General features: G+C 43.1%; 10 protein-coding genes across 20 annotated transcripts; 6 read left to right on the forward strand and 4 right to left on the reverse strand.

The window, feature by feature from the left end:
• The first annotated feature begins 63,638 nt into the window (after positions 1-63,638).
• Positions 63,639-299,523, forward strand: LOC119650581. 8 transcript variants are annotated; one of them, XM_038053408.1, is made up of 7 exons: positions 63,643-63,709; positions 180,054-180,087; positions 251,651-251,702; positions 268,303-268,526; positions 268,764-268,990; positions 269,078-269,390; positions 295,520-299,523. In XM_038053408.1, the coding sequence occupies exons 4-7, from the start codon at positions 268,328-268,330 to the stop codon at positions 297,511-297,513; spliced, it is 2,733 nt and encodes a 910-aa protein (XP_037909336.1). In that variant the 5' UTR covers positions 63,643-63,709; positions 180,054-180,087; positions 251,651-251,702; positions 268,303-268,327; the 3' UTR covers positions 297,514-299,523. The 8 variants fall into 8 exon arrangements, with proteins under 8 accessions (XP_037909334.1, XP_037909338.1, XP_037909339.1 ...); XM_038053412.1 differs by having other exon boundaries at positions 63,644-63,709; positions 268,303-268,415; XM_038053406.1 differs by lacking the exon at positions 251,651-251,702 and having other exon boundaries at positions 63,639-63,709.
• Positions 299,524-308,564: 9,041 nt separating this feature from the next.
• Positions 308,565-324,157, reverse strand: LOC119653136. The gene is made up of 4 exons (XM_038057667.1): positions 323,960-324,157; positions 323,625-323,807; positions 314,340-315,560; positions 308,565-309,497 (listed from the first exon to the last, which is right to left on the reverse strand). The coding sequence occupies exons 1-4, from the start codon at positions 323,994-323,996 to the stop codon at positions 309,376-309,378; spliced, it is 1,563 nt and encodes a 520-aa protein (XP_037913595.1). The 5' UTR covers positions 323,997-324,157; the 3' UTR covers positions 308,565-309,375.
• Positions 324,158-324,243: 86 nt separating this feature from the next.
• On the reverse strand, positions 324,244-333,474 carry LOC119651580 (bifunctional peptidase and (3S)-lysyl hydroxylase Jmjd7). Its single transcript, XM_038055219.1, has 6 exons — positions 333,315-333,474; positions 333,044-333,197; positions 325,236-325,388; positions 325,007-325,170; positions 324,764-324,928; positions 324,244-324,710 (listed from the first exon to the last, which is right to left on the reverse strand). Exons 1-6 carry the CDS (start codon positions 333,376-333,378, stop codon positions 324,454-324,456), a joined length of 957 nt encoding a protein of 318 aa, XP_037911147.1. The 5' UTR covers positions 333,379-333,474; the 3' UTR covers positions 324,244-324,453.
• Positions 333,475-352,380: 18,906 nt separating this feature from the next.
• Positions 352,381-399,725, reverse strand: LOC119653227 (serine-rich adhesin for platelets). Of its 4 annotated transcripts, none has more exons than XM_038057813.1 (7): positions 398,436-399,705; positions 396,728-396,901; positions 367,510-367,668; positions 367,256-367,439; positions 361,476-367,193; positions 360,869-361,417; positions 352,381-353,593 (listed from the first exon to the last, which is right to left on the reverse strand). In XM_038057813.1, the coding sequence occupies exons 3-7, from the start codon at positions 367,663-367,665 to the stop codon at positions 353,538-353,540; spliced, it is 6,663 nt and encodes a 2,220-aa protein (XP_037913741.1). In that variant the 5' UTR covers positions 367,666-367,668; positions 396,728-396,901; positions 398,436-399,705; the 3' UTR covers positions 352,381-353,537. The 4 variants fall into 4 exon arrangements, with proteins under 4 accessions (XP_037913741.1, XP_037913740.1, XP_037913739.1 ...); XM_038057812.1 differs by having other exon boundaries at positions 396,728-396,905; XM_038057811.1 differs by lacking the exon at positions 396,728-396,901 and having other exon boundaries at positions 398,436-399,707.
• A 10,614-nt stretch (positions 399,726-410,339) lies between these two features.
• On the reverse strand, positions 410,340-411,110 carry LOC119651381 (cytochrome c oxidase subunit 6C). Its single transcript, XM_038054954.1, has 3 exons — positions 410,970-411,110; positions 410,561-410,764; positions 410,340-410,499 (listed from the first exon to the last, which is right to left on the reverse strand). The coding sequence occupies exons 2-3, from the start codon at positions 410,734-410,736 to the stop codon at positions 410,430-410,432; spliced, it is 246 nt and encodes an 81-aa protein (XP_037910882.1). The 5' UTR covers positions 410,737-410,764; positions 410,970-411,110; the 3' UTR covers positions 410,340-410,429.
• A 67-nt stretch (positions 411,111-411,177) lies between these two features.
• Positions 411,178-419,376, forward strand: LOC119651380 (UV radiation resistance-associated gene protein). The gene is made up of 5 exons (XM_038054953.1): positions 411,178-411,368; positions 411,533-413,196; positions 413,259-413,333; positions 413,404-413,730; positions 418,765-419,376. The coding sequence occupies exons 2-5, from the start codon at positions 411,536-411,538 to the stop codon at positions 418,904-418,906; spliced, it is 2,205 nt and encodes a 734-aa protein (XP_037910881.1). The 5' UTR covers positions 411,178-411,368; positions 411,533-411,535; the 3' UTR covers positions 418,907-419,376.
• A 19,676-nt stretch (positions 419,377-439,052) lies between these two features.
• Positions 439,053-523,335, forward strand: LOC119651510 (MTOR-associated protein MEAK7). Its single transcript, XM_038055135.1, has 8 exons — positions 439,053-439,697; positions 491,012-491,163; positions 507,723-507,947; positions 514,118-514,460; positions 514,528-514,782; positions 514,852-514,970; positions 521,395-521,577; positions 521,636-523,335. The coding sequence occupies exons 2-8, from the start codon at positions 491,035-491,037 to the stop codon at positions 521,744-521,746; spliced, it is 1,365 nt and encodes a 454-aa protein (XP_037911063.1). The 5' UTR covers positions 439,053-439,697; positions 491,012-491,034; the 3' UTR covers positions 521,747-523,335.
• A 6,754-nt stretch (positions 523,336-530,089) lies between these two features.
• LOC119652894 (zinc finger protein OZF-like) lies at positions 530,090-535,380 on the forward strand. Its single transcript, XM_038057266.1, has 5 exons — positions 530,090-530,253; positions 530,385-530,532; positions 530,908-531,209; positions 534,834-535,155; positions 535,224-535,380. Exons 1-5 carry the CDS (start codon positions 530,187-530,189, stop codon positions 535,372-535,374), a joined length of 990 nt encoding a protein of 329 aa, XP_037913194.1. The 5' UTR covers positions 530,090-530,186; the 3' UTR covers positions 535,375-535,380.
• Positions 535,381-541,042: 5,662 nt separating this feature from the next.
• LOC119651435 (PI-stichotoxin-She2a-like) lies at positions 541,043-541,733 on the forward strand. Its single transcript, XM_038055035.1, has 2 exons — positions 541,043-541,389; positions 541,455-541,733. The coding sequence occupies exons 1-2, from the start codon at positions 541,317-541,319 to the stop codon at positions 541,622-541,624; spliced, it is 243 nt and encodes an 80-aa protein (XP_037910963.1). The 5' UTR covers positions 541,043-541,316; the 3' UTR covers positions 541,625-541,733.
• A 3,936-nt stretch (positions 541,734-545,669) lies between these two features.
• LOC119652432 (kappaPI-actitoxin-Avd3c-like) lies at positions 545,670-546,150 on the forward strand. Its single transcript, XM_038056561.1, has 2 exons — positions 545,670-545,830; positions 545,895-546,150. Exons 1-2 carry the CDS (start codon positions 545,755-545,757, stop codon positions 546,062-546,064), a joined length of 246 nt encoding a protein of 81 aa, XP_037912489.1. The 5' UTR covers positions 545,670-545,754; the 3' UTR covers positions 546,065-546,150.
• Positions 546,151-552,085: the final 5,935 nt, after the last annotated feature.

Raw genomic sequence — 552,085 nt, forward strand, 5'->3', positions numbered from 1 at the left:
CACTAGTCCATTATTGCTACTGATGCAATTGCTCAAGTCAATTAGATGCTTGTCGATAAACGTTTGGATTCGATATTGAAAGGTAAATGACTTGAGCACGTTACAACAACTGCACCCAGTTATCCAGTCAGGCAGTCTTCACTCTCTCTTCAATCCAAGTAGGTTTAAGATACGTTAAAGAGGTCACAAGACGTTTTAGATGTTTTTATGGTGACTGTTTTAGTACGAGTGATGTACTCATGTTTCTATTCCATTGCAATGTCAGCCACTGTGAAATTACGGAGACGTGGATACTCCAAAGGTGGTTATACCAAAGTCATTTGCTTCCGTTGGGGTAATTAATAGGATGGAAGACTCAGTGGATGTACTTGAGTTGAATGGGTTTGATCGAATTATAAATTGGAGACGATTTTGTGGTAATGAGTTGTTTAAGGTTCGAGAAAAATAGTAGAAAGTTATCTTTTATATATGAATATGAAAGCAAATATGTATCTCTAAGCGGAAGGTCAATGTCCTGTTTAGAATTTTCAAATGAATGTCAAAATATCAAATCAATCATTCAAACTACTGCACCAACAAATTCAAAAAAGTGACTGACGGTTCATCCATGACAGAAACAACTTATCAGACGCTGCCTCACCTCTGTCTCTGGAGCAGCGTGTCCGAAAGTGTTTACAGGTGATAGCCGCTCCTTTATGTCAAACACGGCTTGAGTGCGAATTATATCCAAGTGAAATCCGCCTTATAAATTCAGTTGTTGTCGGTCACTTGTTTGAATTTTTGAGTATTTAGCTAAAAAGAGGGGTTCGTAGTCCACAAATATGGAAGAAAGTTTCGTCCCAATTGGTATGGTCCTCAGTCCTCAAACAAAAATATTGTACCAAGCTTATAAATTTTAGTCTACTAAGCTTATGGATTTGGTCGACCTCTTCCCTGTTGGATCATTTTTCAACGTAAGAGTACACTCAAACCCACATGGCTTTTGCCTTCTCAATGCAATGCAATGCAATCATTAACGAAGATTCAGGATTCTACTTATGTTTATAGATAATGGAAATGCTTCGTTTGGTTTCATCAATATATCAAGAGCTTACGTATTACTTTCATTCCTGAAACTATAAATGAATAGTACTGTTCTACCACATCTTAGTATTTTTGACTTCTTAGCGAATCCATGAGCAATGAATGATAATGAAATCTGGTACTAGCACTTGCTCCCATACCAGCTGTTATCCATCCTTTATGTCATCAGAATGAACAAATAAGGTTCAACTTAGTTATACGGTCCAAAATTATGATTGCCATTACCTTACCAAATGGGGCAACCTGGCGTTTCATCCTGGGCCTAGAAGCTTCCTGCGAAACTGCTCATATCGATGTGACCGCTGCTAATACGAATATATTCAATTACTCTCTCTCTCTCTTCTCCTGAAAATGTATTTTACCTTTTTCTGTACATATGTTACCTAGTTGGTGAAGATTTTGAAGTGACCGAAGAACTGTGTTTTTGACCATTATCTTTTGTGAAATTTCGGGATGGATCCCCCTCGTTAAGAGCAATTTAAATTTTTTTTTTTTCAAAACGAAAGAAAATTCTCAATTCAACTGGGAGAACTTTGCGATTTCGTCCTTCAGAATAGGCTTAACAGTAGATATTGGCTTTAGTCTGGCTTTTTTTGGAGATATACAGCATTACCTGACGTTTACCTAAAGACTTTCTAATGGATAAATGGTTGTATGATTGGTAACCTTTCCCAGCCCCAACGGTGCCAAACCTGCATGCCGGATTCTACGGTAGTTTTTCGCTTGTTTTTTCTGAATAACCTGGTTTCCAACAAAAGGGACCCGGCTTACTACCTGTCTCATTACTGACCGATTGCTGACCGGATCTGCTACTATATTCCGCACGCTATGAATGCTACAGATATATTAAATGACAGCATACAATACAGTAGAATTTTCATTTATTTGAGTAGTGACTATTGTCTATTCCTACACAATTTGCTACCACTATCTATGTTTGACATCTCGGCCCTGGCTGGACTACAACGAATTTTGCTTCCCAAATTTTCCACTTCTCAGTCTTTCTTCAATCCTTTTAGGTTTTTCGGCATATATTTTATAAATTACTCTTTGCGCTTTTGCATGAATTTATTTTGCTTTTTATGGGTTCTGCGTATTTTTTACGATAAAAGCTTAGAGGTTTTCATTAGATTTCCAGCTTTTTTCGCAATCTTTCGCAATTTTCCATGACTTTTTCGCCCCTCAAATACCATCCATCTTATCAATTATTGTTGTTCTGCGTCACTTCGGTCTCACAAACTCCTAAAACTGTGGTTGTTGTGGGAAGCAGAACCTAGCCGGCTCCGATCTTTAGAGCCAATCCATAGCATTCAAGAGGGGTAGTGAGTAGTTCCTCCAACCTGAGGTTCAAAAACAATTGCTTAATTTTTCGTTTCCTTAGGAATTGGGGTAGTCCTAAATCCGCCACCCACTTGATGACGGACCGGACAAATTGGAAAGCAACTTACTTCCACAGTTGTGGTCCACGAACACCTTAGTCTAGAGCAAACAGTCGAAATGCAAAAATTAGAGTTGCGGTTTCGTCCAAGTCAAAGACAACTCATCACCGGCTGTCTCACTCTGCCCTGGGAACAGCGGGGTCAAAGTGGCTACATGGTAATATTTGCTCCCTTATATAAATTCAAAAAGACGATATGTATCTGTATTATATTCAGGACAAAACTACCGAATAAAAATTCAGGCCTAAACCCGGCCCAAGCCAAACTAAATTTTGTTTAGGAATTGAGTCCTAAGTCCGCCACTCACTTGAATTACCTACTTAGGGCCCACAGGCTGGTCTTAACTAGAACTGCGCAATTGCAAAAGAAGTGCCTAAGTTTCTATTCCCCGTCTCTGCAACTTCGACCGATTTATCGAGCCAGAAGACATAGTCAAACCGCCATAATGCTACACGCGTTTGCACACGTTTGACCCAAAAGCTGTGGTGATTTGAATTTTGTCGAAGGAGGGCCAGGTCTTCATTGACTTAGTGCAGCTGGTGAGCCTTTGCGAAGTAGTACGAATAGGTTCCTCCTTTCGTATTCGTCAGCAGGGCAAAGGCTGCTCTCTTTGAGGGGGCGTCAAAATGGAGTCCCGCATGGTCTGTCAGTAGGCCTGTTATAAAGGATAATTTATGTTCCTATGACCGGGATGACAAAGAAGGGTGACTTGAAGTGTGTCACCTCGATTGTTTAGCGCGCCTTTCGCTGCTCCCCCAACCTGAATGATATCGACATTTAGTACAAGACCTTATGGTTGTCCATCAGAATGATTATCTTACGGTTGACTTTTGGATCATGCCCTAGCCATGGCGGCGCGAGGACCGATATCATTGAGGTGTCAGTTTTACGCTCTCGACGTTGTGCCGCGGATGTTTGTGATAGTCTAACAGAGTGAATACAATGGACCTACCAAAGGTCTGGCTGCTGGAACTACAGTTCCCCCTTTTTTTGAAAAAAAAACTTCGAGTATCGCCAGCATCTTCGCTCGGAATTCAGAGGCTACGGTAAAGAATACAGTCGGTAAGTCTTATGAACTCACAACATATCGTCAGTCTGCCACGCTCCCCTGTTTGGAAAATTCACAGGAAGATTCCTCTTTGAGCCTGGCTTGCGCATAGTATAATCCATTGGGATCCCCCAAATTTCCGGTGGTATTTCATCTATTTTTTGCTTTCAGCATCCAGGCTCACGAAGTTTGGAGCACAGCACCTTATGGCATATTTAATATGAAAATTCAGGAAGAGGAGGTGTACGAGGATGGTGAATCATGCCTGTCTGCATCCAAAAAACTACCCTTAGCTGAGAACCCAAGGTCTTCCTGGAAAGGTAGAGAACTGAAAGGCTTTTTTAATCCTCAGTTATACGTTTATTTAACTTAAAATCCAGGATCATACTCATATTTTACTTTGGAGAAAACTGGCAATCTTTCCCAATTTACTGGTTGGAAATCGGATAAAGTTTTCTAAGTGGTAAATAATATTGGTTTCATTTTGGTTATATTTATGCCGGATCCACTTCTTGGTGCTAACAGACGCTAGTTTCGTTTGAGATTTGAAAAAGGACGACCAGCTCATGATCGACCTTAATTCAAATGAGGAGCCGAGAATCTTTCACTCATGGTCACGTCTGTCCACCTTCAATATTAAACCACGCGCTTGCCTCTCTAGGAACGCGATACATATTTGAATGCTAAACCTGTACAAGCCGTGGTTCTACCCCTTTTTGCTGTTTCAGAAGCGTAACTGGTATAATAGAGTCTGAGTATGGAGATTTATTTGTGGAAAAGCTTTTTACAGGCCAGCTGATTTTATCCTCCGTGATCGCGGATCTTATCTTCTTAGACGACCTCCAAACGGGATTCTTACTCCCAGTGGTTGGACCAGAGGATTCTGTGCAGAGGCCCTTCGATTTTTCAAAAAGGGATTAGCTCCTATGTTCCTCCTTCCCATGATGGCAATGTTTTTTTATTATATTTTGTCGGGTATGAGACTCTAAAAACGATTTCGAATGCCTGCTTCAGAACCCCAACCTTGAACTCTAACTGGCCCGTCGTGCACAACACCGAAAAATTTGGTTTCAACAACCTGATCGAAAGTCCTCCAGTCGATTTTCTTGGGGTCGCTTGAAGGATAGAAGGCCTTTACACCGAAATTCAGGTAAAAAAAAAGTCGAGCTGGGATCTGAGAAGGATCCCTGATCATTCACTCTGCAGTTTTCTACCCCAGTTATTAGAGTCATATAAGCCAGTTCCCCGAATTGGGGAAGTGGAATGTTAGTGTATTGCCTCCGTTGTATGCCGATAGGCTTGTGTTAATAATAAAGTCAGGGGAAGCTCACCTTTTTCATTGATTTCTGCTCTGACCCTAAGTGTATCCCTCCCATTGGTACAAAAAGGCATTCAAACTCTTCCCGATCAGCATGCATGTTCCAGGCCCCTCTAATAGGGTTTCCATTGTTGTGGAATAAATTGCAATATTTGCTTGGAGATCAACTTAGTCCAAGTCGTCGTCCGGTTTGGAGTAGTTTGGACTTGCGTTCCTGAGTCTTAATTACGCCCTATATTCCGAAAGGCTTGCAGTTCTTTTGCGGTACTTCTCTCTTGATTACCACATATTCGTCTACATGAATCCTGGGGTTTAGAACATGCAGGGATAGAGCGCGCTTCTCCTTATTCATGTGGATCCTCGGCAACCAGGTTGAAGCAACAGGCCTCCTGGGAATCTCGGCGCATGGGATAGTGTTAGTTCTTCTCAGGCGTTACTGATCTTCCCGGCGCGTGAATTGTCCGTCCGCGCGTGGGTATATGTGCTTCTATTTCTCTTGCCGTCCAGGAAAGGCTCGTTCCAACAGCTTGGTTTGAACGCTGATTCACACCTCTGGTACTCGTTTGCCACAACATCGTTGCACATTCCGTCAGCCGGCTTCGCTGTCTGCAGAGGTTGCTTGGCCTCCGAGGCATTGCGAATTCCTGAGATCGGTCGATTTGGGAGGCGCTGGAACGTCTGTTTCGTATCCTTATCTCTAATTAAAACGTAGTTGTACTCAAAAAAGGACGAACTGTATTAATCAAGGAATGTTAAATTCGCTAAATACGATTTTTGCCAGCTTTCGAGATTGAATGCAGAAAATATCCTCAAACTCAAAAATTTGCACCGGAGTTGATTTTTGTCAACCCCAAAGGAGGAGTGTGAACTAAAGTGAACTCAAAAATTGACGAATTTTGACCGATCAGCTGTCGGTGGCTCCAGCGATCCGTTCATCGATACACCCTTAGTTGCCTCTGTCCAGTATGGGAAGATGCGTTATGCCTCTGCACCTCCTTCCTTTACCCATCATTAATACCTTTCACGGGTCTTAACCCCAGAACATTTGAATGTACATAGGAATGACCATGAAATCCTAAACAGTAACCGAAAGCAAGTCGAGAAACCGGAAGCTGGACACTTCAGGTATGGAAAGGTTTTGTTTGCTTCTTCTGTGAGTATATTTGAGTGTAGAATTATCCCATTTGTACGTAGCCCGTTAAGAATATGCATTTAGCATGTCAAATTTAGTACTACGGGTAGTAAATTTGCACGGTAAAGACAACTTTGAGCTCCTGTAACTTTCTTATAATACCAACTTTTATAACTCTGAGATAAGCTTGAGGGGGGTTTTACTCAATTTTTCCAAAAATATGGTAACATACTATTATTAACTTAATTTGAACAGATATCGATATGGAGAGTATTTTGAGGCCTGGGCACCATATAGAAGCAGCTTCATGATTTTTTTCAGATTTTTCGGTTGGGTAGCTTGTGAGAATGGGTCCGTTAAAGAAATCATCACTTTCCACCCCTCCCACTCCCCGCCTTTTTAACAAATCTCAAAACTAAGACCGGTTTCGAAAAGTACTAATTAAGACTTTTCATTTGATACCCGACATTACTGTATTTGGTGAAAAAAATGTTTACACCCCCCTTTTACATGTATGGGCACCCACCCTAAATCTCAACGTAGGATGATATCACTCACCGCATATCTGGGGGTGCACAGTTCCGACCTTCTCACCAAATTTCGCAACAATCGGTATAGCCGTTTCTGAGAAAAGTGCCTGCGGCAGACAGACCGACAGATAGACAGACAGACAGATATTGAACCGATTTTAATAAGGTTTTGTTTTGCAAACAAAACCTTAAAAAGGAAAAAGAAAAGACTTGTCCATACACGTAGAAACAAATAACTAATTAACCAGCACGCCGCGATCGAAGGAGGCAAATTTAATTTCGAATTCTTTTCTTGCCTGATACTTCTTTCTGCCTTGGCTTTCACGTAGGCACAGCCTATAGGATTCCTTATATTGCATTGACATCTTTTCGCCTACCTATTTGGAGACACCCCTCATCAGAGTAGGAGTCTTACTGGGAGGTTATGAGGAGAAAAGAATCCTAAGCCTAAAAACTAAAAGTTGGTTCAAAAATCAAAAGGGGATGTAGACGGCTTACGGTTTCGTACCAGGGCAGAGGCAACTCATCAGACGCTGCCTCACCTCTGCCCTAGGAGCAGAGTGATCGAAGCTGTTCGCAAGACTATCACCTGCGAACCGCTTCGATCACGCTGCTACACACAACTCCCAAGGCAGAATTGTTCTCCATTTGGTCCGATCCGACATCAAGTGGATGCCGAACTTAGGACTCCTCAATCCCTAAACAAAAATTTAAAAGTTTGTGAATATTCATTATACTCAAAAGAATATTACTAAATCTGCATGTAGTAAAATAAAAAAAGTAGCTAACAGTTTCGCCCAGTGCGGAGGCCACTCATCAGATTCTGTTTCACCTCTGCCCTGGGAGCTACGTGACCGAAAGTGGGAGCAGATGGAAATCGCTCATTTTTATGTAATCGCAAACACGATAAGGATGCGAATTATATCCAACCTAAAACTGCCAGTACTTGAAGCCTAGGTCAGGCTAAGGCAAAATTTTTTGTTATGGATATGGGGGACGCTAATAATGGTGGGCCGGACCAGGTGGACAGCAACTTACTCTCACTTTTTTTATCCACGGACCCCCCGTTTTGGGCATAACACCCAAGTATTCATAAATTAAAAAAAGTGGCTATCGGTTTCGTCCAGGGCAGAAGTGCTGCCTCATTTCTGCTCTGGATAAAAAAATTGAGAGGAAGTTGCTTTGCAACCAGTCCGGTCCAGTCCAGTCCATCTACGCGACAGAAAAAAATCACTTACAATGTCAGAAACCCTACATCCAGCTGATTAGAATAACACAATAGCACACAGCTGTGTCTATAAATCATTCGTGCAATTGAATAGTTAGCAAGTGGTGAAGTGGAGAGTTTTAGGGCTGTTCACTTGAAAAAACTCCATAATACTTTTTTTATTAAAGCAGATGACATTCCAAACATTTAGAGGTTTATGTTGCCTTCAGTATTCTTCGTACAACGGTGAGTACGGTGATAGGTTTGGAATATGCATACCCAGCCACCCATTGAAGGCACTTAGGTCCGAGTCTAGAACAGACTTATCTGCGATAGTTTAGACTACAACGCATTTTCGACGGTAGGTTTCCACCATAAGACCCCTAGATGTTTCTTGGGAGATCTACTTGCATTGCTGTTTTTAGGGTAGTTTCTCCTGTAGGAAATTCATGAATGATGGACAACTATACTTCTGATCAAAACTCTTTCTGAATTCATTTCATAGGTTTCACTTTTCAGCTTCGATACAGCAAATTTTTATTAAGCCAGACGATGTTCAGTAGCTTTTTCTGAACCTATACTCAAAATAGACGATAACCATTCGATCTTTCTCTCCGGTATTGTGATTATCATTGCAAAATCTTTCCGTTTTCGAAGTGGACCGTGAAATTATGCCTACAAAACATGGATTCAGATAAATCCTTAGACCTTCTGTGGTCTCAACAACAGAAGATGAGGTACTATGTAACATTTGCATGCTTTTCTGAAGTTGCCGCATCAAAAGCACTCTGACCGTGTTAGATATATTTTGCATGTTCAGTTTTAACGAAGTGGATTAGTTTTATTATAACTTTTGCTAGAAAACAATGAGTACAACATTGTTGCATTCTGCTTCGTGCCGCTCGAATTATTTCGCAATTTAAAAAATATTTCCATAGCGTACACAGTTGATGTTCTCAAAACTGTGTCACTGCTAGATCGTTTCCAGCGAAACAAATTACCTAAAGCAGCCACATATAACCCCCAAGCAAATACTCCGTCACTATGATCATGTCTACACTAAAAGTGTCACTTTATCTTCTATAAATGGCAATATTATTTACGCTTATATCTAAAACTTGTAATCTAACAGCCTAAACCGAACGGCATTTGAAAAAGATTTGAAAATTAATACTAGTTTTTTACAGAAACCCTGGAAAACGTGATAACCTTCTAACCTCAATGTAGTGTTGATGGCGATGATGAGACCTCGTACAAGCGAAAATATTAGATCGTAAAATTTATTATATGCATATACCCTTTGGAGGAAAATCGTCAATCCACGGCGAGATATCTCTAACTATCCATTTCGTTTAAGTACGCCTTCAGTACGGAAGAGTGCACAGTTTCAGATGTGGCTATGTGGAATAATAATGCCTTAGAGATCATGCCCGCTTAATAAAAAATAACGATTACGATCATTATTTCACGCCCGGGCTAGAGTGAAAGTGAAATTTATGGTTAGAAGTTACTGTGAGCAATGCGCATTAAATCTGAGCTTCCATAGATGCTGGCATTGTGGATTCAGTTAATTGCTCACGCATTTTTGGAGATGAATAGGGGCTACCTTTTAGATATCTGTAGGAAACAAAGAGATTGATATTGGAAAACTTGGGCCAGCCTTCCGGACTTTCCATCCACTAATAGTCAAATAAAATTGGTCATTGTATTATAGTTTCCTATAATATCGTCATTTGATTAAAAAGATTCAAAAGGGTCTGCAAATCAGCGAAAAGCTACGGCGTACATGTGACACATCAACCTAAGGTCCTCTGATTTCCAAAAACGAGTTGAATGCCGGAAAATCTGCTTCAACGTCAGAAAATCCAGCCAGATTCACAGAAACCTATCAGAATAAGATCTAGGGCAACTACAACTTGCACGATAACCAAAAGGGAGGGTGGTCTCTATGAAAATCACTTCTGTTCCAGAATTGACTTTCGTTCCGGGATTCAGCTGAAGGACCAAGGTAGGTAGGTAGGTATCAGTAGCCGCTCCGAGGAGCCCAATTAGCGCTTTGGTGTGCCGTTTTGATGCCACAAACTCCTAAGACCGTGACTGTTGTTATAGGATCTTCAGAGCCAGCCCGTAGCATTCACGAAGGAAAGCAGCTCTCCCATCCTGCAGCTAGAAATCTCTCTGAGGTCCTCAAAGAATGGTTTACCCAGTGTCCGCAGCCTGATCCTAGCCAGAGCTGGGTAATCGCAGAGAAAAGCCCTTCCTTCTCCGCAGCTTCGGCAATGCGAGTTGTAGGTATGCCAAGCCTGGCGGCATGGTCCCCTATGGGCCAGTGCCCCGTGCAGATCGCCGTAATCTTGAATGCATTTGCACCCGTCTGACACAGGAGCTCTCGTGATCGGGCTATGTTATAAGCGGGCCAAATTCTCCTTGACATGGCACAGCTTGTAAGCCTTCGCCATCTCAGGCCCGCGGGTGTTAGGTAGTGCGAGTAGACTCGGTCGCCGACAGCCGTCAGCGGAACACCGACTGTATTGGCCGAGGGACTGTCAAGAGCAGAGCCTTGCCTGGCCAATCCGTCAACCCGCTCATTTTCCTCTGTGTTCCTATGCCCGGGAACCCAGAGGAGAGTGACCTTGAGCGTGCCGCCCAGATGGTTGAGCGCGTCTCTGCACTGCCCCACCAGCCGGGAAGATGTCGTCGTTGAGTACAAGGGCTTGATGGCCGCTTGGCTGTCGGTCAGAATGGCTATGTTACACTTGGGGCTCGAATCACGCTCCAACCATCGACAGACTTCCAATATCGCCAGTACTCCCTCCTGGAATACACTGGCGAAACCTGCGAGACCATACGACTTGGATACACCGTGTGTAAGGTGTGAAGGACCAAAACCATATTGAACAGCATGTGGTGTCCCACACGGGTCTGGCTTATGCTCACTCTTAAAGAATTATGCACATCGGAGTACCCCAGTTATTAACTAGCGTGGGCACCGTTGGACAGATAATTATTATCTAGTGGTTATCAAAAAGCGGAAAAAATGGTCATCTATAAGGATTAACTTGGTTAATTTAAACAAGAGATTGCTTAAAGCCTAGCCGTCGCTCCCTATCTCAAGGCTGGCTAGCTGGACCCTACAACATGCCATCCCCATGTGGCCGAATATCCTAGAAAAAAAAACAAAATAAAAATGTGAGCTGCATACCGCCTAAGCGCACTCCAATGGAATACATGATAGCAGGGATCATTTTTCAGCGAAAGCAGGCGAACGTCTTAATGATTGAGTATAGCGTCAAAGAATCTTCTGTCTACCGGGGGCAGTTCGCACGAAGCGCGGCTATCGCTGAGTCGCAGGAAGAGGTGGTGTGAGTTCGAAAAGGGCCCCTGAACGTCCAGGGCGGATAGGGCCTATTCCGAGACAGAATAGGCAACGTCACGGCCAAATAGGTTTCTATTGAACAAGTTTCGGGGAAGTCTCTATCAATTGGATATATTTCATTCGGATTTACAGTTGAGGCAGAACAAATTTTATTTTGTATTTATATAGTCAATCTCACCCTGTTCCCAATTCAGCCACGCAACTAAGTTGCCAATGAACCGCACAGTCCATCTATTTCTTGTCTGATTTTGCCAAAAGAGAAAGCCACTCATCTAATGAATAACGGCAACATTCACCAGCAACCACGTGATTTACCTCTTCTCCCTTGCGCTATTACTTTACAACCCTTAGCAAGAAGGGAACGGAACTTACTCCCAGCATCAACTATGGATCTCTCTGCATTAAAGCCAAACTGCGATGGGGCTACCCGGCAGTGTCAAGCATACAAAGTGGTCGGTTTTGAGACGGCAGCATAGGGTCGCCTTTCCTTTTGCTGATCAGCGCAAGCCTCGCCATTTTCCATTGAGAAGGGAAACATATTTTCAGAGAGGACTAACTTTTTCCAGCTCTTTCATACAGACCAGTGCGTGCTACTGCCCTTCTGTACCGGATGCGCATGGAGTAGTGCCCGGACAATGCAGGTTTTCGCAAAGCCCCGATTTTTCGGGTTACCAGTTTGTAACCGATTCCCCACGGGTCCCCGCCGCCCAAAGCCTGTGGTGTGTGCAACGCTCTTTTCAGCGCAGACACGCCTCAATCTCTGCATAGAAAGCAATTCTCTTTTTCGTTGCAGGTATTGGCCTTAGTGTCCGGATAGCTGAGTGGTTAGAGCAGAAGGCTATCGTACGAAAGGCCGCGGTTCAAATGTCATTAGTGGCAGTGGGATTTGTATCGTGATTTGACGTCGAATACCAGTCGACTCAGATGTGAATGAGTACCTGAGTCAAATCAGGGTAATAATCTCGGGCGAGCGTAATGCTGACCACATTGCCTCCTACAGTGTACTACTGTAGCGTAGCGGTACGGTCTTGAATGAAGTGCTCTAACACACTTCAAGGCCCTGATCCTATTAGATTGCGCCAACGATTATTATTATTCCCTTTATGGCCTACCTGGCCACCCGGGATGTAGCCCTCTTGTCAGGTCCCGATAAGGTTGTAGACGTGTGTTCATCACATCTGTAACATTTGGTGGGGGCGCCCGGATTCGTGTCCCACATACAATCCAAATAATTCTGAGTTTGCCGCTCTTAAGAAGCTTTCTCGCATATTCCTCGGCAACTTCCACCACAGCGAGTTCTTGGCCTCGGAAGTAGGCAGAGGTCGTTGGTATCGGTTGTCTTCGTTAGCCTTTTCAACTTCGATCTTTTCTGTGAGGCAGTCAGTATTTCCGGAGAACACGTGGGTTCTAGGCTAGAAACCAAAGCTTCCTCTCCCAGTAACTCCTTGACTGCTTCACAGAATTTGCCTTTACTATTCGCGTATCTTTTGTTGCGCTCCATGCCCGCATGTAGTGCCAAATTTGATCCACTAACTCCTCCAGCTCCATCAACCCGTCTCTCACGCCTTTGCTGATGTTTTTCTGGAGGATAGTCGCAGGTTGTTCACTTCTTGATAAGCCTTGCCTTTTTGATTCTCGCAAGAACACTCGATTGCGCTCCTACTCGGCTTATATTCGAAGTTATTTGGTCAGCTTGAGCTTAGTGCCTATTTTTATAACAACGTAGTTCCCGGGTGCCGCATCACGTCTTATTTAGTTGCGCCTCCCGATTTCTCGTCGGGTATTTAAGCCCTCCTACGCCCTTGCTGTGCACTGCGGTGAGTAATGCATTTTCGTGCTGCGTACACAGTGGTGATCAAAGGACAGTATAGGTCCCAGGGCGAAACGTGCATTGGTACCCACGATGGAGCATAAAACCTGGGAAACGTCTGCTGAACCAATACCAATAGCTCTACTACCAAACCCTATCTACACCTACACGCGGTGATCGCTGGGGGCTCTTTCTGAAAAGAAAGTTGCAGACGGAGAAGGATGAAGGCGAGTCTCCCACACCTAAAGACGGGAAAAATTGTACCAATTGGTCTTCCAGGTTGGGGGTTGTTTAGGGCTGTCCCCCCTACACGGCAAACAACTTGTCATGAAGCCACAAAAGGAGCCTCGAACTGGACTGAAAACACAACAATGAACTCAGCAACGAAAACGGAGTAACGGATTTTCTCATGGAACTTGCGCCCCCCGTGCAGAAAAAGAAACTGTCCAGCAGTTAGCCGATACCTTGTCCCAATATAAGGCTGATGTAACAGCAGGATGCAGGAGTTGCGTTGGACAGGGACCGGTTCCCTGGAGAAGAGTCGCTAGACCATATATTATAGTAGCCATCCAGTAAACCATGTATATGGAGTAGGTTTCTTAGTCAGCCAAAAAATGAAATCTGTTGTTAATGGCTTTGAAAACATAAGCGAACGGCTACGCACTCTGCGCTTCCGAGGCAAATTTAGAAATATAAGCCTGATTAACGCTGACGCGACCACTTTCAACCAAACACAAACTACACCACCTAGAATTCCCTCTGAAAATCAGTTGAGAGTTAACACTGAAGCCATCCACAGCGCGGCCTTCCGTAACACTTATAACGGAGAAATAGATACCCCAATAACCGCAGTCAACAGAGATCCTGGAGATTAAGCATCAACAAATGATCTTCACCATCATCTGAAGAACGTTATTATTGATACGACCACAAATATACTTGGCGACAGCCGCAAAAAAATCGGAACGGCTGGTTCGACGGCGAATGTAAACTAGCAACGGAACGAAAGAATGCTGCATACCAAGGAATGTGGAGACTTAACGCGAACTCCGTCGAGCGGAAAAGCGACTTGACAGGCGGAAAAAGAAACCTGGGAGAACCAAAAGGTCTGTGAACTCGAAAAGTACAGGGAGCAACCGCACGAGGCGCGGAAGTTTTACCAACAAGTCAACAGGATGAAGCCTTATACATCTCGATGTTCATCCTACCGAGGCAAAGAGGGAAATCTGATTTCCGATAGAAGGAGCATATGATGTACAAACGCCATGCCATTTTTATTCTCCATTATAGTTTTTACCAGCGCAATGTGTGCAAGAGAGCGGGCCGGAATAGTAAGGAACGTTTGTACCCTTGTAGACACAGCCCCTATTCTACTTCGCTTGGTCGTAACGTACGCTTAACTGTTCCTGGAATTTATGGACGGATCAGCGCTCGCTCGGGCACAATGCGTTCTACCAATACCAGTTCAATGTACACTACCCGACAAGGATCCTGAAGGGGCTGGCTCCTGATACACGCTACAATTACCACCTTGGAAGAGCTAGGCTCACATCAGCCTATCGACGTTAGGGACCCTCAATGTGCCCATGGTCGATCATTAGCAATTCGATGTTCACCGAGAAACTCTCTCGAAGCTTCACCTAGGATGCAAATATAATGCCAACTTAGAAAAAAGAACTACTTGCTCGGGGACCTCGGCGACGCTACTCCCCGTATCGTGAACGACCCGTTAAGGATCGCTAACGACCTCTGAGGAGAAGCAGTGAGCACCCTAAAAAATTATCAGGTGTGGTTTCAAGTTGAAGGCGATATAGACTGAAGACGACGATAGCCATCTCTTAGGGAGAAGAGATCAGGTGGCGGAGACGAATTAGTGGGCAGGGACGAGGACCTGACCACGAATGCCAGTTAAATTCTGTTCCTTCTTTGCAATGTAATACTCCGCGGGGAGAGTAGAAAGGGAGGCAGGAGAGTTTACATGTAGTTGGTGAAAATCCACTATAACCGTCTGGCAGGGGCCAACAATAGCTATTGCAGCTTCTTATACGTTGTCATTATAAAGAGAAATCCTAATTTATCATGTTCTTCGAGACCCAGGTAAACCAACTTCTGGCTCCCAGTTTTCTGTAATTCCAGTGACTGTTCAAGACTTCTAAAATCACGTACGTGGTATGGATCAGCTAGAATTTACTTAGTCTAAGCCCAAATTATTATCAAATTGATACATTGACTTTCGACAGTCAATGCTATACAAGTGATATGCCTCCAACAGCAGGACGAGCACAAAGACAACACAAACATCCATAAGCCAGCCTAGATTTGAAATGGGTTCGAAGTTGATGACAATCTTGCTGTCATTCCGTCAGCTCAATAATCAGCTTGGATGTTATTATTTGGAGGGCATCCATGACTCTGTGCCTTAATTTCGCCTAATTTGTCAAGGTTGGATGGGGCTAGGATGACTGCTGATTCTTAAATTATATTTCCACAAAATCTTTATCCTTATTCCTGCTTCAATCCTTCCTCCTATGCTTAAGGATCAGGAAAAAAGTATTCTGGCATAGAATCAATTTTGCCATAAAAGGAAGCTGGCATTCAAATTTCCAGCACTCCGTACATCAGGCGCTTGGTTCAGAGTTGAAACCAACCAAGGACTCATATTTCATTCGCCAAAACTCCCAGACTCGTTAGCATACATGCAGCTTTCCTAGACTGTGAATATACGAATACCTTCCCTTAGCTCAAGGACAAAATAAACGTCCAGATAATCGTCTTCTTTGATGTCTACCCAACATTAAAATTCTTTCTTGCATAAATCGGAAATCATCCGTGAAATATTTTACGAAGAAACGAACACTGTCAGCGAAATTTCCGCTTTACCGCTTTCACTTGCCGATCAAATCGAAAAAAAAGGAGTGGAAACTTCAAGAGTTGTTCAAAACAAAAACGGAAATCCCGTTCACGAATCATCCACAATAAATTCAATAGTAGAGAGTTCATGCTAGCAAAGGGAAACTTTTGCACGAACCCTGTAGGAAGGGTGTTTTGCGGGAAACGAATGTAAGCGAAGTTAATATATTGCCTGTCTTCCAAGGCCATAAGTAACTGAAAAATCAGGCCGGGACCCAGCGGGAAACTTGAGAAGCTTTCCAATATTTATTGGCATCGTTACGTCTAGCTTCCTATAGTGTTTCCATGACGAAAGAAACGGTGGAGATTATTCAATGGCGTTTATTGCCCTTTATCGAAAAAGACGAAGCAAACGTAATGTCCATAGGCAAAGTGACGGGAGGCAGTCCCACCGGCTTCCAAAATGCCTTCAATAATATCCTTTTTGCTCCATGTCCAATGCTACACATAACCTCCCTTAGCTCGGAAGAGAATTGGGGTAGCCTGCTAATCATGTTCGGGTGTCACGTTTTCGGTTGACGTGACCGGCTTCATTGTTGTGTGCACACATAACATGAAGGACATGGACAACAGATAGCATATATGCACGTTCCACAGAGAACATTTTAACCACCGACCAACATCCATCCATCCACCTGCACCCAGTCCCCACGAATAGACTATCTCGCCCTCAAATGGCTCCCTCAATTTCACTATCTATTCATAGCGCATTGTGCAGATACGGCAGGCCAGACCACCCGCTGCCTAGTAAAACCTGAGACAGCGTGACGGCACCGACCACAAATCCCTGAAAATCAATTTTTACTGAAATTGGCAGAAAGTGGGTAGATCACAAGCTGAGACATAGAATGAATGCGGGGGTAGAATGCAGCCGAGCCTGGGGTTGATGACATCCGAAACCCCAGATGAAGAATGCTACGTGTAAAGGAGGACAGTGATACCACCAGCCTGCAAGTACAGAGCTGAAATGTGAAGTAATTGTGCCATGAAGATCGTAAATATGGTACAGGAGAGATGGGCTCTGTCGGGGATGAAATTTTCGTCCCTCTGTACCATTTGATTGTACTCTAATTGAGGCCTAATTCTGGCCCAGAAAAAGAACGGGAAGACAACGTTTGCTCGTTAGCATATTTCATTTACTATGAAAACAGCTAAAAGGCACATTCCTGTAGCCAACACCGCAGGGGCGCTCGTGGAAATAAAGTGGCCTTTCGCCATCATGAATGAAAATTCAACTTCGCTCCAGCATTCTAATTTGACCCACCCCCTCTCTACTGTACAATTCCGTGTCTAAGTTATATTTCGAGCATGTTACGTCTATCGATGGCTTTCGGCATATACGGGCACAAAGAGAATACAAGAAAGGATACGTCCTTCATCCTTTGTTAAAGGACAACTTCAATATGTATCGACATGGAAGCAGAGAAGCAGCAACGACAAGGAGCTAAGCTTGATTGGGAAGTTTTCATTGTAACGCCTCCAGGCAATAACTTTCCTTTTTACTGTTATTTTTCAGAAAGAAAGGAAATTTCCAAAGTATGAGAGATGTTCGTCGAACAGAGAACGGTCCAGAAATTTCCCAGAACTCGACACCTTTAATGGGCCCCGGATCAGGACGATCATTGTAAGTAACATAGCTAGATGGTGGCGATGAATAGATGGATGGATATATGAATGGGCAAAAAGATAGATCCACTGTTTGCCAGTGTTAGCCGAAACATACCGTACACACACACTCTGCCAACTGAATTTCGAGTTGATTAGAGCCCCGAAACGAAATGAAAGGAGCCGAAATGAATGGATAGAGTGCGGTTGGATTGGCGGAACTACATGCCTGACTGACCTGATATACTTCGATAGACGTCCTTCCGTCCGGGTTCTTTGTAACACCTCCTCGACCACCGCAATTGCTGCGTAACTTTACAGCTGAAGTGGCATGACTATGTGCTGACAGTTTATAGCTTTTCTTCAGTTAATGTCACTTGTTTGTACTTTGTAGGGGTCTTTGACTTGGCATTTTCCAGAAAGAAAATTTAATTAGTTTGTCCCGTGACAATCAAAGAGCGCAAGTTCAGGAATTTGGTATTGTAGTGAATTGGAACATTAAGGGGAAGATATCGAGTGTATTAGACGAGGGAAAGTGAAGTTAGAAAGTTGCTAATTAGGATAATTTCAGGGGATGACTTGAGCTTGTAGTTTTCGTTTAATTGAACAGTTGAGAAGACAATAATGCTTTGAATTAGGGGATGTTTTCGTTGTTTATGTACTTGGGTAATTTCTGCACAACTTGATAATATGGTAAAAATTTGTGGAACATTGAATGAGTGTTTCAGGGTAGAACTGTCAGACGGAGTGTCACGGACTGGCAAAATATGCCAAACAGGGTTGAATGTGTAGATTGACCATCTTGACATATGAGCAAACTGCGTGGACAAAAAACACATGTGAAAGTTGCTTGAGTGAAAAATACATAAAATTGCTTGTCTCCCGTAAAATAGAACTTGTTGGCCTACAAAAGAGTCCCTGAAAACAAACTGAATCGCACCAAAATTCTCACATTTGGTTTGCTGTCCAAGCTTTTTCCTTTGCCAAAGAACTAGATTTCCAGGTCGAATTCGACAGAACAGATATTCAACTATCGAGACAATTTTTAAGTTTATACAAATGCTCTGCTCTTCTAATATTCTATTCTTCCAATTTGTTTTCTGAATATGGCGTCACCTCCAATTTACGACATTCGATGCACGCAGTGTAGCGAACCTGAATCGGCGTGCTCCAAGTTTCTCGATTGCGACCGTTACTGCGGGAAATCTTACCACATCAAATGCCTAGATATTCCTGCAGTATTTTTGGAGATTCTAGCAAAATTTGCTAACAACATATCCTGTCGCTGCAACACCTGCCAGCTACCTAATAAACAGTCTACAACCTTGGCAGCCATTTAGCGCACCGTCGAAGATTCTACTTTGGTACCCCAGTCGAATGGAGTCCCCCCTCTACCGGCGGTATCTACTATTTCTTTAGCTGCTTCTACTTCTCTTTCTGCCAACGATGACTAAACCAAGCCCAGCGATTTATCACAATCACTGAATACTCTTGAAAATATGAATCGAGACACTGGTGCAGTGCGAAAAACGCCACGATCTACTAAATTGTCACTATCTGCGTGTTCGCGGCGGCTTAGGAACTCGTTCGACGGAACTTTGGCTTCTGAAAATGCTTCCTATTGTGCTTAAAAGTGTGGCCTCAACATCTTCTCAAGAGTCTGTGCACCAGACCTCTCAATCTGAGTTGATTTCATCCGCAATATCTTCCTACATCAGGATTGCTTCGACTGGCTCCGCATTCCTGATTCAGCGGTTCCAATGCGACAAGTTACGATTCACGCAGCCTCCGACCCTGTTTCGCTCCATCGCGCCTTCAGCGTGACAATATCCGCACCCTCCTCAGCAGGTCACGAATCGGAACACAGCCGCTCCACTTTTCGATATCATTCCCGACGTCAACGAAGCTCCACTTCCCGCCGCTGCTATATACCCTGGCACTTCATCGGCCCCGGGCTAAAGGTGGCATCCTCACCTAAACAGCTGTTTATCTCCAGGCTAGCGTTCGCAACTTGTACAGACTTTGTACTGGAGTGCATAAAGAGCAAAGTTGGTTTACTTGCTCCTCTGTCCTGTGTCAAACTGACAAAAGACAACAACATCGACCGAGTGATTGCGTCTTTCAAGGTCACTTATTCTCTCGAATTTGGCGTCCTCGGCAACCCTTATTTCTGGGGTGTAAACGTATTCATAAAGCCATACAAGCGCACCAATTCGCGGGTAAATTTCAGGACAATGTAACTGAATCCGTGTTTACTGTCCGTCTGTTTTATCAGAATGTTAGGGGTTTAAGAACCAGACTAGGGACCTTCAATTTAACCGTGCTGGCTCAGAAATACCATGCTATCTGTATCTCCCAAAGCTGGCTGGACGACGCTATATTAAGCTCCGAGCTCCTCGAAGGGTACTCCACTTTCCGTTGTGACCAACCGGCGGTGGAGTCCGAATTGCAATAAAAGATACACTCCCCGCGAAACTCGTCTTCTCTCTCTTTTTCTGGCTTTCCTTTTGATTGTGTTGCTCTTCTTGTCTCCCCGCCCAACACCCTCGCGTTCATTGTATGTTGCATATACGTCCCCTGTGATTGCCCTTCTCACCTGCACGAAGAATCGTTTGACAGTTTGTCTGAACTCCTTGCTGTCAGACTCCATCCCCCCCCCCCTTTTCCTTTTGCGGAGATTTCAACCTCCCCATGCTTCACTGGCCTAATCATCCTAGCCTTCCAATTCCTTCCAACAATCTCTCCCATTCTTCCCTTCTACTTTCTTCTTTTATGAACACTTTCTCTGCCCTGAATTTCAATACCACCAAAAACTCCTTGGGGCGCACTCTCGATCTCTTCCTTTCCAACGTCCCCGAGCGTCACTCTGTTTATTTCATATCCCCGTATGTCAAAACTGGCGCTCACCATCCCGCACTTTGAAGCGAAGCTCCCTCGTGCGAACTTCAAAACTGCACATAAATTTACTAAGTTCAACTTCCGCAGCGCCAACTTTAACGTTCTCAACTCAGCTTTAACGTCCATCAATTGGGTTCACATATTGAACAACTCAACATGTGATCAAGCTCTTAGCACCTTTTATTATACAATATCCTGTCGGATCTCCTCTCCTGTTATGTCCCTTTTTCCCCTGCTTGCCTGCGTTCGTACCTAATTTGTTTCACAAAGGAGATCCTTAATAACATTCGCCTGAAACATGCACTGCGGAAGTAGTTTCGGGTCTCTAAGAATTACGCCGACCTTGCTCACTTTAAGGCTATGCCCTCCACTATGAAGTGGATGATTAAACGAGCGTATAAAAGGTACTTGTTGAGCGTCGACGCCCCCTTGTCCGCGGTAACTTGAAACGCTTTTGGTCCCACACTCGCTATTTTCGTAATCCCACCCAATCTCTCCCTTCTTCTATCAGTTTCGCTGACTCCACTGCCAACTGACCACAACAATCCTGCGACCTTCTTTGTGCCTACTTCTCTTCCGTGTTTTCTACATCGACCGCTCCATTCTCTACGCCTCTTCTAACTCCAAGTTGTTTCGAATCACTGGTCATTCCTCTCCTTATGCTTTCCTTGGTTGAATTCCTCATGACCCCAATGTCGGGTCTGGCCCCGGCAGGCTTCCTAATCTCTTCCTTCTTAATTGCAGAAAAGACATTAGAAGAAATCTCTCCGAAAAGTAACTCCCGATTATTCGAGCTAAGTAACTAGGGACACCTAGTTTAGCCAGGGTTCCCTTAATCCAACCCTAATTGGCCGAGTTAAAGGCATTCTTAACATCCAGCGTCACCATCGCACAACACTTATCTGCGGCCGATGCCTCCCGGGCCAGGTTTACGACTGTTGCAATGGCGTGGACTTTGGACCGCGTTTTGCGGTACCCGTACTGATACTTCGATAAACCACCCGCTAGCTCAACGAACGAAAGCAGCCTGTTGTATATCGCCCTCTCCAAATCTTCCCCATAATATCTAAAAGACAAATAGGACGATATGAAGAATGTGGTTTTTGGGGCTTCGGTAGCAGAACCAACCTCTGTGCGATTTCCTGGTTCCACTAGTGTTTGGTTCCCTACTGTGGTGAAACTTCCACCGCGGCATTGTAGAGTCGCAAGTCACAATTATCCATTGACATATCTGGCTCACTTTTTCTAGCGCCGTTCCCTTCCGTTCGTAACTTCCTTCTAAAGCCGCCATGTCTCTTCCTGGAAACTTCCAATAAACCACCCGACTATCCTCGTTTTTCCGCTTCTGTTGCAGGCTCGTCTGTCGCCTCCTCTACTCCTGGTGTGGAGAAAGATGGCCTGGTGGTCACTGTGGATCTAGTGTACACTCACCCGCCAGACCATCCCTCTCGCCAACGAGATACTGAGGTAGGTTAGATCGACGCCTAGCCTAGCCCTCTGTCTCGGAAGGTTGGCACGCATCCGAAATTGGCTAGTATGATGTCCAGCTCCGCGAAGGTTTCAAGCAAGATTTGGATCATGGTTTTGTTACTCCAATTCCCCAGTCTAAGGCCCACGCGCCGGCAATGAGTTTGGAGCTGTGATCCCTAGCGTCCAACACAAAGCTGTCTAACATCTCCTCATATTGCGCTAATGTTGCACTAGGACGAGCATAACAACTGTAGATATGGACGCCGTTGATTTTTGTCCTTACAAAGCCAACTCCTGGGGATGCCATTGTATCTTGGATGATTTGTCCACATGCCCATATCGCACCGTTTCCCGATGAATCTTTCACCCACGTAGCAACAAAGTAATTTCGGTACGATTTGCTTATTACCGCCACGTCTACATTCGACTCTCGAATAGTTTGCATGGTTTGCAAGTCTTAAACTGCCTCGTAATGGTTGAGGTTGATTTTTATTAACCTCATTTGACCGATTCAGCTCCCTCCTACATGCCGGGCACCTGCGGCGACCTGCTTCGTGCCGGTCGTCCACTCCCTTTTTCCCTTTGCACAACATGCATCGTGGATCTCCCGTCAAAGACTGCACGGGCCCTCTTTTCCACACTTCCTGCGACTTTTCGACCTATCATGCTCACTAGTACATGCTGCTGAAAAGTGATCGAAATCCAGGCATCTGAAGCATCTCTTTAGAGATACTTGCTTCCTAAATCGGCACACGACCCAACTTATTCTTACCTTACCCGCAGTAATCAGGGATTAACCCTGATTCCACTGGCAAGCTAATAATAGCGGTCTGTGTACCTCCATATGCCTTTTTCATCGTCTTGATGGCACTGTCTTCTAGGTCGCTAAGGTGGAATTGTTCCCCTGGCGCAGCACATTTATCCTCTAGTGATGTGACCCCGTCTAGGTCTTTGCACTAGAATACTATCTGTTGCTTTCGAGTTTTCACGTCTGCTTGCTCGCCTAGCACCTTCTCCACTTGGCCGCGAAAACTATCCACTGTCTTCTCGCCAGATTTTTTTAGCTCCAGTATCAAATCCCCCTTTTACGTACGCCTGATACGTCTCACACTGCCTCCCAAGTCTGTCAATTCCAGATCAGCTTTGAATTTCCCAAGGATATCGGCGAAGGACGTATCTCCTTTCTTGGAAATAATGGTTATTTTCGGACGAATCTTCTTTTTATCCTTTCGCCGCTTTTCGCCCCTAACCTTTCTTCGGGTTTAAGGGCTGGACGCTGTTCCGCTTTTTTCAAAGTTGGGGCCGTAATCGAAGAACCACCCGAAACTTTCTCCGGCGCAGCTTTTTTCGGCGAAAAGGCCTTTTTCTTCTTGGCCGCTTGTTGGACACCAAGGGATTCACTATACTCCATTTGCCCGCATTCTCAACTACCTTATGTTGAGAAGGCGTCACCTGCGACTCCCGCGTGACTTTGCCACATGATGCTTGGGCATTTTTCTCCTCCACCGCCCTAATATAGGACAACTTAATGCCGCGTATCAGAGCCCTGATGTTTCGATGGATATTCCACCTCTCCTTAATGAACTCACAGAGTTCATTGTTACTTTCTCCGAATGAAATGACCGCCGCTCCCTTCCAGGATTGTCTTTTACAGCATCGGTAATTATGTCAGTCCGGGGACTTTCCAAATTCCATTCCGAGTTCCGCGACGATTCTCGAAAACCTAGGGGTAATGTTGCCCTCAGTGGTGACCTCCCAAGTTTTGAGCTTTTCCGAAAAGGATCCGATGTAGATCTCGAGCCAGCCAAAATAACGATGTCTTCTTTTTAAAAGTTCTCACCTTCACTTCGATTTGGACCCAAGTGCTCCAGAAGAAGGTGTAACAATTCGTAGGATATGGCGTGATACCGAAAAGTTTGGTGCAAATCAAACTCTTCTTAACAGAATTACAGTAGGCCAAGCCAGTATTTTTATTGCAAATTTACCCCTATCCTAAGGAATCGTAGAATTTTTTTGGTTTATATGCAAACCGTAGGATACCAACTTTGATAACAGCCATAACTTTGCCTCTTATCGAAGGTGAACAATTTTGGTGAATTCTGCTTTATTCCATTATGATACCAAGCAGTTAATTCACCCGATTGGGAACAGGTACGAATACTACCTACCGCGACATCATACCTTCTTTCCTTAGTCATCGTTCTACAGTGGTTTATGGTTCTACAGGTCTTTCTCATGACTCCCATGACGCCAAGCAGAGTCATGTTTTTTTGGGAAAGCTTGCAGTTCGAATTATTACACGAAGACATACCCTTCTATCTCCAATCTTTTTATAAATTACATATCCATCCTATCCACACTTATTTCTTTAATGAACAGTTAAAAATCACACTAAGCTACCTATGACGTTCAGTCTAACCCAAATTGTCTGAACCCTAACGCTTTTCAATCCCAGACAAGAATCAACTTATATCTCCCAAACTCGACAAGTATGAGTTGTGGGTGTCTTTCTTTTAATCCCATCGAAGAAAAAACAATCTTTTTTCTTTCCTACTCTCCTCCTATCAAATGCATTCCAATCTTTGACGTTCTAGCAATTCAGTGTGACAAACAAATCCAAACCCAATAGTAATAATCCTGATATCATGCAAAAACAATCTTTATGAATATTTTATCACGCTTGTGTGTATCTTAAGATTGAAACAGTCACTACTCAGTCATGCTATCGAATATCTGCTTATAATAATAACAAATAATGTATGCAGATGATATGAAAAGAGACTTATTGGACGCCTACACATCTCCAGGCATTAATCCAATCTTTACGGCCCAAGATAGTATCTATTGCTATTGAAAATAAAACAAAATCTCAAATAATATATGCGGTGACCATGGTGTAATATAATTTAACACGCATGGTATACGCTTGGAGTCTCTGGACACAATTGAACCCAAATACATTGGGTGAAGTATATAAGAACCACATAGTGTAAAAGTGGATCAATCTTAAATATACCCTCATATTACATATCCAAAAATTGCTCTCAAATTTTATTATATTTAATACGCTTTACTTCAAAGTTTGGATACGACGGAGATGGATATATAATTAAGATACTACTTCAAGATCTTTTATATTTCTTTCGAATCATTTCGATAAAATATGCTAAATTGCATATGATATCCAATTTTAGAAGTGACTTTTTTGTCTGAAAAAAGATTCAAAAATCTCGAAAGTTATTTGTTAGAAGTCATTGACATTGGTTGGCGGTGGTCGATAATGGTTTATTTCGATAGTTTAGACTGAGTCTAGTTTTTATTTTCACCTTTTTGAGATTCCTGATAGATATTGATGTATCTATAAAAAATTGTAAAGTTTATGCATAGTTTATCGATTTTGGCGCATCATTTTGCCCATTGATCCGTAATAAATTACTATTGACGTGATGATCGATAGTCTAAAAGTAAAAATTAATCAAGGTGTCATCTGTATCGCTTTCACGTAACGATTTCAATGTATCCAAAGTAAGGTTTCTAGAAAAGTACAATTTGCAAAGACGTTAAATTTGATATCAAGACCGTATACCCCTCGTATAATTTAATACAATTTAAAGTATCTCGATCAACGACCCGGAAACATCTGAGAATATCGAACGGAAAGTAAATTCTCACAATTCTCCAACCTTCTATTCTTAACATTGATCGCATGGCGTCATTTGACGACAAAACAGTTGATACCTCTTTAATCTTTAATCTTTTTCACAAAAAAGTATCTTTAAATAAAATTAGATGAAATTTAATCTAACAATACTATGGGAGGTCATATAAAATTGATACAAATTTCCTAATTCTTACTGCGTTTCTATTCAAATCAAACCATAAAACTAATTTGATCTTTTCCTATAATAAAATAATAAAAGTTGCTCGCCTATTAGATGAATTTATCTTACCAACGCATCGCTAACGTGAATTTCGAATTAGCATCTAATCCAAGAAGGCTACACACCCCACAAACTGAATTATTATAATTAATGCATTCAATTGATCGTGACCATTACACCTTTCGTACAAATTAGCATAAGATATTTTAAGATGATTTTTTTCTTTTTTGATAATGAAAATTATTTATTTTTACTTTTATTTTTTCTCGCAGGAAAATTGATTTTGACAACAAAATTTGGAAATTTGTGGTAGCGCCACTTCGGAATGTAAGTACAATAGTAAAACCTGTTTGTATTATTTTGGTTTAGATCTATTTTATGGTATTTCCACTTCAGGTGAAATTAACAATTTTCGCAATCAAATTAACTGCTTTCCACGTCAAATTAACGTCTTTTCAAGTTAAATTCACGATTTTCCAAATGGAATAAAAGTTTTTCCAAATCAAATTAACGATTTTTCAAATAAAACTAAGATTTTTCCAAAGTAAATTTGAACGTTCAAATTTTTGATAATCTAAAAAAACTATATATGAAAGGGGACTATATTCCCACTTTCCGCACTTAGTTTTTCTTTTACTTTAAAAATCTTTAATTTGACTTAAATAAGTGTTAATTTCATTTGGAAAACCATGAATTTGATTTGCAAAGACGTAAATTTGATGTGAAAAGCTGATAATTTGATTTGTAAAATTGTTAATTTCATTTAGAATATCATTATTTTGAAGTGGAAAATGTTATATATGGCAATCATTCATATATACATATGTATGTCATTATTGATGACTTCTGACCCTATCCTTCAACTGCTCTCAAGACTTCCCCATAAAGCTTCAAGCTCTTCTACATATCTGCACTATCTGACACTAAAGTGATCTATTCTTGATCATCAGAGCAAACAACGAGGGAAGAACTACATATACCGAAAACTTAAAAACGGAGATAGGACAGGCACTCTTTGAGTCGTTCTTCATAATGACCCAAACCTTGCAGGAAAATTAAGTTGAGGATACAATCCGCTATGGATTCCCTCCTTCAATCGTGTCCTCACATTGCGATTTATTAGTTCCACGTGGGCATTCGAGTGTACTTACTTTTGTAGCGTCGATTTGCCGATTTGTTTCTGCACATGTATTAAGGCACGTGAGTTTTGTAACCAACGTGAAAGAGGTTGAAATGCCCAAACGATTATATCCATGTTCTTCAAACTAACTATTGCAGAGCAAGCAAGCGCAGTTGAATATTTACGAGTAGATGCTAAAGGACCTGCACATCTGCTTTCCGGGATTATTTTAGTTATCCCTAGCCTATTTCATATGATCTGACAGTATGAATAATCTAGATGATCCTACAATTCATCATCATCATCAGCGGCGCAACAAGCGGTATCCAGTCTAGGCCTGCCTTAGTCCAGATACCCCGGTTTTGCGCCGAGGTCCACCAATTCAATATCCTTAAAAACTGTGTGTCGTCCTGACCATCGCTCCATTTCAGACAGGGTCTGCCTCGTCTTTTTTTTCTACCATAGATATCGCCCTTGTAGGGACTCCGGGTTGTATCATCTTCATTTGCCTGAAGCGTCTTAAGTATGGACCAATTTGGCTATCCGACCTAGCAAGATAGCGGAGAATATCTTATAGATGGTACTCAGCAACGTGATACCTCTATAATTGCTATACTGTGTTTCTTCTATACTTGGTGGTGGCAGGATTTGTCCGTCGTTTTGAGTTGGCGGAATCTTCAACTCGCGGATGTTCTAGTTGTTGAGCACTTCATCAAAATACTCAACCTATCACTAAAATACGCGGTTGCTCCCTGTACTTTTCAAGTTTACACACCTGTTGGTTCTCCCAGGCTTCATTTTTCCGTCTGTGACGACGGAGTTCGTGATAAGTCTCTGCCCGTGCCCGCGTCATTCGAGAATGCAACATAACTCGGTGTGCGGCATTCTTCTGTTCCGTTACTAGCTTACATTCATCGTCAAACCTGCCGTTCCGACTGTTTTTGCGGCTGGGGACAAGCATGTTCGTGGCCGTATCTATGATAACGTTCTTCAGGTGATTCTGAAGATCATTTGTTGATGCTTCATCTCTTTGATCTCTGTTGACTGCGGTTATTGCGGCATCCATTTCCCCCTTATTGGTGTTGCGAAGGGCTGTGCTGACCTGATTATCAGAGGGGATTCTAGGTGGTGGTGTTATTCGAGCCCAAAGCACCATGCCAACGAGATAGAGATACGAGTCTATATTGGCCCTCCGCTACATTCTGACATTTATCAAGGCTGGGAAGTGGCGGCGTTCGATCAACCCGTGGTCAATTTGGTTGAAAGTGGACCCGTCTGGAGAGGCACTTTCCGCGCAAACCAGGTACCTCCAACAACCATTTCGTGGGGCACTGCTAATTGAATCATCTGCAGTCCGTTATCATCTGTATTTTGATGTAAGCTATGGGAGCCAACGAATCGCCTGAATACGGGCTTCGCTCCTACTTGACTGTTAAAATTCTCTAGTACGACTTTGATATCATACCTGGGACAGGCTTTGAGGGCTCGTTCTACTGCTTCGTAGAAGGAATCCTGCGACTCTGTAGTCTCCTCTATAGGGGCGTGAACGTGAATGAGGCTTATATTTCTAAATTCGCCTCGCAAGCACAGAGTGCATAGCCTTTCGCTTATGTGTTCAAAATCGATAACAACAGGTCTCTTTATTTGGCTGACTAAGAAACTTACCCCGAACACATGATTTACTAGATGGCCACTATAATATTTGGTGTGGTGGCTCTTCTCCTGTAAACCAGTCCCTGTCCAACGCATCTTCTGGAATGCTGTTACATCAGCCCTACATTGGTACGGGTATCGGCTAGCTGCATGGCAGCTCCATCTCTGTAGAGGGAGCGCCTGTTCGATGCGAAAATGCGGAAATCGTTACTCCGTTTACGTTTACGTTATCACCCTTGCTCAACTCTCAACCTGGAGGGCCACTTGGTACGCGGGGGACTCACCTTCAGCCTTCTCCGTCTGCAGCTTTTCGTTAAGAAAGAGCTCTCAGCGGTTACACGTGGAGGTGGAGATAGGGTTTGGTAGCAGAGCTGTTGGTGTTAGTTGAGAAGGTTTCCCAGGTTTTATGCTCCATCGTGAAATTCCCATTGTGATTTTTGGTTTATTAAATTCCTACTTCTATGGGACGCTTTCGTATGGGTATAGTTTCCTTCTGTCGTTCATTTCCCTCAATATCTCGGCGTTACTCAGTGGCAAATTATGTCCTCGTTCTATTATATCTTTGGCAACCCTTGGCCTTATGTGTAGGTTGCCGTTCTTTATGGTAGAATTGGCCCTTTTATGTGTTCCATTACCCGAATATGGACAAGCCATTCCGCCTGTCCTATATAGATCATGCCGCAGTCTGGCCGGGAAGTCCCGTATATGCCATTTTTTTCTATACACTCTTTCTTGTCCTTAATTGACTGTACACGAGTCCTTAGCAAGTAGGGCCAGTAAGGTTGAGGTAACCTGGAATCCACGTTTATGTAGCTTGCCTTCGATATAAGACTGATGTCCAAATAGATTAATATTAGCCATTGCCTTCGTTCTGTATTTGGTCGAAAGCTTGACGAAGATTCTTTTAAATCCTGATGATGTTCCTGTTGAATCCCTTTCTCCTTTTCATCTCCTGTTTTTCTTCTCTCCTCGTTGAGCGGCGTTGTGACCATCCTGTAGATCATAAAATTATATGTCGCGATTCTGTAGTGAAAATCGTGGTTTGAGGTTTATGTGATGGTTCGTTGTCTTTGGACCGATTTTCTATAAATGTCAAATTCAAAGTGCCCTCATTCCCGGATCCTTCTTCGGTCTGCATGGTAAATTTGATGTTTCTATGCGCCCGGTTGAACTTATCGAGGATCGTTCGAATTCCTTCCTTTTTGATGACTGCTAGTACACCACACACACTTCTGATCCAAAATCTTGGGAGTGCGCCTTCCTTCTCAAGGTTCTTTTAAATATCTCACATAGCAGCGGAGAGAGGGGTTCCCCATTGCTCGCCATTGAAGTTAGGTGTTTGAGGCTCTTCGCTTCTGAAATTTGATCGTGCATTCATTCAGTGGGATTTTCCCAGTATTTTTGTCACTGGGTCCTGCTTTTCAACAGAATAGTCTCTTTCTTTTTACCTAAAATTATAACAAAAAGTTTATTTCAACTGGATAAAGGGTATTTAGGGACACGATGAAGAAACTGTGGCAACGTTCGTGCACGAAGGTTGTGAAGCGGACAGCATGCCGTTAAGAGCTCACACCACTTGACTTCAAACCGCCTAAAGGGGTTTCGAAAATAGTCACAAAGTGGTAGAGGTACAATTTGTGGAAAGGGGCACCTTTTGAGAGAGGTACGCATAGCAATCCGTCCTGATATTTTTAAAAAAAAAAAAAAAATATGCGATCATCTCTATGGAGTCTCTGCTTTGGTAAGGGGTAGAGAAAGCTTTTGGAAGAAATTAGAAGTATTTGCTCCAGAAATATAGCATAAAAAATGAAGAAATTCATCAAGGGTGAAGGTTCCTTTTAGACAAGAAAAACGAAAACGCAAAAAGAAAGAGTACGATTAGGGTGAACTTTCGATACATGCAAGTCTGCCCAGATATATATGTAATAATCCCTGGATACGGCACTGCTTGCCAAACACACCTGTGTGTTTTTGAAGGTTTGCCGAAAGTATTTCAGCTCCCTGCTGGAGTTTCTGAGAAGCTTGCTTTCCTCCTCTGCTGTTCCGTGCCACGTTTTTCTTGGTCGAATCACACGCCAGTCATCTTTTAATTATCGGTTCCCTTGCATGATATGCCCAGCAATGTAATTGCTGCTCTTTCTTAAAATGTGACCTATCCACTGATAGGTTTACCTTTTGATCAACACATCTCCAATTTTTCGGCCTTTAAGTTGGCCGAATGTTTCGTCGGAAATTATATTGAGTCAGAATATGCCGATGAGATAGCCCAGACAAGTTTAGACGAGGGCTTCGAACTTCCGAGTGATAGTAGAGGCCACATTGTATATGCTACTCCCATTCCGCTGCATGGAACATTCTTGACTTGCTCGAGATAATTGCAGTTCCAAATTTTAAGCAAAGCAGCGAAAGCGGATATAGCGTTAATGCGTTGAAAAATACGCTATTAGCAAAAATATAACTTATATATATAAACTGATCAACGCCTTTAATGCTCTGCTCGCTAACACAAATAAGAAGAGTGTGACGATCAATCAGGCCTTGGTTTGGTTGGCGTTTATTTTCAACCCGATCCTGCCCATTTCCTTCTCCAAATTCAAAACGATTTGACCAAGGTCCATGACTCGGTGAATGAGCTAGCAGCTGTTATCACCATAGCCGAAGGTGCCGTGATGGCAGGCAGAAATAATATCGGTGACAAGATGCAACCTTTGTCGACTCCACTTTGAATCTCAAACTCCTCAGAAATTTTAACCTCAATGTAACACATAATATTTTAGGTCATCTGAATCGCCTGTATGCCTAGGGCAGATATACTCCCTGTTGACGCTATCGAAGAATTTTTCCAAATTGGTGGAGAGCAGGTGAAGCGTAGATATAAACTCCGCACAATGTTCGAAAATAATACGCAGAGTGTAGTTGTGGTCAGCGCAGGACGATCTAGAGCGGAAAAAGGACGACTACCTGTTTCGTCCTGCGCAGAGGCAAATCATCAGGCGTTGTCTCACCCCTGCCTTGGGAACCGCGTGACCGAAAACGGCTACAGGTGGTAATTGCTCTTTTATGTATAACATAATATGAGTGGGAATTATATCCAAGTAAAAGTCACCTTTTTTAGACCCAAACTTGGTCGAAGTGAAATTATTTTTTTTCGAAGATTGAAGGAATTCTAAGTCCGGATTCAGTTGATGACGGATCGGACCAATTGGAACGAACATTTTTTCCGCTTTTGTGATCTGTGGACCCCTCTTTTTGGGCTAAATATTCGAATTTCAAAACGGACGACTGACGGTTTCGTTCAGAGCAGAGGTAATTTATCAGGTGCTACAGCGTAACCGAAAGTCGCCATAGGTGTCAATCACTACTTTTATATATAATCACAAATACGACACTTACTTTGGATATTGTTTGAATTCTGAATACAGTAATCGAGAAATACACGCTTCGTTCATGGACGATAATAAAAGGTGGTTGCCAAGAAGTTCGTCCGTCGTCTCGTGCGTTATCTCAGTAGGGCGCATTGAATTAACGGTGACTGAGTAATATATTGCCCAATTAGTCCCTTCCAGTTATTGTTTGGTTAGTTTCCGGTGAATTTGAGGAAAATCTGTGTTTTGTCCATCAGGGTTCTATAAGGTGTGCCAAAACTGACGTCCCTTCTACAGATTTAGACTTATTCCCTGGCTTGTTTTGTCGATAAAATATTGCAGTTAATTTTCTTCTCATGTGTATTTGATGAGTATCCTCCTGTAGCTGTAATGAACATGGAGTTGGTAAGGTTCACTATACTCTTATAAGTTAAATCCTGAGCTTGAGCCTTATCTTATTACAAACTGGCGAAAATAACGAATATTGCCCGCAACAAAAGAGATTACATACTCAAAAAAGCAATTGACAGTTTCACCCAGGTCAGACCAACTTGTAGCCGCTATCTCATTCCGTTTTGAGAGCAGTGTGACCGAGAGTGGTTAGCAGGTGGTGTTTGCTCTCTTATCTATATTCCCCAACACTTAATGGCTATTGTCAATAAAGGTGAAAAATCGCCTAGTTTAGTCCTAATATGAAGTGCAACGCAATTATTCCTCAATTGATCCGGTCCATCATCAAGTCCGAACTCAGAAATCCCTTCAACCGTTAAAACTAAATATTGACCGGACGCCATAGGGCATATAGAACACAACTATTTATCAACCCCAGAATGTGGATCGGGAAACTGTAGTAGCAAAATATCACATTCACAGACCATGCCTTTGTTGAAGTATTCGATCATTGTATTGAATTGGTAGTTGGTCCACGGTTTTAATGATACCTACCTCGAAGTTTGGAGTAAATTGGATGAACGAATGTTTAGATAATTTTGTCCATTTGGCATTGCTTACCTATCCGAATGTTGCTTGGTGTCAATTCTTTTTTGGAGTATGGAGACACAAATCCTCGAAGGAAGCTACTGCCGTAAATGGAAGCATCAATTTAAAACCCCGCACTTCGACCAAGAAGTACTACAGTATGACGAGGACTTTAATTTAGAGAATCATGTTAATTATCCGCTTTGTTTCAATGAAATCTATCTCCGTGCGAACATCGTAAAGTAAAAGGCATGCAGCTGTAGAACAGCACATTGACGATCGTAAACATCCATGACAAAAGAAGATTCGAGCCCGAACAATAAGATGAAAGAGCTGGCACTCAAGGAATTCGACTATTCCGCCATCTCACCATCCTTGTATGCTTATTCTCATGTCTCTTAGAAAATTTGAAGACATCCGGTCGATGGTTATGCTTCATTTTTCGCATAATGGTGGTTGTTAATTCCTCCTAAAGTTATTTTCTGCTATTTTATCCTCCGAAGTTGTGTCGCGGTTACTAGATTTTTTCTGTACTTTTCGTAGAAGGATCTAAGTCTTTGCTTATGGCAGTATAAACTAGTGCCGCTGTGCTAGTCATGGCCGAGCTCTGATTGTGGTCTCCAAATGAGTCCGTATCCGAAGAGGACCGTGGGATTGTGCCTACACGGCAGGTACTCACGTTAAACCCCTGGACCTTCATGTCTCTGCATTGATTTGTTAGAAATTTGGTGCATAAATGGAACAATTATACACTCTGTATGTCCCATGAGTTGAAGGGGAGGGGCTAGCCTTGGGTAGATCAAGCAAAGATCTCGATAAGAGTTTATAGAAGCGAGTCCTATTTTTGACATCGTTGTGGAATTGTGGGCTTACAAGGCAAAATAAAGTTCATTCTCAACTGAAAAATTAGGAAAAAATAATAGTTATAATTATAACCATGGTATGGTACTATATATTAAAATTTCACTAGAAATCTTCCTTATCTCCAACCAAGGACGACAAAATCTTAACAATAAAAGGCATAATATAGGACACAATACTAGAAAGTTTGGTGTAAATCAAAGTATTATTAGCAGTGTTATTGTATATCAACTTTACAGTATCCGTGTAAATTTACCACTCCTTGAGGCAAACTAGGATATTAACATCACATTTAACTAAACCGTTTGACCTACCAAGGACCCATACATACTACAAAGCACTTTTGCTAGTTGTGAATATCAAATATTTCAGAAACACGTCCGACCTAACGGATCAGATGAATTTTGCCGAAGAAACTAGTATCCGTCTCGAAAGTTTTTTATGTAAAGAGCCACAAAACTATGAGAGGTTTTGTGGTTCTTCTTCCTAAACCGCTAAGCTTTCGGTTTCCCAGTTGCCTAAATATTCTCTTAGAATAACTGCTAAATTTTTCATTTATATTTAGTTCTTTTGTTAATCTTCAACAATATAGCCTTTTTATGAAAGTCCATTAGTCGTGGGATATGTCAATAAAGTCCTGAAATTGTTCGGCCATTCTGTCTGCTGGAAATAACGACAACTCCTCCTTAATGAATCCTTAATAATATCTTTCGTCCTGTCAATATTATTCGCTCATTTCCTTGACATAATACCTCCGAAATCCCGATCCTCATTACCGACTTCGTGGCTTCTTGTCTTTCTTGCTTTATTTTAGACAAAGACTTTATTTTAGTAAGAATAAGATTTTTCTCAAGACATTATTCCTGGAATTTTATTTTATTCAATTCCATCTATTAATATTTAACGGTTTTTCGTCCTAATTCGATGCAGAAAGGCATTTCCTTGGAATTGTCCAATTCGAAGATATGTTTCCTTTGTTCCTCTAATTTCAGAATTTCTTTTTTTTCTTGCAATTAAAATGGAAGATGATGATGATGCCAATTAGGTCAGACATAAAATTCGTGCGATTATAGCATTTTATTAATTCATTGTGCGAAGTGAAATGGAAAGGAAGCATTTCGGACGTTAATGGTTGTCATAAACTTGTGAACGTGTATTTCGCCTTCTGGGTTTATGTGAAAAAAAATGGAAACGTCGGGAGATACTAAATTTCATAAGATCAATGTAGGAGAAGGGGAACTACATTATTAAGTTTAGAGGCTCGGGATCACTTAGCATATCTGATCCTACATCAGCAATAGAAAAATATTAAATACGAAATTGAAAATACTTTCCATGATTGCTATTGCGGCATACAACCATGAAACCAACTAGGCTTTGTGAAAGTTCCAGGATAACCACCGAAGTCTAAGCAGATATTATGTTCCTCTAAACTTTCAGTCACTTCTAAAATCGATTCCTATAAAAGCAACTTATTTTGAGATATTTTTGGTTCCTTTTATTCATTATTGACAGCACGAAAGGAGGATCCAGTTATCGTAAATCCAAAACGTGGAAACGCATTACAATTAGAGTTTTATTTTTAGCGAATATTCTGAGCTATCCAATCCTCCCCCTTTAATAGTCTAATCGAATACGTAACAGGTTCACCATAAAATATTAACATCATTGGATGAAGTTAGGTGAATCCAACTAGGACTACTTTCTGCTTTATATGACGTTTGGCACGGAATGGCGTCCTCTTGGTCTCCTTTAATTTCCGCAGTATAAATTGAATAAATCCGATAATTGAGCATTTTTTACATCAGATTTTCTGACACTAGCGCTTCACTTTGAGTTTATTTTAGGTTTTTTCTCTCATCTACGAATCTTAGGTAGTGGAAAATATGTGCTTTGAATGTTTCAGGACTCCATCACAGTTGGAACAATCAGATGAAATGTCAAATTTAAATCTGTAGAAATACAGGCGATTTCTTTCCTGCTGAGAGTGAGAACTGTTCGTCATCTCATCTGTCAAGATATCAATCGGTATTGTCATGAGATCCTATCGCATATTTGAGATCGGCGTGAAGTAGAGTAGATCCTCATCTTCTATAAATCATATTGGGACTGCATAGAGGAATATAAACAACCTACAATACCGCGACCCTCCTACGTTCGGCATCATCATTGCTATATTGACCTATACTGTCCTTGAATCCCTTATCCTAAGCATTACTGCACGTTCTGCTTTACGCTGAGCCTCGTTTCTATAACTCGCAAGTATCTGATGGCCGACTTGCAGCTTCTGTAATTTTCTACCGCAACCATTGATCCAGAGCTCTCTAATCAAGCCCTAGAAGCATTGGTTGCTTCGCATGAGCCGAAATTAGCATCTTTGTGCTCCCTACTACCAATACAACGACTGCTATTTAGTCGGTGTAACCCACCACTGTGGCTTCGTCCGAAATTTGGATATTGAGTACATTTTCAAACATGATGTTCCCAGCAGTGATCTCAGTAAAGAATCTTCTTAGACAACCGCGGAAGCAACGTTCTCTTTTGATTTATCATTGGTGCCATACTAGAGCCTTCATTCTTGCAAGTAGCTATCGACAATAGCAGCACCCATTGTGTCCAGGGATTTCCGTATAAGGCTCCAATTGGTCGAATTGAACCTCAGCGCCAGCTTAAGGTCCCTGTTCAGTATGTGGTCCAGGCTGCCGTGAGATCCAGAGGTTTCCGGGGTCGTCAATGATCCTCCCTTTCTGTGAAAATAATCCCTGGATTCTTTTCCTTGTATGGGAGCGTCGAATGCTTTGGCGATGCATTGCGTGGTGGCGCTTGCTGCTATCCATCCCTCCAAGAATGTTTATCCGAAGTCTTTGGAAACCAACGTGATGTCTTTTTCGTCTCTTTGGACATAAGGGCTTCTAGTCCAGTAAATCTCTTGATAGTTTCTTTGTCGTTGGTGGAGTTATGTGGCAACATGTTAAGGTTCGCCTTTTCAATAGGCGTTTATACCAGTTTAGTTGGTCACTAATATCTATATCTGGGTGTACTAAAGCTTCCAATAAATTGTGTCTCTCTCCGTTCAATTCTTTACTGCAGCACGGGACGATCAGGAGGAAGGTTCACTAGCATGTCTTCACATTCACACAATGCTAGACTGCTGGAAGGTCCACCCGCTGTACAATATATACGACATTACTTATTATCGGCCCTACTTCGCTAACTGACACATAGTATGCATTGAATACTTTACGCTCACTCCATATTGACGATCCTCCAGTCGACATGACCCATACATCATCGTCAAAGTTTCTGTAGGGTTCCCTTATGATGGCAGTTTCCATATAGGATTCGTAAGTACTCGTGTAAACAAGTGCTGAGTGAGCCTGCAAAAATTCACGCCTCTCTATATTTTGTGTTTTTACCATTTTCGGCAATACGCTGGTTATCTATCCAACGTTTACTTCCTCCTGGAAAAATATGCATGCATGGTGCATGTCTCCTTAGACAATATGCGAATCTCATGTTTTTGGGTTCGCACTGTGACATTCATGGAATCACCTTTCTGAACTTAAGTCACCTTCAATCTTTCTTAGTACCTCCGCGTACGCCAGATTGTTTTGCTGGAGATAAAAATTGCATTTGGATGAGTACGCAACTTTGCTTTGTTCTTCGCTACTTTTGTTTAGATCCTATATCTACCCAGCGTTTTCATCCCGCTTGGGTTTCGCTCCACTTGCCAATAGTCACACTTGGGACCTTTTTCCTCCTTCCAAATTTTTAGTTCTGTTTAGAAGTGCCAGAATGCCGGTTTTCCTTTTAGGCATTGATCCTGTTCATTTTGTCATGTCTATTTCTTGGGTCGACGGCGGCTATGACACTATTGGGGAAGCAAGTAACGGCTTCTCTTTGGAATCTCTTTCTTCCTTTCCAGCAAGAACTTACCAAGATCTGTTCTGAATCGAAAGTGTAGTAATCGTGTAATTGGTTAATCCTTTGCTGACGTTTTTCGCTTGTCCATACTAATCGGAATTTAGGTTTTTCGTTGTGGTGGAAAGGAAAAATATTCTGGATTACCTAAATGTTCCTTTAACCCTTCAACGCGCAAGTGTTCTTACAGCTCAGTGTATCATGTATACCCGGGGGCCCGGAGTTCGATTCTCGCTGGCTCCGACTTTTCTTCTTTTCTCGCTTTGTGAAAACTTTTGATTCTGCAAGCGTATTATAATATTACAGTCTATTTCGCGGAGTGGTTTTACAATACAAATTACAAGGCTACCTGGCTTATTTCTACACTTTTTTACCTTTACGTTGCATCATTAGTACTATGGCGTCGTCTTCGCCAATGTACTACATTCGCTGCGGTATTTGGAATGAGCTTGAATCAACTCGCTTAAAATTCGTTGACTGACATCTTTAAAAGTGGCGTATCCACATGACTTCGATGTCGTCGCCCGACCCTCCTTTTGGCCGCAAAGTGAATACTCCTTGCCTTACCAGCGGAATAAATTACGAACAAATTTCCGTGTCGGCCGCCTGCCTCGCCGACCAGCATAAACAACTTGTCATTTAGCTTAAGTCTCTATTATCAAAAAGTGGGAGACCTACGTAATAAGCTGTCGCATTCCAATCTTTCTACTCTGGCTTTCCAACATCATCTCATCTGTATCGCTGAAACTTAGTTGGATGATAGGATTTTAAGCTCTGAGCTCCTCGAGGGGTTCTCTGTCTTTTGCTGCGGCAGAGATGGCGTAGCTTCAGGTAAGTCAGCTGGTGAGTGTGCCTTGATCGCGGTTATGTACCCCCTACCAGCCGAATCCATCTTTTCTTCATTTTTTTCCCCCTATGATTGTATCACCTTATGTGTTTTCCTTCCCAATGCCGGTCCTTTCATTATATGTTGTATATACTTCACTTGCCTCAGTCGCTCCTGTCTGTACGATGAATTCTGCGACAGTCTTTCAGAAGTCCTTACTGTAACTTTCCCCTCTCTTCCCCTCATTGTCTGTGGTGACATTAGCCTCCCTTTACTCTCCTCACCTAACATTTCAGACCGGCTACGACTTCCAATCTGGTCCTCTCATCCGTCTCTCCCTCTATTCACTTTCATGAGTACCTGAGCTGCTCTTCAGTTCAACCGCCCCACAAATCATCTAAATCGCACTCTCGATCTAGTCCTCTCCAACATGCCAGAACGGCTCCTTTCTCAATCTTCTCTTCCTCTTCCCTATGTTGCTCCTGATGCCCATCATCCTGCTCTTGAGTTTGAGGTACAACTGGCATACCTCAACTCCTATACTGTGCTTCCTCCGAACCTCCTGCCATTTCCCTCCTTATTCCCTCTTTGGTCAAGTATTTCATTGACAACCTTGGTGCCAATGTCAAACCCGTCCGCGATGGCCTTCCCAACCTTTTTCTAATTAAAACCTCTAGGTTAATTTCGCTCCCTCTCTGCATTATTTTCAATGAGAGCCTCAAAGAGTGTCATTTTCCTAGCCTGTGGAAAGAAGCCCTTATTTTTTCCATACGCAAAAGCGGTGACCATACTCTTGCTGAGAATTACCGCCCTATTTTGCTCCTCTGATCCTGCTCCAACATCTTCAAGAGGTACGTCAATGACTGGTTGATCATCCACTTCGGCCACCTTATAGCTAAGGAGCACGGCCTCATAAAACGTCGATCCACTGCTACCCATCTTCTGGACTTCACGAAATTTGTAACCAAATGCCCCAACTCTCGGGAGGAAATCCACGTCATCTACACGGACTTTTCTAAGACCTTCGATTCCGTTTACCACGAGATACTACTGTCCAAACTCGCCTCTCTCAACATTCCTCCATCACTTATTGCATCGTTTGCCTCCTACCCCTTCTTCCAATCCTGTAGCGTTTCCTTTAATGGTGGCAGTTCTAGTCCTTTTTCCCTTTCCTCTGGTGTGCCACAAGGATCCATTCTAGAATCTCTTGTATTTTCATTCTTTATAACGACCATTCTAGGACTGCTTTTATTTTCCTCGCTTGCCCCTGCTTGTTATATGCCGACGACCTGGAGCTTCCTTGAGGGTCCATTGGGGCACAGTTAATAAGTTGGCTCTTAACGTCAGCAAATGCCACTCGATGTGTTACTCGCTTACAACATCTTCCACCCCTTTCTCCTACTCTCTTGGTGGTTGCCTTCTCTCCTCTCTATCCTCGATTTGGCCGTAACCTTCCACGATAAACTCCGTTTTGACAGCCATTACCTCTTAGGTAACGAACGGTGCTTCCAAAATGTCAGGTTTCATACTGCGTTCCTGTACTGATTTCACCTCGGCCCAACCCTCCATAATGCTTTTTAACTATCTCGTGAGAAATATCCTTGAGTATTGTTCCGTGATTTGGACCCACTTCCGTAATTGTAATTGCCTTGCCTTGGAAAAAATATAGCGCAAATTCACCCGCTTGCTCTTCTTCAAAATGAACCTCCCCCATGTTTGCTATCTGGTCCGTCTCCGTACTTTCCGTCTCTCTTATCCTCAGTAACGTAGAATTTTCCTCGATTTTCGCACCTTCTTCAAACTCTCTAGTGGCCTAATTGACGGCTCCGCCTCTGCTGATATCGTCCTTCGTAACGCGCTTTACAACACGCGTAATACTTACATTTTCGTGTGCCCTTCGCAGAGCACGAAGTCTATTTCCATTCCTCAATCCCGAGACTATGTCGGAGTTATAATGCACCACAGCTTGGTCCCGTGGACTCCTTTTCACATATTAGTTTTAAGTGTAAACTACGATCTTTCCCTTTTCCTCCTTCTGAGGGCAATATGTAATTAGAATTTTTTTCTGTTTATTGTCCGTTTAATAAATAAATAAATGTCATCCTTTTGTTGGCTTAGTGCACGTTGATAAACTCGGGAAACTGAACTATTTTTGCGCCGGATTAGTGCTCTATTCTCTACCAGTCTTGGCCGGATTTTATTTTTAGGCATTCCTTCGTCCTTTAAAGTATTCATTGTGCTTTGTCTTTTGCCACCTGTGGCAATATTTATTCTAAGACGAGCTTCTTCTGAATGTGTCCAATTCCTCTTACCTCCTGTGGTCGCCCTATTTGAACTAGCACAGTGGTTGTCATAAACGCCCTCCTTAACTGGCGATCTCGTTTCGGCTCATTCTTCTTTGCTCTTGTTACTAGTTGTCTTGGTAGTGTCGTGCTTCGTTTGGACATCCCTCTCCCCAAACTTGGCCATGTCAAGGCCACCGCAGAGATACTGTGGTCGAGACATGTTGATAGCCTCTGGTACCGGAGTGAACCCTTGCACCGTAAGTTTTTTCTTCTCTCGTCTTCCATTTTGGTTTTGTGTTTTGGGTAGCGATGACAGAATACGTCTTTACCACAGACTGAACAGAAAGTACACGAACAATAGGATGCGCCTGATGGGAGATCTGACAACTTTTCATAGGGTCTGTCTGTCTGTCTGTCTGACACAGACATTTTGCCCGGAAATTGTTACACTTATTGGCACAAAATTTGGTGGAAATGCCTAGTCCTGGCACAAAATTTGGTGGAAAGGCCTAGTCCTGAAAGTGCACTCACTTGATGACGGACCGCACCTGCCCTGCCCTAAACGAAACCGTCAGTCAACTTTTCGAAAAACTTGGGTGTTTGACCCAAAAAAGAGGAGTCCGTGGACTACAAGAGAGTAAGTAAGTGGCTTTTCAAGTGGTCCGCACTCAAGACTCCCAGGATTCTCAACAAAAATTCACTTCGACTTGGTTTGGGTCTGAACTTACGACAGATTTCACTTCAATATATTTCGCATTCATGTTGTGTTTGAAATTATATATAAATGGAGCGATTACCACCTGTCGCTACTTTCACACTACGCCCAGGGCAGAGGTGAGACAGCATCTGATGAGTTTAAAGTATTCTTTGAGGTGAGAGGTGAGGCAGCATCTGATGAGTTGCCTCTGCCCTCGACGAAACCGTCAGTCCACTTTTTGAAAATGGGGGGGGGGGGGGGGGGTTGTCAAATTAAAAGTCTCGAGTGGTATTCTACGAGCCAAGTCAAACTTTTGGAATTAGCTGTAAGAGGAGGAGAGTGAGGAATGCAGTAATGGAATACAGTAACTCTCAGAAGCTACCCAAACAAAAATTTACAGCTTCGGGTTTTCAACTTCTTGCTCATAACCTAAATGAAACTTCAACTCATAATCATTTGCGCAGACCGCGGACCACTGCATAATTCCTCATCTCTAATGCAATTTTTCTCAAAAAAAAAACCTTTCTTCTGTGCACCTTTTGAAGGCCTATAAGCCAAAACGGCCTCCTACGTTTTCACGAGCGTAAAGTGCCAAGTATTGCTGATATGTCCACCTCTGCCTTTGACAATTTTTTGCCAATTATATTTACATAACATCCATCTTGAATACTTTTTAATTTGGCTTTAATCATTTTCAAAGAAAAGCCGTCAACAGTTGAGAAATTTGTCATCCTTGATCCTTCTACAAATTGTGATGCTTTACAATTTCAGCACCGGTCCGGAGCTGACTTTTGTTCATCAAACTCGTTGGTTTTGACCGAGTTACAAATTTCCAAGAAAAGATATTTCATTTCGGTCGATTGACCGCGGGTAATTAAGATTTCGATTTGTTAGTATGAAATTACGAACATTATGGGACGTGGTACCTTCGTACACATATTTATGGCGGTAGTTAATGGATAATGGAGTACTGAGCAAGAAATCCCACTGCTAACTGGCACACCCATTCCATAAAAGCAAGTTTGGGTTAATTCACTTGACCATGACCCTTTTGATGAAAGAGCCTCGTCTAAGTGGCTTGTTTCAATGGGTCTGGGGCTCTTTAAATCCACATCGAGCCCATAATTGTGAAATTTAAATTGCTTGAAAACTCTCGAGTTAAATTTAAAGCATCATACGGTCCACGGTAATGTAGATTAGCGGATTAACTCAATTGTTAAGCTGGAGATTTTATTGCCGGACTACCATATCAGTTTGTGGAATGATGGGTACAGATTTTCAACTTCAAATGGTTGCGTTAAAGATTGTTTTCACTTTTCACGTCCAACTGGAAATTTATGTAAATATGCTACCTCCAGCATCACACCGGAAAATCGCTGGGTTCATCCAAAACTACAACGCCAAGGTCCGACTTTTCCTGACCTCTTCAATGTAAATCACATAAATCTTCAAAGATAATGTCAAAATCACGGCAATTTCAACAAAGACGTTGACCTTAATGTTTGGACGAGAGCAATGAGCTTTCTATTTAATATTCTTGAAAATTCCCGAGAAAAAGGAAGCAGAAATCCCCGGGGATTATTGACTATTGGATACTGAACCTTTTCATGTCCCTTTTACATACAAGCACTAGAGGAGACACATTGCCTTCATTGTACCCTCGAAAATTTTCCTAATTTTTTCGTTATGATTTTCATCTCTCGAGCACCCAAAAAAAAGTTTATCCCTAAACGATAAAAATTCTTTATTGATTCCCACTTCTTCCGTTTTTGAAGGCGAAAGGAAAAATGACGGCCCAACATTCTCCCCCCTCCCCTCCCCTCCCCCCAGCCAATTTCCCTTGCTTTTTGGGGTGTGTGGGAAATTGAGTTCCTTGATATCCGCCTTTCATTTGCCTTTTATTGCCGCAAAATGGAATTTTTCGTGAAGAAGACTTATTGGGCGAGAGGAAGATTTTGTGTACTTAAGAAGGGCATTTAATAGATTCTAGGCCTATTTATTCGTTTTTAAGATTCAAATTTCGTTTTTATAATCGCTTAATCAGAATTCAAATGGAACTGGATTGAATAAAGCTATTCAGTTATCAAGGAAATTATGAAATTTTTGATAATTTCGATGTTGAGTTGTCGTGGGATTTTTTTCTTTTCTTGGATAATAATTACAATTATGCAAATGACGGGGGCTGCTAACAATAACTCTAGAGCCTCGAAAAAATCAGTAATGAACTTATATTTTCTTCTAGAATCGACGATATTTAATATAAATCGAAAGATATTTATGGAAGCCCTCCCCCTCCAGTCTTGAATACTAGGATTCCAGACCGCGAGAAATTTGAATTTCCGAAAATTAGCTTCGAAGCAAAAGCCCAACAGCGTTATGGTACCTGAGAGACCTACTGGAATACGCGATAGTGCAAATGACTCGCTTGACTGCAGACCGTGATTGTTGGGCCGCAGGTAAACTTGAAAAACAATCATACCGAGTTTTACCCCTTCCACGAAAGAATTGGTGGTATCACCTTGAAATCAGTAACTTCCAACTCAAATCCTTTCCTGCTATCGTAAGAAGGTTTTTAAGCCCCTTGGCCTTCAATATATAATGGATATGGACGATAGATGTTCAGAGCTTTTCAAGTGGTCCTGAAATCGCCTCTAGCCAATAAATTTTAAAGGAGACTTATTGAAGCGAATGAGTTTTCTTGAGACCAGTAGCTTTTCTATTTGTTGCTACATTCTCGGTCTTGGTGACCATCAATTACATACAACACAGGAAACACGCCAACATTCCTAACTAGCACTAGATTAAAGGCCTTAGATATACTTCTTTGAAATACTCTTAATCAATAAACTAGGCAGGAACTGGATCTAGACCTTAGGCGAGCCAGTCTGTCAGCCTCTTCATTACCAGCGATGTCAAAGTGCCCTGGGACCCACATCAGGAATGTTTCGTTCAGTCGGCCAAGTTTCAGCACCACCTGATGACAACTCCACACCAACTGGCTTGATATGTCGTTGCTGTTTAGTGCTGATAATGCCGCCTGTCGGAAAACCATGATAAGCGACATTCTTTCCATTGTTTTCAAGGACGTTGCCGACCATCGCATTCGCACACTCCTCCGAAAATAACGCAACGTCACTACTGAACGTAGTTTCTCTCAGGCGGTCAAGCACGATGTACAGCACCACAGCAACACTACCGGGGGCATTTGTAGATCCTCCAATAGCTGTTGGTCATCTCCACTTCGTTTGGTTCTTAAAAACGGCAACTGGAGGTCATGCGGAGATTACAGGCGTCTGAGTGCTTAGACAATTCCCGACTGGCAGCCCATTCAACTCATCGATGATTTCGCGCATTCACTTACAAACTGCAGTTTTTTCACGACCTTGGATCTGGCCAAGACGTACCATCAAATCAATGTTGCTCCCGAAGACATGCCGGAAACGGCTATTTGCACACCTTTCGGATTTTTCGAGTGCACCAGGATGATTTTTGGCTTGTGCAACGTTGCGCAGACATTTCAGAGTTTCGTTTACACGGATGATGTTTTGGTCGCCTCTTCTTCCGAATCTGAGCATTCAGACATCTCGAGTGCATTTTTCAATGTCTCCTTGAGACCGTGCTCATTCTAAACGTTGAAAAATGCAAATTCCTACCGAAGAAGGTGAAACTTTTCGCCCATATAATTACCCCTGACGGAATTCAGCTAGACCGAGACAAGTTTGGAGCGATGAACAATTTTCCTGCTTCAGTGAAGGGTCTTGGGCATGTTAAACTTCTATTGTCGTTTCTTGCTCAGGGCCGTCATCATCAAACGATCCTTAACGCTTACTTGCCTGAGCCCAAAACCAAAAACTCCCGCGAGGTTGTACATCGTTACGATACATCGTTAGCTGTGTTCGTCGACGCAGTCGGGGTGAATCAAGCCTGACAACCGTTGAGCTTTTTTTCGAAACAACTCAACCCAGCTCAGCATAACTACAGTGCCAAAGATCGTGAGCTACTCACCGCGTACCTCTCCATTAAATTCTTCCTCTTCTCCTTTAAGGGCAAGGGATGTCACCGCTCCCGAGATGCGAAAAGACGTTGAAAGCTTCTGAGGACAAACTCCAAATTCAATTTGAAGGAGTTTCCGAGCCGGTTAGTCACCGCAAAATACTTCGCATTTCCGCAATCTGGGCCGCCTCCCCTTTCGATCAAGGTATCACCCAGGGAATCTGTCAACTTTGCATTTTTGGCCAATTTGTCGACCCGGGGGTCATGGAAATTTTCACTTTTCGTAGATTCCAAGTAGCTTCCATGACGGATTTTGTGCGTGGTCTTTGAATCCGCGCTAGCTGCTTCCTGCTGTTAGCAAAGTTCAGTCTCGGCCACCAGACGGTGCATGCTTACACCAAAATGGGTTTTATTATGGATGTATACATCCAGTGAATCCCTTTGGTGAAAGTCCCCAGGTCTTACCTATCGCATTCCTACAACATCAGAATAATCTGCAGGATTTCTGATATTGTTCCTGGATGTGGTGCTTCCACGTTAACTTGGGGTCGAAATGTACTCCTAAATACTTGACTGTTTGTGCCAGCTGGATTTCCGCCCCTGCTAAGGTGGGTGAAGTTCCTAGTGACCGTAACTAGTCCAGTCTTTGGTAGCCTTGGCTGCAAATGAAGGTCTAGCCGTTGCCGGCCGAGCCCTCTTTGCTGCATTTTGTGTCGAAGAGTTGGAATCGTCCGAGGGCCGCTGCCGCTTCGGTTTTCCCTTAACCGCAGGGTCCCGAACGATCCTTCCCCCTCAACTTTAACACAGCCCGTGGGTTTTAATTTGCCCGGAGGCTATTTGCTGTCCGTGGACAGGCGCTTACCCATGCACGAGACTTTAGCCCCAACAGGTGGCGCCGATTGGAGCCTGGGGTCAATAGTGCTGACAGAAGCGGGGTTCTGCTATCAGAAGCGTTTTGCTTCTGCTCGTCCGGCTCCGGGTCCCAATTAGATTGGTTCCCATCTGAGTAAGTGGAGAATCTGAAAGGTTTTTGTTTTTTTTTCTCTTAATTGGCTGCCATGGCCTCAGTTTTTTCGGGCATAGCAGGTCGTTCTCGGCAGAGCCCCTTTTTGACGAGACAAGGCTAGTTGAAACTGGGGGTCGTCTTGTACCCAGAGTTCACCGTTTACGGCCACATCTTAACCCCTGTAACTATTCAGCCCTAGGCACGGTAGGACCCCCAATTGGCTTGCGGCTCAGGTGTCACCTCCCGTTTCTTGGAGGATCTTCCTTACTGAGTTCAACTACCACGACAAGGTAGGTAGTCGTCGAGGGAGTGCTCCAAACTAACGTACGCTTCTGTTGTGTGACTGGTGCTACGCTAGAAATATAATAGGATTAAGCTTAGTAGAATCCAAAGAAGCGTTTGCTTTTGGGGTTCTGCAGCCTTTCCCGGCGAACGCACTTAATATATGTCTGGACTTAATTTCGCTGGATCCTGTAGGGCCATTAGGGTTGGTAAGTTTGGATGCTGGGCAGTGAAGCCGAGCTTAAAAAGAAATTTTATTGTAGACTTACCAACCACGATAGAACGGAAGATCAGTGATGTGTTGCGGGGATACGGCGAGGTATTATTTAACGACGAATCAAAGATAATCTGTGGAGTCGGAACAGTCTCACGATCTTCTGGATATGCTGCCGATACTGGAGGCTTACCGACGCATGATTTACCCCACTGGTGGTTACTTTTAAGTGATTTTGACAGTGCTTTCAGATGGTTTTAAAAAATACTACAACTGCAGAACTTTGTGCTGATAACTGCCTTCCTTTCAGGAAAGTCAGTAGTTGTATTTGTTACAGGTACTAATTTCTTTGTCAATAGCAATTTTGTCATTTCCAGAGGGAATAGAGAAGTCCAGTGATACTACTTCTTAGACATTTATTGATTCCCAAATAACAAGGCACTTGCAGTTTGGAACGAGGGCACATTTTTTTGAAAATTTCTGCTACCATTAACCTAGAAATTAGTTTGGGTCCGCAGGAGAGTCTATTGGTACATATTTATATACTGCTATGCTAGCTAGATTAGAATGTTGGACGTTGATTTGGCGCTTTTGCGGATACACATTTAAGTGTTGGGAAGCCACTTATCGAATGAGAGTTTGTATTTTATGATAATCATTAGCGCAACAATCCAATTGGATCAAGGCCTTGAAGTGTGTAGAGCACTTCATTCAAGACCGTAACTATACATTACAGCATTACAGTACCTTGTAGGGCAATGTGGTCAGTATTGCGCTCGCCCAAGTTTATTACCCTGATTTGATTCAGGTACACATTCACAGTTGAGTCGACTGGTATCCGACATCAGATCACGATACAAATTCCACTGCCACCATTGAGATTTGAACCGCGACCATTCGTACGACAGCCTTGTGCTCTAATCATTCAGCTATCCGGACATATCTTTTATTGCTTTTCGTTAATAATCCGCTACAACAGTCCACACAACAATGTAGCGATATGGAGTCATCCCTCTTGCTATGCTGATTATTGCTCCAACCCTCTCGCTATTGTCGATAGGATAAGGATCATCATCGATCAAGATACCTGACTGTGGCCAATCCACAGACGCTGACCAATGTGGTGAGTATGTTGCCAGGATTTAGTTTTTAACGAAAACCACTTGGAAGGAATCACTTGTGATCCTGTTGGTAAAAATGTCAATATCAAAGCATAATTTTCTCTCTTTTTATATGGCTCTCTTCCAACCAACGCAGCCATTATATATTCTGCGAATCTCGATAGTTTCTTCACATTAATGTGATTCCATAACTTGTATTCAATTTCCCCTTTTTTCTTTTCAATGTTTCGGGAGTTCTTCTTTTACTTCCGAGTCCTTATAATAATAATAATCTTTGAGGGAAAAATTCAATTGAATCAGAGCCTTGAAGTATTCTAGAGCACTTCATTCAAAACCGGAGTCCTTAACAGATCCACACTCCTTATCATCTACATTACCATCTTCATGATGTAGTTTCCTCTTCTTTTGTTTTAATCTGGAATACACCTAACTACTAAATTCTTTTACAGTTTGTCCCACTAAAAGCTCATATGGGTCTACTAATTGTATCAATGTTTTACCGTTTTTAACTCCTGCTCCTACAGTTGAGTATCAAAGTTGCATCCTTTGTGCTTCTGTAGGTTGGACGCTTGGATTAGGTGAACTATTCAGAATTACTATGCCTATACCTCGTTATATGGTTGTCGACTCACTGATCTGTACCCAAAGCTGTCACTGCTGGGCCGTTCTTTTGCACCTTGGAATAGCGCTTTCGTTGTCAGCCTCTCTGCAATCCTGACTTGGCACCCGCGGAATTGTCTTTTATTTCTTCACCAGAAGCGGGGAATCGAGATATAATTGAAAAATTTCCACCTCATATTAGATCGGCTCTAACCGGTATTCTAAATTCAACCTGCTAGAAGTGTGTCTATTCAGAAGGGTATTACTTCGAATAATTCTACAAAAATAATTAATAAATGATTTGCTTATGAATTTGTGAAATACACACAGTATGAACACCCCTTCCCAAAGTGAGCTTTCTTCTATTACAACGCAGGTTATACGTTCGAGAATAATAACTTCTGAAATTGTTCGTCTCAGAAACATCTACAGTTTAGACAACTCATGCTTGTACCGGATGCGCTATCTATCCCAATCGCAAACTGGTCCGAAAATTCGCCGAAGGACTTCCCTTTCAAATGTGTTCAGCAAATTTTCGGAGGCTTGGGTTAGGGTCCTGATTTCACACATCACCGCATGTCAGTCTCATTGGCGTCTTTTGACAGACTGCTACCCAGTTATATAAAACTGTCTGCGAATTCAATGTTGAGGTCCCCTACTTAATGCTCGAATAAGCTGGCGTCCTACTTCCTGATTGCATCATTATCTTCGTTTTGTCCTCATTGATGCGTAGTCCAACTTCTTTCGTAGCAGTATCAAGAGTATGCAGAAGTTCCTCTGTGTCGGTCAGTTTTTGAGACATGAAGTTAATTTCATCTGCGTACGCTAACAATTGTGTCGACTTAATGAGTAGCGTCCCGCTGGTGTTAGTATCCATTGCTCGGCTAGCGTATTCGAGTGCTGGGTTGAGGAGTGTCGGCACTAGTTCGTCGCACTGTGTTAAACCAGTACGTATTTTGAAAAGGATCAGTCAACCTGTTCTGGATCCTGACCTTTGAGATGGAGTTGGTCATAGTCATCTTCGTGAGTCGTACTAATTTAGCTGGTATACCAAATTTCAGCGTACAGTATTCCACAATCTATACTGTGGTATGCCTACTTAAACTTGACAAAGAATTGTTATACGTCAAAGTTATATTCGCAGCCGGTTGTAGAGCTACCCGGCGTTGATATTCGCCAATGAGTCGCTCGGCGTATGGTCTTATTTTATTTTTTTTATTTTCTAAGATGACCAGACTAGTGAAATGCCTCTATAGTTTTCACAACGCAATCTATCTCGCTTTTTGTTGGCGGGACAGATGATACTCCTGCGCCAGTCGTCTGGAGCCATCTCGTCATCCCAGGTTCGTAGCAGTGGATTTTAACCGCCCGGTTGGAATCTCGTCCACGCCCGGTGCTTTGTTTGATTTCAGTGACTGCGTGGCAAAATTAACTTTTTCTGCTGTCAGAGGATGTCTAGTGGGGGGTACTTGTATGGGGGCGCCAGGTGTCGGATTCAGAACCTCTTCAAAATAGGCGCCCAGCGTTTGTTGATGCTGCCGATTTCTTACGTCTAAAGAATGACGAAAAAGCTGACTGACGGTTTCGTCCAGGGCAGAGGCAACTCATCAGACGCTGCCTCACCTCTGTTAAAGCAGTTAAAATAAAATTCGTTGGGGGGATGGGGAATTTGTATCCCACAACCTTCTCTACGACTTCCTTGATGGTGCCTTTAAATTCTCCCCAGAATCTGTGTACATGTGTGTTGCTGTTGTCGTGTAGCATATTTGACAGTTTTTTTCTCCAGGGCGGCTCTATATGCCAGTACCGTAGCATCACTTATTTTTTGGTATTTGATAGACCTGAATCCCGAATGGTGCATTGTGGAGATTCTGCACTGATATGTTGCCTTCACCAAGTGATGGTCTGAATCCCAGTTTGCTCCTCGATAGAATCGTACATCCAATACACTGGACGCCCATCTTTTATCAATGGGCGATGTGGCCAATTTGGTTGACGTTATATGTTATTTGGTGATTTTCAGGTCTGTTTGTGAATGCCCTGGTGCGGGAAGCATGTGGAGTTAACGAATTTCTGACGAAGTCAATTATGGTATAGTCAGTTATGGTTGCATCCCTCATGGAGGTTGTGTCCTCTAGTGGTTCCCCGATGCCACCTTTCGTTTCCCATTTCCGCATTAAAATCCACCAACAGTATTTTGACAGCGTTTTTACGAGTGAGTCAAACAGTGTCTTCCAACGTGCATAAAACTCGTCTTTCACTGCATCTTCCTTGACTTCAGTCGAGGCGGCGGCTTTTCCGCGATATCTCGCGTTCCCGACATCGTACCGTGAAAATTCTTACATTTCTGTAATCTGGGCCGCCTCCCCTTTCGATCGCCCGTGGAAATCCGGCGAATTTGCATTTTTGCCCATTTTGTCGACCCGGGGGTCATGGAAATTTTCAGTTTTCTTGGTTTTCGGCCTCTCCGTCGCGGTCCTTCCACGATATCTTGTCAAGGTATCGCCCGCGGAGACCTGTAGATTCTGAATTTTTGGCCATTTTGTCGATCCGGGGGTCGTGGAAATTTCCGATTTTTTCTTGATTTTTAGCCACCCTCTTTAGTGGCGGAATTTCCTCCATATCTCGACTTCCCGGCATCGTAGCGTGAAAATTCTTGAATTTCTACAATCTAGGCCGCCATCAAGCTATCGCCCGTGGAAAACCAATGAATTTGTATTTTTGATCGTTTTGTCGGCCGGTCGTGGAAATTTCTTGGATTTCGGCCAGCTTCTTCGCCGGCGATACTTCGGCTCGATTTCCGGCTTCATAGCCTGAAAATTCTTGCTTTCTGCAATTTGAGCCGCCTCAATTTTCGATCAAGGTATCGGTCGTGGAAATTCGCCGATTCTGCATTTTTGGCCATTTTATCGACCAGGAGTCTTGGAAATTTTAAATTTTCTTGGACTCTGGCAAGGCCTTCCAGCGGTCAAGGTATCGCCCACAGAAATCCGACGATTTTGCATTTTCGACCATTTTGTCGATCCGAAAACTTATTCTCCTACGTTTGAGACCAATGCTCACATTCTTTTCATCAAGAATACGGTCCTGCTCAGATGGGTGTGCACGAAGGTAAACTTGAGCCTATTGCCAGAACTTGCAGTTCTGGCTCTGCCTGGTGTAGTCGCTTCATCGTATTTTCATTAGAGCACTCTAAAAGCAGGAATCCATTGGGTTAGTTGAGTTTCCCAATAATAATCAGGGGAATTTGCATTTATCATCATCAACGGCGCAACAACCGGTATCCGGTCTTGGCCTGCCTTAATAAGGAACTCCAGACATCTCGGTTTTGCGTCGAGGTATACCAATTCGATATCCCTAAAAAATCCTGGCCTACGCCATCCCTCCATCTTAGACAGGGTTTGCCTCATTTTCTTTTTCTACCATAGATATTGCCCTTATAGACTTTCCGGGCTGGATCATCCTCACCCATACAGATTAAGTGACCCCCCCCACCGAAATCTATTGAGCCGGATTTTATCCACAACCTGACGGTCATGGTTTCGCTCATAGATTTCGTCGTCATATGGGCTACGGAATCGTCCATCCTCATGTAGGGGGCCAAAAATTCTTCGGAGGATTCTCCTCTCGAACGCGGCCAAGTGTTCGCAGTTCTTCTTGCTAAGAACCAAAGTCTCCGAGGAATACATGAGGACTGGCAAGATCATAGTCTTGTACAGTAAGAGCTTTGACCCTATGGTGAGACGTTTCGAACGGAACAGTTTTTGTAAGGTGAAATAGGCTCTGTTGACTGATAACAACCGTACGTTTCAGGTGGTTCTTTCCATGATGCCGATATCATCAGCATAGGCCAGTAGTTGGGTGAACTTAAACAGGATCAGCATCACGGATGACTTCCTCGAGGGCCAGGTTAAAGAGGACGCATGATAGGGCATCCCCTTGTCGTAGACCGTTGTTGATATCAAATGGCCTTGAGAGTGATCCTGCTGCTTTTATCTCCCAACAGTATTTTGACAGTGTTTGTTGGGAGTGAGTCAAACAGTGTCTCCAAGCGTGCATAAAATTCAAAATTCGTCCTTTACTGCATCTTCCTTGACTTCAATCGAGGCGTGCACGTTGATGAGGCAGAGGTTAAAAAAAAGTGCTGATGGGATTCGCACACAACCTTTCGTTGATAGGTTTGAAGTCGATTACGTGCAACTTGAGCTGTTTGCTCAATTTGTAAACCTTGAACTGTTCAAGGAGGGGCTTGACGGCCCTTGATTTGTTGAGAGAGCATACATTCCAGAATCCGAGATCCTATACGAGACAAATGTTCCAGGTTTCTTGTTACGGAGTGGTTTTTACAAGGATGGGTTGTCGGGCAATCTCAGAACCCTAACCATGAATGGCCTCGGTGATAGCTGCTTCAGGTGGTTTGAAAAGTGCCAGAGTTCACACAACTATGTTGCAGATCTGACTACGTAATTTATGGCATCCTACTCACCTGAGCTATCCCTCCCTCCTCTTTTCTCAACCATTGCTGCGGCCAGGCTACGGCGGAGTATTAACTTGACCTGACTTAAAATGTTCATGGATTCCAGACCCATCCGAATAAAGTCCTTTGCTAACATCAGGCATTCACTACTAATATTAGATTTGACGGTCCATGTTTTTCAATACCCATCATGTTTTACGATGAAGCTGAAAGTCCTCATCATTGAACACTGATATACGATCAGGATTCTAGGAGGCCATTTCTCAAACCAACGCCTCCCTATACCTCGCTGGTTTTCGCACGTGGTGGCCCTTTTGTATATCCCATTGTAGGCTTGGACACACTTCGGCCGTCCAGTCTCTTATGCTCATCCTTCTGGTAGGGTTCCCGGTATTACAGGGATTGTGTTGGATAAAGGGGAAATCAAGTGTTAGGAAGATCAGCTGAGTGTTAAGCGGGGTCACTTCATTGAGAAGAACAGAGTCGGAAATTTAAAGAAGATCATGGAGGGAGGGAATCATTGGGAGCTACCACCAGCATGAGGACTTTATTACACAACAGAGCTTTTCCTATTGTAACCAGGTTGCTATCGGTAACTTCATAAATGACCGGTCTGAAAATTTTAACGAGCGGGGTCGTAAAAATTACCACTGAAGGGATATACTACGTTGATTGATGTTCACTGCTCTGAAGCTATAATTTCTGTTTTCATGCTTTCTCAACCCCGACGAAAATGAAATTTACAGCATTTTCCTCGTGCGTATGCTCATAGATCTATCCTCATCTGAAATCCACATATCTGTCTGGACATTAATATCTGTCATGCTCATAAAAATGTTTTGCACACTTTCCAAAATTGTGTAAATAACGATACAGTAATAAATAATTGGACTTCAAACATGCTATCCGTACGTCCAAATACGAACATACAAAGGTCCTAGAATTGTGCATGGTGCGATATTTGCCCGGGCAGTCAGGGTCGTAAATCTTCAGGAAAATTATTTAAACAATAATGTGCGGTGTTGGGGCTTTTGGCAATGACGCCAATAATTCAAAAATAACGAATGGTTCCAAGGATTTCATCGTCCATTTTCGATTCGATTTCGATGTTTCGAGAGATGGTGGTGGAAAAAAGGCAGGATTAGGACGACTGCGGAAAGTGAAGTGAGAGCAAGAGATAGTATAGGCTCTCTCCTCTGGTTGCAATTTCGGGCTCTTCCGCCAGACTCTATATATCGTTGTCGCATCATCTCAAAAAGAAAATTTAATAGCCAAAATGATAAATATCCGACACTTGAAATTGAATTTACGACTAGGATTTTGCACTTAATTAGTCCATTTCGAATAGTATTGGGATCTTTCCTTGCGCTAGTCGTTCGTGGACGTAGTGAAAGATTCTTGGAACGAGCTACGAGTTTACTTCTTCATGACTTGTAAGACAATTTATTAGCTTTACAGCTTTCGCAAGAATATTTCTAAAATAGATTTTCTGAGTACATAGCGCTTTGTTTGACGTGAAATTGAGATTTATCGTCGAAAAGGACATGACGCTTTCCAGGAGATGGTTGCCGAGTTTATCGATGCCAGAAAATTATCGTTTCCTGAATGCACGTTGTGAATTTTAGTGGCCAAGTCGGTTCGTCTACTTGAACTAGGTGTAGACGAAAAGATGCAGGAAGCACTAAAAAATTAATTGGCGACTGCAATGCTTTATGTGCATCTGTCGAGGGCAAAAAGAGAATGGCACTCAGGTGGGTGTAGTGCGCCTATCCATAGGAACCCTTCACGCGTTTGAAAAGTCTCTTTTGAATTAGTTTCTTCCACCCACGTACTACATTTTAGTGATAGTATCTCATGAACTTGAGCAATGTGCAAGTATCAAAAGATTGTTCACATCACCCTTGCGAGGGAAGTTGCGATTGCTGAAGTCGCAAATGGAACAGAGGTTGAGGATATCATTTCCAGATAGGTACGGAGAGGACATAAATGAAAGTAAACTTCATGAAGTTAAGTAAAGAAATGCTTTGAATGGGAACGTGAACCATAAAACACTTATCTGATGCTTGCCTAGTGCAAAGTATGTGGGAAATCCATGACATGATATCATGGAAATAATTTAAAACTGCCACTGTGTACCCTGAACTCCGAAACAACGCACCACTTCAACCTTTCAGATATGACGATGATTTTTATCCATCATCTGAAGCCCACATATGGAAATGGCCTTAAAAGCATCCCAGAGCGCTCGAAAATGTCCGGGGTGGGGAGAGTTTAACGACTTCTTCAGAAAAGTCAGAGAAAAAGAGCCTAAAAAGGCGTTGAAAAAAATATGAAAACGGCACACAGAAAATATAGAGTGGCTACTTTCAGAGTGAGATATTTCCCGGAATACTACCATACACGCCCGCATATGCATATTATCAACCTCTCCATATTCGCGTTCACGTTTCCTATTATACCGTTCACTCCTGGTGCCATCATCACTCTGAGCTCCTCCTTTTTTAATTAGGATACGAGCTACTTGAAAAAATGTCTGCAGCACGAGATGCACAAAGGTGCTTCTTTTCTAGATTTTTGTGTTTTTTTTTTACAGGCATCCTCCCATGTACATGTTCTTTTGTGCGAAAAAAAAAATGGAAATTGGGATTTCAGAGATTTTAATGGTGCGTGCTGAGAGCAAAATAATCCTCTGTTTGGATGACTTTAGGGAATAAGATGAAACGTCATGTGCTGTTTGCAATAACCTTCCACTGCTGCAGGTCCTTCTTAATTCCTCCAAATGAGCTGTAAGGCTCTCTTGACATAAAAAGGGCTGAAATCCAGGAGAGCATATTAAACCGATTCACGAAGAATTAGTACATTAACCTTCCAGGAAAAGTCCAATTAGTATTTGAATACTGCGAGATAAGCTGAAATAATTAGATCTCCAAAGTCCACTAGTCAACATCACTCGAAGGACGAACAACAGTCCCTTCCTCGGCTTTCAGCATCATAATCTCAAGTCCTACATTATTAATCCATCATTTTCAAAGCAATTTGTTATCAACAAACTGTACCCATACGCTCAAAACATTTTTCATTTCCCATCTCCCGGAGTGTGTACCCCCTTAAACCCGAGTCCACTGTCATACCACCAACCAACCAGTTCAACTCTGATGTAAGCGAGCACATATATAAATACATTTTGCATATTTATTTGTCCAGCTTTTACTCTAAAGTCTAAAGATTAAATGTTATTTGACGTGACTACCCTCGTCAGATGGCAAATAAACTGACAGACGACGGGTTGAATGAGTACAGGATTCCTGTTGGGATTTCAATTCCCGGCTTCCATCAACGAAAACAACCAACGCGCAAAACTTAAATCAAAACAATAAAAAAAAAAAACCTGAAAACTGAAGTTAAAAATGAAAATGGAAATGCATAGTAAATGTTCGGTTTACAAGATACGTAGCTGTGAATGCTTGCATAAATGGAGATAGTCGGACCATAACTGCTCATATATTGTATCGCCTATAAAGTGAGGAGTAAATTTGCGGATTCTGCTTATATAAAATTTACAACATCCTGCAGGGAGTAAAATGTTATACAGAGTCAGGTCCATGTGGGATTTATTCCTGCATTGGAAATGTTTTTTGGAATTTAACGATTTCCGAGGTTTAATTTAAAGTATCTGAGTAAGTACAGGAAGTTGAGCAGTTCAAGTCCGGGCTTTAATTAAATGTAACCATGAGAATGCATTTCATTCCTTGGTTATCTCTAGGTACCCTAGCAGTACTCAAATTTAGCGCAAGTAAAATAACTCAGAGTTAGAATGGACTAATATTCTCTATCCCATGAAACCTTTGTGGTGGTCCCTTTTGAAGTAGTCGCGGCCCTTCCCATTTTAGAAACGATGCAATCTACAAATACCTAGGACTATTGCCCTAGTACGTTTGGCCCAATCAAAAACGATGAAAGGACTAATTACCATCTCCATGTACGAGAGAATCCAAAATGAAATTCCGATCCAGAGTCGTCTATTTTGGTAAACCCTACCTTCGTCCTCCATTTTCATTCATTTAACACATAAAATTAGTTTCGATGAATAACGAGCAAGAAAATATGTCCTTGCAACTACCAGAAGCCATACACAATAAAAACTCCTCACAATGCAGTCCTCCTACCAGGTTTTCCTCACACTTTACCACCAAAGACCCGTGTACCTTACGTTCCTTATCTCTGAGTGTTCCAAGACTTGGTGTTCCAGCGTAAAAACTCTTGCATTTCCAGAATCCGGACCATCTCGCCTTTCAATCGAGGTTCGCCCGCGGAAATCCGACGGTTTGGCATTTTTGGTAATTTTGTTGACCCGGGAGTCGTAGAAATTTTCTTGGATTTTGCCAATCCTTCCAACTGACGATTTTCAGTAGTATATTGCTATAGCGTTAAAATTCTAGCACATCCATAATCTGAGCCGCCTCCTCTTTCGTTCAAGGTACCGCCGCTGAAGTCCGCCGATTTTGCATTTTCTGATCATTTTGTCGGGGGTCGTAAAAATTTTCAATTTTCGTGCATGTCAACCAGCCTCCACAATGGCGGATTTTTCGCGATATCTCGCGTCCTCGGGATTGTAGCGTACAAATTACACAATCTGGGCCGCCTCCTCTTTCGATCAAAGTATCGCCAGAGGAAATCTGACGATGTTTGGTCACCTCCTGGAAATTTTTAATTTCCTTAGACTCCGGCAACCCTTTGCAACGGCGGATTTTCCGTGGTATCGCTCGTTGTCGGCATCGTAGCGTGAAAATTCTTGCATTTCCGCAATTTGAACCGCCTCCCTTTTCGATAAAATCATCCCCCGCGAAATTCCGCGGATTTTGTATTTTTGGTCATTTTGTCGATCCGGGGGTTGTGGAAATTTTCAGTTTTCTTGGATTTTGGCCAGCCAATCCTGCGGCGGATTTACCTCGATATCTCCCGGTCCCGGCATTGTAGCTTGAAAATTCTTGGTTTTCCGCCTCCCCTTTCAATCAAGGTATCACACGAAGAATTCCGCGATTTTGCATTTTTGGTCATTTTGTCGACCCCCGGGGGTCGTGGAAATTTTCAATATTCTTAAATTTCTGCCAGCCTTTCCGGCGGCGGATTTTCCGCGATATCTGGAAATTCTTGCATTTCCGCAACCTGCACCCCCTTCCCTTTCGCTCAAAGTATCGCCCGCGGGTATCCGACCATCTTGCATTTATGGCCATTTGGCCAACCTTTTCAACGGCAGATTTTAGGTGATAACTCACGTTCCCGGCATTGTAACCTGAAAATCCCTGAATTTCCGCAATCGGGGCCGGCTGCCCTTTTCGATCAAGGTATCGCCCGCTGAAATCCACCGATTTTGTATTTTTGGTCATTTTGTACTTTTGGTATATTTGTTGACCGCGGGTCGTGGAAACTTTCAATTTTCTTGAATTTCGACCAGCCTCTCCGGCGGCGAATTTTCCCCGGAATCTCGCGTTCCCTGCATCGTAGCGTGAAAATTCTTGCATTTTCGCAATCTGGGCCGCCTCCTCTTTCGTTCAAGGTATCGTCCGCCGATTTTACGTCGTGAAAATTTTCAATTTTAGTGGATGTCAGCCAGCCGCCACGGCAGCGAATTTTGCGCGATATCTCGCGTTTCCGACGGTTCTAGCTTAAAAACTCTTGGATTTCCGCAATCTGCGTCGTCTCCCCTCTTTCGATCAAGGTATCTCCCGCGAAAATCGGCCGATTTGTAAATTTTGGTAATTTTGTAGTCTCAGGAGTCCCAGAAATTTTCAATTTACTTGGATTTTGGCAACCCGTCCGACTGATGATTTTCAGTAGTTGCTGCCTCCTCTTTCAATCAAGGTATCGCTCGCCGAAAATTCGACAATTTTGCATTTTTGGTCGTTTGGTCTACCCTGGCTCGAGGAAATTGCCAATTTTCTAGGGTTTCGGCCATCATCTCCCGCAGCGAATTTTTCTTGATATCTCGCCTTCCCGGCATCGAACCGTAAAAATTCCTGCATTTCCGCAATCTGCGCCGCCTTCCCTTTCAATCAAGGTTTCCCCGCGGAGATCTACTGATTTTGCATTATTGGCCACTTTGTTGGCCTGGGGGTTGCGGAAATTTTCAATTTTCTTGGCCACCTTCTCTGCCGGCGAATTTTCCGTGACATCTTGCGTTCCCGGCACTGCATAGTCAAAATTCTTGAATTCCCGCAACCTGGGCCAGCTCCCCTTCGATCAAGGTATCGCCCCTGGAAATTCGCCGAATTTGCATTTTCTGGGTCGTGGAAATTTTGAATTTCCTTGGATTTCGGCAACCCTTTCCAACGGCGGATTTTCCGTGGTATCTCCCGTTGTCGACATCGTAGCGTGAAAATTCTTGTATTTCCACATTCTGGGCAGCCTCCCATTTCAATCAAGGTATCCTCCGCGGAAATCCACCGATTTTGCATTTTTGGTCATTTTGTCGACCAGGAGCTCGTGGAAATTCTGAATTTTCTTGCATTTTGACCACCCTCTGCGACGGCGGATTTTCCTCGATATATTGCGTTCCCGGCATCTTAGCGTGAAAATTCTTGCATTTACGCAATCTAGACCGCCTTCCCCGTCGATCAAGCTATCGCCCACGGAATTCCGCCGAGTCTCCATTTTTGCCCATTTTGTCGCAGCCTCTCTGGCGACGGATTTTTCTCGATATCTCGCATTGCCGACGTCTTAGCGTGATGATTCTTGCATTTCTGCAATCTGGGCCCCCTCCCATTTCGGTCAAGATATCCCCCGAGGGAATTCACCGATTTTGCATTTTTGGCCACTTTGTCGTGAAAATTTTCAGTTTCCCAGCCTCTTCGGCGGGGGATTTTCTTGGACATTTTGCATTTCCGCAATTTGACCCGCGGAAATATGCCAATTTTGCATTTTTTACCTTTTTGTCGAGGCTTGGGTCGGTCCTGCGAATATCCGACGAATTTGCATTTTTGGTCATTTTGTCGGCCCGGGGGTCGTGGAAATTTTTAATTTTCTTAGATTTCGGCCAGCTTTTCTGGCGGCGGATTTTCCTCGATTCCCGGGGTTCCCAGAATCGTTGCGGAAAATTCTTATATTTCCGCAGTCTGGACCGCCTTTGGCTATCTCGGCTACATCCCTTTTCGGTCGAGGTATTGCCCGCGAAAATTCGCCGGTTTTGCATTTTTGGCGATTTTGTCGACGCCGGAGTCGTGGAAATTTTCGATTTTCGTGGCCTCCATTTCAGCGGATTTTATGCGACGTCTCGCTCTCGCGACATCGTAGCTTGTAAATTTTGCCGACCAAAGTATTGCCCGCGGATATCCGACGATTTTGCATTTTTAGCCATTCTGTCGACCCGGGGGTCATGGAAGTTTTGAATTTTCTTGGATTTCGGCAACCCTTTCCGTAGGCAGATTTTCCTTGCTATCTCCCGTTGCTGGAATCGTAGCGTGAAAATTCTTGCATTTCCACAGTCTGGGCCAGACACGTTTTTTGGACCCACGAGAAATTCCAGACAACCGTTGTCCACTTTGCACTTTTGCAAGTTATTTTTGGTTGCATTCCGAAGGACTATTGCATTTTTGACTAGGCCGGAACTAAGGCTTCCAAGATGCCTCCAAATTGGTTACTGGCTTGAACAAGGATGCAATTCATTGAAGGGTAGCACCAGTAAATATTTCGTAGACGTGAGAAATGTATTCAATCTGGCCCATTGGAGCTTTATATGGAAGAAGGCTCTGTAATAACACCAATGATGGGTACAAAGAGCACGTTGTCTACGCAGATGTACTCAGGGATCCGTATTGGGCTCACTGCTATTTAACATTACCCACCATGACATACTTAATCTACATAAGAGCAGCCGTAAGGGTGTGTTTTGCCTTCAGGACTGTCTCAGATTGATTCAAAAGCATGGTGAGATTAATTATAATCTCAACTACTTTCTCACTGCCCATAGTGGATACCGTCTGTACGTGTGCAGGATTCTCTACAAAACCGTATTATCACGTAGGCCGTTGTTTATATTTCTCTTGCCTCACAATCTCAAAATCAAATACTCGTCAAAGTATATGCAGCATCTGATAACCATTGACTTCAACAAACTTGCAAGGAAGAGGGAGAAATCTCAGGCAGTTTCCTTGCGATTGCCCAGCTCTAACTAGGATCAGGATATGAATAGGTGAATAAGTGTTTGGGGACTTCGAAGAAATCTCTCGTTGCAGGATGGCGGAACTCTTATCCTTTGTAAACGCGGCTGGCTTTCGCTTCCTTTGTGTTTCCCACAGCAGCCATAGTCATGTGAGCTGGTAGCATTAAAACGACGCACGCAGAGGAAAGATTAGGAATTTGGGAAGAAAAAATCCCCACATTAGCTTGCCGACTTCACCCATTTTTCAAAAGTGCAACTCAATCAAATTGGGTATGTATTTCTAAAGCTAATACTGATCTTGTTCTTATATGGCTCTATAGTCCGCTGTTGATTCTTGGCATCCCGAAGACCTCGCCATGACTGTTCTCGACTGAACGAGCGTCTCGTGCAAAGATCCGAGCGGTTATAACACAATAGGGGAAGTAATACCTTTAAAAAGGGATGACGTGCAGTACGCGTTGTCAGTTGAGTCCTCCCATCGGTTTCAGGACTCTTCGGGCGTTTTTATGCATCTTCCCTTTGAGTGGGCGTTTGGAAATTTGTCCGGTCCTCATTCGCTATATATGGACTGCCACTCCAGCTTGCAAATTTTTATGTGGGTTGAGTCCCCCGGTTTGAGCTTTTAGTAACACTGTAGGTGTCCCATCCACATCGGGTCTTTTGTTATTTAGCAATTTTCTTTGCGGCATCCTTGACTTCTTCTCGAGTGGATGGCGGAACAGGTGCCCCTATGATTTCTGCTGTTTCAATCTGGGTAGCTTTTAGTTAAACGGCTAGTAGCCCCTGTCAGCCTAAAATTTTTTAATTTGGTCCATGTCTCCCATCAACTCCTCTGTTGCGTCTTTATATAGCTTGTTATTTCAGGCCAGCAAGTTTATCCTCTTATAGTGACGAAAATAGTACTCCTCGGAAAAGATTTTTGGAACTATGTTGTCAAAATTACATACCAAATAACGATGGAAAATGAAATCTCTCAGGAATTTGAAGTCCAAAGTCGAAATTTTTCCTGTATTTTTTCTTGTGCTCGATAATGTGTTTTTCATCTGAAGTGATTCTTACCAGGCAGCTTCCCCAGAGATTATCTGGTACCTTGGGAACCAGGGGCATTCTTGGGGGTGTGCTCTCGAGCCGTTTATTTGCGGTTGACTCCGAGTGGGAGTTTCATCGTGGTTGTGAATTTTCAATCATTTAAAGATTCATGAATTTGAGCCTCCAAGTCATGATTGATCTTTGAGAGTAAACTCTAAGTAAGCCCGCAATGGCGTCAATGAATTGTGATTTTCTCCGGTATTAACTACACCGTTCTTTTTTATTGGTTCTGAATTAATTCTTCCTGTACTGTAATCCCCTTTTCTATTCTATTCCCCGAAGGGAGACTGGGACACCAATGTCCGTTTTTACCTAACTATTAGAGATCAATTTTCGACGTTATATATGACGGAGATACATATGACAATCAACTAACGCAAACAAAAAGACAACCAAACTTAAGTCGTGTTCTCAGCATCCATAGCACATACATATCACAAGCTCCTGGACAATCGGAGGTTATCACCAGAACATAAACATTGATAAATATTTTTAAATATTGAAAGAAAGAAATTCAGCAACTACTAGATTGTAACCAGGCAAGCGTCGAACACTTTATGAGCTTAAAGATTATCAACAGAATGTACAATAAAGATGGTGAAACATCACCTCATGAGGTAACGTGATATCACATCACCTTATATATCACAGCATCGAATATTAACACTCAGTGGCCAATATTATCAAGTATTTATCACTAGAGTGATATTTCCCTCGTATTTATTATAGTCATAGCATAAAATTTACGGCAAGGCCAAGTAGGCATCACGAAAAAGAAGAAAACAAGCAAAAAATTCGATATACTGTAGTAAGATATTTTCATATGAAAACAACAAGGAATCGAACGAGCATTTCTTCATTTAGAAGTATTTATATGGATTTTCTATTGTTGTTTTGTAATGTGATATCACATCAGCGCTAATATTACAAAACATTACTTACCACCAGAGTAATATCATCATCACTTTGGTGATGCACTGAGGTTAAATAATGTTGTAATGCTTGGTTATGCTTGTATCGCGTTCAGTGATGGTAGTGTGATATTACACTTTAGTGTGATATCACTTTGGATCTTATCAAAATTTAATTTCGGGATGGAGCATATTAGCTGTATTTAGGGTTTGTTTTCGATCCTTTTGTACAATTGATATCTAAAACTCTTCTCTATATCTATATATGGTTAATACGATTCTGCACAATCTTCTAAAAAAAAGGTTGCGAATTGACACTACTGTATCTAAACTATTACATCCTAAAATAATATTTCTTTTCTATTACTTTCCAGGCACTGGTTTTCAACACTATCTAATCTTACCAATAACAAAAACACATCAAATCATCAAAACATCTTAAAAGGTATGTAAACAAGCTACCATACACCAAATTTAAAGTAATCATTACCAACCAATTAATTTTACCTGATTAGCTCAAACACTTCTCGCTGTCAACTTGAACCATAATTACCATGACAAATGTCCAAAAATCACTGAAAAATGAATTCTGAACAAGTTCTTTGTTTAAATTCCACGTACAGGTTTGAGTATCACCTCAATTTTCATCTTATTTGGAAGATATGTACATAAGTAGATACGTCGAGTTTTTTGTGCATGTTTGGATTCACTTGACTGACCTTCACCACATATCATAGTAGAGTGGATATGAAAGATAAATCAGAAGATTCAGGAATGTAGTTGGCTTTGGAATAAGAAGTCATTTATGTATGTATGTATAATTGAGGGAATTTTGGCGCAGTTTTGTGAGAAAGCTTTTTGGAAAATTCTATAGGTTCAAATGGAAGCAATTTCCAGTCATTTCTGGATGGCATGACTACGCTGCTTTGGATGCTGTGGCGAAATCTCCATGAAAACATCTACTTTTAAGTAAAGAATCTTTAACAACTGGATCGAACTGTGTTAAATATAGAGTTCTGGATTCCAATTTACCCCAGTGAGGTTGCATTCTAAACTCATCTCGGGTTGCATAACATATCCATATCATCAAGTAAAATATCATCTCAAACCCCGAAAAACTCAGCATACTCTCGAATCAATTAACACTTTAAATCGACATTTTACATAAGCGTAAATTTCCCGTGCAAATAATTGTAAAAGCCGTTTTATTATCATCATCAAGATGATCTGCAAAACATGGTTTTTTTGGCGGTGCTCAAACCTCGACTTTTATGCTTTTCACTGAAGAAGACTCGCAGACGCAAAGCTGGCAAAATTAGTTTGCTGCCACGACTAACAGAAGATCCAAGATACTCTCTACAAGAAAAAGATGTTTAAGGTCAATGCCGTTTTATATGTACTCCCGAAAAGTATCTTTTATTTTTTTCCGTGTAATTTTGTTATATCTTTCTTTCTTATTGTCGAGGGTGATGAGCAATTTCTCGCATGTTCTGAGGGTTTTTTTTGTGAGTAACTAAAGGCCGCCAACTATCTAGATAGTCTTAGTTGAAACAAAAACTATAGGACAGCTGGTTGGTATCGGTTATGACTAGACTCTTGATTCAAAGATTTTTGACAGTCTAATAAGTACCTTAGTGAAACTCAGAATTGTTGGATTCTTACATTGTAAGAATATCTAGACAATGACGTAATTTTACTGACAAATGTCTGTGTTGTGAATCTGGAATCTGTGTAATTATGGTGATGATGTTGATGCTGACTTTGGGAAAGACAGATGAGCAAAGCTGGAAATAGGTTGTTCATCATCACACATCAGACAGGTCTCTCTATATGTGCCCTTACGACCCCTCAGGGAAAATATTATTGTCTACATTTTATTTTTGAAGTTAGTAAATTGGCTAAGTTTGCTATGTCCGAGGAGAAAGGTGAGAGCCAAATCGCAATCGTTAATAAATTCCTACTGGAGGTCATAGAACACTTGCAATCTTCACAACTCGAATGTTACATTGAGAGATGAGGGCGGGAAAACGCCTATGAGTCTTTTACTTATAAGAATACCCTGGAACGTTTGCTCAAAGAGAAGTAACCTGCAACAACCCAGCACTTTCCTTCCTTGTGGTGTAGAGATTTGCGCTATTTCTCCCCTTCCTCTGGTGTTCCCTAAAGTTCTATACTTGGCCCCCTACTCTTCCTGTTTGTTATCAATGACCTCGCCTCCACCCTCACCTGCCCGTGTTTTGCTTTACTCAGACGACCTTAAATTATTTGCCTTTGTTTCGTCTCCGCTGGAGTGTGCTCTCTTCCAGTCCAATTTTTATACTCCGGTCCGTTGGTTCTCGGTTAACAAACTGACACTGAATGTCAGCAAGTACGACTGGATGTGCTATTCGCTTAAACACTCTCCAACTTTCCAACATACTTTTCTACCCTCTTAGTAGGCAATCCCTTTCATTACTGACCTCATTCCAAGATCTGGGTGTAATATTCGATGGCAAGCTTCGTTTCAATTCTGACTACGTTGTCAACATCAATCGAGCGCCCGAAAAGTCTGATTTTATCCTGTGTTCCTCCTTCGACTTTACCTAAATTCAGCCCTCCTTAACACTCTTCAGCTCCTTTGTCAGAAACATTCTTAGATATTGCTGTGTAGCCTGCTCTCCCTTCCGTATCCATGAATGTCACGCTCTTAAAGTTATACACCGTAAGTTCAGCCGGCATCGGTTTTCAGATGATGTTCGCCGAGCTTTTAACACTGAGTACAGATGAGACACGGTCTGACGAGTTGCATATGCCCCGGGATAGAACTGTCAGTCGTTCTACTTTTGAAAATTTGAATGTGCAATCTAAAACGAGTGTTCAGAAAACCAAAATAGGTAAAAGAAAGTTCTTTTCAACTGATCTGGTCCGTCATCAAGTAGATGTGGGCTCGACTGAAAAATAGTTTCTACAGCTTATCAGCAACTGCAGAAAAGTTTTTCCAATTTAAATCCTGGCCATGAATCATTTAATTCATCCTGCGATAGGTTTCGAATATCATCAAGTCATCCCTGCGGAAATCGGTGCCTAGGCTAATTAGAACCCTATGCCAAAATAACGTGAAAGGCGGTGAATACATCATTCTTGACAGCCTTTAGTTGTCTGAGTCGGCCTTAGTTGTGGACGTATCCCGAAATAGGTCGGCACTTCACGCACGTCACGCTTTTAAATGAGAAATTGACACACCGCTCTGATTAAGATGAATAGATTCCTGATCACTTCAAGAGCCCGAGTAGATACCACTTACGATAACGCTATTTCCAGGGTAGAATTGAAGCGGCGACTTATGGGTTACCTTTGGAAAACTGGAGCATTTTATCCAAAAAGAAGGATTCATGCACTAAAAACAGTGACGAGACTTTCTTCTTCACTGGTCTTCCTTCTTCCTCTCGTGATTACCACAGCCTTACATTCATATAAATGAATGCAAAGTCTGTCCGATATCTCTGCCGCAAATAAGGAGTTCAGATCACGAATTGTAATGCGAAACTGCATACCGAAAGGAAGCGCGCCATAAAGGAGTATAACCACAATCCCGACTATGCCCCTGTTAGAAGGTCAACTGCAAATAACCAGGTTTTAAGCATAGGGTAGGTAGGTAGGTATCAGTAGCCGCTCCGAGGAGCCCAATTAGCGCTTTGGTGCGCCGTTTTGATGCCACAAACTCCTAAGACCGTGACTGTTGTTATAGGAACAGGGAAGCGGAGTCCAGCTGGCTCGGATCTTCAGAGCCAGCCCGTAGCATTCACGAAAGAAAGCAGCTCTCCGACCCTGTAACTAGAAATCTCACTGAGGTCCCCAAAGAATGGTTTACCCAGTGTCCGCAGCCTGACTCGAGCCAGAGCCGGGCAATCGCAGAGAAAGTGCATGAGGGTTTCCCTTCCTTCTCCGCAGCTTCGGCAATGCGAGTTGTAGGGTAAGCCGAGCCTAGCGGCATGGTCCCCTATGGGCCAGTGCCCCGTGCAGACCGCCGTAATCTTGAATGCATTTGCACGCGTCTGGCACAGGAGCTCTCGTGATCGGGCTATGTTATAAGGGGGCCAAATTCTCCTTGATTTAGCACAGCTTGTAAGCCTTCGCCATCTCAGGCCCGCGGCTGCTAGGTAGTGCGAGTAGACTCGACCCCCGACAGCCGCCAGCGGAACACCGACTGTGTTCTCCGAGGGACTGCCAAGAGCAGAGCCTTGCCTGGCCAATCCGTCAGCCCGCTCATTCCCTTTTATGTTCCTATGCCCGGGAACCCAGAGGAGAGTTATCTTGAGCGTGCCGCCCAGATGGTTGAGCGTGTCTCTGCACTGCACCACCAACCGAGAAGATGTCGTCGTTGAGTACAAGGCCTTGATGGCCGCTTGGCTGTCGGTCAGAATGGCTATGTTACGCTTGGGGCTCGAATCACGCTCCAGCCATCGACAGACTTCCAATATCGCCAGTACTTCCGCCTGGAATACACTGGTGAAACCTGGGAGACCATACGACTTGGACACACCGTGTGTATTCGAGAAAACCCCCGCGCCGACTCCATAGGCCATCTTTGATCCGTCCGTAAACAATACCGTGTCATAGTCTTGCAACACGCCGCCGGTCTTCCACTTTGCCCTGGTTGGAAGGTCCACAGCAAAGTTTCTCGTGAAGTTCAGCTTGCGTGTGACATAGTCCGTGGGGGATGCCCAGATTTCTCGACGCACTACAGCGGTGTACACCCAGAGAACCATCCTCGGCCGGAGACCCCATTTCTTGGCAAAGGTTCTCTTACAGGCATAGAAGGCTATACAGGCCTTCTTAACCCTCAGTTCTATGTTCAACCTCCAATTTAGCTTAGGATCCAGGATTACACCCAGATACTTCACATTAGAGGAAAGAACCAATCTTTGTTCATTCAGCCGTGGTAGATGGAATTCAGGTATCCTTGTCTTGGTGGTGAATAGCATCAGTTGCGTTTTGGTTGGGTTTATGCTGAGTCCGCATCTTGCGGCCCATAGGCACACCTTTCGCAACGCTCCTTTCATGATGTCGCTCATAATGGACGGAAGCATCCCAGATACTAGTATCACCAAGTCGTCGGCATATGCCACCACCTTCACCCCGCTGCTGTCTAAAGTACGTAAAATTTTGTCCATTACTATTAACCAGAACACCGGTGAGATAGCACCACCCTGGGGCGTGCCTCTGTTCACAGCTCTGGTCAAGTGGTTGCCTCCCAGATCGGATTGGATTATCCTGGTACTCAGCATGGATATAATCCAATGCGTGAGATACCCCTCCAATCCAACACCGGTCAAGGCTTCCTTGATGGCGTTGGTAGTGACGTTGTTGAAGGCTCCTTCTATATCCAAGAAGGCAGCAAGGGTATACTGCTTGTACTGCAGCGACCGCTCAACCGTGCCAATTACCTCGTGGAGGGCGGTTTCTGTGGATTTTCCTTTGAGGTAGGCATGCTGGGACTTAGAGAAAGGCGTTTTCTCCATAATCGTCCTTAAGTGAATGTCCAGGATGCGTTCTAGGGTCTTCAGCACGAAAGAGGTCAGGCTGATTGGCCGAAAGTCCTTCGCGGACTCATGACCGCGCCTGCCCGCTTTCGGTATGAAAACCACCCGTGCGCGCCTCCAGGACTGCGGTGCGTATCCTAAAGTGATGCAGCTCCGGTAAATCTCAACAAGCCACGGCACAACCCTTTCCTGCTGCTTCTGTAGCATGACTGGCATTATGCCATCTGGGCCTGGAGATTTGTATGCGGAGCAGCTGTTTATAGCCCAGCCGATCCTATCCCCGGTAATTACCGATTTGATAGTCTCGCACAGCTGGGGTTGTCGCAAACCTTCCAAGCGAGGTTCTGACTCACAGTCCTCTTCGCTGGAGGGAAAGTGCGTTTGCACCAGCAACTCCAAGGTTTCACTAGAAGATTCCGTCCAGGAGCCTTCCGACTTTTTAAGGAAGGATGGACTCTTATGTTCCTTGGACAGAATCTTATTGAGCCTCGCGGATTCACTAGTGCTTTCAATGTTCTGACAATAGTCTAGCCAAGACCGCCTCTTGGCGGTCCTGATGGCCGACTTGTACTTCTTTAGACAGTCCTTGTATGGCTGCCATTATTTTTGCCTGTAGCAGATGTTGAAGATTTCTCTGGTCAACTTCCTGAGACTAGAGAGATCTTCGTTCCACCACGGTGGCAGGGTCTTTTTGCTGTACTTAGCAGGGCACGAGACTTTGAAGGCGGTATCAAAAGCCTTCTCCAGAGCCCCGACCTTTGACTCCAGTTCGTCTGTCGTGCCAATCCTACCAATTTGCGCACCGGAGAGTTTGTTCTTAATTACCTGACCAAACTTTCTCCAGTCGATCCTCCTGGGGTCTCTAAAGGGCTTGGAGACCTCTGCGGCGAGATCTAGACTGAAGAGTATCCAACTGTGGTCAGAGAAGGATCTCTGGTCAGACACTCTCCAGTCCTCCACCCTAAGAATCCCGTTGTCGGTTATTAGGGTGATATCAAGGACCTCCTCCCAACCGTCGCAGTTTTTAAGCGTACTCTCGGGATTCCTTTTTGAGCATAGTTGCCGTTCCGGGGACTACCAGTTAACCTCTGGAATTAATGCAAAAGTAGCTAAACCGATAGATTCTTGCCGAATTCGAGTGAAAGGAGAGAACTTCCAGAATGTGTACAATGCGGGGTTGAAAATTAAATTGACTCTTTAATCTTTCTCTTGAAAATCTTGAAATATGAGGAAATGTCAGTCCTAGCGGACCTAAGAGTGACCAAAATTAACCAAGATCCGAGAAAAACAACGTAATATCGTTGTGAATACCTCGAATTTGTGTAAAAACATGGTTGGTGCCTGATACTACAAAGCATCGACAACTTGTACGACCCACCTGTCATTCAACAGTGAAAAAGCTATCTTGCTGATCGAGCGGCAGATCTACTGAGTAACGTGCCTGGAAACATGGATGAGCATTGCTTCCATCAAAATTGCTCTTTTCTCGGGCTCTGCACAAGTCATCGGCCACATCCGGAAGGGGCGTCGTAAAATCATGGAAGTCGTGAAAGCGGATCAATGAACGCAAAGGGTTGAAGGCTCTATTGACCGTTGCGAGTGATGGCGGGCGTTACGCGCTACAACTCCGATATCGAGCGAAATCAAGAGAAGTTCCACATAGTGTACGTCGTGACAAGAAAGAATTCGCTACTGCGCAGGCAACCCCATTAGTGTTCTCCAAATGGAGGAACCCACCATGAAAAACGTGATTGTGAAATCTTGGTTCTTTGAATTGGGGTTTTAGAATATACTCGAAGCCTTCCCCACTTGTCGTAGAGGCGACTAAAAGGGATAAAAATTTGTGGGCTAGCAACCTACAAATTTTTAAACTTTATTGCTACCGAAATGTCAACAACACCTCGGATAGGGACTGACTCACGGTAACGACTTTTCATCATCATCATCAACGGCGCAATAACCGGTATCCGGTCTAGGCCTGCCTTAATAAGGAACTCCAGACATCCCGGTATTACGCCGAGGTCCACCAATTCGATATCCCTAAAAGCTGTCTGGCGCCCTGACCTACGCCACCGCTCCATCTTAGGCGGGGTCTGCCTCGTCTTCTTTTTCTACCATAGATATTGCCCTTATAGACTTTCCGGGTGGGATCATCCTCATCCATACGGATGAAGTGACCCGCCCACCGTAACCTATTGAGCTGGATTTTATCCACAATCGAACGGTCAAGGTATCGCTCATAGATTTCGTCATAATGTAGGCTACGGAATCGTCCATCCTTATGTAGGGGACAATTTTTCGTGCTAAGAACACAAGTCTACGAGGAATACATGAGGACTGGCAAGATCATTGTCTTGTACAGTAAGAGCTTTGACCCTATGGTGAGACGTTTCGACCGGAACAGTTTTTGTAAGCTGAAATAGGCGGCTTTTAGTTATCAAAAATGGTCCTCAGAATATTCACTTTTTCCAACTTGTGCGGGAGTTTCAGTAATATAAACTGGATACGCTGCGCCTATGCGGAGCAACATGGTGGGACTCTGAAAATACTCCTGTCCCTCTTGCATCAATGTACTCTGTAAAGCCAGGTGCCAGTGGACACGAATCCGGTGTCGCGTCGCTTCTGACGGCTACCGCAAGGCGCGCTCTTTTGACCTAGAAGTCGGTTCCTGGCAGACTTCTAACTGGAAGATTTCGGTCCAGGTTAAGGAACATCACAATTGTACAATGTTACGCACCAACAGAGACTGCCGATGTAATGTAAAAGGATGTTTTCTACGAGCATCTAAACGTGGTTCAGGGGAAGCTGCCTAAAGGTTACATTGTGATCATGATAGTTAATCTGATTGCCAAGTTAGGATCCGATAACTTCTTGTGATGGGAAACACGGTCTATAACGGTTATGCTGGGAGGTTCATAGATTTCTGGAACTTCCATCATCTCATCGTTGGTGGCAAATTATTGTGACCGACTCTGTACCAGCAATCAGATCGACCACTTCACCATCAGCAGTAAACTCCAGAGTTGTCTTCTGCATGTGCGTAACGAGAGAGGCGCTGACCTCGGTCGCGAAGGGGATCAGCATCGGGTGGTCGCTTACGTTTTCTTGCGTGTTGCGTCTGGCAGTTCTGGGGGGCTGCGACCCCGCAAGTTCAACATCGACCGCTTGTTCGACCCATAACGGGAGCTATCTTGCTGATCGATGAGCAGATCTATGAGGGATGGTGGGTGTGGCGCGCTCGAACTCCGATACCGGGCGGAAAGATGCTGCAAATTCCAATGATTTCAAAACTGTATACTTCATCACAGAAGAGTTTGCATGTGGTCACAAATCTTTTGATGGTTCTCTGAGGGACGTCCATGTTCCACTTCTCATTCACGATGATGAACAACAGAATAGGTGGAAAGAACACTTCACCACGGTTCTTAACAGTATAACATCCGATGAGGTTCCTCCTCTTGTGGATGAAACGGTTGGTCACCATAACATGCGGATACGGACTGTTCCTTCAAGCAGAAGGGAAATCGTTTCCGCCATCAGTGCACTCAAAAGTCTGGGCTTGACGATCTCCCGATAGATTTATTTATCGCTGCATCTATAGCTACTACTGATCTGCTGCTTCCACTCGTACGGAAATCTTGGGAATCCGAAATATTTCCCAGAGAGTGGGGGCAGGAGATGATCGTTAAGATTCCAGAAAAGGACACCCGTTTTGAGTGTAACAATTGAAGGGGTGTTTGCGTGCTCCCTGCTGTCGCAAAGATAATAGCTAAAATAATACCGGAATACATCAAAGAACATCTCGAAATCTTCATCGATATAGAGCAGACTTGTTTCTGCTCCGGATCCTTCTTCATTGACCACATCAACATCATAAAAATCGTTTTGGAACAGTGCGTGGAATTTAGATCTTCGCTGCACTTGCTCTTCAGCGATTTCGAGAGAGCTTTTGATAGCGTGAACAGGGAGTGTATCTGGAGTTTTTACGTAGGAGGGTCATTCGCGAGAAATTGATAGCCATTATCAGAGCGACATAGGATAGCGCCAAATGTCACGTGCTGCAGATAAAATCTCGGAGCATTTCGGGGTCCAGAATTGCATCCTGCCATCGATATCATTTTTTCTTCTTATCGGTGACATTGTTCATACCGCCTTATCCGGACGACGAGGAGGAATTCAATGGTCGATGACATCTTTCCTCAAACACATCTTTCCTCGACAGCACTGATGACATCTGCTTGCTCTCTCACCGGGTCATGGACCTTGACCAAGTACTGAAGATATGCGCGAACAAAGCCAAGGTTCTCGGTCTGACGGGTCCTCGCACTCTCCCTGTCTGTATTAAAGAGCAGAGGATTCAAAACGTTGATCAATTTCTTTATCTGAAAGCGTTGTTTCTGCGGACAGGGGAGTAGCACATGGAAAGTGAATTCCACTGTTGTGTGTGTGTGTGTGTGTGTGTGTGTGTGTGTATGGTGGGGAAGAAGCTACAGCTTCTAAGCACTAAGGCCGTGTTGGCCCATTGTACTCGCCTCCCCCGTCTAACGGAATATTCCGGATTCGTTAACGTATCGCAGGATTTCCGTTAGTGGATGTGATGCTACCCGTCGCAATTGGAGGACATCGGCACCAAAGATCTAATGCCTGATGCGCCCATAGGCGGGGCATTCACATAGGAAATGCTCCGTGGATTCCGCTTCTTCATTACAGGAGGCACACCTATCACCTTCGGTAATTCCTATTCTGAACATATGCCCAGCTGGTGAATTATGGCCTGTCAGAATGCCCACAATACACCTGCAAGTCCTCCTGCTTTTCGACAGGATAAACTTTGCGGTACGTATGTTGGGTTCTGGCAGGAAAAGTTTGGTGTGTCGAGCAGCATTTAAGCTCTGCCACCTGTCGTTATGGGAAACTTGTTCCCAGTTTTTGAAAACAGATTTAGCCAATGCTACTGATACCCCAATTGCTGGCTCCGGTCCCGGCATAGGGGAGATTGACCCCTCTTTCGCTAAAGCGTCCGAGATTTCATTTCCCTCTATGCCACAGTGACCAGGTACCCAGAGTAGTTTCACCGTATTGAATCTAGACATAGAGTTCAAACGGTTTCTGCATTCCTGAACGATTTTCGAGGTGATCAAAGGACTGCTCAATGCCCTCAGTGCAGCTTGACTGTCACTGCAGATTGCGATGCGCCTGCCCTTCAACCGCTCGTCAATCACCCAGTTTGCCACCCTTAGGATCGCATAAACTTCAACTTGAAAAATCGTTGCATATTGTCCCAAAGGAAAAGCCCACTTCTCGTTTTTATTCGAGAGGTAGACTCCGGCTCCAGAACCCTCTTCTGTTTTTGAGCCATCGGTGTAGAAGACTTCCATATATCCCACCACGCATTCCTCTGGGTCTTCCCAGTCCTCTCTACGCTTCAGGGTAACTACATATTTTCTACCAAACAGATGTATGGGGACACGAGAATCGGAAGGCATTGTAAGAACTGGATTTAGTCCTCCCAGTAACTCTTCCAATGCTCTGTGCCCCCCACATCCGTTGTTTTCTCATAGATCTAACCGAATTAGCCTATGAGCTGCTCTCATTGCAGTGTTTTGAATAAATATATCCAGGGGCTGCAAATTGAGTAGTGCATTCAGAGCTGCGTCGGATGTCGTGCTCATGGCACCAGTGATACCCAGACAAACAGTTCTTTGCAGTGCGTCTAGTTTACGGTGAAAACCTTTTTGTCTCACCTTAACCCACCAAACTACAGATGCATATACGAACATCGGCCTAATGATAGCAATGTATATCCACATTACCACATGAGGCCTGAGTCCACATGTCGAAGCAAAGGTCCGTCTGCACAGCCCATAAGCTGTGAGAGCTCGTTTCATCTTTACCTCTACAAGTTTGTTCCAAAGAAGTTTTTTATCTAGAGTGACCCCCAGATATTTCACTTCTTCGGAGAGTTGTAGGGTAGTACCCCTCATCTCAGGGAGACAAAGTCCATCCAGTTTTCTCCTTTTTGTGAATAAAACCATTGTGGTTTTATTTGGATTAACTGACAAACCATGTCTAAGGCACCAGCTGTCTATCAAATCAACGGCACGCTGTATATTTCTACACACCGTTCCAAGATCCCGATCAACAGCAAGTACAGCCACGTCATCAGCATAAGCTTGAGCGTGTATTGGCAAATTTTGCAGCTCGCATAGTAGTGAGTCGATCAGCATACTCCACAGAAGCGGCGAAAGCACACCTCCTTGGGGGCAGCCCTTCGTCGCTTCGGTAGTCAGGTAGCGATCGACCCCTACCTCAGCGCACAACAATCTTTGCGTTAGCATAGTATGGATCCACTTAATTAAAGCATCATCAACACCATGCGCTCTGGCGGCATCACAAAGTTTTTGAAAAGGCGCACAGTCAAAAGCCCCTTCAATGTCCGCGAACACCCCCATCGCGTGCTCACCATTCAAAGTTGCATCCTCTATCTTTGTGACCAAAGAATGAAGAGCAGACTCACAGGACTTTCCACGTTGGTAAGCATGTTGGTTTTCACTAAGTGGGTGTGACCTAAGTGCGTTTCCACGAATGTGACGCTCTACCAGTCTCTCCAAACCTTTCAGCAAGAATGAAGTCAAGCTGATCTGTCTGAAGTTCTTTGGATTAGAATAGTCATCTTTCCCAGGTTTCGGTATGGAAACAACCTTAACCTGTTGCCAAGAAGAAGGCACGTAGCCCAGAGCAAGACATCCTCGAAAAATATTTCTTAGAGATCGCTCTAAATGCTCCATACCCTCCTTTAACATTGCCGGATAGATGCCATCCATGCCAGGTGCTTTGAAATGTTCAAAGGACAGTATGGCAGCTCTCACCTTTTCATGGGTAACAACCGTTTTCGCAGTGTTTCAGTTCCCCTTGCAACACTTGCGTGTTGAAGGGGTTGCAAGAACCGTCAACTCTCCCCCTACCACTTCTCTCACCCGTTCTGCCGGGTGGTGTACTTCCAGGAGGGTCTGTACTGAATCCAGTCTGGAGCTCGTGAAAGTACCGTCGGGTTTTCTAAGAGAATCCAACTTGGCCGACTCATCCCTTTTGAGGACTCTGCACAGCCTTGAAGTCTCCCTTTCGCCTTCCAGTGCCTCACAGTACGCTCTAAATGAGGTTCGTTTCGAGCACCTCACGAGCCTCTTATATTCACGTTGTGAGTTCCTGAAATTTAACCAGTCTTCGTTCTTGTTAATTTTGCAAGCACGATTTAGAAGTCGCCTGGTTGATTTCCTGAGTTTTTGCAGTTCTCGGTTCCACCAAGGAACCGTTTTACCGCTTTGGACTCGGGAAATAGGACAAGCCTCCTCATAGCACTCTAAAAGTGTGCCGTTCAGAGTTTTCAATTCATCTTCCAGCACCAAAGAAGTCCTTAGTCGCCTAGGGAACTGTACTTTATTGCCAAGAAGTTCATTGAACTTTGCCCAATCCGTTTTCCTAGGGTTCCGTCTTTGTACTGCAAACTGTTCGCCCGCAATAGTCAGATTGAATTCTAGATATCGGTGATCTGACAGTGAGACTTCGTCTAGCACTCGCCAGTGTGTAATCAACTCTAACAATTTTGAGGTACAGATTGTTAGGTCAATTACTTCGCTTCTTCTCGGTCCCACGAACGTAGGGGCGCACCCTACGTTTGCAGTCATAAGACCAGCTGAAGTGATGAAATCAAATAGCTTCTCTCCTCTTGGATTGCATTTGCTACTGCCCCAACAAATATGTTGAGCATTCGCATCGCAACCTATTAAGAGTTCGAGACCACTTGATTCTGCATACGCCACCAGATCCCTAAGTTCTTGCGTCGGTGGAGGATACAAAGAATCATAGGGTAAACAAGCGGAGGCAACTATGATGTTTTTCCTCTCGTCATTTATTTGGTATTGTATGATGACCATAGCTAAGTCCTGGGAACAATATTGTCTCAGCATAGTTGCCTCTAACCGTCTTGACATCAGGACGCAAGCTCTCGGTCTTATGGATCTTTCGTCGTAGAAGATCCTAGCTCCCTTTACTGATCCAATGCCACAGATTCTGTTAAATCAAACCCACGGTTCTTGCACCAGAAAGATATAGGGGAAATCCTGCAGCTTTGTCATTCTCGCTGCCAGCAGGTAGGAGGGAGCTTTGGCATGCTGCAGGTTGATTTGACCAATCTTTATATTTTTCGACATAAACTTAGTCTATTGTCGCTGACAGAAGAGTCTGGTGCGTCCAGTGTGGATCTTACCGGGGTTTCCAGTTTATCCCCACCTTCCGCCGGAGATTCCGCTACCTTGTGTCCGATTTCTCTGGGCGTTACCGCGCCTAGTGGTACAGCCACGTCCATGTCCTCATTCCCAAGGTGCTTCATCTTCCTTCGCAGTGCTCTCTTCTGCCGTCGGCTTCGGGCCTTTCCAGGTTCACGGTGTCCGGACCGCTTGGATCCATTTCCACACACCGGCGTTAAACCAGTAGCGTCCACGTCACCAGCTTCCCGTTCTTCCGCTCTTCCTGGTAAGGATGAAGGAGAAGGTTCTGACAGGCAGAATTCAGCCGTAGTCGGATTTCCAGTTTCTCCCAATTTGAAAGTTTCCGTACTTTCCTTTCTGGCTAACTTCGCCGTAGGCACCAAGTGCAAACTTTCCACTGAGTCGGAAAGCATGCCTTCTACAGATTGATCTGTAGGCGAGTATGAATGTGGTGAGGCCTCCAAAATCCGCGCCTCGGCCGCGACATGATTGCTCATGGTCGCGGGTGGATTCGAAGTCTGTGACTTCTTACCACTTGGAGAGTTTAAATCCATCGTTTCCATATTCATATTTTTGGACACCCTTAGTGTAGTAGTAAACTACTACAGGCTCCCCCACCACGACAAGGTGGTGTCCGAGGGGGAGATTCCACTGTTACTCCATGTTTTCGTCAATACCTGTTTGCGTCGTGTCATCAGAGTGCACTGGCCTGACACTATCTCAAACGAAGAACTTGGTCGACGAACAGGCTTGGCACTCGTATGCCATGTGATTGGAAGACGGAAGAGGCAGACCTTGCGAGCTAAGTCATGAAATGGAATTCACTCTGCCAAGATGGCCGACGAACAGTAGAGAACGAGTGTGAGCGTCTCGGGAAATCGTGGGGGAACTGAAGGGCATTTCAGGTAACCGCAAGCGATGGGTTTCTTCAACGAAGAATCTGCGCGTTCTACTTTTGGGAGACGCCGTGAGATTCGCAAAAGCTTGCGTGCGTCGTTGTCTTGTGTGTGCTTTTAACTGTGGTTCCCCCAATTTCCTAATATAACTTAACTTTGTTGTGACTTTGGTCTGATCTCCGCTTAGTTAAAAAGATCAAGGCGACCTCCTTTCTAGCCATTGTTGATCCATGCAGGGTCTCCCTAGCTCTATATTGCATGAGAGGTAACAGCAGTTTTCTACTCTTCAGGATGCTTGTTTGGAATAAAGAAAGCCCAAGAAACTGGAAAGCGATGACACCCCGTTAATAGGTCTTCTGAAACCGGAGTATGGACACTTTGGACCTGTGCAGCGCGGGAGCGAAATATTGAAGTTATAGGGAGGGGGGGATTGGGGATCTTCTAGTTACTGGTGGTGGAAGCGAAAGAAAAAGGAAGGGGATGTCGCTTACCCTGAAACTGCAATTGGAAGACTACTTCGAAATGAAATGTTGGCCTAAATCTCCACTCGAAAAGTGCGAGTCCCAAATGAGAGTGGGACTGTCAATACTTGGCGCAACATTTGGATTTCTAAAAGCGAGAATTGGTCTGCATCACAGCAAACGGTTCCAATCCCTTAAATCATACAACGATTATATCTCCAAGCGAACCAGGAAGAGCTTCTCCACTTTCGATTAAAAATTACCGACATATTTTAGCTGCAATAGCTAGATGTGAACTCTTGGGAACCATTTTAGCTTCGTATTGGAGGCTACGCTTATAAATTCCGCTCTAAGTGGATGCAATATATAATTGGCCATCGGCTTAAGGAAGTTGAACATGAATTTCCTTTTTATAGTCGATGTTTCCAGAACGCCACTTGGTGCGCTTTTTTATGAGCGAGAGCGAGAATTTACTTAACATATAATAATCCACGAGCGCAAGGTCTACGTCCTCTAATAGTTACCATCATAAATTTTATTATTGTTTAATTTCTTGAATGCCATAAATATATTTATTATTCTGCACTGGTTGATGCGAATATGATATTTCCAGACACGTCTGCCGTATTGCGCCTCATATTGGCTTAGTTCAGCTATCACGTGCTTAATCTCGGGCCCCGTTGTATGTCTTTCTCTGCATCACAGATACTCGTATCCGGGTATATTAATAAAGATATTTTGTTGGCTCATGAAACAGTCTGCATTACTAACGAAAAACCTTTCTTACCAGCTTAATCCAGCCATCATTTTCCAGACCATGATCACTGATCATACGAGCATGATTCTGCACACACGCATCCATCTAAGTGTTTAAATTGTTCTAAAGATATTTAAGTATCGTGATTTCCTGTGTACCGTTTGCTTTGCAAAATTATTTCATCTTGTCTATTATTGCCGGTTGATTGCTACCGTGATCAATCTCGAAAACTAAATGATCTTCATATGCCATTGTGTTTCCGAAAAGACGATCAATCTTTTCTGGGAAGCTCGCAATTCCACATGTTCAAGGCTCCCTTTTACAAACGCTTATCGCTGTATCTTTTGCCAGTAACGCTGGTAGGCGCTCGTATTCTGAGATATTTTGTTAATTTTTGGGTATTTTCTAGTGATCATGTTCGTGATCTCATCAAGATCGCCTGATTTTCGCCATTATTTAACTCCACCGCCACATGGAAAATCCATGGTTCAAAAGAAACAATTTAGGAGCTGCTAAATCGTTTTTCGAAAAGGTGCAATAAATAATTTCTAATAGACCGCAAGCCGAAAGTGTTTTCTTCTAGATACAAAAAAAAACTAAATTTCATTAAACGATCTCCCCAGAGATTTCATTGAATCTATTTCTCTGGATTCATCGAACCTGACTCAACTAAAGCTTTGGATTTATCTCTACCCCCAAGCATACTTGCTTTCATTTTTCGAGAAGATACTTCCAAACAGAAGATTCAGATATTTAAGTTCCTCTTTTTGTTTTCCTATGGAAGCGATACCGATGTTGATTATGATGGGGTTTTAACGCAGTAATTGGTAGTACTCACGTACCACTTTACCGTTACATCATGATCAGATTTGCGGCTTTATGACAGATAATTAACGTAGAGAATTGATTATTCCAGTTGATTGGTATTGACCCGGCACCAAAAAATCCGTAGACCAAAAGACGTTATTGGAGAACGTCTAATGATTCTTGTGTTTTTTTTTTTTAATATAGGTTTCTGTGTTTTAGATTGGATGAGGTTTATAGATACGTAGACCAAGTAAATAAGATGTTTCATTTTATTGTTTATAAGCGCGTTGATATATAATTTTCTAAAGCGTTTTGATTTATCCAATTTTAAAAGGTCAAGAGACTCTTTAAACGAAAATTTTCCAAGAATCTTTTTAGGTTCAGTGAATGGATTTAAGGTGAGCGAAGTTGAACCCACAACTTAGTCTTTGCGCAGTAATTTATCTGTTTAGAAATTTTTGTTGAAGCGAATAATTTCTAAACAGGTTATCGGCACCCAGAGCTGTCCCCTTGTCCAATTTTCTGTTGGTAATATCAAGATGAATGTAAATAGATTATTAAATTTGGCTACTGGTCTGCAGGAAATAGTAAAGATACCATTGCTTGAAAGGGTTGCATTTACCATCAGATTTCATAAGAGAAAGGTGTCACAAGTGTTCACAGGTGTTCCTTCTATTGCGGTGATAGTTACCACTAACCTTGACCAGTCTTGGACGGCCCTACGGCGGAGACAATACAGCTCTTAGGTCCAGCATCAGTGCCAAAGCAAAATAACTATAAGTATCAGTCATCGCTAGGGTCCTGCCGGTTTAGTTCTGGGTAGCCTAAACTCACAGCGATACATTTTTAGTCAAGGCGGTGACCAATTTTATGGTATCAATAATCAGATACATTTATTGCCTCCCAGGCCATCAACTACTTCTAGCAGTTACTACCCGCTGGCTGGCAGAGCCACTTCAGATGAGTCCTTTGCAGACTCGGATCTGATCGCCGTCCTCGAGTACGTGGGAGCGGAAATATAGGGAGGCCCCACATTCCGTTCCCACGTACTCGAGGACGGCGATCAAATCCGAGTCTGCAAGGGACTCATCTGAAGTGGTTCTGCCACGAAGCCTCACCGGAGGTTATCTGGTACCATAGGAACCGGGATGGCCCTCTGAGAGCATATGCCCCAGGAGAATTCCTGGAGGATGTGTTCTCGGCCCGGTTATTTGCGGTTGGGAGTTTCATGATGGTTGTGGTTATGCCTACATCGCGGGCAGAGCTCATCGGAGCTAAAGCGTGGAGTTGCGCTGTACAACTAGGGTGCCGTACACCTTAGTTGCGGCAGAGGTGTTAGATAGGCCTCGCATCCACTGGTATGAATGCTGATCCTGCACTCAATATAAACCAGTACCGCTGTGCTACTCATGACGGGGCTCTGATTGTAGTCCCAAAATCAATCCGTGTCTGAAGAGGACCGTGGGATTATGTCTATACGGTAGGAACTCACGTTAAACCCCCAGGACTTTCAGTACCTCCCCGACAATACTTAAAAGGTGAATGGCACAATAAGCGGACGGTGCGTCTGAAGGTTTATCAGCTTTAGGTACCAAAACAATCTATTCTATTATTCCTATAATGCTCGAAAGCTCTCCCCGGCAATGTATATTCCGATATTATGCATTTTGTCGACCCGGGGGTCGTGGAAATTTTCAATATTCGGCGAGTCCAGGCAGCCTCCATGGCGGCAAATTTTCTGCGATATCACGCGCTCTCGGCATCGTAGCGTGGAAATTTTTGCGTTTCCGCAATTTGGGCCACCTCCCCTTTCGATCAAGGAAATCTGAAGATTTTGGATTTTTGGCTATTTTGTCGACCCGGGGGTCGCGGAAATTTTCAATTTTCGTGGATTCCAGGCAGCCTCCGTGGCCCCAGATTTTCTGCGACATCTCGCGCTCTCAGCATCGTAACGTGGAAATTTTTGCATTTCCGCAATCTGGGCCGCCTCCTTTTTCGATTAAGGCATCGCCCGACGAAATCAGAAGATTTTGCATATTTGGCCATTTTGTCGACCTTGGGGTCATGGCAATTTTCAATTTTCGTAAATTCCAGGCTGCTTCCATGGCGGCGGATATTCTGCGATCTCGGCATCGCAATCTGGGCCGCCTCCCCTTTCGATCAAGGTATCGCCCGACGACATCTGAAGATTTTGCCTTTTTGTCCATTTTGTCGACCCGGGGGTCGTGGAAACTTTCAATTTTCGTGGATTCCAGGCTGCCTCCATGGCGGCGGAGTTTCTGCGATATCTCGCGCTCCCGGCATCCTAGCTTGAAGCCTACCCTTTGGATCAAGGTATCGCCCGACGAAATCCGAAGATTTTGAATTTTTGGCCATTTTGTCGACTCGGGGGTCGTGGAAATTTTCAATTTTCGTAAATTCCAAGCAGCTTCCATGGCGGCGGATATTCTGCGATATCTCGCATTCCAGGCATCGTAGCTTGAAAATTTTTGCATTTTCACAATCTGGGCCGTCTTCCCTTTCGATTAAGATGTCGCCCGAGGAAATATTTTGCATTTTGGCCATTTTGTCGACCCGGGGGTCATGGAAATTGACCTTACCTTTCAGCAAGTTTAAAGGCTTCCCGGGCCCGAAGTTTTTTCCCATTTTAGCAAATGCGAATTTGCAAAGCTTTAGCAAATTGTCATCAGCTCGCTTCCGGATTACTGTGGTTACTGCTATTATTTCCTGTCATGTATGACAATCTTTGTATCTCTTTTAAGGAAATCGGTCATAACCGTCTAGACACTTACTCGCTTCACAACTAACATTTCGTTTCTTTATGGGCTTATTCTTGCCGTTTTAATCAGTTTTCCTGGCCGCTTTTTTGGACAATTGTTCGGTTTGACGACGATCCGAACTAGGGTTAAGTGGTTCAATCACTCACAGCTGAGTCGACTGGTATCCAACGTCAAATCACGATACAAATTCCACTGCCACCAGTGAGATTTGAATCGCGACCTTTCGTACGGCAGCCTTGTGCCCTAAACAATCAGCTATCCGAACACTGTGTTACCAAACATAGCCCACTTTAAATGCCGTTTGGAACTATGTTGGTTTGCATATCTTTGTAACCGAAGTTTAAGGTTTTGCCAGGCATTATCATTCTTCCAGTCCTCCAGTGGAATCGACTTTATACTTTCCGAATAATGCAAACAAGGGCATCGTCAGATAACTGTAGGTGAATAATTGATTTCGCCAATTTGTAGGAAGTCCCAGAAAGGATTAAGCCAGGTAACTGCATGCTAGAAATCTACTTGTGAAGTTTGGAACAGCTGACGTTTGGAATGACTTAACCTAAACTGGCTTAAAAAATGGAGTGGATATTTATGAGGGAGCCCTGAGGCAGCAACTGGGGAAGAACTATTCCTCAGTTATACAAAATACCCAAAAGGGATTTGCCTGTCAAACAAAAAAACAAAACCCTTTTAAAATCGGTTTACTGTCTGTGTGTCTGTCTGTATGTCTGCCCGTCTGTTTGTCAGCTGCGCTTTCTCACAAATGGTTACTCCTGTTGATACAAAATTTGGTGGGAAGTTTCGTACTCGAATGGAAAGTGTGGAGACTTGAAAGCGATCTAGAGTCGAGTATCCTGCCCTTTTCCTTGTTAGAATACCTCAAGAGCTAGTCGTTTGTTGTGTTGTCCGGGAGACTTAACGTCTCGTAGGTGATTGTCTTCCAGAAGTCTCTGGTAATACGGGACTTTGCGGCTATATTCTGAAAGGTTTGCGGTCCGAGCCTCTGGGAAGTGCCTTTCCATACCTTTTTGGTTAAACGGTTATCTTTTCTTATCTTATCTACGTGCGAAACAGCGTTGGACTTCGGCCACCCTTGAAGATTCCGCCTATCCGCTAACTCTCATCGAGGGGATTTTCAGTCGTTTCTCTAAGGCTTGATACATTACGAGTCTAGATCTGAAATGTGCGTCCTGACAAATTCCTCTGGATGAAGCGATTCAAAGACCCATCCTCAGAATTTCCGAAACCAAAAATTTGGAAAAAAATCATACGGTGCCTAGGCCTCAAAACATTCTTCATACCAACATCTGTCCAAATATTAATAATAGATGCTACTGTATTTTTTAGAAATTAATAAGAACGAATGGTCTTATTATCGTCATTCCTGTCTTCTGCAATAGTTGGCCATGTTTGGTAGCATTTTGCTTAATCTCATCTGAAAGTTTTAGTAATAAGTCAGTGAAAGATTGCCTTACGGCTCTTATGAGTAAATTCTACAAGATCATCGTCAAGGCACTTGGCATATATACGTCAGTTTTACAAAAGATTCCCAATTTCGATTAACTGCACAGAAGCCGTGCATCGTAGGCCAAAGGTTTGAAAATCACCCCATTATCAATGGTTTTAATAGTCATTTCCGATTTAAATGTCAGCATTGGTTTGGATTTCCAACAGTGCTATTGGCTGCTAAAACGCAATGGATGTCAGTTTCCATAGAGTCAAACAACACCTGGGTGAGCGAGATTGAGCCACCGTTTTTGATAGCAGTGCCTTAGTAATATGGGGTGTAAGAATCACCCGTTTGGACACACTCTGCGACACTCCCTTTTGTGTCAGCCCCTAGTTGACTTACTTTTGTTATTTCGCAGTTTCTGTTCTGGCATTCCTATCTCCACATGCACGCCGCGGTAGTGTGCAATCAACCAGTTCTGGGTAATGAGGTCGAACTTCTGGCACTCCATTCGAACCTCGCACTGAAAACCTCATCGAGCTCCTAAGTACAAATTCAGTAATTAAATCCAATTTTAATTATCAATGTTCCCCGGTGCTGAGGGTCTGTCTCTATGTGGAAGCTTCAATAGTGAGCTCCATGGAATTGCTGTGGGCTTGTAGAAACGCTGAAGGGGGAGACTTCGATATGATCGTATTTTTTAATGCCGTTTTAAGGCTGTTCCCCTTCAGGATTCTCAGATTGTACCCAATGATCTTTCTACTTGATGGTTTGGTGGACAAGCTGGTTTACTTTTTGAGATGTACATGCAGAGTGGAGGAGAGACTGAGTTTCTGAGCACTCAGATCTTTCCTTATTCACCTTCTTTCAAAATATAATTTATGTCGGTTAATTTCGAAAGTCAAAATCTCAAAATCATCAAATCTCGATCAAAATTTACGAGATTAGAAACCTTGAGGGGCTGAGAAAATGTTGACTATTCGCGGTAAAAAAATTGAAGATATTGGTGAAGCTCAAATATCCGAGAAGTGTGAGAATTAGCATCGTCAAGGTCGTCCTCATGACTTGTTAGCCTGCCCTAAGTGACAAACATTTCGATAATGCACCAAACATCAGCAAAGATTGACGGTCAATATAGCGTTGCATGCACTATGCAAATGATAATTCGATGAGACCAATCAAACATCCAGGTTCATCGCTCAAAGATCGGCCTCAATAGAAATGAATTGATAGTGATTTGAAAACCTGGTTCTACCTGGACCAAGCTTATGAGTGAGAGAAGTACACAGAAAAGTTCGTCCAGACAAACCTGTACTGGCACCAAACGGAACAAGTCTAAAGAAGTCTCTAATCAACCAAATTTTATGCCGCCCTTTTGGAAAATGGTCGTTGACCTTTATAGCACCCGAAAAATGATCGCGGCCTAATGCTGATCAATACTCTCGGGCGGGTTACTCAGTATATCTGCCATCCGATCAGCAAGAGGGCTCTATCACTGGCGATCGACTGCTGGATCATATAACCGGTCGATAGTGAACTTAAGAGATCGCAGCTCTATCAGATGGGGATCCTCTTCGAGGCCGATGTCAGCGTCTCTCTTGTTACGCACATCCAGGAGGCAATTTTTAAATTTACTACTACCGCTATGGTCACCAAGACCGTGTTTCCCCCTTGCATGACCGAAAAAAGTGTTGTCATAGCCCGGGCAATCAGACCACTCATCACGATCACAATGTCACCTTAGGAAGTCTCCCCTGGACTGCGTGTAACTGCCCGTACAAAGGATTCCTCTCACCTCTCCGTTGGTGCATAGCACTGTACAATTGTAATGTTTTTTGACATGTACTGGGATTTTGCAGTTAAAAACCTGTCAAAAACTAGCTCCCACGTCAAGAGAGCGCGTCTTACGGTAGTCGTCAGAAGCAACCAGACGGCAGATTCACATATGTTACCATTTGGCTTTCCAGAATACACATTACTATTAGTGAGGCAAGGGGGAGAGGAGTACTCCCCAGAGTCCCACCATCTTACTTCGCTTAGGCCCAGAATGTCCAGTTTATATCTTGGAATTTCGGCTTAAGTTGGAGAAAGCGAGCATTCTGAGGACCCTCGTTACTGTTGTCGAGGAGCGTGGGTACATTCCAGAAACCAGTCATAGTCTGTTTTTGATAGCCAATGATCGTAGCCGTGAGGTGAGTCCGTATCCGATGTGTTGCTGCCGTTTCAGTAGCAATCAAGTTTAAAAAAAAAACGCACAAACGGGGAAGATTTTGAGTGTATTTTTAAGCCCCAATCAACAAGGCTCAATCATTAATAAAATTTTTAGAAACGCTGATCCCGATGGTGAAAGAACTGGACTTTTCACAAGAACTGGAGTTAATACTTTTTGGTGAGACCAGGTGGCCTATTTTTCGATTGTTTCTAGCAAAACCCATGATATTCAATGACCACTTACGACGATAAAGAAGACGTAGCACCCTTTTCACCAAGGGCAACTGCATTGACATTAACTGTTGAAGTCAGCAAATACAATCTCTGTCCCATCTGTATACTCCATGCATATGGTAACAGAAATGCGGTCCAATTTAAGATTGAACATAAGGAAGCACATACCTGCGCCTTTGAGTGACACATTGACGAATCAATGATAAATCAAACATTTCAAGTGGATAAATTAATCTTTTTCTCATGGCTGATGACTTCCTCATGTGTTTGCTCTTAGCTTCCTATGAATCCACGGTTCCAAGCTGTCACACCATAATGGCATATCCAATAGATGTCTACACATAAAACATTAGCAAACTCAGCTCACCTTGACTCGATCCCTCCTTTACTCTGGTGATCATTATTCTCTATTGTCACTACTATGATGACAATGATTGACTCTAAAAACTTTTCATGTTTTTCTTCGTTTACGATCTACTAATATCTTAGACTTGGCCAAAAGTATCTTAGATGTTTGTATGTCGCCCACACACGGTCTGCTAATATTCTACTGAGCAAACATGCACCCGTTGTGGCGGAATTGGTCGGTGTATTTGGTGCTTATGCGAGTATCTAAGGAAGGAGATTACTCTGAAAGATACTACCTTCTGGGTGTTTGGTTTACAAATTCAATAAATAGAAATAATAGTGATAGGAAATTGGAATTGAGATGGTTATATTAAGGCCAGTGATGACAGGAAACTAATTTTCCGTCTGAAATATTTTCTTTTCAAATTTCAGCTTTTGGAGATTAGATTCCTACGCTTTAGATATATCCTGTCCATTCAATTGTATTTGTGTGAATGTATTTTTAATGTATCTTTAATTTCGAGTGCCATATTAATGAAATCAATAAAAAAACATCCACTCATTTTGTGGTTACAACTATTGGCAAAAATCCAAATAATTTCAATAATAGATACACAATGTCGCTGTATCTATCATCAAAAATATTATATAAATGACGCTATTTTTGTATGACTTTTTCAAACCAGATATTGTTCTTTGTTCAGTAAGTAGCACAGTGATATCCTGGATCGCATTTCAATGGATCAGTGAACACCAGCTCCCAATGATACCCATGAAATGGCTCCAACTAACCCCATCAAGTCATCACGGAATTCGTCCCACCAAATTGTGAATCTTCGAAGGTGTGGAACGCATCTATTTTCGCACTTCTCTGTCCTAACTGTTTATTGTTTTACTGACTATCTAGATTTGACATAGGGAAAGATACTTTGTCTACTTTTTTCCAGTCATTGTTCTCATAATGGCGGGACTACATAATGGTAATATCTGTCCAATAATTCATATCAGACCGCGATCATTACGATCTAAACTATTAACGATCGATTGATTTCCCAACAATTGAATGATGATCATTAACAATACCGTCCCTAGTCTATTGTACTATAGAAACTCTCCATTTATGCCGGGGGAACACCTACATTTTTTCGTCTCATTCGACTTCCAATCTGCACATTTTTTGGGGATCTACACAACAAACACTTCAGAATTTCTTCAGTTCTTTTATCTTTTTTTTTATTTTATGTTTTCATCTGACTGTCATGGTTGAAATATTTAAAATTGTTGTACGCATCATCATCCCACGATGATTGAGCGATGACCGGATTATTGTCGATCATAATGGCGATGATGAAGATGATGATGGCGATTATGATTATTACAAAAACGGTGATCAGACGTGATTGTTCTGTGACAATTGATCGACACATTTAGGTTATTTATATGGAACGCGCAGCCTAGCCATTTAACACATTTTCGAAATATGAATAGAATAATAGTTGAAGATATTTATTCTGAATTTTCGCCAGATTAGAATTAGCAGAGATGCTAGGTTCTGCAGCGGTTGTCTATTTATACGGGAATATGATTGACAGAGCCACTTAAAATTCCAGGCATATTTGATCTGGTGTTTATGATTGTTGGATGGAAAGTTATTTCAGAAACCTGACTGATGGCGCAAATGTTTGTGGTACCACTGATTTTGCTTAAATAACTTAGTAAATTGCATCATCAAAAGTCCCAAGAAAAGATCCTTTCTAGAAAGAAAATTTGGCTTGGATTCAATAGCATAGCACGCAATGCAGTTATCGCTTTTTCTTGTAGTATGACCTATCCACTGCCAATTCCGCCCTTCTAATCAACACCCACTACCTGACATTTCTTGAGATTTTCGACAGGAAGTACTTCAACAACTCGGCGGAGACAGATGTTAACGAAGACTAGAAACTTCAAAGTAACAGTTTCGTCACCTTTCAAGTGCTTCTCTCATATAGGACCACAGGGAGAACATGGGGGCGGAACCGCCTCAACTCGATGTTGATGATGAGGTATTGGCATTGCCCAACTTTAGATAGAGCAACAGAGATCATTGTTCTCCATTACAGGCTTGGGTATCCGAGGGTATCTTTCCTGCATCGTGGAAGCGGCAGAAGCTGGTGCCGCTGCCTAAGGCTGGCAAACCGCCAGGGTAACCGTCCTCCTATAGACCCATATGTCTTCTAGAGACTACGGGGAAAATGTTGGAACGGGTTATTTATAATACACTACTCCCAGTCGTCGAGAACTAAGGGGGCCTTTCAGATAGGCAGTATGGTTTCCATCCATCAAAATGGTTACTGGCTTGGCCGAAAATGCAATTCACGGAAGGGGTTGTACCAGCAAATGGCAATTACAACCTTATACGAAAGTCTGGCGACGATTGGTGTTCCCACCTACCTCGCCACTATTATCGACAGCTACTTACATGAGCGAACACTCTGGTATAATACCGATGATGAACCCAAGAAGTAGGTTGTCTCCGCGGGTGTCCCACAGGGCTCTGTACTGGGCCCACTACTGTGGAATATCATGTTTAATGATGTTCTTAACCTTCCGGTTCCGGAGGAGGTCACGGTGGTGAGTTACGCCGATGATATAGCACTGGTTGTGGTCGCAAAGCATCTTGAGGATGCTGAGTTGTACTCAAGCGAAGCAATCACCCTGATTGACTAATGTTAAGGCTTGGTTAGAGAATGCTGGACTGGCATTCGCGGAGGAAAAGACGGAAGCGGTCCTCATCATTAAGCGCCGCAAAAGAAATTACGCCTGCATTAGAATCGGGAATCGTATCTTCACTTCCAAGCCGGCCATCAAATACTTCGGGGTGATGATAGACGGAAAACTCAATTTTAAGCAGCACATAGAGCATACTTGCAAAACAGCATCCACCACGAGTATGGCTCTCGCAAGGATGATGCCGAACGTAGGAGGACCGCGGCATACTTGCAGGCTGCTCATAGCCAAGGTGGTGAGCTCTATCATGCTGTATGCAGTCCCAGTTTGGAGAAACGCGCTGCAGGTTTTAGGCAAGGCATATAAACTGAGTACGGTTTACAGAAGAATAGCTTTAAGGGTGAGTTCTGCCTTCAGGACCGCCTCAGACGATGCAGTGTTCGTCATCTCGGGAATGATGCCGATTGACATCCTGACAACCGAAATGATGAACATTTATAATACCAGGTCCATCTCTCCCTTATCGCAGGTGAAAAAAGCCGAAAGGGAGAGATCCATAAGCAGATGGCAGCAGCAATGGGACCAGTCAGAAAAAGGTCGTCGGACTTACAGGTTGATCCCTTCCATCGGGGAGTGGCTGGATGAGAAAGCATGGGGAGATCAATTATAATCTCAGTCAGTTTTGTTTCCCTCACTTTCTTTCGTCCTCTGTGGCGTTTTTAATCTTCCTATGCTCTCCTGGCCTTCCCTCCCTCCCTAATAACTTGACCCAGCCTTCCCTTTCTCTATCCATTTTCATGTACACCTGTGGCGCCCGCCAGTTTCTAAAAAAGACTTAGATCGCACTCTTGACCTTGTCCACTCTAACCTTTCTATGCGTTGTCTTTCCCAATCCCTTCATGCTCCGTCTTTTTTGCCCCTGCCTCTCATCATCCTGCTCTCGAGCTCGATGTTCAGATATCGCTCGTCGCCTACCAAGTTCAACTTTCGTAAGGCGAACTTCGAAGGTCTGAACTTAGCCCTGGCGTTAATCAACTGGTTCCCTCTCTTCTCTCCACTTACGTGTGACCAAGCACTCAACACTTTCTATATCATTTTATCTGATCTTCTTCCTTGTTACGTTCCCTCCTATCCTAAATACTTACGATCTTACCTCGTCTGGTTCACCACTGAAGTTCACAAAAAACTACGTCAAAAAAGGCTGCGAAGAAGAAGTTCCTGTCTTCTAGGAACGATGAGGACTTAGTTTTTTTCAAATCTGTACGTACATCGGTCAAATCCTTAATACGTAAGTCCTGAAACGAATATTTGACCTTTCTCGTCTCACATTCGCAACTCCAGCTGCCCTGTCCAGTTATCCCCTCCGTCCGTTAAATTCTCTGGCTTCTCAGCTAACTCCCCCCAACTAGTGATTTACTCTGCCGCTACTTTTCGTCAGTCTATGTTCCCCCTCCTTCCTCCGAGTCCCTCCCGATAGTGGATGTAGTCTGGCCCGCATCGGCTACCATTCCACTTCTTACCCCTATCCTTGTCGAGTATCTCATTGGCAAACTTGTGATGCCGTCGGACCTGGCTACGATGGTCTTCCAAACCTCTTTTTGCTCAAAACTGGTAAGTCCATCTACTCTCCCCTATCTCTTATTTTCAACAAAAGCCTTGAAGAGAATTATTTTCCTGCCTTGTGGAAAGTGGCGATCGTACGCTTGCCGAGAATTACCGTCCCATTTCCCTCCTCTCCTCTGGTTTCAACACCCTGGAAAGATATGTCAACGACTGGTTGTCCATGGCTTCGTTAAACGTAGGTCCACTACCTCCAACCTGCTTGAGTTTACCAACTTAGTCGTCAAATGTCTAAATTCACGGCAAAAAGTGCATACCATTTACACTGACTTCACTAAAGCCTTCGACACTGTAAATCACAAGATACTTCTATCCAAACTCTCGTCTCTAAACGTTCCCATACCACTTGTTTTATGGCTTGCCTCTTACCTTTCCAACCGATCCTGCCGCGTCTCTTTTGACGGCTGTACTTCCCGCTCCTTCTCCCCCTCCCCTGGCGGGGATCTATTCTGGGTCGCTTGTTATTTTTATTTTTTATTAACGACCTTCCTCTCCTCCTTACTTGTCCCTGTTTGCTCTACGCAGACAACCTTAAGTTGTTTTCCGCTATATCGTCACCTATTGACTGTGTTCCTCTTCAATGTCGATTAATGGTTTAGCGCTAAACGTCAGAAAGTGTCACTCTATTTGCTACTCCCTAAAATCCTCACCCGCTTCTTTCTAATATTCTCTTAACGGGCATTCCTCATCCTGCTTAAATTCCACTCAAGACCTCGGAGTCACTATCGACAATAAGCTCCGCTTTGACACCCATTGCCTCGATGTCATCAATCGAGCTGCAAAATTGTCAGACTTTATACTTCGCTCCTACTCTGATTTTTTCTCCATCCAACCCTCCTTAGCTCTCTTCAATTCCCTCTTGAAGAATACCCTCGAGTATTGCTCCGTGATCTGGTCACCCTCCCGTAACTGTGATTGTCCTGCCCTTGAAAATGTGCAACGTAAATTCACTCGTTCCCTCCTCTTTAAGAAAAGCTTCCCTAGTGTGGACTACTCCTCTCGCCTCCTCTTTCTGAACCTTTCCTTCCTACAACAGCGTAGATCCCATCTGAATCTATGCACATTTTTTAAACTTTCCTCGGGTCTGATGGACTGCTCCGCCGCTGACGACATCACCTGCCGTCCTGCGTCTTATAACACACGTAGCGCAGACATTTTCAACGTGCCCTTAGCAGAGCTCGAAGTCTACTTTCATTCCCCCATTCCTAGGTTTTGCCGAAATTACAACGCAGAACAACTTGGTCCTTTGAATTTCTCTACTTTAAGTAGGATAAGGATAAGTTTTTGCTTTCTCCTCCTCCTGACGACAATAATTAATTGGAATTTTATCTGTTTGTTGTCCGTTAAATTAAATAAATAAATAAATACCGTCAATACCTGTACAGGTTTAAATTGAACACCTCACCTAATTTTCCAAACTACGACGGGGTCCCAGAAGACCCAGCGCATGTATTCTTCCAATATCCTAGGTTCGTGGAGGAAAGGAGGAAACTCTAGTTGAAGGGTCATCATGGGAAAATTTTCTCCGGAGAATGGTAGCTTGCCAGGAAGACTGAGATGCGATCAATTCCATAATCGCAGTAATCCAGGATAAACGAAAAGCAGAAGAAGTGAAGAAGGCGCGGTTATGCGGTTACCCCGCGGGAAGACGGAAGGGGACCTAGATACAGTAAGCTAACTCCGCCCCGTGGGGTAATACCTAAAGGTGCTTCCACGGGGTAGGGATTGGGGGGGTGGAGTTGGGGGTTGTTTTAGTGGGTAAAAATTCCACACTCTGGTGTGCCCAGGCCAGAGTCTTTTGAAGATTTCCACCTCCTTAAAAAGAAAGAAAAGGCTTGGCCTGGGTGAAGTCCAGACTCTCTCAAATCACCATCTAGCATATTAAGCCAAAATTATTTTGGTCGGCCCTTTGGTCATTTCCCATTGACTTTAAAGTCGAGGTCAATTTTAGCCAGTGAGTTCTCGTTAGCGCGAATTACGTGACCATCGAATACAATTCCCAAGGAGTGTGGTGAAACTTATTTCAGTTCCATGCCTTATTTTCATCGATGAATTCTATTAATAGTTCTCTCTAATTATGGAGAAGGGTTGAACCTTAGCAAACCGGGTTGAGCCCGCTGTTTACCTTCTTTATGAAATAGAATCGTTAACCAGCATCGAAATCTAATCCAAATGTATGTAAATATAGTCCAACAATACTTGATACAAGAGATTTGTCTTCCGGCGCATTGCTTGAATTTGTATGGTAGAAGAAAAGCAGTGCGAATGTTCCACGTTCTTCGGTCGTGAAAAATCACTTGTGAATAATTCCGAGCAAGTTAGTGCAGTACTGGGTACTTTTAAGCTGTACCATCTGAGATGTCTAACTCAAATTAGTATCTAAGTTAATCTGATGCAATTTGTTTTTAAAGGCCTATTGTATCTGTATCTTTATATAGAAAGATATATCTCCCATTACATGAAACTGACAACCTTTCATATTCCTCGTTAATAATAAAAGTCCTACTAAGACTTCATTTCGTTTTTTTTTCTTATAAATCTTTCATGAAATCATGTAAATACTTCCATCTTTTAGCGAATTACATATTTATCTGTTTATCATACATAAAGGCTTTCTTTGTAATTTAGCCCATAACGAGCTTTTTAGCATAAAAACCATAGAATTAAAATTGAAATTAGATGACAAGCGACCACAGTTATGAGAGCGTAAACATCACATAAAAAATTATGTATTATGTGAGCCATGATGTTGCGGTAATAAAGATAAATAGTAAACATTTAATCACATTATCGTTTACGACATACAACGCCAACATATCAACACATTCTAATTAAAAATTATGCGTTTCTGAGTAATGATTTCGTGGCTAGAATTAAGTAATTTTTGACGATTGACGTTTCACTCTTTACTGGTGACAATTGGGGTAGTCCTTTAGCCATTGCTCCAAGCTTGAATATGAAAAAAAAGGGAAATAAGAAATGAATGAATTATTTGGACAACATTGCATCTAATATTACAAGTAATCTGAATGAGTGCATTACTCCAGAGAGCATCCGTTGAAATGGGATAGAAAGATCCCTCACATTCTGGACATTCGTCATGTGATGCTCGACGCATTTAGGAGAAGATCCACGATCCTCAGTGTCAGGGACGACAAAAATTTCACCAAGCAAACAACTTCAATCAGTGACGCTTTCTCAAAATTCAAAGAGTGTTGAACTCAAAAAGAAGAATAGAGCGTGAGCGACTGATTTTTTTGAACACTCGCAGGACGCTAAAATGCAAAAAAGCCTTTCACTGGAAAAGAAAAAATCGATGAAAATAGCCAAAATCGGGAAAATAGCAACGTTAGCTTGAATGAAAACAGGTGAGGCAAAGTTTCAAAAAGGAACCCCCAAAATATATACCAAGGTTGATACAAGGAGAAAAGCGATACACATACATACGAAAAATATTAAAAATAATGAATTGAATACAAAACCCTAACAAAGTGATGTAACATATGCCGATAGTCTCAGAAAAGTCAAACCCAATCCAGGGTAAAGGAAAACGTTAGAACCAAACGTTTTAAAAAAAGGAGTCCCATGGTGGGCGCATCAAATGTGCTAACCGCATCGGATTCGCGAACCGCACATTGGCACTGAACCGAAGCCAAGACATCTAGCTGCCGGAATGGAATTTCTACCGCTTTTTAATTGACACCGAAGCAAAGGTACCCATTCTCTCCGCAACTCGCTAAAATAAATTGATCCCTCCCAACATGCTGCAGCGAATTCTTCCCCGTTTCACTTTTTGCCACTAGGAGCTGCTGGTGGACTTGAAGAACCAGTCCTTGATAGACTCCGGAACCATTTTGAGGTCGTCTGGAAAGATTTCAACCTGGTCCAATGACACTTTTTCGAAGAAGTGTCTGATCCACGTATTTGGGCTTGCTGTTACTAACAAAGAGTTTTCTGAGGTCATGAAATAAGGTATTTACCGACCTTCTAACAGCTGTTGGTCGTGTCCACTCCATATGCTCCCTAAGTCAAACAGGGAATGTAGGCTTTGCGGAGATTAAAGGCGTGTCTAAATGGCCAGACAGTTTCTGATCTTCTGAACTTCTATCTTCGTTTCTTACCCAGAGCCGTTCACCATTAAGCGATCCTGAGCCTAAAACAAAAGACTCTCACTTGATTGGGTGGTCTGCAGAGATTTTCCAGACATTTGAGACTGAAATGATAGCTCATTGAAGCTGCACTTGTGGCGTTTCCTCAATTAGAAGCATCCCTAGCCTGATACAGTGATAGGCGCAGCCGTTGGGCCTCTTCTCCAAACAATTGAACCTAGCTCAACGGAACTACAACGCCAACGGTCGGGAGTTACTGGCCTGGTATCTCGCCATGAAATACTTCCATTTCTCCCACGATGGCAGACCGTTCACAGTGTTCACGGACCGTAAGCCCTTCACGTTCGCTCTTAAATAGAAGCCCGTCAAAGCGGTCCCTCGCCAACCTTGGCAACTGAGCTTCATGAGCCAGTTCACTTCTGATATTCAACACGCGTCTGCCGAGGACAACGTCGGTGCAGATGCTTGGTCACGTGTCTCCGAGGTCACAGTCCCCTCCACAATTGATTTTACGGCAACCGCCGAGGCATAGAAATAATACGCATCGCTTCAGAGCCTAAAAATAGATTCCAAGTATGGATTCAAAGAGTTTCCTATCTACGGCTCAAACCCTTACATATTCTATGAGACCTCGGAAAAGCGATCGAGGTCATTCATTCCGGCCGCTTTTCGCAAGGAAGTATCTCACGCTGTCCACGATCTCAAGCACCCAGGCATCCGGACAACGAACTGATTAGTAACAGGAAAGTACTTCTGGCTGTCCATGAACAAGGACATCAGTTCTTAGGCCAGAAAGTTTATCGCGTGTTAGAAGTGAAAAGTCACCAAGCATGTAATGAAAGAAGTAGTATTCTCTCGGTTGACCAAACGCTTTCACTCCATTTATCTCGACATTGTTGACCCTTTGTGATAATCGCACGAATTCAAGTATTGCCTCATAATCATCGACAGGTTTACGCGTTGGCCTGAAGTAGTACCTCTGATTGACTCTGATAGCTTCGAATGCTATCTCCAATAATGCATTTAAGCTCGCTGTTAAGACCGAACTCAACTGGTGGAAGAAGTTTCTGCTCTCGGTGAATGATCAAAAACTTGTTTTTCTACCGAAGCTCAATAAGCAAGCGGGAGACGTCATCATACAGTCCAATTTGCCTGGTAGACCCGGTGGAAGAGAAGCTAGAAAGAGTTATTTATAATAGATTTCTCTCTGTCATCGAATATGGAGATGGCTTATCTGAACAACAGTTTGGTCTTCGTCAAGCTAGATTTGAAGCTGATTTGGCGACGTCATACTCTCTAAAAAATGCTGTGTCGTGATGATGATAAACGTCAAAAATGCGTAGACGTCAACTGAAAATGAATAAAAAGCTTATTGGCTGAAACGGGTGTCACAAGTTACTTGACTAAGCTACTCGAAAATTACCTTTCGAAAAGGATACATTAGTACAATGCGGATGAGAGATCTAATCAGGAATATCACAGGGTTCAGTGTTGGATACTTTGCTGTAGGCCGTGATATACAAGAGGCCCTTATTATGGAGATGTTCAGCGGGCTTAGGTCAGCAAAGCAAAAGGCAAAGACAGTCTTGATTACCAATAGTGGCCACATTATCACTTTAAAATCGGTTAAGTCCCTGGAGGTGGTGGTTGACGCGAAAATCAATTTCAATGGCACTTCGGCGATTCCTAGCGTCACCACGGATGATGGCTAACACTGAAATCATGACATACATCCGCAGATTACTTCTGGCCGAAGTGGTTCGTTCCTCATTATTATACAGAGCAACAGTCTAGAAGGAAGCACTAGCGTGTAAAAGAAATCGAGGGAGGCTAAACATGACGTATCGCTTAGTGTACGACACCTTCAAGACAATCTCAGGTGAGGCAGCGTGTATTATTGCGGACCCGCTCTGGGCGATGTTCTATTGTTAATGATTCTGCTACGGAAAGAGGAGCTTGGAAAACTTTCTGAAAATTAACCTTAGCCCGTAAGAAATTGTCGGGAAATAGTGAAGTCAGGGGAAATCTGGGAAGTAATTCTTTGCGGGGTTCCGCGAGGGAAAGTGGAAGGAGAAAATTAAGCTTCTTTGGGAAGTCTTACGGTAAGCCAAGGCACATTGCTGTACACCGATCATGATGACGCCCAGAAGCATTTCATCCTCCACGTGGTACTTAGGAATGGCACTAAATAAGAGTAAGCTGCTATTTCGGCACCAAAAGGATTGGAGAAGGATTTTATTGAAGGCCAAGGATTTAAGCAAGCAAGCGAACGGTTAATGAAGATGATAGTGATATTTTCTGGAACGGGACGGAATATTGATGTATTTTTGAGATGCGGGAGAGGCAAATCCTTCGAGCACTCAGATCTTAGTGGTCCATTGTACTCGATTTTCTCATCTAACGGAATATCCCGGATTCGTTTATCTATCGCAGGATTTCCATTAGTGGATGTGATGCTACCCGCTGCAGTTGTAGCATATCAACACCATATATCTGATGTCTGACGTTTTCATAGGCGGGATACCCACATAGAAAATGTCCCGCGGATTCCGCTTCCTCATTACAGGATGAACACGTATCATCTTGGATAATTCCTATTCTGAACATATGCCCAGCCTGTGAATTGTGGTCATTCAGAATGCCCACAATACTTCTGCAAGTTTTCCTGCTTTTCGACGGGATAAACTTTCCAATATGTTTGGTTAGTTCTGACAGGAAAAGTTTGGTGTGTCTAACAGGCATTAAGGTTTCGCCACCTGTCATTATGGGAAGCTTGTTGTCAGTTGCAGCATCAGCTAATGCTACTAACACCCCAATTGGTGGTTCCGGTCCAGGCATGGAATGAGTTGAAGCCTCTTTTGCTAAGGCATCCGAGATTTGATTTTCCTCTACACCACAATGACCAGATACCCAGAGTAATTCCACCGTATTTAATCTAGAAACAGAGTTCAATCGGCTTCTATATTCCTGAACGATTTTTGAAATGATCAAAGTTCTACTCAACGGCCTCAATGCAGCTTGACTATCGCTAAAGGTTGCGATACGTCTGCCCTTCAACTGCTCGTCAATCATCCAGGTTGTCGCTCTTAAAATCGCATACACTTCAGCCTGAAAGACCGTTGTGTATTGTCCCAAGGGAAAGGCCCACATCTCGTTTTTATTCGTTTTTCCTGCTCCAGAACCATTTTCTGTTTTTGAGCCATCGCTATAGAAGACGTCACTATATCCTGATAGACGGTCTTCTGGTTCGTCCCAGTTTTCTCTTCGTTTCAAGATAACGTCATATCTTCTATCGAACAGATGTATGGGAAAATCCGAAAATTGGAGGGCAGTGCGAAAATTAGATTCAGTTTTCCCGATAACTCTTCCAATGCTTTGTGCCCCCCACGTCCATTGCTTTCTCAAAGATCTAATCGAATTAGTCTATGAGCTGCTCTCATTGCAGTGCTCTGAATAAACAAATCCAAGGACTGTACATTGAGTAATGCATTCCGAGCTGCGCCGGATGGTGCTTATGGCCCCGGTGATACCCAAACACACAGTTCTTTGCAGTGTGGCTAGTTCACAGCGAAGAACCTTTTGTTTCACCTTAACCCACTACACTACGGATGCATAAGCGAACATCGGCCTAATGATAGCAACATATATCCGCATTACTATCTGAGGCCTAAGTCCCCATGTCGAGACAAAGGACCGCCTACGCAGCCCATAAGCTGTGGGAGCTCGTTTCTTCTTTATCTCTACATACGTGTTCCAAAGAAGCCTCTTGTCTAGAATAGCTCACAGATATTTTACTTCTGCGGAGAGTTGAAGGGTTGTACTCCTTATCTCTGGAAGGCAAAAACCATTCAGTTTCCTCCTTTTTGTAAATAATACCATTGCGGTTTTATTTGGATTCACTAAGACACAAACTGCCAATTAAATCAACGGCGCGTTGTGTATTTCTACACGCAATTCCGAGATCTCGACCAATAGCCAGCACAGCCAGGTCATCCGCTAATTTTGAACGTGCATTGGTGGATTTTGCAGTTCGCGTAGTAGTGAGTTGATCAACCTATTCCACAGAAGTCGCGACAGCGCACCTCTTTGAGTCCAGCCTTTCGTCGTTTCCGCTGTTAAGTAGCGATCAGCACCCACTTCAGCACACAGCAATCTCTGCGTTAGCATAGCGTGAATCCACTTTATTGGAGTTTCGTCAACACCATGCTCTCTCTGGCGGAATTACAGAGTTTTTGGAGGGGCGCACAGTCGAAAGTCCCCTAAATGTCCACAAACACCCCATCGTGTATTCGCCTTCTAGATTTGCGTCTCTATCTTTGAAACAGAAGAATGAAGTGGAGACTCACAGGACTTTCCACGTTGGTAAGCATGTTAGTTTTCATTTAGTAGGTGCGACTTTAGGGCCTTCTCGCGAATGTGACGCTCAACCAATCTCTCCAGACATTTCAGCGAGAATGATGTTAAGTTAATTTGCCTGAAGTTCTTTGGGTTTGAATAGTCATCTTTCCCAGGCTTTGGTATGAAAAAAACCTTCAGTTTCTGCCAAGAGGAAGGCACATAGCCCAGAGCAAGACATCCTCGAAAAATATTTTTTAGAAGTTGCTTTAAATGCTCTATACCCTCCTTTAGCATCGCTGGGTAGATGCCATCCATGCCAGGTGCTTTGAGTCCAAATGATAGTATAGCAGCTCTCACCTTTTCATTGGTAACAACCGCCCTCGCAGTGTGCCAATTCTCCTTGGAACACCTTCGTGTTGAATGGTTCGCAGAAACCGCCAATTCACTTTTTCCCACTTCTGAGACCTGTTCTCCCGGGTAGTGTACTTCCAAGAGAGTATTTAGATTCAATTCAGGAGGTCGTGAAAGTATCATCCGGTTTTCTAAGAGAGTTCAACTTGGCCCACCCATCCTTATTAAGGATTCTGCACAGTCTGGAAGTCTCCCTTTCATTTGCCAATTCCTCACAGTATGCTCTAAAGGAGTCTCGTTTCGAACGTTTTACGAGCCTCTTATATTCACACTGGGAGTTCCGGAAATTTAGCCAGTCCTCATCTTTATTGCTTTTGCAAGCACGATTTAGAAGTCGTCCGGTTCATTTCCTGATTTTCTGCAGTTCTTGGTTCCACCATGGAATCGTTTTACCACGTTGGCCTCGGGAAATAGGACAATCACTTCAAAGCACTCTAAAAGTGTGTGATTCCGAGCTTTCAATGAATCTTCTATCGCCAAAGGAGTCCTTAGTCGCCTATGGAGCTCAACTTTATTGCCAAGAAGTTCATTGAAATTTGTCCAATACGTTTTCCCAGGATTCCGCCTTTGTCCCTAGTCGCCTTTGTCGGACTAAATTTTAAGTGAAGGTGAAGAGTGAGACTTCATCTAGCACTCGCCGAGCTCTAATCAAATCTAATAACTTTGAAATGCAGATTGTTAGGTCAATTACTTCACTTCTTCTTGGCCCCAAAAATGTAGGGGCGTAGCCTACGTTCGCAGTCATCAGACCAGCTGAAGTGATAAAATCAAACAGTTTCTCTCCTCTAGGATCGCATTTGCTACTGCCCCAACAAATATGCTGAGTGTTCGCATTACAACCTATTAAAAGTTCAACGCCACTTGATCCTGCATACACTACCAGATCCCTTAGTTCTTGCGTCGGCGGAGGGTACAAAGAAGCATTAGGTAAGTAAGTACGCAGAAGCAACTATGACGTTTCCCCTCTTACCATTAACCTGGTATTGTAAGTTGACCGCAACAAGGTCCTGGGAATAGAATTCTCTCAGCATGGTTGCCTCTAGCAAATCAGAACCCAGGGCTTCAGTCTCGAGGATCTTTCATAGAAGAAGATCCTAATCCCCGTGACTGATCCAATACTACAGATTCTGTTAAAACGAACCCATGACTCGTGAACCAGAAATATATAAGAACAGTCTTGCAACGTCCATGTCCTCATTCCCACGAAACTTCGTCAGTGCCTTCCGTTGTTGTCGACTAGGAGCCCTTCCAGGTTCACGGTGTCCGGGCAGCATGGATCTGTTTTCACATACCGGCGTTAGACCAGTTGCGTCCACCTTATCAGCTTCCCTTTCTTCCATTTTTCCGGGTACAGGTGGAGTTGAAGGTTCTGACAGGCAAGCCTGTAGTCCCTTCCCCTCTGTGGCTAAAGTTTCCTGTTGTTCGTATTTTAGAAGAGTTAGGCAACAGTGTCACCGACAGGCCGGTTATAGTCAGGTTTCCAGTTCCTCTCCTTAAGAGAGTTGTTGTACTATCCTTTCTACCTGACCCCGCCGTAGACAACGGGTGTAGGTTTTCCACTGAAGTGGAGAACCTGTTGTCCACAGATTTCTCCGTGGAGGAACATGAATTTGGTGAGGCCTCAAAAATCGGTGCCTCGGCCCCGACCTGATTTCTCAGAGATTCGAAGCCTGCGACTACCACTAGGAGAGCTACAATCCTTTCATCCACCTGCGTTTTTGGACAACCTTAGTGTAGCAGTAAACAACCACCAGCTTCCCCAATACGACAAGGTGGTGTCCGAGGAGGAGAGGGACGGACTAAATAAATTTAACATTCGATACTTTGTCTCTATCCAAGTATGTATATCCGTAAGTAACGCAGCCCTGTAACTACTAATTGCAAACCTTGCACAAACTATCTCAATTAGTTCAACATTCTTCTGTTAATAATTTATGCCTTTCAAAAGGTGAATAACTACAGAATGAACCATAAAAGTCAAGTGGAGAAAAATGTCTGCCTTCTGGCGACATATCGCACATGTTTTCCTGAATGAATTATACGATTCAACCGAGTGAATAATGGTTTGGCTATTTCTCCGACAATTCGACTAATTTTTAACAATCATAAAATTTTCACTCAACATTTGCAGTCTTTTGTCATCATTCAAAAATACGTTCAGCAACTTTCGAAGCATTTTGAGATACTCCATGAAGAGCTACCGCCTCCAGGCAACGCATTCCATAGAGAATTGATGACATTCTGGGTTAGAGTCGGAAAGTTCAAATTGCGGAGAGCAAGTGAAATGACCCCATTTCCAAGGGCTCGTCAGTGTTAGATGTTCTCAAAGGGATTATATAATTCTGAAAAAGAATTTTGTTTTCTGCTATTGAATTTATGTCTGAATGGTTCACAGTTTTTTCCAAGGCTCGTTAACGAGAACTATCTTTCCTGGGTGATTCCGTCCTAAATATTGACGATTTCTCATCTGCGATCCTTTCCATTAAGCGTCAATAAAAATCAATTGCTATCTGTGCAAATTGCAAGTGGAAATTGTGTAAAATGATCAAAGCGAACCCTTCACATGATGGAGACCAAAATGGAAATTGTTGCAAAATGCGAATGCTCAACTGCACAACCCTCGTTTCTTGAACCAGAAAGAAACTATAAATATGCTAAATACCAAACTCGTTTTCCGGCTTTCAAACGGGAAGCGGATGCATTTAAGGTGAATGATTTTCATTTCCGCTAGCATATTTTCCAGCCCCGTCCACCCTCATTCGTCCTTTGCATTTCTTCTCGTGTTCAGCCGTCCTTCCGGTAGCTACATGGTCTTTTTATTCCGTACAAATTCCCTTCGAGATTCCACTCCACTTTCCGTTCAATTGAATAGCATAGCAAACATTCAATAAAATGTTTGTGTGAAAATTGCAACATTTCGAAAACTCTTCGTTGCCTACGAGTCAGATACCGGGGCCAGCAGTCAAGGCAAGGCAAGAGGGCGCAATCCGTTGCACCAGGAGACGGAAAATCTACCACCTCCAATCCACTCCGTAACGGTCATTTGGTACAATAAGAAGGAAATGAAATGGAGAAAGTATCTATATCTGTATATTACCAGAGATACGTGTGTATGATGGGTTGTATTCGTCCTGGATTATGTACGAATCTGTATCTGTATCTGTGCTATACTCGTAATTGTTTCAATATTGCCAGATCGCTACGTCTGAATGTTTGTTATTCAGAAATTCGTAAGAAAGCAAGCCAAGATACAATAGGATTGTGAAGAAAAATAAACGAGATTCAAGTGAAAATTGGATTTTTTTGTTTATTTTTCGCACTTGAATCGTTGATGGAAATTAGAGTGTTGCAAGTTCGCCTGCTAGATGAAGTTTGGTGTAACGAAACCCGATGGGGATTGAATTGCACATAAAGTAAACAATTAGTAAAGTGACTTACAGTTTGTTAGGAAAAGGATATTGGTATCGAAATTGCAGTTTTGACTTTGCACACGAAGGTCCTTGCGAGAAAGGAGGGACAGAACTTGGTAGCTTAATCAGATAAACACTGGGGTAGCGATGTTGGTATTGGAAGGATTGTTTCAATCGGCCTTAGATCCTGCTGAGTTAAGGTCTGAATTTGCGTATGAACTGCATCCAGGCGGACATTATATTGGGTGGCTGAAATAGTCCTTAATAGTCCGGTCTGGCATCAAATGAATGCAGACTTAGGACTACTCAATCCCCAAGCAAAAAATGTTCTGATGTATTTTCCTGACAAGCTTATTATTACAGAAACCTGGTAATTCTGTCGGTGGAATGCTGTTATTATCAAGAAGATTTGGACTACTACACTCTGCCTACCGCAACAGCAGTATGTTGCAGCATCGCTCACGGAGCTAATCTCACCGGTATCCTTTCCTGCTAGACATTGCCCCTGGGTGCATGCAGAAGTTCCTCTACCCTCTTCACAGATTCTACAGATAATGTCTTCAGATGCCCTCCGTTTCACTGGGTGGAAGTTTAGCCTTCGGCGACCTGTGTATATACCACTATAATCCAAAGGTCCTCCTCGGCCTGCCAAAGTTACGATGGCAACCCCACGAAAGCTTCAGTTCAAATGTTCCTAGAAATGTCCTAGACTATTTCGTTTCTGGTAAGCTTGTCTTCCTTCCATTGATATTTATCTTCTTTAAGTTTCATGATTGGGAAATCCCGTCCTAATCGCTTCAAGATGCTCGTTTCCTAGAATGGATTGCTTTCAGCCCCAAACATTCCTATCTCACGGGTGGTGTTACTGCTCCTTTAGCTAGCTTTTCTGCTATTTCATTGTCTTCTATTTTAATGTAGACTAGAATCCACAGAATGTAAACTTGGTTGCAGAGGATCAAGCCACTCCCATGTCAGTCTGTAGTTCACTCGGCTATTTTTGAGTATCTTGAAGATCATCTGGTTGTCGATTAGAACTGGAATGTTCTATTTTTTCCTTCCTTTCCTTTTGAGGTGAGTCAGTACACCTATCTATTTGGGCCTGAAATATGCTAATGTCCTTCCATAGGCCGGTAGAGATAAAACTCAGGCCCTGGGTGAAAATTATGCGAAGAAACTTGACCGGTTGAAAATTCTATTTCTTTCATTTAAATTCCTATTCCGGGCTCTCAGAAAATCCTGAAACCAGAAAAAAACTGAGGAATCCCCCCCCTCACTTCACACCTGTGCTTGCCCACTCACTGAATGTGTTTGTTTCTTGATCTTAAATTAATGACACATATTCCATCCGCCGTGAAGATCCGTGTGCGTACCAGAAGTCTCTAGCTCTTGAGCGCGTCGTAATCTCATTATTTCGTCAAAGAATTGGCTTATCTTTAGTGCCAGACAAAAGAAAGATAATTCCAGTAGGAGCTTCGGAATTAAATGTTACTTGCAGAAAGTATAAAACCAGCGTAATCGGAAATTCGTATTTAAAAGAAATCTGAGGGCTAAGAAGGCCTGTTTAACTTTCTACGCCTGGGAGAGGACCTTTTTAAGGAAATGAGGCCTTCGACCGAGGATAATTCGCCCCATCCCACATTTAACTGGATTCAAAGAACTACATGTGGACGTACTACTGGGACTCTGCAGTCCTGCAGATGGCATCAATGTGCTCCAGAATATCTACATTAAATACGGTGTAGCGTGCAGTGCTGTCAGACTACATGAGCCCGCATACCACAGTAATATCCTAGAGGAAGTACCTCTGGAACTCTGGGCATTCCTAAAGGACTACCCCGCACCCGTACAGAATTAGGACTCAATATTCTTCACCGACGAATCAAAGATGGTCCGTGGAGTCTGTGCGTAATCGAGTCGTACGGTCTCCTAGGACTCGATAGTAGATTGCAAGCGGAAGTACTAATGATATGGGAAGCCTGTCGATGGCGTTGACATGATCCTAGCCCCTAGCGCAACAAAGTCGTTTATACTGATGGGCGACAACCTCCCCGGGGGGGCAGTGAAAAAGTGCGCTGAACAGTCTGGGCGGTTGACTTAAAGTTATCTTGCTTTTAGAAGAGCAAAGAAGGGAATGACGGACTGGCTAGACGGTGCTCTGATCTTGATAGCCCCTCGATGAGCGTGGTTTGTGTCCCGCTGGTGAACGTCAGAAGTGGAATCTACTCATACTACTTAGCAGCCGCTGTCAAGGAGAGTTTAACCCGCCTATAAGAAGACCAGATTTTCTGCAACTGCCGTATAAAAATACGGCACTCGGTACCAGGCACTGATCTGTAGGGGATCACGCCGCCAGATTCAACGTGCCCTACAATCCGCATTGCCTAAGCTAAAAAGAGATTTCTACTTACGGGGTGGGACAGCTGCTATCCTTCACGCATGATAAGGACTCGCTCTGAAGATTTCCTTGCTCTTACGACAGTAGTCATGGTCTTAGGAATTTGTGGCATTAAAACCGCGCAGCTCATCGCTACCTAAGGAATCTTTCGTCTATAGGTACTGCAGACCATGTCGGGTAGGGAAAGATACAATCAACCTTTTGGCAAATGAACTTTTATAAAAAATTGTATTTTTACTCAGAATCATGTAAGAACTGAATGGTATGTCCGTGGTCTTGGACGAAAAACAGTAGTTGTAATAATTCTTACTCAACTGTGACCCAAAAATACCATAAGAGCTCTTTTTACTCTGGTTCCCATGCTATCAAATTCAATGGCTGCTTAGATACCAGTTGAATCTCATATCACTCACTCTTGTCAATTATCTGTCGGGTATATGATGTATTCCTATTATCAAATGCAAAACCAAAAAGGAGACTAGACCTAGGGTTCCCAGTCAGAAGGATCTAATCCAGTAAATTCGTCAGAGCCATTTGGTCCTAAATTCGTATTCCTAAGAGCAATATTCTGTTGTATGTCAGGCGATGTAGGATGGAAAACCTACATATATTAAAATTGAGCCACCTCTGCAAATTGGATCTTGATTGGAAAAATGCCGTGTTCAGTAAGAGCAAAACTGTGGTGTAAATTTTTGTTTTTGATCTAGGCACCATTTGATTTAACCATTGATAACTAGAAACTTTAGTGCAAATCCTCTCATTATTAACAAAAGTTTAATAAACAAAACTTTGGTTTTACCTTCCAATGAATTTACCTGCACTGTGTGATCATAGAATATTGGTATGGTCTTAAATTGAAGGGCTGACGCAGTGAAGGTCCAGATATGGCATGTGTTTAGAAAAAAAAACCTTCATTTTTTAACACTTCTTAAACGTTATAGCTTGTGAGGACTAATTCTGCAGAGACTTTCTCGGTTCGTGCATCGTTAAGATTAGCAACGCCTGGGAGGGTGTAAAGCTCAAAGTCATCCACTACGACGAGATTCCCTGGTTGCCGAAGATCCGCATAGATAAAGACAAGCTCGTTCAATCCCTGCACCTTCAAAACCCCAGAATTCCCATGGATGTCTGGATAGTTATCAAAGAGCAGAAGCAGGAGCAATAGCAAGGTAGACCATGAGTCAGAGCCATCCTTGGATGGTTTGCAGCCACCCCAGCCATGCGAGACTATCAAATCCGTAATTACCGGGGATAAGATCGGCTGGGCTTTAAACAGCTTTTCCGAAAATAAATCTTCGGGTCCAGATGGCATGATGCCAGTCATGCTACAGAAGCAGCAGGAAGTGTTGTGCCGTCGCTTGTTAAGATTTACCGGAAATGTATCTCTTTAGGGTACATACCTCAGTCTTGGAGACGAGTACGAGTGGTTTTCATTCCGAAAGGATGCAGACGCGACCATGAGCCTGCGAAAGAGTTTCAACCAATCAGCCTCATCTGTTTCGTGTTGAAGACCCTTGAACGCGTCCTAGACACCCACTTAAGGGCAATTATAGAATGCCTTTCTCTAAGTCCCAGTATGCCAGGCAAATCCATAGAAATCCGCACCATTGAGTGGTCACTGCAGTGCAAGCGGTATACCCTAACTACCTTCTTGGATATAGAGAGAGTGTTCAACAGTCTTAGTACCAACGCGCTGAAGGAAGCCTAGCGGTATGAAATTGGAAGGATATATTATGCATTGGATTATATACATGCTAAGTACCAGGATAACCCAATCGGGTCTAGGAGGCAATCACTTGACCAGAGCTGTGAACGGAGGCACGCCTTAGGGTGGTGCCATCTCTTCCGTACTCTGGTTAATAGTGGTAGACGAAATTTGGCAAATATTGGACAGCAGCGGTGACGTATGCCGACGACTTGGTATTATTAGGGTCAGGGATATTTCCGTCCATTAGGAGCGACATTATGGAAGAAGCGTTGCGCAAGACGCGGACTCAGCATAAACCCAACCAAAACAGAACTGATGCTATTCACCACCAAGACAAGGGTACCTGGATTCCACCTACCGCGGCTGAATGAACAAAGAGTCGTTCTTTTCTCCATTGTAAAGTATCTAAGATGTAATCCTGGATCCTTAGCTTAATTAGAGATTGAATATAGAACCAAGGGTTTGGAAGTCCTGCATAGACTTCTATGCCTGCAAGTGAACCTTTGCAAAGAAATGGTTTCTCTGGTCGAGGATGGTTCTCTGGATGTACACAGACGTGTTGCGTCCAATCCTAACGAACGGCTTTATTGTATGGTGGCAGGCTTTGAGCAGTACAATAGAACGAAGCCTAATAGAATTCAAAGAATCGCGTACGCAGGTGTAACCTGAGCTCTGCAATCTTGCGCGGCAGATGATCTCAATTTACTACTGCATCTCCTCCTCCTAGACTTCTTTATTCAATACGTTGTAACGTGCAGTGCCGTCAGACTACGTGAGTCCAGATGATGAACAGCGAAGCCCTATGGCCATTGTAACATCCTCCTTTTCTCGAGTACACACAATGTAACCGAGTCGTATAGTCTCCCAGCTTTCGCCAGTGTATTCCAAGTACTGGCGATACTGGCTGGACATGATCCGAGCCCTAAGCGTAACATAGGAATTTTGACCGACTGCCAAGCGGCAATTAAAACCTTGTACTCAGCGTAATATCCTCCAGGCTGGTAGCGCAGTGCCAAAATGTACTGATCAGTCTGGATGGTACGTTCAAGGCCAGCCTTCTCTGGGTTCCCGGTTATAGGAACATAGAGGAAAATGAGCGGTCTGACGGATTGGCAGGAGGGCTCTACTCTTGACAGTCCTTCGGCGGGTACAATCGGTGTCTCGCTATCAAGCACGGAATCTACTGGCACTACTCAGCAGTCGCAGACCTCAGATGGCGAACGCTCATCACCTGTGCAACAAAATCCGATCACGAGAGCTCCTGTCCCAGAGGCATGCAAATATATATAAGATTATGGCGGTCTGCACGGGCCACTGGCCCAGAGAGATCATGCCGCCAGGCTCGACATACTCTACAATTCGCAGAAGCTGCGGAGAAAAGGGGGAAACACTCAGGCACTTACTTTGCCATTGCCCGGCTTCAGCTAGAGTCAGGCTACAGACACTGGGTAAACCATTCTTTCGGGACCTCAGGGAGATTTCAAGTTGCAGAGTGAGAGAGCTGCTTTCCTTCGTGAATGTTACAATCTAGCTCTTGAAGATCTCAATCGGCTGGATTCTGCCTCCCTGCTCTCATAACAGCATTCACGGTTTCAGGAGCTTATGGCTTGAAAATGGCACACGACAGCACTAATTGGGCTCCTCGGAGCGGCTACTAAACCTATCTACCTACCTACCCTGTCAAGAGGAGAGGATGGCATGGATGTGTAGAAACAGAAGAAAGCTCCTTCTTTCTAATTCCGCTAGATTATTCTAATGACATAACGTGATTGGCCGATGGTCATAGGCTATGCTGAATGGCCGGAGAAAGCCAAGAAGGGTGAGCTATCCCAAAACCTATAGCCTTATAATTTTAAGGCCAGGATGGTCTATGACAATCGACCAACCGCGTTAAGGAATTACATTATTGTTATGGTCACCCCCTTGAAAAGCCATGGCACCTGAAAGTGCGGCGGTTTTCATGTGTAGACGGTAAGGTTTAATTTTTAACGCCAATTCCACGGAGGTATGAGGAGAAAAGCTGGATGTCCTGCTTTTCGTAACTTGTTGGAAAATCTTGACACAGACCATCCTTTCAAAAGTTATGGTGCTTCATCATGGTGTAAAATTGAGTTTGCCAACTTCATCCCTGGAGCGAAAGATGGTAAAGAAGGTATATGGATGGAAGAATGCCCATAACGGTCACTACTTCTAAAAAAATTGCAGCTCCTTGAAGAGGGGTTATTTTCGTACTGGTGCTCATTCGCATGGGATAGGGGGCGTCCCCCTATGTAACCGCCCTTGCCGCGACCATGGTTTCTTTAACAATCACTATATCGATGATACGAAAATAACTCCCTTTCGGGGCGCCATAATCGGATTAGAAAGGATGTTCTTACTTTTTCTTGTACATGGCCTGCCAATCTCCCTCTCCTCATGGGATGGATAGTGTTGAAAATTCAAACTTCACCATGATGATCTACAACAGATCAAAAGAACTTTTTAAGGGGTGCGGGGAGTTTAAAGAGGAGGGACCTTCCTCTCACCCCTTCATAAACTCCCCACCTCCTCAAGGGATAGGGTTAAAAATGCATCCTTTACCCTTCAGTCTCCCACTCGTTTATTCCTAAATCCTTATGACCCTATATCAAAACTCCAAGTCTTCAAACTTTTACGCTAACCTAATTTCTTCGGCGATCTTTCAGATGCTCCATTATTTACAGATTTCTAATTTCCAATCAAATATCTTGGAAGATACTTTATTTGATTTCAAAATATCCAGCAGAAAAAATAACTCCCTCGTTCCCAAAGACATAAATCCACAATAAATGCAAACACTTGTCCACATCTGTGCGTGCATACTCAGTTGTTTATTTACCCCAACGGCACGAGCTGTTATTGGGAAATCGACTTGAGGAAAGTTGGATGATTTTTATGTTGCCTTAGGTTAGTTTAGAAATGCGATAATAGTGCACGAGTGTGACGTCAATGGTTCTTGGAAAAATAAACATAGTAAAAGATTATGTTGATGTTTTATGGTAGATGGGGTGGAGTTGTTTCGTGCTTCCGTGTGATGTAGGCAGCTTATTTTCCCTATTATAATGTCCCGATGGAGACGGTCATCGCTCGTATACAGCTCCTTGCTTAATTACTGAAACTTCCTTTGTTTCCTGAACGACCCAGAGCTGAAAGGCTTTCTATACATTAGTGATGCCAATGGACATAACTTTCCTATTTCACGGAGGACTGCTCATCACACGTTACCACAACAATAATGGGAACATCGTAAATCTTTCGTCCTTCTGTTCGACGTAGTTTAGTCGTAAAATCCGAACTAACATTAAAATTTCCCTGGGCCGCCTTATGATTAGTCTGTCTTAAAATATGCTAGGCCGCCACTATACAAACCATGCCGTGCCCGGACCACTAAAGCTGAAATAAATGCCACTCCAGAAAATATGTCTCTCCAGGCCAGCCCATAGGCCGTTTTCATTACTTGCACTCGAAGACAGACAACATGTTGGCAAGCGAAGGACACAGGAGGCAGACAAACAAATGGACGAATTCGACTCAGTCCGTTCATTTTGAATTTTGAATACGCCGAATGGGTAGTAAACTATTTGGCTGGCGGCCTTCTAGCATCTCAACGGACTCGACAGAATTCGATTGTGACGGAGTGATTTTTACGAGCCCCGTTCAAGTCGTAAACGGACGAACACGCAGCCAAAAGTGGCTTCAACCAGTCAGCCCAGGCCACGATGGGACCGGCTATTCTGGTATTTGCCATTTTTACGATCGAAACTTCCTTGACGTTTTCGAAAAACTGCCAATTTACGAGCGTTCATTCGTTTTGTGGATCACTCAAATTAAAATGCGTCCTGTACAATAATACAACAATACGAGTACTACCCCCCAAAATACTACTAACTGACGGACCAACGGACGCTCCTGATTCGGTGCCAGCCTGAAGTAACTCAGGCTGGTTCCTCAGCAAGTGCTGTGTATTTTTTGTAATGGCATTTCGCTCTCTTAGCGCTGTAATATATTGCGAATATTTATCGCACTGTTAAAATGAAAATGAACCCAATAAATTTGATTTTTATAATCATGGACGGATTTTAAAATGAATATGCTCTTTGCTCCGTTAAAATGGAGGCTATTCTTGAATGCAGTGGATGTAAAAGTTATTGGTTTAAAATTGCAAGAGAAATCAAAGGAAATATGAAATTGTTATGTATTTTCTGGGATTTCGGAAAGGCATTACTGAATTACAAATAAATTTTCTTGATTGGTGGGAGGCCGACAACTGAAAATCCCGAAATAGACTAGTTTCTAGGAGAAATTAATATACAAAGGCCTTCGTAATTGAAAGTTCTTGGCAAGTTTATTGGGGTGGAGGGTATTTCAAAGCCTAGTCACCATATAGTGCCAGCCTCTTGATTTTTTTCAGATTTTTTGATTGGGTAGTTTCTGAGAATGGATCCGTCAAAGAAATCACCATTTTCGACCCCCACACTCTCTACCTTTCCAAAAACTAAGACCGACTTCGGAAAGTACTAACGGAGACCTTTCATTTGATACTCCACATGGTTATATTCGGTAAAAAGAATTTACACCCCCTTTTGCAGATATGAGAACGTAGAATGATGTAGCTCACGGGCGTTCACAATTCCCACCTTTGCACCAAATTTGATGTAAATCGCCGTTTTACGTCGTTTTCGAGAAAAATGCATGTGATAGACAGACAGGCAGTAAACAGTGTGAGGTGTTGCCAGATCTCTTTTCAGGCGCATGGATAAAAATGGCTACAGGAAGGTCACCCAGAAAAATAAACCAATATGGGCGAAGAGAAGGTATATAAAATTACGGTGCAGGAGCTCAGAAAACCAGTACTGGCGACTTTTGGGAATGGATAACAGGCTTCCAGTCGTCGATATCCCTCGACTGCAGTGCCTTAGTGCTGGACAGCTTGGCCACCGTGGCATCTGATGCTACAAGCAGCTTAGTCAAGGAAGTGTTTAAACCGAGGACATCGCTCCCTAGAACACTCAAAAAACGCGCAGAAGAAAGCCCCGATTATACCAACCGCATTCGAGCGCAAAGGGTTAGGGGAGGCTCTTCAGTATCGAGAGCCGAATCCGTTTATTATTATTATTCCGTTAAGGGAAAGTCGCACCGCATCCTTGAAGAACTATTGTGCCCCTTTTACTGGTTATAGTGTACCTGTTGATCATAGTATCTCAAGCAGGCCAGTAACCGTTAGGAACTTTAGTATGTTCCCCACTTCCAGAAGTTTCAGCTTTGCATCTAGTATTAAGTGTTCTCCCAGATGTATCGACCTACTTTGCACAAGTGCTGGACACTGTCCCAGGACGTGCATAGAGGTTTCGTCCTCCTCCTCACAGAACCTGCAGGCAGTGTCCGTAGATATCCCTAGCTTCCCTAGGTGGTAGTTCAGCCGACAATGACCAGTGAGAATTCCCACTATGATTCGGAGGTTCTTTTTGGTGAGGTTTAAGCAATCCCAATAAGCACCCTGAACTGCTCCATCCCTGGTAGGCCCGCCCAATATAGTTCCCTCAACCGTTCCTCTTCATTCCTTAGAGTCATAGCCATGAGACCGTTTCCGATTCCACAGAAGGGTTCTGACCCGTGTAAAGGCATCCCTGCTCCCTTCTTGGCTAGTTCGTCCGCTGCTTCGTTGCCTTCCAACCCAGTATGACCTGGAGCCCAAAGTATCCAGACCTTGTTGGACGAGCCGAGTGTATTCAGTCTCTCAAGGCATTCCCATACCAGTTTAGAGTTCACATGGTTGGACCTAAGTGCCTTGATCGCTGCTTGGCTATCGGTGAGAATAGGTATGTTCTGCCCCCTGTAGTTCCTTTGGAGATTAAAGGAGGCACATTTGTCTATGGCGTAAATTTCCGCCTGGAATATGCTAGTGTACCTGCCCATTGGCTCAAAGTACATTTTCCTTGGACCAATGACACCGGCACCCGCTCCCTCTGCTGTGAGGGATCCGTCAGTGTACCAAGTAATCAGTTGCTGGTTTAAGCCGTATGTCGCAGCCACGCTCTCCCAGTTTGCCTTGTTACTCCAACGTGTTTCAAACTTCTTATCGAAGTGAAACCTCGTTGTCATGTTGTCCCTCGGTATCAGTAATTCGGGATACCGCCTAGAAAGGATATCAATCTTCCTTCGATTTAGGCAGCTCCCCGCCTCACTCATGCTACCGGCCATCCTGAATATTGATCTCCTTGCCTGCATCTGTATGTGCAGATGGAGAGGGGTTAATCCCAGAAGGACCTCCAGGGATGCCGTTGGGCATGTCCTCATTGCCCCACTGATACACACGCAAGCCAGCCTTTGGAGCTTATGTAATTCCCTGGCTTGTGTGCTTAGTTGGGTTCTTTCTGCCCAGATTACCGCTCCATAGGTAATCATTGGTCTTACTATTGCAGTATATATCCAAAGTAGTATCTTCGGGCTACAACCCCATTTTTTTCTTGCTATGGATCTGCAAGTCATCAGAGCCCTCGAGGCTTTCCGACAAGTGTTTCCGACATGTGTCTTCCAGAGTAATTTTTGGTCTAGCGTGATTCCCAAGTATTTGACCTCTGTTTCTCGTTTCACCTCCATATCATGTAATGTTATGGCTTTCAGGTGATCCAGCTTACGCCTCCTAGTGAATGGTACTATGGTGGTTTTGGTTGGGTTGATCCGCAGTCCCACCTTCCTGCACCAGGCACTAGTAACCCTTAATCCAGTTTGGATTCTATCACATAAGGTATCTTCATATTTGCCCCTACAGATTAGAACAATGTCGTCCGCGTAGCCCTGGACTTGTATTCCAGTATTAGTTAACACGTCCAGGAGTTCCTCCACTACCATACTCCACATCAGCGGCGATAGTACTCCGCCCTGTGGACAGCCTTGAGTGGTGCCGAATCCGTTTAGGAGAAGCTCAACGATTATGAGATCTGCTCCAATATCCAAGACGGAAAAAGACCTGGGCCTCAGGGACCCGGTTAATGCCAGGAAATGTGCAGAAAGAAGTATGGAGGCCTTGGAACAGAAGTCCGTCCTGGAAGAGTCATCCTTTATTTTGCTCGGAGCGAAAAGTATTGAGTTCTCGGAATTCAACCGTTGCATTAAGGTTAAACCATTGAAGCCAAAAAATTGAAGGGGAGAATGGGAGTCCATCGCGAGGCGATCATCATTTCAAGCGCGGATAGTATGTCCTATGCAGACATTCTAAGAAGAGTGAAAGTTGACCCTGATCTCAAAAAGGGTGGGAGGGGGGGAATCTCATGCTAGAATTGAAAAGGCCCGAACAAAGCAAAGCCGAAGGCCTCTGCAGTCACGTCAAAAATTTACTTGGGGAAAGTGCAGCCGTGCGTGTTCAAATGCATGATATCGCTTACAGTGCAAGGACCTAGATGAGGTCACTTCTAAGGTGGAAATTTGCAGGAGGCGTCGATTGTAAGCCTTAGAAATATGTATGGAGGTACACAAACGGCGACCATCCCACTACCAGCAGAAGCAGCGCGCAAGCTGCTGGATGTCGGAAAGGTCCGTATTGGATGGGTAGTTTGTCGCCTTAGAGAACAGATCTCATTGAAGAGATGCTTGAAGTGTATCTTGTACGAACATCTAGCGATGTGTACACAGAAGAGATGCTTGAAGTGTATCTTGTACGAACATCTAGCGAGAGTGTACACAAGTGAAGTTGATCGATCTGACCAATGCACACGCCGTGGTGAAACAGGTTACATTGCTCCGGATTGTTACAAGAACCCCAAATGCATATTGTGTGATCAAAAAGAGGGCCTGGAAATCGGCCATATTGTCAGAAGCGGCGAGTGTCCCGAGTTCAAAAAGGCGCTAAATGCAGTGAAAAAATGAGGTTGATTCAAATCAGGCGGAAAGGTTAGGAGGTGGTTTTTGTGGCTAAAGTCCTCCCAACAGGCTGGAACATGTGTACCAGTGTCTTTGGAGGATTTTAACCTCCGGAAAAAAACAAAAAGAGGCAGTAAATCGATTTTAATAAGGTTTTGTTTTACACAGAACCTAAGGGCTTCTATAGGGCTTTGTTTCACACAAAACCTTAGAAACCTTCCAGGATCTCTGAGAGCTTTGTTTCACACAAAACCTTAGAAACCTTCCAGGATCTCTGAGTTGATTATATTTCAAGTATTTCGACCATCTAAGGTACAGAACTGTGGGAATTGATTAGTGAATTTGACCAATATGAGCAAATTGGTATTGACCTTGTATAAGGAGACGCCAAGGAGAAACAAAAGATTCTGTCGAGAAACAGAAACTTTACTGAACAAATGGCAAAAAATTTGTTTGCGCCAAGAAAGGAGCTTTTCCAGCCAGAAAAAAGGAAAAGGTTGTTGAGGAGAATTTAACATGTCGAGTGGCATTTACTGACAGCTCTTCTTCTTCTTCAATGATGCGACAGACCAAACCGGCCAGGATAAACTCCCCCCCCCGTTGGAAAATTTCAGCAGCTTCTTACTAGCCTCGTCCACTAAGTCCTGCCACCGTTTGCATGGCTTTCCACCGGGCAGCGCATTTCGGGTGTGCCTTTGAATACCTTGTTAGGTATTCGCTTGTCGTCCGTTCGTTCGACGTAAACGACCAATGCTGCTGGGTCGTCATAGAGCTGGTCAGGTCCATCTTTTACCGGTCGAAGAATTTGGCGTAGAACTTTACGATCGAATATGTCGATGGACTTTTCTAGTGCCTGCGCTAGAGTACACGCTTCACAGCTGTAAAGTAACGGAGGTTGTATTATGAGTCTTGAACGGTCACTATAGTAAAGCAGTATGTTTTAGTTGCCTTTCTGGATATAAAGGGACTTAACAATGTTATCATCTACGCCATCAAGGAAGCCTTGACAAGTAGGAAAATCCAGTCTGATCTGGGAGATAGTCACTTATCCAGAGTTGTAAGTAGAGGGTAGCGCCGTCGTTCCGGTGCTCTGATTGATATTGATGGACAAAATTTTACGCATATTGGACAGGAGCGGAATGAAGGTGCTGCGACAAGTTGGTGATATTGATGCTGATGACATGGTGACATTTGTGTCAGCTCCCTCTATTTTAAGTGACATCATAGAAGAAGTGTTGGGAAAGGTGTGCCTGTGGACGGCAAGATGTAAACTCGGCAATAATCCAATCCAAACGGAACTGATGCTATTCACCACCAAAGCACGAGTCACCCTTCCGCAGCTGAATGAACAAAGCTAGGTTCTTTTACCCAAAGTAACTTATCTGTGGGTTATTTTGGATTTGAAGCTAAATTGGAGATTGGTACATCTTCGCTGTGTTTGTCCTCGCACTTGTATGAAAAACTTTTTGACAGTTTGTCTAAACTTTTTATTATCAGAAAATTTCCGAAAAGCCATCTTCGTCGTTTTTAACTTCCATAACTTAGCATCAACTGGTATCATACATTAGCTAACTAGACGTGCAAATGAGCTGTCAGTACCTATTAAAACATATTTTCTAATCTCTTCTCTAGTTATGTCTCTTCTTCTCCCATGTGTCTGCGTTTTTACTGAAGTTGGTTCACTAAAAATATTTGCTGGAATCATGCGCTGCAAAAGAAATTTCTGTCTTCCAGAAATGTCACTGATCTTATTCATCTCAGGGCTATGATCCGCGAAATTATTCCAGCACGCCTGGATTCCTAGTCGGACCTCAATAAATATAAATTTTGTCAAGAAGAGGCCAAATTTTGAGGACGTTGACTTAGGATCTTGCATGTCCTAAACAACTACTCAGCTTTAGTCTAGCTTAGACTAAAACAACTGGTGGTTTAGTTCAATATAATTCGCAACCTTGTCGTGTTTTTGCTATGATATAAAGGAGCGTTTTCCCACCTGTTGCCACTTTCGGTCACGCTGCTCCCAGGGCAGAGGTGAGGCAGCGTCTGAAGAGTTGCCTCTGCCCTGGACGAAACCGCTAGACATTCTTGATTTTTTGATTTTTCTACAAAAGAGAGTTGCTCGTAATTTCAAACTCTGCTATATGCGTTTAACCAAAAGAGAGAAAAAGATTATTAAGACAACTAAAATGTCTGGATTTCATCTCATGCATCACCATCAGCATTGTACACTTCACGAGCTACGAAGATAGCATCAAACGCATTTGAAATGACCAAATTGATATTGCGAGAGTCAAAGACCATCCTGACTGGCCAGAGGTGACCAAAAGGGGAGAGCTAACACAAAAACTTAAAAATTTGGCGAAATCGACAGTGGAGGTCCACCTGCAAATATTAAAATTTCATCGAAGCGCTCTGCCGACACGTGCTTGCTCGTCTTTGTGGCAGTCAGCTCGAGAGTGTGGGGAGTCCTTCAAGCGTTTCGATCCCTCGCGTGTCTGTTTCACAAAAATTCACGTGTCCTTCGCCGCGGATCACATCCTCGACCGATGTTTCCCCTGCCTCAATGTTTTGTCAGGCGCGGCCTCTGAGGTTCTCGCTCTTCCTTGACATCCTCAGGCCATTTTTCTTCTACATGAGTTTCATGGGACTAGAGGAGGAGTAGGGAAAAAAGAAGGTCCTCAAATTTAAGAAAAAAAAACTTAACTAGATAATTGTTCTTCTTTTTGAAGTGGTGCTTCCGATTTCTCCATTAGCTTCTCGCACTCCACTCTTTTGCAATCGAACACATTTCCGGACTAATAATTTTCGTGATTTACCTTACGCCTAAGAAATTTTTACGCGCGTTATTCACGAGACGTAATCCTCCATAAGTCTGCTTTTCCTTCCTTAATTTTCCAATCGCCTGAAATTAAATACAGCATTCGACCTCGACAATTCCTGATTTCGAAGCTGCCAAAAAGGCTCACTCCCTACAAGACACTAGAGCAGAATTTCTTGCGACCAATCTCCTCCTCCAGCAAAAACGATCTTCTATCCCATCCCCCGCTCATCAGTTGTCTATCCAATCACCCGGGATCGGTACCACTCGTCCTGATTCCGCTAAATAGGGCCTTGAATGAATGTGCATTATCACATTATTCACTTGCACTATTTGGAAAATTAAAATAAAATTTGGAATTGTGCAAATATAAATGAATTCTTGAGGTTAGGGAAAAGGGACCAGTAGTTAGTTTTTTTTATAAAATAAATAAAATTACTCAATTTAAAAGGGAGTGTCTGATGAGATCGTCTTTGCCCTGAGATCGAAATCGATCAGCCACACATTTTTATCACAGAACAACTTCCCAGAGTATTGAAAATACCGATTCCGGGTTAAACAACTTCCCAAATTTGGCAGTCACCGCCACATCCTTGCACATATCAACTGATTCTCCGCAGGAGGGAATCCTGTCAAAAACTATAGCTGCTGAAATAGTGGCAACAACCCTATTTGAAAATTGAAATACAAGCTTTTACATTCCCGCGACATTAACAACGGAGCTGGGCACACAATTCAAAGCCGAACTACGCCAGGCTTAGTCCAGTTTTGCCGGGACCAACAAAATTCAGATATTTCCATATTATCCCATCTCAAACTGCATAGTGGAAAGATGGTACATGCTCCTGAAAGCGTTGCTGAAATGCAAAATCGGCGCTCTCTGGTCGCTCAGTCTAGGTCAGGTCTCCAGTGGTATTGTCCTCCTGATGATTCTACAATGTCTTGAAAGGAACAAATGATAGCATGTTCAACCTACAAGGGGGAGGGGTTGCCAAAATCATCAGTATAAAGTGAATCAAACCATCCCATTTCATCCCGAAAGGTTATGTAAAAACCCCAATCCTAGAAATCCTGGCAACGAAGGTGTTGGAAATCATGTAGATGTCGCATCACTTAAAGTGGCAGACCCGATCGGTGGCGTCACTTGACGAGTCCCTTTCGAGGAAAACAGGCACACACTTCTCAGTACATTTCACTTTCACTTAAATAGCAAATGGGGAGTGTCCCTTATTTTCTTTTCCCTAGGCTCATTTGAAACACGATATAACTTTCCATTGTAGATACTTTCTCTTAGCACCTCAAAGAAGAGAGAGAGAGTGTTTTTTCCGTGCTTCTTCCCTTGGAGCGCTGTATTTAGGTTGTCTCTTCTTCAGTTGGCCACGAATGGAAATAATCCTTTGGTATAGGCAATTTCTTGTCAGATTTCGCTAGCTTTGATGAGATTGAACTGCCTCCAAGCCTCGAAGACGTCAAGTCTCCTAAACTCCCAATCTCTGTTTCTGACTTGTCCCCTGACTTCCAAAGTAATGTTCAATTTTTTTTTTAATTCCATAAGCACATAAAAACCATAAAGTCCTTTATTTAAATAATTAATTTTCCCCAAAAATGAACTGCTAACAACTTCGCCAAATCCCTCCTGTAATAAAAGCAAAGTTGGTGCAACTTTTTAATAAACATATGTAAATATGTACATGGCACCCATGTGAGCACATATGAATCTTAAATATGTTCCTGAAACATAACCGGGAGAAAGTTGATTATAAAATGACCGTCATTAATTATATCCGCTACCGTTTTAAAAACGACGAATGATGATGAGCCTGCCAACGACGCTATTAAAGTTGGTTGGGAAATCTCTTTACATTCCACCGACAGCCGACGCATGGGAAAATCACATTTACGATATGGAGTCTCCTACCGCACTCAGGGACAGGGAGGCTAAATTCCGAAGCAACCAGGAGCATATAGAAGGAAGTGTATGCGTAGATACTATAGATAGATACTCTGTCCTGAGCTTCTTCTGTCTCTAATATTTAATCAATATTTTCCCATCCTGCCATTGGAAATTAAAAACAAATAATGCTAAAAGGGATTGGACATTACGGCAGATGGAAACTTTGTTTTCTGCAGATTATCGTTTGATATTATCATAAAAGTTGTTTATCGATTGTACTAATGGTTCGCTTTTTTTGACTATAAGGAATGATAATTTGTCGATTACTTTATCTAGCAGCTTAGCTAGATCGGCTATAACATTAAGTGTTATCTAGCGATAATTTCTACGATAATGGTTTTGATGCCTATTTTTGGATAAATAAGTCGCTTTTAATTTTAGATTTTATATAGGCGGATATGATTCAAAGACATTATTGATGGCAACTGAAAGATATCAGTGTTAATCCGATTATCTCCAATTATTCTTTATCAAATTATTTTTCAGTTCCAATATAATGATTATTCAGTTCTCAAGTGCTCAAAAAAAGGCAAATTATCAAAATTCAAAATCTATTTATATACGATTGCCAATTCTCCAACCATCGATGGCGTCCCTTAAGAGAGTTTCCATGGACCAGTACTCTACTTTCATGACACAGCTTTTATGTATTTATCTTATTCTGTTCTTACACATGGACACATCTTAGAAAGATATAGTCGTTCCAGTTCAGCCACACGAGCCTTGAAATTAGAGTGGTCCTGTGTGGGATTTGCGCTCAGTAAAAATCAGTCCTTATTTCGTGAAATGGTTTCTGCCCCTGGCTCGTTCCGCTAATCTTCAATTCTCAAACAGTGAAAAATCACAGATTCTGAATATTTTTATAACCTACCACGTCCAGGTCAATACGAGAAATCAATCAATCCAGAACCGTGAAGGTATTGGATGTAGCAACTACTTTGTCGTGCGAGAGCTGCGTAGTACTGCATGGTAGTTTGTCTCCCTGAGCGTCCACTCAAACCATGCCCTGATGTTAGGAGTAGCCACATCCATGCGCTGTCATCAATCATATGACTCCGCAGACATCTTGACTGGGATTCAGGGCATTTTCTATTGTTCGTAATCAAGCCCCTTCTAACCTGAATTCCACCTGTCTCACTCCTCCCTTTGTGGAATACCTTCACTTTTCTGGCCGCTCCGCTAAAACAAGCCCGGTCAGGCTAACCGCAAAAAAGGTCCAATACTAATCCTCAATATGACGGCGCGTCCTTTCTGGGTATTAATTTTTGCCTAAGCTCGACAAGTATCCTGAAACACCTATTTCCGCGAACCTGCCTTCAATTTTACTGTCAGAGTTGAATGCGTCTTTATCATCCTCCAGGTGACATGTTGGGTCTCCAGATGACATATTGGGTCTTGAGTCCAAGGTTATTTCTTTTTCGATATATATAGAATCCTCCTCTTCACAGGCACGCCTCGAAAAATTTGCTGAAAAGTCGCGTTTGGTCTTCACTGCCAACTTTAAAGGTGGGATCTTTTCGCTGCAAAACCTCCGCATACTTTCCAAAATTCCTTCCTGGTATCTGGACATATTGCTACTGCTCATGGGGTTGCATCTACGTTTGCTTTTCGCTAATTTTATTATGAAAATACAGAGTGGTCGATTATCTACGGTCGTTTTTCGACCTCTGCGGCCTTGTTATTACGACCCTGTAAATCCCAATCAGACGATTTACATTGATATCCTCGCATAGTTGTTTCTTTTGCTTCTACAGATATCCTCTTTTAGGTTGTCTTTAAACTGCCTTTATGCTTCTTCTCGTTCGCTGCCCCGTTAGTTCTCTGGTAAAGTCTTCGTGAACCTCTAGCAAAGTCTTCTTCATTGCTAGGTTGCCTACTAGGGGGCTATCAAGCCCTATATATGCATTGTGGTATCGTAGGTAGCCGTGACCCATCCATCACCCCAACGGTTCATTGCATTCACTGGTAGTCTGACGATGGTGGTCTGCGTTCCACCGCTAGAATTTCATAGCGCTTTTGATATTATAATAATCGTTGGTGCAACAGTCAGGTCCTTGAGGTGTGCTAGAGCACTTGATTAAAGACCGTAACGGTACACTACAGTAAACTGTAGGAGGCAATGTGGTCAGCATTCAGCTTACCCGAGATTATTACCCTAACGTTACGCTACGACAGCCCAATGCTCTAACCACTTGAGCCATATTAATTACTAAAATCCGCTAGCGTCGAAGTCTTCCTCTGAAGTATCATGTACCTCTTATTCCATAGTAATCTCGAATATCTATATATTTACACTGTCGTACCTATTAGCCCCTATGTCCACTCCTGCCCCACGTTATCCGTAACAACTTTGGGTTTCTGGGGCTCCAATATGAGATCTCTTTTTGGGGATGGTCTAATGCGGCTAACATTTTCCACCTAATTCGCGAGTTTTTGATCTACCTCAACCCTTTTGTGATTATCAATTCTTCACTTCATTTGTTCATACCTTCTTTCTGTCTCTTTTTTTAGGTGCTACCTTTCTCCATATCTCACCTCTGGGGTCCACTATTATGCTATGTTAGTAGTTACCAGTTAACGCAGTTTCTATGTGGTCACTGTAGGTATCGCAAATATCTACACATGTTTGGCCATAATGACTCGCCAGCATGTCTAACATTCCCAGACAGGAAAGCAGACGCAAAGCATGCAATATTCGCCGTTTCGCGGCGTGGAAGACCAACATTCCGAGCGTACATCTTCTGGTGGGTCGCATGGTTCAGGCGGAAGACAAATGGCAGAAGTAGTGTCTTCTTCTTCTTCAGCCTTTGTCCCGTTCACAAGCGGGGTCGGCTCGTCGTAATCGGCTTCGCCATTTGGCTCTATCGAATGCCTGATCTGGGTGCAATCTCGTGGCTTTCAAATCCCCATCCAGCGTATCAAGCCACCGTTGCTTAGGTCTGCCTTTTGGTAGTTTACCATCGACTTCGATGTTCAGACCAATCTTTGCAAGTGAATTCTCGTTTGCACGAATTGCGTGACCATACCATCGAAGACGCCTCTCTCGCAACTTTTCCACGATCGGTGCAACCCCATAACGATCGCGGATATCCTCATTTCGGATGTGATCTAAACGTGTGACGCCACTAGTCCAACGTAGCATCTTCGTCTCCATTACCGCGAGACGTCGTTCATTGTCTTTTATGGTCGGCCAACACTCAGAACCATAGAGAGCGACTGGACGGACGACATTGCGGTAAATTTTAGATTTGAGACGTTCGTTGATACGTCGATCACAAAGGACAACAGTTGTGGAACGCCACTTCATCCAGGTTGCGTTAATGCGCGCGTTTCATAACGCAGTTCTCCATTGGCTAATAGCGTTGACCCGAGATATTTAAATCGCTCAGATCTGGCTCAGAAGTAGTGTCATTCGTAACTAATGGACAAAAAGAGCTCCGTATAGCCGAAAGGAAAAGGTGAGCGAACAGCCATACAGGAATGCCCCCGTGAAGTAATATCTAACGACAGTTCCGCGGGGCGAGCTGTTGAAGGACGTACGAGTGTGGTTTAGTGCGTAGGCGCGAATTTACGCCGACGAATCGTGCACATCAGCGGTTTTTGTTGAAGTCTTTGGAAAATTTCACATCATGACTTGGCCGAAAAAAAAACAAAAAAAATAACTGCTTGTAGAAATTCCCTTACTACTCTTGCCCTGCTACTTGCTGCCTTCTTTGGTTTACTTTGGAGATTTCGGTATTCTGCCTCCAGCTCTCAGCTTCCGGCTAGAGACGATGATCACAACAACGAAATTCCCAGGTTGCATCAGTATTTCGGTGTTCTTTGGTGGTGCATACGACAGCGAAGCATTGTAACGTCACCAGCTTCCACTATACGCTGACACAGTTCACCCATCATTTCCATCGTTATTTTCTTGGGGGCGTCCTCTCCTTCGAAACCGCCAAGAATATCCCTTCCTAGAAAGTCGTGGAAGAGTAGTCAACCATCCTAGCTTTTTGCTTCCACTGTAACTTTCACTCTTCGATCAGATTATCTCTCTTACCCACGAGGTACTCAAGTATCTCAAATCGATAATCGAACCTAACCCTCTACCACGGAATGTTGTCGTACATCCAACGTTGGCTAGTGAAATGCCCAGGTCCGCAAAGATTTGGATGAGGATTTAGCATCTTTGCATTTGTCACTCCGCTTACCCACTACGAGGTCCACACATTAAAATCGGCGACAATTATTTAAGAGCTATGATCCCTAATGTCCAACAGTCAATTGTCTAATGTCTCCTCATATTGTGCTACCTCTGTGGGGATTAATAGCTGTATATATGGACGAAGCTGATGTTTGCTTCCACAAAACCGGCTTCCTCGAATTCCATTGTTTGTTACATGGCTTGTCTTCCAGATGCCCACATCGCAACGTTACCATGCCTATCCTTCACCTAAGTTGCGTTACCGTAATTTCAATATGGTTCACAAATTACCGTCATGTCTACATCTGACTCTCAAATGGCTTGTCAAAGCGGATTTTTCAGTGATCTTTCAGTGGTTGAGAGCAAATTGCATCAACCTCTTCTACCAGGGCAGGTCAGTTCCCTTTTAAGTGCCGGACATCTGCGTCCATTTTTCTCCCTGCGCATAATGCATCGTAGTAGGTCTCCAGTGCAATCCTTGATGAGGTGACTTTCTTCTCTGCACTTTCTGCGTTTTTTGACCTACGATATTGGTTGGTGTATGCTTTTGCAAAGTGGTAATATCTGGAGGAGGATTTCCTTAGAGATATCTGCTCCTTGGGTCTGTACATGATCCACCGTATCCTACTGCTTTGCCCGCGGTAATCGATTTATTCCTGGCTAATAATAACATCTGTGCACTGCCGTATACCTTGTTGATCCTTTTCATAACAGTCTTTGCTATATCGCTAGAATTGTGTTGCTTGTTCAATGGAGGTTTTTGAATTTGGTTGTCATCACGTGCTTTCTGTCTTCAATCATAGCTTGCTCTCCCAAAGCCTTCACTTGCCTGCAAAAGCTGTCCACAGATTTTTCACTGCGTCTGTTTAATTCCGGCATCAGATCCCTTTCTGTGTTCGCCTGCTTCACACTATCATCGAAGTCTATAAGTTTGAGATTTGCCTATTCTCTTCGGTGGAGGGCCCTTTGTATTTTTCGCTGTTTGTTTTGTTCACAGACACCGTCCTTATTTCCTTTGCCCTGTTTGTAATCTCGTTGATCGTGAGGAGGTGTCACCTGCATTGCCCGCGTGGCATTGGCACTTAATGCATGCTTGTTTTTCTCCAACATTACTACAAGTTGATAACTTAAGACAATCTAATGACCTACATCAGAACTAGGACGTTTTGGTGGATATCCCGCGTCCTCTTAGAAGGCACATACAGTTTACTTATCCGTCCTCAAGTCCTCCTGTGCTTTGTGCCAAAAAACGATTGTTTCAACATGGGGGCTACCAGTATTCCTTTTCTCATCCACGGCAAATCTCGACTACCCAAGGCCATCGTTTTCCCCGGCAGTGAGCTCCTAAACTTGAAGCTCTTCCTAAAAGAATGCGTCCCTCTTAAAGTGAGTTTATACTCCCAAGGCGAAGGTGAGACAGCACCTGATGAGTCGTCTCTGCCCTGAACCGTCAGTCGTCATTTATGAAAAATTGAGCTGGCCTAAATAAGGCTCTGTGGACCAAAATATACGAAATGGTATCTCCGCAATTGATTCGGTCGGAAAGCAAGAATTTCTGGGCGTTCTTTTGAAAAACACCTTAGGGTTTGATAGAGCACTAAACTACGTACTGTCAATCAACCAGGAAATTATGCGTATGCTTGAAGGTTATTCACCTTTCTTATCGATCTCTGGGCTTTCATACAAAACCTATAAATTGTGACTCAGGGATTTTCAATAGACCTCGGTGGGACACCACACGCTCCAAACCATTTTTTTCTCTATTGTGTCAATTTTTCTATCCAAAAATTATTTATCCAACATGCCTGCATGAATCAACATCGGTGATATATTCAGCATAAAATTCCTCTCATTAGCCAGTCGAAGGCCAGACTATTTCTCCTATTCAACTGTTACGTTTTATCTTTGAATTATGATGAAGTCCATAAATTTATGGTTGTAATAAATTCTCTAGGCGTACAGAACGGCCCATAGTACTCCAATGTGGACGGATTCCAATATCTTTCCGCCACCCTTACATCTCCGGCTGCTCTGCTGCCTCTCACACATTAGCCTATTATTTTATTGATTGAATGATATGACACTTGGATTAAAATTACGACAATTTGCTCACGAGACCTATGGCCGAGCCAGAGCAATCAACCAAGGTGGATATTTATGGTCCCGCTCCCGAAACGGGAAGAGAAGTGAAGAAAGTGGTCCGACTTCTGAGCAATATGAATTCATACATTGTAGGGATTAACTTGAACTGATTCCGCTGCTGAGGAGAAAATAAATTATAGAAATTTCATATAAATATCTGTATCCAAGCTTTATATCTTATTTTTGGCGAGGAGTCAAAATCATGGTGGGTATGTCATTTCCGGCTGTTTGTAGCTCCACTAACTTTTCACAATTTGTGGTATTAACTGTGACTTAAGGACGTTGTTGTGGGCATAATTTATTTGATGTTTTCTCTTTTGAGAAAGGTGATCCGCAAATAGGTCTGTGTTTATACAATATTTCACCAAGTGGAATTGTGTTACAATAATAGAGTTCTGGATGTGATTACGAAGTGATCACTTTGAAGTCATCCTCCTTTAAATGGAAGGGTACCAAATTTTGTAAAGACACATGCCTGTGTGTGTATATGTGTAGGGTGGGGGAGAAGCTACAGCTTCTGAGCCGTATTGGCCCATTGTACTCGCCGCCCCCGTCTAATGGAATATTCCGGATTCGTTAACGTGCTACCCGTCACAATTGGAAAACATCGGCACCAAAGATCTGATGCCTGATATGTCCTTAGGCGGGGCATTCACACAAGAAATGCTCCGCGGATTCTGCTTCCTGACTACAGGAGGGACACGTATCATCTTGTGTAATTCCTATTCTGAACATATGCCCAGCTAGTGAATTATGGCCTGTCAGAATGCCCACAATATACCTGCAAGTCTTCGGTTCTGGCAGGAAAAATTTGGTGTGTCGAGCAGCATTTAGGCTCTGCCACCTGTCATTATGGGAAGCTTGTTCCCAGTTTTTGAAAACAGACTTAGCCAATGCTATTGATACTCCAATTGCTGGCTCCGGTCCCGGCATAGGAGAGATTGACCCCTCTTTCGCTAAAGCATCCGAGATTTTATTTCCCTCTACCCCACAGTGACCAGGTACCCAGAGTAGTTCCACCGCATTGAATCTAAAGATGAGAGTTCAAACGGTTTCTGCATTCCTGACCGATTTTCGAGGTGATCAAAGGACTACTCAATGCCCTCAATGCAGCTTGGCTGTCACTGCAGATTGCGATGCGCCTGCCCTTCAATTGCTCGTCAATCACCCAGTTTGCCGCCCTTCTGATCACATAAACTTCGGCTTGAAAGACCGTTGCATATTGTCCCAAAGGAAAAGCTCACTTCTCGTTTTTATTCGAGAGGTAGACTCCGGCTCCAGAACCCTCTTTGGTGTAGAAGACTTCCCTATATCCCACCATCCTCTCTACACTTCAGGGTAACTTCATATCTTCTACCAAATAGATGTATCCGGACAGTAGAATCGGAAGGCATTGTAAGAACTAGATTCAGTCCTCCCAGTAGCTCTTCCAATGCTCTGTGTCCCCCACATCCGTTGTTTCCCCATAGATCTAATCGAATTAGTCTATGAGCTGCTCTCATAAATATATCCAGGGGCTGCAAGTTGAGTAGTGCATTCAGAGCTGCGCCGGATGTCGTGCTCATGGCACCAGTGATACCCAGACACACAGTTCTTTGCAGTGCGGCTAGTTTACGGTGAAAACATTTTTGTCTCACCTTAACCCACCACACTACGGATGCATACACGAATATCGACCTAATGATGGCAACGTATATCCCACATTACCACATGAGGCCTGAGTCCCCATGTCGAGGCAAAGGTCCGTCTGAACAGCCCATAAGTTGTCAGAGCTCGTTTTATCTTTACATGTTTGTTCCAAAGATTTTTTTTTAGTTAAAGTGACTCCCAGATATTTCGTTTCTTCGGAGAATTGGAGGGTAGGACTCCTCATCTCAGGGAGGCAAAGTCCATCCCGTTTTCTCCTTTTTGTGAATAAAACCATTGTGGTACTATTTGGATCAACTGACAGACCACACACACACACCGTTCCAAGATCCCGATCAACAGCAAGCACAGCCACGTCATCAGCATAAGCTTGAGCGTGTATTAGCTAATTTTGTTCAGTTCAGTTCGCATACTAGTGAGTCGATCAGCATACTCCACAGAAGTGGCGAAAGCACATCTCCTTGGGGGCAGCCCTTCGTTGCTTCTGCAGTCAGATAGCGATCGACACCCACCTCAGCGCACAGCAATTTCTGCGTTAGCATAGCATAGATCCACTTAATTAAAGCATCATCAATACCATGCTCTCTCGCGGCATCACAAAGCTTTTGAAAAGGCGGACAGTCAAAAGCCTCTTCAATGTCCACGAACACCCCCATCGCGTACTCATGATTCAAAGTTGCATCCTCTATCTTTGTGACCAAAGAATGAAGAGCAGACTCACAGGACTTTCCACGTAGGTAAGCATGTTGGTTTTCACTAAGTGGATGTCACCTAAGTGCATTTCCATGAATGGGACGCTCCACCAGTCTCTCCAAACCTTTCAGCAAGAATGAAGTCACGCTGATCTGTCTGAAGTTCTTTGGCTTAGAATAGTCATCTTTCACTGGTTTCGGTACGAAGACTACCTTAACATGTTGCCAAGAGGTAGGCACGTCTTAGAGGTCACTCTAAATGCTTCATACCCTCCTTTAGCATTGCCGGATAGATGCCATCCATGCCAGGTGCTTTCAAATGTTCAAAGGACAGTATGGCAGCTCTCAGCTTTTCATGGGTAACAGCCACTTTCGCCGTGTTCCAGTTCCCTTTGCAGCACTTGCGTATTGAAGGGGTTGCAAGAACCATCAACTCTCTCCCTGCCACTCTCCCATTCTTCCGGGTGGTGTACTTCCAGAAGGGTCTGTACTGAATCCAGTCTGGAGCTCGTGAAAGTACCGTCGGGTTTTCTAAGACCATCCAACTTGGGCGACTCATCCCTTTTGAGGACTCAAGGCTGTGCAAGCCTTGAAGTCTCTCTTTCGCCTTCAAGTTCCTCACAGTACGCTCTAAAGGAGTCTCGTTTCGAACACCAAACGAACTTCTTATATTCACGCTGTGAGTTCCTGAAATTTAACCAGTCTTCGTTCTTGTTACTTTTGCAAGCACGGTTTAGAAGGTTGCTTCCTGAGTTTTTGCGGTTCTCGGTTTCACCAAAGAACCGTTTTGCCGCTTTGGCCTCGGGAAATAGGACAAGCCTCTTCATAGCACTCTAAAAGTGTGCACTTCAGAGTTTTCAATTCATCTTCCAGCGCCAAAGGAGTCCTTAGCCGCCTCTAGAACTATACTTTATTGCCAAGAAGTTCATTGAACTTTGTCCAGTCCGTTTTCTTAGGGTTCCATCTTTGTACTGCAGACTGTTCGCCCGCAATAGTCAGATTGAATTCTAGATGATCTGACAGTGAGACCTCGTCTAGCACTCGCCAGTGTGTAATCAAGTCTAACAATTTTGAGGTACAGATTATTAAGTCAATTACTTCGCTTTTCTCAGTCCCACGAACGTAGGGCCGCACCCTGCGTTTGCAGATGGAAGTGATGAAATCAAATAGCTACTCCCCTCTTGGATTGCATTTGCTGCTGCCTCAACAAATATGTTGAGCATTCGCATCGCAACCTATTAAGAGCTCGAGACCACTTGATTCTGCATGCGCCACCAGCACTTGCGTCGGTGGAGGATATAAAGAATCATAGGGTAAATAAGCGAAGGCAACTATGATGTTTTTTCTCTCGCCATTTATCTGGTATTGTATGATGACCGTAGTAGCTGAGTCCTGGGAACAGTACTGCCTCAGCATGGTTGCCTCTAACCGTCTTGGCATCAGGACGCAAGCTTTCGGTCTTATGGATCTTTCGTCGTAGAAGATCCTAGCCCCTTTACTGATCCAATGTCACAGATTCTGTTAAATCGAACCTACGGCTCTTGCACCAGAAAAATGTAGGGGAAATCCTGTAGCTTTGTCATTCTCGCTGCCAATAGGTAGGAGGAAGCTTTGGCATGCTGCAGGTTGATTTGACCAATCTTTATTTTTTTCGACATGAGCTTAGACTATTGTGTTATGGAAAACAGTTAGATGCGTATGTGGCAGTCTGCGTGTGACGGGGTTTCCCCCACACTGTACCCCCAGAGACTCAATCGAGACTCGTGTTTGATTTGTCTGAGAAAAGTCGGACTTGGAGGTACCGCAGTTCCCTTGTTCTCATCCATGAAAGATCTCATCTCATCCTGCAGAGCATTCGTCCGTTTTCCACTTAACACCTTAATTGGTTTGCGGTGTCCGGACTGCATAGATTCGATCACTCGAACTGCCATCAAGTCAGTTCCGTTCACGTCTCTGGCTTCCCTTCCTTCCGCCTGTTCCTTGGAAGGTGTAGGAGAATTTACTAGCAGGCAGGATTCACTCTGTAGTTCCTTCACCAGTGCGAGCCCCCATATGGGGATTCCGCCCCTGTATGCACCATCCTCCGCGGGCAACTCCACTCTGAGAGAGCGCACCGAAGATACTGCGATTTGCTCTATATTGTGTGAGTCGAAGACCATCATTGTTCTTCACTCTCAAAATGGAGATGATGCCCTACAGTTTCCTGATATGACTGAATTTCAGTCTGTCTAAGAAAAAGTGGAGCACCATATGGTAACTTCCCCTGAGCGCATTCAGAGTCTTTTGATCCAGTTCGAATACCAAGCTGAAACCCTCCACGTTTACAGATTTGTCCTTCCTAGCATTCATGAACTTTACCCTGCAGTGTCCAAAGTCCATGCCCGGGTTCTGTTCACACAGCATGTCCTCTGCCTTCCTTTGAGAGCCTGGTAACCAACATCCGACATGTTCTGTCCTGCGTAGCTCAGTGCTTACAAAAGTGAACTTGGGCCGACCGCCGGAACTCAAAGTTGGGACGACCTGCTGGAGCCACTTTAAGGCAGCCTCGTCAGTGCACTCCAAATGGAGAAGCCCATCACGAAAACCTTGATTGTTAAATCGTGGCTTCGTTCTAGGCTCCAGCATTTTTTTTCCACAGGCTTTCCCGGAGGATGGTAAATTGTCCCTCTGACATTTTGCCATCCTTGGAGGAAACTCCCACGGCAGCAGTCAGAACAGAGGCTGCAACTTGCGCATACGTCCTCTTCTTTCCCGCCTTCGTATTCGTATTCCTATGGGAGGGACCAGCTTCATTGAGATCTCGCTGATTTCATCACCTCCCGGCACACCGGTCCTGATCCCCGCGAGACGCGTGGATGTAAGCCCAGGTGCGGGGCACAATAAAGAATTGGCCACAGGAGAGGTGTAAGTCTTACGCTTCTTGCGCGCATTACCGCTGACAGAAGAGCCTGGTGCGTCCACTGTGGATCTTACTGGGGTCTCCAGTTTATCCCCACCTTCTGCCGGAGATGCCACTTCCATGCGTCCGATTTCTGTGGACGTTACCGCGCCTAGTGGTACAGCCACGTCCATGTTCTCATTCCCAAGATGCTTCATCTTCGTTCGCAGTGCTCTCGTCTGCCGCCGGCTTGGGGCCTTTCTAGGTTCACGGTGCCCGGACCGCTTGGATCCATTTCCACATACTGGCGTTAAACCAGTAGCGTCCACGTCACCAGCTTTCCGTTCTTCCGTTCTTCCCGGTAAGGATGAAGGAGAAGGTTCTGACAGGCAGGATTCAGCCTGTAGTCCCCCCTCCTTCGTGGCCGAAGTTCCCTTCTGCCGAGCCTTCCTCTTCCGTTTGCGGGTAGATTTGGGCTGTAGTATCGCGGACGAGTTTCCGTACTTTCCTTTCTGGCTAACTTCGCCGTAGGCACTAAATGCAACCTTTCCACTGAGTCAGAAACCATGCCTTCTACAAATTTATCTATAGGCGAGTATGAATGTGGTGAGGCCTCCAAAATCCGCGCCTCGACCGCGACATGATTGCTTATGGTCGCGGGTGGATTCGAGTCTGTGACTTCTTACCACTTGGAAAGGGTCATATTTTGGACACCCTTAGTGTAGTACTACTACTACAGGCTCCCCCACTACGACAAGGTGGTGTCCAAGGGGGACATATGCTTTGTGTTCAATGGAACTAGACATCACATCCAAATGCCTACTCTTCCTCGCGATAACAAGATTAGATAAAAAAGGCAACTAATGTTTTGAGCCAATAAAAATAAAAATGAAGATTTACAAGAAAAAAATAGGTTAATATGTATCTCATGCCAGCAATGTTCATTTCCTGAATTGATTTATGAAACAATTTACTCCACATAGACCGCAAAGTACTCATAAAACTTAAGTTATTACTTGAGCAAAATAATCTTTTTGTATAGACATACATATGGTACATGCATATATATATATACATTACTCATCTCGTATCTAAATATACAGTGTCGTGCCTCATTCCACGCCTTCTTTCCATCCTTTCACTTCTGATAACAACAAATAGATACTACTTTTTACTATGTGCGGAATTCATACACATTCTTCATTGTGCACAGATAGATGACGTTGGTATCTTTATGAGAAAGTCATAAAATAGATATTTTTTTTTTATTTCTTTTCGTTTATACGGGATGGCTATGATGAGACGACGAGTACTCGTACAAAACTTTTTATTACACCCCAACAAATAAAGGCATCAAATCTTAAAAAAAAATCGCCATAGATTTATATTTTTTTTCATTTGCTGTAAATAAGATCCTGACAGGGTTGGAAAGTATCTTATCTAGCTTGCCTTTCTCCATATTGTCTATGTTGTCTACGCACTCGTTACTTAGTCACAATTGCACTTTTCATTGAAATCCATGTACTACATAACCCTCTTCGGCTGGTACTCGTATTCTTTTAATTTATCTGATTTCATTTTTCCCGTTTTATGACTATGTGTAATTTATGATGTTCCTGTCTTTTCGAATCCAAGTTTATTCAGTTTTTTTCTTTGCTTAAAATGTAACCAACATTAAACGAAAATATCAATACAAAGTGTGCGTTGTGATGCGGATCTTTGTCATTAAGTTGAAAGGTTTGTTGTCTTTTGACAAAAATTTTTATTGGGATTTTATGAGATACTGGCCGTATCTTTAAATTCAACAAAATTCTTGTCTGAACTGTAACAGTAATTTCGTTGAACATTTAACTGAACATTTACGAAAAGGTCATAGGTTTCTTGGAAATTGGAGCGGGAATACGTCGTAAAATGAGTTGATAAGACAGAGTCATGAAATGACAGAGGTATTATCAGGTGGAATTTATCTGATCCCGATCCCGGCCTAAGTATTTTATTGCCTTACACATTTTGCACACATCTGATTCCAGACCGAATTATCTTAAAGAATGCACATCTACCTTTTGTTCTATAGCACTGCATTCCAATGCCGGTCCACATCTCGGTCGACAGATTACATCCTCCATATTTCAGAAAACGGACAATGTGTAACCTGCGTTGTCTATGAGTCCTAGTTCTCTGAGCTGACGGTGAGGAAGACGAAGCAGCAAGCCTGTTTGCCAAACTAAAACTAAGTGGTCGAGGAAAAGCTCCATGTGGTGGCACCGGGAAACGCCGTATTCACTATGGTTTGCTGGCCCTGACGCAGTAGCCGAATGCTCCGAAGGACTAATTAGGAGATCAGACTTGAGTCTGCACGCGGATTCATCTGAAGTGGCAATAGGTCATGAAACCTTACCAGGGGTATACTGGTACTGCGGCGGTACATCGGAAGTACCAACCCTGAACTTCAGGGCCACCGCTTTAGACGCCCGTGGAATCAACTGACGGCCATCCGGTCCGGTCGTTTACCTTCTACCTTACCTTCGAATAGACGCTTGAGAATTATTCTGTCGTCCTTACGCTCGCCATCGCCTGCCCCCTCGAACTTCCAAATCTTAATATGGATACCGATCTCTGGTTCATCGTAGATTAGGTACAACTCACTGTTGTATCTCATTCACCATTCGCCGTCCACCCTCATTGGGTTTAAGATTCTCCCGATGGTTCGACCTTCGAAATCTTTGATTTTTGTTCTCGAGTCTCTCTCGGGATTGTACCTAAAGGAAATGTGTCAATGTGTCACGTTACTAATCCAATGCAACATCTTTGTCTCCATAACCGCCAGACGCCGTTCATTGTCTTTTATAGTCGGTCAACACTCAGAACTGTAGAGGACGATTGGGGGACGATATTGCGGTAAATTTTAGACTTACGATGTTCGTTGATACGTCGATCACATAGAATACCAGATGTGGAACGCCACTTCATTCAGGCGGCAGTATTGCGTGAAACAATTTCATAACCCAGTTCTCCATTGGTTGATAGGACTGATCCGAGATATTTAAATTGTTCAGTTCTGGGGAGGTCACTGCCATTGACATAATGGTACCTATTTCACGGGGATTTTTCGACAAAAATTTATTTTTTTTTGTGTTGCATGAGGCGAATAAGCCGTGAACATTTCGAAGAATTTCATTGGATAGATTTTGGGCTATGGTGGCAGCCGATTTTCAACATGCAGTTTCAGGAAAAACGCATTTAAAAACTAGAATGTGATTTTTAGCTATAAAACCTTAACTGGTCATTAATCTGCTATACCTAGTCCAACTTCCATGTGGTGGCACGGGGAAACGCCAGATTCACTATGCTCCAAAGGCCTAATTAGGGTGATCAGATTCGGATCTGCATGGGGACTTATCCTTTTTTGTTTTTCTTTATTGGTGGAGGTGAAAATCTTAAAAAGACGCTGCTGCGCCAGGTTACAGCAGCGTGTGTGATTCTCACCCACTAAAACCACCCTTTTTTTTCCGCCCATATCCTCGCGGGAACACGGTGAAGTATTACTTCGTAAGGAGCGCTCTGGTTTACACCAGCACAACCAAGTCACGCGTGTGTCGCGCTTTCCAAGTTCGTTCCAGTTCTTTCAGCTTCTTGCATATCGTTGTTATTGTTCCGCTTATCGCACTCCAGTTTGCTGCGGACCTCAGCATCTCCTTTATGAAATTAAGGGGTCAGATAACTGCATAATTTAATCGTTTAATCTCCTTCTTTCATTCGCAAATCTCGGACAGTGGGACAAATACTCCGGGTCCTCCTTCTTCGATAGAAATAGTGTGCCTCATTCGCTAGGTGATTCAAGGGAATCATTGCCGCGATGACACACACTGCCTCACCTGATACTGTTGTATATGCACTGCACTCCCTCAATGCGTTTGGTCGGAATGCCGAACTAAAACTTTTCTGGTTCGCTGTATTATCCAGTGCGCACGCCCATGCAGGAGCCACGTATAGCAGGATGGATTTCACCACCCTTGCGATAAACAGCCGGCGACTGGATTTTGGCCCTCCAATATTTCGCATCATCTTTGCCAGAGATGAACTAGTCTTTGCTGACTTTTCGCGAGCATAGTCTAGGTGCCCCTTCAAGCTCAACTTGACATTGATCATTATCCCCAGGTATCTAACGATCCATTTTGAAACGACCTTGTGATTACCAACGCGGATTTTGACAGTGGTAATAATTTTCCTGCGATTGGTAATAAGGACCGCCTCCGTATTATCTTCCGCTAGGTCCAACTTCACCATTTGGAGCCATGCTTTGATGGTATGAATGGTTTCACTTGCATACAGTTCCACGTCCTGATGGTCTTTCGCAACTACTACCACTGCCAGGTCGTCTGCAAAACCATTCAATGTTGCCTAATTGGCACGCGAAGGTAAACCACTCCAATTATCCAAGCTAAGTAATCTGAGACACCCAGTTTAGCCAGAGTGCCCTTAATCCAACCTCAGTTGGCTGAGTTAAAGGCATTCCTGACATCCAACGTTACCACTGCGCAGCACTTACAACCGCCCGATGCTTCCCGTTGCAATGGCATCAATCGTGAATCGCGCTTTGCGAAACCCATACTGCCACTCCGATAGACCACCAGCTAGCTCAACGAACGGAAGCAACCTGTTTTATATCACCCTCTCCAACATCTTCCCCATAGTGCCTAACATACAGATAGGGCGATACGAAAAGGATGCCCCAGGTGGTTTTTGGGGCTTCGGTAGCAGAACCAACCTCTCTTTTCCACTGAGCGGGAAACACTCCTTAAACCATGCATGATTCAAGTGTACTTATCAACCATGCGGGCCTGATTTTAGCAGCCAACTTCAAGGCTTTGTTCGGAATCCCGTCCAATCCCGGAGTCTTACTGTCTCCAATTTTTCTACAGATCTCCCGTAGTTCCTCCTCAGTCACCCCGGCGATTGGGAAGACGTCCTGTTGAACCATTGAATAAGGTCCCCTTTCTTCTTGTTGTGGAAAAACGATTGCGATTATTTTCAACAAAGGTCGTGGGCACGTAACTTTGGGTGATTTTTGTCCACGAATCTTGTTCATTACAACCTTGTAAGCAGCGCCCCAGGGGTACGTAAGGCACAACTGCTTGTAGCAATTCCTCTTGCTTTCCCCTATAGCCTTCTTAAGGCTACTTCGAAGATCATTTTATTCTTTCTCCACCTGCTGATGTTCTGGCTTTCCTCTGGTCCTTTGGCAAAGTCTCCTTGCTCGCAGACACGAATCTTTCAACAGCGCGATTTGTTGGTTCCACCAGAAGTTTGTTTTACTACCGTGATGAAACTTGCGTCGCGGCATTGTAGAGTCGCAGGACTCAGTTATCCGTTGACGCAACTGGCTCACTTTTTCCAACCCCATTCCCTTCGGGTCGTAACTTCCTTCTAAAGCGCAAGGAATGTCTCTTCTTCGAAAGGCCCAGTGGACCACCCAGCTATCCTGGTTTTTCCGCTTTTGATGTTCAATCGACTGTTGCCTCCCCTATTCCTGATGTCGAGAAAGATGGCCTGATGGTCACTGTGAGTATAGTGCTCACTCACCCGCCAGACCATTCCCGTCGCCAATAAGGTACTGCGGTAGGTTAGATCGCCGATTGAGCCCAGTCCTCTGTCTCGGAAAGTGGGGACGCATCCAACGTTGGCGAGTACGATGTTCAGCTCCGCGAAGGTTTCAAGCAAGATTTGGCCCGTGGTCTTCGTCACTCGACTTTCCCAGTCTAAACCCCATGCGTTGAAATCGCCGGCAAGGACTTTGGGGCGCAATGCTGACCACATTGCTTCTTACAGGATAGTGTAATCTTGTAGTGTACCGTTACGGTCTTCAATTAAGTGCTCTAACACATTTGAAGGCCTAGATCCAATACGGATTGTTGCGCCAACGATTATATTATCCAAAATACATCGCGCAAACCTAGCAAAAGATCAACACCTGAGCTAAAGTTGGAAATAAAACAAAAGATAAATAACGTCTCCGGTTTCTAATGCATCGACCGAGAGAGAAGATCCACGATAGATCGCATCCTCAATCGATGTTTTTCCTTTCTTAGATATACCATGAGGGCGTCTTTGCAGGTGCCCTCCCTGAGTTGACATCCTTACCCTGATTTATTGAAGAATTCCGCCTTATTATTGTGAGTTTTGCCGGGCTAGAGAGGAGAAAGGACAAAGAAAGTCCTTAAATTAAGAGAAATTTTGTTGAAATGAATTTCAATATAAAGCGGAGTTTCATGTTATTTGAAAGAAATAATAAAAATAAAAGGATCAAATAAAGTTCGCTGATTTTGTCGATCTGCGTTTGCTTAACAGATGGCTATGAGCCGAGGACCTCTTTCCTTAGACGGAGGAATTTATGTGTACAAAAGGCTCATTATGAAAGAGCAGGTGGACAACGACCAGTGCAGAATGTGTGGTTGGGCGTTAGAGACGTAGAACCATCTCAGTTCTGATTGCATGGTTATGGCACCTGTGTAGCACACGAGCAGGCATAATGATGAATGGGAGGTGACCAATCAAAACCTTGCATATAAGCGTTGGCCAATCACGTGAGCATGTTCGGTTTATCGATATGAGCCGCAAACAGTACTCAGTAGCTCTGCTTGCAGCATGTTATTGGTACCGGCATTAATTATAATTATTATTAAAAAGTTTGGTAGAACCCCCAATACTTTTAATAAAGCTTTTGATAAATCGTGGTCGAATAAAATTTCTTACAGCAGGAGATCACATCACCTACTTCAGACAGAAATGTTTTGTTTTAAAAGACTGAACTAGTGTTTTTGCCTAAAAAGGTAGATTTTGCGAATTTTCTAAAAACAACTCATACAGTGAGTTACGTCGAATTTAAGGTGGATTCGCTATACATGCGAAAAGGGGGTGTCAATTTTTTTCTCCAAATATAGTCATGTGGGGTATCAAATGAAAGGTCTGGGTTAGTACTTTCCGAAGTCGGTCTTAGTTTTGACATTTGTTCAGGATGGGGGTGGGGATGGTTCGAAAGTGATCATTTCTGTCACGGACCCATTCTAAGAAACTAAACAACTGAAAAATCTGAAAAACATTAAGAGGCTGTCACTATATAGTAACTAAGCTCCGAAATACCCTCCATACTGATATCTGTGCGAAAACTAAGCAAGGGAAGGGATACTAAACCGAAGGTATTTCAAGTAAGGATTCTAAAGGATTGTTTTAAAGTATTCGTAACTGGCAAAAACATTACACACTTAGGAGGGCCGCCGATATGACTCTCAAAATATGAAATAAGAGAAACAGTCAACCCGGATATTATCCCTGAAAGCAACACTCATAGGAAGCAAGCAATGTTTACTTTGAGGATTGATTTTCTGCAGATCCTTCCCAATAAACGTAACAGATATATTCAATATATTGTGTGAAAATTCGAAGATATTACACTTGCTCAAATGTATCTAAACTTGTGAATATGAAAAAAAATAACATCCAAAACTCTATCAAATCCAATCCGAGATAAATCTTTCTCTTGCAAGGAAAAAGCTTATAAATATAAATTGAAATATTTCAGGGAAAAAGCACTAAATTTCATAGACATAAAAAATTTTTTTAAAAAAAGATTTCAAATATGTATTTCTTGTATTTGCACGGAAATAGTCACTATGTTCACTTCGATATTGGATATATGATAAATGTGCATTAGATACTGAAATCGACTCGAATATAACAAACAATAAATCCAGAGTTTATTTTACTCATGCGATTTCTCATGTGGAATTCGGTGTGAAATGGGTTTTTCCTGAATTTGAATTTTTTAGGTGCAGGTTTTTTTCTATGGAAAACAGTTGCGTGTATCCTTTCTGTGATCCATATCAATTTCATTGAATATTTACCCAGTAGATCATGTGGAATTATGAGTCTGATGTGGTGGCTGAAGTTGTCTTTTAGGATAATAGCGTACTTAGGTAGGCTTTTTAGGAATCAGAATAAATGAATTCATATTCGATACCTGGGAAGAGATATATGTCATAATGTGAATAAAAAATTTAAGCTTGGATTTTCCGCACCGAAAAGTTTATAGATACCACTCAACTCTGAGGATCATAAGCAACATTACTCCGAGTATTTATTCCCAAGACAGTTTGGTTTTAGAGAAATGAATGCCGTCATGGAGGTTGCCAATGCGATTCTTCGATTTAAACCCATCGATTTCGACGGATAATGCTCCTCGTAACATTAGATGTTAGTCACACCTTCAATTCCATAAGATGAGCAGCTATGCCAGACCCTCTCTCATTGGCCAAGATACCTTTTGTAAAAATTAGGGGACTATGCTCTGTGAGACGTTGAAGGAGGAAGTATTACCAAGTCGGGTATAGCACACAAATCCAGGAAGAGGTGTATTGTTAACGCCTAGCTTAAGATTAAGACGGAGAACTCTGCGGATGTCGCCTATCTACCGTATTGTCTCATTGCAGGCTGTGATTGTGAAGGGATTCTTTGCTGAGAAATGTTAGACGATCCGCAAGAGCAAGGGGGAAGACTCAAAATAGATGGAGAATGGCAACATATGCAGAGTGAATGGCAACTCCCTGAGGTAAATGAGCCACGAGGCAAATAAACTGAACGATTTATCTGAAGATTAGGTCCTATAATATCTCAAGCAAGCCTATCACCGTTAGGAACTTTAATATATTCCCTACTTCCAAATCCTTCAACTATGAATCTGGTATTAAGTTTTCACCCAGGGGGAAAAATGCCGTACACTTGACCATTTCGTCCGCTGTCTCATTGCCTTCCAACCCAACATGGCCTGGAACCCAGGGCATCCAGATCTTATTGAGCGAGCCGAGCGTATTCAGTCTATCAAGCCATTCTCATACCAGTTTAGAGTTCACCTGGTTGGACCTAAATGGTCGTCGGTTGGTTGTTAGTCAGGATAGCAATGTTCTGCCCCCCGTAATTCCTTTGGAGACACATCTGTCTATCGCGTATATTTCCGCCTAAAATATGCTAGTGTGTTTACCCATTGGTCCCAAGTACATATTCCTTGGACCAATGATCCCCGCCCGCTCCTTCTGCTGTGAGGGATCCGTCAGTGTACCAAGTAATCAGTTGCTGGTTTAAAACGTATGTCACAGCCACGTTCTTCCAGTTTGCCTTGTTATTCCAAAGTGTATCAAACTTCTTGTCGAAGTCAAACCTCGTTGTCATATTATCCCTTGGTATCAATAATTCATGGCACCGCCTAAAAAGAAAATCAATCTTCCTTAAATTTTGGCAGCTCCCCGCGTCAATGATACTTCCGGTCATCCTGAATAGTGTCCTTCTTGCTGGCATTTGTATGTGCAAATGGAGAGGATTTGGTTCCAGAAGGACCCTCGGGGATGCCACTGGGCATGCTTTCATTGCCCCATTGATACACACGCAAGACAGCCTTTGGAGTTTGAGTAATTCCCTAGTTTGTGTGCTGAGTTCAGTTTCTTCAGCCAGTGTATATCCAAAGCAGTAACTTCGGGGTGCAACCCCCCATAGACCTGAAAGTCACCAAAGCCCTTGTAACTTTCGTAATTCCCTAATATTTGACCTCTGTTTCTCGTTTCACCTCCATGTCATGTAACCTTGTGGTTCTCAGGTGATCAAGCTTACGTTTCCTAGTCGATGGTACCATTGGTTCGATTGGAACGCAACCCCGCCTCCCTACACTGGTAAACCTTAATCCAGTTTGGATTCTATCACATTGGCTATCCTCATATTTTCCCCTTCAGATTAAAACGATGTCGTCCGCGTAACCCGCCCTGCGTAACTTGTACCTATTGGTACTTCTATTGGTACTTCTATTTGCCTACCCTCTACCACTTTGTCCATCCAGAAAGCCAGGATATTTCCCACTGCCTTGCGAATTAGGTTATCTTCTATCTCTGTATGCAATGTGTTGTCGGATGCTCCTTCGATGCCCAAAAACGCAGACAGTGCTATTTCTTTCATTTCTATGGCATCCCGTAATACATCCGTCAGCTGATACAGAGCAGTTTCGGTTGAGGTCCTACCTGGTAAGCGGGTTGACACTAATGTAGGGGTTTTTGTCCATCCAGAAAGCGAGGATGTTTCCCACTCCCTTGCGAACTAGGGCATCTTCTATCCCGAGTACAGATGATGTTAATCAAATTGGTCTGAAAAATTTAGAGTGAAAAGGATCCCTTTTATCTGCTTTCGGAATTAAGAAGACTTTCACCCGCCTTCATGCCCTTGGTATATATATATCCCAGGACTATGCTGCCCTTTACCACGTTCAGCAGAGACTCTAAAATGGTTTATAGGCTTCTCTGGATTAGTGCTGGGAAGATGCCATCTACTCCGAGTGATTTTATTGGTTTAGAAGTTATCACTGCCCACCTTACCCTAGCTTCCGAATATCTCCTCTGCTAGTTTCCAGTTCTCCTTTCTACCCCTTTTATTCGTTGTTGGAGTGTCAGGCAGGTGGTAGGAGCCCGGGAAATGAGTTCTGAGAAGTGGTGTACTCTGTTCCCCCCATTATCATTAAATGTTCCATCCTCATTCTTCAAACAGACGGAAGATGTTACCTCGTCTTTGACTACAGCTTTCTACTTTCACTAGATTGGTAAAGAGCAATCCCCTGACTGCATGTTCTACAATAATAGGATTGACAACGTCGAGCACAACTTTTTTTTTATGGCGACAGAATGGGATTTATTAGGAACTCTATGCAGACACAATGGAGCTCTCTCTGAACCAGATAGTCAAAAAGATGATTTGAGGTCTCGCTATGTTGTGAGAGCAGGAGGGCTACCCGGAAGTCCGATGGAAGTATAAATGTCTTTATATGAAATAATGCTGCCTCTTTTACCTTGGTGGAATGTTATCGAAATTGTTCTTATCGATATCGATATTTCGGGAGCCAGTTGAAGAGTAATGATAGAGCATTGCCAAAATTCGTGTTCATCCTATTTTCCTTCGATAGTCCGGAGATTTCTAAACTTTTTAGGATATCCAAAAACTGTGTTGCTCTATGTGTAGCATCTCGTAGTTATCTATGGTGATGTTATGACTGCTGCTTACCATGTTCATGGTTACTTTACTGTTTGTTCACTGCAACCGTACTTTCCCTATATGTTCTCTGAGGCTGATAGTTGCCAGTCTTTTAGTTCGTCCAAAGTAGATCTGGTCGCATTCCGGACAATTGATTTTGTAGATCCCACTCCTCTCATTATTCTGCAGACAGTCTTTTGGGGAAGCCAGTTTTTGTCTTAGCTGTTGTTTCATGCCTGTAGCTATTGGCACCGAGTTTGTTTTCTCCATTATTTTTTTTATGTTACGCGTTGTCCTTGAAGAGATACTCGGGAATCTGCTCCTGTTCTCTGAGTTTTCATGTTGCTGTACCCTTAGGTGCGTTAGTTTGCTCTCTCTGTTGCCTCTCCTGTTGGCCACGCAAGGACATCATCCACATACCTTACCCAAAAATAAGGGGCTATTTCCTCTTTTTCCATCCTCTCTCTAATTTTTTTCATGACGATTTCGCTGAGTAGTAGTGAGATGGGTTTACCCGTTTCAACTCCTGAGGTTGTCTTGTAGAATCTATCCCCAAAGGTAAAATAGGTTGCGCTCATACATTGGTAGGCCAGTTTTATGTATTGGCAAACCTCTTTTGTCCACTCAGGCGAACCTTCTCTCGTCAAATGGTTTTCCTCCAGGTAGCAGAGCGCCTCCTTTACAGGGATGCTAGGAGACAGACCTTTCACAGCAATTCGTCGTTAGCGATTTCCTTCAGGTTTTCTCCTGTTCTTATGTAACGCATCATAGCTGATGATGATGAGTTGCCCCTGCCGTACCCGAGTTAAAATTCTTAAATAAATTATGTATTTTGCCTGCAATGAGGGTTCTGCACATGAAGAAACTGGGAAATACTTTCTCCCAAATTAGGGCTTTGCACCAACACGCAGAATTCCCTTATCCTAAACAAAATCAATTTATTTCCGAAAATTTGAAATTCAACCGCTTGTTCTAATTATACCTAGAAAAGTCTTATTTTCTTTTAATAAAACAATCAACATTTAACCTTTTCCTTTTCTCATTTCAGGTTAGTGTAATGAACCAAAAGAAACTGTAAGTAGATTTCGAACTGGCAGTATTTAGTAAGTAGTTAGAAATATCTCTAGCTTGAATTAAAGACTCTGCATCGACAGCGAAAACTAAACTCTACTTATGTTCTCGTCATATTTAAGCAATCTTAAGAACAACGACCTCAAAACTAAAAACACATGTTTCTTGTGACAGCTTCTTCAGCCACGTGACGACAAGAAGCAGGTATAGCAGGAGGAAATCCATGCAATCGGACCCGATGCTTTCCCTTTCTCCGTCACATAGTACTTTTCATCCTTCCCACCATTTTCTTTTTGAATTCCTCCATCCCGTCTGGACTCAACAGTAATAGAAATTAACCAATTTTAAATTATTCATTCTAGTTGACCATTTCGTTTTTTTCTTTAAAACTTCTACATAAAACTCAGCAACCTTCAAATCTGCAGAAAATCTAGATTCTATTTAATGAAATAAATCCAATTAATATATATAACATATTTTACACCAGAAGTAATCACTAACTAATCTCTTTTAATAATCGCAATGCTATGTGTTTGCTCATGCCGAGGTCAGTTAGATGCATTTTGGCAAGCATGCTTATATATTGAGGTGAGACTGCGAATGTACACCAATTCTTGCGTATCGGCTCGTTGGATTTCCAATGTTCTTTGTTTTGGAGCTAATTGATGACTTTATATATGCAGTTGCTGAGATGCGAAACAAGGGATTAGCGGGTTTTGCTCTACCTCCTGTGTTGTCGGAAACTTAAGTTGCAACAGTTGTTTTTTGTAATCTGGCGAGGTGGCCTAAGCTGGAAACAGGTTGTGGTTGTAATTCTTGGGCATCTTAAATGAGAGAAAGTGAATTGGATCGTTGTAGTAATTAGCAGAAAAATGACAGGATACGTTTTGACGATAGGTAAAAGAAGAATGTATCTGCTGATCATATCTGCTTTTGTCAATCATAAATTGGTTCTTTTAAACGTTAATTTCTAGTGCCCTCAATGCGTCTGGTAAAATTTGGCGACTTCAATCAACTTGTCCTTAAGCTTTGCTAGATATTAACTTTGCTGAACCTTAAAAACATCAGTATGTCCGCGGTTATTGTTAAAGTGAACACTTTGCTTTCCATCTCAAAACTGTTAAATGGTGGAAATCAGCCCTTTCGGTTAAAGATCGTTACCATTTTCTGCCTTAAATTATATTAAAGGTTTGCCAGAAGCAATGAGTACCGCTGGTACGATAATGAGTTATAATGTTAGTGTGGCGAGCGAAATTAATTTCTTAGACGATCGCAACGTGGCCCACATATACAGATTTCTGGATGCCCTCAACTTTTGCCAAGCAAAGCAAAAGGAGGGAGAGTATGATAACCAGTCAGACAGAGAATCTGTTTGCCTTCTTTCCCAAATCCGAAACAATTTAGCCGAGGTCCACTCAAATCGCGTAGTCATGGTATTTGAGGAAACATGCAGTCCATTGGATCCCTTCACATCCTCCAGCGAAAGCAGTATAAAAACTTTACAACTAAACAAAATGATATCGGCACAGAACGTAACCCTGGTGGGCTCTGCTTTGGATATCAAATTCCTCTAAAATTTTACCTCGATGCGGCAAGTGCGTGGCATGTCGCTCTGATGACAGTTATTGGTTTCTGCGGGATGCTCCTTTTGCCTACAGTTCTTCAGAGACATTTCCTTGTAGGGCTATTAAAAGGCCACTCGAAATCGATGAAGACCAGGTGAAGCAAAAGCCTAAATTCGACACCCTATTCCACAGTGATCCGTAAGATATTATGATGGTCTATGTAGAGCAGAAACCAATCTGCTGTCTATCGATCAAGCTTTAGAGTTGTTCCTTGACGCGTTCAAGGAGATAAGTGACTATGAGTTGTGGTCCTTTTCGAAACAGATTTTAACGCCATTCAAATTATATTGTTGTTGTTATTTGCTTTTGTTTGCCCATTGGAACCTGGCGGGCTGACAGTCCAAACAGGATCTGATACTATCCGCGAAGTACACCAACAGGATTGATGGCAGGCACTTAGCCTATGTTGCCAGAAACACACTATCATTTATGACCAGAAAAAGGCCAAACATTAATTTATTAAGTTAGATTCCTTTTTGATTAGTCGATACACTTGCAAACACATACACAAAGCCTGTCCGAACAGACTGGACACGTGTTGCAATCGTTAAGTTGATAATATTGATTTAATCGATACTGCATGTGAGCAGAAGCTCCAAGTATACGAGTATCCTCCGGTTTAATTATAGGTAAAAGTCGGATGAACGTTGCCGAAAAAATTTCCTTTCACCCGCGACGTTGCCAAAAATTTCTCCTCTCATTCCTTGTATGAGTTTTCCTCACCAGCCTTCAGGGCATCAGCAGGGAAGATCTCGACCAATCTCATGGGATACGAACCCAGAGACTTAGGAGCCTCTACATGGGCAAGTTCATTCATCATTCAGAGAATTTTCAGTGATTTGATACCAGGGTAAGACGCCAGGGCATGTATTTGGCTCACTAGGTTGTACGATAGCAGAGTTCGATTGAGTAATTTACAAGACTCGATAGAGTCTGTAATGATGGCAACCTTCTCTTCGCCCATTCCTCTCCTCAACCATCGTGATGGTCTAAAGGACAGTGAGGCCTAGTGGGTTTTACGTGAGTACCTGTCTTGTGGACTTAATCCCACGGTTTTCTTAAAACACGGATTGATTTTGTGACCACAATCACAGCCCCGCTGTGACAAGCAACAACGGCACCAGTCTATACCGAGTTCATGGCTCAGCATTCATACTGGTTGATGCAAGACCTACCAAAATCTCTACCGAACTAAGGAGTACGTCACCCGTGTTGAAACGCCACCCGAAGGTCTCTGTTCGCTTGAACGCAACCACAACCCCCATGAAGCTCCCACTAGGGGGCCAACCGCAAACAACCGAGCTGTACTCACATACAACGGGAGTTCACCCGAAGTATGAAAGTCCAGGGGCTATCCAATTCGTGACCAATTGCCACTTCAGATGAGCCCCGGGCAAACTCGGGTCTGATCGCCCTGATTAGGCCTTTGGAGCATTCGCCTACTGCATCACGAGTGGCAAGCCAAAGTGAATACAGCGTCTGCCGGTGCTACCACTATGGAGGTTCTCTGAGCACCGGCCTAAAGGACAGTAAAAAGTTCAGCCGCCAAAACCGAACTGACATTCAAGGAAAAGCGTGAGATCTTGGCTTTGTCCGGACCAATAATCGGACAGGCCAAACCATCGCCCCTGAAGGTAGCATCCAACACCAGGACTAAAAAACCTCTATATTTAAGGCCATCGGCCACCCTACCACAAGAATCTGCCACGTGGGCCCTGCCACAGCTTCCTCCCAAATCATAAGACAAGATGACCTGAATCTTATTTGAAATCATGGGAACTTCGTTGGGAACTATAGTGTCAAACAGGCTCTGGACAGACTATAGATCGAGGACAGACCATTGTCAGCTTCGGGGTTTGGTACCACCAAATCCAAATCAAGAGAAACCAGTTGCAAAACTAGCCAGCCTGCCGCCCGTTAAGGTTTTTGGGATAATAGAGTTTAAATTATCTCTGACCGGACAAGTCCTCGTCATCTCCTTCCCTGAAGGCGATGGACTTGACATGAACAATCGTGTGATTATTCACTTTAATCGGCAGGGGTGTGACCCTGCTTCACTTAAAGAATATAGATTGAGATTTGCTTGTGTTGATTGGTAGGCCCAATCTGCGGGATTCATCAACAAAGAGAGAGACCTGTCTTTGCAGACATTTGGAGGTCGAGCTCCAATTGTCACCGGTTGCAAAAATAAGGAAATAGTCTCCATATTGGAAAATTTCTATATTATCAGAACATTTATTATGCAGGGATGCTGTATAGAGGTTGAACAACATCGGACTTAAAACGCATCCTTGGCGCTGTCCAGCTCTAGGCGAAGGTTATACCAAGAAGACAAGAATATTTGCCCATTACATATCCGAGCAAGGTTCTGGCAGAGCCCGTCTTGTCATTCAGATCACCCATTGCGCCAGCAATGTCATCTTTAGGAATATTCTCTTGGGCCACATCATTTGCCTTTAGGAAGCCTCCTTTGTTGTGTGGCAATGTGCTATTGAATTTGGTTAATGTCGGTTATATTCATCTGTTTTTGTAAGTTAGTTCCGTGGAAGATGAGTTGGAATATCTAATGATAGCATTTCAGTCTTATAGTTTGATATCATAATGTAGAAAACAGTTGTGCTGAGAATTTTTGATTGAAAATTTTCTTAAATACGAAAAACCGCGAATATGTTGCAGCCAACTTTATATTTTTTATTCGCCACGTACTATTGTATGGTTTCGACTGCATGGTTACGACCTGTGGTTATTTATAACAAGTCTCCTCCCGAATTAATGATCATAAGAAACCTCAGTAGCGATTTCCATCTTATTGATGAGCACTCAGGAATGCTATTCTCTGGTACGGGAAGTTCTTTTTAATTTTTTCTCCTCAGTCCCAAGCCACAATTCTTGGATTTCAATTGAATTATTTCTGTAACAAAATACAATACATTCTGATGATCATTAATTTAAATTTCATTTTTTTTAGATTCTTTTCAATGCTCTTCCACGGTGTACTTTTCCACCTGCTCTTCCCTTAATACGCAAAGCACTGTGAAATGAAGACATACGTGAATTTACATTGAGATACGAACACCATATATCAGAAAGATATAAGATATAATCCACGTACTATGTAGTATGAATTACTGTATTACACTCTGAGCAAACACGTAAATAAAGAGCATGATGTAATTTTCTTAAGCTGCGACACTGCCTCCAGTTCACCTGAACACAGCAACTTTATAATGCACAGTAACAACCATTTATATTGCTCTTTATCCAGTAAGTCATCTCATCTGCTCCGCCGTCCTGCGAGTATCTTTAGATCTTGACACGATGGCATCTAATATTTCTTATGTGTATGCATTATATATTAAAGCACAATGAGGTAAGAAGAGCGACAGCAGAACAAGCCCAGCGTACCCGGGGTTTAACGTCTGAAACAGACTCTGCATATTAATGGCAGTAGGTAATATAAAAGCTAATCCGTTCTATTGTCTCATTCCTCCAGCTGCAATTATTCATTTGCAAATTAATGACTATTGTTATAACGGCCCTCCGACACTGTATGGATGCATTTGAGCCGTGCCATCTTCTGTGTGCCGTAAAAGCTTAAGCCAAACAGCTAAGCTGTGTCGTTTGCTGATAATCACAAAGTACCGAGTATCTTTGTTTCGGTATCTGTTTGCTGAGTATTTGTCGGAAGCAAGTAAAATAAGTCAGCCGTTTGTACAAGATATGGCTGCAGTAGCAGCTGATGCTACACTTGGGAAATGTTTCGGGTTGTGAGGATTGTGATGCGCCCTAATTTAAAAGAATAGTTCACAGTTTTCAGTTGCATGAATCCATTCCTCTCTGTTGGGAATTCATGGGATTATGTCTAGTAAAAGGGCCCTTGCTGGTACAGGGTTTACCTTTTTGATAAAATGAACACGATTATTTCGAACTGTTGCATTACTTTGATCTTATAAGTGTGCAAGTTTCATGACGATCTCTTTAATCTGTTGGACCTTCCTGCTAGGAAAGGAGCCTCTTTTCCTTCATTAGTTGCAATACGTAGGTCCTTGGAAAGTTGTACATAAAATTCAACTATTTTTCCCTTTTGAAGAGGGTCTAATGTCAGAGGGGAGTGTGTTCTTTTTCTTCAGCCTTTGTCCCGTTCACAAGGTTTCGCCATTTGGCTCTATCGAATGCCCATCCCATCCAGCGTATCAAGCCACCGTTGTTTAGGCCTGCCTTTCGGTCATTTACCGTCGACTTCGATGTTCACACCAATCTTGCAAGAAAATTCTCGTTAGCACGGATTCCGTGACCATACCGTCGAAGACGCCTCTCTCGCAACTTTTCCACGATCGGTGCAACCCCATAACGATCGCGGATATCCTCATTTCGAGTGTGATCAAAACGTGTCAAGCCACTAGTCCAACGTAACATTTTCGTCTCCATTACCGCAAGACGTCGTTCATTGTCTTTTCTAGTCGGCCAACACTCAGAACTATAGAGAATGACAGGACGGACAACATTGCGGTAAATTTTAGATTTGAGACGTTCGTTGATACGTCGATCACAAAGAACACCAGTTGTGGAACGCCACTTCATCCAGATTGCGTTAATGCATGAAACAATTTCATAACCCAGTTCTCCATTGGCTGATAGCGTTGACCTGAAGTATTTAAATCGCTCAGTTCTTCAGTGGTTCTGCCACTGACAGTGATTGTGCCTGTTTCATGGGGATCGGTCTTCAAAAATCCATTTTTGTTTAGATTCAAGCTGAGACCGTGTTGCATGAAGCGGTCATTCCATTTTTGGACAAGTTGCTCAAGATCATTTTTGCTATCAGATGCTAGGAAAACATCATCTGCATAAAGCAGTGTGTAGGGCGCTGGACGTTGAATATCCCGCCATACTTCGAACTTTATTTTTTGGATCGTGGTAGAGCAAATGAACACAGCGCACGAGTTCCTCCGGCACTAAGTGTTGTCGTAGAGCATACCAGATGAGTTCGTGTGGCACATGGTCAAAGGCTTTCTCTAGATCCAGAAATGCAATGTAAAGGGGCGTCGCTTCTCACGGTGTTTCTCCATGAGTAACCGCGCAGCGTGTATTGCGTCAGTAGTTCCGCAGTTTTTGACAAATCCGGCATGACTCACGGTTATTTCAACGATTTCGCGAATACGGTTGTCAAGAATGCGTTCAAAAATCTTCATGGTATGGGGAAGTAATCGGATTGGGCGGTAATTTGAACATTCTGCTGGACTACCTTTCCTTATCCATATTGGAACAGTGGTACTTTCTTGCCAATCAGATGGTGTTCTTCCTTCCTGAGCTCAAATGCAATGTCGTCAGGTCCTGTGACTTGATTTGCGCTGACAGGTGGAACTGTTCCAAATGTCGGCAATGATGGTGGAAATGGAGGATGAGCAAATTATTCAGTTGAAATCTGCAAAATATCAAATAAAATCAATGTCAAGGCCAGTAGTTTTGCCAATGAATAAAGGATTGTTATACGCACAGTCCACTGGGGAGGGAAAGCAGGAAATTTCGAACTAAAGCCTATCTCGATCTTGCGTCACAGCACTGTGTTCTGAGACATCCTCTTCAATTGAAAATTCGAAATTCCTTTGCATCCAACGAAAAAAGGGTTTCGAGGATATAGTAAGTTTCAACACTTGCAGTATGTACATCGCCTCAACTTTACTGACCAGACCCTGTGACCCAGAGGAGACACTAAATCCCAGGCAAAAGAATGCTTTATGTGAGGAAAGGAGATCCTTCGTGGATTAGGACATGGGTACTGTTGCACCATTAAATGTGGCAACTCCTAGAGAAACCGATTGGGAGAGAACCCAGTTTTTGGGGGTAGAGTGTAAGGGAAAGCTGGTGAAACATTGATCGTGATATACAAAGGTTTTCATGCCAAAACTTTTTTTCGTGCTACTGACAGGAAGGCTGACAAAGTTACAAGACTGCCCTTTTATATATGGGTCAGATGAGGGGGGATTTTCTAAGAAGAAAGGTCCAAAAGACTGAAAGCCTGTGTCTTGATGTCAACGTTGTTAGAAGGTTACACTATACATATTTGTGTTGTTACAAATGCAATCCTAGATGAGAGAAGCTATTTGACTTCTTCAGCTGGTCTGACTTCAAACATGGAGTATGCCCCTACGTTTATCGGACCTAGAAGAAATGAAGTGATTGACCTAAAAATCTGTGCGTCAAAGAGGTTACGGTAGGCAGTTATGGACCACTTACAGGAGGAGCTAAGCTATTGCCACTTCTGTGGAGAATGTTGATTAATCTACTACATTGTGAGCTACAAAATCTGTCAATATAAGCCCAAACTTTCGCAGATGACCCAGCTATGCTAAGCGTAGAGGGAGACCTCAGAAAGGTATCTATAAATATACCGTTGAATTGATTGAAAGCTCGGGTTGTCCTTTCCATAATATCAATATCGTCAGCATAGGCCAGTAGTTGGGTGGACTTGAAGAGGATGGTGCCTCTCGAATTTATGTCTACATCGCGAATAACTTTCTCCAGGGCCAGGTTGAATAGACGCATGATAGGGCATCCACTTGTCTTAGATCATTGTTGATGTTGAATGGTCTCTTATCTGGCCTCACACTTTCATCAGGGTCAGCCTAGTCAGTCTTATTAATTTCATTAGGATACCGAATTTCTCTCATGACCCTGTAAAGTTTTACCCTGACTACGCTGTCATAAGCGGCTCTGAAGTCGATGAAAACATGGAGCAACTGATGACCATATTCCAACAGTTTTTTCATCGCTTACCGCGGAGAAAAAAATCAGACATCAGGGGATCATAATACAGGACATTCGCAAACGGAGAAACAGAGCAAAAGGCTAAGAGCTGGAAGCGGGATTCTTGGACCGGAAAGCTGCTCCGCAAAATTAGGTTGATTATTCCCGGGTACTAACCTATCGAACAGAGGATCAGGACAAAATTTGTGGCATTAAATCGATTAAGAGCCTTAAGATCTACGAAGAAAGATCCACAAGAAAAGAAGCAATCCAGTACTGCGAGTGCCATGGGGTTACCAGTGAAAAACTAAGAGCTGCTATATCATCTTTTGTATGATGACACAATATTCTCCACCAAGGAATCAAAGATGGTCCGCAGAATTGGTGCAAGGGATTTCTCGAATATCCATAGTGTAATCGAATCATAAGGTCCCCCGATCTCGAGAGTTTTTGGGCCAGATGCGTGCAAACACGTACAGGTTTAGGGCGGGTTACACGGGACGCTGACCTATAGAAGATCATGCCACCAAACTCAGCATACCCTAAAATTCGTATTGCCGAAACTGCAGAGAAGAGAGAGAAATCGTCAGCCACTTCCTTGGCTCTAACTAGAGCCAAGCTGCGGACACTAATTAAAAAATTCTTTGGGGACTTATGGAGATCTCTAGCTGCAGGATGCCAAGCTGTTATCCTTCGTGAATGCTTTGGGCTGGGTGTGGGGGTATGGTCTCCCTTGCTGTTCCTACAGCTGTCGTGAGCTTAGGAGGTTGTATCACCAAAACGACGTATTGGTATCCACTTTTTCCGTTTTTCAGCACTTTAAACCAGTTTGCATGGATCATATCTACCCAATGACACAAAAGAAAGCTACCTACTCGTAAAGCGATTTGTAGAAAATGTTTTCCCAATATACGTGCAGCTCTTGTATATATATATTCAGAGCTGTACGAGCAGATATAAAATTAAATTAAAATCTTATACATATAAAATTAGCCTGAAGCACAAAGGAAATTGGGGCAGACCAAAAACCCAGAAATCATGATGAAATATAATGAGACCTTCTACCCCGATAACAGATGAACACGGAATAATGCTTTGGGGTAGGGGCGTACCCCTCTTCTAATAGTGAAAATTTGGATGATTGATGGGAAATTGAAGGATCGCGATCTGGAGCAATAGTCAAGCAACCGTTGAGCATTTGCTCGATCATATAATAAATCGTTCAGGACTGTAGAAGTCACAGGAATATGGCACTTTCTTCGCCTTAAGAGTGCCTCGTTTCTAACGTGCCACTCTGTTCTCCATGTCCCCGCTCTGTAGAATGACCTCAATTACGATATCTAGAGACACTTGATACTTTTTCATCAAAAGATGATAGCGATGGTGCCCGCTCTTTCTGCAGAAGAAAAAGGTGTGCCAGGAATCATCCATCACATTTTTACAATAAAGATAGTGAGGCAATTGTTACTTTTTGATCATATGGAGGTAAAACTGAAAACATCCGCTGAGATCCTGGGTTTCATCTCCTTACTGAAGGAATTAGCTCCACTTCCTCAATCGCACCAATTGTGAATCCCTCCGCCCCAAAACCATATTGCGTCGGTGAGTTCTCTCTCGCAGCACATATTGCATCAGTCAGTCTTGGCTTGATTAGCTTTTCAAGCAGCTTCCTCGTTGTGTCCAACATATCGAGATACGCTGATGGCGTCTCGGGGTTCCCTTTGTCCTTACTTATCAGTACAAGTTTCGCAGAGAGAGAGAAAAACACCTGCTGTCAAACTTGCATTGAACATCTTGAGTAGCAAGTCCTGCGTATACCTGCAAACAAATTTCAGACCTTCCCTGGAATACCACCACTGGCTTGATTAGCTTTTCAAGGAGCTTCGGGGTTCCCTTTGTACTTGCTTATCATGTACAAGTTTCGCAATTTTCCAGCGGGTCAGAAAAACGCCTGCTGTCAAACCTGCATTAAACGTGTTGAGTAGCAAGTCCTGCGTATACTTGCATAAAAATTTCAGACCTTCCCTGGAATACCACCCGGTCTTGACACTTCTTTCTCTTTCATGGACAGAATCATCTCCTTTAGTTCCTTTATGCGAAAAGTGAGCATTTCTCAGTACTTATCCTATCATCGATAGCGTCATCTCAGAAGGGGTGACAGGGAAAAGGGCATGCACGATTTTCTCCATACCCTTACCCCTATGGAACAAATTGACCGATGGGCACCGAGGAGTTTTTTGGTAACTAGCTTATACCCGAGGTCCAATGACTCCCTGGTCACGTCGCTGATTAGCTCTTGCCAGCAGCGTGCTTTCTGTTTGTTGATTTCGCGGAGGAACTCCTTTTTGCTCTCCTATGTTCTAAAGGTTACCTTATCTTGGCCTCTTGCACGCTGAGTAATCCACCGAAGTTTGTGGCATTTCCTTCGTGGACTTGCAATAGTGCATAGATGACGGAGTATCCTTGGTCAAGAATATAGTATCTCACACAAGTAGGTTGATTATGCAGTGTGGGTGGGGGGAGGTGTTGGATATTAAGATATTGATTTTACCAAGCTCTTTGGAGAGAGAACAAAGAGGAGGATATTTCGGTTGAACTAGAACTTAAGTGCTGGGTAAACCTAAACAGTCAAAACTTCTCACTTTTCTGGTAGTTCAGCCCTCATGGCCAACGGTCAACCGATATGTTCATTTTGAATCACACCACAACTTCAGGGTCATTACATATTTCTCCATTGTTACTGTCCAGAGAAATAGAATTTATGATGTCCTCAACTAAGATCCTGCTTGTCCAATCCCTCCCGATACTAACATTAAAATTCCCATAGCTTCCTGATACCCATATCAATAGTCCTTGCTCCATTGGGTACTGCACTCAATTAGGGATAAGTAATTCCCCCAAAACAATAATTTTTATGCTTTGCACCATTTCTAGAAAATAGCAACCCCAAATGAACTCGGAGGCAACAATAGTCGTAAAAGTGACAAAATGCTATTCATTTCTCCTCTGCATTCACCACTGGCATTACGTTCACGTCTACTGCAAAATTCCATTGTAAAAATGCAGAAACAGGACCAGGTTTCGAGACAGCACCATTGCACATATATTTCACCGTCAGGGAACCGTAGTGCCTTGCATTTAGCCATTGTTGCCACTGGTACTTCCCTCTCCCAAGATGCAGAAGAGCATAATCATGAAATTAATTACGCAATGTTGCGTCTCGGGATAGTTGACGGTGAAAGAAAGAAACTCAGCATCGTTGGTGTTGTTTTATTTGTCTTATTGTTTGTTCTTTAATTAATCAAAATATGATATGAACGTGACTGAGTACAGTAGTTTTGCAAACATTCGATTGTTACAGATAAGTAACGGTGGTGGTTGTTATTTACGTGAATAGTTTGCACATGCAATTCATGTAGTCATGGAATGTTTAGCTGGAATGGCGGAATTTTTCTGCATTAAAATTGTGTGCAAAGGAGTAATTAATTAAATGTTGTGTAACACTAATTTTTGAAATGTATTCCAGTTTGGTTGTTTGTTGTGTTGAAATCAGGAAAGTGGTTCACTTATTGGTGTCTCTGAAAACTGGATAGTGTATGATCCCTCATCAGGAGTACTCTAACAGGAAATGATCGCTCTTACGTTGAACCATCTATAATCATCGACTTGAAAAAGATTTCTCCCAGCAGCTCGATTCCCGTTGCTTACACCAACTACCGTGTTACTACCAAAACTACCCGTCAACCAAGAGACAATTCCATGTGACTAGGGCATAACCAATGTCGATCAGTGATCAGAAACCTCGAAAATACTTTCTAGTTATAAAAAAATAACAGATAAGATCAAAATACGGAAGCGTTGCCAATAACCACAGAAAATACGTTGCTAATCTTTTCTTATAATTTCTCTGAGAAAGACTGGCTGTTTGCAGTCAGCAATATATGGTTTCCCAATCACCCCTTGTGGAGTACAGCGCGTCAACCACACTTACATGCCATTGTTCGCGGTTACCTTAAATGCGCTTCAACTCCCCCACAATTTTCTGAGAAGATCAGGGCACCTCTTCTATATGTTCTGCATCAAGTGCCCTTGGAGCGGTCCATACGTCAACCATCTTGAGAGAGTGCATTCCACTGCATGGCGTAGCTAGCAATGCAATTGTCGCCCCTCCTTAATGTATGACCTATCCACTGCCATTTTCGCCTTCCAATCACAGTTTACAGGCAACCATGGAATACCAAAAATTTTAGATGTAGTCGGGGCGATAGGTCGTTTCGAAAGTCCTGTAGTTTTTATAAAAATACATCCGATAATCAGGCGAGATCGATATTCAGAAATAAGAGAATTTATAGGAAGAAAAAAAAATACATTTGGGAAAGATAGAAATGCATCCACTTGATGATGGACCGGACCACTTGGGAAGCGACTTACTTCCTCTCTTGTGGCCCACGGACACATCTTTTTCGAGTTAAACACCCAAGTTTATCAAAAAAGTTGACTGACGGCTTCGTGCAGGGCAGAGAATGTTTTTGTACAGCTTGAAATGGTCTTGAACGGATTACCAAAGCAGATTTGCCAAGCCCTTAAAAGCAGATAATGTTTATACTCCATGTTTTGAGCGCCAGGGAAGCTCATCTCGTAGGCATCATTCCTGCTTACTGACCATTTCTACCGCAGTTTAGTGTTTGTCTTTCTCGCACATCGAACAAGCTCCAAACAACAAACTTGGGATACATAATTGAGCCTGTAAGTTACCTATATAATCAATCGACTATCCATCCATCATACCTGTCCGTTAATTCAATTCTGTGAACAGACGCAACTCAAAATATCTTGTCTCAACTGTGGTTGCTCTTAATGGATATTCGATGGGAATCAAATGTTTTTCCAACTGTGTCAGCTTTTTTATTATCCATTTTCGCCCTGTGAGTTGGGGCTTAAGAATACACACAAAGTCTTCCCTGCTTGTCGTAAGAGGCGAATAAAAGGGGTAGAAATTAGTGGGCAAGCAACCTGCAAATGTTGAAACTTTATTGCCAGCGAAACGTCAAGAGTGCCTCGGATACGGACTGACCTCTGACTGACTATTATTTTTGGCCATCGAAAACGGACTATGATTGGATTCTGGAATGTGGAACGAATACTTCCGATATAGTGGAGAATTTTACGAGTAATTATACATAGTTCGAGGGAGGCCTCCTATAGGTGCCATTGTGATAGCAGATCTGACAACACCTTGCTCGGACATGTAATGGGGGAACAGAGTCTTGGCGAGCGTAACGATAATGGTGTCAGATCTGTGGATTTCCGAAACTTCTACCCCCTCGTCATTGGTGGCACACTGTTCAACCACAGAGCCTATCATAAGATCAGTAGGGTTTCGAACGACCAACTCCGTACAAGCGATCAAATCGACCACTTCGCGAGCAGTGGTAGATTTAAGAGTTACCTCTTGGATGTGCGTAACCAGAGGACGCTGGCCTCGACAAAAATCACCATCTGGTGATCGCTTACGTTCACTTGCGTGTTGTGTCCATCTCTTTTCGCAGAGTTAGAGTGCTGCGACTCCCCAAGTTCATCATCAACCACTTTATTTATACAGCTGTCCCTCGACAGTGGGTGGACTGTCTTGCTGATCGAACGGGAATTACATTAAGTAATCCTCCTTCGAATATCGCTGGGTATTGGGCCACTGCCCAAAATACTCTTTTCTCGGATGCTATGCAGATGGTAGCCCACTACACTACTCTCTATTTCCTTGCTCACTCCCTTATGTCAAAATTGACGCTCACCACCCCCCGACTTGAATTTATTCCGTTCCATTCCTATTCAAACTACAAAACTGCTCGTAAATCTGTTAAGTTCAACTTCCGCAAAACCAGCTTTGATAGTTTCAGTTCAGCCTAAACTTCTAGCAGCTGGGATAACATATTATCTAGCTCAACTTGTGATCAAGCGCTTCGCATCTTTTATAATATTCTGTTTGATTTTCTTTTCTGTTATGTCCCTCTTTCTCCTACTTGTCTTCGTTCTTACCCAACTTGGTTCATAATAGATATCCTTAATAACATGCATTGCGAAAAAACTTTCGGACTTCTGAGAATGACGCCGGCATTGTTCAGTTCAAGACTATAGGCCCCACTGTTAAATCGTTGATTAATCAGCGCATAAAAGATATTTGTTGAGCGTTGGTAATTTGAGGCCGTTTTAGTCCTAAACTTGCTATACCCGTATCAATTTCGCTGACTCCACTGCTACCTTGGCACAACAACTCTGCTACCTTTTCTCTTTTTACTTCATTTCCGTGTTTACTTCCTCAATCACTGCGGCCTCTACGCTTCTTCCAGTTGCAGACTGCTTTGAATCTCTGGCCATTCTTCTCCTCACGCTTCAGTTATTTGTGTTTCTCATTGCAAATTTTGTTGGAATTGGGTTGGATGGGCTTCCTAAATCTCTTCCTGTAAACAAAACATTTCCCTCTCTCTGTCTCTCTGTGGATTATCTTCAACAGGAGTTTCGAAGAATGCTTCATCTTTAGAAAGAGGCCCTGATCATCCCTAGCCTGAAGAGTGGAAATCCTTCCTTAGGTATGAATTACCGTTCCATTTCTCATCTCCCGTCTTACGTCAAAATCCTCAAGAGAAACGTCTACGACTGGCTGACTACACTTGGAAGACTTTATTGTCAAAGAACAGCATGCTTTTGTGAAATATCGTTCTACTCCTTGCAACCTTTTGATTTTTACCATCTTCGTTGCTAAATGCTTTAATTCACGACAGGAAGTACGCGTTATTTATACCGGTTTCGCCAAAGCCTTTGATACTGTTGACCACAATATTCTCCTTTCTAAACTCTCTCTACTCAGGTTCTCCCCCTCAATCATCTCTTGGTTATTATTATTATTCTGTTAAGGGAAAGTCGCACCGCGTCCTTGAAGAACTATTGTGCCCCTTTTACTGGTTATAGTGTACCTATTGATCATAGTATCTCAAGCAAGCCTATAACCGTCAGGAACTTTAGTATGTTCCCTACTTCCAGATCTTTCAGCTTTGCATCTGGTATTAAGTGTTCTCCCAGATGTCTCGACCTACTTCGCACAAGTGCCGGACACTGTCCCAGGACGTGTATAGAGGTCTCGTCCACCTCCTCACAAAACCTGCAGGCAGTGTCCGTAGATATCCCTAACTTCCCTAGGTGATAGTTCAGCAGACAGTGACCAGTGAGAATTCCCACTATGATTCGGAGGTTCTTTTTGGTGAGGTTTAAGCACTCGTTCGTATCCCCCAATAAGCACCCTGGACTGCTCCATCCCTGGTAGGCCCGCCCAGTATAGTTCCCTCAACCGTTCCTCTTCATTCCTTAGAGTCATAGCCATGAGACCATTTCCGATTCCACAGAAGGGTTCTGACCCGTGTAAAGGCATCCCTGCTCCCTTCTTGGCTAGTTCGTCCGCTGCTTGGTTGCCTCCCAACCCAGTATGGCCTGGAGCCCAAAGTATCCAGACCTTGTTGGACGAGCCTAGTGTATTCCGTCTCTCAAGGCATTCCCATACCAGTTTAGAGTTCACATGGTTGGACCTTGGCTATCGGTGAGAATAGCTATGTTCTGCACCCTGTAGTTCCTTTGGAGATTAAAGGAGGAACATTTGTCTATGAGGTATATTTCCGCCTGGAATATGCTAGTGTACCTGCACATTGGCTTGAAGTACATTTTCCTTGGACCAATGACACCGGCACCCCTCCCTCTGCTGTGAGGGATCCGTGAGTGTACCAAGTAATCAGTTGCTGGTTTAAGCCGTATGTCACAGCCAGGCTCTCCCAGTTTGCCTTGGTACTCCAACGTGTTTCAAACTTTTTATCGAAGTGAAACCTCGTTGTCATGTTGGTATCAGTAATTCGGGATACCGCCTAGAAAGAATATCAATCTTCCTTCGGTTTAGGCAGTTTCCCTCCTCACTAATATTTCCGGCCATCTTGAATATTGCCCTCTTTGCATGCATCTGTATGTGCAGATGGAGAGGGGTTAATCCCAGAAGGACCTCCACGGATGCCGTTGAGCATGTCCTCATTGCCCCACTGATACGCAAGCCAGTCTTTGGAGCTTGTGGCTGAGTTGGGTTCTTTCTGCCCAGATTACCGCCCCATAGGTAATCATTGGCCTTACTATTGTAGATCCAAAATAGTATCTTCGGGCTGCAACCTCATTTTTTTCCTACTATGGACCTACAAGTCATCAGAGCCCTCGTGGCTTTCTGACAAGTGTTTCCGACGTGCGTCTTCCAGAGTAATTTTTGGTCTAGCATAATTCCCAAATATTTGACCTCTGTTTCTCGTTTCACCTCCATATCATGGGTGCCCTTCATTTTACTTTGTTCTATTAAGTGGGAGCTGACAAATGAGGAGTTCAGTACATACTGTTTCAATGGTGGTTCCATTCCACCGACACTTAATCCATGTTGCGAAAACATGTATGGCTGAAGTTTTCAATATATTAGACCAAAGTGGCTGATTTGTTCGCTGATTGTCTTTTGTATGACTGCACAATTTTCACATCTTTGCCATTGGATGCCTTCTAAGGAAATTATTTAGTCCTGCTGGTATCGTTCTTATATCCAGTGAACAGGCCTTTTTCCAGTGGGTATAGTTATCTTTCAGCAGATATTATTCTGCTGGCATCATTTATCCTAAGGACCAATATTGCAAAGGGTCGCAAAGATTGGTGCAACAAATTTTATCGTAAGCGCTCACACTCGTCGTGCCAATCGTGGAGAGCAGAAACGTTTTTCAATTCAAGCAGTCTTCAAGGAGATTTCTCATATTGAAATGGTGGTCCTATTTTATACAATATCTTTCTTTGTTTGGGTTGCATAGAATAGTGATCGGTTCCTAGCGAGTAGCAGTTAATAAAGTGCCACATTTTCTTGATACGGGTTTATTACTAAAATTATTTTATATCTCATCCTTTTCTTAATAGCTTGCATTTTTGCCCGCGTGAGTTCTCTGTAAAGTCCGTGCCAAGAGCGGTATCTAATGAAATGATGCAAGGAGAACATTGTTGAAAAATCTCCTTATTTATCAGCTTCGCCAACGAGGACTTTGCCTCATTGCTGTCGCGTACAGCCATAATCTTCTGTCATCCGTGAACCCAGTATTCAGTAACATGATAGTAATTGCTAGTCCCTATTGTTCTTGGAAATTTATTGATCTGTTGAGATGTGAGATTACACTTATTCATCTCATCATCGTGGCACTAGAGCCCGACCTCGCGTCGGGCTCTGGTCGCCTGGAACGTTGTCCACCAATTATTTCGGTCATGTGACTACGTCTTCCAATCTTGGAAGCCCAGCAGTTGCTCCCCCACCATACTCTGGGTCTTCCTCGTAGTCTGGTTCCGCCGACACGTCGTCCGTTCATAACCTTTTTGGACATACCCTGCCCACTGAAGGCGTTTTAGTTTAATTTGGAGCTTCTAGCTCATCGTACAGTTCATACAACTCCTGGTTGTACCGGATGCGCCACCCACCACCGTCGCGAACTGCTCCAAAAATTCGCTGAAGAACTTTCCTTTCGGATGTGTTTAGCAAATTTTCGGAGGTTTCGGCTAGGGTTCAGGTTTTGCACCCATAGCATAACACTGGTAGAATGAGCTTCTTGATTGCGTCATTATTTTCATTTTGTCCTTATTGATGCGTAGTCAAGAGTATGCAGAATTTCCTCTGCGTCGGTCAGTTTTCAAGACATAATGTCGATGTCATCTGTGTCGACTTAATGAATAGCGTTCCGCTAGAAGAGCGTCGGCGCCATTCCGTCACCCTACTTCAAACCAGTACGTGCTTCAAAAGGATCAGTCAATCCCGACCTGTGAGATGGAGTTAGTCACAGTCATCTTCATCAGTCGTATTAGTTTAGCTAGTATACCAAATTTCGGCATTATGTTGAACAGTACTCCACGATCTTTACTGTCGTATGTCTGCTTGAAGTCGAGAAGAATTTGGTACACGTCAATCTTATATTCTCAGCACTTTTGCTGGATTAGTTTAACGGTAAAAAAGCTGGTCGGTTTTGGAGTGACCCGGCCTGAAACCGCCTTGGTACTCACCAATGTATCTTTCGGCATTTGGTCTTATTCTATTCTCCAGAATTTTCGTGAGTATTTTTAAGGACGAACAGACTAGTGAAATGCCTCTGTAGTTTTCACAACGCAATCAACTTCTTCTGTTGTCGGGACTGTGTAGTGGGGCCAGGATCACCAATACCCTTAACGATTTGGGCTACTTGGGGGGGTGTTACATTCGAAAACTATTCAAAATAGGACTCCCAGGGTTTGTTGATGCTGTCGGTATCGCTGATTATGTTTCCATTGCTTTCCTTGCAGAGGTTAGTCCTGGTTTTCATTAATGTTCAGCATGTGTTCGTCAAAATATTTCTGTTCCTTACTTCTAATTATTCAGTTCAAAATTCGCCGTAGCTGGTCATACTTTTCTTTCTTAGTTCTGGTTGAACATTGGATATATTGTCTGTATTCTTCGTTCTTTGCGTCGAGTGATATTCATCGTGAAACCAGTCAATTCGCGACCTTCTCTCCGACTTCCTTGATATTGCCTTTAAGCTCTCCCCCGAATTCATGTGCATCTATATTATTGATGTCGGTTAGCATAAGTGGTAGTTTTTCCTCCAGAGCGGTTGTATACACCTGCCCCGTAAAATCGCTCAGATTTTGGTAGGGCTGATTCCCGATTGGTGTACTGAGGAGATTCTGCACCGATCCGAACCGCAATTTGCTCTTCGATAGGATACATCCAATACACTGGAGGCCTATCTTTTACCAATGAGGACGTGGTCAATTTGGTTGACCTTAAGTGGTTCCTCGATGCCAGCTTTCGGTTTCGATTTTCCCCGAAACAGTATTTTGACATCATTTGTTGAGAGTGAGTCAAACAGTGTCTCCAGGCCTGCATAAAACTGTCTCTAACTGCATCGTCCTTAACTTCAGTCGAGGTCGAGCACGTAGATGAACCAGAGGTTGGAAAAAGGAGTCCTGATGGGAATCGCATACAACCTTTCATTGATAGGTTTGAAGTCGATGACGTGCGGCTTGCGCTGTTTGCTCACTATAAATGCGACTTCAAACTCCTTGTGACCCGATGGTTTGCCACTTTTGAAAATTGTGTGCAAATTCATATCGCTTATTTCGCAACCAATCTAATTTGTTTCCTAGACTGCAATCATGCTCAATTTGTAAATCACGACCTGTTGAAGGAGTAGTTAACGCCCCCTTACCCTAGGGTGGCCTCGGCGATACCTGCTTCACTTGATTCGAAACGTGTGACTGTTCACACAACTATATTGTAGGTTTGTCTACGCAATTCGTGACACCCTACTCACCTGAGACGCTTAGCTGTAACTCAGCCATTCAGGCTATAGCTATCCCTCTCTGCTCTTCTTTTGGGACAGAATAAGGTGGAGTTGAGATCACACTTACTGGCTCCCATATATTGGTAATGTAATCTTCTGAAAGAAGTCTAAATACGAAGTCCTTGGCTTCATGGGTCGTTAGGTTTTTATTGGGCCTTTTTTCGAAGGTATCTACTGTAAAATGTCCCATCGGGAGGTTTGAAAGATAAGAAAATTTCGTTAGGTTCCACAACAAATTCACGAGTTACGAGGAAAGTCTGTAAGTCGCTGATCAAGTCCTTTGCGTACATTCAGAAACTATGTGGCTGTGATTATGATAAAATAGACAGCGCTTGCTAATGCATCATCTAAGAGAACTGGCGGGCAACTTCGGATCTGACAGCAATATGTGTGGTCTACTTTTTCCATGAACTAGTATCACACCATTGATCCTTGGGGATGCTTGTTTTATGGACTATTAAAGCTTCCATTCCAAATGCTGTCAATATACTATGGCTAAAGACAGTTGTACCAGGCATTAGTGCAGGGTTTCCTCCTTGACAGAATCGGAACCGATAATTGGAGAAGCTTCTGTTCAACCCCAGAGAAATCGTGTATAGATGATATGGGGCCAGAACTGAAAAAGTGCATACACGTTTTCCTCGCTTGCCTAAGAGTCTATGTATCATATTTCATTGAGCCGATGAAAATCGATGATACACATACATGCATGACAAAAGCAACGTCTGGCTCAGTTTTAAATTACAGACATAACTTTTCATTGATTTCCCAAAAATTTCCATTAACGATTTGAAAGTAAGAGTATTATTCCAGACAATTTCCTGCAAATCATCACTATTTCGCTCCAATCAAATAATGGAAAATGATTTCTCTAAAAAAATCCAAAAAAAAAAATGTTCCGTGTCTTTTCATATATCAATATGCAATCAAGGTTCATTGGAAATTCAATTATTTTGATAGCAAATTTTCGCGGTATTGATTACACTCAGCAAATGCCGTCCGTTTAGCACATTAGCTAAGCCAGTTAAGCAGCGGGTTAATTGCCATTTGAAAGTTGAATCTTTTTTTTTCCGTAATTTATCTTTTTTCCCAACGTACATTTCTGCATCTGAAATGACCCTTTCTGGTATTACGCTATCGCAGCACTTTCAATGGCCATTTGGAATTATCGTTTATTTTCTCATAATCATTTCAGTTGGAGGCGCCTTTCAACACCTTTCCAAGGCGGCGTAAGTTATGTGTACCAACATTTGTTTGTTTGTGGCCGTTTGGTGTTGTAATTGAGAGTGCATAGTGAAAATAGCATTACTTGTAAAATGCATTAATGGCCGGAAGGTGTTTGAGTTGTATCGATGTGAGACAAGGTGTTAAAAGCACCGCTTGACCTGCGGGCCTTATCATGTAACTTTATGAAAGGTGGGTCTTTGTTTGTCGTAGATTTAGATGTATTCCATATGAAACTGGTCCTTCATGGGCTGAGATATTCTGCTTTTCATTGAACCAGACTGAATTTTATCTAAGATGCACTTGCATCGCTAACAAAACTCTTCAAATAACACAATCTATCAAGGTATGGAGATACTAATAAATAGCACTCCAAGCAGGTCTCTCAGAAGCCAACAGACTTTGAAAACATACTCCCCGGAAGCTACCTAGCATTAAATTTCTTGAAACCGATGAGTGCACAAATTAGTGAAAAATTAGAAGATTAATAACAATTTTGTATCTTCTTTGGAATTCGCTTCCGCGGTTGAATCGCTACCCTAGCAAGCCATCACTATTGATTATCACATTTTCAAGGATAAGCTTAGCAAAATCTCTTCACTCCACCGGGAAAAGTTCAGCTATCAATCTTTTTTCTTTTCCCAAGATTACTCTTTTAGTACTGTCAGGACTGCAATACTTCTTCTTCTTCTTCTGTGGTCCTTCAATCTAAAGTTCGCGCTTGTGTGGTGGCATAGCGGAGATACGGACCACTAACTGCATCGCGGGTAGTGTGAACGGCAATTACAGCTTTTTTCTCGAAATTGCAGGGAACCCAGGGATTTAGTAGAGGAAATTAGCGAAAATCTTTCACTGCTCTTACATAAATAAATTTTCGAAATCAACTTCCAAATATTTCATTGACATAACAAAGTCTTTGTGTTGCCATCTAGAAAATTCTGTAAAGGTTTATCGAATTCCAGCCGGTATGAGCACCACTAAGTTCTTTTCTCAGGTAGCTATCTAGATTGATCTCCAAATAGGAATCGGGCACTGTAACTAACTAACTCGTTCTGTGGTTGCAGGAGCAGTTGACGATATATTCGGTCAAGGTCTACATATCTAACCTTTTCTCGACCAGGGACAACGCCTACTCAACTGAAGACCACAGCCCTCTTTCTCAACCAGCGGCCGGACCTCGTCCAAGAACAGCCATTACTTTAGCTCAGTATCGGGTCCGGAATTCTACAGTCGGTAAGTGAGAAGAAGGAGCAGGGACCCAGAGGGGGCCGAAAGGTGCGGCAACGGCTGGAGATCTTGCTATTCCGGGAGAATACGGTGAGCCCGAAAATCAGACAGCGGATCGGATGGGAAATTCGAGAACTGAATCGGAGACAGGAATTAGAAAAAGCGTAACGAGCTGATTGAGCAACCAATCTGATGGGTCATCAGAAACCAACTGATGCCGAAGGTGCAGAGGAGCCCTACGTGACAACTCTAGATCCCGAGACCTTAGATTGATCTAGACATCAGAGCCCTGCTGAAATAAAAAACAAGTCGGGAAACCGGAAGCTGGGCGCTTCAGGTACGAAAGGTTTTGTGTATTTCTTAGTACGTAGCACGTAATAAATGCATATATTATGTGAGAATATTCACTTTCGGATGATATTGACATTCATAGTCTTGAATTTGCAAGGAAGCGACAACTTTGACGTATTATAACTTTGTTAGTAATAGTGCTATTTCGACCAAACTTGGTGAGATCATGCTCTATGTTATACCCTATATTATTGCGAAATTTCATGGTGCTAACATGAACTTAAGGGGGGTTTTGCAGCCAATTACTAAAAATTATGGTAATTTACTATTATTAACTTTGTTTGTACAGATATCAGTATGGAAGGTATTTCGGAGCCCAGGCACCACATAGTGGCATCCTCCTGATTTTTTTCAGATTTTTCTGTTTAGTAGTTTCTGAGAATGGCCCTCTTAAAGGAATGGTCACTTTCAACCCCCCGCACTCCCCACCTTTCCAACAAATGTCAAAACTAAGACCGGCTTCGAAAAGTACTAATTGCGACCTTTAATTTGATACCCCACATGAGTATATTTGATGCAAAAAAAATTTACACCCCCCTTTTCCATGTATGGGGACCCCCCCCTTAAATTCGACGTAAAAGGATGTAACTCACTGTATGCGTGAGCGTTCACAGTTCCCATCTTTCTACCAAATTTGGTGTCAATCGCTATAACCGTTTCCGAGAAAAATGCGTGTGACGGACAGACAGACAGACAGACAGACAGACAGACAGACGGTAAACCGATTTTAATAAGGTTTTGTGTTTACACAAAACCTTAAAAAGAAAGAAAGAAAAAAGAATATAAGAACTACTCTTCTGGGAGTAGTATAAAACACAGATAAAACTGAGGGCTACTCGTACAAGTATATAAGCTAAAGAAGGTAGCGAAATCCTAAATGTACTGCTGTACTTTAGGAAAGAGGTCTATACAATCATGGCCGAGGCCCCCACCAGAATGGATCCCACGCTTTGGTGTACCAGCCGTAATCATCATGGACCAAGGAATGAAATCTCGGAGTTAGGCAAGTTCCTGGGTTTCAATAACAACAGGATCACGGCATACCATCCGCAGTCCAATGAAATGGTGAAACGCTGGCACCGCTAAAGGCTGCCTTAATGGCTCGCGGCGATACGTCTTGGCCGTAGTCCTTGCCTTCGATGATGTATATGGTGTAGATGGTGTACGAGGGAGTCTGCCGCTCCCCGTGGACCCTGTGCTGGATATCAGAGCAGGTTTAAGCATGCTGCCTTTGCTTAGAGACGCAGGTGCGAGACTGCGGCCGATTCTAACTTCCCAACATACGATGTCGGAGGTCGACCCCCCAGGCTCCTCGAGACTGCTCGCAGGCTCTCATCAGTGGGGACGCTTGTCGGACGCCGCTATTACTTACCATATAAATGCCCCTTTGAAGTCCTGGAGCGACGGGAGCATTCTTTCAAGCTTGACGTTCAGGGAGGTTCAAATAGATCTACTTGTCGAGACTGAAAACCGTCATCCAACCAAGGGACGCTACGTAAAGCGTCAGGTTCGCCTCGTAACACCATTGGCGGGAACACGTCCCGGGTTCCTCTGCTGAATCTGTGCGGTTTAACCTGAGAGCGGAGTGTTGTGGCGACACAGCAGAGATGCGAACCACCCACCGCATCACTGGTAATGTGAATGCTTTCCCCGACATATTGAACCGCCGCCCACACATCTGACGGGCTGGCACGAGGCAGGCGTGTTACGCTACCTTTTCCTTCTTGCCTGAACCGCCGCACAGCGTAACTGTGTTTAAGGTTTTGTGTGAAACAAAACCTTATTAGAATCGAGTCGGTGTCTGTCTGTCTGCCACACCCGATTTATTTGGAAACGGCTAGATCGATCGTCATGAAAATTGGTGAGAGTATGTAATCTGGTTCCCTTTACATGCAGTAAGTCGCGCCATTTTGTGTTTTAATTTTAAGTTTAAGGGAGCTGCTGACTTCGGTCTCACGTTCGCTTGCATGTTAAGACCGCCAAATTCAACATCGACCGTTTGCATAACCCAGCTGGTCGACAGTGTGAGTAACTCGCCTAATGGGCATTGGGTCGCCATGAAAAGTGCCCTTTTCTCGGGCGTTATACAGATCCCGGCAACGACTGAAAAGGCGTGATAAGATCTAACGAACGATGAACGGAAGTGGTTGAAGGCATAAGTTCAGCGTAATGCGTGAGAAAACAGAATTTACTTTTACGTTGGCCAGCGAAGCAGAAGATGCCGCAGATCGCAATGATTTCAAAACTATACCGCATCACGAAAGAGCTTGCAAAACTTTGGAACGGTCCTGTGAAGGACCATAATGATGAACAACTGTCTGCGTGCTCCCTGTCGTTGCAAAGATAATAGCTAAAATAATTCTGGAACATTTTGGAAAAGTGTGCAAAGTTTAAATCTCCATTGCACCTGCTCTTCATCGATTTCCAAAAAGCTTTCGATAGCCTGAACAGGTAGCGTATCTGGAGTGCTCTATGCAGGAGCGACGTTCCAGAGAAACTAATAGTTATTTTCAGAGCGACATAAAATGACTCAAAATGTTACGGACTGCGCTGAGGCAAAATCTCGAAGGTTTTTGATGCCCAAAGCGGAGTCCCCCAGGGTTGCATACTGTCACCGATATTATTTCTTCTTGTTATCGGTGTTATCGTTCTTCATGCTGCTTTGTCTGGAGGACGTGGAAGGATTCAATGAACGATGACTTCTTAAACATCTTTTCTTAAACATTTCGACTACGTTGATGGCATCTGCTTGTTCTCCCATCGGGTCATGGACCCCGGCCCAATAACTCTGGATTTGAAAAGAAATTCAATTAGAGTTGGACCGAAGATAAACACCAATAAAATCAAGGTTTTCAATCTGACGGGTCATCGCACTCTCCCTATTTGCATTAATGGACAAAGCATCGAAAGTGTCAATCAATTTGTGAATTTAAGAAGCGTGGCTTCCCTTGTCTTCCCTTCCCTTGCCTTGTCCAAAAACCTGGAAAGTTATCTCAACACCAAGCCTGTTCTATATTAGCGTGTGTTGCTATATGGGAGTAGCACATGGAAAGTGAACTCCACTGTTGCCTAAAATCTCCAAGCCTTTGTCAACACCTGTGTGCGCCGTGTCATCGGAGTACGCTCGCCTGACACAATCTCAAAGGAAGAACTTGGTCGGTGTACTGGTCTGTCACTTCTACGCACTGTGATCGGGAGACGGAAGTGGCAGTGGATAGGTCAAACTTTAAGGAAGGGCGGCAACTGCTTTACAGGCTTCGCCATGGATTGGAGTGTACTCTCCTAAGATGGCCGACGACTATATCGCCTCAAGGGCACTTGATGTCGAAGAGTAGTGTCAGCATCTCGGGAAGGCGTAGGTCTGGTTGACGCGTTATACCCCACCAAGTGGTGATTGGTATAGGTTTGTATTATTAAAATTTTTGCTAATAATGAATCGCTTTTGTGAACAGCTACTTCTCAATTAAAACCGCATTCCTTTCTCTAATTTAGACCGTCTCTATTCAAGTGTTTCTACGAGCACAATAACCACCCATGAAGAAAATAAGTCCCATAAAACTCCCTTCATCAAAAGTGTCGTCAGTGGCAAAACAGAAATATATTTCATCGTGATTGTATTCAGGTATCATCATGAATATTAATAGGTTATTATGCCTCAGCATTCTCCTGGTATTACCGAAATGGTGTAGGACGCTGCATACTTAACATATGAACACCTCCCTCTAGACTCACACCTTGCATCACTGACACCCCATTCTCAACGTGAATAATCCGAAAGCCGATCCATTCCTACTTCTGAATTATTATTGCTTCCACCTATTTTATATTGTATTAAAGGTTTTAATACATTCCATGACCATATCTCGCCATACTTCGTCTCACGTTACAGGTAAATATGCATATGCGAATCGGTGCCATTGCATATGTGCGAGGGCATAATTCGCAATGATTTACATTTCAGATGTAATTAATTTTCACCACCTCCGAGTTACTGTTACCCGAATTAACACCGCATGTGCTGAAGCGGCAAAATCGAGAGGAATGGAACGCGAGGGGTGTACCAGGGCTCCCCGGCCACATAGTACAGCTTCGGCAACGTTCCTCAAGCGATTTGAGCCCCCTGCTCGGAGGTATGCATATAAGGTCTAGTGGTGTATTAAAAAGTAAACTCATTTTGTTCGCATCGGATTTTCTGAATTACTACGAGCGTGGCTGTGGATGTGGAATGAGGAGCGGAATGTGGTGATAGGTCTTCCCTCCTAAGTATGTTGGTATAATGAAGTGCACGCGTATGCACATACATTCCAGCAGAATCCACAGCAAAGCTTGGGAGCTGACGAGTGCTGCTGACTATCATCTTTTTCTCCTACAGACTATGAACACCAGAAGCATTCTAGACCGATAAGCACGGAGAACTTGGTTCAAGGATTCATTAGCGGAAGAACTGACCTTTGGGATTTCTATCAGACAAGTCGCCATGTCAGGATTTTTTCATGTACAGTCGGAGATAACAAGAACTCCAGCTTTCAGTTCTAAATTAACTTCATTCCATCATGTTGGGAGTAAGGTCGGTCTGCTCCTTCCCGGTTACCTCAGAGTCTTCAAATGCAACGCACTATGCTGGAAGATTATTCAACACTAAATGATTTCAAACCACTGACCCAGAGGATCTATAGTTCGTGCTACGATGAGCTGCGGTGAACAGTGGAATCGTCCCTCTGAGCTCCCTGTCCCGACTCTGTGCGGTTTAACTGATTTTAACAAGTTATTTGGTTATGCAGAAATTATGCATGCATCGGCATCCAGGTGAGTCCGTTGCCATTCACATTTTTCCGTATATATTCAATGCAGTATGCAACGCATCTACCCATGTTACTCGTATCTAACCGCAAGCATCCATGCATCCACTGCATTACGAGTTTTGCATATGAAGAGCACTCTAAACGCCACGGATAGGTGAATTCTTGCGAAAGGGAAACCTCCACTGGATACTATTGAAAGTATTCTTCTGATGTGATTATGAGGAAGTTATCTCCGTGCGGGAGATGATTATTATTTGCAGCAACGACGGAGGGAGGGGAGAGATAAATGGGAAAATTGACGAATTAGCGGGAATTTCCAAACAATTTTCAACTAGATTTGCGTTTTTCGTTTGCATGACTCTGTTTCGGCTAATTCGGTACGTGGTCTGGTTGTATCTTTTTTGCCTAATTAGAACTAAAGAGCGTGTCCGGCAGCTACTGACCGAATGGGAGCCTTCGCTCATTGCAATGCGACTACCGTGACTCAAAGGCAAGTTGCTGGAAGCAGTCGATTTCCAGGAACCCAGAAACCACATCAATATTAAAGCCACCGATTTGCAATTTAATATCTAGTAAAACTGTTTGGTATCTAATGAAAGAGAAACTACTTTGGAACGAACAATGCATGAGCTCCGAATGTGAATGGCATGCAGTCCGTTTCTCGTCGAGATGGTTACATATTATTATTGCGCACGCGAATGCTCCTTTTTCCATGGTTGTTTTGCAGATTCGTTTCTTTTGTACAATGGCTGTGGTCCGTAGACACATGTGTATCTACTTTCATGCAAACTATCTAAACCATAAGGTTTCTGCTCCGATAGCATCATTTTATATGTACCTTGAATCGCTTTGTTTTGTTGGTTTTCTTGCCGCAAAGAGAGTTGCTATCGAGCTTGCCCAGTCTATGGTTACTACGATACACAATGGCGAAAAAGAGCCCCGGCAAAGTCACTAGTCTAGTGGTTTTAAAAGCGGTATGGCAGGAAATGTTACCAGGTAACCAGTTCATGAGATATATTAAGTTTCAACCTTGGTATTGATTGAAAAATTTTACTTCAAGTTTTCAACCATGTAATGTGGCTTGGACTCTAATAGGTAAATGAATATGTAGGCATAAGGCATCTATTAGAGACGTCAAGATCGATACAAGTTGCACTAGGGGTAATTGGGATAGTCACATGGTTCTCTGAAGGGTATTGTTCGGTGTTTGATTTGTTTGAATTCTGATCGCAAAAGGCGCATTAAAGGTTTTATTTGTTAATATTTTTTATGAGCTGAAAAGCAAGGGAAGGACCGATTAGTCTTTAGCGTTTATGAATATAGATCCTCTGTACCCCCATCCATTCTACGGGAGTATCGGTCGGTTCTACTCGAACTCAGTTCATTTTGCATCAGACAAACAAACTTCAGGGGCCCTAACAGTATACTTACAAAACGTGCGCATACCATTTTCATGTGAAACTCATTGGTACCTATTCCTTAGGTGCTGCCTTTATCCGACTTCTGCCACCTTAACTGGGTTAGATTATCTTAAGTTGAAAGACTGGGCGTGTCACAGATTCCAAGCACTCACAATTCTTTAGTAGGCTCAGTGGACTATCCCCTAAAATCGCCTCCTGCGACGTTCGCACGCTTTTACGAATCTAAAAATGTCCTTCAGAGGCAGAGAATGTGCTGACTTTCTGTCAGAGAAAACCTTTTCGAAGTCTCTTCATCGGTCTGCTGAAACCGAGCAGTCGCATATAAAATGCAGAGCCATTTATTCCTCTTCCTCACAGAAAATAGACCAGGCGACAACTCACTTTTTTTTCATGTAGTTATCCAAGGAACAGCATTCCGCTAAAAGCCTTGTTCTTTCACTAAGGTTTTCACCTGCCGTCATCAATTCCGATTCCTCCATTCTGCTCCGTGAACTCTTGGAGCGTCTACCTTGAGAGTACGTAAGGATGCCAGTAAATAATGCCAAATATTGGCTCTGGTCCCATGCTTGTGAGGATGAATTTTTAGCTAGTCAATTTGCCAATCCCCTTACTGTCAGCGATGTTCGGGTATTATTATTCTGTTAAGGGAAAGTCCCACCGTATCCTTAAAGAACTATTGTGCCCCGTTTGCTGGTTATAGTGTACCTATTAGCCATAGTATCTCAAACAAGCCTTTAACCGTTAGGAAGTTTAGTATATTCCCTAATTCCAGATGTTTCAGCTTTGCATCTGGTATTAAGTGTTCTCCCAGATGCCGACAATAAGCACCGTGGACTACTCTATTCGTGGTAGGCTCGCCCAGTATAGTTCTTTCAGCGGTTCCTCTTCAGTTTTTAATGTCATAGTCATGAAACCGTATCCGATTCCACAGAAGGCCCTCGCCTGGTCAACCAGTTTGTGTGCGGTACAGGGTCCCGCTTTATTGGCTGAAGTTTTTTTTATTTTATTATGGGTGCTAATTTAATTCCCACAAGTAAATGGTTAGAAGATCCACGGTGCCAGAACCCCCAGTAGCACGGCAAGAACTCACTTACTCAGTAAGGCGACCCGGTATCAGTTAGGCTCCTTTCGAATACAGTCAGTTACCTCCGACTGCAAACTATCTAATGGATACGGTTCGCATGACCAAGTCATTTGATCTTTGAGCTTCCTACTGCTTAGTTATTATAGTTAGTTAGTTTAGTTAACTGGGGGGAGCCGCAGCCCCGAGCACTCAGGCCATTATTAGGCTATCCCCGTAGTTGCCTATTCAATGGCTTCCCGCCTACGGTGTTCGCAGGCTTTAGCGAATCTGAGAACATTCTCCAGAGGCAGAGAGTGTGCAGATTCTTCATTGAAGAAAACCTTGCCAAGGTGTCTTCGTCTGAGATCTGAGAATGCCGGGCAGCTGCATAAAAAGTGCAGGGCCGTCTCCGCCTCCTCCTCACATTGGCTGCACACAGCCGAAACTACTACCCCAATCTTTTCCATATGGTAGTTTAAGGGGCAGTGTCCCGTCAAAAGTCCTACTAGGGTTTTCATGTCCGATTTCTTAAGAGATAACAAAAATGCCGCTCTAGTGGCTCTAGGTTCCTTCACAAGGATTTTCGCTTGCCGGCAAGAGTCTAAATTTTTCCACTCGGTTGCGTGAATCCTTGCAATTTCACTCTTCAGAGTAGACTTGACTGTAGATGGTCGGATTCCAAGAGCTGGTTCTGGCCCCACCATTGTGGATCCAGACCCTCGGCGAGCTAGCCTGTCAGCCTCCTCATTGCCGGCGATGTTAGAGTGCCCCGGCACCCACATCAGGAATGTTTCGTTCAGTCGGCCAAATTTCAGCAGCACCTGATGACAACTCCACACCAACTTGCTTGATATTTTATTGCCATTTAGCGCTGATAATGCCGCCCGACTGTCGGAACAGATTCGAATGGTGCGACCCCTCCATTTCTGTCGCAGACATTCTTCTGCTGCCAATGAAATGGCATATATCTTCGCCTGGAATATGGTCGTCATTGTTCCGAGAGGTCGGGCCAGTTCTATAATCGGATTCTCCGAGAACACCCCTGCACCTGATCCATCCTCCATGACTGACCCGTCGGTGAAGATTATTAGGTCTGTAATCTGAACGGACTCATGGCCACTTGTCGACCATTCTTCTCTTTCGGTGATTACGACAGTATATGTCTTTTCAAAGACGAATCTGGAAACCATATGATCGGTCGGCATCAGGGCTACTGGATGTTTTTCAAGGAATTTCCAGATAGACGCATGCCCGTTGGATTGGCCGCCTTTCCACGCGCCAATGGTATCGAACCTATATGCGTCGTTGGCCGCTTTCCGTTTCACCTCCAAGTGAATTGGGGGTAAATTTAGGATAGCTTCAAGTGCCGCAGTCGGCGTAGTACTCATTGCTCCAGTAATACTTAGGCAACCAAGTCTCTGAATCTGCGTTAGCAGCTTCCTGCTGTTAGCAAAGTTCAGTCTTGGCCACCAGACGATGCATGCATACATCAAAATGGGTTTTATTATGGATGTATACATCCAGTGTATCCGTTTAGGTGATCCCAGGTCCCCAGGTCTTACCTATCGCATTCCTACAGCACCAGGGCAATCTGCAGGATTTCTGATATTGTTCCTGGATATGATGCTTCCACGTTAATTTGGAGTCGAAATGTACTCCTAAGTACTTGACTGTTTGTGCCAGCTGGATTTCCGCCCCTGCTAAGGTGGGTAGCGTATAGCTACCCCACCTGACGTTCCTAGTGAACATAACTAGTCCAGTCTTCCTAGCGTTCACCGTGAGTCCATTGCGGAGGCACCAGCTGTGGATTACATGCAGAGTTGCATTCAAGCGGTCACATACTGTGTCCGCAAACTTGCCGGTAATTATTACGGCTAGGTCGTCCGCAAATGCTTGCGCGAAGACTTTTTTGTCCTCCAGGAGCCACAGCAGGGTATCCATTACCAAGAGCCATAACAGTGGAGAGAGAACCCCTCCCTGTGGGCAGCCCCTGAGACATCCTGCTTCAATAGACTTCTGGCCGACCGATATGTGGATTTTTCTTCACTCTAGCATGTGAAGAATCCAACTGATTAGCAGCGGTTCGATTCCATGCTGTCTTGCCGCATCACAAATTGCCGCGAATGAGGCATAATTGAAGGCACCTTCGATGTCCATGAATGCGCATAAGGCGTATTCTTTTTCGGACATCGCCTTTTCAATTTTTGCCGTAAGTTCATGGAGAGCTGTCTCCGTGGATTTGCCTTTCTGGTAGGCGTGTTGCCTATGGTGAAGTGGCCACTTAGGAATGTGTGTGTCCCTTATGAACCGATCTACTAGTCTTTCTAGTCCTTTTAGCAGAAAGGACGTTAGGCTGATCGGTCGAAAGATTTTTGCGTCTGTGTAGGTAGGTTTTCCTGGTTTGGGAATGAACAACACCTTCACATCCCGCCATTTAATTGGAATATAAGCGTGTGCTAGGCATGCGCGATATATATTCCGAATATGTAGACCCATGGCATCCATTCCTTCTATTACTAGCACAGGGATGATGCCATCCGGACCTGCAGACTTGTATCTATGGAACGAGTTAAATGCCCATTTCACTCGCTCCAGTGATACTACTTTGCATGCCAGATTCCAGTCTCTCGGTTGAGGGCTGTATATACTACTGCTAATAAAGTTCACTTAACATTACTAGTGAACATAACTAGTCAAGTCTTTCTAGCGTTCACCGTGAGTCTATTACGGAGATACTAAATTTGGATGGATTATGTGAAAAGTTGCATTCAAGCAATCACATACTGTATCCGCAAACATGATAGTAATTATCACGGCTAGTAATACCTTCGCAAAGACCATTGTGTCCTCAAGAAGCCATAGCAAGGAAGAGAGGATTTCTATCTCAGGGCAGCCTCTAAGACATCTTACCTAAATAGACATGCATCCACCAATACCATACGAAGACTCCAACTGACCAATGGTGGATCGATTCCATGCTGCCTTACCGCATCACAAATTGCAGCGAACTAGGAATAGTTGAAAGTACCTACGATGTTCATGGCTGCACCCAAGGCGTATTCCTTTTCGGATATGGTCGTGGATCTTGTTGAGCAACGTAATATTTTGATGCGGTTCGTCGTCTTCCACGTCCCGACAGTGGTTCACATCTTGATCGTTGTCGATGTTATCTACTCCTGGGATATCAAGGGGGACGATAACCGGCTTGACCTCACCTTCCGGAGCTTGGAGGAGGTGAAAATGTCAATAAGCTCGGCTTCTCTTCACGTGGGATGTTCTGTTATATGATTTTGACGTTAACTTGTCGTTTGTACCAGTTGAATTTTCGCTGCAAAGTGAGCATCATGTAGCTGGTCCAGCTAAAGTTCCTGATGGACGTAACTACAAAGCTGAATTCAAACAGTGACATATTATCCTAAAATATGCTTATAATTATTATTGCTAAAAATCATCCACAAATACTTGCCCAGAGACCTTTATGTTCTCCAGGAAATGGGAGAGGGAATCGACCAATATATGGGCCTCACCCCCAGCATGCGAAGAATCTAAGTAATTCACACCGAATCAATTTCATGCTGGATTGTCGCGTCATAAATTATCACAAATGAAGTACAGTTGAAACCCCTTTCGATGTCTACGAATGCCACCATGGGGTATTTCTTTTTGGTAAGCATGCTGCTTGTGTTATCGTGATCTATTGTGATCTACTAGGAATGTATGTCTTCTTCAACTTTTATCTCGTTCGGAAGCGGGATCGGCTCCTCTTAATCGCTGGCCCCATTTTGTTCGGTCAAACGCCTGATCTCAGACTCTTGAATCGCGATCCAGAGTATCAAACCATCTTTGTTTCGACCACCCTTTTGGTCGTTTCCCATCAACTTCTATATCCCAAACCATCGAAGGCATGTAACTGGAGGAACTATTGGACCGCATCTCCTTCTATAGGCGAGCGTGGAGAGCAGCGGACATTTAGAGAGCAGAAACAACCGCACTCCCTGCTGAGAACGCTGCTTGTGTCAAACGGACCGCAGATAGCCCACTGCAAAGCGAACTGGGGAAAAAGCGGAAAGAGGATGGGGTGTGAAATGTCGGGAAGTTCGTCAAAGCTTTTGGAGCAGGTAGAGCCGCGCTGCAGGGCGCTCCGAGAGGTGGTAATGTCACACCTGACATCGTCATAAATTCAATGGTGAATCTGATAATGACGGCGTGTGAGGCTTCCATGCCCCGGAGGGGCCCCAGGTGCGACAAGCCTTCAATGTATTGGTGGACGGCAAAAAATGCCGACCTACGGAGGGAGTGTCATAAGCTTTGTCGTTTGGCACAACGTTTGCACGCTAACGAGGAAGCATGTGCAATAAAAGCACAGTATAGATTATCAAAACGGAGACTCCGCAGCGCTATAAATAAAAGCAAAGCTCGCGGCTGATAGAACCTTGTCAACGAGGTGAATGAAGACTCGTGGGGACTTGGCTATAAGCTTATCACCCGGAAAATCGGGGCTCTGCGGAGGCCCTGCATACTAAGTACCGAGCAGATGGACCGCATTGTGCGGGCATTGTTCTCCAGACATCCTGTGTGGGTTTATGTCAATAGCGTGGAAAGCGTCGAGGATTGCCCCGTTTTCACAATGAGAGAGATCGATGAAGCGGTTCTCACTTTGAAAAACTAGAAGGCGCCAGGTTCTGATCGCATCCCGGGGAAAGTTTACAAACTGGTGTTCCCCCAACGGCCAGAATTGCTACTTTATGCGTTCAACGCTTGCTTGAAGGAGGGCATTTTTCCTTGTCGCTGGAAAGTGGCCAGACTCGCACTGATCAACAAGGGTAAAGGAGACTCCCAGCTCCCGTCTACATACCGACCGCTGTGTATGCTTGACACAGCCGGGAAAGTGCTCGAGAAGCTCATCAGGAGTAGACTCGCTGTAGCGATCCGCGTTGCCGGGGACTTATCCCCAAGGTAGTTCGGGAGGTCGTAGATGCGGTTCATCGTGCCAAGGCACACAGCCGCCGATCTCGATGGATAACGCTTGATGTCAGAAATGTCTTCAATTCCGTAAGATGGCGGATGGATGACTCCTCACGGTTTCAGCCTTGTGTTGGGAAAAACCGAAGTAGTCACCTTGACCAGAAGAAAAATCCCGACCCTGCGTCCCATATCGATCGGAATTCCCTGACTTGAAAGCTCCCAAAGCCGGGAGAACGGGAGGGCTTGCCCGAACTAATGTGTCAAATGGTTCCCGGCTAGTTCTCTGATGACAGGGAGGTGTTTAGTTGGTAGTCCGGCATCGTACTGTTGCGGGAGTCCAACACTCTGTGCATAAATGCATTCACCTACCCTACTCCCAAAAAAAAAGAAAAAAAAGAATACAATTTGCATTGACGCTCCAAGAACAAACTAAAGTTTCTCAATAAAGTTACATAAAAAAAATCAAGAAGTTACAAACTGGGAAAATTATGGCCATTTTTTTAGCAATCAAAATCTAGAAAAATCTAAATTTCGAATCACTTTGCCTTTTGTCGATCCACCAAAGCTTTTTATTGGTAGCAAGCTTGAGGTGATACCAGATTTACATGATTTCCGAGGATCCTTATATGGACTTCAGTATGTCAACCACAGTCACACGCTGCAGCTCCCCACAAAACTTCGCATTCCTCTGTGCCAGGTAATTCTAAGACAACCCGACCATCCCAGGATGGACATGCAATGCGTGTTTCTTAAATGTGGAACCTATTCACTGCCACTTGTGTCAATCAACTTGTTCACGCCGTTGTACCGACTAAATGACCCGCAAATCGACTTAGCCCTTCGTTGGACGATATCTTAGGCCGGAGTGCTCCAATAAACACGAATTCAATTGGTGCCTTCGAATGACAGGACCCCTTTTCGATGACACAATGAAGACATGTCGGAGTCTGCTGTCATGTTCATGCACATTTTCCTAGTAAATCTAGATTCCATTAAGGTGAGGTAATCCTTGTGATGAATTTTGTATTAATCTTAAAACCAAATATCGTGAATCCCAACCATTTACGTTTATTTAAATTGGAGTCATCCAATTCTTGGAAACACTACAACAGCAAAAGTACATTTCTTTCAATTTTGCATTCAAATTTTATCTTTAAGGCAAAGCTCCTATTAATTAAATCTTATCTCTCATTTTTCAGATTGATTGCTACCTGAATACAATCCCAACAAATGGTGAGTACTACAGATTCACTACGAACCAACTTAGTCAACTCTTCGTCAAGTTCCATCCTATCGCCATCAAGTTAATGCTTTCCAAAAATATGCTAAAATTCTGAAAATAAAATGAACCAAGCAATGAAAATAGATTGAAGTAGCGAAAAAGAATTACATCTCAAAGTTTGCCAACTCGTCCAGCATATTGTCACTTGCCCGCTCTCGCGATTTCCTCCCAACCAACCCCCACCCCATTTCATTCATTTCTGCTTGTTGTATTCATTGTGGAGCTGAAGGGGCCCGGCTAGCTGTGTGGCACTTGTTGTTATCGACTGAACTTATTATTCCTAAGTATCATCTCGTAAAGGATCTTGACAGTGACGGTGGCGGAATCAAGTGTATTGTATGCCGTACTGTTGCTTTTCTTATGACCTTCAAGAAATTCCTGAGTTTTTCATTGCCCTTTTCGTTCGGCACTGGCACCGGCACCGGCACCGAGTAAAAACGTAGCCTTTCAAGTAAGTTGTATAGTTTCAATATCTTTACATTTCCATCTTCGATTTCTTGACGACGGTAGAGAAAATATGCACAGCATTTATGACAGACATCTTTTCTCTTGGCATTTCCAAGACATCCATTTCAAGATACAAAAGAATATATTTCACCAATAGTGAGCTGTAGATAATATAGCTCCAGTGGAATGCTCGTATTTGAATAAGGGAAGTGGGCGTACTTGTTTGATACACATCGAAAGAAGCAATCGCAGTCTAGTAAGTCCTTTTGTTTAGAAGTGCGATCAGATTTTACAGTACATCTGCCGGGGATTGGCATCGTTATCTTTTGTTATAGCTACGCTTGAGTAAGTCGGAAAATAAAACTGGAAAGGAATGTCATGGCTAAGGGATGTTTATCGCATTCGTTTATCCCGGGAAACAGCATAGATATTTTCGATATCAAAGATATATAAAATCCGATATCTATTGTAACGATTTTATCTTAAGAAAGCTGGAAAAATAAGATGAGTTCCATTTGTATCTTTGCACAACTACAGGTGAATCACCCTCTTTAACTACCCAACCATTTCACTTGCCTATTCATTTACTCATTTAAGTCAATCATGATTCCACTACAAAGTTCAATCTTCAATCTCCAAGGTGAGGGTAATCAACCTTAAATTTTTTTCTTATAATTGCAATTCGAATCCAATAATCACAAAACTATCCACCGAAGCTAGAGTCTGCCCATGGCATCTGTCCGGCAAACCTGAAGAGTCAAACTCATTTGAACTTTGTGGACGGGGCCGATGATCTTACAAGTCCTAAAGATACTTTGATGAGGGCAATTTTCATTTCATCCTGATTGACAACAATAACTTAATAGCGAAATTATTAATGTTTAAGAGAATTTTAATCGAGAAAGGAATTCTATTGAACATTTTGTTTATGAGGTTCTTCGGGCCCTGATGAATAAGTTAAGAATCTACTGAAATTCTGGTGAATTGTCAGAGATTTCGATGAAGGGAAATGAATTGAAAATTCTGCGGTGATTGGGGTTTTAGGGGCCTTTTTACACTTTCTGAGATTTCTATATTTCTTTCTTGGTACTTGAGAAATTTTTGAACTTTTCTATAAATCTTTCAGAGCAGATAAGTAAATTTTTCGCACGTGTCGCGAACTGAGAATATAAATGGATAAAATAGTATCTTTGATGCTTATAAGACATATACGAGTATCTTTAAAACCATTGACTGTTCCTCTCCAACGACCATTCCTAAGGCAAAAATGCTGAAAGGATCACCTCGAAATTGTGTATTTTAATTCATATTTAATCAACTTCTAAACTAAAATTTATTCTGTTAGTAACTACAACACTCTGAAATCAACGGATAATTTTGCGAAATTAATTATTTTATTTCATACAAAACTCTCTCTCTGCCGCCTCATTTTGAAAACGTAGTCACCCAATTGTTCGGTAGTTTGATACCGTTCAAAATTCAATTTATATTCCTCACGTTTTTTCGAAGGATACTGGCAAGGGCAGGCTTCAAAGCATCAGAACTCAAGCAAAGCTTGCACCAGGTTCAATTCCTGTGCCCATTATGAGAACGGAGAGATCCCCGGGCCCCGTGTTCTCTCAAAAATAGACGAAATTACTTCTAGGAGACCCCTATTATTTCCACGTTGGGTTTTGATTTTCTCTGAATAACCTTGTCCGTGGCACATAAGTGCTTGGCGAAATAGCTGGGGTTGGGGTGGGCCTTGGGTTCCGGAAGATTAAGTTTGAAGTATCCAGGTATAACCCTGAATAACCCCGAATTGGTTGCGATTTGGATGCAGTTGCAAAATCCAGGGTATCAAGCCACCATTGTTTCGTCCGGCCTTTTGGTCGCTTACCATCGACTTAAACGTTCAGATCAGTCTTGGCAGATGAATTCTCGCTAGCACGAATTACGTGACCATACCATCGAAGACGCATCTCTCCCAATTTTTCCTCGATCGGTGTGACACGGTATCAATAGCGGATTTTGATTTTTGATGCCATCAAGGCGTGTTACGCCACTAGTTCAACGCAACATCTTCGTCTCCGTTACCACGAGACACCGTTCTTTGTATTTTATAGTCGGCCGACACTCATGAGGCGATGATTCAATTTTTGGACAACTGGAGGACTAAAAAGTTGTACAAAATCATCACCATCAACGGAGCAACAATCGGTATCCGGTCTAGGCCTGCCTTAATGAGGAACTCCAGAAATCTCGGTTTTGCGCCGAAGTCTTTGGAAAATCCATCCATAAGGAAGCATGCCGTGTTAGGGTTCGTAATTTGCTATGATCAGGGCTTAGTTTGCCATGATGAACTGTTTCATTAGTTACCAATTACATTCGTAAGATTTTCGACGAAGAACCTGAAATTAGAAAAATCAATATGTTACGGAACATTTTACCAAAATACTTAGAGTTCAGTCTTGAAATCATTAGGATTACTTTTTGACATTGTCTCCTTCTTTCTTCTCCCTTCCTAAAACTTCAAATGGTAGTAGGTGGTCTCATGTTCATATTAGCGGATAATCAACATTAGCGTTTCACTGAAATTAAAAAATCCTTACGAACTTGGTGATCAAATAGGCAAGCTCACTCGACGTTCGGGAGAAAAAAATGCTTCTGACCTTCAAAAAACCAGGCCAATCCCCGCAAATCGGTTCGATAGAATACATCTCGCAGACCAAGATTAAATTTGTAATTTTGAAGAAGATACTTTGCGTGGCTAGCATTGGATGTAAAAGGGGATGTTGCTTCCTCTTTCTCTTAAGAAACCAGCGTAGAATGAGGAATTTGTATGACTTCTTCCTATTCTGTTTCATCCTTAGATGCAGTCTCCACAGTAAATTGCTGCACCAGGCCCTCGCTCTTATCCCACCATTGTAGAATCTGACACCTGGTGTGCCAATCTGTCAATCGCCTTATTACCGGCGATACTCGAGTGTCCTATTTCCCGGACCAGGAACCTTTCGTTTTTTTGTACGCCTTTAAACAGAAACTAGTAGCAACCCCACATGAATTGGATTCACATACAGTGTTATTATTTATTGCTGGTAATGCCAAATGGGAAGCAACCTCTTTTACCAGAAAAATGAAATATAGTCGTTACTCTCATTTTTTCTGAAAACAAAGCTGATGTTGGCCCAGGATTTCCTCATAGTCATACGATTGGTTGCTTTTCCGGATAGTACTAAGCCTTTGGCTCGTTTGTGGCTTCCCTTTTCATTTCCAAATCGATGAGAGTTATATTTAGTATTTAACCATACCAAAGACAGATTGCCCTATTTTTTTGAGGCGCATGTAGCTTATGATGTTTTTGGTATTGTATGATCGTACATAAATTAGCCCCAATATCCTTACCTACTCCATGTACCCGATACGTTGTAAGCGACAACGAATCTTCTTTTCATCGACTTTGTTATTCAGATCAACCCTAGCAAGTGAGCTCTTATCAGCACAACTTACATCACTATACTATCGAAGACACCACTATCTCAATTTTTGCATGATAGATGCAACCCCGTATCGTTCCAGAGGTCCTAATTCAAGACCAAAGCCTTCATCACTGTGCGTAGTATCCACTTTTGACAACGTTTTACCGACGAAGAACTCATGATAGAAGCGTTTATTTTTAGGGACCTTTATTTGGAAATCCCCATTTGCACGTTTCTACAATGCTGTTACTAGTCGGCAGTCACCTAGTTGAAATCATTTTTTTTTTATGCTTGGGCAATCGTCACCATTTAATTCGATGGGAGGGGAATGGAGTCTGCGCCTTGTTTCAACCAGGGTTTGATTCGCAAGATGCCATTCTACAGTCGATGTTGAGATGCGATGGTCTCATAGGGCACAAATTTTCTTTCAGTGAGGATGACAAAATGGCAGCAACTTACGAGGATAAATTTTCTCCGAGGTAGGATAGTTGGTGCATTTTGTTGAGAATAGTTTTCTGGAAAGGATGGGTCATTTAAGGTCGGGTAATGCCAGTACACCTTATAACGATGATATGAGCGGTACTACGACCGCCTGGTTATGGATAAAATCCAGTTCAACAGGGTGCGGTGGGCGAATCCATACGAGTGAGGATGATCCAACCCGAAAAGTCTATAAGGACAATTTGATATCCTAGAAAAAGAAGATCTGGCACACCCTGCCTGAGGTGGAGCGATGGCGTAGTCGATAATGCTTGCACAAGAAGGCTGTTGTAACCAGATACGTGCGAGCTTTGATTCTTTTTAGGGGCGTCGAAGATGGATCTGCGGATGAAGTTGATTGATGAATTTCCATTGACTTTACCCTGAAGAATCTCGGTATATGATGCCTATACTCCTGCTGTTCTGTGTATAAACCTCTTTTAAAAATTTTATGTTTGTACTTCTGAGCTATTTGGATTGGTTGCGAGTATGATTGGATCGCTTTGACTTCGGCTGACAAGTGGCATGCCTCTTCCTTTAGAGCAGGTATTCTAAGACCCCTGCATTAAAGGGATTCGCATTCACTCGTATTCATCATCATCTCGCATTGCTTCAAACTTTGGAATATCGTTACCGTGCTCGCTCTTCAATAAACAATGAAGCACCTAGTATGTCATTAAAGTTGGCATAGCAGAAGTTCAAACCTCTTAGAGTTTCCTGAATTATTCCCTGGAATGTCCACACTGCATTCCGTAGGCTGAATTTTATAAACGAAAACTCTTAAGAGACGCATCATTTCTGGTTTGTCTTCTTCAAAAAATTTAATAAGTGATTCGTGGGTGAAGATTATTCTGATCCTAATTTAAATCCGTGGCTATCTGAAGATCTTCTCAAAAATAAATCCTTCACAAAGGCGCCTGATGTTTGCCAAATAGACACATGGCTATACGATTGATTACCTTCATCGCGCCAATGTTATCCAGCCCACTTGAATAATTTCGTTTTCACTTCAAGGTGAATGGGAAGCAGATTTAGGATATCGTCGAGTGTGGGGGGAGCCTTAGTTCTCGTGGCTCCAGTAATATCTAGGTACCCATGGCTTTGGATTGATGCCCTTAATTTCCTATTGTTCAAAATTCAGCCTCAATTACCAGATAATGTGGGCACAGATCAAAAGAGGCTTTATTATAGATGTATGGACCCAATCAAGCTGTTATGGTAAAAACCCTTAGACAATCTGCACCTGCGAGATCCTCCCTGGATATGGTGTTTTTACATTAATTTTAAATAGTGGTGTATTTGTAAATGTTTGGCTGATAAATTAAATTGAATTCCGCTCCCAATAAAGTGCGTAGCATGTAGCTATTCTACTTTAGATTCTTGACATCCTAGCATTAATTATGAGTCCACTTTGGTGTGTCTAATTTATGCGGCTTCATACTTAAACGTGCCGTAAGTTTCTACGGCTAGATCGCTAGATTTTCTCCCCCACGTATTAACAGAAGCTGGAGGAAGGGGAAACCTCTTTCTGCAGACAGCCTTCAAGACTGTTCTCGTCGGTTGACCTTTTGACTGCGATGTGGGTCTTTCTCTACCCTAGCTTCTTCTTTAGCATTTGTCTTACTGAGTAGCGACTCGTCTGTATCGGGTTCGCTACTATTCTCGGTCAGACTTAGTGGAGTTTGGAGGCTCTTTCAGCTGGTCTTTTTGTCATGTTCCACAGCTTCGTCAAGAAGGAGAATGAAGTTCTTTCAGGTGGAATTATCAGTTATGAAAAATTTGATGCTGATCTTCTTGATGAATATTCAGTCCTTCGTTGCCATCGAAGTAGCGTCCAGTCGGGCTAGTCAAGAAGTTTTCCTTGTTGCTATGAAGCATCGTATACCTGCTATTCCCAGAACATTCGTTAGCATCTATCCCTAAGACTCTCTTGGTATACTTATTGTCTCCTTCTCCTGCTTCATTTGACATTTATTACCTTTTTATTTTTGTGCAGACTGTTAGCTTCATCGAGGCATTTTCGGATATTCTATTCATGAAATTTATTCGTTTCTTTTTCCATTCTTTATAATGATTTAAATGTTCCTATCAACAAATGGCCAACATATTCCTGGTCTACCCATTCACCATAAACAAGTATTGATGCAAACCTCATTTGCGATATCAAAGCACTTCCAAGTCGTTTTCGAAAGAAATCTGGGCAATCTATTTATTGCCATTTCACTTTTTTCAGCAAATGATAAGTTCAACGAACAAAATATTTTCTATGCCTAAACTGAGTAAGTGGCGTTAGGAAAACAGGTTAAATCCAGCTCAGCTGTGACAACGTTTGGTCCTCGTACTTTCAGCTCTTTCAATTTTTCTCCCTGCCTTCAAGGGCTCATTCTGAACCTTTATAAGGTCCAGGTAGGCAACTCCATGTCCGTTCTCCTGAGACTTGAGCACGTTTCTAATTGTACTTTCTGGCTCATGTTCGTCTTCAGTGGCTCGTTCAAATTTCATGTTTTACCCACGATTCTCGGACAGGACATATCATATCTTGGATCGTCTGGTATGCTACTACATCAAAGATATCGTGGTGGTGCGACTCCCTTTTTGGAACATACTGTAGGTTTCCGCTAAAAAATGTAACGTAGGACTTGTATGGCAGCTGCAACTGTGAATTCCCTTCTGCTTCATCCTTATAAATACCACCTCTGGCTGCTCTGTTATCTCCTTCCGTTTGGTCTCTGGCCCAAACTCCATCATCATAATTCCAATCTGGTACATTACTTATGGCGGCATTTATGTCTTTTTCGCGAATGGGCTGCGAGAGTAAGTCTTATGCCATCTTTCGGTGGTCGAGGTTTTATTTGTATCAGTATGCAATGAGGGTTGGGTCCGAAATCCCTACTGTTATGGGCTTTCACTTCAGTATTACTTCCAAGCTGCATTGCTTCAGCTTACCAATTATTCCGGTACAGAAGATTTGTATCATTTGGTTTATAAACCGACACATAACCCAACCAATATTTCCTCTCCCTGCTGCCGATACTTTGAGTAGTACCTCTACTAGAAATCTTATGATTTCATTGCTGCTTTCTGAATTCCAATTAGGTCAATTTCATTTCCCAAGACCTCGCAAACCTCCCCATTCGCAGTATTATCACCTACATTGCTGCATTCTATAGAAATTTCTTGCCTGCAACCCTTTATGTCCGTCTCCTGGCTCACCTTTTGGCTAGGTGCTTTTCGTCCTAAATTTTTGTTGTATCTCTTTTATCATGGCCTCTATATAACTGAAAATTTTCATTTGTTCTTTATCAAACTCTCAGAGCTCCACACTCTCACTATCTAATGCAATAAAAGTCGCTTCCCTTGGTCGCTACGTTTTAGATCACCCAGTTTATTAGGCGCCAGAATGGTCTCTTTTCGGTCGGATCCTATTACACTCTCTCCAATCACGGGGCTCCTGCTTAAATGAGAACCGAAGAATCGAACTTATGGATGTAACGATGGAAGCAGTTGTACTTAACCTCACCCGCTTATAATCGTTGATGCCACAGCAGCCAAGTTCCCCGCTAATAAGGCACTATGGTCATTGTATATCAGCGGCTGACAGCTCTCGTCCCCAGTGCTAAAAACTGCGGAGAATCATGTTACTGGGCCTAGTTTAACGTCAGTTAACTTCTCTCCTTCTCCTGTCGATGGTTCCGGACTTGTTACATCATTTCAACACAAAAAGTTCAGAATAGGCTACCACCCTTATTCCAATCGACATCTTTGAACTCTTATAAGGAACTTAATTTTGAAGGAGCCTAATTTTTCTTTCGGGATTTCTTATAATCACTTATCGCACTTCGTATCTTTTTCGAAGTACTTGTTATTGAAATAGGATATGAGTTCACCCTTCACTATTTAGGGTCTCATTTCAAAGGTGCAGTTTAGAAAAACCAAATATCCTGGATTACATTTTCAAATTTGGCAGGGAATGCGTACCTTACCTCATCATAGTCTTTTGAAAAACTAACACATAAACCTGGCGCGCTGAAATTTAGGACCAGAGAAACTCAATCTTAGGTTTTGGAGTCATCCAGTACAGAACTCAAACTTGGTGCGATGGTTCCACTGTATTATTTGGTATAGATCAACAGTGAGTCGGGAGAAAGGAGAAAGGTAACATTGCGAAGATGGCACTTTACTTCTAGATAGCACATGTGTGTACCTAGAACTACACTTCAGATGTCTGGAACCACCAGTTTAAATTGAGTTTTTCTTTCTCAGAAATCATGAGCCTCGCGGGCGAGGTCACTTGCTTTCTTTCATTCATAATCTCTACTGAAAGTTTTTTTTGGCAAATTTTACTCACAACCTGTCTAATGAAGTAATCCGTCAACTGGCCCAGAGACAGCTTTGATTAATTTTCGAAAAACACATCATCCAACACATGCTGCTCACACATCTCGATCCTTAGTGCATCTTACATCTAGTGCGCACATATGTACGTAATATTTACAATATGCGGTTGATTTAGATATCGGATATGTATAGATAGATACATCTATCTACTCCCATCTATGCACAGTGTCTAATGAAACTTTCCAGTTCATGCACATGGCAATCATAAAGCTAATTAGAAAGTTAAATTGACTTGAGCATTTGCTGGCTGGAGTACATCTGAAAAGACCTCAAACGGAGGATAAGTAGGCTCTTTTTCCATATAACTATTAGATATTAGATATTATTGCCAGTTGTGTTATGACGATTACCATTATTTGTGATAGTGTGGCTTTACTCTCGCCCGATTAATGCAGCTGCACTCAATGGTCGCATTATCCATTTTGAGGTTTTATGGCGGCAGTGTAAGTTGCCAGAGACATATCTGATGCGAATCGTGATGCATTCAAGATAAAGCTTAGAGATTAAGTGCGGCATTATTTTCGGATTGTGTGTGGTGTGGCGTAATCGTAGTCACCTTATTACAATTGGGTCACGATTTTATTGATCGATTCGCATTAGTGGCATTTATTGAAAAATGAAATCGTTATTGAATCATAAGCTTCTCTTGGAGACATGTTTTCATCTGCAGGAAAGTGCTTAGATACATTACCTTTGGATTAGGGCTAATATGCACTTTATTTTTCAACGAATTGATGTTGGCGGTTGCAGACTTGTGGAGCTAGTACGTATATTTAGATTGTTCGCCACAATAGATCTAATCAAGGGATGGATATTAATAATAACGCAATTTTTGATACACACACCTTGCCTCCGTCTTTATCTAGAGCGATAGGCCTAGGAGTAGTGCGTAGCCAGCTCAATTTGTTTCAAATAGGGACTCACGTGGTAAACCGCATATAGTTTTACTGGTAAAGTCAGGAATTTCGAAAGTCTCTTTACTTTCCTAGCTAATGTACACGTATGTTGGCAATGTCACCTGTCACCAATCTGTATTTTCATCCTTACTTCGGCGATGAAGTTTGCGGTCTGACGACCCTAAACACAGGCTTTCAGCGGTGCTGGTAATAAGAGAGTTTAGGTTTTAGGTTTCTTTTTTCTCATAGTGACTTACATCCGGACTTTTGGTCTTCTAATTGGGAGACAGTCAGGGTAGTGTCTTAAAATCCGACATTCGAAGGGCATACAATTTGCCATGGCTTCCGATGAGCATGTGATCCACGTTGGGGCTCCGTAACATATGATTGGCCGTGTCAGCATTTAAAATAGAGTCAATTTCGTGTTGGTGCTTAGATGTGCCTTCTTACGAAGGAGAACTCACTCAAAGCACGGCTTGCCTTACTGAATTCGGTAAGGCCATCTCAAGGTCGGTTTATTTCAGTAGGGTTTGGGAGTTAGGGCCGTCCTATGCCGACGACTATTCTTCACCAACTACCCGGTCCAGCGGACCACAAGTCCACCTTCATCAGTCGGAACAGGGCCCGCTAATTTTGGCATGACTTCCCTCGAGATTAGACTTCAATGTCACTGGAACCATTGCAAAACTGTTTCGAATTTTTCCCAGTTTTTATGCTCTGAAAAAGCAACACTTGCTTGCATCTTGCTCTGTCCAGTAACAAACGCTTAGATTGCACCAAAGGTTATGCACCATAAGCAAACCTATTTGTAAGCAAAAGGTCAAAGAATGCAATATTAGGAAATTGCCATGGTAAAGTATAGAAACATTTAAATGAAAAAAGAATTTAAAATTTGTTTGGGAAACGGGATTCCCAGTTTTCCGGAGAAATCTCGATATGCCCATTAATTTCGGTGAATCCGGACAAAACAAACCGAGGTTGAGAAATATAGAAAGACCCCAGAAACATAAAATTTTTTGACTTTCGGGAATTAGGTCAAAGTGTGATAGCTTAACAGGTTGCCCAGTTCAAAGTTCGAAATATTCCCTGAAAAGGAAACCCAAACACCAATTTCTCCATATGTTTGATAAGAAAGAATTGGGGGAAGAGAAATCTAATCCGCCATTGCTTCCGTTTGCTTAGCAGTCGCCTGGAACCCATCCATATCCACCTCTTCACCTCACTTCAATTTGTAGAATTCCGACTTCATTAAGCAACGGTTAACTATAGGCGACAGCGTTCATTATAGTCCAGCTTCAATTTCTGTTGGTCCCTCTATCGTGGACGTAGGCAACCCATCACACTCTGCCTCACCACTACTATAGACACAGCATGGCCGAAGTGGTTCCCAGATATGAGATTTAGATGTGATTGAGCATTATCTTAAACAAGAGGAGTCTTTTTTGCGGAAGATCTTTTTATTTCAAATGTGGAGAAACCTCAGATACAAACACTACTACACTAAACATTGTTTAAATAGTGCAGGATTTTTCCAGCCCGCTAGTGAGCTGGAACGGGCCATAGGTGTTTCAAGGCCCTTAGTTGCAGTGATTTATCTGTCACAAATAGGGGAGTGCTCAGAGGTGGCGGTGAGGAAGCCGGGGCGGCACCCCGTCGGCTGAACCAAAACCAAGTGGCCGAGGAGAACGTCCATAGTGGTGGCACCGGAGGAAGCTGAATCGCATTGACTTGCCGGCCGCGATGCAGTAGGCGAATGCTCCAAAGGCCTAATTAGGGCGATCAGGCCCGAGTCTGCACGGGGACTCATCTGAAATAGCATTTGGTCACGAAACTTTACCAGGGATATACTGGTACCACGGCAACCGGGGTAGCCCATGGATTCACATACTTCAGGAGAATTCTTATTGCATGTGCATTTAGCTTGGTTGTTTGCGGTTGGCCCCCTAGTGGGAGCTTCATGGGGGTTGTGGTTGCAATTGCGCAATTTACACTAGCAATTGAGTATTTATGAGGTTGTTCTACTAGCACTACCGTTGTTGGTAAGGAAGTAGAAATTTTTGTTCACACCGCACTTTTCACAGTTTCATTTTTAAAATATTTCATTATGCTCTTCAAAGGTCCTATGGGGGCAGGGCTTTGGTCGATTAATCCCTTCCGTAAATTCGGTGATCGAAACTCCTCCATTTTTTCCTGTCATCCAGGAAGGTCGTAAATGTTGTCCCAATAAAGCCTACTCATGCCGGGTCATGCCGTCGAAAGATGGTTTTCCAAGTAGCGTTACAAATTGAAAAAGTAGGAGTAGTTTTTTTTTTGGGGGGGGGGGGGATCATATGTATTTCAAGTACTCAGGATCTTAATAGGACAGTAAAACAATCCTGGCGTCACTGGACAATCACAAAAAGCCACGTCTGTTTCTATCGTGAACGCGGAGCACTTGTCCGAGATGGCCAAACTAGTGCTCCAGCCACATCGGCCATTACAATGTTGGGCGAGACAATTGAGTGAAAAGAACGATAAATTGAAAATAGGAAACAATATACGAAGCATTTTGTTTGTTTGTTCGAGTGGTTTAACACAAATTTCGCCCTAACCTCACGTCGATTGATTTTGTGACCACAATCCGAGACCCACTGTGACAAGCAACAATGGTAGCAGTCGATACTGAGTGCATGGCTCAGCATTCATACTGAAGAGATACCTAAACCTCTAGCGAACTAAGGTAAGGCTTCGTGGCCGAAGCCAATTGAGACAAGTCCTCGTGCACACCCAACTTGGCAGCCTTTCTGTTTTTCGGACAGGATGTTGTTGGTCTCGAAATGCGCTTGTAAAAGGTTGGCAAGCAAAAAATCGGTCTTGTGTCCGCGGGGTCCTGAATCGTGTCCTCCTTAGGGATAAAGTAAATAATCCCCAGGAAGGGTGGCCGACTCATGATCTGATATATGCTGTATGCCAGTCAACCAAGTATACTGGTGAACTTTTAGTACCACAAGTTCTGCATCTGATCCAGACCTAGGCTCCTCTAGTTGTTCGAGCTGTCTGTGGCTCGTCAAACCTCCTCTTCCGCACAGTGGCATGGCGGGTGCCTTCGGCGGTAATCCAGCATGCTGGCATTGTCAGAGCTGATTTGATTTAGCCTAGCAATATCCTGCCTTAGTTAGTGACGCCGATGTTCCAGATCAGTTTTCCATGGTGCAGCATGCATGCAACAGTGATATATCATCACACAGCCGAGATGCAATTTCATCATTAATTTGAAATAGAATTCTCGAAGTTGCTGGAGATCCATGGAACCTGGGAATTCCTGGTCTATGCAAAGGATCCATTTCCAAGAATTCTATACACACTCTTTGGAATTCGTCCCGAACCTCAACAAAAACTTCAGCTAGTCGGTGAAGAAGAGTGCTTCGGGGAGCACTGAAAATTCTGCTTGCAGTGCGTCGTGGTGTTGTTGTTGTCGCCGCTTTTGTCCCTATCGAATCTTGGTCACCAGTTTCGACGATGAGTGCGAGTAATAATGCGGAACTGGTCAGTGACTCGCTTCACAGTCACGTGCGCGAATTGCGGGAAACGTTCAACGAATCTGTGGTACAACAAGGTGCGGTGTTATACCTGCCTTCGCTATTATTTCGTAGTAGGAGCGAATGATAAAGAGGTTCAGTTCCTCAGTCCACTTCATCTGCTGCCTATGCAAAGCTGCTGAAATAGTCGCGACAAATTGTGGCAGGCGGAGAAATGCTTCTGGTCATCATGGCGCTTAGACGTCGAATCGCCTCACAATTGACGGTTTCGACGTCGTGCTGTCCATTACGAGAGCCTGATCCAGTCGCCAAGTCAAACGACTTCAGCTGGTTATTCGTACCGGACCTCAAGTTTCTCCTTATTCTGATTGGAAGGATTTGTATTTTCTACCTAACTGCCAGGTGTGGTGCTAGCTTCCTCAGTAGGTAATTCGCAAGATTGCAAAGTTCCTGCACTTTCTTCACCTACTTCGTTTACTCGCTCACTATGGATACTCATATCCTCGCGAGCATTCGTTCTACGTTGAGTTTAAGGGTGGTCCATATACATGCAAAGGGAAGATCTAATATTTTTTCACCGAATGTAGACCTTTAAGGTATCAAGTTAAAGATCTCGATTAGTACTTTCTAAAGCTGGCATCAGTTCTGAAATTTGATGGAAAAACGGAGAGTGCGGAAGCGGGAAACTGATCGTTTTATCACGGGCAAATTCTAAAAACCTTTTCAGGTGAAAAATTTGAAAAAAATCATGAAGTTTCTACCATACGATGTCTAGGCCCCGAAATACTGTGATTGCACCCATTTTGCTCTGATAATATAGACGTCGAAGATGAGGCATCCTCTCGTAAACCAATTGCATAAGGCTTGGCTTAAAAGGAAGCTCGATCTATGGGTTCATCCACCCAGAAAAGCATCTTCAATATATACATATATAAAACAATAGCCGAAGAACATGGTGTCTAATTACGGTGAGCTAGCCCAAACGGCGAGGTTGCAAGGAATTATCCACTATAAGGTACTACCATATTGCCAATCACTCAAATTTGAGCTCTACTGACAACAGCTGACCAGTTTGAATTAGATGATCGACCAAATGTAGCCCAAAATCAGCCAATCAGAAGGGTGCCGTATTTTTTGCTTCAGAAACTTAGGAGGCATTGGTGGAAGGGTCTATCGCATCCACCATATAGTCCAGAACTTGTACCAAATGATCATATTCCTTTCAAGTATTGCCAAATTTTCCTGATGAGAAGCTTATTCAAATCATTAGCATTAAGGACTTCTTCAACCGCAGAATTGTGTTGCCTTTAATATGGGAAGCGGCCATCGAACAAAACTACCCATGTTTGATCCAAGTTGGATAATTCTAACTATGTTAACTTCATCGTCGAAATAATACAACGCCAGTACCTTCGTAAGCACATAAAATTGAGCGAACAGCATCTATGATCACTCAGGATTGCCAAAAATGGGCAGACCTACAGAAAAGGCGATGCATTGGCCAATGCTAGGAATTTGCTAAGTTTTTCGAATGAAAATTTTAAATACCGATATCGCTATAAATTGGGGAAATTCAGACAGAATGAATTCAATGCGTGGTCACTCCTGAGTGTCCTAGATACATCAAACTTTGAACGATAAAAAGGTTTTCATTCGGTATCCCCGGAGTAGTCCTGTGATCACAATCAATCAAAAGTCGTGACTGGGATCATCAACTTGTCCGAAATTGGAAATAATCTGAGTTTTCCGAGTAAAAATGTTAAATGCCGACTTCTCTGTAAATACGCGAAATTCAGATAAAAAGAACTAAAATCGTGGTCATTCCTGAGGACCCAAATGGGGCTCAAAATCTCAAAACAGTGCCAGGAGAGTTGACACAATGCTTGAAACTCGAAAAAAAACCTCCCTCGCGTTTTATCTAAACAATACAATTTTAATGAGTAGACAACCTTCATATTCAACTTCAATCTACAGATGATAAGGAATATTAAAAAATACCACAAATTGGTAGATAATTAGATCGATTAACGTCAATTCTTCGAAATATTCCAATGAAAATAGTCCAATTATGTAAATTACGTTAATTTTCTTGACATTGTGCAATTACACTCGAAGCTATGACTATAGACCTCCCTCCTATTCTAGAGAAGTATATTTATCGTAAAAATTGCATCTGAGAACGACAGATGTCCTTCTCTTAATTATTTTATATTCTGCTTGTTAAAATTAATGCAATTCCATCAGAAGTTATAAATGAACCTTCTCATTATTGAAAATTGTAATCAGATCTCAAATATTCTGTCATTCAATAGCAAATTGACATGTTTATCTATCTTGAAACTCTTGAAGATCCGACTCACCCTCGAATGCAAGTCGTCGTGACAATTATCTCCAACATTTTATAATAATTATTTCGTAACTAAAGCCAGTGACTCCCAATGAGTATTTAATTAAAATTCATATTTCAAGTGCAAAACTTGATTGCAGGTATTTCGGTCGGACGCGGCGTAACATCCAAAGCCGAAGCATCTGGCATTCTAGATGTATCTATAATTTAACTGCTTGTTTGCATCTATCATTACTTTCAAAATCCAAGTGAAACGGGTGGGTTCCTGTAACTGATTTGCAATCCATAGAGCAAAACTACCCAATTTACGTACAACATTATTGCCGGTCACCTACAAGAGTCAAGTCAAACTGGTGGAGGCACTTAGTTACGTGCGAAATGCTTTTTTATCCTCATAGTACGGAAAGGTGTACAAAGTATTACAGGTAATTGATCATAAAGCGCGCCAGGTGCATTAATATGATGTATCATAGAATTGCGCAAAATTTTCACTGTTGTATGGTTTTCACGCGCCTACAGTAAAAGTAGTTATACAGGCTACGGTGTCAAGTAGGAAACACAAAATATTACAATTATCGGAGTAGCTCATCTGATCTCGGGAAATGAAAGGAGCGGTTCCGAGCAGAAAGGTTAGATGGAGATGAATATTTGTTGCAAATATGACGAAGAGAAAGATAAGATAAAATATGAAATGAAATAACATTGCCTTGGGGATAGAGACTAGGTAGTTTGTTACGTCTTCCTCATCAACCGGAATTTGATGTAGTCAACCTCCCCCATTGCTGTTAGGAAAGCATCAAAAGCCCTTGAAATTTGCTTATGCCAAGCATCCTGGTGTCGGCTGAATATTGCACCCAATATTTTCCCCGATTATTTACATCGTGGTTAAGTCATCTGTCTTGAAAAGGTGTAAGTTGCACTATCTAAGGGAAATTGGGGACATATCGATCAGGAAGTCATCGCCATGCCTGTAAAACATGAACGTTTCCTCGTTATTGGTGCTTTTTTTAACATGCGTAATTCTGTTCTCCTGATTCCGGTTTTATAGTCAGACACATCTGTGGTCGCTCGGCATCGAAACGAAGCAGCCTTGTAGCCTATGTTGTAAATGAGTTTGTTCCCGTTGGTATTAGTCTTGCAATTCTGACAACTAGGGCTCCAAACCCTTTAAGGATGCTGTTCAACATGTTTTCAGTAGTTCAGTAGTTCTAGCTTGGGAGTTTGGCTAATTCATTAAATCATTGGATACTCAATTTCAGTCTTTATCGACTGTCATAATTTGACACTTCAGCATCTGCTCCTTGAAATTAGTCTTATATATATATATTGAAAACGTCGTCCAAACTCCTCCCCTCTGATAAATTTGCTTGGTTATACCGGCTAATTCAGAACAATCGCGATGCAACCCGAAGTGCTGCTAGTATTTCCTTGAGCCACCGTTTTTCTCGCTGCACCCATTTGGAAGCACACGGGATGATCCAGAGGACCTTTTCGAGATGCTCTCCCATTACTGACATCTATTGTGTAATTCCTCCATAGTGGACAATACTATCAATATTTGGTTCCTTTTCGTATGTGTAGCAATAACGATCGGTTGCATTTTTGTACCTAAGTTCTAAGTCGATACTTGAAACCTCTTCACACACTATTCGCCAGAAGAGGAATCAGGCAACAGAATTGAACAACCATCTCCTGCTCCACACTTATCCCCGTCGGTTGAATTTATACCAGGCGTACGGAGATACGAATGCAGGAGTAATTGCATACGGGTTTCGTGAAGCTTAGCTTTTCCAATTGGTGGCTATCTCAAGCAAAGAAGTGAACCCAAACAGTATATCTTAGCTTTTCCATCGGTATCCCTTCCCAAACTATCAGATAATTCTAGAAGTACACTATATGCAGAACCATTCGGGAAGCGTAGAGGGTTTGCCGGTCAACAAGACGCTATTCTCAAAAAGGGATTCCTCTTCTTGATGGAGCAGCACATAATCATGAAGCTTTAAACCGTTACTGGAGGTACTACTGGTTTGTGGAAAGTTTAACCTGAAGAGATTTGCAGAGGATTCTGTTAGTAACAACTCTACAAACTACATATCCTCTACTTCACTGCGTCGACTACTAACACAACAAGCTAGTTCTCAGCCTGACTGTCAGTACCTTCACAAATTCTATTAGAGTATTCTTGCTTATGGTTCTAAGTGTTGGCCGACTATAAAAGACAATGAACGGCGTCTTGCAGTAATGGAGACGAAGATGTTACGTTGGACTAGTGGCGTCACACGTTTTGATCATATCCGAAATGAGAATATCCGCGATCATTGTGGGGTTGCACCGATCGTGGAAAAATGCGAGAGAGACGTCTTCGATGGTATAGTCGTGCAATTCGTGCTTGCTAAGATTGGTCTGAACATCGAAGTCGATGGTAAACGACCAAAAGCAGGCCGAAACAACGGTGGCTCGGTGACCTCGAGATTGCACCCAGATCAGGCATTCGATACAGCCAAATGGCGAAACCGATCACGACAAGCCGACCCCTCTTGTGAACGGAACAAAGACTGAAGAAAAAGAAGATTCTTGCTAATGTAACCTGGACTACTTTCAGAGCTCTCCTAGAAACATTCTTAGCGTAAGGTTGGTGGTAATATATAAATATATCTATGAAAATTAATATCAGAACAATATGAAAGAGTCTTTTTCCTACTATCCAGCAGGACCACAAATAGACGACCTCACATTTTACGATTTTTAATGTTAAGTGGAAAACTTTTTTCTGTGTGTCTTTAGGTTTATAGAGGTGATAAGCATCGAAAGCTACAATGCGGGACATTAACCTGCCTAAAACCAACCCTCTACCTCTCAGTGCCCAACAAAACCGTCAAGAGATGACCAGCCTTTCGTTTTTGTTGAGAATTCTTATGAAATCGAACATTCTTCTACTTCGATTTTAAGGGTTTCCTTCCTCTGTTAATAAGCGCTGTCTGTGTCTTTTGGTTCACTAGTTTCAAGCTCCTTGTCTCCAACCATTCCCAACTAATGGCACAACACCAGCTAGCAATGCTTCTCTCTTGTAATATTCGATGATTTTTTGATGATGTCCATTGACCCTTTTAGTTGCGTCGATTGTTAGACAGTGCCTAAAAGGTCACCTTTAATTTCCACTTTATTATAAATAACCCGGTCTGGTAATTTACCCACTGTGATCAGGAAACATATTGTCCTATATCATGATGATTCTCTTGGGGATAAGCACAAGTAGCTGACTGTTCTACTGCTTTGGAGATACTCGCTTCTAAGCCATGCGATGAGGTGCTTTTTTCGATCCCAGCATTGGCTACTTTATTAGATATTCCATCTAATCCGGGCGGTTTATTATTTCAAATTTATCTGTATGCCCAGAAAAGTTCTTCTGCAATTACCGGGGAAACTACCTCTACTAAGGATGTATCCTGTCTGAGAGCAACACGGATACCGGGTGTTGTGCCGTTTATGATGATGATCATGATTCCATTCAGGGGAATTCCCGATAATAGTGAGATCCACTTCTAAGTTCACTCTTCTTTCGGGAAGGATAGTAGAGTATCTGCTCATCTGTCTTCCTATTCGTTATGGCTGCTTTAGTCGGGAACGGTTACATCTATAGGCCAATTTGATGAAACTTTGAAACTATGGAGCTCATGCGGTGAATGACATCGTTCTCAGACAAGTTGGAGGGCGAGTTTCCATACGGGATGTGAAATTTTCTCGCCCAATATAGTCGTATGAAGTGTCAAACGAAAAGTCTCGGTTATTATTTTTCAACGCACTTGGTTGAGAAAGAGAAGGTCAGAGGATTAAAGAATACGCACGCATCTCAGGGACTCATTATCAGAAACTCGCTAACGTAGGTCCAAAAATAGCCCTAATTCGGATATTAAACTTTATAAATTTTCAAGAAAATCCCCTTGGATTCATTCTAGGAGTGAATGCATTTTTGTATTAGCATAGGGCACACTACTGAAAGTTTGGTGGAAACTCTGTTATTATTAACGAGGCTTTAGTAGGTCTATGTTGCCTCTTTTACGTATATTTACTGCACGGAAAGTCAGCATAGAATATCAGGATCCCAAAATTGCAAAAAAATGCATAAAAATCTACAAAACATTTTATACTTAAAACGTCGAACTTGCGGCTTTTAACTTGTTTCTCCTGTTTGGCCCACCTAGATTCTCACGTTCAGACTTCTTAACTTCCGTCTGGAATGCTATTTCCAAATCGTGTCTGGGAAAATATCGATAAAGCTTTGAATATCTTTTGCAATATTAGAAATATGCTCTACAACAAGAACTTTTCTGCTTTTATTACTAGGATAAAGCACTTGCTCTCCCAATGGTTCCATGTCAAGCCAGCATACTTCACATGGAAAGCCACTTCGCTCGGGAGCAGCAGTTGTTAATCAAAGATCTCTGTGAAGAGCAAAAAGTCATCCAAGAGCACAAATATTTGATAGCGCAATTGAGCAGGGATGGCTTGCACTACCAGCAGCTGCATGGCGTGTGCTGTATTGCAGAGCCCAATCATGAATACGCACTGATAGAGCAGTCGCCCTTGAACAACCAGGACGATCTTATCCTTGGGCGTCTCAACTAGTGGAATTTGGCAAAATGCATCCTTCAGATTAAGAATGATTAATCCAACTTCCGGGAGAAGACTGAAAATCGCCTCAATGAGATACATGTTAGATCCCCACGCTTAGATGATGCGATTGCCAAGCCGGTTGGGGTGTCAGTTTCAGTATCTCGACATCGGGCCTGGGTTAAAATCGCGCTATAGTCATGGACGTTTGTGATTGTCTAAATGGGACTATACTAAAAATGACTGATTGCTGGAACTAGAGTCTCTTCTCCTTTTCCAAAAGAAACGCACATCAAGACAAAGATGCACTTTATTAGGTTTCATCACAAAGGTGATCGGTGAACACTAGGCACTTTGCGTCGCCGATGACTTCTGTCCTGTCCTAAACTGTCCATCCCGAATAGCGGAAAACTGCCAATAACAGCGTAGAGCTAATATTGCTTTGCGTTCTCGACATTTTCAATTGAAAGTATTTAAAGTGCCAATGTATGCGAGTTCAAAATTGCGTACAAAACCAGCACTAAGGCACGAATTTTATGTTAACGACAATATAAGGAGAAATGACATCGATGCCGTTCGATTACGAAGCTTACGGACTTCTGTCTCAGACAGACTACCGGTACAAGGGCTCCCTGTTGCGTCTAGGGCACCAACCCGAAACCAGGAGGTCAGGTCTGTTTAGTGTAGGAACTTCATTTATGGTGTCCGGAAACACTTGACACTTTTCCGTCAACAGGCGATGTCGATGGTGTCCAGACCTTCTGCAAAAGAACAACGTATGGCAGAGATCATACATCATACCCTGAAATAAATGCAGTTGACTGACCGTACTTTCCTGATTGTGTCCAGGTATGACTGCAAATACCCGTGTTCATTGAGCAGCTGGGTTAAGTAATAGCCAAATTCATCATGCTTTCGATTGAACAGGGCCGCACGTCTTTGATGAGATGCGTGGCTAACCTAGTCCTCGATTGCTGCCATGAGCTGCGAGTATAGGCTTTCTTATCACAAGCGAAGACTCCCTTAATTTCCTCACCATTTCTGAGGTATATAGACCTTCGCTCAATACCAGAAGCGCGTTCGGAACAGCTCCTGCTATCGCTGCTACCACTAGCTCGCAGATGGTACCATAGACGGACGCCCAATACAAAGCCAGCTTCTCGCCATTGTACTTCAACAAGGTGCTTATAGTACATCTCTTTACTGAGGGCGTCAGCCCATACTCCGGAATGGTGGGGAAGGGCTGAGTGAACTGCATTCATTAGCAAACGATGCCTACGGCTAATCAGGATGTATAGATATTTCAACGAAGTTTGAAAACCCTTCCCCAGGCTAGAACGACCGCTCCGGTTTTCTCCAGAACTACCAGAACTAAGGAAAATAAATGCTTAGTCATTCATTTGCTGACTGAAACCATTGCCGCAATATCATCCGCGTATTTGACCAGATGCGATTTATCAGGCATCTGAAGTCGCAGTAGACTAACTAGGTGTTCCAAAGGACGTCCCGAAGTCACTTCCGATATGACCTTCATTCGCACGCTATCTTTCCCGGGTCTTGTTGATTAGGGCATCGTCTTTTAAATAGTTCCTAAATATTCGTAGTAAGTAACTTGAAATATGGTACCACCTCACAGAATAGAAAGTGTTTCTTATATCTCACGTCGCTAAAAGCATTTCTCTCAGGACAATAGCAAGTATATGCCTCCCCAACTGCATAAATTGTAGATCGCCCTGATGAGTAGTCTCCCACGTATTGCATCGGTCAGTCTTGCTTCGATGAGTTTCAAAGTCAGTTTTCCCGCTGTACCCATCATACTTAGAGGAAGGTACACTAATGCTGCCTCAGGATCATCTTTGCGCTTGTTCATCACCGCAATCCTTGCAACTTTCCAGTGTGAGGGAAAAACACCTGCTGCCAAACATGCGTTGAATACACTGATTAGTAAGTCCGCTTTATACTTGAATTCAAGTTTCAGCACTTCGTTGAGAATACCATCCAATCCTAGATCTTTTTTGCCCTTCATGAACAAGATCGTCTCTTTCAGTTTCTTTATAATGAATACTCCTCCTTTCAGCGACAGCGTCATCTCGGATGGGGTGGACAGGATAAAGCACCTGCATGATTTCGTCCATTTTCACAGCTTCCAGTGATGATTTTTTTATTAGCTCCTGTCAACAGGGCCCTTTTTGCCTGTTGATTTCATGGCGGAGTTCATTTTTTATTCTTCTATATTCGGCGAATCTGTGAGTTACCCCATATTGTCCTCTTGCACGCTGAGCAATATGTCAAAGCCTTCGTAGTTCGTAATTTTACTTTTCGTGACGGAGTCTCCTTTTTGGTATAGATGTATCATAGGCTGCGGTGATAAGGCTCATTCTTTAATTTACTGACGATGTAGTCGCAGTTCTTCCGTTCGCATTGGGGTCTTCTGGCTCATCTATCCCTTTTGAGAGCTGAGGCAATTTTGTCAATGTAGATTGTCCCTATATTATGCCTGGTAGACATTTACCGAACGTCAGAATATTTAGAGGAGCCGTTTGTTACTTCGAAAGGAATGTAAAATCTTCCAGTACTTTCCATCGTTGCACCACTGACACGAAGTACTCCCTAGCAAAGATTTCTTCAGCGGTAGCGCCTCCGCAACTTCGAAGTGTTACCGATATTCAGGGCAATAAGTCCTATTATGGCGGCAATCTCCAAAAATGTCTTTGCTGGTTGGACCACCCTCGATGTAGAATGCTTAGGTTTTCGCGTTTGTCACTTCTTCCCTGGTTGCTCGGTATTGTTGCAGTATCGAAAGTAGCAGTTTCCTTAAAAATATTCTTAGTAAAGTCACATCAGTGTTAATTAAAGTCAAAGGGTCGGACCGTTTCAAGACGGTAACTTTTGGTGTTATCTCAGGAGATGCTCCCATAATATCAAAGTAGTCAAGTGCGTTCTATACACAATCATTGGTGACTGGGTTTGGGTTCTCGAGCGTGGCGTCTTTGACATAGAGACCTGGATCAACAACCAAAGCGGAGGATTCGAGATTCCTCCCTTCCTGCTCCTACCTAAAAACTTATTTTTCCGGCTGAAAGGTGCCCCTAATCTGAAAATTTAACAGAGAAATCTTACCATTATTCAGAATGCTTACTTCAGAGACGCTTCTCTAAGTATTTGCACTGCTGTAATACCTTTTGCAACTCACAAACCGTACTGGCTGGAAAGTAGAGAAAATACCTTGTTATGTCGTGACGGAGACACTTTGGAGCAACTTTACCAAACTGTCTTGCTTTAAGCAATTTTCTAGCCGAACGGATAACAAACGCTATGGTAGCTGCCAAAATTCTGGACCTAGGTTACAGCCACGCATCAATTCAAGGATGTTCCAATCATCCAATGAGTCCTTAAATTACTGGCGAAGAGTCTTACAAAAATAGATCCACTTGATTCGTCTGACAGATTGGTAGTAGTCCCAATCTTGTATTCTAGGTCTGGAAGAGGTGTGTGCATGATACTTCAGGAAGGTGAACAGCTTCGAGCTGATATTTCCCAAGACGAACGAATAAGTTGATGATAATGAAATCTAATGAATGTCTGGCCTTACGTCGGGCGCCATTTGGGAAGACCAAATATGGTAGATTTGGCCGGCTGTCAAAAGATGAGTGGTGGCCGCTCAATTAATTCGGCTAGACACGGCATCCTATACAGAAATGCATTCAGTGTCCTTCGATGTTAATAGACGTTTTCAGATATTTTTTTTGCAGTTTGGGTGTTGTATTTTTGGCTTTCTCATTTGAAACTTTTGACGCCAACATATGTAAGTTCGCAAATATTTCAGTAAAAACTTTCCAAAACAATTTCTGCTGTAAACATCCTTCCAGGCGAGTGGAGAGCTAAAATATGGATAACATTTCTTATAATAACCGCCTCCTCGAAATGGAATCTTTTTTTAAAAGGTCAACTCATACTTCTAAAGCCATCCGCGATGGAAAAATATGTGAGCTGCAAAATACCGGAAACGAGTAACAATAAATCATTGTAACTCGTTAAAAATCACTTAAAACGCCATTATCATAAATTATTAAACGCCTGACGGTAAGAAAGTGACTAAGGAAACAAGGATAACGCTGAGAAATAGTTGAAGGGACTTAGGAGCAAAAATACGTAAAACTTTCCGAAAATTTACCATACATAAGTCTACGCTCCCCAATCCAAGGGATGATAGTGTTATTTGTTTTTCATCAGGGAGAAGGGAGGAGACACTCCCAGTGCATGACTGATTGTGTAGAGGCAGCGGAATGATGTAGTACGAGCGAAAAATGTGTTTAACGAAAATGCTTCGACATAATATTATCGTTGCATTCTACTCGTATAATACTAACACATAAATCCAGACGCGTTTAGTTTCGCTTCAGTGGAATCAGTTTGAAATAAGGCCGAGTGCCAAGAAACTAATGTGACGACAACGACGACATCCCAAAACAAGGACCACCGACTACGAAAACATTTTCACAGGCCAAAAACCATATTTTTCTGAAAAAGAAAACAATATAGGAAATATTCTGGTATAGATACATATACTTGTCCGATATAGATTTTAGCTAAAAAGGAAGATATGAGAGTTGCCAGCTAGATATTTTTGCCAACAGAAGGGAACAAGTCTGATCTTTTTCCAAGTATCCAAGGTCAAATGAGTCTAGGCAAAACATCTTTTTCTAATAATCCCTAATTTATCTTATTTTTTCTGGGGAGTAGAAAGGTGAAATGCATGCATACTCCTGGCTCAGACAGACTACCGGCTAACACACCCCCCTGGAGCGTCTAGGACTCTAATCCCGAACCATTTGGCACATTACCTGATGCCAGCCCTATTCAGTATAGGAGCAAAACCGCGTGGATTCAGAAGCCTCAGCTACCTTGGCATGTCTCCTATCCATCTCCCTCTTTTTGGCATTAAGAATGCCTTAAGTGTAACGTGCCACTTGGTCCCAGTATCCTCGTTCTGCATCATGGCCTCAATTATGGGATCCGGGGACGGAAGGCATCCTTCCAACGAAAGGTGATGGCGATGGCACTCCCGCCTTGTGCGAAAAAAAGGGTGGCAGGCATCATCTACCTCGTCTTTGCAATAAATGTAATCGGGTGACCGTGATTTTCCGATTGTGTGCAAGTAAGATTGAAAATACCCATGTCTCTTGAGCAGCTGGGTCTCGTAACAGTCAATCGCACCGTGCTCTTGATTGAACCATAGCCGCACGTCCTTTGTGAGGTGCGCAGCCCATCTACGCCTCGATTCCCTTTCCCAAGATTGCTGCCATGCGCAGAGACTGCGAGCTCCCTCTTCACAAGCGACAGTTTATTTTCGCCGCGCCTTTTCTAAGGTATATAAGCCTCCGCCCGGTAGCATGAGGAGCGATCTGAATATCTCCCGCGATTATCATTACAGCTGGCTCCGAGACGATATGTTAGGCGGTCACAACGCGCAGAGCCTCCGTCTTTGTACTTGCGCTAGGCTACTGAAGGTGTCGGACTATACTTCCGAACTGGAAAGAAGGATGTCCAGAACCGCACTCATCATTGTAGCATTGGTCGTCAGTGGGCAAATCGCAAACATTCTAGTCGCAGCCATATCTGCGGTGTTGCGAACCTGCTCATCTTCCTGTCTATCATGATGCCGAGGTATTTCTCAGCCGGCTTCGACAAGATCGAGACTTCATCCACCTGAATAGGGAGAACTATGGGAACCCTCTCCAGAGTTAGGGAGAATCCATTCTCAGCCATCCATCTTCTTATTCGCCGCATCACCATCCCCAGTGTGCACTGAGCTTGCTCAACCATGCGTTCGGTAACTAGTACTGCAACATCATCTGTGAACCCGACCAGATGCGATTCATCAGGCATCTCGAGTCGAAGAAGGCTCTCATATAAGGCGTTCCAAAGCTCCGGACCAATGATAGATCCCTAAACCGTTCTCGATGCCACCTTCATTCGAGCTATCCTCTCCGGGTCTCGTAGAGCAGGAAACGATCCGGTCCTTGGGGGACTATCCCCAACATCCTCAATAGGTAGCCTGGAGTATGGAAATAATTTTCCAGTGGCTCAAGCATGTTGCACCACCTCGCAGAATTGAAGGCGTTTCTGCTCTAAAACCATATTGTATTGGTGAGTAGTCTCTCGCAGCACGTATTGCATCAGTGAGTCGTGGCTTGATGAGCTTCTTAAGCGGCGTCTTGTGGTTGCCTTGCCCTTGCTTATCAGCACAAGTTTCATAACCTTCCAGCGGGGGGGTAAAAACACCCGCTGTCAGACACAGCGTTGAATGTGTCGAGCAGTAAGTTGGCCTTGTATTTACATAGGAGCTTCAGTACTTCGCTGGGAATACCATCTGGTCCTGGTGGTTTTTTCTCCCTCATGGACAGGATCGCCTCCTCTAGTTCCTTTCCAGTGAAGAGTGGGCATTCCTCAGTCCTCACTTCTTCAGTTCGGATAGAGTGAACAGGAAAAGGTGACTGTATGATTTTTTTCATCGTCGCTGCTTCCATAGAACAGGGCCATCGATGGTCACCAGCTTATCCCGAGGCCCCATGACTCTCTATTTACGTCGTTGATTAGCTCCTGCCAGCAGTGTGTCTTCTGACTGTTGATTTCATGACGAAGTTCCTTTTTCCTACGCTTATACTCTGCATAACTAAGCGTCACCTGGTCTTGGCCTCTTGTGCGCTGAGCAATTCATCGAAGTCAGAGCAGTTCCTTCCACCCGGTAGGTGTCTGCCGGATGGTAAAACATTGGAAAGAGCTGTTTGTCAAGTCGAAGGAAATGCACTGATGATCACTGCCTGTGAAGTCTACCAGTTCCTTCTATCGTTGGACCACTGACACTAAAGACTCCGTAGCAAAAGTTAGGTCAGGGATGATGCCCTCGTAACCACCGCGTCGGAATGTCAAAGTGGGTACCGAAATTTAAGACAATAAGTCCTGTCCTGCAGCCATCTCCAGAATCTGTGTGCCTCGACAATCTGGTTAAGGCATGCCCCATTCGAGGGCTCTGGCCTCCTCCGACTAGAATTCTCCCTTCTGTGTTTCAAATCTCCTCCTCCAGCCGCGAACTTATTCCGAAAAGTTTGCATAGATTCGTTCGGTGTGAGGCAAACGTTGAAAAACATCACACTTCTGCACAATGAACTCAAACGAAGTCATCTCCTCGGCCATGGGGCCGTACTCACAAGTTAATGGTATCTCTCATCCAAATGGCAGCAGTGCCTGATATATCGGCATATTACGATGTGAGCTCCTATCTTGATACCGTTTGCTGAGAAGCAACAAGTCGACTCTTCTTTCTTCACCATTTGCGCATTCAGGTCGTGGGCAACTGCACTCTTATTAATGTTTGCTTACAGGATGTGGATCGTCGTGCTTGACTTTTCACTTTCTGTAGCTCTTCGTTGAGGACCTAGCAATGCCCAGAACTGGGAACGTGAACCACATCTTTTTTCTGCAAACCGCCGTCCTTGCAAAGGACACAACACTTGGCCGATTCACAAGTCTTTACTTTGTGTCTGGGTTGGCCAGATTTGTAAGACAATGTGCTTCTGTCCTGCTCGTGCAAGCCCCTGCTATATATTCGCATGCCCAGCATTTAACACAGCGGGTTGGAACCGCCCTTTTCCTTATTCTACAAATAATTCATCCAATCTTTATTTTCCCGCAATGGAGAAGCTGGCTCGCTGTCTTCTCAGGGATACTGGCAGTGGCCAATTTTTGTCCTCTGGAGTTGACAAGGGTCACTCCCGCCTTAGGGTTATTCACATCTGCGTAATCCCTTTTTATTGCCTCCTCCACCTCTTCCGTATTAGTGGGACAATCCAGATCCCTTATTTCGTGGGTGCACATGGGCTCTAGGCTGGAAATCACTGCTTTCGTGCATTCAATGTTCCGGATTGTCTCGCAAAATTTAATCTTTTTATCGGTCTTCAACCCAAACTCACAGTTTGGCTCCGCCTGATAGATAGAGCTCAATTTGTGATGACTTGTATAGAAGAGAATTAGAACTTGGACTAGACAATTGGTATATAGGTTGGAGGTCTAGGAGAGGGGAAAATGGCCGGAAAGGTAAACTTAACTTTGAACGTTAATATTGAGAATTTCGAGAAAAGGGTCCTAATACGTGGTCACTGGTATAGAGGGGAATTAGACTATTAAATTGTTATATATATTGGGGGATTAGGAGCTGGGGAAATGGCCGGAAAATGGGGCAATCTTTTGACAAACTTTAAACGTTCGTATCTCTGTTAATACCCCAGCATCTTCTGGTTTGGAGTTCTTGCAGACTCTCGTAGAACTTGCGCGAGAGATCTCCCTTCATTCCGCTTGATGAGAATGATCTCTGACTGTGGTTTGCCCCTTCTCTTTTTCTTTGGCACTGATGTTGCCGTCGTAGTAGACTTCGACTTTGCTACAGTGAAGCAACTGCTCACCCTATTCAACTTAAGTTGTTGTTGTTGAGTTTTTGTCCTTTTTTCGGCTGCTTGGTCCGCTTGGTTAGCACCCCGTGGAATTCTTCTTGTGGCGTCCTCGTCGGCAGATCCAAGATGCTTTCTCCGCGCCTCCTTTTGTCGATTATTCGTTCCCCCTTTGGCGGGCTGAGGACACTGTATTTTGTGCAATTAGGGGCATGTGCTTTTTCCTCAGCTCCTCTTTAGTTGTCTTCCAGGAGTTTCGCTGGCATACAATAAGGCCCAGCAGTTCTTCCATCTCCAAGAGGTTAGATTTTTGTCTGCTATCTGTAGTCTCGCCTAAAATCGATAGACAAGGGGTAGCTTCCTCCAAACTACTCCAAAGCTTTGTACTGATGAAGGGGGTGAGTTGCTCCCGAAATATATATTTACATTGAAAACTTTAAATTGTAGTTTGGAGGAAGCTACCCCTTGTCTATCAATTCTTCCATCTCCATGATGCCATTTTTGACATCCACGGACGTGTTTGACTGGACGATGATAGTAACCTTCATCTTCCGTAGAACCACCCCGCACTTCTTGAGCAGCCTCTCTTCCTCTACCTTGTCTATCAGATGAGATCCATCCTTTCCTAAGAAAAGACTTGCATTTGCGCCTGATTGGGGAGTTTCTGATTCTTTTTGTCCGCACAAAAAGTGTCACGCAGCTCGGAGTTTGCCATCTTTTCTCGTGGCCCCTTTCTCGAACTCGAATTCGATGGCATCCCTCCTTTTTTGGCCGAAAAAACTCTTAGCCTCTACGGTGTCACCCCCTTTTTCATTTGCAGTGGTCTTCACCCATGAGGCAGTGGGCCTTTCTACTTTTCCAGTAGGTGCGCGTCATAACGTGGCGCTTCTTGCAAGGGATTTATAGTGGAATCTCCCATTTTAGCTACCAGAAGCGGTGAGCGTGGTGTATTGTTACTTCTTCTGAAAATATCGGCTATAGCTGGTTGTGTTATCATGTGTGTTGTTGCCTTTGTTGTTGTTGGTGTTGTTGTCATTTTAATTTGGGTCCCAACTCCAAGCTGCTTTTTCCTTCAGAAAGTGCAGTCACCTTAAATGATCCCCGTGATTGTCTATGCGGGCAAGGAAATCACACGTGGGTTGACACAAATCCTTATGGGAGTTTGTGTTCAAACTCGGGATCAGGCGCTAATACCAACTGAACCTGTACTGCCAAATGAATGGTGTCACAGGTTTGAACGTACTTGCAGTCCTCCCTAGGTTATTAACGGAACGGAAGCAGCTATAACATTAACCTGAAAGCTCATGTGCAACCTATTCCGAATCGGTCGCCAAATCAATGTCATACTAGCTTGTCGTCGTTATCGCCCCTCACGTTAGTTCACCACTAGGTTCACTGTATAGTGGTTATCACGGGCTACCAACTAGGAGATGTGAGTCGACTTGGTTCGGAATTAAGAAGGATCATTGCCATCCAGCAACTTTGCCCAGTCTTTCCGAATCCGTTTCGCCCCAATTTATCTTACTTCAAGGTGTCTAAAATTAAAATAAAAGCATTTATACTTTTCTGGAATCCCTTGAAGTCCTTTGCTCTTGTTATTGTTGAATTCAACCCTTTGCCTCGTTTTGTATCTCCAGTAAAAGGTTTTCTCTCAACTCTGGTTGAGAGTGTTGATTTGACGTGTCTCATTGACTCTATTGTTTCTTCTACAGTTGACCTCTTCTTCTTCTTTAGCCTTTTTCCCATTTGGTAGTGGAGGAAAGCGGTCTGAATGGAATTCATCACTTTTTTCGGTCATAGGATTGGTCTGGATGAAGTCAAGATGTCCTTTATCACCATCTCCATAACAAGTCAATTTTCAAAGGTTGAGTATGAATAGAGGAAGATGTTTCCTTTGATACTGAAGAACAACTGGTTCCCGAAGTACTTGGGAACTAAAAAACCTTATGTCGAAAAAAAAAGTCTCATAAACGAGGGAACCTTGGGTCCAGATCCGTTTTATAACTATCGACAGACTTTTTAATCTTAACTTCCTTCATTCAAAGGACGAAATATTGAATAAATTCAAATCATACCATGGCAACTCAGCATACGAGTACCCTTTTGTCCAAATATAGTCATCACATGGTAGTTAAATGACTCGATAAAAGTATAATAGGACATTTGCAAGGCTAATTCCAAATGATTCTTTAGTTTATTTCATTTCCTTCCCTCCCCAGAAAATTGCTCCCACTCATCCTTTTTTGTTGTTGTTGTTTATTTTTCTATTTCTTTGAATCTGCCATGTTGACTCTGTTGGGAGAGACAAAATCCATATCATCGTCATGACGCGAACAACGATAGAGTTTCAAGATGGTAGGAAGCAAGCTGACGATAGTAGTGGCGGTTCCCATAATCAATTATAGCGATGAGAATCAGACCACTGAATTCGCAATGTCTTAACCACAAAACAGATAAAATCATGATGGCATCATTTACAAGATATATAGTCCTTGCTAAAGATGACGTTTTTGTTGTCCGGAAGGAGGATAAGGACTTATACTTCTTCCCTTTCAGTACAAACATTTGGAGTCAGACTGTTCCTGGTTTTAAGGAAATCATTCGTAATATGAAGATGATGTTACTCCATGGGTAATGGTGGGGGTTGATTTCGGCTCCAGAGAGGGGGACGATTATCAATTGGTTTTAAGGTCGGTGGTGGAATCGTAACACACGGAACCAGATTAGTGAATTGAATTTTGGAATGCTCGCATTGGGGGAGGGGACATAAACATGTACAGCACAAACAGGTCGGTTGGGAGTCATGTTAGGTTGATTACTCTCGCTCGAATAAACATACACCAGATATCAATTTAATGATGAAATCTATTCCTATCATTTTGAGATCAAAATAGAATTTGTGTGGGTTACAAACATTCTGCTAAGTCATGTCGATTGGAAACTACCACAATTGAGATAGATGGGAATGTATAGTTTTCGGATTATTTAATTTCAAGTTTATTATCATAAGTGGATGATTGGTCACTTTTAATGCTTTATTTATTCAATGAATTTTTCTCAATGACAGTCCAAATGTTATTTATTGGGTAATTAATCATGGAAATGGAGAAAAAAAAGCTATTTTAGGAATAAATTTCAGTTATTTTCTTTGTGTCATTCGGAAGAGTGGTATATTAAAAATAAGACATATTTTTAGCAAATGGAGTAATAAATTATCTTAACTACTAATTCGTAGTAGGACCTCTATATTTCAAAAATACTAAACAGGATATGTAATGCGCTAGAAGCTAAATTTATAAATTGTTTGTCCTTGGACCGGCTTTTAATTTCATCTTTTCTATTATATATCAAATATTGGAAGTCATGTCAAAAATGGCGTTTTGGATATCGAAGAACTTCTGGACCTTATTATACATCAACAAAACTCTTGGAAGACAACCGGGGCTGAGAAAAAAACAAATCGCTAGCGCAGCCCCTAGTTGCACAAGACACGATACCATCAGCCTACCAAAGGTGGTAACCAAACAAACCAAGCAGCATCGAAAAAAGGACAAAAATTCAGCAGGGATAAACCACGATCAGAGGCCATTCTCATCAAGCCGAACGAAGGGAGATCTTTCGTGGAAGTTATTCGCAACAATTCCAAACCAGAACACGTTAGGGTAGACTTTAAATCTATCCGCTGAACCTCAACTAGCGATATACTTGTCAAGCTTGGATGGGAGGTTGACAAACAGGGCATATTCTGCGAGATAGTCCAGAGCATTATTCTAGGCACGAAATCAGTGACTTCAATCCTAGGATCCATGAGTATCCTGTAAATAAGGGATCTGGATTGTCTTACTAACTAACAGACGCGAGCAACCTCAAGATGACAGTTACATCTGTCAACTCCAGAGGCCAAAAGTCGGTCATTATCACTGTACCTGAGGAGACAGCGAGCCAACTTCTTCATTACGACAAAATAAAGAGTAGGTGCATCAGTTGCACTTGCTATGTTAAGTGCTACGCCTTCGGATATAGCAGGCGGTTGCAAAGAGCGGGATTCAATTCTGGCGAACCCGGACACAAGACTTGCGAGTCGGGCCCGTGGTAGAAGAGATAGCTTCGTTTACCTCACACCGATCGAATTTATGTCCGCTTTTCGGGATAGGCTTACCACCTTGAGAGACGACGTCAGAAACACGGAAAGGAAAGTTCTCTTCGGAGGAGACTTTAACGCCAGAGCCTTCAGATGGGACATACCTCAACAAGATTCTCGTGGCACACAGATTTTGGAGGTAGGCGCCAGGACAAAATTTATAGATATCGGTATCATTCCGACGCCCGCTCACCCCATTCCATAGAAACGGTGAGGACCGAAAATGAAGAATGGTCGGACAAGCTGCTTATAACAAGACGGATTTATTTTTTGCGAGTAGGAATATTGTATTTCAATAAGATACGAGGATCTGAAGGCGCTGGTTGCATGCGTTAGTAGCTCCGTTATCTGAGGGACGTGGGAGAGACGAGAATTCATTTTCACTCCGAGGTATGTGACTTCTTTCACAGTTGGAAGAGGATCGTTCTGGATTTTGAATGACGAAGTTGTGATCTCCACATTTTCGGCGTCTTTCCCATGTTTCCACTGGGTGAAATATCGGTAAAGCTCATCTAAATAAGAATTCAGACGAGCTTCACAACGGGAAATACCTTTGGTTGAAGTGTAAAGGATGAGGTCATCCGCGTATTGGAAGATTCCGATAGGACACGGGTGTGAAGTTGGTTTGGGGATGGCAGCGGTGAACAGGGAAACTAGGGTTACAGAAAAGACGGAACCCTGAGGAATACCGACGAAGTAAGTATAGGAAGAGGAAAGATGCTGTTGAATATTGACTATGGATTTCCGCCCATCTAGCTTACAGAGGTGCAGATGCAAATTGCGGGCCTCAGAAAACTTAAAAGCGAGTCTATATTACTATACGGAGTCGAAGCTAGTCTAGGAGATAGGCAATGGTGGATGTCCTCCGATTGATACCGAGAAGGATATCAGTCTTAAGGACAAGAAGTGCGTCCTCAACCGAGTGTTTAGTTGGCGAATTGGGACTCAGGAAGAGATTTATTGAAATCACAGCGCTCGTCGATGAGGGATTTAAAGGTCAGCTCGAAAATGTTGGCGGAAGATATAGGATTGAGGAGGGCATGTAGCTATCACGATTAACAGGGTTAACGTTCTTTTTTGGGATAGGAGTATTGCGAGCACTCTTTCAATCGGTGGGGAAGTGGGTGTTGAGGAGGTAATGGCTAATGATTGAGGAAAATGTGGTGGAAATGTTGAGCGCCCATTTTTAAGGTTTTGTGTAAAACAAAACTCAATTTAATGTCCGTCTGTCTGTGACATGGATTTTGCTCGGACACAGTTATAGCGATTGAAACTAGAGGAAAGAAACTGTTCAGGCCCTTTTTCTTTCCTCCCCATCCAAGCTGAATCTGTCTGTCTGTCGAGATATTCCTCAGTATTCCTCACTGTAAAGGAACTATAGAGGGCGGTCTTCTCCACCGCAAAAAAGCACCAGGACTGGATAGCATTCCCAGCGAAGTGGTGAAGCTCAGCTACTCAGCGCATTCAACATATGTTTGATAGCGTATGTTGTTCCCTCACGCGGGAAAGGTGTAAATCTTGTGCTCACTAGCAAGGACAAAGGCGGCCTCAACGCGCCGTCCTGGTTGAGAAGTGCATCCTGACGGACTGAGGTAATACGTACTGCGAAGGACTACGGACCAACAAAATATGGTTTTAAAACGGGGCATCTACAATTGAAGAAGTGGTTCAAGCGGTAAAACTAGTCGAGGCACAGGGTCGCCACTGTCGACGAGTCGTGCTCCTTGTGATCCTAGACGTAAGAAAAACCTTCAATTCTGCAAGATGTTTCCACATGCTTGAAGCGCTGGAAGCTCGTTTCCACGCTCCAAGCTGCTTATTGCGGATATTGAGAGATTATTTAATGAACCATGCCTTATTACGGGGCCCGTGAAGGACTGCATAAAACGAAGTCACATCGGAGGTGGCGCAGTGTTCTATCCTTGGTTCGGACCTTTGGAACGCTTTATATCTTCTACGACTCGAGATGCCTGATCCCATCTGGTCTGATACACGGATGATCTTACGGCATTGATTTCCGCATGCAAGGAAAGAGTTCCCATAGTTCTCCCTATTCAGGTGGGTGAAACCATAGTCTTATTGAAGCGATAACTCGGCATCATGATAGATACGAAGATTCACAACACCTCAGACATGGTTCCGAAGTATGGTCCGACTCCGTCAGTAAGAAAAAGCGCTTAACGCAAGTGGAACGGCGAGAGGATTTGCGAGTAATGTCCGCCTATCATACCGCCTCGGAACCAGCGACATTGGTAATAGCGAGAGTTATTCCGATCGCTCTCCATGCTGTTGAGTGAAATTTTATATTCCTCAGAATAGGCAAGTAAAATATGAAAGCATTGCGCCTAGCAGCAATCTTGGGGAAGAGAATCGAGGGATAGATGAAGCTATGTCATCTGTGATTCAATCAAAAGCATGCTGAGATTAACTATTACCAAACCCAGCTGCTTAGCGGACGTTGATATTTTCGGGTTTACCTGAACACAATGGGTCAATCACGGTCGCCCGGCTATATTTATTGCAAGGATGTGGTTCTTTAAAAGATAGAAGCGCCATCACTATCTCCTTTCGCTGAAAAGGTGTCTATTGGCTCTAGACGCCATAATTGATGCCACCCTGCAGAGCGAGCACACGTAAAAAAAAATCACAGGCTACACTCAATCATTTTTCTCTGGTTCATTTTCGGAGACAATCAGTTAGCGAGTTTTAAATTTGCTGTGGAGGACAATGAACATATTAAGGGATCATTTTGGGCTTCAAGCTGGGGAGCAGAGAACAGATCTATCTGGCTACGAGGAGAATCACCCGAAAAACCTTGAATAGTGGTAGTCGGTTTGAAAAATTGTATACAATAGTGAGTTAAGAAGCTCGAGTCCTTATTATGGACTCTCGTGAATTATTACTAAGCGGAAAATCTTGGAGGAGAGGGGAGTTTTCCCTGGCAACGGATAGTAGTTTCTGGTTTTACGAGTTTTGCTTTTGAATCCAAAGATATTATGACTCATGACAGGTGCTCATTTCGGTAAACGCTCGTCGGAGGCCTCTGCAATCACCATACGAGGGCCCCTTTGGAGTTCTAGAGCGGGGTGAGCACTCCTTCAAGCTCGACGTTCGAGATAGGCCCAAGTGGGTCTCCTTGTCGAGATTGAAACTGTTCTATGAGCCGGCGGACGCTTCAAAATAAAGTTTTAACTTTATTGACAGATACCAGGATGGGGTATTTTGATGGCTTCTGAGAATCAACCCTTGATGGGGGGGAAGCGTATGGATTTCTCAACTCTCCAATCCCCTTCCTTTACAAACAAGATCAAAATCCAGACTTCCTTTATACGTAGGTAGTCTGAAAAGTTTCCGATCTAACAATGATACAAAACATTTTTCTTTAAATTTATCTTTCTACATAGTCCCCTTGTTTTTTCAGTAATTTCTGCCTTTAGCTTGTCGAGTAATGATACCTATTATGCTCCTGTAATGGTTTTTCCTGTTTAAAGATAATCGATTAAGATATCTCCAAGACTAAGCAGGAAAAGAGTCGCCATCACTTCCCCAGTCAAACTGTTTTTGCTTTTTTTTGAACTGATTCCCTCTTTGCATTCCACTGTTTTGGCTGTACTTTTCTTTCGGGTGAATAATGGTGTACCAAAGTTTCATCTACAGTAATTAATCCTCGCAAAAACTTTGATTTATTGCGTCTAAACTTCGCCAACAGAGCATTGGGAATGTTCATTCGAACACGTGTTTGATCTAACATAGGCAAACGCGGCACGCAACGCGCGAACAGCTTTCTTATGCCTAAATTTTCATTCAATATGTGACAAACACGTTCTTTTGACATATTCATAGATTCTGCCATCCCTCCTACTTTAATTGGACGGTCGTTTAGCACCATTTGGTGAACTTTAGCGATGTTATCGTTAGGGGCTGCAATTTTTAGACATCCCAAACGTTCATCGTCTGCCAAGCTTGTACCGCCACGTTTGAATTCAGCTGCCGATAATTTCACAGTGGGAAATTATGATGCAGAGTCCCCGTACACAGCATCCAACTCATCGTTGATTTGCGTAGGTGTATTGCGTTTCAAAAACAAATATTTAATGACAGCTCGATACTCGATTTTTTTCCATTTTCACAAAAAGACTCTCATCGACTCAGTCGAACAATTGCCAAACAACACCTGCGCATCCAAAATGGCTGAAATTTTGGTGAGCATCTGTCAAAAGATGCGCAACCATATTCCTTAGCTTTTATTGACGAGTGCTGCCGTCTTTACGTTGAGGTTGGAAATTTTTCAGATCACCCTCGTAAAGTAGGAGTTCTAGATCCTCTTTGGGCGAACAATAAAGGTTTATTCTTTATGGAAAACTTGCACTGGAAAGGTCGCTTTGCACCTATCAATCGCTTCTGAATCAACAAAATTACGCTCCGTTTGGGTCATACCTTGCCTTTCGATTATGAAGCTACCAAGTCCCTTCAACAATTTCAGTTTTACTGAGCTTAAGCTTCGCAAGGTATCAAAAAATGAATGAAGTGAACAAAAAATCAGACAGGATTGCCTCAAAATTAAAGATTCGAGAAACAAAAATCGAGGGACGAAGAGGAAGGTAAGTTTACATCAGGGAGTTTACTATAAAAAACATTTTCCCAACTATGTTGAGTGAGATTCAAGCCAACTTCTAGAATGCTTGTAGTAGCATAAGATAGCTTTTGACAGGCCTTGTAAACTAGAGAAGTCCTAAATGTGAGGTTTATCCTAATACGCTTTTGAATTGAGCCCGTTTTACTAAAAACTAAAATAAGGTCACTTTCTAAAGATCGTTTTACGTTTTGTACGAAATTTGCCTTGAATATCTAAGAAGCTACAAACTAAAGATATTAGGTGAGTCCACTGAAGTTATATTTTTAGACTTGAATCAACGTTCCATGCTCTACATACTTGCACATCTGCGCAACATTGTAAGCGGGAACATGCCTTTGATTTCATGCAATTTGTCTTCAGTGCAACATTCAAATCTCTTCGCCATGCCTCAAAGAAGCCAGAGAAAGAGGAAAATTAAAACGTGGCAATGTAAAAACAGGAAAAAAATATAAAAAGATACTCCTATCTCGATTACCGGGTGGCCTTGTCAACGGTCACTGATTTTTCCCCAACAGATGCATTTGTTCGTGTGCTACGCCTTTTTGCTTGCAATAAGTCAACCAACGGACAAGGAAAATGAAATAATTAAATTGTTTGTAGGTGCAATTTGTAATATGAATTGTAAGTTAACACATTGTTGCGTCGTGCTCGCTAGTCTGGAAAAGATATTTAGATGAAAGATAGCTGCAGCTGGCTAGACAAATTGCATTGCGATACACTCCAGACATGTTACTCGTACCCTTTCATTGACATCAGATATTCGATTGTACTCGTACAATTTGGATGCGTAAATTCATATTTCTTGCGTCATGTCAATATTTTCTTATCAGTGTTTAAAGAAAAAAACGTAAGATTGAAGGTTGCAAGTATTCAGAGGTGTGTCGGATTGTTTTGTAGGTGGAAAGTGATAAATTCATAGTCTCTGCGACATGTAGGATTGAAGTATTTTTCACTCGAAGCTGAGATTGTTACTATGTACAAGTGATAGTGAGGTCAATTTGAATAGCCGCGTGTCACCAGTACTTAAAGTGAGTAGACAGCACAAGAATTTCCTGGAGTATCTTGCTATCAAAGTCATCAATAAGTCTCTCAAGGTGATTGACCATATTCAAACCAATGAACTGCATAACTCCTACGAAGGTCTGAAGCACAAATAAGACCACAAAACGAATTAGATTGGACGTTGACCAGTGAGCAACCAGCTATCAACCTGGTGACTTCCAGCACATACGCCTACGTTGCATGTGAAACCAATATTGCATGTTGATCCATTCTGCCCTGGATCATTCGTTTTTAAGGTTTTGTGTAAAAAAAAAAACCTTATTAAAATCGGTTTACTGTCCGTCTGTCCTTTTTTTTAAGGAAGTGGAAATCTCCAAAAGACTCTGGCCTGGGCACGACAGAGTGTGGGATTTTTATCCACTAAAACCACCCCCAACTCCCCCCCTACTCCGTGGAACCATCTTTGGGTATTCCATTACGGGGCGGAGTTAGCTTGCTTGAGCTAGGTCCTTTTCCGTCTACCCGCGGGGTTCGTAACTGCGCCTTTCTCACTTCTTCCGCTTTTCGCAGTTTATCCTGGATTACTGGAATTGATCGCATCTCGGTCTTCCTGACAAGCTACCATTCTCCGAACAAAATTTTCCGGCGATAGCATTTCACCTAGAGTTTCCTCTAGATTCCTCCTTTCTTCCACGAACCTAGTTTGGACAATTAGGTGAGGTGTCCAATTTAAACTTCTGCAGATATTGACGATATCCTCCATGGTCGTAATTGATAACCCCATGCTTTTTCTCCAGCCACTCCCCGATGGAAGGGATCAACCTGTAATTCCAACGACCCTTTTCTGACTGGTCCCGTCGCTATTGCCATCTGCTTATGGACCTCTTTCGGCATTTTTCACCTGTAATAAGGGAGAGGTGGGCCTGGTGTTGCTTTTTCGCAAGTATGCTCTATGTGCTGCTTAAGATTGAGTTTTCCGTCTATCATCACCCCCAAGTATTTGATGACCGGCTTGGAAGTGATGATACGATTCCCGATTCTAATGCAGGCGTAATTTATTTTGCGGCGCTTAGTGATGAGGATCGCTTCCGTCTTTTCCTCCCCGAGTGTCAGTCCAACAACAACACTGGTTGCTTCGCTTGGGTACAACTCAGCATCCTCGAGATGCTTTGCGACCACAACCAGTGCTATATCATCGGTGTAACCCACCACCGTGGCCTCCTCCGGAACCGGAAGGTTAAGTACATCATTATACATGATTTTCGATAGTAGTGGACCAAGTACAGAGCCCTGTGGGACACCCGCGGAGACAATGTACTCCTTGGGTCCATCATCGGTGTTATACCAGAGTGGTCGCTCATGCAAGTAGCTATCGATAATAGCGGCGAGGTGGGTGGGAACGCCAATCGTCAGAGACTTTCGTATAAGGTTCCAATTGGCCGAATTGAATGCATTCCTCACATCCAGAGTCACTACCACAGAATATTTGCTGGTACAACCTCTTCCGTGAATTGCATTTGCGGCCAAGCCAGTAACCATTAGCTTTACGGAACCCATACTACCTATCTGAAAGGCCCCTTTTCTCTCGACGACTGGGAGTAATCTATTATAAATAATCCGCTCCAACATTTTCCCTAGTGTCTAGAAGACATATGAGTCTATAGAAGGACGATTCCCCTGGCGGTTTGCCAGCCTTAGGCAACAGCACCAGCTTCTGCCGCTTCCATGTTGCAGGAAAGATACCCTCGGACATGCACGTTTCGAACATATCCGGTCTACATTTGACGGCAAGCTTGAGGGCCTTACTCGGTATGCCGTCCAGACCCGGGGTTTTGTTGTCACCTATTCGACTGCAAATCTCCAGCAGCTCGACCCTGGTGGCTGGTGAAATCGGCGCTACATTCAGAGGACGCTGGAAGGTATCAGTACCCTCTCTTGTTGGGGAAATAACTCCTGAATTATTTTCAAGAAGATCATAGAGCAGATGATCTGCGGAAATGATCGGCTTCTGAATTGTCCTGTCATGATTTTATAGGCGCTACCCTACTGATTTATGTCCGCTTCCAAACAGAGCTCCTTAAAACATTCCCTCTTAGTACGCTGGATGGCGAGCTCCAGGTTCTTGCGGGCTTCCGTAATTCAAAGGTGATTGCCTGGTGGTCGCTGTACGTAAAGACCTCGCTAACTTGCCAGGACATGTCACGTGCTAGCGCAGGGCTAACAAAAGCCAGATCTACAATTGAACCAGTTCCCCTTTTCCGATAAGTGTTTAAATCGCCTTCATTGGCCAGAAATACATCTAACTGGTCAAATACTTCTAATAAGTACCGCCCCCTTGCGTTAGTCTCTTTGTTGCCCCACTCGATAGCTCACGCATAAAAGTCACCGGCTATCACCTTTGGACCTCGTCTACTTGCGTCGTGAACAAGATCGTCTAACAGGTCTTCAAACTCAGGCAGTGTGAGGCTCGGCGGGGCGTAGCAGTCGTATATGAAAACATTGTTTATTTTTGCCCACACAAAGCGTCTAGCCGCCTGACGCATGCTATCCCCTGTCCCATATATGCAAAAGAGGGGTATCAAATTAGGTCTCGATTAATACTTTTCGAAACCGGTCTTTGACATTTGTTGGAAAGGTGGGGAGTGCGGGGGGTTGAAAATGATCATTTCTTTAAGGGATACATTCTCAGAAACTACCCAACCGAAAAATCTGAAATAAATCGGGAGGCTGCCTTTGTATGGTGCCTGGGCTTCGAAATATTTTCCAAACCGATATTTGTTCAAATAAAGTCGATAATAGTATATTACCATAATTTTCAATAATTGGCTGCAGAACCCCCTTAAGTTTATCCTAGCACCATGAAATTTTGCAGGCTATAATATAGAGCTTGATCCTACCAAGTTTGGTGAAAATCGCGCTGTTACTAACAAAGTTATAATACGTCAAAGTTTTTGCTTCTTTGCAAATTCAAGATTATGATTGTCAATATCACCCGAAAGTGGATACTCTCACATAATATACGCATATATTACACGCTACGTACTAAGAAACACACAAAACCTCTCGTACCTAAAGCATCCAGCCTCCGGTTTCCCGACTTGTTTAATAATTCTAAGTACTTTAGTCTTGTGTCTGGTACTGAGTCTGTATTCTCTCAGGTACATTAACTTACTTTGCACAGACGTTGTACATCGTCCCAGAATGTGTATGGAGATTACATTCAGAATTTATAGGCAGTGCCGGTAAATATCCTCAGCTTCCACAGGTATTAATTTAGCTCGCAGCCACCCATGAGTACTCCCACTATTTTCTTAAGGTTCTTCTTTGTTAAGTTGAAACTGCGAGCGCTTTGGTTCATTTTTCGATATGAGCACCCTGGACTCTTTCATTTCTGGTAAGTTCCCCCAATATACTTTCCTCAGCCAGGCTTTTTTTATCGTTACGTACACCCTGGTCCATTTGATGGCGTCTTTGCTCCTTCCCTGGCCAGCTAATCTGCTACCTCATTGCCTCCGAACCCAATATACTCTGGTACCCAGAGTATTCAGTATTTAATATATCAAAATGTTCCCATACCAATTTAGAGTTCACCTGATTGGAGCTGAAAACCTCGGTAACCGCTTGACTTCGGTTAGATCGCAACATTCTGCCATTATAGTTCTTTTAGAACTGAAATAGAGAGCACCTAGTTCGAAGTACGTTTTCATTGGACCAATTGTGCTTGAAAGCACTCTCCCTGGTGTAAGAGTCCTGTCCAGGTACTAGGTAATTAGTTGCTGTTTAGTTGCTCCCCCATTCCACCCTGTTGCTCATGAAATGAAAAATTCTTGTAATGCTATCTCTCGATATTAATAGTTCGAGATATTACTGTCAATCTTCTCTTGAATTGGACAGCTCTCCGCCTCACTGATACCTTGCACATTCCTAAGAGTGTTCTCCTTGAGGAGTCAATTCTACCCTTCCGCTTCAGGAATGTCATTTTGCCTGTCTACATTGTGTCAGTGATATATTAAGCAGCCGAGGTTTGAAGTTTATTCCGTGACTGTTGTACCGAGTTTGGCTTGCCCACGCAGATTGGCTCTCATATGTAACCATTAAAGTTCTTTCAGTGCATCCTCGAGAGCTGCTTTGGGTCCCAAATATTTGACATCTATTCTCTGTTTAACCTCTATGTTATGCAAGCTAATGGCAGTTAAGCTTGCGTTTTCTAGTGAATGGTATGTACCATGACGGTGTTGACTGGCCCAATCGAAGTTGGATTCTATTGCATAGGTATTCCGCATATCGCAGCAAAGCTCGTTTCATCTTTGCCTCTAGGGCTTTGTTCCAAAGAAGGTTTTTATCTAGGATGACTCCCAGGTATATCACTTCTTCGGAGAGTTGAAGGGTTGTACCCCTCATCTTCGGGAGACAAAAATCATCCAGTTTTCTGCGTTTTGCAAGTAATATTATTGTGGTTTTATTCGGATTTATTGAAAGTCCATGCCTGAGACACCCACTATGAATCAAATCAACGGCACATTGTATGATATATTTCTAACCATCGTCACTTCATCAGCATAAGTTTGAGCGTGTATTGACGAATTTTGTAGTTCGCGTAGGAATGAGTCGACCAACGTGAAGTGTCGATAGCACACCTCTTTGGGTCTTTCGTTGCTGATGCTGTTAGGTAGTGATGAACCGCCACTTTAGCACACAACAATTTACAACATACTCCCTTCGAGCACAATGGACAACTAGGATCCGAGTATTCGGAGGATTTGCCTCTTCCCTACCTCATGCCTCTGACGGCAAGACAAAGTTTTTAGAATGGCATATATATGAAAACCTCTTCAATATTTACGAACACTCCCTTCGTGTACTCACCTTTCAGAGTTGCATCCTGTACTTTTGAAAACAAAGAATGAAAAGCGAACTTTCCACGTTAGTAAGCATCTTGATTTCATTTAGTGCGACCTACGACCTTCCCATGAAAACGACACTCAATCAGTCTGTCTAAACCTTTCAGCAAAAATGATGTCTAGCGACCTGTGTGAAGTTCTTTGGGTTTCCCAGGATTCGATATGAAGACAACCTTAACCTTTTGCTAAGAGGTAGGCACGTAGCCCAAAGCAGGATATGTCAGAATAAAATTTCTTAGGAGTTACTCTAAGTGCTCTATACCCTCGCTTAGCGTCGCTGGAATATGCCATCCATGCTATGTGCTTTGATGTGTTCAAAGGACACTTTTTCATTAGCAGTACAATCGCAATCGCTCTCACAGTATTCCAGTTCCCCTTGCAACATTTTCTTATTGAAGAATTTACAGGAATCACCATCCAATTCTCTCACCAGTTCTCCCAGATGGTGTACTTCCAAGACGTTCTCTACTGATTCCAGTCTGTAGTTCGTGAAAGTACCATTCGCTTTTCTCAGACAGTTCAACTTGGCCGACTCATCCCTTTTAAGGACTCTAATACCCTTGAAGTCCCAGTGTCGCCTTCCAGTTCCTCATAGTATGCCCTAAAGGAGTCTCATACTTAATGAGTTTCTTATATTCACGCTGTGAGTTCCGGAAGTTTAACTAGTTTTCATTCTTATTATCTTTACATGGGCGATGGTTATCCGGTTGATTTCCTGAGTGCTTACAGTTGTTTTTCGACATGAGTTTAGTCTAACATGTAATGGAGAAATCGTATGCTAGGGTTGGGGTGTAACTGAGTTTGGCTAACACCGTAATGAGGGTACGGTGTCGACCACTTCATGTGCGATTTTTTTGGGAACTGCCATATTCGGAGGTGCAGCAATGCCAAAGTCCTTATCCATAAAGCTTCTCATCTCTTCTGTTTTTCACTCTCAACATCTTTTCTCTCCTTAATCACACAACCTGGCATCAAACCAATTCCGCTCACGTCTCTAACTTCTCTTTCATCCGCTTGTTTCGTGAAAGGTGTAGCGGAAATTACTAACATGCAAGATTTACTTTGTAGTTCATTTGCCAATGCGAGCCCCCATATGGCAGTTCCACAACTGTATGCATTATCCTCCATCGTAAGAAAGCACACCGAAGATACTACAGTTTGATCTATTTTGTATGAGTCGATAATGCTCTACAGCTTCTTGGTATAATTAAATTTCAGTCTATCCATGAAACCTTCAAACTCTTTTGATCCACTTCAAAAACCAAGCTGAAATCCTCCACATTTGTAGATTTGTCCCTCCTGATATTAATAAACTTTACCTTCCAGTACCCGCAGTCAATGTCCCGGTTCTGTTCACTCAGAATATTGCTGATATAACGTGCCTTCCTTCGAGAGCCTGGTATCCAACATTCGAGATGGGATGTCCTGCCCTGCTCGGTATTCACAATAATGAACTTAGATCGGCCGCCAGAACTTAAAGCTGGGATTACTTGCTAGAACAACTTTAAGGCATCCCCATTAGTACTCTCTAAATGGAGGGGTCCAGCATGAAAAACTTAATTGTTAAATCTTGGTTCCGTGAGTTGGGGCTTTAGATTTTGGTCGAGGGTAAGGAGTATCACAATTGTACAATGCTACGCACCAACGAAGATTTCTGATGTAGTGGAAGGATGGTTTCTACACGCAATTAAATGCGGTTCAGGGGAAGCTTCCTTGAAGTGACATTGTGATCGTGATAGATGATCTGAATGCCAAGATAAATTCTGGCAACATCTTGTTCCGGCTTGTGATGGGGAGGCACGGTCTTGGCGAACGTAACGATAATGGTGGATGAAATGGCCAGTCACCGTAACATGCGGATACGGGCTGTTCCTCCAAACAGAAAAGAAATCATTTCGATCATCAAGGCGCACTTAAACGGAGTAAAGCCGCTGCACCTGCAGTTAATGCAGATCTGCTGCTTCCATTCACACGCAAAACTTGGAAATCCGAGACCTTTCCCAGAGAGTGACAATTGGAAGGGTATCTGAGTGCTCCCTGCTGACGCAGAGATAATAGCTAAAGTAATCCTGGAATGCATTAAAAAACATCTGGAAAGTTTAATCAACAGAGAACAGGCTGATTTCTGCTTCGGATCCTCCTGCATTGACCTCATCAACATCATACGGGTCATTTTGGAACAGCGCGCTGAGTTTAGATCTTCGTATCTAAAGTGCTCTACGCAGGAGGGGCATTCCGGAGAAACTAATAGCTATTATCAGACCGACATATGGTCACGCAAAATGCATCCAGTCACCGATTGTTGTTATCGGTGACGCTCTGCATGCAGCCTTATCCAGAGGATGTGGAGGAATTCTCTGGACGATGACATCTTTCCTCAAATACCGCAACAAGGCTGATGACACCTGTTTGCTCTCCCACCAGATTATGGACGACGCATTAACAGCGCTAGATCTGCTTTCGCTGCCCGGAGTACGCACGCCTGACACTATCTCAAACGAAGAACTTAGTCGATGCAAAGGCCCAGCACTCGTACGCACTGTGATCGGACGGCGGAGGTGGCAGTGAATAGGTCACACATAAGGAGAAGCGACAATTGCATTGCGGGCTACGCCATTCAGGGGAAACCACTCTTCCAAGATGGCCAACAAGTAGGTCGCCCCAATGGAACTTGGCACAAAATAGTAGAGCAATGCAATGCGAGCATCTCAGGAAGTCGTGTGGAGAGCTAAAGAGAATTTCAGATAACAGTCAGCGATGACGCGCTATACCCCATCAAAGGCTGAATGGCAACCATATTTTCATATCGAGATGAAAATAACCTCCATATCTGTACCCTTTTCTTGACAATTTTCTCCCAATTTCCTTCCAAAGATAGTCATCAAATCCATTCTCTTACGCAACTCAACATACAAAGCATTGAATTACTTGGGTCCTAAGTTAGCATTTGTTGATTTTTGTTGTGATCATATCCCCTACACTATCAGCTCCTGACCCTCTATTTCTTTTTCTTCGAATATTATCAATCTAGCAACGCATTAGATACCATTAAGGAAATTCGATGAGATTTTAAAAATCTAACACTTATTTGATAATTTTAATTGTTTATCCACAAAAGTAAATCAAGATTTTGGAACAATCAGCAAAAGGTTTAATTTTTCATAAAACTATCTTTATTATTATAATTACAACGCAAAACAATACCATTTCAATGTAAGGCAGCATCTGCGGATAGTTTCAAACGTGAATATATGGAGAAAAAACTAAATAATCTGTTAGTATCTCAATGAAAAAAAAAATCCAATCAAATTATTTTAAATAGAAACTATTGATAACCACAATATCAATCAGACGCTCGTAAATAGATACTTAAGTCTCAGTTCAAAACAACTTCCACCATTTAAAGCTTTTCCGCATATTTCCATGTTATCTCATTAAAATGACAATGCCCAAGTTAATAGTATTATAATACCCAAGAAAGAACCCGTCTCAAATCTGACAGCACTAATAGCAACTATCTGTTCTGTACAACGAGCAAACTACTATAGATACACACTCGGGATTTTATATAACGAATGATTTATCACTCGAGATCTGAAACCTTGACCTTGGCTTGCATCTATTACATTAATTACATATTGTATCCAAGATAGCTGCAAATTACTTTAAAGATATTTAACAACGGTTCGTCGTCATCAGCGAGAACTGAGTGCGTTAAATTGGTGTCGATTAGAGGGTGTATGATGATTCATGGGGAGGTGCAGCCAATTCTAGCGTAGTACCCAGGCATAGAGTCATACTAATGGAGACTATGGCGGTAATTTCATCTCGTAGTATTAAAGTGCTTTGTGTAAATTGGAAGCAATATCTGTTAGATAATCAATTCGCAAATGGAAGTTAAATATGAATGACGCCTTCTATTGTGCGAGTAATTTGAATGCCGCGATGTATTTATGAAATTCAGCGTTCTGTTGCAATTGCTGTAGGTTTCAGTTGTTACGTAAATTCAGAGAACTATGCGGCTCTGGCCTCTATTTCAGATAGAAAAAAATTTTGTGCAAATCATGCTATTATCATATCTGCTGATGCTGTAGTAAAAAAGATACAGATTCTGGGTAATGTTCCAGAAAGCTCTTATTTGATCGAAGGGTGATATATTACACCTCGGAAGTAGGCTGTGTAAAGTATATATTGTGTGCGAAATTAACCTTTGTATTTCATCCCTTAGATAATGGATACAATATGTAAACCATGGATGCTAGATGAACGCGAGGGCAGACAAGTTTCACATTTCATTTCTAGGCTCCGTTGGCTCTAAAAGATATTATCCAATTCAAATTCAGTCGAAGCGAAAATACGATTAGAGTTTCATTTATTCATAAAATTAAGATTGTTTTCCTTTGACAAGAAAGGTAAGATTAACTACTATGTAATGGAGGTTATACTTGATTCGTACCAATTCTGATTTGAGAAATTTAAAGGCTCCTTTAGCACCAAGTCAAGAGTTCTGTTTTCTCGTGTCGTCTCTCATCTAAGGCCTTAAAAGGCTAACAGAGTGGTTACAAACCAAATAAAGTAGACCTGAATTTCACCTCTTCTTCTTAATCCCTTAGAAGAAATCGAAAAAGATATTTAAAGATTAAAGGTATCCAGCATCATAATAATTTCCCTTTAAACCACGGTTTAACGACGGTCTTCGGTTCGATGGTGCAGTTGATTAAAGATCAACCTCTCGATCCCATTATCGCGATCTCGAATCCAAGTTGGTCATGGATGTTTGTAGTTGCCTATGTGCTGTCCCGCTACTGTTGGCTTATCATCTGCATAGAATTTAAAAACTGAAGCGTAGCATCTTTAAAAGTCAAATAAGAAAGCAACAATATGACCAGAGAGAAAGCCCTTACTTGCTATATGCACTCGTTGCTAGATTTCATCAACTGCGGAACCGTTTTTTGGTAGTTGCCCGTTGAGGTAGGCGAATTTATCCACGCATTCATTCATACACTTTGATTAGGTAAGATGTCAGCATGTTTGGTCAGTTCTGGATCGTCCGGCTTTAAATCTTTCTTGGTATTCACCAATAAGTTTCTCCGCATGCAGCTTCAACTTTCTTTCGATAACTTTTGTCCGGATTTTGGTAGGTCTTTCAAGTCCTTCTCAATTGTCTAGTAATGCGGTACTTCGGTATTTCGCCCTTATCAGATAATGGTCTGAATCGTAGTTCAGTAAGCGCTGAGGTGGTCTGTATTGCGATGTGAAAAGCATGTTGAATTGACAATCATGTTAATAGCAGCTGGGAAGTTAACCACTGTCGCTGTAAGTTTCATGGAGCCTGCATTTCCTTGCAGTTATTCTATGAACTTCCATCTTCGGTATTCAAGCTCCCTTAATTTCATTTGAGGTCAAGCTAAGATTCCCTTATTTCTTTTGTAATGTATCATAAAATATCCGACAAAGCAAAGATTACCAGCGTTGGGAGCTCCGGCGGCGGCTACCCAGTACGCAGCTCCACGCCGCTTAACAATATATGATCACTTGAGCAACACCATTACCTAGTCAATACTCCAATCCTTTGGGCAATTGCAAATTTAAAATTCCGTCATATATTATTATCCACAGGAGACTGATCCTTGTGGAACCCCGCAGGTTGTTCTATACGTCTTAGGTCCATCGCTCAAATCGTAACACAATGTCCTCTCCCGGGAAAATTCCGTGACTATGTTCACCAGGTATTTAGGAGCACCCAATTTGGTTAAAGCCGAAATTATTTTCCTCCATTTTGCCATGTTGAAGGCATTCTTCACGTCAAGAGTAACTACCGTGCAATATTTACTGGCCTCCGTTGCTTTTTCCCCAATTTCCGTCCGTAGATCCTCCCTTTCGGAGTCCGAACTGTCTGTTTGAGAAATCACCCTCCTTTTCTGCAATTGGTACAAGCCTATTGAAGATGTTCCGCTCGAAAAATTTGCTGATGTCGTTTAGCAGGCATATACGCCTATAAGACGAGGGATCATCCAAAGGTTTATTTGGCTTCGGGATTAGCAGAAGCTTCTGTTTTCTCGACTTTTTCGGGAAAATTCCATCTTTGAGGCACATGGTAAATGTTTCAGCAAACCACCTTGGAACTGTTTCGACGGCCACTGTCAGTGCTTTATTCGGAATGCCGACGCTTCCAGGACTTCTTCAGTGGTTACCTTGGGAATTTCATGGGGACCTATCTGGACAGTGGGTAAGTTCGATTCACTTGAAACTTGTGGGAAGAGTGTACTAATGATATCCCGCAGTAAATCAGGGTTGGGGATTGGTGGTGAGCGTTTTCCTTTGATTGACGCCATAATTCCGCACGACCTCTTAAAGTGTTCAATTTTACTTCTAAAGATGGCTGCTTGCAGTTTTTTCCTCCTCATCGTATATTGGTTGCGCAACTCTTTAGACTCAGACCGGTTTCTGCTACGTTGGTTGTGTCTCCTGGCTTTGAGGTAAACTTTCCGAAGTCGCGACACCTGAAGTTGGGCATGCGTTTCTTGAGTACAGTGCGAAGGGGCATTGAAGCGCCACACGTTTTTTGTATCTTTTCAAGAACTTACGTCACCTTTTCTTCTGCATTCCCCACTTGCATCGCTTCCTGCAGAAGTATTTCCTCGAACATTTGCTTGTCAAGTTTTTTGGATGTTCAACCTGCTACTGTAGTTTTCTTCATTTATTTTGCTCTTGTCCTACCCTCCATCTGGAAGATGATAGCCTGATGGTCACTGTGCGTATTTTCCCCGCTCACCTGCCATAAGCTACCTTTATCAATACTGGCGATAAAGAGATCAGCAATGGAAGTTTTGCAGCAACAAAACAAATAGGATGCTTGGCTGATGTACTTGATCCTTAGAGTAGGGTCGATTTCTATTTATAAAAAAAAACAGAGCAGACACCCTGTTAAGACTCGGCTATGGCTAAGCGGTTTTCCCCTGCTTTAAAGCCAACTACTGGCGAAGCTAAAAACCTAAAACGCTGGCACCTGCAAATACTTCGTGAAAACCCAAAATGCAGTTTTTCAGTTGAGATGTTAAAATTAGAAAGTACGACCGTCCTAGTTCAGTGAATCCCTTCGACCCAGTCTCTGTGTGATGGTCCTAGTACGATTAGATCACGACAAACCCCTATTTTCAAAGGAATTCCTCAGATACACTATGAAAAGTTTCTACCAGCTGTGCGAATATCCCCATGATCATCGCACTTATGTTGAATATCCACTGCAAATTCTCAACCGAATCGAAGGATGTGTTCGCATATTTCCAAAAGGCCATACCAATGGTGACAAGAATTGGCTCTCGCTGCCTATTTGCCGCAAACCTCAAGACAACGTCGAAATTTACGCAATGCTGGAAATTAATATTGTAACGTTGAAAGGAGTTTGCCAAGTGGCCTCGCTAACGAAGAAGAACAGTCTGATGTTTTCTTCCAATTCAATGTGGAATACTATACTACTCGTCCGCACCAAGAATGTATTGAATCCCTGGAATGACTCCCTTTTGCCAGATGGAGGACTCAAAATTGTTTCTATGCTTCGCTTCCACTTGAGTGAAAGGATTGACCGACGAGTTGGCTTTTGAGCTTTTTACGTCCTAATTCAGAGTAACAAATAAGCCAGATGGTGCGCGACGTCAACTGTTTCTCTCAACAGGTAATCTGCATAATAATCGTGGCATTCCCGCTCCGTTCAACGAGCTGTCGTTGCTTTGGCAATTCTATTCCGAGACGAGCCTCTGTTTCTAATCGGACTTCCATTTTCGAATTCGCTGCCAACCAACTCAGTAAGGCCCGTCTCACATCTATACCTATATTCGGTTCGGGAGGGCCCAAAAGTACTTATCTTGCATTGAAAGTTGCTCACATAAGATGAACGCAAAAAGAACCTTAATACCTCAAGCATCCAGCCTTCGGTGTTCCTATTTGTTTATTTTTGGGATAACTCTACCCTCTTGCTCGACTGCCCCTAATTAAAACGATCCTTTTGACCATGATATGAAAAGAGGAAACCCTGAACTCAAGACTTATGTAACCCGTCATCATCATCATCATCAACGGCGCTACAACCGGTATCCGGTCTAGGCCTGCTTTAATAAGGAACACCAGACATCCTTGTTTTGCGCCGAGGTCCACCAATTCGATATCCCTAAAAGCTGTCTGGCGTCCTGACCTTCGCCATCCCTCCATCTGCCTCGTCTTTTTTTTCTACCATAGATATTGCCCTTATAGACTTTCCAGGCTGGATCATCCACATCCATACGGATTAAGTGACCCGCCCACCGTAACCTATTGAGCCGGTGTTTCAAACAAAACAAATAAAATCGGTTTACTGTCTGTCTGTCTATTTGTCTGTCTCACCCGATTTTAAAATTTGGTGATAACTTATGGTCTCTATGTCCCTTTACATGCAGGGAGTAGTGCCTTTTTGTATTAAATTTTAAAGGGAGCTACCCATACATGCGAAAGGAAGGTGTAATTTTTTTTTTCACAGAACATGGTCATGTGCGGGAATGGAAAGGCTCAAGTAATACTTTTCAAAACTGATCTTATTTCTGATATTGGGCCAAACTTAGGGGAGACAACGCACAGAATGTCTGCCCCAAAAAGTGAACAGGTTTTGTTCTCAGAAGCTACTCAACCGGAAGATCTGAAAAAAATCACAGTGATGCAACTATATGGAATCTAGACCTCAAAAAACATCCCACTCCGATATCTGCACAAATGAATTTAATAATAGTATATTATCATGTTTTATAAATTTACCAGAAAGCCCCTCTTAAGCTCATCCTAGGAGAGACGCCAGCATAGACGATACTATAGGACACAATTCTGGAAAGTTTGAAGGCAATCCGACTATTATTAACAAAGTTATAGTAGGTCAAAGTTTCGCATCATACAATGTGAACTTATAAGAACAGCGGGCTCGTCGGAACTTTAGTTTTCCTTCTTGTACCGAATCGAAATTTCAGCATCCCTTGTTATTTTTAATTTTAAAATGATAGGCTGTCTGTTTTTCAAAAAATTATAGCTCCTATTTCCTCAAAAAGTGGTGGAAAATATATTGGATTGGGGAAAAAGAAATGTTGTATTTTGTCAATAGATGGTGACACTTAAACATATCTTGTGTTGCATTTATCGCATCGGGTCATTCTACACGGCGATTTGAACACAAGAATCTGTGCTACAAATGTCTTTTTGACAGTGTTGTGATCGTACTTTTCAGTCTCAAGTTATAGCGCGTCAAAAATGGAGTCCACCAAGGAAGAAATTCGTGATATTTTACATTTTTACTACCTGAGAGATAAAAATGCAACGAAGGCGGCCAAAAAAATTTGTGAAGTTTATAGGTCCGATACTGTAACGATTCGCACAGAACAGCGTTGGTTCCATCGATTTCATTCTGGTGTAGTGCATGTCGAAGATACAGCCCGTACTGCTAGGCCAATCGTCGTAGAAACCGGTAAAATCGTCGAAATCATCTAAGTAGACCGGCATATGAGCATTTGCTCGATTGGCGAGGAACAGGGTAAGGACCATAAAACCGTTTGGAACCATTTGCAGAAGGTTGGATTCCAAAAAAAGCTGGACGTTTGGAAGCCATACGAGTTGACGCAAAAAAATCTCTTGGACCGAATCAACGCCTGCGATGCACTGCTGAAATGGAACGAATTCGAGCCATTTTTGAAGCGAATGGTGACTGGTGATGAAAAGTGGATCATGTACGAAAATCTGAAACGAAAAAGATCGTGGTCGAAGCGCGGCGAGCCGACCCAAACCATCGTCAAGCCCGGATTGACGGCCAGGAAGGTTTTGCTGTGTGTTTGGTGGGATTGGAAGGGAGTCATCCACTATGAGCTGCTCAACTGTGGCCAGACCCTCAATTCGGTCCTCTACTGTGAGCAACTCGACCGTTTGAAGCAGGCGATTGACCAGAAGCGGCCAGGATTGTTCAATAGGAATGGTATTGTGTTCCACCAGGACAACGCTCGGCCTCACACATCTTTGATGACCTGCCAGAATCTACGGGAGCTCGGGTGGGATGTCCTATCGCACCCACCGTATAGTCAGGACCTAGCACCAAGTGGTTACCATCTCTTCCGGTTCATGCAAAACGCTCTTGGTGCTACTAAGTTCGCCTCAAAAGAGACTTCCGAAAACTGCCTGAGTTTTTTGCAAATAAGGAGGGGGGGGAGGGGAGGACTGGGTTTATAAGAAGGGGATAGTGGAGTTGCCTTCTAAATGGCAACAAGTTTGCGAACAAAACGGCGCATATTTAACTTAAATCGGATAATTCTAAGTATGTTAAATAAAGGGTCAAAATTCGATCACAAATACGACATTACTTTTTCCCCAACCTAATATTTCAAAATTTTATATCTGACGATGACCTCTTGGTTTCATAATTCAGCCACCACAGTACTATCTAAAAGTATCTGATTCTAATAAGAAACGAAAGTTTCTTTTTAGCGGGACCAGCATATTATAAATATTAACCAATAACATTGATACTATCCAACATGCATTTCCCGAAGGCACCATCCACCACAAAAATTTTCTTAAAAAACGCTCCCAGTCAGACAAAAAAAAACTCATAAATTGTCGTTGTCTCGTCTTCAAACAACACGATTCCAATGAAGTGCATAGTCTCCAGGCAATTTGTTTTTACACTATGAAAACACCCCATCACCCAATGATGAAATATAATAGAATCTGATGGTGAATTGCAATCAATCAAAATGATTTACTATTTAACATGTGAACGCGTACACATGCCATTTATCGTTTTTAGAACGACAGACATAGAACACCCCAGACACACTTGCTCTTACGGGCTCGTGCGCAAGTTGTACCACACCAACAGCAACGAAAAAGATAGAAGGAAACCTGAAACATTATTCCTGCATCCAACAATCCAACAAATAATATACAACCTGCAACCATCCAATTGGCATGTCATGCATTTCCATAGATCCAATATATCACATGAAAAAGTTCAACTATAATTCTGAACCTGCAGCCAGCCTGCATGCACGGAGCCAAGTGTCCATACTAACACTGACCAGTGCTCGGGAAAATTCTAAATTTCATTGAGGGTGGGCGTATGGAAATTTGCATTTTAATTAAAATTTCCAGCCTAACCGTTCAATCAACTCTAAACTGACCAAACCAATTCCGGACATAAAGAATTCCCTACCCAGGCGCAGTTAGTCCGAAGTTGAGTTCAGCCAGACCTAGACCTAGAAGCCAGCTATCTGAAGATACGGAAGACAGGGTGGTGGTGGCATGCATGTATCTATAGCCAGCGCTTGATAATAAATATGGTTACTTATTTTCATATGGTGCACAGATCAGAGTAGTTAGGGACAGATCTATCCGCATCTGCCCGTCCACTAGGGGCTAAAAGATACTTAGTCAGCCAGTTGAGAGCAACAGATTGCCAATTAAGTTTTATTTTGTTTTTATGGAGTGTGATTTAAAAATCTATTATAATTCATTCCGCTTATTGATTTTATTGAATTTTTTTGGCAAAATGCCCTGCAAATAGTGTCCATTATCTGCGCCATGCATACACGCTCTACTTTCAGGACAATATTACAATGCAGTCCATCGATAGTCGTCCATAGATTAAAATGTAATCCAGACACTCTCCAAGTTTACATAACTCCAAATAGCCAAATTCTTTCCGAAATAACCAAAATTCCTGGGACTTCTCAGGGTAGCATTCGTATCTTGATTGAGTATCTGATGTCTTCCCTTGAATTCAATCTAAAATTTTTCTCTGCATTCGAAATGGATCCCACCTGTTCATGCAATTCGGCAACTTTAAAGAATTTTTCCACCGACAATTCCATTTATTTTATTACCTGCAAGTCACTTGTTTCTAGCGGAAGGTGTGCACTTTTGTTCCCTTCTTCCCATGCTACTATGCCAGCTCCCTCATTGCCCCACCACTCCCTTCACCTGCAGTAGCTTTCATCAATAATTGAATAAATACTTTCGCGCTTTGGTCTCCTACAGTAGTGGATGCATAGAATCAAGCGACATTGTTACCTCCCTCCCTACCTCCCATTTGCACAGGAAGTTGTACCAAACATGCAGAATTGCATGCCATTTGAACAGTAATGGCCAGTAGCCAACATGAATAATAATGTTTCGGAGCTGGCTTCTGAACCGCGTTCTGGACGACTAGCCTGGCAGGCAGACGGGCTTTTGTATAAGGGAAACATGCAACCTAACATTCAGCTGAATGCACCATACATGAATGTACCACCCACAACGATGCATTACTCTCTTATGCCCGGATAGATAAAAGACCACTCATCCGTGCATATGGAACAAATTCACCCAATTTTCGCATAATTAGATTGAATGGAGTTGTGTTATGTTGTGTTGTTGTCTTAGAGTGGATGCTGTTGTGAAAATGGGTGTGGATTTAAGGTGGGTTACTCTACGGAAATTAGGAAATTGAAGGATATGGGCAAAAAGAAAGAACTGACCCCTCTACCTCTCCGAAAATACCCTTACACTCCAATAGGTGATTCCAGCTCCGGCATGTCATGGCTAAGGCATCTAAAATTTCATTACCCTCTACCACACAATAGCCAGATATCCAGAGTAGTTCCACCCTATTGAATCTTTTACAGTTCTAGATTCAACCGGCTTCTGTAATCCTGTACATCTTTGAGGTGATCACAAGACTGTTCAGCACCCTCAAGGCTGCTTGGCTATTGCTGCAGATCGCGATGCCCCTGTCTTCAATTGGCAATCACCCAAGTTTCCACTCTTATGATCACATATGCTTCTGCCTGGAAAACCGTCCTATATTATCCAAAATAAAGGCACATCTTTAGTTCTTATCTTAGAGGTAGACCACTGTTGCAGAATCCTTCTTTTTTGAGCCGTCAGTGTGGAAGATCTCAACATATCCCGTCAAGCATTCCTCTAGTTCGTCCCAGTTTTCTTTGCGGTCAGGTATTCTTCTAATATGCCCTAATTTTCTCTGCGTTTGAGGTTACCTTTATATCTTCGGTTTCCTCTTTACCCCTAGATGAAATGGTGATAGCATTTAGTCACGTCTCAGGTGAATTACTGTTTCGTGTGCGTTCGGTTGTTGCGGTTGGTCTCCTAGTGGGAGGGTTGTGGTTACGTTCAAGCGAACAGAGACCTTCGGACCTCAAACCGGGTGTCGCTTTTCAACGCTGGTTCGGTAGAGATTTAGGTAAGTCTTGCCTCCACCAGAATGAATGCTGGGCTATGCTTGTCTCAGCGGAGTCCTGATTGTGGTCATAAAATTAATCTGTGTTTTAGAAAGGCGCGGGATTAAATCCACGAGACGAGGGGGGGAGGGGGATGGGGAAGCCGCAGCTCCGAGCATTCTGGCCTTTGTTAGGTCCATAGTACTATCCTCGGAAATCATCTATTCAATGGCTTCCCGCCTATGGCGTTCACAATCTTTAGCGGATCTGAGAACATTCTCCAGAGGCGGAGAGTATGTAGCTTCTTCATTGAAGAAAACATCACCAAGGTATCTTCGTCTGAGATCTGAGGAGGCCGGGCAGTTGCTTAGGAAGTGCCGGGCCGCCTTTTCCTTCTCCTCACATTGGTTGCATATACCCCAAAACCACCACCCCGATGTTTTCCATAGTTTAAGGAGCAGTGTCCCCCCTACTAAGGTTTTCATGTGCCACTTCTTAAGGACAACAAAAATACCGCCGGCGAGAGTTCAATTTTCTCCACTCGGTTGCGTGAATCCTTGCAATTTCATCCTTAATAGTAGAGTTGACAATGGATGGTCGGATGCCAAAAGCTGGTTCTGGCCCCATCATAGTAGATCCAGACCCTTCTCAAACCAATCTATCAGCCTCCTCATTACCAGCCATGTTTGAGTGCAGTGGCTTGCACATCAGGAATGTTTCGTTCAGTCGACCAAGTTTCAGCAGCACCTGATGACAACTCCATATGAACTGGTTTGATATGTTGTTGCTGTTTAGTGCTGATAATGCTGCCCAACTGTCGAAACAGATTAGAATTGTGCGACCCCTCGATTTTTGTCATACCCATTCTTCTGCTACCAATGAAATGGCACACATCTCCTGAAACATAGTCGTCATCTTCCCGAGGGGTCGAGCTAATTCTATAATCAGATTACCCGAGAACACCACTGCCCCAGATCCGTCTTCCGTGACTGACCCATCGGTGAAAATTATTAAGTCTATAGTCTGAAACTGGCTCATGGCCATTTATCGACCATTTTTCTCTTTTGGTGACTACGAAAGTTTATGTCTTTTCAAAGACAAACGTGGAAATCATATGACCGACCTTTCCGAGCTCCAATGGTATCAAGTCTATATGCGTCGTTGGCTGCTTTCCATTTCACCTCCAAATGAATGAGGAGTAGATTTTGAATAACTTGAGTGCCACAGTCGGCGTAGTTCTCATTGCTCTAGTAATACTTAGGCAACTGAGTCTCTGAACAGCTAGCAACTTCCTACTGTTAATAAAGTTCAGTTTCGGCTAACAGACGATGCATACATCAAAATGGGGTTTATTATGGATTTATCACCTGTTGTGATGAAAATCCAAAGGTCTTACCTACCGCAATCCTACAGAACCAGAGCAATCTGCAGGATTTCTAATATTATTTCTGGATGTGGTGCTTCCATGCTTACTTGGAGTCGAAATGTACTCCTAAATATAATATTTGATTGTTTGTATCAGCTGGATTTCTGCCTCTACTAAAGTGGGTAGCATATAGCTACTCCACCTGACTTTCCTAATGGGTATAACTAGTGCAATCTTCCTAGCGTTCACCGTGAGTCCATTGTGGCTGCACCAACTGTGGATTTCATGCAGAGTTGCATTTAGGCGGTCACATACTGTGTCCGCAAACTTGCCAGTAATTATTACGGCCAAGTCGTCGAAGACTTTTTTGTCTTTCAGGATCCATAACAAGGTATCCATTACCAGAAGCCATAACAGAGAGGAGAGACCCCTCCCTGTGGGCAACGTCTAAGATTTCACTAGACACTGGCCAACCAATATGTGGATTTTTGCATGTGAAGGATCCAATTGATAAACAGCGGTTCGGTTCCATGTTGTCTTCTGCGTCACAAATTGCCACGAATGAGCCACAATTGGAGCAGCGCGACCGAAGCGCAGAACATGACATGCCTAGGAATTATATTGAGCGTGAATTCGCCCATACTTTGGGCCGAAGCTTGGCCAGAGCTGAACATTTTTTTTAAGATCACTTGATGACAAAATGGGGAGCAACTTCCTCCTTCTTTTTTGGTCCACGGACCCCTCGTTTAGGACTTACCACTCAAACTTAAAAAATATTAGACGAAGACGGCCCAGGGCAGAGGGTGAGACAGCATTTGACGATTTGCTTCTGCCCTGGTAAGAAATCGTAAACTCGTGTTCGCCTAATATTTTTGAAGTTTAAGCCCTAAACGAGGGGTCCCTGGACCAAAAAAAAGGGAATAAATTTCCCCCCATTTAGTTCGGTCTTGTATATCTATAATGCCACATCTGCCTACCTTAGGGAAATAAAGACATTTCTGACATTACGCGGTACGACAATCACTCATCTCGTTGAAATCGGCAATTATACCCCTGAGCTGCCACGTCCTCTATGATAGCATTCACCGTTGCTCTAAAACCCAACAGCCTTGGGGAGCCCCCAACACTACGTATCGTTTTAAAGAGTCTACTCTTGTTGAGCTTTTCGCGCACTTTGCCTTTGATGATCAGCTTGAGCCAGTCTACCTTCCAGCGAACAAGGAAAAATGCCGATTTTCAGGCAAACGTTGAATACGCCGAACATTAAGTTCAATGGTTGAACATCAGTTTTGGTCCGTCTGCTAGGATGCCGTCGGTTCCTGGCACTTTTTCCAGTAGAAAATTTTCGTCACTTTTCACGCTGTTGACTTGAACGGTACAATACGGTTCATCTGCTCGATATTAAAAAGAGCTTCTACAGTGCCAGGATGACCCACATATAACCAAGTCCACATAGATCACCTCCACCTCGTCGACGAGTTCTCTCCTGCAGTGAGCGTTGCTTTTATGCATGGCATTACGGGGTCTCCTTTCAGCTGATCTGTAGTTTGTCATTCTTTTATGTGCTTCCTCCGGGTCAGTTGAAAGTTGTACTAAACGGCAGAATTTATGACTCTCTTTTCGCATCTCGACATAAAAGACATAAAAGGCTTCTTACGGCTGGGCGCCCTCCAAAGCATGGAAGCTTTGCAGGCTATCATTATCAGGTTTGTAATTGAATTTACGACGCGTCACCTCTACAACCTCTTTACCCTACGAAATGTCCTCCAGTAAAACTCTGCTATTCCAAGAACTTCGACAAATCTCCTAAAGTTCACCTTCATGACATTTCACACATTAGGCGAGGGCACCGAAAAATAGTCTCAACCACTTCCAGGGGAATGTATCAATGATTGGTTGCTGAAAAGTCTTGCAGAAATCGCCACCCTCCAACCGGCGGGAATGCTTTCTTTGCAATCTGGGCACCGAAACCATGGTCTAGATCCGGCGTTAAAATTCCAAGTTTCATTCTTTCCACCATTTCGAGAATCCGATTCCATTTAGGGTGTGGATAAGGCATGTCCCATTCGGGTGCCACACTGAACTATTCGCCCCTCCATGACCAAAAGAACGTCCTCCAGAACATCAAGTTTGAGTTGGAAGTCCGGCATCATCCCATTGACTGAAAAATGTTATCCATACACACTGAATCCAGGCAAAGCCTTACCCTCATCTTTGGGTCCCAATCTCAAGTCTTGAAAACCGAATACCATCTCAATCCTACAGTATGTGCAACACTTGCCTCAAATGCGTTCTCTGCTATTCTTCTTTTCATTGTAAGTCTTCACTTTGTTACCTACCTGCTTGCTTCTATTGCATTTTGCTCTCCTGAGAGAGTCCTAGCAGGTTGTAGACGTGTCCATAGTTTTAACAGCTCTAACACTTGGTCCTAGTTTTCGCGCTACTAAGAATTTCACTGGGTTCATCACAGTGAGCTTTTAACTTCGAAAATTCCTAGAGGTTATGCTTATGCAAACATTGGCTAACTTTGGGCTTGGTGGCCTCTTCAATTTCAGTCTTTTCTATAGGAGAGTGAAAACCTCCAAATTCCAAAAAGCAGCAGGCACTAGGCTAAATTCCAGAACCTCATCTCTCAGTAACCCCTTGACTGTTTCACAGAACGTATCCTTTTCGATTGCCCACGAACCTTGTTCAACTCATGGTTTTCCGTTGCGGGACACTTCTGCTTCACTATCTTCCGGCCCGATCTTATTGAGGATCTCGCTAAAGACTACCTTAAAGGTCTTGCCTTCCGCTTGTTTATTGAGCAGAGCTAACAGTCTTGTCCTCCTTCGTTTGTTCTTCCATCAATGGTATCCGTCTTATTTATCAGGCAGACCGTTTTTTTATCGCCGCGACGGGCTACCTCTTCTTGCACACTTTCGCCTCGTTTTGGACCCTGGAAACTACTATCTGTTCTTCTGTTTTTTCGCCAGTTCGCTCTGCAACGGAATATCTTTGCAAACTGTGGCTGCTTTTGTTTTTCTCGCTTCTTCTGTTATTGTCCATATCCGCCTGCAGAAGCAAATGTCATCCAGAAGTTCTCTCAGCCATATATATCAGCCTGCTTTTTAGGCTTTTGTTAAAGTTTTCTTTGGAAATGTTGCAGACCACATTCACTTCACAATTGCCGCACAATTCGTGATAAGGTTTTGGTCTTCAAATTTGACAGGGGCGGTGGACTAATTTACCGCTCAGCCTATGTCCAGTTTGAACGACTTCTGCTGGGCTTTTTTTCGGAAAAGACGAACTGCAGACTACTGGAATTGTTGTCCCAGCACTCCCAATCGCATCACTTTGCGAGACATACTCTGTATATGGCCGTGGGTACCCCAGAACCTTGTTAGCCTTTCAGCCATTGATACCTCGTTCACTGGACTCTGCGGCGAATGACCAAGCTATCGCACTGCATCCAACCTCAGCCAACTATTCCTCCTTCCTTATCATCTCCTCGCTTTTGGTATTTTTGTTCTCCGTGGAATTTGTATTAGTCCATCGTGTGCAAGGAGGTACCCGCAGTATCCAGGAGCGAGTGTACCCTCGTGCACAAAACCCCTACTCCAGGTCCTTGGACCTTGCCTATGCTTAGTCTATCCCGAAGGTCATGGACGAACTAACGCTTGCTCGAGGCGACACTGTCTGGTAATAATAATAATTCAGTGCAAACTACCTGCCCAGGATCCCGGAGAGGCTGGTTCCTCGTACACGCCATAACTACCACATTGGCAGAGGCAGGCTCACATCATCCCTTCGACGTTGACAGAAAGCTGTCTTCAGCTCTGGAGATTCATAGGGTACCCCAACGTCAATCGCGGTTTGAACTTCATCGAGAAACTTTCTGAAGGTTACGAAATATGGTACAGGTCGAGGGTTGGAACTACTTGCTCAGCCACCTCGAGGACGACACTTCTCGTATCTCGAGCGACCATCAGAAAGGATGAGATTTTGGTATACTGCAGGATGATATTCGTTGACTAATTCTAATATTGATTTCGTCGAACTGCCTACACGGTTGAAGTAAGATTCAAAAGGAATTCGCAAGGAGCCTTGCAAAGAAAAAATGATATTTTTTTGTAGATTTTGTGGGATTCTGTTGCTGAAAATGGGCTAAATATGCTTATTATAATGATCCTTGCATTTATTTACTTTTATGGGGGAAGAACAAAAAGCGATTCGACCGATAGTGTCTACCGACCAGAGGGAAAACTTCCAGTAGGAACGTTCTCATGCAAAATTCACAGCTTTGCAAAATGTTCCCTTCTAACCGCAAAATCATATTCAATTATATTCACATCAGGCTTCAAAACTTTCACTTCACAACATATTGCCCAGAAGCATGCAGTTTCCAACAACTCGCTAGCATAATCCCCCTTAAAAACATAATGAAAATCGAACTAACCTACTCCCACTACCCCAAAACTCAAAGATTTCCGGTTAAACAGTCATCAAAATCCAACTTTGCTACTATCCCATCCAGACACGGATGGACCTAACAGAAACTCATAGAACAGCAGGATATTATGGTGGTACCATGCAAATGATGGTCCCTCGAAACAAGGATAAAAGTCTGGCCTGTGGCAATCGAGGCCGTACTACCATCAACCACTATAACCGCTACCACCATCGTCACCACTTCTATCGCCACTGTTACATCATAGTCACGTAGCCTTCCTGCAAACGGAAATTAAAGTTCAAAATTTCAAAGTAATTCCATTAGGTGTAATGAGTCGATTAAATTTTCAGTGTGTCTAGGCCATGACTACATGATGCGAACCGGGGCGAGGGGGTGAGATTCACTGGTGTGCCTAGCATCAGGACGCCGGCATGAAGACGATGGCAAAATAGTAGCAAAAAGATAGATTGCGATGATAATGCAATTTTAATGCCAGACAAACTTTGAATCCCAAGAGTTTGACCTTTACTGCTTGCACACACCAGTTCACGCCCAATCCGCCACACCACCAACGCTATCGTCGAACATTTCCCTGGAAACCTGTTCGGAACTTTTGCATCTCGCTTCATCATTTCATTCGGCATTTTCACCAAATCTCTCACCATTCTTGTCACCATCTCATCCAACTGTTTGATGACTAGCAAGTCAACTAAAATAATTTCCTGGCGACGTTCCGTTGGCAACACAACTCGGAACTAAAGCACATGCAGGTACACCTGAGAGAGATCTTAATTTCGATAACTATTCTGGAGCTGACATTGTCAGGGCTGAAATTGAAACGCATGACAGGAGATATCCATTATTCAACAGAATCATTACTTTGAGAGTATATGCAAACATACCTCACATCCTGCTTCATACCATGTGTGGATATGTAGCGGAGGCTATCGTCTAGCATTGGGAGATACTCGCATGATTACGTCCTGACTGAATCTAAATGTTTTGCTGTAGCCAGGACAGGCCATTTGACTATGATGACTGGGCTCAACTAGCAGAGTGTCCTTTTATTAAGGCCGGAGAGTTTCAATTTTCTTCTGAATGATAGTATGACTGAGAGTAATACCAAAGTCCTTATCCAATGAATTGAATGTAAATTTGGGAGGTCCTGTGCTTACCGGTTGCATACGAGTGTGGAAGTACAGTTGACTGCAGAAGGAGTAAATATGCATTTCCTACACGGCTTGATTTGTCCTGGCCCAGCAGTTGGGCTCACTTGGAAACTTCTTATCTGAATGCAACACCAAAAGCTCATCTATCTGTGGTAAACTCATCGAACCATAATGTCTGGCGCATAAACCAAGGTACCTTACCCTGTCTGTCGACATCGCAATCATCATCATTACTAGCCCCGCAGAGTCTAATAGGTGAAAGAACTTCCAAGGGAGTCACCATCAAACTCGTAATTTTCCGAATTGAGATTTAACGAGACGTAAAACTTGTTTACCCAATGCCAATTTTTGTGCACACTAATATTAAGATCCATATTTGAATCCATATGTGTGTATCGTTTAGAAATTTGATTAGAGTTCAGGAATAAGATCGTTGGCTAGTTTATGCAGCCAAGTAAATCAGATACGTATGCAAGGAACATGGCAAAAAGATCATGAACCTGAGAGTGACCAAGCAATTTCGTATTAAATTCACTTACTATGAAATTACCTGTCGATGCTCAATAATGACACCTAGATGATATCATCATCTGAATGGAATGAATGCCATTGAAATTTAGAGGTTTTGGCAAAAAGAAATTGAGTTGATCCGGGTTTTGTGAGGAAATATTGCATTGGGTTTGAAATCTTAGCTTGGGATCTCCACAGATGTGTGGACGAATTTTACAATCTTAAATACATCATGGAAGGTTTTTTTAAATAGGAACTTGATATCTGGCTTTAAGAAGAAGAAAGGGGTCAACTTCTGCTAGCTTAACAGGACATTGAAACATTGAAACATTGAAAAGCTTTAAAGATAATGCATTTACAGTCAACGTAAAACACATAAGAGAGGAAAAGCCACTTCTCAGAATTGGGGGGGGGGGGGGGGGGAGGGGGCATATTTCTAGGACATTTGTAGTTCCGCCTCGAACCAGAAAGCATTGAACCTCAGGAGAACAACAAAATTCTCATCGAATTCACCAGGGATAACTATTAAAGATCTCATACCATGAGAGCACTTAAAAAGCGGAAAACCATTCTACGGCAACTTAAGGAACCTACTGATCCAGGTCACGTAAAAGAAAATTCAATCAAACCAAAGCTCGAAACCAGCATTCCAGTTCGATGTCCATACTTAGCACCCTGAAGTCGCTGCCCTCCCCCTTTTCCTATTTCAAAAACCGAACAACGTGTAACTTCCTACTTCAATCTAATCTTTCTACTTTTTTCGAAGCTTTCCGAGCGAACGTCCTTGAGTAGATATCTATGACCAACCTACACCGTCGGTTTTTGATCACTTTGGTGAGGTATAGCGTTTCAACCACATCTATGCGCCACCATTTGGGGCTACCTGAAATGCACTCCTCCTCTACTGTTCTGTCCCAAGTGCCCTGGGTGTGGCGACCCTCCCGTCGGCCATCTTGGAAAAGTGGATTCCATCGCATGGCATAGCCCGCAATGCAATTTTTGCCCCTCCTTAATGTGTGATGTATCCACTATCAGTTCCGTCTTCCTATCCCAGTGCGTATCAGCACCAGTCCTGTGAGTTGACCAAGTTCTTCGTTTTACACAGTGTCAGCCCGGCGTACTACAATGGTTCGACGCAGGCAGGTGTTAATGAAGGCTTCGAGTTTTTGAGTAAGAGGGGGATGACTTTCTATGTTTTTCTCTGTTCACTAGTAGCGAGCAATCTCAACTTGATCCTAGTGTTGAGACAACAACATTTCCAAATTTTAGACAGGGCAACGAAAGTCGATCTAGCGCTATTAACGCGTCGGGCAACATTTAGTTTGGCACCCCCGTCGGCAGAAACCACGCTTCCTAGATATACAAATTGATCGACGCTTTCGATGCTCTGCACACTAATGCAGATATGGAGAGTACGATGACCCGTCAGTCCAATAACAAGGTGCAACCCCAGCGAACTCCGCTGTCGACCTTAAACTCCTCTGAAATTTTACATCGATGACACCACATAATATTTTGCGCCGTCATGTGTCGCTCCAATAATAATTATTAATTTCTTCGAAATGTCCCTCCTACGTAAAACACGCCAGATACACTCTCTCTTGACGCTATCGAAAGGTTTCACGAAATCGATGAAGAGCTGGTACAACGAAGATCTATATTCCGCGCACTATTCCAAAATAATCCGTACGGTGTTGATATGGTCAATGCAGCAGGATCCGGAACGGCCAGCTGGCTCTCTGTCAATCAAGCTTTCGAGATGTTCCAGGATTATTTTAGCTATTATCTTTGCGACGACAGGGACCACGCAGATATCCCTCCAATAGTCACAATCGAAGCGTGTGCCCTTTCTTAGAATTGTAACGATCATTCCTTTCTTCCTCTCTCTGGGGAAGGTCTCTGATTCTCAAGATTTCCGTATTAGTGGAAGCAGCAGATCTGGAATAACTTCCTCTTCTGCTTGGAGGAAGAATCCGTATCCACATGTTACGGTGACTAGCCATTTCATTCACAAGAGAAGGAACCTCACCGGATGTAATACGATTAAGAACCATGGTGAAGTTTTTTTTTCCACCTCCTCAGTAGTTCATCATCGTGGATGAGACGGCCACCGGTAAAATGTCCTTCACATCGAAATATTTGCGACTATATGCAAATTGTTTCGTGATACGATATGCTCTTCTAAAATCATTGCGTTCTGCGACATCCTTGACTACCCAATAGGAAATTCTCGTTTGCCACGGTGCACACTACGCTAAACTTTTCGGGATTTCGCTTGGTATCGGAGTTCAAAACGTGTCACGTTTGCTATCACTCACGTTGGTCAATAGAGCCTTCAATCTTTTTCATTCATCGATCCCGTTCCACGATTCCGCAGCCAGTTCTTATAACGCCCCTTCGAGACGTGGTCGTCGACCTACATAGCACCTGAAAAAAGAAACGTCATTCATGGCGGCTCAATACTCATCGATATTCTCAGGCGGGTTACTCAGGATATCTGCCGCTCGCTCAGCAAGATAGCTCTCCCACTGACGAGCGACAGATCATGCAAGTGGCCGTTGTTGAGGTTGAGGGGTCCCAGATCTCCAACCCTGCGAGAAGTGTCAGACCTAACACGCAGGCGAAGGTAAGCGACCATCAAATTGTGATCTCTTTCGAGGTGATGTCAGCGCTTTTCTTGTTACGTATATCCTGTGCTAGCTGCAAAGTGGTTAATCTGATTGCCCGTCGGTGTCGGTCAGCTATAACCTCTGTACTGGAACAATATGCCATCATCGACGAGGCGGTGGGAGTTGCAGAAATCTATAAGCCTTCCACCATTATTGTTACGGTCCGAAAAATTGCTGTCAGGCCCACTTTGGCTTTCAGATCACTTATCACGATGACAATGTCATTCCGTTGTAGAAAGCATCCTTCTCTACTATATCGTTTCCGTTTATGCATAGCACTGTACAATTGTGAAGTTCCTTAGCTTAGATCGGGATCTTACAGTCAGAAGTCTTTCAGGAACCGGCTCCCAGGTCAAGAGACCGCATCTTGCAGTATCCGATACTGAACTCGCGTCAGTTACCACTCGGCTCTCTAGTGTACAAAAGCGCATTGCCGGAGGAAAAAGAGAAGTACTCTCCAGAGTCCCATCTACCCCCGACCTACTTCGCTTAGGTCCAGAATGTCGAGTTTATGTCCTTGAAATTTCTAGTTGAGTTGAAGAAAGTGAGTATTCTGAGAACCCTCGCTACCGTCGCATAGTGGATCGATTGACCAATCTAGGTGGAAATAATTTGGTATTGGTGAGTTATTATGGACTATGAAAGCAGTGATTCTTTTAATTCGGTTCCACGCTACCTAGCTTCCTTAAATGTTTTTCCAAAATTGAATATAAGTGTATATTTAAAGATCTTAGTGTTTTAAATGTGAAATTAATTTGGATACAGGGTCGAGATTGAGGTTTTATAAGAACCTGATTTTTTACTATTTGTTTTACTGTATATGTAATTACTAAAAACTAGCGCAGACTACCGCAGCAATTTTTATATTAAAACTATAACATAATATGCGGATTCCCATATTAAAAGGGAACCTCTAATATTCACTAATACAAATGAACGATTCACTTCAGCAACTGAGGTCGGCATATTCCGTAAATAATTTTTGAAACTATGGTACACATGTAAAGACATTGGTTCAATTCTGTTGCATTTATTCAAATTATCATCATCATCAACGGCGCAACAACCGGTATCCGGTCTAGGTCGCAATTTTTCTTGCTAAGAACCCAAGTTTCCGAGGAATACATGAGGACTGGCAAGATCATTGTCTTGTACAGTAAGAGCTTTGACCCTATGGTGAGACGTTTCGAGGAGGAACAGTTTTTGTAAGCTGAAATAGGCTCTGTTGGCTGCCAACAACCGTGTCCGGATTTCATCATCGTAGCTTTTATCGGTTGTAATTTTCGACCCTAGATAGGAGAAATTATCAACAATGCAATTGTCGCCCCTCCTTAAGGTATGACCTACCCACTGCCAGTTCCGTCTTCCTATTACACCGCATTTGACAGCCAAGCCTGTGTGTCGATCAAGTTGTTCGTTTGAAACAGTTCAAGTCAACATACTCCGATGATACCACGCAGAAAGGTATTGACCTAAGCTTGGACCTTTTGAGTAACAGTTGAGTTTACTTTTCATGAGCTACTTCCATGTAGCAACAGGGAAAAGCACTAGCACAAAACAGTGCTAGCTTGATCTTGGTGAGATAACTGCATTTTCTGATTCAGATTAGGAAAGGCAGTGAAAGCCCTGTTAATACGTCGGGCAATACCCAGTTCAGTGCCACCGTAAATAGGAATCACGTTTCCTAAATATATAAACTGATCAACGCAAGGGAGAGTACAATAACCCGTCAGATTGAGGACCTTGGTTTTGCTGGTGTTCATCTTCCATCCTCCATTGAACTCCTCCATGTCCTCCGGGCGAGGCAGCATTACAAACGTCACTGATAGCAAGAAGGAATCATATCGGCGTCACGATGCAACCCTGGCTAACTCCGCTCTCGACTCTAAATTCTTCTGAAATTTTATGTCGATGGTAGCTTGTGACATTTTGACCGTTATATGTCGCTCTGATTGCCTGCCTTCATCTAGATCGAGCAGGCGGCGCGAGATCTTGGGCGGCACATCACTGAAGGCAAGATAAAGTATATAGTGGCAACGTCAGCACCAAAAATCAATCAACCAACAACATCAAACCGCACTGCTCAAATGGGAAGAATAAAAACAGGAGACTACAACTTTGAGACCGTTAATAATTTCTCCTATTTAGGATCAAAAATCACAACCAATAACAGCTACGTCGACGAAATCCGCGCACGGTTGTTGGCAGCCAACAGAGCCTATTTCAGCTTACAAAATCTGTTTCGCCCGAGATAAGACAATGATCTTGCCAGTCCTCATGTATTCCTCGGAGACTTGGGTTCTTAGCAAGAAAAATTGCGAACTCTTGGCCGCGTTCAAGAGAAGAATCCTCCGAAGAATTTTCGGCCCCCTACATGAGGATGGACGATTCCGTAGCCTACATAACGACGAAATCTATGAGCGATACCATGACCGTCGAGTTGTGAATAAAATCCGGCTCAGGTTACAGTGGGCGGGTCACTTAATCCGTATGAATAAGGAACAACGCAATGGGTGTTGATGTGGTTAATGCAGAAAGATCCGAAGCCGTTCAAGCTTTCGACATGTTCTTTGAAGCGTTCCACAGTTTATTGAGCTACTATCTTTGCGACGGCAGGAGGCACGCAGATACCCCCCCCTAAATTGTCACACTTAATACGGGTTCCCTTCTTTGGAATCTTAACAATCATCCCCTTCTTCCACCCCCTGGGAACGGTCTTCCATTGGAGTGGAATGAGAAGATCTGCAAGTGCAGCGATAAATAACTCTGCGAGGAAATGGTCAGTCTCAGCGGCTTTACTCCATTTGAGCGCATTGATGACCCAGACGTTTTCTCTTCTACTTGAATGAACAATCCTTATCTAAATGCTACGGTGACTAGCCATTTCATCCACAAGAGGAGGACCTTTAACGGATGTGATGTACGGTTAAAAACAATTATGAAGTGTTCTTTCCACCTTTCTCGTTGCTCGTCTTCGTGGTTGAGGAGTCCACCGATAAAATCCTTCACAAAGAAAAATTTACAACCACATGCAAATTGTTTCATGATACGATATATACTTCTGAAATCATTGCCTTCTGCGGCATCTTCCCTTCCCTGATCGGCACAATAGCAAATTCTCCCTTATCTCGGCGTAAACTACGCTAAACTTCTCTGGATTTCGCTCCTTATCGGAGTTCAAGCGCGTCACGTCCGCCATTAAACGCAACAGTCTGTAAAACCTTTAACTCCTTCCGCTCATCGATCCGCTTCTACGGCTCCGCAACCAGCCAGATCTTATGGCGACCCTTCTTGACGTGGCCGACGACCTGTGCAACACCCGAGAGAATTTTTTATGGTTATGGTTAGGCGCTTTACTCAGTAGATCTGCCGCTCGATCAGCAAGATGGCTTTCCCACTGTCGAACGATAGTTGAGTCGGTGTTGAACATAGGGGGTTTGCTTGGCCTTGCGGGAAGTAGCGCGCGCAACAAGTAAGCGAACGTAACCGACCAGCAGACCTAATGGTGATCCTTTTCGAGGTCAATGCCAGCGCTTTTTTTGTTACGCACATCCAGAAGATAACTTCTGAACCTATTGCCGATCGCGAAGTGGTTGATCGGATTGCTCGTAAGGCGTCGGTTAGTTGAAACCGTCCTTGCTCGTAGCAAGCATCCTTCTTAACTCCATCGGTGGTCCGTTGGTGCGTAGAATTGTACAATTTTGATGCTCCTTAACATGCACGAACATCTTGCAGCTAGAAGTCCATCAGAAAGCAACTCCCAGGCCAAGTGAGCGCGATAGCCCCCAGAAGCAGCGTCTGGTACCACTTGGGTTTCCAGAATACAAAAGCACATTGCCGCAAGAGAGAGAAGAATACTCTCCAAGGTTCCACCATGTTACTTCACTTAAGCCCAGAATATCCAGTTTATATCGCTTGAATTCCCGCTTGCGTTGGAAGGCTTCATCGCTGTAATGCGGACTTTTCGGACCTTTGGATGTTGCCATCAGCGCATCCTTATGTTGGTCGCCGATCGGTCAGTTTGGGCGGAAAGAGGGTTCGTGGGATTTTTATATAATAATCATAGTATAAATTACATGTCGATTTTTCGAAAATCTAATAACTATGGTGCTTATCGCGCCTTAATTTTCGGAAGTGTAGACTGCAGGTTATTTTTTTTTTACATTTTTCTAAACGTTTTCGACCACGGTGTGCGGTTTACCTTCAACACACATTTGGTCGTGAGCAAAGCACTGATGCCAGTGCCTCACTGTACAATTAGTGGTGGTGTCCTTAATGATAAAGCATGATCGCCAGACTGCGAATTTTGTAATAGGATAGTTTAAGACTCCGATCACACACAATGCTGAAAAGCATTGACAAATGAAGCCATGTTGCGCATTACCTTCAATTCCTTCTTCGCACGAAAATGATTGACCGCAAACCGACATTGTAAAGGGTTATGTGAACTTTCTTCTCTTTTCTTCCATTGGTGAAGCGGATTCCCTGACTTCAAGGCTCCCTAAGGTGGGGATGTAAGACATCTAGCCCAAAATAATATGTCGAGCGGTTCCAGGGTAGTTCTCTGAGGACGGAGTCTTAAGCTTGCAGGAGTCCAACTCTTGGTGCGTAGATGCACTACGCAGTTATTCGGCCACATTAGGAGAGTAAAATAGCGTGGTTGACATGGATATTTCACACACATGTCTATCACAATGGAAACTTCTTGACATTCTGATGGTTTTTTAAATTCACAAACAAGCTATTTAAAACAAATTAGAACCTACACTTCTAATAACCATAATCCGACATCTTTTTCATAAACTTTCATTTAATTTTTCTATAGATTCAAAATTTTTCTTATAATATTTTTTTTTATTTTATTTTCAGGTAAGCAGATATTCGCAATTTTCAACAATAGATATTTCAGAACTTTGCAATAGTAAGTAAAAGAATGCATTTCTAGACCGTAGCGATACATACCCTGATTTCACTCTGTTATTCACTCACAGCTGAGTCGCCTCGTATTCGACATCCAGACCAAAAGTCTCTATCGCCAATGAGATTTGAACCGTGACCTTTTATTGCAGTAGCCTAGGGTTCTAATCGCGAAGTTTCCTAATTAGTCTAAAGTGGTTTATGGGCCCTCAATCTATACCTCAAAATTGACTGCCTAGTGTGGATTCTGAAGGTTGACATCACCGGTTCGGTTTTTAAAGGGGCAGAAAGATGGTCCGCTGTGGGCGCTTTGGTCGCTTCGACGATACCTTATTTGGATCCTTATAATACGCACCTTCCTACAAGATAATAATTATTCAAAAGCTGAACTAAATTTTGAAAATTAAACTGACTGGTAATTTGACGCGAAAAAGGTAAATTTGACCTACTATAACTTTGTTTATAATGGTAAGATTTCCACCAAACTTTCCAGTAAGTTGCTTCATATTAAGAGCTATATGCTATACTATATTTTACGACCCTAGGATGAATCTAAGAGATGTTCGCAATAATTTTTTTAAATATTATAATATACCGTTATCATTTGAGCAAGTATCGGAACAGAGAGTATTTCGGAGCCTTGATACCAAATACAAACTCCCACACTCCTCCCCTTTGGAACCAATATAAAAACTAATACCTGCTTCGGAAAATACTAATCGAAACTTTTCATTTGATTACCCTCATGACTATATTCGGTGAAAAAGAATTGTCACCTCCTTTTAGATATTGTATGGAGACCCTTCTCCATTAAGTTCAACGTGCAGTAATGTGATTCACCGCAAACTTGGGAGTTCACAATTCCCACCTTTCTATTATATTTCATGGCAATTGGTGTAGGTTTGTTCCCAACAAAATCTTGAACGAATTTTAAGCGACTTATATTGTACAGATTTTATCATCTTAATTTTTGTATCTTGACTACTTTCATATCCACATCATATCCACAGGAGGCGATATGGTACTCAATTTGCAATCATACGGCAATGTCATCTGGTAAAGTCGCAGTTAGATATACATACATAAAGTATTTAATGCTGATGTCGCAAAAACATCAATCATCACTTGCAATGCACTCCTGAGAATGCAAATAATAACAGTTTCGCAACCACTCAGTCATGTACGAGTAGATACGTCCTACATCTACATGAGGTGTCTTGCGACGAGCATATAGTAAATATCTATCTAAAATATATATTTCCACTGCTCCTCCGATCTCCTGAGCAAAATAACTAATTTGCTTGCTTACCCAAACCCACCCCTTCCCCTCATTTGTCTTACTCACTCAGTTGCAAAAGTTCCAACTCAGATACTATGTACTTAGCTTAAAGTTTTCGATAAATATTTAACTTCGATATTTGATTATGTCAGTAACTTGCGGTATCATTTAAGTGGTTTTTGTCGGTCCTGATAAAATGATAACGTTCTATTTTATTTGAAGTGCATTTGGTCAGCTGACTAAAGTGATGCACATCTGCAAGAAATATGTGTCGTTTTTTTTATGGATCGCAAATATTGACTTTTGAACTGCTGCATTTACTGACATTTGGAAGTACTATTCCGACAATAAGTGATGTTTCTTGTAAATATTTAGAACGGAACCTCAATAAATTGATACCGAAGTAAACAAATTTTTATTCTGGAAATAGGTTGCGTGACACCTTGGAAATCCACAGAATAAAATGATTTTGTAGTACAATTTTTGCTTGGTAATCTCATCAATATTATTTTAATTATTTAATTATTATTTTAAATTATTCTGGAAAAACATGATCTATCCGTGAAACACATTTGGGAAAGATTTCTTTTCTCTCCAGGTGAAATTCGTCACGATTTATTTCTATACTATACACTCCATACTAGACTCGGCGATTCTACCCAGACATCTGTCCTCAGAAATAGGTTGACCCCAACTGACCACACAATCCTCCAGCATCTCCCCAATGTTCGTCAACTATGGTTTCAAATATTTCAAAAATTACTCAAGGTCTTTCATACCTTGCCATCTTTTCCGCAGCATATCGGTCACATCGTAGCACTCGCATGATCTGGAATATTTTTGCATAGTTATCGTTGGTTCCTTCTTTCAATCTTTGTCAACATTTTAGCTCTAGCTGTTATCGTCAATTTCTTGCCTCGTTAAGCCATGCTACTCACTTCTGGTTCATCAACTCAGTCTCGATTCCACTCCGAATAATAATCGGAGTATTGCACACAACAATACCATCCTCCTGGCTTCGGTACTGCTGGCTATCTAACTCTTCCATTTGTTTTGAAACTGGTTGGTAAACTGACCTATTCTTTTAACTTTGGACAGTAGAACTTCCCTCGTTTTTTTCACAGCAATGGTGCTCGAAAGCGATAGAAATCAACATGCTGACTTCATTGAAGATGATTCCCCTTAGATTCCTGAATGCCACAGATTGCTTCTCCAATTGGTCCACAATGTCGACAGCGTCAATTGACCTCACAGGATATATCATAGCATGGAGAACCTGGTGAAGGTATCTACAACAGCTAAAATATGTTGGTATAGTTTCTTAGGTCCAACATCCTAGATATCCATTGGATGGTCTCCTCTTTGGGGGGGATTTAGAAGTACCTGCTACTTCCTATGCTTTTTCTCAGTCATGATACAAGTGATGAATTACGCCCTGTGTGTCCAGGTTCCACAATTGTAGTACCTGTGACTGCAAATTCACCTCCTGAATTCTTTGCTCCTAAATCACTCTGGTAATATCGACAAAGTAAGCTCGACCCAATACTCAGTCCTATATGTTGAGTTGTCAGTTCCAAACTCTATTGTACGAAATGAGCAACAGTTTTTCGTCCTCCATTCTTTCACAGCTTTCGTATATGGGTATGTGTTGGCTCTCCTCGAGATAAAACTGTTAGAATACCGCTTTTCGTGGGCAACTTCCCTTTCCTCGCGTTACTATATCTTCAAAAAAAGAAATGAGGGAACCCGGAATAGATTGCCCAGCTTATCACTAAACTATCGTACCAATCTTTAAAATAGTGCAACTAACTTCATCGCTAGCAACGGAGTTCAATTGTGCCTTAATTCCTCCGTATATCTCTTTGGAATATGTATATAGCAACGCGTATATCTACGATATTTTCACTTTCGCAGTCTCTAGATTTTCTAAGATGGTGAACCCATAGTCCCTATGACCTTTATGCCTCCTCTCGCCAGCATAGAAGCCAGACATGTTTCGGGAAGTTATTAACGAAATTAAAAAGTAGCAACAGCCTACACTTGCTTCAGCATCCTAGGCTAAATACTAAAAGATAAGTCCTTGTGTCTTATATAGGTTTAGCTTTAAAATGTAGTCTTTAACTAACGAATTTACTGTATCTATGGAATTCTCCAGATCCTAGATTAACATGAATGCAAATACTGAAGAGAAGAACTGAGGTTCCTGTTATTTAGTTGTGCCAATAGTTCATTCAGAATACCAAGGTAATTATCTACCCTTCAAATCCTGGAATACTCTGGTAACATAGATTCTATCTATCATATTTAGTTCACGACTAAGGCGCGCTCTCTTGACCTGATAGCCGGTTTCGGTCGAGGATAATGCTACGCACCAGGGGAGAATCCCGACATAGCAGAGAAGCATGCTTTGTACGAGCAATTACAGGCAGTTCAGGGGAGGTTTCCTAAAGGTGACATTGTCATCGTGATGGGTGATTTGAATGCCAAAGTGATTGGGAAACACGGTGTTGGTGATCGTAACGTTAATTGTGCGAGGTTCGTAGATTTCTACAACTTCCACTGGCTCGTCATTGGTAGCAAATTTTTCAAGCACAGAGCCTGCCATAAGGTCAGGTAGGTTTCAACCCATCGACACCGTAGGAGCAATCAGATTGATAACTTTGCGATCAGCAGTAGATAGCTGGCATCGGGCTCGAAAGGGATCACCATCTGATGGTCGCTTACGTTCGCTTATGCTTTGCATCCACCACTTCTCGCAGGTTTGTGGAGCTGTAGATACTAAAAAATCAGCAATAGTTGGTATTAGTAGAGGCAGAGCAGGTGGTTGAAAAAATGCCGGGATGGGTATTTTATCAAGTTGCTTTTAGAAAGCAACCTACCAGTAAGAGTCTGGCGATTCAATGATATTTGGTCAGAGTGGGGTGTTAATGTCTCCCCGTACACGCCATACCCAGATGTTTGAAGACGATGTGTTTGTTTTTTCGTGTTGCCAGAGAGGATTTGTTTGTATGTAGTCGTTTCCTTGATCATATTCTCTTACTCCTGCTGTTGATACAAAGAGTTGTATATTTTCGTCCATCCAAAAAACACTGCTAGTAACGTCCCTGCCCAGCTGTCGTTCATGTGACAATTAATTGAGCTACCGGTGAATCCTTTCTAGCATGACGTTGAATGTAGACTAATATGTCGTTATGTCTTTGTAAGTGGTAATCTTAGAAAGACACTGCCGCACTAGGCTGCAGTAGTGGGTGGGATTCTCACTCACTAAAATCATCCCCGCTTTCTCCTTTTTCCTTCTCCGCGGAACCACCGCAAAGCATTACTTCGCGGGAAAGACTACGCTTTAAGCGACCAAGCCATCCGTTCTTCGGCCCTTCCTTCGGCGTTTCTATTTTCTAAGTTTCGCCTGAATTGTTTTGATTGCGAAATTTCCCACCAACTTCAGTATTTCCCAGACGATACTCTATGGGTCTATGCTTATTTTCTGAGAGTCTTCCAGGTTCCTCCTTTCTGAGCAGAATTGTGGACAGTAGATCATGACGCAACCACGTTCAGGGCAAAAGGGGGAATCATCCAAACTGAATTGGTGCAAATACCCCCTGTAATCACCACGCTCTGACAGGAATTGTATCAGGTGGTAGTTAATCTCACCGTGTCGTCACTGAATCCACTCTTCAATACGGAGAATCAAAGTGTGGGTCCTGTGACCCTTCTACCAGTCTTGCCGCCTTAAGATATTCTATATCCTTTTCAAGTGAATTCATTCCCCTTTTCTCGTACAGGCAGCGTGTCTCACTTGCCAGAATGTCTATCGGGATCATTCCCGCAATAGCACACGCTGCCTCGGCTGATATTGTTATGAAGGCGCTGCATACTCTTAGCGCCACTAAGTCGTAAGTCATATTTCCCCTCCTCCGATTACTCTCACACGCTAGTGCATCCTCCCAAATTGGTGCCGCGTATAATAGCGTGGAGCGAACCACTTCGGCCACAAGTAATCTGCGACTGTATCTTGGGCCTCCAATATTAGGCATCATCCGCGCTAATGATCGTTGGTATTTGCCGCTTTCCCACAGGCATACTCCAGGTGTCCCTTGAAATTGATTTTAGCATCAATCGTCACCCCTAGGTATTTGATAACCGGTTTCGAAGTGATGATGTCACCATCAATACAAATATTAACCGTATTCCTCTTCCCACGGTTGGTAATCAAGACCGCCTCCATCTTTTGTTCCGCAAGGTCAAGCTGAACCATCTCCAGCCACGCTTTTATGGCGCTAATGGTTTCGTTAGCGTACGTTTCAACGTTCTTGGGTTGTTTCGTGACGACAACCACAGCTAGATCACCTGCAAAACCGATTATCGTGGCCTCCTTTGGCACGGAAAGGACAAGAGCCCCATTTTACATCACGTTCCACAGGAGAGGAACCAACACTGAGCCCTGTGGTACTCCTGCGTGACGGTGCACTGCTTGGATCCCTCATCCATGTTCTACCAAAGTGTCCTCTCCGGAGGGTAAATGTCGAGAAGGTTAGTCAAACAACTAGAGACACCCGTTTTAGCCAGTGAGCTTTTTATCCACTCCCAGCTAGCGGAAATGAACGCATTTTTTATGTCCAACGTGACCACGGCACAGCATTTTTTAGACGGAATCGCGTCTCGAGCTAGCTTCAAAACAACGTCTACGGCGTCGATAGTTGCGTGGGCTTGTCGAAATCCAAATTGTCGTTCCAAAATGTGGACATCCTTATATTCAATGATAAAGAGCAGTCTATTGTAGATGACCTTTTCGAGCATCTTTCCTGCCGTGCTGATGAGGCAAATCGGTCGGTATAATGATGGGTGTCCTGGGTGCTTATTCCATCGGTCAGGGAAACTCCTTCTACCATGCATGTATCAAAAACACTGATAAACCAGTCGGGTCTGGTCTTAACAGTGAGTTTAAAAGCTCTATTGGGAACTGCAGGTCCGGTCCAGCATTAAGTTGATGCGGACTTAGGACCCCATCATTCTCAAAACGAATATTGCAGGGAGCTTTATTATCCCCCATTCTCCGTCAAATCTCTACAAGTTCCTCCTCAGTTCCCGCAGATATGGTGTCTGTTGTCTGCTTGTTTATAGATTTGCCGCTCCCCTTTATCCGGGAATGAGAGAGCTTCATTACAATATATAGAAGCAGAAAATACGGGTAAGTCAGTTGTGGTGTTTGGCGTCTCATTTTCTTTATAACCACCCTGTACGCTGTTCCCCAAGGGTTTTCGGTCTGCTTCCGTGCAAAGTTCCTGGAAGCGATTGCTGGTCTGAATAGTCTGCTTAAGCCTACCTTGAAGGTTCGCATATACTTGCCGTTTAACGTTGAGGTCTGGTCTTCCTCTAGATCGTTGGCGGATCCTTCTTGCTCGAAAGCATACAGTACACAACTTTGCAATCTCGGTGTGACAGCATCGCATGCTACCACTATGCTCCTCAACATTTGTGCTACATTTCCTGAAGCCGCACCGCCGGGATTGTAGTCTCCCAACAGCAACTCTATGAATGCATTCTTTTTTCATAGACCAGCCATGATTTTCGACTCCGCGAGAACGCATATCGCCGCATGACCTATATTTTCCTGGTGTTCGCTAGGGGTATAATGTTCATTGACAAGCCAGACAATTCTCCTCGCGAATGTTGTAGCCACATACGTCAGATCGACGCTTGAGTTCGACCCTATCTTACGAAAAGTGGATACATTTCCGGTATTTGCGACCACCAAGGCTAGTTCCGCGAATGTCTGCAGTAGGATACGATCCTTAGTGTTCGTAGTTCTACTGCCCCATTTGACAACCCACCCGTTGAAATCACTCGCTCTAATTTTGGGGTTTTGACTTGTTATATCAAAAACCAGCATACCTAGTATTTCCTTGAATTCTGCTATTTTCATTCTTGGTGCACCATAGCAGCTGCACATATAGATGCCTGCTATTTTTGTCCTGGCGATTCCAACTTCTGTAAACTCCATTACTTCTTGGATGACTCAATTTCCACACGCCCATATTGACGCCTTGTCTGTAGCCTAGGTACCACTCGGTATTATTGTTACGATATCACTCGCTGATGATGACAGCTTCAATTTTCTTCGCATATATGGTCTGTGAAAGTAGGCCTTGCACTGCCTCGGAATGATTGGGGTTGATTTGTATCAACCTCGTTTCTTCACCATCCAAGGCTCTTCTAAACACTGGACATCTGCTGCTGTCTGCGATGTGCCTAGAGTCGACGCCCTTTTTCCCATTAACCTTCTCCCTCACATTCTCTGCACCTTTTTGACAAGTAGCCTAAGTGCTTGGGTAGGTGAGATTAGCCGGAAAATCCAGTCAGTATCCAAAGCATGGAATTCTTGTTTTCCAAACGGACTAACCTCTGTCCAAAGAGTGAATCAAATGCAAATGTCCAATATCTGAAAATTTAAGAGGACGACACTTTTAAATTTTTTGTGAGGATTTTAAACATATTGAGTCAGGGATGCATTAAGGAAAGGATATTCTATTCTATTCACAGTTAGCATGGGGAAGAAGGTAGCAAAAACCCTGCCTTTTTCGTCTGGAGGTCCCTTGTTACTTTAACTGCCAATCCTCGTTGATCCTGTTTTGAACGTGCAATATTATATTATTCTCAGCAAACGTGGTTGTTAGATAGGACCCACTATAGATGGCCCCTTTAGCCACATAGTGCGCCATTCTATTTAAATGGATTCCACCTTTGCTAGAACCCATATGACTTCTATCTCTTGGATGCTTGAACGCTCAATTTTGCTGATGACCTCTCATATGATTGGATGCTTGGACTTTTGGTTTTTGAGCACTGAGTAGGCTTTTTGAGAGTCCGTTATAATGACTACTTTCTCCTGAGGTCTATCTTTGGCCAGTACTGTAGCCTGCTTAATACCCATGAGCTCCGCAAAGAGGACTCTCATTCTATAGCCTACCTTTATACAGGGAGATGCTGAGGCCACAGCAGAACTCGTAGTATCTTTTGTTATTGCTGCATCGGTGGCATAAACCGCGAAACCATATCTTCCAGACCACTTTAGTTTGTTTTGGACTTTTTCCATCCATTCTTGTTTGGTTTCCCAGCTGTCCTGTTCGGCCGATTTCATCTTTTGAGCTGGGTGGCAACTACAGAATCTACTTTATTGTCTAGATATTTGGATGACCCAACAGTAGAAGTGGCAGCGTAATCAAAAATCGGTTTAACTACTGGTTGAAACAGTTTGACACCTTTTTGGGGTTTGAGGCCCCAGGGGAATCTCGTGGGGGACCGGACTATTCTTGCCGCTCTTATTGCTTTTCCGATCATATTGGTAGTGTGATTTGACAGAGAATTCTATCCAGAAAGGACATTACCTTATTTTGTCTAAGCAGGGTTCGTTTGACCAAAATGTGACATGGTGCGATTCTACTTTTTTTTGAAAATGATAACACTGAACTTGTCAAGATTACCCGGTAAGCTAAGCGCACCACAGGACCAAGTCTTTAATGAAGAAAGATTGTGACTTGGTCCTATAGAAGTTTGTCAACACGCTGGTCATCTTTATCTGTTGTTACCAACAGAAAGTCATCAGCATATTGGTAGATCTGTACTGATTCATGTGTTTTCTTATGGAGGATCGTCGTGTATAAATTAAAGGGTATTGGGCTCAGAACGCTCCGTTAGGGTAGACCATTTCTAATTGTTTCAGACCGTTCATCCAGCATCAGGTGCTAACTTCAAGAATCCTCAACACCCCCGAATTGATGTTAGCTAGGATTTTATTCGGCCTCATAATATTGGCCAAAGTTCTGAGGTCAACTCTTTCATAGGCCTTGTTGATGTCCAATGTAACAACCTTCACTATTTTTCCTTGACTCTTAGCAATGGACACGTGAAACAGAAACTCATTTATGAACAATGGCATAGCAGTGTTCCGAGGCACAAACCTGTTAGCGGTTTGGATATCGGATATCGGATATCGGGTTGAAATGAGTGGAAAATATTTCTTGGAGTATTTTTTGAGAATTGTGGGATCCTAGGTCCGCATCAACTTGATGGCGGACCGGACCAAATGGAGAACAACTTACTCCCTCTTTTTTTTATCCACGGACCCCTCGTTTAGGGCTTAGCACCCAAACTTTAAAAAATAGGTCAGGCGATGACGGCTTTACGGTCACTTACCAGGACAGAGGCAAATCGCCAGACGGTGCCTCACCTCTGCCCTTGGAATGCTTTTTCCCTTGTATTGTAAAAGAGAGTAGCATCATCATAGACCAAAGAACGTGAGACACAGTTTCTCTACAATCGGCCGCGGCTCAACGTCAAGTGTAAGCGAACTCAGGACTACCTCAATTCGAAAACAAACTATATTTTTTCTTAGTTATGAAAATCATAATTCAGGGTACGTTCTGTAATCTAAACGCTCAAGTCGTGCTGCCCCTAGTAGCAAATAAAAGCTTCTTTTCCCTACGAATATTATTCATGCATGTCCTGGAAAGATTATTGTTCTGGGAATATGGTACCCCTAAGTGTAATAGAACACTACGACCCCTGCCCCCTCTTCTTTGCTTTCCTAACAAACGTCAAAGCTGAACCACCTACCCAACTCTGTAGAACGAAAGCACCTTACGGCTCATATCCTTGAAATCTCTATGCTTTTCAACATCTAGATATAGATACCAAGGCATAGCAGGGATGACTGTACTGAGTACACCTGTCAGAAGACCAAGGGTGACAATCTCCGAAAACTGGAAGCTTAAATGGGAGAACTAACTAGGCTTACCTAAGATCGCAGTACTCAATACTGAAACTGCTAAGAAGTATGAGTAACTAAGCCTACGCTTCAATTTAGGACAAATCTGACATATCCTTATGCAGCCTTTTTTTCTATTTTCTGACTGTTCACTGTTCGATGTCTGTCGGCTTGCTTATTATAAAAAGCATATCAAATGGTCGTAAACTCCAACGTCCTCCAGTCGACTTTCAACACACTAATTTTTGTTATTTTGAACCCTTGCCAGGAATTCATTTGCTACGAATGACCACATCGCATTCATTGCACATCTAAAAGCCCAACCCATTAATACGTATACGAGTATTACCTTAAACCCAAAATGAACATCAAAGTAATCCGCATCACCTCTGAACTTGCTAAAAAATAGATGACATGCACAAGCCACAAAAAGCACTTAACACCCATTTTTGTTTATGGCATTTAGTAGCAGTTCGCCTATAAAGTTGACTGCAAAACATACAAACATTTGCTTCTGGAATTACTCACATCTCGCAATATGTTTTGGAATTCCGAATTTCAAATTCCGCTCCCTCCCCTTCCTTGCGCTCCAGATAGGATCAAGCGAAAGGTCGATGGCTTAGGCCCTAATTCTTCGGCAACTTATAAGACTCTTAATACTTCATAACAAACAACTTTGGGTGGCCACCGCGTTTAAGCTACGTATATTATTCCATACCGAATTGTTACTACGCGATCAAGATACGGATACAATGTTTACTGTAATTTTTCAACGTACACACCCAACACAGCAACATTAGCACGAGTATTGCTGGAGAAAGTTTTCTAGGGGGCCCACCGAAATGCATTCTAACGAGCAGCCTAGGTGATAGTTAAGATACTTCTAGTGTTCCCGCTAGATACTATATCTATGGACGTACTTACGTCTATTCAGATACTCATGTACATATGTTATGATTGAACAGACAAGACTTGAATTTTTTATGATTGACGAACGGACGGACAGGCTCTTAAAGTCAACCGTTCAACTGTTAATTCCCCAGTGAATGATTGATTGTATCGAAATTAGTAGTTTTTATTAGTTGATATTACGTTATGATAGTGGACGATCTTATCTAGAAAACAAGCAAAAGATAGATTGAAAACATGTAAATGAGGATTAAATTGGATCTAGAAAAAAATGTGTCCATCGATTAAGAATCCGTTAAATTCCATACAGAAGTGATCAGCATGACAAGTGTTTGAAAAGTTCATATTCCTGAGTATTTTAGATGGATTCGATTTTAGATTTTTTTTTTTTTTTTTAATACTGTCCGCGGAGGTTTACAACAATTTCGAGTAATTTAGAAATTAAAAACAGTCTGTTTAGGATGAGATTGATTTTGAATTAGTTCTGGGTATCATTTGGATAGGACCTCCCTCCCTAACCCTACCATCCAAAGCCACTTCCTATTTACATCGAAAAGTGCTATAGTAAACATGAAAAGATTTTTATGGTCTCCTTAAAACCCAACAAGCAAAGACGTTTCTAGAAAGGGGTGAAAGACATCAAACTAAAATCGGAGGACCTCTTAGTGAATCTCACGTATGCACTATTTCCACAAGTATCTTGAAAATAAAAGCTGTGCGGAGACTGCAGAGATGCTCAATTCCTTTTAAAGAAGCTAAGGAAAGTGAACTGAGTGTACTAGTGTATGCCATCTATTCTCCATTGATGGGCCTTTTAGAACAGGCAGATGACAAGAAGCTTCAACAAAATATCCTCATTTAAATTAATAAAAACCCAAAGAACCCAGAGAAAAAGGACATCCTCAACAGGACACTTAACACAATTCTCTTGGTAAGTAGGTAATTTTCAACTAGAAGCCTTGCGCTATCGTCTATTAACTGCGTCGTCCATTTATTGCAAATCCATACCCCTAACACTTGCTTGCTTTTGGTTCCCACTGACTCGTCATCATTATTATCGCTAGGACGAAACAGGTATTCGGGGTGAGCTAATCGTAATCGAAAGTTCAAAACGTTCTGTTTTCCTGCCAAAGTCACTAAGTTCGTTTCTCCAAACAACTTCATGGAGTCCCGACATATGTCATCTCTCCACCGAAGGCAAAGTCTACCTCGTCGTAGATATATTGCCCGTAAAGAGTTTCAGACCATAGACCGTTTATATTACGCAGACATAATACGAAAGGTGAAAGCTAATCTCGGCCTAAAAAAACCTTTGGAAAAACGCTGGTCCTTAGGAACCAAAAACCTGTAAGATCCTTAGGAACCAAGTTCAAGCACCCAGGTTCAATAAAGACTCCTGCAGCCGAATAAAAAAAATTCTTGATAGCAATGCTGTGGTGCACGCTCTTCATTCGAAGCCAGAACTACACATTGGCAGCCATTGGCAATCTGAACGTCAAAATTCGCCTGTGAAGAAAGCAGCCTGTTCAAAAAGTTCTCCCTCAACCCCCATTTGCTACCTCGGTGGTCAGACATCCCGGTTTTGCGCCGAGGTCCACCAATTCGATATCCCTAAAAGCTGTCGACCTACGCCATCGCTCCAACTGGGTCTGCCTCGTCTTCTTTTTCTATCATAGATATTGCCTCATACACTTTCCGGGCTGGATAATGCTCATCCATACGGATTGAGTGACCCGTCCACCGTAACCTATTGAGCCGGATTTCATCCACAACCTGACCGTCATGGTATCGCTAGGCTACGGAATCGTCCATCCTCATGTAGGGGGCCAACAATTCTTCCGAGGATTCTTCTCTCGAACGCGGCAAAGAGTTCGCAATTTTTCTTGCTAACAACCTAAGTCTCCGGGGAATACATAAGGACTGGCAAGATCATTGTCTTGTACAGTAAGAGCTTTGACCCTATGGTGAGACGTTTAGAGCGGAACAGTTTTTGTAAACTGAAATAGGCTCTGTTGGCTAACAACAACCGTGCGCGGATTTCACCGTCGGAGGTGTTATCGGGCGTGATTTTTGACCCAAGATAGGGGAAATTATTAACGGTCTCAAAGTTTACAAAGTAACCTTTGTCGTGAAACCGGGCTCAGTCTCTTCAAGGTGTCGAAGCGAAAGAATGTCAGTTGTTGTAAACCTCTGCGCGCCGACCGTGTCACGAAACGACCAAACGAGCGGAAATTTAAAATAGACTTTTACAACATATTGAAATTGAACTTAGTTTTTTAGATAACGTCATCACTAGTGCAGAAACCTGGGCCTTTCAATGCGACCTAGAAACAAAGCCCAGAAAAGCTCTGAGCGGCACACCGATCAGTCCCCCAAGCCGAAAAAGGGTAAAATTAGCACATCAAAACTGAAAGTCATGCTCATTGTCTTTTTCGACAGCACAAGAGTGCTCCATACGAAGTTTGTTCCTCAAGGACAAACAGTTGACGTGGATGTGCTGGAGAGACTCCAAAAAGGGTCACCAGGACTAGAAAAGACATTTCCGCTACCTGGCTTTGCCACAACGCACTACTAGTCCGCGAGTTTCTTGCTAAACACCAGGTGCCAACGCTGCCCCATACCCTGGTCGTTCCGACGTCGCTCCAGCAGACTTCCTTTTGCTCCCTCGGATTAAGGCAGCTCTGTAAGGACCACAGAACATAGAAGAGATCCAATCAGCCGTGATAAAGTCTGGAATAATGCGTATGATCTTGTACATGTTGATGGCCCTAAACTTTTAGCACAGTAAAAATTTTGTTTAGGAATGAGTTGTCCTGAGTCCACCATCCACTTAATGAAGGACCGCACATGCCCAAGAAAATAGTAGTCCGTTCACTTGACAGAAGTAACTCCTCCAACAAGTGCGGTAGATGGTGAGCACAGGACAACTCATTCCCAAACAAAATTTTTATTTGCGTTACGTTTACGGGGCTGAAACCAGTCTAGGTGCAAACCAGGCGGTTTCGATCGATTCGTACTCTTGTCGGGTTTTAAATTTAATAAAAAAGAGCTAAATGCCACCTGCAGCCGTTTTCGGTCACGCTGCTCCGTGCCAGGGTGAGGCAGCGTCTGATGAGATCGCCTCTGTCCTGTGATCGAAACCGACCAAGCCAAATACATAACCTTCCAAGACAGTTTGGCGCTGAACCCACAGATGTGAAGCACAAAGGGGAAAACCTTAGAGAAAACACTAAGTGAAAACGTGTCACCAAAGAATACATTAAAAAAATGTTTGCGTTTCGGAGCAATTACATCTATAAAACCTGGAGAAAAGAGAGAAAGTACAGTTAATACGATACAAAAGAATTGGGTACATAGTTCTGGTGACATTTGTGGGTAGAAATGTCCACCCAAAAAAATCTCCGCGTTATTGCTACTAATAAAGTTGATACCAGGGCACAAACCTTGTGGACCTTTTAACTTTAAAAATCCTACACCCTTTACCGTTCCAATACCGCATATTTTCATAAACCGAACCCATGACATACAGGCGCTCCTGCAAATTTGCCGGCCAGGTTACCAGTAGAAAAGGAAAGGCTTTGGTATCTCCACGGTAATTTAACTAATCTTCGTGTTGTTAGACATAAGTGTAATCTTATATGCGATAAATCGAACATTCTGCTGCGTCCAGTGCGAGTCTCATCGGGGTTATCAGCTTAGCTCTTTATATCGCCATACCTGGAGGTACAGCAATGTCCATACCCTCATTTCCAAGGAGCTTCAGCTTTTTACAGTGTTTTTGTCTTTCCCCGATTAGGAGCTTTAAGTTCACTGTGTCCGATCCGCATGTTTTTACATACCGGCAGGGCAGATTTAGTCTGTAATCTCCTATTCTTTTTTGCAGAAGATTTAGGCATTATTGCCATAGACGAACTGGCCTTAGTTGGGTTTGCAGTTTTTTCCCATTATAGGAATTGCTACAGGAAGCTGACAGGGAAATTTCAACATCTGCCACAGGCATAAATATTGGCAACCATACACAGGCTGCCTGAAGGTACAAGTTAGCCGTCAAGACCCACGGCCTACGCCAACAGGCGGTCTTGGTTGGACTATTGTCAGAACATCGAAAGCACCAGTGAATCCGCGAGCCTTAGTAAGATTCTGTCCAAGGAATATAAGAGCCCATCTTTTATTAAAAAGTCGGAAGGCTTCTGAACGGAATCTTCTAGTGAAACCTTGGGGCTGCTGGTTCAAACGCACTTTCCCGCCAGCGAGGAGGACTGTGAATCAGAACTTTGCCTGAACGGTTTGCGGCAGCCCCAGCTGCCCGAAACTATCAAATCGGTAATTACCGAGGATAAGAGCCAAGGGGCCATCAAGGCCTTGTACTCAGCGACGACATCTTCCAGGCTGGTGGGGCAGTGCAGAGACGCGGTGAACCGTCTGGGCGGCACGCTCAAGGTTACCCTTCTCTGGGTTCCCGGGCATAGGAACATAGATGGGAATGAGCGGGCTGACGGATTGGCCAGGCGAGGCTCTGCTCTTGGCAGCCCTTCAGTAAATACAGTCGGTGTTTCGTTGGCAGCTGTCAGGGGCCGAGTCTACTCGCACTACCTAGCTGCCGTGGGCCTTAGATGGCGAAGGCTTACGGGCTGTTCCAAGTCAAAGAGAATTTGACGCGCTTATAAAATATCCCGATCACGAGAGTTCCTGTGCCAGACGCGTGCAAATACATTGAAGATTACGGCGATCTGCACGGGGCACTAGCCCATAAGGGATCATGCTGCCAGGCTCAGCATACCCTACTATTCGCATTGCCGAAACTGCGGAGAAGGAAGGGAAACCCTCATGCACTTTCTCTGCAATTGCCCAGCTCTAGCTAGAGTCAGGCAACGGCTACTGAGTAAACCAATCTTTGAGGGCCTCAGAGAGATTTGTAGCTGCAGGGTGGGAGAGCTGCTTTCCTTCGTGAATGCTACAGGCTGACTCTGAAGATCCGAGCCGGCTAGACTCTGCCTCCCTGCTCTCATAACAGCAGTCACGGTCTTAGGAATTTGTGGCATCAAAAGGGCGTACCACAGCGCTAAGGGGACTCCTCGGGGCCACTGATACCTACCTACCGACAAGAAAGCACAAATGCTTAGTGAAGTAATGAGCTAGTTCTGACTGCCTCATCAGGACAAGATGATATCCAAGGGAACATATGCCTAATATATAATCCTAATTATTATCTTCAGTAAAATACACTGTTAAAAAAAAAAAACTTGAATAAAATTCACGTGTATAGAGCAAAAGTGGCTGATTTTATGATGGGGGGCCTTCCATGACGGACATCGGGGTCATAAATACAATTGCTTTTTATTCGGGCGATAAGATGAGCAGATATTTTCAAAGATTATAATTGAGGAAACAATGAAGTACTTTGATCACAAAGCGATAACCGTCAGTCGTCATTTAGTCCATTCAGTAATCTGTTTAAAATATTGCGTGGCGTGCCATTCAGAATTATCATATATAGACCAGACTAGGGTCGTTATTTTTAGTATAGTCTCCTCGAACGATTGGTGATTATTATTGGCGATATTGCTTGATCCATCCATTTTTTCAAATATAAATTAGCTCGCTATATTGCTGACCTATAGTACTAATTTTCGCCCTTTCATTTCGTTACAGCATAAATGATAAGACCAGTAAAAAGATGACCGATTCATTGAAACTTGCTGAAATGCAACGCACAAATATTGAATTTGAACGACAACGTCACTTGGCCAATTGGTTTATAAAAAGTAGTCCACATATGCCAACACCATCATTAGATCCCAATGGTGGTGGGGGTGGTGGAATCTGTGGCGGTATGAGTGGCAGTGTAGCAGGAGTAGGAGGAGGAGGAGGTGGAGGTGGTATCAGTATTAGAAATTCAACAAATTTAATTGGTTGTAGTAATAGTAAATCACAATCAAAATCGGGTACAAAAAATGGGACAATCACAACAACAAATCCATTATTTTATATTGTTTCCGGCCAGAAACCACCACCCCCACCACCACAATTAGCTGCTACTGCCATTGGTGGTAGTATTGCACTGCCTAGATCACAAATATTCACATCACAAACTAACCTGCCACTCCAAATAGTGACCACATCGGCACAGGAAGGACACAAACCCAAACTGAGACGTTTCAATTCCCACGATACAAGTGCAAATATGTTTTCCGTGGCGGATTTTGAAAATGCCCGTCTCGTACGACGCAATGAGATTGAAATGAAGCAACGTCAACAGCAACGGCTCAAAATGAATTCACTGAGTTCTGGAGGGGATTGTTCGACGGGCGATAGTAAAGGATCTAAATATAGTAATGATGTAAGTATAGAATGAGTTTGTAATGAATTTGGTCCTCCTACCCTAAATTTAATAATTGTTACCACCCCTTTTGGATTCATTCTGTAGTCCCAACCGGAACCTTTACCAGCTGAAACATTTCTTGAACGGTATCCACCACCACGAGTTGTATTTGTTTCATACAAACCGAAATTCAGTCATGAAACGCTACAATCATCATCATCAAATGGGTCATCATCAACAAACTCCTTGACATCAACAACCAATAAAAATCCAACTGGAGGTACCAATAAGTTAGGCTCTGGTGATCTATATCTGATATATCGATATATAAGCGAACGGAAAATCTATCATGGATACAACTCCAAATCGGGTGCTAATAGTAGAAAGAAGGGCGTGATGTTACCACAAGAATTTCCAGGTGAGTTGATTTTGATTGTATTCTCATTTTATCACATTTGGAAAACACAATTTTCCTATTTGCAAAAGTAATTTTAACCCATACTACCACTGAGATACTCGCTCTCTATGGTTCTGAGTGTTGGCCAACTATAAAAGACAATGAACGACGTCTTGCGATAATGGAGACGAAGATGTTGGGTTGGACTAGTGGCGTGACGCGTTTTGATCACATCCGAAAAGAGGATATCCCCGATCATTATCGGGTTGCACCGATCGTGGAAAAATTGCGAGAAAGGCGTCTTCGATGATATTGTCACGGAATTCGTGCTAACGAGAATTCACTTGCTAAGATTGGTCTCAACATCGAAGTAGTTGGTGGCTTGATACGCTGGATGGGGATTTTAAAGCCTCGAGATTGCACCCAGATCAGGCATTCGATAGAGCCAAATCGCGAAACCAATCACAACGAGCCGACCCCGCTTGTGAACAAGACAAAGAATGAAGAAAAAGAAGACTACCACTGAGACTTGGTTTTATATAAAAGACAATAGATAACTTTTACTTTTAATGTATTCCGCCCGTCAATTCTCTGAAAGCTTAACGAACTCTCTTTAACGTTTCTCAAGCAGGTTAATTCCTCCCCTAGACTTTGAGAGCACTAGCGCACCTCAAAAAAGCAATGGATAAACTCATCTCAGAGTCGATACTAGGAAAGGATTGTAATGCAATGCGCTATAATGGACAACTAACCATATCCTTATGTCAGAACAATGCCAACATTCCATATTGCAACAACAGGGAAATAGGCAATTCGTCCACAAATCCTATACTCTACAGTGTCGTTTGATCAAAACGCATGATTATCATTGGTAGGTAGGTGTAAGCGATCGCCACGGAGAGCCCAATTAGCGCTGTGATGAGTGATTGTGACGGAAAACTCCTTACCTACTGTTCGACACCTGGCTCTAGCCAGAACTGAACAATGACGAAGGTAGTTTCTGAGGGCCTCTAAAAGTTCCAGTCGATTTGGAGCTCTCACTTTGCGGACACCACAATGAGAAGCAGGATTGATATTGGATTTAAATAAGCATATCACATATATAAACACGGCTTCTGCTATCAACCTCGCCTGGTAATCCCCAAAGCGGTGACCCCGAGTTCAAAAGGAGGGAAGCGGAAGCAGTGACAACCAGAATGCCGAGAGCACTCAACATGTCTGCAGACACGAGTACGACCAGCCAGGATGAGAAAATAAGGCAACTCACGCCGCAGTCAGCAATGCCTCGACGCTACCAAAGTAGGGGATAAAAGGACCCTTCACGACCCCTGTCTATTTCCAACCGAAATATAAATACGCGGTCGCCTATAGGCACCATATGATGGGAGACGTTCCAAGCCAGCCAGGCGAGGCCAGCAGAATCAACTCTGCAACGATCACGTGACCAAGATGTGCCGTCAATATCGCAGCAACTGATTCAACACAGCACGTCGCAAAACGAATCCACAAACCGTGCTACTGTCTTGAGTTTGCTAGATAGTGCTTCTGGCAATGATTCTATTAATAACATCGATCGACACGAATCTTCTCACGTAATGGCCAACGACCTCGAACCACCACCAGGAAACTATCGTGACAATACACGGTCCCTAGAGAGACATCTCGAAATCCGGCCAAACTCCCGTTCAACAACCTGCAGCGGCAAACGCAACGAAATCTAACAGACGAGTTAGATTTACTGGTTGTTACCAGGCAAGACTTTAATAATTTCATACACCGCCAGCAGTTCAATAATAAGAACACCACAAACCCTCAGCTGACGTTACGGCACGGCCCGCCGAATTATCCTAATTTCCTTGCACTCAACCACTGGCACCTCAGGCACTCTCTTCTAACGAAGTAATCTACTCCCTAAAAGTTAGCTAATTGCTACAGAGTTAAGTAGAGTAGTCACTCCGTAGAAGATACAGTCCATTCACAGCTCTCCCTTTGTGGATAGCACAATGAGAAGCAGGATCGATATTGGATTTAAATCAACGTATCGCATATGTACGAGTATATAAACCCAGATTTCTTTCAACTTCTGCTGTCAACCTCACCTAGTAATCCCGAAAGTACAACCCGAGAGGCATTCAGTACCAGAGCTCCGCTTGGCCAGTTTGTTAGCGTGTTCATTCCCCTCGTTTAGAATAACCTGGCGTATCCTGGAACACCGCACAACTCGCCCACACCGTGGATATCTGAGAACGCTCCTCTTCCTTGGTAATGAATTTCGTATCCTAATCCTGTATGATATGGCCAATCTTCCACTCTATCCTGGTACAGCGGTATGATATGAAAGATTTTATGTACAGAGCACGTCAAGAAAGTAGATGTACTCAATTTGTAGAGGCTTCAGAAAAACAACATTTTAAGGGAGACATAGTTACATTTGTAAATATATGGTCGTTATCCCTTTTCATTGCCGCCTCCTTCTCTTCACGCTCCTTTATTTCTCTACCAATCCCTCACTTCTTCGTTCGCTAGAAACTTTTTTCATTCAATGTCTACCTTTAGGGATATGGACGGATAGTAATCTGAAGGCGCCAAGTCAGGAGAATGTAAGACGATGGTCCAAAACATTCTATCCAAATGAGGTGTAGGTCTGGCCTTTTGTCACCACGCCCTTGCTTTTACTCTAAATCGCCCTCTTTTTTTGCAGTATCCATCAGTTTCAACATGCGAATAATCAAAGAATTATTTTAGTATTTTCCTTTTCCAACTATATAGCATTTTTTATCATTTCCGACTTCTGTAACCCTTTCCCACCGTACAATATTGAAAATTAATATTTGTTTTAAATGATAATGTTAATTTCTTCTACCACAAAAATCTTTACCTCAACCCCATTAAACCTTAAAATATCTTGTAACTCTAATTCTTATTCAATAATTACAAAATTGTGTACGTTGAAAGCAGAATGTCCATTGATATTTTCCATATATTTTAGCATTGCAATGCTATGTATATTTCCATTCTAGCGCACAATTAAATGCATTTTACGGAAAAAGATCAGCACAGACAATATAAAAATGTGCACTCGTAATGACATACGTAGCTTTATGAAATTGTCGACCGACGGATAATTAGAGAAAGAAACGTTGATACTTTATTTTCGGGTAATCGTTCCATTTCCAGGAATTTAGTTTTTGAGGAGTCATGTTGGAAAATGCAGTCAGTTTAGACGAGTTATTTTAAAAGGTAAGAGCCATACTGGACCGTGAAATAAAAAAGGTATAATGTTTATTTGCTGAACTGGCTCTCAGAAATGTGCCGGGTTTCTTGATCCTAGTGGAATTTCACCAGTTTTTGGAAGGAAATCATCTCAACCTAAGAAAAAGAGAGCGTTACCGACCAGAAACCAAAACCATTATAAACTTTCTTCGTACGAAATTCTGTAATTTTCCCTCAAGTAGTCTCGCATTAGTATCTGCCTCGCAGGTGAAGGAAAGGTGTCAACTTCGTCGGTTTTTGAACAAGAAGCCGCTTAGACTTATCATGGAGTCATTTTTGTCAGTAGATTAGGTGAAGAGAATTTTTTTTTTGTTTTTGAAGACATGAATTTAAAAAAAGGGATAAATCGCAAAGTTCAAAGTTTACGCTTCAAGTTTTTGATTTTGTTTGATAAATAATCAATTTATTGAGCTGGCCAATACATTTCTTTCTGAACAAAAAACAGTGATTATAACTAAAAATTAATTAATAATATATTTGAGTCACTGCTTAAGACCAGCTCCCATCTTTCAACCAACTTGTTGATCCTGTTCAGCTAAAAATTGTCCAGCCTATTGTCGAAGAAATTGTTGAAATTTTTGAAGTCTTCTTGCTTGCCAAAGATAACGTCCCCCATTTGGGTTGACAGAAAGTAGATAAAATGGACATCCGTTGGCTCAAAATCTGGTCCTTCCTTTCGAGCTCTTGGGGTGTGTCTTTGACAATTTGTGCAAAAAGGGGTAGTGCGTTATGGTTTCGCTTTGTTGGTCGGGTATTTTCAGTTGAATTGCTTCATTGTTGCGGTGCACCTGGTCATTACAGACCTTTTTGTTGACTGTACTGTTTATTTCAATCATCTTCCAGTTGCACCAAAGGCAAAACATAGTCTTCTTTGGCTAATGATCTTACTTGACTCTCAACTTCAGCGTTTATTCTGGAACCTTCGCTTGATATCCATACATATTGTATATGCACAATTTCTCACCGCCCGTGATTATTCGGTACAAAAAGGTGTCATTCCTTGTTCCCTTTGTTCATCTCAGTGTGGCACCTATGTTTCCTATTTTTCAGCAAATCCTATCGAATGAAGATAAAAGAGTACTGTTTCATGAGCACAACTCATTTTTCCAACCAATTCCCGGCTTGTTTGGGGACCTTCTTCCATCAAAAATGATTTTAGACGACCTTCATCCAATTCTGAAAATCGTCCGACACGAAGCATGTCGTCATATTTTTTTTTGTACGTTGTGAACTATTCCGTGTTATGGATTCGCTTCTGAGTCCTCGCAGTAATGATCTCAACTCCCCCAGGTAGCTATGGCAGCAGATGTCATGACTGTTGAATTGTTTTCATTTCATTTCTGAAAGGTGGTATTAGCAAATATTGCACAATGATAACCCTTCATCTACAGCGTCCAATAGAAAGAAGGGTTTTGTTGAGACACAGACGCAGGTCCCATTATCTCCGCGAATATGTTAGGACCATTATTATGGAACATTATATATAACAATATTGTCAACGTTCCAGTTACCATCGAGACTATGATAGTGAGTCATGTCGAAGATATGCCGGTGATTGTAGCTCCAAAATATCTTGAAATTGTTAAGTTGCATCAATCCTGGAGGACAAACAAAGGCGGTGCTTTCCTGAAGGGTCGTAAAGAAACCATCGCTCCCATCATCAATCCCACTATCGAGCCAACAATCAATTGCCTTGAAGCGATAATATATGTTAGCCTGAACTTCAATTAACACTCCTACATTAAGCCGGCCAATGTCAACATGGTCCTGCCAAGAATGATACCAAATATCGATGCACCCGTAGGCTGCTAAAAGCAAGTATGACGAGTTCAAAACTGCTCTACCCAGCACATCACATGCAGTGCCCAAAAGATGAATACAGTTTACAGGACCCTTAATAGTGTGTTATCAATTCAGAACCGTCTCTGACGATGCAACATAAGAAATAGCTAGAGATTAGCCGACCCCGCTTGTGAACGGGACAAAGGCTGAAGAAAAAGAACAAGATGTCGATCGAGATTTGGCACCTAAAAAGCACAGGGAAGAAGGAACCATGGCAACGATGATGAGGAAAAAGTTCGATGAACCTACAACTTGATTGATGCCAGTATCAAAGTATGGACGCAGGAAAGACACGGAGAATAAACTACAATCTCACGGTGTTTCTCACGCTGGATACCAGAGATCTGTGGTGTAGATTTAAACTGAATAGCTCATCTAACTGTCCCAATTGCGACGATATTCCGGAGGACCCAGATCATGTCTTCTTTCATTGTCCTAGATATGGATAGTCTGGAGAAAACGTTAGGAACCGTACCGAACCGAACCGAACCGTACGAACCAAGAAAACAGGGATGCAAATAATCATATAGTGGGACGAAGGTAGGTAAGGGAGGTGAAAAAACGCCGTTGTGAATCCAGTTAATGGCTAAAGGAAGAGGTAATTCTAAGACTACTCCGCGACGTAATATTTTGCAGTAGCTCCGTGGAAAAGAAGACAGGAGCTACAGGATCATTTTGGTGGTTGAGAATACCACATGGTAAGATATGTGCCAATCGTCTTTCGAGAACTCCATCTCCGGTAAAAGACAGAGATTAAGTACCTTAAGTGAGTAGACTTTAATAAAGTTCTACTTTTACATAAAACCTTAAAAAAATAGTAGGGAAACTCGATTATTTATGGACGACCAAACAATGCTTCCATTGCCTAACGCAGAGCAAGGGATTTGAAAATTCGGTCAATAATCAGTGCTCCAAGGTTGAGAGAGAATAGAGAAATAATTTCCTTTTTGGCTAAAACACTTTTTAATGTTAGATATAACATATTACAGAAACTAAGAACCTATCCCCTTCTTCAGTGCCTCTTCTTCAGAAGAAAATCGAGGCCTTTGGCCAGAAGAAGATACATCGAGAAGGGGAAAAGTTGGTTCCCGAAATACGGTATTATGTAAATGGTTATCAAAGGTTACGGGCGCAGACCCGAAATCCAAAAATTCCTGGTTTCGCGCCGAAAACACACAGTTCGATATCGGTTGAAACTACCTGACGTCCTGGCCTCCGGCATCGCTACATGTCAGGCAGGGTTCACCCAGAAGGGTATCCGGTTCGGAGTCAAGGCAACATCAAATGTAGAAGCAAGCCAGGAGAAGACTATCCGGGAAACAAGAAATCCTGCCAATTCTGCTTGTGATGTAGAGTTCCGCCCACCGCTGCCTATTGAGACAGATTTTTTTGGACCCGAACCATTACATTTGTATTTTTTGCCATTCTGTCAACCGGGGGTCTTGGAATTTTTAAATTTTCTTAGATTTCGGCGAGCCTTTCCCGTGGCGGATTTTCAGCGCCATCGTAACGTGGAAATTCTTGCATTTCCATAATCTGGGCTGCCTCTCCTTTCGATCAAGCCATCACCGATGACAATTTGGCGGTTTTGTATTTTTGGTCACTTTGTCCATCCGGGCTCGTGAAATTTTTCAGTTTTCTTGGATTTCGGCGAGCCTCTCCGGCGCCGGGTTTTCAGCGATACATTGACTTTCCCGCGTCTTAGCGCGGAAATTCTTGCATTTCCGTTATCTGGGCTGCCTCCCCTTTCGTCCAGTTAACCTGTTTGAGAGTGCCGTCCCCACGTACTTGAGGAGGGCGGTCAGACCTGCAAGCGACTCATCTGAAGTGGCTCTTGCCACGAAGCCTGACCGGAGGTTATTTGGTACCATGGGAACCCGGATGGCCCTCTGAGAAAATATGTTCCAGGAGAATTTCTGCAGAATGTGTTCTCGGCTTGGTTATTTACGGTTGGCCCCCTTGTGGGAGTTTCATGGTGGTTGTGGTTATGCCTACATGACAGGTACCCATGTTAAACCCCCAGGACTTTCATGCCTCCCCTTTCGATCAAGCCAACGCTCACGACGGTCCGACGACTTTGCATTTTTGGTCATTTTATCGGCGGGGGTCGTGAAGTTTTTCAATTTTCTTGGATTTTGACGAGCCTCTTCCGCGCCGGATTTTCAGCGGTATCTCCACTTCCCGCCATCGTAGCGTGAAAGTTCTTGCATTTAATGGTCAGGATTTATTCAGTAGTATAGGTTGTATTCCATATTTTCTCCAAATACGAAAATACTTCTTCGTTTTCTCATCTTCTGAAGGACCAATTTCTGCAAGTTTTTCTTTTTACATTTTCAAACAATCTTCATTTCCAAAAGGCCTGATATCACTCCTGCTGCATGCAGCAAATGTCATTTGCAGTTTCCGTTGTTGGTTAAGCTCCTGTCAGCTGCTGATAAGTAATCATTAATCATGAATTCATTAAAGATACTATCATTAAAGTCCAAGAATTCAATCCAAAATAATTATCATAATTTCATACTAACTAACTTCACCGTAATTAATCCTTCGCTAAAACTTTCATCCCCAAACGGATCTCCTTGATTACCTCTGAGCATTAGTAACCGATTCAAGAGCATTGAACTCCTAATCGTATCTGAAAACGCTCTCCCAAGAGAAAATCCCTTTCCGTAAATCTGCACCTAAATTCCTAGAGAATATTCTTGAATTGTTTATAAATCGACCCAGAAGGCGAAAAGAATTCCTCGTTATTATTGCGGAATAATAAACGCTGTTAAATCACGAAATGTATTCGCATTTACCGCGAAAAGGAAGAGCCTTGTCATAAAGGTATTTGCAAATGCCCGTTTCCTTATTCCCCTTAATTGTAGGCTTCTTCCACACTTGAAAACAAATAATTTCAAGTTCGTGCCTCGACGCCATTCTGAAGAGATTCATAATTGAGTGAACGTAGATTATCGTTTTCGCTCTTATTTTTATTTCGTGCTCGTCTTGGTATGTTCCCTAATGGAACTGAATAAATCATTTATGAAGTTAATTGCTTCCCTAAACGTAATATTTATTAGATATTATTAGTGTCAATAGTCGTAGAGCTCCAGGACGTGCGGAATGCTTTGAATGGTATTCTCTGGGCGATATTTTGGGATTCGGCATGTCCCATTCAATTCGGACGATCTCATTAACTTTCTTTTTATTGTAATTTAATTCAAAGGAAATGTTACAGAATCTTTAGAATGGAGTATCTAATTCTCTCATGGGAGTTGCGTTACTTCAAGCTTAAATTTAGACTAAAAAGCAGATTTTAGGTGAAAAATGGGAAACATGGTGTCGTTAGTGTGAGGCAACCAAGCATATTTTCCAAACATTTATTCCTTACGCTCACTGTGATGTATAAAAGATATAATAGACGAGTCAAAAGAGAGAAAGTTCATGGAATAGATACATGGTTGAGAAAGCCTTGCTACAGAGAATATTCCTCATTAAATGTTCGTTTTCTTTACACTTCCTTTAAGGTGCTAAACCATCCAAGAGCAAGGAAGTACAACCATATGTTTAGATTTTATTAAAAAGGGATCAAGAATTCTTAAAAGGTGAAGAAAGTAAAATGTAAGTAAAGTAGAAAGTGGAAAGGTTCAAAACCTATCGATAGTTCCTACTACAAACTTATGTGAGACGATCATTCACTAAAATCACCTCCTTCTCCATCCACTCTCTCCACAGGATAGCTCTAAAGTATTGTGCAACTGGACTGGATCAAACTTTAATTGCAATTCATCCTGGTTCTCTCTCTCTTTCTTTTTTGTTATCAACTGGATTCTTCCCTACCTCAGCTGTTCATGAGTAGTTCACGACACCTTTTTGACTTGACTCAACGCCTCCGTTCACAGGTGTTAAGCGCCTTTCCGCGATAGCCTCTAATCTTGCTTGGATCTCCGTAAACCTGGTAGATATACGCATGCACGATAGCCTCCATTTCCACCGAAGAATTGTATCCCTTCATCCATTCCATTTTCGAATGTCCAGAATAATGTGGTATGTCCAACGACCAATTTGTCACTCATCCCATCTCTAGATTCCACCGCTCCAGCTGCTGTCGAAATGCACTAGACTCTCAGTACTGCATATATTTGTATCGTAGAGACGCCGACCTGCGTTATCGAAGATTTCTATGAGGAGCATCCCTACTAATTTAAGGGTTGGTTGTTCGCTGACTTTGATTTTCATTTTCCTTTCTTCCTTTCCGTTCTTCTGATAAGAACTACCCGCACATACTTCTGTTTTATATTCATCAAGTGGTAGCTCCGAATTTTTCAACCAGGGATTGTACTCCCATATTACCTCGGTTGTGTTCAATCTCGTCTAGGCAATTATTTTTATCTTGATATGATCCCAATTGTTGCCAATGGTTGCCGCGCTGTTAGGAAGGCCTGGCGTCCACATTTCATTATGCGTAACTAACGACAGTAAAAGGCCTAGAACAGAACCCTGTGGCAACCCGCAAGTTGTCGGGGATCTTCTTCTCAGGAGAAATTCGACGTCAGTATTTCGGGGCCTGACTAGTGTCTCGATGATTTTCTCCCCTTTTGCAGTGTTGAATTCATTTTTTGCATCTAGCACTATCACTTCGCAGCATTTGTCTTGTTGTATTGCAGTCTGAGCCACACCTCACCTTTCATCAACAGTTGAACTCGCCTTACGAAATCCGAATCGCTTCTCAGAAAGCCTTCCTTCGTTTTCCGCAATAGCGAGCAGTCTATTGTATGCTACTCGTTCAAATAGTTTGTCAGTTCTATTGACCAGATATATCAATCTGTATGAAGAGGGGTAACCCAATGGTTTATCTGACTTTGGAATGAGTATCAGCTTTTGTAGCTTCCACTGCGCGGGGAACTCCCTTCTCTAAGTTATGCGGTAAAAACGCCGGCAATCATACCTGGTACTGTCCTACCTGCCACTTTCACGGCGACATTCGGAATTTCATTTTTTTTTTATTTTCAACGAATTTCTTTGCTGCATTGAGAACTTCCTCATCTATCACTAGAGGAGTACTGCTGGAAGACTCCTACAGTTCACAATATTCTGCAACAACTTAGGACAAATAATTTGAGCGTTTGCGTTTAGTAATGACATCACCAACCTTTATGTGTCACTACATGGATCAGAATCAACTTCACTAAACATCTCCAATCTTGGCACGTATGAATCTGTTCTCTGGATATTATATCGCCGCCTTACTGTTTTGACTGCTATCCATGCTCCGCTATACAGATTTTCCTATTGTAAGGACACGATAGCTACATCGATATTGTTTTCGAACTCGCTCCTGGAAAGTAGTCTTGGTCTGGTCGACAGTAATACCGATTTAATTGAATAACCTTCATTTGAACTTATTCCTGTTCGCCTTTCTGAACACTGGGCATTTACTGCTTCCTGCAATGTGGATTTTGTCACTATTTTTCGTTTCCACGCAGCGCAGAAATTTGTGCTTTCCCTTGCAGTTCTTTGCAAAGTGGCCTTGTTCTCACCATTTACGACTTTTTCACTGCACCCATAGAAAGACTTATCGGCGCTATCTGTGTGTCACCGTATGCCTTTCTAAGTCCTAGCTCATTAGCCTTACTCACAAGTTGTAACCTTAATTGGGACTTCAAGGCTTCACAAATCTCGGACTTAGTGTTGACTGCATCCAGGTCCTTGGGCTCGATCCCTGCTTCAGCGTCACGTAATGACATTTCGATTCTCTTTCGTAGGTCTTCACTCCCATCTTCACACTCAATTTACTCTAAAACGGCTGCAACCAATTGTCACGAAATTTAGTGTATGTGCTCCATGAGACCCTTTGCATGCAATAAGTGGCTCGATTTTGGGTTGAATTTGACGGGGGAGCACCCCAAACATTCCAAATAGGGATGGAGGTAGGTGTTCTGCATTCACGAAGAAGCCGAGTCGCAATGGTAAATAAGGTTGAGACAAATCGACCTAAACCATTACGAGACAGGCCAAGACCTATATTCACAACCCATTCAAATGTCGAATGTAGACGTGGTGGTAGTTTGTGAATTATGTAGAAATTACGGCATTGGGAAAAATGAGGGATACGTTTGATAACACCTCGATATAATCCTCCGGAAGGCAAACCATACAACCATAATGGCATTCCCGGGAGCGAGTTTTGTTAGCTAAAAGTTCAACGGCGTCCACATTTGCAGCTGCCAAACGTCTCTTAATGCCGCAATATAAGAAATTGTTAAATACTTTGGTGTTAGATGCTATAAATATTCTGTTTTTCCTTTTTTTTCAATGAGGCAGTATGCGCAACTTGCTCAGCAGGTCACAAATCGCAGCACAGCGCCTTGACCTTTCACATCGCACCCGTCACCGACGAAACTCCACTTTCCGCTCCACTCCAAATGAAGGAACTTCATCTACTCGTGCCAGTAGCAGCTGATTAAAGGACCCCTCCCCACCAAAAACAGTTGTTTATCTCCAAGCTACGGCTAACAACATCTACGGACAAAATATTGGAGTACATCAAGAGGAAAATTGACTCACTTTCACCACTATTTCGTTTTAAACTCACAAAAGACAGGGAGTTTCTTTCAAAATCACTTATCTCCACGAATTTCTCTCAATCGGTAATCCTTCGTTCTGGCCTGAAAGCGTACTAATTTGCGAGCAAATTTTAGGAAACCTCGACTGCCTCGCCAATCAATGTAATGGACACCATGTTCGCTATTCGGCTGCTTTACCAAAATGCGAGGGATTTACCAACCACGCTGGGGGCTTTATTTCTGAAACCTGGCTTGACAATAAAATATTAAACTCTCAGCTCCCTGAGGGTCCATTTTTCGCTGTGACAAGGACCGGGCTGCCTCACATAAGTCCACGGACGGGGGCGTCTAGATTGCAATTAAACATCCACTCCGCTCCGTCTCGCTGAAGCGCATTTCAAGTAGAAGGTTGACGTGCTACACCCCATCAAACGGTAAATGGCAACCGTATTTATATAAACCAGTCAATAGTCTAATGTAGACGTGGCAAGAACTTGATAATCATACCGCAACTCGGGATACGTTTGGTAACGCCCCGATAGGGAAGGCAAACCATTCAAGAATGACATACCCGGAAACCAATTTTGTTAGGATAGAAATCAACCTCATTCATACCTACAGCTGCCACATTTCCCCTAATGCCACGATAGCATCCTATGACATAATGTTAGACAGTTTGTTGTTGGACACTAGAGAACATAGCCCTAAAATAATACCTCCACGGCCATATGGAGAAGAAAGTGGGAATGTTACAGGCAGCTGCTAATACGAACTCGTAGGGCCTTGTCTGCCAATCGCTGGAGCAGCTGAGGAGGAACTTTAGGGATCTGCGGATCTATTGGAGATAAGGAAGCTGCCGGATTGAACAGAATTACGACTCTCAAGTTGATTGCTACGCTCAGGTCCAAGTGGTTCACAAGCATATGTATATCCTGGTAGCATTGCTCCAACTAATAGGAGCACCGAATTAATTGTCCTGAGATACATACATAGAGACTAGTGGAAAATATTCTACTACAGTCTTCTATCGGTGTGTAATAGGGACGGTACACCAACGATCTATTTGACCTGAAGAGAACTGTGGCTTTTGGGAGGAGCGTCTGACCATAAATTCTTCTCAGATCGCAGTAGGATCCGTTCCAATCCAGATTTCACTGTAGAGGTCTACAAACCTATCAAAGACCCCAGGAGGATCAACTGAAGGAAATTTGGTCAAGTTATTAAAAACAAACTCTTCGGACGCAAATTTGTAATATTGACAGAATAAACGAACTGGAGTCAAGGGTCGGGGCACTAGAAAAGACATCCGAAACCGCCTTCAAAGTCTTGTGTTGTGCTAACTACATTAGGAAGAAACATTGCCACCGTGGTGAAATGAAGATCCGTCCAGCCTCAAGAAGCTGACCAATATCTTCTACAAACATAAATATTGTCAGCAATGAAAGGACTGCCTGAAAAACTACAGAAGTGCCAAGACGCCGCCTCGATTGTCAAAATTGTCAGAACAATGAAATCATCAGTAAATCTGCAAGGCTCAGTAAGATTCTGTCCAAAGAACATAAGAGCGGGACGGAATTTTCTGATGAAGCTGCTGGTTCAGACTCAGACAGTTATCCGCCAGCAATAATAATAATAATCGTTGGCGCAACAATCCAATTGGATCAGGGCCTTGAAGTGTGTTACAACACTTCATTGAAGACCGTAACGTTACACTACAGGATAATAGTACCCTATAGGAGGCAAGTTGTGGACTTAAATCTTACCGAAATGGAGCGGATGTTATTGACCACCAAACCAAGCGTACCCAAATTCTACCTCCCATGATTACATGAATAAAGATTGGTTCTTTCCTCTAATGTAAAGTATCTAGGTGTAATCCCCGATCCCAAGTTAAATTGATTAATTCTCTGGATGTACGTAGACTTGGTACATCTCATCCTGACATATATTACGGTTCTAGGTGTCGTGGCAGGCGCTGACGGATTCCTAATCCTAGTTCCACCTGGGTTATGCAGTCCTGCCTTACCACCATATTAAATACACTCTGACGTGCAGTGCTGTCAAACTATGCCTGTCCCGATGTTGGACAGCAAAGCTCTGAACAGTCTAGGCGGCACGACGCTCAAAATCGTCCTCCTTTAGGTTGCCAGTCATAGGAGCATGGAGAGGAATGAGCGATCTGATGGACTGACTACGCGAGGTTCTGGTCTTAATAGCCCCTCGGAGGTTAACGACCGTTAAAGGTTAAATCTACCCGCCCTACTTAGTAGCCGCGGACCTCAGATGGCGAAGGCTCACCAGCGCCAAGGCAAGCAGAATTTGGCCCTCATATAACAAGATCCGATCACAAGAGTGATTGGCCCATAGGGGACAATTCCGCATTACACGGTATACCTTAATATTCATATTGCCGTCAAACACTTCCTTTGCGATTGCTCTCTAACTTAAGCCAGGCTACAGACGCTAGGTAAATCATTCTTTGAGAACCTCAAAGAGATCTCTTACCACAGCAGTCATTATATTATATACCGCTGAACTTTGCTCACCATGTGTAACAAAGAGGTAAGTTGGTCAATGTACCGATCATGGGAACATTCCACTTATTTACCATAGGCACTGGATAGCGGTCCTTAATTTTAAGGTGCCGAACGATGCTGAAGGGTGGCTCGATAAATTATCCTTGAAACTTCTTCAAGCATTTTGGTGCTACTTCGCACGATTCTATAATGACCCTGCTATCATCGGAGTCCTAGAATAGCATAGGAGGAAAAAGGATTCTGAGGTAGTTTCTGAGTTCATCTAATCTATCTCTTCACTCCTGAATTTTTCTCACTTGAAGGGTGGCGATTGTAGTAAGTTTCGTGATCCCTCTGTTTTATGCCTTTTGCCGTTTTGGGGTCGGATTGACATGTCCTACTGTTGGGAGATGATACTCTTTTGATACAAAAAGAGTTTTTTTGACAAACCCTTACAGAATATTAAGAAATTTAAATTAAAGGAAAACGGAAATACCAAATCCAGAAGATTTAAATTGTGTATTTTCCTGTAAATATATTTACCGATTTCAAGTCATTCTTACACTAATACCATCTGTGGAAATCTAGTCATCATCAGATATGACTTGATTTTGTCAGCACTTACCGCAATAAGCCAATTTCATGCAATTGATATGTAAATCATCTGATAACGGAGCTTACCTCCATATAAGAAACACAGATACTATTCAAAAAGACCCGGCAACTGAGCTCTCCCTTTCATTAATCTATTGTCAAAGAACGTTGCAAAATAAGTACAGATTACATAACAATGTAATAGCCCACACCTGAATTCCTGACATTAATGCATTGAAAAAATTACACACTTTTTGCAACGAAACAATCTGGGAAAAAGAGTAAAAGTTCCATCGACCATGAACAGATTCCATAATACTCTCGCGGTGTAGATGTTAGACATAATAAGGCACTATTTTCAAATTATTATTCAATTCAGTGATTGTTTTATGGCTGCACTTAATTTTCTCAGAGAGATATTTTTTCCCAGCGAATAGAAATTGTTTTATATTGTTTTCAGCCGACATAGATACGGGCTAGATATGGGTTCCATTCGCATGGCGAACGCGTTCAGTGAATCTGAAATGGGATGCACATATGTACATTAGGTTGATTTCAATAATATTTAAAACAATAAGCTGCCTTATCAGACCGGTTACCAAGTAGATATTATAGGGGACAGTATGCATGGTTGAGTACGCAGATTATAAATGAACTTTTTATTCGATTTGTATCAACTCATTGCTCAATGAATATTCAGGTTTCATTGCTTTGCATGTGCCGGATCAGCAGCAGCTAGAAATCATTTTTATTTAGATTCATATTCGTGAGTACATGCTACCAAAGCAGAGGACTTGATGAATTTTACATCTACTTTTTCAACGAGAGGAAAATTCTCTTCGTCATAGGCCATAAGGTAAGGAGAACATACACCATTTTCTTTCGGAAGAATCTCGCTAACTACAAATTCGCTGCTCAAAAGATTGTTACCTTCCGAGATACCCACTATGATCTGCATATACATATTATGTAGGGTGTTAAGGGATCCTCCAATAAGGGCCAAAAGGGTTGAAATCGACTATGCTGACACTTGTGTGTCATTCAGCTTTTTATTCTAAAAGTGTATAGAACGCTATTGGTACAGAAATAAGAGTCAATACATTTTTCTCGGTATCGTGGTTTTGCTAATTGGATCGCTGAATAGGGAGCTGGTTTTTCTAAAAAAATCATCATCTGAACATCTAAAGAAACCAAGTTGATGCAAAAGTCCACCAAGCTCCTACTTGTCACGGTCACCAACAGTATTGAACATTGAACATGTTCAAAGAAGGTGTTCTCAGAGGACCCTTTAGGAAGTCTCCTTCTAACTGTATATAGTAATGCCTCTTAACTAAACTCAAAATTCAAAATCTTGTCTGATATCATTTCCTAAATCAGCCTTACGATAGATGGCAGCATCAATCTCACATCGCATTGGCCTCTACTGTCACTTAGTTTACCAGATTACAAAAGCACAATACCGTATGAAGGTGAGGGATGCTCTCCAGGGTCCCACCATCTTTCTTACTCCATTTAAACCTAAAATGTCCGTCCAGCCGTCCACACCAAGCTGAAACAAGTCGTGAAACCGGAAGCTTGACGCTTCAGGTATAAAAGGTTTTGTGTTTCCCCATGTGAATCGCTCAGTTCTAGCCAGGTTACTGCCATTGTCAGAAATATCTGGAGGGGCAGGTTACTGCGTTTGCCAAAACTCAGCGATTTAAATATCTCGAGTCAATGCTATTAGCCAATGGAGAACTGCGTAATGAAATTGCTTCACACATTAACGCAACCTGGATAAAGTGGCATTTCACAACTGGTGTTCTCTGTGATCGACACATCAGCGCACGTCGCAAATCTAAAATTGACTGTAATGTCGTCCGTCTGCCGCTCTCTATAGTTCTGAGTCTTGGCTGACTATAAAAGATAATGAACGGCGTCTTGCGGTAATGGGGATGAAGATGTTGCACTGCACTGGTGGCGTGACACGTTTTGATCACGTCTGAAATGAGAATATCCGCGATCGATATGAGTTTGCACAGATCGTGGAAAGACTTTCGATGGTGTGGTCACGTAATTCACGCTAACGAGAATTCAATAACCAGTATTGATCAAAACATCGAAGTCAATGGTAAGCAACCAAAAAGCCGGCCAAAACAATGGTGGCCTGATACACTGGATGGGGATTTAAAGGCCTGTTTTAAGTGCTAAATTTAAACTGCCATAACTTCAGCGTTAATGGCCTAATTTCCATGAAAGTTAGCACGTATATAGGAAATATTGTCCTCTATGCTCGTGCAATTCGGAAGTCCTAGGATGAATTTAGGGGGGTTTTACAGTAAATTTCTAAAAGCTTATAATATACTGTTAGTAGGTTTATTTGAGCAGATATCGGAATGGGACATATTTTGAGGCCTAGATTTCATCTAAGCGCACCACCCTAGATTTTTAGGTTGGTTAGTTTCCGAAAATGAGTCCTGTCTCACTTTAAGTGGGTACATTTTGACTCCTTACTCACGCACTTTGCAATTAACGCCAAAACTATTATCAGTTTCGGAAAGTACAAGTTTCATTTGATACCCTACACGACTATATCCGGTGAAAACATTTTTTTGAATCCCCCCTTTGGATGTATGGGGAGCCCTCCTTTAAACTCCACCTCAATTTATGCCACTCGCTATATGCGTGGGATTTCATAGTTCCTATATGTCCACCAAATTTCGTTCGGATCGGTTTAGCCAGAGAAAAGTGCGTGTGACAGACAGACAGGCAGATAGACAGACAGACATTGAATCGATTTTAATAAGGTTTTGTTTTACACAAAACCTTAAAAAGCAAACAGTCTTTATCCTTAAACGATAGGCAAAGTTCGTTGCCAGGGAGCGGTTCTGTAAAAGTCTTAGAAAGATGAACCCATTCCAGAATAAATGTCGGCGTTAGAACTCTAAGAACAAGCGAAGGCAATCGCGAACCATTTCTTCTTCGACCTCAGCATATCTGCAACTATACTCTCCAGCCTCCTTCTCACAGCCTGCTTCAGGTTTCGTATTTCGATCGTCAATTTCGGACAATAAAACACCGCATCCAAGGAAACTAGTTAATATGGTAGTTGATAAAGTGTCTCTACTCAAACCATTCTGCAATGTTAAAAGTCGGGAAACCGGAAGCTGGACGCTTCAGGTACGAAAGGTTTTGTGTATTTCCTAGTACGTAGCACGTAATATATCCATATATTATGTGAGAGTATCCACTTTCGGGTGATATTGACATTCATAGTCTTCAATTTTCAAAGAAGCAACAAATTTAAGGTATTATAACTTTGTTAGTAATAGTGCGATTTCCACCAAACTTGGTAAGATCATGCTCTATATTATAGTCTATGTCGCTGCAAAATTTCATGGTACTAGGATGAACTTAAGGGGGGTTTCTAACCAATTACAAAAAATTGTAGTAATATACTATTATTAACTTTATTTAAACAGATATCGGCATGGAAGGTATTTCGGAGCCTAGGCACCATATAGTGGCAGCCTCCTGATTTTTTTCAGATTTTTCGGTTTGACAGTTTCTGAGAATGGCCCCCTTAAAGAAGTGATCACTTTCAACCCCCCGCGCTCTCCACCCTTCCAACGAATGTCAAAACTAAGACCGGCTTTGAAAAGCACTAATCGAGACCTTTAATTTGATACCCCACATGACTATATTTGATGAAAAAAAAATTTACACCCCCCTTTTGCATGTATGGGGACCCCCCCTTAAATTCGACGTAAAAGGATGTAATTCACTGTATGCGTGAGCGTTCACAGTTGCCACCTTTCTACCAAATTTGGTGTCAATCACTATAACCCTCTCCGAGAAAAATGCGTGTGACGGACAGACAGACAGACAGACAGACAGACAGACAGACAGACAGACGGACAGACAGACAGACAGACAGACAGACAGACAGTAAACCGATTTTAATAAGGTTTTGTGTTTACACAAAACCTTAAAAATGAATTTATATAAAAAAAGTCCGAGAACTTTTTCATCAGTCCATTCATCATATAAATATATCTTTAAGTACATATAGGATAATTACTCCACATTATATAATTATTTCATATCGAAAGGATCTACAAGGATCCCATTGACTCTGCGGCCTCCATATGCCATGCCTTCAACTTTACCGCATTACGGTCACATACGTAATTGTCAATTACAATAGTACACATTCCGGCAATTGTTAAAATTGGAAGTGAAACACACGAAATAGAATAGAACAATAGAGTTCTTTGGATAAATTATCTTTCATTCTCTAGATACGTTGCGGACAAACTTTACGTTAGTAATGGGAAGGTTAATTTGTGCGCGGCACAAGTATAGATAAAATATTGTTTGCCAAGTTCCCTAGGAACATTTAAGGCTAGAATAATTATCTTTCATGCGTTTATTCTGTTTCCATGTACAAATGGTAATTGCAAACGGTTTCATACGGAATTATACGTAGATACTTGAACCATTATTTATGATACTTGCGGTATACGAGTATGTCTATGCGTATGTACTGCCTAAGTTTGAAGTGGGTCAGAGACTACGGATAAGGCTAGTGGGTATCATATCCGCAGTTATAACAATGAACTTTCAGTAAGTAATTTAGGAATTGTATCTCCTGAAAGTAATTTAAAAAGAATAGTCTTCAATAGAGAGAACAATAACAATGCAGACTACAACATTTTGAGTGTTCTCCATATGAGAGCAAAAAGGCTCACTGCGAATTCTTAGCCACAAATTTGGCTTTATAAGAGCTAAGCATACTCAAATCAACCACAACAAGGAATTCTCCCGGGAAAGTTGATTGGCCAACTCGATGTTACTCGATCAATCATCTGTCGCAAGGCGGAATGGACGCGTTGTCCGCATCTTTTCCGAGGCTGCATTCTTCCAGGATGAAAGGCTTCAGTCGGGCTACGGAGATCCTCTCCATCGTGTCTTCTACATTGAACCTAAAATCGTGTGGACTTCGCTCGACCACTTCAAAAGCGTTCTCGTAAGGTGGTTGCAGCAGCCTCCGGGGAGCATCTTCCCTTATTAGTACATGGGGACAGGAGTCGAGATCTCTGGGTACGTCGCGTCGGCATGGGTGACGGGTGGTGGCGGTTTAAAATTTCGTACTGCATCCTTGAGAAGGCGCAACCAATCGGTGGTGGTGAGTCCCTACCGCTGGAGAGTATCCGGTTCTCCCCGTTTACAAGCTCCACTTGAGTTGAACCAAATGTTTCGCGACAAAGAATTATTTTGAACCATTATAGCGCCCCTCAGCGTCCAGAGTCACCTTTCAAGCATCTCATTGAATGGTAGGTAATACGGGGTTGCCCGGTGGCATTTGAAGCCGAGAAGTTTGTCCAACTCCGAGGAAAGGGACACCCTAGCACAAGATTGCGCAGAAATGTCTTTCAAAGGCCTCAAATCACCGCGTGAACCTTTCGAAGAAAAGAGCCAATTAAATCGAAACGGATTATGAGGAAACGCTTGATAGACCGAGGAAACACGCCTACCTCCTTCCTCACGCTTCTAACATACAATGCCCTGTCTGGCCCAAGAATTAATGCCCTTTTTCATGGACGGCCAGAAATACTTTGCGGTAACTAACCGATTCGTTGCTCAGATGGCTGAGCCCGCTAGAACGGTGTGGAATGCTTCCTTATAGAAATCAGCCAGACTATATGGCCTTAGTCCTTTCTCTAAGGTCTCGCAGTATGTGCTGGACGTTGAACCGAAGATAGGAAACTCTCTAAATGTGTATTTGGAGTTGGTCAAAAGAACTGCGTCGTCCTTCTGCGCCTCCACGATTGCTAGAAAAATGACGATGGCGGCTTGACCTTTACAGCATATGGCAAAGCGTCAGCATTGTCTTTTCCAGGCACCTGTTGAATGTCCGAAGTGTATTAGCCGATCAAACTTATGTACCGAAGTTGGCAAGGGGACTGACTTCTCTTTCAAAGCGAAGGTGAACGGCTTATGGTTCGTGAACATTGTGTACTGCCTGCTCTCAAGAGAATACCGGAAGTATTTAATTGCAAAGTACCCGGCTAATAACGCACGATCTTAAGTGCTGCAGTTGCGATGAGCAGGATTCAGCTGCCTCAAAAAGAAGCTCAGTGGCTACCAAATTTGGTTCACGTTTTGGTGAAGGGCAATACCTCTGGCGATGGCTGAGGCATTGACGAATACGGCGGGGGGTGCAGCTTGATGAGGGAATGCCAGTAATGAAGCTTGGTGCTCTCAATCGCCTGGACAGCCTCTGAGGACCACGCAAACCAACGGAAGGATCGGCTGATAGTGGGCGGTCATAGGCAAAAAACTACGGTAGAAATTTAACATGCCCAACAACTTCTCAGATCCTTAATTGTTTGCGGAAGCAGGAAGCTCGAAATCACGTGTGCTTTGACTGGGTCCGATTGTGTGCTTTCAAAGGTAATCAGATGGTCGAGGAATCTCATCTGCGATTGAAAGAATTTGCATATTTTAACGTTGAGAACTAGGTCGGCCTCAAGAAGGCGGTAAAAAATGCACCCGAGGTTCTCTAAATTCTCGGACTCAAAGGACGATGTTACCAGAATATCATCCAAATGTACGAAATAGAAGTAGAGGTTTCGCAGCACAGAGTGAAGGAATCGCCGCATACCACAGTCAAAAAGTCATCCTAGTGAACTCGTAAAGCTCGAAAGGTGAGCGTTTTCGAAATGTCTTCGAGAGCTCCAGGGATTTGATAGTATGCCTTGACTAAATTCAAGGTCGAGAAATTTCTCGCAGTTTGCGATAGAGTGCGCAAAATCGTGGAATGGGGTATTTGGAATCGTCTCGTCATTTAGACGTCTGTAATCGCCACAAGGTCGCCATTGGATTTAGGAGCCATATGAAGTGGGGAAGACCTACAGTTGTCGGAAGGTCTGCAAACATTCCACTCAAGAAGTTTTTTGAACTCTTTCCGTGCAACTACGAACTTCTGCGGTAATTTTGAAAGCACCTTAAAATAGGTGACCCTGTAATGTTGATGCGGTGCTACATATCATGCTTAACTGGCTCAGAGAGAGTAAGCTCGGTATTGATTTTGTTGTATGTTTCAAAAAGTGCGCCATTACGTCGGCGGCAACGTTTTGAAAAGCGATAGAAAGATTGCTGGGCATGCAGGATAAGATTCTTCCTGTTGATCGACAGGAAGTTGTGGAGTCAATAAAGGAGCTGTTGTGTAGATATACTAGTAATCTACAGTGGCACAAAAAGTCTGGACATAAGATGGGAGTGTTGATATCCGCTATAATTAAGCGCTAAGAGAACGCTTGATAAAGTTTTAGGCTGATGTCTACCTGCCTTGGAACACTAGACGGGAAGTGCCAAATTCACACTGCCACCAGTGAGATTTGAACCACGACCTTTCGTACGACAGCCTTGTGTTCTAACCACTCAATCATCCGGACACTAAGGATGTGTCGAGCATTACACAAAAGAGACAACTCCATTTCTTGTTGTGTCATACTGTACCCTCCGCCATCTCAAAATAAGCGACGAGTGGGTCCACTTGGAAACAGATGACACAGAGAGAAGGAAGAGGGCATGCAGGCTTCTTAGGAAATCCTAGCGAGAGATGAATCACATTTGTAGAAACCCTTTTTCTTATGCTATTCATCATGAAATGCTCTCATATATTTGATCAAATGATACTCTTCCTTTTCAGTGGAATTCTAGCCATAATCGAGCCTTAACCTCCTGAATATATTACCTCCATCACCCTCGAACCAATATTCGCGTCCCTTGATTGAAGAATCTTAAGGGGGATTTACCGCCTTTTTTTGAACTATGGGGAAAGCCATAGGCTAGGAAATTAGGAAACCAGCATGCCCGAGACCACGATAGACGTCATGCTGGTCTGCAAAACCTTTAGATGAACAAACCTTCATAGGGGTGTGGCTAAACCAATCTACTAAGAGATGCGCCTTCACGGAAATAGCATGCGGTGCATCCACGTCTAAGAGATGCACATTCTCTAGCAGAAAACCCCACTGGTGGAATAGTGAACTAGCCAGCCTTTAGTCGACTTTCCATCGAACCACTGAATGGCTCAGATGACGTAAGTAGGATCGATTATTCCTCCAGCAAAAGAGAAATCTTAATGGCATCCAGCGACCTATAAATGTAACGGCAGCTCCACCAGTTACCAAAGATGAACACCAAAGCCCCGGGTGTTGATGGCATACATAATAAGGCCCTCAAGCTTACCAAATGCTTGCCATGTTCGCTAAATTGTTCGCAGCGTGCATGTCCGACAGGATAATTAATATCAAGATAAACTTATGCACTAAAAAATCCTTTTGGTTTTTTAATTTCGCAACTTTGGAGGGTCTCACGAGGCATGGAGGATATCTCTAGTCCCAGAGGACGTATTGTTCCACTAACGTAGAAGAAAATCTATGAGAGGTGCTGGTACTGAAAAATTGGTACGGAGAATGGTAGTAAAGGTAGCGATCAGCTCCACGATGGGATCTATCCAAAGCAAATTTCGAAAGGTAGAGGAGACCAAAAACGCACGGTTACGAGCGCCGAGCATAGAAGTAAGAAGACTAAGCTAGAGTGAGCTGACTTCGTCCCGTGATGTATGATATTATTATCTTGTGGTCGAGAGTGGTTTTAGTTGGTAAAAATCTCACACGCTGGTGTGTCAAGACCAGTGTTTTGTGAAAATTCCCACCTCATAAAAAAGGCCACGCTTATACAAAATACGTTCCTCCCTTACAACAAAACCGCTGAATAACTAAGCCAGAAAATAACTTTATTAGAAGTCCAGTTTCACAGGCTTATCTGGGCTTTTGTATCGTCAGCTCAAATTTGCGACCCAGGTACCCAAAACACTTCATAATCACAATGTCACCTTTAGAAAATCTCCCGTGGATTGCGTGTAATTGCTGGTAGAAAGCATCCTTCTCCACTATATTGGTAGTCTTCGTTGGTGCATAGCACTGTACAATTGGGATGCTCCTTAACCTGGACTGGAATTTTGCAGTCTGTCAGAAATCGACACCTAGATCAAGGAAGCGCGCTTTTTGATAGGCGTCAGAAACAATCGAAAGGGATCACCATCTGATGGTCGTTTACGTTCGCTTGCGTTTTGCGTCCGCCATCTCTTGCAAGGTTTGGAAGCTGCGACCCCCAATTTCAACATCGACCGCTTATATGATTCAACTGTCGGTCGACAGTAGGAGAGCTACCTTGCTAATCGCACAGCAGGTATGCTGAGTAACCTGCCTGACAATCTCGATGAGCATTAGGCTGCCATCAAAAATGCTCTTTTCTTGGGGGTTTCTGAGGTTATCGGCCACGCCCCGAAGAAGCGTTTTAAGATACTGTTGACTGCGGAATCGTGGAAGCCGATTGATGAGCGGAAAGCGTTGAAGGCTCTATTGGCCACTGCGACCGGTGGCGGTCGTGTCGCGCTCGAACTCCGATACGGTGCCAACTCCCGAGAAGTTCAGCGAAGTATATGTCGTGACAACAGAGAATTTGCTATTGCGCTGGTCAAGGAACCGGAAGATGCCACAGAACGCAGTGTATACCGCATTATGAAAGAACTTGCAAATGGTCACAAATCTTTCGCTGGTCCTGTAAAGGACGCCAACGGTGGACTTCTCATCCAAGATGACGAGTAACTGAAAAGGCGGTGAGAACACTTCAACACGGTTCTTAATCATATCACATCCGTTGAAGTTCCTTCTCTGGCGGATGACTGTTCCTCCAAGCAGAAGAGAAATTATTTCGGCCATCGATGCACTCAAACGGTGTAAAGTCACTGGGCTTGACAGTCTCCCCACAGAGTTATTATTTATCGCTGTACCTGCAGTTACCGCAGATCTGCTGCTCCCACTCGTTTCGAGTAGAAGAAGGGGAAGAGCGCTAAGATTCCAAAGAAGGTCACCCGTTTTGAATGTGACAATCGGAAGGGAATCTGTGTGCTCACCGCTCTCGCAAAAATAATAGCTACAATAATCCTGGAACACATCAAAGAACATCTCGAAAATTGATCGACAAAGAGCAGACTAGTTTCCGCTTGGGATCCTCTTGCTTTCAACACATCAACACCAACCTACAGATTATTTTGAAACAGTGCGCGAACTTTAGATCTTCATTGCGCCTGCTTTTCATCAAAAAAGCTTTCGCTAGCGCGAATGAGGAATGCATCTGGCGTGCTCTACCCAGAAGGCGCATTTCGGACATATCAGAGCGACATATGACAATTTCACGTGCTGCACTAAGATAAAATCTCAGAGGATTTTGAGACTCAAAGCCGAGTCTGGCAGGGTTGCATTTTGTCACCAATATTATTTCTTCTCATTATCGGTGATGTTCTTCATGCCGCCTTCTCCAGAGGGCGTGGAAGAGTTCAATGGACGTTGACATCTTTCCGCAAACATTTCAACTACGCGGATGACATCTGTTTGCTCTGTCATCACTGTGATCGGGTCCTTGGCCAAATGGTTCTGGATTTGGAAAGAGAGGCAAGTAGAGTTGCACTGAAGATAAACATCAACGAAACCAAGGTTCTCAGTCTGACGGGTCATCGCACTCTCTATATCTGCATTAATGGGCAGAGCATCGAAGGCCTCAAACAATTAGTATATTTAGGAAGCGACGAGTTAGAAGGACTTGATCCGCTTTCATTGCTTTGTCTAAAATCTGGAAATGCAGTTATCTCAACACCAAGATTAAGTTGAGATTGTTCTGTATTGGTGTTCTTTTTGCATTGCTACATGGGAGTAGCACACAAAATGTGAATCTCATTGTTACTCAAGGGTTCCAAACTTTTGTGGACACCTGTTTATGCCATATCATCAGAGTATACTGGCCTGATTCTATCACAAACAAAAAACTTAGTCGGCTCACAAGCCTGGCACTTGTACGCACTGTGATCTGAAGGCGGAAGTGGCAGTAGATAGGTCATACAATAAGGAAGGACAGTGCTGGCTACGCCATCCAGTAGAATCAACTCTCCCAAGATGGCCGACGGATGGTTCGTCCCAAGGGCACTTGGCGCAGAACAGTAGAGAAGGAGTGCTGGCGTCTCGGAAAATCATGGAGGGAGCTGAAACAAATTTCAGGCAATTGCAAACGATGGCGCGTAGGTGTTGGTGACACGTTATACTCCACAAAGGGGCAATTGGCGACCGTATACCCATACGAGTTGAGACTGGCAACTAGCTATTAGTTGACCTTCTTAAGAAAATACGCCTAATAATATTCGAAGTAAGGTCCATGCCACATATGCTTTCTTCAATAAGGGCCTAGAAGCCAACTTAGAATAAGAACATTTTACACCCAAAAGTTACTAAATGAGCTAATTTCCAATTTTTTCTCTTCCTTTCAGGCTTCTTCTCACTAGTGAACGACAAAGGATCACCCACAGCCACTCTCTATACAACATTTGTTCAACTTGTACGTGAACGTGTTTTTAAATTTATCTCAGTTGACAATCTACCCGCCTTCACTGAATCCCGAACGAACGACACTTTCCCACCAAGATCTCATTATGTTAAAAGTACGGCCCGTGGCGGTCAAGTTTTTCGGCTATTGGCCGTTTTCGAAGATGGAAAACAGGACAGTAGTAGCTCATCGAATAAGAACTCTAGTGGTCGGGAAAAGGAGAAAGGACGCTATGCTCAGTTACTTAATGAGAATCGACAAATTTTGTATGTTTCCTTGACAACAAAAGGAAAATTCTACGAAATCGAACCGGGCATACCGCAAATATTGCAAAAAACGGGAATGGTAAAGGAAACAGAGAGGAAGCTGAATCCAGACTGTGTCCATCGGATAAGTGATTTGTTGAAGAATGAGAGGGAGTATCCTGTGAACATTCGGTATATAGCTGGGCCAACGAATGTTACAAACAAAATTCCAGAGCATTTGACCATCACTAATGTTTCGACCGAGAATGTCTTGATAGCTTGTCCAATAGAAGATGTTGAAGCTAGGTCAGAACTTCATTTGAAAAAGTTACCTGTCACCTCTGATATGACACTTATGAAATGCTTCCTTGGCTTCGAGAATGAACAGAGAATGTTTAGTAATCAGAATATTCAGAATATTTTGAAATTTTGTCAGTTCGATTTCGATTCGTTCACAAAACAAATCGAATCAGAGACCCTTGTGCGACCAGAGAGAACGTCCAGTAAAAGCAGAGTGGAAGGGTTGAAAATTCTGAAACCTTTGAAACTGTTGAGGCGGGAAAAGACATCAATTGCTCATGAAAAGGAGGATTCCATTATATTTTTGAGTAAGAACGATCTGGCCAATCTCGAGGCAAGAGAGGAGAGTAAGGAGGGTCAGTCTCGTATAACAGAGAAAATGAAGGTGTTTCAACCCACGAAGAAGAAGTGGTTCAAGAAGAATGAAAAGCATACTTCATTGAATAGTTTGGATCTAGACGAGCAAGCTAAGAGGATGAGCATGGAGAGATATAATGATATGTCGAAACTTTTGCAGGAACGGTTTGGAGATACACTGGATGAAGCGTCTCACGAAAGACCAACTTCTGATCTTGGACGTCCTGACAAACCTCGAACACAAATCCAGAAGAGTCTGAGTTTGCAAGAGGTCGACTTTGTAGAGAAGCCCGACCTCGTGCCAGAAAATTACTCAGAACGAAATGGGGCCGATAGCCAGTTGGAACTGAATGATGATCGTGACACAATCGACACGGACTTGACTCAATCGCATACACATCAGCAGCAATCTTTCATCAGCGAGAAAATGTACTCGGAATTCCATGTGAAAACAAGACAGTACAGCAAATCATCGTCTAGTCTACATCAGTTGCTCCATTTCGCCGTTCCAAGTCGCATGAATATTGTCGAGACCAAGAAACATCAACTCCTCGCAAAATCCGGAAGCAGCAAGGATCCATTCAAGGACAGAGCCGAGTCAAACAATAAAAAGCTCGACTTTATACTGAATGAAAAGGTGGACGATGCCAATCTACGGTCATCAACTACCATCATTGATGATCTTCCGTACAGCAGTGTCCGGGATTCCTTGCTCCCGGATGATAGTACCCTCGATTTAGAGGACGATGGAGACTTTGCAGCCAGCAATGGCGATCTACAAATTGGGTCCAAGCGTCAATCATTAATCGGAAGCGATATCGATGCTAAGGAGAATATTTATGCAGAGATTTGCAATGATGGCGGAGCTGTAAGTCGCATTCAAATCACATGCTGTTATGTATCTCCACAACAATCCTCTGATTTGTCCACAACACTTTCATCATTGGCCAGTGGAGGGGGTTATGCTGAATTACAAACGCAAACACAAAGTGATGACGGTGCTAGCACGCAGAATATCTATAATACGATTAAGTGAAAAATGGATAAGATTTTGTATTATTTGAAGATTAAGTTAAGAATGAAGATCTGGTTGAGTTTGTATCTGTGAGATTTTTAAGGAGGTTCTAAAGATGTTAGGAAACATTTGAAATGTCTGGCAGTTTTGATTTGGCAATAGAAACATTTTATGAGAGTACGAGCAATACAATATATTGGCGTAAGATTTATATACATATGCATGGATACACGTACTTTGCAGTAGAGATGATGTTTTTCAATTGAATTAGAGGTCATTGTGCTTGGAAGGGTGTCTTTTCAGTGAGGATTACAAAGTCCTGCTTCTTCCAGCTAATGACCTCTGATGCGGTTGATGAAGGAGCATCCAATATATCAACTTAGGTAACCTACAAACACAGCATATTATTTCTCCGTACTAACTTACTCAAAAATATCAATAAATAGCTCACATTCATCATTCAGCAAATAGAAATTTCCTTTAGGCAATGGTTCTCGTAGCTATCAGAAAACATTAAACATAATCAATCATAACATACAATATGACCGAACGAACGAATATTCAATTAGCAAAAATGGATTTTTAAAAATATAATTACAATAACCGAAATAGCAACCACAGAATAAATAAAAAAGATAAATACATACTGGAAACTCAAAATAAGCTGATGCAGTTCTGACTTACAAATTCAAATAGCATTCAAAAATGTGGAAATTAATCAAACAAATATAAATTATCAATAAAATTAGACAATTTCAGTGTTTCTCTCAACCAAAGTATTAATACAAACAAAAAACAAAAAAATGTGATAGTGGAATTATTATTTACATTAATCCTTTTAGTTTTTTGTCGCTTTTTATAATCGAAACCAGGAAGCAAAATACAAATTCTAGAATTTTATCGTAGAACAATCATTATATCTAAAAAACCTACACGAAATTCCAAATTATTCATTTGTGTATAATGCAATTTGAAAAGGAAAACTAAATAAATGAATTAATGAATTTAAAGGGAAACTATTGTGCTTTTAACTTATCGTAGTAGTGATGGTGTTCTTTTATTGTAATACTTCCTTTACAATCAGCTACCGTAGAACAACCCTTCCCGTTAACAGCCTACGACAAACAGCTAATAGCCAGTAGATTAGTTCAAAGTTTCCCTACAAACTCCATAAATAGAAGTCCAGACTTTACTTTCTCAATTGAATTCAAGTTACATTACCAGAAACTAGAAAAAAAGTAGATTTGCAATAGCAATAAAAGTTATTTGAACAAAACACAAAGTAAATGAGTTGAAGGAACTCTCACTTGATTACATACTTCCTTGGCATAGTATGACTCTCATCAGTGGAACACAAAACAAGCGAATACTTAAAATGATTTGAAAGTACACTAGATTGTATTATTTTCTCGTAAATATCTTTTAGTTTGTATCCAAATATCTTATTTTTACTATTTTCTTAAAATAACACTATTTTATTATCTCTATTATTACAACAAAAACAAAAAGTTTATACCCTTTCTCGACTCTCTTGTATATTTGCTAATTTTATCAATTACTTTTCTAATAAATTTCTACTTTTTACATTTATATTACATCTGTATATACGAAAAGGTTTATATAATTATCATTGAAATTAATCTAAATTAATAATTTTCAAATAAAATACAATTTAAATTAACCATAATCTAAAAATCTGTGAACATAGGAAACCAGTAATTTGTTGAAAAGAAAAAACGATAGAACCAGAATATTCTGAATAAATATTAGAAATACATTGAACTCCTCCCACGAATAGAATTTCTGTTAAAAACAAAAAGAAAGTCGAATATATACTTCCTGTTTTCATATCTGCAATACAATAACACACACATACCCATTTAAAGAAAAACATAAACAGCAACAGAACATGTTGAATATATTACATATGTCTACAAGTATATATACACAACTAACTGAAAGAAATGGAATTATTATAATGACACAACAAACAATAAAAAGAAATATATTTGTTACTCATTAAAGTAAAAATTGTGTTTCTATTTGTGGTTATTACGCTCTTCTCCCTGCAGCCATATGCACACTTACCCTTGGATCTTGATTAATTTCGCAAATTCAGATGAATAACTACGACTCCTCACTTAAAATCCCAGCAACCCTTAAATCCTATTGGGCAATTGTACTTCTTCTTTTTCTTCAGCCTTTTTCCCATTCACAAGCGGGGTCGGTTCGTCGTGATCGGTTTCACCATTTGGCTCTATCGAATGCCTAATCTGGGTGCAATCTCGAGGCTTTTAAATCCCCATCCAGCGTATCAAACAATCGACTTCGATGTTCAGACCAATAATGGCAAGTGAATTTTCGTTAGCACGAATTGTGTGACCATACCATCGAATATGTCTCTCTCACAACTTTTCCACGATCGGTGCAACCCCATAAGGCCGCGGATGTGGTCAAACCGTGTCACGCCACTAGTCCAACGTAACATTTTCGTCTCTGCCGTTCATTGCCTTTTATAGTTGGCCAACACTCAGAACCATAGAGAGCGACAGGACGGACGACATTGCGGTAAATTTTAGATTTGAGACGTTCGTTGATACGTCGATCACAAAGAACACCAATCGTGGAACGCTACTTCATCCAGGTTGCGTTAATTTGTGAAGCAATTTCATAACGCAGTTCTCCATGGCTGATAGCGTTGACCCGAGGTATTTAAATCGCTGAGTTCTGGGCAGATCACTGCCGCTGACAGTGATTGTGAATGTTTCATGGGGGTCGGTCGTCAAAAATTCAGTTTTGTTTAGGTTCAATCTGAAACTGTGTTGCATGAGACGATCATTCCATTTTTGGGCAAGTTGCTCGAGATCATTTTCGCTATTAGATGCTAGGAAAACATCATCTGCATAGTGCAGTGTGTAGGGCGCTGGACGTTGGATATCCCGTGTGACGATGTCCATAACAAGAACAAAGAGGAGTGGTGAGAGGGCGCTTCCTTGATGAACACCAACAGAGATACGAAACGGTTTTGATACACCCGTCATACTTCGAACTTTACTTTTCGGATCTTGGTAGAGCAATTGAACCCAGCGCACGAGTTCTTCTGGTACTAAGTATTGTCGTAGATATACCAGATGAGTTCGTGTGGCGCACGGTCAAACGCTTTCTCTAGATCCAGAAATGCAATGTAAAGAGGGCGATGCTTCTCACGGTGTTTCTTGATGAGTAACCGCGGAGCGTGTATTGCGTCAGTACTTCCACAATTCTGGACAAACCCTTTTGATTCACGGTTATTTCAACGATTTTGGGAATATGGTTGTCAAACAGCATTCAAAGATCTTCGTAGCATGGGACAGCAATCGGATCGGACGGTAATTTAAACATTCTGATGGACTACCTTTCTTTTTCCATATTGGAATTGTGGTTTTTTCTTGCAAGTCAGATGGTATTCTACTTCCTCAATAAGCCGATTGAAGAATTCACTAAGCTACAGTATTGGAATCCAGCTCTTCGCTTTCCAGAGCTCAGATTCGATGTCGTCAGGTCTGCTCGAAATATTCTTGCCATTTATCAATACCGTGCTTATCATTAACGCAACAGAAGTGTTCGATATCCTGTGTGCGTTCGTGTCGACTTTTGACAAATCAGCGATCGCTTTCTTTGCTTCCCGGTTGGCATTCTTATAAATTTGCCAATTGGTTAGCATTATCGTTGAGAAACTTATGGTACTGGCGTTTCTTTTCACGGACCTTTATTTCAACATCGTCATTCCGAAGCCAATTATCTCGGTTGATGAACACTTACCTGGCTTGGTGACCCCGGGGATTGCCTAGTCCGCTATGTGCTTCATGTCTTTAACTAGTTTCCACGATTCTTCCACATACGTAATGGTTGGTAATCGGATGAGATCATTTCTTCTTTCTTCTCACGAAATCCCAGTGCATTCCTCATGCTGTTTTATCGGTGGTTTGATCCGCAAGACGGCAATCAACGGCCGATGACGAGGTGCGATGATCTCATAGGATGGTCGTCGGCATCTTATGAGAATATGGTGGATTTGCGTTTTACTGTTCCCACTATAAAATGTAGGAAGATGAGACAATCGTTTGATGAACCATGTATTCATAATTATAAGGTCATGGCTGTCCGCAAAATCGTTTATACGCTCGCCACTCTTATTGCACGCTCCAAACCCCCTCCATGCGTCAAGAACCCTTGCTCATTCCTCGACTGGACCGGAGCTTGTTCTTAGCGCGTCGACTGCCCCAGCCATTGCCCCATGTAAGCCTTTTGCACAAGCCTAGCCAAAAAGTTCTCGCGATCGTGCTTTGCTTCAGGAAGGTCTGATCACCCTTGAGTTACAGTAGTCTATTGTCAGCGACTGTCAAGTAGTAGCAGTATATTCCTCCCTTCACAGTCTCCACCCGACTGCGCCTACTGAGGATTGTCAAAACAAAGCCCCTCCAGGCAAACCCATCGGCCCGTCGACCCGTTCACTTTTGTGACTTACTCAAAGTAAGGTGAGTTTGAGGTTACTACCCAGCCTGTTCAGGACTACCCCACCAGCCTGGAGGATGTCACCATTGAGTACCGTAAAAAGGCTTAATGGCCGCCTGACTGTTGATTACAATGACTATGTTGCGCTTTGGGCTCCGATCATGTCTCAGCCATCGATAGACTTTCAGTATCACGAGTACCTCCGCTTGCAATAAATTGGAGAATCCTGTTAGACGACACGATCCGGCTACAATGTACGATTCCGAAAAAAACCCAGCTCGGACTCCGCATCGGCGAAGAATACTGTGTCATAACCTTGCAACATATCGCCGGTCTTCCACTCTGCCCTCATGTGAAAACACGCAGTAAAATTCCTCTTGAAACTCAGCTCGCGACTGGCGTAGTCGCAAGGGAGTGCCCAAAGTTCCTGAAGCACTTCGTATTAGTATAGCCATAGGAGTACGATGTCCAACATGCAAACTAATATAGTCTGGCAGCACTGCGTGATATAGCGTTTCATTACAAGAGCCCAGATGGAAAAGGTGTGGAAGCACACTCAGGGCATCCGCCGTTTAGGACTGCCCCTTTACTGATTATAATATACCCATAAGTTATAGTATGTCATTTTAGCGCTGTTTCCTACTTCTAGGACTGACATTTCAGGCTGACATCTAGTCTTAAGTATTCTCTCAGGTGCCACAATCTTCTTTGCACCAGTGCCGGAGGCTATCTAAGAATATATGTAGAGGTTTCATCACTTTCTTCGCAAAATTTAGTGTTTTTAGTGTCCGTAGATTTCCCCAGCTTCTCCAGATAATAGTTCAGCCTGCTGTGATCAGTGTGTATTCCCACTTTGATCCGGAGGCTCTTCTTGGTGAGGTTTAAACAACCTCTCGGGCGTTTGGGTTCGTATCCCCCATGAGCGCCCTGTACTGTTCCCTTTCTGGTAAGTTCGCTCAGCACAGTTCCTTCAGCCGCTCTTCTTAATTTTTCCCTGACATGAACCCATTTCCGGATCCACTGAATGGCTCAAGCCCGTATAGCGGCATCACTACTCCTTTTCAGGATAACTATTCTCAGCCGGAGATTCCATTTCCTAACAAAGGTCTTTTTTTTGGCATAGAAACTCAACTTCAGTCTCCAATAGAACTCACTAGCTATGATTAGCTTGAACATTGGTACACGGGAACAACCAAAAGGATATGTTAGGCCGTGATCATTGACTACACCCAGATCAACGCTATGACCGAGAAAAATGGGGCAATTAATTGAGATATACACACTCCGCTACTAAACGAGACAAAGGCTAAGGAAGAAGGAAAAGGAGAATAAATTCAATTACACAAGGTAAACTTCACCTTTAAGTCAACAAAGGAATAAAATCGTCTCCATCTCTTAATAATAGTCCTGGATAACTACTAGCCAACCCTTGAGTAGTGTACAACCGTGAGAGTCGTCCCAGTGGACATTCTAATATAAATTCCCGCCCGTATACAAAGGAATGAAAGCCAAGTTGCCTGATCAGTTATACTAGAAAATCCATGGTTTTGGGGGTGACCTTTTATTACATTTGATCGACCCTTTTAGTAGAAGATCGAAGGTTACAAAGTCACCACTACCGATCAAAACCATAATCAAATGAACAGGAAACCGCTAAGTAACAGCAAAGAAAGGAATGCCTAAAGCTGTATTACCAACTGGCAATATTAACGAAGTCGCCTCAAACAAGAAAAATAATGAACTTCGAAAAAAGCGAAATGTTACAACTTGGCTCCCAAATTAGACTTTAATAGAAAAACTAAATCCAATGTGGGAGGCCAGATAATAAAATAGAGCAGCCCAGGGTGCTTTTGAGGAGATACCCAAGCGTACAAGATTATAATGGGAATTCTCACTGGTCATCCGCCAACAAAATCTTACTAAGTTCCCTGATGCTTTCAATGTTCTGACAATAGTCTAGTGTGGACTGCTTTCTGACAGTCTTGAGGCAATATTTGTGCCTGAATTAGATGCTGAAGAGCCCCTTCGTCAGCTTCCTAAGATTGGACAGATTTGCATTCCACCACGGTAGTGTTTTTGAGGCGTTTCAGAGGACACGAGATTTCGAAGGCGAGTTCTAATGCCTTTTCTAAAGTCCCGACCTTTAATTCTAGTTCGCCTGTCATGCCAATGTTACCATTGGAAGCACCGGAAAGTTTTTCCTCAATAACTTGACCGAACCTCTTCCAGTCGATCGTTTTGGGGTCTCTGAAAGAGTGGAAGATCTTTACAAGATTTAGATTTAGATTTAGGTCAGATCAAATTCTTCAAGTTCAAGTTCTTCATCCTAGAAATCTCATTATCGGGTAATAGGGTGATATTAAGAACCTTATCCCAACCCCTGCCCCTGGTACACACCTATAAGTTTTTGTTAATAATAAGCTCGAAGAGAGACTTGTTGATCGCCGAGCTACCCCAAAGGGAGACCTTCTCATTGACCTCACAACCCATCAACAGTCTTCTTTGCTGCAAAGATAGACGTCAGATAGTCCATTTTTTTAGTGGAGCTGATCAATCATGAGTCATATAAGCCGAGGTCTGCCCCGATCAGTTTCCCTTGAGCTCTGGAATAAATTATAATAATTACTTACATACGTCTTTATGCTAGCCAGGCTCGGTCATATGGAAAAGCCCAATGGGCATTTCAGTCCCTAGTTCACAGGCCAAGAATTTTCACGCTGTGACTTCGAAAACGTGAGATATTGAGGAAAATCGGGCGTCCATCCGGCCTCAAGAAAATCCAAGAAAATTGAAAATTTCCACCACCCCCGGGTCGTAAAAATGACGAAAAATGCAAAGTCGTCGGGTTTGCACAGGCGATGCCTCATTTGAAAGGGGAGACGGCCCAAATTCAGAAAATCCAAGAATTTTCACGCTGTGACGCCGAAAACGCGAGATATCGAGGAAAATCGGGCGCCCATTCGACCTCAAGAAAATCTGAGAAAATTGACAATTTCCACGACCCCGGGTCATAAAACTGACGAGAAATGCAAAGTCGTCGGATTTTCGCGGGCGATGCCTCATTTGAAAGGGGAGACGGGCCAGATTCAGAAAATCCAAGAATTTTCACGCTGCGACGCCGAAAACGCGAGATATCGTGGAAAATCGGTCGCAAATGCGGACTGAAGAAAATTTAAAGTCGATGAAAAGATGGTGCAACTGGTGGCCATGTTCCATAAATTTTTCCATCCGGTACCACAAGGTGAAAATCTGATCTGTTGCTGATTTGCCTGAGGTGAAGCTTCTTTGGTATGTGCCAATGATGATCTGGGCGCGTGAGGCTATCCCGCCTAGCAAGGTAGCGGAGAATATCTTATTAATGGTACTCAGCAACGTGATACCTCTATAATTGCTGCCCTGTGTGATATCTCCCTTTTTATGTATTAGACAGATAATGCCTCTTTGCCAGTCGTCAGGCGTTGATTCGCTCTCCCACACTTTGAACATCAGTTGATGAACCACTTGCTGTAGTTGGTCGCCTCGATATTTAACCATTTCCAACCAATATTAAGAGACCTAAACCACCTAGGAGGCTGTTGGTAACCAGAGTCTATGGATCTTTTTTACTGTACGCTGCACCAGTTTCGACAAAGGCCCTTAATGTCCATGTGTATAGGAGCGTTAAGAGTCGCCAGCGCATGGTGTCCTTTGATATTTTGGCTGAAGAGATGCGAGGACTATACAACTAGAAAGCCCGCAGTGATCATAATGAGAAAGATCGACGACGAAACGAGATAGAGAGAGCGCACAATCAGGGTGTGGCAGATACGTTGGAATAATTCTCATAAGGGAAAATGGAAGCACCGAGTGATTCCAAATATCCAGCTTTTTATTATGCGCATCCATGGAGATGTCCACTATCACTTGACCTAATTCTAGGTATTTACATCGTTTTGAACATGACGTCCGAGATTTACAAATGAGAGGGAACAGCTTCAACTTTTCTTGACGAGACCCTTACAAGTGGAGACGATCGTTTTGCAAAGCATAAATTGTATTCAGGAGGAGCTTCGAAGGTTAGATCTCTTACGAAAAAGCGGCAGAGAGAGAACAATTCCCACCGTAGAGGTAAGCCGGTAGGGCTTTAAGGGGGTCATCCCGTGTTTCGGGTTGGAGAAATCGATTTTTTTTGCATGAATTGTATCTATATATAGTGGAGAATATGTGGGCAAAGGGATTTTCTGATATTCCGAGTCGTTCAGAAATTACAGTGTTAAACAGGTAAGGAGTTTGCAGCCGCGGTTAGAGTACTTGATGAGAAGGAGCATCCAATCTTTTTTTACCTGTTAGTTTTTTAATAATAATAATCGTTGGCACAACAATCCATATTGGATCAGGGCCTTGAAGTGTGTTAGAGCACTTCATTCAAGACCGTAACGGAACACTAGGAGGCAATGTGGTCAGCATTGCGCTCGCCCGAGATTGTTACCCTGATTTGACTCAGGTACTCATTCACAGCTGAGTCGACTGGTATCCGACGTCAAATCACGATGCAAATTCCACTGCCACCAGTGAGATTTGAACCGCGACCTTCCGTATGACAGCCTAGTGCTCTAACCACTGAGCTATCCGGACACAGTTAGTTTTTTACCTGATCCTTATAAATTCGAACACAGGTATAAATATAAAAGGATGAAAAACCAATCAATTGTCTAAACTTATTTGCTTTTTGGAATAAAAAGGATAATCTAGTCTAGAGTGAGCACTGAAAGGCATTCAAGCTATACTCGGTGATATTTTGTTGTAAGTATTGTGCTGTTTGTGTGTTCAGTGATTTTTTTAAATGGATCGTACGAAGGGAGATCGCTTTAACGTTCAACGTCATGCCCGCACTAGAAAACGAGTACTTCATGGGAATCGATACTTATCAGGGAAGAAAAAGGACTTCGCATCAACATCAGCAAAGAAACTTTCAGCAAACATGAACATGGATGTTCCAATTGCGACAAGTTTTGTATATTGTATATTAGATTTTGCTGGAGTTTTCTCCGGTATTTCTGCAAATTTCTGCAAATAATAAAATGTGCGTGTTAGTAAAAAAGGAATGCGTAGGACATGTCGAGAAAAGAATGGGAATGCGGCTTAGAAATGCAAAGAAGAATCACAAAGGCATTGGTGGAAAAGGGGCTGGAAAACTTACTGATAAGGTTATTAACGACCTAACTACATTTTTTGGGCTAGTTATTCGTCGACACGCAAATTCGATAGAAGGAATGAAGCAAGAAATTTGGGCAACTTTCTTCCATAAATGATCTACAGACGAAAATCCTCAGCATCAAAATTGTCCAGCAGGCGAGGACAGTTGGTGCAAATGGCGCAAAGCGGAAGCTAAAGGAGAACTGGATAGTTTCCACCACGATAAGGCACATTTGACTGAGGAAGTTCAAACAGTCATCAAACCAATCGACGAGTTGATCTCTTGAATAGATGTTTAAGAGCAGAGACCCAGAATAACAATGAGTCGTTAAATGCATTGATCTGGACTTTCGCTCCTAAACACCTTCATTCTGAGGCCAAGGTCGTAGAAATAGCCACTTTTCTGGCTGTAATTATTTTCATTGAAGGATTCAATGGCATTCTCAAAATCCTAGTGACAATGGGATGTCAAGTTGGTCACATATGTCAGGTTTATGCCGACCGCCGTAATGAAGCGCGAATTTGGCGATCCGAGAGCAACAATGGGCCTTACAAGACTTTTTTGAAGAAACGGAAGGTGCTCTCTATGGACCAGGTATAGCAGATTAATGGTGAGTAAAAATGTTACTGTTGATAATCACATTTAAATTTTCAAATGCGTTTTTCTCGAAACTACATCTTGAAAATCGGCTGCCACCATAGCTCAAAATCTATCCAACCAAATTTTTTGAAATTTCCACGACTTCTTTAATACATATTTCTACGGTCCGCAAACTAGGATAATTAAAATCGGACGGGTCGTTTTTTTTTATTCATAAGAAAAGCCGTAAAAAAAACACCAAAATCCAAAAAATTAAGTTTAAAAGCTCACCAAAAATTTACCTTTTAATATTTTCTAATTATCCTAGTTTGCGGACCGTGGAATATTGTTCACACTCAAATGCCGTTTAGTTTTTTTTCCTCAGATGAACACAGTGCCCTCCAGCGTGGCAGCAGAAAAACACCTTTTTTTGGAGATGGGTGCATAAATTGACACGTATTCTGAAAACTAGCCACGATATCAAGCTGAAAAATCATATCACATATACTAGAGATATCAATAAACATATGGTGAAAAAATCACGTTTCTACCTTTATCCAGTCCTCCAAAATAATTTTTCAAAAAAAGCCAAAAAAAACCGCCTTCACACGGAATGACCCCCTTAACCCGCCCCACGATGTAATGTGTTTCGATAGTTCGGTAGGACATAGCGGGTGAGTGAGAGGTGATTTTAGTGGGTTACACTCCTACACTGTGGCTTTCAATGCTTTCCACCTCCTTAAAAAAACAGAGAATCAGACAGTAAATCGATTTTAATAAGGTTTTGTTTTACACAAAACCTTAAAAACCTCGTAAAGAAACCCATAGACATTTTTCATTTTAATAGGCCTCTATTTAAAACATTATTCGAACTAACAATTCTATGTTGCTATGTATTTTCTACATAGACTGCGACATGTATATGAAAAACTACATATTTATTATTACATGACATTAATATTGCTTTTTAGAACTATTACACAAAATTAGTCGAAATATAATAAAATCTGCTAAAAAATACACAATAATATTTACATTTATCTAATATTTACAAGTATATGTATATCACAGAAATGTATCTACAAACTATTGTTAATTATGAGGCCTATTAGTTGTTTATAGAATCTTTACCAAATGCTAACACAAATTGTATAAAAAAAAAGATGATTAGATGAAAACTATAATAACAAAACATACTTTCTTCTTTTTCTCTTTTTCTTTTCACAGAAATTACATATACCAACCACAGATATCACATCTAATCATCTTTTTGACGAACTCTATTAACTTTATAACGACTCTAATTTTTTTGGAGTTTTTTAAATGGATTTATTCTACAATATTCCAGGTCCCATTTTAAGTGAATTTTGAATCGTTGAGAGATATTTTATATAATAATATTATAATATATTATAATAAATTGAAAAAAAAAGAAACCGAATAGGCTTTTATCAGTAAAGCCAATTCTCAAAATTTAGCTATTGGAGCTAAAATCTTTTCGACACATTTCAGTCAAGAACCCCCTCTTCTTTCCTTGAATTCATTCAATTACTGAAATGTGTCAGCTTCTCAATCAATTCGATTCCACTTAAAATAGGATGATTATACCATACGCATTTTACTATATTATTTTATTATTCTGTGGTTGTTTTCAGTGCCTCAAGCTTTTTAACACATTCAGCGATTAAGGAGCCAACTTTTGGATTCCATTCGTGAGTGGTTTCATCGCTGTTGGTTTCGGTTCTTGGTGAATCAGCTAGAAAAGGATTAGATATTATGGGTTAACTTACCAGATTTGAACTTGGCTACTAAGAACATTAAATGGTTCCTTTCTATAAGGAAAATTGTCATTTTTCATTCAGGCATATATTGTCACATTCCGAGTCTATTTTTTGTGCCTTTAATGCTTGAAATAATGTAACTTATTGGATATACTAGCTAAGTTTGCTTTAATATAAATTTAAACAGAATCGGAGGTCTGCATGAATTGGATACTTCATCATTCAGAGATCCCACCGAAGATATCAATCGCAGATGAAAGAAAAGAAAATCGCAATCATCTAAACGACTGAGGACAGAGGGGAGAGAAAATCCAAGGTGGGGTGGAAATTATGCGGAAAACAAGACCCAGGAGAAGTTTATATAAGTCTGGGGTGAAAATCTCCCTCACCTAAAAAAAACGGGACAAAATGTACCAACTGGTCCTTCAGGTTGGGAGTTCGATAGGGCTGACAACCCTACACGCAAAACCGACATTACGAAGCCACGAAAGGACAGGATGGATTTTACAACGACGAACCCGGCAACAACAACGGCTGAATGATTTGTGCATTTTCTCAAGGAACGTGTGCTCCCTGTACAGACCGAATGCTGCTGAGGAGCTAGCGGATACCCTGTCCCAATATAAGGCTGATGTAACAGCGTTGCAAGAGATGCTATGGACAGGGACCGGTTTCCTGGAGAAGAGTCGCTACACCATATATAAGGTCGGGGAAAAGGAATTTCGTATTTTGTCAATAGATGAATAGATGGCGACACTTAAACATATCTTGTGATGTACTTATCGCATTGGGTCATACTATACGGCAATTTGAAGACGACAATCTGGGCTACGTGTGTCTCTTTGACAGTTTTATGATCGTACGTTTCACTCTCAAGTTATAGCGCGTCAAAAATGGAGTCCACCAAGGAAGAAATTCGTCATATTTAACATTTTTACTACCTGAGAGGTAAAAAAGCAACGAAGGCGGCCAAAAAAAAGTTTATGGGTCCAATACTGTAACGATTCGCCTAGCACAGCGTTGGTTCGATCGATTTCGTTCTGGTGTAGTGGATGTCGAAGATACACCCCGTACTGGTAGGCCAATCGTCGTATAAACCGATAAAATCGTCGAAATCATCCAAGTAGAACCGAGTAAGGACCATAAAACCGTTTAGAACCATTTGCAGAAGATTGGATTCCAAAAAAGCTGGATGTTTGGGTGCCAGCCTGCAATGCACTGCTGAAGCGGAACGAATTCGACCCATTTTTGAAGCGGATGGTGACTGGTGATGAAAAGTAGTCCACGTACGAAAATCTCAAGCGAAAAAGATCGTGGTCGAAGCGCGGCGAGTCGACCCAAACCATCGCAAAGCCCAGATTGACAGCCAGGAAGGTTTTGCTGTGTGTTTGTTGGATTGGAAGGGAGCCATCCACTATAAGCTGCTCAACTATAGCCAGACCCTCAATTCGGTCCTCTACTGTGGGCAACTCGACCGTTTGAAGCAGGCGATTGACCAGAAGCGGCCAGAATTGGTCAATAGGAATGGTGTTGTGTTCCACCAGGACAACGCTCGGCCTCACACATCGTTGATCACCCGCCAGAAGCTACAGGAACTCGGGTGGGATGTCCTATCGCACCCACCGTATAGTCCGGACCTGGCAACAAGTGACTACCATCTCGCCAGGTTCATGCAAAACGCTCTTGGTGCTACTAAGTTCGCCTCAAAAGAGGCTTCCGAAAACTGGCTGCCTGAGTTTTTTGCAAATAAGGAGGGGGAGGGGGGGCTGGGTTTATAAGAGGGGGATAATGGAGTTGCCTTCTAAATGGCAACAAGTTTGCGAACAAAACGGCGCATACTTTACTTAAATCGAATAATTCTAAGTATGTTAGATAAAGCGTTAAAATTCGATCACAAATACGACATTACTTTTTCCCTAACCCAATATTATAGCGGCCATCCAGTAAACCATGTGCTACTCCAAGTTTCTTAGTCAGCCAAAAAATGAAACCTGCTGTTATCGGCTTTGAAAATATAAGCGAGAGGCTATGCAGTCTGCGTTTGCGAGTGCAGTTTAGAAATATAAGCCTCATAAACGTTCACGCCCCTACAGAGTCGGAAAAGGATGTCTTCTACGAGGCAGTTGAGTGGACCCTCGAAGCCTGTCCCAAGTTTCATATTAAAATCATACTTGGAGATTTCAAAAGTCAAGTAGGGACGGAGTCAGTATTCAGGCGATACGTCGGCTCCCACAGCTTACATAGGGATGCCAATAATAACGGACTGCGGATTATTCAGTTAGGAGTATCGCACAAAATAGTTGTTAGAAGTACCTGATTTGCGCGGAAAGCGGTCCACAAACATACGTGGGCCTCTCCAGACGGGACCACTTTCAACCAAATTGACCACATGATGATTGAACGTGGCCACCTCTCAGCCTTGATGAATGTCAGAAGATCTAGGGAGGACAATATAGACTTGGACCACTATCCCGTTATGATGGTGCTCCGAGCTTGAATTACGACACCACCTACAATCCCCTCTGACAATCAGGTGAGAGCGAATACTGAAGTCATTCACAACACAGCCCTCCGCGACACCTATAAGAGGGAAATAGATGCCGCAATAACCGCAGTCAACAGAGGTCCTGGAGATGAAGTATCAACAAATGATCTTCACAACCACCTGAAGAACGTTATCATTGATACGACCATAAAGGTACTTGGCTCCAGCCGCAAAAAAGTCAAAAAAAGTTGGAACGGCTGGTTTGACAATGAATGTAAGCTAACTACGGAACGGAAGAATGCTGCATACCGAGTAATGTTGCATTCTCAAAGAACGGGGGCACGCGCAGAGACTTATCACGTACTCCGTCGAACAGAGAAGCGACTTCAGAGACGGAAAAAGGAAGCCTGGGAGAACCAACAAGTCTGTGAACTCGAACAGTACAAGGAGCAACCGCACCAGGTGCACAAGTTTTACCAACAAGCAGCAGCAGCAGCAGGATGAAGCCTTATACACCACGATGCTCATCCTGCGAGACAAAGAGGGAAATCTGATTTCCGACAGAGTGGGCATATTGGAGCGGGTCATTTAATCCGTATGGATGAGAATGATCCAGCCCGGAAAGTCTATAAGGGCAATATCTATGGTAGAAAAAGAAAACGAGGCAGACCCTGCCTGAGATGGACCGATGGCGTAGATCAGGACGCCAGACAGCTTTTAGGGATATCGAATTGGTGGACCTCCGCGAAAAACCGAGATGTCTGGAGTTCCTTACTAAGGTGGACCTAGAGGGGATACCGGTTGTTACGCCGTTGATGATGATGATGATGATTTTCCATATACTTAGAAACTAGCTAAAATCGATTGAAATAATAAAAACTTGTTGTTTCTTTTTCGTTGGTGTGGGTATTTATTCTTGCAAATACCGATATTTCGGGAACCACTTGTTCCCTTCATCAGTGCAAACAAGTTTTTATTATTTCAATTAATTAATCGTTGGAAACACCGCATAATTTCACTCTGAATAGCTAAAATCATTACGATCTAAAAGAAAGGCATCTCCTCCGCATGGGTGAACGGACTCATCACAAACTAATCGAAAACAACTTCCCAATTCCAATCATCAGAATTGTCATCAGTTTCTTGGAAGACAGGCGATTCTATGTCAACTTGGAAAACGAATTTTCCGATCTCTTGCGAATAACACCAACCCAAGGATCAATTTCAGGACCTATCTTACATAACGTTTTCACCTATCTTACATAACGTTTTCACTTCTAAGACCGAGATGATATCTCCGCTTCAAACCGCCGCGCCCAACAAAACCGCCAAGGCAATAGGGACATCCTTGATACTTCTCTTCAAATCCTTCCGCTATAGGGACATTAACATAGATGAGGCGAAAATCTGTACTTTTAGGAGACAATCTAGATAGGCTCTAGAAGTATCCATAAGAATGGCTAAAAGCTTGAAAATTAAAATCAAACCACAACAGTGAGTAGTTCACAAACGACTGAATACCTGGGACTTAAGTTTCACGAACTCCTCAAGGTTAATCCGCACCTGAAGCCCGCAGTCAGTAAAGCAAGCCGCACAGTTTTTAAGATCTTCCAATTTTTTTTGCAAGAAAATCAGTCTTCGTGACAAAGCCAAACAGATTCTCTACAAGACCCTCATAGGACCCATCATCGGTTACGGAGTATCTACGTGGATCATCTGCTCCACCGCGGTCTCAATAACCATGAAATCTTTGAGCAATACCATGACTCGGTATCCGAATGGTTGGGGATAAAATGCGGCTCAACAAGTTGCGGTGGGCGGGTCTCCTAATCCGCATAGGTGAAGATGATCCAGCCCTGAAGAAGACGTGAAAGACCCTGCCTCAGATGGACCGATGACGTTGGTCAGGACGCCAGACAGCTTTAGGGATATCAAATTGGTGGACCTCGGTGAAAAATCGAGATGTCTGGAGTTCCTTACTAAGGTGTTCCTAGACGGAATACTGGTTGTTGCGCCGTTGATGATGATGATTTGAACGCCAAAGATATTGCACCGACCTCTCTGGAAGACTAGACAGCTCCAAAAAAAATGCCGAAGTATTATATATCCGCGAAGAAAGTGAAACCAGAGACAACAGAAGACCACCCAAATCAACTAATTCGGCAACTCTACCAACACAGTGGCTCATCCCCCATATATTTATCTTACGTCCTGCTAAACTGTAACCCCTACAAAGCTATGTAGCTTATAAACCTAATAAGTTAGATTACTTCAAGCATAGAATAAATAAGGGACATAATTAAATAAAAGATATTCAATATTTAGTACAAACCTGAAGGAGACTGTGATGTAGAGTCCTCCTCCTTTTGAGTCAACTCAAACCAAATAGCATTTTCAGTACATATTTGATTCCAGGTTTCCCAGATATAAGCTGATAACGCTTCACAGGGAATTACATCATTGCGGGACTGATCCTCTTCCTTCTGATGAGGTGATGAAGTGATGACAGCATCCAAATCCAAGATTAAAGATTTAGGCGATGGTAACGGAGTCGACGTTGAAAGTTGCAATGGTGAACGCACATATGAACTCGGAGATGCAAGTGCGGTATCACTTGACGGTGTGCAGTCATGATTATCAGTTGATGTGTCTTCTTTCTGATCCAATGGATCTTCGCACTGGTTTGAAGAGGTCGAATCTGGAACCACATCTACAGAGGGGGTTGAATTTGCAACCTTACGACTCACAAATGGGGAAGCATTTGGATTTAGATTGGATGTCAGTTCATTGGTTAAAACCTCCATATTAGCGACGCTAGGCATAAATTGAAGCCAGTGTAAAACATATTGTGGTGTTTGCAGCGTTGGAATTAAAGGCGTGTAAGGGTGCAGAAAATCGACTGGAAGGCAATAAGGTCGCACTACATTATATGGATAATGATGTTGACCAAAACATTCGAATAATGGATCAACTGGAATCAGAGGTACGTGCGGAACACCATCCGGTTGAGTAGCCGGAGGACATTCTTGTTTTGATGGTACTTTGGCGTAGTTACTGCTCCGCTCAGCTCCAACTACTAACCTTTTATCAATAACATCGCCTTTTTTGGTCTTTTCCTGGTTATTTGTTCCATCCATATCAACCTCAATTCCATCATCTAGGTCAACATCTCCCATTGCTTCAGATTGGGTATCCGACATCTCCTCCTGCACCACACCTTCATTATGATAATCATTTCCATATTCCCCTTTGTCATCGCTTTCAAACGAAACACCATCCAACGCTGGGAGGTCATCATCTTCTTCCTGTGAATGGGAATCAGCATCATCTGATTCGGGGAATTCATCCAGCATGGCTTTCAAGTTAGTTTTTAGAGATGACACTATCGAATCTTCTTCAGCAGGAGACTGAAGATATTTAGCTACTCGTTTGTCATAAGAAAGCGATGAAAAAATAACTGGTGAATTGGTAAACCATCGAACCAAATTATCGAATTTCTCCGAATAGGCCACCTCCAGGAAGCGTTCATTTACTCGATAATCTACTTTACTTGCTTTAAGAAAATTCAAAATAAATAAAAGTTATTAAGGGAAAAAATAAAAGTATTGGGGTCACAAATGAGTAACGACCCTTATGTATGAAAAAATGTTTTTGTGAGTTTTTTATGCAATGTATTTTCTGGGGTTTCCAGCGATCCTGACCAATAAATATAATTTATTTATTATTACTAACTCCAGGCCCCCTTTGCAACCAATGTAAAAACTAATAGCTGCTTCCAAAAGTACTAATCGAGACCTTTCATTTGATACCCTACATGACTATATTCGGGGAAAACATGTTGCACCACTCTTGTAGGTGCTGGAGACCCCCCTGCCTAAGTTAAACATGCAGCGATGTCCTTCACCGTTCATAGTTCCCAACCTTCCACCAAATTTTATATCAATCGGGGCACTCGTTTCTGAGAAAAGTCCAAGTGACAGACAGACTGACAGATAGAGAGACACCCCCTTGCCGCGGTGTCTGTGAGGAGTGGCCAGATCTCCCATCAGGCGCGACCCCAACTGGCGGATTGGGGCATACCTATTGATGTGTAAATATGTGTTCATGCACTTTTCTTTTCTGACTACATGGGCTAGTGTTTGTACATCTCTGGTGCGTGGACCAAAATGGCTATGGAAAGGATACCCAGAACATAAAACCACTATGGAAAACGAGAAAAGGAGTAAACTTACGGTGCAAGGGCTCGGAATGAGCAAGCGGGCTCCCGGTCGTCGATATCCCTCGACCGCAGTGCCTCGTTGGTGGACAACTTGGCCTTCATGGCATATAATGTTACAAGTGATTTGGATCTGGAGAAGGAAGTGTTCAAGCGAAGTACGACCTTACCGAGAACACCAGTGGCAAGAACAACCAAGGATGAATTGAAGACGGATCGTTGGGCGACAAAAACTGTAACACCCACCGCATATGTTCAAGATGCGCGGCAGCAAGAGGTGCTCCAGGAACAAGAAAAGGATCCATTCAAAAGAAGCTCATCAACTTTGAGGTCTCCACCAACGCTAAAGACGATGAAAGATAAAGCACAGGCAAGATTAATAACTGCCAAAAGTGGAACAGCGTATAAAAGGAGTAACCCTGTCGGGGCTTATAGGGAGCGGAGTCCCGATCCGGAGGAATTACCCTTTATCCAGCTTGGGGCAAAAATAGGTGAGCTGTCCGAGTTCATCAAGAACAAGCACAACGTGCACCAAACCATAAAGAATATGGTGAGGGCTATTAGAGTCCACTATAATAGATCGCAGATGGAGGAAAAGGATACCCCGAACCCCGCTGCACCAACAGTGTCGCAAGCGACTCAAGTGACACCTAACCGTACTACCATCGAAACATGGCGAAATAAACGAGTACGGGAAAAAGAGGGGGATCCTTTAAATAATCAGCAGGCGCCTAAGAGAAAAAAAGGCGGACGGGAAACTCTGAAAACCAGCACTAATAGCTCTGAAGGAAGAAAGCGTACAGGGAATGTAGCAGAGTCGACCAGCGTTGCGAAGCCCAAGACGAACGGAAACGATGGATGGACTAAGGTTACGAGCAAAAAAGCGAAAGAAAAAGCAAAAGTGCGAACCCGTCCAGTAAGGGCAATCTGTCCTACGCGGGGATACTCAGAAAGGTCAAAGCAGATCCCGACCTAAAAGATCTGAGCAGAAATGTGAATCGAATCCGAAGAACCCAGAAAGGGGATCTCATGTTCGAGCTGAAAAGATCTAGCGTGGGCAAGGCTGATGACTTTTGCACTCGAGTGAAGGACTCACTTGGGGAGAACGCCGCAGGGCGTGCCAAAAAACATGAGATCTACATATAATGTAAGGATCTCGATGAAATAACATCGAAAGCAGAAATTTGTACTGCTCTGAAGGTGCAATTCAAGTTGGAAGAACTTGCCGAGGAGTCTGTTGTGAGTTTACGAAAAGCCTATGGCGGTACTCAAACGGCCACAATACGAGTACCAGCGGAGACAGCGCAGAAGTTGTTGGCGACCGGAAAAGTTCGGATTGGATGGGTTGTCTGCCGTTTAAGAGAACAGACTTGACTAAAGAGGTACTTTAAATGCCTCATATTTGGGCACTTCGCCAAGGTATGCACCAGCAGCATTGATCGATCCGATCGATGCAGAAGGTGTGGGGAGAAGGGCCATATTGCCAGGGAGTGCAATAGGGACCCCAAATGCCTATTGTGCGAGGTGAAAGAGGGACAAGATAACCGGCATATTGCCGGAAGTAGTAAATATCCCGAATTTAGGAAGGCGCTCACTGCAATAAGAAAATGAGGTTTATTCAAATAAACCTCAATCATTGCAGGATCGCTCAGGATTTACTTGTGCAGACCACGTTCGAATCTGAGATGAAAATCGCCATCATAAGTGGGCCATACAGAAACCGTCACGGTGGCGTATGAGTCACAGATTCGACTGATGGAGCGGCGATATGGGTTTGTAGTCAACAGGCCATACAATGTACTGCAAGTCAGGCAGCCAGTGGCTTTGTGTGGGCGAAAATAAGTGGTCTGTATGTATACAGCTGGTACGCCCCACCAAGTTTGACACTGTCTGAATTCGAGCAAATGTTTGATAATCTTGTTCTCGACGCAAGGGGACGAAGTCCAAAGGTGATTGCTGGTGATTTCAATGCTTGGGCCCTAGAGTGGGGTAGCAGAGAATCAAATGCTAGGGGGCGCAATTTAAAAGAAGCTTTCGTGCAGATGGACATGGTTTTGGCTAACGAAGGTGCTGTAAACATCTTCCAGAAAGGGGGGTCAGGCTCAGTTGTGGACCTGACCTTTGTCAGCCCTTCGCTGGCGCATGGTATGTCCTGGTGCGTCAGCGAGCGCTACACCCACAGCGATCACCAGCTAATCTTCTTTGAGACATGCGTCGAGCTTCAGGGCAAAGAGCTATCATGCCCGAGACCGAAAAAGATGGATGAGCAGTCCTTCATAGAGGTGTGGTTAGCCGTCCATCTGGCTCAATACATCGCCAAAACATGTAACGCGTTCATGACTAGGAAGTGCTCATTCCCCCGTAGAAGACCGAAATACTGGTGGAATGATGAACTGACCGGTCTTCGATCAGCCTGCCACCGAGCCAGAAGAGCGGCTCAGAGGGCGGTAGGTAGAGTCGACCAAGGGCAGAAAGTGTGCACCTACAATGCAGCCCGCAAAACCCTCAAGCACGCCATCCAGCGAAGCAGGAGGAAATGCTTTAGGGAGCTCTGCTCAGAAGCGGACGTAAACCCGTGGGGGAGAGCTTATGGAATCGTGATGGGACGATTCAGAGGCCGTCAATTTCCGTAGATCACGTATCCCACTCTCTTGCTGAAAATCTTCCAGGGGTTATTCCCTCAGCAAGAGGAGAGCACCGGCAGATTCCATCCACCTCTGAATGTGACGGCAATCCCGCCAGTCACCAGAGACGAGCTGATGGAGATCTGCGATAGAATAACTGATGGGTTGTTCATAAAAAATAAAAATAATAAAGGGCCCAGAATAGATCCCTGTGGAACGCCAGAGGAGGGGAAAAAGGAACGGAAAGTGCAGCGTCAAAAGAGACGCGGCAGGATCGGTTGGAAAGGTGAGAGGCAAGCTATAAAGCAAGTGGTATGGAAACGCTTAGAGACGAGAGTTTGGATAGAAGTATCTTGTGATTTACAGTGTCGAAGACTTTAGCGAAATCAGTGTAAATGGCATGTACTTCTTGCCATGAATTTAGACATTTGACGACAAAGTTGGTGAAGTCAAGCAAGTTGGAGGCAGTGGACCTACGCTTAACAAAGCCGTGTTTGCTCTTTCACTATGTGGTGGGCAAAGTGGGCGGACAACCAGGTGCTGACATATCTCTCCAGCATTTTGGAGCAGGAGGAGAGGAGGTCAAATATTCGTTTCTGGACTTACTTATTAAGGATTTGACCGAAGAATGTAGGGATTTGAAAACAAATAAGTCAGCATAGGTTCTAGAAGGCAGGAATTTCTTCCTCGCAGTCTGTTTTTGACGTAGTTTTTCAGTGGTAAACCAGACGAGGTAAGAGCGTAAGCACTTAGGAGAGGAGGGGACGTAACAACGAAGAAGATCAGATAAAATGGTATAGAAAGCGTCCAGTGCTTTGTCACACGAAAATCGAGAGGGGAGGGGGACTCAGTTGATTGCCGCCAAGGCTGAGTTCAGACGTTCGATGTTCGCCTTACGAAAGTTGAACTTGGTAGGCTTGCGGGCGACAGGAGAGTGCAGTCGGGTGAGCATCGACTTCGAGAGCAGGATGATAGGCGCCAAGGGTAACGTAAGACAGGGCATGAAGGGATTGGAAAAGGCAACGCACAGGAAGGTTAGAGAGGACAAGGTCAAGAGTGCGATCTAAGTGGTGTCTGGAAAGTTAAACTGAAGGGCACCACAGGTGTGCATGAAAGTGGATAGAGGAAAGGAAGGGTGGGTGGAGTTATTATAGAGTGAGGGAAGGCCAGGAGAGCATGTTAAGATTAAAGTCGCCACAGAGGATGAAAGGAAGTGAGAGAAACAAAAAGATTAGGACCTCTGATAATCTGTCGAAGAAATTCTCGTACATAGAAGGTGGGCTGAGGCAGGGAAAATATACACACGATATGATAAAAGGGCAGAACTTTGGCGGAATGGCTCGTATGGTAACAGAACTGTAGGTGGAGGAGGAGGAGGAGGAAAAGATGAATTCGCCACGCTTTTTGGGCACCTCCGTCAGTCGTTTTGCCAAGCGCAGCGCAGTCTCTGTCACAACGAAAGACAGAGTAACCTTCGAGGAGCTCGGAATCTAAAATCCTGTCATCCAGCCAGGTTTCAGTAATGCAGATGACATGATGTTGGAATGCTAAGGCAGACTGTTTAAAATCCGACAGCTTGGCCCTTAGAGCGCCTTCATTTTGATAAAAGAATGTATAGCTACCGCAATCATTTAAGTTCGGCGAGGCAGGCGAGCGAGTCGGAAATTTTGACGAAGCTTAGTCCTCTGATAACGTTTGATGAAGACCCCCTGTGTCCAAAAGGAAGATTGTACGATAGCATCGAAGTCGTCGGAATATGTCACTTTGAAGGAAGCTATCACTCGGTCAGGAGAGCCATCCCAACCATAACAACCTCCTTACCAAGCAGCATTTGGCAGTACATTACCAAAATGACCTCTGTAACGGACACTTAATGGACAAAACACCCACTCCTGGTAACAACCGAGGAAGCATGAGTAATCTCATGAAAGATGTCCAAAAGTTTAGGAAAAAACCTCTTGAGGATGAAGCCTACAATCGATTCCGGAACGTAAACCTATTTGATACTGATGGAACAGCCACCCGTCATATTACCAAATGCTACTTTTTTCTAACTTTTTCAAGTTGGGGATCTGGCTGCAATTCGTACCTGTTCCGAATCGGCCACAATATCAAAAGTGCCTACCGTTGAGCATATTTTAAATTACTCGGCAGCTCGTAAGTTACATACTAACGAGATATTTGGAGCAACCCTATCGAGCGCCCCTCTTTCCTATGTTGAGAGATTATTAGACAACCACGACTAGTCTGGAATACACAAGAATTGTAAAAATAGCAAGTTTTGTGATTACCTACGATAATAAAGATTTCAAATTCACTCGGGTGGTCACGAATAACAAACTTACTTTTGTATTTCTCTGTTTAATATAATTGAAATTGAGCCCATCCATCGCACTTTCCCTCCAGCGAGGAGGACGGTGAGTCAGAACCTTGCTTGGAGGGTTTGCGGCAACCCCAGCTGTGCAAGACTATCAAATCGGTAATTACCGAGGATAGGAACGCCTGGGCTATAAACAGCTTCTCCGCATACAAGTCTCCAGGCCCAGATGGCATAATGCCAGTCATGCTACAGAAGCAGCAGGAAAGGCTTGTTGAGATTTACCCGATCCGCATCTCTTTAGGATACGTGCCGCAGTCCTGGAGGCGCGCACGAGTGGCTTTCATACCGAAAGCGGGCATGCGCGGTCATGAGTCCGCGAAGGACTTTCGACCAATCAGCCTGACCTCTTTCGTGCTGAAGACCCTAGAACGCGTCCTGGACATTCACTTAAGGACGATTATGGAGAGAACGCCTTTCTCTAAGTCCCCGCCCTCCACGAGGTAATTGGCAAGGTTGAGCGGTCGCTGCAGTACAAGCAGTATACCCTTGCTGCCTTCTTGGATATAGAGAGAACTTTTAACAACGTCAGTACCAATGCCATCAAGGAAGCCTTGACTGGTATTGGATTGGAGGGGTATCTCACGCATTGGATTATATCCATGCTGAGTACCAGGATAATCCAGTCGGATCTGGGAGGCAACCACTTGACCAGAGCTGTGAACAGAGGCACGCCCCAGGGTGGCGCTATCTCACCGGTGCTCTGGTTAATAGTAATGGACAAAATATTACGTACATTGGACAGCAGCGGAGTGAAGGTGGTGGCGTATGCCGACGACTTGGTGATACTAGTATCAGGGATGTTTCTGTCCATTATGAGCGGCATCATGGAAGGAGCGTTGCGAAAGGTGTGCCTGTGGGCCGCAAGATGCAGACTCAGCATAAACCCAACCAAAACGCAACTGATGCTATTCGCCACCAAGACAAGGATACCTGAATTCCATCTACCACGGTTGAATGTACAAAGATTGGTTCTTTCCTTTAATGTAAAGTATCTGGGTGTAATCCTGGATCCTAAGCTAAATTGGAGGTTGAACATAGAACTGAGGGTTAAGAAGGCCGGTATAGCCTTCTATGCCTGTAAGAGAACCTTTGCAAAGAAATGGGGTCTCCGGCCGAGGATGGTTCTCTGGATGTACACCGCTGTAGTGCGTCCGATTCTAACGTACGCCTCTATTGTATGGTGGCAGGCTTTGAAGAAAAAATACAGTAGAACGAAGCTTAATAGGATCCAAAGAACCGCGTGTACGGCTGGTACTGGGGCTCTGCAGTCCTGCCCGACAGATGCTCTCAATGTACTCCCGCATCTCCACCCCCCAGACTCCACATTAAATTTGTTGCAACGTGCAGTGCCGTCAAAATACGGAGTCCGGATGCTAGGCAGCGAAGTCCTACGGCGACAGCAACTTCCTAGATGAAATACCTCGGGAAATCTGGGCATCCACCAAGGATTATGTCACACACAAGCTGAACTTCACGAGAAACTTTGCTGTGGACCTTCCAACCAGGGCAAAGTGGAAGACCGACGGCGTGTTGCAAGACTATGACACAGTATTCTTTACGGATGGATCAAAAATGGAGTTGGCGCGGGGGTTTTCTCGAATACACACGGTGTATCCAAGTCGTATGGTTTCCCAGGTTTCGCCAGTGTATTCCAGGCGGAAGTACTGGCGATATTGGAATCCTGTCGATGACTGGAGCGTGATTCGAGCCCCAAGCATAACATAGCCATTCTGACCGACAGCCAAGCGGCCATCAAGGCCTTGTACTCGACGACGACATCTTCCCGGCTGGTGGAGCAGTGCAGAGACGCGCTTAACCGTCTGGGCGGCACGCACTCTCCTCTGGGTTCCCGGGCATAGGAACATAGAGGGGAATGAGCGGGCTGACGGATTGGCCAGACAAGGCTCTGCTCTTGGCAGTCCCTTGGCGAATACAGTCGGTGTTCCGCTCGCGGCTGTCGGGGGCCGAGTCTACTCGCACTACCTAGCTGCCGCGGGCTTGAGATGGCGAAAGCTTACAAGCTGTGCCAAGTCAAGGAAAATTTGGTCCGCTTATAACATAGCCCGATCACGAGAGCTCCTGTGTCAGACGCGTGCAAGTGCATCAAGATTACGGCGGTCTGCACGGGGCGCTGGCCCATAGGGGACCATGCCGCTAGGCTCGGCATATCCTACAACTCGCATTGCCGAAGCTGCGGAGAAGGAAGGGAAACCCTCATGGACTTTCTCTGCGATTGCCCAGCTCTGGCTAGAATCAGGCTGCGGACACTGGGTAAACCATTCTTTGGGGACCTTAGAGAGATTTCCAGCTGCAGGGTTGGAGAGCTGCTCTCCTTCGTGAATGCTACGGGCTGGCTCTAAAGAATTAACATAGCGACCATAACTTTTACATACTAACCGTTTTCCTTTGATGGTCCTTCCACAACATTTGGGACCTTAGAAGTACCACTCGTACTTTCATCACTATCAATTATCTTAGATAATTCTTCCTCTTTTCTTTTGGACGCCTCTTTCAACTTTTTATTTTGTGCGGACCACTCCAGAAATCTTCGAAGTCCATCCTTTAAAACAGGTGGATCAGCTAATAATGAAAAAAAAATGAAAAATTAGTTCAACAAAAATGCAAGGTTCTTGTAGAAGTATTCGTACAGGCCGGAAAGCATATTTTTCTGCAGTTAAGAAAAGGGATTTTACTGCAAAATTTTCCGTAAGATAGGAGAACACATTACTCACCCGCTTCTATGCCCGGGGAAATCACTGGCACACGCATCGCTGAAAAATTACTCCAAGCTTTATTTCGAATATAAAATTTAACGAATGGAATCACGAATCAAAACTTTAATTAATTTTCTTTATATTATTTCAGAGCCGGGCTATTCACTGTTTCATGTACTGCAACAAACAAATTTTTCGCCGTTATAACCCTATCACTAAAAGAAGTGGTGCCAGCTAGAAAATACAGCTGATAGTTGATAGCCTGTCCTAAATTTAGAACAATTATTAAATGAAATTTTCGATTTCCATTTTAAGTAACAGTTTATTTCATAAATTATAATTGTAGACATGATAAGCATTGGGACTGAACACATTTAATAACTTCTTCCTTGAAGGCACTTTCTGATTCGACAGAAAATATTTATATTTTATTTACAAAAATTGCCATAATATTTACAATCTAATGGGCGGGATCATGTCTGCATCTGAACGCTGCCCCTTACCTATTCTAATTATTGAAACTTGCACAGTTTTTCCATCATGCGGTAGTAGCAGTAACGAGCATCGTATTCCATGTCATACCAGAAATTCACGGCAATACATTTATGGCTTTGCCGAACATGATGATACCAAAGGCTTGGCAAATATAATATGTCCCCCGAGTTCACGCGAATTTCAAAAACATTAGCTTTTTCATAGTTGGGAAATTTTTCAATCTCTGGATTAAGAGGATCTATGCTAACCCATTCAGTTTCAAGAGCTGCATCGTCTGTAAATGATAAAAGAATATTATTTCGGTTCAGAATATCAAAGTAAAGTTACCTTCAATTACTGGCTCGATATACATTTCGCCGTTAGAAGATGTCTTATAAATCCCTGTCGGATATTTTTTGCGTGGAACGAAGCACATGTCTACCGGTGGAATCAAAATAAAGTCCTTGTATCCAGATATGACGCAATATATATTTTCATATGGGTCTTTGTGCACTAGAATTGTTCAAACTATTAAAATAAATCAATCCCCCTCAGCCAGAAGGCATTCTTATCTCTCTCAAGAACACATACTTGATGATACAGCGCGCTGATCACCCATCCAAAAATTCACTGCATCAGGATTCTTATTGAAAGCCTCACGCGCAAAAATCAACGTATCGCCGTCAATATCATTAAATAGCTCCATAAAGTCTTCAGTAAGATTGGAGTTTTGTTTTTGAATGTAATGAACAGGCCTAAGTGATATACGAATAACAGATTACAAACTTTTAACAGAATTGAAAAATGAAAAAGGACTAACCCTTCGACATCTAAAGTGTCCAAAAATTCAGTCATCAGCATCTGTTTCTCTTCAGGAAGTACAAAATAATCTTCACCATCCTTTGATGCTATCCCATCAGCATACCCATTCGGTGTTACGGCCACTGTCACCTCCTTGTCCGAAAATAGAGATCTGCGGTACTAACCACTATAAATCTTTGTCAATTTATTTAAAATGAGATTTTAAAGGAGGGATATTTTTACTAAATTTTCGACAATATAAATAATTCTTATAAGCAATTCATCGTCTCCATCAAAAGAAAACATTTTCAGCGATTGACTTCAAATTTCCATACTACCAAATACCAGTCACTCCTGAAAGTATCGCGAAAGCGGCTGTAACGACGCCGTTCGGCTTTTACGTTCGGCTTTTACGAATACCTCGGCATGCCGCCTGGACTACGTAGCACTACAACAACATTCCAAAGATTTATGGACATTTTTCGACGTCTCCCGTATGTTTGCTGCTATCACGATGATGTTCTCATTGCGTCCAAAAGTTATCACCTTCAGCATCTCAAGACAGTCCTTCAAATTCTCAGAGATCACAAACTGTATATCAATTGCCGAAATCGCAGCTTGCTCAAGATGAAATAACTTACTTAGGTTACCACATCAATCAACATGACTGCAAACCAGCCGATCATCTCATTAAGACCATTGTTTTTTTCCCAAGCCTACAACAGTTGAACAGCTGAGACGTTTTCTCGATCTTATTAATTATTACAGACCGTGCCTTTCAAATGCGCCAGCCGTTCAAGCGCCGATCAACGAGTTGTTAAAAGGCTCAAAAAAAGAAGAAGGACAAAGCAACAATTACATGGACTCCACAGGCAGAGCAAGCTTTTCAAGCAGTGAAGCCACCATCATCTCAGCTTCGCAAGCAACCTTGTCACCGAAAGAACCTCTTTCACTTGTCACTGACGCCTCTGATTCGACCGTAGGATCAGTATTGGAGCAATTAGAGGACATCGTTTGGAAATCAGTAACGTTTTTCTCAAAAAGGTTGGCACCATCAAAAAAATACTATTCCATTTACGATCAAGAGCTCCTCGCAGTTTATAGTGTTATCAAATTCTTCGCGCATCTTCTGGAAGCACGAGAAATCTCAGTAAAAACGGATCATCGTCCGCCTACTTTCGCTTTTGCCCAGCGACTTGACAAAGCATCACCACTTGTCGACAAGTGTCGACAGCTTAACTATTGGGCGCAGTTCAATCTTCGGTTCACACATATCCAAGCTCAAGAAAATTCTGAGGCAGACGCGGTCTCTCGCATCTCAGCAATCACAATGGCAACCATCTTAAATGCTACGACCATCCAGGAGGCGCAATCCACCTCCAACACCACTCTTCAGCCCGGGACTACACTTAAGCTACAGCCACTGGTCATCGATGGATGCAATTTTGGACCGGGCACATCTACCCCTTCCTGCCAGAAGCTCTGAGGAAGCAAGCCTTCGATGTCGTACATGGCCGTTCGCATCCTAGTGGCAGGACCACTTCGCGCGCGCTACGCGAAAAATTTGTCTAACCCAGCATACGCAAGGATGCCTTGCAATGAACCCGCGAATGCATCGATTGCCAACGAACGAAGATTGCCAGACGCACGCAATACGGCACAAACAGCCGCATGGAATGGACTCACCTGCTCTTTGCTATAAACATAAGCGCGTGGCGAGTCGACTTGGCAGTGAATTGGTGCCGCCAATTCCAATATGACGAGGCAGGTTCATGCGCTCCACGGCAAAGTTTGGATGATCCATTCGGAATTTCGACATAGTAGACGCTGCTGGACGTTTTCTAGATCTGTTTTCGTCTACGGCAATATTCCGAACGCATAAGCCAGTTAAGGAATAGCGAATACATTGAGCGTGCTTACTTTATTCTTCCCCGAGAGAGTCGATTTCAGCACCAGCTCCACACCTCAAAGGAATTCGGACAGCAGACCATCCTTTAAATCACCAACTTGAGCATGGGTTCCTTGCAGAATTCCTAAGGATCTGTAGAAGCCTGTCTCGGTCAAAGCTTCGCTGTGGAGGTCACCAATGCAATGTCCGGCATGCGTCTCGTGATGACCTTTGCAGACAGCTTGGATTCGACATTTATCTAATCCAAATTCTATCCGAATATTACGACTGAACACTTCTACTATTCGCAACAGGCTCCTAAGGTGGCTGCCAGTACCAGCATACAGCTTGATGTCCTCTAAGTATATCGAGTGTTTCAGCTCGCACTTAGCACGTAGGCCATATTTGATTGCAAAGCCATACCCTCTAGCAGCATTCAGTGCCATACAAAGCCAGGGAAGACTCAACGCCGCTCCGTATATGGATAAGCTCCCTCAGATGAACGCACTGACATTGTCGCCAAAAACTTTATTAGTTTTGGGATCAATGCGTCACAGACGTAGTACATCGATTAGCCAGGAATGCGGAACGCTATCGAAAGTCTTGGCACAGTCAATATAGCAACTAAAGAAGTTTTTTTGGCCTCTAGTTGCTTGTCATACACTACCGAGTCGATAATAAATTGCTTTTTGCAAACCCTTGACCCAACTCGGCTGCCTCGGAGAGAATGTTATTGATCTCGAGGTGCGCATTGACCCTTTCACTAATAATGGACATTATGAATTTGTAGAGAGTTTCTAAGCAAGTAGCCAGTCTTTAACCCGCGGGGTCCTGAACCGTGTCCTTTTTAGGAGCAAGGGAGGTAATTTCCGCAGTGAGGAAGGTTAGAAATTTCTCCTGATTTATGCTGTGTGCCAACAGACTGTGTATACTGGTAAATTTTTTATACCAGAAATTTTGCACCCAATCCAGACCAGGGCATTTCAAGTTCTTCGAGTTCTTTATAGCTCGTCGAACTTCTTCTTCGATAACATCCGCAAAATTCGTGCCAAGTGTAGTGGAATGGCGGGTGCCTTCGGCGGTGATCCACTCCGCCTGTTCAGCATGCTAGGCGTGTAACCCCTAAAGTCCACCCCAATATTCTCTCGCTGCCGTCACCGAAAACTGTACTGTCTGGCCGCTCTGTTGGGATTCGTTGAGTGACCTGACCTGACCTGACTTCACCGGTTCCTCGCGTAAGTTGCATTCTGAACACGTCTGGAGTGACTTTCGCCATACCATCGCAACCAGCTGCACACCACAGAAAGTTTTTGCTTTAGTGTATCCAAAATTGCAACTGCAGGTGTCTCACTGGGGATGGCATAATTTCAGTAAACCCTCTGCACTTTATTTATCACCCGTCTGCTGGCATTTCTACAGCTCAATCTAGCGTCCTGCCCTAGTGAGCCCCACCGACATTCCAGACGAATTTTCCATGGTGGACCTCTTCGGTCACTCAACCAATAACGCGAAAGTGAATCTTCTGATCGTGCAATCTGACAGCCGTAACTGCACCACAATATCCATCCATCCAATCTAGAATTCTCGGAGTTTGTGGAAATGCATAGAGCCTGGGAATACCTGGTCTATGCAAAAAATCCATTTCCGAGAATTCTATATACGGTCTTTGGAATTCGTCCCGAATCTCAGCAGAGACTTGAGCTGGACAGTGGAGAAGAGTGCTTCGGCGAGTACTGAAACTGTTGCCTGTTGATGTCGCCGCCTCTACCCCCGTTGACTCTTGGTCATCAGTTTCCGCGATGACCTCAAGTCGAACACGACCCCTGATGATGGCCGGGATTGTGTCGCGGCGAGTAAAAAAACGGTACTGTTCTGCAACTCGCTGCACAGTCACGTGCACGAATTGCGGGAAACCCCCAACGAATCCTTGGGGAAACAAGGGGTGGTAAGATGTTGTACCTGCCGCCGTTATTTGGTAGTAGGAGCGGATGATGAAGAGGTTCACTTGGACTGAGGATCCGCTGCTTACCTGGAGCAATGTTCCTGGTCGTCGTGGCGCCTAGACGTCGAACCGCCCCACAAGTAGCGGTTTTGACGCTGTACTGTCCATTACGGGAGCCTGACCCAGTCACTAAGTCAGACGACTCCCGCAAGGGATAACCTTACTTCAAGTTTCTCTTTCTTTCTTTATCCCTAACTGCCAGGTGTGATGATAGCTTCCTCATTGAGTAATCTCCAAGACTGAAAAATTTTTGCACTTTCCTCACCTACCCTCTGAGACGCTGGAGTGGCGTACAGCCATTCAGACTGAAGCTATCAATCCCTCCTCCTGGCATAACCCTCAGTAAGTTATAGTTATTAAACCCCCTAACACAATTCCCATGGGAGCCACGGCTTGGGACCGGCAACGGCGGAGTTTTTCTCGTTATAATTTGTTAACAATTGCAAAGGCGTCGTCTACTTATCATACATGTCTGTTCGCTTTTCCATATGTCCATAAAATCCGCGGAAATAAAGAGAAAGCGGAAGTGTTTTTAAAAAAATCCCATGAACGTCGAAAAATTGTCATTCATTTAAACCTTTGTTATTCATCATCATCAACGGCGCAACAACTGGTATCCGGTCTAGGTCTGCCTTAATAAACAACTCCAGACATCCCGGTTTTGCGCCGAGATCCACCAATTCGATATCCCTAAGAGCTATCTGGCGTCCTGACCTATACATCGCTCCATCTCAGGCAGGGTCTGCCTCGTCTTCTTTTTCTACCATAGACATTGCCCTTATAGACTTTCCGGGCTGGGTCATCCTCATCCATATGGATTAAGTGACCCGCCCACCATAACCTATTGAGCCGGATTTTATCCACAACCTGTCGGTCATGATATCGCTCATAGATTTCCTCGTTATGTAGGATACAGAATCGTCAATCCTCATGTAGGGGGCCATAAATTCTTCAGAGGATTCTTCTCTCGAAGAGTTAGCAATTCTTCTTGCTAAGAACCCAAGTATGGGATGGTGACGTCGGCGCGGAGAGCGTAGAGGACTGTCCACTTTTCTCTATAAAAGAGTTGGAACATGCAGTCCTCTCTATGAAAAATAAGAAGGCGCCAGGACCCGATGGTATTCCAGCAGAGGTATCCAAACTGGTATTCCAACACGGTCCAAACCTACTACTCGGCGCATTCAACGCTTGCCTGAAAGAGGGCATTTTCCCTGCTCGTTGGAAGGTTGCGAGGCTTGCGCTGATCCATAAAGGGAAAGGCGCCCCCGCCCCACTGTGTATGCTTGACACTGCTGGGAAAGTGCACGAAGAGCTCATCAGAAGTAGACTCGCTGAAGCGATACGCGCTGCCGCAGATTTATCTCCCCGGCAGTTTGGTTTTAGAGCAGGGAAATCGACAATTGATGCTATCATGCAAGTCGTGGACCCCGTTCGACGAGCAAAAGCACATAGCCGCCGAACTTGACGGGTGTGCTCCTCGTAACACTTGACGTCAGAAACGCCTTTAATTCCGTAAGATGGAAAGACATTCGAGGCACACTAGACAATACTTTCAACGTGCCTAACTATCTCTTACGGATTTTAAGGGACTATCTGAGGAACCGCTCCCTGCTCTATGAAACACTAGAGGGTCAAAGGTGGATGGAGGTCACGTCGGGAGTAGCACAGGGATCAATCCTAGGACCGGACCTCTGGAACGCTACTATGACAGTCTGCTTAAACTCGACATGCTAGAAGAGTCGCGCCTGGTCGGCTATGCAGATGATGTCGCAGCGCTTGTTGCTGGACGCACTGTCGAACAGGCGCAAAGCAGACTCGGCATATTGATGCGACGGGTAAGCGGATGGATGACTACTCCTGGTTTCAACCTTGCACTGGAAAAAACCGAAGTAGTCATCCTGACTAAAAAGAGAATTCCGACCCTGCGTCCCATATCGTTCGGCGAGTCGATAATCGAGTCAAAATCAGCGGTAAAGTACCTCGGGTTGACTCTTGATTCAAAGATGATGAGCTTTTCTGAGCAAATCAAAGCAGCAGCGAACAAGGCTGTGGCTGGAATTTCGGCGTTAAGTAGGCTAATGGCAAACATTGGGGGTCCTACGTCTAATAGGCGACGTCTCCTGATGAGTTCAACGCAGCCTGTCCTGTTCTACGGCGCAGAGGTATGGGCTGGCGCTCTTAACAAGGAGGTATATCGTAAACGCCTCGCGCAAGTACAGAGACGGGGAGCTTTACGGGTGGCGTCTGCGTACCGCACTGTCTCTGAACCGGCCGTGATGGTGATCGCTGGAGTGATCCCAGTTGCCCTTCTTGCTAAGGAGCGTCAGGCCATATACAAGCGCAAGGGAGATGAGCCAAGGGGGGTGGTTGCTCGCGAAGAACGGCAACACACTCTAGACGAGTGGCAGCTCTCTTGGCAAAATGAAACTAGAGGCAGATGGTCTGCGCGGCTCATCGCCAACTTAGGTGCGTGGCTGAATCGGAAGCATGGTGAGACTGACTATTTCCTTACCCAATTTTTAAGTGGGCATGGAAGTTTTCAGTCTTACCTGCACAAGATTGGAAAGGCGCGTTCTCCGGATTGTGTGTTTTGCAATGGAGTTGTGGACGACGCCCACCACACTTTTTTTCTTGTGGAAGGTGGGATGGGGTTCGTCAGCAGCTTAATTTAAACACAAGGGATCTCTCTCCAGACAACATTGTTGAGGAGATGCTGAGGACTGCTGACAGGTGGAACCGTGTTGCCCATTACGTTCGGGCCCTTCTCATTGCTAAGAAGATAGAACTCGACCGGTGGAGGAGCCGGGTGGCAGGGGGTTCCTTGAACTGACAGTTCCCTTCCTCCTCTCCCCTCCCGTTGGTGAAAGGAATTCCCTGATTTGAAGGCTCCCCAAGGCGGGAGAGTTCGGGGATTAGCCCGAAGTAATGTGACAAATGGTTCCAGGCTAGCTCTCTGACGATGGGGAGGTGTTTAGTTGGTAGTCCGACGACGTACCGAATCGGGAGTCCAACACTGTGTGCGTAAATGCATTCACCTACCCTACCCCAGAAAAAAAAAGAACCCAAGTCTCCGAGGAATACATAAGGACTGACAAGATCATAATCTTGTATAGTAAGAGCTTTGACCCTATGGTGAGTCGTTTCGAGCGAAACCGTTTTTGTAAGTTGAAATAGGCTCTGTTGGCAGTCATCGTCGACCCTAGGCAGGAGAAATTTTTAACCATCTCAAAGTTGTAGTCTCTTCATTGTTTTCGTTTGACCAGTGGAATTCGATTTTCTCGTTCTTTGGTTTTTGGGGCTGACGTTGCCACCATGTACTTCGTCTTGCCTTCATTAATGTGCAGCCGATTTCCGCCTGCTCAATCCGGATGAAGGCAAACTGTATATCTCGGGTTGTTCTTACCATGATGTCAATATCGTCAGCGCAGGCCAGTAGTTGGATGGACTTGAAGAGGATGGTGCCTCTCGCATTTACGTCTGCATCGGAAATCACTTTCTTTAGTGCCAGGTTAAATAGGACGCATGATAGGCCATCCCCTTGTCTTGAGAATGATCCTGCTGCTTTTACCTGGTACCACACATTGGTCAGGTTCAGCCTAGTCAGACTTATTAATATCATCGCTGATTTGCCTGGAGTGAAGACTCTTTGGTATGGGCCAATGATGTTCTGGGCGCATGGGGCTATCCAGCCTAGCAAGATAGCGGAGAAAATCTTATAGATGGCACTTAGTTATTGTATTGCAGAAATATCTTTCGCAGATTAGGGCTACCACTGCACTCTACACGCTATAAAAGATACCTTAGAATCGCTCTCTCCATATTCACATGTTATCATGGTACCATTTATGCTCCAAATTTCATATTTCAACATCCGGATATTTCCGACGAAGTCTAGTTCTACTAAAAAAAATTCCATCTACACCACTTTCCTCCTTACCTAAAATACTTCGAATTCCACTTAAGAACGGCTGGCCAATGTAGGGTGCAACCCCGGATGACCACTGGCATATTCTTCCCAACATAGTCACGTGCGAAATCCAACGCAGACGGTACTTCCAACAATTCAGGAATTCGGCTTCCCAAGTACAACTCTAAAAATAAAAATAATAAATAATACCTTGTACTTTCGAATGCTTTTTGGTTCCAAGCTATAAATAGAATATCTTCTGCAGAAAATTGTTTACTTCGAATTTAACTTGAGTTTTTACCTCTCGCTTCCGTTGATAATGTATCAAAAGCTTCCTCCAAATCAATTTTTGTTACTTCACTCATAATTTCGTTATTACACTCCAGAAACAGGAAATCCTTAGAAGATGCAATGCTCCCGGAAAAGATACAGCAGCAGCAGCAACAGATACAGAACGTTGACAGACGGACGGCACGTTTGGCTACATACACTGTAAAATCAATTCACATTAGGGGTGAGCAAAATACAGAATTACCGTCCAAGATTTACATGCTATATCGGAATCTAGTACTTCCCTTGATGTGCAACATCTGACTTGAGACTTCAAATGCAGGATGTAAACATTTTTCGGCAAATAAAGTTGTTTGGGTGCAACAATGAGTAGAGTCAACATGTTATTAACGGAAATTGCTCTGAGTTTGTTGGGGAATACGTTTTATAACATAGACGGGAAGCCGGTTAACGATCTCGCGAGCCTCTATAAGCTTGACGAAAATGAACAGAACGTGGATCCCAACAAGAAGGACTTAAGGGAAGTGCTTGGCATCTACAGCCATGAAAAACCGACCAAATCCACGCAACAGAAGATAAGCGAAAGTGACGATGATGTGATCCCGGTAGAGACTCCACCGAATATCATAATTCTTGACGACGATGAAGACGAAGACGACTACGACACTGGAAGTAGCGAATTTGCCTCAAGTCAAAAAGATGAGAAAGGAACTCCAAATCATCCACCTGCCTTGCTTAAGCTTGAAATATCCACTGTCTCCGCCGATCAAACTGTAACCATCGACTCTGATGAGGAAATGGAAGAATCCACAACAAGTCCCCAGTATTTATCGGAAGATCTCATCGAGCGACTTAATTACTTCGACAACGAAGTTAAGCTGGAATACGAGAAAATACTGAAAAACTCAGAACAACAGAAGACTGACTACTTGGCCACCAATCGCCACCTCCTGACCATCCTAAAACTTACGGAGCAGGACTTGTTGGAAAGATTTCACATGCACCAGCACCAACAATTGTACAATGAAATGAATACTTTGATGCAGTTTATTCGCATTGTGAAAAGTAATGATCCTAAAAATCATGAAGTCATTCTTAACGTTGGAAAAGATATTCTCGTTGCAAAGAAACGGATGTTGTAAGTAACTTTGTGGATAGAGTTTAGTTCAATAAATAGAATTACGGATTTGGTTAAGAGTTTATATGGAGTTTGATTTTAAATTTATTTAGCAGAAATGTCTTTTTCCTAAGTTCTTCTAAAGCATCACCAATAGAAGTCACCATCATCAGCGGCGCAACAACCGGTATCAGGTCTAGGCCTGCCTTAATAAGGAACTCCAGGCATCCCGGATGTCGATATCGTTAGCATAGGCCAGTAGTCGGGTAGACTTAAAGAGGATCGTACCCCTCGCATTTACTTCAGAATCACGGATTACTTTCTCCAAGGCTAGGTTAAAGAGGACGCATGATAGCGCATCCCCTTGTCGTAGACCGTTGTTGATGTCGAATGGTCTCGAGAGTGATCCTGCTGCTTTGCACATGTCAGGGTCAGCCTGGTCAACCTTATCAATTTCATCGGGATACCGAATTTTCTCATGGCCGTGTACAGTTTTACCCTGGCTATGCTGTCATAGGCGGCCTTAAAGTCGATGAAAAGATTGTGCAACTGATATTCATATTCCATCGGTTTTTCTATCGCTTGCCGTAGACAGAAAATCTGATCTGTTACTGAATTGCGTGGAGTGAAGCTTCTTTGGTTGTTCTGGGTGGATGGGGTTATCTGACCTAGCGAGATAGCAGATAATATCTTATAGATGGTACACAGCAACGTCTTCTACTTTTTCTTCAGTCTTTGTCCCGTTCACAAGCGGGGTCGACTCGTCGTGATCGGCTTCGCCATTTGGCTCTATCGAATGCCTGATCTGGGTGCAATCTCGAGACTTTCAAATCCCCATCCAGCGTATCAAGCCACCGTTGCTTAGGTCTGCCTTTTGGTCGTTTACCATCGACTTCGATGTTCAGACCAATCTTGGCAAGTGAATTCTCGTTTGCACGAATTGCGTGACCATACCATCGAAGACGCCTCTCTCGCAACTTTTTCACGATCGGTGCAACCCCATAACGATCGCGGATATTCTCATTTCGGATGTGATCTAAACGTGTGACGTCACTAGTCCAACGTAGCATCTTTGTCTCCATTACCGCAAGACGCCGTTCATTGTCTTTTATGGTTGGCCAACACTCGGAACCATAGAGAGCGACTGGACGGACGACATTGCGGTAAATTTTAGATTTGAGACGTTCGTTGATATGTCGATCACAAAGAACACCAGTTGTGGAATGCCAATTCATCCAGGTTGCTTTGATGCGTGAAGCAATTTCATAACGCAGTTCTCCATTGGCTGATAGCGTTGACCCGAGGCATTTAAATCACTCAGTTCTGGGCAGATCACTGCCGCTGACAGTGATTGTGCCTGTTTCATGGGAATCGGTCGTCAAAAATTCAGTTTTGTTTAAATTCAATCTGAGACCGTGTTGCATGAGGCGATCATTCTATTTTTGAATAAGTTGCTCGAGATCATTTTTGCTATCAGATGCTAGAAAAACATCATCTGCATAAAGCAGTGTGTAGGGCGCTGGACGTTGGATATCCCGTGTGACGGTGTCCATAACAAGAACAAAGAGGAGTGGTGAGAGGGCGCTTCCTTGATGAACACCAACAGAGACACGAAGCGGTTTTGATACACCCGCCATACTTCGAACTTTACTTTTCGGATCATGGTAGAGCAATTGAACCCAGCGCACGAGTTCTTCTGGCACGAAGTGTTGTCGTAAAGCATACCAGATGAGTTCGTGTGGTACACGGTCAAACGCTTTCTCTAGATCCAGAAAGGCAATGTAAAGAGGGCGATGCTTCTCACGGTGTTTCTCCATGAGTAACCACGCAGCGTGTATTGCGTCAGTAGTTCCGCAGTTCTTGACAAATCCGGCTTGATTCACGGTTATTTCAACGATTTCGCGAATACAGTTGTCAAGAATGCGTTCAAAAATCTTCATGGTATGGGAAAGTAACCGGATCCGACGGTAATTTGAACATTCTGCTGGGCTATCTTTCTTTTTCCATATTGGAACAGTGGTACTTTCTTGCCAGTCAGATGGTGTTCTTATAATAATAATAATCGTTGGCGCAACAATCCATGTTGGATCAGGGCCTTGAAGTGTGTTAGAGCACTTCATTCAAGACCGTAACGGTACACTAGGAGGCAATGTGGTCAGCATTGCGCTCGCCCGAGATTATTACCCTGATTTAACTCAGGTCCTCATTCACAGCTGAGTCGACTGGTATCCGACGTCAAATCACGATACAAATTCCACTGCTACCAGTGAGATTTGAACCTCGACTTTCCGTACGACAGCCTTGTGCTCTAACCACTCAGCTATCCGGATGGTGTTCTTCCTTCCTGAATAACCCGGTTAAAGAATTCACTGAGCCACAGTGTTGGGTCCCAGCTCTTCGCTTTCCACAGCTCAGATGCGATGTCGTCAGGTCCTGTTGCTTTCCTCGATTTCATTTGTTTTATTGCCTCCTCGACTTCAGTTGCGCTGACTGGTGGAACTGCTCCAAATGTCGGCAATGATTGTGGAAGTGGAGGATGAGCAAATTCTTCAGTTGAAATCTGCTCGAAGTATTCTCGCCATCTATCCGTTGCGGCTCGACGGTTAGTAAGCAAAGTACCGTTCTTGTCATTAACGCAACAGAAGTGTTCGATATCCTGTGTGCGTTCATCACGGCTTTTAGCAAGTCGATACAGATCTCTCTCGCCATCCCGAGTGTCCAGTTTGTTGTAAAGATTTTTGAAATGGTTCGCTTGGGTCACAGCGACCGCTTTCTTTGCTTCCCGGTTGGCATTTTTATAAATTTGCCAATTAGCAGGTGTTTTATCGTCGAGAAATTTGTGGTGGAGGCGTTTCTTTTCACGGACCTTCATTTCAACATCAACATTCCAAAGCCAAGTATCTCGGTTGATGTACCGCTTACCCGGCTTGGTGACCCCGAGGATTGCAGAGGCCGCTTTGTGGATCGTGTCTTTCATTTGCTTCCATGATTCTTCCACATTCGTAATGGTTGGCAATCGTATGAGTGAGACCGTTTCTTCTTTCTTCTCACCAAATCGCCACCATTTAATGCGCGGCGGGCCAGTGCGTTCCTCACGCTGTTTTATCGGTGGCTTAATTCGCAGGACGGCAATCAACGGCCGATGTTGAGGTGCGATGGTCTCATAGGGAACGACTTTGCAATCAGTGACAGTGGTAAAATGTTGGCGTCTTATGAGAATATAGTCGACTTGCGTTTTATTGTTCCCACTATAAAATGTGGGAAGATGAGACAATCGTTTGATGAACCATGTATTCATAAGTACAAGGTCATGGGTGTCCGCAAAATCGATTATACGCTCGCCACCTTCATTGCGCGCTCCGAACCCTTTTCCCCCATGGCACCTGTTACCGTCTGCCTTTTCACCCACATGACCATTAAGGTCGCCGGCAATGATTATGTAATCGTCAGCAGGCACGTAACAAGTCTTTTCATCGAGAAGTTGCCAGAAGGCATCTTTCTCGGCATCAGGTCGACCTGTCTGTGGTGCATACGCGGTGAAGAAGTGAATAGTGCGATCAGCAGCTATAATGGTGAGCTTCATCAGCCGATCATCAAATCGTTCGACTTCTTTAATGGCATCACGGAAACCCTCTGAGATGGCAATGCCAACACCATATTGAGTGTGTGGGTTACCAAAATAGAGAAGTTTGTAGCCCTTGTTACCGTGTTCGCGTTCAATGTCGCAGCTTTTGGCACCAGACCATCGGGTTTCTTGCAGAGCACAGATATCAATGCGCCTTTTCCGAAGGGCTCTTGCGAGTTCCTCCGTCTTTCCAGTTAGGGTACCAACATTTAGCGTGCAGACACGTATTTGTTTTGTTCGTTGTGTGCGGACTAACTTGCTTACGTCCTGACGCCGTCCATGCGTCAAGAACCCTTGCCCATTTCTTGACAGGACCGGGGCCCGTACTGCCGCGTCGACTGAGGTGGACGCCCTAGCATTTCTCCGAGGCTTGTGACTTAATCCGATCATCATGTTTGTAACGACATTCTATGCATTTTCTTGATCGACCTGTCGCGGGGCCTGTCACCAAGAGAGATCAGGTAGGATTTAGCATAATAGAATAACTCCAACTATACTCTATTTATCTCTTTCCCTGATCTCAGCATTTTATTTTTGTTTTACTGAGGATAGTACAGAGTACGTTGCCTCAAACCCTCCTCCTTTACCTGGGTTTGGGACCAGCATACTATGTTAATAGCATGGCGGAGTTCTAGGGTACACAGCAACGTGATATCTCTATAATTGCTGAACTGCGTGATATCCGTCGTTGCCAGTCATCAGGCATTGCTTCGCTGCCCCACACCTTGAGCATAAGTTAATGAACCGCTTGATGTAATTGGTCACCTCCATATTTAACCAATTCGACCGTAATTCCATCGGCTCCTGACGTCTTATGATTTTTAAGCCGATAAATTGCACGAACTGTTTCTTCTATACTTGGCTCTGGCAGTATTTGTCCGTCGTCTTCAGTTGGCGGGACTTCCAATTCGCCGATGTTCTGGTTGTTCAGCTGCTCATCAAAGTACTCAGCCCATCGCTCAAATATGCCCATTCTGTCGATGAGCATCGATGTGTGGAAGGCTTCATCCTGCTGACTTGCTGGTAAAACTTGCCCACCTGGTGCTGTTGCTCCCTGTACTTTATGAGTTCACAGACCTGTGTTACATTCATCGCCGAACCAGCCGAATGAGGTTTATATTTCTAAATTTGGCTCACAAGCGCAAAGTGCATAGCAGTTCGCTTATATTTTCACAGCAGGTTTCATGTTTTGGCTGACTGGGAAACCTACTCTGAGTGCATGGTTTACTGGATAGCGACTATAATATATGGTGTAGCCACTCTTCTCCATGAAACCGGTCCCTATTCAACGCATCTTTTGCAGCGCAGTTACATAATCCCTATATTTGGACAGGGTAACGACTAGCTGCTTGGCAGCTCCATCTTTATACAGGAAGCGCATGTTCCATGAGAAAAAGCGCAAACGATTACTCCGGTTGTCCCGTTTTTATGCGCTGGAGACTCGCCTTCATCCTTCTCCGTCTGCAGCTTTTCGTTAGGAAAGAGCTCCCAGCTGTCACCACGTGATGGTGGAGATAGGGTTTGGTAATAGAGCTGTTGGTGTTGGCTCAGCAGCCCCAGAGTTGAAAAAACTCATTACACACAGAAAATTTTATAGACGTGATAGGCAAATGACAATCAAATATGGCTGTTACCTAACTGTTTGGAAGTTCGCAAAAATTATCCCGATTTTGAAGTCACAAAAACCTGCTCATGTGACTGGCAGTTATAGACCTGTAAATCTTTTGAGCAATCTTGCAAAAGTGTATGAGAAAATCATCAAACACTATGTGGAATGTCAAAAAATGATACCAAACGAATGCGAAAATGCGTGTAAAAAAAGCAGTTGAATTAACTTCCAGTGCAAAACAATCTATGTCCTTAGTGTCCCTGGATATATAAAGAGTTTTTGATAGATTTTGTCACAATGGTTTCCTCTACAAGCTCATAAAGGCGAACTTTCCGACTTACCTTATTAACCTAGTTTCTTTTGTGGCAGATAATTCGCGGTACACATTAAAAATAACTTTTCGGCTACCCAGAATATTAAGGCAAGACTACCACAAAGCTCAGTTATGACCCCACTGCCAAAACAAGCCAAATATACAAATTTTTGAAAGTATTGGGCACATGCCCAAGAAAAGACTAGTTCTTGCACTTAATAGAAGAAGCAAGTTACTTCTCGAAGCAGTGTGGCCCACCGTTGAGTGGATGGCGGGCTCAGGACAACTCATTCCCAAACAAAATTTTATTTCATTAGCTGAAACCAGTCTATGTGCAAACCAAGCGATTTCGATCGATATAATTCATACAATTGTCGGGTTTTGAATTTAATAAAAAAAAGAGCTAAATGCCACCTGTATCCGCTTTTGATTACGGATAGAGGTAGAGGTGTTGTGGCAGCGTCTGATGAGATCGCTTCTGCCCTGCGGTCGAAACCGACCCAGGCAAATAAACAAATTTTTGAAATTCTTTAATGTAAGCAATTAATTTAATTTAAATAAGTGAAGTTAGGATAAGTTTTAGTTTTATTCAAAGTTCAAGAGGTTTTTAATTGCCATTTTCCCCTAAATTATGCATAGATACATAAAGATATAAATTACAAATCGCGAACCTACAACACTTGTAATCGCAAGATGTAAAATTAGCTTAAAACAAATTCAGAATCCAGATATTTCAGCTTTGTTAAAAACATTATAACACATTATTGGCAATAAATTATATATCTGTCTATCTATACATAAAAATTCAGCTATTGATGTAATCAGTTCGACAGACGGAGTTATCATTATAGCCTCGCCAAAAACGGGCCCCGGCATTGCTTGAAAATTAGGGGAGGTAATTCCCTACGGCTAAGAGGCAGGGGGTTATTGAAGTTACTCTGCTCACAGTAAACTAAACAAGGTCCTAAAACTCATCACAAGTGGGGATGAACATGAATTGTGACAGTTTTACTTCCATGAAAACCCCGGAAAGTTTTTCCGTATTTACCGGCGGAAACATGAGGCGACGTGGTGCTGCACTTCGGGTAACAGTCGCCAGAAATCTCGGCAAGTTTGATTTGTTTGGTGAGAAAAAAATAAAATTACCAAAATTACCATTTCGAATGTGGAAGAATTCTGGAAGCAAGTTAAAAACACAATCCACTAACTGGTCTATGCAACCCTAAGGATCACCAAGCCAAATAAGCAGTTCATCAACCGTGGCTTTAGAATGTCGATGTTCAAATGAAGGTCCGTGAAACGCCTCTACCACAAGTTTCTCGATGATAAAACGCTGACCATTTGGCAAATTTACAAGAATACTAATCAGGAAGCAAAGAAAGCAATCGCTCTTTACGAGATCTTAATGATAAACTAAGACATTCGGCACGCGAGATAGATCTGTATCGACTTGTCAAAAGTCCACAATATATTGAACACTTCTGCAGCATCGAACGCTTCTGTTGTGTTAATGACAAGAACGGTACTTTACTTCTCGATCGAGGAGCCGCGACGGATAGATGACGGAAATATTTCGAAGAGGTTTCAATGGAGTAGCTCCACCTATCAACGCCACTGAAATGAAGGAAGCGATCAAACGTATGAAACCGAGGAAAGCAACAGGACCTGACGATATCGCACTTGAGTTCTGTAAAGAGCTCAAACCCAACACTGTGACTCAGTGAATTTTTCAATTAGGTTCTTGAGAAGGGTATAATACTATCTGACTGACAAGAAAGCAACACCATTCCAATACGGAAGAAGGAAAGGTAGTCCAGCAGAACGTCCAAATTAATTTCGATCCGGTTGCTGCCCCACACCATAAAGATATTTGAACACATTCTTGACAACCGTATTCGTGACATCGTTCAAATAGTCATGAATCAAACATAGTTTGACAAGAAATGTGGAACTATTGACGGAATACCCGCAGCGCGGTTACCCATGAAGAACACAGTGAGCCTTCTTCTCATTTCATTCATTTCTGGATCTGGGCGTTTGAATGTGCCTCACAAATTCATTTGGTATAATCTATAGCAACACCTAGTGAGAGAAGAACTGGTGCGCTGGGTTACTCTCCCGCGATTCCAAATGAAATAGTTTGAAGTCAATATGAAATCTAGTAGGGATCACTGTTTGAGAGGATTCTGAAAAAACTAATAACTACGATTATTGATTAAAAGTATTTGTGCCTAAGGAACTTATCACACATTCAGTGCACCCAACAAGAAACTAATAAAGACTAATGGAGGAGGAGTTGGCGGACTTTGAAGGCACAGATTTGAGCTTGTCACTATCAACCATTGGTATCCCAATGTTTCATAATTCATTTAAAAGTCAGATTTAGCTTCTTCAAATAATCTATCTAAAATACCTACCAAAGATATACCAATCGAGTGATATTCAAATTTCATCTAGGGCGGGTGGAAAATCACAAATAACAAAACCTTCCATGAAGCTGTCGAAATTATAGTTGAATAAGAATGATTTTAATATAAAAGGTAAAGCCCCAATTTCTACAAAGGATATGAAAATGAAAACCAAAGGATTCAATTTGCATTGTGTATTTTCATTCATTCGTTATTGTAAAATAAAACAATTTCTATTTCATACCATACTAATATTAAATTATTCTCTTGTTTACTTACTTATATATTATATATTTATATACTATATTTATATTTTGTAATATCATGCCCCATCATTATTTTCATATATATTTTACCCATACGCATATTATTTATCATTCTCAGACGAATTATATCAACATTATCAGCATTTTTATTTATTTGTTCACTTATGATCTCATTTTATAAGTCTCATACAACTTCAAACTATTGTTTCGTCACTATTATACTTTATTCTGTAGATTCGAATGAGATGCAAATGCAACCATCTTAGAATGTTAAAATCTAGATTGCGTTACTATTCAACGCCAATTGTAGTTTTGTTTTCGTTTATTTTTTTTTATATAACAAATTAGATGTGATGATCAAATCTTACAGAATCTAATAACAGTTGAATTTTTATGTTATTTTCACTCTTTTTAGTGTCGAGTCTTTTGTATTTTAAATTATTTTGAATCTACAAAGCATGATGGAGAGTAAATGGAATATATGTTTTGAAAGAAAAAAAATAACATCTATAAATATAAGTTTTATTAGAACTTGCGAATAAATAATTAATTCGATTTATTAGATTAGAAATATTTTTCTGAAAATGCAGCACGAAGGGTTGGATTCTTTAGAAATTTTATATTATTTCGGTAAACGCGAAAGAAAATTTAGAATTAAGAGTTAAGATGCAATCTAAATTTTGCATGCGAATTAAAATCGTGCAGACATAATAATGAAAAAAATTTTTGTTATTTAAAGTATTTGAGTTTTATCGCCGAAATTCATCTTTCCTTACCCAATCGCTTTTCTCAGATAGTTCAGCACTCTCCAATTTGAGTATTATGGGAACAGTTTCAAAAATAGTAAAGTGTATTAAGAGAAGCGGGGAAAAGCAGGTAAAGGATTTCCAGGTGGCAAAAAGCTTTTTTCAGGCAGGCCTTGTTACGTAACAAAGTAATCGGCGGTATATATTATGGGAAGTCGAATTCTTCTTACCGCTCGGCAAATCGCGGCTAAGGTTGGCACGCAGGACGTGTGGGCACATCTGAAACGATAAAACGGAAAACTGAAAAAGAAATCAGCGCTTATAACCGCCCATAAATTGGAGCCTTTCGCGGTTGAAAAAAAGCACGTTCACTGGAAGAAGAGGCAAAAAGTTCTTTGCACTGACAAAAATAAGTTTGATTTAGACGGATCTGATGATTATGGTATTTATTTCCATGATCTGCGGAAGAATGAAAGGAGTTCAAGTCGCTGTCAGATGGATAGACGCCCTATAATGATAATAACAGAGTAATACACTTGCAAAGATTGGTCTGAACATCGAAGTCGATGGTAAATGACCAAAAGGCAGACCTAAGCAACGGTGGCTTGATACGCTGGATGGGGATTTGAAAGCCTCGAGATTGCACCCAGATCAGGCATTCGATAGAGCCAAATGGCGAAGCCGATCACGACGAGCCGACCCCGCTTGTGAACGGGACAAAGGCTGAAGAAAAAGAAGAATACAAATAAAGTTTATTTTTGGTTAAAGGAATAGTCAGGCGTATATTGAGATGACAAAGGTCCATTCAACGATCAGGGAATGCTTACCCATGATCTTTCAATAGGATAATTTTTTAATGGTAAAAACAGTTCTTAGAGTGGCCAACAAGCCATGCCCTGTTTTTCCGGTGGCAAGTAATATGAAAGCGTCCTGGAGGAGCAACTTCAGCGCAAAGGGGCACGGAATCTCATTGTGCGCCTTTCGGGTAGAGACGAAATAGCTAAGTGGTATTGATTAGTCGATGTTGCCTAAATAGTTTTCTTCATCTTATCTTAGCAGAAAATGAAAGCATCCGAAAAACTAATCTTGGATGCATCTACTTATTTCTTCCTCACTTCTTAGGAAAGCAAACATGGATTGTGCGTGTTTGCTTCCACCAAACTTTCCATGGAGGCATTTTAAAGCATCATTCGCTTAGTGATTCCATTAAGATCCATTACCATTAATCCAAAATGAAGCTCTGCCATTGACTCCCGCTGGGATGTGGGAAGCCATAAACAGCTGTGCAATATTTATTATTATGGCAAATACTGCCGTATGTTCGCAGTCATGTGCTCGAAACCACACCAATGCACTACATCATATACACAGCACTAATAGCAACCTCTGCGCTCGGAATTCGCCTCACGCAACTCCCAGCCCAGCCGAACGAGTGGAAGACATTTTCCATTTTAATAAAATTTCTAAGAATGTGCTGGGAATTGAATCTCCTGTGTATAGTCTCCATGCGCTCAGGACTTCAAAGACCGGACAGTTCGGTACAGGTGCAGGAAACGAAACAGTCTGGTGAGTTACCTCCGCCCTGAACGAAACGACAAGTCGTCTATTTTTTTAATTGAACAGAGGGATCCGTAGATCAGAAAACGTGAAAGAAAGTTTCTTTCCAAATAGTCTGGTCTGCCGTTAAGTGGTTGGCGACTCAGGATTCCTTCCTATCTTACAAAAATTAGATCAACCTCGGCCAACTTAAGCTTCAAGTTATAGGCGATTTTTAACAGGAATATAATTCGTAACCATGGTGTGTTATGAATCATATATCAGGGGCAAATAACACCCAGTAACCACTTAAGTCACGGTGCTCCCCAGGTAGAGGCAGCATCTGATGAGTTACCTCTGCCCAGGATGAAATCGCAAGTTGTATATTTTTTTGGATTTTTTGTTTCTAGCCCAAAACAGAGGGTTTCGTGGACCAGAAAACGCGAAAGTTTCTTTCCATATGGTCCCCTCCGTCATCAAGTGGACGGCGAAAAAAATAGCCTAAAAGAGTGCTAGAGATGTTTAAATTAAAAGCGCTGTTCCCAAGTATACCGATGAAGCTCTACACTTGTTCGAGGAATGGATCACGACACACGAAAACTCATCCAAATAGAGGAAGAAAGCAGAATTGTATAAGAAAATGGGCTTTACGTGCATGAGTGAATACCTATTTCACATTCAGGAATAAATTTTATAAAACAACCACGGGGACAGAAATGGGCCACCCCTCTCACCGCTGCTATGCGAGGTATTTATGGAGAACCTGAAGGATGAAATCGAGGAAGCTAGGATACTCCCGAGATTCTAGATCAGATACGTGGATGATGTGTTAGCAATTATCAACGGGGAAGAAACAGGAACAATCCTCGAGAAACTCAACCGGGCACACAGGAACATCTATTTCACCATGGTGGTTGAAAAGGAAGGGGAGATACCTTTCCTAGACTTCAAAATAATCCGGGAAAGAATTCGATATCTACAGGAAACCGACCCAGATACAACGAACCATAACATACACCTCAAACTACGATTTTCACCATAAGATGGCGACATACAACTTCATAATTCACAGGATGGTCACAACAGGAGAAGAGAAGCAATAAAGAAAAGAATTACATCCTGGAAACAGCCAAGAAAAACGGATACAGCAGTAACCTTATCGAAAATCGGATCAAAAAGAAACTACGCCAGGCCTCAAGACAAAAGCTTTCAACACTCTTCCAGGAGGTGAACACAGAACCTAGTCAATGGATAACCTTAACCTACTTGGGTCGGACGCAGAACATCAAAAGGCGACTACATAAACGTGGATTCCAGGTCAACTCGACCAGCAGACGATACTTACTTAGGACCCGGTTACAATCAGTCAAGGGCAAAAAAGAGTGTACCAAATAAAGCGACATTTATAAGGTCTCCTGCCCAGACTGCGACATGATTTACGTAGGGCAAACAAAAAGACTAGTCCACACCAGGGTGCTAGAACACTTAAAGGAGGTCGCATTCGCTAAAAATAAGAATAACTCACACATAAGGTCCGCGGTTGCCAGACACATAATAGAGTAGGGACACCACATGTCATTGGACAACGCCAATATCTTGAAGGAGGTTAACGACGTTAGGAGACTAAATTCCTACGAGAGTCTCCACATTTTGAAAATTCCCCCGGAAAAAATCCAAATCCAAACATTGGCAATAATTTTTCCACCTTGGTGGAATTTGTAGAAGAAGAAGGGAAACCTAATTGGGATATTATAATCACAAGAAAACGTATAAGAAACCCAAATGGGGGAAATTTTTTTCACAAGACAAAAACACTGAAGAAGAGAACAGTTAGTTTCCGAAATACGTAACTGTTTAAATTAGACACTTTTAGCCAACAAAATGGAAAAATATCTTGCAATGCAATTTTTCATTGTAAGTACATAGTTTTAAAACGTTTATTGTGAGCGGAAATGCACCAGAAAAACCCGCGGCACATAATAAAATACGAACTTATTTTAGCAGACCCTTCGGAGAAAATCAAGCAACGGTCAACCGAAGAAGTTCGTCACATTTTGCGTCCTCGGGAGAAAGTATATTATTTCGGTGTCGAGGGCAGTGAAAACCAAATTGATGCTGTAGAGAAGATGACAACTGCAGTTCCGAAGCAAGTGTGTCCGCTATAGAATCTGAAGAAGTGGATGATGACGAAACGGCGGAAGACGTAAACGAGCAACAAAATGCTCCAACAAGAAAACGGAAATACACTTATGACAGAGACAAACATTACTGGTGTCTCCAGGCTCCGGAAGTAAAACCTGAAAACCCTTACGTTATCGCTTATCAAACCGGATCTGGAAAGACACGCGACACAGCCTGGAGTTCATAAATTGCTATTACAGAATATCCACGAAGTGCTTGATGCCAATGATGCAAATTGGCCTGATAATTTTTTCAATAATCTTTATCACACATGAGAGCTGACTTTTCATTAATAACAGATATATATTTTTTTGCATCATCAACGGCGCAACAGCCGGTATCCGGTCTAGGCCTGCCTTAATGAGGAACTCCTGATATCCCGGTTTTGCGCCGAGGTCCACCAATTCGATATCCCTAAAAGCTGTCTGGCATCCTGACCTACGCCATCGCTCCATTTTAGGCGGGGTCTGCATCGTCTCCCTTTTCTACCATAGATATTACCCTTATAGACTTTCCGGGCTGGAACATCCTCATCCATACGGATTAAGTGACCCACCTACTGCAACCAATCATTTTATCCACAACCTCCCGGTCATGGTATCGCTCATAGATTTCGTCGTTATGTATGCTACAGAATCGTCCATCCTCATGTAGGGGGCCAAAAATTCTTCGGAGGATTCTTCTCTCCAACGCGGTCAAGAGTTTGCAATTTTTCTTGCTAAGAACCCAAGTCTCCGAGGAATACATGAGGACTGGCAAGATCATTGTCTTGTACAGTAAGAGCTTTGACTTTATGGTGAGACGTTTCGAGCGGAACAGTCTTTGTAAGCTGAAATAGGCTTGTTGGCTGCCAACAACCGCACGCGGATTACATCATCGTAGCTCTTATCGGTCGTGATTTTCAACACTAAATAGGAGAAATTACCAACGGTTTCAAAGTTGTATTCTTCCCGTTTGACCAGTACGGTTTGATCTTGTTGGTTGGTTGGTTTTTGGTGCTGACGTTGCCATCATATACTTTGTCTTGTCTTCATGGATGTGCGGCCCAAGATCTCGCGCCGCCTGCTCAATCTGGATGAAGGCAGTTTGTACGTCTCGGCTGGATCTTCCCATGATGTCAATATCGTCAGCATAGGCCAGTAGTTGGGTGGATTTAAAGAGGATCGTACCTCTTGCATTTACCTCAGCATCACGGATCACTTTCTAGAGGGCAAAGTTAGAGAGGACGCATGATAGGGCATCCCCTTGTCGTAGACCGTTGTAGATGTCGAATGGTCTTGAGAGTGATCCTGCTGCTTTTATCTGGCCTCGCACATTATTCAGGAAGGTCGCGGATCAATTCTCCCTGGTGGCAGTGGAATTTGTATCGCGATTTAACGTCGGATACCAGTCAGTTGCGAATGAGTAACGAGTCAAATCAGGGTAATAATCTCGGGCGAGCGCAATGCTGACCACATTGCCTCCTGCAGTGTATCGTTATGGCCTAGAATGAAGTGCTCTAACACACTTCAAGGCCCTGATCCAATATGAACTGTTGCGCCAACGATTGTTATTATTATTAAAAAAAACGTTTACGGGCTAAGGGTAGACATAGAAGGAATAGAAGTCCAGTGCGTCCAGTACGAAGGAAATCGAGTGTAACTAACCATCCTTTTAAATTTCCACAAGTTACTTCTCGACTCAATGGGATGTTTGTTTAGGTTCAGTTGTATGTAAAAATGCATTAAATACGAGCAGTCGCTCACTATCATAGCGCAAAAGAAGCTTCGGATGATTGTGAAGTGTAAAAAAACTATAAGGTCTACAAATAAGTTCTGTCGGTTTTCACAATAGATGGCGTAGCTTGTTTTTTATTCCATTGATCCACATTTCCAAACATTCATCGGAAAGCTACTGTCAATAGACACAAACGTCAGTATAAATTATTTAATTGAAGTGTAAACAACAATACTTTTTTCATCACCGAAAATGGCCAATTTTGTATCAAATAATGTGTTTTTGCGGGGAATTCTACTTCATTATTTCAATATGAAGAAAAAAGCAACCGAAAGTCATCGCATTTTGGTGGAAGTTTATGGTGACCATGCTCTATCTGAATGAACGTGTCAGAGGTGGTTTGGACGGTTTAAAAGTGGCAATTTTGACTTGGAAGACGAAGAGCGCGCCGGACGGCCAACAATTTTTGAAGATGAAGAATTAGAGGCATTGCTCGACCAAGATCCATCGCAAACGGAAGAAGAACTTGGAAAAACACTTGGAGTCACTCAGCAAGCCATTTTCAACCGGGAATGATCCGAAAGGTCGGAAATTGGGTTCCGTATGAACTGAAGTCAAGAGACGTCGAACGCCGTTTTTTCACGTGCGAACATCTGCTCCAACGACAAGAAAGTAAGGGTTTTCTGCATCGAATAGTTACTCTCGATGAAAAGTGGATCCATTACGATAATCCCAAGCGTCAGGCAACGTCGGGATACCCCGGCCATGCCTCATCATCGACGGCCAAAGCGAATATTCATGGTGAGAAGATCATGCTGTGTATATGGTGGGACCAGCTGGGTGTGGTATACTATGAGCTGCTAAAACCGAACGAAACGGTCACAGGCAAACTCTACCGACGTCAAATGATGCGTTTGAGCGGCGAACTCAAGAAAAAACGGCCGCAATACCAGCAAAGGCATGATAAAGTTATTTTGCAACATGACAATGCTCGTCCACATGCTGCACAGCCCGTTAAAACATATCTAGAAACGTTGAAATGGGAAATCCTACCCCACCCGCTGTACTCTCCAGACATTGCTCCTTCTGATTACCATTTGTTCCGGTCGATGCAGCATGGCTTGGCTGACCAGCACTTCTCCAATTACGACGAACTCAAAAAATGGCTCGATGAGTGGATAGCGGCCAAGCAGGCCAATTTTTGGCGCGATGGTATCTATGAATTGTCTGAAAGATGGAAGAAAGTTGTGGCTAGCGATGGGCAATACTTTGAACAATGAATGTATAACCAATTTTTCACAATAAAGCTTCAAATTTAAAGAAAAAACCGACAGAACTTAAGATTTACAGTCGTTACAAATTTTAGTACCAAATCGGCCATTTCATGTGCAACAACCTAATAAATTGCCACACATTAGTTCTCGACTCAAGGGAATGTTTGTTCAGTTTCAGTTGTATGTAAAAATGCATTAAACAAGAGCAGTCGCAAAAGAAGTTTCGGATGATTGTGAAGTGTAAGAAACTAATAAACAAAAAATAAATAAATACTCAGATGTTTTTCAACTAAAAATTGATATTTTTTTTTGATTTTAATTATTCGTCATCATCAATCTATATATATAGAATTAACTAATTTATATCAATTATATTTATATAAACTAATTAATAGATTTGTGTGTTTTTAGATGGTGCAGTTTTTTGTTTTTCCTATCGACAACCGAAAAAGCATTTAAATATATATATTTATAGATGTTTATTTATATTTCCTTTGCAATATTTATTTATTTATATATATATATATATATGTTGTTTTCCATTTTCTTTTCTCATTTTTTATGCTTTTTCAATAATAATATTTAATTAAGAATAATAATTACAATACATATTTTTAAAATATTCCGTATATTTACTATAGCATAAAAAAAAACAATGATAAAAAAAAAATGAAAGAAAAGAAAAAAATAATGAAAGTAAATCAATGGATAAGACTTCTCAGTTGTTGGACAAAAGGGAACAGATAAAAGAACATGTACAGTTGTGTGATCAAAAGGGAACAAATAAAAACAAGAAATCTTTTATTATTTTGTTCTTTCTTAATACATAATAAATAATAGTCATCATTACCATATTATATAAGTAATTTATATAATTTTCATTTATGCAAATTTCTATTTACTTTCATTCTTTTCGGGTATCCTAAGCTTCATGTATACATTATATAAATCTATATATCTTTCCTTCATTTATTTTTCATATACTTCTCTCTCTCTTTTTCTTGTTTATATTTTTTACTAACATGATTCTTTTATTTTTCTTTAAACAATAATTTTTTAAATATTTTGTGTTTTTTTTTGAATTTTTTCCTTTAGTTTTATGTTTCCTATTTTTACTTTCCTCTAATGTGTATGTGTAATGCTTAAGTGCTAGTTTAAAAAATATATATTTATTTATATGAATGAAATATCTGTTTTTTTTTATTAATTTTGCACGACTTTTTTATTACTCTATTTCTCCTAATGATAAACATATACAAAAAGTGAATGAAATACAAATTATTCCAGAGAGGGAATTAAAATAATTTTAATAAGTTTGCTTAAGAGAAATTACATAGAGATGAAATATTTACCAATATATGTGAGAAGAACCTAATATTCCGGAGAACTAACTTTTAGAATTACGAGACGTTCTTACTTTTATACATAATATAGTACAAAACGCGATTATGAAATAATGAAAATCGCTGCCAAACCATGTTGGCAACAGATAACAAAAACTGATTTTCGTCAGAAAGGAATTCAGAATAAAATACATTAAAATCACTTAAACAATTACCACTTGCAACTTTACGGGCTCTTCAAATCCTTTTTACACAATTAAACCTTATTTTACATGTATTCAAAAAAAACCTATTATTAATATTGACGTAAAATTAAATTGTTTGCCACTAACCAACGCGATATCAATTGGGTATAACGAAAATTACCTTGCGTACGGCATTTAATATTTTTTTATTCTTTTATATATCCAGTACTAAATGAGAAAGTAATTTGATTTTGTTGCGTATATACATGTTGGGACTTCTACTTGAAGCTGTAGGAAATGTCGATAACGACCTTGTTTATCATCCGGGACTATTTACAAAATCATAATGTCATTGAAATAAATTTGAGGTTGGTCTCATTTCATGGAGGTGGAACATAATCTTAAGGACGAATAATAAAGACATCTGAATCGAAACGAATTAAGACAGAAATCAAACGACAAATTGTAGAACAAATAAGTAACGGGCAAAAGGATCAACTTAAAATGCATTGTTTCATACCAGCGCGCCCATATTGTTAATAAAATCTGAAATATCTATTTCGATACAACATTTCAGCTGGAAAAAAAAAATAATTATAATTCAAAGTGCTGAAAATGTTCTATGAGAAGCAGGACTAAAGCGAAAAGGATTTCATAAAGCAACAATTCGAATATTTAATAATGATAGCAAACCGATTGTTATTTCTCTTTCACAATAACAATCTTCTCTCGTTTCTTGCACATTTATTCATTGGTTTTTTGGTTTCTACAAATATAAAAAAAATATTCTCTTTGAAACATCATATTACTCATGATCACCAATTATTGTTTTATTTAAATATTTTATTATATTATTTCACTATTATTCACTTTTTATTCAACGAAGCCTTATCTCAAATATCTGTGTTTGCTATTGATTTCTTAATCAGTTTACTAATTATGGTTTTTTTCGCTTTAAGACACTTTTCACCTAAAATGTATATTTCTAATTTATTTTATTTACCCTTTTCTCTGAATCTGAATATGAAGGTTTAGTTTTGTTTTCTCATTAATTGAGAATTATTACTTTTATAAGAAAGAGAAAATAAGTACAGTGAGAACATTTCAAAACGTATTCTGTATTACCTGTGCCTACACACTGCAATATCCTAACCGTCAGTTAAAAATGAAATTCTCGCTGATCGACAATATCGACTGGCATTACTTACTTATCTTGAGTACTACAATTGTTGTCTTATTTGCTTTACAATTTTCAATTCATCGTTTCATTACAATCGGAATAGCTACGATTGGGACTGAATACTTTCCACGTTCGGAACTCGTGTTATTACCATCATGATCTCTGTCATTACCGCTGAAATCACCTGGAGGATTCCTGACCTGCATATCTCGAACATCCACTTCGCCATTAGCAACAGCATCATTGGAATCGTCCTCGTCAGTTGAAGTCATAACCGGCGATGGTTCATCGTCGGATACATCATAATCACTAATCGAGTTCGGTTCCAATTCATCATCGCCATCAACCTCACTATTCATGTCCGGCATTTTACTCACTTTTGATGTACAACCAACATAGCTTACATGATGACGCATACCATAGCGATCTCCGGGCTCATAGAAAGTATGTGAGTAGTGCGAGTTATCAGGATAATTCTCCTCCATTATTTCATCTGATTTTATCTCTATTTCATGTGGATCGAATTGGTGGATTGGTGATTGAAAGAGATCATCGATATCGATTTCAGTTGTTTGGCTTCCTATGTCCTCGTCATCAGCGCAATCCTCCGTTTTACTCTGAATCTCGTCTTCATCATCGTCCTCTTCATTGCTAGACACTGTGAGTGTATGCGTCCCGGCCAAAAACGGACTAGATATTGCACGAACCGTATCAGCTGAGACGCAAGCGATTGGTCACTTACTGTCGCGAGACCCGCGTCTTCGCCGTCCTTCAGTTGCTTCACCACCAGCTGGAAAAGTTGGAACAGAATACATAAGTGCTGGACATACATTATTATGACAAAGTAGAATCTATACATGAACTTCTTCAAAACAATCAAACCACAATCCATAAAATCTAGAAAATTCTACACTAAACCCATTGAACATCTTGAAACTTCTGGCTGAATATTTAGCATACAAATTATCGATCGAAAATTACCATCGAAAAGTAACCTGATGAACTCCTAAGTGGCCACTTCACCATAGGCAACACGCCTACCAAAAAGGCAAATCCACAGAGACAGCACTCCAAGAACTTACAACAAAAATTAAAAAGGCTATGTTCGAAAAAGAATACGCCTTAGGCGCATTCATGGACATCGAAGGTCCCTTCAATATTGCTTCATTCGCGGCAAGACAGTATGGAATCGAACCGCTGCTAATCAGTTGGATCCTTCACATGCTAGAGTGGAGAAAATTCCACATATCGGTCGGCCAGAAGTCTATTGAAGCAGGATGTCTCAGAAGCTGCCCACAGGGAGGGGTTCTCTCTCCACTGTCATGGCTCTTGGTAATGGATACCGTGCTGTGGCTCCTGGAGGACAAAAAACGTCTCCGTGCAAGCATTTGCGGATGACTTAGCTGTAATAATTACCGGCAAGTTTACGAACACAGTATGTGACCGCTTGAATGCAACTCTGCATGAAATCCACAGTTGGTGCCTCCGCAATGGACTTACGGTGAACGCTAAGAAGACTGGACTAGTTATGTTCACTAGGAACATCAGGTGAGGCAGCTATACGCTACCCACCTTAGCAAGGGCGGAAATCCAGCTGGCACAAACAGTCAAGCACTTAGGAGTACATTTCGACTCCAAGTTAACGTGAAAGCACCATATCCAGGAACAATATCAGAAATCCTGCAGATTGCTCTGGTGCTGTAGGAATGCGCTAGATAAGACCTGGGGACTTTCACCAAAACGGATATACATCCATAATAAAACCCATTTTGATGTATGCATGCATCGCCTGGTGGCCAAGACTGAACTTTGCTAACAGCAGGAAGCTGCTAACGCAGATTCAGAGACTTGGTTTCCTAAGTATTGCTGGAGCAATGAGTACTACGCCGAGTGCGGCACTTGAAGCTATCCTAAATTTACCCCACATTCACTTGGAGGTGAAATGGAAAGCAGCCAATGTCTCCATATAGGCTCGATACCATTGAGGCGTGGAAAAGCGGTCCATCACACGGTCATACATCTATCTAGAAAATCCTTGACAAACATCCCGTAGCCCTAATGCTGACCGATCATATGATTTCCAGTCTCGTCTTTGACAAGACATATAATGTCATAATCACCGAAAGAGAAGAATGATCGACAAATCACCATGAGTCTTTTCAGATTACAGACTTAATAATCTTCACCGACGGGTCAGTCATGGCGATTGGATCGGGCACAGGGGTATTCTCGGAGAACCCGATTATAGAACTGGCCTGACCCCTCGGAAAAATGACGACCATATTCCAGGTGGAGATATATACCATTTCATTGGCAGCAGAAGAATGTCTGGACAAAAATGGAGGGGTCGCACCATTCGAATCTGTTCGGACAGTCCGGCGGCATTATCAGCACTAAATAGCAACAACATATCAAGTCAGTTGGGCTTTTAGTGGGACACTGCTCCTTAAAGTACCATATGGGAAAAATTGGGGTAGTGGTTTCGGGTATGTGCAGTCAAGGTGGGGAGGAGGAGGAGACGGCCCTGCACTTTTCATGCAGCTGCTCGGGACCCTCAGATCTCAGACGAAGACACCTTGGCAAGGTTTTCTTCAATGAAGAATCTGCACACTCTCTGCCTCTAGAGAATATTCTCAGATTCGCTAAAGCCTGCGAACACCCTAGGAAAGAAGCCATTGAGCAGGCGATTTACGGAGATAGTACAATGGGTCTAACAATGGCCTGAGTGCTCGGAGCTGCGGCTCCCCCCAGTAAACTAACTAATCTAAAGTAAATATACAAATAGTTAAATATATCTACCTAGAACATGGTGTGGAGAACTTTTTGAAAAAAGCACAGCTGAAAGACCCAAGCAAATAACGATCATGAGGTTCCAATGTTTACGGATAGGCAATAAACAGTTCCAAGAACTGAACCCTTTTGTAAGGTCTATTGGAGTATCCCCTAAAAAAGCTATTAAATGTTCTCCTGTTTGCCCCGCTCGCGGGCTTTTGAATATCCTCCAAATGCAGAACGTGCACAGGTAACTTCGTCTGAGATCTCAATAGATCGGGCAGCTTCTTATGAAGTACCGGGCCGTCTCCTCATCGTCCTCACATTGGCTACATGTGACCGAGATCACCACCCCATATTTTTTCCATGGGTAATTTAAAGAGGAGTTTCTCGTTAAAAGCTCTACTAGTGTTCTCACGTCCCAATTTTTAATGGACAACAAAATATCGCTCTAGCCGCGCATCATCTGCCGGCAGGAGTTCAAATTTCTCCATTCGGATGCGTAAATCCTTGTAATTTCGTCCTTAATTACACAATCTCCTAAGCCCGTGAGGGAGGGAGGGTCCAGCCGGCTCGGATCATCAGAGGCAATCCGTAGCATTCACGAAGGAAAGTAGCCCTCCCATCTGCAGCTAAAAATCTCTCTGAGATCCCCAAAGTATGGTATACCCGGTGTCCGTAGCCTGACTCTAACTAGAGCTGGGCAATTGCAGAGGAAGTGCTTGAGGGTCCTCCCCCCCCCTTCTCCGCAGCTACGGCAATGCGAATTGTAGTGTATGCCGAGCTTGGCGGCATGGTTCCCTATGGGACAGTGCCCCGTATAGATCGCCGTAATCTTGAATGCATTTGCACGCGTCTGGCACAGAAGCTCTCGTGATCGGGTTATGTCATAAACGGGCCAAATCCTCCTTGACTTGATGCAGTTGGTAAGCCTAAGGCCCGCGACTGCTGAGTAGTACGAGTAGATTCCGCCCTTGACAGTCGCCAGCGAGGTACCGACTGTACCCGGCGAATTGCCGCCAAGAGTAGAGCCCCACCTGGCCAATCCGTCAGTCCATTCATTCCCCTCTATGTTCCTATACCCGGGAAACCAAAGGAGGGTGACCTTGAGCGTGCCGCCCAGACTGTTCAGCGCGTTTCTGCACTGCCCCACCAGCCTGGAGGACATCATCGCTGAGTACAAGGCCTTGATGGCCGCTTGGCTGTCGATCAGAATGGCTATGTTACGCTTGGGACTCGGATCATGCTCCAGCCATCGATAGATTTCCAGTATTGCCAGTACTTCCGCTTGGAATACACTGGTGAAACCTGGGAGACCATACGACTAGGACACTCAGTGTGTATTCGAGAAAACCCTCGCGCCAACTCCACAGAACATTTTTGGTCCATCGATGAAAGTGTCAAAACCTTGCAACACGGCGCCGGTCTTCTACTCTGCCCTGGTTGGCAAGTCCACAGCAATTTTCCTCGTGAAGTTCAGTTACGTGTAGCATAGTCCGTAGGGAATGCCCAAATTTCCCGAGTTACTTCGTCTAGGCCGTTGTTGTGGCAGTAGGACTTCGCTGCCCAACATCAGGACTCACGTAGTCTGACGACACTGCACGCTACAACGTCCTTGTCATAATTTGATTTCGGAGAACACTCCGGCAGTGAAGATTATTAGGTCTGTAATCCGAAAAGACTCCTTGCCATTTATCTCTCCTTGTAATTAGAGCGGCCACAAACATACTTGGCCCCAGCCACAAAAAGAGTCGGAACGGCTGGTTTGACGATGAATGTAAGTAAGTTAGCAACGGAACGGAAGAATGCTGCATACCGAGTAATGTTGCATTCTCAAAGGACGCGGGCACGTGCAGAGACTTATCACCAACTCCGACGATCCGAGAAACGACATCACACACGGAAAAAGGAAGCCTGGGAGAACCAAAAGGTCTGTGAACTCGAAAAGTATTATACAGCGAGCGAGCGTACCAGGCGCGGAAGTTTTACCAAAAAGTCAGCAGGATGAAGCCTTATACACCTCGATGCTCATCCTGCCGAGACAGAGAGGGAAATCTGATTTCAGACAGAATGGGTATATTGGAGCGATGGGTTGAGTACTTTGATGAACTACTAAATAACCAAAACATCAGCGAGTTGGAGGTCCCGCCAACTGAAGACGACGGACAAATACTGCCACCAACAATTATAGAAGAAACACTCAGTACAATTCATCGACTTAAAAATCATGTCGCCAGGAGCCGATGGAATTACAACCAAACTGGTTAAATATGGAGGCGACCAGTTACACCAAGTGGTTCATCAACTTGTGCTCAAGGTGTGGGACAGCGAATCAATGCCTGACGACTGGCAAAGAGGCATTATCTGTCTCATATATAAAAAGCGAGATATCACACAGGGCAGCAATTTTAGAGGTATCACGTTGCTGAGTACCATCTATAAGATATTCTCCCCTATCTTGCTAGGCCGGATGCCCCATACGCCCAGAACATCATTGGCCCTTACCAAAGAGGCTTCACTCCAGGCAAATCAGCAACAGATCAGATTTTCTCTCCGGGGGAAGCAATGGAAAAACTGTTGGAATATGGACAACAGTTGCACCACCTATTCATCGACTTTAAAGCCGCCTATGATAGCATAGCCAGGGTAAAACTGTACACGGCCATGAGAGAATTCGGTATCCCGACGAAGTTGATAAGACTGACTCTGACCAATGCGCGAGGCTAGATAAAAGCAGCAGGATCACTCTCAAGACCATTCGACACCAACAACGATCTACGACAAGGGGATGCCCTACCATGGTCCTCTTTAACCTGGCCCTCGAGAAAGTGATCCGTGATGAAGTAAATGCAAGAGGTACGATCCTCTTTAAGTCCACCCAACTACTGGCTTATGCTTACGATATCGACATCATGGGAAGAATGACCCGAGACATATAAACTGCCTTCATCCAAATCGTAGGCGGCAATTGACAAGAGATCTTGGACTGCACATCAATGAAGGCAAATCAACGAGATATTTGAACCGCGACCTTCCGTACGACAGCCTTGTGCTGTAACCACTCAGTTATCCGGACACTTAGAGAAGAATCCTCCGAAGAATGTTTGGCCCCCTATATGAGGATGGACGATTCCGTAGCCTACATAACGACGAAATCTATGAGCGATATCATGACCATCAAGTTGTGGATAAAATCCGTCTCAATCAGTTACAGTGATCGGGTCACTTAATCCGTATGGATGAGGATGATCCAGCCTGCAAAGTCTATAAGGGCAATATCTATGGTAGAAAAAGAAGACGAGGCAAACGCTGCCTGAGATGGAGCGATGGGGTACGTCAGGACGCCAGACAGCTTTTAGGGATATCGAATTGGTGGACCTCGGCGCAAAACCGGGATATCTGGAGTTTCTTATTAAGGCAGGCCTAGACCGAATACCGGTTGTTGCGCCCTTGATTATGATTATGACGTCCAGAAACCATTATGCAGGGGAAAAAGTCGCTGCAGGTCAGATATGATGGATGCAGAAGCAATTCGAAGCCCAATTCATACAATTTTGCCATCGTGCCCGTTGATTTGTGATAAGGTTGCATTGTCTTCGGGAAACAGCACTTTCTTTTTCTTCAAATGGAGCCGTTTTTCCGCGATTCCATCCTTCAAACGCATCAATAATGTTATGTAACAGTCGCTGATGATGGTTTTTCCCTTCTCAAGATAGTCGATGAATATTATACCATGCGCATCCCACAATACTTATGCCATAGCTTTCCCAACCCACTGTTGCATCTTTGCACGCTATGCAGTCGATTCGCCTAGTGCAGTTCACTCAGATGACGATCGTTTTGATTTTAGAGCCATGTTTCGTCCACTGTCACATATCGACGCATAAATTCGGGCTTTTTTAAAGGAGAAAGAGCTTTAAACACTGCTCAAAATCGTCAATTCGTTGTTTTTGGTTGATTATGAGCTTGCGGGGCACTCACTTTGAACAGAGCTTACGCATATCCAAACATTCATGCACGATATGTCCAATACGTTCCTTTGATATTTTTAGAGCCTAGGCTATTACGATCAACTTCACTTTGCGGTCATCCAAAATTATTTTGTGGACTTTTTTGATGTTTTCGTCGCCTCTTTGGGGTGTTCACTGCGTGCACCGCCCTCGGTGCTAATTTCGCCTCGTTTAAACTTAGCGACCACTTCTCAGCGATTGATTTTCCTGGTGCAAAGTCCGAATAAGGTTTATCAAACCAAGCTTTGGCTCCAACAGTATCTTTTCGCCAAAAAGCAATGCATTCTTAACACACAAAATTCTCTCTAATTAATCTTATTAAAACTATCAAAAGTTGCTTCACTTAAAATGCTCTATCCCACAAACTAACAGTCCGAAAGTTGTCAAATTGTACACTTGCCTTTTGAAGCTTAGGGCTAATTAAAAATGGATTTAATGCATGTCATGTGTGCATTAGCGTACAAACTTTTCAACCGACCTGGTACCACCAATTCTACAATTTTTTAAGGTTGGTTTCTGCATGGATTAGCGACCTTCGCAAGGGTAATCTTATCTGAATATTCCACAGAGGTACTCGATGACAAATGTATTTTTTTTACATTTTCAGGTGCAAACATCCGTTTGCCATAATTCTTGAATCACCCCTTGTATATCTCATCATTGTATCGTAGATAAAATAAATAATAAATAAAAAAATGTTGTCAACAAATGCACCTTAGATAGCGGAAAGACGTAAAGGTTTATCAATGATTACAACAAATAATCGCAATGCGTGACGAAGTCCAGAGAAAAAAAGGTTTTATCGCGTTTTCCCATGCACATTAAAGATATCTTGGCGAAATTAATCCATCAAGATTCTAATCATGTTGTACTTATAGCATTTTACCAATCGTGAATTGAATGGCAGGTATTGCAACAGAAGTTGGAAGATTTCAGTCATCAAATGGTCGATCCCAAGTTACTCAACTTCGCAAAATTATTTCTTATAGATCAAAGTTAAATTTCGAAACTTTAAAGCACCCAATAAGATCCTTCTTTTACTGCTCTTACAGGAGCCCCGGATTGACGAGAAAATTCCTTATTAAAAAAACAGGACCAACAAAACTTATGTGCACAAACAAAATAGGAACATCACGATTGCCGCCATTAAAATTCTAACTATTATTTGCCGAAGCCCTGCTTCCCAGGATCAAGGAATTGCAATAAGTGTGTTGAAATTTGTTAACATTTGCAATCAAAGAAATTTATATTGGAAAAAGCGTCAACAATAATAACTTCCTCACCTGCACTCCTAGTTTTTCTCCTTGGCTCATTACCATCTCCACTGATCGTTGAACTATTGCCACCTTTTACATTACCACCAACAACTTTGCTCGCTTCATTGTTACCCCCACTATGACCAGCACCGCCGCTCCTTGAATATATGATCTTATTAGCAGCAGCACTGGCTCGTACACTCCGTCTCGGTCGATCATCATTAGGCGATTGAATGTTTGATGAATGATTTGAATTTTGTACAGAAACAGCCGATGCATTCGCCAATGAATGATTATTACTAGCAACAGTTGTGGCTGTAGTTACAACCGTTCCCACTCCTGCCGCCACTCCTGTTGTTCCTATCGAACCGCTACTCGCTCTTGTACAATGAGTGTTATTTTGAATTTGATTGTTACTATTGGATGATGCTACTGTACTTGTTCCAGATGTAGACGTTGTTGAGTTTGAGTGTGAGGCGGCTGAGCCTCTGATTGTCTTTGTTGTTGATGAGTTTTGTCCTATTGAATTTTGAGATGCAAAAGATGATGTCGATGTTGTGGAATGAGCTGAAGAACCTGTGGAACGAAATTTATCAATGCAAAAAGGCACACATTGCTATAACAAAATACTTACGGCTGTGCTGTGATGACGCACGATGATTCCTAAGGACCTTGTTATCGCTGCTCTCTGATGTATTTGACTTTGCTGCAGAGCCCTTAGAACCGCGCACTTTACCAGCAACCTCGATCAATGGTTCGTCTGAATCAGATGATTCGTCTGGAGCCTTTTTACTTTTGCTATTCCCCGGTTTTCTCCCGACCGAATTGGTGCTATTGGATTTAACATTAGCCAGATTTTCACAGCTACCGTGTGTCGCCGAACTAGACGAATTCGGTCGCGTTCGTTTCGCAGATGAGCCATTAGTGCTGTTGTTTCGTCCCGGCGTGTCATCGCTTACACACGACTGTGTCGAACTCTCCGATCCTTGCCGTTTCCTCTTATTGCTAGTCATAACACCACCAGTTCCAGCAACTTTTCCTGTACTCACTTTTGGACTTAACCTATCTATGGCCGCTGCAGATAGTCTCAGATTTGACTTGAGACTATTTGTTGTCGCTGGAGAGTCGAGCTGAGGACTCTGTTTCGGAGCATCCAATGGGCTCTCTAGTTTACTGCTGGCACGTGTTCTCACTCGAGGAACTTCCGATTCAGGGTGTGTGGGAATTTCAATAGTTATTGGCGTTAAGATTTCCTTTATATCTATTGCAGACTTATCATTTGTTTTTGAGATCACATCGCAAGCTAATGACGATGACATAGATGGACATGCAGGCGATGAAGTGTCCACTGTTGCTACAGACTCTTCTTTGACTATTGGCGATTCCGATTTGATGCTTTCAGCCATCGGTTTCACTTCAACTTCACTTGACGACGATGCGTTCCGTATCACATTTTCTTCGAATTTCTTCTCATTTGGACTTTGAGATAAAGCAATTCGAGTACTTTTTTCAATGTCATCTTCTAATTTTGTATTTGGCTTTAAGCTCTTCTTACAGCATTCATCGATTAGTTGTGTGTCAAGTGAAATTTTTGAACTAATTTCTTTGTTCTCGTTTAAATCTCGACACTCCACCTTCGTTACTGGAAAAGGAGATAACATTGGTGACGATTTTCCACTGTTACTGCCGCCCATGATAGCAGCCAAATCTTCTTCTTGCTCCATCTTAACTGCGCACAACATTATCTTCTCGTCCGTTAGATTTTCGAGTAAACTTTCTTCCTTCATCGAATGATCGCCATTCAGTCTATGCATTGGGCTTTCACATTGCGATAAAAAATGATCGTTTCCCTCCATTTTCGCCAGCTCCGCTTCGATATCCCTCATGTGGGTCATTTCGTCTTCTTGATCGTCTTTCGTATCCAAGGATATTTTCTCCTCTATCTGCGTGTGTACAATTTCAACGACCCTTTTTGCTTGCAGCTGAGGAGGTTGAGCATCGCCCTGCTGCGGACTGCCTGACTGATGCGGACTTTTCTCCGAGAGGGCATCCATTGATTCAATGCCACTGTCTTCACCCTGCGCCTGAGAGCCTGGTGAGTTACGTACATTGTTGTTCCCGCTACCATTGTTCAGAAGGTTTATACCAACATCAATTGCAGCGGGGTTCTGGCTCACCGTTGACGGTCTAGGTGGTTGCTCCTGTATTGCACTCTGCTCATTCACTTCCGTTTTCTGAAATGATTTCTCTTGGGCAACGTCTACAATATTTGTACTGTTACTCGAAGCCGATGGTAAACTGGAATTAGAAATTGATGTCGGCGTGGGTACTGACACCCGCCTCGCAGAAACTTGCAGGCGTTCATCCAGCAGTGATGCTGTTGGAACATTGCTTTTAGATGCATCTAAATTCACGATTTGTTCGTCTGCTTTTATGCTAGTGAGACTACCACCACTGCTTCCACTGTTGCTCACAGTACTTCCACCAGTATTTGTCAAAGAAGCTTTTTCTGTTGATTCTTTTCCATCTGCGCTTTGAAATTCCATCAATTTCTGCTTGAATTTCTCTTTACTCATTGCATCGGAGCTTCCTTGAGGCAAAAGGCAAACTGTCGCCGTCTGTTTACTACTACTTGTCCTCGATTGTGAAATTGTTGGGGCAACAACAGACGAATCGCACTGAGATTTAGACGTCACTGCACTACTCCTACAATTGCTCGTAGACACTTGCACTGCTGACATGGTCAGGGAAACAGATGATGGAATTGATGACGCTATTGATAAAGGGGCAGAAATTACTGTCTGGGATGGCATTTGAGATTGATCCATATTGCCCGCTAAGGGAGGGCTTTTTCCCGGATCTTTAACGGGATTGTTTGTGGGCGATTTGCATTGTTTTACCACTACCAGAGGTTTTCCCGATTTTATCGAGCTCTTGTGAAGCTTACTAATAAATGTAGAACTGTTATTATTATTGCTGGAACCTTTCTGGTTTTTTGAGAGAGATGAATGTGTCGGCAATGTTCCCACGTTCGTTGACCCAATCGGTCCTTGCAGATGATTGTATAATTCTAGATTATTCTTATCCTCTTGCAGCATATTGTTCTGTTGTTGCTGCTCCAAACTTTGGGACATACGCCGCCTTTTAGTATCGGGAACAATTAAGCCATTTGGATTCACCGATATATCAGTCATGTTGCGTTTGCTTGACGGCAAACACTTTTCCAAGTCTTCTCCATTCTCTAGCACCGACTTTGAATGATTATTGCTCACTGGATATTCGTCGTGTGACGACGGTCGTGTGGTTGGCTTTCCTTGACTGCTCGCCTTACTGTTCACGTTATTCACGAAATTTGAAGGATCGGACGATACCATATAGCGATTCAACACCGTTTGCTCTTCGAAAGTGTTGTTTCTTTTCATTTGAGCTTTCTTCAAATACGAATCGTCTTCCTCACCGCCACTTTGAGATTTCTTCCGATCCTTCTTCGAATTTTTTATAACAATAGAGTTCTTCCCTCGCAAGCTAATATGTAGCGGAGGAACGCGTGGTTCTTCTCCATGTGGCGACTGATTCGAGGCATTATGTGATGTAGATGACAACTGAACCGCATTTTGTTGCTGTTGTAAACTCAGATTTGGACTTGAGTTCGGCGTCATTGAGAGAGAAGATTGAGAAGACGAGGAATAGTTGGACACCGAAGTAGATGTGGAGTTAACGGCAGCCTGGGCCCGCTTCGGTGACGGTACGAAACTAATATCAACCTTATAAGCGGGCGAAACTGGTTCTGATTTCTCCAGTTTCAGTCGCAATTTGATTTTTTCCGAGGGAGAATCCTTCCCATCGATTGATATCAGTTTGGCTTTTGTCATTATCTTCTCCTTAGGTTGCTTCGACTTCCCACTGATCTTGTCTTTTATACCCTGTTGCAATTTTTCCCGAAGGAGGTTATTCTTTATACTGGGCTTACTCTTCTTGCTGCTATACGATCCGGAGCTAGTATCCCTTCGCTCCTTCTTCGATTTCGAATACCTCGATCTTCCAGATGCCTCAGAGTTACTCGACCGTTCAGTATCACTGTGATCCGAGGCTTTACTGAACGCCGTACTGCACGAATTATCGTCGTCAGAGTAAAGTGAATTCGAAACCTCCGAATTGAATTCATTGAACACATCCATATTATCTGCGGGTGTGTTTTCCGATTCACTCTCTTCGTCACTCGGCATTGGTTCCAATTCACCAGTTAGAGGATTTATAAGGTACTGCCTTTCCTTACCAGATTTCGTTAGATTCGGCTGCTCTCCAGTCGGAAATGTTTTATTACTGGGAAGAACATCAGCGACCCTGCCACTATTAGCACCTGCTCCCGAAGTCGGTGGTGGTTTTGACTGCGATTGAAGTACTGAAGATGATGTTGATGTCAGGGCTGTCGACGTTTGTAAACCAGACTCTAAAGAGTTTATTGGGAGGGTACTTGCTGCTCGTTCTTGGTCGATCAGCTCCATCACAAGATCTTTCTCATCCAAAAGAGATTCGAGCGAGTTCTTACCATCCAAATCCAAGGTTGAATCCAAATCATTCAAACTAGGCAGCAAAAGTGAATCGAGATCTGTTTTTGACAATTCATCAAGATAACTGTTCAAAGCCAATGCATCCCCAATTGCTGACTTGTCTCCGGAGCCACTTGAGTTGTTGCCCATAGCGCCCAATCCATCTGCCATGCCTGGTGCTCCACCTGGAGTTGTTGCCGAGCCAACTGTTGACTGATTATTCATCTCTTGCTGCAAATTGTATTGTATTTGGTATCGAGTGAATTCCTGGAAACTAGACTTTGTTGCCGAATCCATAGGCTTGAACGGCCATCGAGGATGATTGAAATTATTCGCTATCACGTGTTGTGGCTGCTGCGGTTGTGTCGGATGAGTCACCAGGCTAGGATGTGGAGACTGTGAAGGTGTTGTGTATGGCTGTTGCATGGGAATTTGTTGCAGCGACTGTGGTTGCTGTAGCGGATGACGAAACGGCTGCGAACTAACACCTGCCATTGATCCAACATTTCCCATAACTTGATTTGGTTGTGTTGGGAATCGTTGCATTTGAATTCCGCTCGAACCCGGGTGAACGATTTGGTGTTGAGCCAATAGATGCTGTGGAACAGTTGGTGGTTGCTGAACTGACTGAGGAATTGGAAATCTCTGTTGCAACCGAATCCCAACACCACCAACTGCTGCTGGTTGATGAGGTGGAGCCAGGACAGTTTGATTTAGGACGACCGGAGCTGCTGATGCAACAGACGGCGCTTTTCCCGCGCTACTTGACATATTCGAAATTGTTTGTGATGGAGAAGGCACTGGAATCGAAGGACTTATGCTAATACTACTGCTATCGTTGCTATTACTATTATTTAGAAGTAAGACACCATCATTCTGCGTGTGATTGTTTAGGTTCGGAACTATCGCCGTCGTAGACGATTGTTGCTGTTGTTGTAACATTACTGACGACGGAGATGACGGAACTTTAACCTGATTGACTCCATCGTTCTGTAAAAGATTAACGAGAAGAGGTGATGACAACGCATTCGTGCTATTTGGCAGAGCAATTGTATTCGATTGCTGCTGCTGTTGTTGTTGAAGTGGATGTTGCACGGTATGCGTTCCAGGTTTCAAATGAATGGTTCCTGTTGCAGATGGATACGGTGGGGGAGGTGGTTGCATAAACGGAGATTTTACTACTGTTTGCGGTGGCTGTTGCACCAAAACGTCTGCAGATGTACCGGCAACCGGTATCGTTAGAGGCGGTGGTGTGATTTGTTGTCCTTGTCCAATTGCCAATGGTGCGTTTCCAACAGGACCAGTTGGCTGAGTGCCGGCCCCAAGAGCCGCAACAACTGCCATAGTATTCTCTCGTCGCTGTATCACTCTTGCTTGTGTCATACTTTCGAATGGATATTCTCGAGTCTCTACAATATTTGTTAGTGGCGGAACAGGCAATTTTCCATCCATCGGGCAGACTGTATTTGGTGACTTGAAAATCGGAGGTTTATCAAATGCTGTTGTCGGTCCATTCATAACGACCGTATTGGAAATTGGCCCACTACCATTATTACTGCCAACACTACCACCGCTTACGCCTCCAACCACCACAGTCGCTTGGGGAATGATACTGCGATTTGATGGCCCTGCTATAGGTTCTGCTATGCTTGGCGATGGTGTTGATGGTATCGATTGTGTAGTAGAACACGACGACGGTCCAGCTGTCGTTTGTTGCAAACGACTACCCAATATTTGTGATAGATCGTTTAATGTTGTGTTCGATGAACCAGCCTCTTGCACACGTCCCGTAGTAGTGTTATCTGAAAATCACCAAACAAATTTTACCCCTTTTGAAACGAGAAGGAATGTGTTTTTCAATTACCTGTCCTTAGAACGAGATCCTGCCCTACAAGCCTTAGAGATATCACAGTATCGCCCTCCAGTTGAACCGAAAGTATACCCAACGCTCTTAAAGCGTTGCTTCCTTCGGATGCGAGCTGTCTTAATTTGGCAGCTGCATCTTTTGGTATTGAAAGCGTAACACGTACACTGTTCCATGGTTCCACCTTAGTAAATTGCGTAGATCGTTGAGAAAAGGATTCCATTTTTTAAGACAAATGTGGAAATTCTTATTACCTTATTCACTTTAAGTTTTTTAGATTTTTTCGGTTGTTGTAAAATATGCTTTAGTTTAGTAACTAAATGCCGAAATTTGCGTGGAAATTCGGGGTCATGGAGATTGCCTTCACAAATTACAACTGCGGTTAAACTACCATCACTATCTGCCGCCATTCTCTGAAAATAGAAAGAAAATCAATGTCAAACAATTGTCAACTTGCATGCAATTATTAAATTACGCCGCATTTGATCGCCAGGTACAATATGTGTGAACACTAAATTGGCCAATAAGTAAATTTTAAATTTTATCCAAGTAGTTCGTTAAATAAAATTTCAAAATTTTACGCAAAATCTTCTGATGTCCTTAAATATGATCGTTCCTCAGTTTATCCGTACACGGAAAAAACATCAATTTCTTTCGAATGACATTGGCAGGACACTCTAAACCAGTGGAACTTTCAGAATGATAATTTTCCCGTGCAGGCATTACTTGATTAAGGTTGATTTCAAAAGTAAGAATTGATTCGATCATTTGGAGTGACTAAGCAAGACTAAACGCCAAAAAAATGTGAGAGTGATCCAGAAGAAAGAAAAATTTAGAAAGACCTCCCGTGTGCGGGAGCGGCTGATTCTATATGATCTCAGCCCTGGATTGGCTCCACTGTAACTTTTTCTCTTCCTTTGCATGACAGGATTCATGAAGTGATAACATTCACCAAGGACTCTGGGCTGCATTCCGGCAAATCAATTCCATTTATTCAAATGCATTCGATTGGCAACAGGTTATACCCAATTTTTTCGAAGCACAATGGTCCATCTTGAAAACTATTGAGGTTTTTTATTAATATGAGTAATAAATGAAACGTTGTCTTAGTTTGGTAATTTTTGAGAATGGATGAAACATTTTTAAAGCGCGAATACTCCCAAAAGATCACTAACAACAGTGAACCGATTCTTACTGCAAATTCGGATTCCATTATACAAGTGGCATACTGATTGACTCGGTTGTCATCACTAAAAAAACCTTAGCTTTGAGCTTTATATCGAGGATCAAACGATAATTATGGAATGGTAGCACTTTATTTCGACTAAGGCCAGAAAATTCAAACAAACATAATCTACCAGGAAAACCATGGAACTATGCTTGTCGATCGGAAGGGTTTAATACTGATTCACTTTGGATTCTTTCAAACACATGTATAGTGCTCCTCCCAAGGATATTTTGGCTGCCACCCTGAACAGAGATGGCCGTCTGGTGATGTATCATAGACTATATGCAGAACAACAACTAATTTGGAGTCTCTCTCATCGTTGAGATTGCTGCTTATGTGGTTGTATCTTGAACGAAGCTTCTTTTGCTTCACAAACCTTCATGCAAGACATGAGAATCAGTAGTGGACCAAGCGTCCATCAATGGACGTGATAATATAAGGCCTACAAATAAGTTCTGTCGGTTTTCACAATAGATGGCGTAGCTTGTTTTTTATTCTATTGATCCACATTTCCAAACATTCATCGGAAAGCTAATGTCAATAGACACAAACGTCAGTATAAATTATTTAATTGAAGTGAAACAATAATACTTTTTTCATTAACGAAAATGGCCAAGTTCTACTTCATTATTTCAATATGAAGAAAAAAGCAACCGAAAGTCATCGCCTTTTGGTGAAAGTTTATGGTGACCATGCTCTATCTGAGCGAACGTGTCAGAGGCGGTTTGGACGGTTTAAAAGTGGCAATTTTGACTTGGAAGACGAAGAGCGCGCCGGACGGCTAACAATTTTTGAAGATGAAGAATTAGAGGAGGCATTGCTCGACCAAGATCCATCGCAAACGCAAGAAGAACTTGGAAAAAAACTTGGAGTCACTCAGCAAGCCATTTCCCACCGTTTAAAAGCAATGGGAATGATCCGTAAGGTCAGAAATTGGGTTCCGTATGAACTGAAGCCAAGAGACGTCGAACACCGTTTTTTCACGTGCGAACAACTGCTCCAACGACAAGAAAGGAAGGGTTTTCTGCATCGAATAGTTACTGGCGATGAAAAGTGGATCCATTACGATAATCCCAAGCGTCGGGCAACGTAGGGATACCCCCGCCATACCTCATCATCGACGGCCAAAGCGAATATTCTTGGTAAGAAGATCAAGCCCGTTTATATGGTGGGACCAGCTGGGTGGTCACGGACAAAATCCACCGACGTCAAAAAATGCGTTTAAGCCGCGAACTCAAGAAAAAACGGCCGCAATACCAGCAAAGGCATGATAAAGTTATTTTGCAACATGACAATGCTCGTGCACATGTTGCACAGCCCGTTAAAACATATCTAGAAACGTTGAAATGGGAAGTCCTACCCCACCCGCCGTACTCTCCAGACATTGCTCCTTCTGATTACTACTTGTTCCGGTCGATGCAGCATGGCCTGGCTGACCAACACTTCTCCAATTACGACGAACTCAAAAAATGGCTCGATGAGTGGATAGCGGCCAAGCCGACCAATTTTTGGCGCGATGGTATCTATGAATTGCCTGAAAGATGGAAGAAAGTTGTGGCTAGCGATGGGCAATACTTTGAACAATGAGTTTTCCACAATAAAGCTTCAAATTTAAAAAAAAAACCGACGGACAGACAGACAAACGTACAAAAGGTCGCGGTTCAAACTTCACTGGCGACAGTGGAATTTGTAACGAATTTGTAAATTTGATTTAACGTCGGATACCAGTCGACTGAGCTATGAATGAATACCTGAGTCAAATCAGAATAATAATTTCGGCTGAGCGAGCGAGCGAGCGAGTCAGCATTGACCACATTGCTTCCTATAGGATACTTTAATCGTGGAGTATACCGTTACGTTCTTGAATGAAGTGTTGTAACACATTTAAGACCCTAATCCAATTGGATTGTTGCGTAAACGATTATTATTATATAGTAATGGAACACATGTGCCTGATAGGTGTGCCTAATTTGACCTCCAAAGAAACAATAGGAGACAAACGTGAGATAACTTAGTTTCAACCAGATGAGCTCTAAGGTCTGGATAATCTGAGTTCCGGGCCATATTGTATTCGAAGGCAAGGAAGAAGCGAATGAGCTGGTCAACATCTGTCTGAATGGTGAGGGGTTCTTAGCTATAATCTAATTAAGGAAGAACAATTGTTGAGGTCCGGTGTTGAGGTGTCCGGATAGCTGAGTGGTTAGAGCACAAGGCTGTCGTACGGAAGGTCGCGGTTCAAATCTCGCTGGCGGCAGTGGGATTTGTATCGTGATTTGATGTCGGATACCAATCGACTCAGCTGTGAATGAGTACCTGAGTCAAATCAGGGTAATAATCTCGGGCGAGCGCAATGCTGACCACATTGCCTCCTACAGTCTACTGTAGTGTACCGTTACGGTCTTGAATGAAGTGCTCTAACACATTTCAAGGCCCTGATCCAATATGGATTGTTGTGCCAACGATTATTATTATTATAATTGTTGAGGGAGTTATACTAGGCCAACTCACAAATGGAATAAGCCCAGTGAAGGAAATACTTAGATTTTCTAAAACAATATCCGATACTTGTGCAAAGTTTGTCAATGCACCTGGGAGAATGCTTAATACTAGACGCACTTTAAGGTAGGAAAAGTCCTGCCAGTTATTGATGGGGCACACTCGTTTTTTTAGGACGCAGTGCAACTTCTCTTAACAGAATAATAATATAGTATTGACAGTTAACCTCACGTTACTTTTTCAGGAGGCTGTGCAACTTCCATTGGTGCAATTATTATATTGTCTTGTTATGACAGGCCGACCTAATGCCGAGAAAGATGCCTTCTGGCAACTTCTCGATGAAAAGACTTGTCACGTGCCTGCTGACGATTACATAATCATTGCCGGTGACCTTAATGGTCATGTGGGTGAAAAGGCAGACGGTAACAGGTGCCATGGGGGAAAGGGGTTCGGAGCGCGCAATGAAGGTGGCGAGCGTATAATCCATTTTGCGGACACCCATGACCTTGTACTTATGAATACATGGTTCGTCAAACGATTGTCTCATCTTCCCACATTTTATAGTGGGAACAATAAAACGCAAATCGACTATATTCTCATAAGACGCCAACATTTTACCACTGTCACTGATTGCAAAGTCGTTCCCTATGAGACCATCGCACCCCAACATCGGCCGTTGATTGCTGTCTTGCGAATTAAGCCACCGGTAAAACGGCGTGAAGAACGCACTGGCCCGCCGCGCATTAAATGGTGGCGATTTGGTGAAAAGAAAGAAGAAACGGTCTCACTCATACGATTGCCAACCATTACGAATGTGAAAGAATCATGGAACCAAATGAAAGACACGATCCACAAAGCGGCCTCTGCAACCCTCGGGGTCACCAAGCCGGGTAAGCCGGGTAAGGTACATCAACCGAGATACTTGGCTTTGGAATGATGATGTTGAAATGAAGGTCCGTGAAAAGAAACGCCTCTACCACAAATTTCTCGACGATAAAACGCCTGCTAATTGGCAAATTTATAAGAATGCCAACCGGGAAGCAAAGAAAGCGATCGCTGTCACCCGAGCGAACCATTTCAAAAATCTTTACGATAAACTGGACACTCGGGATGGCGAGAGAGATCTGTATCGACTTGCTAAAAGCCGTGATGAACGCACACAGGATATCGAACACTTCTGTTGTGTTAATGAAAAGAACGGTACTTTGCTTACCAACCGTCGAGCCGCAACGGATAGATGGCGAGAATACTTCGAGCAGATTTCAACTGAAGAATTTGCTCATTCTCCACTTCCACAATCATTGCCGACATTTGGACCAGTTCCACCAGTCAGCGCAACTGAAGTCGAGGAGGCAATAAAACAAATGAAATCGGGGAAAGAAACAGGACCTGACGACATCGCATCTGAGCTCTGGAAAGCGAAGAGCTGGGACCCAACACTGTGGCTCAATGAATTCTTTAACCGGGTTATTCAGGAAGGAAGAACACCATCTGACTGGCATGAAAGTACCACTGTTCCAATATGGAAAAAGAAAGGTAGTCCAGCAGAATGTTCAAATTACCGATCCGGTTACTTTCCCATACCATGAAGATTTTTGAACGTGAATCAAGCCGGATTTGTCAAGAACTGCGGAACTACTGACGCAATACACGCTGCGCGGTTACTCATGGAGAAACACCGTGAGAAGCATCGCCCTCTTTACATTGCCTTTCTGGATCTAGAGAAAGCGTTTGACCGTGTACCACACGAGCTCATCTGGTATGCTTTACGACAACACTTCGTGCCAGAAGAACTCGTGCGCTGGGTTCAATTGCTCTACCACGATCCGAAAAGTAAAGTTCGAAGTATGGCGGGTGTATCAAAACCGCTTCGTGTCTCTTTTGGAGTTCATCAAGGAAGTGCCCTCTCACTACTCCTCTTTGTCCTTGTTATGGACACCGTCACACGGGATATCCAACGTCCAGCGCCCTACACACTGCTTTATGCAGATTATGTTTTCCTAGCATCTGATAGCAAAAATGATCTCGGGCAACTTGCTCAAAAATGGAATGATCGCCTCATGCAAAACGGTCTCAGATTGAATTTAAACAAAACAAAAACAAAAATTTTTGACGACCGATCCCCATGAAACAGGCACAATCACTGTCAGTGGCAGTGATCTGCCCAGAACTGAGCGATTTAAATACCTCGGGTCAACGCTATCAGCCAATGGAGAGCTGCGTTATGAAATTGCTTCACGCATTAACGCAACCTGGATGAAGTGGCGTTCCACAATTGGTGTCCTTTGTGATCGACGTATCAACGAACGTCTCAAATCTAAAATTTACCGCAATGTCGTCCGTCCAGTCGCTCTCTATGGTTCTGAGTGTTGGCCGACAATAAAAGACAATGAACGGCGTCTTGCGGTAATGGGGACGAAGATGTTACGTTGGACTAGTGGCGTCACACGTTTAGATCACATCCGAAATGAGGATATCCGCGATCGTTATGGAGTTGCACCGATCGTGGAAAAGTTGCGAGAGAGGCGTCTTCGATGGTATGGTCACGCAATTCGTGCAAACGAGAATTCACTTGAAGATTGGTCTGAACATTGAAGTCGATGGTAAACGACCAAAAGGCAGACCTAAGCAACGGTGGCTTGATACGCTGGATGTGGATTTGAAAGCTTCGAGATTGCACCCAGATCAGGCATTCGATAGAGCCAAATGTGCCGCTTGTGAACGGGACAAAGGCTGAAGAAAAATAAGAAGATGAACGAGAAAGGAAAATTAAGTGCAAAAGAAAAGAGAGAATTCTAGTTTGTTAGGAGTAAACTACACCTTTACGGAAGAGACCACTCAAGTTAGAGAGAAATGAGCCGACAGGAAAGGAAAAAACGCGAGAAAAAAGTTGGAAAAGATCACAATAGAAGGGAAATTAATCGGATTAGCTTCCAAAATATATTTAAAACAGTTGCAGAAAAAGGTACTAGAGAAGTCAAGCTCGTACAAGATGAGCGTGCGATTGATGCAGCGTCACCTGAATGGGCTTGTACTTCGAAAACCTACCAAAAAGCCCGTTCCGACGAAAATCATAAAGAAAAAGCAACTCGGCTGGGTGATACTGGAAGGATGACAACTGAATTTTTGGGCGAATTCGATAGGGCGAAATGGTGTAGTGGTAGTGCGCGGGAAAAAGGGGGACCGATAAAACGAGGAATGCACAACATCAACCTGTAAAACATTTTCCGTATGTTAAAGTCTGGGGATGCATAACAGGACTCGAAAAAGGGAAAATACTGATGCTTAATGGCCATGTAAACGCGTCCAAATAAAAAGAAATAAAAATTGCCACCATTGAAGCCCTTGAGTGCAAAAATCTATAATATCCTTTTCAAATTCATCCCCTAAACATTGCCCCGTGTCTCGTATTTTCTTCGTTTGTTAAGGATAATTTACTATTTTTCTCTTTACAATTTTGAGGGTAGATTCCTTAACCTGGCCCACAAACAGTCCAGACCTCAACCTGATAGCAAACGTATGGGAAATATAATAATTTCCTTGAAACTGCATAAGAGAAGGTCAACAACTCTTGCAGAATTGAAGCATGTAATCGAAAACGTCAGGCATGAAGACTTTTCGTCTGAAAAGCGAATCGCTACCACAGCGGTTGGAAAAATGCAAAAATGCGAAATTTTTGTTGGTAGGTGTATGTGCTAATTAGGCTTCCCAAAACGACATTCCGGAGATCCACCAAAAGTGCAGAGACATCCAAGCGGGACTTTCCCGACATACACGTGAATGGAGGATGCAACATTTTTTTTTCATAAAATTTAGCCATGTGGGGTATCACAGGAAAGGGCCCAATTAGTACTTTTCAAAACTGGTTCCATATTTGATATCGGGTGAAACTTAGGGGAATGAGGCCTCAAAATATGACCATCAAAAAGTGTAACAGATGTAGTTCCTAGAACATATCCAACCAAAAAATCTGAAAAAAATCACAGTAGTGCATCTCTACGAAATCTAGGCCTCAAAACACATCCGGTTTCGATATCTTCACAAATAAAGTTAATAACAGTATATTTCCACATTTTAGAAATTTACCCTGCAACCCCCCTTATATCCATCCCAGAAGTACAAGTAAGGGATAACATAATACACAATTTGGTCAAGTTTGAAGAAACTTTATCATTTTTTTATGAATTTCGTGCATTCTACAACGTGTATGACGTCATCATCACATATCAATTCATCAATACCACAACGAAGTGAGTGCATATGAATGGGGATTTAAGTAATTGATTGAACAGATTTGCACGGTCCCTTAAAATTCTTCAAAATACCGTCTTTGAGCCTCTAGACAGTTTTTCCAGTGACTCTGCAATGACCAGTGCGCATCCTAGAAGGCGTCTTCAGGAAGCTCTCGCAAAGTTTTCGTGAAGGCTGAGTGGATCTGTTCTATCTAACCCGAGGAAATAGAAAGAAGTATGATTAGGCGAAGTCCGGACTATAGGGAGGATGGAGAAGCGTTGGCATCTGGTGTTTGACGAGGAACTCGCGGCTTGTGGAATTGGCCGGTGTGCCACTCAGAACTTTGTCGTTTTGCTTCTGGATCATATTGACAAGAACAGAACCAGTGATGACGTTGTCAGATTCAATTCCAATACGTTGAGTTCACTTGAAATTTCCGCACGTTTGGTCATTTAGGTCGTCTGACAACAGCTTGGACACGAACTTCGCGCAACAGTAGACGATAGACGATCTTGATAATCAATCGACGGTCAGAATCCAACAATTGTCCAACACGTGCTGCAATGCTTTCGGTTTTGCTGGTTGACCAGCAAATATATGTATTTCAATTTATGTATGTAAATATATGATTAAAGCCTGTTGTAAAATATTCATTATTCTTTACACGCATAACTGAAAGAGTATATGAGCGCCACCATCTTCAATTGCATCTGTAACTAAAAAAATTAAGAATTGTTACCGAATCGGATTGCAAATGGCGTTACTAATTTACTTAGTACAATAAAATCGTGAACGACGTCAGGCTTACAAGTTGTAAACAAATGAAGCTGATATTTCTGTAGACTGAGGTGGTTGAACGTCAACCTCTCGACCTTGTCTATGAATTTGAATCCCGGATTCGTCATGGAACTTTGTGTTTTCTTTGTGATTGTCCTGTCACTCTGGATTTACCACAGAAGCAGTGTAAGGTATGATGGGCAATAACTGAAGTCCAACCTCATGGAAAATCGAAATAGAAGAAAAACAACAATGAAAAGATACTGGATGTCCTATGTCTCACAAAAGACGGATCAGGGTACATATATTTTTTAACCGATATAAAACTGTAGGATGCAGGAAGACATTTCTCTCTTACGATGGTGTGGGAAAAAATTGCACCTTCTGCTACATATGACATGCAACTTACTTTCATCGGGATTTTCATAGAACTGTAGGACATGGACAGCATGGGGAAACCACGGAAAGTTGGCAGAAGCTTCAAAACGACAGTGACTCATTTACCTTTTTGGCATAATGATGCAAAGACACAAGATTGGTCCTTTTAATATCCTAAATATAATGCCCAAACACGCTATCTATTTCGACTTCTTAAGATATCTTACACCTTTTCAGGAACCAGAAGCCCAGTACACACAAATTAAGAATTTATAGCGTAGACAACCAAGAAAATTGCGTCGGACTCCTATAAATCAAATGGAAACCAACGAAATAGCTCATGTAAGCAATCTATAATTACAGTGCATTCATGCATGCAGTATTATGACTCATGCCCATTCTTTCAAGCTAATTATCTGAACACGTTTCACCAGTAATATCTTCAGGCAAATGACAGTTACATAACGTCAATATTTGTATTAATTATGGAACGTTATTCATTCCCCGATAATGACTGGGAGCTTTCCACAGCAATTATTCCATTCTTATTTTATTTAAAGCCTCCGAAAGACTGTTTAGCAGGAGTACAATGTTCTATGAGAGTTTAACATACTTTACTTTCGCCGTAGTGCGTTATATACATAAGCGCTGAGCAACCATTACGTATGCTAGTCATTGTTTGAGGAGTCTCTGAGCAGAGTTTGTAGCCTAAAAAAAACCCCAGAACGCACAATCGAGACGACTGTGAAATGGTTGCTAGCCGGCTTTTCACTTGTTTACAATTATTAATAGAATGTTTTGGTTTTCACATGTTACACATATCGTATGGTCGAATGCGGTGTGGCGATCATATCTGAATGAATACTAAATATTACGAGAATTGTTTATGTTTATGCATATTGGATACAACGTAATAGCAACTCGGATGAGGCAAAAAACAACAAAAAGTTCACCGACACCATTCTCTTTAATTGTGCATATGTAGTTAGCAGTGTAATCATCTTTGAAATATGGTTTTCACTAAGTTGTCTGTACTGTTTGCGGAATTCGTAGGAATTATTTATTGGATATGAGGTATCATTGTCGAATCGAAAGGAAGAATTTCTACCGAGCACGTGACAAACTTGACATCAAGGATCATTACAGGAGAGAATGCATTAAGGAAAGCCCCAGAATTATAATATGACTAAGTGCTCTGCAATCCAATTGAACCGCAGGAATGCACGCTGGGTAAGATTGTAAGCCTCTTCCCAGGGGCTTATATCAGAAATCCTAATGGGGGAACAGCAGCCTATGTGCCTACAATAGATTAAGAAGGGATTTTAAGGAGATGATATAGATAGAGAAATATGGCTCCTGAATAGAAAATCGAAATTCCTATTCCTCCTAGGTATTCATTGGTAAAAAATCGTAAAGGCAATATAAACTTATCTAACTCGTTTTTAGGACTGTTTTAGGTACTATAGTTTGACTGGTTAAGAAAAATCTAAACATTTCACAGAGGAAGTGAAAGGATAGTGTCCCTGGACTATTGATTTTGATATCTTTCAAATAAAAAAATGTCAAAAAGGTTTACTTTCTTTATTTCCGGAATAAACATAGTAAAGCCATAAGTTCTGTCAGTCAAAAAAATGTTTATTTCTCAAACCAAATCAATCTAAAAGTAGACCATTAGAAAAGAGAAACATAAGGCTTGCAAACGAAAAAAAATTATTCAAAATGGCCGCAGTTAGCAGTTATACAAGCCCGAAGTCTATGAGGTCATGCATCGATCGCTTCAGGCACGATATGAAGCGGCATTTTTCGAGCTGCACGCACGATGCTGGCCTTCAAACTCTCCAAATCGGTATAATTTCGATCGCAGGGCAGTCTCCTCTATCCTAGCCCAAAGACTGTAGTCCAAAGGATTCAAACCTGGGCTGCCTGAGGCCCATTCATCCGCGATTATGAAGTCAGGAACATGCCCCGCTAACCATTGCTGAATTATCTTGGCTTTGTGAGCGGGGGCTGAATCCTAATGGAAGCATCACGGCTTTCCAGCGAATATAGATTCACTCCATGGCTCGACTACATCCTCTAACATCTTTTCGTACGCGCTCGTATTAGTTTTGAGGCCGGCCTCACAGAAATCAATATCAGTTACTCCGTGTTACTCCATACCATGACAGAAGTCGGATGGTGGCGACGTTGGACTCGCGGAGCATTTTCTTTGGTTTCATAACAATTGTGAGCATATACTAAATCATTTCATCGGTTGAATTTTTCCTCGATGGTAAAAATTCTTCCATCAGAAAATAGAATTTTGCGATTTTTTTACCGGGAAATCGTTGCAAAAGAGCAGCCCACCGAGTTCGCCATATTTCCTTCAGTTTGGGGTTTCCATATCGCTAACGCATCGCCGGTATACACCGGGACCGAGATCTTCTCGTTAAATATGACTCATACAAGTTGTAACGCCCATTTCCGCCGACATTCGTTTTTGCTTGCGGAGAGGATTGCGACGAACACGTGCATGCACAACATGTACGACATTCGGAGCGCGGCGTCTCTCCCGCGGCCTGTCAACCACACCAGCTGTTTGGCGGTATCAAGCTAATGTCCTAAAAACGAATCTTTCGTTTACCGGCAGCTTTTTTTTTAGCAAACTATGAATCTCTTTCGACGCCTTCCCACATTGGTGCAACGCAATAATCGCGGTTTTTTTCGTAGTTACCGAACTTCATCGTATTGTCGTTCACACGCTACTGAACTTCGGAACCTGAAAGTCTAACGGAAGTGGGATATCGTTAGGTACTCTCCATGTGCAGTGTTACCAGTTTCGGCGGCCTAACATTTCTCGCTATACCCATCGACTGACAGAACTTATGGCTGGGGATTTGCGTTATCACCTAGCGAGTAGCTTCCTTCCTTCCTTTTTGGAGATAAATTAATCTGAGCCCCGTGGTGACCAACACAGCAGGACTGGCTTATACTGAATGCAGATTCAGCATTCATACCAGTGGGTGTTAGAGTTTTTCGTCTCTGCCGCAATTAATTTTTGATTTTTAATACTTGGGGTGCTATGCTCCAAACTGGGGGTCCATGGACTAGAAAACGTGGGAGTAAGTTGCTCCTCGTCTAGTCCGGTCCACCATCAAGTGGATGTGGACTTAGGATCCCACATATCCTAAACAACTATGATACTTATCTGAATTGCTAAAATGAACCCATTTTTCATTGCAGTTTATAATTAGGCAGATAAAACGATCAGCGCATAGATTTTGAAGAAATTTACGGTATACATCTACACGATTTTAAAATTGATTTACCGTTATTGGTGCTTTGGGTTATGTTACACTATTCCTGTCCCGCCATTCTTTAGGATTTGTAATTTCCCAGGTGATATCTACATATATACCGTGAGAATGCTGGGCACTGCAATAAGATGTCTCTCTGTCTTCATTGCAAGGTCTGCATATTGGCCCTTACTTTATATAGGTCCGCATCGTGTCCAGATGATTGCGTAGAAAATCTTGACGGGTTATTAGACAAACCAGTGTCCCCATTTTCAATTTACTTAGTTTCAGAATTTTGCCTATTTCAATCCGCTGTTCATCCTGTCGTATTAGTTAAAATAAGTTATAGTCCACCAATATTTCTGATTGACGGACTAATTGCTTGAATTCCCAATCTCGCATGGTTCTCACTGCTTTGTTGATTCCAAATGCAGGCTACGATCATACACATTTTTGGTTGGAATCCATTTTGAAAGCGGTACATCTCAGCAACTTTACCAGAACTAGGAAGATGTTACATACCTGGCGTTTGGGGAATTTCAAGTTTCTCTGAGAATCTACGAGTGCTCGTCGATGGTTTTACTGCTCTTCCCGGATAGCTTCAATATTCCCGGTCAGAGGAAAGCCCGGACAGTGTTTATCTCTAAGGTCTGTGAACTTTTCGAGCTAATTTTGCATTGGACATTCTAAGAAGATCTCTATAAACTCTTGCTTCAAGGCAACAATGTAAAAGTATCGGATTTAGAAATATTCCGCAATTTTATTAAAACAGAAAAAAAAAGCAAAAATATATTTAGAAAATCGATATTAAGGATGTTCTTTGTCAAAACCACGTTACACGACGCGAGGCATTGAAGAAACATCAAAGAATAATGAAAAGAAGCTTCGTTACGAAAACAAGATCGATATTTGGATTCCACATGAATTTAAACAAGTTCATTTAATGGGACATATTAATAACATCTGCAATATGCGTAAAAAATGATCCTTCCTTGAGAAGAATGATAACTGGTGATGAGAAGTGGATCTTCTACAACAAAATGCAATGCAAACGTTCTGGGTACCGATTAGGGTTGATGAAAATCATGATTTTTTTTGTTTTTGACAGATTTTTTTTTGATTTATTTCAAAAAATCAAATAAATCATGATTTTTTGATTTATTTGTTTGATTTATTTGTGCTAATTAAACAATAGCAGATTTTGATTTTATTAACTGCTTACTAGAAAGCTACTATTTTTTACACTAGCACTACTCAGGTCGATTTTCTATCCAATGTGTTCGCAGCAGAACGAAAAAGTTATCAGAGGACATTTTGAATAAAACCACAAGTAACTAATATATCATTCCCGCCATCAATGAGTATTTTCGGAACTATACCCAGGAACTTCCGATAATTTTTCAAGTCCGCTGCAAACGCGTACATTGGACATCAGCCCCACATGCCAAAAAAAAAACTGGGTTTCCCTTAAAAAGGTCGTTAATGATTGTTCGTCGCGTGTATAAGTGAATCAATTGAAAGTTATTAGGTGGATGTACTTTTAACCGCAACAAATGCTTTACGATTGAGATCTAATATCAACTCAGTAGAAAATGTTTTAACATCTTCACCATGTCCGAAAAAATGCAAACTTTAACCATTATCAGCATTTGGTTGTAAGGAATTTAGGTGAGCTCAAGTAACAGTTAGGCAAATTGCAAAAGTTATATATGTTATAAACAATAGTTTTGTTGTGACCGGGTATCAGTCAGAATCACGATTTGATTTGGGAAAAAGATCACTTGATGAAGCTTACAATGAAGGGAAGACACGGATTTTTCTACTGTGCCGGATCAGACAGTTGGTTTGTCATTAGATGTGTGGTCAAATGTTTACATTGACCCTATTGTTTTTAACTGTGTTACTACTGAATCTGGCGAAGCATATTTTTTGGAAAGCATCGACATATCCAAAAAACCCCATAGAGTTATTTGTCTAATAGCAAAATGCAACAATGAGTAGAAATATAGGCTTACAGGTTTAGTTACGAATAAGGCACCAGTCACAACAAGAATGCGATTGGGCTTAAAAAGTCAAAATGAGAATGGTATATTGACGAGGATTTGGACACTAAAGATTTTTTTTTCGTTTCGTTTGGAATTGAGGAAGCCTTGAGTCGCTCATTCACTTCAGGGCAGGCCAGACAAATTAGAGGTTGATTTTATACCCCTTTTGTGGTACATGGACTATTTTTTTGGGCTAATATGCAAAATGAACAAGAACAAATGTTTACGGTCGCAACCAGGCAGCCATTGTTGAGTTGCCTCTGCCCTAGACAAAACCGTAGTCGCCTGAATCACAATTAAGCAGCATAGATGAGCATGGCCAACTAACGCCTATCTTGCGCTAGACGCGTATAGCCGTGACTCCCTCTGCTTCCGTATAAAGGATTTTTTCAAAAGATAGGTCCATACGGAATAAGTGTCCGCCCACCGCAACCAGTTGAGCCGGATTTTATCCACAGCCAGATTTCGTCGTTATGTAGGCTACGCTACTGACCATCCTCATGTAGTGGGCCAAAAATTCTTCGGAGGATTCTTCTCTCGAGTTCGCAATTTTTCTTGCTAAGAACCCAAGTTTCCGAGGAATACATAAGGACTGGCAAGATCATAGTCTTGTACAGTAAGAGCTTTGACACTATGGTGAGACGTTTCAAGCGAAACAGTTTTTTTAAGCTGAAATATGCTCTGTTGGCAGCCAAAAACGGTGCGCGGATTACATCGTCCTCACTGTTATCAGCTGTGATTTTCAACCCTAGATAAAAGAAATTTTCAAAGGTCTCAAAGTTGTAGTCTCCTATCTTCATTGCTTTCGTTTGACCGATGCGATTCGACATTGTCCGTTCTTTGGTTTTTAGCACTGACGTTGCCACCATGTACTTCATCTTGCCTCATTAAGATCTCGCGCCGCCTGCTCGATCTGGATAAAGGTAGACTGTACACCTCGGGTTGTTCTTCCCATATCAATATCGTCAACGTAGAGGATGGTGCCTCTCGCATTTACGTCTACATCGTGAATCACTTTCTCCAGGACCAGATTGAAGAGGACACATGACAGGGCAGCCCCTTGTCTTAGACCTTTGCTGATGTTGAATGGTCTCGAGAGTGATCCTGTTGCTTTTATACATTGATCTAGTCTAGTCAGTCTTATTAATTTCGTCGGGATACCGAATTCTCTCATAGCCGTGTACAGATTTACCCTGACTATGCTGTCATAGGCGGCTTTAAAGTCGATGAAGATATGGTGCAACTGATGTCCATATTCCAACAATTTTTCCATCGATTGCGGCAGAGCAAAAATCTGATCTGTCGCTGATTTGAAACCTCTTTGGTATGGGCCAATGATTTTCTGGGCGTATGAGGCTGGTACACAGCCTAGCAAGATAGCGGAGAATATCTTATAGATGGTACGCAGCAACATGATACCTCTACAATTGCTTGCTAAAAAATAATCGCTTGATATAAATCATGATTTAAATATAAATCAACCCATGGTATCAACATGAAGATCCGCCTCAAACGAGTTTAAAAACAGAACCTCATTAAAGGACATTTTCGCTGTATATGCGGTGAAATTGTAAGGGTGTGGAATTTTCTGAGCTCCTACAGATGAAGCGAACGATCATTCGGAAGAATATTATCGACAATAGGACAGTTTTTCCTGAAATGACCGAAACTCGTCGATAGTATAGAAGTTGTATTCCATCGCGACAATGCGAGACCGCATACTCTTTAATGACTAATCAAAAATTATTGGTGTTTAGATACTTTTCCTGGCATTGCGCTGTCAAACTTCCACTTGTTTTGTTCTTTTAAACTTCTGGTTTGGGTTATTGCTGATAATGGGCACTTCATTTAATTGAGTAATTTTGGTTTCTCCATTCCCTTCGCTTGCATCCAATATCAATACTAAAATCTCTTTTAAAATAGCTAATCGCGACTTTTTATTTGAAGTGCCAGATGGGTATAACACATCGTTCAATAAGTCCCGGGACTAACTATGAAAACAACATTTTATCGGCAAAATTCTTTATTATTCATCAACATAATCTCCTTCAAGTGTAATACAATCATTCCAACGCTTCTCTAACTTTTCAATGCCATGTTTGTAGAACGATTTGTCTTTTGACTCAAAATGAGCCTCAGTAGCAGCGATCACCTCCTCATTTGAGCCAAATCTTTTTCCCTGGAGCATCTTTTTGAGATCCGCAAAGAGCCAGTAGTCGCTGGAGGCCAGATCCGGCGGGTACGGAGGATGAGGAAGCAGTTGGAAGCCTAATTCGTTGAATTTGGTCATCGTTTTGATTGACTTGTGACACGGTGCGTTGTCTTGATAAAAGATGACTTTCTTCTTCTTCATGTGTGGGCGTTTTTTCACTATTTCGGCCTTCAAACGATCCGATAACACCATATAGTAGTCGCTATTGATGGTTTTTCCTTTTTCGAGGTAGTCAATGAAAATTATACAATTCGCATCCCAGAATACGGACGCCATCACTTTGCCGACCGACTGTTGTGTTTTTGGACACTTCGGGCGGCTTTCACCGGTCGTACGCCATTCAGCTGACTGCCGACTTGATTCCGAAGTGAAATGGTGAATCCATGTTTCGTCCTCTGTCACATATCGACGCAAAAAATCCTGTTTATTGCGAGCAAACAGTGCCAAACACCTCTCCGAATCATTGATACATTGTTGCTTTTGTTCCATTGTGAGCAAACGCGGCACCCATTTGGAATTTCATAGCCAATTTTTGGTGCAAAATAGTAAATGCACTACCTGTTGATATGTTCACCATCTTAGCTATCTCGCGCCCTTTCATGTTGCGGTCACCCATCACGATTTTCAACACTTGCTTGGTGTTTTCGGGAGTTACTGCCTCATTTGGCCGACCCGAACGTTCCGCATCATTTGTATCAGCACGACCGCGTTTCAAGTCAGCATACCACCGACAAATGGCTGTTTTTGACGGAGTAGAGTCCGAATAACGTTTTTCAAGCCATTGCTGAGTTTCAACAGTGTTTTTTTCCCATTAGAAAACAATGTTTTATCAACACACGAAACTCGTTTTGGTCCATTTTTTTCACGATTGCAAAGGTAGCGTCACTTTAACCACTATAGCTTTCTTGGTTATGTTTCGAATTACATCAAATTTTGACACATCTTATCTGAAGGTTGGTACTTCTGAACTTTGGTATATAAATGGCATTATTAGCGTCATTTCTACGCTAGTCCCGGGACTTATTAAACTATGTGTTATTCGGCAGCTGTATACAGTTCCTTCGCTTCCGTCAAAGATCAACAACAAGTAAATCCGTTTTTGCACCTGATGCGATGCAGCAATGTGTGGCGATTACTTCCTCTTCTGTTTCTTCAGCCTTTGTCCCCCGATTGCTATTGGTAGTGATATATAATATGTTTCTGTGATCTCTCCGACTTGGCCTCGCACCAATTCAAGCCTATCTCGTATATCTTATAAACACTTCCAATAAAGGGAGGAAAGAACACTCCCACCAATTGACAACGATGTTTCGTAGATGTGTACCTCGCACAAGAAACCACACCTAAAATACTACAAAAAAATAACTCAATTTCTAAAATTCTTCGATAAAATATCCTTATATCCTCTTAGATATTTGGGTCGATTTAAACTCACACATTTACCCCGAGTAACTTTTCCCGGTCGTCCTACATATTATGCAAGTATGCAAATCATTGTCATCTGGGATATTCCCAAGCCATCCACTTGTGGTTGATATTATGCTGTCTTTTCTGTGGCTATTTTAACTGCACTTCGTTTTCTAATTGACTCGTTAAAAATGTAATAAATACTTAGCATATCAAGGCAGGAGCAGCATTTGAAGATTATCTGACTTTTACTTCAGCGATTTCATATGATGAAAAACTTGTTGTTTTTCGATATTTTCTAACAATTGATAGGTTCCACTTCACCTATAGCACCGAAGGGAATGAACACCAAAATGAAGTTCCTTGCATATTTTTTGTTCCGTTCACAATTATGAGCTCAATGCACTCCAAAATTATACGAAACTTTGTCAACCATATTTAGTTATTATGTTCGTTGTTACCATTAATATTTTGGACTCTGGACCCTAAACTCACACCAAATGCCTAATAAAAATCAAATATCCGATGGTGCTTTTAGTGATGTTTTATTCAAATTTTCAATCAATTCCACTTTCAAACATAAAAGCCGGTTTTTTACCCGAAAATATTCTCAAGAGGAAATATTTATCAAAACTGATCTTTCTTGGAAATTTCCAGCTCACCAAAATGAACAAGTCGTTGCAACGAACCAGAATAATGCGCTACATAAAATTAGTTTGCAGGAAGAATCTAGGAGATAGTAGTGCATTGCGATCACAATGCATTCTATTATTGGTTTATATTGCTCCTTCTCCATCCTCTCAATTAAAGTTTCAACCACACCCTGACGCTTCCCATTGTCCATCAAAAGAGGTGCTCAGAGGTGGGGGCGAGGAAGATGGGGCGGCAACCCTATCGGCCAAACCAAAACCAAGTGGCCGGGGAGAACCTCCATAGTGGTGGCACCGGGAGACGCTGTAATCACTTTGGTTTGCCGGCCGTGATTCAGTAGGCGAATGCTCCAAAGGCCTAGTCAGGGCGATCAGATCCGAGTCTGCACGGGGACTCATCTGAAGTGGTAAATTGGTTACGAAACCTTACCAGGGGTATACTGGTACCATGGGAACCGGGAAAGTCCCTGGACTCGCATACTTCGGGTGAACTCCTGCTGTATGTAAGGACAGCTCGGTTATTTGCAGTTAGCCCCCCTAGTGGGAATTTCATGGTGGTTGTGGTTATGCTCAAACGAGAAGAGACTTTCGGGCCTCGACGTGGTGTTGCGTATCAACACGGGTGCCGTACTCCATAGTTCGGTAGAGATTTAGGTAATTCTTGCATCCACCAGTATGAATGCTAAGCCATACACCTGGTATAGACTGGTATCGTTGTTGCTTGTCTCAGCGGGGCTCTGATTGTGGTCACAAAATCAATCCGTGTCTTAAGAGGACCGTAGGATTTAAGTCTCACGACAGGTGCCTACGTAAAACACCATGGGCTTCACTGTCCATCAAAAGAAATCAACTGCGAATTAGGTCGTACTGAGATATAAACCCCGAAAATCCTTCCTATTGGCAGTAAATTAATCCAATCACAACCATGATAACGTTTTCTTTCTTTCACCATATCTTCATTAGCTTATCGAAGTACGACAGAAGTAATCGCTTGTACTTATCCACATGAACAAGATAACAATCCTTCCAATGATCGACATTTCCGCGCCTGCGACTGAAAATTCGATAATTCAATAAATACTGACCCGATTTGAAGAAAAATCATCTGACAAAGGAGTGACTATTTCTGACCTCACAACCAAGGATTTTCATCTGAATATCATGTAAATTATAAAAGCTCAAACATCAAGTGCAGTGTAAACAGCTTCATACTCCGAACCTTTCATCAGGTCCAGCAAAAAGCTGGAGACATCATCGTTGTCGGTACACTAACTGCTGGTGAAACCTTAAGTAAAGTTCACGAATTAGCTATAAGTAACTTACGCCCCCGAGCCCTGAAATATCAGGTTGAACCTCATCGTTGAAGACTGATGTTAATACCTTTAAAAAGGCCTGATATTGAAAAATGAAAAAGTACACGGGAAAACAAGGTTATCATTGTCAACAAGACTGACTCGGCCAATCCTGGTATACAGCAACGAGATATGGACAATGAATCAGAGCGAAAAGCATATAAACAATGCTTTCCAACGTCGAGTTCTCAAAAAAATCTTCGGCGCAACACTTAATCTATTAAACCGGGAATTCTCCTGAAAAATCTAGAAGTAAAGAATATCATTTACGAACCCTCTTGTTATGAATAATCTTCGACTCAGTAGGTTGCGTTCAGCGGATGACCTAATTCGAATGCATGAACATGACCTAACCCAGAAATCTTATCGAAAAACGTAGCAGACCCTGGTTTAGATGAAGCAAAGGGGTAGGCCTGAACACCAGACAGCTGCTTCCTAATGCTGGAACCGCGAGCAAAGCTTCCGGTATGACCCATGACATGCTCACCGCTCCAGTTCCGCTCTTCCTTATCTCATCCTTTGTTTGTTTTTGACGCTTTGCTCGCTGTTCCACTAAGTTTTAAGCCTAAAGCAGCCGAATTCAGCAGAAAACAAATCGGGAAACCGCAAGCTAGACGCTTCAGGTATGAACGGTTTTGTGTATTTCTTTTATAAAGAGATCTGAGTATGCATTTGTTCCATTAGTATGTAGCACATAATATATGCATATATTATGTGAGAAAATCCATTTTCAAGTGATATTGACATTCAAAGTCTTAAATTTGCACAGAAGCGACAGCTTTGACCTATTATAACTTTATTAATAATAGTGCGAGCCTAAATTACTGCAAAATTTCGTAATTCTAGGAAGAACTTAAGGGGGGTTTTCCTGCCAATTACTAAAAATGATAGTAAGTACTATTATTAAATTTATTTGAACAGGTATCGGTATGGAAGGTATTCACCCCCCCACCTCCCCACTCCTAACCTTTCCAATATTTGTCAAAACTAGAACCGGTTTCGGAAAGTATTAATCGAGACCTTTCATTTGATACCCCACATGACTATATTTGGTGAAAAAAATTTACACCTTTTTACATGTATGGGGACCCCCATTTTGTTTTACACAAAACCTTAATAATGTCGTTTTTGACAGCACGACATCGACACAACAGTTTCTCTAACGCCCACTGCGAACGACACGAGAGAATATTGCCTAAGGTATTTGCAAGATAATCATATTTAAATCCATATTATTACAGTCTGTCAAGTAAGAGCGTGGTCGTGTTAATTTATAAAAAAATTTATTTGATGAAACTTTCATATTCATATATTCATTGTACACACTACAAACAATGATGCAATTCAGTCAATAATGTGTCCAGTCACCACCGGCGTCGATAATTGCCTGGCATCTGTGCGTCTTCCACGAAGCATCCGTTTAATATATGCCCACACATTTTCAATAGGGTTTGCATCGGGCGACTGCGACGGCCAATCCAATGTAACGATGCCAGATTGAGTCTTCCACTGAGTACAGACCTTGCTGCGGTGTTTGGGATCGTTGTCCTCCTGCAGAATCCAATCTTCATTTCTTGTTATGAACCATCGTTTGGCAGATGGCAGTAAAGCCTTTTTGTAGGTTTTTATCATTTTCTCGGCATTTAGGTTGCCAGTAAAGAGATGCAAAGTGCCGAATCCCTGCTTTGAGAAGCAGCCCCAAAGATGCACCTTTATTCCATGTTTTACGGTCCGCTGAACAAGCCTATTGGTGAAAGATGACCAGGCTCTCGTGAGGACAGAACGTGCCCATATGGAACATTCATCAGTAAAAATTACATTTTCAAAATCTCTATCAATATTCTCATGCGCCCAAGCGAGTCGCTTTGTCACATGTTTTTCAGTCAACAGAGGCTTCGTCATTGTTTTGCGCCATTTCAGATCATGAGTACAAAGATGGGTTCGGATAGTTTCGTAGGATATATCTAAACCTTTTGCCATTAATTTTGCTTGTCCTTGCCGCAGTGTTAAAGCAGGATTCCGCGAAAACAGATTCACTATTCTTTTTTCATCTTTTTTGTTCACTTTTCCTATCGAGCCACGTTCTAGTAAATCATCGACATTTTTAGTAACTTTATATCGCTGTATCCACTTCTGTACAAATGCCTTCGACTTTCTCATATACTTAGCAGCCGCTGATTGCGACATTTTGAGACCTTTCGGGTGGATGCAAAGGAACACAGCCTCGTAGCGCGACGCATACTTAGCACTCATGGTGTTTAACGTGATTCTCTTTCAAAAGATCAACGACAGCTGAATGTTTGTTGACAATGCATCAAGGACAAAGCTTCCCTCTATCGGCTCGCGAAGGAATTAGAGCGAAATCTTCCATTACCTGTCGGTGAAGTCGACCAAGCTCTTACTTGACAGACTGTAACTTACTTTTGGCGTAGGAAAATGCTCCCGGCTGCCTCAAACAACAGACAGATGAATGTCTGTGCATATTCCAGGTATGTCTGTTTCGTATAAACGATTGTTTCCAAGAAACAACTGCGGTATTGTCTGCTTCAGATATCAGACAGACAAATGTCAGCATTAGACAAAAGTCTGTTTCAGATAAAATATTTTTCTGCATCAGACAAATGTCTATGTCTGTTTCATACATCAGGCAGACATTTGTCTGTCGTATGACTGAAACAGGCATTTGTCTGTCAATAGGCAATATTCTGTCGTGTCGTGTCATTCCCAGTGGGCGTTAGCCAATCTGTCGTGTCGTGTCGCTCCCAATGAGCAAAGTTAGCAAAATTGTCATGTCGTGTCGGTCTCAGTGGCATCTTTCTGAAAACCACTGAGTCGACTTTTTTGGAAATTTTATAGGCTCCTTCTTGCTATCAAGTGCGAACTGAAACGTCTTATTCTGCTTCATCAACCAACTAAGTCCAGAAAACTTAGGTGGATAGCATAGTAATCGATGTACTTCATCGATTATAAAAAAAGTGTTCATATAAATATAGAAACTCATATTAGTATTGGGGTAATAACTTATGCTTAAGATGAAAGTCAGGAAACAAAACTTATAAGAATCGAATTGTCTGTCTGTTTGTCACCCCTGTTTATTCGGAAACGATTGATACCAATGGTCACTCAGAACCATAGAGAGCGACAGGACGGACGGCATTGTGGTAAATTTTAGATTTGAGATTTTCGTTAATACATTGGTATGGATGAAGTGGCGTTCCACAACTGGTGTTTTTTGTGATGGACGTATCAACGAACGTTTCAAATCTAAAATTTACCGCAATGTCGTCCGTCCTGACGATCTCTACGGTACTGAGTGTTGGCCGACTATAAGAGACAATGAACGGCGTCTTGCGGTAGTGCAGACGAAGATGTTGCGTTGGACTGCGTTATGGGGTTGCACCGATTGTGGAAAAATTGCGAAAGAGGCGTCTTCGATGGTATGGTCACGCATCGAAGTTGATGATAAGCAACCAAAAAGCAGGCCGAAACAACAGTGGCTTGATACGCTGGTTAGGGATTTAAAAGATCAGGCATTTGATAGAGTCAAATGGCGAAACCGATCACGACGAGCCAATCCCGCTTGTGAAAGGCACAAAGGCTGAAGAAAAAGAAGATGTGAGGAGCGACGAGTGCATGACAGCTCCGTGTTACATAGTTAAAAATTCCATTGCCCTTTAATTTTTAGAAAGCGATTTAAATAAATCATTTGGTGCGAAGCCCTGGATTGATAATAGTCAACCTCCACCTCCATACGCTCCACACCCTGAGTTTAATATTATTAGCAAATGCGAAGTATTTATTCTACAACAGATACAAAAAAGGGCTAGAGAGAAGAAGATTCTCCATAAATGCGACTCTAATATTTCACGCGATTGTCAATTATTCTCGTTAATTATGGCGTCAGCATCTTATTTGCATGACTTTAGAAGCAGTAAATTCGCGCGAAATTGCTAAGTTTAAACTGCTATAACTTCGGCGCTAATGGCCAGATTTCCATGAAATTTGGCACGTGTATTCGAAATATGGTCCTCTATGCTGGTAGTCCTAGGATGAATTTAAGGGTTTTTTTTAGTAAATTTCTAAAAGTTGGTAATATACTATTAGTAAGTTCATTTGAGCAGATATCGGAATGGGACATATTTTGAGGCCTAGATTTCATCTAAGCACACAACCGTTTTTTTTCGGATTTTTGAGTTGGGTAGTTTCCGAAAATGGATCCTGTCTCACTTTAAGTGCGTAAATTTTGACTCTTTACTCACGCACTTTGCAATTTCGCCAAAACTAATATCGGAAAGTACTAATCGAGACCTTTCATTTGATACCCTACTCGACTATATCCGCTGAAATAAAAATTTTAAATCACCCCAAATTCAAAACCTTAAAAATTGGGCAATTACCAGTTGAGGTTGATAGCAAAAATTCTATGAAAGACGTGTTTATAACTTTGATTTTTTTATTTGATAGGAATATCGATCCTGCTTGTCATTGTGGTGTTCAAAATGTGAGAGCTGTGGGTAGAGTCGCTCTTCTACCGAGTAACTCTACTTAACCTAGCAATTAGCTAACTTTCAGGGAGTAGATTACTTCGATAGAAAAGAAAGATAATTAAGAGTTATAATTCTAGGCAAGTGTCTGAAAGTAATAAGCATCGCCATAGCAGCCCCTGCCAGTGATTGAGTGCAAGGAGATTACGATAATTCCCCTGGCCTAATCGTGACGCCAGCTGTGGATTTGTGGTGTTCTTACTGTTGAACTGCCTCATAAAAATCAAGAAATCTAACTTGTCTCTTGGATTTGCCACTGCAGATTGTCGAACGGAAGTTTGGCCCCTTTTCGGGATGTCTCTCCCGGGAGCGTGTATTACCACGAAGGTTCGAGATCGGATTTCCTTGGATGTCGTTGGCCATCGCGAAAGTCTCCGAGTCTTTGTCGCGGGAGCACTGACTAGCAAACTCAAGATAGCACCACTGTTTCCGCCGGGGGCCTTGCTGAAAAAGTTGCTGAGATATTGACGTCCCTGCTTACACTTCTTGGTCGCGTGCGGGATCGTTGCAAAGTTCGCGATTCCCACTACTGTTGTGTTTGCATGGCTATCTTCAAATCTCTTTTTATGTAGCCCTTGATTTTTGAAATGCGGGTAAATGTTTATATTGACGCCTGTACCCATAGACGGTCGGACATAAACAAGCGTCGTCAAAGGGTTGAAACGGAGCCATTCGCATTCTCCAAAGCCCATTTACACGATTTCATTCATTTGATGGCTTCGGAATTAAACCTCCAGTGGTACCAACATATACCCTTGGGGTGAAGATTTTTGGAGCTGCGCTGTATGCGCGACCTCGACCGAGAACGTTAAAATTTCCGCCTGAAGGAATTCTCAGAGTGGAACTGGGCGTATCTCCGCTCACATCTCTGCGAACTGACATAACAATTGCTAAACTAGCTGTTTTTGATCATCAGTCGTCGCCATAACCGACTGAAGAGAAGATACAGACAACGCATTAGCGGCTCTGAAACTGCAGTACCGTCGAGACACTGCAATCGTAAACTTGTGTTATGTCACCTCAATAGACACTGCTCCCCTATCATTCCACTTAATCAATTCAGCTTCGGAAACCTCAGATCCACCGAGGAGGCAATCCTGAATCTGCAAGACAATATCGTCAATCATCTGGAAAATATGCATTGCACCCTATCCTGCCCCTTAGACCTCAAAAAGGCATTCGATTTAGTTTGGAAAGAGGGCTTGTTCTACAAACTAATTCAGTCCAATCGCCCCCTCCCCTTATTCGAAATGCTCGGAGACTCCATCTCCAACAAAACTTGCCACGTGCGCTTCGATGTACTTCGCTCCACCGACTTCCCCGTAAACTCAGGAGTCCCTCAGGGATCTATTCTAGGCCCCAAACTTTTTAACATCTTCCTCCACGATACTCCCCTCCCTCCCATAAACTTATCCCCCCAGCGAGAACGGCAACAAAATAGAAAGTTTTTCGCTCTACACGATGGCAACACCTTCTTGCTATATTTGGTCGGAAACATCATCATCAACGGCGCAACAACCAGTATCCGGTCTAAGCATGCCTTAATTTGAGCTTGATGTGGAGAGTATTTTGAGGCCTGGACACCATATAGTGGCAGCTTTATGATTTTCTCACCAAATTTCGTGTCAATCGGTATAGCCGTTTCTGAAAAAACTGCATGTGACAGACAGACAGAAACCGATCAGGATACGAGCAATTACATGAAGAATACAAAAACGCTCGGAAGAAATTACATGTGGCCATAATAAAAAGTAAAAGCGAACACTTTAAGCGAATGTGTAATGAAGCTGACACGAACTCCTGGTGTGGCGCTTATAAAACAATAATATTAAAAGTCAAAAGCACACGCCCCTCCCCCCCCCCCCCCCCACGATTTCTCGCCCTACTCTGCTTAATGAAATAGTAACGGATCTTTCCTCACAGAATGTGAGTACCGCTAACTATCCCACTGTCAAGATAGACACCGCCGAAGTTCCTATGGTAAGTGAAAAGGAGGTCCTCGAAGTTGTGGGTAAAATTGTTAGAAATAAAGCACCTGGGTTGGATAGCATCCCCAGTAAGGCAGCAGTCAAAATAGCTCCAAATATGTTTGTCGAGGCGTTCATCACATGCCTTAAAGAAGGAGCACTTCCTACACAATGGAAGAAGCAGAAATTAATACTAGTCCCCAAGCCAAACAAACCTTTGGGTGAAGCTTGGTCCTACAGGCCGATATGCCTTCTAAATAATACTGGCAAACTATTCAAACGAGTAATCTATAACAGATAACTTCGAATCGCCGAAAAGAATGGCGGTCTCTTCGAAAGGCAGTTCGGTTTTCGAGGAGATCTACAACGGATGCACTTGGCCTAGTAGCTAACACAGATAAGACCGCAATTGACGAGGGCAAATGTTGTGCAGTGCAGTAGTTGTGCAGCACACTTGATGTGAAAAATGCCTTCAATTCTACTAGATGGATCAAGATACTTGAGTTCCTAATCAACTTAGGCGTGGTGAAGTACCTGGTGCGTTTCGTTGCCGACTTCCTAATCGATAGGATTCTGTGCTGCGAATCAGATGAAAGAATGAAATCATACCAAACGACATGCGGAGTTCCACAAGGGTCTGCCCTAGGACCACTCTTGTGGATTATTATGTATAACGGGGTACTAACCCTAGACCTTCCTACTGGTGTGGCCTCCATTGGTTTCGCGGACGATATTGGTGTGACGGTTGTTCCACGCCTTCTCGAGGAAGCCGAGCTCTATGCAAATGAAGCAGTCTACGAGATTAAATCCTGGTTAGAGAATGCTGGTCTACAGCTCGCAGAGCATAAGACGGAAGTAGTACTTATTACCAAGCGGAGAAAGTGCACATCCATGAAGATCAAAGTTGGAACGCAAACAATTCATCCCAAGCCTGCACTTAAGTACTTAGGTGTAATGATTGACCAGAGGTTAAATTTCGGATTGCATGTGGAGGGTGCAGAAACCAAGACATATAATATCGGAGAGCTGGGTGCGATAATGCTACCAACTATAGGTGGCCCAAGGCCGAGCCGTCGACTCCTTATTTTGAAGGTGGTCAGTTCGATCCTACTGTATACAGCCCCAGTATGGGCAGATGCACTGAAAAATACAGCAAATAAGAGAAAAATTGAAGCTGCGTATCGCATAAGTGTACTCCGAACATGTTGCGCTTACAGAAAAATATCCAATGAAGCAGCTTGCGTGATAGCAGAAGTGCTCCCGATTGAGATTTTGGCGAAAGGAATACAACGACTTTACGATCGAACGTATCTTACCGGAGAATCTCCTGCTCGTCGGCGAAAATTCACACGAACTGAAATTGTCGCGGAATGGCAAGAGAAGTGGGACGAGTCAGGAAAAGGCCGCTGGAGACACAAAATCATATTGGATATCCGGAAATGGATCGAGCGACCCCACGGCGAAGTAGGTTTCGACCTAACTCGATTTTTTAACGGACACGGAGGCTATCGGGCATATCTGTATCGACTTGGGCGTGATGAATCGCAATATGGCGCAAAGTGCCCAAATATTGCAGAGGACGCAGAACACGTTTTTGTCATTTCCCCAGATTCGAAGCCTAAAGGGCAGCACTTTACACCCGAAAATATAATGGAACTGGTGAAAGCAAAGGGGATATGGACCAAAGTCGAAAAAGTGATTGCAACCATCGGGAAGTAGCTTAGGCAAGAAGAAGTCATCCCAAAGAATGAACGCGAGAAAGACACGAATATTTACATGAGCGCAGAATAAATTCTAATCCAGCCCCGCGACGTAGTGCCAAATGGTAGTCCCGCGGGGAGAGTGGAAGGAGAAGGAGGTGATTTTAGTGGGTAAGAGTCCCACATAACCGTGTGGCAGGAGCCTGCGGTAGCTTTTGAAGCTTTCCACCTTCCATCGGCAAAAAAAGACAGACAGACAGACATTGAACCGATTTTAATAAAACCTTAAAAAATGATATGAAATTTCGGCTTGAAAGGAAACGACCTCCTAATATGTAGACCAGTCTCAATTGCATACACAGATCCAACAACAAGCAACATCGAATCGCAGGCAATCCTGAACGACCTAACAAAAAATAGGAAAAATAAAACTGCAGAAATGTTTAGGGATCACAAAATGTGCCTCATTAAAATCACACTAGTGTGACCTATTCCAACTTTTTGCAGACAAGTCAAACCCCACTCTTCAGTAGCTTCTAGAATGGGCTACCAGCCGCAAAAAATTTAGTCATCTGGAGATCGATGAAAAATGGTTGCGTTCTAATCTGACACAAGTGTTCTGCAAGATGAAGTGCCATCCAACATTTATTTATGCTGATTTTGGAGTTTTTACCTTCCTAAGGGTCAATGAATTTTACCATTCAATTGGTCACGTACCAGGGTCGTTGAAAAGGTCAATGTATCTTAAATTTTGAGTTGCTACCCAGTAAGCGAGCAATAAATACAGATAGTCCAGAGACTTCCTTCCTTAGAATCCTTACGGTTGAACTCAGTATGGAACCCGGTTCTATAGCAAACTCCGAATAAAGTTAATTCATTACTTCCAGTTCAAACCTAACCAACCAATCTGCATTCGAAGGTTATCCAGAGGAAAGAAAAAGATCCGGAGCCAGCTTTGATCGTTTGCATCGAAATGGGGAGAATCTGAGAGTGTCATGATGGAGGGAACACAAAAGGTTCTTAAAATACTATTTATGCGGATCTTAGCTAAAATTAGAAGCATCTTCGCTTGATTTACATTTTTAATTCTCCATGACTGTTCGACCTTTAGATAACTGCAATCAAATCCTACGTAATTTCGTTTTGAAACACAAAAAATGAAACGATATAAACTGAACATAATAAACGAAATGCAAAAGATAACTCACCTTTCATTAATGGATTAAAATCGACATGCCTTAAAGCACATATGGATACCCAATGGTCGGCCGGCGTCTCCTAGATGAACGTCGTGGACACCAGCAAGCGATTAATTCGTAGCGGATGCTGCCCCGATCGTCGAGAGAATTGTCGCAACAAGATGGCAATAAAATCCCCAAAACCTAACTTTATTAGTTTCGATGGACGATCGGAGATATTTCGATTAAGTTTCCAGATCCCATTAAAAACCGGAAAAGTGCCGAGGCCGGTGGTGTTGGAGAGGAGAAAGCAAGAATCAACAGCGACGACACACAATGCCAACATGAAACGAGACAGAACAAGAAAAGCGCTTAAGAATATTTCATCTGTTTGTGGGTGCAATTCCGAGTATCTTAAGGTTAATGAGGTGCTCTCGCATGTACAGTTAATTCCCGTTGCCGGGAGCCGCGAAACGGGGCCAGGAACAGGAGAAAAAGTGATAAAATAATAAAATAAAAGCATCGACAATCGCTCATTCCGCCTGTCGCCGTCCGTTTGCCAGGCACGCGATTTTGACATTTCCCCCCAATTTTTCCCGTACGTATATTTTGAATGAAAACGCACACTTTCGCGCACCCACACACCACCATACACCGCCGATTCAACCCGTTCAACCTTCATATTTGTTCGGCACAAGTGCCAGAAAACCTCCCTCGTAGATCTCACGCTACGCTGGCCAGCTCACGACGGACACAAGTCCCCCGTGAAATTCTGGCCGCGAGTGTGACTGTTCCACGAATCAAAGCTCGCACGTCAAAGTGCAACTTGGAATTAAAAGCGGTGTTTTCGGGCCAAACGGCGGCCATTTTGAGAGACACAGTGGCGCTTGGTTGTGTGTGTTCTGAATGGGGAGCCGAATCGTGGTTTTGTTTACAAGTATGGTTCCGTCCAGTTCTCTAGAGTAAGGAGGACAGCTAGCACTCTTGACAGTACCCTGGCAGCACGCTGGAAAGGGAGCAATCTAAAAGGGCGCCGTTCAGCCAGTATTACTTTCCGCTCGGATCTCGTGCTTGTGCTTACACACACTTGCGCGCAGTTTGGGTAGCTCAAATAAGTTCCCTCAATTTGAATTTCACTTGAATCCAAAATCGCGCTGGAAAGGTCAAATGGATTGCGCCAGTTATCCCTGACAACCGATTGCCGGAAAACGAGATAAAAGTCCAAACAAATCCGCAAGTGAACAACCCGCTCCGGCGGCACAATTGGCTGATGATTTTTGTTTATGACCTGTTAATGTGTGCGTGTGCAGCGCACGTGAATACGCGACGCGGCCGTACGTATGCACACCGACGGCACTCCAGTCTCACACACTACGCTACGTGGGGAGTGTGCCACGGGATATTAATTACATTGGGTTTCCGAATCACGGACGGTCCCCCACTCGCCCGTCTACATAATGACATGCTTCGTGACTCGTGAGCGCCAGCTTCCTTATCGTCGCCGCCGTGTCGTCATCGCACAACGGGACAACGCTACCACCTAGGCGTCCCCGAAGCTGGGCTCGGCTCACGTCAGTGACCGTGACCCGGCCACCCTGAGGGTCATCAAGCAATTCAATTCCACCCTGCCCGGCTCCCAGTCGCTGCTACGCAAACAAAAACTTAACTACGGAAATGGAAAAACAATATCGAGAGCAAACGAAACAAATTCAAAATTGCAGTCCAAAGGAAAACACACCATAATTTCTTTCTCATTTCTGCCCGCAGGGCACTAGGCGGCGTGCAAGGGAGATGCGAGATGTATCGTTCGTCGCCGCAGCCGTTGCCGTCGCGTAGTTGAACGTCGTTGACTGAATACTGCTGAATGCTCCCCCGACACACACAAACACATCCACACTCCGCACGATCGGTTTAGTTTTTATTTATATATTTCGTCGATTAAAAATTTTTATTAGATTTTAATTTCTTGTTTTTCCACTCGACAATTTCCAAATTCCACGCACTAAACTCTTAGCTCGGTCGCGACCCGTTCCCCGACGGCGATTTCTCGGCGCCTTGCCTTGGCTTTCAATCTGTCACCCGTCGAGTCAACTGCCGAGAATCGAGACGTCGAAAATTGCTCCTCAAGTACACACTCCACACACAGCGAAATTCCCGCAATGGTCGACAGCGAAAAATCACATTTTTCCACACGGAAAATATTTGCGCCACAACGAATCCCGTTCGGGAGCGATTTCCGCACTGGCCGCAAGCCCTCACGCCAGCTAATCCACGTGAAATCTCTTCCCTATTCCAGATTCTCATGCAGAAAATCCATGGTGTAGGCTCGTTCGCGGCCGTCGTTTTTACCCCCCGTTTTCTGACACACTTTTCCGTGCGATCGGCGCTTTTTCCACTTCCAAACTGCACGCTATCCACTTTTCACTGTTTTTCACAACGAAACCCGGACATTTGCCACACAAACTCGCTCGGGACGCATCAATTTTTCCACAATTACGATGTCTTTCGCACTCCAGAAAAACTCGCGTTCGCCACACGAAGAAAAAACTTTCCTGTGTTGGCTTCTTTCGACAACGACGACGGCGACGACGGGAAAATCGCAACCGCGAATTTTCACATCAAAATCACGTACGCGCCCCGCTCACAATGTCCTGTGCAATCTATGACGCGCAATCGTTGTTTTACGCACGACAGAAATCAACATTTCTTGTTAGAAAACGATTTAAAAAAAGTTCAATTTTCACCTAATTCCCGTTCGGACTTGGACACTTGAACAATAACAACGACCGCCATTTGCATTTCGTAGCGGAGCGAACGATTACACTGTAAAATGGAACGAAGGTGAAAAAAAGAGGTACTGACATGCGTATTCACTCCGATTGTGTAGAGTGCCAACTGCTAAGAGTGAAAATTCACCACGGAAAACGTTGAGAATGGAACATTATTATGTTTTGGAATTGGGCGCAAACGTACAAAGTGCGGACTCAGCTATGTCGCGAACAAGGCATTTTAGAATCCAGCACGTCAGCGGTTAAGGCAAGATTCTAGACGTGGTGAGTATGGAGGCGAGGTTATGAGATGATTTGAGCAAAAAAGTGAGCGCTTCGAATTTAAAATGATAGTCGAAGTTTGAGTCTGGGCGGGTCATTGAAATAATTCACACACGATATATTAGGACCGAGATTATTTTTATAGTAGAAAATAATTCAAATGGAAATTACAACGAAATGAAAGCGAAAATGGATTTTCGGTTATAAAAATGAAAAAGACTTGTTATTAACAATTTCTTCATTCCCTTGTCGATTTTTACAGTGAGCTCCGTAGCCGTTTTAAATACGAAGTTAAAAAAAAGACATCATTTAAATTTACTTTCGTAGGCGTTGCGTTTGTGAATTAAATAGTAATAATAATAATAACTCCGCCGTAGCCGGTCCCAAGCCCGGTTTTGAAAGGAGGAGGGATGGATAGCTTCAATCTGAATGACTGTACGCCACCGCAGCGTCTCAGGGAGTAGGTGAGGAAAGTGCAGGAATTTCGCAGTCTTGCAGGTTACTCACTAAGGAAGCTATCCCAACACCTGGCAGCTAGGGATAAAATGTACCACCAAAAATGAGAAAAAGAAGTAATTTGAGGTCTGGTACGGATAAACGGCGGGAGTCGTCTGACTTGGTGACTGGGTCGGCCTCCCGTAATGGACGACTAGGCGCCACGACGTCCAGGAGCATTGCTCCGCCTGCTGCAGCTGTTTCGCCACAATCTGTGGCGACCACTTCAGCAGGTTCACGTAGGCAGCGGATGGAGTGGACTGAAGAAATGGACCTCTTCATCATCCGCTCCTACTACGAAATAACGGCGGGGCGGGTACAACATCTTATCGCCCCTTGTTGCACCAGAGATTCGTCGAGCGTTTCCTGTGATTCGCGCACGTGACTGTGCAGCGAGTTGCAGACCAATACCGCTTTATCACTCGCAGCGACACAATCCCGGCCACCATCAGGGAGCGTGTTCGACTTGAGATCATCGGGGAAACTGGTGACCCAGAGTCAATGGGGGCAGAGGCGGGGGCATCAACAACACCACGCCGCCCTGCAGGCAACATTTTCAGTACTCGCCGAAGCACTCTTCTCCACCGTCCAGCTGAGGTTCAGGAGGAATTCCAAAGAGCGTGTATAGAATTTTCGGATATCAGGTATTCCCAGGCTCTATGCATCTCCACCAACTCCGGGAATTTTATCACAAATCAATGATGAGATTGCATCTCGGCTGTGTGCTGATATGTCGCTATTGCAACTACAATCACTTGTGTATTGTGGTGGAGTTCCGGCTATCAGATTCAGATCAGTACTGGCAATGCCAGCAGACGGGTGTGAAGTAAGGTCATCATCATCATCATCAACGGCGCAACAACCGGTATCCGGTCTAGGCCTGCCTTAATAAGGAACTCCAGACATCCCGGTTTTGCGCCGAGGTCCACCAATTCGATATCCCTAAAAGCTGTCTGGCGTCCTGGCCCACGCCATCGCTCCATCTTAGGCAGGGTCTGCCTCGTCTTCTTTTCCTACCATAGATATTGCCCTTATAGACTTTCCGGATGGGATCATCTTCATCCATACGGATTAAGTGACCCGCCCACCGTAACCTATTGAGCCGGATTTTATCCACAACCGGACGGTCATGGTATCGCTCATAGATTTCGTCATTGTGTAGGCTACGGAATCGTCCATCCTCATGTAGGGGGCCAAAAATTCTTCGGAGGATTCTTCTCTCGAACGCGGCCAAGAGTTCGCAATTTTTCTTGCTAAGAACCCAAGTTTCCGAGGAATACATGAGGACTGGCAAGATCATAGTCTTGTACAGTAAGAGCTTTGACCCTATGGTGAGACGTTTCGAGCGGAACAGTCTTTGTAAGCTGAAGTAGGCTCTGTTGGCTGACAACAACCGTGCGCGGATTTCATCATCGTAGTTGTTATCGGTTGTGATTTTCGACCCTAGATAGGAGAAATTGTCAACGGTCTCAAAGTTGTATTCCCCTATCCTTATTCTTGTTCGTGCTTGTGTTTGACCAGTGCGGTTTGATGTTGTTGGTTGATTCGTCTTTGGTGCTGACGTTGCCACCATGTATTTTGTCTTGCCTTCATTGATGTGCAGCCCAAGATCTCGCGCCGCCTGCTCGATCTGGATGAAGGCAGTTTGAACGTCTCGGGTGGTTCTTCCCATGATGTCGATATCGTCAGCATAGGCCAGTAGTTGGGTGGACTTGAAGAGGATCGTACCTCTTGCATTCACCTCAGCATCACGGATCACCTTCTCGAGGGCCAGGTTAAAGAGGACGCATGATAGCGCATCCCCTTGTCGTAGACCGTTGTTGATGTCGAATGGTCTTGAGAGTGATCCTGCTGCTTTTATCTGGCCTCGCACATTGGTCAGGGTCAGCCTAGTCAGTCTTATTAATTTCGTCGGGATACCGAATTCCCTCATGGCCGTGTACAGTTTTACCCTGGCTATGCTATCATAGGCGGCTTTAAAGTCGATGAACAGATGGTGCAACTGTTGTCCATATTCCAACAGTTTTTCCATCGCCTGCCGCAGAGAGAAAATCTGATCTGTTGCTGATTTGCCTGGAGTGAAGCCTCTTTGGTATGGGCCAATGATGTTCTGGGCGTATGGGGCTATCCGGCCTAGCAAGATAGTGGAGAATATCTTATAGATGGTACTCAGCAACGTGATACCTCTATAATTGCTGCACTGTGTGATATCTCCCTTTTTATGTATGAGACAGATTATGCCTCGCTGCCAATCGTCAGGCATTGATTCGCTGTCCCATACCTTGCGCACAAGTTGATGAACCACTTGGTGTAACTGGTCGCCTCCATATTTAACCAATTCGGCTGTAATTCCATCGGCTCCTGGCGACTTATGATTTTTTAGCCGATTAATTGCACGGACTGTTTCTCCTAAACTTGGTGGTGGCAGTATTTGTCCGTCGTCTTCAGTTGGCGGGACCTCCAACTCGCCGATGTTCTGGTTGTTCAGTAGCTCATCAAAGTACTCAACCCATCGCTCTAATATGCCCATTCTGTCGGAAATCAGATTTCCCTCTTTGTCTCGGCAGGATGAGCATCGAGGTGTATAAGGCTTCATCCTGCTGACTTGTTGGTAAAACTTCCGCGCCTGGTGCGGTTGCTCCCTGTACTTTTCTAGTTCACAGACTTGTTGGTTCTCCCAGGCTTCCTTTTTCCGTCTGTGAAGTCGCTTCTCCGCTCGACGGAGTTCGTGATAAGTCTCAGCGCGTGCCCGCGTTCTTTGAGAATGCAACATTACTCGGTATGCGGCATTCTTCCGTTCCGTTGCTAGCTTACATTCATCGTCAAACCAGCCGTTCCGACTCCTTTTGCGGCTGGGGCCAAGTATATTTGTGGCCGTATCCATGATAACGTTCTTCAGGTGGTTGTGAAGATCATTAGTTGATGCTTCATCTCCAGGTCCTCTGTTGACTGCGGTTATTGCAGCGTCCATTTCCCTCTTATAGGTGTCGCGGAGGGTTGTGTTGTGGATGGCTTCAGTGTTCACTCTCACCTGATTGTCAGAGGGGATTCTAGGTGGTATTGTTATTCGAGCTCGGAGCACCATGCCAACGAGATAGTGATCCGAGTCTATAGTGGCCCCCCTATATGTTCTGACATTCATCAAGGCTGAGAGATGGCGGCGTTCGATCAACACGTGGTCAATTTGGTTGAAAGTGGTCCCGTCTGGAGAGGCCCACGTATGTTTGTGGACCGCTTTCCGCGCAAACCAGGTACTTCCAACAACCATTTCGTGTGACCCTGCTAATTGAATAGTCCGCAGTCCGTTATCATTTGTTTTTTCGTGTAAGCTATGGGAGCCAACGTATCGCCTGAATACGGGCTCCTTCCCTACTTGGCTGTTAAAATCCCCAAGTATGATTTTGATATCATATCTGGGACAGGCTTCGAGGACTCTTTCTACTGCCTCGTAGAAGGTATCCTTCTCCGACTTTGCAGTCTCCTCTGTAGGGGCGTGAACGTTTATGAGGCTTATATTTCTAAACTTGCCTCGCAAGCGCAGAGTGCATAGCCGTTCGCTTATACTTTCAAAGCCGATAACAGCAGGTTTCATTTTTTGGCTGACTAAGAAACCTACTCCGAGCACATGGTTTACTGGATGGCCGCTATAATATATGGTGTAGTGGCTCTTCTCCAGGAAACCGGTCCCTGTCCATCGCATCTCTTGCAACGCTGTTACATCAGCCCTATATTGGGACAGAGTATCGGCTAGCTGCTTATCAGCTTCATCTCTGTACAGGGAGCGCACGTTCCATGAGAAAATGCGCAAATCGTTGTTCCTTTGTCGTTGCCGGTTCCGTCGTTTTAACATCCGTCCTATCCGAGGCTCCTGTTGTGGCTTCGTAACAGGTTGTTTTCCGTGTAGGGTTGTCAGCCCTACCCAACCCCCAACCTGGAGGACCAGTTGGTACAATTTGTCCCGTTTTTAGGCGCGGGAGACTCGCCTTCATCCTTCTCCGTCTGCAGCTTTTCGTTAAGAAAGAGCTCTCAGCGGTCACCACGTGGAGGTGGAGATAGGGTTTGGTAGTAGAGCTGTTGGTGTTGGTTCAGCAGGCATTTCCCAGGTTTTACGCTCCATCGTGGGTACCAATCCACGTTTCGCCCCGGGACCTATACTACCCTTTGACCAGTAAGTAAGGTGCAGAGGGTTTAACGGAACTATGCCATCCCCAGTGAGACACCCGTAGTTGAAATTCTGGACACACTAAAGCCGAAACCACAGTAGATATACTATAGGCAGTACCCTTACAAAAATGACCCCACTTGCAAATGTGCTTGCAGAAACATATCTGTACACATCAGAGACGCTAAACAAGGAAACGGCATAATCTTCGTCAAATCGTATTGGTAAGAGAGAGATCGGTGAGCTTTTGCTATTCTGGTACCACGGCGTGCTCACCCATATAGCAAAAAGTTGTTTCACGTATTGACTTATACATAAGCAAAAACTTGCCAATCTCACCAATACATTGGCAAGTCCGGGCGGTATGTCAAACACAGCTGATCGGGTTTTCGGAACATCTCGCTCATGCTCAGGGGCAAAGCAATTTGAAATCGTGTGTACTCGCACTGATTTCCCCCCTTGAAGGGCAAGGGGGAGTGAGGTAGCTGTCTAGTATCTAACTGTGGCCGAAACTTTCTGTCAGATGCAGTCGGTTACGATGGTATGGCGAAAGTCATTCCAGACGTGTCCAGAATACAACATACGAGAGGAACCAGCGGAGCTTTTTCAGATCTCTCAACGAATCTCAACAGAGCGTCCAGACAGTACAGTTTTCGGTGACGGAAGCGAAAGAGTATTGGGATGGACTTTGGGGCTGAATGAATGAGAGAGAATGGTCTTGAGCGTAATCCTGCTGGCTTTATATGGCCTCGCACATTGGTGAGGGTCAGCCTAGTCAGCCTTATCAATTTCGTTGGGATACCGAATTCTCTCATGGCCGTGTACAGTTTTATCCTAGCTATGCTATCATAGGCGGCTTTAAAGTCGATGAAAAGATGGTGCAACTGATGTCCATATTCCAACAATTTTTCAATCGCTTGTCGCAGAGAGAAAATCTGATCTGGTGCTGATTTGCTTGAAGGAAAGCCTTTTTGGTATGAGCTAATGATGTTCTGGGCGAATGGGGCTATCCGACCTAGCAAAATAACTGAGAATATCTTGTAGATGATACTCAACAACGTGATACCTCTATAATTGGTGCTATAACCAAAGAAAAATAATAAAAGGTGATCTAGAAATGCGCGGGGATTGATTACCGGAACATTGGACTTACGCGGTTAGCCTCTGTGAAAGTCCGGGGAGGAGCTTTGATAAAAGGAGGGGATGAAGGAGGGAGGGGGGGCGTGATGGTTGAGAGGAGAATTACTGTCCTGACAAGTAGTACCTCTGCGCGCGTAACAACGTATTGCGTTTAGCGAGATTTTTTATCAGCGGGTTAGGGTGGGGCAGTCACTTTTTCAGTCTGACGCGTGACAACTTGATCATGTGCGGAATTATGGGGCAAACCCCAGAAAGGTCGTACAGGAGAGAGTTTTGGTGAAATTTTAGGTTTGGCTTTGTGTATTTGGCCGTGCATTTCCTGAGTATTGTCCTTTCAAAGCGTTGGAGGGCTTCTGCTACGTTCGGTGACATGGTAGCCCATGCTGGAAAACCGTAGATCAGGATTGGACGAATAAGAGTTTTGTATAAAAGGGTTTTGGTGGCAGGGAACAGGGCCCGGGATAAGAGGAGATTTTTTAAGGCAGGTGAGGCATTGACAATAGCAGATCTGACGTGAGGGTTGGATTTAAGTTTGTTGTTGAGGGAGATTCCCAAGTATTTAATGTTTGGTTTCGACTTGAGTATGTGGTTGGCAATGCGAAAATGCAGATTTTTGCTTTCCGGCACTGTGCGCCAGTGGCACTTCCCACTGGGGTTTCTGAAGCAAATAACCTCAGACTTAAGGGAATTGACGGTAAGGGCTCACTGGTTGAAATAAGCGATGGCCCTATTGGTTAGGAGATTGAGAGAGAGGAAGGCTAGTGAGGGTCTGAGACCACTCGGATATAGGATGGTGTCATCAGCGAAGAGGATCCCTCCTGCCGCGGGAGGCCCATTGTCTTTGGGAGAAAAGGGCGGTGGAGGGCTGCCTGAGTTTCCGTTGGCGTGGGGAATAAGTTCACGGGAGGGAGAGGAATATCGTGGAGGAAGATGTTGAAAAGTTTGGGGCGTAGAATAGATTCCTGAGGGACTCCTGAGTTTACCGGGAAGTAGAAGATGGAGCAAAGTCGATCCAAGCGCACGTGGCAAGTTCTGATGGAAATTAAGTCTGTGAGGATTCTGAATAAGGGGAAGGGGCAATTGGACTGAATTAGTTTGTAGAGCAATCCCTCTTTCCAAACTGAATCAAATGCTTTTTCGAGATCTAAGGCGCAGGCTACGGTGTAATGCCTGTTTGCCAGTTGATTGAGGATATAGCCTTGCAGGTACAGGATTACCTGCTCGGTGAATCTGAGGTTTTCGAAGCCGAATTGGTTAAGTGACATGATAGTGGAGTAGTGTCCATTAGTAGGATATGCTCGAAGATTTTTCCGATATTGGAAAGAAGAGAGATAGGCCTCATATCTTTAAGATCGCCCGAGCACCCCTTCTTAGGGATAGGTATGGGGAGGGTTGATTTCCAAGATACCGGGAAGTGGCCGTTATTCAGGCAGTTGTTCAAGAAGATGGCGAAACATTCACTGATGCTAGGCGCACAATTCCGCAGAACAAAGTTAGAGATGCCATCGGTGCCCGAAGATTTTTTATTTTTGCACCAGGAGATTGCAAGTTCGACTTCTTCTAGGGAGGTAAAGAAGGAGGCGAACGGGCCTGTTCTGACTATATCAGCAGGGCATCTGGGAGAAAAGGAGCAAAGGTAACACCCTTCCAAGCTTAACCTTTTATCGCTGACAATATTGGCGACCACCGAGTTCCAGATGGGGTCCGCTGGCGATTTGGCTGAAATAGTGCGGATATTTTTCCTTCAGTGGAGTGACACTGGAGGTTACCTATTTTTATCGGGATTTGGTTGAAGTTAATAGAAGATTTTTTTCTTCCAGCCAATCGATTAATTATTGAGGAAACTTGTGGGCCAGGTTTGAAGGATTTGAGGAGATTCTTGTAAGATGCATTCAGTTCGGACCGAATAGCTCCATTGATTTTGATGGACAGGTGTTTGGTGATCTCGGAGAGGTAGTCAGCGTTGCATCTGTTCCGTAACCGGTGAAATAATCGTTTTCTGCGATACAGTAGTCTGTTTCTATCGCGGACTAAGAGGAGGGTTGAGGGAGAAAGGCACCCGTATTTGTAGTAACCAGGTTCTTTAATTGGAGCGTGTTTGTCAATTGTAGTTTCGAAGGCAGAGTTCACTTTCCGGATGTATGTATCTAGCTCAACATTAGAGTAATTGCGGGATTTGTCCAGGGGAGGGCCCAGCGCACTGGCTAAGTCGCATTGGAAACCGTCCCAGTTTGTCAGATTGAAGGATCTGCATTTATGCGGATGGTGGAGTGAAGGGAGAATTTGCTGTAGATGTAGAGAGAGGCTGAGGGCATGATGGTCTGAGTGGGCTGCTAAAGAGGAGCAGCTAGTGACAGTGATTATAAAGCCGTTTAGGAAAGAAGACCCGCGAGAAAAGGATGGCACTCCCGTGTTAATGATGTCCGCGTTAAGGAATGGGCCTGACTGGAACCAATCGAAGAGCACTTTACCGTTTTTGTTGTTAATTGAGTCGCTCCAAGATACGTGCCTCGCGTTGAGGTCACCGCCAAGGATGAAGGCATTGAAACTGGTTGCGATATCCCAGAGTTCGGCCAGAATGGGATTGAGATGACGACCTGTGCTGCCCGGGAAGTAGAGAGAGCCGATTAGGACTCGGAGGACGCTACCACCCCTGACAGGAAGTCTGACTACTGCTAACAGGCAGTTTGATGCCAGTGCAGCCGATGGGATGCTGTTTGCCCTTAATCCCGCTTTGACTAGTATGACTGTGTCTCTGCCCGCGTCGTTGCGGAAAGTAATGTAACCGGGAGCATGTGTTAGAGATGAGCGAATAAGTGTTGAGTGTGAGCACCTTCATTTTGGTTGTCTAGCAATTTGAAGAGGAATTGTAAGTACGCTTCGGATTTGTCTTCACAGCGAGACGGGGATAGTTGTCATAGAAGTCGGAGATTGTGCTCCACAGCGAGAAGAAAGACATATTGAATAAGGACCTGGCTTCCATGAAAAAGCCCCTGGGAATTGAGGAATGTGGGGGTGATAAAGGGCTGAGGGTTGCGGATCTTGCTCGACCCCTGGCCACTGTGGCGTAAGACGGGGTCAGTGAGGGAGGGGCGGTCCAGTTGGCCTGAGGCAGAATGTTAGGCTGCGAGACACGAACAGACGAGGGTCTGTCAAGGTGGGGGAAGAACGAAACAGATCGGGAGTGCGGGATGCTTTTGGCTCTCTTTAGGGGGCACTTAGAGAAGTTGGCAGGGTGGCCCAGTTAGCCACAATTTATACATTTGAGGGGGCAGTCCCTGGAGGCGTGTGGGCCCGCGCACTTTAGGCATCTGGGGTCGTATCCGCAGTTTGAGGATCCGTGGCCAAATTGTTGACAATTGAAACATTGGGTGACTTCCCCTTTTCGAGGTTTCTCCAAGCTAATCCGTTGATAAAGTAGGGTATTTTTTTGTGACTATATTGGCCTTTGCCTCAGAGTTGAAAGTCACACGAAAGAACCATCAAATGATTGATTCGTTTTCTAAAAAATATAGAGGGCAATGGAATTTTTAGCTATGTGACACGGATCTGTCATGCACTCGTCGCTCCTCACATCTTCTTCTTTTCCTTCAGACTTTGCTCCGTTCCCAAGCGAATTACGTGACCATACCATCGAAAACGACTCTCTCGCAAACCCCATATCGATCACGGATATCCTGCATTGTCTTTTACAGTCAGCCAACACTCAGAACTATAGGGAGCGGCGGACGGACGACATTGCGGTAAATTTTAAACGTTCGCTGATACGTTGATCACAAAGAACACCAATTGCGGAATGTCACTACATCCAGGTTGCGTTAATGCATGAAGCAATTTCATTACGCAGTTCTCCATTGGCTGATAGCATTGACCCGAGATATTTATATCGCTCAGTTTTGAGCAGGTTACTGCCATTGGCAGAACTGAGCGATTTAAATATCTCGAGTCAATGTTATCAGCCAATGGAGGACAGCGTTACGCTCCTCACATAGAGAAACACAAAACCTTTTATACCTGAAGCCGAAGCTTGTTCCGGTTTCCCGACTTGTTTATATTTATGTTTGTTAAAGAGAAAGAGGTAGCACCGACTCTTGCGGCCTAACGAGAACGGTGATCTGTACCCCCCTTAGCAATGTCACTTTTAGGAATTTTCCTGAAGACTTTGTTACAAACAGGCTCACAAGTCATGAGAGTGTACATCTTGCAGGCGCCAACAACAGTCTGACGCTGGATTCGCGTCTACTGCCACTAGGCTTCCCAGAGTACAAAAGCATAGTGAAGGCAAGAGGAACTAGAATACTAGCCACAGTTCCACTACCTCACTTAGCTTAGGCCCTGAATATTCAGCTTATATCGCCGGAACCCTTGTTCAAGTTAGAGAAAACGAGCATTTCGAAAGCCCTCGATACTTTTATGCAGTTGCGTACGCATATCTCAGAGATCTTTTATAAACTGTCGACCCTATCGAGGCGTTGCTAGTCCGGGAAAAAGAATTTATTTCTTTTAGTCTCCTTTTTTTGCCATGCAAAGAGCGCGTGGCTGGATGGCCCAAGTGGTTAGAGCGCTGGATTGTCGTAGCGAGTCGCGGTTCAAATCTCACTGGTGGCGGAGGGATTTGTTATCGTGATTGGATGTCGGATACCAGTCGACTCAGCTGGGAATGAATACGTTAGTTAACTCAGAGTAATAATCTCGGGCGTGCGCAATGGAATGCATTTTTAATCCCAAATTCACAGGGCACTGCACAGTAAGAACTGTCTACTTCCTAGTCACAGAACCTCAAAAATGAATAAGCTTCCAGTTTTACACCGAACAGGATCGATATTTATTTCCTTTTATTTTTACTTTTACACTATACATGAAAAATACCCAATAAGATCTCCACCTAGTCCTGGGCGGCAGACAGAACGCCAGCCTTCTTCATCCTCTCGAACGACTTCTGGGCATCGTAGTTCCTGCAATACAAACAATTAATTAGATCCCTTCTCACAGCCAAGTAAAATCCAGTCTCTATACTTGTAAAATTCGGCATATTTTTGTTTCTTAACATCGTTCACGGCGAACTTGTAGGCGGTGGTGATGGTGACAACCAGACCCAAAGCAACTATCAAATTCCTCTTGATTGTGGCATTATGAAGTCCGCGCAACACGGGCTTTGGAATGCTCTTGGTTTCAGCGACGCTTGATGACATTTTTACAGGAGATAATTGGGTTTTTTTTCTGGGAATGGATTATAAAAATCAAAGTTAGATAAAATGTCAAATGAAAGTTACGTAATGAGGTTCGTGAATGAGGCAAAATACGAGTAGGAACTGTTGGTTTAACTAAATTAGTGAATAATCACACGATATTCAATGCAAAACAGTACTTTCAAAGGTTTATTTCCGACATTAAACTAGGAAAAACGGAATCAATCCGCACTAACCTCACGAAACACTCGGAACTCGATGGAGAAGTACAAATGTCTTCTTCTTGTCAATGAGATCGATTCTTAGTCGAGTACTGCCATACGAAATGTCAGGAAAATAGTTTTGGTGCAGGCCATCACTAGGAATCCGAATTGGGAAGAGCCTCTCCCCCTATTCCTGCCATTCAACAAAAAATTCAAGCAGTCAACGAAGATGATTGTCACTGTGACAGCAGAAGTCGTACAAAGTGGTTCTGTCACTGAACTCTCGGAAAACAATTTCAGTTCTGGTTGCATTTTTAAGGAGCTCGTGATCGCTTTTAGTGTTATCTCAAGTGGGTTTGACTCCTTGCAAACAGTGCTACAGTTCTAAAGTCCAAGGAGCCTGCTTGAACCAATTATTGCAAAGAAAATGAGGTGAATTTCGAGTTCGAATGAACTCGTCAGTGGAAAAAAAGAAATTTTTGTTTTGGTATTTTATCATTTCGACGAGGATAGATATGTGTTGGTTGTTCTGTGCAATTCATCAAAACGTTTTATGTGTGATTGCTAAACGGGAAATTATATCGCATCTCTTTTAGAAAATGTTTAATCGGCCACGATGTCGAGATTGGACGCCTCTGGCTACGCAGCAGCTTCGTTTGCGTAATTTAATTAAAATTACAGGTCACAATATTGTTTGCCAACCGAAATGTCAGCTTTACTTTACACTGCACTGGACCGTGATGTCGGCCCCCTTTTACACGAGCGAAAAGATGGAATCGCACGGCAACAACACATTCGACTGGCTCGAGATCAATTGCCAGCTGATATTGAAATCCACACAGACTTCCGTGTGCATTCGCGTCTGGGAGCATATGCCCACGGCCGAGGAGTGCACACCGCGCGGTCGTAGCGATGAACTGTTGCGCGCTCGACGGGAGAGCACTACACCGCCCCAATCGGGCACGGATAAAATGCTGTTCATTTGGGGTGTCTACTTCTCGGGGCTGATTTGTCTGACAAAACGCTCCGAAGCGAAGTTCAATGAGAATTCGCTTTCGTTTCAAATGCACGGAGGGTATTTCGCCTCGCCTGCTAGCCTTACACAGGAAACTATGCGGCAACAGCTTGCGCTCAACTACAAGATGGACCAGAAAATTCTCTCGTCGAATTCATCGAGTCCAGCGAACAGCCAGCGGAGTTCGAGTGCGAGCAGTAGCGTGGAACGGGCATCACGCGGTGCAGTCCCAAAAAGCTGTGATATCTTTAGCAATTTAAGTTATAGCGATTTAGTTAGTCCTAGAGCGTCGTCTCATCCTTCGACAACCTCCACCGTGAAACACAAATCCGAGAAAGATTTCCAGATAAACTCGCCGCGCAGTAGTCGAAGCTGTAGTCCCGTTCGATCGACGGACGATCGGCCAAACTACCCCGGACAGGTGGATTTGAGCAGGGATCTGCTGAGCATGTTGAAAATTCGATACATCGAGAAGAGCTTCCGTGCCTCTGAGATACGGCCGAGCTACAATGTCGAGAAGCTCCTCAAAATTCAGCAGTTGCAGCGAGAATACAAACACCTCAACGAGCACTCCAAGGAAATCACCGAGAAGATTTGCATGAAGAGCGCATTTTGCCTGAACCTCGATTTGATCACGAGCAAAGGCTTCTTGTACAGACCGCGCGGAAACCCTTCCATGGGTCGGACCCTGAATCGCCTACTCTTCCAAGAGAATCAGGTCAAGCCCGAAGACATCCTCAAAGCCCAAGATCTCAAACGACAAATCGAAATTGCCCGGTTCCGCCATAATCTCCTAAGCCAAGAACGTGAAAACAAACGGTCACAAATCGAACAGTTAGAAACGAGGCTAAATAAATTGCACGATTACAACATCGAGAGTGGGTCGTGGCTGATGTCGCGCTATCGTAATTTGGGCCGCGAGAAGGAAGGCCTTGCACAAGAGAGAATATCAGTTGAACAGCGCAAGGAAGTGTTGCAGGCGATTGACAAGGCGTTGCGCGATAGGCGAATGCAATTGTTGCACGAGTTGAAGGACATTTACCCAATCAGGCGACGTTCGAACGGAAGCTACGCCATCCACAACGTGACCATGCCGAATGCACTGGACAGTCGGGAATCCTCACACTGGTCCAGTAGCGCGGATGGTACCCGGGAAATCGTTTCGCCTCTTGCGTACAGCGTGGCGCTAGGATATGTAGCGCATGTGGTTCAAATGTGTTCTGTAATTTTAGATTTATCACTTAGGTAGGGTCAATTTCGGAATATTTTCAGTGAATTTCAAGTTAAATTCCGTCCCGTTTTAACAGAAATCCAATAAAGCACGATGGATCGCGGTCGAGAATTTTAGACGTTATTAAAGACATCCCGAATGCACCCCGAGAGTAAGTGGTTGATGATCTCTAGTCTTGAATGCTAGGTCCGTGACAAAACAATTGTTGGTTTCCTTTACAGATTCCCATTGTACAGTCGAACGAATCCTCCGCCTAATGTTATTCTCTACGCAGTCTATCTCCTCAATCAGAACATAGCCCAGTTGAATTTTCAAGTGTATAATATTAAATGTGATATTCGAGCGACACTAGCTAACTTGCTAACATTACTCAACGGACCACCAACGGCTTCAATTCTGACGCCATCGGTAGAGAATGGAACGGATATGAACGAGACACTGACGATTTATGCGTCAGCGTCGGGATCTTCGATTGAACTGAACGTACCGATCCCATCGCAAAGGAGCTACCCAATCGATGTAGTCGACGCTAAAGTCAATGATCAAAGGTGAGTAGAAAGTTTCTTGTTTTAACACTATTAGGTTGTTGCACATGAAATGGGCGATTTGGCAATCAAGTGAAGTTAGTTGCGATTTTGCTGTTTCAAACCACCACCAGTTGGCACTGTTGGTGTCGGATAATGACCTATAGATACTCCTTTAATCAAGGAGTCATTACAGTTTTGTCCATCGTTATGATAACAGTGAATAAAAAGGAAAAAAAAAAATGGAAAAGAGCCAAGAACGTATACTTTTTCTGTATGAGTTCAAACTCGGTCATAAAGCAGCGGAGGCGACCAGGAACATTAACAGCGCATTTGGAGTTGATACGGTAAGCGAACAAACCTCACGGGCTTGGGTCGAAAAATTCCGGTCAAGCGACGTAAACCTTCAAAGTGAGCCACGTGGACATCCAGGACCATCGATTGACAACGACGAGCTGCGTTTGCTAGTCGAATCCGACACACGTCAGTCTGACATTGTAGAGAAACTGGGCGTACACAATTCGACAGTTTCCCGTTACTTGCAACAACTTGGAAAGGTCAAAAACTCGACAAATGGGTTCCGCATAGCCCTACGGAGCAAAACATGGTGTTTCGAATGGAAATTTACAGTTCTTTACTCTCTCGCAACAGAAGCGATCCCTTTTTCTACAGAACAGTAACATGTGATGAAAGTTTAACTTGAGTACCTGTCGTGTAGGCATAATCCCACGGTCCTCTTCGGACACAGATTGATTTTGGGACCACAATCAGAGCCCCGCCATGACTGAGACAGCGGTATTGGTTTATACTGAGTGCAGGATTAGCATTCATACTAGTAGATGCAAGGCCTATCTAACATCTCTGCCGCAACTAAGGGCAAAATCGTTGGATTTGCGTGGGCGATACCTTGTTCGAAAGGGGACGCAGCCCAGATCACGGATATCCAAGAATTTTCACGCTACAATGGCGGGAAGACGAGACATGGCGGAAAATCGGGCACCGGAGGGCCTGGCCGATATCCTAGAAAATTGTAATTTTCCACGAACCTCGGGTCGACAAAATGGCTAAAAATGCAAAATTGGTTTTTTTTATACTGAGTGCAGGCTCGGCATTCATACCAGTGGATGCAAGGCCTATCTGACACCTCTGCCGCAACTAAGGGGTACGGCACCCGAGTTGTACAACGCAAGTCCACGCTTGAGCTCCGATGAGCTCCGCCCGCGATGTAGGCATAACCATAACCGCCATGGAAATCCTACTAGCGGGCCAACCGGCAATACCCGGCCGAGAACAGATCCTCCAGGAATTCTCCTGGAGCATATGCTCTTAGAGGGCCGTCCCGCTTCCCATCGTACCAGATAACCTCCGGTGAGGCTTCGTGGCCAAAGCCACTTCAGATGATTGCCTCGCAGACTCAGTTCTGATCGTCCTCCTCGAGTACGTGGGGACGGTACTCCCCAACGGGTTGACTGGAATTAGCTCGAAGCGAAGAACCGCATTGAAACCTTTCCACGAGTCAACAACCGCTCTGCGTACAATATAACACAAAAAGACGTCACAAGACAACACTAACACAAAACACACAGGACTGGTGGTTATCCACCACGATCACTAAGCCCATTCGCCCCAGGCGAAGCAGCGTGGAGAAACTCCCTCCTTCGTTGAAAGGCAGCACGCGCGAAAATATTAGCACATCGAAGTGTCTCACTGCTAGCAAGGCACTGGCTAAAATCAAAGATACCGTTCACCACACGAACGCCTATGTCGTCTAGATTGCGGATATCACAGTACGCCGGACAGACACAGAGAACATGGAACCAGTCCTGTGAGTCTGCCCCACACAGAACACAATCCCGACTGGAGGCAAGGTTCCGCTTGAAGAAAAACTCATTCAAGCTACCATGCCCCGTCAGGAGGAAGCCCATCTCAAGTCCAAAGTCCACAACGGAACTTCCTCTGGCCGACACATAGCTGATGTGTTCATATGTGACCCGACCTTTCCCACATTCGTTCCATCTAAGCTGCCAGTTAGATGTTACACTCTCCCTTTCGACCGCAAGCGGTCCTAGCCGCTCCACCTGATCAACACTTACTAAATGGGTTTGCAACAAAGGTACGCCCCTCCGGATCCTGTAGACCGTGGCACGCCGGACTACCTCCAGATCAAGAGGAGGAACACCCAACAAGACCTGCAAGGCGTCGGTCGAGACCGTATGACATACAGGAAGACATGATAATAACGTCACTCACTGACAAGCGTAGAGAAGCTGCCTGCCCTTGCACGTCAACGCCAAATCATATAACATAGGAGGCCCGTACGTACAACATACAAGAAAGAGTCTCACATAAATTGATCTAGCAGCTCTCCTGCTTAGACCCCATTCACACCTCATCACACGCCTCAACATAAACACCAATTTAGTCAAACGTGGCTTGAGCTCGCGCAGGTGCGGGCCCAAGGACGTAGGTAGCCTTTCAGCATCATCGCGACGGTTTTTTCCGTTGAGACCGCGACACTGACTTTTAAAGACCACAAGTTAACGATGCGCATATACTCAATACCCCGCTGTTCGACCTCAATCCGAGCGTTCCCCTCAACAAGAATGAGTAGGCAACACATTTAGCAACGGTTGAAAGCATATAAATGGACCTGCAATAGATCCCTACGGGCAGCCGCGCTCCACGTTCACCCACACACGCTCATTGACACCTTGGACGAATGTTTTTCTACCATGGAAGTAGCTCTTCCACAGAGCTAATTCCTGGCAGTCACACTCACGAATTTTGGACAACACAGGCGACCAACTTAGGTAATCAAATGCACCTTTGAAATCTACAAAGATTCCAAAGACGTATTTGCTAGGACAACGGACAACAAAGTTCTTCATATGCATTAAGGCGTCGTCGGTGGACCTACCAGTACGGAAGCCATACTGCCTGTCAGACGTCAGATAGGATGTTTTCACCCCCAGTCGCTGGACCATAATTCTCTCCAGGACCTTGCCAAGGACCGGGAGAAGAGATATCGTCCTGTACGATCGAGGATTACTCTTATCCTTCTCTGGCGACTTCAGGAGCACGACCACCCTGGCAGTCTTCCAGAATGCTGGGAAATAACCCTTCCGAACACAACACTGAAACAAATACTGGACATGAGATGGGATGGTCTGCCAGATGGCTTTGCACATCTTGCCAGTCATCCCATCCCAGCCAGGTGACTTCCGAGACCTGAGCCTCGCCGTGCTCTCCTCGATATCACAACACCTCAGGGGAGGAATTTGTTCCCCTTCCTGAGAGCAACCGTCAGGAGACACCGAAGGCTCGGAGCTCGGAAACAATTCACCCAGCAAAGCAAAAACACTGTCATGCCAAGTCAGCATAGGTTCACCGTTCACCTTGATGCCGGCTATGTCATGACTACATTTTCCTCTGCATATCCGGTAGACCCTACCCCAAGGGTCATCACAACGCTCACCAACGAATCTCCTCCAGTCTTCTTCTTTCGACTGCTTCAACAAATCTTTATAAGACAGGACACCTCGCCTATAGGCGAGCCTAAGTTGGTCAACATCAACATCCGGACGGACAGTACGCGGACGACGCGCCCTTTGGAACCTCTTCCTTAGGCGCCGGACTTCCCTCCTCTTTACACGGAGAGCATTCGTCCATCATGAGACATGCTTCCGAGCCCTTCGTTCGGGCTTCGTCAGCATGTCATCATTCACGCTACACATCCACTCATTCAACAGCGCAACCTTTTCATCCACAGACAAGAGGACAAACTCCGAGAGGGGAGAGCGGCCAGCTAACTCCTCCATTCGCGAATACGCGGAACCACCTCATCCAGGTATGCAATATACGGCTCCAGGTCGTCTGTGGGTGGACAGTACATGCTCGAGCCAAACCACCGCCCTAAAGGCCTCGTGATTGAGACACATACGCCCCACTCGTTAGTGAGACTCTCAACACAGATGCAATCTAAACGCGTATCATTAATGACGACGGTCGCCTTGGCAGACCCCCTAGCAGTGAACACCCGCATGTCTCCAGGCACACCTCTGACGCAGTCAATGACTGCCCAGAGCTCCTGTAACATGACTATGCTAATGTTATATTCACGCATATGCTGGTCGAGATCGTGCATCACGGCAGCCGCTCTGGCGCAGTTCAGCTGCAGTAGTGTGAGCGATATGGCGCTTAATGGCGGGCATTAGCCCGAGACGCCCTTGTGGCATAAATCGGGTAAAGCATCGACCGGAGCATATGCCCGGCCAGAAGACCTCGGAAAGCACAGTTCCGGCAGTGAACCTCATTACTGCAAGAGGAGGCCATATGGCCACTCTGCGAGCAACGAGCACAGACATGATCCTTCGCACGACAGTCAGCCACTCGGTGGTCAAAACCTAAACGCCTAAAACACGCAGGGAGCAAGTCATGCGACCTGACCCTGTAACTGAACCACTTGACATATACCCTATCAGGGGATATCAACCTATCAATTACTCCTGGGGTGCCTTCAATGACAGTATTGCTGACAGCCAGCAACATGTGATGAAAAGTGGATATTATACGACAATCGTCGTCGATCAGCACAATGGCTAGATGCTGATGAGCCACCGAAGCATATGCAGAAATCGGCCCTCCATCCGGCGAAGGTAATAGTGACTGTTTGGTGGTCTACAGCTGGGGTTATTTACTATTCTTTTTTGGCACCTGGAGAAACGATAAATGCACAGAAATACTACACCCAATTCGAGGAAATGCACCAAAAATTAAGTATTCAACGGCCGAGATTAGTCAACAGATGAAGAGGCCATAAAAATTGCCTTCGACGAGTTTATCAACACCCGACAATTGGACTTCTACGAAACTGGCATACATGCTCTTGTATCTCGCTGGGAGAAGTGTTTTGAATCGACTTTATTTTGATTAATTAAATAAATGTTTGTAAGCTTTACACTCGTTTCAAATTTTAGTCCCAAATTGGCCATTTCATGTGCAACAACCGAATATAATTTTCCTACATTTTGCAATGAATTCCACCCAATATATTTCCAGAATTTCTCGCTCCGTTGGCAGTAGCTATTCAGATGACCAACTCTCCGCGAACAATGGCAAACACTTTCATAGTTCCGAACCGATTTTATCTATCCATAACAATGTTCACTTAACGACATTTAGTGAAAACGGAAATGTGTAAAGAATCTGGCGTTTAGATCCACAAAATAATAGAGAAACGACGACACACACTTTCGCCAAACAAAAGAACTTCTAGAACAACAACTAATTGGATTATTTTTACGAGGAAAGTTTCTTCATTTTCTCATTTTCATCACAATTGGTTTTCCCTCAATCCGAATAGATAATTCAAAATTATCATATTTTCAAATGGAAGGATTGGATCGCATCCTTTTCATGTTGGCTTGCGATTTGACTATGAGTTGATAAGATGCTGGTCGATGATGATATGTTGGCTCCTAATTTTTTCTCTGAATTTTAAAAATTAATGATTATTATTTATGCGATTAATTTCATGTTAAGTGGCACATACACTTCGTTTATTGTATGATTACATATTTGTATTTATTTATGTGAAAACAGAACAATATGTAACGAGAATATTGCTAGGATATTATCATGATTATTAAAGAGATTTAATTGTTATGCGAATTACGTGAGTTTGATTTACTGAAGGAGGAGACAATATCTGTACGGGGAAGAATCAATTTTTTTTCTTGAGGTGTCCAGAATTTCCAGTGAATGGTCAAGGAATCAACGCTTTTTATATACAAAGTGGCATTATGGTTGATGGTAGTATTGGCAGAAATAACGCTTGTTTCAATATTCATTCATTCATAAACGTATGTAAGAAAAATTCGGTGATCCGGCTTAGTTTTGTTGATATTAATTTTCACTCCAACTGTCCTTATCCATCTCTAATAAGTTCTGGAAATTAAAACTTTATTAAAATCGGTTCATTGTCTGTCGGTCATAGAAACTTTTTTACAGTGGACGGCATGGTTCTATGGTGGGCTTAATGCTTGCAAAATGGAGCTGAAACATTAACATTCTTTTTTTCAACAGATATAGTCGTCTGGGATGCCAAATGGAAGGTTTCAATTAGTATTTTCCAAAGGAGGTTTTAATTTTGGCATTAGTTGTAAGTTGGATGGAGGGGGAGGGTTAGAAAAAGTAATTTGTGGTCATATGGAGTGATTTTCAGAAATTAGGTAACGTAAAAAATCAGGGTGATGCTTCTGTATGATATTTAGGCCACACAATACCCTCACGGTGATATCTGCACAAACAAAATAATAATAGTATATTACAATTGTAAACGCTCTTTTCGGTGGCAAGCATTTTATATTTCTACAAATTTAAGACTCGTTCAGTGAAAGGTGTCTGTACGTTATCAATAATCGAAAATAAATGCATTCGGACATAGAAATGAGCAATACACCCGCATATGGACATAGGCAATGCGCATGAGCATGAGCAATGTATATGGATATGGACATGAGTAATGAGGTAGGTTTAAGAAAATGTAGAAAAAAAACTGAAGACTCATAACAGTTCAAACTTACTAATTTTGTGCGAATTTACCGCATCATAAGCCATCCAAATAAAATGCTGACGTCATTATCAATGAGGATAATTGATATTCAAGTGAAATATTAAAATTCCATTCATGAAGAATCTAGTTTTCTCCAGCCCTTTTTAAGGTTTTGTGTAAACACAAAACCTTATTAAAATCGGTTTACCGTCTGTCTGTCTGTCTGTCTGTCTTTTTTAAGGTTTTGTGTGAAACAAAACCTTATTAGAATCGAGACGGTGTCTGTCTGTCCGTCTGTCTGTCTGTCTGTCTGTCTGTCACACCCGATTTATTCGGAAACGGCTGGACCGATTGTTACGAAAATTGGTGAAAGTATGTAATCTGGTGATCCCTTTACATGCAGTAAGTGGCGCCATCTTGTGTTAAGTTTAAGGGGGGGCTCCCCATACATGTGAATGGAGGGTGCAAATTTTTTTTTCACAGAATGTAGCCATGTGGGGTATCAAATGAAAGGTCTCAATTAGTACTTTTCGAAACTGGTCCAATATTTGATATTGGGTGAAACATGGAGGAGGGAGCGCTCAAAATATGACCCCCAACAAGTGTAACAGGTCTCGTTCTCAGAACCTATCCAACCGAAAAATCTGGAAAAAATCACAGTGGTGCATCTCTACGAAATCTAGGGCTCAAAATATATCCGGTTCCGACATCTGCACAAATAAAGTTAATAATAGTATATTTCCACATTTTAGAAATTTACCCGGCACCCCCCTTATGTTCATCCCAGAAGTAAGAAATTTGGCATGCATATAATGAAGAACATAATGCACAGTTTGGTCAAGTTTGAAGAAAATCCAACTGTTATTAACAAAGTTATAGGGGGTGAAACTTCACATTTTTTTGTGAATTTCGTGCACTCTACCACCTGCATGACGTCATCATCACATATCAATTCGTCAATACCATAACGAAATGAGTTCTTATGAGTTGGTCGCAGAGAATTACTTTGTTTTAGTTTTTTAGTTATTTGTCAACCAGACATGTGTGTATGTAGGTATATAATATATGCGTGCTAATGAACTTTGCGGGTAGTGCCTAATTCAGATAGATATAAGAAGTAAATCGGAAATATGGGTACGATCAATTTATATACGTGCCTATATGTGTACAGTATTCGGAAATAGGCAGTTTGTTTGTTTAGGGTGAGCGTAATATCTATGGCTGCAATATGTACGTATGTCTCGTAGTTTGGAAAAATATGAAGGAGTATGTTGGATTTGTAGCTATATACGGATAGAAAAATATGCGTTGAAATTTCTTACATAAGATGAACACAAAACCTTTATACCCGAAGCGCGAGCTTCCGGTATTCCGACTTGTTTTTTTTTGGCGTTGGAAGGTGGAAAGGTTCAAAACCTACTGCTGGCTCCTGCCACGCAGTTATGTGAGACTTCTACTCACTAAAACCACCTCCTTCTCATTCCACTCTACCCACGGAACTCCTATCAAGTATTGCATCGCGGGGCTGGATCAGCTTTTAACTGCGGCTCATTATGGTTCTCTCCCTTCCTTGTTTTCGTCGTAGTTCTTCCTGCCTAAGCTGTTGGTGAATAGCTTGCAGTTCCCTTACAACCTGGTTCCAGGCATCCGTTGACTCCAGCATAAACTCCACAATGTTTTCGGGTGTTAAACGCCTGTCTGCGACCGCTTCCATTCTTGTTCGGTGCGCGGTGAACCTGGGGCAATCAAATATGACATGCTCCGCATTCTCAGCCACGTTACCACATCTTGGGCAGCATGGTGATTCGTCGTGACCAAATCGATGTAAATAAGCACGATAACCTCCATGTCCACTCAAGAATTGTATTAACTCGTAGCTTAATTTCCCATGGTTTCGTTCAAACCATCTCCGAATATCCGGAATGATGCGGTATGTCTAACGACCAGTTTGGGACTCGTCCCATCGCTGTTGCCACCGTTCGATAGATTCCCACCGTGCCAGCTGCCGTCGAAATGCGCTAGACTCTCCAGCTGCATACGTTTTGTCGTAGAGTCGACGACTTTCCTTCGCCAAAATGTCTATGGGGAGCATCCCTGGTAGTACATATGCCGCTTCTCCTGATGTTGTCCGATATGCACTGCATACCCGGAGTGCACTTAACCGATACGCCATTCCCAATTTTCGGCAGTTCACTTTGTTATTCAGAGCAGTTGCCCAAACTGGAGCTGCGTAGAGTAGCACGGAGCTGACTACTCTGGAGAGCAGAAGACGTCGACTTTGTCTTGGCCCACCGATGTTCGGTAGTATCCTCGAGATGTCTGTCTGTCTGTCTGTCCGTCTGTCTGTCTGTCTGTCCGTCACACGCATTTTTTTCGGAAACGGTTACAGCGATTGACACCAAATTTGGTAGAAAGGTGGGAACTGTGAACGCTCACGCATACAGTGAGTTGCATCCTCTTACGTCACGTCGAATTTAAGGGGGACCCCATACATGCAAAAGGGGGGTGTAATTTTTTTTTTCATCAAATATAGTCATGTGGGGTATCAAATTAAAGGTCTCGGTTAGTACTTTCTGAAAACGGTCTTAGTTTTGACATTTGTTGGAAAGGTGGGGAGTGCGGGGGGTTGAAAGTGACCATTCCTTTACGGGGGCCATTCTCAGAAACTACCCAACCGAAAAATCTAAAAAAAATCAAGAGGTTGCCACTATATGGTGCCTGGGCTCCGAAATACCTTCCACACTGATATCTGCACAAATAAAGTTAATAATAGTATATTACTATAATTTTTAGTAATTCGCTGCAAAACCCCCCTTAAGTTCATGCTAACAATATAGGGTGTAATATAGAGCATGATGTTACCAAGTTTGGTGGAAATCGCACTATTGCTAACAAAGTTATAATACGTCAAAGTCGTCGCTTCTTTGCAAATTCAAGGCTATAAATGTCAATATCATCCGAAAATGGATATTCTCACATAATATTGTATATGCATATATTACGTGCTACGTACTAAGAAATGCACAAAACCTTTCGTACCTGAAGCGTCCAGCTTCCGGTTTCCCGACTTGTTTGTATCTGTTGTTGGTTGTCTTCTTCACATTTGTTAATACTGGGCTACTTGTGTGAAGCGTATGAGGTTGACTGCTATCAATATAGTGCTTTACAGATCAAATTATTTGTGTAAATGGGGTTTTAAAACGTTGAGTGCAATTGAATTTTTAACTATGGGGAATTGTCAGGTACTCATCATTCCTCACATAGGGAGACACAAAACCTTTTATACTTGAAGTGTCTGGCTTCCGGTTTCCCGACTGGGTCTAAGTAGAATTTCGCGGAGTTTTAGCGATAAAATTATTTGAAATAATTAAGACTTGTCTTTTCTCTATTCGCTAGTGATATTAATTAAGATTGCAAATACCGATATTTCGGGCGCCACTTGTTGTTTTGTTTGTTAGTTTTAATACTTTTAGATCGTCGGGGCTTATTTTATGGCTGCATTCCACCATATGCCTAGCCACCGTAGATTTTGTATGTTTTCAGGAGTACTTGATAGCCGCATCTGCCTCCTTCATATGCTCCCTAAATCTAGTGGTTACCAGCCTTTTCGTATGTCCGATATATACCTTCGGACAATTTGAGGAAGCGATTTTATAAATACCGCTCATCTCATCTACAATCCTTTTCTCTAGCGAGCTGAAATTTTAGCTGGTAGATACGAATTGATCGTTCCAATTGTGTTGTGTTTCAATGTGCACCGTATATGCTTTGACAGATTTGACAAGTGACGCTTGATATTTTTAATGTGGTAGAAGTCGATTGTTGGCTGTACAGTGTAGTGAGGTAACTACGTTCTATCCTTCGTGCGTGTCTCCAAATGATCGTATCTATGGTGATGCTGTTTTACTCGTTCTTCCTTGCAGTGTCCATAATATATTGTTTTTCGGTTTCGAAGTCTTCCGTGAATCATCGTGCCATAGGCTGCAATTTTACGCTGGTAACTATGGAACGACGCGACCGGGATTTTCCGCTGGGTGCTGGTGAGTCACCTGGAAATAAAACAAGTCGGGAAACCGGAACCTGGACGCTTCAGGTATGATAGGTTTTGTGTTTGTTTGTCTTTGTTCTTATCTAAAGACATTTGAGTGTGCATTTGCCCCATTAGTACGGAGCACGTAATATATATGTGAGGCTATCCACTTTCGGTTGATAATAACATTTATAGTCTTGAATTTGCAAAGAAACGACAACTTTGACCTATTATAACTTTGTTAGTAATAGAGCGATTTCCACCAAACTTGGTAGAATCATGAACCATATTATAGCCTACATTACTGCATTTGAATTCCGTGGACTTATGGCGGGTTTTGCAGCCAATTACTAAAAATTATAGCAATATACTATTATTAACTTTATTTGAAAGGATATCGGTATGGAAGGTATTTCCGTGCATAGGTACCATAAAGTGGCAACCTCTTGATTTTTTGAGATTTTTCGGTTGGGTAGTTTCTGAGAATGGGCCCGTTAAATGATCACTTTCGACCCTCCGAACTCCCCACCTTTCCAACAAATGACAAAACAAAGACCGGCTTTGGAATACTAACTGGGACCTTTCATTTGATACCTCACATGACTATATTTGATGAAAAAAAGGTGAAATGTGACCCCGACCTAAAAGACGAAGAACATGGTGGCAACGTCAGCGCCAAAAAGCAAAGGATAAACAACATCGAATCGCACTGGTCAAACGAAGAGACTGTTGAAAATTTCTCCTATCTAGGGTCGAAAATCACAACCTATAACAGCTATGACGATAAAATCCGCGCACGACTGTTGCCTGCCAACAGAGCCTATTTCAGCTTACAAAAATTGTTTCGTTCGAAACGTCTCACCATAGGATCAAAGCTCTAGCTGCACAAGACTATAATATTGCCAGTCCTTATGTATTCCTCGGAAACCTTGGTTCTTAGCAAAAAAAACTACGAACTCGTAGCCGCGTTCAAGAGAAGAATCCTCCGAAGAATTTTTGGCCCCCTACATGAGGATAGACGATTCCGTAACCTACATAACGACGAAATCTATGAGCGATACCACAACCGTCTGGTTGTGCATGAAATCTGCCTCAACAGGTTGCGGTAGGCGGTTTACTTAATCCGTATGGATGAGGGTGATCCAGCCTGGAAAGTCGATAAGGGCAATATCTATGGTAGAAAAAGGAGACCAGGCAGACCCTGCCTGAGATGGAACGATGGCGTAGACCAGGATGCCAGATTTTAGGGATATCGAATTGGTGGACCTCGGCGCAAAACCGTGACCGGAGTTCTTTATTAAGGCAAGCCTAGATCGGATACCGGTTGTTGCGCCGTTGATGATGATAATGAACTTGGTTGACATTTTAACTGTTGATAATTTCAAACACACCGTTTTTTTTTATAAAAAACAGTCGTTGAGAGTTTTGTTAGATTGCACCATAGAAATGATTTCCGTTATTAGTGAAGTGAGTCTATTATCTGGAATTTGTGTGCTTTACAGTTAGTCATCAGGCTCTCTATTTTCGCATGGGTAAATTGGACATTTGTTTTTCGCTTTGCTTAAATTTTAAAACTAACTGAGATAAGCCAAATAACCGTACCAGTCCCTTATGCTGCACAATTTTAAGCCATCTTCGTGGATTTTTGGTTCAGATTCAGATTCGATAATATGGAGAGAACCTTTCGGACACTTCAGTCCCTTTCCGTCATATACAAAACTTTACGCGTCTTATACACAGTGCCTTGGGACCGCACCAAGATTAGTGAAAAATTCGAGAATGAGCGGAAATTAAAAAAGTGGAGCACCAACAATGCGGGCAACAGTCAGAATCTTATTTCAGTCTTGTATTTTTCTTTTTCTTGCTCACATATCTATCTCTTTTAATAACGCCTTAACAGTATTTGATTAATAACATTAAGTTACCCCACGGCCTCCAGGCCCCACAAATTCCAACTTGTGGGGAATTTCTGGCCCTCCAATATACACGATTGGTTGGTACATATATTAATTATCAGGTTATTATTCAGTCGAAGGAATTGCCACCCTTCCTGACTGCGGGGACTATTTTGACGGCGTTTCGCGCACCTGGCCAATTAATGTCCTACGTCTCCATTGCATTGATCCGAAGTTAGCAAAGTTTTTGGCGACAGTTATGAAAGGGTGGCAAGGGTCCCAACATCTCAGAGGCCACCCCACGCGGAGAGCTCTTTACCAAGCGCATTCATTGTCATATCAGAAGCGGACTGATGAGCGGAAATCGAAAGCAAACCACGGTAACCATGTGAATTATCTTTGACTACCATTTGTCCATCTACATTTGTTGAATAGGCCACTGTGTGCTGTGGGAACCCTTTTCTAAGGCAGGAGATTATGTATGTGCGCGATCCAGGACAGCATAATCGTTACCCATTTTTATAGAAAGCCTAAAATGAGAGAGCGGGTAGAGAATGACCAGTGCAGAATGTGTGGTTTGGCGTTAGAGACGTTCATGGCAGTAAGACAATACACGGACAGGCCTAATGCAGTAGGTAAGGTGGTTCATCAGAACCTTGCATACAATATATATGGCTGTCATTTACCCCTTGGTGAGGTACAGCGCGTTAATCATACCTACGCGCCATCGTTCGCGGTTATCTGAAATGCCCTTCAGCTCCCCCCACGCATACAAGCATTCGCGACATAACACGCCTGACGTTCTGTCAGTTACAAAATGGGTCGATCAACATAAATTATTGCTGTTGTTATCCATTATAATAGCAACATTGAGCGGAAATATGTGGAGAAGAAGGTGAACTATGAGCCACTGGTTCGGGGAGGTGGGTGTTGTGACCACTGTTTAAGACACACAGTGTACAAGTATTTTAACTAAATCCATTAGGGTATCCCTAAATTTCTTGCGTGGGAATCTCACACGATCTGGTTTAAACTAATTTTAATAGTTATAGCAGAATTCCGAGAATTATACATTTTTAGTGCGCCAGCTGCTCCACTAATAATCCATCACAGATATAGAGTAAATTTTACGTTTTTCACCTGCTGTTTAATCATATCGTCTAGAGAAAAAATATTTATGACATGGGCTAAACTAGATCCCAGCATTGGCAGAGGAATCCACATAATATTTTCCTTCCCACCCAGTGCTCCGATTCCAGATAATTCTAATTATTTTACTCAAAAATCTTCATAAATGTACGTATCATTTGGATTTACTCGTTTCCTAGACCCACTCTTTTCCCATCAGTAAAATGGAATTGCAGGCTCCATGGTGATTTCTCGCAATTCTGATTTCACTATTGAAGAATCTATCGGACCAAAACATGGCGCCCCAATCAAGTGTAAATATTGACTCCACGCTATCTGACCGAGTGCTTGTGTTTACTTTTCGCATCAGTTCCATTGCTTATATACATATAATGCATTAATCGGATCGTTGTATTACTAAATATTTATGGCCATTCAAACTAAAGTATAACACGGAATTGCATCAGCTTTTCCTTCCGGGAATCGTCATAGTTCAGAAACTTTTAATATTTATTCGGTGATAAGTCGAATCGTTGTTTACACCAATGGCGAGGAGTTGATAGATATACGAGTAATAGATGGAATCCTACAAAAATTGCTCATTGTTGCAATTTTTTGAGATCGACATGTTTTCGCGCTTGCCTTTATGTTTTCCATATAAATTCCCCAAACAGCAGGGAGAGTAAGTGTAAACAACTTACCCTTGAAATGTGAACTCTAATTTTAGGCATTTGAAAATAGAAATTTGATTAGGCTCTGCACTTTTTGCATCTAGGTTTCGTTTTCAAACTCCGCCATAGACGATCCGAAGGCCGTTTAAGGCAGGAGGACGCAAGGCTCACTATAGTCTGAATGGTCGTGCAACACACCTCAAGGAGTAGTCAAAGGTACAATTCACCAAGACTAATTGTATTTGCTGATAAAATGAGAAGCCGGGTCCTGCTGAGTTAGTGACTCTCCTGTGAGCTGAATTCCATTAAAGTGTTTCCCGTTTGCCGTTAAAGGGTGTTAAAAAGGATAGAAATTTGTGGGCTAAGAACTTGCAAATCTTGAATCTCATCTATGCTTCGGAACCGACTGCTTTCATCAACGATTTGTCATTGAATTCTGAAATGTGCGAACACTCCTCGACCATGGAATTGAGGCTCCCCAAAATGCTCGCTTGCCCCAACTTAAGTGAAGCAGGCTACACGTTTTGAAGTTAACTGGGGCAATATAGATGGGTTGTCAAAATACTAAATTGGGCTGTAACAAAACTTTGTTCGAACATACAATGGCCAAACGTGATCTTGGGGAGCCTAATGACAATGCCGGTTGCGGTTTTCTGCCGTGTCTGTCAAGTCGTCATTGGTGGTACAACATACCAAAACAGGGCTTGACGTAAAGTCAAATGGTGGTGGTGGTGGTTTAAATTGTCTGGCAACATGCATCTAATCAGATCCACCAGGTCGCGATCAATAGTAGATTTAGGGGTCAACTTCTCGATAGATCGGTTTCGGGCAAGGTCATCACTTGATGGCCGCTTCCCTTTGCTTGCGAATTGTACCCAAATCTTTTGGTAGGAGGATAGCTCTACACGGTCCGTTTTCGAGACTCAGCTGTCGTTCGACAATAGTAAAACTGCATTGCTGCATTGCCAAACGGTAGGTATCTTGACCAGAGGCGCTGAAGCGAAGTTATTAGCCACGTCTCCAAGGTGCATACTAAGGTTTGGCTAACTACTGAAACTTGGAAGTGGGTTGACGAGCGTAGGGAACTGAAGGTTGTTATTGGCGCTGCGAATGAAGGCGAACGTGATTCGCTTGAGTTCCGGTACTCGGTAAAGCTGTCTGGTGTTTAAATACGAATCCAGGCCACTTCAATCAAATATTACAAATGTTTGGATTATGAGCGCACGTCTGCAACCTGGGACCTGACCGAAGGGTAACATGGCAGGCGAAAGCGAAAACCTGCAACGAAAAGGAGAGTTGCGCCCAGTGCAGGGACCGTGGCGCGTCTGATGAGAATGCAGCGACCACTGCGGCCTCGGGGCGGTGTCCAGAGGAGGACTAGAAAGAGTTAGAAAATGGTCAAGATGATTTGCATCCTACGAATCAATATGCACCGGAGTGCAACCACTTACGAGTTGCTTGCGCAGTTCGTTGCGGAGACCAAAGCAGTAGCCAAGCAAGGACCCAGCTTCATAGCACCCCGACATATGAGGCACCACTACCATCTGGGTTCGGAACGATACCCACCTTAGGGTCCTTGCCCAAGGTCGAAGACGGAGCTTTGTCAGGTTTCGGTGTTTAGAGGTAATGTTTTTCAATGTCTACGTAGGCTTGATGCTCTGGAGGACGTTATCTTGCGCATAGGGGGCGGATTCTGGTCGGGGGTGACTTCAATACCGGGGAACTTGAATGGGGCATGCCTCACCCAAACTTCAGAGGAAAACGAATTATCGAAATGGCGGCGATAACAAGACTTGTAGTTTTAAACATCGGATCTACCCCAATGTTCCGGCGTCCAGGCTGCGGGGGAAGCATTCCCGTCTGAGTCACTAGTTCCGTTGGTGGACGGGTGGCGAGTTCCGGAAGACTTGTCGCAAGTGACCATCAATACATTTGAAATGGTTGACACAAAATCTCGATGTGCCCCACTCCGGCTCTCTTTCTGTGCATGGAAAGCCGTGAAGGTGAACATCGGGAGGTTTGTCAAAACTCTTGGAACAAGGGGGTTGCGTTGGAGTCTACTCCTAAGGGTGGTGGTATTGCAGCTGTAACTTTCGTAAATTTAGTTATGAGAGATTAGATTTTTGTCTGCTACTTGTAGTCTAGCCTAAAATTGATAGACAAGGGGTAGCTTGGTGTAAATGTAAATATATATTTTGGGAGCCACTTACCCCCTTCTTCAGTACATATATATTTACATTTAAAACCAAAAATGGTAGTTTGGAGGAAGCTACCCCTTGTCTATCAATCTCAGTTATGAATCTGGCAACGACGGCTTGCGGAGCTTCCATGCACAGTGAAGCCCATAGTGTTTTACGTAGGCACCTGTCGTGAGACTTAATCCTACGGTCCTCTTCAGACACGGATTGATTTTGTGACCACAATCAGAGCCCCGCTGAGACAAGCAACAACGGTACCAGTCTATACCAAGTGCATGGCTTAGCATTCATACTGATGGATGCAAGACCTACCAAAATTTCTACCGAATTAAGGAGTACGGCACCCGTGTTGATACGCAACACCACGTCGAGGCCCGAAGGTCTCTTCTCGCTTGAGCATAACCACAACCACCATGAAACTTCCACTAGGGGGGCCAACCGCAAATAACCGAGCTGTCCTCACATACAACAGGAATTCACCCGAAGTATGTGAGTCCAGGGACTTTCCCAGTTCCCATGGTACCAGTATACCCCTGGTAAGGTTTCGTGACCAATTTGCCACTTCAGATGAGTCCCCGTGCAGACTCGGGTCTGATCGCCCTAATTAGGTCTTTGGAGCATTCGCCTACTGAATCACGGCCGGCAAACCAAAGTAATTACAGCGTCTCCCGGTGCCACCACTATGGAGGTTCTCCTCGACCACTTGGTTTTGGTTTGGCCGATAGGGTTGCCGCCCCATCTTCCTCACCGCCACCTCTGAGCACCAGCTTCCATGCACAGGAGGACATCGAGACGTGGCAAACCTTCTATGCCTGGGTGAACGGCGAAAATTGCAGAGCTCTGGAAGCAGTATCACAAGCTCCGCCACTTGACACGACGTCTAAACGATCGGGAGGAGGCATGTACTATAATGTCAGGTCAGCCAAAAGGAGGTTCCGCAGTGCCATAAATAGGAGAAAAGCTCGTTGCTGGCAGGCTGTGGTTGATGAGGTGAATGGGGATTCGTTTGGCCGGCATGGTCGCCGCTCCGTCTTCCTTACCGCCACCTTAGAGCACCTGCATTAATGGATAGAACATTGTAACGTTGGGAGCGTTGTTTTACGTGACCGTGACACAGAGCTTTACATTATCTGACGTATTAACAGCGATAGATCTCCTCAACACTAATATCAAGTTGAGATTGTTCCGCATCAATGTTCTTTCTATGCTACTATATGGAAATAGTACGTGGAAAGTGACCACCACCAAGCCTCAAGCTTTCGCTAGCACTTGTCTACTACAGGTCACCGAGATTTTCTGGCCCGACATGGATAGCCGGCGAACGGGGCAGAACATTAGAAAAGGAGGGCCAGTTTCTCAGGAGTCCTGGAGGAACTTACAGCACATATCATCAAACCGACTATGATTTCATCTAGGTATGGTTACGCAGTATTCTTCATTCAGTGGTAGCCGGCAATCATATATGTTCCAAAGAGCTCTTGCAAATTCCTCCGCCTTTTCAGCTAGGGTACCAATATGTAGCGTGCAGGCACGGATTTGTGTGACACGCCGAAAATTCTTGTTCATTTCCAGATCCCCTGAGAGAAAATCCGGGTCCAAGGTGAAACCTAGGCTATTGAAATTTCTAGTCCGCATTCTCGAAAAAATCCGGCCCATGCGGATCCTGCCCTCCACCCCTCTCTCGTCAGGTCTGATCACTTTCCTATAGGCCTGGGCTAGGACATCCAATGGGAGGGAGGATGGAGGCATAAGAGAGGCAGAAGATTTATAGGACCTGGAAACGTTACTACAGAGAAGGACAATTGAGGCGATTAGAGGAGTCTGCGAACTTCATGACAAATTGAATCTTATTGAACGAAGTTGCATCGCCTATGATGAATTACTAGCCGCGTATGAGAGCATCAATTACTTTTGTTTTTCCTTTGAAGGTAAACGATTCACCAAACTCACGGATCAACCCTTAGGCGGTGACGATTTGCCTCGCATCTCCAAGATTAACATCCCAGCCGCAGTCGTTTTTTTTACAATCGCTGTGGCTCAGAATGATGATGCAGTCCTACAGTCCGACTCTAAAACAAGTTCATAAAGTTCTCCATCTTCGGCTCACTTTTTTCTATCTATTGCGAGATCTTCGAAAAGGGCCCTAGGCCATATATTCCAGGTACTTTCGGTAAGGAACCACTGATGGGAGTGAGATTTGTATTCTGATTTAACGTCGGATACCAATCGACTCAGTCGACGAGTGGCAGGGTAGTGCGCCGACCAAGTTCTTCGTTTGAGATATAGTCAGGCTAGCGCAAACCGATCATACGACGCAAACATGTATTGGCGAAAGCTTGAAGCTTTTGGGTAACAGTAGGAGCAGTTTGAACTTGATCGTGGTGTCGAGATAGCTGCATTTCCAGATTATAGACAGGGCAGCGAAAGCGGATCTAGTGCTGTTAATGCATTGAGAAACATCTAATCCGGCAGAAACCACGCTTCTTAGATATACGAATTGATCAGTGCCTTCGATGCTCTGCCCATTATTGCAGATACGGAGAGTGTGATGACCCGTCAGACTGAGAACCTTGGTTTTGTTGGCGTTTATCTTCAGACCAACTCTGCCATTTGGCACCGACCGGTGACAGAGCAAATAGATGCCAGCAGCGTAGGCGAGGCGTTTGAAGAAAGATGTCATCTTCCACTAAATTCCTCCACGTGCTCCGGACAAGGCAGCATGAAGTACGTCACCGGTAACAAGAAGAAATAATATCGGTGACAAGATGCAACCCTGACGGACTCCGCTTTGGACCTCGAATCCTCCCTGATTTTGCGTCCATGCAGCAGGTGGTATTTTGCTTTATCATATATCGCTCTGATAAAAGCTATTAGCTTCTGCGGAAAGTCCTCCTGCGTAGAGAAATCCAGATACACTCTTTGTTCATGCTATCCAAAGCTTTCTTAAAATTGATGAAGAGCAGTTGCACTGTTTCAAAATGATCCTTAGGGTGTTGATGATCCGGAGCGAGTTCTTTGTCGGTCTAGTTTTCGAGATGTTTTTTGATGGGTTCCTCGAATATTGCAGCTATTATCTTTATGACGGCAAGGAACACGCAAATACCCCTTCAATTGTCACACTCAAAACGGGTCCCCTTCTTTGTGATCTTGACGATTATCCCCTTCTTCCATTCTCTGGGGAAAAGTCTCGGATTTCCAATATTTCCGTACTAGTGGAAGTAGCAGACCTGCAGTAACTAAAGGAGAAACGATAAATAACCCTGCGGGGAGACCGTCAAGTCCAGTGGCCTTATTCCGTTTAAGTCATGATGAATGATTTCTCTTCTGTTTGAAGGGGCAGTCCGTATCCGCATGTTACAGTGACTCGCTATTTCATCTAAAAGAAAAAGAACTTCACTGGATGTGATACGGTTAAGAACGATGGTGAATTGTTTTTCCACCTCTTTAGTTGTTCATTTCTATGGATGAGAAATCGAGCGTTAACGTCCTTCACGTCACCATTGAAAGATGTGCGACTATATGTAATCTCTTTCATGACGCCGTATACATTTCTAAAAGCATTGCGATCTACGGCATCTTCCGCTTGCTTGACCAGCGCAATAGCAAATTCTCTCTTTTCACTACGTATGCTAGGCTGAAGTTCTCGGGATTTCGCTCGGTATCAGAGTTCGAACACATCACGCCCGGTATCATTCGCAGCGGTCAATAGAGCCTTCTACCCCTCTTAGTCATCGATCTGCTTCCATGATTCCGCAGTCAGCCAGATTTTATGATGTTCTTTCGGCGCATGGCCGATGATCTGTGTAGCATTCGAGAAAAGAGCATTTTTGATGGTGGCCCAATGTTCATCGATATTTTCAGGGAGTTTATTCAGTACATATGCCTTCCGATCAGCAAGATAGCTCTTCCACTGTCAAGCGACAGCTGAGTCATACAAGCGACTGATGTGATTAACTTAGGGTGTCGCAGCTCACCCAAATCTGGGAAGAAGTGGGGGACGCAATACGCAAGTGAATGTAATCGACCATCAAATGGTGATCCCTTTCGAAGTCGATGTCAGCGCTTCTCATGTTACGCACATCCAGGAGACAACTAATAAATAAATCGCTTCAGTTATGAACCTGATAACGACGGTCTGCGGAGCCTCCATGCCCAGGAAGACATCGAGGCGCGGCAAACCTTCCATGTATTGGTGGACAGTGGAAATCGCAGAGCTCCGGAAGGAGTGTCACAGGCTTCGCCGCTTAACACAACGTCTAGGCGATCGGGAGGAGGCATGTACCATAATGATGGAGTACAAATCAGCCAAAAGGAGACTCCGCAGCGCAATAAACAAGAGCAAAGCTCGCTGCTGGCAAGATCTGATCGACGAGGTGAATGGGGATCCGTGAGGACTCGGTTACAAACTTGTAACCCGAAAAATTGGGGCTCTGCGGAAACCCTGTTCACTTAAGGCCGAGCAGATGGACCGCATTGTGAGGGCACTCTTCCCTGCACACCCCGTATGGGATGGTGACGTCGGCGCGGAGAGCGCAGAGGACTGTCCACTTTTCTCTGTAAAAGAGTTGGAACAGGCAGTCCTCTCTATGAAAAACAAGAAGGCGCCAGGACCCGATGGTATTCCAGTAGAGGTGTACAAACTGGTATTTCAACACCGGCAAAGAGGGCATTTTCCCTGCTCGTTGGAAAGTTGCGAGGCTTGCGCTGATCCCTAAAGGGAAAGGCGATCCCGAATTGCCGTCTTCATACCGCCCACTATGTATGCTTGATACTGTTGGGAAAGTGCTCGAAAAGCTCATCAGAAGTAGACTCGCTGAAGCGATATGCGCTGCCGGAGATTTATCTCCCCGGCAGTTTGGTTTTAGGGCAGGGAGATTGACAATTGATGCTGTCATGCAGGTCGTGGACGCCGTTCGACGAGCAGAGGCACATAGCCGCCGAACTCGGCGGGTGGTGCTCCTCGTAACGCTTGACGTCAGAAACGCTTTCAATTCCGTAAGATGGAAAGACATTCTAGGTACAATAGACAATACTTTCAACGTGCCTAACTATCTCTTACGGATTTTGAGGGACTATCTGAAGAACCGCTACCTGCTCTATGAAACTCTAGAGGGTCAAAGGTGGATGGAGGTCACGTCGGGGGTAGCACAGGGATCCATCCTAGGGACGGACCTCTGGAACGCTACCTATGACAGTCTGTTTAAACTCGACATGCCAGAAGAGTCGCGCTTGGTCGGCTACGCAGATGATGTCGCAGCGCTTGTTGCTGGACGCACTGTCGAGCAGGCGCAAAGCAGACTCGGCATATTGATGCGATGGGTAAGCGGATGGATGACTACTCATGGTTTCAACCTTGCACTGGAAAAAACCGAAGTAGTCATTCTGACTAAAAAGAGAATTCCGACCCTGCGTCCCATATCGTTCGGCGGGTCGATAATCGAGTCAAAATCAGCGGTAAAGTACCTCGGGTTGACTCTTGACTCAAAGATTTATTTATTTATTTATTTAATGAGGACAATACACAGAAAGCAAATTTCTTATTACATATTGTCCTCAGAGGGAGGAGCAAGTAAATGGCATATTTTGCGCTTAAAGCTAGAGAGGGACATAGAGTCAAAGGAACAAAGCTGTAGGGCATTGTAGGACCGGCAAAACCTCGGGATCGGAGAGTGAAAGTAAATCTCGAGCTCGGCGAAGGGTACATCAAAAATGTCCGCATTACGTGTGTTATGAGACGAGGCGATACGGAGAGTAATATCCGAGTTGGCGGAGCAGTCCATCAGACCATTGCAGAGTTTGAAAAGAGTATCCATATCAAGGAAGATACGGCGTTGCTGTAGGGAGGGGAGATTGAGGGTGCGGAGTCGTGACGGATAATCAACCCGTGGAAGGTTCTTTTTGTAAAAGAGGGTCCGGGTGAATTTGCGTTGTACAGCTTCAAGAGCGCGGCCGTCACGGATGCGGTAGGGGGACTAGACTACACAACAATATTCAAGGATGTTTTTGACAAGGGAATTGAAGAGTTTTAAGGAGGGCTGGATTGAGGTAAAGTCGGACGAGGAACGTAGGATAAAACCAGACATTTTGGAAGCTCTATTGATGATGTCAACGAAGTGGGAATTGAAACGAAGTTTATCGTCGAATATTACACCCAGGTCTTTGAAGGAGGTCAGTAGTAAAAGGGGTTGACCACTGAGAGAATAGGAAAAGGATGATGGGGAGGGTTTCAGGGAATAGCGCATCCAGTGACATTTGTTGACATCCAGTGTTAGCTTGTTGACCGAACACCAACGGGCTAAATTATCAAGGTTGGATTGTAAGAGAGCACAGTCCAATGGAGACGAAACAGAGGCAAACAATTTAAGGTCGTCTGCGTAAAGCAAATACGGACAGGTGAGGATGGAGGCGAGGTCATTGATAAAAAACAGGAAGAGTAGGGGGCCAAGTGTAGAGCCTTAGGGAACACCAGAGGAAGGAGAGAAGGAACGAGATGAGTGACCATGAAAAGAAACTTTGCAGGAACGGTATGAGAGATACGAGGAAAGCCAGGAGATGACTGAGGGAGGGAAGTCTAGCGAAGAAAGTTTAGAGAGGAGAATGTTATGGTCAACGGTGTCAAAGGCTTTGGAGAAATCAGTATAAACAGCATGTACCTCCTGTCGTGAATTCAAGCGTTTAGCAACAAAGTTGGTAAAGACCAGATTTGAAGCCGTTGACCTATGTTTCACGAAACCATGCTGCTCTTTGACAATGAGGTGACCGAAGTGCGCGGTCAACCAGTCGTTGACGTATCTTTCTAGGATTTTGGAGCAAGAGGAGAGAAGGGAAATGGGGCGGTAGTTCACAGCAAGGGAAGGGTCTCCGCTCTTGAGGATAGGAATGATAAGGGCCTCTTTCCAGAGCCGGGAAAGTAGCATTCGTCTAGACTTTTGTTGTAGATTATACACAGGGGGAGGGAAATGTGTTTTCTACAGTTAAGGAGGAAGAGATTAGGAAGCCCATCGGGGCCAGGTCCGACATTGGGATCAAGGTTACCAATGAGGAACTCAACCAAGGAAGGCGTAAGGAGAGGAATGGCTAGTGACCGGGCTAGTGATGAGCTTTTCTGAGCAAATCCAAGCAGCAGCGAACAAAGCTGCGGCTGGAGTTTCGGCGTTAAGTAGGCTAATGGCAAACATTGGGGGCCCTACGTCTAGTAGGCGACGTCTCCTGGTGAGCTCAACGCAGTCTGTCCTGCTCTACGGCGCAGAGATGTGGGCTGGCGCTCTTAACAAGGAGGTATATCGTAGACGCCTCGTGCAAGTACAGAGACGGGGAGCTTTACGGGTGGCGTCTGCGTACCGCACAGTCTCTGAACCGGCCGTGATGGTGATCGCGGGAGTTATCCCCGTTGCCCTTCTTGCTAGAGGGGAGGGAGCGTCAGGCCATACACAAGCGCAAGGGAGGTGGTTGCTCGCGAAGAACGGCAACACACTCTAGACGAGTGGCAGCTCTCTTGGCAAAATGAAACTAGAGGCAGATGGACTGCGCGGCTCATCGGCAACTTAGGTGCGTGGCTGAATCGGAAGCATGGTGAGACTGACTATTTCCTTACCCAATTTTTAAGTGGGCATGGAAGTTTTCAGTCTTACCTGCACAAGATTGGAAAGGCGCGTTCTCCGGATTGTGTGTTTTACAATGGAGTTGTGGACGATGCCCACCACACTTTTTTTTCTTGTGGAAGGTGGGATGGGGTTCGCCAGCAGCTCTATTTAAACACAGGGGATCTCTCTCCAGACAACATTGTGGAAGAGATGCTGAGGACTGCTGACAGCTGGAACCGTGTTGCCCATTACGTTCGGGTCCTTCTCGTTGCTAAGAAGATAGAACTCGACCGGTGGAGGAGTCGGATGGCAGGGGGCTCCTTGAACTGACAGTTCCCTTCCTCCTCTCCCCTCCCGTTGGTGAAAGGAATTCCTTGATTTGAAGGCTCCGCAAGACGGGAGAGAGTTCGGGGGCTGGCCCGAAGTAATGTGACAAACGGTTCCAGGCTAGCTCTCTGACGATGGGGAGGTGTTCAGTTGGTAGTCCGACGACGTACCGAATCGGGAGTCCAACACTGTGTGCGTAAATGCATTCATCTACCCTACCCCAAAAAAAAAAATAAATCGCGAAGTGATTGATCTGATTGCTCGTACGGGGTCGATCAGTTGAAACCCAACTGACCTTATGGCAGTCTTTGTGTTCGAACAATGTACCACGCAGAAATCCATGAGCCTCAAGCACAATGTCACCTTTAGGAAGCCTCAACTGAACTGCGTTTAATTGATCGTAGAAAACATCTTTCTCCATTAGTATTGTATTATTGTGATCTTCCTCAACCTGGACCGGAATCTTGTAGTTAGGAGTCTGCCGAATACCGGCTTCGAGGTCAAGAGAGCGGGCCTTACGGTCGCCATCAGTAGCAACCCGACACCGGATTCGCGTGTGCTTTCCAAAATATCAGAGAATATTGCTGCTAGAGGAGGAGGAGTACTCTCCAGAGTCCCACGGCTTATATTTTTGGAATTCCCGTTCATGTTAGAGAAAGCGAGCTTTCTGAGGACCCTCACTGCCGTTGTCGAGGATAAAAAAATTTGTTGAAAGGTAGAACCAGGTCGTAAGTGGAAGATGTACAAATTTTATGAGAAATTATTTTGATTTTCTAAAAAAAGGATGAATTTAGCAAACTTTTGTAACTTTCTAGATTTAAATAAATTTACCACTCTAAATTTCTATCTCATATGGCAGTACAATCACATGTGCTTTTGTTTATATCTATAGCTATCCACATTAGACGGCCGCGACTGTACGTCTCTCACTCACCTTCCAATTGGATAGGGAGAGTGCTCACTACAGTTCCACTTGGACATTTTCCAATTTTCTAAGGTTTTCTCGGGCTCACTGCAAAACGTCACTTTCCCACCAAGTCACGTCAAAAGCAAGAGGCAAAGTTGTCGCGATCCACGGTCAGAGCCGTTCCGATTCGCGAATCGACAAAGGTTTCTGTGTTATCATCATTTTCTGAGAAAGTCAAGGAAAAATTTGTTTACAACACAAGCGTGAAATCTGCAGCGTAATAAAAGTTAACGTGAAAATTCTAAGGAAACAACTTTTCTGTGTGATTTACGATTTCGGGGGAGTTGAAAAGTTTCCTGTGTGATGTGATTTCCATGTGTGTGAAGAAAAAAACGGGAAGCGCCTCGCCGAGAAAAAGGAGCTTGTGCAATTGAGGTGTGCGCCGTGACGTGAGTTCTGTTGTGTCCTTTTTTGTTAATTTTTTCTCGAAAAGAACACGAGTCAGGGACGTTTCCTGGAGTACAACTGTCGTCCTGTGTTTTTATCCTTTTCGTTTGGTTTTGTGAGTTGAAATCGTCCGTGATGCAGTAGAGCAGCTGCAAATGCTTTGTGAATTTTAAATAGTGTGTGCTCGGGGGGAAGCTGAAGCAACCACGACCAGGAGCTGTTCTGGTGGATTCAGACCTTTGAATAGACTCGGTAAGTAGTGCAAGCGTGTCCTTTCTGTTTGGTCCTTTCATGCTTGCGAATGTACTCCCACGTGAGAGTCTTCGCCTTGAATTAATGTCCTTGTTTGGAAGTACTTTCGTGACATTCGTGACAAGTCGCAGACAAACAAAAAATAATCGTTAATTGTTAACTGGTCACCATACGGCTACTGAGTGGCACACCGCGCGGGCGGTTAACTCAGTGGGGGAATTACCAAGTGTTTTTTTGCACCTGTGGCGTGTATTCCCGAGCTGGTGGCGGCGGTTGGGTCTAAGCAGTTCAATCTACTTTCAGCGTCCAACGAATTATTGGCACAGACGTCCAAATATAGAAATCTCTAATGAGTCGCATAACGGCGATAAATGCTCACGAGTGGAAGAAGATTCTTTGGCGAATTCCGGTCACGTTGGAAAGTGATTGGTGGACAATGTTGGGAAGATTGTGTGAATGAATGAATGAAAATGAGATATTGGCTTTCTTTAGACAGGCTTGATGTTGCGAATTATGAATTACCAAATCGTGTGCGGCGTTTTTTCCAACGCCTCGACACTGGGTAATTCCATTTTAACGCGTTACCTTGGGGAGAAATGAAATAAGTTTTGGTTTTCGCTTTACTCAATTGGACTTGGTTCATCATTATTTCTTAGATTTTGTCTTAATAAGTTTGGCAACTCGTTAAGTGTGGCACTTCTTAGTTTATTTTTTTTTTAAATTCTTGTCCCATAATCCACTCAACAGTGTAGCAAATTTCGAGTATCAAGGACTCGAGGGTCGAGTCGGTTGAGCGCCAGCTTTATCTCGACAAGGAGAGCCATTTGGTGGGTGCACCGGCCTCTGAGGAGTGTTCACTCTAATGAGGAGGAGGAGCAATTCTCGAAGTCCCTGGGAGTGTCGATCTGCGGCGTCGTATGTCGGGAAGGTAGAATCGGCAACAGTCTCGAAACCTCGTCCTTGAGCAGATTCAGAATGCAGAAGTCGCTTAACCCTGCTCTGGTCTCCAGCACAGGGTACGCGGGGAGCCGCAGATTATTCTTCAACATCATCTCCGCGGGACTGGCCGTGAATTCCTCTCGGTGGGATGTGCGAAGGCTGAACAGGATGAAAGGCAACGACTGGCACCACGAGGGATCGTCGCGAGCCATTATGGCGACCTGCAGTGTCTGGTGCTAACGTTCCAGCATCCCATTGGACTGCGGATGGTATGCAGTGTTCCTGTGGCGTTTGAAACCCAGGATCTTGTCTAACTCCGAGAAAAGAGTAGACTCAAATTGCATGGCGTGGTCTGTGATGATTACGGCTGGTACACTAAAGGGTGGGATCCTTTCTCTATAGAGGGCCTCGGCACATGATTGTGCGGTAATGTCAGTGAGACGTATTGCTTCAGGCCACTGTGTAAATCTGTCCATGAACCGTATGAGTCTCGCAAAGGACAAATGGTGTTGAGGTGGATGGTGTGGAACCACTTGGCCGATCGAAGGAATACATGTACTTCCTTTTTTACGTGCTTGTTGATCTAACACCTTGTATTTTCCGGTGACTAGCTGGAGCGTCGTCCTGATGCCTTGTTGTGCAAGATCGCGTAGTGCTTGAAATATTTCCTTGCGAAAATCGGCCCCAACAAATGGCCCAGGTCCCTTGTCTGAGGTCTCACAGAGTGGGTAGGAGTTTGAGTCGAAACAAGGCAACTATTAAACTTGTATTTGGAGTTTGTCCTTAGGGACTGAAGTTCTGCGTCCTTTTTCTGCGCCTCGGTGATTACCGCGATTGACTGAGGCGGTAATTGTAACCTCCGAGATTCCAGACACATGTTGGATGTTGTTGAATGTTGATGAAGCTCAGTTTACGAGAAGAGGTTTTGTCAGGTTTTTGTTTAAGCGCGAACATAAAGGGCTTGTGGCTCGTGAGCACAGTGGACGGCCTGCCCTCAGGGGAGAAACGGAGTAGCACACAATCGTGCTGTCATCGGCTTTGAAAACATAAGCGACCAGCTATGCACTCTGTGTTTACGAGGCGAATTTAGAAATATAAACCACATTAACGTTCACACACTCTCTAGACGGGACCACTTTGAACCAAATTGACCACGTGCTGATTGAACGCCGTCATCTGTCAGGCTTGATGAATGTCAGACCATATAGGGGGAGGGGGGGATATAGACCCGGATCACTATCTCGTTGGCATAGGGCTTCGAGTTCGAATTTACAACACCACCTACAATCCCTTCTGACACTCAGGTGAGACTAATTACTGAAGCCATTCACAACACAGCCCTCCGTAACACCTATAAGGGGGAAATGTATGCCGCAATCAACAGAGATCCTGGAGATGAAGCATCAACAAATGATCTTCACAATCACCTGGAGAAGGTTATCATAACTGCGCCCACAAATATACTTGGCACCAGCTACAAAAAAAGTCAGAACGGCTGGTTCGATGCCGAATGTAAGTTAGCAACAGATATGCTGCACTCTAAGTGGACGCGGACACGCGCGGAAAATTATCATGAACTCTGGCGAGTGGAGCGGCGACTTCAGAGACGGAAAAATGAAGCCTGGGAGAACCACTTGGTCTGTGAACTCGAAAGGAGCAACCACACCACCTTGTTTTATCAACAAGTCAGCAGGATGGAGTCTTACACACCTCGATGCTCATCCTGCCGAGACAAAGAGGGAAATTTTATTTCTGGCAGAATGGGTATATTGGAGCGATGGGTTGAGTATTTTGATGAACTGCTCAACAATCGGAACATCTCAGCTTGTTAGCGATAGAATATTAGTTTAACTTGTCAGTTTTGGTTAATAATTTAGGAATGAGCATCCTTGCCGCAAAAAAGTTCTGCTGTATTTTTGATCCCACATTTATGGAGTGCATTATAAATAGTGATGAGGCATCAGTATGCAAGAAAAACAAGTCAACAGCTACTCCTTGATACCAAATCGCTACCTGAACTGAAGGCTTTCCGAAAAACACCTTTAAAAAGTGTCTTCAAGGTAAGGAAAAAAATTGTTAGTGCTTCAAAGGGGGCCTACTTTCGAGTTGATTTAATCAATTTTGATGAATAAATGAAAATTGGGCGTGCTCTCTAACAATTCCCGGTATTTTTTTCCTTTTGTATCCCCTGAACAATTTTAAGAGTCACGGGTGCGATCGCTAACAACTGTCGTCATCCTTTTGTTAAGCTCGATAGTATCTCTGACTGTGTAGGCTGTGGTGTCATCTTGTTGAAACTAGAAACGATTTATTTCGTTAGCAATGGACAATAAGAATTCCTTTATCAACGTATGATAATCCTTATCTTTCAAAGTTTTTGTCTTCGTATAAATGTGAGCCAATGACCTTGTTTGCGTGGATAAGATCAAGAAGCAGAAGTTGAATTAATTTATGATTCTCGATGAAATAGAATCAACAACTTTTGCGTCCACTGTTTTATTAAGCGTGTAATGAACTTTATTAGTCATGCGGTTTTGAGGTCAAATAATCGAATCAAAAGCATTCGCCATTCGTTCCATAATGGCAATTGTATTTATTGAATTTTTGCAGGGAAATAATAGCTTAAAATCAACGTGAAGTTTGTGGCGGAATGAAGCCAGGGCAGAATTGAGGTAGGGCCCGGTTGATTGTTTCTGTCCTGGATGAAACCGAAAGTCGTCTTTTTTAAAGTTGTTTAAAATTCAAAGCAGTTTGCGTCACAAGATCCTGCATACGATGTATTGATGCGACATCTGGTTAGAAGATATTTTATTGTGCTAGAAATATGAAAACAACCCTAAAAAGACTTTCGTGTTATTCAGTTTTTTAAAAAATGCATATTCGTGTTTCATCCAGATTTCGATAGTAGGTTTTTTTTTTTAGAATTTATGACTTGCGGTTTCGTCCAGGGCAAAGGCAACTCATCAGGCGCTGCCTCACCTCTGCCCTGGGAGCAGCGTGACTGAAGTGGTTAAAAGATGGTATTTGCTCCCTTTTATTAATTCAAAAAAACATCACTTGTATGAATTATTACGAACACAAATCTGTCTTGTAAAATATTTAGGCCTAAGCCGGCCGAGGCTAAACTAAAATTTTGTTTAAGGATTGAGGGATCAGTTGGAAAGCAACATGCTTTCGCGGTTGTGGTCCACGGAATCGTCATCCTTGACGCTGCCTCACTTGGTGGGGCAGCGTCTGATGCTTTGCCTCTGCCCTGGACGAAATCGCAAGTCATAAATTTTGCAAGTTGTGTGCTTGTCCAAGGATGAGGGTTCCGTGGACCACAACCGCGAAAGCATGTTGCTCTCCAACTGGTCCGGTCCGCCATTAAGTGGATGGCGGACTTAGGAATTCCTCAATTCTTAAACAAAATCTTAATTTTTTTTAGGTTTTTAATTTGTTTTCGTCATTTTTCTGGCTTTGGCTATAAAAACTGCAATTAATTTTTTCTGGTTTCCTTTTAAGAATTTGACAACGTTGTAGGTATTAGCCTCCGACAAGTTCCTCATCAACCAATTTTTCTTTTCACCTAATTCCTTTAAATCCCAGGAGACAACTATCGCCACTATCGAGACCACCTACGGCTTCATCTACGTTGTTTCTTTCTATTGTTCTAATCAACTTGGTCCCTAATCTTTGGGGGAGAGTGAAATGCCAGACATACCTATTGGCTTGATTCATATGCAAACAAAAATGGTCGCTGGTTGCATCGCTGCCTGGCATCATGAAATATTAAATATTAAATATAATTAGATACTCTCCAGAGTATTCTTAAAAGATGAAACCCATGTCCTCGATAATTTAATCCTTGATAGTATCCTCACCTTACATAACTGCCTATCTAATATAGAACTTAACCAAAAAAATTACAGCAAACTCCGTAAAGTCCTACAGTGACTAGGCAAAGCTACTACTCGCCATGATATCCTATCTCAAAATATTTCTCCTCCTAAAAAAGCAAACGTCCTTAAAAACCACTTTCTGAAAGCCCAACAGTCTACACTCTATATCATTATCACCAATCGCGCAACAACCGGTATCCGGTCTAGGGCTGCCTTAATAATTAACTCCAATTCGATATCCCTAAAAGCTGTCTGGCGTTTTGACCTACACCATCGCTCCATCTCGGGCAGGCTCTGTCGCGTCATCTTTTTCCACTCACACACACACACTCCATATACTTGGCCAAAAATGTTGAAACTGAAATTCATGCTTTTATTGCTCTCCTCACATCCACAACATTTTCTATCCAAACAACCAGTCAAACTGGTCTGTTCCAGAATCCACTTCTCCCAATCAGACTCACTGCTTCTATCTCACCCATTAACTTTGTCAAGCCCAAATCGATCGAAATGTCCATTAAGCAGAGTAAAAACAAAAAATCGACTGGGTTTGATAAAATCCCAACTATTGTCCTAGAAAAATGCTATGCAGTCACTAGCTCTCCTTTATCCTTTCTAATTAATCACTACCTGCTGAACGTCTATTTTTCCGCGAGCTGGAAGTATGCTAAACTCATTTCTATCTCTAAAAAAAATGAAAATCCTCCCCTTACTGATAGCTACAGGCTTATCTGCATCCTCTCATCCTCCGCCAAAGTTTCCGAGCGATGATGATAGCAATCATACTATCCCAGATTTCTAATTCGCCAATCGAACAGATCATCCGGTTGAACACGTCCTCAAAACCGATATCTTGTTCGGCGTTTATCGCAATACACCTGCAATAGCCTGTCTCCTTGATATAAGGAAGGCTCTCATCTCCTTATGGCAATGCGGGTTAGTCTATAAGATCAATAACAACTTAAATATCCATCCGCACCTCTCCAAGCTAGAATTTAGCTTTCTAGATGGTCAGTTATCCTGAGTGAAAGTTCAGCGGCAGCTCTCCTCTCCCTATACCCGCCCAGCTGGCATCCCACAAGGATCCATCTTTTCCGCAACCCGTTTTTCGCTCTTCACAACAGACATTCTCCAACCCGCTCCTAACCGTAATCCAATCTAGATCCTCCAATCCCAGATATGCCGATGACCTCTTAGTTTATACCTTTACGAAGGATATGGTATGCGTCTGGACCCGTCTGAATTCATTTTTGGATTAGCTTTACCGATATTTTACCCGGTGGAAACTAGCCTCCAAACCTTAATAGTGCCAAACGGTTGTCTTTCGCGGGAGGAGATTGACGATGATTCCGACGTCAAGAACCTGTCTCTCTTCATAAATTCAATTCCCGTCCCGTCCCGTTGTCTATCTGGGCATCATCATTACCTTCAATTTATCCAACATCCCTCATGTTAATAAGGTACTAAATCATGTAAACGATGCCGTCAAATCCCTATATACTATCCTTCGATTCAATAAACCAACTCAATCAAATCTCAAAATTTTCTGCTACAAACAGTTGATTAGACCTTTGATCACTTTTGGATTCATCTTCTGGACGGATATCTCCCTTAGACAAATGGAGCATATTCAGAAAAGACCTTGGTTCGAAATACATATGCAACCAGATCCTCTACGTTACTTTCCAAAAACCGCGTATCGATGCCGTCATGGCCAGATATGCAGTCAAATTGCTAGAAATGTGTTAGTTACATCCCAATCCAATAGTTGCCGAATGTCTGGAAAATTTCCTCCACAAGAATCGATTCCCATAAATTTTCATTTCCTACGGGGAAGTAGAGTAGTTCACTTCACTGGTCGCCACTCCCATTCGCAATACCTGCCTCCTTCCAAGCAAAATGGCTCATCATCATCAACGGCGCAATAACCGATATCCGGTCTAGGCCTGCTTAGTAAAAAACTCCCAGACATCCGGGTTTTGCGCCGAGGTCCACCAATTCGATATCCCCAAAAGCTATCTGGCGTCCTGGCCCACGCCATCGCTCCATCTTAGGCAGGGTCCGCCTCGTCTTCTTTTTCTACCATAGATATTGCCCTTATAGACTTTCCGGGTGAAATCATCCTCATCCAAACGGATTAAGCGACCTGCCCACCGTAACCTATTGAGCCCGGATTTTATCCACAATCGGACGGTCATGGTATCGCTCATAGATTTCGTCATTGTGTAGGCTACGGAATCGTCCATCCTCATGTAGGGGACCAAAAATTCTTCGGAGGATTCTTCTCTCGAACTCGGCCAAGAGTTCGCAGTTTTTCTGCTAAGAACCCAAGTCTCTGAGGAATACATGTGGACTGGCAAGATCATCTTGTTCAGTAAGAGCTGTGACCCTATGGTGAGAGGTTTCGAGGAAGAGTTTTTGTAAGCTGAAATAGGACCTATTGGCTGCCAAAAGAGAAATTTTCAACGGTCTCAAAGTTGTAGTCTCCTATATTCATTGTTTTCGTTTGACCATTGCGATTGGATGTTTTTCGTTCTCTCGGTTTTGGCGCTGATGTTGTCACCATGTACTTCGTCTTGCCTTCATTAATGTGCAGCCGAAGATCTCACGCCAATCGCCGCCTGCTCGATCTGGATGAAGGCAGATTGTACATCTCGGGTTGTTCTTCTCATAATGTCAATATCGTCAGCATAGGCCACTAGTTGGGTGGACTTGAAGAGAATGGTGCCTCTCGCATTTACATCGGCATCGCGAATCACTTTCTGCAGGACAAGATTAAAGACCACGCATGATAGGGCATGTCTTAGACCGTTGTTGATGTTAAATGGTCTTGAGAGTGATCCTGCTGCTTTTATATGGCCTCGCACATTGGTCAGGGTCAGCCTAGTCAGTCTTATCAATTTCAGCGGGATACCAAATTTTATCATGGCTGTGTACAGTTTTACCCTAGCCATGCTGTCATATGTGGCCTTAAATTCGATGAAAAAATGGTGCATCTGGTGTCCATTCAGATAATGCCTTGTTGCCAGTCGTCAGGCATTGATTCGCTGTCCTACATCTTGAACATCAGTTGTGATGCGCAGTATGGGTTCCGTGAAGCCCCCATTGTTGCCATTAAGTTGGTTATTGGTTTGACCGAAGATGCAATTTCCGAAAATTGGTATTCCCACTTATCTCGCTGCTATCGTCGATAGTTATTTAGTTGAAAAGATGCTCTGGTATGACACCGATGACGGACCCCAGAAGTACGTTGTTTCTGCGGGTGTCTCGGAGGGCTCCATATTGGACCCACTACTGTGGAACATCATGTACAACGATGTACCTAATTTTCCTCTCCGGAGGAAGACACGGTGGTGGGTTACGCTGACGGCATAGCGCTGGTTGTTGTCGTAAAGCATCTCGAATATACTCTGGAGTCCAGGGGACCCGGAGCATGGAAGAAAGGTGGAATTTAGAGGAAACTCTAGGTGAGATGCTGCCAGAAAATCTGGTGCCGAGAATGGTAGCACGTCAAGAGGATTGAGATGCGGTCAACTCCATGATCGTATCTATCCAGAACAAACTGCGAAAGGCAGAGGACTCCGCCTCGTGATGTAATACCTTATGGTGGTTCCGCGAGGCAGGAGGAGAGTTGGGGGTGGTTTTAGTGGGTAAAAATCACGCACACTGGTGTGTCCAAACCAGTGTCTTATGAAGATTTCCATCTCCCTAAAAAAACAGGCAGATAGACAGACAGTAAACTGAGGTTTTGTTTTACACAAAACCTTAAAAACGTCAATGGTTTAAAGTATACATCCAACCAGATCCTCTATGATGCTTCCTGAACGCCAGGTATCGAAGGCATATGCAGTCAAATTCCTAGAAAGGTGTTAGTCAATACCTGGTTCCTCCCAAGCAAAACGGCTCATGAAGTTTCCATTCCACTTCCCTTTCCCCTCCCGAATCCATTGTAAAGGGTTTCTTTTTTAAGGTTTTGTGTAAACACAAAACCTTATTAAAATCGGTTTACTGTCTGTCTGTCTGTCTATCTGTCTGTCTGTCTTTTTTTTTTTTTTTTTTTTTCGATGGAAGGTGGAAAGTTTCAAAAGCTACTGCAGGCTCCTGTCACACGGTTATGTGGGACTCTTACCCACTAAAACCACCTCCTTCTCCTTCCACTCTCCCCGCGGGACTCCCATTTGGTGTTACGTCGCGGGGCTGGGTCAGAATTTATTCTGCGCTCATGTCAACATTCGTGTTCCTCTTGCGTTCATTCTTTCGGATGACTTCCTCCTGCCTGAGCTTCTTTCCGATGGCTGTAATCACTTTTTCAACTTCGGTCCATATCCCCTTGCCTTTCACCACAAGCTCCATGATTTTTTCGGGTGTAAAGTGCTCCCCGGTTGTAGTTTCTAATGTAGCCCTTTGGGTTTCGAAACTGGGGCTGTGAAAAAAGACGTGTTCTGCGTCCTCTGGAATGTTTGCACACTGTGGGCAATATGACGAATCATCACGCCCAAATCGATACAGATATGCTCGATAGTCTCCGTGCCCGCTCAAGAATTGAGTTAGGTCGAAACCTACTTCGCCGTGAGGTCGCTCGATCCATTTCCGGATATCCCATATGATTTTGTGAGTCCAACGGCCTTTTTCTGACTTGTCCCACTTCTCTTGCCATTCCGCGACAGTTTCAGCTCGTGCGAACTGTCGCCGACGGGCAGGAGATTCTCCGGTGAGGTACGTTCGATCGTAAAGTCGTTGTATTTCTTTCGCCAGAATCTCAATCGGGATCATTCCTGCTATCTCGCAAGCTGCTTCATTAGAAATTGTTCTGTAAGCGCAACATGTTCGGAGTACACTTATGCGATACGCAGCTCCAATCTTTTTCTTATTTATTATATTTTCCAGTGCATCTGCCCATACTGGGGCTGCATACAGTAGGATCGAACTGACCACCCTTGAAATAAGGAGTCGACGGCTCGGCCTTGGGCCACCTATATTTGGTAACATTCTCGCAACCAACGCTCCGATGTTATATGCCTTGGTTGCTGCACCCTCCACATCCAATCTGAAATTCAACCTCTGGTCAATCATTACACCTAAGTACTTAAGTGCAGGCTTGGAATAAATTGTTTGCGTTCCAACTTTGATCTTCATGGAAGTGCACTTTCTCCGCTTGGTAATAAGTACTACTTCCGTCTTATGCTCTGCGAGCTGTAGACCAGCATTCTCTAACCAGGATTTAATCTCGTAGACTGCTTCATTTGCATAGAGCTCGGCTTCCTCGAGAAGGCGTGCAACAACCGTCACACCAATATCGTCCGCGAAACCAATGGAGGCCACACCAGTAGGAAGGTCTAGGGTTAGTACCCCGTTATACATAATAATCCACAAGAGTGGCCCTAGGACAGACCCTTGTGGAACTCCGCATGTCGTTTGGTATGATTTCATTCCTTCATCTGATTCGCAGCACAGAGTCCTATCGATTAGGAAGTCGCCAACAATACACACCAGGTACTTCGCCACGCCTAAGTTAATTAGGGACTCAAGTATCTTGCTCCATCTAGCGGAATTGAAGGCATTCTTCACATCAAGTGTAATCACTGCACAACATTTGCCCTCGTCAAGTGCGGTCTTAGCTGTGTTAGCTACTAGGACAAGTGCATCCGTTGTAGACCTCCCCTTTCGAAAACCGAACTGATTTTCGGAGAGACCGCCATCCTTTTCGGCAATTTGAATTAATCTGTTATAGATTACTCGTTCGAATAGTTTGCCAGTATTATTTAGAAGGCATATCGGCCTGTAGGATGAAGCTTCACCCAAAGGTTTGTTTGGCTTGGGGACTAGAATTAATTTCTGCTACTTCCATTGTGTAGGAAATACTTCTTTAAGGCATGTGGTGAACGCCTCGGCAAACATATTTGGAGCTATTTTTACTACTGCCTTCAGAGCTTTATTGGGGATGCTATCCAAGCCAGGTGCTTTATTTCCAGCAATTTTATATGCATCTTCGAGGACCTCCTATTCGCTTACCATGGGAACTTCGGCGGTGTCTATCTCGACAGTGGGAAGGTGAGCGGTACTCACATTCTGTGGGAAAAGATCCGTTACTATTTCATCAAGCAGAGTAGGGGAAGAGATCGGTGGGGAGCGTTTGCCTTTAACTTTCGATATTACGGTTTTATAGGCGCCACCCCAGGGGTTCTTGTCAGCTTCATTACACAGTCGCTTAAAGTGTTCGCTTTTATTTTTCATGATGGCCACATGTAGTTTTTTCCGAGCGTTTTTATATTCTTCATGTAATTGCTCGTACCCAGATCGGTTTCTATTTCGCTGACTGCGCCTTCTGGCCTTGAGGCAGGCCTTACGGCATTCTCCGATTTCAGAATTCCACCAAAAGTTCGGAACTCGCTTCTGTGATATAACATACCTTGGCATGGATGCGTCACATGCTCGTCGCAACTTCTCGCCAATCTGCAAAGCTTTATTTTCTGCGCTTCCTTCAAGCGCTGTATTTTGTTGCAGAACCTCTCCGAAAATCTCCTCGTCAAACCTATTAGCTGCCCACCTTTCAGCTCTCGTCCGAGACCGTTTCATTCGTTTGCCATGTCTGATTTCAAAAATGATGGCCTGGTGGTCGCTATGTGTATATTCGTCACTGACATACCACTGCAGATCCTTAGCTAAAACATCGCTAACAAAAGTGACATCTATCACGGACCCCATTTCTCTCTTACGGAAAGTGTTCACGCATCCAGTGTTAGCCACTACAAGATTCAGACGAGAGAGAGCTTCGAGTAATATTCGTCCTCTTGCGTTCGTTTCTCGGCTGCCCCATTCTTCAGCCCATGCGTTGAAATCTCCAGCCACTATCTTAGGACTATGGTTGTGTGTGTCTGTTGCTAACCTCTCCACTAAAGAATGGAACTCCTCTGTCGTAAGGCTTGGAGCCGCATAACAGCTGTAAATAGATATTCCGCCTATTTTTGCTCTAGTGAAGCCATTCTCGAGGATCTTGGTGGTTCCTTCTATGGCCCGATTTCCGCATGTCCATATCGTTGCCTTTCCGCTCTTATCCGCGACCCATACTCCACTGTTTAGGTTTTTAAGGTTTTGTGTAAACATAAAACCTTATTAAAATCGGTTTACTGTCTGTCTGTCTGTCTGTCTGTCCGTCACACGCATTTTTCTCGGAGACGGTTATAGCGATTGACACCAAATTTGGTAGAAAGGTGGGAACTGTGAACGCTCACGCATACAGTGAATTACATCCTTTTACGTCGAATTTAAGGGGGGGTCCCCATACATGCAAAAAGAGTGTGTAAATTTTTTTTTCATCAAATATACTCATGTGGGGTATCAAATTAAAGGTCTCGATTAGTACTTTTCAAAACCGATCTTAGTTTTGACATTCGTTGGAAGGGTGGGGAGCGCGGGGGATTGAAAGTGATCACTTCTTTAAGGGGGCCATTCTCAGAAACTACCAAACCGAAAAATCTGAAAAAAATCAGGAGGCTGCCACTATATGGTGCCTGGGCTTCGAAATACCGATATCTGTTTAAATAAAGTTAATAATAGTATATTACTACAATTTTTTGTAATTGGTTAGAAACCCCCCTTAAGTTCATGCTAGTACCATGAAATTTTGCAGTAATATAGGCTATAATATAGAGCATGATCTTACCAAGTTTGGTGGAAATCGCACTATTACTAACAAAGTTATAATACCTCAAATCTATTGCTTCTTTGAAAATTGAAGACTATGAATGTCAATATCACCCGAAAGTGGATACTCTCACATAATATATGGATATATTACGTGCTACGTACTAAGAAATACACAAAACCTTTCGTACCTGAAGCGTCCAGCTTCCGGTTTCCCGACTTGTTTGTACTGCTCGCAGATAATAGCAACGTCGATTTTGTTTTCCAATATCGTCTGGGAGAGCAGGTCCTGAGCCGCTTGGCAATGGTTCAGGTTTAGCTATAGGAACCTCATTTGCGCATAGTGTTGATCGCCTTCCTATACACCGGACATGTGCTGCCGCCTGTGACATGGGCGCTGTCAATGTCGTTTATTTGCCTGCAGAACAGACAATTGGGTTTTTCTTCGCAGGCTTTTGCAATGTGGCCTTTATTTCCGCATTTACGACACAGGTCGGACCTATCGTGAACGCTAGTACATTTCTTCGCCACGTGCCCAAATTCCAAACACCTGAAGCATCTTTTCAGAGTTATCTGCTCTCTGTCTGTCTGTCTGTCCGTGTGTCTGTCTGTCTGTCTGTCCGTGTGTCTGTCTGTCTGTCTGTCTGTCTGTCTGTCTGTCTGTCTGTCCGTGTGTCTGTCTGTCTGTCTGTCCGTCACACGCATTTTTCTCGGAGACGGTTACAGCGATTGACACCAAATTTGGTAGAAAAGTGGGAACTGTGAACGCTCACGCATACAGTGAATTACATCCTTTTACGTCGAATTTAAGGAGGGGTCCCCATACATGCAAAAGGGGGGTGTAAAATTTTTTTTCATCAAATATAGTCATGTGGGGTATCAAATTAAAGGTCTCGATTAGTACTTTTCAAAGCCGATCTTAGTTTTGACATTCGTTGGAAGGGTGGGGAGTGCGGGGGGTTGAAAGTGATCACTTCTTTAAGGGGGCCATTCTCAGAATTTACCAAACCGAAAAATCTGAAAAAAATCAGGAGGCTGCCACTATATAGTGCCTGGGTTCCGAAATACCGTCCATGCTGATATCTATTTAAATAAAGTTAATAATAGTACATTGCTACAATTTTTTGTAATTGGTTAGAAACCCCTGTTAAGTTCATCCTAGTACCATGAAATTTTGCAGTGATATAGGCTATAATATGGAGCATGATCTTACCAAGTTTGGTGGAAATCGCACAATTACTAACAAAGTTATAATACCTCAAATTTGTTGCTTCTTTGAAAATTGAAGACTATGAATGTCAATATCACCCGAAAGTGGATACTCTCACATAATATATGGATATATTACGTGCTACGTACTAAGAAATACACAAAACCTTTCGTACCTGAAGCGTCCAGCTTCCGGTTTCCCGACTTGTCTTTTAATCTATGCTAGTTGGAATCTTGCTAAGAGATTCAGTGTATATATAGGATCTGTTTATTCCAATTGCGGAAACTTATCTTCCATGGAGCTTTGGATACATTATGTCGAATTTTCTGCAGTTTGTGCAAACATTCTGACTGATGTGATGCACGTACAGTTTCCACTTTTATTTTAAATTCATTTAAGATGTAAGCCTCCGGCATCGTAAAAGTTTAATTGCAACTTTAACAAAGAAAAATTGGCTGAGCTATTTATATCTCCAACTACAGAGAATCTACAATTAAATATAACATTAAATTGCAAAGCTAATTTCCTTCTTTCGATTCGGAACGAATGCAAATACAATGAAATTGGATTTCTCTGATTCGAACGCAGAAAGGATTTTTAATTGTCCAAGTTGTATTCAATTAATTTTGGACAAGTTGGAATAAACGATTTAATCCCCAAAAACAACTGCTTGAAATAATCAATTTTTATTGCTTTTATTACTTTTGTTTAATAGAAATTTTGAACTTTGGGAGCGATACATTTTCTATGTGTTCCCGATTGACGTCAGATCGCCTTAACGTCGTGTGCTTATTCAGGTGTATTCCTTCCATAATAAATGCTGGCCTAGAAACGAAAACATATCATATATGTTGGTAATATGAGTTTATGGGGTGGAAATCAATCAAAATTTTAGTCTGTTTTTTAGTCTCTTTTACATTGTTCTATCACATAATAGTCGACAGATAAGGCTCCGTGGTGGAAGACTTCGATAAGATATTGTATTATTTGGGGGTTGTTAGACGGATGACTATTTGGCTTTATGAGAGGGTTTTTATCAGCAATGAATAGTAGATGTGATTGAAAATGAAGAGTTGAGATTTCAACGTATAAAGTATTAATAAACCAATTTGGTATACTTGATCGAGTTGGTATTCTACGTGGTATTCTGCGTGAACAATCATTATAGGGTGTTGGATATAGGGGCAGCGATATCAGCCTTGGTGGATATAAAAGCGCACAGGTGTGAAGCAACAAAAGGTGAAACGTGGCTGCTGCTGGCAACCATATCAGATACAGTTATATAATTAGCAGAGCGAAATCGAGTGGCCTAAAGGTGAGCGTAAGTTCAATAGTTCAATTCAGAAATGGCAACGAGCGAATTAGACGTTAGTTTGATTCAGGAAGATACTCTTATTATTAAGGTTTCCTTTTAAGGTTTTCCGTTCGTGAAACAAAACCTTATTAGAATCGATTCAATGTCTGTCTGTCTTTTTTTTATGGATGGAGGTGGAAATATTCCAAAGACCTTCATTTGCTCTTCCTTTTCTGTAACCGGACTCCCGGGATTGTGGCCTTCCAATAGCATCTCTGGTTTCCAGCTCCGCGGGAACGCACAACTCCGCATGACCCATAGTCGATCTGGTGGAAAATTGCCTGGTGATAGCTATGAGTATAATACTCACTGACAAACCATGCCATTCTCCTCGCCAATGTGGTACTCACATATGTCAGATCGATTATTGAGCCCGAGGTGGAGGTGGAAATATTACAAAGACACTGCCGCGCCAGGTTGCAGCAGGGTGTGGGATTTTCACACACTAAAACCACCTCCACTTTCTCCTTCTTCCTTCCCCGCAGAACCGCTGCAAGCATTACTTCGCGGAGCTGACTGCGCTTTAAGCGACCAAACCATTCGTTCTTCGCCTCCTCATTGCGCGCTCCGCTTTTCCAAGTTCCCCCTGTATACTTTTGATTGCGGAGTTCATCATACACCAGTTTCTCTCCGACTTCAGCATTTCCCTGAGGATGTTTATTTATTTATTTTATTTATTTATTTAATTTAATGAGGACAATACCCAGAAAGCAAATTTCTTATTACATATTGTCCTCAGAGGGAGGAGCAAGTAAATGGCATATTTTGCGCTTAAAGCTAGAGAGGGACATAGAGTCAAAGGAACCAAGCTGTAGGGCATTGTAGAACCGGCAAAACCTCGGCATTGGAGAGTGAAAGTAAATCTCGAGCTCGGCGAAGGATACATCAAAAATGTCCGAATTACGTGTGTCATGAGACGAGGCGATACGGAGGGTAATATCCGAGTTGGCGGAGCAGTCCATCAGACCATTGCAGAGTTTGAAAAGAGTATCCATTTCAAGGAAGATACGGCGTTGCTGTAGGGAGGGGAGATTGAGGGTGCGGAGTCGTGACGGATAATCAACCCGTGGAAGGTTCTTTTTGTAAAAGAGGGTCCGGGTGAATTTGCGTTGTACAGCTTCAAGAGCGCGGCCGTCACGGATGCGGTAGGGGGACTAGACTACACAGCAATATTCAAGGATGTTTTTGACAAGGGAATTGAAGAGTTTTAAGGAGGGCTGGATTGAGGTAAAGTCGGACGAGGAACGTAGGATAAAACCAGACATTTTGGAAGCTCTATTGATGATGTCAACGAAGTGGGAATTGAAACGAAGTTTATCGTCGAATATTACACCCAGGTCTTTGAAGGAGGTCAGCAGTGCAAGGGGTTGACCACTGAGAGAATAGGAAAAGGATGATGGGGAGGGTTTCAGGGAATAGCGCATCCAGTGGCATTTGTTGACATTCAGTGTTAGCTTGTTGACCGAACACCAACGGGCTAAATTATCAAGGTTGGATTGTAAGAGAGCACAGTCCAATAGAGACGAAACAGAGGCAAACAATTTAAGATCGTCTGCGTAAAGCAAATACGGACAGGCGAGGATGGAGGCGAGGTCATTGATAAAAAACAGGAAGAGTAGGGGGCCAAGTGTAGAGCCTTGGGGAACACCAGAGGAAGGAGAGAAGGAACGAGATGAGTGACCATGAAAAGAAACTTTGCAGGAACGGTATGAGAGATAGGAGGAAAGCCAGGAGATGACTGAGGGAGGGAAGTCTAGCGAAGAAAGTTTAGAGAGGAGAATGTTATGGTCAACGGTGTCAAAGGCTTTGGAGAAATCAGTATAAACAGCATGTACATCCTGTCGTGAATTCAAGCGTTTAGCAACAAAGTTGGTAAAGACCAGAAGATTTGAAGCCGTTGATCTATGTTTCACGAAACCATGCTGTTCTTTGACAATGAGGTGATCGAAGTGCGCGGTCAACCAGTCGTTGACCTATCTTTCTAGGATTTTGGAGCAAGAGGAGAGAAGGGAAATGGGGCGGTAGTTCACAGCAAGGGAAGGGTCTCCGCTCTTGAAGATAGGAATGATAAGGGCCTCTTTCCAGAGACGGGGAAAGTAGCATTCGTCTAGACTTTTGTTGTAGATTATCCGCAGGGGGAGGGAAATGTGTTTTCTACAGTTAAGGAGGAAGAGATTAGGAAGCCCATCGGGGCCAGGTCCGACATTGGGGTCAAGGTTACCAATGAGGAACTCAACCAAGGAAGGCGTAAGGAGAGGAATGGCTAGTGATTCGGAGGAGTCTGTGGTTATGAAAGGTGTAGAGGGTGAAGAGCTCGAGGGTGAAAACACTGAAGAGAAGTAGGTGCAGAGAAGGTCGCAGGATTGTTGTGGGGAGTTGGCAGTGGAGTCAGCGAAGCTGATAGAAGAAGGGACAGATTGAGTTGGATTATGAGAGTTGCGAGCGTGAGAACAAAAGGGTTTTAAGTTACCGCGGGCAAGGGCGGCTTCGACGCGCTTTTCTGACCATTGACTTCACAGTAGATCGTATAGCTTTAAAGTGAGCAAGGTCGGCGTCATTTTTAGAAGCCCGAAACTTCTTCCTCAGTGTATGTTTCAAGCGAATGTTAACATGAAGTTTCGTTGTGAATCAAGTTGAGTAAGAACGTAGGCAGGGAGGGGACGAAGGGACATAACAGGAGAGGAGATCAGAGAGGATATTGCACAAGGTGTTAAGAGCTTGATCACACGATGAATTACTTAATATATGTACCCAGTTGAAAGACGCTAAAGCTGAGTTCAGACCGTCAAAATTGGCTTTGCGGAAGTTGAACTTAGTGGGTTTACGCTTGGTTTTGGGTTTTGAACGAGGGAGCTCCGCTTCAAATTCAACCGCGGGATGGTGAGCGTCGGTTTTTACATACGGGGATGTTCCAGGAAATAAAGAGAGGTGGCGCTCGGGGAGGTTGGAAAGGAAGAGATCGAGAGTGCGGCCCAAGGAGTTTTTGGTGGTATTGAAATTCAGGGCAGAGCAAGTATACATAAAGGAAGAAAGTGGGAGGGAAGAATGGGAGAGGTTGTTGAAAGGAATTGGAAGACTAGGATGATTAGGCTAGTTGAGCATGGGGAGGTTGAAATCTCCACAAAGGAAGAAAGGGAGGGAAGGGAATCTGACGGTAAGGAGTTCAGACAAACTGTCAAACAACTCTTCATACAGACGAGAAGGGCTAGCACAGGGGACATATACACAAGAAACAATGAACGGGAGGAAGCTGGGCGGGGAGACACGAAGAGCAACACAATCAAAAGGAAAGCCAGAGGAGGAGAAGACGAGTTCAGCGGGGAGTGAATCTTTTATAGCAATTAGGACTCCACCGCCAGTGGACTTACGAGAAGCATCCCGGTCCCTGTCACAACGGAAAGTGGAGTACCCTTCGGGGAGCTCGGAGTATAATATGGCATCGTCTAGCCAGGTTTCGGAGATACAGATGGCATGGTGTTGCTGAGCCAGCGCGGATAAATTGAAGGCCCCCAGCTTGGTTCTTAAACCCCTGACGTTCTGATAAAACAGACGGACAGTGAACATGGATCCAGTTATATAGGCGAGGCAGGCGGGTTGCCCTGAAATTTACCGGCGAATTGGGGCGCTTATACGGCTTTATGAATACACCTTCAGGCCAGAAAGAAGGGTTGCCGAGGACATCAACTTCGTGTGGATAAGTAACCTTGAAAGATGCAATCACGCGGTCGGTGTTGTCGTCTTTTGTGAGTTTAATGCAGGACAGAGGAGAGAGTAAACCAACTTTGCTCCTTATATACTCCAGAACATCGTCCGTAGACGTTGTGAACGCTAGCCTGGAGATGAAGAGCTGTTTAGGTGGGGGCGCCACCTTTAACTTGGGGCCACTAGTATGGATGGATGAAGTGCCAGGATATATGGCGGTAGCGGGAAGCGGAGCTTCGTTGGCGACAGGAACGATGTTAGAAAGTGGGGCGGCTGTGTTCCGATTCAAAGTTTGCTGAGGAGGCTGCGGATATTGTCCCGTCGTAGGCGCGATGGAGCGAGACAGGATCGGAGGCTCGGTGGACCGTAACTCGTCGCATGGGGGCCGCTGGATTAGGGGTGTAGAGCCAGTGGAAGCAACCCTGATGTAGGAGGGCATTGCAGGCGAATTCAATACAGAATGAGAGGCCAGGTGCATAGGCTCCTGAGATGATGTTGAGGCTACATTGTTATGCACAGTAGAAAGCGCCTTTTCGGAAGTCACAGTCTCGTCTAACGAATTCCTGAGCCGTCGGGAACATTCAGATGACCACGTCGATCGCTGCATTTTCGGCACTGCACCAGTGTTGCGGTTCACGTTTTCGGCGGAATTCAGTGATTGGGCTGAATCGGGGGGCTTGGTATGGTCGTCCTTGGCAGAAGGAGATGTAGACACAGCTGGAGGTACAGTAGAAGCCGCCGGTACAGGAAATCCATTTGACTTCGGTACCAAAGCGGAAGTCTCAACGGCGCACTGAATGGCGGCCAAGGTCGAGGACTGTTTATTGAGCAACTGTATTGCATCTGACTGTTCTGCGCGCTTAGGCTGATTTTCAGGGAGTCTTCCAGGCTCCTCCTCTCTGAGTAAAATCTTGGGCAATGGAACATAAAATGCGCCGGGTTCTCAGGTGTGGAACCACATTCAGGACAAAAGGGAGAATTATCCAGCCTGAATTGATGCAGATACTTCCTGTAACCACCATGACCTGACAGGAATTGCGTCAGATGGTAGTTCATCTCGCCGTGTCGTCGTTGGATCCACTCCTCAATACGGGGAATCAAAGTGTGGGTCCAGCGACCCCTTTGCGAGTCATCCCACCGTTGCTGCCACTTTTCCAGCGACTCTCGACTTGCCGCTTTCCGGTATTCTGCATCCTTTTCAGTTGAATTCATTTTCCTTTTCACGTACAGACAGCGTGTCTCACTTGCCAGAATGTCTATCGGGATAATCCCCGCAATAAGACACGCTGCGTCGCCTGATATTGTTCTGAAGGCGCTGCACACCCTTAGCGCCACTAAGCAGTAAGTCTTATTTATCCTCCTTCGATTACTCTCACACGCTAGTGCTTCTTCCCAAACTGGTGCTGCGTATAATAGTGTGGAGCGAACCAATCCGGACACAAGTAATCTGCGACTGTATCTTGGGCCTCCAATGTTAGGATCATCCGTGCCAATGATACGCTGGTATTTGCCGCTTTCTCCAGGTGTGTCTTGAAATTGATTTTAGTGTCAATCATCACCCCAAGTTATTTGGTAACCTGTTTCGAAGTGATGATGTGACCACCAACACGAATATTAACCGTATTTATCTTCCTACGGTTTGTAATCAAGGGCGCCTCCGACTTTTGTTCCGCAAGGTCAAGCTGAACAATCTCCACCCACGCTTTTATGGCGCTAATGGCTTCGTTAGCGGACGCTTCAACGTCTCCAGGTTGTTTCGTGACGACCACCACAACTAGATCATCTGCGAAACCGATTATCGTGGCCTCCTTTGGCGTGGGAAGGACAAGGACCCCATTGTACATCACATTCCACAAGAGAAGACGCAACACTGAGCCCTGTAGTACTCCTGCAGTGACGGTGTACTACTTGGATTCCTCATCCGTATCGTATCGAAGTGTCCTCTCCGAGAGGTAACTTTCGAGGAGCTGAGTCAAATAACAAGGGACACCCGTTTTAGTCAGTGAGCTTCTTATCCACTTCAGGCTAGCGGAATTGAACGCATTTTTGACGTCCAGCGTCACCATGGCACAGCATTTATTTGACGAGATCGTGTCTCGAGCCAGCTTCAAAACAACGTCTACGGTGCCGATCGTTGAGTGGCCTGAGTGGGAAAACTCCTTCTACCATGGATGTTTCAAATACGCTGATAAACCAGTCGGGTCTGGTTTTAACAACGAGTTTAAGACATCTATTGGGAACAGCATTCAGACCGGGTGCTTTGTTATCTCCAATTTTCCAGCAAATTTTCTTCCTCAGTTACCGGAGGTATGGTGTAGACGTCCAATGGTTGCTTGTGTTATTTGCGCTCCCATTTATCCGAAGGGAAGAGCGCCAATGCGATATCTAGCAGGAGATGCGGGCAGGTCAGTTGTGGTGTTCGCCCTCTCATGTTCTTCATAACCACCCTGTACGCTGTTCTCCAGTGACTTCGGTCTGCCTCTGCGTAAAGTTCCTTGAATAATTTTCGATTGCTGGTCCGTATAGTCAGCTTAAGCCTACCTCGAAGGTTTACATATACTTGTCGTTTTTCGTCGAAGTCCGGTCTTCCTCTAGACTGTTGGCAGCTCTTTCTAGCTCCTAGACTAAGTCAATAACCAGTTTGATGGTGTGAATGGCTCAGGGAATCCACACTGTCGGTATGAAAGGCCTCCTTGTTTCTCACCAACAGAGTGACAGGATATAACCTTGGAAGAGTCCCCTTTGAACCTCCAAATCCTCCGTGATTTTATCTCCATGCAGTACATGGCATTTTGCGTTTCATATGTCGCTCTGGTAATTGCTATTAATTTCTTAAGAATCTAGAGCACTTCAGACTCCTGTTCACGCCATCGAAGCGCAGCGAAGATCTAAATTGCGCGCACAGTTCCAAAATTGTCCGTAGGGTGTTAATGTGGGCAATGCAGGACGATGGGGGGGGGGGGGGGGGGGGGGGAGTGGGACCAGCCTGCTCTCTGCCGATTAAACTTTCGAAATGTACTGCGTTCCAGGATTATTGTCACCCTAAAAACCTGTGGCCTTTGTTGGAATCTTATCGTTCATCCCCTTCTTCTATTCTCTGGGAAAAGTCTCGGATTTCCAAGATTTCTATACGAGTGGAAACAGCGGATCTGCGGTAATTGCAGGTGCAGTGATAAATAACTTTGCGGGGAAACCGTCAAGCCCAGGCTTTATTGTGGTTGAATACATTGATGGCCGAAATGATTTTTCTTCTGTTTAGAGGAACAGTCCGTATCCGCCTGTTACGGTGACTAGCCATTTTATTTACAAGAGGAGAAACATCACCGGATGTGATATGATTAAGAACAATGGTGAAGTGTTCTCTTCACCTTTTCAGTTGTTCATCATCGTGGATGAGAAGTCGACCGTTGACGTCCTTGACAGGACTATCGAAAGATTTGCGACTACATGCAAGTTCTTTCCTGATGCGGTATACAGATATGAAATCATTACGGTCCGTGGCATCTTCCTCTTCCCTGAGCAGCGCAATGGCTAATTTCGCTCTTGTCGCTGAATTTCTCGAGACGCCCGTCATCACTCGCAGCGGTCAGTAGAGCCTTGAATCTCCTCCGTTCATCGAACCGCTGCCGCGATTCCGTAGTCCGCCAGATCTTATGATGCCCCATCGGGACGTGGCCGACGACCTGTGTAGAACCTGAGAAAAGAGCTCAATGCTCATTGCTATCTCTCAGTCGTCGAAGTGGTCAGTCTAATTGCTCGTACAAGGTCGTTCGGTTGAAACTCAACTGACCTCATGGTAGGCTCTACACTCGAACAATATGCCACCATTGACGAGGCGGTGGAAGCTGCAGAAATTCGTGAACCTCCCAGCATTGCCGTTATGGTCGCCAAAATCGTGTTTTAGCATCACATGTCCGAGCAAGGTGTTGTCAGATCCCACCTTGGCATTCAGATCACCCATCACGATCACAATGACACCTTTAGGAAGCACCTCCTGAACTGCGTTAAATTGCTCGTAGAAAGCATCCTTCACCACTATATCGGAAGTCTCCGTTGGTGCGTAACAGTGTACACTTGTGATGCTCTTTAACCTGGACCGGAATCTTGCAGTTTGAAGTTTGTCAGAAACCAGCTCCCTGATCAAGACAGCGCGCCTTACAGTAGTCGTCAGAAGCAACTCGACCCTTGATTGATTCTGCTTCCACTTGGCTTCCAAGAGTACAGAAGCACATTGTCGCAAGAGGAAGAGGAGTACCCTCCAGAGTCCCACCATCTTACTTCGCTTAGGCCCAGAATGCCCAGCTTATATCGTTGGAATTCCCGCTCAAGTTGGAGAAAGCGATCATTCCGAGGGCCCTCGCTACCGTTGTCGATAGCCTAGGATCTTCCGTGTGAGGTCAGTTCCTATTCGAGGCATTGTTGACGTTTCAGTAGCAATGAAATGTCAAAATTTTCAGGTTACTAGCCCACACATTTCTATCAGTTTTAATGTTTTTTTCTGTATTATTGATCAGCATTTTCTTCCGCCATTAATCAGGTTTTTTTTTCTCAAAACGACTCATGTCTTAAGTTTACGATTTCATTTAATGCATGCAATGAATTGCAAAAGATACTTTTCTAACCATTCACTGCTGGCGACACGTACTATAATCTGCTCATTATTTTCATAAATGTATATACGTGCATGCTATTGAATGTACAAGCATATCTCCATGTACAGGGTGCGGCAGCATAACTTCCTTTTTTCAAAACTCAATAAAAACTATTGTATGCATCGGAAAATATTTATTTATTTTTTATAATGTAGGTACATGTCTAAAGTTTTTATTTACATTGTTGTGAAGATCAAATCTGTTAGGTGACGTCCCCCATTCTCCATACATTGCGTAAACCGATTTCTGGCGTTTGTCATGACTGTTGTTAGCATAGCAGGTATTATGTTGGCAATTTCTTCTTGGATGTTGGTCTTCATATCTTGTAGGGTTCTTGGACAGTTCACATAAACACGGGATTTCAAAAAACCCCATAGAAAAAAATCACAAGGGGACAGATCGGGAGAGCGTGCCGACCATTCCAAATCGCCTCTAATTGAGATCAGGCGCTCTGGAAAGTGTTCCCTCAAAACAGCCATCGATGCTCTTGAAGTGTGTGCTGTTGCACCGTCTTGTTGGAACCAAGTGTCCCTCAAATCCAAATTTTCTAGCCGTGGGAAAAAAAAATTCTGTAGCATGTTTACATACCGGTCCGAATTCACTGTCACTGTAACCTCATTTTCCTCAAAAAACCAGGGACCAATAATTCCAGCTGAGGAAATTGCACACCACACTGTGACTTTGGGTGAATGCAAAGGCTTTTGATGCAATTCGCGAGGGTTGGTGTCAGCCCAGTAGTGCATGTTTTGTTTGTTAACCGACCCACACAAATGAAAATGGGCTTCATCGCTAAAAAAACAATAGCACCCTCGGGAACGACATCAAGAAGAAGCTCACACGCGTTCATCCGAAAATTGAAGTCACATTCTGAAAGTTCCTGCAATATCGCCATCTTATAGGGATGAAAATGAAGATCATCACGAAGAATTTTTCTCACAGAACGATCGGATAGTCCAAGGGCAGATACGTGTTTGCGCGCAGAACGCCGTGACGATCGCAACATTGACGCTCTCACTGCTTCAATGTTCTCAGGTGATCTAACGGGCCGAGGGACTTCAGTTCTTCCTTTTGTCGCACTTGCAGTTTGTCTGAATGTAGTGACCCATGTAACAATTGATTTGCGGTCTGGGACGGGAGTCAACGGGGTTAAATTAAAGCGATTCCGAAATGCACGCTGTGTTGCAATAACCGAACATCCGCTTGAAAAGTAAACCTCAACGGCAAAGGCACGCTCCTCACTATTCCAACGCATGATGGCGACTGAACCGTGTCGGGACAAAACTTTACAGTATCCCCTCTTGAACGAGACCACTAGCGCTCCGCTATGACATCAACTAAGTGAGTGGCGCGCATTTTAAAAAAGGAAGTTATGCTGCCGCACCCTGTATAACAGTGGGCCCAGTACGAACCACCCACGGTGATATTATATTAAGCCAGCAACCAATTCAAGGTTCATATCAATAATTTATTTAATGAATACAAAGTCCTGCCGGAAAACTGTTATGCATATTCTGCAGGCAAATGTACGTCTGCTTGCATTAATGATCTTCGATTGTACATCTCGATAGCTAAGGGCATCGGTCAGCAGGTTTTTGCTGTGGTGCTGGATGTAAAGAATGCCTACGAAAAGGAGGATCCTGCGACCCTGTGTGATATAATGCCACGTTTCCGTTTTCCAGCTGAAATTGTTCTATGGCTGTCAAGGATAATGTTCAATCGACGCCGCGGGCTATTCAGTGTTCAAGTTGGCTATGGCATCCCCCAAGGATGCGTTTTAAGTCCAATGTTGCTTAACCATTATACAGCATCCATGTACAATAAATGTTCTGGTAGTATTGACATTTTCGGACGATTTCCTTATTTTGGCAATCGGAGACAATTGGAGTTCGACCTGCAAATGTCTACAAAGCCAGGTTAATCTCTTTGTTGACGAATTCCGTAGATTGGGTCTACCAATCAACACAACCAAATCTCAATCCATATCCTTGGGGGTCACACCCCTGACGAGGACTTGTTCGGTTAGAGATCATTTGCTATTATTCGTAAAACTTTAAAGGCCGGCAGGCTGATTAATTTTGCAACTGGTTTTTCGTGGGGCCTCACGCCCCAGAAGGCCGTCAATCTCTATAGATCGATGGTAAGGCCTATTATAGAGTATGCAGCTACGTCCACTATGAATCCGCCCAGATACTTCGAAAATAAGTTTAACTCTATATCTACTTGTATTCTGAAAAGATCCCTTTTGTTTTGGCTAAGGAGTCGCCGCTCTGTTTCAGAAGGCCCCTCGTGGCGGCCAAAGAACTTCTTAAATTAAAGGAAAGGAATTCTAAAACCTATAATTTGGTGGTACGAAACCCGGATGCTAACAATGGTCTGTCCTCCATCTATAGGTGGTTTCGGAGCCTGTTTGACACTGTAGTGGCCAATGAAGTCCTCGTGATTTCAAATAAGGTTCAGGTCATCTTGTCTTATGATTTGGGAGGAATCTGCGGCAAAGCCCACGTGGCGGCTGCTTGTGGTAGGTTGGCCGATCGTCTTAAATCTAGGGGTTTTCTGGTCCTGGCATCGGATGCTGCCTTCAGGCGTTGTGGTTCGGCCTGTGCGGTGGTTGGTTCCGACGGGACCCAAGTCTCACGCTTTTCCTTGAATGTTAGTTCGGTTTTGGGGGCTGGCCTTTTTGCTGTCCTTGAGGATGGAGGAGCAGAAGGTTGCCATTACTACATTCACTCTCCAGGCTTGTAAATGACTCAAACAAAATTCTCGATCGCACTACCTAGGTGGCAAAATACATGCCCTGGTCTCTGAACTCTGTTGTAAGTCACTGAAAATTTTCTGGTGCCCGGTTCATGTGGGGCACTCATTCAATGAACTTGCTCATGTAGAGGCCTGTAAGTTTCAGGGTTCATATCCCACGCGACTATTCGAGCCCTTCCCTGTTAACGTTCTGAAGGTCGTTCAGGAACACTCATACAAGAAGTAGGAGGATGACTTTTGGTAACGTCACGGGTGAAAGGTCTTTTTTTCGCCAGCATTCATGGGACTTTACCTATAATTAACCGAAGGCCACGATTGTACTTGCAGCTTTCGAGAAAAAATTACTGAATCATCTTCAAATCAATCACACAGCTATTTGCCACTTCCCGTATCCCGTTCTTTGTTTCCTTTGTATAATATGTGTTTTGGTTATCTATTGTAGTCTGCGGCGATGTTTCTTCTCATATCTTCGGGCCTATGAAATTTGCTGGAATATGCCTTCACGAAGTGAAGTGAACCTGAATTTTTCCGGCGGCCAACCATTTCTGCGATGTCTCCACCCGAAGTCGCATTGTGACTGTTTTAGTACGGTCACAGGATTTTCTCAAAAAATGGATTCTTGTTCCAGTTCTTTCAGCTTAAATTGGTGTTTCTTCTGGATGTCACTTAGTTGAGATCCTTGAATTGTATCTAGATTTCATGTTTCTGGACGCGCACTGTAACATTTATCCTAAGTGAATTCTTAGTTTAGCCATCATTTTTGCCTTCGTTGGATTTTTCAGTTCAAGCATGAGATCGCTTTCATGGATCCTTCGTATCTTGTTGCCTGCTGATACTTTAGACCATTCACTTTTTTGGCTGTAAGTCGATGGCAGTGCGGACTGGTGTTACTTGGGACACCTTGGCTGGTAAATTCGGATAGCCCAGTTATTTTGGCTCCAAGCTGCATGAAAATTAGTTCCTCCGGATAAGGACTCTGTTCTCTCTCTATGGGTCTTGATCGGATTACTCCTTTTAAACCCGCCTTCACCTTTATAATTGATTGAGCTTCCCTAAGCTTCACATTTTGGGGGATATCATAGAACTGATGAACTTCTCCTGAATTGGTACGTTTCGTGGTCGGGGATACGTTGTGCGGTCGTCCCCTTGAACAAATGCTGTTGGTCCCGAAATCGCCTTCGTTAGCTAGCGATCTCATTTTAGCCCATCGTTTTTCGTTTTCATTATTGGCGCTCTTTGTTTTACCACCCTCTCAAAATCTAAATTACTTCATGGTGTCCAAATTGTCTACTACCAAAACAGCATGCGGCGGGGGGTATTGGCGGCCAGGAGCTAACTTGCTCTCCCTCAAAAGCCCCCGGCACTTTGGTTCCGAGACCCTGTACCGTAAGTTTTCTTTTTTTCTCATCTTTCATTTTGGTTTTGGTTCTGGGTATCCTTACCTTAGCCATTGTGGTTCAGCCATCAGAGACGGGTAAACGCGTCCCTATGCACAATCTGAAAAGTAAGTGCATAAAAACATATTTACATTTCAATACGATAGGTGTATTGAATGTTCGCCACTTGGGGTCGCGCCTAATAGGATGTCTAGCAATTCCTCACTGGTCTGCCTGTCTGCCCATTTATTCGGCGGCCTTTAGTTAAGATAGGAAGGTGATTCCCCATATATGCGAAAGATATAGCTACAAATTTTTCTCATCGGATACAGCCATCCGGGGTATCAAACGAAAGGCCTCAATTAGTACTTTTCGAAGTTTTGATCCCAGGGGTAAAGCGGGGGAGCCCGGTTCTTAAAAAACGGTGACTTTTTATAAACTTGACAGGAATTCTAGTATTAGTGACAAAATTTTAATAACGACTCATGTCTTGAATTTACCATTTCATTTAATTCATGTGTGTGTGTGTGTGTGTGTATGGTGGGGAGAAGCTACAGCTTCTGAGCACTCAGGCCGTGTTGGCCCATTGTACTCGCGTCCCCCGTCTAACGGAATATTCCGGATTCGTTCACGTATCGCAGGATTTCCGTTAGTGGATGTGATGCTACCCGTCGCAATTGGAGAACATCGGCAAGATCTGATGCCTAATGCGTCCATAGGCGGGGCATTCACATAGGAAATGTTCCGTGGATTCCGCTTCCTCATTACAGGAGGGACACGTATCATCTTCGGTAATTCCTATTCTGAACATATGCCCAGCTAGTGAATTATGGCCTGTCAGAATGCCCACAATACCCCTGCAAGTCCTCCTGCTTTTCGACAGGATAAACTTTGCGGTACGTATGTTGGGTTCTGGCAGGAAAAGTTTGGTGTGTCGAGCAGCATTTAGGCTCTGCCACCTGTCATTATGTTCCCAGTTTTTGAAAACAGATTTAGCCAATGCCACTGATACCCCAATTGCTGGCTCCGGTCCCGGCATAGGGGAGATTGCCCCTCTTTCGCTAAAGCGTCCGAGATTTCATTTCCCTCTATGCCGCAGTGACCAGGTACCCAGAGTAGTTCCACCGTATTGAATCTAGACATAGAGTTCAAACGGTTTCTGCATTCCTGAACGATTCTCGAGGTGATCAAAGGACTGCTCAATGCCTTCAGTGCAGATTGCGATGCGCCTGACCTTCAACCGCTCGCCAATCACCCAGTTTGCCACCCTTAGGATCGCATAAACTTCGGCTTGAAAAACCGTTGCATATTGTCCCAAAGGAAAAGCCCACTTCTCGTTTTTATTCGAGAGGTAGACTCCGGCTCCAGAACCCTCTTCTGTTTTTGAGCCATCGGTGTAGAAGACTTCCGTATATCCCGCCACGCATTCCTCTGGGTCTTCCCAGTCCTCTCTACGCTCCAGGGTAACTACATATCTTCTACCAAACAGATGTATGGGGACACGAGAATCGGAAGGCATTGTAAGAACTGGATTCAGTCCTCCCAGTAACTCTTCCAATGCTCTGTGCCCCCCACATCCGTTGTTTTCCCATAGATCTAATCGAATTAGCCTATGAGCTGCTCCCATTGCAGTGCTTTGAATAAATATATCCAGGTGCTGCAAATTGAGTAGTGCAATCAGAGCTGCGCCGGATGTCGTGCTCATGGCACCAGTGATACCCAGACAAACAGTTCTTTGCAGTGCAGCTAGTTTACGGTGAAAACCTTTTTGTCTCACCTTAACCCACCACACTACGGATGCATATACGAACATCGGCCTAATGATGGCAACGTATATCCACATTACCACATGAGGCTTGAGTCCCCATGTCGAGGCAAAGGTCCGTCTGCACAGCCCATAAGCTGTGAGAGCTCGTTTCATCTTTACCTCTACATGTTTGTTCCAAAGAATTTTTTTATCTAGAGTGACTCCCAGATATTTCACTTCTTCGGAGAGTTGAAGGGTACTACCCCTCATCTCAGGGAGGCAAAGTTCATCCAGTTTTCTCCTTTTTGTGAATAAAACCATTGTGGTTTTATTTGGATTAACTGACAGACCATGTCTAAGGCACCAGCTGTCTATCAAATCAACGGCACGCTGTGTATTCCTACACACCGTACTAAGATCCCGATCAACAGCAAGTACAGCCACGTCATCAGCATAAGCTTGAGCGTGTATTGGCAAATTTTGCAGTTCGCATAGCAGTGAGTCGATCAGCATACTTCACAGTAGCGGCGAAAGCACACCTGCTTGGGGGCAGCCCTTCGTCGCTTCCGTAGTCAGGTAGCGATCGACCCCTACCTCAGCGCACAACAATCTTTGCGTTAGCATAGCATGGATCCACTTAATTAAAGCATCATCAACACCATGCGCTCTGGCGGCATCACAAAGTTTTTGAAAAGGCGCACAGTCAAAAGCCCCTTCAATGTCCACGAACACCCCCATCGCGTACTCACCATTCAAAGTTGCATCCTCTATCTTTGTGACCAAAGAATGAAGAGCAGACTCACAGGACTTTCCACGTTGGTAAGCATGTTGTTTTTCACTAAGTGGGTGTGACCTAAGTGCCTTTCCACGAATGTGACGCTCCACCAGTCTCTCCAAACCTTTCAGCAAGAATGAAGTCAAGCTGATCTGTCTGAAGTTCTTCGGATTAGAATAGTCATCTTTCCCAGGTTTCGGTATGAAAATTACCTTAACCTGTTGCCAAGAAGAAGGCACGTAGCCCAGAGCAAGACATCCTCGAAAAATATTTCTTAGAGGTCGCTCTAAATGCTCCATACCCTCCTTTAGCATTGCCGGATAGATGCCATCCATGCCAGGTGCTTTGAAATGTTCAAAGGACAGTATGGCAGCTCTCACCTTTTCTTGGGTAACAACCGCTTTCGCAGTGTTCCAGTTCCTCTTGCAACACTTGCGTGTTGAAGGGGTTGCAAGAACCGTCAACTCTCCCCCTACCACTTCTCTCACCCGTTCCCCCGGGTGGTGTACTTCCAGGAGGGTCTGTACTGAGTCCAGTCTGGAGCTCGTGAAAGTACCGTCGGGTTTTCTAAGAGAATCCAACTTGGCCGACTCATCCCTTTTGAGTACTCTGCACAGCCTTGAAGTCTCCCTTTCGCCTTCCAGTTCCTCACAGTACGCTCTAAAGGAGTCTCGTTTCGAGCACCTCACGAGCCTCTTATATTCACGTTGTGAGTTTCTGAAATTTAACCAGTCTTCGTTCTTGTTACTTTTGCAAGCACGATTTAGAAGTCGCCTGGTTGATTTCCTGAGTTTTTGCAGTTCTCGGTTCCACCAAGGCATCGTTTTACCACTTTGGCCTCGGGAAATAGGACAAGCCTCTTCATAGAACTCTAAAAGTGTGTAGTTCAGAGTTTTCAATTCATCTTCCAGCACCAAAGGAGTTCTTAGTCGTCTAGGGAACTGTACTTTATTGCCAAGAAGTTCATTGAACTTTGCCCAATCCGTTTTCCTAGGGTTCCGTCTTTGTACTGCAGACTGTTCGCCTGCAATAGTCAGATTGAATTCTAGATATCGGTGATCTGACAGTGAGACCTCGTCTAGCACTCGCCAGTGTGTAATCAACTCTAACAATTTTGGGGTACAGATTGTTAGGTCAATTACTTCGCTTTTTCTCGGTCCCACGAACGTAGGGGCGCACCCTACGTTTGCAGTCATAAGACCAGCTGAAGTGATGAAATCAAATAGCTTCTATCCTCTTGGATTGCATTTGCTACTGCCCCAACAAATATGTTGAGCATTCGCATCGCAACCTATTAAGAGTTCGAGACCACTTGATTCTGCATACGCCACCAGATCAATAAGTTCTTGCGTCGGTGGAGGATACAAAGAATCATAGGGTAAATAAGCGGAGGCAACTATGATGTTTTTCCTCTCGCCATTTATTTGGTATTGTATGATGATCGTAGCTAAGTCCTGGGAACAATATTGTCTCAGCATAGTTGCCTCTAACCGTCTTGACATCAGGACGCAAGCTCTCGGTCTTATGGATCTTTCGTCGTAGAAGATCCTAGCCCCCTTTACTGATCCAATGCCACAGATTCTGTTAAATCGAACCCACGGTTCTTGCACCAAAAAGATATAGGGGAAATCCTGTAGCTTTGTCATTCTCGCTGCCAACAGGTAGGAGGGAGCTTTGGCATGCTGCAGGTTGATTTGACCAATCTTTATGTTTTTCGACATAAACTTAGTCTATTGTCTTATGGAAAACAGTTAGAAGCGTATGCGGCAGTCCGCGTATGACGGGGTTTCCCCCATACCGTACCGCCAGAGACTCGATCCCCTCGTGATTGATTTCTCTGAGAAAAGCCGTACTTGGGAGTACCACAATTCCCATGTTCTCATCCACGAAAGATCTCATCTCATCCCGCAGAGCATTCGTCTGTTTTCTACTTAGCACCTTACTAGGTTTGCGGTGTCCGGGTTGCATAGCTTCGATCATTCGAACTGGCATCAAGTCAGTTTCGTTCACGTCTCTGGCTTCCCTTCCTTCCGCCTGTTCCTTGGAAGGTGTAGGAGAAGTTACTAGCAGGTAGGATTCACTCTGTAGTCCCTTCCCCAGTGCGAGCCCCCATACGGGGGTTCCGCCCCTGTATGCACTATCCTCCGCGCGCGTCTCCATTGTGGGAGAGCGCACCGAAGATGCTGCAATTTGCTCTATGTTGTGTGAGTCGAAAACCATCATTGTTCTTCGCTCTCAAAATGGAGATGCTGCCCTACAGTTTCCTGATATGACTGAATTTCAGTCTATATAGGAAAAAGTGGAGCACCATATGGTGACTTCCCCCGAGCACATTCAGACTCTGTTGGTCCAGTTCGAATACCAGGTTGAAGTCCTCCACGTTTGTAGATTGGTCCTTCCTGGCATTCATGAACTTTACCCTCCAGTGCCCAAAGTCCATGCCCGGGTTCTGTTCACCCAGCAAGCGGATGATGTCCTCTGCCTCCCTTCGAGGGCCCGGTAGCCAACATCCGACATGTTCTGTCCTGCGTAGCTCAGTGTTCACAATAGTGAACTTGGGCCGATCGCCGGAACTCAAAGTTGGGATTACCTGCTGGAGCCACTTTAAGGCAGCCTCGTCAGCGCACTCCAAATGGAGAAGTCCATCACGAAAACCTTGATCGTTAAATCGTGGCTTCGTTCCAGGCTCCATCATTTTCTTCCACAGGCATTCCTGGAGGATGGTAAATTGTCCCTCTGACATTTTGCCATCCTTGGAGGAAACTCCCACGCCAGCAGTCAGAACATGCATGTAGTGAATTGCAAAAGATATTTTTCCAACCATTCATTGCTGGCGACACGTACTATAATCTGCTCATTATTTTCATAAATAGATGTAGATGCTATTGAATGTACAAGCATATTTCCATGTATATTTTCAAGTTGGACGACTATCATGAGTACATTAACATAACTCTCATATTTTCCCCTTGAATACATGAATGTAAAGGAGACGAATTAATCAAATCAACTTTGAAACGACAAGGACCTTGCAGACTGAAACGCATCACAATGGAGACAAAACAATCGCATAAATGGCATTCTAATTTCAATCATAAACATGCAGATACACGGAGGAGGTGGCATTTCTTAAATCATTCCATCTCTGAATTGGTCCCAGCTTTATCTTGAATATTGCATCATTTTCTTTGGAAATTTAGATGATTTGTTCTAGGTGAAAGCATCTGATTTGAGTTGGTCCTATGCAAGCCATATAGACCATGGAATTTGTTGATTGAATTGCTAAGCAGTTTGTAGCCTATTCAATGTTGTCAATTATGTCCTTCTTTAATACTCTATTCCATAATTTCCTCTGTTCAGTAAGGCCTGATTTAATATTTTGCGAATTGAGATATTATCGTGTGGGTGGAATAATGCTTAACAATGTCATGGCTGTGGTGAATATTTGCTACGCATAAGCCAATTTGCTAATTCAGGGCCACAAAATGATATTTGAATTGGGATAACTTAGTTCTTGGAAGCAATCTTCAGATTCTTTCAATTATAAATAGATAGAATGTGAATCTTGTCAAATTTGTATCTCGTTTTGGGAACTCAAACAAGGAAGAATTTAAGGTTCCGAGAAGGTATAAAAAGAACCAAATGGACTTTAATTTGAAATAATGAAAACTTGTTTTTCTATTCGCTGGTGTTATTTACTAGTTTTACAAACACCGATATTTCGGGAACCACTTGTTTTATATCTAAATCCTGAAAAAGAAGAAATATTTAATTAAATTTTAAAGACCTATTTGTATATCCTGAGAGAAGAATGAGTTTTTTATTTGTTTTTAAGGTTTTGTTTGCCAGTCCAGCACTTCCTAACCAAGCCTTAACAACACTGATTGCTTCGCTTGAGTACAACTCAGCATCCTCGACATGCTTTGCAGCCAAAACCAGTGCTATATCATCGGCGTAACCCACCACCGTGGTCTCCTCCGGAACCGGAAGGTTGAGTACATCATTATACATGATGTTCCACAGTAGTAGACCTAGTACAGAGCCCTGTGGGACACCCGCGGAGACAATGTACTCTTTGGGTCCATCATCGGTATCATACCAGAGTAGCTACTGATAATAGCGGCGAGGTAGGTGGAAACACCAATCGTCGTCAGAGAATTTCGTATAAGGTTCCAATTGGCCGAGTTAAATGCATTCCTCACATCCAGGGTCACCACCACGCAATATTTGCTGGTACAACCCCTTCCGTGAATTGCATTTTCGGCCAAGCCAGCAACCATTTTGATGGCATCAATGGTTGATCTGGCTTTACGGAACCCATACTGCCTATCTGAAAGGCCCCCTTGGCTCTCGACGACTGGAAGTAACCTATTATAAATGGCCCGCTCCAACATTTTCCCCATAGTGTCTAGAAGACATATGGGTCTATAGGAGGACGGTTGTCTGTCTGTCTGTCACAGGCACTTTTATTAGAAACGGCTATACCGATTGATGCGAAATTTGGTGAGAAGATGGGAACTCCAGATATGCAGTGAGTAATATCCTTCTACGTTGAGATTTAGGGGGGTCCCCATATATGTAAAAGGGGGCTGTCAATTTTTTTTTTCACCGAATATAGTCATGTAGGGTATCAAATGAAAGGTCTTAAGTAGTATTTTTCGAAGCCGGTCTTAGTTTTGAGATTTGTTAGAAAGGCGGGGGGAGGGGGGTGGAAAGTGACGATTTCTTTAGCGGACCCATTCTCAGAAACTACCCAACCCAAAAATCTGAAAAAATCATGAAGCTGCCTCTATATGGTGCCCAGGCCTCAAAATACACTCCATATCGATATGTGTTCAAATTCAGTTAATAATAGTATATTATAATATTTTTGGGAAAGTTGAGTAAAACCCCCCTTAAGTTTATCTCCGAGTTATTAGAGTTGGTAGTAATATAAAATATAATATGATGCATATTATCTCCAAGTTTGATCAAAATCATACTGTTAGTAACAAAGATACAGTAGCTCAAAGTTGTCTTTACCGGGTAAATTTACAGCCCGAAGTACTAATCTAAATGCGTATTCTTAACGGGCTACGTACAAATCGGATAGTTCTACACTCAAATATACTCACACAAGAAGCAAACAAAACCTTTCATATCTGAAGTGCCCAGCTTCCGGTTTCCCGACTTGTTTATCATCATCATCAACGGCGCAACAACCGGTATTCGGTCTAGGCCTGCTTTAATAAGGAACTCCAGACATCCCGGTTTTGCGCCGAGGTCCACCAATTCGATATCCCTAAAAGCTGTCTGGCGTCCTGACCTGCGCCATCGCTCCATCTTAGGCAGGGTCTGCCTCGTCTTCTTCTTCTACCATACAATACATATTGCTCTTATAGACTTTCCGGGTGGGATCATTCTCATCCATACGGATTAAGTGACCCGCCCATCGTAACCTATTGAGCCGGATTTTATCCACACCCGGACGGTCATGGTATCGTTCATAGATTTCGTCATTGTGTAGGCTACGGAATCGTCCATGCTCATGTAGGGGGCCAAAAATTCTTCGGAGGATTCTTCTCTCGAACGCGACCAAGACTTCGCAATTTTTCTTGCTGAGAACCCAAGTTTCCGAGGAATACATGAGGACTGGCAAGATCATTGTCTTGTACGGTAAGAGCTTTGACCCTATGGTGATTCGTTTCGAGCGGAACAGTCTTTGTAACCTGAAATAGGCTGTGTTGGCTGACAACAACCGTGCGCGGATTTCATCATCGTAGCTGTTATCGGTTATGATTTTCGACCCTAGATGGGAGAAATTATCAACGGTCTCAAAGTTGTATTCTCCTACCCTTATTCTTCCTGTTTGACCAGTGCGGTTTGATGTTGTTGGTGATTCGTCTTCGGTGCTGACGTTGCCACCATATATTTTGTCTTGCCTTCATTGATGTGCAGCCCAAGATCTCGCTTGTTTATAAGTTCTTTAAATAACGGAGAATAGGAATTATCTAGATTTGAATTCAATCTAGTGTCTACCGGCTGTTTGCTAATGAATAAGCTTTCGTGTTTTGACACTTTCAGATCGTCGGTGCTTATTTCATGGCCGCATTCCACCATATGCTTAGCTACCATAGATTTTGTGGGTTTTCGGATGTACTTGATAGTCAACTATCTCATATGCTCCCTGAATCTAGTGGTTACCAGCCTTTTCGTTTGTCCGATATACACCATCGGGCAATCTGGGCAATCCTCTATCGTTTTTTGGTCCTTTTCTCTAGCAAGCTGAGATTTTAGCTAGATTAGACTTGATCCTATCAGTTGTATGTAGAACCTTTTTAATGTGCCTCTTATATGCTTGGGCAGATTTGAGAAGGTGACGCTTGATCTACCTACTACGTTCTATCTTTCGTGCGTGCCTCCTGATCATTGTATCTGTGATGGTGCTGATGTACCCGTTCTTCCTTGCAGTGTCTATAATGTAGTGTTTTTCGATCGCGTAGTCTTCCTTTGTGTGTGTTATTGTCAGAAGGAGTTTGTCCACTGGGTGCTGGTCCGTTGTGACGTCTGATTAATATATCTAAGAAAGACAATTGGTTGTTAACTTCAATCTCTTGAGTGGAGGTTATTTTTGGATATAGCGTGTTGATGTTATCCAACATATTGTTGATACTTTTTTCTGCGATCACTGCCAAAATATCATCCATGTAGCTCAACCATATATTTGGCAGCAATCCATCCTGCTCGATTTTCTCCTCCAGTGATGTCATAAAGATTTCACTTAGGGGTTGGGAGAGAGGATTCCCCACCGCTACCTAAGGTTGTTTTGAAATATTTCCCTCCGAATGGGAAATAATCTTCATTCGTGCAGAGGGAAGTCAACTGTTTTGCCTTTTTCCGCCAGTTTGATGTCGAACCAAATCGCAGTAGCCACTCTTCAAATTTTATTATTGCCCCTTTTACAGGCATGCTGGGAAATAAAGTTTTGACATCAAATGTCACGAGGCGGTCATTATCCCCTGGAGCCCCCGCTACACTCTATCCTTCAATCAATTCTTTCGAATTTTTGACAGATTGTTTCCCATTGGTAGACCGCGAAAGGAGGGTGTAATTTTTTTTTCACACATGGTCATGTGGGGTATCAAATGAAAGGGCCCAATTAGTACTTTTCAAAACTGATCTTTTTTGTGAAATTGGGTGAAAGCCAGGGGAGGTAGGGCACCAAATGTGTGCCCCAAAAAGTGAAATAGGTCTCGTTCTCAGAACCTAGCCAATCGAAAAATCTGAAAAAAATCACAATGATACAACCATATGAAATGTAGGCCTCAAAAGACATCTCGTTTCGATATCTGTACATATAAAGTTAATAATAGTATATTACTTTTTTGGAGATTAACAGGAAAGTCCCTTTTAAGTTCATCCAAGGAGTACAAAATAGACGATAATGTAGGACATAATCCTGAGGGCAATCCCATTATTACCAACAAAGTTATAGGAGATCAAAGTTTTGCATTTCAGGTAAATTTATGGCATCCAAGCCATGTATGACATCAGTGGAAATGCATGAAGATGCGTTACATCAATTTATGTGCGCATATATACTACTGTGATAAAAAAGTAAGGTGAAATTGTCATTTAAAACTCCCGGGCATTAGGAAGGCAAGCAAATTTTTTTTGCCTTGGTTGGTAGGACTGTCTTTAACCTTTGCCAGGCGTCTGTTTGTCAAAAGGTTTAATTATTTCCGAGTTACACATTACACGTAAATAACCAGAAGTGAATTTTTCGATTTTTGTTTGAAAAAAAAAGCGCCGCGTTGATATGTGTGAAACTTTGCTGTCTGACTATCAGGACCACTTGAAATGCATTATTATTGGAGACGAGACTTGGATTTACGTATACGACCCTGAAACCATCGACCAATCCAGCGAATATCGTGAAAAAGGTGAAGGAAGACCGAAAAGACTACGGCAAAGTCGATCGAAAATCAAGGTCATGTTGATAGTTTTCTTTGTGCACAATGAACTCCTTCCGTCGGACCAAACTGTCAACAAAGAATATTATTTGAGCGTTATGCGTTGTTTGCGTGAAACTATTCGTCTGAAACGGTCGGAATTATGAGCGAGCAACTCTTGGTTCCTTCATCACGATAATGCACCATGTCATGTCCGTTTTGACACGATTGGGGAGATAAAAACCGAATCGAAGAAGGTCTTGTAGGCTACACCGAAAAAAAGACTATTCCCACGAGGACTGGAAAAAGTGTTGGCAAAAGTGCGTTTTATCGGACGGGGATTACTTTGAAGGGGATGAAATTGATTTGGAAGGATAGATAAACAATTTACATTTTATAAACAAATTTACCTTACTTTTTTATCACAGTAGTATGTATATGCATTGTCATGCGGTAATAGACAATGTTTGTTTATTTAGGGTGGACACAGTATTTATGTCGCTGATTTGTATGTTTATATGTGAATCTTGGGGGTTAGCAAAACATGACGGAATATTTTGTATTCTTGGCTATGTACGAATGGAAAATCGTGCATCGCGAATTTCTCACATAAGATGAACACAAAACTCTTATAACCGAACCGCCCGGCCTCCGATATCCCGACTTGTTTGGTTAGAAGAAAGCGGAGGCGGTCCGGATTTCGAAAATGCAAGAAATTTCACCTCTCGATGTCAGGAATACAAGATATGGCGGAAAATCCGCCGTCGGAAAGCTTGGTCGAAATCCAAGAAAATTGAAAATCTCCACATTGTTTACAAAAATGTAAAATCGTTGGATTCTCGCGGACGGGATCCGGCCCTGATTTCAGAGATGAAAGAATTCTCACGCTACGATGCCAGGGACGCAAAATATTGCAGAAAATTCGTCGCCGAAATCGAGGAAATTTCCACGACTCCCGGGTCGACAAAATGGCTAAAAATGTAAAATCGTCTTAAAGTGTAGTATCACATTACCATCATCGAGCGCGATCCAAACATTTCCAAACATTACAACATCAGTAAATATTTCAACATTACCTAACATCATCGTTGCATTACCTAATATCACCGCATTACAAAAGTGATGGTGATTTTTCTGCTATGATATCCCATTTCAAAACATCATCTAACATTATCACTCTACGTAGTTCGGCAATTATCGAATATCAAGCTAATTCCACCGCAGAGTATCGCTTGTTATTATGATTACCTGTTCTTTTGGTTGATTTTGAACGGGCTTTGCGCTAGAAAATGATTTCAGGGGCATGCGAATATAGGGATGCAGATTCTTGACTTTGCAATGCTATCGTTTGGACTGTACGTCGGCTGCTACTTGATATATGAATGGCGTTGGTGTAGGCGACTATCGAGTCCCGATGCCGAGTATTTATTGCGAATCTGTTTTCTCGACTGGTTTTTGTGTGAAAAGATGATTCCGATTTTGTTCGTGATAGACAAACTTTTCATTTTAATTATGCCAATCAAAGATAACTTTTACCTAGAGTAATGTTTGTTCGCAAAAATCATGATTCCCTGTCGTTTGCATGTGAAAATATTGTATGTGATATCCAATATATCGGATCTTTTGGTTTTTTTTCTTTTTCATTGATGATTCATTCTTCATAGATACTTATTTGGTACTGTCGTTCACTTTACACTATGAATGTAACAAATGCAGTTCAAATCATTCATCATAGTGGTAAGTAATAGTTGGTACTATCGGCTACCGAGTGATGATATATGATCATATGTACGATTTGGGGTAATGAAAGGCGTGTGTGTTTGTGATATTATTTTGTAATATCATGTGATATTTTATCACATTACCTGTTAGTCTCTACTGTTGTAAGCTGGCTTGCTACGCAGAAGCTGCCGAGAGTTGAGTTTAAGGACACTCGGTATATACATATATAATTTTCTTTGGAGCTTTTATAGTATGGTGAGGTGCGAGGACTATATTATATTAAATAGTCTTGCAGTTGTTAGATTTGCTTGAGTAATTTTCAACTAAAAACAAAAAAGAATACGTCCATATATATACATGTATAGAAGAATATATTATAAAAGATATTAATTAGTTCACCCTGACATTGTCCGTCTCAGAAATATTAGAATGGCTTCAATGTAAAGCACGGAAAGCCAATAAATTAAGAGTAAAATAAACGACAATTGTAGAGGTCATATTGGCCTATTTTCCATTAAGATAGCATTCGTTGACGTTCCACATTACTCCATCAGATAAAAGGAAACTTTGAAATATGATTGTTTTCATGTTCATTTAACTGTAGCGCGACGTTGCTATGTAGTGTTTCATTCAACAAGTAGAGTAATTGGCAATGTGTGACAATGCTCTTTTGTTATGTAACTTAGCCTCCTACAATCATTTAGATTTGATTGCGGTTTTCGCGGTTTGATAGTTCGAAAACACTAGACGATAGATACTCAAGGATTTCTTGGTAGCATTTGAGACTTTTTATAAGCAATGTTGATTGCTATGTAGTAAAAACCGGGTCCAATGACATCTCATTGTAAACTACAATGGAGTTTTGAGTCTCAACTTACATGTAATGTGAGTACATTGAAATATTGTATATGAAGCACGGCATATGGACATTCATTGCATTGTATCTATTTAGCTAAGTATTTAGCATTTACTGGTATAATATTTGCTTACTTTTCTGATTGTTTGGACAAATATTTCTACTTTATTAGGTACGCTGATGTTTAAAATCTACGAGTTACCTTGACAGTATGCTGATTTAGCATATAATATTCAATTAGTTCCTTCTGTGAATTATAATAGAAATTTCCCAGATTTTTTTAAGTAGTTTTATGCCACCGTTGCTGATAGGCACTAGCGGTGTACATTGGCAATTTATACATAGAATAGGTCTATCCTGATTTTTTCCTACACCGACAAAAATAACGTCATGCTATTACGCTGTTCCCTAATGTACTTCTTGTTTTATAATGCAAATTGTAGGGAAACTAAAGTTATCTTAAGGGTTTAATCCACTCAGTTCCGTAGGTTAGGTTTTGTCGACCTTTGTTTAGCAAATTTGAAAGGGAAAGTTAGCAAACAAAGTTTGGCGTGTTTCCACTGAATGCATTATATGGTACCTTGGCTGAGTTATTCATTTCACACTTCTTTGATGATTCCAAATGCAGGCTCCAGTGCCACAAATAAGGTTTGGGATCCCTTTCCTCTAATTCCATCCGTCTTCTTATTGCTATCAATACCTTTCTGATCCGCTCTCCTTTAAATGGAGAGCGGGTTGTCTCGTTTTTGGCAAGCATGATTTTGCTGGAATATGACTTGTTTTGCTTCCAGTGCACTTCTTGTATCCCAACCCCAGTTCCGTTTTCAGTCGTAGACCTATGTAGGTATTGAGATAGTTATTATATATATAAACAAAGTGTTGCTTCAATTTATCTTGGTATCAATCAATCAATCATTCTCAGATTTTTGACAGTTGAAGCGATGTACCAAAAAGGCATTGAAGTGTGAAATTATCCAGTTTCTTCTTTTACTGATTGCCAGAAGACTGTTTTTGTTGGGGTTTATCTTGAAATTTTCTCGTTCAAACCACTCTTTTATTAGATTTGTTGTTTCAGCTCTGAGATTATGAGGTCATTAGCTACTGACAGTAGTCGTGTTAGGATGGCAATGTGTGGAGGGTCCCTGCATATGATGGCAAACAGAAACAGAGACCACACTGCTGTGCTTGAATCAGCCTGTCTTCCAGCAACGATCCTATAGTACATATAATATCTTCTATAGGTGCTTGCTTAAACTCCGCTATACTATTAACATAGTATACTGGTCCCAAGCCCAGGTAAAGGAGGAGGGTTTGAGGCAACGTACTCTGTACTATCCTCAGTAAAACAAAAATAAAATGCTGAGATCACGGAAAGAGATAAATATAGTATAGTTGGAGTTATTCTACTATGCTAAATCCTACCTGATCTCTCTTGGTGACAGGCCCCGCGACAGGTCGACCAAGAAAATGCATACAATGTCGTTACAAACATGATGATCGGATTAAGTCACAGGCCTCGGAGAAATGCTAGGGCGTCCACCTCAGTCGACGCGGCAGGACGGGCCCCGGTCCTGTCGAGAAATGGGGAAGGGTTCTTGACGCATGGACGGCGTCAGGACGTAAGCAAGTTAGTCCGCACACAACGAACAAAACAAATACGTGTCTGCACGCTAAATGTTGGTACCCTAACTGGAAAGACGGAGGAACTCGCAAGAGCCCTTCGGAAAAGGTGCATTGACATCTGCGCTCTGCAAGAAACCCGATGGTCTGGTTCCAAAAGCTGCGACATTGAACGCGAACGCGGTAAAAATGGCTACAAACTTCTCTATTTTGGTAACCCACACACTCAATATGGTGTTGGCATTGCCATCTCAGAGGGTTTCCGTGACGCCATTAAAGAAGTCGAACGATTTGATGATCGGCTGATGAAGCTCACCATTATATCAGCTGATCGCACTATTCACTTCTTCACCGCGTATGCACCACAGACAGGTCGACCTGATGCCGAGAAAGATGCCTTCTGGCAACTTCTCGATGAAAAGACTTGTCACGTGCCTGCTGACGATTACATAATCATTGCCGGCGACCTTAATGGTCATGTGGGTGAAAAGGCAGACGGTAACAGGTGCCATGGGGGAAAGGGGTTCGGAGCGCGCAATGAAGGTGGTGAGCGTATAATCGATTTTGCGGACACCCATGACCTTGTACTTATGAATACATGGTTCATCAAACGATTGTCTCATCTTCCCACATTTTATAGTGGGAACAATAAAACGCAAATCGACTATATTCTCATAAGACGCCAACATTTTACCACTGTCACTGATTGCAAAGTCGTTCCCTATGAGACCATCGCACCTCAACATCGGCCGTTGATTGCTGTCCTGCGAATCAAGCCACCGATAAAACGGCGTGAGGAATGCATTGGCCCGCCGCGCATTAAATGGTGGCGATTTGGTGAGAAGAAAGAAGAAGCGGTCTCACTCATACGATTGCCAACCATTACGAATGTGGAAGAATCATGGAACCAAATGAAAGACACGATCCACAAAGCGGCCTCTGCAACCCTCGGGGTCACCAAGCCGGGTAAGCGGTACATCAACCGAGATACTTGGCTTTGGAATGATGATGTTGAAATGAAGGTCCGTGAAAAGAAACGCCTCTACCACAAATTTCTCGACGATAAAACGCCTGCTAATTGGCAAATTTATAAGAATGCCAACCGGGAAGCAAAGAAAGCGGTCGCTGTCAACCGAGCGAACCATTTCAAAAATCTTTACGATAAACTGGACACTCGGGATGGCGAGAGAGATCTGTATCGACTTGCTAAAAGCCGTGATGAACGCACACAGGATATCGAACACTTCTGTTGTGTTAATGACAAGAACGGTACTTTGCTTACCAACCGTCGAGCCGCAACGGATAGATGGCGAGAATACTTCGAGCAGATTTCAACTGAAGAATTTGCTCATCCTCCACTTCCACAATCATTGCTGACATTTGGAGCAGTTCCACCAGTCAGCGCAACTGAAGTCGAGGAGGCAATAAAACAAATGAAATCGGGGAAAGCAACAGGACCTGACGACATCGCATCTGAGCTCTGGAAAGCGAAGAGCTGGGACCCAACACTGTGGCTCAGTGAATTCTTTAACCGGGTTATTCAGGAAGGAAGAACACCATCTGACTGGCAAGAAAGTAGCCCAGCAGAATGTTCAAATTACCGTCCGATCCGGTTACTTTCCCATACCATGAAGATTTTTGAACGCATTCTTGACAACCGTATTCGCGAAATCGTTGAAATAACCGTGAATCAAGCCGGATTTGTCAAGAACTGCGGAACTACTGACGCAATACACGCTGCGCGGTTACTCATGGAGAAACACCGTGAGAAGCATCGCCCTCTTTACATTGCCTTTCTGGATCTAGAGAAAGCGTTTGACCGTGTACCACACGAACTCATCTGGTATGCTTTACGACAACACTTCGTGCCAGAAGAACTCGTGCGCTGGGTTCAATGGCTCTACCACGATCCGAAAAGTAAAGTTCGAAGTGTGGCGGGTGTATCAAAACCGCTTCGTGTCTCTGTTGGAGTTCATCAAGGAAGTGCCCTCTCACCACTCCTCTTTGTCCTTGTTATGGACACCGTCACATGGGATATCCAACGTCCAGCGCCCTACACACTGCTTTATGCAGATGATGTTTTCCTAGCATCACATAGCAAAAATGATCTCGAGCAACTTGTTCAAAAATGGAATGATCGCCTCATGCAACACGGTCTCAGATTGAATTTAAACAAAACTGAATTTTTGACGACTGATCCCCATAAAACAGGCACAATCACTGTCAGCGGCAGTGATCTGCCCAGATCTGAGCGATTTAAATACCTCGGGTCAACGCTATCAGCCAATGGAGAGCTGCGTTATGAAATTGCTTCACGCATTAACGCAACCTGGATGAAGTGGTGTTCCACAACTGGTGTCCTTTGTGATCGACGTATCAACGAACGTCTCAAATCTAAAATTTACAATGTCGTCCGTCCAGTCGCTCTCTATGGTTCTGAGTGTTGGCCGACCATAAAAGACAATGAACGGCGTCTTGCGGTAATGGAGACGAAGATGCTACGTTGGACTAGTGGCGTCACACGTTTAGATCACATCCGAAATGAGGATATCCGCGATCGTTATGGGGTTGCACCGATCGTGGAAAAGTTGCTAGAGAGGCGTCTTCGATGGTATGGTCACGCAATTCGTGCAAACGAGAATTCACTTGCAAAGATTGGTCTGAACATCGAAGTCGATGGTAAACGACCAAAAGGCAGACCTAATCAACGGTGGCTTGATACGCTGGATGGGGATATGAAAGCCTCGAGATTGCACCCAGATCAGGCATCCGATAGAGCCAAATGGCGAAGCCGATCACGACGAGCCGACCCCGCTTGTGAACGGGACAAAGGCTGAAGAAAAAGAAAAAGAAGAAGATAGGTGCTTGCTTAGGGACTGAGCCATTGACCCAGAAGATATTTCGATACCAGGATGTCTGCCAACAAGTTTTTCTAGTATCCTGACAAGTAAGGGGATGAGGTTTATTTCCCTATAGGCTATACCATCATCCTAATCTTTCTCCACCTCGTCGGTATATAGCCCAATGTAACTTTAACTCTGTAAGTTTTTGGTTGAAGCTGCTTCAGGATGAGAACCTGCTGCTTCGAAGAAATGAGGTAGACTGTAGAATGTGGAGATGTTAGTATTTTCTCACAGAAACTCTTCCACGAGGCCCTCAGAAGTCTGCTGTAGTGGGCAAGTGTTTGGTTGCGTTCTTCCCACCGTTCTGTCCTCTTTGTCTCTCATTGGATAGTCGGTATTTCTTTTGGCAGATTATTATTTTCCACCTGTTACACTTTATATTCTGCAGTTTCTTTATCAGCCACAGCTATTTCATAAAACGTCAGGATTTCCATGTATAGTTTAATTTTATCCGCCATTCCAGTTATCAGTATTGGTTTGCTGGGCTTCCAGTTTTTATTAAATGGGTTTCGATTTATATTTTCTAGCTTATTGGTTTGACCGCGAATGCGAATATTGGGTACTAGAGTTTTGGGAACAGCCAGAAGTCACACGGAGCCAGGTCAGGACAATAGGGGGGATGAGGAAGGGTTGTCATCGAGTCTAGCCTGTTGCCTACAATTCTGGTCTCCTCCAATGAATCTTTTGGCGTAAAGTTCTCAGGGTTTGGAGGTTGTCTCACCTTGTGGGAGGAATTCATGATGGATGACACGCTTCGAATCGAAGAAAACAGTGAGCATAACTTTAACGATTGATATCACCTGGCGAGCTTTTTTTTGGTCTTGGTGAATTTTTTGATTTCCACTGGGATGACTGCACTTTGGTTTCCCCGTCGTAGCCATAAGAAGTTTCCATTAGCGTTGGTAATTTCCAAGAGCTCCTGACAAACCTCCAGGCGATGCACATTTTGATCCTCTGTCATCCGTGGAGTGAACTTAAATGCAACTCTTCTTATCTTCAATTTTTGAATTAAAATCTCCTGACCTGACCCTGAGATATCATATCCTTCTGTCATCTCCCGAATCGTCAAACGACGATTGCAATGCACAAGGGCATTCACTTTGGCCACATGAAAGTCGTCAATTCAGGTTGAAGATGGTGATGTTCTGCCTTCTTTGAATGGTTTAAACCACTTGTGATACCGTGAACGACTCATCACTTCATGATCGCAGGCTTTCTGCAGCATTTGAAAAGTTTCCATGAACGATTTGCCCAATTTAACGCAAAATTTCACGCAAACACTTTGCTCCTCCTTCACGTCCATGATAAAAAGGCGGAACAGGAAAAGTAGACTTCACTAAAACAGCCGAACAATCGATTTGCGGAAGGTTACAACAATAAAACAAAATGGAGATTACTAAGGAAGGTTTCTGCTAAAAAATAAGTGCCGAACCAGTTGTCAACGTTAACGTGAAGGCACGCGATTGGAAAAGTCCTGAAACTTTTTGATCAGATCTCGAACATATGCTTCCCTTCAGTTGTTCGCTACCAACGATTGACTGGAGGTTATGTATCTCGCGGTAGTTTGCCAGGTTCTTCATATTTCCTTCGTGGGTGGCGCAACCTGCAGGTTAGAGGGGAATTGAGGGGGGCGGGGGTTGACCATATGATTCCCCCTTCCCCTGCCTCATTATATAGTATTTTTTCACCTCTGGGTTCTAAACAATCTTTTTCCGGATATGATTCCTGTCCATGGTTCGCCTATTTGTCTGGCAAGTTTGTGTTTCCACTGGTCTGACAGGTAGAGGCGACTCAGACTCGATTTGAACTGTTGCGCCTTTGATGAGCAGTCAAGACTTCTTTGAAATTGTTTTAAGGTTTTGTGTAGGGGATTACGTTTTAGAACGTTACTTCTAATATATATATTCCACGGCTATGCTGCCCCTGTGCACGGCTGACTCAAGTGCGAGCGCGTTAGAGCGCTGGGCTGCCGTAGTGGAAGGTCGCGATTCAAATCTAACGGGTGACAGAGGGATTTCTTATCATGACTGGATGTCGGATACCAGTCGACTCAGCTGCGAATAAGTCTACCCCACCTTCCCCTAGCTTCCGATCATACCTCTTTTGCTAGTTTCCAGTTCTCCTTTCTTTAGAATGTTGTTCCGCGATAGGGAAGGACCCTGGAAAATGAATTCTGAGAGGCAAATGTCCCATCCTCCTTCTTCAAACAGATAGAAGATATTGCCTTGTTTATGGTTACAGCTTTGTAAAACCTGGTTGCTTCTGGGTTTTCTTCGATCCCTTCACAGAATTCTCTGAAGCTGTTCAATTTTGCTTCCTTGATCGCGTTGCTTTACGCAGTCAGTACATTTTTGTACCTCGGCCAGTCTACAATTTTTTTGCCCGGTTGAATAGTTTTCGTACCTCTGTTCTCATCTTGGCTAGGTTCCTATTCCTCCAGGGTGCATCTCTTGATGACTTAACTGCTTTAGTCAGACAGCTGGCCTCATATGCGTCAATGACGACTGTGCTGAGGTTTTCCACCATTGTTTCTAGTTCCAGTTTGAACCTGGTGTCACCGCTTTCTTCAAGGTGAGCCATGTTGTTGCTCAGTTACGTTGCATAAGAATCCTAATCCGTTCTCCTGAGTTTCCTTATTATTCTTTTTTTTTCGGAGTTGCCCTCAATGTCGAATTCTGTGATCAGACATCGACGACTCATCCGACATCCTCTAATTCCGGACCAGTCCCTTCATCAGAGTATTTCCTAGAGATGTCTGTACCTCTTGTTTAGTGCTGGTCACGAATGTTAGACTGTTCCCTAGGTTATATATTTCTAACTTATTGCTAAGAATAAATCCAAGAAAGTACTCATTTCTTCGATTGGTGTCACTACTTCCCCAGACTTCGTGATGGGCGTTGGCATCACAACCGAGGAGAAGTGGTAACGCCCTCCTCTCACAGTACTTCACCAGTTTAGCGACTAGCTCCGGTGGGATTCGGATGTCGTCCCTTGGGAAGTAGCCCGATACCACGATTGCCTTTCGATTGCTTCCCCCGGCTTCCAGTGAGATTTGGATAGCCACAAGGTCCCCGGTCCGGAACTCTGAAAGACATATATATTTTAAGTTACGACTAAGAATTATGCAAGCTCTTCGTTTTTCGCAAGAGAAGTCCCAAATTTCTTGCATGCTTCCTCTTTGCAGACCGCGAATCTGCTCCCGGAACACCTTCTTCTGAGCCAGCACGATTCCAATGTTCTCCTTGGAACTTGACCTTCCAATTACCACAGATGCAGCTTTCGCATGGTGGGGGTTTATGTGGGCTATCTTAGTGCTGACCACTGGCTCTGTTATCGTTTGGAGTTCTTCTCCACTGTCGGAGTATCACCCTCCTCCTTCGACATGGCGCTTTCCTTTAGGTCGCTGTCCTCTCTAAACCCTAGAAGATCTAGGTCTAGATTGTCCAGCTTCTGCTCTTCACTGGTCAGCGGGACTACTTCCCTGCCTCCCTCCAGGCTTTTCCGCCTCTATGGCCTCCGAGATTCTTTCGGGGACCTCGATTTCCATCCGATGTCCACCCTCTGAGGTGTCTTTCCTCGACTTTGCCCTGTGTACGTGCGTAGGTATGTGGCCAAATCGATAGTTGATATACGAGTATACTCCAGGAATCGGTCATCCACCCTGATCGTGACGAGTCAACCCTTACCCTCCACCTTTCTTCTGAAGATTCTCTATAATCGTGTATAGAGATCCTCATACTGAGCGATTAGGAGGCCCATAAGATCTTCCGTCGATAGTTCTGCTACTTTCCAGCCTGGCGATTTAGGAACCATAGTCCTAAACCACTCTGCAGTATGTGATCTGGTCGAAAGCTTATCCCGGCGAGCACAAGTTTCACAGTCCATCCCGTGCACACCTGCCTGACGACAAGGTCTTCGATAGTTTCTTGTTCCTCACAAGTGAGCATTCCTGATTCCTGTTTTCACCCTGACCTATCCGGCTTTTCGTCTCTCTGGGTTTAGGTTTGGGTTTTTTAGGAGCATTCCCCTAATGTGGGCTAATATTCGCTGCTCCCTGCTTTCTTGCCTCCGATAAAGATGGCTTAGTTCTTTAAGGACGCGGGGCGACTTTCTCTTAACAGATTAATAATAGGTTTGTCTTGGGTCTTTTTCTTCTCCCTTCAGATAATGTAGGTACCGTTTAGCATCTGCGCCACTGAGACTTGTCTCCTTCCTGATATCTGATATATTGATCTCAGACGTGCTTTTGCTTGGCTCTGCTTTTTGAACAGTGGTCTCTGTTGGTCGTTTTGCACCCATTATACCAATGTTGATCGTGGATCTATTGCTTGACGTCTCAACTTCTCCCTTCTTGGATACGATCACCTGGCTCTCAGTATTTCGGAGATATGCCTTCGCCTGGTTGACCAGTTTGTGTTGGTTGTAGTTTTCTTTATTTTAATAATTATCCCATGAGTATGGGGGGGGGGGGCACTAGGCTGTCATACGGAAGGTTGCGGTTCAAATCTCGCTGGTGGCAGTGGAATTTGCATCGTGATTTGACGTCGGATACCAGTCGACTCAGCTGTGAATGAGTACCTGAGTCAAATCAGGGTAATAATCTCGGGCGAGCGCAATGCTGACCACATTGCCTCCTAGTGTACCGTTACGGTCTTGAATGAAGTGCTCTAACACACTTCAAGGCCCTGATCCAATATGGATTGTTGCGCCAACGATCGTTATTATTATGGGGGTTAGAAGGTCCGATGCATAGCCTCCCACAGCACGGTAAGGCCAAACTTACTCACAGAGGCGACCAGGTAGCAGGTCCATTCGAATACAGTCAGTTAACCCTGGCTGCAAACTATCTAAGGGCGTGGTTCGCATGACACTCTGGATTGGAAGAGGCGTTTTTCAACTGGGGGATCTGTAGCGTTTTGAGCCTTGGCCCCTAGAAAACCACACGTCATCCTAGAAGGGAGATAGTTCACTCTCAGAGAGAGATAGGTTGGTCCCAGGGAACCCTGACCCCTGGTCAATATTTCTCTGCCCAAATTAATTGAATTATAATTTGTTTGGTACATGCCAGAGTTTTAATTTTAAAACCCGGATGATTTCAATATTTGTACTTTTGTTTACCAGAATTAAATTTACCAATTTCGTTCAGGAATCGCCCCAAATACATAAAACAAATACACATGCACACTTTCACTGCAAAAGATACTTAGCAAACTAGCGAAGTTCATACATTCGGCTCATTGGCTCATGCAATTAATTTGAAATTGAAATCACTTGGAACTTTGCTAATGATCCATTTTTAGTTTAAAAACAATAAATAAAATTTGATATTTAACAGTTGCTAATTTTGGAGAGCTTCTGTTAACAAACAACCACCGACCATTGAAGAGAATTGCGAGTGTGAAAATGTAAAATTGAATCTTATTTGTGGCTGGCGTTTTACCGGATAGGAAATAATTATAGCAATTTTGCGTGCTTTGTATATAATTATAAATTGATTTATTAATGGTTTTTGTGTATTTATACTGAGGATATTTGCACGATTGCTATTTGCGGCCAATATGTCAACACCGCTATTGTTGTGGCCCTGTTTAAGCTAAATATAGACGATGGAATCTTAAATTATGGAAACGTACTTGTTTCGCCATTCGGAATTTTCCGTCTGGAATCCATTGGTAGTTTGTTTTGTTTGAGAGTTTCGATTGGATTTATAAACTGCATACATCTAGATTGTTCTTACTTTCCAGAACGCAGCCAAAAAGATAGTGAAAATATTCGCTTAGGGATTATTTGATAGGAACACCTGTATGTACAAAGGTGAACCAGCGTTAACACCTTATCTCTGTGTAGTTTTCACAAGTGGTATTGTCTTGTGTTAGTAAGACTTGTCTGCATGCGTATATTATTAATATGTGCCTTTATCATATCATACCATCTGTTATCAGTGGATATGTACATACATGCATTATTACGCCATATAACCTGTTTGATTTGTAAGGCTATTGGATATGACTAATATCTAGTTGAACACTGATAGTATCTGAAAAAAAAAAGAAATTTTAATCACATGGGCATGCGAGGAGATTATGAGTTTGCCTGGTCTGTTTCGTACAGAAAAGTGTCAGATGGGATACCTTTTTCTGATAATATTAAAATAAAAATGAAAAAAAAAACAGCAATTTGAAATTATATAAAATAAAAATAAATTATAAAACATTCAATTTAAACGTCTATTTCCGTTCTTTTTTCAGATAAACGGATAATACAAGGAAATATGGGAAATTCAAGTACAAAACTCGCGGAGCGATGTTCCTTATTATCAAAAGATGAAATACCTGTTGTGGCGAATTCTTTTAAATTTGTTAGTAAAAATTCGGATCGAATTAAGGAAGATGATTTAATGGTGAGTTATTCACTTTATTAAGTTCACTATGTCAGTCTAGTAGTGTTGTTTCAACGTGTATATAGAACTATATATGTCAATCGTGCAACCAACATCGTTTGTCGTCTTCTGCTTGGCTTTTTCAACATTTTTAAGGTTTTGCTTGCAAAACAAAACCTTATTAAAATCGGTTCAATGTCTGTCTGTCTGTCTTTTTTTTTTCATCGTTGGAAGGTGGGAAGGTTTAAAACCTACTGCTGGCTCCTGCCATACAGTTATGTGAGACTTCTACTCATTAAAACCACCTCCTTCTTCTTTCACTCTCCCCACGGGACTGATATAAGCATTGCATCGTGGGGCTGGATCAGTTCTTAATTCCGGCGCATTATTGTTCGCTCCCTTTCTTGCTTTCTTTGCAGTTCTTCATGCCTTAGCTGTTGATGAATCATTTTCAGCTCAATTACCACTTGATTCCAAGCCTCCGTTGATTCCAACATAAACTCCGCTATATTTCCAGGTGTTAAGCGTCTGTCTGCGATCGCCTCCAGCCTAGTTCGGTGTGCTGTAAACCTTGGGCACTCAAATACAACATGCTCCGCATTCTCAGCCACGTTGCCACATCTTGGGCAGCATGGTGACTCGTCGTGTCCAAATCGATAAAGATAAGCCCGATAACCTCCATGTCGACTTAAAAACTGTGTTAGCTCGTAGCTTAGTTCCCCGTGATTCCTTTCCATCCATCTTCGAATGTGTGGAATGATACGGTAGGTGCAACGGCCAGTTTGTGCCTCGTTCCATCTCGTTTGCCATTTGGCGATGGATTCTCGCCGTGCTAGTTGCCGTCGAAGTACAATAAACTCACCGATTGCATACATATTGTCGTAGAGACGCCGACCTTCATCCGCCAAGATGTCTATGGGGATTGTCCCTGCCAGTACATATGCTGCTTCTCCTGATGTCGTTCGATAAGCTCTGCATACCTGGAGTGCACTTAGTGGATACGCCATTCCTAGTTTTCCGCAGTTTGATTTGTTTTCCAGAACGGTAGACCAAACTGGAGCTGCGTAGAGTAGCACGGAACTAACTACCCTTGAAATAAGACGACGTCGACTTTGTCTTGGTCCACCAATGTTCGGTAGTATCCTCGAGATCGTTACAGCGATGGAAGATGCTTTAGTTGCAGCGCACTCAATGTGTTTTTTAAAATTGAGTCCTTTGTCACTCATTACTCCCAAATATTTAAGCGACTCTTGGGATCTGCGGGATCCTAAGTCCCCATCTACTTGATGGTGGACCGGACTAAATGAGGAGCAACTTACTCCCTCGTTTTTTAGACCATGGATCCCTACTTTGGAGCGTAGCACCCCAAGCAATAAGAATAGAAAAAAACAAAAATTTGACTGACGGTTACGTCCAGGGCAGAGGCAACTCATCAGGCGCTGCCTCACCTCTGCCCTGGGAGCAGCGTGACAGAGGTGAGGCAGATCCTAAACAACAACCTAGCTTTAGTCTAGCTTAGACTACAACGACTGGCGTTTTAAGACCAATATAACTCGCAACCTTGTCGTGTTTTTGCGATGATAAAAGGGAGCGTCTTTCCACCTGTTGGCACTTTCAATCACGCTGCTCCCAGGGCAGAGGTGAGGCAGCGTCTGATGAGTTGCCTCTGCCCTGGACGAAACCGTCAGTCAAATTTTTGATTTTTTTGACTCTTGGGAGTAAATTGTTTTTTCACCAACTTTAATTTTCACGGGCGTGTCTTTCCTTCTTTTGCTGATTAGCACTAGTTCCGTTTTATGTTGATCTCCCATATCGCTTCACTTGCATAGATTTCGATCTCGCCTAAGCGTTTTGCCACTATTGTTACCCCGATATCGTCCGCAAAGCCAATAGTTGTCAGGCCGTTAGGAAGGCGTAGCGTCAGCACTCCATCTGTTTGTCTGTCTGTCTGTCTGTCTGTCTGTCACACGAACTTTTCTCAGAGATGGCTATACCGATTGACCCGATTTTTGGTGAGAAGGTGGGTACTGTGAACGCCCAGACATGCAGTGAGTGATATCTTTCTACGTTGAGATTAAGGGAGGTCCCCATACATGCAAAAGGGGGGTGTACAATTTTTTTCCACCGAATATAGTCATGTTGGGTATCAAATGAAAGGTCTAGAACTTTTCGAAGTCGGTCTTAGTTTTGGTATTTGTTAGCAAGGGGGGGAGTGGGAAGGGTGGAAAGTGATGATTTCTTTAACGGATCCATTCTCAGAAAGTACTCAATCAAAAAATCTGAAAAAAAAGTTAAAGTTAAGTTAATAACAGTATATTGCCATATTTTTGGGGAAATGGTATAGAAACTCCCCTTAAGTTTATTCATCCTGTCGCGCATCGACAAATTAAGCAGACTCGCGCCTGAACGGTATAAACGGTATCCAAAGGAGAAAGCCGAAGACCTGCTGGCATTGGGCAGCCTCAAATCTTTCCATAACGTTTACTACAGCACCATTATCCTCCGTCCTGTGCGGAGACCACAGGGTGCTGAAAGTCTCGTATCTTGCATCATCTTTAAAAACAATAATATCAAAGGCCCTTACTACCACACATGTTCCCCTAGGGCCAGTATACGCCCATCATATTATTGCTCGGTTTTCTCGAATATAGTGGGATAATTCGGCTTCGCGAATGCTGCGCAATCTTTTCAAAGTTTTATGAACAGTATTCTGACCGACCGTCAACACGGCATTATATATCAAAGGACGATACCAACTCACTGTTAGAGCGAAAAAGATAGATCAGCGACTGTTAATCTGATTCGACAACGGGTGTAAGTCAAAATTATCCGATTATCCGATGGTACTATCAAAACTTATTAGATAAATTCAATGCAGAATTGATGGAAAAAAAGAAGAATCGATGCACCAGCAGTAGCAATAGCAGGATCAGTTGCGGTACTAACTGTTGGCTTATTCTCCTTATTCCCCAGATTTGCCTCCGTGAATTTATTCTGGCAAAATTTTCGAGTGATACTGCACATTAAAAACGTAAATCGTAACGTATCCCGCTTGGTTTTTCAGGGAGGTGAATGCTTCCAGGCAGTGGGCGAACGAATCCCAGTCTGCTGGCCACGAAGCCTCACCAGGGGTGTCATGGGAATCAGGGCAGCTCTTCAAGTTCATATGTCTCAGGAAAATTGTTGGGCATGTGCTCCCGGCTCGGTTGTTTGCGGTTGACCATCTAGTGGGAATTTCATAGAGTCCGGAGGGAGATCTTTGGACTTCATGCGTGGAGATGCGTTAACAACTCGGGGGCCGTGCTCCTTGGTTCGCTAGAGATTTAGGTAGGTCCTGCATCCACCAATATGAATGCTGAGTCATGCACTTAGAATAGACTGGTACCGTTGTTGTTTTTCATAGCGGGGCTCTGATTGTGGTCACAAAATCAATTCGTGTCTTAAGGAAACGGTATGGTTAGGTCTAAACTTTGGGAACTCACGTTAAATCATCCAACAAACTGAATGAGAACGAAATGTTCCTCAAGGAGCTGCGTCATCGTAGACATGTTCAAAAGACTATTATTGGTAGATACCCAATAAGTATCAAGAATAAGAATACCCAATAAATCAAGAATAAAAATCTTGGAAAATGATCGGCTCAAACTACTGTGGGATCACACTATTGCCACCGACCACAGTGTTAATCATAACAGACTCGATCTAGTTCTGCTTCTGAAGGAAGAACGAGCGTGCTTTATAATCGATGTAGCCGTACCGTTGGACCGGAACACTGTTGAAAAACAGCACGAAAAAATCCGGAACTACAGCCCCTTGGCAGACGATATGAAGCAGACCTGGAGACTACAAAAGATCGAAGTAGCCACAGTAGTAATTTCAGCGACGGGACTAGTTCCGCAGAACTTACATAAAGCGCTGAAAACGCTCGATCTTAGGGCCGGACTATACATGGAGATGCAAAAAGCTGTTATCCTTGCAACCTGTGCTATAGTCCGAAGAGTCCTGTCCGGTAACAATCTGACCTAATGGATTCCAGTCTTGATCCGCATTGTCTTCGATATAAGATCCATGTCTCTGTAGTGTAGAACCTCCGCGTCATTGGCTGAAGTGTTTGCGACAATCGGGATGTAGTAATACATTTTCGCATGGTCGCACACACTTTGCGTTAAAACGCATCATCGCTGTGATGCGGGCCTTTGGATGTTGCCTTCAGCCCATCCTTAGGTTGGTCGCCCCTCGGTCCGGTTGGGCGGGAAGAGGGTCCGTGGGTTTTTTGAACTATATATAAAATCTTTCCCGACACATTTCCAATGGTACCACCTCTTCGAAATAGTGAAGTGAACCTAATCATCACTTTTCGTGCACTTTTTCAAATGAAGAGAATTTCTGTCTTACAGACGACTACGGTTTCGTCTAGGGCAGAGGAAGCTCATCAGACGCTGCCTCGACCGAAGTGGTTACCAGATGTAGTTAGCTCTCTTATAACAATTTGTAAACACGTCATATGTGTTAATTATATTCATGAGAAAAACCATCTAGTATTTCTGGTCTAAGCCGGCCGAAGTTGAAATAATTTTTGTTTGGAATTAAGGGAGTCCTGAGTCCGCCATTCACTTGATGATATCAAATAAAAAAGAAATAAAAATAATAAAGGGGCAGAATAGATCCCTGTGGGACGTCAAAACAGCGGGAGAAGGAACAGGATATGTAACCGTCAAAAAAGACGCGTCGGGATCGGTTGGAAAGATGAGAGGCAAGCCATGCAACAAGTGGAATAGGGACGCTTAGAGACGAAAGTTTCGACAGAAATAAGCTTTAGTAAAGTCAGTGTAGATAGTGGATTCCTGCTATGAATTCAGACATTTGAGGAGAAAGTTAGTGAAGTCGAGTAAGTTGGAGATAGATATTTTGAAGACCGTCGCAATCAGGGCGGTCATTGGCATCAACGCCAATGAGATACTGGGCAAGGAGGGGAGATAGGCGATGCGGAGCAGACTATATCCACTAGCGGGAGGGAAGAGGGGCAAGGAGAGAGAACAGTTCACAGTTTCACAGTTCCGACTTTCGCATGAAATTTTGTGCCAATCGATACAGTGGTTTTTGAGAAAAGTTCGTGTGTCAGACACACAGAGAGCCAGACAGTTAACAGATTTCAAAAATTTCAATTCAATAATCAAACAACAGATAAGCATGCAAATGGTGGATGTACATTTTTTATCACCAAATATAGTCATGTGCAGTATCATGAAAAAAACTCAGTTTGTAGTTTTTATAAAAATCAAGAGGCTGCTACTGTATGGTACCTAGGCTCCGAAATACCCTATATACCGATATCTGTTCAAATAAAGTTAATAATAGTATATTACTACAATTTTTAGTAATTGACTGGAAAACCACCTTAAATTTATCCTAGAAGAGCATGATCTTATCAAGTTTGATGGTAATCGCACTATTCCTAACAAAGTTATAATAGGTCAAAGCTATCACTTCTTCGCAAATTCAAGACTCTCAATATCACTTGAAAGTGGATGTTTTCACATATTATATTCATATATTACGTGTTATGTACTAAAGGGATAAATGCACACTCAACTGTCTTTATAAAAGCAATACACAAAATCTTTCATACCTGAAGCGTCCAGCTTCCTGTATGGAAGTTCAAAATGTCCTAACTTACAAACGTTGCCATTTGCTTCACTCTCCCCTATACTATACTGGTAAACGTGGCTCTTATTGCGTGTTCTTATTTTTCAGTAAGATTAGCCACTAAAAAAGAATATTATAGAATGTTTGTGTTTACACAAAACCTTATTAAAATCGGTTTACCGTCTGTCTGTCTGTCTGTCTGTCCGTCACACGCATTTCTATCGGGGACGGTTATAGGGATTGACACCAAATTCAGTAGAAGGGTGGGAACTGTGAACGCTCACGCATATAGTGAGTTACATTCTTTTACGAAGAATTAAAGGGGGGGGGGGTCCCCATACATGCAAAAGGGGGGTGTAAATTTTTTTTTCATCAAATATAGTCATGTGGGGTATCAAATTAAAGGTCTCGGTTAGTACTTTTCGAAGCCGATCTTAGTTTTGACTTTTGTTGAAAAGGTGGGGAGTGCGGGGGGTTGAAATTGGTTATTTTTTTAACGAACCCATTCTCAGAAACTACCAAACCGAAAAAACTAAAAAAAATCAGGGGGCTGCCACTATATAGTCCCTAGTCTCCGAAATACCCTCCATACCGATAGCTGTTCAAATAAAGTTAATAATAGTACATTACTATAATTTTCAGTAATTGACAGGAAAACCCCCCTTAGGTTCACTCTAGAATCACAGAATTTTGCAGCAATGTAGGCATGATCCTGCCAAATTTGGTGAAAATCGCACTATTACTAACAAAGTTATACTAGGTCAAAACTGTCGCTCCTCTGCAAATTCAAGACTATGAATATCACTATCACTTGAAAGTGGCTATTTTCACATAATATATGCATATTTTACGTGCTATATGCTAATGGGGCGAATGCACACTCAAATCTCTTTATAAAAGAAATACACAAAACCTTTCATACCTGAAGCATCTAGCTTCCGGTTTCCCGACTTGTTTTCTTTAGAAAAGTGTATTTTGCACCAATTCCTCTCATAGCTAAGATATACTGCTCTATTGAGTGTGAAGGAAGGATTCAGAGTCTTTACGAAATATGTTCCATCCAATCCTCATGTCTCCCCCTTTGATTTCTATGTATTGTTTTATTTCTCAATGCTATATTTCTGCTTTCTTGTTCAATCGGACTCTCCTTCGGTTCCATTTTTATCAAATTTACTACTGTACAAGTGAAAAACCTTCAAAGGTGGGACAAGCACATAGATGGATGGAAAGGATTTGACCTCAGAGTCTAAGAATCGAGAGCGAGATAGCCAAGCATAATCTACCGGTGGTTCATCTATTCTATGATATCTACCAGTGGTTCATCTATTGTAGGATATGATATATCTTTTAATTTGTGACTAAGATTAATTTGAGTGCGCTATTTTTAAATTTATTTTATTTGAACTTGGCATTGGGTCCTCAAACTTGATATCGACTTGAATGCTATGAACTTGAAACATGTGTTAATTCTGTGTAAATCAATTATTCAAACTATTCCACATATCAAATAGTCCTTGAAGCTATGTATGCATCTTTTAGAACTCATTATGTGCGATACTTACATTTATTTTCTCTCTCAGACTAGAGAATAGTATCAGAGCGGAAAAGAGTGACATGAACTGAAAGTATCTATAAAGTACACATAATCTTACTCATACAAAGCCCACATATGATATTTCAAAATAGATACAGCATTCTATCCAATTTAGATGATATTTTCACGACTTCTGGCTACGACTCCCTGCTGTGTGTGCAAACGTGAACATAATTCTTTATATGAAATAAGGTCAATTTTCTATTGAGACGGATACTTGTTAATGCGTTCTCACCTTTATTTTCATAGCGCTATGAAAACAGAACAAGATTCTTTATTTTAAACCCGTCTGTTCTGCTACCGGTCGGGGGCATTTATTCTTTCTTCGGCCAATTGAATTCATGATATTCTATTTTCCTATACTTTTTGTTAAGTTGCTTATCAAATGCAATTTACCACTGAGAGCTTCACAAAAGTGTATGATGATTCTCATAATTTTCATATGAACCAGTTCTACGTATATTATATAATGATGATAACATTATTCTGGCGTCTCATTTCTTGTTTGCAGCTTTATAGTACGCGTGATAAATAAATTCATAAGGCATGTGAGATACCCATATCTCGTGGTAGATTTTTAAGTGTGCTCTTGCTATTTAATTTTTACGAGAACTGGAGTTATGAAATTAAACAAATATTTCATATGATAGTCACGGTAATGATCACTCCAACGTCAAAAATGAAACGATAATTTATAAATTAGATATGCTTTTAGAGAATTAGAATCACGAGGCATGTATTTGACAATAATGGTTATAAATCGGTAGCGTGACGGTCATGAGTGATGAGAGTATTGTCGACATTGCTATTTAATATTTAGAGGAACTGGGAAATGAATTGAAAGCTGGTGGGTCCGGTACTATGCGCAAAGTACAGTCTCATGTCTCAGACAGACTACCGGCTAAGACAACCCCTTGGACCATCCAGTATTCTGACTCGCAACACATTACCTCAGGCCAGATCTATTCAGTATAGGAGCAAAACTCTGTGGATCCAGGGAGCCTCAACTGCTTTGCCATCTCTCCCTATTTATCTCCCCCTCCCCTCTCTCACCCTTCCATCGAAAAGTCATGACGATGGCGCTCCCACCTTCTGCCGAAGAAAAATGTGTGGCAGACATCATCCATCACGTCTTTGCAGTAAATACAGTCGGGTGACCGTGATTTCCCAATTGTGTGCAGGTAAGATTGAAAATACTTGTGTCCGCTGAGCAGCTGGATTAGGTAGTAGTCAATGTCACCTTGCTTTCGATTGAACCACGGCCGCACGTCTTTTATGGGATGCACGGTCCATCTACCTCTCGATTTCCCAAGATTGCTGCCATGCGCAGAGAATACGAGCTCTCTCTTCACAAGTGACAGCTTCCTTATATCTCTCGCCTTTCCTGCGGTATATAAGCCTCCGCTCGGCAGCATGGAGAACGATCGGAATAACTCGTGCTATTATCATTATAGCTGGCTCCGAGACCGTATCATAGGTGGACGCAACTCGCAGAGCCCTTCGTCTTTGTACTTGCACTAGGCGCTTACGGTATATTTCCTTTCTGAGGGAGTCAGCCCACTTTTCGGAATCGTAAAGGAGGATGGACTGAACCGCGCTTATCAGCAAGCGACACCTGCTCCGACGTTGGACATCAGCTGGCAAATCGTAAACATTCTGCTCGTAGAAGCTCATCTTTATATCTTCACCGCTGGTTTCGACAAAACCATGAATGTGGGAAACCTCACCTTAATCAGTACAACAATTTCAGCTTTGTGCAGAGCCAGGGAGAATCCATGCTCAGCTATACACCTGCTTACTCGTCGCATTACCATTCGCAGTGTGTGCTGAGCTCGCTCAACCGTGCGTGCGGTAACCAGTGCAGCAATATCGTCTGTGTACCTGATCAGATTCGATTCATCAAGCATCTCGAGTCGTAGAAAACTATCGTATAAGGCGTTCGCTGAGTTGCCCCAGATTTCATCTTCATTCGGCGCTGTTCTTCCCGGGTCTCGTAGAGTAGGTTGAGGTCACAAGGAGCACCACTCGCTGGCAGTGACGACTGTGTGCTTCAGCCACTTTTATCGTTTTGACAACCTCCTCAATGGCATCAATTGTGGATCGCCCCGTTCTAAAGCCATATTGTGTTGTTGAGTAACCGCAGCGCATATTACGTCAGTCAGTCGTGGCTTGATGAGCTTCTCAAGCAGATTCTCGGCTGTGTCCAACATACGATACGCTGAAGGCCTTTACCTTTGGTTTCCAACACAAGTCTTACAAATTTCCAGCGAGAGGGAAAAATATCCTGCGTTGAATGCGCCGAGTAGTATTTATATGCCAGTTTCAATACTTCCTGGTTCTTCTTTGTCCTTCACGGATAGGACCATCTCCTCTAATTCCAATGTAGAGTGGGCAGTTGTCAGTACTCGCTCCTTCATCATTAGCGTCAGTTCGGATGATGTGGACTGGAAAAAGGGCTTGTACGATTTCTTCCATCTTCGCTGATTCCATAGAACAGGGTGATCGATGGACACCGAGTTTTTTGGAAACCAACTTATAATTGATGCCCCGCAGTTCTCTGTTTACGTCGTTGATTAGCTCCTGCCAGCAGCGTGTGTTCTGCTTGTTGATTTCGTGGCGGAGTTCTTTTTCCCCTCTTATACTATGAGGTTCTAAGCATCACCTTGTCTTCGCCTCTTGCGCGCTGAGCAATTCGCCGAAGTCTGAGGCGACTCCTTCGTAGGCTTGCAATTTCAGCCGTCCACCAGTATAGGGGTAATTTCCCACGCAGCTTCCTTTTGGGAGCCGATGCATTGCAAACTGCGGCGATAACGCTCATTGTTGAATGAACTAGCGATTCAGTTGCAGTTCTTCTATCTGCGCCTGGGTCCTGTCGCTGATTTATCCTTCTTGAGAGAGCTTCGATAAATTTTGTCATTCGATTTTCTCGAAGTACCTGTCGGTGGGTGTTTGCCGGACGGCAGAACATTGAAAAGAGCCGTCTGTCACTGTCTCTAAGAACTTCTGCAAAAGGTCTCCCTTTGTTCGGCTTAATGAGAATGACCTCTGACCGTGGTTTGCTCCTCCTCTTTCTCCTTGACACTAATGTCGTAGTCGACTTTGACTTTGCTATATTGGAGCCACTGCTGTCGCTACTCAATTTAGGTTTTTGTTGCTGAAATTTTCTCCTGTTTTCGAGTTTATTTGTTCCGCTTGGTTGCCACCTGCTGCGTCTTCGGCGGCAGATCCCCGCTGTTTCCCTCTCACCTGCATTTGTCGATCTTTTGTTTCCCCAATGGAGAGGGCGCTGCGTTTTGCGCAACTTTTTCCTCATCTCCTCTTCGGCTGTCATTTAGGAGTTGCGCTGGTGTGCAATAAGGTCCAGCAGTTCTTTCATCTCAATTATGCCATTTTTAACATCGATGGAGATGTTTCGTTGGACGATGGTAGCAGCCTTCACATTCCGTAGGACCACCCCGCCCTTCTTGAGTAGCCCTTCTATCTCTGCTCTTGTCTTTCGGATGAGTTTCATCCTCTGTAGTGAGGTGACTTGCATTTCGGCCTAATTGGAGAATTCGTCATCCTTTCTTCCGACAAAGTGGTGCCGTGGCTTGAAGTTTGTCATCTTTTCTCGTAGTGGTCCTCTTTCCGAACTTGAATTCGATGGCGTCTCTCCTTTTTGGTCGCCAGGACTCTTAGCGCTGCAACTGACGATCTTCTCACATAGTCGAAGAAGGCCATATCATTCAACGGGAGAATCTTGAGCTCTTGCGTCATGCAAACCGAACGACAACCTTGGACCCTTGGGAAAGTTTGTAAATTTTAAGATACGACGTAACGCGGCTATTAAATACAGATTCAGGTAACCGCCCCTCGAGATTAATAAGACTCGCCTCGGTAATTACCAGGTGATTGCTGCTTTCACGAGATTACTTTGTTGGGTTTTTCCTGCCCGGTAAGAGGACTTGATGCCTTTTAGTGCTCTGCAAGGGTCAGATTGAATTGTTTTTTCAGTCTATCCCTCCATGTTTTGATGGCCTAGTGTTTATTCTGTTTGTGTTTTCTGAATTTGGATGAGTCAATTATTTTTCTTTTTAGCAAAGTGAAAAGTGATGCGTCTATATTGCTGGTATTCTATTTGTACCTCCATTTTAATCGTCTTTGACATTAAAGGAGATCGCATAATCGTCGAGTTTCTCCTAAGTGAATCCAATGCTAGCTGTTTGATTTCGGGCTCGGGATTGTTATTCCTCTTTGAAACATCTCTTCTTTCAGACTATTTATAGAATTAGATGTAACAGGGATCAAGTAGCTCCCCATCGAGGGGCCGTTGTTGATGAATATCGATGGCCGGGAACTTGGTTGCCTACTTGCAAAAACCTCTGCCACTGCGATTTCGATCATATTCGGTCTTCTCGGAGACTGTCCAGGAGAAAAAAAAATCTGATGAGTGATTTTGTTGTAAAAATCTAAGTCTTCAAATACGTTCCATTTCAATATCTACTCAAATAAAGTCGATAAAGTTATATTACTACATTTTGTAAATTTACTTTAAAATAGTTTCAGAATGAAGTATGGAGGACGATTCTGTTAAGTTTGGTGGAGACCTTACTATTACTAAAAATGTTATAGTAGGCCAAAGCTGCCACTTCCATGAAAATTTACTGCATTCTAAGATATTTTATGTGCGGAGGATGTCAATATCGCATTAAAGTGAATATTTTGATATACTTAACGTATATATTCTGCCAGCTACATTGATTCGCTGTACATATAGCAATATAGCTTACATATGCCCGCACAGATGCTTTTATGAATCGTTTGACTCCAAAATGAAAAATACAAGTGTGTGTTATTCCAAGTGCGCGTACCATTCATAATCATGATGTTTTCAGATTGATGGGGTCGTTAAAGAGATTTTATTATAGAAGATACAATTCAACTGATCTTAGTTTTTTTTTCAAAGATTTCTGCAGTAATAAATATATATGGTTACCATTAGAGTACAATTAATGGTGGAAGAAAGCCTAAAAGTTACATGGACATCCTGGCATGCCGTTTAAGGTATATAATTGGGACCAGCTTGTTCGTCACAAAAATGAAATATTTTTATATAAATTTTGGTGATTCCATCCAATCTTTAGAGATCATCGCTGAATTGTCCAGTGTTGATCAGATTTCTGAATAAGATTTTACGCATTTCACGTGTCTCCCTGGCTTCCTCTGTTATTGCATAGAATTGTAAACATAGAATTCCAATGGACTTGTCATCGCTTTCCTAAGTGATGAAATTGTTCTATTTTCGGTGCACTTTGATCTAATTCTACTTATTTATGTTGTTGAAAAATTGGTTTTCAAGATGGATTATTTTAGAAAGAAAATTTGGCTGTTGCGATTGTGATTCAATTCCAATAATCGTTCAGTTCGATGGCACGTAAATTTTAGTCATCAAGAATTGTGATTATTTAGGTGAAATTGACTTTACCAATGCGTTTAACATATTGAATTTATTACTGCTTAGAGTAACGGAGCTGCTAATTTTTCACTGTCTGTCTGTCTGTCTGTCTTTTTTTTTTTAAGTAGGTGGAAATCTTCAAAAGTCTCTGGCAAGGACACGCCAGAGTGTGGGATTTTTACCCACTAAAACCACCCCCGACTCCCTCCGTACCCCGTGGAACCACCCTTAGGCATTACATCACGGGGCGGGGTTAGCTTACTTTAGCTAGATCTCCTTCCGTCTACCCGCGGGGTTCGTAACCGCGCCTTCCTCACTTCTTCTGCTTTTCGCATGGGAATTGACCGCATCTCAGTCTTCCTAACAAGCTACCAGTCTCCGGACAATATTTTCCGGTGATAGCACTTCACTTAGACTTTCCTCTAAGTGTCACTTGTGTCGTCTGTGACACTGTTGGGGCTGGGATGTCCGGCTTTTCCTTAGGCTTTCTTACTTCTTCCTGTGATCTATTGTAAAGCACCCTGGTGGCTCTCACCATGTTCTTAATGGCGTGGTGCACGTTGTGCTTATTCTTGATGAATTCGGACAGCTCAACTATTTTAGTCCCAAGCTGCATAAAAGTTAGTTCTTCTGGGTCAGGACTCTGTTCTCGGTGAGTCTTGGCCAGATTACTCATTTTTCTGACTCCTTCACCTTTTTCAATAGCTGAGTTCCCATGAGCTTTTTCTTTTGCCGTCTTTGGTATTGGAGGAGATCGTAAAATTGCTCAGCTTTTCCTGAATATATCTATTTGCTGCTGCTGGAGAGTACCTCTTGATCAGATCTAATGGGTGTCGAAATGGCCAGCTATCTACTTTTAGCCCATCATTCTTTACCTTTGTAATTGATGTTCTTGGCAGAGCTGTGCTTCGTTTGAACACCTCCTTCTCCAAATCTAAAACACTTGCAACATTAGATGCCATGCTGGCCAAGTTGTCCACCACCGAGGCACTGCGGTCGAGGGATATCGACGGCCGGGAGCCCGCTTGTTCACCTCCAAAAGCCACCGGTACTGGGCTTCCGAGCCCCTGCACCGTAACTTTACTCCTTCTCAATTCGTCCATGTTGGTTTTATTTTCTGGGTATCCTTCCCATAGCCATTTTGGTCCACGCACCAGAGATGAACAAACACTAGCCCATGCACAATCAGAAAAGGAAAGTACATGAATACATATTTAGACATCAATAGGTATGCCCCTATCCGCACCTGGGGTCGCGCCTGATGTGAGATGCGGCAACTCCTCACAGGTCTGTCTGTCTGTCTTTCTGTCTGTCTGTCCGTCACACGCATTTTTCTCGGAGACTGTAGAAGTGATTGACACCAAATTTGGTCGAAAGGGGGGAACTGTGCACGCTCACGTATACAGGGAGTTACATCCATCATGTGGGATATCAAATGAAAGGTCTCGATTAGTACTTTTCAAAGAAGGTCTTAGTTTTGTTGGAAAGGCAGGGAGTTCGGGGGGTCGAAGGTGATCATTTATTCAACCGGACCATTCTCAGAAGCTGCTCAACCGAAAAATCTGAAAAAAATCAAGAGGCCGCCACTGTATGGTGGCTACGCTCCGAAATACCTTCCATACCGATATCCTTTCAAATAAAGTTAACAATAGTATAATATATTACTATAATTTTCAGTAATTGACTGCCCTTAAGTTGTTCCCAGCACCACGAAGCAGCAATGTTATCTATAATATAGGGCTTGACCCTAGCAAGTTTGGTGGAAATCGCACTATTACTAACAAAGTTATAATAGGTGAATATCCTCACATAATATATGGGTATATTATGTTTTACATACTAATGGGACAAATTCACACTCAAATGTCTTTAAAAAAGAAATACAAAAAACCTTTAAAAAATAAATACCACAGAACGCTTCAGGTATGTATCGTCCAGCTTCCGGTTTCCCGACCTGTTTTATATCTATAAAATAAAAATCGAAAACAGCTTTACATTTTCATACCAGGCTAGACACAACTCGTCAGAGGCGACCTGGTACGAAGCCGTAAATTCGTCTTCACTCTTTATTTTTTTAACCTTGGGTACTAAGTCGAAAACGAGCGGTTTGTGGACCAAAAAAAGAGGGAATGAGTTGCTCTCCATTTCGTCCGGCCCGACATCAAGTGGATGCAGACTCAGGGTTCCTTGATCTTCAAAAAATCATTTCAGTTCTGGTCAAGCTTTGGCCTAAAGTATTGGTGAATTTACGCTCAATATAACTTGCAATTATGTCATGTTTTCCAAATTATATAATGGAGCGTCTAACATCTGCGAACTGCGTTTGTCACGCTTTTCTCAGGGCAGAGGTGAGACAGCGTCTGACGAGTTGCCTCTGCCCTGGTACGAAAGCATAAAGAGGTCTTCGCTTTTTATTTTTTGATGCTTGCGTCCATGGACCAAAAAAGAGGGCGTGAGTTGCTCTTTATTTGGCCCGGTCCGACAATAAGTACAGGGTAGGCCATTTAATGTGGGCTCATCTGTTTCTGGAAAAAAAACAGGAGAAAAGAACATTTTTTTTGCTATTCATATTAAAAATCATTTATTTTGTTCAAGAAGATTTGTTCCAGCTATTTTTTGAAAATGATATCTTTCAAACGTTTGCCATTGACCTTGATGGCCAAAGGTGCTCTTTTTTTAGCGTTTTCCATCGTTTTGGCCCATGTTTCGGTTGATATATACCTTGGATTTGAGATAGCCCCAAAAAGTCTGGTGATCTCGGTAGACATGGAAAATCACCATTTTTGGATATCAACCTTGCGGGGAACAATGGGTTCAAAAAATCGATTGTGGCGCGTGAAGTGTGGCAAGTTGCTCCGTCCTGCTGGAACCAGAAGCCTTCCATGTCATTTTCTTCGATGATTGGCATGACAAAATCATGAATCATGGCCCGATAACGCTCGCCATTGATGGTAACAGAGGCTCCTTCGTCATTTTCGAAAAAGAACGGTCCGATGATCTTTTCCGCACAAACGCCGCACCACACAGTCACTTTTTGATCGAAGAGATGCTGTTCTTCAATTAATTGAGGATTTTTGGTAGCGTAGAAGCGACAGTTTTGCTTATTTACGCCTCCATTTAACTGAAAATGGGCCTCGTCTAACATGATGATTTTTTGCCAAAGGTCATTGCGAACAATTTTGACGGCCCATTTGGCATAATCAAGGCGTTTCGGATAATCAGCTGGGTTTAATTTTTGTGCCAATTGAATTTTGTAGCGAAACATTTTTAAATCGCTACGAATTATGCGCCTGAGTGTGGTTCTTGCAATGCCTAATTCCTGGGAACGGCGATAACTCGATGTTCTCGGAGTCTCCTCAATACTGGTCCGTATGGCTTCAATATTTTCATCGGAACGTCTTGTACGTTGTCTGGATGCGTGACTGGTATTGTTGAGACTACCATGGTTAATAAATGTTCCGTATAAACGCTGCAAAGTGCTTTTAGATGGAGTACTTTTCACTTTATTTTTTTTACAATACACGTTGAGTTAACAGAATTGAGAGCTTATTTTGAATGTAAAGCTGAATTATTTCAGCCCGTTCTTTTGAAGTGTACTTCTCCATGCTATAAATTGACTTGGACTGACGCTTCGAACGCGGTATGTCATTAGTCAATCTGACATCCCTGCCAAAAGTTACAGGGTTGCCAGATGGACCCACATTAAATGGCCTACTCTGTAAATGTGGACACTTGTCTAATCCACCTGTTATTAAGTACCTTAACTGCGTCCTATTTTTGTCCAATTAAAAAGTCCTCGCGCTGTCGACTGGAGTCACTCCTAAGTGATTATCATAAGAATGTCACCACTTATTTGTAAGTTTACGCTGCATTTGTCAAATAACACCATTATCATTTTATTTTCAGAAATTCTGGGGCTCACAGATGGATCCACGATTAGCACAATATATAACAAATTTCCTTTTTGGACCGCTCGGGAATCGTTCAACTGTAGTTGAATTTCAACGTTTCGCTGAACTCTACGTTTATTGTGTACGTGGAACAATCGATGAAAGAATTTCCGTGCTATTGGCTAGTCTTGGTCAAGCTGAATCCGATACATCAGATATCGCCTATCCACTAATCAAAGAGGTAGGTAAATCAATAATGACGATATATAGTCAACATCAAACCAAAACTACTATCGCCGACCACCCACTTGATGAATATAATAGTTTTATTTATGCCTGAGTGATTCGCTGTTCGTTTCCTTGTTAGTTCGTTAGTTTGTTTACAAGCGAAGTATTAAGAACTTTTCCTGGTATCATTTTAATTAAGTGTGATGTCATTCAAAAGAGAATACTGCATTATGTGTAGGTAAAGCATATCACATTTCCTTTGGAGTTTCTTTACGTGGAAACCCTTCGACGTTAGTGAGATATTCATTTTATTCTTATTCCGCAAGCAACAACATTTGCAGTGTTTACAGACTTGGGGGTTGGTATCTCTTTATTAATGATATACATCGTCGAGCTAAGACCAAAAAATGGTGAAGAATAATAAAAATTCTGAATTTTGAATTTGTAGGGTAAAGAAGAAAAGAAAAACGATTCAGTATTTTAGTCTAGGGATAGAGCGCTTCCGTATCTAGTCCTAGTGCCTTCGTGTTTTGCATTTTCGTCATCATGGCAAAAGGTCAGGTTGTTTCAACTCTCGACAATACTACGATTGCAGAGAACGCAGACATATTTCGGAACCCTTCAGAAATTGGAATGTATGACTATCTCAAGGCAAAGATTATGAGGTGCTTAATCGATTTCGCAAGCAGTTGTTGCACAACTTTCTTAACCGTCTCGAGCTCCGTGGCCACAACCTTTTCGGCTCTTTCGTCATGAGAACGCTGTCTGAATCTGCAGTTACCAACGACGACATCAGGAGTAAGTGGTTTGGTTTCCTTCCCTGGATATCATCAATATCTCGAAGAACATCAAAATATTCTCTCAATTTATATCCTTCATTCGAAGCAGATCGAAAACCAATATCCAAGATGTTCTAGATCATAGTTGCAAAGCCGATCATATAACAGATTCACCACTCCTAGCTTACATTCTACTGGCATCATCGTGCACTCTTCGTCAATAAGTCGACTTAGGTGATGGAGGTCGGCTCTACTACTACTCCCTTTTGAAACCGACTACACAAGAATTTGAACGTTGAGGGATTCAATGGACGATCCCAATTTTCCTCAAACACCTCGACTACGCTTATGACATTTGCTTGCTCTGTCATCAAGTTATAGGTCTTGGCCAAAAGGTTCTGGGTTTGGAGAATGGAGCAAGCTGGGTCGGACTGAAGGTAAACGCCAGTAAGACTGTGGTTATCAGTTTGGCAGGTCATCGCGCTATTTCAATCTACTTGAAGGGGCAGAACATCGAGTTAATCGAATAGTTAGCATATCTAGGAAGCCTTATTTCTGCACAAAAGTTGATGTCGCTCTTTGTTTTGTTACTTATGTTTGCGCCGAGTAACTCCTTGTCGACGTCAATCGGGTGATGTGAGCCTAGCTCTACCAAGGTAGTAGTTGTGGCGTGCATCAGGAGTCAGCCGCTTCGGGACCCTGGTTGGACAGTGTGCATTGAACTGATATCAGTAGATCGCGTTGCCCTGAGTGAGCATTGAGCCCGTCCGTGAGTTCCGGGATTAGCTAATCGTAGGTCAGGCCTCTGGGTACTGGGTAGGGTCTTTGTTCCCGAGGGTATACCAGCTCCTAATTATTTCGGCCCTCTCCATTGCAGACGATGCGCTGGTAAAAAATTAAATGGCGAATACAGACAATACGAACGAGGAGATAGTGGGAATGGAGAATGAGCTGGCTGCGTTTGTACGCAGCAAAAAACTGCGTCGCTCGCTTCAGAGCCCAGCGAAGGACGCAGCAAGGACTGGAATACTCGCGGGAAGCAGAAGCAATTACGCCTCCCTATGAGAACACCGCGAGTGCTAAACGGATCGCAGGCAGGCTGTTGCAGGGCGAACTAGGGAAAAGACGAAAAGAGGATCTGAAGGAGTCCAGGGCTCAAAAGAAGAAGGCGAACAGAGACAAGAGACAACAACACGCCGCGTCATCAGAAAAACCTCTGCTTAATAGTAAGGGGGACATGAAGGGTGGAGAGGTGGGGAGATGAAGGAAGATTAGACCACCAGCTCTGCTTATTAAGCCGACGGAAGGCAAGACTTTAGCGGAAGTCCTCAGTTATCCCTTACAAGGTCAAGCCCGAAGATAGCGGAGCAGAAGTGTCTTCCATTCGAAAAATGAAGGGTGGTGGAGTCCTAGTCGAATTAAGCCCGAGGCAAACAAATAAAGTTACGTTCTGTCAAGCAATCAAGGGGCTTCTGGGAGAGGAAGCTTTGGTTTCCAGCTTGAAACCCACGTGCTCCCTGGAAATCTGAGACCTTGATTAACTTACAGAAAATAACGAGGTAGAAAAAGTCATCAAACGCGAATGTTCGAAGGTAACTAATGTTGGTATCACCTCTGCGAACTCCCGATTCCAAAAACTCGAGAGCTCACGCCGGATGGCAGGGGGTTCCTTGAACTGACAGTTCCCTTCTTCCTCTCCCCTCCCATTGGTGAAAATAATTCCCTGATTCGAAGGCTCCGCAAGGCGGGAGAGTTCGGGGGCGAACCCGAAGTAATGTGATAAACGGTTCCAGCCTTGTTCTTTGACGATGGGGAGGGGTTTATTTCGTAGTCCGACGACATACCATTAAGGGAGTCCAACATTCTGTGCGTAAATACATTCACCTACTCCACCCCAAAAAAATCTCTTCTTTGATTGTTATGCTTGGCTGCACAAATGGGCCTACGCTTATGTCGGTCCTTCAACGATACTTTCAAGTTCAGGCGCCTATCATAGCGTAGAGTAACTCCTTCGTTACACCTTCCCAATCGATCTCTGTCAGCAGTTGACCGACGGTTTCAACAGGTTCATCTCGAAGGACTGACTTGAATAATGGGTTCATCTCGAAGGACTAACTGAGGATGCATCTTAATCGTAACCAATGTAGTAACTCTCTCTGAACTGCTCAAATGCCTTTTACCAAGAAGAAAAAATAGAGGTAATCGGGACCCCCGAAGTAGAGGCAGTCTCTCGCTGCAACAAATTCGGTCTGTTCAAGACAGCAGCCATTGCCTTTTTCAGACTTGGGTGCCGGTGGCTTTACGTACCGATGCTTTGCACTTTGCCAACCATGGGGCTCTGGAGCAATAAGTTCTTCAAAGAATGTGGAGACTTCTAGATTGCAAGCTTCTGGCCATCTACGGGGCAGTAAAGAAACTTGTTGATCACAAGCTTCAACGACCGGATAAGGCCTAATCTAGGCAATTTAATTATATTTTACAATTCTAACTAAACTGACTCTTAAAAGGATGAAAATAGCGTGGGTGCTGAAGTGTTCTCTCCAGTTCATCGTCTTTGCCTAAGCCGAGGGACAGGAAGTTCAATACATCCCGAATACGTCAGGTTTGAATATTCAATCGCTTCATTCCCTCCGACCCCTCAATGACAACAGGCTCTAACTATTATTAGCTCTCGAGGCTCCACATACCTTTTTACAATCGAGCATCCATGCTCCTTAATTCCCCAAAGCTAATCTGGTGGTCATGCCCAAAGATGGGATATACACTTACGGCCCCTGTCAACTGGCATTATTGCCCAGCATTTGGTAACTTCACCCTTCCAGAATCGTTTGATCATTTGCATATCGATTCCATCAATATTCCTTTCTGTCAAGGTTTCCACGACTACCACGCCATCGTGGGTAGCTTCATCGGATACCGAACTAACAAGCAAACATTGTTGTCCTCATCGACAGATAGATCAGCCCATCCGGGACACCTTTAACCATCACGATAGACCAGGACCACCCACATATTTAAGAGGGGCGATTCCAACAAAATAACCTTACATAATCCGTACAGCGACTTTCACCAACTCACCTAACGCAATGATGATCGATCAAATGTTATAGACGTTAAGAGCCACCATCATAGCACTTCCCCAGATGTCCTAAAATCGATTTATTTTGAAACAATCGATGTCTACTAGACGATGACTGCTCTACGGTTTCTTACCAGGGCAGAGGCAAATCGTCAGACGCTGTCTCACCTCTGCCCTGGGAGCAGCGTGACCGAAGCGGCTCGCAGATGTTAAGTGCTCGTTTATAACTACGAATTATATTGAGCGCAAATCCGCCTATACTATTGACCAAAGCTTGGCGAGAGCTGAAAATATTTTTTTGAGAATTGCGGGGTCCTAAATCCGCAGCAACTTGATGACCGGACTAAATGGGGAGCAATTTACTCCTTCTTTTTTTGGTCCACGGACCCCTAGTTTATAGCTTAGCACCCAAACTTTAAAAATATTAGGCGATGACGGCTTTACGGTTTCTTACCACCCATTTGGTCCGGCCCGGCATCAAGTTGATGTGGACTTAGGACCCCGCAATTCTCAAAAAACCGATGTCTAGCTGACGGCGTTCTGTTTGCTGATGTGTGCGTATCGATACTTCTAATACCTGAAAAGTCTCAATTAACAGCTCAGCATTCCACCGACCCAACACTAATACCTGCACCTACGACACTTATCCTCAGCCCCTTTCGCAGCCCTGAAAAAAGGAAGCCCACTTCCCGTGAATACCACTGAAGAGGGAGTGGTTATGATTCCACAATCGACCAGTCCATTGCACCTACTCAGTCGTTGCAGGTAACTTCTCATGTCGCACATAATCATAGAAACAGGAGCATAGCAGTGATGTCGCTTATGGAAGCTGATCTTTAGGGGCATACGAATCGGAATAGTGAAGAGGACGGATTGTGGTGGGGGGACATTGAACATTTTGGCAGCAGGGATTGTTTGTAATTTCGTGATCAAACTGGGCGAGAGTTTTTGCTTAATCTTCAATTTCGCTTTCGGTTCCTCTTGAACTTGGGGAAGCTCGTTGAATATTCTCAAAAGTATCCTTTTTTGGTTGCATCTAAGGGAAGTACTTCGTCTCGAAGTGTCTCATGTTTAAGAATTATATCTTCAACTTGCTATTGATACCACGTACTCGTATTAACAGAGGACTATTATCACTAGAATTTATGACTCAGTGTCCAAAATAGCAAGTTCCTACAATTCGGCGCGAGACTAGTGAAAAAGGCGTCAGTCTCGTCATGATAACGTCTTTCGATTGCTAATAACAATAACCTCGAATGTTCAGTTAGCTAAAAACTGAAGTAGCTAAAATTAGCTTGATCGCGTAACTTTTTGGATTTCGTAGATATTTCACCAAACAGTAATGACCATCGGTCTAGCCCTCTACGATAAAACTCTAAACGGAAAAAATAGCTGAGCAAATATTTTGGTTCTTAATTTGCGCCCCATTCTCGTTCAAACTAATGGGAAACGAAACACGACAGACACCACCTCTATTCCAGCGAACTTACTATTGGCAGCAACAATTCCACATTAACTTGTTGCTTTATTGACTCCACCAAACATTCAATTTAGTCCTTGTCCTTCAATCTCACACCTACCCATAAAGTTGGCACCGCAGAATATTGGTGTTGGGGGAGAATGGACTATAATGCCGTCTGGAATGGTATTTTTTCTTCCACGGATATTTTTAGATAGGAAGTTCATTGGGGTGGGTGCCAGGAAGTAGTTTATGCTGTTGTTAAGTAGGAGTAGCGGAAAAACATGCTATCGTGAAAGTATACGCTATTTTCACTGTTTAGAAAATTCTTTTGACTCACCTATTTGGTTTTGTGGCTCATTGCGATATCTTCAGGTTCAAGCCCATCGTCCTTTTGTGCTGGAATTAGGGTGTCTAGGAGATTGGTGAAATTTATAGTCTCTCAAAAATAATTGTTTTTGATGTCTTATTACTTTCTAAAGACTCGGCATCAACGCTAGATATGCCGATTAATGGCTGAATTCGCAAGGATATAAGTGCCGATTTAATTAATGTCTCGTATCAGATAGGGCTCTTTGCGCAGTAAAGGAAAGGAGAGACAAAGAATCTTGAGAGGAAGAGGAGAGAGGCTTTCATCATCTTTTAGTCGGTGTCGGTCAAAGTTACGATGTCTCATTCTTGAAATATGATGGTAATATTAATGCAGACAGTTTCTAATGAAAATTAAGCTAATGAAAGGGAACAATTTCATTTTTATCCTTATCAACAGCTCCACCTAATTGAATTGTAACTTAATACTTCCCCTGTTGACTTTGTGAAGTTAACTTGCGTTCATTTGATAATGGTACTTGTTTTTCCATTTGCAGTATGTTGAAGCCGTGGTGAGTAGTTATATGCGCGCTCTACGACTACAAGCTGGCGAGGAGTACAAATCATGGGAGAGTAAAGGTTTCCGCATAGTCAAAGAATGTATACAAAAATTAGCCGAGAGTTTAGCATACGATGTAGTAAAGCAAGGGACACAGAAAGTAACTAGAGAGGATGCTGAGCGTTGGCTGCAACAGAATCCAACATTCCTTTACATGTTAGAAGAAGTATTTACACATCTATATCATTATCGCGCTAACAAGAATCTACAAGAAGAACAAGTTGGCGTGCGACCTAGACGACCATCCATCAAAACTAATTATTTATTGCCACTATGTGAAGGTAATGTTCATTTGAAGCTTTGGCTATCATAACAGACAAAAATATTCATTGTGTTATCATTTTTTAGGCCTTCAATATGTCCCGGATTATCCAGCTTTTACCGATATATCACAAATGTTATTTATCAATTCAAATTTACCACATGATCACCGTAACAAATGGCGCTTTTTATTTTCCTCACAAATCCACGGTGAAAGCTTCTCCACATTATTAGGACGAATTATGGATCAAGGCGCAACGGTTCTGATTATAGAGGATACAAATGGTTATATATTTGGTGGATTTGCTCCCGGGTCATGGTCGTTAGGGCCAAACTTTTTTGGTAAATAAATTATAAATTATAAAATAGTATTTTAATGACTGAATTAATTCTTTCGTTTTTCTAAATTAGGTAATGATCAAGCATTTTTATTCACATTACGACCAAAAATGCGATGTTTTCCGGCCACTCACTATAATGATCACTTCCAATATTTAAACTTAAATCAACAGACTATGCCTAATGGACTGGTGAGTAATTGTCACTATTCATTCATTTAAAAGTGTACCTCATAAGATAAACAATCAATAACATAGCATCCTGCAAATCTCAAGCCATATTTTGATAGTTCTTTTAAAATTAGAGGATTTGTTGTTGTTGGTTCGGGGGTTATATGTTCGGAGACTAGTCATGGATTAGGGTGAAATGACCCGGTTCGTATATTTACTTCGGAATTTTGTATTTACAATTCTAAAAAGTATTCCTATCGCAAATGGGAGGGACACTTAAAAGTGATGCAAATTTTTCCAATAAAAACATTTCGATTGGCGAAGCAAACAAGTTATCGTCGAACCACGACGTGTTGCTCAACTCAAAAGAGTCGCTTTACAATAATTTTCTTAAACTATCAAAAATAATGTTTCCATCAATAGAATATATACATATGTTGATGCAGACAAATTGACTCGCGGAATCTTACTTACAAACACATTCACTCAATTAACGAAGTAGACTCGTCCAGTTTTCGACCTATTCCTCTGTAGTCTCAGAACATCAGAAAATTCCTATAAACATTATTGTAATTATGAATGATTCAGCTACCAAATCAAATGATCTGGACTTAATCGCAGTGTTTACAAATTTAGACAATGGATCTTCTTCTTTTTGTTCAGCCTTTGTTCCGTTTATAACCGGGGTCGGCTCGTTGTGATCGGTTTCGCCATTTGGTTCTATCAAATGCCTGATCATGATGCAATTGCGAAACTTTTAAATCCCGTTGTTTCGGCCGTCCTTTTGGTCGCCTACCATCGACGTCGATGTTCAGAACAATCTTGGCGGGTGGATTCATTAGCGCGAATTACGTGATTATACCATCGAAGACGCCTCCCCCGCAGTTTTTCCATGATCAGTGCACCCCCTTACCGATTGTGAATATCCTCATTGCGGATGTGATCAAAACGTGTCACGCCACTAGTCCAACGCAACATGTTCGTCTCCATTACCGCAGGACGCCATTCATTGTTTTTTATTTTCGGTCAACACTCAGAACCATAAAGAGCGACAGAACGGACGACATTGCGATAAATTTTAGATTTGAGACGTTCGTTGATGCGTCGATCGCAAAGAACACCATTTATAGAACGCCACTTCATCTAGGTTGCGTTAATGCGTGAAGCAATTTTATAACGCAGTTCTCCATTGGCTGATAGCATTGACCCGAGACATTTAAATCGCTCAGTTCTGGGCAGGTCACTGCCGCTGACAGTGATTGTGCCTGTTTCATGGGGATCGGTCGTGAAAAACTCGGTTTTATTTAGATTCAATCTGAGACCGTCTTGAATGAGGCGATCATTCCATTTTTGGGTATGTTGATCGAGATCATTTTTACTATTAGACGCTAGTAAAACATCATCTGCATAAAGCAGTCTATAGGGCGCTGGACGTTGGATATCCCGTGTGACAGTGTCCATAACAAGAACAAAGAGGATTGGTGTGAGGGCACTTCTTTGATGAACACCAACAGAGACACGAAGCGGTTTTGATACATCAACCACACTTCGAACTTTACTCTTCGGATCGTGGTTGAGCAATTGAACCCAGCGCACGAGTTCTTCTGCACTAAGTGTTGTCGTAGAGACTAACCAGATTAGTTCGTGTGGCACACGGTCAAATGCTTTCTCTAGATTCAGAAATGCAATGTAAACAGGGCGATGCTTCTCACGATGTTTCTCCATGAGTAACCGCGCAGCGTGTATTGCGTCAGTAGTTCCGCAGTTCTGGACAAATTCGGCTTGATTCACAATTATTTCAACGATTTCGCGAATACGATTGTCAAGTATGCATTCAAAAATCTTCATGGTATGGGGAAGTAACCGGATTGAAGTTGGCGTCTTGTGAGAATATAGTCGATTTGCGTTTTACTGTTCCCACTATAAAATCTAGGAAGTGAGACAACCGTTTGATGAACCATATATTCATAAGGACACGGCCATGTTTGTCCGCAGAATCGATTATACGATCGCCAACCTCATTGCACACTCCAAACCACTTGTCTGTCGCGGGACCTGTCACCAAGAAAGACTGATCTCTCTAGGAGGATTTAGCATAGTGGAATAATTCCAAATATACTTTATTTATCTCGTGCCCTGATCTCAGCACTTTATTTTTGTTTTACTGAGGATAGGACAAAGTACGTTGCCTCAGACCCTCCTCCTTTACCTGCGCATGGGACCAGCATGTTACGTTAATGGCATGGCGGAATTTGTGTGGATGCCGGACTGCTTTCCTGATACTGGTCTTTATCACGGGCGTTTCAGGAAAACTTTCAATTTCGACACTTTTCGAACCTTTATAGAGGCCTGGGACAAATGGTGCCAGGTTGTGAAGTCAAAAAGGTAAAACTAAACATTACATGGACTCATTACCTCTTTGAATTCAAATAAATGTAGAGACAGATCAAATGAATGGGATCTCTACGCAGGAACTGGATGTTCATGTACATGAATGGGATCATAGGAAAGATCAACTTTGCCAATCCACGTGTCACAAGCACACATCAGCGGTCGATTTCTGGATCGGACAAAGTAGCTTATACTTGCATTCAACGGCTGAACTGACAAACTTTGAAGGCGATGGCCGGAAATCAAGATAGTTTCTATTCTCAAAAAGAGTAAAGTGCAAAATGTTTACAAAAATTTTCGGCCGATTTCACTCCTAAATGTCTTTGCGGAATAAGTAAATGCTACGGCGGAAGCCAGATTCCATACGTTCCACCGCCTCCCATACAATTGCTTTGTATACAGAAGACACAGGTTTACCAACTCTTGCTTAAACCATCTGCTGCTATCCATTAAGCTGGCAAAAAAACCAAACAAATAACGTATGATTTGATGTTATTAGACATCTGCAAAGCACATGAGAACGCAGATTCTGGAAGGCAATATGGGTGGAACGATATCATAATCTGGGTATAAGGAGTAATGGAAACTTAAGATAAACGAGGACCATGTCAAGGTTGATAACGGGCGAGCATAATTCTGCGTTTTTAATCCAGTGTCTTTTAACGTATACAGAGTAAAATGTCGGGCAAATGGACATATTCCAGCATACGGACTTTTCCATAGTGGCTTCGGGGAGTCAAGGTGGGAGATAGAAAAACTGATCAGACGACAAGCCACCTTCTTTATGGGGAAATGGGATAGACGTAAACTGCGTCTAACTTTAGAGAAGTCCAGTGTCATATACTCTGCCGGAAGACCAGCTGACTTCTTCCGTCTTAACATCAAGAGTGCAACGTCAGAGAACAGGAAAAGCATCACCTTCTTGTGTAGAGTAATAATGTTAAAAACGTGGCAAAATTATCGAATTTCGTGTCTCGCCTCAGCTTGGGTTTACATCTCAGGGAAGCTCTCAAGTTTCACGGAGACCCATCCTTGATTATGCGTCCTCATCGCCAGTTGCTCTCAAATATCTTGAAAAGAAAATTAAGTCCCTCACAATTGCCTTACTACTAAAGCGTTTAGGGGCCTCCTTCACGTGTTTTTCTCTGCCAACGAGCCTTCTAAACGCTGCAGTCGGGCCCTCCTTGCTGCAAGGGGAATCATAAGGCACAAAGCCACCAAATTTTGAAAGATTTATAAAAGTGATTTGGCGGCATCCAACCATTATTGGCCGCCATCTTTTCGTATATTTTTTGCCCCTTCGGTCATTTTGGGAGTATTTCGCTTTTTTTTATCCACAGATTGTTTATTGGGCGTTAGTTTATCGCCTCGGCCACTGCTACATACAATCGAACGAATTCTGTAAGGCAGGCCTTTGAATTGCCTGGCGTTGTTGAGAAAATGCATCATAACGCACGAAGTTCTTTTATATGCAAATATTCATGCAAGATGTTTGCAAACGTTCCCTCAATATCTTTAAGAAGTGATATATTTCACGCAGTTTCACTTTCCAGCTATTTAAAATGATGCTGTGGGTTTTGTCGATGTTTTTTGAAATAGTACCCTTTTTCGGCCCTTCAGAACCTTCAGCATCATTGGTATGGTGTGACGAAACCTGTATACACGTCCTGGGACAGTGTCCGGCACTTGTGCAAAGTAGGTCGAGACATCTGAGAGAACACTTAATACTAGACGCAAAGTTGAAAGATCTAGAAGTAGCGAACATGCTAAAGTTCCTGACGGTTATAGGCCTGCTTGAGATGCTATGATCAATAGGTAGGTATAACCAGTAAAAGGGGCACAATAGTTATTTAAGGACGCGGTGCGACTTTTCCTTAACAGAATAATAATCATTAGTGTGTGCAGTATCGTGTTTAAAGGTTCTGAACCACTTACAAATGATTGATTTCTAGGGTTCACACTCGCCCTAACCTTTTTTAAGCCATTTTGTGGTTTGGACACTATCTTTTCCCATTAAAAAACCACGTTTAATTAACTCATGAAACTTCTGGTTGTCCATGTTTTCCACATCAACGGAAGTGACGTCACGTAAACGAGTGTGACTTTGAAACTAGTCAACATATTGTTGTCAAACTTTACAAAGCAATTTCTAAAGGTTGGCACTATTCTTACGGTTAACACTTTTTCCGGTCGGCTTGGCTGAACTACACTTGACTAATTTCGAAGAAGTGCAAAGTTTGTTCGAGGGATGATAGCGCTATCGTTAAGAAAAACGATGTGGAAAAAACGCTCGATTTCTTCAGTAAACTGCACCCTAGTATCGTTTTTACCCTGGAGATGGAAAAGGAAAGTCAATTACCTTTCGTAGACCTGTTGTTGAGGAGGAATTAAAAGAAATTAGATCTGGAAATCTACAGGAAACCAACGGACACCAAACGAGCTATCTCCAGTACTTCGAAACACGCTTAGCAGCACAAAGTCGGCTCTTTCAATCACATGATCTACTGAATGCTAATTCTCCCTATTTCCTTGGAAGGAGTGATGAAAGAAGCATATTTTTGAGATTCCCAGACTGATTGCATATACTGACCACTATCAGCAAACGAGAGAGGGCGCTCCAACGGCAAGTGCCCACCAAAATGACTCCGAATCAACTGCCCAGACGGAGAATAGCTTTGGAATTTAATGAAAATTCCCTTTCGTTCAAACAAAAACTGAGGAGAGATGGTTTGGTCGTCATCTTCAGAAGCAGGAACAACCAACTCAAAACTCTTCTAGGATCGACCAAATATCTAATCGATCAAATGGCGAAGTCCGACATATTCGAAATTTCCTGCACAGATGGCAGGAAAGTATACATCGGGCAAGGAATGTGGAAAAGTTTTTTATAGAACACCTGAAGGCAGAAGACTTGGGGGAAAAAAAGGCTGCGACGGTTTTCAGATCAAAGGTAGCGGAACCTATCGTTGGTTTTCAGTACATAAGGGATACAAGGAAATTAAACGTGACTGAAAGTTTAGAAATTTATACAACAACAAAGAGGATGATTTTCTTCATAGAGATCAAGGCGAGGGTTGCTTTGGCTCTTCAAATTCATCAGGTCTGGTGGAGAATATTATCACATCCATTCCATCGGCGAGACGAGTAAGAGAAGAAGAAAGTGAATGATGGTTTGATTACCCGCGATACCTAGGATATTGATTAAAAATAGAACGATTCTGGATTTTTTTCTCAATCAATCATACAAGTAGTAGCCAAAATATGGATATTTGCAAAAAATAGATTTTGTTAGTAAAGTAAACGAAAACGATTTTCTTTTTAAGAATATGATGAGTCCTGAGTCCGTCATAAAGTAGATGACGGACTGAACTAATTGAAAAGAAACTTTCTTTCTCAGTTTCTGGTGCACGGACCCCTTTGCTCTGGAATAGAACCCAAATTTTAAAAAATAGGCGACTAGCGGTTTCGTCCAGGGCATTAGCCGCAAGTCGTCTATTTTTTAAAATTTCGGTCCTAGTCATCAAGTGGATGGTGGACATGAAGTCTCCCATGGCGTGTTATGAATTATATATAAAAGGGCAAACAACACTCGGTAACCAATTCGGTCACGCTGCTCTCAGGGCAGAGGCAGGGGTGACGTCTGATGAGTTATCTCCGCTCTGGACGAAATCGCAAATCGTCTATTTTTTAAACGAGACTTAGTTGCGCGTTTGCCGTTCTATTTACTTGTACAAAAAATAAACTAGAATCAACGGAGGTGACATGATCTTCATATTTGCGGCTTTGTTTTTTTTCTATGGATTAATATCTTACATAGTTGTTATTGCGATAAATTAGAGCAGTGCTCCGGATTCTCAAGCAATAAGACCATTATCTACGCACCCTTTATTTTGAGTAATTTTTACTGATTTATAGATACCTGAGGTGTATTAGGAACATTCTCATTTGACTTATAAGGTGCCAGATCTTTAGTGATAAAATAATTCAGATGATTGAGTTATGTTAGCTTGTTTTTTCAACAAAACTTCAGTGAAAATAATTTCATCCTTTCCAGGGCATGGGCGGCCAATTCAGCTACTGGGGCCTGTGGCTTGATTGCGAATACGGTCACGGTGAATGTTCAGAAACATGTACGTCCTTCAAAAATTACATCCAACTTAGTGCAAATAAAAAATTTACTATACGTAACGTCGAAGTATGGGCAGTAGGCGAAAAACCCAAAAAGGAAGATGAAGAGGTAACCCATCCAAAAAATGTTGTGAATTAGTTTGTAATTACCGAATTATTTTGAATAGGACGGGGTGAGAAGTTCCATATTGGACGGTCATACCGAGGAAAAGGCAATACTTGAGCTGGCTGGACGCCGACAGTACTCGGACGGAATGCGGGAGGAGCCGAACACATAATAATTTTAACATAAATTAGTCTTAGAGTCCCAATTTTCATACCATTTGGAACGTTTCAAAGCATGTGAATTCTATTTATTTCCTTAAAGCGACTGTTAGCTGTTGTAGAGAGACATTATGTAAACTGTTCCTTGTTTTGGCTTTTAGCTGCGTATGTGTAAGAGAAATGTTGAAAAGTAAGTAGTCATACATAATTGTTTCCTTTGAGGAATATTTGAAAGAGCGAGCGAGAGTGATTCGTTTGTAGAATACGTGAAGACAAAAGTTTTGTGTTAGTTATTGATATGAATTGAACAAAACGAATTGTAGATATTAATATTTACTTGTTTGTCCGTTAAATAGTCAGACAATACTGCTTAGTACCTATTTTGGTTTCATCCGGTAGCTGATATTTGCTTTCTAAGTTGCAAGTGATATGTCTTCTAGTCAATTGTGTTTCCTGATTTCTGCTCCCTGCATTTTATGCGATTGTTGTTTTAAACCAGAAAGAGTACCTCCTATGAAAATAGTCAAAGTAATCATTTCTAATATACCGAGTGCCTAAATATTTTACGTCCTTGATAATTGCCTTAACGTCTATCTTCCCGTAATTGTACTGCAAATATATTTATCTCGTCAATTCTTCTATCTACTGTAAAGTTAAGCAGCAATTTGTCTGTAAATGTGGTATAAATTGCAATTATGCGCAAGAACGAGGCTGAGTTCGATCTCTTCAATTCGTACAACGAAGACATGTGAAATGAATAGTTAAATTCATGCCAGGAAATGTCTCGGATAAGTGAACTCTTCTGCTAATAATATTGTCTGACGAAATAGAAAAATAGGAATTAATATTATTCAAAGGAGTTAGAAAATATGGAGTCGGTTGTGTCTGTGCGTGTCGTCTATGTATAGATCTCTTATCTTATGCTTTTCTAAGCGCTTCTATTTGTCCAGTTATTCAGCTTACTTTTTTCACTTGAACAACATACTAAGACATAAGTTCTATTGCTAAGCAAAAAGATATATGAAGTAAAGATAAAACGTTTTTTAATGTGATAAATCATCAAACGAATGAGAGAGTATAACAAGCAAGAAAGATGCTAAATGCATGCAAAGCATAACACGTATCAATGACAATTTCACTGCACAAATTTATTCGAACAAATTCAGAGTTTCTATAGTTTCTTATGCAATGCGTTAGTTTTGTGTAAATCAAAATATATCGAATACATACAAATTATTGCATCAATATCATGCAAACCAACGTTGTCATAGAGAAATACCGTTACTATAGAGAATATTGTATATATTTTGAACTAGTTGACGTTCATATCACCGAGAAAATGATAAGAACGTCATGGATTTAATTGTGTTAGACGCATAAAAAAATCGAATTAAAAATGCAGGATAAATATTTGAAATAATTAAAAGAGAATAGAAACGTCTATTTACAATATTTTGATAGAGTCCAACTCTTTAAGGAATTACAGAAATTTGAATGAAATATGAAAGAATCAGGAGACCTACAAACTTATGAAGAGAAATATGTATGAAAGATGAAAAATGATTATGAAAAAATTAACGAAATAAACTGAAAATTACTTGAAGATTTGTTGTGTTTAATTAGTAGTACTTACATAGGTCTGAATATATGCTTTATCAACAACGGCGCGAAAACCCGTATCCAGTCTAGGTCTGCCTTAGTAACGGACTCCATCCATCAATTCGATATCCCTAAAAGCTGTCTGGCGTCCTGACCTACGCCATCGCTCTATCTTAGGCAGGGTCTGCTTCGTCCAGGCTCCCTTCCCTTATAGAATTTCCGGGCTGGGTCATCCTCATCCATACGGATTCAGTGACCCGCTCACCGTAACCTATTGAGCCGGATTTTATCCACAACCGGACGGTCATGGTATCGCTCATAGAGTTTGTCATTATGTAGGCTACGGACTCGACCATCCATCTCGCGCCGCCTGCTTGATCTGGATGAAGGCAGTTTGTACATCTCGGGTCGTTCTTCCCATGATGTCGATATCGTCAGCATAGACCAGTAGTTGGGTGGACTTAAAGAGGATCGTACCTCTTGCATTTACCTCAGCATCATGGATCATTTTCTCGAGGGCTAGGTTAAAGAAGACACATGATAGGGCATCCTCTTGTCGTAGACCGTTGTTGATGCCGAATGGTCTTGAGAGTGATCCTGCTGCCTTTATCTGGCGTCGCACATTGACCAGGGTCAGCCTAGTCAATCTTATCAATTTTGTTGGGATACCGAATTCTCTCATGGCCGCGTGCAGTTTTACCTTGGCTATGCTATCATAGGCGGTTTTAAGTCGATGAATAGATGGTGCAACTGGTGTCCATTTTCCAACAGTTTTTCTGATCTGTTACTGATTTGCCTGGAGTGAAGCCTCTTTGGTATGGGCCAATGATGTTCTGGACGTATGGGGCTATCCGGCCTAGCAAGATAGCGGAGAATATCTTATAGATGGTACTCAGCAACGTGATACCTCTATAATAGCTGCACTGTCTGATATCTCCCTTTTTATGTATGAGACAGATAATGTCTCTTTGCCAGTCGTTAGGCATTGATTCGCTGTCCCACACCTTGAGCACTAGTTGATGAACCACTTGGTGTAACTGGTCGCCTCCATATTTAACCAATTCGCCTATAATTCCATCGGCTCCTGGCGACTTATGATTTTTAAGCCGATAAATTGCACGGACTGTTTCTCCTATACTTGGTGGCGGCAGTATTTTTCCGTCGTCTTCAGTTGCCGAGACCTTCAACTCGCCGAAGTTCTGGTTTTTCGGTAGTTCATCAAAGTACTCGACTCATCGCTCTAATATGCCCAATCTGTCGGACATCAAATTTCCCTCTTTTTCTCGGCAGGATGAACATCGAGGTGTATAAGGCTTCATCCTGCTGATTTGTTGGTAAAACTTGCGCGCCTGGTGCGGTTGCTCCCTGTACTTTTCGAGTTCACAGACGTGTTGGTTCTCCCAGGTTTCGTTTTTCCCTCTATGAAGTCGCTTCTCCGCTCGCTGGAGTTCATGATAAGTCTTCGCGCGTGCCCGCGTTCTTTGAGAATGCAGCATTACTCGGTATGCGGCATTCTTCCGTTCCGTTGCTAGCTTACATTCAGCGTCAAACCAGCCGTTCCGACTCTTTTTGCGGCTGGGGCCAAATATGTTTGTGGCCGTATTTATGATAACATTTTTCAGGTGATTGTGGAAATGATTTGTTGATGCTTCATCTTCAGGATCTCTGTTGACTGCGGTTATTGCGGCATCCATTTCCCTCTTATAGGTGTTTCGGAGGACTGTGTTGTGGATGGCTTGAGTGTTAACTCTCATCTGATTGTCAGAGGGGATTCTGGGTGGTGTTGTTATTCGAGCTCGGAGCACCATGCCATCGAGATAGTGATCTGAGTCTATATTGGCCCCCCTAAATGTTCTAACATTCATGAAGGCTGAGAGGTGACGGCGTTCGATCAACACGTGGTCAATTTGGTTGAAAGTGGCCCCGTCTGGAGAGGCCCACGTATGTTTGTAGACCGCTTTCCGCGCAAACCAGGTACTTCGAACAACCATTTCGTGTGACCCTGCTAATTGAATAATCCGCAGTCCGTTATCATTTGTTTTTTCGTGTAAGCTATGGGAGCCAACGTATCGCCTGAATATGGGCTCCTTCCCTACTTGGCTGTTAAAATCCCCAAGTATGATTTTGATATCATATCTGGGACAGGCTTGGAGGGTTCGTTCTACTGCCTCGTAGAAGGTATCCTTCTCCGACTCTGCAGTCTCCTCTGTAGGGGCGTGAACGTTTATGAGGCTTATATTTCTAAACTTGCCTCGCAAAGCCGATAACAGCAGGTTTCATTTTTTGGCTGATTAAGAAACCTACTCCGAGCACATAGTTTACTGGATGACCACTATAATATATAGTGTAGCAACTCATCTCCAGCAAACCGGTCCCTGTTCAACGCATCTCCTGTAACGCTGTTACATCAGCCCTATATTGGAACAGGGTATCGGTTAGCTGCTTATCAGCTTCATCTCTGTACAGGAAGCGTTCCATGAGAAAATGCGCAAATCGTTATTCCTTTGTCGTTGCCGGGTTCGTCGTTGTGTAATTCGTCCAGTCCGAAGCTCCTGTTGTGGCTTCGTAACAAGTTGTTTTCCGTGTAGGGTTGTCAGCCCTATCCAACCCCCAACCTGGAGGACCAGTTGATACAATTTGTCCCGTTTTTAGGCACGGGCGACTCGCCTTCATCCTTCTCCGTCTGCAGGTTTTCGTTAAGAAAGAGCTCCCAGCGGTCACCACGTGGAGGTGGAGCTAGGGTTTGATAGTAAAGCTGTTGGTGTTGGTTGAGCAGGTGTTTCCCAGGTTTTTTACTGCATCGTGGGTACCAATCCACGTTTCTTCCTGGGAGCTATACTACCTTTTGACACCAGTTGGCCGATTTAATGATCGATCGATTTAAGGTGCCACGAGGTCTGCTGCTAATTCAAATTCCCCCCATCATCTGAATTTACATAGTATAGCCAGAAGTTCGGTCAGTAAATCAAATCTTTATTTCTCACGAAGTAATAAACCACATCAATCGAAAAGTACACTATTAGAAAAGGGAAACATAGAGCTTTCAAACGAAAAAAACATTTATTCAAAATGGCCGACGCTGGCAGCTGTACAGGTTCGAAGTCTGTGAGGCCATGCATCGATCGCTTCACACACGGTATGAAGCGGCATTTTTCGAGCTGCACACACGATGCTAGACTTCAATCTCTCCAAATCGGTGAAAGTTTGATCGCAGACAGCCTCCTTTAACTTAGCCCAAAGGCTGTAATCCAGAGGATTCAAATCGAGGCTGCCTGAGGGCCATTCATCCGCGGTTATGAAGTCACGAACATGCGCCGCTAATCACTGCTGGATTATCTTGGCTTTGTGATCGGGGGCTAAGTCCTGCTGGAAGCACCACGGTTTTCCAGCGAATGGCTCGAAGACATCCTCTAACATCTTTTCGTACAAGCTCGCATTGGTTTTTAACGCCGGCCTCACACAAATGAATATCAGTTACTTCGTGATATGAGACGCCCCACCACACCACGGCAGAAGTCGGATGGTGACGACGTTGGACTCGCGGAGCATTTTCTTGGGCTTCATAACAATTGTGAGCATTACTCAATCATTTTGTCGGTTGAATTTTTCCTCGGTGGTAAAAATTTTTTCATCAGAAAATAGAATTTTGCGATATTATTTACGGGGAAATCGTTGCAGAAGAGCAACACACCAAGTTTGCCGTATTTCCTTCAGTTTTGGCGTTAACATATGGCTAATGCACCGCCGGTACGCACCGAGATCGACACCTTCTTGTAAAATACGACTGATATTTTGAGTTGAAACGCCCATTTCCCCCGACATTCGTTACTGCTTGTACAGAGGATTGCGATGAACACGTTCACGCATAGCATGCACGATATTTGGGTGACGTACGGAGCGTGGGCGCTCCTCCCGCGGCTTGTCAACCACATCAGCTGTTTCGCAGTATCGAGCTAATGTCCTAAAAACGAATCGTTCTTTTACCGGCAGCTTTTTTTTTTAACAAACTATGAATCTTTTTCGGCGTTTTTCCATATTAGTGCAACGCAATAATCACGATTTTTTTTTCGTAATTGCCGAACTTCATCCTGCTGTATGGAAGGTAAACGATAATACATTTTCGTTAACAAACAATAGCATTTCAGGTCGTACATCGAGAAATGTGTGTTAAACAAATTTCCACATTCCGAATTAATTGAGTAAAAAAAGACTCATATCATCGGAAAGCTGGGACCATCCCTGTCGCGTGAAGTACAGGATCTTTTTAAAGGGATATAAATCCATCCGTGTCACTAGCCGGTGGAGTGAGCAGCATTACACCACCCACAGGGCAGCATCGCCAACATTCGTCACTCCATAGCGGGGACAGGCAGGATGTTATTTTCTTCTTTTTTTTTGTTCTCTTCCTATTATTTTCCATTATTTATTTTTCTTCATCATTATTTTATTCATTATTTATTTTCTTTTTACTTTAATGCTTTTTGTTATTTATTCATTTTATTAATTATTATCTTATTCCGGTTCGTCGGGTTTTTGTTTGATATTTTTCGGTGATTACGTGTGTGATTACGGAGATTGCTAGGTCCCCGGCGCAAATTCGTTTGGAGCCACAGGCGTTTTCGCTCCGGTGTTCCTTTCGTTCTTTCTCCTCCTCCCCCTGATTCTGCTAAAATATGTTGCGCGAGGAGAAATCTGGGCAGGGCCTGATACCACCGCTTGCGGCAGTCGTTGTCAGGGTGCATCCCTTTTGGTGGCGTAATCGGGCGGCGTGGTTTCAGCAGTTGGAGGCGCGTTTGCGCTCACGGGAATTACGACGGCCGCCGCGCAGTTCAACCACGCCTTAATCGACCTCGACAAGGGGACCATCGGGCTGGTGTCGGACGCGCCTGAGGAGTGCTTCTACTCCCTCTTGATGTAGCAGCTAATAAGACGCTTTTCAGAGAGTGAGTAGGTAAAACTGAATCACTTGCTGAGTAAGTTGACGCTAGGTGACCGTACCTGGAGGTGTTTTCCGCGACGGCTGATAAAATACACAAGCTGTATGCGCGCTCCGTGGTCGCGGAAGTTTCCCGAGACACACCTCGGGAAGTGGAAGACCCCAAGTCAATGGTGACGACATTGGCTGACGTGGTCACAAATCTCGCTGCGGCGGTTGATACTTTACTTTACGATACTTGGTAGATTTCGATCGCAATCACGGGCTAGGTCCGCTTCCCAAAAGAGGTGTTCGGGTAGTCGCCCGCCGGGACCTCGGCGGTTTGTTGGTACCATCGGAAATACGGAGCTCAAACGACTAAATGTACCACTGGATGCACGTTTAGCACAACAAAAAACTAGGCTCGCTGGGTGCCTCGGCGTTGGCTACCCGAGGCGCAGTATCACGTCGCCTTACAGTCTTCGACCCCTTCAGCAGACGTTGTTTTCTGGCCGACACGGGCGCTGAGGGGTCAATTCTCTTTGTACCGCGTCTGAACACCCTATTTCCGAAAAATTTACGTCTGGCGGCCGCGAACTCATCTCCCATCAACACCTATGGCTATAGGCAGGTGGACGTGAGTCTTGGACTGCGCCGAACGTTTTCGTGGCGTTTCATTCTGGCGGATATTAGCATCCCCATATTATGCGCACATTTCTTGTGTCACTATGGGCTGCTGGTGGACTTGCAGAACAGGACATTGGTAAACCTCGCAACCGTCCAGGTTCGCGCCACATTTTAATCTTCAAAGGAACTACAGCGGGCAGAACATTGCTATTCCAAATGACAGGCAAGCAGCGATCAGGGCACTTAGGTCCAACCAGGTAAATTCTAAATTGGTATGGGAATGCCTTGAAAGAGTGAATGCGCTCGGCTCGTTCAAGAAGGTCTGGATACTTTGGGTTTCAGGCCATGTTGGATTAGAAGGCAATGTGACAGCAGACAAACCAGCCAAGAAGGAAACAGGGACGCCTCTACACAAACCAGGACTCTTTTGTGGAATCGGAAACGGATTCATGGCTATGACTTGAAAAAATAAAGAGGTGAGGGAGGAGTGAGGGGTGAGGGAACTATACTGGGCAGGCCTAGGACCAAGAAGGACCTCCGAATCATAATGGAAATTCTCACTAGTCACTGCCGGCTAAACTATCACTTAGGAAAGCTAGGGATATCTATGAACACTGCTTGCAAGTTCTGTGGGGAGTGTGATGAAACCACAATAGTTCTTTAAGGAAGCAGTGTGACTTCCCCTTAGCAGAATAATAATAATAATTAGTGCGGTTCCTGGGTCAGACTTTCGATTCATCTAAATGATTCACTGGGAAATATCTTCGATACAGATTAGAATCATATAGGACAAGGCCTGACCAAAGGGGGGTTCGGGCCCAGTTTTTCTTTTTACGACCCTACCTATGAATGAAAGTTGCTTTTTTTTTGTGAAGCAAGCAGGTTCAAGGTATTGGGTATCACAATATGGCTCGAAAGGGGTGTTTATTTTATGTTTCTAGATAGTAGTTCGGTGTCTATCTACCGAGAGTGAAGTGAGTTTGCACCTTCAGAAAACGGTAAATGATTAGAGGATACCAGTTTCTAAAAAATCTTACTCCTCCAGTAAATATAGAAAATACCATCATCCCATATGAGCATATGCAAACCACGGATTCCTTTGATCATCCATGCAAGCTATGATTTTTCATTGCAAAAAATTCAAAAATGAGTCGCTAGGCAACCTACGAATTTCAAAGGGATACGATTTTCTAATTTTTTCCTGGTCAACGTTTCATTTAAAAAGTGACACTTGATTCGACAAGGTGTAATTGCAACAATTAGAGTGGATTTTATAGCACTGGTGAAAAAGTAAAGTAAAAGATATCTAAAAAATGCCCCGCAGTATATTTTCGTCGCGTTTCAACGCGGAACGGATGCGAGACAACAATTTGTGGGATGGTAAGTTTGCAGGATATTTAGGAACTCAGTGGAAAAGTGTGTGATTTACTTATATTTAGTAAATATACTTTACCTAAAATCTTTATGTAGTAAAATTCAATAATGAGAGGAGGATATATTCACTTTTACAGAGGCCTTTCGCTCCGTGCCGATTTTTCCAAAAATCCTGAAATTTTATGAACCGAAAACTGGAAATCATCATGGAAATTCGGAAAATATAGCAAATAACCATTCTAAAAAGAAGAATAGAGAGAAAAAGCTGCTGAGGTCATGTGACTGGTAAGAAATAATTTAGATTGCGGCTCATTTTTTAGTCGGCGCTCTTCAGATATTTTTAGGTCATATTCATAAAATCATAGAAAAAACCATAATATTAGAATAAAAAAAATATTAAGGAACAATTTAGATATTCTTTCGTAAAAAAGGAAAAATTAATCTTTTTTTAATTTTTACCTCAAAACAAGATAGATTTTGAGGGAAAGGAATACAATCTTGCTTAGTCTTCAACGTGATGACCATATCGGCATCATGATTACATAAATATGTGTTTTTGCTGATTAGGTGAATCGCGTAGACTTTTTAAAATTTTCTTCCCATTTTCCTTTCCTTTTTTGTAATAAGTTAAACTCATCTTTGAACGGATAATATTTGCAGGTATGACAGCGATCGAATACCAATAACTACTCGTTGGCAACTAGAAAATATTCTAGGGTGTGAGCTTCTCGATCGCTATGAAAATTCATCGAGTGAAAGTGAATCGGAAAATACACAAAATTATGATGGTGAAACGGATAGTGAAAAATCATTGCAGTATGTCATCGAGCAAGCATTACAGAATAAGAAATCCAACAGATCATACTCACGTAAGAAGAAAGAAATTAATGAATCGAATAATGGAAATGGTGAACGATTTGAGGCTATTGTGGTGGAGGAAGTGTCCCTTGATAGTATAGAAGGTGAGTACTTGAATGCAGTAAGTGTCCAACGAAGGAGCTTTAATTTGCTACGATTTGAATACGCTAAATATTTGTCATGAACCAGGAAATCGGGGGATGATCAAGTGATCAAGTTGGCTATTGCCGAATGAAAGGGCAGAGTTATACCTCACGCCTGAGAAGTTGGCGGTGGTAACCGATTAGATTTACTCGCATCTAATTGCAGCTTAACTGAAGTAACCATTGTTAATTCTATTTGCCGGCCTCAGTTGATAATGAGGCCTAGTCTTCTACGTCGACCTTCCTCAGTATTCCATAGCCTATGTCATTTTAGACGTAATTGATATCCCAGAATTGCGAAAATTTCGTGACTACACTTAAAGTTATCTCTTCTTAACCATCCTCTCTTACTGGAACCAATGTTCGCCTGGGATCTTTGGGGCAATTGCAGACCTTCCTTCGCTTTTGCCAGAGACAATCTAAAAAGAGAATACTTAATATTACCCCTTTTCATTCACCTTTCTCAAAATACTTCTCCTAATTTTCTTTTTCTCTTTCTCAACTTTCATTTACATCAATCATTTAAAATTTAAACAAAAATTAATTTTTTTCAACACTTATCACTTGTTACCTCTCCCAAAATTTCTAAAACTTTTTATATACAAGAATTTGTATGTTCAGATATGATAACTCGTCAAAAAGGAACATTCACCTTGCATTTAAACTTCACCGGTTAATTTATTTTGAAATGCAGGATTAACGATTGGTTTGGTTGAGGCATTGCATTTTTCTGTATAGAAATTAGCGGGTCGGAGAACGGCTGATCGATTGCCAATAGAACGACTAGACCGGCAGTTGATTAGAAGCAGCGGTGTGGACACAATCATTTCAGAGTGAAGTGTATTGAATTGTAGTAAAAAAAGTGATAGTGAAGTAATTTGCTGGACTGACCGATGGGTTGAATTCGTTTTTTGTCATCGATAATTATCAAATCTTTATTGAATCGGTCAAGATTTCGATTTAATCGAGGAGCAATAATGAAGCTTGTGGAGAAGAAAATGGAGCCCATTATCGCCGTCACTGCCAGGTGCGAAATTCGAAACAATGGAAGCAACGTCAACGACGGTCGATGAGTTGGAAGTTGATGTTTCTCAACGGATTGGCGGCCGACTTCCTTGAGCCGGGAGTGTAAAAGTGGATTAGTCGTCAGCAAAAATTACGTAGAAAAAATGGCGACTATGTAAAAAATAGTGTAAAGATCAACATTTCCAAAGGGGGGGGGGGGGGGCGAATTCCAAACAAAAAGACTTAAAGATGTTCAATTATTTAAAGATAAAAGGTAAAATTCTTCCTTGGAGTCAGTGAATTGTTTTATTTTATCGAATTTACCCAGATACGGACATGCATACCATATTTCGGTAGTTACTTGTCACCTTCTTCAGTGGGCCCACTGAACGCAAACAAGCTATCTCTAACGAATACTTAAAAATGGTAGCTTCTATAGAGGAAGAGATGGTAAAAAATCTGTGGGAGTGATATGAAGAGTCCTTTATAGAATACGGACCTTCTTCTTCTGTGAAATAGTTAGATGTTGTAGTGGAAGTTTGAAATCAAAGAAAGCGCCAAATTTCCACAATGTATTTCTATCCACCAAAAGATGTGATAAACTGTGTGCTACATACATCGCGGTGCTATGTACACTTGAAAATGTGATCTGAAAATATCTAGGCCGCCTTAGAGCTGGTCGACCTGCAACCGACCAACTATCTACAATTAAGCGGGACTTGGAGAAACGCCGAAAATAATGCTATAACTTGTGATTAGAGCGAAATTAGTTCAACTCTACGAAGACTGCCATCTCGAAATCGCCTTCCAGGGTTGTGTCCTTTATCTTGGAGACCAAGGAATACATAGCAAACTCACTGGACTGTCCATGCTCTGGTAAGCATGTTCATTGGCAAGGAGCTTCATCTTCTTCCGCAGTGCCTTTCGGAACCGTTGGCTGATAGCCTTTTCAGGTTCACTGTGTCCGGCCGGCATGGATCCGTTGTGGTAACACCACACCGTCATTAGACAGTGGCGGCGTCCACATTACAATCTTCCTTTCTTCAGCTTTTCCTGGTTAACGGAAATTTATCCTATAGTCCCCCTTCTTAGTGCGTCAAGTTTCATTTTGCCGTACTTTCCTCTTATGTTTTTTGGAAGAGTTTTGGTGATAATGCCACGGACGGAACGGCTGTAGTGGAGTTCTCTCATTATGGAAGTTGTTCGACTCCCTGCCTTGACTGCACCATAGGCATTAAGGGCTGGCGTTCCACAGAAGTGGAGGCCATGCCTTCCATAAAATTTTCAATGAGGAAACATGAATCTGGTGAGGCTTTCAAAATCGAAGCCTCGACCGCGTCTTGATTACCCAAATTCGAAGGTGGATTCGACGTCTATGACTCCTAACCGCTTGGAGAGTCAATATCTGTAGTTGCCATCTTCATGTTTTAGATGTTTCTGGTATTGTGATTAATTACTACATGTTGATCGTCGTAAGAGGCGAATCAAAGGAATAGAAATTCGTTGGCTAGCAATCTGCAAATTTTTAAACTTTAGTCATCGGATAAAGACTGATCTCTTGACTAAAACCTTTGGCGACCTCGACAACGGTAGCGCCGTTCTCCAGAATGCTCAGTTTTGTTTCGGACGGCTACCACACGGTGCGTTATTTTGATCTGGGAACCGGCTTCTAATAAACTTCTGACTGCAAGATCCTAGGTTAAGGGGCATCAAAATTGTAAAACGCTATGCATCAACGGAAACTTCCGAAATAGTGGAGATGTATGCTTCCGACGAGCAAATCCACACAGTTCAGGGAGGCTTCCTAAAGTTGATGTTGTGGCTGTGATGGGTGATCTGATTGTCAAGGTGTGCTCTGACAACACTTTACCCGCACATATGATGGGAAACACGGTATTGGTGACCATAACGATAATATTGGGAAGTTTGGAAGGAATCTCGGTCGGGAAGTTCCTCAAAGTTTTTGGGACAGCCGGAGTTGCGCTGGAGGGCGCTTCGGGGGTGGTAGCGTTGCAGCCGACACTGACGTAAACTCAGTGTTGAATCTGTTATCGGTAGCTGCCATCTGCATACCGTCTGCTCTGTATGCTTGACATGGCCGGGAAAGTGCTCGAAAAGCTCATCAGGAGTAGATTCGTTGAAGCGATCCGCGCTGCCGGGGATCTATCTCCAAGGCAGTTCGGGTTCAGAACAGGGAGACTCACGAGCGATGTTGGCTTGGGGCAAGTCTTTGACAGTATTAGTTTCGTTTGTTTCCGTGGTATCGATCCTAACTTATTTTCAAATATTCGAAAGGAAGCCTAAACATGACAGTTCATTGTCAGCGGCCCAACAACCGGTCATTCGGTCTAGACCCACCTTGGTAAGGAACTTCAGACATCCCGGTTTTGCGCCGAGGTTACCAATTCAATATCCCTAAAAGTTATCTGGGGTCTTGGCCAACGCCATCGCTCCATCTAAGGCAGGGCCTGCTACGTCTTCGTTTTCTACCATAGATATTGCCTCTATAGAAATTTAAGCCTTCTATTTCCTGACAAGTTGGTCAAACTATTAATTGTTTATCTTTGGTCCATTTTACAGAACCAAAGAAATACATTCTGGAATATAGCACGAAAGATGGAGTTCCAAAAATTCTAGACGCTCAAGAAAATGGAAAAATTACTACATTTGACCCTGACAAAATTATAGAGTATTCGCCATCTGAAGATGCTTACAATGAAAAAACCAATTTTAACACTAAGAAAAGAGGCAACCGGGTACGCCTAGACAAAATCTATGAATGTCAATATTGCCACAAGACATTCGATCGTCCTTGGGTTCTGCACGGACATTTACGCCTACATACCGGGGAGAAGCCATTTGTATGTCCTGTTTCGACTTGTGCCAAAAAGTTTGCTGATCGGTAAGCTCCTGAGTTTAGATTCATAAATTGAGGGGTTGGAAATAATGTTTTTAATTTTGACAATTAAGGTCGAACTTGCGCGCTCATCAGCGGACCAAAGGACATCATAACTGGAAGTATCAATGCTCGCAATGTACTAAAGCATTTAGTCAACAGAACTATCTAAATCGACACAACTTGCAGGCGTGTCGTAAATTTTTAGCGCATTCGAAGAAATGATATGAATTGGATCCAAAAAATTAGGAATTGGAAAATAAAGATGTAGGGAATATCGTGTAGAGTTTGGAGTGAGCCACAGATACTGTTCCTGATATAATAAAATAAAATTTTGATTACAATTGTTGGGAATTTGATTGAATACGGTTATTATTATTATTATTCTGTTAAGGGAAGTCGCACCGCGTCCTTAAAGAACTATCGTGACCCTTTTCCTGGTTATAGTCTACCTATTAATCATAGTATCTCAAGGAAGCCTATAACCGTCAGGAACTTTAGTATATTGCCTACTTCAAGAACTTTCAACTTTGTATCTGGTATTAAGTGTTCTCCTACTTTGCACAAATGCCGGACACTGTCCCAAAACGTGTATAGAGGTTTCATCTTACTCGGCACAGAACATGCAGGCAATGTCGGTGGATTTCCCTAGCTTCCCTAGCTTCCCTAGGTGATAGTTTAGCCGGCAGTGACTAGTGAGATTTTCCACTATGATTGGGAGGTTCTTTTTGGTGAGGTTTAAGAAATCCTTTGTGCGTTTGGGTTGGTATCACTCAAAAGGCACCCTGGACTGCTCCATTCCTGGTAGGCCCCCCAGTATAGTTGCCTCGACCGTTTCTCTTAATTTTTAATGTCATAACCATGAACCCGTTTCGGATTCCACAGAAGGGTTTTGGCCCATGTAAAGGCGTCCCTGCTCTCTTCTTGGCTAGTTCGTCCGCTGCTTCATTGCCTTCCAACCCAACATGGCCAGACATCCAGAGTATCGAGATCTTGTTGAACGGATTCCTATACTATCATAGTTTCGAGTTCACCTATTTAGACCCTGCCTTGATCGCCGCTTGGCTATCAGGGAGAACAGCAATGTTCTGGGACCTATTGGTCCCAAGCATATTTTCCTTGGACTAATCACTCCGACACCCGTTCCTTCTGCTGTGAGGGATTCGTCAGTGTACCAAGTAATCAGTTGCTGGTTTAAGCCGTATGTTCCAGCTACGCTCTCCCAGTTTGCCTTGTTACTCCAACGTATTTTAAACTTCTCATCGAAGTGAAACCAATTTGTTATGTTATCCCTTTGTATCAATAATTCGGGATACCGCTTAGAAAGAATATCAATCTTCCTTCGATTTAGCAGCTCCCCGCCTCAATGATACCCAGGCCATCCTAAATGTTGCCCTCCCTCCCTGCATCTGTATGTGCAGATGGAGAGGGGTTAGTCCCAGAAGAAGCTCCAGGGATGCCGTTAGGTTTGTCCCCATTGCTCCACTGATACACACGCGAGCCAGTCTTTGGAGTTTAAGGAACTCCCTGGGTTGTGTGCTGAGTTCAGTTCTTTCTGCCCAGAATACCGCCCCATAGGCCCCATTAGCATTACTATTGCAGTGTATATCCAAAGTAGTACCTTCGAGCTGCAACTCTATTTTTTTCCTGCTATGGACCTACAAGCCATCAGAGCTCTCGTAGTGTTTCGACAAGTATTTCCGACATGCGTCTTCCGGAGTAAATTTTGGTCTAGTGTAATTTCAAAATATTTGACCTCTGTTTCTCGTTTCACCTCCATGTCATGAAACCTTATGGCTTTCAAGTGATCAGGCTTACGTTTCCTAGTGAATAGTACAATGGCGGTTTAAGCTGGATGGATGCGCAATACCACCTTCCTTCACCAGGCACTAGTAACCCTTATTCCAGTTTGGATTCCATCACATAGGGTTTCCTCATATTTGCCCATACAGATTAAAACAATGTCGTCCGCGTAACCCTAGATCTATATTCCAGTATTTGCTAGCACCTCCAGGAGTTTGTCCACTACCATACTCCACATAAGCGGGATTAGTACCTCGTCCTGTGCACAACCTTGAGTAGTATTCATGACAATAGAATTCGTATCTGTCGGTACTTCTGTGGCATCCCATAGTACATCCTTCAACTGATACAGAGCAGTTTCAGTTGACCGTCGTGCCCGGTAAGCGTGTTGACATTGATATAGGGGGATTAGGCTTTAGAACTTCCCCGCCGTTTTGGGTACGAACGATGTTAGGCAGATTGGTCTTAAAGATTTAGGGTGAAAAGGATCCTTTTTACCCGCTTTCGGAATAAAGACCAATTTTGCCCGTCTCCATGTCTTTGGTATATATCCGAAGGCCATGCTGCTCCTTACGACCCTCAAAAGAGATGATTTCTTGACCTCTCTGGATTAGTGCTGGGAAAAATGTCATCTACTCTTAGTGATTTCAGTGGCTTAAAACTTCCCACTGCCCATCTTACCCTAGCTTCTGAGTATATCTCTTTCCTTCCCCTTTTATTGGTTTTTGGGGTGTCAGGCAGAATGTTGTCGCCTGCCGCCGTGGGGTAGGATCTCGGGAAATGAGTTCTGAGAAGCAAGTATACTCTATCCTCCTCGTTCTCGGTAAATGTTCCTTTTTTAAACAGGCAGAGGATACTGCCCCGTCTTTGGCTACAGCCCTATGAAGCCTGGTTGCTTCTGTGCTTTGTTCGATCCCTTCACAGAATTCCCTGAAGCTGTTTCATTTTGCTTCCCTGATCGCGTTGCTATAAGCAGTCAGTGCATTTTTGTACCGCGGTCAGCCGCCGGTTTGCTTTACCTGATGGAAGAGTTTTCGTATCTCTGTTCTCATTCTGGCTAGGTTCCTCTTCCACCATGGTACATTTCTTGATGACTAAACTGAGTTAGGCGAACAGCTGGCCTCATATGCCTCAATAACGACCAGGTTGAGGTTTTCCAATACTGTTCCTACTTCTAGTTTGCTCCTGATGTCACTGCCCCCTTGAAAGTGAGCTATGTTGCTGCTCAGGTTCGCTTCATAGGAATGGCAATCCGTTCTCCAGGGATTCCTAATTATTGTTTTTATTTCGAAGTTGCCCTCAATGTCGAATCTTATTATTCTGTAATCAGGCATAGAGGGCTCATTCGACACGCTCCAATTCCTAACCAGCCCGTTCATTAGCGTATTTTCTAGAGTTATGTTTATTACCTCGTCTAGTGCTGGTCACAAATGTTGGAGTGTTTCCTATGTTATATATTTCTAACTTATTACTAAGAATAAATTCAAGAGTGAGTAACTACCTCTTCGGTTGATGTCGCTGCTTTCCCAGACTTCGTGATGGGCGTTGGCATCGCAGCCGAGAAAAAGTGGTAACGTTTTCTTCTCACAGAACTTCACCAGTTTAGCGACTTGTTCAGGTGGAACCCGGATGTCGTTTTCTGGCAAATATTCCGATGCCACGACCGCCCGTCGAGTGTTCCTCCCGGCTTCCAATGAGGCTTGGATAGCCACAAGATCCCCGGTCAGGAATTCGGAAAGACATATATATTTTAAATTGCGTTTACGAATTGTGCAAGCTCATGGTTTTTTACAAGAGGAGTCCCAAATTACCTGCATGCTTAATCATTGCAGACCGCGAATCTACCCCCGGTAGACCCAGGCTCCTGAGCCGTCATTACGCTGCTATGTTCTCCTTGGAGCTTGCCCTTGCAATTACCGCAGAAGCAGCTTTCGCACGGTGGAGGTTTATCTGGGGTATCTTAGTGTTGGCCATTGGCTCCGTTATTGTTTGGAGCTCTCTTCCACTGTCGGAGAATCGCCCACCTCCTCCGGCATGGCGCTTTCCTGTGCGTCGCTGTCCACCCTGAGCCCTAGAAGTCCTAGGTCTAGGTCGTCCAGCTTCTGCTCTTCACTGGGCAGCAGGTCTATTTCCCTGGTTGATCCAGTCCTTTCCGCCTCTATGGCTTTCGAGACTTCTTCGGGGACCTTGGTATGTTTTTCACCCGGTGTCTCTGCTGAGGTGTCTTTCCTCGGCTTTTCCCTGTGCACATGTATAGGTATGTTACCAAATCGATAGTTGATATGCCAACTCCGACGTTTGATTGCCTCCAGGGATCGGTCATCTACCCCGATCGTGAGGAGTCTACCCTTGCTTTCCACCTTGCTTCTGCAGACTCTCCATAATCGCATATGGAGATTCGCATTTTGAATGATTACGAGGCCCATGAGATCTTCTGTGTCTATTTTTGTGGTTTGCGGGAGAAAAACTGTCATCATGTGTGCTCCTGATATATCATCCCTAGCACATGTTGACAGTTCCGCTCCTACCCAGCCTGGCAATTTAGGAGTTATGGTGCTAAGCCTCTCTACAGTGTCTTCCGTCGTGCATTCCACCCGTATATGGCCTGATTGAAAGCGTATCCCGGTGAACATAAGTTTTGCAGCCCATCCCTTGTGCATCTGTCTGACCACAAGGTATTCGATAGTTTCCTGCTCCTCACGAGTGAATATTTACTCGGGAAACATTTTCGACAGTATGCCCTTGACTGCACTAGCACAGCTAGTGGCGGGCTTCGTGATTCCTACCTTCACCCCTGACCTGCCCGGGTTTTATCCCTTCTTGGGTTCAGGTTTAGATTTTTTGGGAGCATTCCCTTCATGCGGGCTGATTTCCGCTGCTCGCTGCTGTTTTAGTTCCGATAAAGATGGCTTAGGTCTATCCTGAGTCTTTTTAAGGGCCTCTTTTGGTTTCAGACTTTCCTTCAGATAACGCAGGTACCATTTTGCACCTGTGTAACTGAGACCTACCTCCTTTCTGACGTCTGATATATTTATTTTGCTTTTAATTGTCCCTGCTTTTTGAATAGTGGTGTTTGTTGGTTGTTGTCCTCGCGGTATATTAATGTTGACCTTGAATCTGCTGCTTGACGTCCCAACTTCTCCCTTCTTGGGTGTAATCACCTGGCTCTCAGTATTTCGGAGATGTGCCTCCGCCTGGTTAACCAGTTTGTATGCGGTACGGTGTCCCGCTTATTTGGTTGTAGTTTTTTTTCCTTTATTTTTGCAACATTACTCATTTGATTCCCAAAAGTATGGGGGCTAGGAATTCCGCCGTGTCATGGCTCCCGGAGCACGGTAAGGTCAAACTTACTCACTGCTGCCACCAGGTATCAGTGAGGTTAAGGTTGAATACAGTCAGTTACTCCCGACTGCAAACTATCCAATGGGAACGGTTCGCATACCCCAGTCTAGATCCGTAGCGTTTTGTTAATAGTGGGGTCACCTCGTACAGGGTATAGCTATCACCACGCACTAACGGTCTTGGTAGACCAGTGGTTTGGCCCCGGGAAAGCCACACATCACCCTAGAGGAGGACAGCTCACCCTCAAAGAGAGATAGGTTGGGCTCAGGGAGGTATATTCCGCGTCAGTCTATCCTGCAGTGCACTGCGTCACCCCTTATCAGCGGACCAAAGGACATCACAATTGGAAGTATCAATGCTCGCAATGTATTAAAGCATTTAGTCAACAGAACTATCTAAATCGGCACATGCTTTTGGAATATAAAGATGCAGGGAATATCGTGTAGAGCTTGGAGTGAGTCACAGATACTGTTCCTGATATAACAAAATAAAATTTTGATTACAATTGCTGGGAATTTGATTGAATGCGATTACATGATAATAAAATTTCGTTTTTTATGAATAAGAGCTCAATCCGAATCTCGAGAACAATCTAGATAAGGCCCAAACAGTTGCTCTTGCTCTCGTGCTCGTGGAAAATTTTGATCTTATCAGATCCCGCTAACATTGAAGTTGTTTTCCCCGTCATTCATGCGAATTCGTTGATTAAAAATTCACGTAAATATATTTGTTTGCTTAGATAATGTCACATACAAAGTGAACCTCAAGTTGTGCATACAATACCTCTCTAAAGTGTTAATTATTAAAAACAATAATTATTGGTGGGACACTCCCATGCAAATATTTCTGCACTTTGTACGGAACCGAATTCTAGTCTCTTACTTACGTGGGAAAGGTGGAAAATTTTAATTTCTATTATTTAGCGAACGTACTTAAGGCACTTATCCAAAAAGTTCGAAGCAGATATCTTTTATCTTTCACGGTGTTCATATTGAGTCAAGAGTGTTTCTAGTGTTTTGAGGATGAGGTTCGCGTTAGTTCTTCTAGCTGCAATCGCGTTGTCAGTATCCAGTGCAAATAGTGCATCTCTACCAGGTTTGCAAGATTGAATTCCTCACGCAATTTCAAGCTACTTATCTATATCTTTGATATCATTCAAGATGAGTGCAGCGGCCCAATGCAAGTAGGATTGTGTGATGCTCTCTTGGAGCGTTTCTATTTTGACCCGGTTAAGAAAAGTTGTGAGCAATTCTACTATGGAGGATGTGGTGGTAATCGGAATAACTTCGAGAGGCTGGAAGATTGTCAACAAAAGTGTATTGCATCTTAAATTTGAATTTGATAACGAATCGGTATTAACGAAGCTATAGAAACGTATAATATCTCGGTCCAAATATAGCAATTAAAAACAGATGTTGATTAAATGCTCTTTAAATTTCGATTATGTGTTTGATAACCCTGACCTAGGACAACTATTCTGATAGATACAGCTATAAAATTGAGTTGATTGTGCCTCAATCGAAATTTAATTAGTTTATTATAAATGATTACCATGGACCCTGTGTGGGACATAAAGTGATAAAAAATGCTTACACGTGATCGCTGCCCATTGCTGGAAATATGCTTCAGCTCTGCTTGGGTTTCCGGCTTATATTCTTCATTGACTGACATTGACCATATAGTGGCAGCCTGCTGATTTTTTTCAGATTAGGTTAGGTTAGGTTAGTAGACGGTTAGGCAGTTTCTGAAAATGGCCCCGTTAAATAAATGGTCAATTTCGACCCCTCGAACTCCTCGTCTTTCCAACAAATATCAAAAATAAGTCCAGCTTCGGAAAGTACTAACCGAGACCATTCATTTGATACCCCACATGACTATATTTGGTGAAAAAAAAAATGTACACCCCTCCCTTTGCATGTATGAGGACCTCCCCTTAAATTCGACGATATCAGTCACTGCATGCGTGAGCGTTCACAGTTTTTACCTTTCCAGCAAATTTAGTGTCAATCGCTGCTACAGTCTCCGAGAAAAATGCGTGTGACGGACAGACAGACAGACAAACAGGCAGATGATGTATTTAATTTTTCGGTTCCGGAGGAGGCTACGGTAGTGGGTTACGCCGATGATATAGCGCTAGTTGTGGTCGCAAAGCATCTGTAGGATGCTGAGATGTACTCAAGCGAAGCAATCTGTGTGGTTAAGGCTTGGCTAGAGAGTGTTGAACTGGCACTCGCAGAGGAAAAGACGAAAGCGGTCTTCTTGACTAAGCGCCGCAAAAGAAATTTCGCCTACATTAGAATCGGGAATCGTATTATCACTTCCAAGCCGGTCATCAAATATTTGGCGGTGATGATAGACGGAAAACTCAATTTGAAGCAGCACGTAGAACATACTTGCGAAAAAGCATCCACCACAAGTCTGGCTCTAGCAAGGATGGCGCCGAGCGTAGGAGGACCGCGGCATACTTGCAGGCTGCTCATAGCCAGGGTGGTGAGTTCTATCATGCTATATGCAGTCCCAGTTTGGGGAAAAGCGCTGCAGATTTTAGGCACTGCAGATAAACTGAGTACGGTCTACAGAAGAACAGCCTTAAGGGTGTGTTCTGCCTTCAGGGTCGCCTCAGACAATGCAGCGTTTGTCATCTCGGGAATGATGCCGATTGATATCCTGGTAAATGATGAATATTTATAACACCAGGTCCATTTCTCTCTTATGGCAGGTGAAAAACCCGAAAGGGAGAGATCCATAAGCAAATGGCAACAGCGATAGGACCAGTCAGGGAGAGGTCGTTGGACTTACAGGTTAATCTCTTTCATCGGGGAGTGGCTGGAGAGAAAGCATGGGGAGACCAATTCAATACCTGCACAGGTTTAAATTGGACATCTCACCTAATTGTCCAAACTGCGATGGGGTCCCAGAGGACTTAGCGCACGTATTTCTCCAACGTCCTAGGTTCGTGGAAGAAAGGAGGAACCTAGAGGAAACTCTAGGTGAAGTGCTATCACCGGGGAATGGTAGCTTGCAAGGAAGACTGGGATGCGATCAATATCATGATCGCAGTAATCCAGGATAAACTGCGAAAAGCAGAAGAAGTGAGGAAGGCGCGGTTACGAACCCCGTGGGTAAACGGAAGGAGACCCAGCTAAAGTAAGCTAACTCCGCCCCGTGGTGTAATGAGTTGGTTCCACGGGGAAGGAGGGGAATTGGGGGTGGTTTTAGTGCTTAAAAATCCCACACTCTGGCGTGCCCAAGCCAGAGCCTTTTGAATATTTCCCCCTCCTTAAAAAAAAAGACAGACGGACAGACCTACGTGCGAAGGTGCACTTGAAACAGAGCTAAATACCCGTTTAATGCTAGAAAATCTGATAAGGTACATGGTGCAATCAAATACAGCATGGGACGTGGTAGTTGCAATAGTAAAACGGATTCACCAGCAGCTAAAAGCAGCATAAGTACAGCGGAGACATAGAAGGGAAGCTACTGCAATTGACGCCACGCAAAGCGGTAGCAGCTCATTTAGAGTGAACAGTTAAGAACTGAGCAGCCCCGCGAAGCAACACCGGAAAGGTGGTCCCGCGGGGAGATTGTGGAGAAAATATGGGAGGTTTTAGTCGGTAAGAGTTCCGCATGCGTGTCCTAGGTTCCAGATGCGTATCCATGATGGATTTCCCCCAGCCAAAAGAAAAAAAAGACAAACAGACAGTAAACCGATTTTAATAAGGTTTTGTTTTACACAAAACCTTTGTTTTACACAAAACCTTAAAAATGGCTACCTTGTTGGAGAGATAGACAAGGGTAGCTTCCTCCAAACTACAATTTTTAGTTTTCAATGTTCGGGAGCAACTTACCGCCTTCATCAGTACGAAGCTACGTAACTACCCTTGTCTATCAATTTTAGGCTAGACTACAAATACCAGACAAAAATCTAACCTCTTGTGAGACAACATTTGTCGAAAGTCTTTGAGCAGGCGGAGCCGCCCTGGAGAGCACTCCTGGGGGTGGTAACGCTCCAGTTGATGCTGTTACCCTCGTCCAGGAGGAAGTCGAGTGATACAAGCCTTTTATGTATTAGTGGGACCGAAAATTGTAAAGTTCCGAAAGGTAGGTCACAAACTCCACCGCTTGACGCAACATTTAAACTACTTGGCGGAGAAATGTACCACTATGACAGTCAAAAGGAGACTCCGCAGCGTAATAAATAGGAGCAAAGCTCGCTGCTGGCATGATCTGGTTGACATGGCGAATGGGGATCTGTAGGGATTCGGTTACATACTGGTAACCCAAAAAATTGGGGGTCTGCAGAAACTGTATTCACTTAACGGTGGACCGCACATGCCGTACGAGATGATGATAGCAGATCGGAGGGCGCCGAGGGCTGTCTACTTTTCTCTATCAAAAAATTGGAAGAGACAGGCAATCTTCTCAATGAAAAACAAGAACGCGAAGAACCGATGGTACCCCGGCAGAGGTATACAAACTGGTGCTCCAACATCCGCCAGACCAACTGTGTATTCAACGCTTGCCTGAAAAAGCCTGATACCGCTGATATAATGGGACGACTGAAAAGAGTAAACCCAAACACTTGCGAATATAAGTTATTGGGGAACAGTCAGTTCCTCAGCGAAGCCATCCAAAGTGCTGGGGTGGACCACAGGGTCTTCTCCCAATACCCAATAACAAAACCTAATAAAATAAAATCGGGGTGCGGTGGGCGGGTCACCTAATCTATATGGATGAGGATCCAGCCCGGAAAATCTGTAAGGGTAATATCTATGGTAGAAAAAGAAGACGGGGTAGACCTTGTCTGAGATGGATCGATGGCGTAGGTCAGGACGCCAGACAACTTTTAGGGAATTGGTGGACCTCGGTGCAAAACCAGAGTGTCTGGAGTTCCTTATAAGGCAGGTCTAGACCGAATATCGGTTGTTGCGCCGTTGATGATGAAAAAAGGCTGCCGGATGGGGAAATCTTAGTCGTAGATTGGCAAGAGGTGGTTTTAGTGGGTAAAAATTCGACACTCGTAGGGATCATGAATCCTGAGGTTGCAGGCTGTTGATTTGTTTATAGTTGTAGAAAACTGAGAAAAACTAGCAAGTTTACGAACTCGAAAAATACAGAGAACGACCGCGAAAGTTTTACCAACATCTCAACAGGATAAAGGAGACTTGGGTTCTTATCAAGCACCTGGACCTTTAACAGGAGGATAGATGTCTCCGCAGCCTACATATTGATATTTTCAGAAAATGCTGTAACATATTTTTCAAAGAATTACAAAATAATTCAACTGATTATAGATTGGATTATAAAAATCTCAACGTTAACCTTAACCTTAGAGTCCATCATGAATATCAAATTAGCTGAGCATGATAAGTACTTAAAGTCTCGATTCGTTCACTTAGCATTATAGACCGACTGTCTCTCCACGCGTTCAGTTTTAATCGTGAAGTTTTCAATCGAATAATGAAGATAATTATATTTTTATCCTTAATCGCAACAGTGGCATATGTAGCCAGGGGATCAAGTGTGACGGTGCCAGGTATTTTGATATTTATTTTGAACTAGAATTTAGTGATACCGGATTTATTTTTTGATAATTGAAGATGAGTGCCTAGAACCACAGTTCACAGGATTATGTGAGGCTCTTTTCTATCGTTATGCGTACAACCCAGAGAACAAGACTTGCGAAAAATTCGTTTATGGAGGATGTGACGCCAATCGCAACAATTTCGTCACAAAGGAAGATTGCGAACGAAAGTGTCTGCAGACTTAAGTTACAATTTTTGTGAAGCGCTAATGTGATTGTATCTCAACATCATCCATTATTTATGAAAATATATTGAACTTGCTGACCTGCAAGGGATCTAGTTTTATTAAACCATGATTTATGTGTGGTTGAGATTTCTCCTTTCGAACGAGGTATAGTGCGTGGCAATCCGACGACTTGGCATTCTTCACAATCATAACGACTGGGAGGTCGTCAAAATTCTTAATTTTCTTGGATTTCCTTTAGGTAACATGGGAGCCGGATGTTCCGCGACATCTCGCGTTTTCAGTATCGCCGCGTGAAAATTCTTGGATTTTCTGAATCTGGGCCGTCTCCCCTTTCAAATGAGGCATCGCGCGCGAAAATCCGACGACTTTGCTTTTTCCGACATTTTTACGACCCGGGGGTCGTGGAAATTTTCAATTTTGTTTGGTATGGCGTGGAGGCCGAGCGCTTTGTTGCCTCCCAGCCTACCGCAAAACTCCAGGGGGGGGGTGTTACAGCCACATTTAAAGATGTAGGTAAACTGTAATCGCTTGTGTTCTTCTGAGGGAACAAACCCTGAATGGTTTTCAGTAAGAGATCCGGACAATCTGGGTAATTTGTGGAGCTGCCTGACCTTGACTTGACGTTCTTCTTATTTTTGCATGAGCCAATTGATTTTCAACCGCTTGACTTGCTCTTCAGGTCAAAGAGTATTGCCTGGTGATCACTATGGGTGTACTGATCACAGACGTTCCAGGACATATCGCGAGCTAGTGAAGGACTAACAAAAGTCAGATCCTCAACCGAACCGGGCCCTCCTTTCCGGTAAGTATTAACCTGACCATTGTTAGCCCACAAGATATCTACCTGCGCAAAAACCTCCAAGAGACAATACCCTCTTACATTTATCAGTGAACTTTCTCATTCTGTGGCCCATGCATTGAAATTACTGGCGATGACATTTGGTTTCTGTCCTTTCGCATCCAGAACCAATCTGTCCAGCATGTACTCGAATTCGAGTAAAGTCAGGCTTGGAGGAGCATAGCAGCATCTTCACAAGGTCGCCGCACCTGTTGGATCGGCTACCCATACACTATTGTTAGGGTTTCTATAGGGTTCGTTGGCTGCCGCTTCCGACAATATTCCGGCTGTCCAGCCCTCCTTTTCATCACCCAACATGCATTTGGCATCTTGTTATAATTCCGAGCAATGTGATCTGTTTCGCCACAACGTCTGCATCGGCTAGAACGATCAACCTCACTTGTGTACACTCCCGCTAGATGTCCGTATGAGAGACTTCAATCAGATTTGCTCTCTAAGAGGACAAACTACCCATCCAATACATACCTTCTAGTAACTTCCGCGCTGCTTCTGCTGGCATCCGGATGGTCGCCATCTGTGGTTCTCATAAAAGCTCATTACGCCTTTCTAAGGCTCAAAATGGGTGCCTCCTGCGAGTCGTGCAGCTTCAACTGCCCCGCTAAGGCAGTGCATTAAAAGTGACCTCATCTAGGTCTTTGCCCTGTGATGATCTCATGCTTTTGAGCACGCAGCCTAGGTTCCGAAGTACCTCACATACCGATATCTGTCCAATGACGGCTTTCGATCAACTCATGGTTAATTTGATTGAAAGTAGTCTCGTCTCTATGTCTAGATTCACTACGGTGGAACTACTCTGGGTACCTGGTCACTGTGGCATAGAGGGAAATGAAATCTCGGACGCTTTAGTGAAAGAGGGGTCAATCTCCCCTATGCCGGGACCGGAGCCAGCAATTGGGGTATCAGTAGCATTGGCTAAATCTGTTTTCAAAAACTGGGAACAAGTTTCCCATAATGACAGGTGGCAGAGCCTAAATGCTGCTCGACACACCAAATTTTTCCTGCCAGAACCCAACATACGTACCGCAAAGTTTATCCTGTCTAAAAGCAGGAGGACTTGCAGATGTATTGTGGGCATTCTAACAGGCCATAATTCATTAGCTGGGCATATGTTCAGAATAGGAATTACCGAAGATGATACGTGTCCCTCCTGTAATGAGGAAGCGGAATCCATGGAGCATTTCCTATGTGAATGCCCCGCCTATGGACGCATCAGGCATCAAATCTTTGGTGCCGATGTCCTCCAATTGCGACGGGTAGCATCACATCCACTAACGGAAATCCCGCGATACGTTAACGAATCCGGAATATTCCGTTAGACGGGGGAGGCGAGTACAATGGGCCAACACGGCCTGAGTGCTCAGAAGCTGTAGCTTCTCCCCCACCATCAATCTGGGCCGTCTCCCCTTTCAAATGAGGCATTGCTCGCGAAAATCCGACGACTTTGCATTTTTCGTCATTTTTACGACCCGGGGGTCGTGGAAATTTCCAATTTTCTTTGATTTTCTTGAGGCCGGATAGGCGCCCGATTTTCCTGGGTATCTCGCGTTTTCGGCATCACAGCGTGAAAATTCTTGGATTTTCTGAATCTGGACAGTCTCCCCTTTCAAATGAGGCATCGCCCGCGAAAACCCGACGACTTTGCATTTTCCGTCATTTTTACGGCCCGGGTTCGTGTAAATTTTGAGTTTTTTTTCCCATTTTCTTGGATTTTGTTCAGATAGGGGCGTGTTGCTGGAGTCATGATTTTTTAATTATTTTTCTTTTTTTTTCAGTTTTCCAGTTTTTGACATTCTGATCTGTTTATCACTCCCTGCCTGTTCCATACCATAACCTGGTGCCAGTTAGGGCTATGGTGCGCTGTTTTGATGTTACAGCAAGGGGTGGGAACCGCAATCAACCCTGGCATGCAGACGACTCCTACCTGAAAACTGGGGGGTAACATGCTTTGAAGGTGGAGTTGAAAGGGTTGGAAGGGTGTGTCTTTATCCATGCGACTCCTCGACAACCACCAACTTGAGGAATTCTTGTCCAAATTAAAAAAAAAGAACGAGCATTGTGGAGGATCTCAATCCCGTTGTAAAAAAGTGGGCGCATATTCCAGCAAGCCTGAGGTCAGTTCCTATCTGAGGTATTGTTAACATTTGGAAAGCAAATATTCGAAGTGCACAAGTTGTTGGCCTACAAATTTCCACCCATTTTAGTCGCCTTTTACAAAAATCAGGGAATACTTAGAGTGTGCTCTTTAACCCTGGCTTTTTTCAATGGGGTTGGGCGGTTGGGCGAAAGTCCAGTATTTTTTTTTAATTCGTTGATTTATTAAGCAGGTTGGTTAATACCACATTTTCAAACTGAAAACTACACCCTCATGTCATCCCTCTATGAATATTTTATTCGAGGGATCGTCAGTGACCTGAGGTGCCCGAGTAAGCAATTTTGACCTCCCAGCTGGCAGTATATCTGCGTCCTAGGTAGTAGCCTCGAAAAAGCCTCTCTGTGAAGAATCGCGAATAACCGGCACATGTCGGGACACACTGGAAGTCCTCGGAGCCGTCGACGTCGATAGGGTGATATGAGCCTAGCTCTGCCAAGGCGGTAGTTGGGACGTGTGTCAAGCGCGAGCCCCTTCGGGACCCTGGTCAGGTAGCGTGCATTGAAATGGTGTTAATATACCGCGTTGCCCCGAGCGCTGGTGAATTTTCCATGGAGAATAAATGTGATTATTTAAAAAAAATCGACGAAATAGCAGGGAAGGAGGAAGAGCTGACTGCGTTTGGATGCAGCACAAATATGCGCCGCTCACCGCAGCGACCAGCAAAAGAGGCAGCGAGGGCTGAAATACCCAAAGTGAAGCCGGGACGCCCAAATAAAGAGGAAACCTTACCAAGTAGCACGACTGACGCTGTGGAAATGGCCACTCCAATACTCTTTAGTGTACCTGTTTCGGAAAAAAAATCAGTCAGAATCGGTAGTCCTGAGCAGGTGGATTCAGACACGAACCGAGTAGAAACGCAGTCGATAGTCCTAGCTAGAGCCGAAGAAGAAAGGCTCATCAGGGAATGTGCGCAGTGGTTAAGGGTATGCGGTCGGGAAGACTCCTCCAGAGGGACGTCAGCAAAGGCATCAAAAACGGGATGATGGAACTAAAGGAACTACTGGACCGCATCTTCTTTTACAGACAAACTTGGAGAGCAGCAGAAGACGCTTGGAAAGCAGAAACCGCCGCACTTCCCACTGAGAAAACTGCTAGCACTAAACGGATCACTGACAGCCCAGAGTAAAGCGAACTGGGGAAAAACGGAAAAAGGACGAAGTGCTTGAAGGAGACTTTATCAAAGTAGTTTTCAGGGCCTAAAAAAAGAAGGCGACGAAGGATAAACAGGAACAAATGGCCACGCCGCCAGAGACCCGTCTGTCCAAAGACAAGGAAGCTACAAATCAAAAAAGACAAGGGGGTTACAAACCAAAACCAATTAGACCGTCGGCCCTGCTTATTGAGCCAGAATGCAAGACTTTTGCGTAAGAAAGCCGCTACAGCATAAAATATGAAAGCCACGGAAAACGATGGGTGGCGGAGTCCACGTTGAACTGGGCCGAAGGCGACTAGCAAGAGTACGTTCTGCGAAGCGGTCAAGGGGTTATTGGGGAAGAAGATTCTTGTTTCTAGCGTGGAGCCTATGCGCTCTCTAGAAATCTGAGATCTTGACTGCTTCACAGAAAAGATCGAAGTGGAGGAGGCCATAAGGCGTGAACGTACAGAGGTAATTAATGCCTGGATAGGTATCACCTCTGTACTTATAAATGCTCGGTGCCAAAAATTCGTCGCTGTGGAAGTACCCAAGCAATATGCGATGAAACTCCTTAGCAGCTGAAAATCAAAAATGGATTGGCAGTATGCAGGGTACGAATGAGGATAATCCCCATCAAGTGCTACAGAAGTGCTGGACTATGGAGACAAGTCAGCAACTTGCAAGAGACCGGACAGGAGAGCAGCATGCTGGAGATGCGGTCAGGTAGGTCACCAAGCGAATACTTGAAATGAAAGCGAAAGTTGCGTTCTCTGCAAGAATCGTGATGCGTTTGGTGAAAGCATCGCAAACACTGCGGGCTCGAAACGGTGTCTAATCTTTAGGGTGGAAGAAGAAAGGACTAGGACGCGAATAGCATAATCCCCATTCTTCAAACTAACATGCACTGGAGTGCAACCGCTAACCAGCTGCAGTCCGGTGCGCAGGTAAAGGCTGATCTAATAGTAATCAGCGAGCAATACCGGAACAGGGACCCGGCTTCATGGCATGTTGTTTTATTGGATCCCGCTTTCACCTGGGTTCGGGACGATGTTCGACTTTGTGTTCTGTGGCCGAGGGAAAGGCTTTGTCTGGATTCGGGGTTTATGGATAACGTTTTTTAGCATTTCGGCGCTGGCTTGGTGCTCTGGAGGACGCCGTTTCGTGCACGGTGGGGCGAATCCTGGTATGCGGTGATTTCAATGCTAGAGCCCTTGAATGGGGCATGTCTCAGCCAGACTCCAGATCGAAACGGATTCTAGAAATGGCGGCAAGGGCCGGGCTGGTAGTTTTAAACACATGGTCCTCGCCAACGTTACGCGAAGGGAGCGTCCTTAACATCACTTTTGCGTCAGGATTTCTGGCACCATCGGTGGACAGGTGGCGAGTCCTGGAAGACTTCTCGGCAAGTGATCACCGGTATATCGCGTTCGAAGTGGTTGACGCTACTTGTCGGCATGCACCAACCCGGCGCACCTCTGCCTATGAAATGTCACCAGGGTGAACATCGGGAAGTTCATCGAAGTTCTTGAAATAGGCAGAGTCGCGCTGGAGGCGCTTCGCGGGGTGGTAGCGTCGCAGCTTACTCTGTCGTAAACTCAGTGATGAATCTAATAACAACGGTTTGTGAGGCTTCCATGCACCGGAGAGGCTCCAACCGTCATAAGCCTTCTATGTACTGGTGGACGGCAAAAATTGCCGACCTATGAAGGGAGTGCCATAAGCTCCACCGTTTGGCACAACGTTTACGCGACAGTGAGGAGGCATACGTCATAAAGGCAGAATCTGGATCAACAAAAAGAAGACTCCGGAGTGCAATAAATAGAAGCAAAGCTCGCGGCTGGTAGAACCTGGTCAACGAAGTGAATGAAGACCC

This window comes from Hermetia illucens, chromosome 3 (genome assembly GCF_905115235.1).
Source record: "Hermetia illucens chromosome 3, iHerIll2.2.curated.20191125, whole genome shotgun sequence".
Taxonomy (NCBI): Eukaryota; Metazoa; Arthropoda; class Insecta; order Diptera; family Stratiomyidae; genus Hermetia; species Hermetia illucens.

Bases quoted from the DNA above. Each gene is read 5' to 3' on its own strand.
- LOC119650581 (XM_038053406.1), top strand. From the start codon at position 268,328: ATGACCGATTCATTGAAACTTGCTGAAATGCAACGCACAAATATTGAA. The intron at 268,527-268,763 runs GTGGTATCAGTA...CACTCCAAATAG, and splicing joins AGGAGGAGGAGGAGGTGGAG to TGACCACATCGGCACAGGAA. The intron at 268,991-269,077 runs GTAAGTATAGAA...TTCATTCTGTAG, and splicing joins GATCTAAATATAGTAATGAT to TCCCAACCGGAACCTTTACC.
- LOC119653136 (XM_038057667.1), bottom strand. From the start codon at position 323,996: ATGCGTGTGCCAGTGATTTCCCCGGGCATAGAAGCGG. The intron at 323,808-323,959 runs GTGAGTAATGTG...TTTCATTATTAG, and splicing joins TTCCCCGGGCATAGAAGCGG to CTGATCCACCTGTTTTAAAG. The intron at 309,498-314,339 runs GTTTGTACTAAA...ATCCTTTTCTAG, and splicing joins TACATCACAGTCTCCTTCAG to CTGATTCACCAAGAACCGAA.
- LOC119651580 (XM_038055219.1), bottom strand. From the start codon at position 333,378: ATGAGTGAAGTAACAAAAATTGATTTGGAGGAAGCTTTTGATACATTA. The intron at 325,389-333,043 runs GTAAGGAGGAAA...TTAGTACCGCAG, and splicing joins TGGAATTCGAAGTATTTTAG to ATCTCTATTTTCGGACAAGG. The intron at 324,929-325,006 runs GTATGTGTTCTT...GAACAATTCTAG, and splicing joins TCAGCGCGCTGTATCATCAA to TGCACAAAGACCCATATGAA.
- LOC119653227 (XM_038057811.1), bottom strand. The intron at 367,440-367,509 runs GTAATAAGAATT...CAATTTACTAAG, and splicing joins AAAAACTTAAAGTGAATAAG to GTGGAACCATGGAACAGTGT. The intron at 353,594-360,868 runs GTGAGGAAGTTA...CAACTTTTCCAG, and splicing joins GAGAAAAACTAGGAGTGCAG to CTGGTGGTGAAGCAACTGAA.
- LOC119651381 (XM_038054954.1), bottom strand. From the start codon at position 410,736: ATGTCATCAAGCGTCGCTGAAACCAAGAGCATTCCAAAGCCCGTGTTG. The intron at 410,500-410,560 runs GTATAGAGACTG...TTTGTATTGCAG, and splicing joins AAATATGCCGAATTTTACAA to GAACTACGATGCCCAGAAGT.
- LOC119651380 (XM_038054953.1), top strand. From the start codon at position 411,536: ATGTTTAATCGGCCACGATGTCGAGATTGGACGCCTCTGGCTACGCAG. The intron at 413,197-413,258 runs GTAGGGTCAATT...CCGTTTTAACAG, and splicing joins ATTTTAGATTTATCACTTAG to AAATCCAATAAAGCACGATG. The intron at 413,334-413,403 runs GTAAGTGGTTGA...TTTCCTTTACAG, and splicing joins ATCCCGAATGCACCCCGAGA to ATTCCCATTGTACAGTCGAA.
- LOC119651510 (XM_038055135.1), top strand. From the start codon at position 491,035: ATGGGAAATTCAAGTACAAAACTCGCGGAGCGATGTTCCTTATTATCA. The intron at 507,948-514,117 runs GTAGGTAAATCA...TTCCATTTGCAG, and splicing joins CCTATCCACTAATCAAAGAG to TATGTTGAAGCCGTGGTGAG. The intron at 514,783-514,851 runs GTAAATAAATTA...TTTCTAAATTAG, and splicing joins GTTAGGGCCAAACTTTTTTG to GTAATGATCAAGCATTTTTA.
- LOC119652894 (XM_038057266.1), top strand. From the start codon at position 530,187: ATGCCCCGCAGTATATTTTCGTCGCGTTTCAACGCGGAACGGATGCGA. The intron at 530,533-530,907 runs GTAAGAAATAAT...TAATATTTGCAG, and splicing joins CTGCTGAGGTCATGTGACTG to GTATGACAGCGATCGAATAC. The intron at 535,156-535,223 runs GTAAGCTCCTGA...TTGACAATTAAG, and splicing joins GCCAAAAAGTTTGCTGATCG to GTCGAACTTGCGCGCTCATC.
- LOC119651435 (XM_038055035.1), top strand. From the start codon at position 541,317: ATGAGGTTCGCGTTAGTTCTTCTAGCTGCAATCGCGTTGTCAGTATCC. The intron at 541,390-541,454 runs GTTTGCAAGATT...ATATCATTCAAG, and splicing joins AAATAGTGCATCTCTACCAG to ATGAGTGCAGCGGCCCAATG.
- LOC119652432 (XM_038056561.1), top strand. From the start codon at position 545,755: ATGAAGATAATTATATTTTTATCCTTAATCGCAACAGTGGCATATGTA. The intron at 545,831-545,894 runs GTATTTTGATAT...TGATAATTGAAG, and splicing joins ATCAAGTGTGACGGTGCCAG to ATGAGTGCCTAGAACCACAG.